Source organism: Parambassis ranga, chromosome 13 (genome assembly GCF_900634625.1).
Source record: "Parambassis ranga chromosome 13, fParRan2.1, whole genome shotgun sequence".
Classification (NCBI taxonomy): Eukaryota; Metazoa; Chordata; class Actinopteri; family Ambassidae; genus Parambassis; species Parambassis ranga.
This window is the reverse complement of record NC_041033.1, coordinates 18,188,249-18,764,964: the sequence shown is the minus strand read 5'-3', so window position 1 is coordinate 18,764,964 and position 576,716 is coordinate 18,188,249. Positions and strand designations below refer to the sequence as shown.

The 576,716-nt window shown below is 41.3% G+C and overlaps 23 protein-coding genes across 53 annotated transcripts; 10 read left to right on the top strand and 13 right to left on the bottom strand.

Annotated features, from left to right (window-relative positions):
• The first annotated feature begins 5,369 nt into the window (after window positions 1-5,369).
• Window positions 5,370-10,779, top strand: LOC114444680 (arfaptin-2-like). 4 transcript variants are annotated; one of them, XM_028419410.1, is made up of 10 exons: window positions 5,370-5,578; window positions 5,708-5,814; window positions 6,236-6,344; window positions 6,792-6,854; window positions 7,404-7,490; window positions 7,631-7,731; window positions 7,883-8,104; window positions 8,424-8,581; window positions 8,664-8,838; window positions 9,374-10,779. In XM_028419410.1, the coding sequence occupies exons 2-10, from the start codon at window positions 5,716-5,718 to the stop codon at window positions 9,527-9,529; spliced, it is 1,170 nt and encodes a 389-aa protein (XP_028275211.1). In that variant the 5' UTR covers window positions 5,370-5,578; window positions 5,708-5,715; the 3' UTR covers window positions 9,530-10,779. The 4 variants fall into 4 exon arrangements, with proteins under 4 accessions (XP_028275211.1, XP_028275212.1, XP_028275213.1 ...); XM_028419411.1 differs by lacking the exon at window positions 6,792-6,854; XM_028419412.1 differs by lacking the exon at window positions 7,404-7,490.
• Window positions 10,780-11,710: 931 nt separating this feature from the next.
• Window positions 11,711-18,112, top strand: fhdc4 (FH2 domain containing 4). Its single transcript, XM_028420579.1, has 12 exons — window positions 11,711-11,838; window positions 12,215-12,730; window positions 13,548-13,609; window positions 14,250-14,352; window positions 14,461-14,546; window positions 14,629-14,729; window positions 14,838-14,908; window positions 14,999-15,106; window positions 15,209-15,279; window positions 15,380-15,497; window positions 15,584-15,748; window positions 15,832-18,112. Exons 2-12 carry the CDS (start codon window positions 12,377-12,379, stop codon window positions 17,059-17,061), a joined length of 2,469 nt encoding a protein of 822 aa, XP_028276380.1. The 5' UTR covers window positions 11,711-11,838; window positions 12,215-12,376; the 3' UTR covers window positions 17,062-18,112.
• A 1,090-nt stretch (window positions 18,113-19,202) lies between these two features.
• On the top strand, window positions 19,203-33,087 carry LOC114445390 (tripartite motif-containing protein 3-like). 2 transcript variants are annotated; one of them, XM_028420426.1, is made up of 13 exons: window positions 19,203-19,338; window positions 26,517-26,689; window positions 27,143-27,383; window positions 27,534-27,685; window positions 27,928-28,108; window positions 28,209-28,938; window positions 29,103-29,206; window positions 29,302-29,469; window positions 29,559-29,727; window positions 30,167-30,226; window positions 30,476-30,546; window positions 30,821-30,961; window positions 31,059-33,087. In XM_028420426.1, exons 2-13 carry the CDS (start codon window positions 26,544-26,546, stop codon window positions 31,209-31,211), a joined length of 2,316 nt encoding a protein of 771 aa, XP_028276227.1. In that variant the 5' UTR covers window positions 19,203-19,338; window positions 26,517-26,543; the 3' UTR covers window positions 31,212-33,087. The 2 variants fall into 2 exon arrangements, with proteins under 2 accessions (XP_028276227.1, XP_028276228.1); XM_028420427.1 differs by lacking the exon at window positions 30,167-30,226.
• Window positions 33,088-33,543: 456 nt separating this feature from the next.
• Window positions 33,544-79,803, bottom strand: frem2b (FRAS1 related extracellular matrix 2b). Its single transcript, XM_028419855.1, has 24 exons — window positions 74,653-79,803; window positions 73,452-73,541; window positions 58,024-58,170; window positions 54,810-55,040; window positions 52,708-52,833; window positions 51,991-52,242; window positions 44,361-44,510; window positions 43,232-43,441; window positions 42,954-43,151; window positions 42,689-42,853; window positions 42,392-42,574; window positions 42,169-42,299; window positions 41,907-42,062; window positions 41,462-41,765; window positions 41,146-41,277; window positions 40,657-40,988; window positions 38,733-38,925; window positions 38,551-38,655; window positions 38,290-38,417; window positions 38,062-38,196; window positions 37,060-37,186; window positions 36,417-36,604; window positions 36,181-36,327; window positions 33,544-35,502 (listed from the first exon to the last, which is right to left on the bottom strand). Exons 1-24 carry the CDS (start codon window positions 79,661-79,663, stop codon window positions 34,999-35,001), a joined length of 9,345 nt encoding a protein of 3,114 aa, XP_028275656.1. The 5' UTR covers window positions 79,664-79,803; the 3' UTR covers window positions 33,544-34,998.
• Window positions 79,804-91,714: 11,911 nt separating this feature from the next.
• Window positions 91,715-99,595, top strand: trpc4b (transient receptor potential cation channel, subfamily C, member 4b). The gene is made up of 11 exons (XM_028419060.1): window positions 91,715-91,819; window positions 92,081-92,483; window positions 93,068-93,586; window positions 96,506-96,842; window positions 96,979-97,118; window positions 97,257-97,582; window positions 97,689-97,884; window positions 97,995-98,189; window positions 98,276-98,317; window positions 98,395-98,484; window positions 98,570-99,595. The coding sequence occupies exons 2-11, from the start codon at window positions 92,106-92,108 to the stop codon at window positions 99,098-99,100; spliced, it is 2,754 nt and encodes a 917-aa protein (XP_028274861.1). The 5' UTR covers window positions 91,715-91,819; window positions 92,081-92,105; the 3' UTR covers window positions 99,101-99,595.
• Window positions 99,596-101,852: 2,257 nt separating this feature from the next.
• Window positions 101,853-113,382, top strand: postnb (periostin, osteoblast specific factor b). 2 transcript variants are annotated; one of them, XM_028419061.1, is made up of 22 exons: window positions 101,853-102,007; window positions 102,432-102,530; window positions 104,845-104,909; window positions 105,132-105,289; window positions 105,374-105,538; window positions 105,608-105,754; window positions 106,602-106,743; window positions 107,467-107,679; window positions 107,773-107,907; window positions 108,387-108,535; window positions 108,675-108,811; window positions 108,977-109,107; window positions 109,403-109,533; window positions 109,718-109,820; window positions 109,936-110,003; window positions 110,158-110,203; window positions 110,307-110,336; window positions 110,760-111,026; window positions 111,108-111,155; window positions 111,477-111,554; window positions 111,639-111,671; window positions 112,771-113,382. In XM_028419061.1, exons 1-22 carry the CDS (start codon window positions 101,889-101,891, stop codon window positions 112,797-112,799), a joined length of 2,493 nt encoding a protein of 830 aa, XP_028274862.1. In that variant the 5' UTR covers window positions 101,853-101,888; the 3' UTR covers window positions 112,800-113,382. The 2 variants fall into 2 exon arrangements, with proteins under 2 accessions (XP_028274862.1, XP_028274863.1); XM_028419062.1 differs by lacking the exon at window positions 111,639-111,671.
• Window positions 113,383-126,754: 13,372 nt separating this feature from the next.
• On the top strand, window positions 126,755-134,444 carry spartb (spartin b). 4 transcript variants are annotated; one of them, XM_028420435.1, is made up of 8 exons: window positions 126,755-126,970; window positions 127,378-128,213; window positions 129,586-129,783; window positions 131,007-131,148; window positions 131,255-131,449; window positions 131,537-131,695; window positions 132,453-132,543; window positions 133,338-133,542. In XM_028420435.1, the coding sequence occupies exons 2-8, from the start codon at window positions 127,383-127,385 to the stop codon at window positions 133,540-133,542; spliced, it is 1,821 nt and encodes a 606-aa protein (XP_028276236.1). In that variant the 5' UTR covers window positions 126,755-126,970; window positions 127,378-127,382. The 4 variants fall into 4 exon arrangements, with proteins under 4 accessions (XP_028276236.1, XP_028276238.1, XP_028276237.1 ...); XM_028420437.1 differs by lacking the exon at window positions 126,755-126,970 and adding an exon at window positions 132,738-132,784 and having other exon boundaries at window positions 127,383-128,213; window positions 133,338-134,444; XM_028420436.1 differs by lacking the exon at window positions 126,755-126,970 and having other exon boundaries at window positions 127,383-128,213; window positions 133,338-134,444.
• Window positions 134,445-136,266: 1,822 nt separating this feature from the next.
• dclk1b (doublecortin-like kinase 1b) lies at window positions 136,267-147,468 on the top strand. 3 transcript variants are annotated; one of them, XM_028419259.1, is made up of 17 exons: window positions 136,267-136,408; window positions 136,772-137,152; window positions 137,351-137,697; window positions 142,293-142,392; window positions 142,663-142,779; window positions 142,863-142,957; window positions 143,567-143,654; window positions 143,728-143,897; window positions 144,084-144,203; window positions 144,291-144,437; window positions 144,533-144,666; window positions 144,773-144,850; window positions 144,935-145,031; window positions 145,115-145,195; window positions 145,576-145,689; window positions 146,378-146,442; window positions 146,899-147,082. In XM_028419259.1, exons 2-17 carry the CDS (start codon window positions 136,792-136,794, stop codon window positions 146,954-146,956), a joined length of 2,172 nt encoding a protein of 723 aa, XP_028275060.1. In that variant the 5' UTR covers window positions 136,267-136,408; window positions 136,772-136,791; the 3' UTR covers window positions 146,957-147,082. The 3 variants fall into 3 exon arrangements, with proteins under 3 accessions (XP_028275060.1, XP_028275059.1, XP_028275061.1); XM_028419258.1 differs by lacking the exon at window positions 146,378-146,442 and having other exon boundaries at window positions 146,899-147,468; XM_028419260.1 differs by lacking the exons at window positions 136,267-136,408; window positions 136,772-137,152; window positions 137,351-137,697; window positions 146,378-146,442 and adding an exon at window positions 140,747-140,853 and having other exon boundaries at window positions 146,899-147,468.
• A 3,110-nt stretch (window positions 147,469-150,578) lies between these two features.
• nbeab (neurobeachin b) lies at window positions 150,579-311,109 on the bottom strand. Of its 5 annotated transcripts, XM_028418798.1 has the most exons (59): window positions 310,828-311,109; window positions 269,852-270,083; window positions 268,996-269,096; window positions 268,689-268,784; window positions 268,064-268,185; window positions 266,405-266,531; window positions 264,030-264,149; window positions 262,969-263,115; window positions 258,030-258,227; window positions 257,814-257,947; window positions 255,703-255,811; window positions 254,134-254,286; window positions 252,584-252,752; window positions 248,131-248,210; window positions 247,118-247,180; window positions 246,629-246,726; window positions 246,122-246,214; window positions 244,502-244,610; window positions 244,319-244,400; window positions 244,097-244,220; window positions 243,259-243,451; window positions 242,138-243,133; window positions 241,244-241,461; window positions 240,873-241,032; window positions 240,464-240,466; window positions 239,949-240,129; window positions 238,925-239,049; window positions 238,633-238,740; window positions 238,128-238,296; window positions 235,989-236,430; window positions 232,134-232,294; window positions 230,941-231,070; window positions 230,170-230,289; window positions 229,265-229,396; window positions 225,832-225,895; window positions 221,911-221,975; window positions 219,862-219,970; window positions 217,835-218,001; window positions 209,817-209,941; window positions 203,164-203,310; window positions 202,853-202,885; window positions 199,117-199,253; window positions 179,898-180,015; window positions 179,713-179,815; window positions 178,932-179,047; window positions 176,975-177,087; window positions 169,990-170,130; window positions 168,872-168,991; window positions 165,468-165,620; window positions 163,135-163,302; window positions 158,579-158,668; window positions 157,356-157,548; window positions 156,481-156,552; window positions 156,186-156,341; window positions 155,516-155,686; window positions 153,146-153,247; window positions 152,814-153,010; window positions 152,037-152,188; window positions 150,579-150,788 (listed from the first exon to the last, which is right to left on the bottom strand). In XM_028418798.1, the coding sequence occupies exons 1-59, from the start codon at window positions 311,107-311,109 to the stop codon at window positions 150,698-150,700; spliced, it is 8,880 nt and encodes a 2,959-aa protein (XP_028274599.1). In that variant the 3' UTR covers window positions 150,579-150,697. The 5 variants fall into 5 exon arrangements, with proteins under 5 accessions (XP_028274599.1, XP_028274602.1, XP_028274600.1 ...); XM_028418801.1 differs by lacking the exons at window positions 202,853-202,885; window positions 230,170-230,289 and having other exon boundaries at window positions 225,832-225,893; window positions 229,269-229,396; XM_028418799.1 differs by lacking the exons at window positions 202,853-202,885; window positions 240,464-240,466 and having other exon boundaries at window positions 240,879-241,032.
• On the top strand, window positions 196,197-198,353 carry mab21l1 (mab-21-like 1). Its single transcript, XM_028419722.1, has one exon. The coding sequence runs from the start codon at window positions 196,584-196,586 to the stop codon at window positions 197,661-197,663; it is 1,080 nt and encodes a 359-aa protein (XP_028275523.1). The 5' UTR covers window positions 196,197-196,583; the 3' UTR covers window positions 197,664-198,353.
• A 1,717-nt stretch (window positions 311,110-312,826) lies between the features above and the next one.
• On the bottom strand, window positions 312,827-363,352 carry stard13b (StAR related lipid transfer domain containing 13b). 9 transcript variants are annotated; one of them, XM_028419161.1, is made up of 18 exons: window positions 363,117-363,352; window positions 360,857-361,852; window positions 355,878-356,021; window positions 354,614-354,760; window positions 350,624-350,657; window positions 321,293-321,364; window positions 320,158-320,239; window positions 318,413-318,476; window positions 316,377-317,740; window positions 316,111-316,281; window positions 315,875-316,034; window positions 315,568-315,766; window positions 315,270-315,483; window positions 314,737-314,851; window positions 314,406-314,627; window positions 314,104-314,321; window positions 313,811-313,987; window positions 312,827-313,659 (listed from the first exon to the last, which is right to left on the bottom strand). In XM_028419161.1, the coding sequence occupies exons 2-18, from the start codon at window positions 361,724-361,726 to the stop codon at window positions 313,542-313,544; spliced, it is 4,371 nt and encodes a 1,456-aa protein (XP_028274962.1). In that variant the 5' UTR covers window positions 361,727-361,852; window positions 363,117-363,352; the 3' UTR covers window positions 312,827-313,541. The 9 variants fall into 9 exon arrangements, with proteins under 9 accessions (XP_028274962.1, XP_028274963.1, XP_028274964.1 ...); XM_028419162.1 differs by lacking the exon at window positions 363,117-363,352 and adding an exon at window positions 361,982-362,041; XM_028419163.1 differs by lacking the exon at window positions 354,614-354,760.
• Window positions 363,353-371,029: 7,677 nt separating this feature from the next.
• hdac12 (histone deacetylase 12) lies at window positions 371,030-373,004 on the top strand. The gene is made up of 8 exons (XM_028420188.1): window positions 371,030-371,192; window positions 371,266-371,409; window positions 371,565-371,724; window positions 371,811-372,007; window positions 372,088-372,238; window positions 372,307-372,423; window positions 372,499-372,641; window positions 372,728-373,004. Exons 1-8 carry the CDS (start codon window positions 371,088-371,090, stop codon window positions 372,749-372,751), a joined length of 1,041 nt encoding a protein of 346 aa, XP_028275989.1. The 5' UTR covers window positions 371,030-371,087; the 3' UTR covers window positions 372,752-373,004.
• A 207-nt stretch (window positions 373,005-373,211) lies between these two features.
• Window positions 373,212-379,129, bottom strand: trmt9b (tRNA methyltransferase 9B). The gene is made up of 4 exons (XM_028420028.1): window positions 378,856-379,129; window positions 375,688-375,887; window positions 375,388-375,561; window positions 373,212-375,077 (listed from the first exon to the last, which is right to left on the bottom strand). The coding sequence occupies exons 2-4, from the start codon at window positions 375,842-375,844 to the stop codon at window positions 374,131-374,133; spliced, it is 1,278 nt and encodes a 425-aa protein (XP_028275829.1). The 5' UTR covers window positions 375,845-375,887; window positions 378,856-379,129; the 3' UTR covers window positions 373,212-374,130.
• A 3,958-nt stretch (window positions 379,130-383,087) lies between these two features.
• n4bp2l2 (NEDD4 binding protein 2-like 2) lies at window positions 383,088-386,715 on the bottom strand. The gene is made up of 6 exons (XM_028419603.1): window positions 386,604-386,715; window positions 385,302-386,353; window positions 385,098-385,222; window positions 384,380-384,468; window positions 384,219-384,295; window positions 383,088-384,131 (listed from the first exon to the last, which is right to left on the bottom strand). Exons 1-6 carry the CDS (start codon window positions 386,604-386,606, stop codon window positions 383,963-383,965), a joined length of 1,515 nt encoding a protein of 504 aa, XP_028275404.1. The 5' UTR covers window positions 386,607-386,715; the 3' UTR covers window positions 383,088-383,962.
• Window positions 386,716-388,403: 1,688 nt separating this feature from the next.
• brca2 (BRCA2 DNA repair associated) lies at window positions 388,404-407,384 on the bottom strand. The gene is made up of 28 exons (XM_028420120.1): window positions 407,210-407,384; window positions 406,839-406,936; window positions 400,718-400,951; window positions 400,557-400,614; window positions 400,385-400,437; window positions 400,267-400,295; window positions 400,065-400,179; window positions 399,930-399,985; window positions 399,618-399,702; window positions 398,875-399,471; window positions 393,575-398,797; window positions 393,393-393,491; window positions 393,244-393,313; window positions 392,713-393,164; window positions 392,450-392,634; window positions 392,170-392,357; window positions 391,909-392,079; window positions 391,027-391,393; window positions 390,799-390,954; window positions 390,577-390,721; window positions 390,379-390,491; window positions 390,100-390,295; window positions 389,828-389,994; window positions 389,595-389,733; window positions 389,250-389,506; window positions 388,955-389,083; window positions 388,526-388,878; window positions 388,404-388,419 (listed from the first exon to the last, which is right to left on the bottom strand). Exons 2-28 carry the CDS (start codon window positions 406,891-406,893, stop codon window positions 388,404-388,406), a joined length of 9,708 nt encoding a protein of 3,235 aa, XP_028275921.1. The 5' UTR covers window positions 406,894-406,936; window positions 407,210-407,384.
• A 470-nt stretch (window positions 407,385-407,854) lies between these two features.
• frya (furry homolog a (Drosophila)) lies at window positions 407,855-449,954 on the bottom strand. 8 transcript variants are annotated; one of them, XM_028418759.1, is made up of 62 exons: window positions 449,824-449,954; window positions 437,733-437,932; window positions 435,249-435,302; window positions 434,352-434,491; window positions 434,162-434,252; window positions 433,983-434,062; window positions 433,825-433,905; window positions 432,825-432,993; window positions 431,997-432,089; window positions 431,803-431,901; window positions 431,229-431,330; window positions 430,822-430,925; window positions 430,256-430,364; window positions 430,083-430,169; window positions 429,711-429,882; window positions 429,483-429,615; window positions 429,228-429,335; window positions 428,903-429,158; window positions 428,598-428,780; window positions 428,429-428,515; window positions 427,853-428,112; window positions 427,526-427,715; window positions 427,127-427,251; window positions 426,631-426,688; window positions 426,383-426,474; window positions 425,926-426,098; window positions 425,343-425,503; window positions 425,065-425,175; window positions 424,435-424,589; window positions 423,551-423,653; window positions 423,293-423,464; window positions 422,680-422,936; window positions 422,436-422,582; window positions 422,168-422,336; window positions 421,845-421,935; window positions 420,914-420,996; window positions 420,351-420,501; window positions 420,103-420,206; window positions 419,808-419,993; window positions 418,841-419,039; window positions 418,437-418,558; window positions 418,168-418,355; window positions 417,945-418,039; window positions 417,282-417,862; window positions 417,091-417,188; window positions 416,844-417,014; window positions 416,622-416,762; window positions 416,074-416,253; window positions 415,181-415,345; window positions 414,872-414,946; window positions 414,619-414,789; window positions 414,458-414,466; window positions 413,124-413,324; window positions 412,686-412,829; window positions 411,762-411,925; window positions 411,477-411,684; window positions 410,946-411,095; window positions 410,771-410,869; window positions 410,607-410,690; window positions 409,617-409,727; window positions 409,313-409,518; window positions 407,855-409,219 (listed from the first exon to the last, which is right to left on the bottom strand). In XM_028418759.1, the coding sequence occupies exons 2-62, from the start codon at window positions 437,850-437,852 to the stop codon at window positions 408,961-408,963; spliced, it is 8,877 nt and encodes a 2,958-aa protein (XP_028274560.1). In that variant the 5' UTR covers window positions 437,853-437,932; window positions 449,824-449,954; the 3' UTR covers window positions 407,855-408,960. The 8 variants fall into 8 exon arrangements, with proteins under 8 accessions (XP_028274560.1, XP_028274553.1, XP_028274555.1 ...); XM_028418752.1 differs by lacking the exon at window positions 449,824-449,954 and adding an exon at window positions 445,446-445,782; XM_028418754.1 differs by lacking the exon at window positions 449,824-449,954 and adding an exon at window positions 445,446-445,782 and having other exon boundaries at window positions 411,762-411,919.
• Window positions 449,955-464,794: 14,840 nt separating this feature from the next.
• On the bottom strand, window positions 464,795-524,946 carry b3glcta (beta 3-glucosyltransferase a). Its single transcript, XM_028419559.1, has 15 exons — window positions 524,720-524,946; window positions 516,529-516,572; window positions 504,696-504,735; window positions 493,223-493,332; window positions 486,743-486,819; window positions 486,057-486,168; window positions 484,327-484,463; window positions 484,179-484,242; window positions 483,233-483,364; window positions 481,021-481,090; window positions 477,575-477,688; window positions 471,143-471,242; window positions 470,534-470,653; window positions 469,636-469,780; window positions 464,795-465,282 (listed from the first exon to the last, which is right to left on the bottom strand). The coding sequence occupies exons 1-15, from the start codon at window positions 524,781-524,783 to the stop codon at window positions 465,124-465,126; spliced, it is 1,488 nt and encodes a 495-aa protein (XP_028275360.1). The 5' UTR covers window positions 524,784-524,946; the 3' UTR covers window positions 464,795-465,123.
• A 3,605-nt stretch (window positions 524,947-528,551) lies between these two features.
• Window positions 528,552-544,918, bottom strand: wdr95 (WD40 repeat domain 95). Its single transcript, XM_028419215.1, has 30 exons — window positions 544,847-544,918; window positions 544,195-544,291; window positions 543,660-543,879; window positions 542,478-542,531; window positions 542,322-542,405; window positions 542,088-542,153; window positions 541,525-541,755; window positions 541,137-541,222; window positions 540,972-541,064; window positions 540,839-540,884; window positions 540,706-540,752; window positions 539,595-539,712; window positions 539,362-539,431; window positions 538,735-538,975; window positions 538,542-538,647; window positions 538,190-538,341; window positions 538,002-538,104; window positions 537,822-537,925; window positions 537,679-537,758; window positions 537,526-537,580; window positions 537,401-537,446; window positions 537,091-537,150; window positions 532,246-532,408; window positions 532,059-532,154; window positions 531,903-531,961; window positions 531,228-531,360; window positions 530,912-530,951; window positions 530,531-530,619; window positions 529,302-529,486; window positions 528,552-529,038 (listed from the first exon to the last, which is right to left on the bottom strand). The coding sequence occupies exons 2-30, from the start codon at window positions 544,260-544,262 to the stop codon at window positions 529,030-529,032; spliced, it is 2,904 nt and encodes a 967-aa protein (XP_028275016.1). The 5' UTR covers window positions 544,263-544,291; window positions 544,847-544,918; the 3' UTR covers window positions 528,552-529,029.
• tex26 (testis expressed 26) lies at window positions 544,764-548,513 on the bottom strand. Of its 2 annotated transcripts, none has more exons than XM_028419216.1 (7): window positions 548,343-548,513; window positions 546,734-546,818; window positions 546,487-546,649; window positions 546,235-546,391; window positions 545,919-546,104; window positions 545,675-545,836; window positions 544,764-544,897 (listed from the first exon to the last, which is right to left on the bottom strand). In XM_028419216.1, the coding sequence occupies exons 3-7, from the start codon at window positions 546,640-546,642 to the stop codon at window positions 544,764-544,766; spliced, it is 795 nt and encodes a 264-aa protein (XP_028275017.1). In that variant the 5' UTR covers window positions 546,643-546,649; window positions 546,734-546,818; window positions 548,343-548,513. The 2 variants fall into 2 exon arrangements, with proteins under 2 accessions (XP_028275017.1, XP_028275018.1); XM_028419217.1 differs by lacking the exon at window positions 548,343-548,513 and adding an exon at window positions 547,885-547,930.
• hmgb1b (high mobility group box 1b) lies at window positions 547,926-550,527 on the top strand. The gene is made up of 5 exons (XM_028419218.1): window positions 547,926-548,093; window positions 549,207-549,362; window positions 549,450-549,595; window positions 549,683-549,857; window positions 549,948-550,527. The coding sequence occupies exons 2-5, from the start codon at window positions 549,216-549,218 to the stop codon at window positions 550,083-550,085; spliced, it is 606 nt and encodes a 201-aa protein (XP_028275019.1). The 5' UTR covers window positions 547,926-548,093; window positions 549,207-549,215; the 3' UTR covers window positions 550,086-550,527.
• Window positions 550,528-568,473: 17,946 nt separating this feature from the next.
• LOC114445159 (olfactory receptor 52E8-like) lies at window positions 568,474-569,445 on the bottom strand. The gene has a single exon (XM_028420119.1). It carries the CDS (start codon window positions 569,443-569,445, stop codon window positions 568,474-568,476), a length of 972 nt encoding a protein of 323 aa, XP_028275920.1.
• Window positions 569,446-572,056: 2,611 nt separating this feature from the next.
• Window positions 572,057-573,025, bottom strand: LOC114445158 (olfactory receptor 52E8-like). The gene has a single exon (XM_028420118.1). It carries the CDS (start codon window positions 573,023-573,025, stop codon window positions 572,057-572,059), a length of 969 nt encoding a protein of 322 aa, XP_028275919.1.
• Window positions 573,026-575,507: 2,482 nt separating this feature from the next.
• Window positions 575,508-576,482, bottom strand: LOC114445157 (olfactory receptor 2AT4-like). The gene has a single exon (XM_028420117.1). The coding sequence runs from the start codon at window positions 576,480-576,482 to the stop codon at window positions 575,508-575,510; it is 975 nt and encodes a 324-aa protein (XP_028275918.1).
• Window positions 576,483-576,716: the final 234 nt, after the last annotated feature.

Sequence of the window (576,716 nt, the reverse complement as noted above, 5' to 3'; positions counted from 1 at the left end):
GAAAACAAAGAACATATTTTTCATCTTCAGTGGAAAAAATGCATAAAATGGGCACAACTTTTACATTTTCTGCAGCGCTGTTTTTCAAAGCATGGAGTTCAAAGCAAGTGTTAATGTCACTAAATCCCACACAGTGGTTCTTTAAGCCCCACATAAGCACATCACTTAAAATAACAATAAATGCTCAGGTCATTCCTGAATTTGTAAATATTTTTTAGATGTAGACAAGATGTTTGCCTAAAGTTTAAGTTTTCTTTTCATTTCTGTGATATGTACAGATGACATGTTTATTACAACATCACTGCATATTTATCTGTTAGGGTTAGGGTTATCTGTTAATATTGTGGGTAAAAATAAACAGAAGTGACTTATCTGTAACTCCACCTAAGTATTATCTTTTGCACGGATTTAAACACAAGCAGCCTCTTTTAGTGGCATGCATACTGAATTTATTATGTAAATATGACAAATTATTTCATTTATGTAATCATAACAGTATTTCTTTTTAACTGGACTCTTATAAACCTACACTTTCTTTTAAATGCAAGAAAGGGTTGTAACTACACCTTCAAAAGCATGGTTTCTACTTCAGTTGCAGTTTCTGTGGTTGTGCCATGTGAGCACAATTAAAAGTTATAGAAATTAGCTTGACATGACTTGGCAATTAAGGAGGGATATACCACATGCGGCGTCATCAGTTTACAGTACCTTGTAGTCATCTAAAATGGCATCCACAATGATTATATACTTAGTGGGGATGATGTGAAGCTGACCTACTGAAGAAAACAAATCTTTACGCTCCCCTGAGAGCACATCCTTGAGCAGGGAAAGAAAGAAACGTGTACTGAGCTATTTCCTCTCACTGAACCCTATAACATTGTTTTCATGTTTCATTTGGGCATTGGTCACGTTTTTCTGTTTTGCTGATGGTGTGCACAGTTTTCTACTTCTTCTATTTAGTGAAGATAAGATAAGATAATCCTTTATTATTTCCCCACTGCAGAAATAATAACATGTAGATCTTATATATTGCATTACTTTCCAAGAAAAACTGCATTCAAATGATAGTAATAAAATTTGTCAAAATAAGTTCTCCCAACTACCATTTAGCCAGGAAAAAGGTAACTGCATATCCACAAATTACTCTGCTTTTACAGGTTTTCCGACTATTTATTTTTCCTTTTCTTGTATTTTTGCTGCCTTTAGCGCACACACAGGAATAAACTGTGAGGGGCACACAAACAATCATTAATCAGCAGTTTCTTTAGAAACTTGTTGTGAGTCAGTTGTAGTTATATACATGAGTATATACTCATATGTGCAATGTACTTGGTTAACTTCTTCCTTTATAGCTTTGTGCTTACAAAGCTAAATGAAAATGGAACTAATTGGAAGCTTGCAACAGAAACTTGCATGACAAAGTAAGTAAACAGTATAAAGAAACTAAACATTTCGTGCATATCCTGACCACAGCTTCTGTGTGCCAGGCTAAGGTAGCATTCATGAAAACAAATAACAACTACTTTAACACTTCAGTGAAAAAGCCAACAATCCCTTGTGGAATTTACGATTCCTAAATTGCTCTCTCGGTTTATTTGCGGCCTCTGACTGGTTGTCCCTCTGATTATGCAGGTGAGTTTAATTGGAAACATCAGAGTGATAGTAAAGCCTGTGTTTTACAGGGGCCATTGCTCTCACGCCATATACCCTGGGTCACAGAGATACTTTTTATTGAAAATAAGACTTTAAAAATAGTCTAAATGCACTACACTAAATAATTCCTTCAAGTTTGTTTTTGTTTTTCTTTTCATACGTTAAGGTATTGTGTTGCTTGGAACTTAGTTGAAATAAATAATATTTAAAGAAACAGTCTTGACAGCTCTATGGTTATTCTTAAATGAAAGCTTTCAAAAAGAGAAGGAGAGCTAAAAAACTGGAACAAAGGGTCTTTATGTCAGCAGTATTTCATTGGAAAACATCTGTCAGTCAAAATAATGTTTCCTGTCATTAAAAAAATGAATGCACCTCTCTAAACCATACATTATTTCACAGAGACTGAATATTAGTAGTTTCTCTGTAATTGATGCCTTTTCAAAGCATACATTTATAATTATCTGAGAGCCATATATTCAGTGAAGTATATAAATATTTATTGTTCTTAATTATGTGTTGTCTTTCCAGACATTCTATAACTGACATCCACAGCATCCAAGGATCCATTAAGATGATGAATTGCTGTTTTTCTGAGAAAGCATTGATTGAACCACCAATTGGGAGAGAGGTTGATAGAATGTTTGAAATGGCACATTAAAGACACTATTAAAATTACTTCCATATGCTCTATATTACATAAAAAGAGTGCTGTTTGTAATTCCCACAGAGATGCGGGCAGCACTACTTTGTGTTGTTTGCCTGGATTCTGCTGTTTTACGCCAGTACTGTTGTTTTCCCCTGCAGAGCACAGGAGACTGTGTGAGGATGACTTTCCCTCCCAACATCTGGAAGCATGCATAATGATCATTAAAAACTAAGATGAACTATTCTCTAAAATGACAGGGGGAGGGGTACCCTGTGGTTTAGGTCTCACGCTCCTCTCACATGCACATGCTGTCTTTGTGACATGCACTACAGTCTCAGAGGAGACCCCGCCTTAAACTGTTAAAATTTAATTTGACCTTGTTCTAAATTTACAGGCAACACTAAATTTACACTCTCCTGTGTGTGAGAATTTGGTGTCTTGAAGTTTATATCCAAGGGTAAGGGAGAGAACGTGACAACTGGCGGAACCCTCCCACTGCTGTCTTGTTAAAAGTAAAAAACTGTGACAAAGCAACAATACATGTGTGATGTTTTATCACATTAACATGCAGAAATGTGGGAAAATGTGTGATTAAACTTAATTAGACCTGTAATCAGGCAACTAAAGTGCTGCACATAATTTTCTTTACTTCCACTCCAAACAGCAAAACAAGTGGTTTTCAAAATTAAACTCTCGGCAGCAGCAGGCTGTTCCTGGCCCGTGAATAATATGGAAGTCAAAGGTACCTGCACTAAAGGATGTTGACCCAGTCACTCTCTTTAAAATGGAAAGTCAAAACATCCCTCACACCACTCAGGGAGTGACTGGATTCATTGCTACAGGCCATTCAGCCCCTGTACAAGCAGAGTGGGAGCCTGGTTCACATTGCCGGCAGTAAGTTGCACCTGTTACTGGTGGAGGTTGGACTCTGCCAGTGTTACCCTTTTTGTAGCCAACTTTGTTCAAACTCTTTATAGGTAGAATTTCTTAGTGCAGCCAGTGGTGGACAGGGTCTGGTTTGGGGGCCACATAATGGTGTCCCTGCTGTTTGTAAATGATGTGGCCCTGTGGTCCTGTTGGCCCCATCAAACCAAGACCTCCAGCTCCTTTTGAAGCAGTTCACAGCTAAGCTCAAAGCAGCAGGGATTAGAATCAGCACTTTTAAATCAGAGCCCATGGTCCAAAGCCAGAAAAGGCTGGAATGTCCTCTGAGGACTGGGGACAAATTACTGCCTCAAGTAGAAGTGTTCAAGTATCTTGGAGTCATGTTCACAAGTAGGGGAAAAGGGAGTGGGAGGTCAACAGGTGGATTTGCTATGCATAGCGACGATGCGAATACCAGCAGCTGACATGAGCCTCCTTCTCAAGGTGGCTGGTCTATCCCTCAGAGTTTGGTTGAGGAGTTCAGTAATCTGGGAAAAGCTTGGTGTAGAGTCGCTGCTCCTTTATGTTGAGAGGAGCAGGTTAAGGTGGTTCGGGCACCTGGTCAGAACAACTCCCTGGTTAGGTGGTCTGAGTATATCCACTGGGGAGGAGGCCTGCTTTGGCTGCCGCCCCCATGACCTGACCCCAGATAAGCGGAAGAAAATGAATGGATGGAACACTGGCCTATGTACAGTCATCTGCTACCTCAGTCCTAATGGCCTCTTACTCAAGAATGTCTACAAGAACATGGTATCTATAGTTACTCCTTTGAACATAGTCAAGACGTGGGCTACTTAATGCAAAAAATTTGAACTTGGTGAGAAACCAGTCACCATCACCAGACAGGAAACCATTGACAAGATCCATGACATGATCATAGAGATGGAAAAATACCACAGCAGTATACCGTCACAGAGCTGGGTATCTCCCTGGAACATGTCCATATATATTATCTACAACCTCACTGGGTCCTGAAACTCCTTGGGCTTGATAAGAAGCCCATTTAGCACAACATAACAGATTGCTATTTTTGGGAAAGTCTGAAACAGAATCTGTGTTCTAATATACTATAAGTGTGATTAGGATGAGGGCGTGTGCACTTCCTCATAGGCATTTAGGGTGTGCATATATGTGCGTATAACAAAACAAAATCTATTAATTTGGGGGCAGGATCAAAAGCAGAGTACACGTGCCATTTAAACAGGCTTTGACATGTTCATTTGCTAATCAGGGGGAAAACATAACCTATAATAACCTCATCACTTACCATTTTGCTGGCTTTGATCTGCAGATGCAGTAGTCAAAATCAATCTTAACAGAAACCTGAGAAGGAAGGAGGAGATTTCAAGACATCAGAATTCAGATGTTTAGAAAACATGCCCCTTACAGGTAATCAGCATATCAAAGAAAACAGTTATATTGTAGGAATACATTGCTGGTGTGAGTGAGGGCTTGGGTTATTCTCTGCTTAGTGCTGCTGTAGAGTAATTACAGGAAGAAGAAAAAAAAACCCAAAGAAACATTTGGAGAACATGTGCACTTTCCTCGCATCCCTGATTAAAACAAATGAGGCAAATAATTGGATGTGTGGTCAGTTTACCAGGGTGAGGGCTATATCTTGAGGCCTTTCACATCTAAAAACAAACGACTGTATTTATACAGTTTGATTTCAAGACATATTGCAATCAGTGAAACGATTAGGATGCAACAACAAATTCGTTTTAATGATTAATATTCAAAGCATTTGAGAGGCCAGCGCCAAAATGGGTTACTGCTCTAAGAGTGGAGTGCTCAGGTTTTCTTTTTTAAACCAGGTGATGAACTGATGGCGACATCTTGTGGAGAAAAATATTACTTCAATAAAGGAATAATGTTACGTCAGCACTGTTCGACGTGGAAGATGGAGCGGGGGAGGAAGCTTTGCAATGATGCTACGCGCAAGGTATAATCCCATCAAAGTAAAAGCATAGAGTTATAAGTATTGCTTCTAGCCGCTCATATATGACACAAGGCTCAACAAGCAAAACAGATTATATAATTTACTTCATGCACTTTGATTTTAAATCACGTCCACGTGGCTTAAAACAAAATAAAACTCACGCCAACTTTTATTTTGAAGTGATACTACTAAAGCCCTTCGCTGGCTGACTAGATGCAGGGATTTTCTGTCTGAATTTTTCTGAAGCAAGCAGATGATCATGTGAACAGCATAGATAATCATGGATGTAACATGGAATGATAATTAAAAACAACCGTTAAAATAGTTTGTATTTTTTACGTGTGCAAATATCGAGTAGATTCGTCAGCGGACGGCTGGACTTGGCTCCCATACCAGGATTGGAAGCTAGCTGTCAGGTAGCAGCCACATCAGCACCGTTCATATTAGCCAGGCACTTTAGCATCCATTCAAGCTAACTGTTATTTGGTGTCGATACCGGTGCGCTTATCATTTTAAACACCATTTTTCATGTCTGTCTTGCATAGATATTACCATGGCAGATAGTATTATGAGCAAGGCTGCTACTATGGAGATCCCCATCAACAGCAATGGAGACACAGGGTCTCTACCAGAGGATGACAGCCTGGAGCAGGTCCGTCACGTTTACGCTCACCTTTCTGTCCATTTACTTATAATACATAATTTTGTATTTTATGCACAGCTTGTGGTTACTTTCTTTTTTTACATGACGAGAGGTAAATATGCTTAGGCCATATGTTTCCTAACCATCCACAGGCCTGCAGCTCTGGACAGTAGCAATAACAGCAGTCTGATGATGTATCATAAAAATAAGAAACTGTGACATAATGATGGCTTTATAATTTTACCCTTTGTTTGACATGACAGGCTATCAGTAAAACCCATCAGTAGTGCACATGCTTTCAAACACATGCCTGTGCATCCAAAAGAGCATCAGTAAAACTGAAGAACAACTGAATAATACAAAAAGTAAATAGTATAAACATGTTCTCTGTGTGATAACCAATCCAATTAAGTTGTTATGAACCCACCAGGATCTGCAGCAGGTGATGGTATCTGGACCCAACCTGAACGAAACCAGCATTGTTTCAGGGGGTTATGGAGGACCTGCAGGGGGCATTATTCCGACCAGCACCATCAAAGGTAAGACTATCAGGGCTGTCCCTATAAAGAAAGGTCTTTGTTTTTTTTATTCCCTTACGCACAGACATAATCTTCTCTGCAAGGATATCACACATTTTAAATATGCATTAAGTAAGAGTTGCTGTTTTATAGCTTACTATTAGGCTAATAACTATGCTTGGTTCAGATGACCCAGCAATAACTTTGCCAGGTGCTGACTTAAAATAGATTGCTGTACCTCCTACTTTCTGTTTTCCTCCAGTCAGACCGATGTCAGTTGTCAGCCTGCCATAAGCTGTGCCAAGCTGTCTGTCAATGTTATCGCAATCCTTCGGTAAATGAAAGGTGTAGATAGTTAATGCGTCTTTAAAAACAACAAAGCTTTTCCATCCTGTATTTTAATGTGTCACTAGAAAACTGCAGATCTCTGGACCTTTGTTTTATATTGCAAACATCCATATTCCATAGGGCCTGCTATTTGCTTCAACCCTGAGTATCTGGACAGAAGACGAGTCCCTGCATCAGGATCAGGTGGCAGTGTATTTAAACGCCTGCCTTTTTTTTAATAACCTATATATGTTGGTCTGTTTCAGCCCTCTTATAAGACGTTTTTGGTATTGCTTGACTATGGGAGTTGTATGCATACTTGCTTGGACCGATTCAACTCACAGCTTTGGCAACAAGAAATATTTTGGCAGCTTTCAATATTTTGGATGCACTAACCTGATATTACAGGACTGTCACTGGAAAGTTGCGTTGATGTCTAATATGAATGTCCTCTTTTGTATTATGAAATGCACTTTGGACTATTTTGTCATTACTCAGCACTTACTTTTTCATCTCATGGAGTCCATTTTAATCTTTTTATAAATCCTTTTATTCTGCATGAGAGCCATGCATGGCGGATGGTTATAACTCCAAGCTCCTTTTAACCCCTGCTTATTGTGTATCCTCCACCAAACAGCCTAACATTTTCCCTTTTCAGTCTACATACACTGCTCAGATTCATATTTCACTGCATTTGTTTTTACATGTGTTCTCCTCATTCTTACACCTCTTTCACCATCATGCTCATTTCAGACATTCGCATGAAATCCAGGGGTGTTAACATGCCTCACAGTCAATCTGCAGCCAGTCGACTTGCTCAACACACTGAACAGCATCCAGGTATCATCCAGGCTCATCACCATGTTCACACTGGCCTCACTCATTGTTATGAGTCCTGCAATTTCTGTTAACCACCACCTTGAGAACTTTGACAGGATAAAATGCAGTATAGTTTGTAAAGTTTTGTTTTTTCCTTCCAGGGTCGTCAAATCATAATCCTAATTCAACTCAGGAAGTTTCTCGTGGAGTGGCAGTGGAGAAATTAGACACTGTAAAGAAATGGGGCATAAACACATACAAGGTAAACAGTGTGTAGATGCTTAAGGTTTCTATTCTTCACTGCTTGTATCACCCTTGTATAATGGGGTATAATGTTCTGATATCAAGACACACAATCATTTTTTTTTGCTGTACACTGCAAGCCGAGTTTAAAATCTCTGTTCATTTTGCAGTGCACAAAGCAGATGTTCTCTGAGAGGTTTGGCCGTGGCTCAAGAACTGTAGATCTGGAACTTGAAGCTCAGATTGATGTACTAAGAGATACCAAGCTCAAGTATGAAAACATCCTAAGATTGGCCGCTGCACTCATCACTCATTTTCAAAGCATGGTGCAGACGCAACAGGCTCTAGGGGACACCTTCACTGACCTCAGCCAGAAGTCTCCAGAGTTGCAGGTATTGTACTGCCAAAGCTCCCTATAGCCACACATAAAGAGATTCCTTGACATTTTCAGGACATCACCCAGAGGAGCTGTATGTGCAAACACACATGTTCAGATTCTATCAGCTCTCTGATAGAAGTCTGTGCAATGCTGTCTGTGCAAAAGCTCATGTATAAATGTAGTGTTGTTGCTCTGTGGTTTGATGGGTCCCCTTCCTGCTGACTTTACCCACACCCAACCCCTTGCAGCTGCCACTGACAAACTCCTACCATGTACCTGTATGACCTCAGGGAATGAATCTGGCATGTGAAACTTTGTGTTTTTTTCTGTAGGATGAATTTGGGTATAATGCAGAAACACAAAAGCTCCTGTGTAAGAACGGTGAGGCCCTGCTTGGTGCCATCAACTTCTTTGTGTCTAGCATCGACACTTTAGTCAACAAAACAATGGAGGATACTTTGATGACCATTAAACTGTATGAAAACGCAAGGTAAGAAACGTTTAGTTGAACATTATAATCTGAATACTTCTAAGGTAATCACTTGAAATTACTTTTATTGTTTTGCATGCAGACTTGAGTTTGATGCCTATCGTTCTGATCTGGAGGAGCTAAGTTTGGGTCCTAGGGATGCAGCTGCTATGGTCCGCATAGAGATGGCTCAGCATGACTACCAAATCCACAGAGACAAATATGAACGGCTGCGTAGTGATGTCACCATTAAGCTTAAATTCCTGGAGGAAAACAAGGTTTTGTTTACAATTTTGTATTTCGTATATTATTAACATATATGAATTAATGCTTAAACTGTAATATTTTAATTAATATTACATAGATCATGTAATGACACACATAAGATTCTCTTATTGCTTACTGATTTGTTTAGTGTGTAAGCCCTACGCTTTTTTCAACTATTAAAAACTGAGGCACTGGTGTATAACAAAGGGTATTGTTATTCTGCATTTTATGAAACTGATCAAGTAAAATTAAAGGTAGTGGTAATGCCTTAGTTGTGCTGTGCACTGTTAAAAACATGAAAATATAACAAAATTTATTTTGTGTTAACATGTTTTGAAAGCAAAAAAGTGAGCTATTTTAAGCTCACTCAATTCCAGTGAGAATACATTTTAGAGAAGTGTATTAGACGAGTTATTTTTAGGTTGTTGCCCCAAGAAGCATTCTGAGCAGCCAGTGAACTTCATCTAAACAGATGTCTGCAGGCTGTGCTTTCTGTAAACTTCTTAAACTGTGTTTGTAACAATTTCCCCTCTTTTTCTCTTCTAGGTGAAGGTGATGCACAAGCAGCTGCTTCTCTTCCATAATGCTATCTCGGCTTACTTTGCTGGCAACCAGCAGCAGTTGGAACAAACTCTAATACAGTTCAATGTAAAGTTAAAGCCACCAGGGTCAGACAAGCCGTCCTGGTTGGAGGAGCAGTGATGAGAACCTATAGGGTTCACCTGTTTGAGATGTACAGTTATATGCTGGTCAGTGACAAAGTTGACATTGTGGGTAGATGGAAAAGAATGAAATACTTAAAGGATTATATTGTAGGATCAGTAGCAGCCAGATATCTCTTTTGTAATGTTTTTTCTGTATCATTTATTACATAGATTTAAGTTGCATTTAGGACTTTTTGGTTAATCATTTTGTTATTTTCTTACACTTTAGTTAGCACAATCATTTATATGTTAATCATTTATGTACAGGATAGTCTGTAGACTATTGTGGAAATTCCCCTTGGCAGTTTTGCACATGCATACTTTTTATGTTGTCTAAAAGCAGTCGTTAACATTTCAGTGACTATCCAATGGAAGGAATTCTACAAATCAGATAAGCAAGAGAGAAAAACATGAAATATCCCCTGAAGTTATATTTAATTTTCTTATGCATGATTGAATCATACATCTGTTTCTTTTTAGACCTCAGGGTGTACCTTAGGATTGTAAATTGTCCCACTATATTTCTGCAGTCACTTTGTGGAATACCTGCCCAAATGGTCAGTTTACAGTTTTAACAGAAAGGGAAAAGTATACAGTATATAGTGAAATATAGTGATTTTCTCTAACCTATTATACAATCTTAATTAGTTTGGTCTACAGTATGGCATTATGAATCCAGCACCAGTACTGTTTTTTTTACTCCAGTGTTTACAGTGGAAAACACCTGATGTAACATTTATGTTTAGCAACAATTCAGCATCGATCCACACGTTTGATGCTTTAATACTAAATACAAAGATCTCAGCTGTCATAAAGAAATCCAAATCAAAATGTGGCACATAGTGTTTGTTGATTGTTTACAAAAGGGGGTGCAAGTGTGCAGCATGTGAGACTTATTCTTAAGAATCAAACGCATAAAAATGTGTATACTGGCTGGATAGATGTGATGCCACATGCACTTTACTAAGTTACAATACAAATTTCTGGTAGAATGTACAAGTACATTGATCTTATTATTTATTTACCTGTTTGCAACATAACATTGTATGTTATCTAGAAACTTTTAAGTTGTGGTCAGCTGGTTGTCTTTATCTTGCTCTGCATTCCAATAAAGTCTGCTGGATGTTCTGTTCCACTTAACCATGCAGTAGACACAGGTTTGAGTAGTGTTCACAAAATATGTTCAGAAAGCTCACAATATATGTAATACGTTAATGTATATGATAATACAGCGCCATATATCTGGAACATGCTTTCCATGCCTTAGTATCTTTTTCTCAAATTCTCACACACTTTTTATTTTTCTTGTAGCCTACACTTTGTGTATACCAATAAATAAAGCTACCATCACAGGCCAGGTAATACAAGCTTAAACTTGTCAGGTTTTTTTTTTAATATGATGGTTGTGTGCAGTTTGTACATACAAGCCACCAATACAATAATAATATGATTGTGCTGTATTTTCTAGCTTCTCTGCCATAACTGCATCTGAATAAGGCATATGAATGCTCTCAGATCAATTCAGAATACATGAACTGAAACACAAAATGAATCCTGTAAGCAAATTCCTAATTCCTTTGTCTGAAATATTAACTTATCTTAACACAGCTAGCAGTGGTCACACGTTTTGTTTACTGATCCCTTCAAAAATGTTATTTTATAAAAAAATCTACAACTAATTAACATTTGTTGGAGCTCAGGAGCAGTAGATGTGCTTAGATTTTCCTCAGTGTTTGATAAAACAGATTTGCATACCGATTACCATTGTTAGGGTTTATCATTGTGTGGCACGGTTGAAGCACTCGCGGTTACTAATTGACTATACCCTGCAGCCATAAAGCTAATCCACCATCCTTATTGATGGAAATTTGCTGTAGCATTATTGTTAGAATAGCAAAGGTATTTTAAACATGATGTAATTAAAAATGTTTCACAGATTATTGTTATTTTTAAAGGTATTAATGCACGCTGTAGTTATAAAAGAAATCAATTTCCTATCAGATCGGACATTTATCCCCCGGTCTATAGACTGGTCTGCTCACATTACGTGTCCATGACAGCTGGACAGTAAACACCACAAACTCCAGCCAACACGCTGCAACTTCAGGAGAAATCCCAGAGTTCCTCCCGCTGGGAAGGTGTGGGCTTACCTGGGCGTGTCGTTTCCACGCAGTTTCGACACTTTTCTTGGGCAATCCAGGCTGATGTCACTCTCAACTTTTTAGAGTTTCAACAAGCGGAGTACCTTCAGGTAAAGACACAAAAGGGGGAAAACGGAAGATCGATTCACAGTGGAGTTATATAAAGGTAAGCCGTCTTTAACGTGTTCGTTTTTATGTGGATGTGGATAAAGTTCTCTGCTCTGTACGAAATAAACAATTCAAGAGATCAAATTTAACCCTTTATAGAGATAAAAAAAACAGCTTTTCTTTAGCATTATAGCGAGTTGAAACATGACAAATAGCTTGTAAAAGTTGTAAAAGTTACTTTTTTAAGAGGACCATAGCTTAAGCTTTTACAAGTTTTGACAACCTCTAATGAAGATAATACAGCAGCATTAGCCTAATTAATATTATTTGAGTAAGTACTTTAGCCATTGCTAACACCGCTGCTCACTGTTTATAATATATATTTTCATGGGATTATTTGTCCATATGTCTCCACCCTGTTTTGTTTCTTTCAGTCTGTATGCATCATCCTAACTGACAACATTTTGGACAAGTCACTTCAGGATTAAACTGCTGCAACATATTTCTATCCAATAAGAACAGCTCACATTTTAGTTAGCCTTGCTGTGTGGGGCCATGACTCCATCCCAATCCTGCTGAGAGGTTCTGGTTAAAAGATGCAACCAGGAGGTCCTGCCATTCCACCTCCACCTCCGCCACCACCTCCTCCTCCTCCTCCTCCACCTCCACCTCCACCACCAGCCCCTGGTCTCCCTCCACCCCTACATGACCTAGGCCTCTTTGCAAAGGGAGCCCGCCGGCACTCTAGGATGCGAAATTTCAACTGGGAAACACTTCCCAATCACACGGTTATAGGAAAGCACAACATCTGGACTGCAGATAAGACTGATGGGGAATATGAGCTGGACACTGACCACATGGAGGAGTTGTTCAGCCACAATCAGGCCCAGCAAAAACTTAAGGCCCAGAGTCTAAGGGGCCTTCCAGCTGCTGCAGCAGGGGGCGAAATGGTGAGTAAACACTGCTGAACCATAGTAAAACTTTAACCCCAAAGGTTTAGAGCAATAGATTTAAATGTTTGGCATTCTTTGTTGTATAATGCTGAGATATCAGACAAGTTCTTTAGACTTGGATTTTTTTCTAGGCATGCATTTAACAATGCATGCTTAACAACAATTTTCTCTTTGCTAAAAATGTAAAATCAGTATTGCAACAAACTTGATAATGATTTCTTCTGAGTTCATTATCCTGCATGCTGAAATATTAGTTCCTCATTTGTAATTATATTGCATTACAAAGAATAACAACAACAATATTGTGTAATGTCTGTAATACAAACATTATATATTAATGGCGAATGACCTAATAAATGGGTGGAGTCTCACTATTCTTCAGATCTGTTTACTAAAGGAAGGTATTATTGTGTCCTCAAACTGAACCAGCCTGTACAGTAGCCTTGTGCTCTGTATATTACACTATTCTATATTTAAAAAAAAACTGCTTTATTTCTTCATTCAGAACCACCTATGATCAATTATGATTGCATATCTGTTCATACGTCTTACTGTAATTTTGTGTGTAGGCCAATCAAGATGGGTCACACAAAAGTGGGTTAAACTCCATTACTAAACATTTACTTTGACCTCTGCACCCTTTTTTCTAAAACACACTGAGAAAATGTCACAAATGCAAAATGGTATCTTTGCCCCGATTGTTCAATACAATCAACTCAAAGAAATCTTAACCTTTGGAGCTTTTTTGGAAAGCTGTAGTATTGGAGATACAAAAGCTGATTATATTCAAATCTGTGTCTGTTTCCATCTCCAGGTTTCCATCCTTGGCTCCAAGAGGAGTATGAACATTGGGATTTTCCTTAAGCAGTTCAAGAGGTGAGTCAGTGGTAATAAGGTGTGATTGGTTTTGCACAATCATCTCCCCATGTTACAGTACAAAACAACATAAGATGAGGCAGACAGATTTCCCTGCAACATGGGCGCATCATGTTCAGATAGCCAGCATGTCCTGGCAGGTCTGAGCCACAGTTTTACAGCTCCAACAGGTTACCTCCATGAGGTATTCAACACAAGAATTGGGAGGTATTGTAAATGTATTACCTAAGATGTTTTTGGCATACACAACACTTAAAATATCAGAGACATTTTAGATGATTGTTATTGCAATAAAACATCTTAGTAAACTGACAGAAATGTCATCAGCAGTTCTACAGCACATCTATGTATCCGGTGCTTTTTCTTTGAAACACAAATGTGTTTTCTCTGCTCTAATCCATATTTTTGTTAAAAAATATTAGGCACTCCTGTATAGTATATAATTTTTTAGTTTTACTTTTTGAGATTTGAGCAGGCAGAGGCTTGTCGCTGTCAGCAGCCCAAACATTGAAATGAAAAATGCGGTGGCAATGTAGACACTCGCTGCTCATGAGGTGTCCAAACCATAAACAAGTATAAGTTTAAGTAATGACTACTACTGAATGCTGAATGCTATCTATTTCCCTGCCTCTATCAACAGGCCTTTAAAAGAAATGATTGAAGAAATCAAAGCAGGAAAAAGTCTCTGTTTTGGTGCTGGAAAACTGCAGGAGTTGTGCAAGCTGCTGCCAGATGAAGGGGAGGTACTTGAGTCAGTCTATTGTGTTATCTTACATTTGTTGCTGCATGTTGCTTGTAATGTTCCCTCATAAAAAAACCTTGTTTAATGAGTTTTCTTTCCTTGAATGCAGGTGAAGCAGCTGGTTAGTTTTAAAGGTGATACCTCTGCTCTCCCTGAAGCTGACCTGTTTATGCTGATGCTCGTCAAAATTCCCAGGTAAACTTCTTAAATGTAATTCAATGAATACATGTTAAAATGCAGCTTACTAATGTTGTAAACTTTGTCTCTGTTACTGTAGATATGAAGAGCGTTTAAACAGCTTGTTGCTGAAAGAAGAATTTTCCCCCCTTATGAATGAAATGAGAGCATTAATTGCTACTTTGACAGCTGCTGGAAGAGGTATAGTTTGAATATTTTAATTTAAATAAACTAGACTCAACAAATTACAGCAACAAATATTGAGTCAATAAATTGAATCTTGGAATTAACAACATATCTCTTTTTTAGAATTGTTAGGGTCTGATAATCTTCATTCTATAATTCGTTTGGTGCTGAAGACTGGAAATTATATGAATGCTGTGAGTATATATGTGATTAGTTGAGTTGTGTTGGATGATTTCTCATGGGATTTGTGCATCTTTAAATTTAAATTAATTATTTCATCATAGGGCGGCTATGCAGGCAGTGCAATAGGCTTCCGTATGTCCTCTCTGCTGAAGCTTGTGGATACCAAAGCAAACAAACCTGGAATGAATCTTATGCATTATGTTGTGATGGCAAGTATCTTTTATCACAGGGTCACTAAATGTACATTCTGTTTTTCCTGTTTAGTAGTAAAAAGAAAGTGAGATTTACGCAAACTTTGATTTTCAACACAGCAAGCACAAAAGGTAGATATGGACCTGCTGAAGTTTCCAGAACAACTCAAATATATTGAAGATGCATCAAAGTAAGTAGTCTTGTTTAAAGCAGCATCTATTTTTATCCTTCAGTTTATTTTTTGTATAAATATAAGAAATAATAATTTATTTATTATTTTGTTCTTTAAGAATAAATAAAGGTGACATTGAAGCAGAGTTTAAACGACAGGTCAAGAAAGTACAAGATGCCAAAGCGGACACCTTAAAGGAGGAAGATCTAAAGGCACAAATGGAGGACTTTCTAAAAGTGAGTATATGTTTTGTAGAGAGAAAGTTTAGCCCAGTGTGTGACTTTGGATAATGAATATTTTAATTTATTTTATTTTTTTATAGGAAGCTGAGGTCTACTTGTCAGAAACAGAGACTGAACTTCAGGAACTGCAGTCAGTAAGTGACTCTGTGGCAGAGTACTTCTGTGAAGACTCCACAAAATTCAAGCTGGAGGAGTGCTGCTCCATTTTTAAATTATTTTGTGGGAAGTTTATACAGGCAATGCAGGTAAGCCTACTATATACTGGCATGTTCCTCAGAGCTGTGCTAAAAAATCTCTGCTTGATCAATAACTGAGTTATTTTCTGCAGGAAAACAAAGCAAGAGAAATAGCAGATGTTAAACGAAGACAGAGAGACAGGTTACAGAGTGCAGCCAAGCGCAGGTCCACCGCTACCTGTTCCAGTAGAGACAAGGAAATGGATGGTATTGCATTAGCATCCATACTCCAGAACTTCCTCACCAAGCCTACTTCCAGGAGGAGACCTGGAAGACCCTCATCTACTCACGGAAGTCCCACAAGTAGCAGCCCTAAAAATGGAAGTCTATCTGAAATTACATCTCAGACAAACCTCCCAATTGAAAATCTAAAGCATGTTGGCTCTTTTAGAGTTAAGGATTTGGGCATAAAAGAATGGAATTCAGCGGCTGAACTTACAGTAAATTCTTCACAAAAGAACTCACAGTCAAATATTGAAGACAACAATGTAAGAATTGTCATTGCTGCAGAAGAAGAGATGAAAATTTCCACAAAAGTGGAGTCTAGAGGATTTACACACCCAGCTACAAGGCTCGCCAGCATTCCCTCTACAGGTAGATCATTCTCAGCCACTACTGATGATGGGGAGGAAGATCTGCAAGACAATAATGAAGAGGAGGCCCAAAAGTTGCGTGAAGCATCTAAAAAGGTTTTGCATTTTCAAAACAGCCGCGGCAGTGTCTCATCAGGAGACTTCTCTCTGGAAAATCAAAAATCTCCAACTGCAACTAAAACTTTGCCACGTCAGCTCACCTTTGACGAGGAAACAGAGAGGTATCCTGGGGACCCAACCAATGAAGAACTGGTTCGATTTTTGCTCAATTCTCAGTCCTCTGCCAAACGTAACCTTAATCGCAGCTACACTCTACCTACAAAAGTTGCCAAAAGTGAGGAAGAAGATGATAATCATCGGACTCAGCAACTAGTTAGGTCTCCAAAATCTGTAATGCAAGAAAAGGCACCAGTGGAAGGACAGTCTTTTACGTCGAAAAATACAGGTTCTCAAGACCAGAATTTGTTGCTAGCAGAAAAAAGGAGCAAGCCAGTTCATCCTCCAGCCCATGTTTCAGATGAAAAGGTTTTGGAGAATAACCGGGGGGGCACATCAGTGGGGCCCAAGGAGCCACAGATAAACAGTGAAAATATCCCCACCAGGAGTATGTGGTTTAAGACCACAGAGAGCTCTGGACTATTTTTTAGCTTTTTTAAACGTTTGGGAGATATAAGCAAACTGCAGAACAGCAAGGAACCTCACCAAAAGGGCACAGATCCCACTGTGTAGGCTTTGCCTCAGTGTTGATTGTGTCTCACACAAGATACATTATGATTGGTAACTACATAGTGTTATCTTTAATTTAAAATTTGTAAATTAATACAATATAATATTTGTTGTAAAGATATGAAATAGAAGGTTCTTGGAAATTGTATTTGTTTTTTTAAAAAGACATTTTGTATGTTCTACCACTAGATGGCAATAGAGGAGTTGTGGTTTTCTACAAAATCTGCACGTTGTGGAGTTAACAAAAAACATTGGAACACATCATTTTTATCATGCATAAAATAATATTTTCAATGATCTGAGTAGGATTAATGAGATAATATAAACAGTGTGTGTTCTTTTTCAGGATTAAAATGCACAACCCTGCAGGATACTAAGAAAGTATAAAGTGATGTGAAAAGCAGAAAGAAGGCATATTTTCCAGTTCCAGTATATCGACAAATATATCTGCATTCCTATTCTTTGTTGTTCTTGGTGCCCCTTGTTGTCACAGAAGCATCTCGGCAATGCAGAAGATGCTTACATGGTCTTACTCAATTTACCCATTGTTTTCAATCTCAAATGGGTCAGTGTTACAAAGGCAGCCTGTATCCGGGCAGAGCTGAACCACAGACAGTCCCTGGCAAAGTGAAGTGTGCTGAGCCCAAATTAACTTGAGAGGAGATTACACCTGATGGTAGATTATGATGAAAAGTATCAGCATGTGGCACAGCCAGATACAACCGTGGCACCTCTATTAGCTAGGAGCAGAGGCAAAGGGTTAGTCAGTATAAGATTGTACTACGGGCATCTCATAGCACTTATACCAGAGACAGCCTAACTTTGTAAGTTAAAATTGTTAGGCTGTCTGGTTTAAGTGCTGCCATGAAGTAATTCAAATGACCTCATGTCTTGTGTTTCTTTTAAACTATAATCTAAATATTTTTATACTTCTTTGTGATATATTTTCAAGACTGAGAAATAGAGATAAACATGCCACTATCCAGTGAGTCAAATTGTTCTTTGTGACAGTATCATTAATTTGTCAATGGTGAATAAATGTATGTATCCACTAGTATTCTTATCAGATGATTGTACTATTTGAATATCCTGGTGAACTACTGTATTATCCAAACACAAATGTCAATATTATTGCAGTCATTAAAAAAAACTAACAATATAAGACCTAATCAAAACAAAACAAAATGCTTTACTGCAAGCATTAGGATTCTTTATAATAAATCCAAGGCAGTGTCAGTCCTGCCAGTGAGACCTATACTGTGTTCTGCTGCAGCCAGACTGCAGCAGCCATCTTGTCTAAACTGGAAGCAGTCGCCATGGCAACTACACATTGCAGAATAAAACCCAGAGATGACGGTGTCTGCCCCTCACCCCAAGCCCCACCCCCAACAAACTCCTTACTGCTTGCACCACCACAGCAGCCTCACACAGTGCAGCATATCACAATACAGTGGCATCTTTTTCATTAATCTTCATAATTTTAACTTTACACTATCCATAATGAGTATCTGTACTAATTACTGAAAAACACATTTCTTACACACAGCTTTTCCTATTACACTTAATATATCCCAAAAGGCTCATCAAGTGCCCTGACTCCAACCTCATAAAAAACCCTGTCTCCACCCAAAAAACAGTACTACCATGCACACGCCTATGCTGAGTGCACACACCCATCCGTCTTCCCCCAAACCCTCTCATGTCCCTGCCATCATGGACTCCACATAGCAAAAGCAATTTTTCTGTTTACCATTAAAAAAGAAGGAAAAACAAAAAGGGGGACACACGATCTACAGTCAGTTTCAGGGCTAGTGCCTGATTATTTTATTGAAAGGTGTTTCTTTTTTCTTAGTAGTGAACTAATTATTTGTATTCAGATAACTCAAATCCTAATAATAATAAACTGCATCCTTTGTCCTTTTAAGGGAATTGGGTGGTATCAAGGAAGCCAAACCCCTTTGCACCAGATAGACTTATACTTTAGTCAGCTCCAGAGATTTCAAGTGTTTGCATATTCCCTGCCCCCTCCATATGCCATTGGGTTCTTCAGCTCCTCCCATCAGCACTCTGGCCAATGCTACATGTAAGGCACGCCCCTAATCTCCTCCTTTCCCTTGTCTTCTTCCTTACTGTCCCCTTTTTCGCCCAGACAGACCCTGCCCTTTCCTTTCTGTCGCCCTGTCTGTGGATTCTGTTGTAGAGGTTTGGGACGCTGACAATGGGGAGCTTTCTCTACGGCCTGCAATGCTGACACTCCAGTCCCTCCTGCTGGGAATTCATGTGAGTACAATCTGGCCATTCACTTCTCTTTATGGTATCGTATTTCTGCTTTCTCATCCTGTTTGTGCTGTTATCTGGATTTCTCAATAATACAATGACTGGGATAGGAAGAGATAAATAATTAATTATTCCATCCCAACCACCATCTGTGCATTGGTATATCACAGATGGTCTTTACTTTTAAATTATGATGTCATGTCTTCTTTTTAAATACTCTTATTATTCATCCTTAATGAAAAACATAGAGAAAATGTTATTAATTCCAGTTGTTTAAGCGCAACTGTTGCACTAAAACAATCTCCTGCTCTGATTTTTTTTATTGCTTCCTCAACCAGCCCACACACTTCTCCATTTTAGCTTCTAGCTGCTGCCGGCTGGCTGCCGGCTCTGTAGCAGGTGGGCATCTCTGCTGCAGTCTGAGGGCTGGGCTCTGTTATCAGGCATACATTCACTATTGTTTGGAGGATTAGTGATCTTTCACTGGTTTTTCTGATCTGAATTTGTATGGTGAAAGCTGCTGGGAAGCTATGTGAGCCACATGTGAATCAGCGTCTTGTTTGCTTGTGTCACACTGTGACTCCTTGTGGATTGCATTGTACTGCAGCAACAGCACCAGGCAATGCATCATTTTTGCACCTCTGGCCTAGAATACAAGCAGATGGTACAGTAAGTCTTTATTGAACGGTCTTTGTTCTGGAAGATGGCTTATTATTGTAAAAAAACTGTCACAAGTTGTTTTGTATGATGGCAGCTTGATATAATAGGAGTAAGTGTTCAGAGGCTTTTGCTCTGCTGGCTGCCTGCACTGGGTCACAGTAAGGTTGCAGACGGTCCTGGATGCTCTGCCAGAGGGCAGATTCTCAGCAGGGGTTACATGTCTGTGTCAGTTTGCATACATGGGCTGAGAGTGTTAGACTGAGTCAGTGTTCTTCGGGTACACAAGGCCAGCATGTGAAAGAGAAGTGAGGGTGCTGTGTTGGCCTTGCAGTACTAGTGCACACTTAACAGTTTCAATACATCTTTGTAAAGCACATGTAGACTACTGGGAACAGAGATCCAATTGTAGCTTAGACGTAACCAAATACAGCTCAACCTTTGAATACCAATTTGATCGAAAGCAGACATGTGGCAGTAATGAAGATGTAGAGTGGACCCTAGTTGTTATCAAAATCAATACTCCCTGCACCCACACAAAAGAGAAGATAGGCAAACTGATTTCACCACATAATCTCCAAGCTATATTAACATTAGAATTGGGCCCCCAGATCTTTGTTATAAAGAGAAGAAGAACCAAAATACAGACCTGTTACCCACACTGCAGTATAAATGATACACAGAGAGTCATAATAATACTTATAGCACAATACAACCTCAATTAAGAACGAATAAATGGCCAAGAGGCATTACCCCCACTGGCTGCAAAGAATAAATCTGAAATCTTTAGAAAAAAACACACACACATTCATCTTTTAGGTAAACACGATCTTATTGAGTAAAACGGACGCCAAAGGCAGGGCCTTTCGTGATCAATCAGTGAAGAGGCGTGGCAGCGTGCCTATGAAACCTAATTGTCAATGTGGTGGACTCAATATGGTTTGTTCGGCGGAAAGGTCTACCAAAGGTACAAGGGGCTACCTGCTCTTTTCTTGGAGTAAGTACATTTTGTTTTAAGTCGCTGTTAGCATCACAGTTAACGTAAATGTACCTTACAGAGCTAGCTAGTGCTACCGTTCGCTATGAATGTTTGCTATGTTCAGAGTAACTGCTAGCTTCACTTGACAGTGGGGGTGTTTAACCATTTCTGAATGATAGCTTACTTTAAAAAAGACGAAGGTACATTTAACCAACCTTAAGACATCTGTTTTTCAGCCGCTTGTTACTTAGTTGAAGTTGAACAGGCTGGGTTAATTCATCCCTCTCTACTCCTCATCTTCACCCTGTCGGCCGAATGAAGTTTGTTATGGCTCCATAAATTCAAGATGGCGTCGGCGGTAATGCAAAACAATAGTCCTAAATAACATTTTTGATGTACCGGTGGCTCTGAATTATTTTCAGACCTGATATTTTACACATTGAGTAGTAGTGATGGTTGTCTGCATCAATATTATTTGCCTTGTCTCACTCTGTATTAAGGACTCAACATAGACAGACTGTAGTTTGCCCTCCTTTCAGATGGGTTTTCTTGGTGGTCATTAGTTGATTCTTTATATATCAGTTTTATACATGTGCAGATCTAACATGGTGTAAGGTTTATAAAGATTATGTAATGAGTATTAGATAAGAATTTCTGAGGCTGCATTGAGCCTGTTTTGCTTAAATGTCTCTTAGTGTTAAAGGTGGTGTATAACTACCCAGGCAATTCCATGTTTTAGAGGTTGCAAATATAAAGCCATTTTTGCTTCATTGTGTACCCTACACATTGATAATCACATCAATGAGCTAAATATTGCCAGTGTTTGAACTGGACAAAAAGTACGAGACCATCTGAGTGACAACGTGAGACACCACAGCCGCTCTGTAGCTCTTACTGCAGGTGAATAAGCTTTGCAGGCAAGGCTTGTGCACTGATCGACCTTTTATATCTGCAGTGCATGTTGTGCCTACAGATACACAGCTTGCATGCCGCATTGTCTTCTGTCATTGTTTATGATAGTAGACTCACAGGGACATGATGTGGTTACTTTCTCTTGTCTCCTCTCAGCTGTCATATCTTATCTGTTGGCAGATGAAAAAGGTTATTCTCGTCTACAGTGTTCAGTAACTAATTAGAGTTAAGTTAACTGAGTCAGGCCTTTCTGAGTTCTATGTAGAAACACAGATGAACATAAAAGCAAATAAAAAGAAAATCTATATTTTCCTATTTTCTGATTAGGCCCAGTGGTATCAGGGGTTTCAAATATCTGTGACTAATATTGACTGTTTTGCTCTTAAACGTCTTGTACAGAATGCCACAGACTGTTTTTCTTTTATTATGTGAAACCCAACGTTTGCTGCTATGAGCGTTCTGACAGAGGCTAATGCATTGAGACAGTTGCTTTCATGAGATGCAGTCAAGCGCAAAGAGAGCTTGTTAGTTTGTGGAGAAGTTTCTGTGTTAATGATTGATGAGTCATCATAAAGCTGGGCACCTATGCTGGCCCCTCGGCAGCCCTTTAGCACTGACAACAATGTACAGAGAGCTGATTGCCTTCTCAGGTTTTTAAACAAGCTTGTTGTAGTGCATAGGCTGATGGAATAAGGCATGCTTGACCTTTGTCTGAATTAGATTAAATCAGATATTGTTACAAATTTAGTGTTTCCTATTTATTGTTTTATCATCTTGAGTAAAGTAAAAAAGCTAAATGCACAATGCTTGAGTTAAATCTCAGATATTTACAGCATTGTAGTTGGCAGGACATTCACGGCAATTTTGAAAGCAGGTCAGATGTTTTTCTGTTATGTAAGTTGTGACCTGAAGTTAAGCCCTGCACTCCATTCTTTTCTTTCTCATATCAGTCAGAATTTATTGAAAATTAGATTTAAATGTGTTCTGCTCTGGTTGCGTTGATGCACTGGTCAACAATTGGCATGATGACACATGAGCAAGGACAAAACAGATGTAGCTGGAAATGTAAACTATAGTCTATATTTAAACACAATCTTGAGAACACATCAACAAGACCTAACACTTCAGACTTAGGGTCAGTGAGACTTTCCCCTATGTTTACAGATCCACATAACAGCCAGCTCTCTGAAGTGTTCTTTGCCGCAGCACACACTGCAAATATCACTGTGAAGTAACAGTAACCTAATAATGGTGCAAAAATATTAAACCGATAAAACAGATGTAAAATACTAGATGCACGTAGGGGAAAAGACACTTGACTCCTACTCAAACAAAGGAAGAGGAAAATACTTTTTATGGCTCTTGAAGCACAAACATCCTGGAATCCTACATAGTCACAGTTAAGGAATGATATTACAATCTGCAAGTTACAGGCTTCTTAAAGGGCCAGTTTTCCATTTTAGCAACTGTAAGTAGAATCATGTAGTGATGATTCAGATTATGTATATAAGGGAGCTGTATTAGATTATATTATGTATTTTCTTGGGGATTGTAAAATGTTCACTCACTATTAAAAATGGGTTTATTTACTTTACTTTAGTTGTACAATGTACCGGATTAGCCTACATAAGTCACTTTTTTAGACAATAAAGCCTTAGAGTGATGATATGCACAAAGGGCCCTAGTCAGTTCAGCAAACAAATCACAACAACAAAAACAAGTTTATAGAAACGGTGAAGAGCAGGTCATGGCTGACTGCCTAACTGCAGATTAAGTTTAGAATACTGTCATGTTCTCTCCCGTTGTAAACTCATGTTGCTAAAATCTAATTAAACTGTTATTTTAGACCTCCCTGTCTGTAGGATAGATGGGTTTAGAACACAACAACCCAACTCAGACGTGGAATACCTCTGTGTTGTGTGGTCTATCGTTACACAAATCATTTGCTTCAGCACAGATTTGAGTTGACGCCATGATGGTGTCATCCGAATCTGAAAGACAGAGTAATCCAGATGGCAGACAGGACCTGACCCTGCAGGACATTAAGCCACTTAACTATAATGCAGGGTGAGAGTGGCAAGTGATGCTTTACAGTCAAACAGCTGATTTTGCAAACATTCTCTGTACTTCTTCAGGCGACGTGTTCCACCATGAGAGATATAGGGAAAGAGAGAAGACATTGTTGCTCTCTGACATGAACAATTGACCTGATATGTATGAAGTGCTGATCATGCATTGTTTGCATTGTGGCATTCTAATCATGTGTGTCCCCTAACATAACAGTATGCTGTAGATTTAAATCTCTGGTATGGGCACTTTCATCAGTGTTGCTGTATACTGATTGATTAGTTTGAAGATTGAATGGTCTCAGATTCTGTTGTATTTGATGATTTGATGACATTCTTTTCCATTCTTCTTTCTCATGCACTCCTGAGAGCTTCTGCCATGAAGCCACTGTTTTTAAAGAAGGATCTGCTTTCTGTAAGAGTGATTGAGCTGAGGAGGGCTGCCAGGGGAACAGACAGGCAGGGAGGAAGGGAAGTGAAGGCGGGGGAGACTGTTGCAATCCTAAAAGCAGTGGCTAGCCAGCCGAGAGGGAGGAGCCTGAGGGCTTTGGCTCATCAAGCTTCCTCCTGATGTCACTGTTCAGCTGCTGCACCTCGGAGTCCATGTAAAGGGAAGACAGCTTGTGGAAGGGAGGGCTGTGGAGGGAGACAAGGAAAGGGGGGAGGCATCAAGCACTGGGGAAGGGCTGTGGACAGTGAAAGGGCTCAGCAGAGCTCCTCAGTCTGTAGGCCCTCGAATCACTTGGGAAATAACAACAATGGAGACTGCGTGCCTGAGAAAATCCCCATCTGCAAGATGTCTGTGACAGAGATCAGGCTTTTAGATGCAATGAGTGCATTTATGTGGTTAAGAGTGGGAAGAGAAAAATGTTAGGATAGGAAGAGAGAGATGAAGGGAGGGGAAGAGATGTGGGCTGCTGAGCTATGAGCAGAGCAGGAATGCCATTGTTAGAGCTCGCTGCTCTGTATTGCAGAGAGACAGCTGCCTCAGAGGCCTGCTTGGTCATGTGAGACAGGCAGCCTAGCTAACCATAAATTTCCCCCCATCTCCCCTTAGAGAGACAGACAGGTGGTTCCTGAGCTCAGCCCGCTGGGAGTCAAGGAAAGGAACTAGAAGGAATTTGGGGAGTGGCATTTTAAAGCTTCCTCTTTTCTTTCTCTTAAAAAAGGGTCCTGATTTGCCTCATCTGAGGTCAGACTGTGGAAAGGCAGTCACAAACAGGGCTGTGAACAATTGCTGGGATGCAGCAATGAAACCTCAGTAAAGAGCTGTTCTTTTAAAATCTCGGAGCTTTGCATATCCTCAGCATCTGTAAAATATATTTTTTCCTGTACTGATGCTGTACTGCATTGTTCTCTACACAGACTGTTTTAGGTTTGGTTATATTCTTATTTTACTTATAGCTTACGTTGTGAAATGCAAGCATGTGTGTAATATTCCGTGGCTCTTCTTACCTTTAGGTACACTGGCATTATAACGTTTTACTTCTTTATAGTTGATATGTCATGGGATATATAGTATTTGTTTAGTAAGGGATTTTCTATTGCCATTTGCGCTCTGTATTGAAATCATGCAAATCTCACTCGGTCAGCTCTGAATCTTTGTTGAGTGTTTATGAAGTAACTAAGCATCAGTGACTGCATTAAATGAGCCTTAACCACATAATTAGAACAGAACGAGGATGTACCTCACAAAGGAAAAGATAGAGTTGTGTGTAAAGTTAGTAATTTACCAAGATACCTCAGTTTCTTATTATTATTTTAATAAAAAAAATAAAAGTAATAATATATATTATATATTATATATAATATATATAATATACCTGTTCTCTATAATATCTGACTGCTCTGACAGTCTGTCTTTGAGGATAGAAGCTATCTTGGGGGGAAAAAAGGCAGACTGATATTATGCTGGAATGACCAAACTACCAACACAGAGACGACAAACAATGGCTGAAATGTGAGCTCTTTATAATTTGCAGATAGAGGCTTCTGTAGGCCATGTTTATTTACAACATTACAGCAGCATGTCTGTGGTTAATCTGCATGTGCTTATGTACAATATGACAGATGTACAACATATCATTGGCACTCTGAGTTAATCTGTGCTTGACCTAGTGATACAGTTTCATGTAACAGCAACTCTGCCATCTGAACAGAGAGCCAGCAGGCACCCACTCATCTGAAATTCAAACTTCATAACGAAGCTCATGGTGTTTATGGTGAAACAAAATCAGAGCACACAAATTAACCTTTTCAGATTTATGTTGTAGCTCAGCACAGTTGTCTCTGTTGAGACATTTACCCTGCAGGTTTTTTTGCATGGGGATTTTCAATTATAAAGTCAAACACTCAAGCTAACAAGCTCATACTACTGACACAGTTTAAGGCAGAGCATTAAACTCCAGGGGAGACAGGACGTACAGTAGATGTGGTTTTGTAACATTAACAACATCATGACTCATTCCTTCCTTTGCTCAAGTGAACGCCCTCCTCACCCTGTTTGAATTTTGTTTCCTCAAGACTTCCTTGACCTTTCTCCTGTTTCTTTTGCCCTGTATGTGCAGGTTAAGTGGTCCCCGTGCCCTATTTGAATGTCTGTCACTATGGCTAAGCGTGAGACTGGCAGCACCAGCCCAGTGGTCAGGCAGATAGACAAGCAGTTTTTGGTCTGCAGCATCTGTTTGGACCATTATCACAACCCCAAGGTTTTGCCATGCCTGCACACCTTCTGTGAGAGGTAAGCTTTGATTCAGTCATTCATATTTTAAACTGTCCCTTATTATAAAGTGCTTTATGAATGATTAATATACTTAAGACAAGTTATAGAAAGAGGGAAAGACATATTTTAAGCAAAAAAATGAGACAGTTTTTAAATCCACTTATGGACAAGATGTTTCATTTGAAATCTTGAAATTAGGTGTGGTAGCTCAGAATCACCAAAATCCCTTCAAGCTAGCCATTCTCTCATCATTCCAGCTTCTGTATGATGTAAGACGCAAACCACTCTGAGCTAGGCCACAGGAAACACAGACAGCCTTTTTATGGCAGAGCACTATTGGCATGAAACAATGATTTCCACAGATGTGCTGCTAATACAGTGTCTAAATTGTGTCCTCCAAAGAAACACAACAGAAACACAGTTGAATGTGTACTGAATTCCCACTTTCTTTTCCACCTTTATTTATTGTAGATGCCTTCAGAACTACATCCCTCCCCAGTCTTTGACGCTTTCGTGTCCAGTATGCAGACAAACCTCTATCTTGCCAGAGAAGGGTGTGGCAGCCCTGCAGAACAACTTTTTCATCACAAACCTAATGGAGGTGTTACAGCGAGACCCGGAGTGCAGCCGACCTGAGTCATGCAACGTTCTGGAGTCAGCTAATGCAGCTACTACCTGTCAGCCCCTTTCTTGCCCCAACCATGAGGGCAAGGTAAGCCAAAACAAAAAGACACACACCACACAAACAGTGCTATCCACTGATAATGCATGGCATTTTCTATCATTTATTGGAATTTATAAGCAACAATATCTTTAGAGATAAGATATTCATCTGTTTTGTGCTCCATTGCACCATCTGCAGGTGATGGAGTTCTACTGCGAGTCATGTGAAACGGCCATGTGTCTGGAGTGTACAGAAGGAGAACACAGAGAACATGTGACAGTTCCTCTGAGGGATGTGCTGGAACAGCATAAGTCAGCTCTTAAAAATCAGCTGGACACTGTGCGCAACAGGTATCATTTGCAGTGCTTTATCCATAATCAAATTAACTAAATGCCATTAAAATACTGGAAATGTAAATAATGCAGAATTGAACATTAGCCCTGAGATATACTGGCAGCCTATCCTCCCCCGACATTGACAGCTGGGATGGGCTCCAGTCCCCTGTGATGCTGTAGAAAATGGGACGGAATGATGTTAATATGTTATATGAGTTAAATGAATGTTGTCCTGTGCTCATCTTTTTTTCTGGCAGACTACCTCAGCTGACGGCTGCCATTGACCTTGTGAATGAGATCTCCAAGCAGCTTACAGAGAGGAAAAATGAGGCCGTGTCTGAAATCAGTAATACTTTTGATGAGCTGGAGAAGGCCTTACATCAGCGCAAGACTGCTCTCATTACTGAAGTGGAAAACATCTGCAGCACCAAGCAGAAGGTCAGAGGTCTTACTTTTTTTTCTTAATGGGGAAAAAATACTTTGCAGTTGAGTGAAAGCAGTACTTACTCTTTACCTCTGTGTCTTTTGTGATTATTAGGTGCTTCAAGCTCAGTTGACTGCCTTGCTTCAGGGCAAAGAGAACATTGAAAGCAGCTGCAACTTCACTGAGCATGCCATGAGCCATGGCAGTGCCACTGAGGTCCTGCTGGTCCAGAAACAAATGGGTGAGCGGGTCAGTGCTCTCGCACGACACACCTTTCCCGAACATCCACATGAAAATGGACACCTGGAATGCCAGGTAGAGACGGATGGACTGAGACGCTCCATCCAGAACTTGGGAGTCCTGATCACAACAGGGACTGTAGGTCATACTAGTGTTGCCACTGGTGAGGGGCTGCGACACGCACTAGTTGGCCAGCACACCACCATCACAGTCACTACTAAAGACAAGGATGGAGAACTAGTGAAAACTGGTAATGCCTCTCTCAGGGCAGAGATTGTGTCTGCAGATGGAGTGTGCACAGAAGCTGAGGTGATAGACAACAAGAATGGCACCTACGAGGTTGGATACACCCTCCGCTCTGAGGGAGAGTTTACCTTCTCTTTGCTGTTATATGAACAGCCTGTGAGGGGGAGTCCGTTCCGTCTGCGGGCTGTCAAGCCTTCAGATGTACTCCAGTCGCCAGACGATGTGAAGAGACGAGTGAAGTCCCCGAGTGGAGGAGGAGGTCACGTTCGACAGAAGGCTGTGCGCAGGCCCTCAAGCATGTACAGCACCACCAAGAAAAAGGAAAACCCAATAGAGGATGAGCTGATCTACAGAGTGGGTGGGTGGAAAAACTGCTGCAGAAGTTCTGCTATAAATTACAGCTACTGCTGACTGAGCTGCATGGTGCTCAATAGCACACATATGTGTCATGTCTCAGAAAAGTTAGATAGTGATGCAAAAATGTTTGCATAGTGCTAAAGTACGTTGATGTTGTTATGACAGGAACCAGAGGGCGAGATAAAGGAGAGTTCACAAACCTTCAAGGCATCTCAACCTCCGGTAATGGGCGGATTGTGGTGGCAGACAGCAACAACCAGTGCATACAGGTTATTATTTGCCATTCTCTTCAGCTGCAAATAATGTAGTTAAACATTTTCGAAATTTCAGTCATTTGGAGTAACTGAAATGTCTCCTTTTCTAGGTATTCTCTAATGATGGCCAGTTTAAGATGAGGTTTGGGGTAAGAGGCCGTTCACCGGGGCAACTGCAGCGTCCCACAGGGGTCACAGTGGACATGAATGGTGACATAATTGTAGCTGACTATGACAATAGATGGATTAGCATCTTCTCTTCAGATGGCAAGTTCAAGGTGAGGGGTTAGATCCAGTAATTTTCTTTTATAATCTAATTTAAAATAAAATAAATGAATAACCGAACTTTATCCTTGGTGTGATGTAGAGTAAAATTGGTGCAGGGAGACTGATGGGACCCAAAGGTGTGGCTGTGGATAAAAATGGGCATATCATCACAGTTGATAACAAGGCCTGCTGTGTCTTCATCTTCCAATCCAATGGGAAGCTTGTGACAAAGTTTGGAGCCAGAGGAACATCAGACAGACACTTTGCAGGTAAGATTGGGTTCTGGGCTTCTGTGGAGGGCCTAGAAATTAAATTGTTTCATCAAATTAATCATACCTCTTACAGCAAAACACGGAGATGCATGACCTTTTGGCCAGATTTACAGTTTTTATTATTTTTCTTTGCAGGAGTCTTTGTTCAAATCTGTTTTGTTTAGTGATAAGCATGTTTCTACATCTAATGCATGCATTTATTGCTCCTTTCCTAATTATGGCCATCAACACAGTTAGTGTTGACAGAGACAGAGCGATTAAGAGGCAGAAATTGAAACTAGTGCACACTATTGCATGGAAAAGCTGTGAAGATGTCCCTGCCTTTTCACTCAGTCTCCAATAATTTACTTCATTAAAGGGGCCTCACATGTACAGCAGTGTTTCAGCAATTCACCCGTTCTTTCATTTCTCACCTGGACCTTTTCTTTTCTTTTAGAGAAAAGTGGTGCAAACATTGCACTGGAAACAAAGATTAGTAAATCTGGCCCTGTTTTCAGTAAGTAATTAATTCACTGTGAGTGTGGACTAAAAAAAATAAATCTTTGTTCTTCTGTTGCGTGTACAGCTCTGTCATGTCTCTGTCATGTCTCACGTATTGTCCCACATCTACTCTGAGAGTTTCTCTGTGGCCACTTTGTGTCTTGCTTTCAACTTCCAAAAATAGTGTGGAACTTCCTCTCATATGTTGTAAGGCAATGGATGACTCATCTTTCCTCTCTCCCTTTGTGCCCTTTGCTGTTTTCAGGTCCGCACTTTGTGGCCGTGAATAACAAAAATGAGATTGTGGTAACAGACTTCCATAACCATTCAGTCAAGGTATGGCTTTCTTACTTTATTTGTGCAGTAAATCTGCCCTGGCCTTAATGTGAACAAATGGTTTACAACAGGAAAACAGTGTTCTAGAGTTCACTTGTCAAATCTATAGCATGCTTCTCCCTTAGTAGTTTCCTTGTTTTCTTAGTTTCCTCACCTTTGATGCTATTCAGTAATGCCCTTATTGCTGCTGGTCTTTTCTTTAAAATACCAATTTAGAGTTATTTGGCTTTACTAAAACAGAGAGGGCTGACCTCTTCTGTTCTCTTTGTGTCAGGTGTACAATGCAGATGGAGAGTTCCTGTTTAAATTTGGCTCCCATGGAGAGGGAAATGGCCAGTTCAATGCTCCAACAGGCGTGGCTGTGGATTCAAATGGAAACATTATTGTGGCTGATTGGGGCAACAGTCGGATCCAGGTTAGCTTGAGGGGGAAAAAAAATGTTTTCACCAAGTCCTTTTGTGTTTGTTTCTGTCACTGACGTAAGCCATCATTCTATGCTTGTTACCAACCAGGTGTTCGACAGCTCAGGGTCCTTCCTCTCCTATATCAATACATCAGCAGACCCGCTGTATGGCCCACAGGGATTGGCCCTCACCTCTGATGGACATGTGGCAGTGGCAGACTCTGGGAACCACTGCTTTAAGGTCTACCGCTACCTGCAGTAGAGACCCTACAACAGCCATCTTCATCACTGCAAGCACTGACGACACAACTAATGTATTCCACAGGGTGCAATGATCTTTCCAGTACAGCCTTTTGATGTGCACATCAGCTGATTCCCCACATATAGTTAAGTGTCACCTCACTTTACCTTGATGTGTATTGAAGGTTGACGTGTAATGTAGCGTCCTCTGGACAAGTAATGACATAAAGCTATGGACTGGTTTTAGTGAAGGTGCAGAAGCATTTTCGGTGTGTTGTTCGATGGTTTTATTAAACCACATATTTTTCTGTGAGATCAGACTGGGTAGGAAATAGACTGAAGTATTTAATCAGCCATAACTTGACCAGATGCATGAAGTTTTATTTCAGTACCTAGGCAACAGCACAGCTTAGCCATCAGTTGCTTTTCTCATGAACTAGTTAATGCTTACAGTGAAATGAACAGTGCTCTGCTTCTTCAGCAATGAAATGTAAAATTTCTCATTTTCTGACATCTCACATAAGAATGTCACCACCATGTGTGCATTGATTTGCTGTATGTACTGTATATACATAAATGTATATTGTGTATATTAGATCACTCCGTATGTGTGTGCTATGATTTTGAAAAACACATGGCCTTTTGGCTATCCAGAGTGCAGCGGTCAAGAATTCAAGGATTTTAAAGATGTGTGTGTGTAAGGCAGCTGTTAAAGAGTGTGCTTTGGAAACATAACCAGCACATGCTTAAAAGAAGAAAAGTGTCATATTTATTGCTAATCTAAGCAGCACAATATTTTTTTTTGTTGATATCTGTTATTTTAAAGGGGAAAAAAATGCTAATTTATTTTATTTTATACTAGCTCAGCATTTACAAATTATTTTTCTAAATTAATGTGCTTTTTGTGTTTGAAACTTCACATTTTCTCCCTTTTTCTTACTTGGAAATTTAAAACAGAATTTAGTGTCCATGTTCATCTTAATGTGCATCCGTGTTTGCGCACTTGGACTCTTTTCCGAAAAGCTAAAACCCCTACTCTTTTTATTTGGGATTTTTTTTTTTTTTTAAATTAATATTAGACTAAATATTTGGATTCATGTAATGTTTGTTTAATGACTAATGAAGGTGCTACCACCTGGTCAGAAATAATAAACGTATCTCAGGAAATCCATCCAAATTTGGTCACAGCATCAGCAAAACGATACATTTTACTTTCATAGTATCAGTCGATGAGGAGTGAAGGGGCTCATTGGAAGCTTTGTAAGAAAACTGTTGATTTGTGCAGATACTTTCTAGATACCAGATTTACATTATTGAGATGGAACATGGATTCTTTTTTTCCTGGTTAATTTGTGGCTTTTACATGATAAACTGTTTGAGATATATTACTATAAATGACCATTTACTAGATGACATTGGCTCGCAAACACATCCACGCTTACTATATTACAGTTGTAAGCTGTTAGATTTAAGTTTCTGCCTGCACTATATCAAGCCATCCAAATGAAGGACTCCTCTTTTAAGTAGAGCCGTTGCGCTCTTGCTCCACCATGTGTTCATTCTATGTAATGTCATAAGAAAAACTTGATGCCACCGCAGAAGAGAGAACAGGTGCAGCTAACACTGGCTCCTGGTTTGACTTTTATTACCCACAGCACTGTGCTTAACACCCAGAACACCAACATTAACTCTCCAGAATGTAGAGCTTTTCTGTACAACAGAATATGACTGGTTAAGTCAGCCGGGAAGATGCTGGTTTTTCATGCACTGTTTGACTTGTTGCCAAACAGGAGCAAAGATGCTCACCTTTTTTTGAGATGTGCATAAAGCATTTTACCCTACCCAATTTTGTTTTCTCTATAAATATGCACTGGTAATAAAAGCACATGGTTTACCGAGTTGTGCTGTTTTGTTTTTAATAAAAAACAATTAAAATTTTAGCAATAAGGAAGCATTAGAAGAATATATTTATAGAAGAATATACTGAAATTATAGCAGACTGCTAAACTGGCCTTGTGTATTGCCTAAAAACACTTGCGTTTTTTGCACACTGCCATAAAACGTACAGACTTCTTGAAAAATTATTTATTTGCAGACCATGTTGTGCTTGTGGTCTATGTTACAAATAATTACAGCACATACAGTATGCATTATTTAACAATAACCATTCCCAAAACATCCAAATGGTATATTTATATGTAATACATATGTATATACATACATACATACATAAATGTGCATAAAAAGCTCAAAATGCACTTAAAGCATCAGAGTGTAATAATAAATGAACCACAGTACATTGATACAGGGTCAAACCTACTGTAGATTAGCAAGCAAAAAATGTGCACTGAAACAAACGTACGTGGGGTAAACATTTCATGAAGATATTATATCACAGGTTGCATAGAATTGTTTTAAATTTCAAAGAAATATTGCAAAACAAAACATTTATAAAGTAGTGATTATGACGTTAGTAATAGGATATACAGTAGTAAGAGGTAATCAGATTTTGTGGCAATCCGGTGCCTGGATCTAAATTAAAAAAAACACTGTAGAATGTGCACAATGTTCTAAAACATGGCACATATTTGTGTCTACTGTATATTAATATAACATTAACACACATTTTGAGGAGTTAATTAAAACTGAATGGGGAAAGGAAGAATGATATTTGATTTGCACAAAGCATAAAAAAATAAATAAATACATTTAAAACTAATAAATCGGAGAGAATTTCTGACAATGATTGAGGATAAAACATTTCATTCCCTTTAACACGAAACAAATAAACAGCACAGTTAACACATAGCCCTGCTGTGAAAGGGATTTAAAAGTCACAGCTACCTCTACAAAGCTACAGTAGTCAACACTTGAGCGTACAGCACCAGTTGTGCCAAGAGTGAAAATAGTTCCTGCTGGAAATCTGTAACCATTACTAATACTACACTGTACACTGCAGACCAGCTGTCTTGAAATTTGCTGCAATACGTTTGACTCTTTTTACAGAACAGTTTTACTTCTACTATTTGATTTAGTGCCACACCTGAAATCATACAGTGTTTCAACAACTAAATATATTTAGGGGAATTTGACAGTAACAATTGGCTACTGATAAATACTGCTTTTCATGGGGGGTAAAATACAAAGTGGTGGAGATACAGTAGATCAGACACATTTGTCACATTTCAAATCAGCACTTTTTTCAAAAACAAAAATTAAATGCATGCAAAAATATAAGCACAACAAAACAATATTTACTGAGTTTTTCATTTTAGCGGATGTTTTACTGATCACACAGGACAAACATTTTCATATCAGCATAAAACCCTCCTGTTACCTCTTAGGCACACAGGAATCATTAGAGCAGGCAGATTTTCCCAGTGTAAGCAAACCGTGGACAGTGTCTTGGTGCAGCAATTCAAACATACAAGGACTGCTATAACAGTATGAAAAAAAAACTGCTTCTCTGACCTACCCAGCAAAACACCAAATGCCACTCAAACAGGGAGGCATCTGTAGCACCTTTGGAAATAACACCTTTTTTGGAATAAGTGGCATCAAAAGCCAATCAATTAGTGAGTGATGACAACTTGACTTAAGTGCCTTAAACTAACACTGCCCATGTCCTCGGCAGACTGCCGCCCAGCTGCGAGGGGAGCGGTGCAGTATTTCAAGTAGATTTCTGAATAGAATCAAAGCTCTTGTACAATAGTTAATGTTGCTTCACACACAATCTTCAATTTTATCTAAAGGTGAGGCACTTGCAAAATAAAAATATCAACTAAATCTCTCAGCCGTCAGTCTGTTGGTTAAACCTCAGAGCTGTCACTGTTGCTGAGGCCTTGTGTCATCATGGGCTCTGCGCTGCTGGAGTTCCTGGGTACTTCTTTCTTCTCTTGCTTGGACCGGACCAGTAACACCACCACAATGATGAGAAGCACTGTGAGGAGCAGCCCAACAAAGATACCAATGATGAACACTAGTCTGTCATCACTGTCTCTCTGGTTGAGCTCTTGGGGGATGTGTCCTCTGGTGAAGATCTCCCTCTCTGGACTGGTCCTCTGCTGGCTGCTGCGATCCAGCGCGATGTGGAGGATGTTGGTGCCGCGATTGTTACTCACACCAATCTCCTCTATGATGTCTGGAACATCAGTAGCAGATCTCCTGTGCCGATGTTGAGTGTTTGAGGGCAGATTTGTGTGTGAGCCAATCACATGGTATTCCAGGCTTCTCTTTCCAATGCCACGGTTAGCATTGTCCCGAGAGCGGACAGTGTAGATGGTGTGGATGTACCACTCTCGACCAGCAGCCACCTAGAAAAAAGTTATTATTTATGGCACTGCTTACTGTGTAATACCATTTCATTTTGCTGCTCCTGTCACAGGATAATTATTGGGTGTCACTTTTTCAGACTATAAACCAGAGCCACAGCTGTGACACGATATTCCCATTCAGTGAATAAAAAAAAAAGCTGCAGAAAATACTCTGTTGGTCAAAGGCCTTACTTTTAATGACTTTTTCTTCTTAACAAGCCAAGAAAAACAGACTCGCTGACCAGAAAAAGCAATCTGGACTCAAAAGCTAGAGAGTATGAGTCATACGGATGACTGTTATCAGGACTTATAAAGGCCAGCCACCATGGCGACATGATTGTTCACTTGCAGAGTGGTTTCCATGAGGATGCTCTGAAAAAGGTCAAATGTGACTCTCATATAGTTTCTTTTAGCTCTTTCCACTGGCTTTCTATATAGTAGGATGACATGACCATGTAAGCTGACCATATTTTTAAGATCCATTATATACAAGCACCCCGTGACCCTGTACAACTAAGTAAAGCATAGGGTGGTGAAATATGGAATATTACAAGATAGATATTCCAATGATACAGAATGTATATTATATATTCTGACCTTGAGAAGTGTGTAGTAAAAACATCTAACCCTATGTGCATCAAATATGTTACAGTAATTGTACATTGTCTTTATACTGACCTGGAAGAGACCTGTGGAATCCATTCTGAAACCATCCGCCCCAGGTTGTCTGACCAGAGCCAAAGCACCGGGGTCATCCACTGCCAGAAAGGCATTGAATGCTACATTGCCAAATGATCGGGCCTGTGTCTCTGGCTGGGCCTTATCCTGAAGTGAGAAAATCACACAGGGGAGATGAGGTCTGAAAGCGAGGAAAGCACATCATACATGAAGAGTGATACAATTTTGCTACTTACGATGATCTTGAATCTGTAGAGTAGCGATGGAGCATCAGCCAGACAGCCGAACTCAAAGTTGATGGGGTTGTATTTAGGCACATATCCATCAGCCCCAGTACACAGGAACACTTTCTCTATGTTACAAATAAAAGAGTTGCCCAAGTTCTGCACCGGATCCACCATCACTCTGCCATAGATGATGTCCCCTGAGGATATTGAAAAACAGTTTTCAACACATCGTGTGCACATGTTTGATGGTTTAATTCTTCAAAATTTGATGAGTACAATGTGAGAGGATACAGTTGTGTTTGTTTACAGGCTTGGCAGCAGCAGTATTTCACTCTGACTTGGAAAGCAGCATCGAGGACTTTTCAAAGTCATAAAAGACGTTTTTGAGAGGGATACAATTCAGACTCTTCTAATTAGCTTGTTTAGAGAAAATACATGAAAGCAGTGAAAATGGAGGACTCATTTTCCTTTCATTTTATGTTGTCGAGTCAGGAAATAAACAGGAACATTTATGCTAAATCAACAGAAATATTCATCCCGGAGAGTTTTGATCTATAGAACAGAGAGAAGTCTGAGGAGCAATCAATTTTGAGGAGTTTTTATTCACACGCTTTCAAAGGATGTTTACGACTGCTTTATGTTGTTGCCTTACCCTGTGAGAAGGCAGTATCACTCTCCTGTCCAAAGCCCATGGAGCCGTCTGAGAGCCAGAGAGTCCGTTTAGACAGTAAGATCATCTGTGTGTTCAGACTGAACTCAGCAGCCACAGGGTCGCTGACCTACAACACAGAAGCATATCCAACGATACAACAGACAACCAGCAACCACTGTGTTAAGCACATGGTCCAACACTTTCAGCTGTGAGACTCTAATGTGACAATTATTTTCTCTTTCTGAGTTCATATAACTGTCAGCATACTTAGTATGTGTTCATTAGACAAAATGGAAAATTTCAAGACATCTCTTAAGGTGGAGATCCATTTAGATGGATCTTTATTTTGATAAATTCTGGTCCAATTTGCTGTATTACCCCTGATAGTGTTTTGATTCTGGCATGATTTGATGTTGGAATCAACACACTGTATGAACAACTAAAATGAGAATGTTCATTAGAGAGGTTTTTTCTGTCAGAGTAAGTGGGAACAGTTGCAGTTTTAAGAGAAATTGATTAAATAACAACAAACTGGGAGGGAGTTTCCTGTCAGGATTTTCAACTTATACAAATCAAGGGAGCCCAGAGGCAGTACAGTAATTACAGGAAGTCATGTCAAGGAATTAATAGCTCAGTTTGCAGAAATAGTAGTTAATCAAAATGTAAGATGTGATATGTTGCAATAATCATGGAGAATTGTGGTAGTTTAGACAGTTATATCCAAAAGCCATTTGCAGTCCAATCATTTATAATTTGAGCTTCATAACTGAGGCAGTATTTGCTTCATATCTGCACCTCCTCTCCCCCACCTCCTCCCGCCTCCTCCTACATTAACCAAAATTACTTTCCTTGCTCATTTTGTATAATTGTGTTCAGATATTTTGCTATCGCAGAAATTGTCTTGTTACATGTTCGCACAGATTGTTTCAGAGCACCAGACAAATTTCGTCAAATTGTTAAATCTGATTGAAATGTAATTTTTTTTATGCAAGCTGAAACTACCTGCTGAAAACGGATATCCAGGTCAAATGTGAGAGGCTCTCTGGGATTGCAGACAGGAGGAATGGTGTACTCCAGGTTTGGGTGGGATGTACAGGGGATGAGCTTCACTGTATACATACCAGAGTAGTCACGCACCTGAAGGGGGAAATTAAGTTCATATAAGTTAAAAAGAAAAAAAAACATCAGAAATTACAATGATGTAAAGAAAACAAAGAAGTGTCCCCTTACAGCAAAATCAGAGATGAATGTCCACTGTTGGATAGGCTGGTTGTAGGTTGGCTCATTCCTCACAAGACTGAGGTTAAAGGTCAAACCAGGATGTTCCGGACACATTACCATGGAGGTGAGTGGTGAAGCTGATGGAAAATAACTCAAATAAATTGTATGCTAAAAATATAAATCTGTTTCTAATCTGTCTCACCAAATGTTATGGCTTCACCTAAAGCAGCATCACATACAGGATCATGTCCTCTACATGCCATACTATACCTGGATGTGCAAACACAAACAGGCCTCTGAATCGAGCCTCTGTACGGAAGTTGACAACCAGTTGCCCTTGGCCATTTATGCGCATGCTGGTTGGGTAAAGGGCACCTGCAAAGACAGTGACAGACCAATCATTTAATATAGTTACATCAATCATTTATTGCAAACTACTGCTCAAATCTTGCCTTGTAATTCGGCCTCTGGTGGGCTACCGATACCCTCCCTCCACAAGATGGCAGTGTCGTACACAAATGTGAGCCTCAGCTCTGACTGTAAGTCAAAATGCTGCCATCCTCCTGCACCCACAGGGGAGTGGAAGACATATGACACGTGCAGTGGGACTCGCAGGGTCACGTAGGACTGGACCAGATTCAGCACCTGGAGAGAAATTCAAAATGACACATACATTCTAACAGATGACCCTAGTCTTATTGTCAGGATGAAGAGCATGATTCTTCCATAATGAATAATGTTGCATTAAGCTCACAAATTTATGTGACATGCTAACAAATATATCAGGGAACTGAGAAACTGTGCCTATAATGTTTCCTTTAAGCAGCACTCGTTAAGTTTACTTGATGATCTAGAGCTTATTATTCTCTCTGTAGTGTTCATGGACTGAATTTTTATTATTTCAGATGCAAATTAACTATGTAAAAAAAGCCCATATCTGGATGCTGATTCTGATTACTCCTAAAATGGTCAAAGGATTTTGCGTGGTGAAAGTCCTCAAAGGCAGCACTCTCTAGCATCTGCACTTTCCTCTGACCTGTGTGAGGTACCTGCCTGCACTGGCTCTGTGTTCGTGTGGAGACGTGCCTTCGCCTCTGGGCATTGAGAGCTCAGGCAAGTGATTTGCAGAATGGCCTTCTGACACAACCTGCTGGGTCTTAATAGATTCCTGTGGTCCTGTTAAGCTGGGCACTAAGCCCTGCACTGTGACATGACACTGGCCCCAGCTTCTGTAGACCTGTCTCAAATCAGCCTGCTTGCCCCCTTAGAGGTCGATTTGGGTCACAGGTCCATCCACAAACAAAGACTGTTCCTTTTTCCATTGATGCTGCCTTACAGCTCCTCAAACCAAAACTGTGAGTTCTCACTCTGTATGCCCATTTTTTTCTCTGTTCAGTACTGAACACAGAAGCACTGAATGTGGAAAGAAAAGAAAGAAATGTAATATTTTTAATAAACTATAGTCTATAAAATTATTGTAATATCTCTGATCAGTATGGTAAAAAAAACCCTTCACTGACTTGTGACCTCGAGCTATCACTAGTGTCAGAGACAATGTTTACATAAGTTTACAGACTGCTTACTTGTCACGGCACGTTTATTACTGCTACATTCAAGGTAACTTCATGTGGCTACAGGCAACAAAGTTCCACTTGTCAAGAAAGCCTGTTGTCACCTGGGAGATGACTTTGTTATTAAATAAACCTGAAGCTGTGTAAACCCCCATTATAACAGCAAACCAATACATATAAACTTACATACCTACAGAGACACAATATTTTCACCAGTGCTTGAGGGCTTGAATTAATAGTCACCAGTAGGGGATTGAAGCAGGAGTCTGAGTGCCCCCTGCACTCTGGTGGACCTTCTTTATCAACACTCTGCCTTAATTAACTGAATGTCAACTAAGAGTAAGGGTGTAAGGCATGTGTGCCAGGAGAATGGAGAGGGATTTAAGATCTCCTCCTCCTTCTGGCATTGCACATAACATCTGCTGCTGCAATAAGCTCTTTGTGCACAGGGTAAAAAAGACGGGTGAGTATTCTTATTAGCCTGCTGGATATTGATTTGTCTCTTTGATAAGACAAATAACTGGCCCTACCAGGAACTTGGGAAGTTAGGGGGTTAGGTTAGACATTACTTAAAGGGTTAACATTTGTCCCCAGACAATAACTGATTACTTCTTTACAGGCTAGAATCTCTCAGGAACATGTGAGTGTAAATGATTAATTAGGATTGAAATGGACAAGCTGTGTTATAGGTAACTGCTCCACATTCCTATACTCAGGCAGGGGCATGACTTATGAACTGACTCATGTCTACAGATGGAACAAAGGGGTTAAAGGTGAGCTAAAGCTCAAAGGTGGGTCTGCTTACCTGTCCATCAGTCCCAATGGTGCCTCCACAGTCACTGAGCAGCTCAGACATGTCGTAATAGCTGGTAAATTCCCACAGACAAGCCTCCAAGTTGAGGTTTCTGTAGAATCGTAGCGCACTGAATCCCCGGAGGGAGGTGCTGTACTGGTAAGGCGCAGTCTCACCGATCACTTCAGGATTTTTGGTGGCTTCGGTAAGGAAGCCATAGCGGGTTTTGATTTCGTTGTAGTCCAACAAATTGGAGCAGCGATGTTGACCGACACGAGTGCCGTCTGGACTCAGGGTCAGCTCAAAGTTAGACAGGGGCCGCGTGGACACCACAGGCAACATACCTGTGTGGAACAACAGGAATGTTATACTAACAATTAACTGATGGAGTTTGCCATTAAAAAATGTAGTTAAGCAGTGGCACAAGAAAGGTTTTTAGGTTCTCAACAAACATCCTGCACCTAAGTAAAAATTACACTCTATTTAATCTTCTATTCTTACCATCTATGTGAGGCATGGTGACAGTTAGTTTGATGAGGTTGGGGTGGTCTGAGTCGTCTGCACCACTGTACCGCAGCTTGGCAGAGAAGGGCTCGGCCCCCACTGTGCCTATAACACGAGGCTGGCACATTCCTGCAAAGACGGCATATATAAACACACATCAACATTTTTATTCTTCTAAAAATTCTCTATAGTTGATTCTGTTTTCTGTCCGGACAAAAACATCTGTGGTGGGAAAGCCAGCAGCTGCTTATCATGTTGAGCCATTCCTTGACAGAAACTAAATATTTGAAGTTTAAGAAGGAGCTGAACTCACCCTCCTCCATGCTAATGGAGACTATGGGGCTGCTAAGTTCCAGACCTTCATCCCCGTTAGAGTTTACAGCCCTTGCAGCACACTGAACTCTGGAACCAGCCTGGAAATAGACTGAGTCCAAGGTTATGAGTTTGGAGGAGGTGAAGAAGGTATCAAAGTCAACTTCCCTCATCGGGCTGGTGACGCCATCAGGACCAGTGGGGGCGCTAACGAGCCAGCGATAACGGGTTAGGGTGTTATTGATGTTCTCGCTTACACAGATGGAGCCTGTTTTGTCATAGTCAGGGTACTTGGGGTTACATGCCTGGAAAAGAGAAAAGGAAATTGTGCCTATGAGTGAATCCAAATTATTTCTGTATTATTCTGATGAGTCCTCAAGGTTATACGTTGGTAAATAAATCATATGCTGAGTAAATGGCTTATTTGTGCATCAGCTGGGACGTACGGTGACACAAACGACAGGGTATCCAGCCACAGGCACGGAGTCTCTCATCCTGTCGATGTTATCATAGTGTAACAGAGAAACCACTCTGGGCACTGAGGGAAATGTGACATCTGCCATGCTGTTGGTCTCCTCTATATAAATTATGGCTTTGCTCATCTGCTGATTGACAAACAAGAGCAATTAGGAGGTTGTTAATGGGGAACAAATTGCTGCTTATAATGTGATTAAGTTTAATTATATACAGAGTTGGCCTGACTTTCACCTTCGTCTCTGCCACCATGTTCTCATCAGGCTTCAGGTGCAGAGTGAATGCCTCCCTCATTTCTCTGACACCGTCGTATAAAATCTCCACCTCCACATAGTGCTCTGTGTCACCATGTTTGAACACAATTTCTGCAGAGGAAGGAGACACATTCAACAAATATTTTTCTAGCAAACCTCAGATGGTTTCTGGGCTGATAAAATTGGCCGACAGCAATATTTACCTTCTGAAATGGGATGGTAGTCCTCCCCCGAGGTAGCAGACCCATCTTTGGTGTGAACTCTGACAACAGAGACTTTAGAAGTGTCGCCGGCACGTAACACTGGAATCTTTACCACGGACACTTGTCCTTTTTCTTTCGGCTCGTTCACACTGAATTTGGTCTCTCCCAAACTAATGATCGCCTCTGAAAAAAGCATGATAAGAAAATGTTAGAAGTCTCAGTGGTGCTACTGTAAACTATGGTAACGTGTAACTTGAGATATGTGAGAGAATTCTGCTCTTCAAAAAAACTTCTTACTGTCTGCATCATCTTTTATCTTGATGAGTGTTTCATTCTGTTTTCCGATAGATGCACCAAATGGAGATTCACTCTTGGGGCTTCCCAACACGAGACGGAGCTCTTCCTCTTCCTCATGCTCTGTGTCATCAACGAGTACCAGTAAACAAGGTTTTTCAATCTCCCCTGAAAGAAAGAAATGCAAAATTAATACTTAAGGCCTGCATGTCCTTGTGTCAGTGAGTAAAGTAAATACAAACTACTGTGCTAAGTTTAACTACACCACCTGGTAAGAAGGTGATGATGGAGGCATCTGTGTTGGGCCTCTCATTGAAGTCCATCATGACCTGAGCTGTCCCCTGCCGGCTGTAACAGCGTACTGTGGACTTGTAGCTGATGTCTCCACTGCGGTAAACAGTAGCGGAGATCTGCCCGGAGTTCTCATTGCCCACATACACAGCATCACGAAACTGTACCTTTGGCACTGGAGCAACACAAATGCATTTTAAGTGTCACATATTAAAATACAATAACCACTGAACACATTTTCAAATGTTCACTCACAGTCAGAAACAGAGTCATTAATGACGATGACAGTCTTGCTCGGTTCCCCGAGGATTCCATTCATGGGCATCCTTAGCACCAGCTCAAATTTCTCTGGTCCCTCCAGCACTGGCTGCCCCAGATCATCCAGGATGGTCACACGGAACGTCTGCATGGTGACCCCCGGAGCAAAGTCCAGGTTCCGGCTGATCCCCACATAATCCACACCAGCTGCTCCATAACACAATATAGGTCAGGAATGTTTCAAAGTGTTTATGGGATATAGAGAACATGTACATGTATATAATATTGATACAAATGGTCTCCAGCACTTGATCTTAGTTCGACAGCAGTTCTCATGTTACTTCATAATTCATCTGTAGATGTCAGCCGGTGAGCAAGATGAAAGGGTATATAATATGTGCTGACAAAATGACTTTGATTTCTATCTCATGGTTGATTGCCATGAGCAGTTGGAATTTGTTGTGTGATTAAAGCAGCAAGGCAAGAAACTGGACATGTCCCAGAGCGCAAACAGGTTATTCATTTGCCATTCTTTGAAGAGTCTCGGTATTGGGAGCGCACCCTTTGCCCGCTGGCCTTTTTCATGTACTTATGACCCAGTTATGTGCGTAAGTGTGGGCTTGCATTTCTACGGTGCCGCATATGATTAGATGCTAGTTATTTTTACAGTTATAAAGCAGGCAAGAGCAGAGTGTTAGGAGTCTCTGCAAAGGGGAAAAGACCGCCTGAGGGCAGGAGATAATAGAAGCTGCAGGGAAGACTTGAGGAGATAGCAACCAGTCTTAAGAGTCCAAAGCGCTTACCAACATGCAGGACTATCTGTATGCATTCCTGAAGCTCTATCCTCACTCAGACTACCATTACTCGCAGCAATGTGTAGGTCCAATGCCTGTAAGATCCTAACAGAGAAGCCCTGACTTCTCTACCCCCAACCTGGAATGATGTTTACATTCCCCAGGTCAACCACTCAACATATCCAGCATTAAAATCCCCTTGTTCAGGTGAGCTCAGGAAAACAAAGACTGACAGGGTGACGACTTAAGTCTATTGTTTCCTGCGGTTTACATTTATCTATGCACATACTAGCTAAAGCTGTCAGAGAAAGGCGCCTAACAGGGACACCTACCCTCAGCTGAGACAGGATCTGTCTTTCTGGAGCGCACCGTGACAGTTCCTCCTTTGGAAAGATCAGTCCCTGTCCTCCACACCTGCACCTCCACGAAGCCATCACTTTCATCCACATGGTAATCTGTGTTGCCAAAGTAGAAGACAGGATCTGGAAAGAACAACAGAAGAAGCAGTGAAATAGATGAGGAAAAGCACACATGGGGATGCAGTCCATAATAATTTTAGCTCTTTCACCACAGGATATCTGAGTGTCTTGTGTAATTGCTGAGTTGAATCTTTAATAGCTAGCATAAGATTATCTTTGATTACAGGAGAACTGAGGGAACATTTCCATCGAATCAGCAGCAGGTAGTCAACACTGTAATTGTACACTTTAAACAGCACTTTCTAACTTCCTGGCATGATGTTTTGGAAGTAATTTAACTGCAATTATTTTAAAGGACAAACAGCGAACTCAAAACCAAAATATCCCGGTTTTGTTCTGGGTTATCCTGGTGGTGAAGCAGACTTTGATAGTGGTGGGTCTGAGAAGCAGACAGGAGGCCTGACAGGAGGTCTGGGGGATGTAAAGCTCGATGTGCCAGCCCGGGCCTGCCTGACTGCAATTAGTGTTTCTATGAGCTGAGATTCCACTGCAGCCAAACTCACCCACTGTTATCCTATTTAACCCTTTCAGAGCAAGATTCCTCTCAGTGATGGCACACTGCTTGTGAAACGGTAGTTTAAAGGTCTGGACCTCTGTGTATGCTCCCCTTTGGGGGGGGGGTACAGTCAGGGAACTATAAAAATAGCGATCATAAAAAGGCTGTTTATGGACATCAAGAGGACACAGTTGATTACAGCAATTCTTAGCAGCCAAAATATGACACCGTTCCAGTTTCATTTTTAACTAACACAAGGCTCCCATCCAAATATCTGTTTGTCATTGTTATCACTAATGTGAACAAGCCACAACTGAGCAGTAAAAACCTTGTGCTTCTGAAAGCAGCTGTGGCCAAATAATGAATAAATTAAGTGAATGGCGATGGCCATGGGCAGTCAGAGTAGTGGTTTCCATGACAATGGAACTCTGCACCTACAAAACGGTACTTAGCTGTTTCTCATCACACAGTATGAGCCAAAATGGAAGATGCGGAACTGAGCCACAAAATGCACTGAACAAAATCTAATCCATAATGTTGCATGTGATGATTATGTTATCCTGTGCAACAACAACAACAAAAAAGAGATTGCTAGCAGAGACAGAGATTAACTGACAGTCAGCAGTGCTGCCAGGCACAATTACGGATAAAAAAATGTTTATTAATTTGCACTATATAATTATTCTCCCAAGTAATTGGAGCCTCGGAAGATACAGCATACTTTGTTTTAGCATGCTTTGCCAGTAACAGCTAAATATGTGCAAGAACGGACAAGTTCTAAAAGGAAAAAGGCCTTTTAAGAAAAGCTGTGAGGGTTGTGGTTGACAGAGAAAATAATATCACACCTAAGAACAGAAAACTCTTATGCTTTAATCTGTCCAGAGAGCATGGCTGGGACAATGAGTGCTGCATCAAGAGGCTTGCAGCTGCCAGAATTTCTCCCCACAGTGAAACCACACAAAGATGATTTTGGCTGCCTGCACTGAGTCCCCAAACCGGAGGAGTAATCAGATCTACTAGCCTGAGGTTGGCAGCCAGGAACTCAGGCGCTGTTGTACTAGTCCAGTAATCAGATAACGTTTGTGCAGCAGACAAACAGTGAGCTTCAAAGAGCTATGGCCCATTAACTGAAAGGTAAACCACTGGTTCCTGGCCTGTGTCAGCTCTGCAGCAGCAGCCACCTATGCCACAAAGCACATCTAAGGTTACATGGATGAAAGTAGAGATGTTCCAGATTTACCTATCTACTTATGTGAAATTATGTACTAAATCTTCACTTATTTATAAAAACATCAAACTTAACAGATCAGCTTTTGTTTTTTGAAATGTAAATTTTTGATGCTGTGATAAAACAATAGAAAAGTTCATTAAAAAAACAGCCACAGGGTTTTCTTCTTTGAAATAAAAATATAAAACATAAGTCAGAAATAAGATTAAATTAAACCAAATACATTCATTAAGCTGATCCATCTTATGAGCAATACGGCAGAAGAACAATGGCAAACAAATATCTGTACTGCTGCATATGAGTGAGCGTGAAATAAAAGAAGAAAGATAAGAAAGATTCAGACGTCCCTAAGGGGACTGTTACACTCCCACTGACTGCTTGATTTCACTTGAACTTTACATGACATTCCCACAGCGCTAAGTGGCTTCTCTAATGGTGAGATTCAATTGAGCCCTGGCAAATGCTCTTCTGCCCACTGTGTGCTAGGCAAATTGCTCTTAAAAAAAAGCAGCTCCATATTCAACACTGAGCAATCAACAAGTTTAGAAACTGGTGACAAACACTTAAGTTTTCAAAAGCAGGCTCCACATCGAGCATCATAAGCTTGCTGATATAAGAAAGCTCCCCCCTGCTTAAGTGCATTGGACATCTGCTCATATCATAATGAATGGGAATCCAGGTGAGACATAATAACAGGGTCTGCAAGTTTCCCCTTGATACATCCTCATCCAGGATATACTGCACACACACTGTACCCGCCCATCTTTTAAAGAGGTCATAATCATACCTTCAGAACCAAAGCAAAATTTACAGGCAAGTGGCACAAGACTATAAATACACCAGTCCTGCTGTACAAGCATTCTCATGTCTCTCAGCTAACCACCAAAACATTTCCCGGATGTAGAGTCAATATCAAACAGCAATTACCTCTGCAAGAAAGGACAAGTTTCAAACCCAATGCTGTAAAAAAGCCGAGTGGAAACTGTAAAGATGTGGACATTTACGTGCAGATGGTCTCCTGCTGGGGAAATAGCAGGTAGTCTATGGGTTGCAGCTGTCTATGCTGTACTGTAGAATGCCAGGACAAGCTTATAAACTTTACAGTCTTTCAGTACTAAGCTGCTGTAAGATTTACCCTCTATAAAGAAAAAGGTCATCACAATTTCTGTCCCTGGAGTAAAAAAAAATAGCTACCTGTGAAGTTTAGCAATAACAGATTCTAGCTGCAACTCTGTAAAATGTCTCTTTGAGCAATAGTGTATGTGTGGTGATGAGCAAAGGACAGAAAATAAATGTGAAAGGTTATTAAGCTCTGAGCTTAGATCTCTCTGTTATTAATAACAGAAATGGAACATTTTGTGCACATGCACAAACGGTTTTCAGCTAATTATCACACCAGCTTTCATCTTTTTATTTTCAGTGACCTTGTCCTTACTTGTTTTTGGACTTTTTTGGCTCCTGTGTATCTTTTTAATTGATTGCTTCTCTCTACAGTATTTATTTGTTTGTGTTGTTTTCCTACCTCTTTGTCCTCTCCAGTTTGGTTGTCTGGTAGACGGCCCAGAGAAAAAAGTGACCTGCTGGGAGCCTGTTAAAACTGTTCCCTAATATTCTGTGTGCATGGTGATGTAGGAAGGTATCTGTGTTATGACAGATACTTTGGGCATAATTGTGCATATTGTCAAAGACATTTTCAATTAATTAAATTAGCAGAAACCAGGTGACAATGTAAAGCACGTTGAGTGACAGCCCCATGGTAACCCAGAATAAATGACCACTATAATTAGTTGCTCAATTAAAATTCCACAAATTAGCCACAAGAAAGCATATATGCAAATATAACAGTGTTGCCCAAAATATCCACCACATATTTAATTAATTTGCTGTATTAATTGCAGCCTATATGCCATTTCAAGATGCATAAAGAACCTGACATCTTCAAAGCAAAGACTCTAAGGAAAGGTGGTAGGAAAATATATGACCTTTCAACAATAAGAAAACCTTGAGGGGAACCTAGCTAATATGCACCAGCAATTCTGCTTTAGACCGCCCGGCTATAAAGATAGAAAAGAGAGATAATAGATGGAAGATGAGGTGGAGAAGAGAGAATAGGAAGCAAGCAGATAAATGAATAGACGCATCAGTTCAAAGCATACATGCAGCCTTTATGGAGAGAGTAAGCACCCAGCGTATTAAACAGCTTAGCTGGTATAAAGTGTGTTCACAAGGTTACTGTTACAAGAATAAGCAGAGCAATGAGGCAGAATATGATGTCAATAGCCATTAATATTACACGGTAGGCTAGCATGAAGTATGAATATAAGATATATCATAAGAACAGTAAAATAGATGACTGTGGCACACAGTTATTGGTTTTAAATACAAGTATAAACATACTCAATTTATCCAATCTACCTAATCATTGTTATAAATATGTGAAATAGTAAAAGTCCAAAAACCATGTGTGGAGTTTTGGTTAGACCAGTTGCCAAACTTTCCTTCTAAAAAGAATTATCTATTCCTGTGCCATGTTAGAGTCGGTGGTGGTTTCTCAATCCAAGTAAAGCTGATCTTAATTACTCCCTCCCTGTGGGAAAAGGTGTGCTAATTACTGAAATGAGTGTTTTGGTTGGAAAGAAAAACACGCTTTTCCTCCGTGTCACAGGTCTTCAAAACTGAGCGACAAAATTAAATTTATTTGTGTATGAAAGCAATAGACGTTCTCAATTTAGAATCCCATAAATTGTCAGATTAACATCAAACAGTTGGCAGACAATACAAACTCCACCCTCCACTGCGCTTGTGTGGTTTCTTGCAACATGCTTGTACTTTCGTAGGTGGCCAGGATCGTGTGTTTGCACAGAGCATGGAGAGCGTACATTGATGCCCTGCTTCTAATTTCATCATCATGTTCCTCCGGTTTGCTAACTTGAAAAGAAGACATCTTGCTGAAGATGCTCTTTTTGTTTTTTTTGTCCAGTGTGTGTTTAAGATCTATTTGAGCCTACAACCTGGAATAGCTGCAAAGAGCCCTCTGGGATGTTTCTGCATAGACCTCTCACAAGCAGGTACAGCTTGCTGCTTGGCCTTGCACTGCCTGCTCCCACCATGTACAGCACCCTTCTGACAGCTAGTCCGACAAGAGGGATGGCAAAGAAGGATGTGATGCCCCCATTTGCCTTTGTTTCCTGCTAGAGTGGAGTGAGGGAAGGAGTCTGGATTATACCTAAATTTAATGCCTATAGCCAGAAGAGCTGAGCTGAAAGCGGGAATGAATCTCCTTCTGCTTCTCAGTTCTTAGCAGATCAGTTCAGTTCTGCTTGCCTCTGAGCTATTTACCTTTTTATTCCCCGTCAATACTCAAGTCATTTCATTATCACCTCAGGATGATATGAAGGTTTGACATTATTTCTCCTCCTCACTCTTCACATTCCATTTATTCAGCGGATACTAGCAACACTCAGAAGCTTAGCCCGAAATTATAATTTGAAAGGTCCTGCTGTGCCAAATTAGCACATGTTGAACCTGCGTGTGTGTCCTAGTGTATATGTGTAAACAGGCAGCTAAACCGATGTCAGAGGCATGTCATTTTAATAAGGCACAGACCTGTTGGACAGTAGCTTCAGGCATTGTTTCTCTCCACATCACACTTAAAGTTCTGACAACTGTAAGAATCAGGATTTCAGAATAACAACAAAATACAGACAAAAAAAAGGGGGGGGGGGTTGTAGTTCATATTGCTTATAATAGCATTATATAGGGGCAACCTTGTGAGCTAGTTGCTTTCTGACAACAGATATGCTTAAGAAGATTCTGATTGTCACTCAACCACGGAGGGAGCCAAAGGCAAAGAAAACATGATTGCAGATAAAGCAGAAATAAATCTGAGTATAGACTGTTAATGCTGCTTGTCAGTCTTGAGTGGAGTTAATCCTGTGATGCACTGAGCCTTCTTTTCTCCTGTTGCTGTGTGATAATACACTGAGGACCTCTAATTTAAGCAAAGGCATATATGGAACTCTCCTATCTGGAGTATGAATAGATTTTTCCTAGGAAATTTTACAATGAATTGACCATTTAAAGCTGCAAAAATTGTATCTCTATGGCTAAAGTGAATGCTTAGAAGCTGTGACACACAGGCTGTGGAATTTTATATGAATATCCAGTAATCCACAAATATGAAGACGCTATTAATCCGTAACAGGAAGCTGTGCCTCAATACAACCATCTATCATTTGCTGTTGTAGTACTCCCTAATATCCACACGCTCCTATCCCTTCCTATCCTACCCTATCTGTAAAGCATCAGTGGCTGTCTGAGCTAGGCAGTCACAGTACAAGTTTAATCAATAATGTCTCCAATCAATGAGCCCTGTGGCAGTTGTAAAGACATGCATGACTTGACTGTTAGAATCAGAGCCATCCATAAACACTGTGGCAGTGAAATTTAATATCCACAGAGGAAAAGCACTTCTTTTCAGTGAGGCAGCAAGGACTGACTGTTGTACATCCTATTAAAAACTTGTATGTCTCAGCAGCTGTTTTGTCAGTCCAGCAGCCAATACCCAGGAGCAGCAGAGGTCAGAAGGCCCTGTGCTTACTCTCAGGTTACATCGGACACTGCTACAGTATGAAAACTTTACTTCCTCCATCAGACCTGAAGCGGGTCAAACAAACACATTTGAAGTGTGTCTGCTTCAGGTTCGGGTAACAAAAAAGAGGAAAAATAACCTACACAGGTTAAGACTTTAAACCTAATTTAAAACTGCTGCTAGAGCCTCGAAGACACAGGTTCAAGGACAGATGATTCCCATCCATAGCACCATTTTTTCTCACAATTTATAAAATAATACTAGAAGTCTTTTTACATTTCTTGGTGAGGAAATTAAAGAATGTTTCTGTTTTGCTTCCAATTTAATTATTATAGAATTATTTTAGATGCAATCAAGCTGAGGGCAGCCAGCCATCATTAGTGTAAAACTTTAAAACCACTTTACTGTAATAATAGTTATGATTTTCTGAATAACAAGATAACTTAATGTTGAATTAAATGTGGCATATTCACTCTAATGAGCTTCAAATAGGTGCCACAGACACGCTGTTTTCGATGCTGCCTGCGTGCGATCACAAAGTCTTGACTTCACAGCAGTGTTTCTAGAGATCGTCAGAGCGATAGAGAACTGAGAAAGGCCGTCAGGTGTTGGGGAACAAAGAGGCGTCAGGAAGATACGGGAGACTATCTGCCCTCCAGTCTCAGCCTGCAGATAGGAGATAAAGGCTTTGCCTCCAGGAGGGAGGTTCACACACACACAAACGTGTTCTCTCAGAGACATTGCAAGACAAACACGAATACACATGGGGGGAAATATTCAGACACACATTTCACTTCCACCTCAACATGTTTGCTGTCTGTCTGCCCACCTGCCTACCTGTTTGAGTGTCTCCATTTGAAATCATTTATGCCTACAAAACTTTACCAAAACTCATTTTAGTGGCTGTCAAAGTGCATATCCATTGCATTTACAGAACAACAGTTAAAACAAACACTGCAACCTGAAATCAGATTAAAGCCAAGAATCAAATTTAGACTGCTTTTTCTTAAGGCGTTAATCAGAATTTAAAACCTTTAAAATAAAAGAAACAAGCACAGAAATGCCTCTAAGTGATTCCACAATCAAAGCCCTCCTCTAAACTGTACAGACTGGTGGACACTGGATTGCCTTCCTTTGCACGATTACAGTTTGTGTAATGTTATCTTACCGTCATCCATATCAGGAATGATTGTGATTCTGGCTGTGTGGAACTCTGAGCCTAGACGGCCCCCCATGGGCATGCTGAGTGTCACATTGAAGCTCTCCTCATCTTCATACAGAGAGTCATCAATGATCACAACCCGGCAGGACTTCTCTGTCTCTCCTTTGTCGAAGCGCAGGATGCTGCGATGGTCCTCAGGCCTGGAGATGTAATCGGAGTAGGACAGCACTGTGGTGGGGATGGTGCCTGTGGCAGAAACTGAGTGGGCAGAAAAACAGAATTACACAGAGCAAAGTTAATGATCTGAGGTCACACAAAATCAATACTTATATATGGTGTCCTTTATCCTTGAAATTCTTTTTTTTATGAACACAAGCACAATTTAAAGTCTGCTTTCACCTTTCACAGAAACATGTTGATTCAACATGGATCTTTTTTAATCCAGCCAGCTAATGGGCTTTTTCTGTGATGCATCGATTAACCATCACAATGCACCAACTTGTATGCGAAAGAATGAAAGTCTCTAAAACACTGAGCAAAACTAAGTGATTAGAGATCCAGATTTATTATCGATAAGGCTTCCTTCATTATAATTGCCAGTCCTTCTGCCTCAGTCTTGATCTAATATTATGGAAGAGAGGTGATCAAGCCAAGTAATAAATATTGGAGGAGCAGCAATAACGTTAACAAACTACCACTTAACCTTCACATTTATTGTCTTACCTTGCTGGGTGTAGCAAATGACCATGAGCTCCTGACTGACATCTCCACTCCTGCGCACAGGGATGAGCAGCTCACCGATGTCCTCCTCTATGTTGTACACAGCTGAGGGTATGAACACTGTGGACTCTGTATGTGAGAAAATCAAATCAAACAACACATCAGATCATTACTTAACACAGCATGTCAATATTATTTGATTTGAACACCATCAAAATCGTTACATCTTATCTGACTTCTGCTACAAGGGAATCTCCAGGGTATAGGAATGCAAATTAAACATGATGAACTGAATGCAAAGTGAAGCGATCTCTGTGAAGCGTCAGCATATCAAATCATATTTGACATTGTTTGCATCATAAACCTTTAATGGGCAGCCCTGTGCACTCTCACTGCAGTTCAGCTGCATGCTTCCCTCAGGTTTTATCAAAACACACTTGCTACTTATCTGCAGCATAAATCACGCTTATAATTGGCTTACGGAGCATAACGGTGCTGCCTATTGATCTGTATGTGACACGGGTGGATGTGGAAAATGTTATGTAGACGATAATGCTGCGTAGAGAATGTCTTTGGAGAACTGATAAACAGCGTGTACATACTTGTTTCTAGCACAAGTTGGTGTCATTTAACAAGTCTTTTGTTATTTGCTCACATAAATTGGCTGGAGCAAAAAGGTGTGTAAATTCAATTTGCAACCAGAGCCTTGTTAAACCTTTTTTCCAGATGTGTTGCTGGCAGCTCTCCATGTCTTTGTTTTCTGCTCTGTACGACATTCAGAAAGGTAATAAGCTTGCAACTCTTCAGCCATGAAACGAGTTGTTAGTATGTCAACCAAATTTGATATGTTCCTTCAGATTACCATGCAAATACCAGCATAGTGCCACAGCAACTCTTCTCAATTTCAGTCTGAGCTCAGATACTTCATGGTGGCCCTAGGCAATTCAATCTTTATGCTCTTGGTGAGAAGAAACAGAAAATACATTTTTATAAGCCTTCAGAGTCTATTTGACCTTGAGAGGCCAGAAAACAACAACAACAACCAAACAGCAGCTAAAAACAGTGTAATGATATGATAATAGACATGGCTGCAGGAATATGATGGTAAAAAACTGAAATTCACATGCAAAAAAAAATGGCTGTTAGTTTTTTTATTGCCCTGCAGAGACTGGTGTTTAGTGAAACAAGCTCCACCTAAACATGTTAATTAGCATACAGTGTTGACAGCAAATTCTCACTTTTCACCCAATGGAGCCCTTTGGGATGAGGAGAGCCATTATCCATATTTATATCATGCAGTTCTCTGTCTCAGCTTTATTACAGTCAAGCTGTTTACAAAAACACTCTTCATCTGTTTTTTCCATATTTACATTATGATCTTTTCACATGCACTGTTTCTCAATAGTTCATATTCAGCTTGGGTTGGTTGGGGATTATAAGCTTTCAGTCTGATTGTGAATAAATAAATGATAAATATTTAAAGGGCTGATATTATACACAACAAGTTCAAGTGCATCAACTGCTGCTGTCCATGTTACTCTCTGGAAAAGGTCTGTGACCTTCTATACAGACAGATAATCTGGTAAAATGAGGCAGGAGAACCACTGATGGTCTTCCTTCAGATTCGTGTGTCTTCAGACACACTGGGGACATGGATTTTAGTAGATTTGATTTATTTATGGGTTCAAGTGATGGCAGAAGAATTTCCTTAATAATGTGTTTAAACATGAAAAGAGCAGGGGAAGACTACTCTTTAACACTGAGCATCTGTCTTTCTATTTCCGTTTTTCATGTTGTAACCTGCAGAGAAAAGCTGCCAGCTTCATCAAAGTAGCCACCGCATTTGTCATGGTTGCACTGGGCTGAGGCCGTCCTCCTTATTCAAGATATAACTGCCATCTTTGTCTCCTGTACATTGTGTTTCCTTTTGTATGGTTTCTGATTTAACTACATTCTTTCATTTAGGACCTGAAAAAAAAAGCTGCCAGAATTTATCAGTTACAGTCTTTAGGTAAGGACTTAATCTCACTAAAGCTAGGTAGAAACTATTTTTTTATAACTATTTTAAGTCAGACTATTGAACATTCATGAAAATTATCACTGACCATCATCAGGGTCCAGGATCTCCACAGCAGCAAACTCTGGGAATTCAAGCGCTGCCATGACTGGCTCAGACAAAACAATCTGGAACGTCTCTGACACTTCATACTCGCTATCTGACAGGATCCGGACCTTCCAGGTGGCTGTGGTCTGGCCTGGGTTAAACTGCACCTGCTTCTGAGACTTCCCCCGGAAATCCTTATCCTTTTGTGCAGTGCCATCCTTTGTTCCAATACCTGTAAAAGAGGAGGGAATAAAAAACATTCAGTAATTGCAAAAGCTGTCAGGGTAACCTTTTATATTTACTTTTACTTATTAAATTTGAAAATCCTCATATTTGTGTAACTATGAATATCTATGTGGATATTGTGGATAACAAAGATAAATGTCATGCCCTGGTTCAACAATATCTGCCAATCTTCTGGGTACAGTTTCCCACCCCCAGTGTTCAAAATGGTCATGGTGAAAAAAACCAATTATCCCCCATGTCAGCCTGGTCTCTGCAGAAGTGGTTGGAGGCTGACCTTCAGCATGTGAGCTGTTTGATGGAGCTTATAGTCACCATTGCTGAGACACTGGCAGGATTCCTGTTGAGCAGGAGCACTGAAGCTGCTGAAATGTCACACAGTCTCTCCATTGTCTTCACTAACTGGCCACACAACACACAGCAGGGGTCTGGCAGTAAATAGAAAAAAACATGGCTGCACAACCATCCTAAGGCAACCATGCAACCTTCCATAGAAAGCAAAAAAAATGACTGAGAAAAATGAAGCACAGGAGAAATGGAAACTTGGAAAATGCTGTGTGAGAAAAAAAAGATATGATAGCAAGAGCAGACACAAGATCTTCACTAGACCAGGCTGAGAAAAGCAGTTTGGGGTTTGGGGAAATTTACCATTATATACTTGATGAAAATGAAAATGGGCTTTGATATGCAAGTACAGACAGGAAGCCTCTGCACATATGTGCCGAGATAAAATGTGGAAGCTCAATGGGGCTTGAAAAATCAGCAGTCTTCAAAGAGAAGCTACGAGAAGAGGAAAGCGTATGATTCAGTGTTAATTCTATCCTTTGCACAAGGGCTGGATTGAATGGCCCTGATCACAGCAGCCACTCTGAGGCTGCACAGCAGGTGGCCTCTCTGTAGCCTTCAAACTGGTGCCACCTGCACTCTGCACATTGACCAGTGATGCAGTAGCCCACCAGTGATGTCTTCTGATCAGTGTTCACTCAGGCAGGGCTGGGCAAGAAGTGATATCCCAGTCTGCGTGAGAAGCCGCTGTCCTGGGATCAGTGGCTTTTTCATCACAACACTGAGGCAGATGGCCTAAAGTGCCGTGTTGCTCTGGAGGTCTGTTTATGCCAGTGCTGTCCAGTCTTCATAGGAAAAAAGAAAAAGTACAATATGCTCTAGTATTTTACAGTGACACCACTTTATGGAAAGAGCCATGTCCCTGCATGGTGATACTGCAGAGATAAACAAGTAATTTTCTGCCTATATGTGGCAGAAAGTGTGCAAAATGTTTGACAGACAAATTACAAATAAGCATTCGTGTAACAGCGGGGTCTTGTAAATGTTTTTCTTGGCTGGAAATTAAAAAAAAAGAAAGATTTGCAAAAACTAAAAAGAACAAAGTGCTGTGTGATCAAAGAATCAGCGCCTCAGGATGTAGACTAGTACTCACACACTGTAGTGAAATGTTTCAGAGAAACTTTATTGCTGTTTGTATGAAGTACTTTTTGACGACAGTACTCCTGCTTTTGTGAACTTTCCATTAGCAGCATGGTGACTTTGTTTACATCAGCATCTCTCACTCATTTTAATAATGGAGCAATTAATAATAGAAAAAAAAACTGCACAGCCAGCTGCTATTGTTTGGATTTTACATTTTACACAACAATACATTTGGACACTGAAAAAAGCAACACTTGTTTGTTTTGTTTTTTTGTTTTGTTGTTTTTTTCATACTTGGGCGGTGCATCTAAAGTTCAAAGTATGGCTGCTTTAATATATAATGCAGCCATTAATAAAACAGCACCAATGCTACTGACAATAATAATAAAACAGTTATTTAATTCTTCATACAATGTAGTTTAATATAAACAGAGAGATCATTGTGGGCTTATCACACAGACATTTTATTTTCTATTTCATTTAAACAACCTAATGTAATTTTTGCATTAAACTACTTACTATCTGCTGCTTGGGGTGAATTATTTTCAACTGCATTATAAGTACTTTTACTTTTACTTGTACTATACTTATATTTCAAACATTTGCTGCTCATCCATAGGGACTTTTACTGAAACCTGAGCATTTACACTATTATTGGAACTGGTGCTTCAATTAAAGTAAAGGATCTGAATTGGTCCTTCACTGCTGAATATGATTATTCTTATTTGACCAAGTCACTAGCAGCAGATGTGTTGTGTGCAGTGTGAGGAACTGCAAAGGTCAGCAACATTTGCATATCACCTCCAAGATGTTTCATTAGTTCTGGGGCCCAGAGGCATACAGAGATACAGACGACCGTATATTAAATGATCCTACGGGATTTGACCTTTAACATCAGGTCATTTTAATCACACCTCATCTTTATGGATAGAATGAATGGCAGCACTTAAACAGGCCTTATAGGTGCCAGTAATAGGAATTGCTGTCACTCATAAATACTTACAGCAGCTCTTCTTTTTTAACAGCGCTAACAGTTATTGTTCGTTTAGTTCAGGTCAGTAAATTGCCTCATTCAGAGTGGCGCCTTTCTATGGCCACTAAATTCAGGTGACCTTTCTCATGTGCATAAACAGTCCCCGAGGGATTGTCCTGTATTATTGTGTGATTGGAGCGTAAATACTGTCTGAAAGAGAGAAGGGAAAGGTCGTGACCTGCATGGACCGACTGGGCGTCTAGAGCAGCTTTACACTTGTAAAACAAATCAAACTGTGTGTGTATCTAGTTGTGTTGGAACTTCTGACATAAACAAACTCTATCTATCTATCATTTTTATTATACTATTTATTTACATGTCTTAGTGCAGCTCTTAAGCAAGGACAAAATCAACAGTTAATTAAAATGGCATTTATTAAAATTAAATTGAATTAAATGCTGCATGCTCTAATTGCTTTCTAGAAACCTTTAGTGGCTGTGGATACTTCTGACATCCATTTCCTACATTGAATGTTAAATAAATGTAACTGCTGTAATTAGAATCCACTTACTAACAAATGAAGTCTCTCCCAGGTAGCCCCGACGTTTCAGCACCACCTCCAGGAATTTGACTTCCTCATCCACGACGTAGTGCTGCTTCTCTAAAGAGATCCATGCCCAGTTCAGACGAAACTGTTGGTTCTTCAGTTTGTTGCCTCCTGCAAACGAAAATATTCAAATTAATGACTTAAAACAGCTCCTCATGACACAGAAAAAGAAAACAGAGAAAACATATTAATAGTCTACCCAGGAATGAATCATTTTTAAAGTGAAAATAGCATTTTGTTTTTCACCAGCCTTTTTTCGAATGATTCTTGGATACCTTCAGGACTTGACTTTGACTTCTAGCCAGCGCTTAGTGGGTGGTATAAGGCATGCACAGGCCTTATGCAAAATGAATAGTTTGTGCCATCTAATTGCTTCATTTCTAATTAAAATAAAAAGGTGTTTCCTATCTGAACTGGGCTATTTTATCCTTTCCTTTTGAAGTTGCTTTCAAAGGCTGATGCTGCTGTTCTTCAGGGCATGGCTGTTCCATTTGACCATAAGACACAATGCAGAGATACAGGCATCAAACACTGATGCACATGTGAAAATAAGGGAAGCATGCCGCACTTTAATATTGTAATTTTGAGAGCAATGGCTAGCAGTCAAATTATAATACACTGGTTAATAAAACAAATTACAATGCATCCTCCGGATTGCGCAGTCGAGGAAGCTGCTGCCTGCTGCTGCATCCAGATGACTCTATACATCTGGCAGCTCTGAAAATGGCTGAATAAAAGTGAAACCGCCAGGAGGGTGCAGGGACACTGTTCAGAGGTTTCAGTGTGCTGCTGTTGTTTGTGTTAGGCACAAGTGAGAGTCTCTACTCCTCCCCACCCTTGCTGTCACATCCAGTCGACTACTCCACCGTGTCCATTCCCAACCTCCTTCTGCTGAGTTAAAGCTATACACTCTCACGCTGGGTGTTTTAGTATGTGTGAGGTTGCATGCATGTGTGAGTGTGTGTAGGAGTGCATGCACACACATGTCTGCACCTGTTATAAGCTTATTGTTTGGTTTACTAGTGCACATATTTTTTGCCTTGATGCCCCTGAATTAATACGGGGCCCCAGTTCGGAAAAAGTGGCGAAAAACGGCAGCTTTTTCTGCACCATCTCCTAGAAAACATTTTATTTCATTAATCTATAATTAACACGTAGAGCTGGTGCTTTTGACATTTTAACCAGATAAAGCGATTGCAATTGTGAATGCAGTGAGATGTATTCAGTCATGGTAACCCACACTAATTGGCTTTATCAAAACTGCTGTGTAGAGAAAAAAATACAGAAGACAGATGCCGATGTGCCTTGAACTTCCAGATGCAGGTCAGAGTGAAGTTCAGACAGACTCGGTGATGTCAGCACTCAGCTGTAATTGGGACAAACAGCTGCACAAGCCTGAGCAGAAAGTAGACCATTTTCTCTGTCCTGCAAAATTAACAATTATTTTGAATAATTCAATAATATATACTGTATTTCATGAAATTCCTATTGAATTCTTTCTGAGCTTGAAAGCAGGCATTGTTCTTTGACGATGCCACTTCAATACATTTGTGTACAACAGTGCCATTGATTCTCTGACCCAGATATTTCCTTCACGAGTCAAAAACATGAGATGGATTACCTCAGTTTTCCTTAAAATAATTGATAATTATTATATTAAGGGTCTTTTATACATAATTTGCTCACTTTTTTCTGCCAGCTTCATCATGCTAGTGTCAGTGCGGCATTAGCAAGTCACACAGTTACACAGTCACAGACGATATCTGTTGAGCTTTATGGTATGCTAAGGGAAACAATCTAAAACTCGGTATGCAAAGAAAACACATTTTAGGCAGCAAACAGTGTTAAACGGCCAAATATTTAGAGTGTAAAAGACGACTCCATTCAACCTGCTCTGTTGTTTGTTGTTTTATGTGTGAGCATGTGTTGGAAAAAGAGACTCTACATTCCTGAAGTGTACCACAGAAGGATTTTGGCTTCCTGTGTGTTCCACATCATTCTTCTACCGACAGGTGACCTATTTATGACAGGACCTCCCTACACCATCTGGATTAGAGCCAGCAGCATGGCACTTATGCCACTGGTAAACATGTGTGATCTCTGAGCTGTGAAGCCTGGTCTCCACTGAGGCAATGGAAACAGCGCTATTTATCCAACTTCACTCGTTTGGTCCAGACTTTGCAGTCATTAAAGCCATAAAATACTATTGATTTTAAATATAATTAAAAACAAAGGGCCGGTTTCTCTCAATTGTACAAATAAATTGTGATATGTTTAGCAGAGCTTCAAAGAGTTCAGCTCACCTTTTCAATTTGAAAAGGTGAGCTTTTCAATATGAATTACATTTAAACATAAACTGGCTCTGCTAATTACATTCCATGACTATACCTAAAAAGAAACTTGTTCAGAGTTTATACCACAGTAAAATCCCAGAATGTCAAAGCAAACAAAGAGTTTAGGAGGCTTTACAGAGGGCTGTGGCATGGCCTTCAGGGAGCTGGGGAGTGGAGGTGCTTGTTTCCAAAAGGACCACTTCACTCCTCTAGATTTCTTTCTAATTAAGATAAGCAGAGGCTGGAGTAAGTCCACTTCAAAGAGGCCCAAAGAAAACACCAGAGTTAATCTTTCACTAGCTCTCACAGCACTAACACACAAACAGAATATTGGTATATCTTATGTTTGTCTGCACTGCTAAGCACTAAATCCATGGTACTGGACCAACATGTAACACTGTCCACTATTGCAATCACAATTCATCTACTGAATATACTGCTGGTCTGTTCTCTGTCCTTTTGTTAGGCTTTCTATATATAGGTGTCAACTACTTTATTCATGGAGCCTTTCACAAAACCCCTTTGCACATTTCATGTAGCTGCACACGTTCTATCCGCTCAAATAGTGGACGTGTGATGAGGGACAGAAGCCTTTTGAGAGAGGCCAAAGAATGTGAGAGGCAGGACAGTGCCAATTTAGTGCCCCTGTCTCCTCCCTGCATACATGTTGGAGACAGCCCATATTTGGTCACCATCAAGCATTGTGGGGCCACGGTGCCCCATAGATCCTCGTCTGTTCATTTAGCCAGGCAGACAGACAGACAGGCGGCCCTTCGCTGTACTGATTAGGCAGGATAAACTGAGACTTATCTTGTTTAATAGACAGACAAACACAAACAATTATATACCCTAAACTGATTTATTCAAACAAATATTAGATGAACAGCTGTGCCATGTGTGTTTTTTAATGTAGTTAAGAAACTGAACTGAAGGAGGTGAGCAGGGTTTTCATCTACTGATAGTAAAGGATCTGTAGTTCAAGGAGACAGTTTAAATTTCAATGAAAGTTTCTTTATACAGAAGATTTATATTTGAAGAATGTCCACATAAATATGTCTGCACACTACTGCCTGATAATAAGAGTTTTATTTCAAAATACATTATAAAAATTGAAAAGCTACAGGCCATTTGTTTGCTCATATTAATTAACTTAAATTCAAATAAACTTGTGTGGATAATGCTCCATAGGGCTTTTGTACCTGCACGGGTAGAAATAAAGTCTTTTGAAGCCCTTTGCTTGAGCCACTTCACTCATTTCATTACACAGTTCATCAAAGGGCCAAACCAAGGACCAAATCACTCAGAGCCATACACCGGCTTTCTGTTGCCTATAAAATGGTCACAATATATTAAAAAAAATGTACATTTTTATTTGTCCCTGTACATGGGGATCCTCAGCATTTTAACAGTTAGTAACCAGGCTTTTAAGCATCAGTTTAATTGGATTAATATCATGAATATGATTTCTGGTCCCTAGTTTTAGACTTGTGTTATTTGCCATTCTTTAAGTCAGGCAGTAATATATGAGGACACTGTGATCATGCTTTAGGTGACTTCCAGGCTAATGGTCAAATGAGTTTAGAATTATTAGTTGAATATACACTAATAAAACACGAGAAGCTCACTTCTGTGGGGCAAAGTAAATATATTCTATTACAACAGCTTTATAAAATGACCCGTCTCTGAGTCCACCATGTACCAGCCCATTCCAGCATACTTTTCACCTCTCCAATTAAGGGAAAAGGGGATATGATAATCCTGTTGAAGGAAAAAAGCACATGGCAGAGAAAAGCGAGGGAGAGAGAGAGAGAGAGAGAGAGAGAAAGAGCGATATGGTCTAATCACCCTAAGCCTTCTATCTGCAGTAACAAGTAGGGAGTTGGCCGTGGCTTGAAAGATTTAGAACAGTTATGATTTCACAGACCCTAAACCTTTTTTTCTAGCAGCACAGCCTTTCTGGGAACCGCTCTGCCGTAAATCTGGCCCCTCTACAGGGTCCCTCCTGGCTGCTGTTTCCTGTGAATCCACTCTGACACAGCGGTCACTCTGAGGCGACATTTGTGGAGCCCAGGAAAAAAAAAAGGCCAGAGGTGCTAGTGAACAAAAGTGCTGGGTCAGGGAGCCACACAAGGCTTAAAGCAAGCAATGCTTTACTCTCAGCAGGGAGAGTTCTTTGAGATTAACATCTGAACCACAAGTATGGAGGTGATTAAACTCAGAGCTCTTTCTAAGGTTAAAATACCAAGGCCACAACTATTTTTGTCATAAATGAACATATCATGACTTAGTTTGTTAAGAAATGCAAAAACCATCTACTGTGGCTAAACAAGGAAAAACTCCTGAAGCGAAGCGACAACCTTCATCCTGTGCATGCTGTGTTTTTGCTGTTGTGGAAACTGTGGGCAACTTTCTGCTGTTGTCAAAAAGTAGGAACAGGAAAGCGTCACACGTGTCGAAAGGCAATGAGGAATTCCCAGAGCTCTTATTTTAGTTGGGGTTCCTTTTATTTGTGTCCAATGCAGGAGAGAAATGTGGCAGAGAAACATACTGTACAGTGTGACTGTATAGGGAAAGGTCATTCCTGTCCTGGGAGTCCGCTTCATGCTCCAGTGTCCTCACACACTGCCACAAATGATGTCATTTGTCATCCGGTACACAGAACACTTCACAGATGAGAACACTTTGACTAGAGAGACTTTTTGAGTAACATTACCATTTAAATTCTTAAAAAATATGAATCAGAGTATCTAACTGCATCCCAATACATTGTACAATATATGTACATTTGTCAGGTACAGTAAGTCTCATTACATTACATTCAAGTAAACCATCCGGATTTCTAAATATAAGCATTAACTAGAAAAAATTGTAGAGGCAGAATATTTTCAAACAACTTCAGGATTAGCAACTCTGGACACACGGCTCTGCAGCTGATCTGCTCTGTTGTGGTTTACTGTTTTCCAACCAAAAGCACACTGTGTCCTGCCAAGCGCACAAGGTCAGGATCTGTGTCTGATCATACATCTGTAGGGCTGGAAAACACACTGTCCAGACCTCAGTGGGCCCAAAGTATTCTGAGGACTTTACTTCTTTTTTATTGAACTACAGTTATTAAAGTCACTTTTCAGAACAAATCTTTATCTAACAAAATATGGTGCAGAACATAAACTATGCACTTAAAAAAACAAAGGTATAAAGGTCATTTTTCTTGTATCTGGACAAAATCCAAAAGAGGTCTAAAAGCTGGTGCATGGGGCTTTGGTTGCGTTGATTGTATAGGTGAGGTCAGACAAAGTATTCCCTGATTGCCCTTGAATAGCATTCCTGTCTGTCAAAGAGGACGTGGCCTCGCAGTGTCTTAATTAACAGCCACGCGGTTTAGAGAGCAAAAGCGTGAACAATCAGTAGCAAGGGAAGTAACAACAAAAGGCTGAATTAGCAGCTACTCGGCTCTCCTCAGTTTTCACATGTGAAGGTGGGAGTTTCTCTCTCAGTATCAGTCGATTACATGCGGCACAAACTCTCAGACTCTGAAAAAGTTTTGCCAAATTATCAGTGATCCACTGAAAAATCCACATCTATGTGATGTCAACAACACCGTCCTGAAAAATACATTGAACAACATTCATTTTCTAAGCTTCTCTTGGAAGGCAAGCTTCATGTCGGCATGTCTGAGGGGATGACCTCATAGAGACAAAAATCTGTGTCCTTACCAGGAGCTGAAGGCTTACATTCTTAGGAGTGCATGTGGTAAATGTATACTCCAGTGCTGCTGGTGACTGAACAGAGAAGAACAGAGGCAGTAAAATAACAAGGAGATACAAGGACTGTGTGAAAATGTGAGAGAAAACAAAGCAACATAAGGATGCCAGAAGACAGGACTTGACAAAGAGGGGGGGGGCGTGCTTTTTCTTGACCCATGAAAGCACACTGTTTGCTCTCTTGTCAGACCGAATAATGGTGGACTGTTTGCTGAAAGCAGCAGTGTGAGGCCATAGAATATAAAACTCCATCCCAGTCCCACAGACTCATGAGCACCATACTAATAAAGCTGGGTATTTTGTTGAGTCTGTGCTCCGGGCCCGGGTCCACTGGTTTTACTTTAAACAGCATGTTTCAGCTGCATTTCACAGTTGTTATTTGCAAATCCTCACATGTAGAAAAGCTTTTGCCTGAGATGAAACTGCACCCTCAAAAGCTGAAATGGTAATTCCTAAAGAAGTGTTAAATGACTCTCGGCCCTTTGTTTATGGCTGGTGAAAAGGAGCCATCAAGTAGAACTGTGCAAACCTGCATGTTAAAGATAAGCATGCTATTCTGCATTCATGAAAAGAAGGAAGACAACGTGTAGGGATTTACTGTTGTTATTGTCTCCTTCCCGTAATATTGGACTGAAGATTAGTGGGTGCAGTGGAACAAACCCTAGGTTCAAAAATACTTGCTGGCATGTTAAATTACTTCTAAGGATGCTTCCAAAAAATTCATTTAGACACTCTTAACAGGAAGTATTTTTCTTTGGATTTGAAAAACAGTAAAATGAGCTTCTTTGTTTGAGACTGTGAACATTTCCATGAAAGAATCTCAAGGAACATGGTGCACAGTTAGACACACTGTTTTTGTAGTAGGGATGTGTTCTGTGGCAAATAAAATGCAACAACAAACCGCTGTGCAGTGAACGTATGTACAGTGCACCATGTGCTGCATAACATTAAGATTTAAATGTATGCTCCTTATAGAACACAGAGGTCTTACACACAAAGATGCACTAACTGTTGTAAGCAGCATGATACGTGAACAGAGCAAAGGAATGAGATGTGATTATTTTTATTTTCCGGACAATGAAAACTGTGACATGTAAAATAAAATAAGCTAAATGGAAATATGCATGAGAGGCATGCAGAAGTGAGGCTGTCTGCTCAGATCTGTTCAGACACACTAAAAACATATGCTATATAAAAAAATAATAATGCATCAACTGTGTATTCCAAATGCATGCAAGAAGCAGCTCAAACTGTATGAAAACATATACATGGAGATGGAACCCATCAGTCACTAAAGACAAGCATGCTCTTATTTTTGCATTTATTTCAAGCTATAACAAAAATATGTAAAATAATGTTTGTTGTACCAGTGTGTAAACCTGTTTATTTCTGCACTTGAGTCTGGTATGTATAGGATCTACAAGGATTAACTCCATCTTCAAGAGGCCATGCACTGAAGTTTTGGCACTTGTGTGCACCCCGGGTGTTACTGACTGCAAAGGAGCCCACCCCCCCTTTAATATGTGACTAACTCTTCAAATAGTTAAATCAAACCTCCAAGCTATCACTCCCAAAGGTTTCACAGCATTAAATCTCTGCATGTGAATCACTGACCAGTGATAACCTTTAAAGCAATACAGATCAATTATCTGGTAACTGTAATGGCTTTGGCCAATTACTTGGGGATTTAGGGAGGGAAATGTAACCGCTGTATCAGATTGCCCAGTTGTCTAGACCTGCACCCTCTAGCCCTTCGTTCTTCCCCCCCTCCGTCATCCCATTTGCTTGCTAATATGTAACTCTTCACTCTAAGCCCATGTCCTGGAAAACCAAGATAAGCTCATGCATGGTCTAGTTAATTTCAGGCTGTAAAACATTCCTTCGACTTCTTTAATGGGGGGAGGGTTCATCTGAGTTTTGCACAATTCTTTGGCTGTCCCAAACAAGTCTAATTTTATGTTAAAAAATAAGTATATCTCTTCACACTCAAAGAATTTTACATAAAAAATACTAGAGCAGCAGTGAACATGTTGAAATCAGAAGTTTAAAAGTACAGCCTTCTTTTTATGTAGATGTGTGCTGCCTGCAGCTCTGTTAGAAGGAACAGAAAAGTGCAACTGATTTACAGGGCACCACCTACGTTTTAACACAAATAATGACTCACTTAATGAAAACTCAATAGGAAACCATCTCTTTTAGTCCCCTGTTAAAAGTTGACTTTTTAAAGATGTGCATGCCTTAGGTGAAGGAAAAAGGCGGGAGTGTTCTCTGACTTAAATAACACAGTATGAGACATACTGCCGTATTTTTAGAAATGTAGAGATGTCAGATTCACATGTGAGCCTTCACCACACTTTTTGTTTACAGTCCATCATTTCTATAGCAAACATCAAAATAATACTTATTTATATATAGGTTGCATTCATGCAAGGCTCACCTACCACATTTGAAGTCTCACAACTTGTCAACACAGGCGGCGTTTAGAGAGTAAACTGCACATCAACACATTCATGCCATCGCTGCAGGCGACAGGAAGCAACTTGACGCCTTGCCCCCACCAATACTGGGACCAACAGAGCACTTCTGTCTTTCATCTCCTCTGACATCTCCCTCCCATTTCTCAACAAGATGACTCCTGATATCCTGCCTATCAGGCTGCACTTATGGATGGCAGGTGGTGGAGGTGGTGGTGAGTGGAAGCTTGATCCACACACAGAACCCGCGAGGGGGTTTCATCAGGACCTTTTATGAGATGAGAGCCCTGTTACACTCAAGACACACTCCTACCGTGTGTGAAAATGAAAACCACCTCAAGAGGGTTTGCATCAAACCGTGTAACATTTTCAATTCCCCTCAACTGTGAATATTTTCCTGGCACACTAAAATAGGAATGATATCAAAATAAAAGAGGCTGGTGTTTTCCTGGTCTACATCGTAGCACTCAGATCAAAAGAGACCGCAGCTTGAAATCAAAGACAAAACAGTTATCAATTAAACTGCAGCTGATGTCCAGCATCTTGATGAAACATTTTAGCAGTGCCAGCTTCATCTGAGATTATGGAATCAGGCAGCTGGCCCCATGACGGATAGATGGTGAACACTTTATGTGTGTGTGTGTGTGTGTGTGCAAAAAAATGAGTACAAAGGAGGTGTACCCTGGCTCAGCTGGAGAGAGTTGTGCCACTACAGCCCAAGCCCAGCTGTCAGAGGCTTATCATGCAGCGGGGCTGGGAGGAGCAGCTCTGGCCCACTGCTGGGACTCAGGGGCCAAAAACACATTATCCAGAGTGATTTTGCAAAACTGAACAAAAGCTCTGCTACTGTGAAAAAAGAGATGTCACAGCATCAACTGTGGCATCACTGACACTCAGAATTCCTGTGCTGTCAGCACCAGAAATAATCACCATGTCCAGGTTTTTAATTATTGTTGTCATAGTGTAAAACATTCCCATTAGTTTTCTTTAACATTTCAATGCTCCATTCTATGTCTGCTGCTGTTGTATTTTATGGATTCATTCAAAAAAATTCTAGAGGTTACATGTGTGATAACACAAATTCACTCTGCAAGCCTTTTTTATCACAAAATTGGGACTTTCGGTAGTCTTATTACTAGAACAACCTCGTTCAGCTAGACTGATATCCTAAGGCAGTTATGATGACACATATCTTCATTCAGAGAACAAGCCTGGGCCTGGGGTGTCTACACTTTTGGGAATTTGCCTTTGCGTTGTTAACCTTGGCTTCACACACTTACTTCAGCAGCATATTAAAACAGGAGGAAGAGAATCAAGCAGGGATTCCCTTCTGTTCTCCTAAAAGGAAAATGAGGGCAAATCAGTGTGTTAGTGTCATAAACACAATTTACCCAAGTTCTCTGTGATTTACACCACGACCCCAGAATAAAAATATGTGAATTGCTGTGATTCTTCTAAATCACTATTTATCAGTGCTACATTTTGTGCTCTCCTTTTCTATTCCGTGCTGACACAAGTAAGGCTTTCTCTAAGCACACAGTAATTTTCGACAAACAACGTTTTAGTCACTGGATTATGTCTAGTGGAAAATACCAAGGTGAAGAAAGTCTGTTTCTAGTGTTGACCATAGACTGCCAAGGAACTGAAGCCTTCACTGACAAGATAACAACAGACCTATGGGTGACATCATGTATTACCTCAAATTGGCTGTGGGGGCCACTCCTGGCATTGTCATCCCATAAAAAATATGTCCATCATTCACTTTCCTTTTTCCGCAACCATGCAACAAATAAAGCTCAGAAAATCTGAAGCCAGAACAGCTAGCATGCATCTTTGCTGTTATTTTTGCTAGGAGGACTGCACTTTTTCAGTGGTATGTTGTAGCTAATTAAAATCTATATGAAAAAAAAAATAAATTCTAACATTTACAAAAAGTTCTGGGCCCACATTATACTATTTTCGGGTTCGGGGCGGATAAAGAAAGATGGATGTGGCCTGTGGACCTTGAGTTTATGACCTGTGATCTACAGCATGTTAAACTAGCTCCAGATTACAACATATGGACCTGCAGTTGACACTTTGAAACTGGAGTTATTTCAAAAACCTAGAGGGTGCCATGCACTTGGTGGTAGTGTGTTAACAGGAAAAACTGACTGGTGTCCTTTGTTTCCATCTGGTCATAGTAGTGCAGTACTTTCCCTTTTCAGTCAAAGGTTTAGTGCTGTTGATTTGAATGATTTTGACACCGGGTCAGATTTTGTGTTTTCATGCGGACATAAAAAAATGGCATAAGTGTGGAGAGAAACGGCTCTTTGACTAAATATGGCCTGTTTAGCAGCAATCGGCAAAAATAAACTTGAAGAGTCCTCAAACTGATGGAGTGGGAGTAATTCAACATATTTGGACAAAGAGAGCACACTGAAAAAGACTGAGAAACCGTTACTGGTTGATTTGATGCTTAATATATAATGAAACAATAAAACCTCTCCTCTTCATCTGTTTCCTTTCTTGCCCTGTAGGGTGAGCCAATCATTAATAAAGTCCTTTTAATCACTGTGTAAGATAAATTACATCGGATCAACCCTGCTGCGAATCACAATGAATGCTTGATCCTCCTATTGATGAGCACAGGTTCCTTACCTGATGATTCATCTCTGCTGTTCACACGCACATTAAAGCAAAAATATCTTGCTGATATGCCTCATTAAACCATGAGGCTGAACTGAGAAGGCTGAGTAGCAAATATAACTGCATTGCAGGCAGTTGAGAAAATTATAACACAAAGTTAGCTACTGATGACATGAGGGACCAGACAGACACAAATCACTCTCCGACTAAAACGATTAGCTTAAATCCTTTCTGTAATTCAGTTCTCATTCCCAAAGTAAAGCAGCTGTTACCCAGGAATAGCTCTATAATCAGCTCCCAGATGTTTTATCACAAAACATTTTTCCAGGCCGATAAAAATACTATCCTAATATTTTATGAGTGTCAGTACAGATGGACCGTGAAGAAAACCTTGCACCCTAAAATCTCTACAACCCAACAACATGTCCAGCTATGTTATTTGCTGAAGCTCACAGCATACTTTATGCATATGATTCATACCAGAGGTCCCAAGGACAGAGGGATGTTATACCTACCAAGAAAAGTATAGGGGAGACAGTTTCATTAATAACAGGATAGAAAAGAAACTGCAGAGTCATCACCTGCGCTGTGATGGGGATTTTATATATTATAGCAAACACAAAGTCGACACTAACCTCACAACTGCATGTGAGTGCATGCTCTGCCTTGCTTGTGTTGTGCTCTTGCACGCTATGGGGTGTAAGATAATCCCTCCTAACCTGGAATTAAACAGGAGGGGAGACACGGGAGATATGCACTCAATGTCACAAGTGATTACACCCCGGTAACACGGAAGATGTTGACAACCCACATATCATATGTTTCTGCAGCCCAAAATGGACTGGAGGATTTATTAGGTGGGTGTATTTAAAGTGACCTTAACTTATCTTGTTACTCGGAGCAGAAATTAAAAACAAAACATCCTTCTTGAGGTTAAGGGCTCTGCAGACGTGCATCAGAAACTGGAGAGCAAAAACATTCCTCAAGGTTTCAGGGCTTCCTTGTGAGAACAAATAAAGATCCAGTCAGGAATTTGCTCTGCACTGCATACTCATTTTACAACAAATTAGAGTTATTGACTTTAACTCGCTACACTCCTCCTTGTTCTAAACAAGTCTCATTAGTCAAATAGGACAAAAACGTCTGGCACATTTTTATGAGCTAAACTACTAATGATCTTTTTCTGCATGTAGCTCAATGAAAGAAAAAACAATAAGGTGGCAGCGAGTGCATGGAATGAAAAACAAAGACCAGAGCAGCATGTCTGTCATTAAGAACATCCGTGATGCTGACTGACTGGCTGGAGGCAACCAAAGATTCAGCCCCATAAACAACCGCCTGGGAATGCCAGGGTCTCTGTGTGTGCTTAGGTAAGCTCACCTGAATGCACCTGAATCCCCAGGAGACAAGGGGAGGGCTGGAGTCCACTGAAACACAACAATTAACTGACACTGATTGACGAGCGCAGCCGCCCCCCGCCCCGTACATCTCTCTCTCCCTAACACACACACACAAATATCCAGATACCAATCTTTATTGTTCTAAACAAGACACTTTCTAAGTAATTAAAGAGGTTTGTGGCCCGCGCCTCTATTTGTTTTGTTGCTATCCAGGTGTGAAGTTCCTCCAAAACAGACGCCCACAAATTAATATGTGTAATTTCAGTCCTCTGTGATTATTCATTCAAAGCTTTGACAAGCTTGACAAATAGCAAGACATACAAGCGGCTCTGGGAAAAGAAGCCCTGTCATCTTTGTCTCTCTTTCTTTTTTTTTCTTTTTTTTTTTTGCAAAAGCCTCTTAAATATAGCTCTAAAGGCACATAGTGGCAGGTTCTGACATAAAAAAGACACTGAAAACAGGATAAAATGACACAAAAGTCAACAAATTACCCATGATTATTAAGTTACAGGCGATTAAAAACAACATTCAGATGTTATGTTTTTTAATTTCCCAGCAGGATTCAGATTTTTATTCACACTCTAAGAATCTAAAATGGAAGCATTTTGTGATATGGCCTAGTTGCCATGTTGTCATTTGTAGTGAAACCATCTGCTGTCTAAATTACACAGGCCTTATTCATCTACCAAAAAAACATTACTAAGGGTCTGTCATGTGTTCATCAACCCCCTTAAAGCAAAAGCTTTAACACTGCAGCCAGGACCCCAACTGTGCCAAGCCCAGGATGAGAGCAGGTCACGTCCAACACATCCTTCTGTTCATATAGCACTTACAGTTAAAATAGCATAGCATTGTGACAGAGAGGAGCTCAATTTAAGACCAAAGACTTCTCCTTGTAACAAGACAATCCATATATTAGACAAAGTGTGACCCCAGCATCAGTAACTAAAACAACCTTGTGGTGAGATGTTGGACTGCCATGAGTATTTGGATAATGCATAATGGATGGCTTGGTACTTTCCATTTGCTCTTTGTGGAAAAAAAAACATGCCAAGAGTAAATTAGTGCCCTCCCATAAGTGCCATTCACAATGGAGCTTAAAGAACTCCTGTGTGGTGCACTAATCCCATAATGTGGACTCACACAATTCAGCTAGATCTACATGTATGCTATACATAAAAACAGGCCAGTCACACACTGTGGTGCATATTAATCAGCACCAAACTGAGACATATACTTAAAGCTGTGCATACATTCACACTTCATCACAGCTGCTGGATGAAACTCCACCAGAATCCCACTGAGCAGCTGCGAGATGAAAAGTAACTTTTCACCCTAAAAACATTGGCAAGTGCAGTTGGTAAATTTCCCAATGAACTTCAAGTGAGGAGGAAAATGTTTTCCACTGCTGAACGTGACACAGTGCAGCTACGTGCCAGTGTACCATTCAGCTCCTTCACAACATGGCTGCTGCAGGCTCTGTCTGGGGATTTAAGGCAGCCACCAGCAGAGCTTAAATCTTATTATAAAAAATGTTCACTCACTGCCTCACAAGCTGCAGTGCAGTGTGTGTCGTGTCCTTATGTATGGGTCATCCAATAAGACTATTCATTAATTTGCTAAGCTGTTTAGGTGCCACTATAAAGCAGAGTGTCAAGGAATGACATTTTGTGTGTGTTGCAGTTTTTCCACTTTGTTTTGTTGGAGGACTTGTCTTGGAGGACAGAACATGGCACAAGCTGATTTGAATCCTTTTATCATGTCTAAAAGTGTTGTAAAAGAGTGAATTTAATTGCCAGATCTGGCAGATAGACTGCCAGTGTGGGCATACCAGTATGTCATCAGGCATCAAGCAAGCAACAAAGAGAAAGAAAGTGACAGTGAAGCCCGCAGAGATCCATGACAAATAACCCAAGTGAGACAACAAGAACTGATGTAACCGCACTCAGCAACAAAAAAAGCTCTGAATGGGCTCAACACTTGCCCACCAGCTCAGGTAAAGAAATGTCACTCAGCCATCACTCATTTGCACCTCGTCCACCTGTTGGAATCGATTTCAACCTGTCTATTATTAAACTGAAGACACAGATTGGTCCAAAGAACTGAAAAAAAAGAGAAAAACAAAAGGTACGGCGGCCCACTGAGGTGCTTGTGGGAAAAGAGTGCCCCGTTAGAGTGTTCCTTTGTGCTCACTCATCACAGCTGAAGGGTAGCAGAAAGGACACACTGTCAGGCACGCTGCTTCTGCTAATCGGCAACACCGGCATGATTGCCTCAAACCAGTCACTGAGCCTGTGCCTGATTACATATCCACAGCACAGGATAGGTCTTTGCTAATTGCTTCTCTACTAATTAGTTACTTGCTAAATCAATCATTATGTTCTAAAAAAAAAACAAAAAAAACAATGAGTGATTCCGGATGCGTAGCATGAGACTGATCTACCTGTGGTAGTATTTGCAGCAAGACTAACACGACTGCTCAGATAAAAATTTAATGAGCGGAGAAGCTCTGACATTCATTTTTTTTGTCTGAGCTACTGGTTGAATGGAAGCTAACAGAGCATGGCAGAAACAAAAGTTATCTATAAACAGTGCATCTTTCCTTCTCATTTGCTGCAAGCCTATTTTCTTGTTTACTAAAGCTGAAAAAAGAAATGTGTGAAGTTATAGCTCTGGAAATCGTCTTTGCACACACCTTTGGCTTAGTAATACTGCTTAATTAGGCACACAGTGAAGCGCAAGCAGGTTGAGCTTCAAAGCCAGCCAAGAGGAGATTTTTAAAAAAGAAAAACTTACCACTGTCTTCAATAGAGAAATAAAAGATGTCATTTGTAGCATTGTCGCCATCCCTCAGAACATAGCATACGTCTATGTCATCGATTTCAGCTGAAAAGAGGAACATTTGCATAAGCCTCTGCAAGGTTTACATCAATTATGGCTAGAATGACAGGGAGGAAAATATGCAATTTATTTTGTTTGTCAATGGCTATGCCTGAACCCTGTTTTAAGAAGCAGACAGAGGCTGTGTGATGAAACGTGCATGCTGATATTGTCGAGGGAGTTTAAATGAAGAACTTGCTTGGTAGAAAGTGCCATATATCTAAAACTAAAACTCCTGAATGACACTGAACATTAAGAATAGTCTGTCTGTTGGGGCTCCATCACCTGTTGGGTTTCCCATCCTAATTACACGGTGCCTGGCAGAATTCTTTATAGCTCTGAGTTTGTAAGATTGTGAAGTTTACATCTGTTGCTGTCTTCAATATTTGATGTCAAAATATGTCTCTTTTAAAGGGGTCTGATGCATGAAAATGCAGAGCCAAAATGTCCAAATGCCCAGGAGATAGTGTCTTTATTTACTGTATGTTTACTCTTGTGAGAACTCTTGAAATATTGAACAGGCCTCAAGGGAAAAGCATCTCACAGTGGCTCAGTAAATAAAAGCAGAGAATGCATGGACATTTGACTGTGCACCAATGCCGCTACCATTTACAAAGATACCCCTCTGGTCTCTTTGAAATGTAACTTCTGTACTGCACTGTGGTGTTTACAAAGCCAGTGATTTGCTTTGAGCCAGACTCCCGTGTTTCTATTCCTTTGACACGTGTGCACGTACACATCATCCATCAGCATGGCTGTAATTTGTGTGCCTTCTGTTAGAAAATATAACTCTGTAAATGCACAAATTGCCGTCAGTTCTATCCCAAAGTGAAATACATTTAGCATCGTTTGAAAAAAATGCCCTCCCCTGGTGAGGTTTGGTCAGCCTGAGGCACTGCCACACTTCATCCCTGGAAATAGTAACTCTCATGAGTGAAAAACAAAAACCTTTATGTTTGATCTCAGCATTTTTGCAGGCATTTAAAAGGATGTACTTTTAGCAGAGTAAATTCAGACTGGCATTAAATTCTTCAGAGAATTAAAGAAAATGCTTTCAATGTGCACAAGATTATAAAATCAACCAGAATGTCATAGGACTGCAAAGTACCTCTCTTACCTTGTGTGAAGGTGTTGATTGTGGCATTTCCTTTGCCAAGGTTGATCAGGTAGCCGTGTTCTGGTGCCACAGTAATCCTAAAGGTCACAGAATCCTGAAAGCTGTCTCTGTCCTCTGCTTTAAGTGTCTTACTGGTGATTACAAACCCAAGGTGGCCGGTCTCCAGAAGCCGCAATGTTGGTGCCCCCTTGTTCACTACAACCTGTGGGACCCCATTATCTACAGGGAGAACAGTAATCTTCATGACTTGTGCCTTTCGAGTCTCAAACACTGTGTCAGGGAAGACGTAGAAGCCTGTGTGAGTGCCATCGGTGACAGTGAAGGAGAAACTGTCCTCTGCATTCTCTGTGCCATCATGCTTGTAGCTGATCAAGTTCTCATTCAGATCCTGCTTTGTGAAGGAGGTGACAGGCCGGGTGTTGTTAAAGAGCAGGCGACCATGAACTGGGATTTGAGTGACTGTGAATTTTAAAAGGCGGTCAACTGTGTCTCTGTCCTCAACCGTTAGCTCAAAAGGTGTAATGAGTTTGTTTTCTCCCTCAGTCACCACCAGGCTGTGTACTGTCACTACAGGCTTTTTATTGTCCACGTCAGCGATGAAAATGCGAAAAGTGCGGAAAACGGGGTTGTAGCCGTCCGTCACTTCAAATTCAAAGCTATCCATTTTCACTTCATCATCAGCAGTGTGGATGTAGTAGACTTTGTTACCAGCCAGCTGGAGCTGTGTAAAGGATGAAATTGGCAGCCCAGGTGTGTCTGTGCACTCTAAGTGTCCTCTCATTGGAGCGCGGGTGATTGTAAAAACCAAATGCTCATCTGGGCTGTTATGGTCACTTGTACTGAGAAGGTCTGTCGTCAGGGTAACCCTACCGCCTTCCTTCAGGGATACACCTTTACTGACTACATCTGGGAAAACCATATCAATGCCACCAACTGTTACATAGAAGTATCTGTCAATCAATGGGTTGATTCTGTCTGTCACGTCAAACTTGATGAGGTCTCGAATTCCTTCCTGCCCATTATGTATGTACACAATTAAACCTTGATCTATTTCATTCTGTGTGAAATTCATTCCAGTTGTAATATTTTGCAATTCCCCTGAAGGCGTAGTTCTCTGTAAATACCCCTGACCAGGCCCGTATCTAATAATGTAAGTTAGCAGACTATCCTCAGAGTCCAGGTCTGTAGCTTTTAAAACATTGCTGTCAATGACTTTCACATCACCTATCTCAATTTCAAGGCCATCATTGATTGCCATCCTCGGGGTTTCGTCATCCACGGGGATAATCATAACTATTACTGTTTTCTCTACACTGAACTTTCCATCTGTGAGAGCGATATCAAAGCTGTCCTCTGTGGTCTCTGAGTCATCATGCTCATACACAATGCTGGAGGCCTCTCTGATCTGATCCAAGGTAAAGTTAGACACAGGGACGATGCCAGTGGTGAGCTGATTGAGAATAAATCCGTGCTTGGGGGGTTTGGTGATGATGAATGTGAGCTGATCAGAGGGGAGATCTGCATCAGCACCATTCAGAATGGGGGTGTCGATGACAATATTCATGCCCTCCATAACTACAAACTCTCTCATGTAAATCTCTGGCTTTTCATCATTAGACGGGATTATGGAGATGGGGAAGAAGTGCCTTTCAGAGAAATTGATGCCATCTGAGCATCTGAAGGTAAATCTGTCCTCTACTGGCTCCATGCCTTTGTGAATGCTTTGAACATAGTAAATGTGATTCTGTCTTATATCCTTGATGGTGAAAGCGCTAATGGCTGTCCCCGACCTGGATTTCTCAGAACCTGGTGCTGGAGATATATTTTCCACATACCCTGAGGTGGGCTGCACAATAATCGTACAGAGGAGGTCATCACCGGGAGTGTCAACATCATCAGCACTTATATGAAGAATCTGAATGACATTCTTCTCTCCCTCAGTAACAGTGAATTGTGGACCCACAAAGACCTCTGGAGCCTGGCTGTCCAGGGGAAGAATAGTTACATGTACCCTGACACCAGTGATCTTATTCCCTCCTACAGTCCACTCATCAGACATGTCCGTCAAAGTGAGATTAAAAAAGTCCTCCTTTGTGCTCAGGCCTATCTCCCCACTGGTATGAGCGTACATCACCAGGCCATTAATGATATCAGCTTGGGTGAACGTGTCAGATGAAACACCTCTCACCAGGATTTCCCCTAATGATGGCGGGTCTTCAACAATGAAGGTCAAACGAAGGTCATCAGTGTCCTCATCTCTGCCCTGAATGACATTACTTGTGATTTCTGTAGCTCCATTTTCCAGGACATCTATGAATGAGCCAATAGTGCCAGCTGGGAGACTGATAGTTGGAGTCTCATCGTCAATTGGCTTTACACTTATCTTTATAGTTATTGGGACAATGTGCACTCCGTCACTGACGTCGAGTTGTATTGAATCCACTATGGATTCAGCTCCGTTATGAACATATGAAATTGCACCATTTCCAATATCCTCTAGCCTGAAAGTGTCTCCTTTTGTCATGTCTGTGAATGTAAACTGGATGTGACCGTGGAGTGGTGGCTGAGTAATAGTGAAGGTTATCTTTTTACTGTCTGTGTCTGTGTCTGAGGTGTCAAGCTCAGCACTTGTAAGGATGTGTCTGCCGCGCTCAAGCACAGTGAACCCAGAGTTTGTTATTTGAGGTGGCTTGTTGTCTACAGGTTTTAAGAATATGGTGAAAGCTCCTTCTACAATGTTTCTAGAAACATCCTCAACAATGTACTTAAACTGCAAAACATGAGTGGTAATTCCGAGCTCAAGATCTGGTGGCTTGTAGGCTATTTTATGGTGATTTATTTGTGCCTGAGTGAAAGTTGTAACTTCAGTGTCTGGCTTTTCGGTTAACACCAGAGATCCCAGTACAACAGGGTTATTCTCATCTGTGTCTGTCGGCGGTTGAACGATTATGTATTTGAGATCCCGATCCTCTGAGTCCAGGTCAGTGTAACGCAGGAATTTTTTTCTAAGGTAAGTAAGTTGAAACTCGTGCACAGTCATTTGCAGGGTCGTTCCAGGGTACAGTTCAGGTGGGAGGTCATCGACAGGCAGAATTTTGATGATGAATGAGCTCTGCCCTGATTGATTTGGTGGGTCGTTGTCATCCTGAACTCTAAACACAAACTGATCCATGACTGTGCTGGTGCTGTGGGGCCCAATGTGCTTGTAAAAAAGTTTACCATCGGTTATGTCCTGCTGCAGCCATTCTGTCACTACTTTCTCGTACATTTCATCCTCTGTATTAAACTTCCACGTTGAGGGGTCCTCCGGGGCCTCAGACTGACGCAGCATGACCTGCCCAACTGTAGAAAAGGGAGGCTCTACTGTGAATTTTATTGTCGAATCCTCCGAGTCGATGTCAGCTGCACTGAGCATAAGTGAGGAGATTGGCATTATTTGGTTTTTAAATAAAACCAAACCAGTGTTGGCATTGATTATGGGAGGCTCGTCATCTGTTGGAACAACGGTGATGGGAAACAGAAACTCTACCTCATTAGTGCCATCTGTCATTCTGAAAATAATATTATCACTGTATGTGTCACTGCCGTCATGTTGATAGATGACAACTCCTGCGTCAAGGTCAGCTGGGGTAAAAAATTTCCTTCTGGAGCCCAGAACGGTTAACTCTCCATGCCTCAGCCCATCAATAACAGTTATTTTGACTTTATCTAAATTGTCCTCGTCGCTGACTTCCAGATTCTGTGAGCTGGATAAAGGCCTCGACTGACCCTCATACAGTAACTGTCCAGTGTTCCTGGTAACCACAGGGGCCAGCGTGTTCATAGGCTTAACCACAATCATGAAAGCAAAAGGGTCTGACACAACCCCCTCTGTGTCCACAACCTCAAACTCAATCTGGAAAATCCGCTCAGTGTCTGAATCCACAGCAGGGGGTTTGTAGGCGATTTTCAAATCTTTGAGGTCTCCTTGGTAAAACGAGGTTATTGGTAAATTCCTATCATCTGTGCTCACTATGTATCCCTCCTCAAAGGACAGGGGGGACGTAATGTTGAAAATTAATTCATCAGGATTAGACTCTATATCCTCTGCAGCCAACATATCTGGGGTTATTGCTGTCATGACAAATTGGTCTACTTCCATCATCATCATTGCAACAAAGCTGGGTTTAGGAGGTGTGTTGTCCTCTCCCTCTTTAATCCTGACCAAAATCTGGAAATATTCCTGCTTCAGCAAATTGCCTTCTTTATCATGTAGCTCCACAAGCATCGGGGTGTAATCTCTGTTTGGTGACTTCACAGCAAAAGTGTGCTGATAACGTGTGTTCATTTTAATAAATTCATCACAGTCCACCATTGTTCCGAGCCCGTCTTCATCCACAAGTTTCCCATACCTGGGCAGCACGCTGCCACTGGAGAGCGACGCTATTTTGCACTGCTGCGCGCTTGTATCATAGGTGAATTCTAAGATTCTTCTATCAATGGGATTACTTGTGCCGAGCAGTTTCTCGACAGTGAGCGGCATATTTTTTGTTAGCACTTCCAGCTGTGTGAAAACGACCTCCACCTCCATCATAAAGGGGATTATAAATGTATCCGTCTGGGTGTCATACCTGAGTTGCAATCTCACTCTGTCCCTCGGAGGACTTCTGGAGCCAAAGTGAGAATACTTCACGTCGTTGGGGCCAAATTCACACGGAAACTTTTTCGGAGACAGGTGCCCGGGCCTTTGAGACAATGGATCATTGTCCAGGACTGTTATACTGCATCTATCACCGGGCTGAACTTGGATAACCAAATCGTTGATAGGATCAATGAAGACTGATCTCCCGAAAGGCACGCGGATTCCATTATTGGCAACCAATATCGTGTCTTCTGGCAGCTCCGACTTTAAAGCGTATGATAATCCATAGCTGTCAAAAACCTGGGCGAACGCATCACCTGTCAGAATCACCGCGAGCAGAATGAAAGCAGCACCAGTCCCGTGCAGATGCGGCTGAATAATCCAAGCCATTTGTAGTGTGGAGGAGACGCGAGGAGACGCGTTGAACTTTGCGCATACACCCGTGTAAACTACGTACCTCGGTTAAAGTTGAAAGAGTATAAAATCGGAGCGGGATAATATCACACACCTATGAGCATTAAGGTGCACCATTCTCTCACAGCAGCTGTGCACTGATAACCTAAACTTCATACTCCTGCTTTGCTGGAGTAAAGGGAGAGACACGCCCTCCTCCCAGCCAATTGGTCCATGTCTCCGCTGGAATGCGTTTGTCAGGTTTCAAATGGACGTGGCTTGTGTCATTCTGACCAGAGAAATCGATGCCGATGTATAAAGAACCTCATGAGGCGGAATAAAGAAAAAGAAAAAAATAAGGTGACATTTAGATGTGAGGCATCTCCTGTGCAACAGTCTGCAGAACGATGATGTGTCATGGAAACGATGTTCAAAAGACTTAAATTTAACACCTACAGCAGACCAACATAAAAAACACGTTTTCAAAAATGATTAATCACTCCTAATAATAATTCCTAACAATAAAATAAATGATACCAAAAGGAGATCTTCTATGGAGCAGATCTTTGTCTCCCCCTCCTGGTTCATGCTGCTGAAAAGGGAGAATGGTCTGCACACATCCACATTATTGTCTTCCTATGTGACCACAGTCTTCCCTGAACCTGTCAGTCACAAATCAGATCTATCATAAGATTATCAGATATCACAGTTAAATGTTGTGACACATTTGACAACACACTTTTTTTATGAGCCACATAGACAGAAAATTTGACAGTGTCCGCTGTCAGCCATTGTGTCAAAAATGTCACCATGCCCACAGTCCACTCTTAAGTAGATCAAAACTTCTGTTTATGCAGGAACATTGTCCCACTTCCTGCTGTGCCGCTCTCCTCACCCAGGTCTTCCAGGTGTCAGAGCATTCTCCTCTGACTCTTGACAAGCCCCGTCATGATCCAGCCTCTTTCTGCACCACTTATCTGGAGAACCAGTGTTGATTAGGAGAACACCCATAAAGATAACCCTCCACGCAACACAGCAGGGTGATTCAGATTGACTGAATTATATTAAAAGTAGGTTTGATTGTTGCACAAAGAGCACCGCTGTGCACACAGATATGAATCACAGATTTGTTGGAATAATATGTGTCTGAGTGGGAGAATGTTGAACTGAGAGATGAAGCCATGCAAACTTTCCTCTCTATCCTTTTCATAGTCACTCAAAATGTCAGCAAAATTGTTGAATGTGAATGTCTTAAACACATCTCAGCCATTAGCTGTACATTCCTGTAGGCACAGCTGCTCTGTAGGTTTAATAAACCTCACAGCCTTTGTATATATTAGATGTACACACGTGCCTCCCTGTCAGTGTGCAGCACCCCTAGAGCTTTATATTGTCTGGAAGAATTTGACTTCAGCTGTGTTCAGTCTCCTTTGATCCCTTTTAGATGATTTTCATTCCAGCTTGTGGGTGCAACCAGTGTGTCTGCACCTACCTATAGTAAGCATTAATGACATACAAACTATCCCACAGCTGGCATGTGTTGAAATACGTATACGGTAGCTGCCATAACAAACCTTGCACTTGAGTTGCACTGGACACTGTTGACAGGGTCCAATTATAAATATAGCCAAGCAAACTGCAAGGCAAAACCCCCAGGCCTTGACAGCTCCTAGTTACAAGAGAAAATGAAAAAGAAGATGAATAGAACTTTCTGACAGCAGCGATGGCAGAGAGGGAATTGGATCATACCCAAACCTTCCAGCTTATTTTTGAGGGTGCGGGAAATTTGATGATGTTCTGTCATATCACATTTAGATCAAAGCTATTGTAAATGACCAGTCCTTCTTAGCAGATAGAACTGTCAGTAAGAGAAGTGAAGACTGTAATCGCACTCCGGTTGCGTAGAAGATTTATTGTCTGGCAGGAACACATGGCACAGGTGGAATACAGGTTGAAATATTGCAGTCCGGGTCACTTCTGTTTGTCAGAAAAACAATAGATGATTTTCAGCCACTCATTCATTTAAAGTTTTCCTACTGCAAAGGAGTCAGAAGTGTTTGTTAGCACTTTGTGATGACTTTGGTGACAGATAATTACACTTCTACCAGCAGCCTAAAAACACCATCTGTCTAGAAGAAAATAATTAAAACATACTTATGGTATATTGACAGTATAGTAAAGATATCCTCTTTTGCTTCTTGTTTACTTGCTATTTCCTCTAAGCAGAGTCCTACGCCTTGTCATCACTACACAGCACAGGGAAGCCAAACACTGGAAAGCATGCATTCTCTCCTGTCAGTGACACTGTTGTTATTATAACCGTGTTAACAGAGATATACATCATGTAAGGCGCCTTGAGCTCTGGGAAGTGGCAACAAGTCAACCTGATACTTGGATAATGAGGTGCTGCAGGATTCTGTGTGTTCAGCCTGAGCTCAGATCTGCAGCCACTATGGTCTTTGTCATTAATAACATTACCAACAAATGTTGTCTCCCTGCATGCTTTCATCATGTTTTAGGGTGACAAGATGCTGCAGACTGCTAGTTATACTTTAGTGAATGCAAAGCAACAGTCAATCTCATCACCATTAGTATCAGTTAATCTCAACAGTGTCCCTCCCTGGCTAGAAATGCTCTTGATAATGCCTTCTGTTTGTCTTTGTGTTGCTAACGTGACTCCATTCTAACAATTGCTTGGACTTATCAGGACTATTTCTGTTAGCGGTCATTGCCTAGAGACAATACAACCTTGTGTCACTGATCTCATTAGGGCTATTTTGGTTCATTACGTCGCTGTCACACACAATGCTTCTGAACTGAAATGGTGGCAGCAGGTTCTCCAAAGTCCTCTCTTATAAAAGTAAACCTAGTGTGTAACCTATAGAACCATAATGCACAGCCGACCGGCAGCCAAATCCATCTTCCCCAGCTTATGTTCCTCTTGGGATACAGAGCTAAAAAGGCAGCTGAGCAAGTCAAGTTTAATCATATTCTTTATTTGCACTAGCCTAATTCCCCAGGCATGCACAGACCCATGTATGACTATAACATATGACTGGAACAATGATACTGCTTACAAAAAGTTTATTTACAGCAAGGCTTTAACAAATAGCTTCATTGCAAAGTACTTTGCAGAAATATAAAAATAATGGCGAGAAGGAGAAGAAATTCAACCACTTGGGATATGTGCGTATATGTGTGTGCATGCCTGCATGTGTATGAAATGTATCTCTGGCAACATTATACTGACCTCCACATAAACCATGGCTTTAGAATGTGGGAATAAAAACCAAAAAAGGACTGAGTGATGTATTGGAATTCAAGCAAAACACATCATACCAGCCTCTAATTTCAAACCCCAAAATAGTTTCCATTGCAGGGTATGATGTTTGTTCAGCAACGAAAGGGAATTCAAAATTTAAAAGATTAAAGATTTATGAGTGTACTTTTCAAGTAAATTATGTAACAGAGATTTCTGTCTGTTTATATGCAGGGTCGTCAAAACACTCGTTATTACATTATGAGGTGATATCTACTGATAATTATTTTTTTTAATTAGAGCATGTCAAGAAAACACTGAGTTTTAATTGTAGTAAAATATATTTATGATTTTTTTTAAAGATGTTTCCAGATGGGAGACAAATCAATACAAACACTTCAGTTTCTTTACTAAAAGCAAGGCTACTGAGTCTGGACAAATTAGAGTATCCGCTAACCCGACATAAAGACAAACAGGAGAGTGGGTGGAAAGCAATAACAAGCAGGAAGAAACAATGAATGTGCTTAAGTGTGAATAAAACTGGTCTGGCATAAGTAGTGGCAGCGCTAATAGAGAGATGGAAACAGGTGTGTGAATAGGTGTAGGGAACCTGGTGATTATGAGTGTTGGGAACAGCATCTGGTCAGGTGAAAAAATAGTAGGTCTGGAAAAGTTTGAAGAATGTGGTGGTGAGTGAAGTGAGAGTGGCAGAGAACAGGAACAGAAGCTGAAACTGTGACAGGTGTGGTTATAAAACTGTACCTTCCTGAGGTAGGTATCTTTTTTGTATATTGTATTTTATTGTATCTCTCTTATGCACATGCACCACCTAATATCTGGTGAATTTTCTGCAACAGCAACGTTGAGTCTGTTTAAATTCCTGCTCACAAGGAGATTTTAATAAAGAATGATGTGTGTTGCTGTGCCAAAAATCCTCTGCAGTGCAACAGTGCAAAAGCAATTGTAAGGGCACCAGGGCACTGTCAAAACTGCCTTCATTAAATACGAACTAACCTGACTGATACAGTGGCAGTTAAGGACACAAATACAATCCAAGCAGCGGCCATTTATCCATTCATCCATACATGAAAACTGTGTTTTTGGCTGCAGACTTTTGTATGTTATTAAAACTCAGAATCACAGGCTTCCCGTGGAGATGTGTTCACCTACAGGCCAAAGGTTACTTTGTTTAATCGGATTGCTGCCGGATACCCCACAGGCCTTCCAACTCCTGATGAGTTTTCAAACCAAGAGGCACTTAACATGTATGCCCACCCCGTGGGTTGAACTCATTCATACTACACAACAAGACAGAGAGAGAGAAATGGGTTTTCACCTGGTAGAGGTCATTATGTGACATTGTCAATGATTCTGAAGACTTAAGATGTGAATATTAGAGGAAAAAAGCATATTCTGTTAGGTAGGAACTTCTGCAACAAGAGGAAAGTTTGATCAAATTTAATGAGACAAATTTATTATTGTACTGGAACCACTCTTCTCTGTTTGCTGAATTTTATCCTCCTCAACTTTTTGGAGTTTCCAGTTTTTGCAGGGCTAATTGTGTTCACCCTCCTCTCTGTTTGATCTGAAGTCTAAAAGGGGACAAAGTCAGCATCTAGATGAAACAACAAAGCGTATTCACCAGATACTCATGAAAAAGCTGCACACACGGCACATGTGGGAACAATAATGATTTCACTGTGACTGCATTTCACTGTTATCATTATTTTTTTTTTATCAAGATTTATGTTTTAGAAATAGAACTATGCACATTTTTGTTTTATTTACACTACCTTAATGACATTTACTGTCACCAAGTGACAGCACATATGCGGCTGAGCCTATTGTTCCAATATACCGGGAATGTCTCAAATATTTCCAACTCCCCCCCTGCCAAGCTATAATTGACTTAATCTTTCCATTAGCCCATAGTTGCCAAAGCCAGCTGTCATCTGTTAAAGTTAACTGCTGTAACAAGGTGCTTTTCATGCTTCCTGAGAGATGTGACTTTTAGCTCTGAAACCTCAGGGTGATTTTTAACCCACTGACCGCCAGCAGAGTACATACAAACACACATGCATACGAACCCCCCACATACACATACACACACTTCTCCCCTGCTGACAGCACTAATAAGCACCAACTGACAAACCCTTCTTATTTTGTGTGGTGATGGGGTGTTGCTGATCTTATTGAGCTTGGTAAATACTCCTGCAGACACACATAAACAGAGCTTATAACCTCCAGGCATCATCACTTCTCCACAGGTAGTGAACCGAGATAACAAGTCCCTGCAGAATGTTCAGAGAACATCCTAATATGTCCTGCACACACGTTTAATGACAAAAGCCAATATTTTTCAAAAAGCTGGTCATTCAATGGTGGACAAGAATACAAAATATGAGTAAATAAATATGAGTATTCCGTTACAGTTACCGTCTAAAGAGATGGTAATCAGAATACAGTTACATTGTTGAAATCAGTGGTAATTTCACATGTTTATTCACTCTGCTGGATAAAACAAGTCACGTAAAAATCATTGTGCTTTGTTGCAACAAAGATCTTGTTTACAGCAGATGTCTGACCTCTACAGAGTGTCTGAGTGGTTATTTCTGCCTCAGAATTACTTGAATTTTTTCTTGTCTGTGATGTTTAACAGATTATAATCCAGCCAGCCCATCTGTACCTGTTAACACACCTTTAAAGAGCCAATACTGAATTAAATCATAATGAATTCATTCTTGTCTGTGATATTTAACAGTAATACAAGTATTCAGAATACATTACTCAGATTGAGTAATGTAAAGGAATAAATCACAAATTATATTTTAAGGACATGTAATCTGTATTCTGTAACTGAATACTTTTTAAAAGTATCCTTCCTAACACTACACATTTACCACATGCTTCACTGCCACTGCCAGAAGATGGCAACATCACATTACGGTGTTGCACACACCCACACCCACACACACACACGGGTGTAATTAGCAATTAATTTGTGTTGTTAAGTGAATAAAATATGGCTAATGCAAAGTATGGGTCATACATTTAACGCTGTATTTTAACGTTAGGAAGCTCCACTGTTGTAATGTCACAATTTCATTTATATGTCGCTGTGAAACCAATTAATGTCCTCTTGCAGTCAGATCCAGCACTGACTGAGTAGAAAGAGTTCCATCATAACATTTTCAAACTGTGCTCACTTTGGTTTCATTTGTCAATCAAGCTGCATTGTGAGGCTGGTTTATCCAGCTCTAATAGAATGGCAGGCCTAATTAGTTCAAGACCTTATCTAATGACTTTGAGCTTCTGCTAACCAACTTCACTCCTGCATCAGTGTTCATTTTTAGAAGCAGGGTCAAAACCTGGCTGATGCATTCTACATCTAATTGACAGAAAGCTAGACTGCAGTGCAAATGAGTGCTGCACCCACATGTGCAGCAGAGGCTGACGAGGTCATGTGAGGTCAAACCATCCATGAATTAAGCACAACGGACTAAGAATATTTAATAATAGGGGAAGATTGTTATGAAATTATATATTTCTTACTAAAACAAATATCTTACATGATATTTATGCTCCAAACTTAAAATCATTGTTCTGTTATTGTCTGCTGGCAGCTGGTTGAAACTTTAACAATGCTCACATACTTGTTTTAACCCTGCAGTTTTCATTATTTATTATCTGCAGATTAAAGACATAAATCCCAAGTGCTGGCACAAGAAAGTGAGACTCATTGCACGGTTAAGAAAAGTGAAAGCAGTAATCAAAATGCCAGAAACTGGGTCAGAGAAATCTTTGGCGATAGCAAACATCATTAACAAACATTTGGCCCAGATTTTTCTAACACTCACAGAAGAAGAAAAAAATCCTTTGGTTTGTGTACTTCTCGAACTGATTTCATTCTCTGATAGGCAACCTTCTATATTGAGAGTTTCAGTGTGAGTGTCAACAACAGCAGGAAGATTTGTTGCCTTTACCAGGTGCTGAATGTGGAATGTGTTGCCAACAGGCAGATTACAGCAGAAAACAATGTTAATAGTAGTCTGGTGGCTTGGAAATCTATGATAGCAAAAGATAAGGAAACATCTCTCTGCCCTCTAGTGGCACAAAATATCAGTGATTCAGTGAGTCTATTATAAAAATGAGTCAGTCCATGTTTTAAAATCATTTAAAACATCCAGTTTTATAACATACCTGCGAATATTGCCAATACAAACATCCATAGTTTAGATTGTATTATTGTCTGGAGCTGGTAATAAACCAACTGTCAGTCAGTTTGAGGTTGTAATAGTTTCATATAATGAGCTTTGAATTTCAATGAATGATTCCATTATCATTTAATTTGGTTCAGTCTCTAAAATTGTTCTAATTATGGACTTATGAACATCACCTCTGGGTCTGTCTTGTTTTTTAAATGCTAAACACAAATAGCACCCTGCCAACGAGCGTCTGTACACAAAGACACAACATACATATTTGCTGCACTACAGTTTGTCTGTGCCAAGATGATGACAGACTGCTGCTGCCAGCTCTCTGTCAAGGACTCTCCTCTAAACGAGCATCAATAATAACAACACATGAGCAGATAATACAGTGTGACCTTAACAGTGTGACAGTCTTATGGCAGGCAATTAAACCTGGAAACAGCTTCATCTAAAAATAAATTGTTTGTATTGAAAAGGTGGCCAAAGCAGAACATTTTAGTTGAAATTAAATAGAAAAGACGTTCTGCTGAATGCACCTCGGGGCAAAAGAGACTGTACAGCTGCTGCCTCAGCTGTGCTCTCACACTGAAAAACAACAAAGGGCACCGCAGAAAGCTACAGGAACCGCCTTTAAAAGCTGCATCTTTTGGTCATTTCAGCTGTAAGTTTGTAGTAATATCAACATTTATCACCAAATTCAATGTGTTTTACCATAATTATGTATTTCTTATTGATAGAAAATGTTGTCATTGATCATAGTTATATGCACAACAAGGTATTTTCCTACCTAAAGGGACATGTTTGATAAACACACATATTTTATTTGACTTCTATTCAGCTTACTCAAAATGCTATGTCTTTGCTATGTCAGCTTTATTGACATTAAAAAAACACATTAACATTAAAAGGATTAAAAAAGCTGATCTAGAGCACATTATATATAATTGCTTTGCACAAACTGCAACATGATCTTTCCCTTTCAGTTCGCCTCTGAAGATTATAAGCGTTCTAAATGCTATAAAGATTTTATGGCCACATTCTTTAAATTCTTTTGGCTTTTGTTTGAAGCTGGAACTCACCTCAGATCTCCTATATTTGTGTCCTTCCTCAAGCCATTTTGTTACTCTTTCAACCAATCTACAAAATGTAATGAGTGGTTTTATTGTGCATGCTGGGTAATTTAGATTCTATTTCATCCAACTGTGAAAAGACCAAGATAACACGTGCCCTGCATTTAATGCTTAGGAGGGGATGAACGCATACATAATGCACTTTATGTGACAATCAAAATGACTATTTTCATAACACAATTTGTACCCTGCATCAGGTGCTGTTATTATTGTTTGGTAAATGCACAAAACACCAGATTGCTTTGCAGACGTCTTGCATTGTGTGACATCCTAATAGCGAACCACAAGTCCTGTAAGTGAGAGATTCTGTGTAATTCTGAAGAAGTCAAGCTTATCTTATCATGTGTCTTCTATCTCACCCACACACAGTATCTGCTAAGATCACACAATAGCACATTTCCAAGGAGTCTAACCCATACTAATTACAGAGACTATAATGGAAAGAAGAAAACACTCATAATTCATCATCTCACAACAGCATGCTCTTAAAATGCCTACAACAGATACAAGTGAGCTGTTAGGCTCACAGTGTCCAACTGCTGGGAACAAGTAAGTCTCCATTACTCCATATGAGAGTAGGGAAACTTAGATCTAACAGCTGCATAGCCTGGCAATGTCATTGTCTCAATACCAGCAAGAAGTCAACAGCTTGGTTCAAATTCATTAGAACTCAATATCTCAAAGACCAATAAGCCAGGAGCTGTGCTGTGAAGGCCGAGGAAATAAGCTGTCACTCTGTTTTAGTGTTGGGAGGTTCGACTCTTCTTACTGACTCAAATCAGTTACTCTCGAACCCTCACGTGAACGAATCTTATTGTGAGTCATTTCGTTCATTTCGTTCATTTTTACAGCCGGTGGCGCCGTGTCCCTCTGTAGTATAGTGCCGCGCATTGATATGGGACAAAGTATAATAAGTATAACTACCACAAGCAATTCAAAGCATGTGAAAACATAAGAGGGCAAATACACACCACGGTACAGTGACTTCTGTCCTGCATCCTCCCTGCCAGTGTTGTTTAACAGTGCCACAGTGACTAGGTAGCTGTCACGTGACAAATGAACGAGAGTGTACTGCTTCACACACACATGAGCTGTGAACGAGAACGAATCTGTGCAGCCTGTGGAGCTTGTCACGTGACAAATGAACGATGAACGAGAACGAGGAGGAGAACGAATCTACAGCTCTGATCCGTGCAGCCTGAGCAGCCTATCACGTGACAAATGAACGAGGAGGAGAACGAATCTACAGCTCTGATCCGTGCAGCCTGAGCAGCCTTGGTTACATATGATTTCATGACTGGATAATGTACTATTATATTTATTATTTAATGGCAGAGTATAACACAAAACATGATGTCATTTTAGAAAGCATTTATTTACAAACACACTTTACATTATATACACAATAACACTACACATCAACAACAAGCAAAGACCATTAATTATAATTTCATGAATACATAGCGTTTGCCTGGTGTCACGTGACAAATTGAGGAGCGTCAGATATCAGACATTCATTTCCTTGTTTGTTTCTGAGTCCACAGCCCCGCAGCTGAGCTTCAGCTCTCGCGTGACAAATGAGCAATCCGGAACGATTCGTATGAACGATTCGTATGAACGATTCGTATGAACGATTCGTATGAACGATCTGTGAACGAGTCGCAAGTTCCTTTGCTGATCATTTGCTGCTGGCCAATTGGCACACAGCCTGAGTGGCTTGGCCGTCACGTGACAACAGAACGAAGATCCGGGGGCTACCGCGACTCAGGAACGAATCATATCTGTTTCCTGTCCTGCCAACTGAGCTTTATGCGGCTGCCTGCCATGTAGCGAAAGAACGAATCACTCACTGAGGGGACTCGTTACCCCGATTCATATAAAAGATTCGTTCATATCGAACGAATCGTTCACGAGCAACACATCACTACTCTGTTTCCAACAACTCTGCATCCAGGGTCAACTGGTGGAACAGTACAATCCTTCACACATCTTGGGACAGAGATGGAGCCCTCCCTAAACCTCCATGCAACACACAGACACTGTTTATGAAAAAGCACCACCGCACCTCCACCCAGCTCCACCTGCTGAGGAAACAAAAGTCTTTCTGTGTCAACAAGGACATTTTTAACTCTGGTTTACAGATCACTCATCGAATCCATTCTCACCTTCAACAATTCATGTTGGTACAAATTCCTCACCACCACGCATAAAACCAGACTCTCCTGGATAGGTAGCTAGGTTTGGTTGATATGGTTTTGTGCATGAGTAATGTGACTGACCACTGGTTGAGAATAAAGAGCAGGTAAGTCAGTGGGTGCAGAGAGATGTGGCCAGTTGGCTGCTGGCCACGGGCAAACTGCACAGACCTGGTGGTGGTGGAGGGAAACCGGTGGGCAATGTGTGTGGGATGACATGGTTGACTGCTTGGAAACTGGTGCAAACTGGGTGTGGTGGGAGTGACTGACTTGTCCTACCTAAGGCTGTGGATGTTAAAGCCTGGCCCTCTTCTGGGTATACTCTGTGGTCTTCATCTTGTAGCAATGAGCCACATCAGGAACTCCTCCATCCTCTGGTGGTTCTTGATCTTGTTGAGAGCATCATTCTCACTGTTGATTGCCGCAGATGCTATTAATGTGACCACAGAACTTCACCCACAGTCATTTAGCACTGATGTGGTCTGTGGTGCATTTCCCCTTAACCTGCCACAATAAAACCATTACTGTCATCCAATCAGCAGCAGTTCAACCTCTGTGTTTTCAGTGTCCTGGCCTCGACAAGGACCTGGATGTCCTCCAGATTATTTCAGTTTCATTTGTCAAAGGTAAGTAGCTTTAGCTGGTTGTTAGGACTGACATCCACCTTCAGGTTAGTGCTGTCGTCCAATTCATTTGAAGTGTCCGTAAACATAACTGAGAACGGGGCACAGCTAAGCTACAATTTGTGTAGAGGAAGGCTGTACGCTTACAGACAACTAGAAAAAAAAATATTGAATATAACTCAAAGCAAGCAACGTCCTGCTGCAAATTTTAAATAAGAGCCCCTGCCGGCCAACGGCGGTATTGCACTTTAGGCCACTTCCGCATTGGCCTCATATGTCTCAGCCACTGTCTTCAACATCCGAAATTAAACAGTTAGATGTAAACCTTCTTCTTACGTTTTTTTAATTAAACTCAGTTAATATTGTGCTTTAACTGTAAAATATGATAAAACGAAGTGACACTGATAAATATAATTCACCGCGCACGGTTTGATTTGTTTTATCTGAAAAGAAAAATAAACCTTTAACCACTGATGACTGCAAACAAGATGACCGTTTGGTCACTTTCTGCAGCGGATCTGTTCCTATCTGACTCTATACGCATGCAGGCAGGTCTGTAATCTGAGAGAAAGGGGTGGGCAGGCAGGGGACATGACATGCCTTTCAGTCTTGGTGGAGACTTCAACATGAAGATCTGATCACGCCAACTTCCTTTTTTCTCCCTGAGAGCCGCGCAGCGCCTTCTTCTCGCCGCCGAGTGATTCATGTGAGTCTCTTACTGGAGAGCAACAGGAGGTAAAGTTTCTCTTTCTTCAGGGTACAGCTTAATTATATCATTAATATAAAAAAAAATAACATTTCTGTCCTCTGCCGTGAGGAATCTGTGTATAACGTAAATAAATGATGAATATTTTAATGATAACACAAATATATATTAGCAAAATGTGTAATTATAGCTTTTAATGAACACATAAGCTTTATTGTTGGAATAATGATTGAATTTAGTGTAAATGTGAGACTTGACCTCACATTTTCTCTTCTTATTTCTCTTCTCAGCTGAGGCTCCCACACAATAGCAGCAATGTCACAGCTGTATTACAAGAAAACGGACAACTCCTCATACAGGGACAGAATCCCCCTGAGGATCGTCCGGGCTGAATCTGAGCTCTCTCCCATGGAGAGGGCCTACCTGGGGGCAGTGGAGAAAGGAGACTACGCCAGTGTGAAGCAGGCCCTGGAGGAAGCTGAGATTTACTTCAGAATCAACATCAACTGCATCGACCCTCTTGGGCGCACAGCCCTGCTGATTGCCATTGAAAATGAGAACCTGGAAATCATCGAGCTGCTCCTCAGTTATAATGTACATGTGGGAGATGCCCTGCTGCATGCCATCCGGAAAGAAGTAGTGGGAGCTGTGGAGCTGCTGCTCAACCACAAGAAGCCACGTGGAGAAAAGCAGGTACCATCCACACTACATAATACCAGCCCTACTATTGCTGACCTTTTAGCTCACTTATTTTTTTTGTCTGTGAGTAAAGGTTATATATATTTTTAAAATCATGTTTGTTCTTTAGTCTTAATCTGATTTAGGAATAAAATATTTGCTGGCTTTCCTCACTTATTATATAGTCTTTATTTTGTTTAATTTGGGAATCAAACTATTGGATTTTGCTAAAAAAAAAAAATGACAGAATAGTTGCATTTTTTTGTGCCACAGCTTGTGATTCTCCTCAGTGTCAGGTGCCTTTATGGCCAGTGTTTGTAAATCTGCTTTTCCAACACTGCCTGGCCTCCCTATGTAGGACTGTATTCTGTATTCTGTGAACAGAAGCAAAAGAAAAAAGAATGTTGTGGTACCTTCCAGCCAGGAAGAGGTTTTTGAGGTCAGCTAAACCACAAGCCATTAGTTGTGTGCTTGCTGTTAGGAAGAACGTTTAGAGGCTGCAGATAGATGAAATTAGAGTCAGTTGTGATCGGTTTACAAGCGATGCTAGCTTGTGAACTTTCTGCTTTTGTATGTTCCTCTTTTGCCTTTCTGTAAAGGTCCCACCAATTCTGCTGAACAAACAGTTTTCAGACTTCACCCCCGACATCACTCCAATCATCCTTGCTGCTCATACTAACAACTATGAGATCATCAAGCTGCTTGTGCAGCGAGGTGTTTCTATACCTCAGCCACATTCGGTGCGTTGCAACTGTGTGGAGTGTGTGTCCAGCTCTGATGTGGACTGTCTGCGTTACTCGCGCTCCCGTCTTAACATCTACAGGGCCCTCGCCAGTTCGTCTCTCATCGCTGTTTCCAGCGAGGATCCCTTCCTCACCGCTTTTCAGCTCAGCTGGGAGCTGAAGGAGCTCAGCACGGTGGAGAATGAGTTCAAGGCAGAGTATGAGGAGCTGTCCCATACATGTAAGCAATTCGCAAAGGACCTGCTGGACCAGACCCGAAGCTCTAAAGAGTTGGAAACAATTCTCAACTACCGTGATGACCTCCATCCTCTGCTGGATGAGAACACTAATGACCTGGCCCGGCTGAAACTGGCTATCAAATACTGCCAGAAAGAGGTAAAGTCTTAATCATGACTGCTGTAATCTGCAGGGGTGCAACATTATGTTTTTATCTGGATATCTTTTGACACAAGTAAAGAAAAGCAAAGGCCTTGTCTTTAAGACCAGAACACATACTGACAGTGTTTATCAATACAAATTTACACCATAATATGTATTATACTATTTGATTATCACAGAATAGATAATAAGACAAGCACAGAGATGAGATGTAAGTGGCCTGAGATGGGTGGAGATATCCTTTGGGAGTTTAGCACAAGATGTAATTGCCAGGCTGGCTCTCAGCAATGCATTACAGTAGCCCTCTTAGACCGTCCCATGCTGATTAGATAATTGGGGATAATGATGGAAGAAGTAATGGACATTTCCCTGAAATACAAACCCATAATATTTTAATGAGGGAGGGAACCTTTTATTGTCTTTTAACATCTTCTTTGGTATATTATTCATTAGAACAGATGGCAACTTTGAGTCATTTGCTGTAAAACAGAGCTGAGCTGTTAAAATTTGCATGGAAGAAGATATGGTGAAATGGATTATACTTGGTCTAATATAAGCTCTCTCACACAAACAGTAGTTGCTCCCTTGTAAAAATATACAATGGTTAGTTGTGTATTTGCAGAGTTAGTGGCTCATGACTGGTGTGCATTTAAATGTCTTTTGTTGTTATATATTGATGAGATGATGTTAGGGTGAAAGTTCAGTGTGGTGGTCAGCGATTGCATTTGCCCTCACTGGTGTCCAAGGAAAGAGGTTTTAATGTTGTACCTCAGGCAGACTCACTCGCAGATCTGCTCATCTTGTGTATTTAATTATGTGGCCTGTAAAATCAAGTGTTAGCTATTTATTTTTAATGCTTCTATCCTAATTTGGACTCGTGTTTTGGGATGTCCCATTCAGTAGGGTATGTTTTTTTGGCCATTGTGCTCATTGATGCAAATTCCAAAACAAAGAAAGCATGTGTGATACTTATGGATTATGAGGATTTACCTTAAACTTTTAAACCATCAGGTAAACAAGAGAATAGGTCAGAATAGGTGTTGGTGGCAAGCCTTGTTTCTATTTGGAGGAATTTTTCCATCTGCTTCTCTAGATGATTGCATAAATATTCAGCTGTTTTTTTCCTGTTGAGGACGGGCTTCAAACTAAATTTGCACAACTTTGTTGTGTTAGACATAAGATTCAGTTTGTTCCAGAAAGTGTGCCCTCAAAGAGCCTTGTCAGTCTGTCAGTCTTGATGCTAAAAACCTTTATAGTTACTATTGAGGAAACACAAACAAAAGTTGCATGGGGAACTCAAGTGTAGTGCAGCAAACAAGGCTGTAAACAGGATGAAGCAAGTTACATTAAGTTGTTTGGTGATGTGGTCAGTCAGCGGTTGTGTTCTTGGGCTTTCTACGATATATAAAATGTCATTGTTCATTTGTGTGCATTATACACAAATACACAAATAGCACACATTCCAACTTGTCTGTTTTCAGAGACCAAAAGTGGTCATGCAGTTTTAATGGATTACACACATCACCAGCATTTACTAGATGTGAACATAATTGCTGGCAAAGTTTCCCTTTAAATGTTTCTTAAATGCATCATTCAGCATGTTTTATTGTTGACTTACTGCCCCCTCATTCTCATTTTAAACTGATATAGCTTTGATCACAGTTCTCAACATTCACTGGAGTTGATTAAAGTAATAAAATATATATTTTTATATGTTAATTTTATTATATTTCTATTATTGGTGACTAAGATTCAGATGAACTGTCACAAAATGTTCAAAACATGGTCCAGTGTTTTAACAAAAAAGTATTTCTATGTACAGGATGCATATAAAATGAGATTAAAATTCTGATATTATCATTTTTGTAAATGATATGCAATAAAAATGAAAAAATGATTACATAGCATTAAATAGCTTAGCTAATTTACACTACACAGTATGTTGTCAGTATAACAGGGCCTTAGGACAGCATAGTGTGGTGTGACATGTGGATGAGGCTGTTTTCACCTTCCTAAAATGTCCTTGGACAAAATCTGCTCCATCCAGATGCCACTTATTGCCTTCAGTCAAGTTCTGGCAACATCTCACACAGACGATTAGGAAAACTGTTAGATTCTACACTGACAGATGACCTGCTCTCCCACAGTTTAATGCCATATAGAAAACCATAATGGAGAACCATTTGGCCTTAACTTGGTTAGGCAGAAATGAACTTCCATCACCATGCACATTTCCAGCAGATGTTTATATCAAATCTCAGAGGGCAGAGGAAATGTTTATGAGAAGGAGACAACAGTCATGAAGATTCTATCTTACATGAATGCCTTTCTACTATATTCTATCTTACAAGGGTTATCTGCTGTTTTAACAACACTTGTAAATGTTTATTTTTGGTATCTTTATGCCAAAAATAATTATTTACTTGGTTCTACGTGCTCTTGAATGATGTCTAAACTGGCATGCAGAAGTCTGCTTGTACAAAATTGCTGTTTACTTTTTAGCTTTGGATCAGGCGAACACATCATCAGTTAGAGTGCCTAAATCAAAAACCTTTTTATTAACAACACCTGTTAGTTTGAAGTGAACCACTGCCAGCATCTGTGCATAACATTTGTGTGTGCTTGAGCTTCATTGATTGTATTAATTCTTCCCTTCAACTGAGACAGAAAGGTTGGATGAATTAAATGCCATTATCCACTTAGAATGCTGCAGCGCTAGATAGCAGTCAATTCATCCACAAGAGCGGATAAAGTAGCACAACACACCATCTGTGGACTCAGTGGAAATAAGAAACGCAACTTAATCTCTGACATATAAAACCTTAAAAGTGTATTCAGTAAAGGCATAGAAGTAAATAGAGTCAAGTTTAATATGCTGTTGATTAACATCCTTCTTTGTGTCTCCATTTTCCTAAGTTTGTTGCTCAGCCCAACTGCCAGCAGTTGCTGGCGTCTCGATGGTACGATGAATTTCCAGGCTGGAGGAGGCGTCACTGGGCAGTAAAGCTCATCACTTGTTTCTTCATTGGCCTCCTCTTTCCGCTGTTATCCCTCTTCTACCTGATCGCTCCAAAGAGCAGCTATGGCTTAATTATCCGAAAGCCTTTCATCAAATTCATCTGTCACACTGCTTCCTACCTGACCTTCCTCTTCCTGCTCTTCTTGGCGTCGCAGCATATTAGCGGATCAAAAAAGGATATTCAGGGTCCAGAGCCCACTTATGTGGAATGGATGATCCTGCCATGGGTGCTTGGTAATTCACACACACACGCTCACCAACAGACCACAGTTAATTCTCTTGATAGATTACACCATTGAGTATCACTTTTTTTAACCATAAATGCTATCTCATATTTTTCCCTCTCTGTGTTTTTTGTCCCTTCTCCAAGGTTTTTTATGGGCTGAAATAAAACAGATGTGGGACAATGGTTTGGAGGACTACGTAGATGACTGGTGGAACTTAATGGACTTCATTATGAACGCTTTGTACCTTGCAACTATTTCGCTGAAGATTGTTGCATATGTGAAAGTAAAGTTTATCATAACGGCCAAAAATTTTACTATATCACCATTTACAGTATATCATTATAAGTGTTCTGTTTTAAGAACATCTGCAGCATCTGAATTCAATGCAGTATATTTATTTATTTATATTTATTTTCAACAGCACAGTGGACCAAAATGCAGAAACTCCTGGGAAATGTGGCACCCAACACTGGTGGCAGAGGCACTTTTCGCCATCGCCAACATCTTCAGCTCTTTACGCCTCATCTGTCTTTTCACTGCCAACTCTCATCTGGGCCCGTTACAGATTTCTCTGGGTCGTATGCTTCTGGACATCCTCAAATTCCTCTTCATCTACTGTCTCGTGCTGTTAGCTTTTGCCAATGGCCTCAATCAGCTTTACTTTTATTATGACACTTCATCAGAATTAATTAAGAATGGTACCTGCCTTGGAATCCGCTGTAGCACACAAAACAACGCTTTCTCAACGCAAGTTAAAGTTCTTAAATGAATTGTTCATAACAAATCTTCATTGTTAATAGTTAATGCATTTGTTTTTCAGCAGCAATGATGTATGATTGTTTTTTTTTTTCAGGCTGTTCGAAACACTGCAGTCATTATTTTGGTCTGTATTTGGCCTAATTTCCCTCTATGTGACCAATGTGCAGCCCGAGCATGAATTCACAGAGTTTGTAGGCACTACCATGTTTGGCACGTATAATGTCATCTCGCTGGTGGTGCTTCTGAACATGCTAATTGCGATGATGAACAACTCCTACCAGCACATTGCTGTGAGTGGTCCTAATTACTCTTTTTGTGTTATAATTTCACCACACTAATTTGTCAGGTTCTCCTTGGCAGAGCACAATGATACATTATTTGTTTGTGTTTGCTTTTTTAGGACCATGCAGATATAGAGTGGAAATTTGCAAGAACAAAATTATGGATGAGCTACTTTGAAGAAGGGGGCACCCTGCCATCTCCATTCAATATAATACCCAGCCCAAAGTCAGTCTATTATCTATTTGTATGGATGATAGCAAGTTTGTTCAAAAGACCAAACTTACAGAGACTTGAGACCTTTGAAACCCTGGGGGTAAAGACTCTGGATTTTACAGTAATTTGTGTCCTCAGTGTTGTGTGTTATAGACATTGATGTTTGTGTTTCTCTTTTTACTACAGAGACGTGCAGCTGAAAACGTAAGATTAAACCACGAGTACCAGGTAGTGATTTGTTTTCTATTAAGAGCAGTTTTGATGGTTTGTTGTTATGTTTTTTAAATTCTAATCTGTACTTTTAGGAAGTTTTAAGGAGCCTTGTGAAGCGGTATGTGGCTGCAAAGATCAGAGATGCCAAGACAGAGGAAGGATTGACAGAAAACAATTTCAAGGTTTTGCACCGTTCTTGATCATTTGACTTCACCTTTAAGGTTTCTTTTATGGTGCAATGTAATCTCTGCTGCTTTTAATCAATAGGAGCTTAAGCAGGATATCTCCAGCTTCCGCTTTGAAGTTCTGGGAATGATGAAGGGTAAACCTCACAGTGGGGACACAGGTAATGTTGTAAACTCTGCCCTTGCTTACCCTGGAAACTCATTCAAATACTCACCCAGACTGCCTCCTGATGAGCCTCTGCAGAACCTGTTTGTTATGGACACCCCCGCCACCACCCAGCAGAGTGAAGCTGCCAGCACCACCCTCTCTGTTTGCCCTAATAGGCTAGTCAATGGTTCAGTTGTTTTCTCCAACACAGATACATCCAAAGATGTTTCAAATGCTGGATCCTTGCAGAGACGGAGAAAGTCTTCTCAGAAAAGTGATGACGTCTGTCCAACAGCAGAGGAAGGTACAATGGAATCTGCTGGTCTAAACAAAAGACACCTTCAAACTAAGACAGTTATTGTGCAAGTCTTACAAAAGATGAATAAGGACACTCCAGATGTTGAACATTCTTGCACAGATTATGGAAAGGAAGTGAAAAATGAGTCAAAAAAATATAAAAATTAATCTGTTAGTTTAAATAATCCAGCTTCCCACAGAGTTATGGTACATTTCATGTTAAAATAGAGTGAGGATTGACCTCAGTGTGACTTGATGCTCAGGGAATATAGTACATCTTAGTTATTTTATCATTTTTTTACCTTGAGCTCCTAATTCCAAAGAGTCCTGACACCTTGTGACCATCTTATACTGTGAGCTGTCCTTTACTAACATATGCAAAATGCAAAAACAGTGTATGTTACTCTAACTGTCTTTGTCTGTAGACAGTGCTACTCCTCATAACCTGTTTTCATAAACTGAAATTAATATATAGGAATAAATAACCAAGCCAGTATAAACACATTATTTGTACTCAACACCTGGGCTAATTTACAATAAGAGGCATGCAGTGATGGAATCTCTTGCAGTGTTTTGACCTACTTATATCAGCTACTGTAACGTGCAGATGTAACAACCATGAATGCATTATTTCTTTTGCCGTTTAGTACCTGGTGGCATGTATTTAAAGGATTTAGTAAAAAATAAAAGTATAAATTCAAAGTTTTTTGTGAATTTTATTCTCAGGTAAACAGAACTTGAACCGGCCTTCCTTTTTACTTTACTGCAGAATTCACTCCTGTGTTTATTGGAGTGAAGAATGCAGTAAATTGTTTACCTCCTCTCTCACTGTATATACAGTTGTCCTTCTAAAAATGTGCACAAGATGCACATCTTACATCAACATGCCCCCTTTTCTCTTGGCCTGTGTCACCTGAGTTCAATTTTATGTTATTTCATATTAGTGTTATTTTATAGTGTTTTGTTCTCTCATCATAAGGTGTCACCATTTTCACAGTATGTGCAAATTACATACAAATTATGATAATTTTTTTGGTACTGTGTTGATGAGCAGGACCCTGTAATGAACCTTCTTATTAAGAGCATAAATTTTACTGCCGACCAAAGTCCAACCTACTTTACATTAACTTTGGCCTAAATGCCTCATAAACATGAAAGAATTTATGTTGATGATGGGAACCTGGCAAAGTAAAATCTACCAGCTAAGTTTAAACATTCAAGAGCTGTACGTATAAATTTTAATACAGACCACTGAGTGTGTTATTACTCCACTCTCTTATGGTTCAGTCAATCTGCGGTTGGAAAGAATGAACTTGAGTCCTGGAAACTTCGATGCTATCTACCAGCCAGGCTTCAAGCACCCTCTAGTGAAGTGTGAGTGCCATAATAGATGACTGTGGAGGAGGATTTATTAAGGGATTATCTGTTGTAGAGATTGCGCACCAAAAGTAAAGGTAGCTATTTTAAACCGGTATTTAATGATCAGTCATATGTGCATTTGCACATATGTACAACTTCCCACCCCCAGGCCTCCAGGCGACTACGGGTGCTGGATGGCTGCTATGGCAACGGAAACTTCAGTATACTGAAGTTACCGTTGCCATAGCACCGGCCATCTTTAGAGGTTTTTGTCATTTTTCTTTGTACTACATCAAAAATGCTCTCTTTCTCTCTGTACATTGTTTCATTGCTCATTGATTAATTAATGTACAAAGAGATCAAACTGTACTTGGGATCAGAAGTATTGTAGCACATGCTGTGAGGGTGCCTGTATGTGTGTGTGTGAAAGTGACCGATTCAGACTGTTCTGATTCCAAGTGCAAAAGCCACACTGCATTTAATTAGCACTGTAGTGACTTCAGCAATGCCATTAGTCCTAATAGTACAGTCTTTGAAAATTATTATTGACATTATTTAAGGTTTTAGTGGGTTTTTAAATCAAGATCAGAACAGGCTTACTTTTCAAGCATTTGTTTTTGCTTTGCAGTTTGCATTTTGCCTAGAGGTGATCTGCAATTTACACAAACTAGTAAAGATTTTATGTGACCCGGCTGCTTCCATATGTTTGACACGTGTTCAGCCTCTTTGGAAGGTGCAGTTTATTATCACTTCCTTTCAGCAGTTGTGGAGTGTTACATTGCTGTGCTGTGCTGTGATGTGCTGTGCTGAGGTGTGTCAGCTGGACTCAAGATAGTGTTGTTAACAGGAAAGGGCAAATGTGTGTGTCCCTCTTGTGTTGTAGCTTTACGGGACATTATTATGGCTTGAATGAAGGGCCATTTGGCACAACCAAGCTGATAAACAGGGATAAAAAAGTCTGTTTACTTTCTCAACTTCTGTGAGCCCTCACTGCTTGCACCTTCTCCTGCCACTAGGTGGAGCAAATAGCATTTTGAAAAATGATAATATTGTGCACAATGCATGTGTGCACAATGCATATGTGTAAAGATTATGCAATTTCTTCTTTGTGTGCACTCCAACTAAGTGATTTTATAGATGAGATACAACTCAACTCTGCAAGTGCCATAAACTAGTAATCCTTCTTCTAGAAATCTTGTCTGTTTTAAGTTACATCTACTTGATATGAAAAGTGATATCTCAATGAGAAATATTTTAATACTGCAATTAATATAGAAATATATGTGTTCAAATCTTTAAGGTTAAGGAATAGCAAAGATTACCGCATGTGTTGTAAATGGGATGGTAGCAAAAATGGCTACTGCAAATCTAACGTCATAAAGAACGCTTCAAATATAACATATTTATTGTTTACTATAAATCACTTTCTTATTATTTGTGTATAGCAATGTGTCTTTTAAATGTTCTGGGTGGTCCATGCATGTATGAGATTTTGCCATCCTCCTAGAGTGGAGGGTGAGCCTTGTGGTATATAAACTCCTGCTCAGACTCTGCTCCCATTACTTTGGGTCTGGAGGGGCTTGCTAAGGAATCCAGGATGAAGCTCCTTTTTGCAGCTGCCTTTGCACTCTTTGTGCTCTGCACATTTGACCATGCTGACTCCTCAGCTTATGACAAAATTGTTACCCACAGTCGTATCAGGGCAAGAAAAGAAGGGTAAGCTACTTTTTTATTATCAATGTATATTTATTTGGCCTTGTGATATCACTGTTATTTCATTGTGCCAGCATTAGGTGTGACAAGCATCAGTAGAACTTTCTCCAAATGTGTGTCTGACATAATGATGTAGTCCCAAGTGTTTTTCAATCATATAAATGTTCTGCAGTAATTGTTATTCATGTAAATTGCATTGCTTTTCAGAGGTATATAACAGTGAGGTGCCCAAAACTAGCACATTTTCACGTACAGCAGGCATAAATGTCATTATTCATATTTGACTGTCTGGTTTCAAAGTAAGCGGGGGTAGTTGCCAAATAATTATTCATACTTGACAGTCTGATGTCATGCCCAGCAGGGCTATTTCTCACATAATAAATTCTTTGTGATTTATTTCATTTTTTTGTCATGTTCTTCATGTTAGACCCAATGTCTGTGCACTCCAGCAAGTCATGGGGACCAAGAAGAAGTACTTTAGCACTTGTCGTAATTGGTACCAGGGGGCCATCTGTGGAAAGAAAGCGTAAGTGTTGTTTTGTTTGTCTAGGTTTGCATCTGCACTTTAAAAAAAAAAACGTTAAAAAGCAAATGAACTGACTGAAAAGTTTCACGATTAGTTCTGTTTCTGAGAATGTAGTTTCCTCTTCACCGTCTGTCTTCTTCTTTTATGGAAACTTGGATGTTTCCATAGAGATAGAAAGACATCTGTTATCTTACTTTAAATCAAACTTCTGCTCCCAAAAAAAAAATTTGTGGACGTAGCCATAAACCGTTTGTATTGAAGGCAGTCCTATTTGGTCCTATAAAGTCAAAGTAAGGATTTTCTGAACTTCAGAAGCCTGGTTGTTGTTGTGGCAAACCTCTGATTCCAGGATATGATGTGGCTGTAAAATGTTGACTGTATTCATGAATGGAAAAGTGTTCAGCTCAATCACTCTAGAAAACCTTTTTCAGTTATTGTTCCAGCTGTCTCAGCACTTTCTGCGTTTACACATGGATCAAGTCCATGCCTATTTTGCAGGCTCTCTTTCTCTTCCTCTCTTACACACAGAGAATACTGTACATACTGTGTTTGCCTTCTGTGCTTGACATGGTCATGCTCAGCACCAATGAATGCAAACTGCTCACTGAACCTGGCAAATAATAACATTGGGAGAAATTAAATAATTTAAAATATTATAGTGTAATATTTAATACAGACCACTGTATCTATAGTAATTTACAAAATTAAATACATATTTATATTAAATACAAACATATTTCTTGTTGTAAAGCTGCAAATGAAGCAAATCTACTAATAAAACTTAATAAAGTTTACTTACTGCAGAATAGTTAAGTTGCATTATTTTTACAGTGAGAGAGCAGGCAAACATTGTTAAAGGCCAATCTAACATTTTTTTTCACAACAAGGATTATATTACCTTTCCTAACCTTCCATAAACATGTCAGATGTTTCCCATAAGTCCCAGAGCATGCAGACAAAGCTTTTTCTGTCTGTCCTACAGCAATTCAGCCCCAGGGCTAGAGATTTAAGTGCATTTTATAGACAATTTAAGCAACCAGAGTACTTTGCCTTACAACTATCTGCTTTCAGAGCAACTCTGCTTGTAAGAAAACTTTGTACAACCAAACCTGCAGACCGTTGAATTGTCTTCATGTCTTCATGGAACAGTACTTCTTAATAGATGCTGACATGTCAAAAGTTTCCATTTCCATGGCCGCATACAATCCCTCAGTGTGGGAAGGCAAAGTAACTATGGTTTTTGCTGACTTTGCCCCAATGGGGCTCCTATGATCTCATCCCAGACCTTGCAACTCCATTCAACCCTGATTCAAATACAGATGGTACAGAGGTGCAGAGAGCTATGACTCACAGGCATTGGTCTGTGTCATATCTGAAAAGTCAGCAGCGGTTAAAACAAAGATCACAGTGCCACAGTAAAATACACACACAGCTTGTGAAGTGAACCAATTAGGTTGACCCGCCTTAATGAACTCCCCAACCAGATCTGGGCTCACATGGTATTGTTTAAGATTGCAGTGGTGTTCTTTATGTCTTGTGAACCCTTTTATTTTTAAAGTCTGGTAGTCATTTGATGTGAAATGCACATCTAACGATTGTCTCTTAGAGCTGGAGACAATGCTATAGTTCCAACATGCTCAAACCTGCTGATGCAAGTCATGTTTATATCTTGCAGCTGCACTTTGAATTTTAGTGCTATCCTCAGGCTATGGTGTTAGGCACTATGGAGAGGAGACACTGCCCCTCACATGTTTTTAACCAGAGGCATGTCAGCATTCATTGTTCCTGTCTAATGTTCACAACATAAACAATAATGACCATTGTCTAAGTTTTAACTCAAAGGTTTCCACGCAGACCATTAAAACATGTTCCTTGTATTAACCAACATTTCCTAAAACTCAACTATAATTATGCTCCAACTTTTCAAGGCCAAAATTGTAATGTTTCTGAGGTTTGTCTAATGCCAAGTAAGTCAAAACTAATTGTTTTGCTTCAAAGAGGAGGTCTTGGTAAGGCCTGCTATAAATCTACTACTGTAATGGTAGCGTAAACCTCCAGGCACCCTTTCCATTAGGTTTTGGCCTAAGTTGTTGGATCAAATGATCTGTTTTTGTAATGCAGAGCATAATGATTAACATCTGGAAAACAGTGAAAACCCCAGACCATCACAGAATGATGATTCAGCTCCAAAAATAGATACCAGGAAAAAAAATCTAAATTTCTAACATAGCTTTGTTGGAAGATTTTTGCAAGCATTTCATAGAATGTATCATATTTTTACATTTCTTACTGCTACTGCATGATTTATCCGCAGGACTGTGCTTTATGAGTGCTGCCCAGGATACATGAAGATGGAGGGAATGCGTGGTTGCCCTGCAGGTATGTACTACAATGTAGTCATTATAGAAAGGTTAGACGAGGCCATGTCCTCCAACTGTAGAACAGCTGTGTGCTGTTTTTGAACTCAGACCAAATAAACAAGAAGACAATGCCACAGCATATTGTAGACACATTGTCTATGTTTTCAAGCCATTTTTTTTATTAAAGAACGACTGCCACCCATTGTTTTGTTTTTTTTGTTTTGTTTTGTTTTTTTACTAGTTGCCCCGATTGACCATGTGTATGGCAGTTTGGGTCTAGTGAAGGCCACATCCACCCAACAGTACTCTGACATTTCTAAACTAAGGCCAGAGATTGAGGGACCAGGGTCGTACACGTTCTTTGCCCCCAGCAATGATGCATGGGAGCTTTTGGATGAGGTGAGTCAGGACAGCACGAGCAAGAGCTCTGCAACCTTATTGTGTATGTTTGTATCTATAACATTGCAATTTGTGGTCTTACAGACAGTGAGGAATGCACTGGTCAGCAATGTCAACATTGAGCTGTACAATGCTCTTCATTATCACATGGCCAACAAACGCTTGTTGACCAAAGATCTAAGGAACGGAATGATGGTCACGTCCATGTACAATGACCTTGGTCTCCTTATTAACCATTACTCCAATGGGGTGAGTATTGCCATTCTGTTAATATTGTACCAGTTCTCAGTTCTCATTGAAGTGTGTGTTAATGTGCAGGTGGTGACGGTGAACTGTGCCAGGATTATCTACGGAAACCAGGTCGCCACTAATGGAGTGGTGCACGTCATCGATCGTGTCATCAGTGCTGTTGGAAACACCATGCAAGACACCGTTGAGGTTAATGATGACTTGACAACACTGGCTGTAAGTATATAATATAACAGACTATTCACGAGTGAACAGAATCTATACCTGTGTCAGAGGCTGCAGTCCCTCTCAGTATAAGAGAGGATGACAATCAAAAAAATAGGGCTGGAGTGTTGATCACAGTAGACAAGAAGAAACTGGTGTGCAAGGCAGGAGTGGGAGTGTTTAAGGTGTGGTGCAGCTCCTAAACCTCAGATGAAATTATCGCCATTATATGTATTCGCATCAAAAGGCAGCGTGTTGACGAACAATAGATTTAGGTGGTGAAGTTGGGCAGTATAAAGAGAAACAGAGCCATATATATATATATATATATATATATATATATATATATATATATATATATATATATATATATATATATGTGTATATATGGGAGGCTGGGGTGTAACCATAGTTTACACTGAATAATTTACGACACTGGGGTTTATGTCCTAAGTGGACCTAAAATGCTGTGATGACTATTTTCTTAAGATTTTATTGTTATGTTTTTAGTTGCACCTTTGTAAAGTTTAGACAACAAACAGTTTGACTAAGCTTAGGAGTTTTATTTAAAAATGACTCTCTGCTAACCTCGTGATAGAAAGCAGAATCCCTTTCTAGCTGTGGCTCCTGCTATAATATAAACACCCCAGGGAACTAATTGCAAACACTGCAGGGTGACACTGGCTTGCATGGCAGCTTGAGTTTCTGTGGCAATGTGAGACAATTAACAGAGCAAATAAGACCCTACTGAGGATAGAGCACATTACAGAAAATATTTAAGAATTACTCTTGCAGGTGTTTCTGCTGTGTTTTATTGAACAATGAACATACTCAATGTAATCCTGCTGGTGCTTTTTAGGATCTAGCTCAAAGTGCTGGACTGCTTGATGAACTGGGTAAGCCAGGACATTACACTCTCTTTGCCCCCACCAATGAAGCCTTTGAGAGCCTCGGCAGTGAAGTTTTGGATAGAATTAAGAATGACAAGGTAGCCCTCAAAGGTAAGTCAGACTATTCTTCAAAGGGTTATTCTTGTGTAAACTGAAGTAGCACCATGTTTGCATTTAATGATGAAGATATAGGAAAAGAAATGTAGTGGTCTCTGGCAGCATGTGTCTTACACCAAGTCTTCCATAAAGGGATTTTTTTTACATGTTCAGCTTTTCACAATTCAAACCAGATGGAGCCACAGTGAATCTGGAACTTAAACACATTTAGCTTTAAATAACAAACTTGTACTGCAGAGTAATAAAAGTAATGTCCCTGGTTTAAGTCAGGCATGAAATTGTGTGTGGAAAGTCAAACAATGCAACATATCATTATTTCAGTGTTTTTTCTTAAGTTATATGCTGAGAGTTAATCATCAGACATGTTAAATAAGGATGCTGATATAGTGATAGATTGGTTGAAGCCTTCTGAAATTTACAGCAAGCTTTTTTTGTGCATAATGAGAGACAAGAAGCAGCTGCTTCATTGAGCAATGATTTGGCAACATACCTCACAATTTTTATGTGCCCATATTGTGCTCTTTGATATGAGTTCAGAACCATTTTACACATAGTCAGAGCTTCAAGTCTCTTTCCCCCAGGGACCTCAGGGACCCACAGGGTCTGCAGGTTTTCTGGCCATTTTTTCCTCAGCTGCTGCGTAACAGCAGAGGAACATAAAGCAGCCAACGCATCAGATAAACATCTGCCTCTACAAATAACCGCATCTTGTTTCAGCTCTTCTGAAGTTCCACCTCCTGAACTCAGTCCAGTGCTCTGAGGCCATCATGGCTGGCACCTCTCATGAGACCCTGGAGGGTAACAACATTGAAATTGGCTGTGATGGCGAAAGTTTAACAGTGAACGGAGTCAAAATGGTGCGTCAAAAGGACATTGTCACCACCAACGGTGTCATCCACCTCATTGATCAAGTCCTTGTTCCAGACTCAGGTACCAGGAAATATAATATCTACCCCAAGCATTTGTGTTTTTTTTTTCTTGTAATTCATATTTTAATGGTTCGTGTTTCTTGCCCCCATTAAGCTAAGCAGGTAATGGAACTGTTGGGAAGTTCCCAGGCAACCTTTGGTGACATGGTGTCCGAGCTGGGACTTGCTGCAGCCATGAGACCAGAGGCTGAGTACACTTTACTGGCTCCTCTTAATGTAGCCTTCAGTGGTAAGTTATCATACATACCCCTCTATTTTCCTCTCAAGAGGTGTCTAACTGTGAATGCTGTCTAGTCCAAGCTCAGTCACAGGCAAGAAATGAAGAAAATAGTCCCCCTTGTATGCTGAGGCATAAGTAAATAAAGTTGTACATATATGGTGCTTCTGGAAAAATATGAATTTACTGAAGCTTTATTCCATGTAAGAAAAAAATCTCCACTCCCCAGAGAACATTCCTGGACTTCATCTGAGGGAAGCAGATGTGTTTTGTTAATCGGACATGAAAAAGGCAATCAATCTTCTTCTGTCTTTGTGGACATGTGGAATGCACAAGGCAGGGATGACAGGGTGTAATTTTATTGTTTTATCTGTTAATGCTCATTTGTCTAGGTATTTCAGCTGTAACAGTGGAATTTCTGTCAGTTTCTCAAATGCAGAGTCTTGAGCTGTGTAATTTAATAATATATATAAATATTTTTTAATTTACAGATGAGGTGATGGCCATTGATCAGAGTTTGCTCAAGATTATCCTAGAGAGTCACATCTTGAAGAAAAAGATTGTCCTGCAGGAACTTTACAATGGCCAGCAGCTGGAGACCATTGGAGGAAAATTTCTGAGGGTCTTCATCTACCGCACAGTAAGTCCCCTTCTTTGAAGTTTTGCCCAAAACTTATGGCTGGATGCCACTAAACACACCTCAATTACCCCTGTCATTTGGCCATCAATCCTCATTCTGTATGACCCTCTTGCCTTTCACTTGTTGATTATATCTGCAGGCTGTGTGCATTGAGAATGCGTGCCTGATAAGGGGCAGTAAAGTAGGAAGCAATGGGGCCCTTCATCTCATGAAGACTCTGTTGAAACCTGCACAAAAAACTATGTATGAGATTCTGACAGAACATGGAGGCTTCAAGTAAGTACAGGGCAATGTACATGAAAGTGGACAATACTCAAACCACATCTTTCTGTGTCTTGTCATCAAATACATGGCACCTATAAGAACTTATGTGCTATTGTTGCAATATATCAGCGGCTTGTAGGACAACCAAGTGACTGTTTTTTCCCCTCTGTGCTGCAGGATCTTTTTGTCTCTAATGGAAGCTGCTGGCTTGACTGACGTGCTCAGACAGGAGGGAGACTTTACTCTGTTTGCCCCAAGCGACAAGGCCTTCTCTGCTTTGAGTGACAGTGATATGACCTTGTTGAAGAGTAGGTCATCCATAGCATACTCCTGTTACATCATGGTCTCAACAAGGAAAATAACATTTGTGGCAGAACTTTTAAAGGGAATTGAAAAAGCCACTGTTGTGTGTGAAGATGTGCAAAAAATCTGTCGCTTTTAAAAAGGCATAAACTAACAAACAAGGAAAATAATCTGATCAATATGACTTCGCTTAACACTTATTTGCATTTATGTGTGAATTGTTTTTAACGTTTAATTTATTAATTCAGCCAGTTGAAAATGATGCAAAGTAAATGAATAGCTTCTGTGTCTTTATTCTAGGTGACATGAATGCTCTCAGAACCATCCTCCTGTATCATCTCAATGCTGGTATCTTCATCGGTGGTGGTTTGGAGACTGGAGTGACAAACCTTCTCAAGTCTCTTCAGGGCAGCAACCTCAGAGTGATATTTGTAGGTATTTAGTGCAGCAAGACTAAACCTACCCAGCAACATCTGAACTTACTAAACTCCATACATCCATAACAAACTAAGAATATTTACTTAATAATATTAAGTCACTGTTTAAAAGAAAAACAAAAATGAGGTTTATTCACAGCATTACTTCTCTTGTAATTCTTTCAATTATCTCCCTCAGGCAAACAACAGTATGAAGGTGAATGCTGTTGAAGTCCCTGAATCTGATATCATGGCCACAAATGGAGTCGTTCACTTCGTCAACCAGCTGTTGTATCCTGGAGGTATAACTTTCATTCAGTTACTTATCCACTTCCTTTGCATAAATCTGTCAAGAACACTGTGCGCTTTATGTTGCTGTTGTTGTATAAATGGTTAATGCCCTGTGCTTTCTTCCAGATATCCCTGTTGGAAGCCAAGAGCTCCTCATAATATTGAGGAAGCTCATTTCTTATATGCAAATCAAGGTGTTGTAACAGTTTCTTAGTATCAACACTTAAAGGGGGCAGGGAGCGGTTTTCCATGTGCAGGTTTTCTAAAGTCTTATGGGAGTGTCATAATATAATTTATGTAACGCAAAATAAAGTACACACCTTACAGGTTATCTCTTTTTTTTTACAGTACATTTCAGGATTCAGATATCAGGAAATCCCCCTTACATTTTTGAGTAAGTACTGTTGATTACTATGCTGGCATAGATTTTTTGGCAATAATGTGTTTTTTATCCTGTCAGATGTGAATAATGACTTTATATCTCCTGTTGTCATCAGAGAGGATCATCACTCGTGTTGTCCAGGAAGGTACAGTAATGATGATTACAGAGTATCATCATCATGTGATTCTTAATCAGCCCAGTTTGACAGCTAATATTAACAGTTGCATGCTTGAAGCTGATGAAAACTGAGATCAGAATCAATATAAACAAGCAATATAAAAACTGTAGTATTTATGTTTAAGACATCATTAAAATATTTTGTATCTCACCTGCTGTAACATGTGTCTCCTGTGGGGGGATTATCTTGTCTTCTATCTTAAATTTAATATAATTATTAAGAATTGATATTATTATTATTATCCAATATTGGAATATGAATGACATTTTGTCAATGTAACCTTATTGATCTAGTGAAAGGTCCATTTGTTATGATACCTGCATGCATCAAAGAGCAATGCTGTGCACCTCTATGTTCAGACAGTTAAACGTGCCTTCTTGGTTTCGATAGTTCCTGATGTCAAAGTGACGAGGGTTATCCAAGGGGAGCCCACCATCACTAAGGTCACCAGGGTCATTGAAGGCCAGCCCTCTGTCACCAAGGTTACCAGAGTCATTGAAGGTCAGCCCTCCGTCACCAAGGTTACCAGAGTCATTGAAGGCCAGCCTTCCGTCACCAAAGTTACCAGGGTCATTGAAGGTCAGCCCTCCGTCACCAAGGTCACCAGGGTCATAGAAGGTGACCCAACCATCACCAAGGTTACCAGGGTTGTCTCAGGTAATTTCTTTTTTTTTTCTTTGCATAAATAGCTTCATTTCACTTTTCACGCTTGAACTCATGGATGTTGTTTCTGCACAGGCCCCCAGTACTCAGTCAGCACAGACACCAGCAACATCGATTTGGAAGGTTGGCAAAACTTTTTCAACATTTAGTATTGATAATTCATAACAATATCTTTTTTTTGTCAGATTTGACATGGTGCTCCCCAGTGATTTGACATCAATCAACCACTCTTTTTTTCTATGGTTTTATTTTCAAATATAAACGTACAGATTTTCTGCATAAACTGCACATGCATGGAGCACAAACTATCACATCAGTGTCTACCACATCACATTCACTTATCACTCATCATCACCCTTCACCAAATAATAGACTTGATGTCTATTATAGAATAACAGTTTGTTATTCAAGTGTCACTTCAAGGAAATATTCTCTCTCTACTAGGAACTGATCTTTCAGGAATTACTACCATTGAAGGCACCTCTGATCTTGACACTGACACTCTTACCAGACTGATCCAAAGTGAGTCGTCATCATATCTCAGATCTTGGGAAATTAATCCATTAACACATTTTGTGTGACCTTTATGTCTGTTTGCCTTTATAGAAGGCAGAGGATCTCCTTCCCGGAGAGTTTTAGGTAACAAAAAAAGGAAAGAAACAAAGAAAAAGAGAACTCAAATAGACTCAATGACGAGTTATTATTATTGTTATTAAATAAAGCAGAGCCTGTGAGCTAGTTCAGACTCTGCTGCCGTCTTCTGTCTGCGTCATACAGCTATCCATCACCTCCTTTAATCATGGTGGATGTACTTAAAGGAATAGTTAATAGTTTTGGGAAAATTGCTTACTCTATTTCCTTTCTTGCTGAAAGTGTGATGAAAGGATTGATAACACTCCCACATGTGTTGGGTAAATATGAAGTGAAAGCCAGCAGCCACTTAGTTTAACTTGACACAGCAGCTAGAATGTCTAAATATGATAAAAAACCACCTACAAGCACATATTGGCCTCACATGTTAACACATTGTATATTGTTTGTATTCATCTGCAAAATGTTGGGTGTTATTTGCTGTAATATTTCTTGGCCAGAAACAGTAGCTTCATATAACCCATCCAAAACATATTGCTGCATATAACCCACATGCAAAACCGCAATGTGTTGTTTTTACAATTGAGATTGCGTACAAACTAAACAAACTATAACTGCTAAAGTTTGGAGGTGCTGATTGGTGACTGTTGTTGGTTTTGGATAGAGCCAGGCTAACTGCTGCCAGTCCGGCTGCTGACTGTAGCTTCATATTTTCCATGCAGACACAGGAATGGTATCAGTCTTAATTCTTGGCAGGAAAGCACACAAGTATATTTCCCAAAAAGTCAACCGATTCCTTTGTACGAGCTGTGGGCTCTACATTCATTCGCTGTCACGCTTGATGCCACAATGCTCACCTGAAAGCTATGCTGACACTTCCATGGCTTCTGCTGCTGCTGCTGCTGCACACTGTAAGCTGGACCTGATGAAACAGACGTTTCATGAGGCCCACCTCCACCCTATAGCATCCATGTGTAGGTTGTGAATTAATGCACTTCCCTTTGGAGGGGGACACACACCCCCTGCTGTGCTGAGCTTGGTGTTTTCATGTTTCAACAGTGATAAGTATAGATTATAATTTCGGTAATATATACATATATATTTCCGTGACTGACATGTATTTATTATTATCTCCTGTTTTTGCCAGCTGGGAACAGGAGGAGGGGAAGGGACTGAGCATGTATGGAGATGGAGGAGAACACCGCCCTTGTACCAACAGAGACAGACAGAACCCTGACGTTGAAAGTGGTGTTTTAATACAGGGGATACACCTCAGATGTCAGTGATGTCAAATAAACTGTAATAGGTACAACTGACAAAAATAAAACTGTTCTCATAAACAAAGTAATGGTGCTCCGAATGTATATGAATTAAGTCTTTTTAGTATGTAAACAGTTTAAATGAACATTTTGGCATTGCTTAAAAGACGCAGTAAGTGCAGGGCAGCAATAAAATCATCTAAATCCCAGCTATTAGATTAGCAATAAAAGCATGTCAAATCTGGTGAAGGTTAAACCAAGGAGACTTTACAAGGCGTTTGAGAGGATTTCTAAATCTCAGCATGGTACAGATTTTTTTAAAAAAAGGTGTTTTCTGACTGTAACTGCTGTTACCTCTCTAGCTGATGTCATTTCATGTAAATTTTGTCTATGCTTGTGTCTGTTGGCATGATGTAGCCGAATGCAGGTTATTCTTTAAACATTTTCCAATAAAGTGCTTTCATTGAGATAAATATGCCAGTTTGAAAAGGGCATCTGAAGAGATGTGTTTTTGGATTTATTTCCATGTCCTTATAAAGCTGGCACTGGCTTATAAATATAGTTAACACATCTAATGTCAAATCTAAATATTATGTCTGCAGTTTGTTTTTTGAAGTATGAGGTGTTTAAATTGGCCATTTCTGAGTCATGACCCAGTCGTCCTGTGTGGGATTAAAAGGAAGCTCAAAGTCTGGAAGTGACCGCTCTCTCTGTCTCTTACCATTAAAAAAAACAATAGGACACAAATATAAAACATAACATATATCAAAAATGTTCATTTATTTTTTAATAATAATTTTGTTTACAAAGGTTGTTACATAAGTGAAAAACTCGGAAAGCATTGCTGCGGTTCATTTGTCAGAAGAATATGTATGAAGCTGGCGTTTGTTTACAATGCAGCCAAATTTGATGTTTACCCTGAGGTAACAGGGACATTATGTGAGCTGCTGTGTGCAGACATTTGGGTCAGGCCCAGCTTCTGTGTTACTTGGCTCATGGGTAAAATTCTGCAGTTTATGGCTTTTTTTGGATAGGTTTAAATTGGCAAAAACCAGAGCAAGATGCCAAAACATAGAGTATTGCATCATACAAAGTGTAAAATGATTTTCTGCCAACAATTTCAGATCAAAACTAATTCTACGAACTCAACAGGATTCAGTGAAGCAGGCAGCTGCATGATGCGATGAAGTCATCATATATCAATCTGTTGCTGTTTATAAGCTGCGTTATTCAATAATATTTCACATGACACTTTCACATGAAGCATTCTGTTTGCTCATGCATGTGAAAAAAATAAAACAATAACTAGTCTGCCAATCAAGTTTTTAGCATTTTCTCTAGAAAAGACCAACTGATGTGCACTGTAGCTGTGCACAGCAAAAATGGAAGATAGTCCTGAAAAATGGTACCTTGTTGCATAAACATGTTCATGTTGAATTGCCCTAATTCCAGATCAATGAAAAACATGAGGTCAGTAGATAGCTGCAAAGATGTTTTGTGTGTGTGTGTGTGTGTGTGTGTGTGTGTGTGATGTAGTCTCAGGGTAGCTGTTACAATGTACAGTCAGTACAGTAACATGCAAATCTTGCTCAGACAGAGTGAATACATTGTGCCGTCAGACTCACAGCAGGAAATACTTCATACATTTACAACATTGTCTGAGAATTGAGGAAACATCTGCCGGGGGGAACATATATTGCTTTTCCATTTGGTTTAAGACTTTCTGTGCCTTACTCAGCTGTGATCTACCAATCAATTCTTTAGTCATTTATGAGAGTGGTGGTATCACCAACAACAGGCTCAAGTATCACTTGACTTAGCCTGACAGTTTCCACTGCTCCTCACCAACAGGCAGCTGTCTGCTCATAAGTGAATCAATGCAGGAGGCTCGTACACATGGGATCAACATGTGTATGAGAATCTACACAGAGCTGTTGAATGCTTGAAATCAACCAACCTTTTAACAGTCCATCCGGCTGCAGGTTTTGGGCTTAACACTGGTTTTAAACATGCTGCTAGAGAACTTAAAGTATACCTGGCCTTTGCTTGACACTGTAGAGGACCAGATGGTCCAGATTTTATTTCCTGGTAATTTTCCTTTACTCTGCCTGTAATGTATGTTCATTCCTGTGTGTGTGTGATGGCTGCCATGTCAGGCATGTGCCCATGTGTCGTATTACTGCACTAAATCCATCAGTAAATCTGAACTGATGCTACACAGTGTGTAAGAATACATGTGCTTTTCACAGCAACATTTGAACTCTGCAGATGGGGTCTTAAATGAATAGTTGAATCATCTTCTCAGTTTTCAAATCACAGTAGTGACACATTTGCACTCATAAAGACTACATAAAGTATACAAGTACACCTCATCTGACCCTACAACTGTAGGAGCTGTGGGGCCAATTCAATCTGTTTTTAATTGGCCCACATCAATCATATAAGCATACCAGAGGAACTTTCTGAGCCAATAAATGTGCATATCGGAGATTGCCTTGGACGCAGCTGTATGTGACTCGTCATCTGAATGCACCACTGACTCCAAGGAGCTGACATGTTTTTGGCACAGTGGTTGTGTGCTCAGTGTTTGATGAGTGTCTTCTGCAGTGCCATCATGCACAGACTTTGCCATGCCAACATATCCACCTGAAATGGGGAGTGCATTTTGTACCAAAGCAAGGTGACAGTTTCAGGTCAAGAAGTTGTTTCTTATCTTACATAGCTGCAAAAAAAAACTATCTAGCAAATCTAGCAAAGAATTGTGCTTTGGGTTAGTCCCAAACAATACTACTACAATACCATTCTAATTCATCTTATAATTAGTGTGGTCTGGAATTAAGTCAGATTTCCAGTGGGCGTTAACATTAAACGTAGAATAAATTCCCTCTGGACACTATTGGGTAGACACACAACCAGTCAGAGAAATAAAGAATGTGACGTAGGCAGAGTGACAACCAGACTAGTATCTTAGTATGTTTTTTTCATGTTAGTGAATGGATATGATTGGCCAGGCTAACCCCACCTCACAGTAAGTGAATACAATTATGTATTTGCAATGCCAAATAACCAAGCAGTACAGTGGTACTGCTAAGAAGGGAAGTGAGGGATACCCAGACACATACACAACATAACAGGCTGGTCACTTGAGGCTGGCTCCAAACATTAGTCAGTCCCAATAAACCTTAATGTTAAAATGTCCAACATATTGACCTAGTTTTTCCTTTTTTGACAGCGGTGTGGAATAAAGATTTATATACCTCACTAATTTAATACTTAGGGTCATGGTTAACTATAGCTGCACTGAGTGAGAGGTGGAGGTCTTGTAAGATTACAAGCTGCCTTCAATATATAACCACCCCCTCACTTCAGTCTCATGCTCACAATCACTGCTCTAACTAATAGTTCATTTGAGACTGTATTGTTCACAAAGGGGATTTGTTGAAATCTTTGAAATATGTCCAGTAAAAGCTCGTTGCATCACAGTTATTTTTAGAGTGGAAATGGGAGCAGAGCTTCAGGCTAGAGAGTGAAGATTTTGCTGCTTGAGGCCTGTTTCACACACGTTTATCACTGTCTCAAACATAATACTAATCAGGGTTATCTGACATTTTACACAGCTGATAGGAATCTGTAGAGTACAGTGAGTTAAACTTCTCTTTGTGGTGTGTGTCATGGAGAGAAAAGTTACATAACCAGTAATACTCTGCCAGACCATGATTGCCAAAGGGTTTAATAAATTGCCTGAACATAGAGAATGTTATTTATTAAAGAGTTTTATGTACTTCTCCATAGATAAAAAGACTTTCTTTGATGAATGTTCTTTATGTACTTCCAGACCCAAGTGTGTTGGATTAGCACTTCATTGTAATATTCATTAAATGTTAAAAAAAAATGCAGCTGCACAATTGTCAATAGGAATGAGGCCAGTTTTAATCAACATGTCTGTTTGTATAACAAGACATCACTTAATATTTGGGCTGCTCAAGAGATGCATGAGAAGATTGCAGCTTCATTCATCTGCACAGGATGAGGACATAAGTCTGTTAAAAACTATTTCTGATTTGTAACAAATGTCATTGAGCACAGCAGGAGAAAAATCTGTTACAGTAGTAACTCTATCATGATATCCACAGAAGAATAAAAAACATGCGGTTGTTTGACAGTAATAACATTAACATAACAAATGTGTATATAACAAACTCATTATTCATACTATGTGCTCGCTAAAGCTAAGCAAACTTTAAATGTTGTTAAGCCAGTTTAAAGGGCCTGTTGCAACAATTACGAGCTTTGCAGCATCTGGGTCTGACAGTAAATGAATGTGCTGCATAATTTATTATCATCATACTTAAACAGATTTGTATCTGTTTGATGCTTTCAGGTGGGTTTAATATGTTTGTTTTTGCTGAGAGATATATGTCTACCATGAAATGATTTACGTTTCTCCATGCAGGTCCAAAACAAAAGTCATTTGGCTCCTGATAATTGCATAAAACACTATTAAAAGCACATGTGGATTAAATAATACCTCGGATCAAATAAACAAATCACCAGACAGGCAAAGCCAGAAAACAGGCATACAAAAGTGCCTAACCCAATAATCCTCACCTGTTCAATGAGGATAGGGCGAAGTATATCTCCAACAAATCCACTGGACTATTGCCACAATGAAGCAATAAGGACAATATCTGAAGAATTATTCCTGGACTCTTTGTGGAGCTGGATTAATGTGTCTAAATCATATGTTTAAAGCGAACAATTAAACTTCTAAATGCTTAAACACGGCAAAACTGTAGTAGTAGAAATAGTTTGGATGGGTGCTGCTTTATTTTATGCACATTGTGTGCATATTATGTGAATTTCATGAGCATGTGTCATATTTTTCAAATTGTCTTTATTCCCCCTGCTTTGCTTCTAACGTGCAGATATTAACTTATTTTTCACTTTTTCAGACAGTTTGTCCATATCTTATATTTCCATGGAAATGTAAGATGAATTGATTTATAGACACATCTTTTTGTACCATTCAGAGAGATTAGTGGCAGAAATGATTTGTTTCCCCTCAAACTCCACAGATTTATCCACAGATATTCGTTTTTCCCCCATCTCATTTTCCCCCTCAAACTGTACTTTCCAACCAAGAGCTCTTCTGTCACAAATGTCTTTTATAGATATCGTTGTGACTCTGACATCAATGTATTAATGTCAGAGTCACAGCATCACACACACACACAACGTTTGTACACCACCAGCTGCAGTCTGGTATTTTTCTCAGATTCCATCATTGCACAAGTGGGATCAACAGCATGCAGCGACTTCCCAGAGAGTTAGTCCAACACAGGCAGGTGGATAGAGGAGATTTGGTAATGTTCATGTTTTTTCTTTATGGAAAACACATAAAGTTCTGACAGCTAGATCTCTAAGATCCAGTCCTGAATCAGTCTTGCTGTCCTGCACAGCATCAATTCACCATCACTGACAGAAGAGTCATTTCATTTCTTTTTTCTTTACTTTTGTGGTAAAGAATTTCTGCTGAATTCGTTGTAATTCTATGCAGCTGTGTTTGACCTGGTGACTTTGTTTTATTTATGATCTGACAACTCCTGTGTGCTGATGAAAGGACACCCGAGGATACACTTTACTAATCATTCGTCAACACCTTCCATTACCCTATCCAAGCCAAATACTCTGAGATGTCTTATCATCAGCCCAGGCCTGCAGGAGAGAGTTAGTAAGGATTTTAACTCTTTCATAACCCTAAAGAACCCTGATGTACATCAGCTAGTGGTATTTTGTATAACATGAAGTGTTATGAGGCTGAGTCATGTTTGTGTTCTTTAACCCAAGAAACAAGTTCAACAGCTGGTTTTTTAGTGCAGCAGAAAAATGCGGCCAGTTGTCTAAAGTTTTGATGCCTAGTGTAACGTTTAATAAAATTCTGCTTTCCCCTGGAGCACAATCCTCTTGTACAGCAAACATATATTGGACTATGGGGTCATAACACACTTTATTTTTATTGGATATTTCTCTTGGCTTCAGTGGCACCTTAGAGAATATTTAATATTATGGGGCAAGTGCAAATTGGACAGTATAACCAGCAGAGCATGCAGAGAGAGAGAGAGAGATGCGCCTCAGCTCGAGAAAACAAAAGCAAATAGATAAAACACAAGAAACAACAAATAATAATTATTATTATGCCTAAATCATATATAACTGTTTTTATACTATTTATATATTTGAAAGGTCTGAGTCAGATTTACAATCCTCAACAACAACAGCTTTTCTGGGTTATGTCTTTTTTGCCATTAATATCTGAACCTAGGGATGCAATCAAATGTTTGCATGCCAATATTTTAAATAATAATAATAAACTTTGTACATGTGTATTTAAACATATGTATAAATTTCCAATATGGCATTGTGGTTGCAGGTCGATAAAGGAGGATTTCTGCTCCTTACAAACTGCAGTTTGGATGGTTAGAGAGCATCGCTGGATTGTTTCACAGCATTAAATCTTACACAGAAGGCATTTAAGGTTACATTTGTGGTTAGACCATAAGGGGAAATGCAGTTATAATAGCACAGTGCTACGTTCCAGCTTTTACCTTCTCACAGCTGGCCATTCACATCATGCAGCTATGAATGTTACATCATCGTTTTTCTTAAAGGTAAAATCAGAAAGCAGCAATGAATTGTCTTTGTAAAAGCCTGAGGTGTTCCTGACTCTCTCTGTGTAAGGAATGTTTATGTCTTTTGTGGTTTTGAGGGAAGTTTAAGCTACTCTGACATCACTACTTGATGTATGGAGGAGAAACATGTGATAAAAGATGCTTCAATGAAAATAGTTAAGCTCCAGATGCAGTTGCAGGTTGTTGTTTACTATATGCTACAAATAAGAGTTTTGCTTTTCCAGCTGGTCACAGGAGTGGAAAACATATTTCCCTCTTCTCCTTCAAGATCAGTTAACTGGTTGCCAACAACGCTCCCCTTCCTCTCCTCCAACCATTTCTGAAAGAGGCATGAGCCACGTAGATGGGATTCCCTGTGCTTTTGTGGTCCAGATTTCCAGTCGGCTGTTTCCGCTCTCAGTGGTAGTGCAACAGTCTGAGACTTAGCGTGCGTTTCGTTTTTCAGTGAGGATTTAGAGTTCAAGTTGACAGTTACACGTAGAAAGTTGCACAATATAAAAGGCAGCCAACTAATTGAATCATTAACTGTGTGTGTAAAAAATTCCACGTCCATATTTTTCTTGGAATAAAACAAGCAAAAAAGTAGCAGATTGTTCCTCAGAGAAAAGAAAAATAAGTTACATCAAGCACCAAGCCTCATTATTCCTCACCATCCCCACAGACTGTGGTGATTCTGTCATTAGTCTTGTTTTCAAGTCAAACCCACAGAAGCTTATTTTGAATATTAGATGAAGTCTCTGAAAGAAACTTGGTAAAAGAAGCTACATTACAGCAGAGTGGGCATGAAATTATGCACTTGATATGTTTATGCTTTCCATGTGATACAAACGTAAAATCCTTAAAATGCAATGAATTGGACGCTGATGTCTTACTATGCTGTAAAATTAACATTTTAATGTGGAGCTTTATACTGACGTCGGAGCTGCCCCTGGAGGCTGTGCAGTGAACTGCAGCTTTAGACACTGTGTTCAGTGTTCTGTGTTCATTTCTTTAAGTAGTATAATTTCACAGCTGTTTCTTCATATTTAGTCTTTACGTGTGTTTTTCTATGTTGCATTTTGACTCATTGGCTGTAGCTGTGAAATCATAAAGTCATACTTGTGTGTACATGCTTTAAAGTCAGATTTCAGGTGAGTGTGGCTCAACCTTCGCCCTTCGGCAAATCATTTGAAAGCAGCTCTCTGCTATTAAACTCTGCACATTCATCACTCTACACCGTAAAGGTCAAAGAAGTCAAATAACAATAGACACAAAATTTGACTGGAGGGGATGGAGGGACACTTTAAAGTAATTTAGATGAATGTTAATACTTTAGAAGTTGAACTAATAAGAAAACTTTTTTTAAAGTGTTGTTCTGGAGAGAGTTACCTTCATTACAGGAACAACAGCTAAGGTCATTTAACAAGTATATTTGTTTTTGCTCAGTGCTCTAAACTAATTGCATTCAGTCTGAAATACAGCAGCGCCACGCCTTAATGGAGCTAATGAATTCCTCTATGTGTGCCGGCACGTTGAGCACATGGACGCTTTGCACACATGGAAATTTAACCAAATACAGTTACGATGTGTCAAGGCAAGCAGTGGTAAAGTTGGCTTCTTACCTCTATTGTGGGTTATGAATCACAAGTAAATCAATTATTTTGACTGTGTTTGACACTGTTGATGTGATCTGAACTATCAAACCTCCAAAACAGGATGGCCAAACATGCTGCGGGTCATCAATCATCAGGCTTCTGTGTTCCACAGTTTGCTGTTCAGTGCGTTATTTAGTAATTTATTATGGAATCATCATCATCTAAATAAAGTCCAAACATTCGATTAAAGGTAAGACACTTGATTGGTTCCTTGTTTTCTTCTGTCTTTTCGATCTGCTGCTGGCTGTCTTGATGTGGATGTAGCAGACCAATATGTTTGGCCTCGCTCCCACACTTTCCTGCCAGTGACATTTTACTGTCTGCATGTGTGTGAATCTTCCATGACTGTCTTTGTCATTAGCATGGCTCATCCACGTCATATCCTCCTCTTCAATAGGGTCAGTGACTTTAAGGATTCACACACAGGATATTCAACATGCACATCACATGAAACATGAGCTGACTGAGACTTTTTAGGTCAGCAGACAGTTCTGCTGTTTAAAACATATATGATGTAGACGGTCATAAACATTAGTGACAAAAGATGATCCTTTATATCTGCAGCTCTGCTTGGGCAGGAAGGAGTATTTATCAACCACATAAATGCTGTTCACTCATTAAGCCATTCACAGCAGAAGCTGAAGCTGCTGCTACCTGCAATCCTGTTAATGAGGTTAAAACTGTGAGAAGCAGCAGGCTGAAAATGAACTATAACATGTTTATGGTTTTTACAAAGGCAAACGTCTTAACCCCCAAAAACCCAAAGCAGGCTGCACAGCATCCCGGAGCTGGGTTTTATAGGTAACATGTCTTCGTTTAGGGCAAATTACCTCATTTTTTTCAGTCATTTCTCCCGAAAAAGAGCTCATGCATGCAGGCCTGTCAGACTGCTGGAAGAACTTATTATTATTATAGCCTCTGGTAAAGATAATGACGCTTTAACAGCTGAGGGATTTATTTAGGAAACGTATTTACCTTCAGCGTATACATGTGCAACACTATAAGGCTGTTTCAGATTTGTTGTGCCCCATTCATCCCCACATGGCGGTAGTCAAGCTGGGGACAGTGTGTGTTTTTCCAAATATCAGAGCCTTGTTTCAGCCTGGACGGACACTCGGGACTCTTGTTGGAGTCAAAAAAGAACAGGATCTGTATGCTCGTAAATCAGAGGGTGGGACAAGTTTAGTGGAGGACTGTGATCCAGTTCTTCATTAAAAAAAATCACACTCCTGCAACTTATGCAGATATTAACCTGGAACAACAGACACATTACAGCTTCTTAAGAGTCAGCCGCTGTGATCCAAGCACAAGCGATTCATTCAAACACATGGAGCACTTTCCTTCAGTATTTATATCATAATTAGTTCATGTGTCCAAACAGCTGCATGTCATGGGCCTCTCATGTCGCTGTGTAACTGTCTGAACATTTTTCGTGTAATCCAGATGAATGAAGGATGATGTTTCAGGGTGAAACATTTTTTGGGAGGCTTTGTTTTGGCCGGTGCATCTACAAGTGTGCACTTTAGGGACAATAATTTACAAGCGTCAGTGAAGGGTTGAGGGGGAAACAGTGACTTAAAGCTTCTGATGTCAGTTTATTCATATAGATTTATACAGCTGTCTCAAAAATAACTAAATGTGGGACACAACTGGAACATCTTGTTTCATCCTTAGTTACCTCTTTTCATCTGAAAAATCCAGAAATAAATCAGAATTGGTTTTAAATTTTAAGGAAGATGGCAGAGAAACTTGCAGATGTTTGACTTCTAATAACAAACTATAATTGTTTCCTGAACCTAACCAGGTAGTTTTTGTGTCTAGTCCGACTGAGGAACAGCTGTAACATGTGAGAAATGGCCGGCAGCTCATTCAGCCGTCTACGTGTGAGGACATGCTCAAAAAATGCAACATATGTTTTGACACTATCATTAATGGACTCATGCGTCGTCCATTTTCCTCCTTGTTGCTGTTGCACGATTTCCATCTGGTTTTGTCTGCAAACATGATATAGGTCATAGGTCTTTGCATTAATAAATCTCTTTAAATCAAAGACACAGATCTGTTATGGGTTTAAGGGATGTTTGCATTTAGTCACAACACAGAGTCCAGTATGTTGTTTTAGGTTGATGTAACAGCTCTCCATGTCTAATAACACAGCTTCCTTATTGTGCTGTCGGCTTATTTAACAGGTTTTCACAGTGACCTATGTATGACAAACATTTTTCTCCTAAAGTGAAGCTAAAGCCACATAGTAGCTTAGTAGAGGGTTAAAAGACATAAAAGCTCATATTTATGAGACACAAGCAGGAACTGGTTTACACAGGAGGTTTAACCTGAGAGCCCGTCAGCTGGGGCTGCACTGCCTCCTGATCTGTATCCTTCAAAAATAAACACAGAGCTGTGACCTGTCATTAGGTCAGTCACTTTTTTCATAATTATTTCCAAGAAAAAACACATATTTACAGTGTACGCTGTGTGTCTGAAACAAGTCTGTAACATCACATAAAATGCAGCAATGAATATTTAACATCATTGTATCCATAGCTGAAAAAATAAAAAAAAACAGAGTGTGACGTATAACTGACTTCAAAGGGAAGGCATGTTTTGATCTGCTCAGTGATTAAACTGAAGACCAGCAGTCTAGAAAAACACGAGGTCAGGCGAAGGGGAGGCTTTTTATGGAAGAACAAAATGAAGATTCAGAAAAGCCAAGCTTCATCAGAGGCTTATTCTCAGCTCTAATGACATGTTTCACGTATCATGTATGTGCAACATATTTAGGCTCAAATAAGTGCGTTACAGCTGAGGAGGAGTGAAAGCATGTGTGTGTCGTTTGGATGCTGGCTGTCTCATCATACCTCGTTCATCACTGTGTTGTCATCTCCTTCAGTAGCACAAGAAGTACTGAAACTCTCAGAGAATGCACTTGTTTTTGTTTTTGGTTTCATTAAATCTTAATGTGGCTTCTTGCATGTGGCAAATGTTCCTGAAGAACAACAACAACAACAGTTGAAGAGGTCTCAGAGTCTCTGCCGCAGACCCCTCAGTCTGTGAGAAAAGGCACAAATATTGCTCATTTTTGATGATTTAAGTGCACATAGCAGTATGTGAGAGGAATAGAGACACATGTGTGTACAGTAGATCCAGTTACAGGTAGAGCTCACTGAGAGGAAACATGTCGAATTTACAACCTTCCTATGAAGGTTCATCTGGTAAAATCATTAACAATATTCAGACATGCTAAAATATATCTTATACACCCCCGTGCTACAAAGGAGCACAGTGTTCAGTGTATGTTGTGTGACTGTGTGTCCACATTTTAAAGAAAAGTGTTTAAATTCATTCTGGCGCTGCATGTTTTCGGCTGAGAAGAGAAAATGTAGGTTGGGGTGAAGCAGGATGTGAAGCTGAAGCCATATGGAATTAACTCCACATGTGTGGGGAGCGTGTCCAGTCTGGTCCCAGTGTGGTGCTGGTATCTGTGTACGAGGAGTGCTGGGAATCTGTCAGACCAGAGACTTGACGAGAGTCATGTTTCTTCCACGCCTTTGTTCAGGCTGTCACAGAAGAAACTGCTACTGCCTAAAGAATGAGACTGAGACATGAAAGAGTGTGAAACAGTCATTTCTGCATTCATTATGCATGTTCATTTGCACTGCTGGCTCTAAAACCCTGCACAAGGCTCTTTCGGTTTGATGGTCATGTGCTTAAACTCAGTCCATTTAATAGTCAATAGGGGCACATTTTAAACCGAGCGGCAGGCCTAATCATTTCCATGCTTGGTTTAGATGTTTAAATCATGAGGGTGTAAAAGCTTTCATTAACTTGAACTGTACTGCTCTCTCCTCCTCTCCTTATGTTGTTATTTGACACAGGATGTGGCGCCCTCTGCAGGCAGTACTCACAAAGCAATCTTTAGACTTCATGTAGAACAGAAGTGCAATGGTTAATAGGCGCCTGTGGCATTTAAGTAACAAATCTTCTCTTTTTGTGATGTGCAGATAGATTTTAACATAGTCATAATGAGTCTAAAGGATTTTATTGTAACAGAGTGCCTCCGATAATACTTTTTTTGATTTAATTGTTTTTAGTTTGTCTGTGCTCATCATCAGATGACCCAAAGAACCTGGTAAACAGATCCACTCCTGTTGTGGGTGGTCAGTAAACATTCAAAGGTCACGTACTGTCAGCTCCTGAAGAATTAAACAGGCTGCTCTTTGGTCTTTTACCCAAGAAATCATGTGGGAAAGCAGATTTCTCAACAGCTGGGCGGCCTTTCAGAGGTCATCACAGCCTTCAGAGGGTTTAAAAAAAATAGCCTACATCATTTACAATGCTTGGTATTTTTCCATGATTGTCACATAAGCATTAAAGGTAGCAATGGCCACTTGATTATACTGTACTATGTAATAGAACCTGGAAGCTATATACAACAGTTAACACAACAATTTCTTAATAATTATTATTGCTGACAAAAGTAGTTAAATGCACATGAAGGTTTAACTTGCTAACTTGCTAAAAAATGTAAAATATTATCTCCATCTTTATGTACTTTTAATGTCTGTAATTAGACCCTACAAAAATCCCTTCAAAACAACCAACGCGATCATTTCTGTATGTTTTAGGTCGCCATGTATTGTATTTATTTTGAAAGTACTTCCCAGAACTTATTTTTATTTTTTTGGTCCGCTTTGACGCTAACTTGACAGATTTAATATGTTGCAGTTCTATCTTGTCGCCGTGAGAGGGCAGTGTTTAGTAATTCACTTGAAAATACATCACCGTCAGCTGTGTTCACGTAACAAACGGAGGCAAAGGTAACTTAGACTGTTAAATTATACTGAAAACATTTTAACTGCATTGAAGTAAAAACCGTAAAAAATGGCGTTTTTGGGGCGAGTTATTAGTGACAAAGACGATTGCTAGCTACAAAATAAACAAGCTAGCAAGACCGACGTCATTCCTCCGTAAGATGGCTTGTTTTGAAAGTTTCTGGAAATAGTTATGCCTTTTCTCTCATATTGACGCACGCAAAACCTTTATTTTGAAAGAAGGCTATTTCACGGAAATGCTTGTAGTTTGTTGGGGCTCGTTTGACGCTAGTTTATTTTAATGTACTGCAGTTACATACTTCCACCACAAGAGGGCAGCGTAGTACATTGCCGATTCATGTATTAATCGTTGATGGTAAGGGCTGGATGTTAAAATGCACTACGTTCTGTCATCAATGTCGTTTATCTGTCGCTTGCTGTTTAGGTTGTTCAATATATTTTGAAAGTACACGCCGGAAGTGCCGTATTCGTGGTATCTCTGCATTGCTGCTGCTTTGACTAGAACTGCTGCAGTTTCTTATAATGACCAGCAGGTGGCAGTAAAACCTGTGATTCTACATCCCAGTACCACCCAGACTGTTTAACGCCCTCTAATGGCCACAGGGTGAAACTGAAGAAATAGTAAAAATACGAATCCTGGTGAGTGTACTGTTACTTCCGGAGAATACTTTCAAAATAAAACTACAACTAATTCTTAAAAATACAGAGCGTGGCGTCACTTCCTGTCACGATACTTTTGCTTTGACATGTCAACGCTGTTATGTGTAATTATTTAACATCACCAAACACCGCTTGTCTACCAGCAGAGGCTTAACTCCGCCAGGAAACCGGCTTCCTGACTGAATTTAACGCTCTTCGATAACTAAACGGAACATTACAAGACAGCTAAGTGGACAAAACAAGCTGTTCTTCGGAGTTTTCCTCGTTCACTGGGTAAGTACAGACACTGTTAGCTAAAGGGGAGCTAATGCTAAACAACAAGGATAAGTCCACAGACTGTATTTATGTCGCTGGTGACACAGTGACATGACGTTGCTGAGCTTTAGCGGAGACGTTAGCAACTTTATCGCCAGGATTAGCTTGTTTTAGCCCTACTTTAGCGACCTGTGTTACACCAGATAAAGCCACTCACATGACTTGAATCAAGCAGATACCTTATCATTCAGAGGGAGACTAATTAGTTCACCTGCACGTCACATTGTTTCCTGAGTGATACGTGACTTCTGACTGTGCATAAGGCAGCTTTAAGAAAGGACATGTGAGTAGAACAACTTGTCCGAGTACTTGTGCCTAATTGTTGCTTACATAGAATAACACAGTCACGAATTGTTTTGTTTCAGAGGGAATGGAGAAAGCCAAACAAGATGCATTTGACAATGCAAGACTTCAGGTGATCAAGGATGGCTACGAGAGGGCCTTTGAGTGCCTCAATGAAGGACTCACAGCAGATGAAGCTGGAGACAAGACAAAAGCCCTGGAGCTCTACAAGCGAGGGCGACAGCACCTCCTCCGGGCCATCAGTGTTCCCTCTAAAGGGGACGAGTGTGTCGGCAGCTCCTGGGAATCAGCCAGGCAGATGCAGCAGAAGATGCAGGAGACGCTGAACAACATCACCACTCGCCTGGCCATACTGGAGACCAGCCCTGACTCTGGACCTGCACCCACACTGAGCTCCGGCTGTGCGTCTGCTCCTGTTGCTTCAACAGGTCTTTACCCAAAACTAAATACCAAAGAAAAGCCAGAGATGCCGCCTTCAAAGAACCAACTGTCTACTAATGGGCAGCCTGCTGGAGCTGTAGGAGGAAAACCAGCAAGCAGTGGAGTGAATCTGCCTGTCTCACCCACCAGACAGCCTACAGCTGTGGTTGAACAGCCTCCAGCCTACTCTGCTCAGGCGGCCGACGGCCACCTGTCTATTTCATATGGGACAGACTCAGGGGAGATGTCCCTGGTCGGGGATGAGTTCTACAGCCGCACATCTAACTCGACCCCCTCGCCCCAGAGTATGAGTGAAGATGGAGAGGAGCTGCTGTACATTCCTTATGGTGTACAGATGTTTTTTGTTACATCTGAGGGGCAGGTGAGCGCTCCATCCTACCCAGGCTACCTGCGGCTGGTGAAGTTCACCGGTGAATGCCCTGAGAACATGCCCACTCGACCTCCAGCATTTCTGCAGGTAAGAGAACATGTTTCTTTTCCACACATTAAACCACAAAGTGTGAAAGGATGAGATGAAGCCGGCCTGTGATGCAAGTAAAATGTGGTTACTGCTATGTCATCAGTTTAGCTAGCTTGTTCGTTTGTGGCCTTTAACCTGATTTTGTAAGATGTTTAGTCAGCTCTAGGACCACTGTGATTACCGAGGTGATAGGATTGTTAATAATCAATATCCTTCATACTATGGATGTGTTCATGTTGGTGCTGTTTGCCTAGTGCTGTAATCCATTAGCCTCTACAGAATTTTAGAACACTATTCCTAGATCTGGCCTGAATTGTAGTCATCACACATATCTTAAAATATAAAATATATGTATATTTAAATGATAATGAAGGTACTGAACTGAGTCAAATACAGAAATTAAATGCAGGATTAGAAATGTAACAATAACAAACAACTAAAGTTTGTGATCCTGCTTCCATCTCTGACATGATGGTCATGATGTGTTGTAGTATTTGGTTTTCTATCTTGTAAATAAACTGAATTTGCTGCTCCTGCTGCTCTACTTAATGTTTTAAGTGCAGCTATCTCTTTATTGCCAACAGGAAGTAAAGTTTTTAGATGTTGGAGATATTGAACAGTTGAGCAATTTTCTTTTTTTTCTTGGTCTGCCTGTAAAACAGAGTCTCTTTCTTTATGGCATGTAAATGTTGAGTTAATTACCAGGTTTGTTTGCCATTTAGACAAATCAATCATAAAACTAAAGGGGTCAAAAAGCACTAAAGCAAACGAACCAACATGCAGATATACTGCACTGTTATTTCATCAGCACACAGCCTCGTAAATGTGGAGGTCATATACAAACACTACAACCACAGATAAGATAAGAAAATACCTAAGGCTGTGTACATACTCTTGCTGAAAGACCTTAATCAATACCTGATCAGACATCTCCAACATACGCAGTTTGTGCAGTTTGTGCAGTTTGTGTTTCTCCATCCTGGCTTCTCTGACTTTAGTGGGTCATGAGACTGAAATCTGACTCGTCATTGGGGAATTTCCCAGGTGCTATTGCCAATGGGTGACATCAGTGACTCACATGAGTGAGAGTAATTATATAAGCCCTGCTTACACTGTTCTGCCCTTTAATCCTGTTAGACATGCAGTCATAGGACAGCTGTGTCCTCTGCTTGGTCCTCTAAGACTCTTCACTGTGTTGCTCTCATCTGAACCACTGTCAGACGTATCAGCATGTAGCTGTAGTTCACTAAAGTATCCTTGTTTCATTTGATGAAATTCCCACACCTAACTGTCAGTACACATCATCCCATCACCGCACATTTGACTATTGTTTAATAAAGTGTTTTTATTCTGTCCTGCATCCTCGCAGGTGTGTGACTGGCTGTATCCACTGATGGCCATGAACTCCCCGGTGTTACTGTGTAACACTGGGGTGTTTATGTTTCCGGACATGATGGCACCAGGTCCAGGCTACTATGTGGGGGTGGTGCTGTCCTCTGAGCTTCCTGCTGCAGACAGAGAACTGTTTCGGGACCTGCTGTCTCAGATGACAGACCTCAGGACTCAGGTCTGTGTTTCTGTGTTGTCTGATGTTCGATAAAGCACATTTTGTGCATTGTTTGGTAAACAGTTGCAAATGAGCCCAGTATATTAGAATATATATATATATATATCTCTCTCTCTCTATATATATATATATATATATATATATATATATATATATATGTAGATATGTAGATATATAGATATTTATATATATATATATAGATATATATAAATCAAAGATACAGCCTAATGAAAATTTGTTCTCTGAGCATTCAAAGTCACCAAAGAATTGTTATACAATGCCTGTTGGCAAATCCTCTTGTGCCAGTGAGAGGGACAGAGAGCTATTTTAGATAAATGACACAGTGTTAGTGCGTTCTGCCGCTGTCAGTAGTTACAGGCATGTGAAAGTGCTCCCATCCTCATTTTGCAAAGTTTCCAGTTCATCATTGTCTGATTGTGCAATACACACTGGTTATGAGTTCTGATGCAGATGAAAGGGCAGACTGTTAAAAGTGTGCCAGACTGATGCAAACAAACAGCCTCCACCCTTCTCCCGGTTGGCTGCCACAGTCAAATATTGAAGCTCAAGCAACACTGCAGATATTAAATATTAATTGGTGCTACTAACATAGTGCAGACTGCAGGGATTCCAAAAATGTTTCGCTGTATTAGTCTTGAATGAAACTCTTGCTGCTGCTTACTTCTGATCTGGCACCCTTCCCCATGTTACCCCTGCCTCAGCACTGTGGGGATTTGACACAGGCAGGTGAGGAGAATTAATTAGTTATAATGCTCTTATCTGCAACCGTTAGGACAACCTCAGAGCTTCAACTGAAAGACAAGTGCCAGTTCAGCCATGATGGAAGGAGAGACACTGGTGCAGAGTGATGCCAAACAGGGTTACTTTTAATGCAGTCAGAGCTGGCTATCTTCTCTGAAGGACATGGTTCTCCATTATAAAGTAGTAAGCAGTTTGTGTTGTTTTTATTTTTGGGACAAGATTTGAGTTGCTGCAGCTGCATGGAGATGTTTTAAAATGGCTTCCTGTTTGGGGTGAACAAATGGTGCATTGTAAAACACAGACTGAGTGGAGGTATTGTGTGCATCAGGCGGTTGCTTGGAGATGTGTACAGCTTGTGGCAGACAAGTTATTCAAAGATTTAGACTGACAGCTAGCTCTTATATTTACCTAGTATTGTGTCTTCATCTTACATCAGCTGACTAATGTGTCTATACGATCAGGCTCCAGACGAAGCGGCAGAAACCATCAATCTCAGCCAGAAAGTGTCTATTGTTACACCAGAGGAGCCTGCACCAGCTGAGACAGAGGAGGGTAAAGTTCTGCCTGAATGGAGTGAAAAGGTGGCATATGGCATTCTGACAGGTACGGTCACATATCCTCATGTCTTTTAATTGATTTTTTTTTTAAAATGATTATTCACAATCATCAGTCCAGAATGACACGTGTGACAATGTGTCATCCTGTTTAGGTGCGTCATGGTTAAGCTGGGGTCTGGTGAAAGGAGCCGAGTTCACAGGCAAGGCCATTCACAAGGGGGCATCTAAGCTCAGAGAACACATCACTCCCGAGGACAAACCCGCCCAAGTCAGTCCTACAGTCACTAAAGGTCTCCATGTTGCCAAGCAAGCGACAGGAGGAGCTGTCAAAGTCAGCCAGTTTCTAGGTACGCCTCGGTCAGCGTGTTTTTTCTGACCTTGTGTGTCGTTATTTGGCAGCGAACCTCTAATTAAGTAATGCTGTGTTGCTGCAGTGGATGGGGTGTGTACTGTTGCTGGCGCAGTGGGTCGAGAACTGGCGCCACATGTGAAAAAACATGGAGGCAAGCTGATCCCGGAGTCCATGAGGAAAGACAAGGATGGGCGTTCCAACATAGATGGAGCCATGGTGGTGGCTGCCAGTGGAGTGCAAGGTACAGTGAGTGTACACTTTATATTTCCTAAGAGTAGCGTATTTTTCGGACTATAGGTCGCACCAGAGTATTAGTCGCACCAGCGGGCCAGCGTAAATCACTACTTTTAGCGTAGCGTTTCCTCCTAATTTCTTCTTAACTTAAGTGGTGCGGCTGCAGGATATTGAGAGTGAGACACATGCATTTCAACAAATCCTCACGCGGAGAAATGATTAGCTTTACCGCACAGAAATTCCTATAAACATCCTGTAAATGAGTAAAAGGCAGACTACTGTGCGCTATAGCTGTCTGGAATTAGCGACACATCGGCTCAGCTGCAAGCACACAGTCCATGAACGTGCACGTCACCTATGCTCGGAATGCAAAGTGTGGACAAGCTGGAGATGGAAGAGAACCGTCAGGAGAGGGACAGAACAGCTACTGTTATATTTGTAAGGGGACGTCAGGACACAAGGCTAACTATATGTATTGGACACTTAAGTAGCATGATACTAGTGGATGACAATATACATGCGTCTTCTGGTTGGATGATACTCTTATTGGTGAAATGTGTTACAGAAAATGGTTGATGCAAGAAATAAACCTACATTTTAGATAATAGTTAAACTCAAAACCACTGTGACCCCTTATCTCTTGAAACGTGACATAAATCCATAAGAATGCACTGTGTGGCAGACAAACAGGAATTATGTATATGATGGCTTCTCTGTAACTTTGCTTTAATGCTGTTAGTAACGGGAGCTTTGTGTTTTCCCAGGATTTGCCACTGTGTGGACTGGTTTGGAGGTTGCAGCAAAGGACATTGCTACAAACGTAGCTTCAGAGACGGTCACTACTGTAAAACATAAGTAAGTTTTGCCTTCTGTTTGAATGTACCCGTTCCACTGCAGTCACTTGCTTGAAGGCAGTTTAAATTTTTGTTGAACACTGCTTGCTCAACAGGTTTAAAATGTATATTTTACAAATGACCTCCTGGATTGTGCAAAGCAAAACAAAACCAAACATGCACTCACTCATATTCCTGTTTCAATTTACTTTGCAGATTTAGGGGTCTACAAAACATCTTTGACCCACCTAATGAGAAGAAGAGTAATTTCCCCTGATTATACACAGCTCTTTAACTCTTTACACCCCTAATCAACAGTAACATTTTTATAATCTTGCACAAAAGCATGCTTGAGTCTAATGCTGCACTACCTACCCTGCCTGTGTGCTAATTCACACCAGGGTGCTGCTTTCACTCACCTCTGAAAAGTCGACAATGTTTCTGTCCTGCCTGGCCTTCAATTTTCTGTGAACCTGTCCTACCAGTGATGATCATTTATCACTGATTTCTATAGGACGACCATGACCATGTGATAACGGAAGTTATTTGCACCATCCTCTCTGTAGGATACATTTGGTGTATTAAGCCTTTGTGGCCTAGCATCATTGAATTTTCAGAATTAAAATATTAACATCAGATTTTGGCAGACAGAAATGTCTCTATTCCAGATTGCATGGGTGTAATCCTCACACTGAAAGTCACACACAGCATGGTATCATCACGGCCTCTTCACAACATATTAATTGATTCTCTGCAAAAAATCCTCTGTCTCCCATATCCCGCTCTGACATTTCATAAAATCTGACTCTGATGAAGGTACGGGGCAGCTGCAGGACAAGCCACAGACCACGCTGTCAATTCCGCCATTAACGTCGGTATCACTGCCTTCAATATTGACAACCTGGGGATCAAAGCTGCGGTAAAAAGGACTGGAAAGCAAACAGCGCAGGCCATTTTGGAAGACTACAAGCTTCAGGAAAAACCAGGAGATGGGAAGCAGGTCGAGAAATTGGAGAAATAGCTGTTTTCACCAGATATTGTCTGCAATGCCTTAAAACATAATTTGTATTTTCTCTAATATAATAAGTATATATTTAATGATTATTTATAAATCACGTAATATACTTACAAGATACCTTCTCTTATATGCATATCCTATACTTTGATAAAGCTCCTAAGCACTTTAATTTTTAAGTTAATATGAAGTAGATGGACCTAAATATGGAAAATAGATAATATAATTGAGGTACATAATAATTTATACATTTTAATATTCAGGTATTTGCAGTTTAACACTGCCGTTTGTATGAAGAGAGCATTGCATCATTCTAAACTAATCTTTAATAGTTTTTTGTGGAACATTGTGTTTTTTCTTGATTCTGTACAAGCACATCATATACTATGGTATGTGTATCAGTATAAGACCAAATATTTTCAGCGGCACTGTTTTTCACTGCGTTTTGAATGTATAGTAATCACTACTGCCCACCATGCATGCAAATATCAAGTGACTCTTCAGGAATATTTTGTTAAACTTGCCCTTAGTCTGTGTGAAGATCTGTGACTGAGTCATGTGTTTTGTATTTAGAACCACCACTTAACTCGGCTCCACATCTTTGAATGATTACCTGCCTCAGTTTGCAGTGCTGTCTTCTGTTGTCCGGTTCAGTTGTAGGGATGAACATTCAGAATGTTGCATTTCATTAGGACTGCAGAGTTATTTAATGTGATGTGTGAACAGACGTTTCTTTGTTTCCAGTCCAGAGTGATTTGGCTCTTTATGAAGTCTAGCTTTAAACCTTCAGAAGGTAATTGTAATTTTCAGATGGGTTTGAAGTTATCTCTAGTTGCCTTTTGAGATTCATTTCTCACCTGAAATACTTATAATAAATAAACAGAAACACATATTAAGAATGTTTAAAATGTTGGTGTCAGAATCATTTATGTTTGGTCCACATGAAGTTCACATGGGAGCAGATACCACTGCATGGACTGTGTCAGCCCCATATTGCCACCTAGTGACTGGATAGATTTTGCTTCAGGCTTTAATGAAAGGTTTGGTAAAAATCTGTTGTGTTGAAACATCCATGTTAAATGCATTTCACCAGATGTTTTGGAATGTATCACTTTCTGAAATTAGTTTGTATGAATTTTAATTATTAGACTTTATTATTAGGGCATAAGTCACTGGGGTGCATTCCATAACGACCTGAAGGTCGGGCCAGTCCCACCTGGTGGTTAAAAAAAACTCTTTAAGACACAAAGTAGGATTCCTGGATGCAGAGCTGAGCTTTGTTGTCCATAAATTAATAGGAGGCAAAGAGGAATTGATCCTGGCACACAGTATTCATCTCTTGGGAGCAGTTGATGTGTTCAACACCATTGCTATGGCAAGAAACTTTGGTCAGGCTGTCAGCTGGAGGAAGTGTTTGATCCACCACTAGAGAGAGCCAATTTTTCTGTTGTCCAAACTGCGCTTCAGACTGAGCCATAATCAGAAGATACATAAAAATAAAAAGTGTTTCTCTTACTGCTCAGGTGCTGTAGTTTTATCTGACTGGAGGTGTCCAGCCAATACCTTAATATCCTGATGATTTTAAAGTGTTAGAGGAGGCAATCATTATAATATTTGTTAAAAATCTGTATCAAAAAGACTTGAAAAGTGTCCACACATTTTGGCAGGACAAACATAGGCTACATCTCCAAGGTGCAGTCACAAATTGTTTCCATTTTGAGATAGAGGTAAAAGAAAGGTAGCAAGAAAGTTGTTTTTTAAGTGTATTATTTTAATACCTTTTAGTATATGTGCTGATCAGCAAGGTAACTGCCTGACCATAATCTTTTAATGCCTACTGCATGCCAGTTGGACAGAAGCCCTACATAAATGTAGTTTCTGGCATCAGGTTGAACAAAGTCAAAAATGCTGACAGAATGTGTCATATACTTTTAAGTTATTCACTTATAAATATTAACCTGTGGAAGAGGAGTCTTTTTTGATGATGTCATTTTAAAATTAACCATAAGGCGCTTATGTGCTGATTCCTAGCTGACATTATGTTATTTTAAATGAACCAAACATCAGTACACCAGTGTTTTAACAGGTCGAATGCATAGATCGTTCAAATTATTTTTGCTGTTCATTACTGTCTCTGTCTGTAACGCTTAGAACCGGAAGTAATCACGCATGTTCGTAATGCTAGTCGATTAGCTTAATTAGCGCCATGCATACGGCTCCGTGGCGGTGCAAAGAAATGCGGCTAGCGTTGTGAAGTGTCAGTGAAATTATATGTCATTACTAATATGAAACCTACATGTAAGTAGCTGTGCTTTATGGTTTAAAAATGCCAACATTTTGAAACTTTGATATTTTACGAGACTTTAACAGTTTGCTAGCTAGCTGGTAGAGTTACTGTTGTTAGCTATGCTGTCTGGCATTAACTTTAACCCAGCCTCGAGGTAATTGAGAGCTTTCTATAGCTGTACGTTTTCCACTTGTGTTATGTTACTTGACTTTTAATTAATACACAATATATCTCCAAACATGGGATTTATTAAAGGCAGGTCATCCATAACGTGAACGCGCATCATTTTGATCAGTGCGCGCTCCAACAGTTGCGTGCACGAGGAAGGCTGACACACCAGAGCGGACCGGTAAATCACTGCAATGGAAGAGGAGTAGGGGAGGGTGGAGGACACCGGCTACAGCCCTGCCTCCAATCTGCATGTGAGCGCACAGCAGAGTAGACACACACCACGGCAGGAAGGCAGACCACCATCACAGGGGCAACAAAGAGACGCGTGGTTCATACACGGCATCAGATTCATAAAAGATTATCCGAGACACGTGTCGCGTACAGACGCCTCTGATTTCATCTGTCACCTTAAAGGTAAGAGAAACTGCAGCGGAACAAGAAAATGCTTTTATTCAGCGTTTTCATGCTATTAATGTTTTTATTGGTTTACCTGTTATTAACAGTATATTTAAATATCTCTAAACACACTCATCCTGTTAGCGTTATCTATTAAAATCCATGTGACTTTTTTTTAATGATATTAAATGGAAACACAGGGGGTGCATGGAATGGGTGTGACATGTTACTTCATAATGTGTGTTTATGAGCAGCAGTTGCAGCATCAAAGCTGCATCAGGTGCAAGGAAGCCTACTGACACAATCTAATGTCCTAATATATAATTTATGTTCAAGCTAACAAGCTTATTCAAGTTCTAAGTGTTTTCTTGTTATTTACAGAGTAACAGCACAACACAGTCATGGAGCTGGAGCACTTTGATGAGCGGGACAAGGCTCAGAGATACACCCGAAGAGGCTCAAGAGGGAATGGGCTCCCCAGTCCCACTCATAGTGCTCACTGCAGCCTGTACAGAACCAGGACACTGCAAACACTGAGCTCAGAAAAGAAGGCCAAGAAGATTCGTTTTTACCGCAATGGGGACCGCTATTTTAAAGGGATTGTGTATGCCATTTCTCAGGAGAGATTTAGATCTCTAGAAGCACTCCTGGCTGACCTCACAAGATCACTGTCAGATAATGTCAATCTGCCCCAAGGGGTGCGAACCATATATACCATTGATGGGTCAACACGGATCATGAGCATGGACCAGCTGGTGGAAGGTGAACAGAGATGCAGACTTTTCTAACTTTGTCCTAAACTTGGCTTACATTGAATCTTCTAAGCTTACATGTCATAAATGTTCTTAATGTTGTTTATGCAGGGTAAAACAAACAGCACAGCTTTTTTGTTTTTAAATCAAACTGTCTGTTGGTTTTGAGTTTATATAAATTGTTTTCCCTTGTCTTGATTTTCTGCAGGAGAAAGCTATGTTTGTGCGTCCACAGAACCATTCAAGATGCTAGAATACACAAAGAATGTAAATCCCAACTGGGCAGTTGGTGCTAGGACTACTGTGCCTGTCCGTGATCCTTCTTCCCTAGGAAGTGGCAAGACTGGATCCCCAGAAACCAGAGAGGGGAAGGACTTTATTAGGCCAAAATTAGTAACAATTGTTCGCAGCGGAGTAAAGCCTCGCAAGGCCGTACGGATCTTACTCAACAAGAAGACAGCACACTCCTTCGACCAAGTCATGAGTGACATCACAGATGCCATTAAACTGGATTCTGGAGTCGTCAAAAGGCTATACACAGTTGACGGCAAGATGGTAAGTGTTAATTCATCAGCATCATTACCGTAGTATCATTCCTAGTTGGCTCTTTTTTTTTTAAAGTTTGAAAATATCAAAAACATGTTTTAAGTACAAACACAACAGCATTCAAATCACCAGCCACAGTCTTTGGGGGTTCCAGACAAAACGTCTACCAGTAGGAAGGGATAGTGGAATCTGTTCACTTAGGTGTTCCTCCTTCCTTTCATTTTACATGTTCTCTCCACATTTTGCTATCCTGGTCTGAGGGCACTTTGTTTTCTTTCAGACATTTAATTTAGCAAATTGCAATAAGGTGCATATTTGCAGATGGTTTAGATGAAAGGGAATTTAACTTCTGAAATTAGAGTTGTTCTGTTATTCATTCATGTCTCTGAGAATTGCTTCCTTACCCATCAAGGAACGTAACCCAGTAGGTTTTAGTCGTCTGGGAATATTTGCTAAATGTATTACAAGAAATAGGTTTCTAGGACTCTGTCTCATATTCCTACCAACAGTAGCACACTATTAAATAGAGATGCACTTAGTACCTGGTGGGCAATCTGATCTGAGTGTGGCACCTAAATAACACGCTGCTGGCTTCCTTTTCATATAAATGCAATGAACCTTCTGGGACTGATAATTATTGGCACAAGTACCTTATTTCACATGCTTCACATCCATTATAGTTTGTCTGTTTGTATGGATGTGGGCTTTACTGTGTGACCTGATATGCATGAACAGAGTATTCTGTCAATACACCATGAAAACAGGCAGCTTTTTGATCAAACCTGCTCTTATACAGTATCTTTATAACAACATATGTAAATAATTTTTGGCTGTGATTCTGTGGTGAAATGGTTTCCTGGGCTGGTTGCTAAGGAACAGCCTCTGCTGCAGAGCAGTGAAATAGTGATGTCAGAAGTGTAGGTATTGTGAGGGGGCTGCCGATACAGCACTTGATCTGTCAGCTTTATTACACACGTGGTGGCAAGATGGAGCACATGGCAGGTGGTGTAACCTCAGGATAAGTCTCAATGTGTAAACAAATCTGCTTTTACACATTCTTTGAATTATTTTGTAATAGAATGTTTCATATGAACGGATGCTTATTATTTCCTCAGTCCCCTTGCTTCTTCATTTAAGTAGTTGTGCCATTGTTGTAATAAGCTGTTGCATTGTGTGCTTGGCCTCTTAGCACTGAGCTAGTTTCTCTGTTTTTTTTTTTATACTCCTTGCCATGTTGTGAGTCCAGATGGCCAAATGTGCCTGTTGGCATTATGGATCTGTTTTCATGGGTGTTTAACCTTTGGTAAATGACCTGCTTGTGCTTTTGGCCCTGAAACAGTTTGAATAATTAATTGTGGCATGTTGTATGTTACCTTGCACTGTTGATTGAATGTAAATATCACCAACATGATATTGGTGATATTTCCCTATCTCACCCTCTTTTCTGCAAAACCAGACAGATTTTAGTGATTAGTTGTTTATTCCCATATTTATTTATATCATGACTCATGATTCTATTAGTGGCTCTCCTTAGTGGCTGGCTGTGTTTGGTGGCTGTCATTTCTCTATACTGCAGAGTCCTTGTGTAATGATGTTATACCATGAAATTCCACTTTAACCTGTCCTAATGGACACACGTTAATGTTCCCGGGATGTACTCTATAAACTTCTGTTTCTGATTAATAAATCATTATCCACACTGAAAGTAATGCAAACATAATGTAAGTTACAGAGCCTGCAGTAACGAAGCAGACTTTTTGCCTTGTGTGACCCTGATGTTATATGTGGGCATAGGGATAAGAATATTTGCTTGACTAAGATTTGAGGCACCCCACTGTAATGAATATAAATCAGAACTGTAATTGAACACTGCAAAGTTTTCTCTGTGTCCGAGTCAACATTTCTTGTTGGAATGGATGCCAACAGCCACCCGAGGACAAACAGTGGCTCCACATCAATTCATGAAAGAGGAGGCATAATCCTCCATGGTAAAAATACATATCACTCGGATGTGATTAACCAATGCATTCATGCTTTGGAAATTAGATGCAGAGTAGAAGCGTTTGTGAGACTGGTGCTGTCTGTGTTTGAGTGCAGAACCCAATTCATTTCCAGTCCATATCTTCATGATGACCTTGACCTTCATGTGCCCATAATTAATCTTCTCTTGGTCTCTGCTCATACCACAGATTTCAGTTCTACACAGTTCACTGGGGCCTAGTACAAAATGATTTGAACTGGTGATAGAAAAATGTTCTTAAGCAGTCTGGCGGCATTAGCCCATCTATGGCATATTATTCAGGCTTCCATCCATCTTCTGAATTTGTCCTGTACTACAGGGTGCCTAATAAAGGTATTACAATGATTTATAGTAGATGACCACCATCACTTCCATTTTTAAATACCTTGATGTAAATAAAGCGGATAGATAGACAAGAGATGGAGAGACTGTCTGGCTTTCCCCCTCACTGCTGTGCTTGGCTGTTAAACGTGCACAGTGTGCCACCATATTAGTACAGAGAAACCTTTTGTTTTCTTGTTTGACAGGCTACCTATTATGCAAAGGTGGAAGTTACCTAAATTAGAACACTGCAGAAGCTTTGCAGCATGCTGAAAATAATACAGTGGGTTCTACTGCAAGAAACATGCTGGTCTATGTATGTTCTAATGTGTACTTGGCTTGTGGATGTAGCCTCATAGGCCTCATATTGCAGGTTTTTATTCATAAAGGCAGCTAGCTATGGAGCAGGTGCAGTCATGTCACAGATTTCTGCAGCAGACCTGATCTGAATCTTACACAGCAGACTACCTAATGGCAGCTCATTCAAAATGGATCCAGCACTATTAGAAAACTACATGTCATGATGAGTCATGTCTCTTCCTGGCAGGCTTATTGACTGCCTGCTGTGTTTAGTCTTTCACTTCAAAGGGAGCTTCAGCAACATGGAGAGCTCCACCTGTCCACATGTATATTTGTTTTGTCAAACATTTATGGGCTTCTTGTGTAAAATATTAGAACTACTTGGATTAATTTGCTTCTATAGCAGGCTTGCGGTCCATTGTGATTTTTCACAATTAAATGTTTGAAGCTGTGATTGTGCTTGCAGAAATCATAGATAAAACCCTGCAGATCAATATTTGCACAGGATGCTCCAGAACCACAAGGTATGTGTGTGTGTGTGTGTGTGTGTGTGTGTGTGTGTGCACACTTGTATGTTTGGAGGATGGTAGGCTTTAATGGCGCTGCTGTGTCATTCAGCCAGAGGGCAGTACTAATCAATATAAAGCATTACATTCACAACTGCCCCAGTTATTCTGTTCTATAATAAGTTTTAGGTTTTTCAGTCCATTGTGTTCTGGTGTATAATAATGATTTAACACATGAATGAATGTAGTAAGGTCTGTATTAATTTATGTATTATTTCATGCAGTTTTGCACCATATTGCTAATGTTAATTTCTGCTATCAGAAATTTAAGAAATGGCCATGCTATTGGGCATTTTTTTTGACACGGACTCACCTTTTGATGCAAAATGAAGTGGCCATTTGAGGAAGTACTGTAATAGCATGCTTGCATATTGATCATTTTTACTTATATGGGCTTTTTTACATGTTAAAGGTAGCAACATCCACCTCATGGTTTTAACTCGGAGCATCAGAGGGTGAAAAGGTGCTCTGTTGTGCTATCTTACTTACCGGTAGACTGATTGTGACACTGTCTTATTGTGTGCATTTTGAACTGTTCAGAGCTGTTGATAGAGTCTGACAGTGGAGTAGCAGTTTCCTACTCATTGTCTACAGCTAGGCTGAGTTTCCGTCTGGTCTCCTTGGCAACGGCTGTGCAGCTCCTCCCTTTGGGATCTCAGTTTTTTTGTTTTAAAGAGGAGGAGGATGAAGAATTGGGGGCAGTGGATGATGGAGTGGGGCATCTTTAGAAAAAAAAGGGCCATATCAAGCCCCCCGCTGTGCTTTATGTTTATTTAAAAACTGTGGCTGAATGACCTTTTGCGGTTTGGCAGGTGCTGTTGCTATTACTCATCAAATTTGAACAAATCATTTGTGACATTTCACTATTTTTTTGGACTCCTGCTGATCTGTGCATGTTACTTAAAGATCAGATGATTAATAATGCATGAAGTAACAAATATTAAATAAACATGCAACACCTATGGGACTGACTTTATCACTAATATGTTTTTTTATGCATTTTGTATTAGTCCTTTGTTTCAGGTCATGTATAGCTGTCAGAAAAATCAGTGTGTTCATGCTAGCCAGTTAGGAAGCATTTCTTTTTACTGGGTTTAAAAAAAATAGTGTTCATTTCATGAGCTGGCACATTTCCTTTTGTATAGGTGCTGTTGTCATGTAATATTGCTTATACCTTCACACACTGAAAAACAGAATCTCTGAATGCTCCATTACATTTTCAAAGCCATCCCAGGGCAGCAAGAGACTGCATCAGTTTGCAGTTCTGTGTGTCGCTGTTTGAAACCCTGTCGCTATACACTAGCTGCTTTTTAAATGGTTCACTCGTTAGCATCCATACTCAGTAAGTGGACACACACTATACCAGACTGTTACTAACGACAACATATCATTACCAGATATCCTCCCTTCAGGACTTTTTTGGGGAAGATGACATATTCATTGCATGTGGTCCTGAAAAATTCCGCTATCAAGATGACTTCAACTTGGATGAAAGTGGTAAGTGTACTTATGAGTCCCGGAGAGCATAGTACCCACTCCCAGGGTTTCTTGTTGTTTGCTTACTGTTGCTGTGTATGCTAGCAGCTCACTGTAGTGTATAATAGTTTTTTCTTTTATTTTTATTATCATTTGCAGACCAAGTAAATGGCCAGATATTCCAAAAATACAGGATTATTTCTGTGGTGCTCTTAAGCTTTAATGTAGAGGTGTTACAACTGAAACACATTACACTCTCAATGTAGAGTAAAATTAAAGCTTTCTTTACAGAATGCAGGGTTGCAAAGTCTGCATCCTATGGTCGGCTTCCCTCAGCACATGGTCGCTCTTCCCCAAGGAGTGGCGGGATGTCTCGCAGGAGCAAGTCTCCTTCATCTACTGGTTCAGGTAAGCCATGTGCATGTGTGCATAGAGGGGTGAGTAGTATTTAGCCATTATGCTAATCATCTCCACTTATGCTGTACCAACAGCCAATGGCACTGCAGGCAGTCAGCTGTCCACACCTCGTTCTGGAAAGTCCCCGAGCCCCTCTCCAACCAGTCCAGCTAGCCTCCGAAGGCGACAGGTAATAAAAACAATATTTTACGACCTATATCTTTGTTAAGTGGCAATAAACTTCTGGAAATCATACAGCTTCATTTTGGTGATTTACTACTTTCAAATGTGCACCAGAACGTAAAAAGCTGCATTTAATATAACCTAGTTTTTACTAGTGAAAGCAGCCTAAGCAAATATCTGTTTATAAACTTGATCTTGTGTAACTCTCACAAATGCAGGAAAGGACAAGCATTTTTTTGCGGCTGCTTGGTACAGGCCACTTTCGAATGAAATTCAATTTTCACTGATAGGATCATAACTTAATCTCTCATAAAGTCTGGCTGTGTTTAGTATTGTCGCTGTGGTAGAGGATCTCTATTTCTTGAAGTCTGTTTTGAAACCACATGGCAGTCTGTGTGCTGGTGAAGAGTTTAGTATAATGTTTCACCATGCTCGATTCATTTCTATCTAATCTCAAACTCCATGCTCAAGGCTAGCAGATGTGGAACAAATAGGCTTTATGTAAGCTGGCTGTAATCACATTTTTACAAGCTTTTCCTTCTCTGAAGCTTGATTTGGACAAGTGCACCAGTGTGTGTGTGTTCATTTTCACTCTAAATCGGTCTCTTCTTTTCAGGGATCTCAGCACAGTGGTTCTTCGCTCTCATTAGCTTCTACTAAGGTTTGCAGCTCAATGGATGAAGGAGATGGACCTAGCAGTGAAGGTAATGCATTGCTGGGAAAGAAAAACAAGGTTCACAGACTACATTGTACAAATACATCTGTTTTGCTTCATAGCTGAGCCAATGGATGAGTGCTCCCTAGTTCCTCCGTCCATAGCGGAGAGGTACAAAGTGGGAAGGACTTTAGGGGACGGAAACTTTGCTGTAGTCCGAGAGTGTGTGGAGAGATCTACTGGAAGAGAATATGCTCTCAAGATTATCAGCAAAGATAAATGCAGGGGAAAGGTAAGCCTGACTGTTATCACACTATTCACAATAATGTATTATTCTTTTCTGTAACTAATGCAGTTTTCTTCATTGGTCAGCAGGTGGTGCTATCTCCTAAGGGAATAAAATGTTATTTTGTTTAATTTATTCTCATTTTGCATTAATTCTAAGACATTGTTTGTTTAAACTTCTTCTATCCACCAGGAGCACATGATACAGAGTGAAGTGTCTATCCTTCGGCGTGTGAAACATCCCAACATTGTACTTCTAATTGAGGAAATGGACACTCATGGTGAACTCTATCTTGTAATGGAGTTGGTTAAGGTACATTACATTTCTGTGCATATTTTTAAAATAACAAAAATGTTATTTCTAACTTTATTTACCACACACTAAATACCCTTTCTCCAGGGAGGTGATCTCTTTGATGCCATCACCTCTTCCACTAAATACACAGAGCGAGATGCCAGCAGTATGCTTTTCAACTTGGCAAGTGCTATCAAGTACCTGCACAGTCTCAATATTGTCCACAGAGACATAAAACCAGAAAATCTGTTGGTAAGTATGACTTCGCTGGGCAGTGATTGTCAGTCATTGTAAAAGCTGAGTGTGAAAGAAAGTGTGAAAGTGAAAATCTCTTTCCTTCACTCTAGGTATATCAGCACCATGATGGTAGCAAGTCTCTGAAGTTGGGTGACTTTGGCTTGGCGACTGTCGTCAACGGGCCCCTTTATACTGTGTGTGGCACCCCCACCTATGTAGCACCAGAGATTGTTGCTGAGACAGGGTGAGTCAGAGTAGTTACATCATCTCAGCCATCTGTGACAGGAATAATATGACAATCAACAAGTCTAGCAGTAAGTTTCAACTTTAAATTTCAATTCCAATCATAGTTATGGCCTTAAGGTGGATATCTGGGCAGCTGGTGTCATCACTTACATACTTCTGTGTGGCTTCCCTCCGTTCCGTGGGTAAGTGCTTCTGTATAAAGTGATTTGCTTTATGAATTATATTTATCGCACTTTATTAAATATCCTGTTGGTAAATACCTACAGCACTGGTGAAGACCAGGAGGCTCTCTTTGAACAGATTTTGAAGGCCCAGCTTGATTTCCCAGCACCATACTGGGACAATGTGTCTGACACAGCTAAGGTTTGTGTTTGAAGGTTTTCTATTTCTCCAGGTGTTCAGTAATATGAAACACTGGATACTTATGGCACACTTCCCTCTTCTAGGTTTTGATCACTGGGATGCTGCAGGTACAAATCGATAAAAGATACACAGCTGTCCAGGTGCTTGATCATCCCTGGGTCAATGTAAGTTTATTTAGATAGATCATAGATTATCTTCACAAAATAATCCAATCAGTATCACAGTGTTTATAGCTAAGGCTAATTTGCGACACCTGTCCCTAGATGGGCTTTTGACAGAATACAATTTAATGAATAATAAAAGTATAAAAATGTCCAGAAATCATTTAGCACCTTCTATGTATACAGATACATACACACATGTGTACACACACACAATTCGTAATTTAAACATGATTACATTGTTGTTGCTGTATGAGCCAGGATTTTGTGTGTTTTTTGAAGGTGGGCACGTTTAGCATTTTTAGGCCCTTTCGGTACCTCTAAAAAATATTATGCAGTGTAAAATGGCTGGTGGAGTTATTCTGTGATGTTGTCTTTTGCAGGATGAGGGTTTGTCAGAGAATATGCACCAACTGACTGTAGCTGGGAAAATCAAGAAGAACTTCAACACTGGACCTAAACTCAACATTACTACAGCAGGAGTGTCTGTCATTACAGTAAGTGCTGCTCTGGACTCCTCTACGCACTGGTACTGCATGTAATTCTGCATCAGCAACATGCTTTGGTAATGATGCTTTAATGCAAAGAGAAAAGCCATAGTGTTCCTCATGCAGCTGCAGCTCCTCCTGTGTTCTTATGCTTTTTTATCTTATTGCTTTCAAAGTTCATTTTAAGTTGAAGCTAGCTTTGTCTGCTTATGCTGCCCTTTTTGTAATTTATAAATTGGAAACATTGCCAATTTATTCTGTGTGCACATCGGTTTATCCATCCTCATCATGCTGCCAAGTTTTCCTGAGTTTGCTTTGGCGTTTCACCCTCCACTTTCAGCTGGACTGTCAGCACTGTTGTTTGGAGATTGACTTACAATGACCAGATTTTAGTAAATTAAAACTAAGTTTTAACATATGTTATTCTGGAAGTCAGACACGGCATATATTTTTAACCATTTCCTATTGATAAGGGGGAGATCACTTTCCCCCTATTTTTTTTCAGTTATTTATTAATTTTTGAGCTAAAATAAGCACTCGGTTGACAGTGACCCATGGCATTTATCTGCCAGTTTGTTGCCACTCATCACAGCATTTATAGCAGCAGTATAGAGCTGTGTGCTTTCATTTTAATCAGGTCAGTGATTGTTTGAGTTCAAGGTGATCCTCTGAGTCTCTCTCTGCTCTGCTGGACCAGGACTTTACCATCCAGAAGTCAGGGTCTTTGGGCCGCTTCCAGCATCCAGGATTATATTGGATAAGGTATGACACAGCATAGTGCTAAAATGCAGTGAGTGCTCCCATGGCAAAGTGCTGGCAGTCTCCATTTTCCACCCCCCAAGGATCTGACCCATTGTCCATTAGTAGAATCCTTTTCATGCCTCATGAGATCTGTTGCTTTATTACGTTACTTCATCTCACTAATGCTGTGGCTGTTTCTCTTAGGTGGGTTTGCTAGCTACCTTGCTGTTAATTTACATGTTGTTTTATTGCATTCAGGAGTTTGGATGCATTGAGCAACATATTAAGAAGTGCTGTAACAGGCATAACTTTCTGGCAGAACTATTTTCTTTTGTCGCTTCTTCTGGCTTTGTTAAGCTACTTTTCACATACAACTGCATGCTTCCAATGGCTCATCTGAGCAATGAGTGAATGCAGCTCATCTCATTTTGGTCTTACGGGGAAGCTAACCGCTGCTGCTGTGTCGCTCTCTCTCAGACCACGCCACTTGATAAAGAGAAGCAAGTTTTCAGACGAAGACGCCACCAGGATGTAAAGTCCACCCCCTTCCCACACAGTATCGGTGCCGGCACCTCCTACAGTGCCAACCCAGTCCTCTCCCCAGCTGATTCTGAAGACTGTTCCCTAAGTTCGGCCGACACCGTCCGTTCACCCACTTCTCCCTTTTAACAGCCTTACTGAGGTCACAGCACAGCCCACTCCTCTGGAGTGCAAAAAGGGGAGAAAACCCAGCAGGGGGTGATCTGCTGACTTGGACATCCACAAACAGCATAATTACCTGTACCCATTTCCCTTTATTCCTACCTTCATTTCAATTTAAAAAATACATTGATCAGACCGAGGGGCGTGTTTGCACCTTCAGAGCATGCAACAAGATTTCTCATTGTGTTTGTTTGAGCCTGAGTCAGAACTTTAATATGCTGGCCTGTAGACAAGGCCAAAGTACAACTGTAGCATCAGAGGCAACACACCAGATGTTTGGAACTTGGACCTTTATAACAAACTTGCATAACAGTACATGACGGAGCATTTTGAAAAGCATGATATCTCCCCTTTCAATATATTTCCCAGTTTTTCTTTCTTTTTTTTTTTTTTTTAAAGATGCTTCAATCAACTTATTTGTACTCAACATGCATTGGTTTAGTGTAGTACTCTGCTGCCCCCTCCAGGTATACCCTGTATACTGCAGGAAAGGCATGCTGTATTGCTTTTTTTAATGGAAGTACAGATAAAAAACATTGAAACCTTAGCTTCTATATATTAAATGATTGTGTGATATATGTCTTTGCTACATATCTCCTATCATTTAAATAATGATAATAATAGTCAGCATTCTGTTGCACTGTATAAATCTGGATTATTTTGTTCTGTTGAACTTGAAATTTTGGTGCATATACTGTAGACAGCATAAACTGGACAGACATGCTGCTATTATTGTTCCATAAGTGTTATGAGGAAAATGTTGATGTGCTGATGTTGATAAGGAGAACATAGGGCTTTAATGTCTGATTTTTAGATGGTCTAGCTTGCCTGTGTGCTTGAGGCTGATTACTGAAAAAGATTTGTTACATGTCTGTGAGTGTGGCTGCAATTCAGTGGTGGTACAGATGAGTGTCTGTGCTGTGTAGATGGTAATAGGTGCATGATTTAAGGCCTTGCCTTGGCACAAATGGTTTAAGTGCAATTAGGTGAACTTCCCAATAAGCACAGGCTCAAGAATGTCCTCATATCGATATGTTGCCTTTATTTTGGCAGCCAACTGAAACACTCTATTGGTGCAACATGGATGGAAACGGATGTTGGCAAACACAACAGTGCTTCCAGTAAAATAGTTCTAATATTTGTTAATTCAGTCCTTGCTTTGTTGGACTTTGGTTTTTAATGATTGGATCAAACAACATGGCTCCCTGGACTGTGTGTTCATACTTTGGTTGACCAAATACTCATGGATGTGAATGCTCTCTTCTGTTCATCTGAGATTGTAACCTGCATGTGTGCTGATATGCATCTCGAATAAGTTGTTCTGTTCACTTTTCTTGTTTGATATACGCCTGTCAGATATGAAACCATTCATGTTGTCATTGTACGTGTGGCCGTGATTAATGGACTTAAGGCAGAGTATAGTCATACCATAGCTGAGTTAAGACTTGTATATACATCTTTTAACAGCAATGTAACATCACACCGTCAAATTTGTTGTAAAAGGGCTTTTATGTTTTTGATTGAAGGAACGGAACCAAAAAGCACAAGGAAAGCAAGAATTGAAATATGTTTGCTGTCAAGACTGTATCTGGTTTTATCATCTGAGAGAACATGCAAACTGCACTGAATGGCCATGATGTGGAGGCAGGATGTGAATGCTGTATTATAGTCATCCATATACCATTACTATAAGGATGTTAAATATTCTGACTGAGAACAGAATATTGAAAAAAAATGTTGTTATGGTTAAAAAGCTACTTCCAAAATTGCTCTTTGTTCAAAGAAACCAAACCTGGGAATAAAACAGATTTGAGTCACTCATCTTTTTAGTGAGTCCAAATTCAGACAGCAGATGGCAGTATTACCAAACAAGATGAGCTCAGAATGTCCTAAATAAAATTCTACCTTCAATTACTTTTCATGAAGCACAGATTTACTGCATAACAGCCTATTGTCATGCATTATTGTGCAGTAATATACAATAAGTATACATCTTTTAGAGGCAGTCGAATAATACACTGACAATTGTATATTTTTATTTTTTATTAAAAACAAAATGATAGCAACAGAATGTTCTGTTACAAACTTTTAAGTATCGCATGAGCTCCAAAACATATCCTGCTTTGCCCAAAACATATGCAAAATTAATGGAAATCCAACTAAAATATATTACTCAAAATGCACCGCTTAATTCCAGCATATCATTATTATTAATAAAATTATTTTTCCTCAAATTAAAAGTCACAATCATGAAAATTATTTCACAGAACAGCGAAGTAAACCTTCAGAATCTCTTAGCATGCAAAGTGTCAGCTTTGGGTCGAGTGGTGTCTTGTTGCACCTGTTCAAAAAAGTAAAACAACAAAATCAAAATCTAACTGCATTTGCATATTTTTTTCCTTTGACAGCAATCTCTTATTCCTTCAGGTAAACACAGATGTGATAGCCTTCATATCATACCAAAAATAGTTACATGGCTCAAAACGCTCCACAGACCTATTCAGCAACCAAGTTGTAATATTGCTTACCAATGTGTGGAGTTATAGCATGAACTGGTGACTACAAATTCACATTTTAAAATGGACAGAAAATTAGAGACGTACAAGTAACAGTATTCAGGTGCCAGTAACTGTAGGATGTCTTCAAATTGACTCGTCCTTTTATAAATGTTTAACAGCTTCTCCACAAACACGTTAACAATCATTAGATACTGTCCAATAAATCTGGTATTTATGTCTCTGGATATGTTTTGAAAAAAAAAGTCTGTAAATATAAACTAATGTTCCCACTTTAGTTTACAGTAAATATGTGCTACCAAAAAAGTCATCCATTTAAAATAATTATGGAAATATCACAATTTATTTTTGCTGACATGATCAAAAAACATTTTTTCACAAAGGACTACGCTCACACTGAATTAGACTTTTCTTCCATATAGACATACAAACAATTAACAGTAAACATTTCGTCTTTTCACGTACACGTTTGACCACCGTTAATCATGAACAAACAATGGCCATATACATTTAACTAATCAACTAATATCTCAAGTGCAGTGAAGACAAATTTGACATTTATTCATGGCTTGCATGATGGAAACATGGTACCTAATCTAACAGCATTTAGATCTTTTTCAGCCTTTACAAGGAAGAAACACTTGAGACTGTCCATATTTACAGGTCAACCTTTTTTTTATTTTTTTTTCCTAGAAAAGTGTTCTGCCATACAAATGTTGTATAAATGCTCCTAACATCTTGTTTTGCATTTTCACAGTTTGAAACAGGAACATTAAGCAGTTAAGATCTCAGTCTTTCCTCATCTTGATCAACAGAGAACCTGCTGTTGTGGAAATGCTTCAGCTGGTGCTCAGGTAAGATATGAAAACCAACTGTGTGATGACCATATCGCAAAAACATGTTCACCCCATAGCCAGATGAACACGTCTAAGGACACCCTTAATAAGATCTGCTTTAAGTTTGAAGATCTTCTGCAGCACAGCTCAGTCAATGGTCGGTCGGTCTGTCTTCCACTTCTGCCTCCTTCCTCCCCATCCTTCCTGCTGTGTCTCATCTGGTCAGTACCTGTTTTGATGCTCGTAGTGCCAGCGGTTGAAATCTATGTTAAAAGCCACAATACTGCCAGAAGCCATACCCGTGATCAAAGTCCTAAAAAGCAACGTAGCAGGGTTAAGTAAGATGTGTTCATACAAGCAAGAAGCCAACATTTATATAAAGTATATTCATAGAAAAAGTCCATAGTGGTGAATGAAACGAGCACAGGAGGTCACCAGGGCTGTGACAGTAAATTAGTGGGTTCCTGTGACAACTGAAGTCAGTCATTGAGCCCCAGTGTCTTTCTGCTACCCCTGCGACCTTGTGTCCACATCTGGCTGGTATGTAGGAAAAGCAGCTGATTTCACAGGGTTGTCTTATACTGCTACACCCCAAGGGCTTAAATGCTCAAGCACAATGAACAGAGCTGCAGCAGAATGGCCCTCTGTAAACGGCAGTTAGGGAGCTCACTTGTGTTACCTAATGTCAAGAGATTATATCTGGATCAAGAGGTTCTTTAAATATTTAAGTAATTGGTTAAGTCGAGTTAAGCGCTTCAACCTTTTATACATTGTTGAGTTTTTTGCTATCATAAATGCTGATTACTTAACTAAACTGAAATTTTCCTCCTATCTGTTTACCCTATGTCTTAACAGGTTGTGTAGTGACTCACAATACTGCAGAAGTAACAGCAACATCTCTGTTGTTGGACGACGCTGTAAGTGTTGAGGGAAATTTTGGCCCGTGGCTGAGAAGTGCAGCTTGAATGTTCAGTCGCTAACCTCTCTTGACTGCCAGGGTCACATGATGACGTCAGGCTTATCGCCCCAAAGCGATACACTGTCGCCTCTGAGCCGCCATCCAGGCACCCATTGTATCACTCCTGACAAATCTTGCAGATTGCAAACTTTGAGGAAGACAAAGAGGCTGACCTGCCTATGGACTTTTGCAGTATGCATGTATTTGCTGTATTCCGAAATGTACACAATGTGCACAACAGAAGGCTTCTGTAATTTTTGTCACTATGGCAACTGTAGGTTCTATTTAAAGGCAAAAGATGGTAGCTGTGCCCCTTACTAAAATATACACTGACAAACCATGAAATGCAGACTGGTTTTCTGAGCCTACAGTCCTGAAGAGGTGAGAATATCTGGATGTGTATGTACACAAACACAATATTTCTGAAAAGCCAATCAGGACAATTGAACATTTTCTTTTCTACACAAACCTCTAACTTGCTATGACTTTTATATGTTATGTTATAGTACCAGGATTAACTTTAACTATATGTAATAAGGAAGAAAATTAATTTTAATAAGTGGCTTGTGGGCTTATGTTCAATTAAATTACACCTGTACTGACCTCTGATCATGTGATAGGTCCATGGCTCGGATGCCTGCATCACAGCCCGGGTAAATGTAGAGGCGTTTGAAGTCACAAGCCTGCCACACCTCCACCACGCCGTTGTCCCCACCTGTTGCCAGGTTGTGACCATCACTGCTCAGGAGAATTGCCTTCAGGAGGTACAGAGAGGAGTTCAGCCTTTCATGTCCAAATTCACTTTTATTCTTTATATCTTCTACGGAAGCTGCACTAATAGACAGAATTTTCAGTGTGGAGTTAAAGTATGAGAATGATGCAGTGAATTATAACTAGGGATGTCCCGATTTTTTTACCCTTGAGTCCGAGTCCAAATCATTATATTTTGATTTGAGTATCTGCTGATACCAAGTCCTGATCCGATACTTTTAGGGTTCTCTACAAAGGCTAATGGCAAGTCACTCCTTTGCGCCATATAAATGATGACTTTGCCTGTTATCGCAAGCAAAAAGCTAGGATATTTCACACACACAGCCGCTCATCAAGGTCTTGAACCCTCTTGCACCAAAGGCAACTGTCATACCCCTACACTACAAGACACAGAGCCACCCTGCACAGAAGCCATTAACTTTGACAGCCCTAATAAATATATAGCCGAGTCCTGATCAGGAGGTAACGTCCGATTCTGATTGATCACGTAATCTGGCTCGATTTCCGATCATGTGATCGGATCGGGACATCCCTAATTATAACCTTAATTTTTCATTTTAACCAAAGCTTATGACAGCAGAGACGAGTTTAGGGAGAAAGTCCACTTACCCTGGTGGAATCATTGACCTCCATCTGTGCAAGCAGTTTTCCATTAATGCTGAAGTTGCAGAAACGGCCCCTCTCGTAGTAGATGATGCAGTGGCCCTCGCTTGACACAGTTATGAGCCGTGGGCACTGATAGTCGTCCGGTCCCTCTAAAGCACGCAGAAGGTCCCCTGTGATGGTGTGGACCAGACATGGACCCTCTGCCACACCGGAACAAACAAAGATACACAAGATGGGGACAATAAGACTATGTAACGTGCTTGAGTCAGTAACACACTGGTAATCTCCTGTATCCCTGACGACAGTGACATGGGGAAACAAAGAAGCACACTGACCTTTGGCTCCACTGATGACAAGACCCAGCTCTGCACAGACTGACACGCACACCACTTCCTGGTCATGACCAGTCAGAACCGCTCGTGGTGCTGGGTAGTCACCTAAAACGTGGCATACAATATAAAACAAATCACTCAATACAGATGATAAAATACTACTGTGTGACTGAAAGTGTTGACAATTTGAGTTTACTGTTAAGACACGTTTGTGTTTTTTTCTGGCCCCACCTAACATTCATCTTCCAATGAAATCATATAAATAAAAGCACTGTGATTGTGACACACATCTGCTAGGAGGGAGGTCCCTTTGAATTGTTATGTAAATCCTAGGATACCCAGTGATGGCAGTCAAGCCACTTGATTTCATCCCATGTGTCACATGATTGATGATGGCCAGGGGAGAGGTTAGTGAGGGTTGTTTCATGGCACCTGGAACCGACCTCAAGTACTGCCAGAGCGATTAAAGCACCCATTTTGAAATTCAATGATCGTCATTTAAATAAATAAATAAAATCTTGTCCTTTCCCTAAAAATTGACAGGGGAGACAGCTCTTATTTTGTTTGGAAACACAATGTACTAGGAAAGTTTTATTTTTCTGATTTTTAATAAGGGTTTACAGTGGGTTGTTCTAACTGGGTAGGCCCTCAGTGTTGTGTAACCTTTAGCCCACTGAGGTTGTTGACAAAATTCAGCCAATTTAGTGAAAGTTTCTCCATTCACTTAAATGACAGCAACATCCTGATAGATGATGTGGACATGTCTTAGACAATGCCACCACCATCATCTCCTCCTCCAACTCGACATATTGCCATCGTGGCTTCAGCAGTACAGCCAGTGAGCTGGACTGTGATCGATGCAACATGGTCCCTTAGAGACTAGGACCTGAGCAGTGCTGTCAGTCCCGGCACCCGCTGCTGAGGGGGGCTGAATAGGACAAGTGTCAGAAAAAGCCACAAGGGGAAAAAAAGGGAGCTCACCTACCCGACAAAAGATTCAATCACCCTGCACTGAATCCCCCCTACCCTGTCGAAACCCTCTGGGACAAGCCAGATTCAGCCACAATTAACCCGGTGAAAATTTCTTCCTCACACCAGTGTGATGAGCTGAGGCTGAGAAGCAAAGCCATGATTGAGGTGGAAGTTATATTAATTGTTACACATTTGCGGCACATGCAGCCTTTTGGGGCATGGGTGAAATCAATTTCTTGCGCACGCCACATCTGCAGGATGAGAGTGATCAACCGGGATGCTGCTTATTATTATTCACACAACCCTCATCCAGCATTACAGAAAATATAATAGGCATGAAATTCCTAGAATGAGACTCCTGGAAAAAATTTGCTGAAAAAGTCAATAAAGAATGAATGAATGCAACTCTGTGTGTTGTGACCTTAATTTGAGATTTTAAATGGTAAAGAAACGGAAAGTCAAATGCCTGAACATGACTATTATGGGCTGGTTGCTTAGATGTAAATACAGCAAGAGTAACTTTTCAGCTGATGATTTTCTTTAACACTGTCCCTGTTCTGCAGCATCCTTTATCTGGTATCTTTCTTTTTTTGTCTGTTGAAGATGCATTGTAAGCATTAGTGGTGTGATATCTGGGGAATACTGTTTTCTTGCTGCAGTAACACAAGTGCTATTGCCCCTTGCTAATTGGAGGCATCCAAGCTGAAATTCTTAATTAACTGTCGGAGCCTCAGTGAAGTTAATTAGAGAACATTCGCAACTAATCCAAGGCTCCTAGAAGCTGTGACAATTGGAAACACAAGACCTTTCAAGTGCACACACACATATTGCTTTGTTATCCAGAAATAACATAAAAACATAACATCTTTCTTATCTTTAATTTTTCCATTCCACACCATGTATGGTGCTCCTCCGTCGCACAGTACTGTTACAGTCCTTCACTTGCCCTGATGGATTGTCTTGAATACAGACAATCAGTGCGAATGAGCAGCTAAATGAACTGAGCAGCAGAAATCACACACTGGGGTCTACCATTTTGAATGCCAAGACATCTGGAGCCCTCTACTTGAAAGCAGCACGGCTCAATGCGATGAATCGCACTAATATATCACAGCTACAGTTCACATAAATTATCCTCCCCCTGTCTCTCCACATTACTTGATTTGTAGGATCGAAATCCTGTTTTCCATCGCTGATCAAAGACTCTTGCTTCCTATATAACTTTTTTTGAGCAAATAAGCATAGACTTGTACCTTTCATAGGCTTTCATTTTACTAACATGGAGTGTATTTCATATGGAAACACTACACAGAGTAAAGATTCCTGTATCCTTGTCCAGAGGTTGACTCTACTGTACACTGTGTGTCTGTGAATGTGTGTGCGTGGCACTTGCATACTCACTGTTATTGGGGTTGTCGCCAATAATGTGGTGCCGCCCACTCCAGTACCACAGCAGCAGTGTAGCATCCCTGGACCCAGACACAATGTAGCAGTCTCCACCAATGTAAGACTCTGACCTGGCCAGACATGTCACCACGTCCCAGTGGCCAAAAACGATCTGTGTTAGCTTGCCTAAAGAAGATATGAACAGGATACACGGTAACTTTAGGGTTGATGTTGGCAGTTGATGTTAAAAGAGTTTTCTGCCGTTTTAGGTGTTGGCCCATGTTCATCGCATGATTTTTCCATTTAAATTAGTGTCATTTGAAAGCATAAAACTCCTTAAGGGGGGTGGTGGATGGTAAAATTATTAAGTAATTAAAAAAGCAAAAGAATAATCAACTCACTTAAGCAACAAGCCCTTTGCTTCAGACTAATAGCTTAATTTGTACCCATTAAGCTGCAGTCATAAGGATTTCTATATCTAAATAGTGATGTTAAATAAATCATTTTGGTCACACTTACACATAATCAATAGGAAAGGAATTGAATTATTGTATATTCCCCCATTTTTCTGCAAGCATTGTCAGGAGACAGCGGTAACAATACTGTATCATTACCGTCATAGCACTCTGTCCTCCACACATCAGTGCACACCTCGGTAGGAAATAGAGTTTACACTCTAACCTACCTGTCTCAGAGGAGTACACACGGAAGCTCTTGTCCCAGAAGCCACACACCAGGATGTAGCGGTTGTCAGCTGTCACCACAAAACAGTGTGTGGTGATTTGGATGCTTTGGTCCACTAGGTCTGTGATCTGACGCTTGTTGCTTCCTGCATTGTTGGCTGAGGGAAAAAAAAGGAAGGACACACCACATGTCAATATCTGAGGTGAATTTATATCATTTAAGTTAAGGCTGTTGCACAAATCTAATATATTTTTTGTCATTTTTTTGATGCAGTATTTTTCATGACGATTACTCACCAACCAGAGAATCCATCTCTATGGGAAGGTGGTGGGCCTGTTCCAGGGAGTAGCCTGGCGCTCCTCGCAGACCTAGATTCAGGTAGAGACACATGAGGCTATTTTTGACCACTGCACATGTGCATTCTTATATATATATATATATATATATATATACACGTACACACAGCTGTTCCCCTTTCAGAGCCAAGGTAATTCATAATCTCTTCCAGGAGATGGAAGTATTAGAGGTCCATCTGTCTAACTAGGCTTTATTTTTTCCAGAGTGTCAAACTGAATGGAGACATTTCATCCTTGTGAGAGTATGTGGAGCCAGTTTTGAAACATGCCTGAAAATAGGGGGCCTTATTATCATCATTATTCTGAAAAGCCGAACCACATTTCCCTTCTCTCCAACAGGATGGCAAGATTGCTGCAGCTGTGTTCATTAGAGTGGGAGCAGCCAGAGCGGCCACACAGTGCAGACTCTTTGGTCCTGAGCGCTATGTATTTCTACAGTGACAGATGGGGATGTGTGAGGAGAATGTGGTGCAGTTGCGGCCTAATTTTCTAGTAACCATTGCTTTGACCTTCTGACCCTGAGGTGAGGCCGATTCTCAGGGAGGGGCACTGTGGGTAATGTTGTTCACACATGTCTGAAAAGGAACATGTGGAAACACTCATGGTTGGCTTACCTGGGAGGTGCTAGCCTCTCACATAGCCAGCTGGCTACAGCTCTATTATGAACAGTGGGCAGGTTTTAGTGTGACTATGATGAAGTGATTTTACAGGGCCACTGCTGTGGTAGGTATCACATGTGGTGTGGCACACTTTTTTCAAGGGCTTATGGGTATCTTTGAACTCAATGGCATCTATGCAAGCTGGGCTTCACTCACCCACGGTATTGTGCCATCGGTTGACAGCAAATAGGCGGCTGCAAGTGACAGTAACCACAGCAGGTATAGTAAGATGTGGTAAGGTGTTGGCAGCCACATGGGTTACAGGCGAATTGGACGGAAACTTCAGCACCATAATGACATCCTGCTGCATCTGGTCCTTGAACATGAGCGGACTCTGTGGAAGGAAACACTATTGAGTAGAAGAGGGAAAAGACAAAGAAGTGTGGAAAAGGATGGAGGAGTGTGATGGTGGGAGAGGAGAAGGAAGGGATGAGGATGAAGAGGTATGAAAACATGAGAGAGAAAGAATGCACGAGGCAATTAGTGTGGAGGTTGGAGGAAAAACTAGGTTCAGACACAAAGGAGAGCTTCATGCACTGCCCTCTTAGACAGTAGTCAGACAAGGGACCAGTAAGAAAAAGGTAGACATGGAAAACTGGAATGGAGTAGACTGTACATACAGTATGAGATGATGCATACATGATACACAGGTATCAGAAAGATCCAGTGTGAAGCAAAAGCACTGAAAGAGCTTGTGTGTATTTTGAATATCTAATTCTTTTTGCAAAAATGAAGTAAACCTTTACATCCTGAGTAAAAACAACGGATTAGATTGTGATAATAGCAATATGCTAAGTTCTGAACCAGGTTTAATTTTCACCCTGATTACTGGACTCTGCTGAGATAAGTGGACAGGAGGGGATGAAAACATTCTCATCTGTTTAAAGGGTAGAAAATTGAACTAAAAGGTCTTCGAGGGATCTGCCTCTCAGTTTCCTGTAGGGAGAGAGAAACAGAGAGAGCCATGTGTGGATAATGAGGCCAAGGCTGGTTATTACATGGATAGGACAGGGAAGAGAGGATCTCAGCAAAGAGGGGAAATGCTGGGCCAGTAGGGAGCACTCTTCCCTTTAAACTACACTGCTTGTAGGCAGTACCGTAAAACAGTGCAGACTACTGGTACTGAATAGTTGTTTGTTATATTGAGGGTCTGTGACCTACATGAGGTAAAATGTCTGAAATATTTATCTTTTGTTATAAAAGAGTGGGTTGAAGAAAATACAGACTAAGAATTTAGAGCCATATTTCTCAGTTGTGTGTGTCTACTTACAAGCACATGCACAATAACACACACTATCCAGGTCCACACATCTTTCCCTCTCACATAGCACAACCACCAGAGGTGCAGGGAATTTTCCCAGCATGCTCACTGTTCTCACCAGGTGCATGGCGGAGCTGCGTGGAGGATGTGGCTCAATAAGCAACTGAGATGGCGTCTGTCCAAAGCTCTGGATCTGTGCCTCTGTGGCCTGCGGGAGAGAGAGAGAGAGGGGAGAAGGAGAGAGAGAGAGAGCGGCTGTCACAATCAATATGCATCAAAGTGATGGGTCAATGCGTTACTTGACAATGCAAGCAAATCCTAACTCAGCCGTGCCTCTGAGGAGAGGGGGAGGTAAAGGGAAAGGGGTGCACTCCCAATCCGCCTGGGTGCTCCCCCTTCCCCCCTCAGCCTGCAGAGTCATCCAAGTGTTAGTATGGAAGAGACAAGCCTTTTCCTATTAACATGCTTCAGTTAACCATTCCCATTTCCAGGAGCAGGGGCCCCAACTGCACAAACGTTAACCTGGAGTGACATCCAGCTAGGACTGCAGCAGGCCGGCGTGCTTTTAGATGTTATTGTGCTTGAAACAAAGGGGGGAAGCATGTGTATGCACACATGAAGCAAGAGCAGAGAATCACACAGTCCAGGGTGATTTGGTTAGAGGTACCTCAGTGAAGGATGATTTATAAGGTATAACCTATGGGTCTGGATCATGTGTGACTGATAGAATATTCTAGAAAAGAAGCTCTTACAGCTATTAGACGATAATTTAATCTAAATAGACTAAAGATCTGCTTTGCCTGAGAGAGGGGAAACAACAAGCAGCAAGAGCTGCTGAGCTTGACTGCAAGTGGGGCACTCCACAGTGGGAGTGATTGATGTGACTGGAGCCACTTCCACCATCAGAGGGGAGCTTGTAGATGTCCGTCAATGCCACTGTGCACAATGGAACATACATCGCTCAGCCTTTCACCCGCCCTTCGTGCTGCCTGGGCGACTAGCCCTCATTTTCCTCCGCCTGTACACACTACTCACTATCAAAAGGACCCATTGGGTAGCACATGCCACAGTGGTATATGTGGCACAGGAACTGTGGAGGTGGTGCTGAATTAGGACAGGCCACCTGCAAGGCAAACAGTCGCCCCCAACACCCCCTGATCACTTCCTATCTCCCAAAACACCATAAAAGGTGCTGTCCACACAGCTGAGTGCTGTCACATAGCAGTGAAAGTTTCATGTGAGTTGGTGAGCACATTTGGGAACCATTAGGTGTTAGACAGTCTTTCTTTACAATGCAGTCTGTCAAGTAATAAGCAACTGACATTATGGCTATTTAGGGTTAGGTTTGGGGTGAGGGTCCCAATGTCTGCTTAAATGAAGAAATCTGATACAGAGATCAGAAAGGCTGAGAGGGCCATGTGGAAAACATCACCATATTTCATATGATGATTCTATTACCTGGGAAACTGGGCTGCTGCATGTCCCATTTTAGTTGTCTCAGACAACACTGGCCACCAACAATTTATGTGTTCCGTGCATTGCTAGGGGGGAAAGGAGGATCGACTTGTTGAAGGTTAACCCAAGAGCATGTTCTTCCACTACATGATCAAAACATGTCAATATCTCGCAGGTGCTTGAACACTAATCCTCACTGATGCATGTCAGAAACTTATCTCAATCTCAGTCTCAGATGGAGAGCACTTAACAGGCAGTTCATTAGTTTAAGTCACTTCAGGCCCAGCTTTTTGGCTGATAGGTGACACTTATTGCCAAAGCCATCTGGATGAGCTCCCCTCCCAGCAAAAACTGCCTTGTTTGGTTGAGCACCAAACATCCATCATAACACCCCGTGTCTCTCTGTCTGTCTGAATTTATACACATCCATTTTTGGAATGAGCAAAAGCCTTCAGAGGTGAGTGGCTGCAGCTCTCTCCCCAGCTACTGCATGGTTTCCGGCTTGGTGACAGAGACTCCAGGAAGGATGATCAGCCAGCATAATCATCCAATGCACTCATGCAATGAAGCAACACAACAGCTCTGTCACACAGACTGAAGCATGGCCGTGTGTTGACCCACTAAGCAGCGTGGGATCATGCTGAGTCACGACACCTGTGATCAGCAGTGGCAACTACAAATATGTTGCTGCTCCACCCTTTGAGAGATGCCATAGTTTTAAAGCAGCAGTGCTGCTGATTTTTAAGTAAGTAAATCTATTGATATAACCAGTGAGTAGTATAGTAGTAGTATAACGTGATTTGTGTAGTTCTGTGTGCATTATTTTCTGATTTGACACAACACATTCTCTACATGCCAATAGAAATTTGTTTAAGGCTTATCTGGATTTTAAACCTTAAGTATTACTAAAGAATTGCCCTGAGGGTGTTTTGTGAGTGACAGCTTCGGAGCTGATGTGCACCACTGTATGTAGAAGCAGAGGTGTCTCAACAATATGTCCACCAGTAGGTGATTGTCTATAATGAAGCTTTCATCACAGATAACACACATGCTAAGTGATACATTAAGGTTAAAAACTTGAATAAGAACATCAAGGTGGGATCAGCTGCTTCAAAGGCCCTGGTTGGCCAGCCAAAACACTCTGAGTTGTCTTTGTTGATTCAGTGGGGATGGGAGGGGCAGTGGTAGAAGGAGGATTAGAGTCCCACTGATGAATAATTTGTCTATTTATTTATGAGTGACACAGTGGGGTCTGAATCCAGGGGTTGCTGTCATGTTTTTCCATAAGAGAAAGCTGTCAGGAGAAGCATCACGGTGAAGGACTGCTGTTCCGGCAGTGTGCCCAGTAGAGCTGTCACTGCGCCTTCAGCCAGAGACAGAGGCCCGGCAGCATATCAGGAGGTGTCATCGTTTTCATCTGACACACAGGCGGAAATGATCTCTCATGACCTCTAATTTCTTGACATTTCATACATCTTAATTGTTGTGACTAATGCCAGATCTGCAGTTTCACCTGTCAGGCTGGGAATGAATCAATACCCCGAAGTCAATCGTCACTTTTCAGCAGATATTTGCAAGATGTTTGTTGGGCACTTTTCCATGCTTCTGATTCATTCATACAGATCATATTTTGAGCTGTGCTATAGGAGGAGTACTATTGTAAATAGTAATGGGATAAAAATCAAACATATCCAACAGTTAGTCATCTATTAAACTGAAAGGAAGTGTTAACATAGATTTTGTGGGAGATTTATTCTAATTTCAAATGGAAACGTGTGGAACATTATAAAGACCTTCCTTGGTGTTTTTGTTAATAGCCCCTGGAATGATTTTTGAGTTTGTCCTTTAGACAATCCAAAGCATTTACTCACTTTAGAAGGCCCTGTCCTTGTGTGCTGTGCAAATGTATGCTTTCTATGGTAATTGCAGTTTGAGTAACAGCTAGCTGGTCGTTGCTTTATGAATAGATTGTTGACTGGTCATATTACTTTCCCAGCTAACCTGACATGTTATGTTCAATAATGTTGATTTTAGCCAAAAAAAATAAGCCTATAAAACAACAAAACTGATAAAAAAATGAATGCTTGTGCACATATGGTATCATAATTATTGTGGGTTTATGTTTATGGGTTTTCTGATTTTCACATTCTAGGTTTTAGTATATGAACTTTAAATATGAAAAGGTTATACTTTGTGTGACAGAGACAAAAGGAATCCATCAGGAAAAAGAACTGTAACTGAAGGTATGAAAGCTTGTCTTAATTAACGCTCATCATATCCACATTACATCAGTTGCAATTAGCTGAGACAATTTCTTTCCCCAGCACAAATACGTTCACATGTCACAATAGCGTCTACATCAACTGGGTACAATTAGGCAGTCTGAATAGCAGGCATCCTAATGTGCAACTAACTAACGGTACTGTCATGTCTCAGGGTAACAGCAGTCAGGGTGGAAGACAGCTTCTTAAAAACCCCTGAATCTGATGCAAAATAAACAGGCATCATCGAAAAATCCTTCTCCAAACGATGAAAACCAAACCTCTCACAATATGGTTTGGTAATTAGATCAGCCAAATCTTCTGCAGGTGATTTGCATAGTGGTCACTTGATAAATAAAGGCGCCCCTGGAAGTGACAGTATATAAATGACTTGTTTTGCAGACAGCAGATGGTGGATATCACAGGGAGAGACGAGCTCACACTGGAAAGTACCACAATGCATGCCAGCTGCTGCAGTCTCTGATCCCCTTTCCCCTCGCAATTACGCTATGTACAAGTAGTACGGCCAAGCTGATAGTTATTCAATTAATTTGTTAAGAACAACAGGATTCACTCCTTCATCTATTGACTGAGTGACCTTTGGTGATTGATCAAAGAGCATAGTCAGATTCATTGATCTCATTAGGGGAGTGGACATACAATGTATTGTACACAAAAAGAAAGGACAAAACTCTGAGGTAAAGAACAGTAAATTATAATATTATACTCAGGTCATCACTTTAATCTCAGGGCAAACTCAGTGAGTCAGCAGCTCTGCCCGATTTTCTCACAGTAATTTTTCATGACACAATCACTGATTGACAGATGAATGATACAAATGCTCCCGGAGCTCCAGCACATGCCGGAACAAATCGAGACAGGAAGTTGTGCCAATGGTGAATAAGAGAAAAAAAGGGGGCTTGGTCTCCATGGCAATGTGTGTGTGCGTGTGCTTTACCTCTCTAAGCAAAGGGTCAGTGATACTGTCCAGGTTGACGGAGCTCTCGTAAGTCAGGTAGTGAAAGACGTTGAGGGCACGCACCGCCTCTGGGCCCCGCTGCTTGTAGCCGAAAATAAGGTCAATCCACTGATGCAGCTGACATGACACAAACTCGCTTTCCAGGGCCTGTCAGAGGAGTACAGGGCAATTAGAGGTGAGAGGCATACCAGCAGCGCACAGCACATGGGCCAAGAGACACAACACAAATTGAACTTCCACACAACAGTGAGCACAACAAAGCATAGCCTACTGTACACTGATGGCCTACCAGAATATTACATCATCATCAAACATCAAACATGACAAGATGTTGAATTCCTATCTTTTAATGTAGTCGGCTCACTCAGGAAAAGCCTCTTGTATCATTTTTTCTTTGCCTACTTAAAATCCTGCCTTTACACAGAGACAAAGAAACTGGTTCAATACTAACAGGATCCAATTTACTGTAAACCGTCTGCAGGAGAAGCATTGATAAATTACTTGTTAGAGTAGAAGAGGAGGCTGGATTTCTTGTGGGAACGTAAGTGAGAGATTTAGGATAAGGATTTAAGATAATTATTTTATACAATACATCAAGCGACACACACATACTGCCCACTGCATGGCTTCTATTGGTACATATATATTCTAATAAAAGCTATGCATTGTGGTGGACTGATGTATTATCTCCAAATAAGGTACAATATAATTCCCATGCATGCTGGGGTAAGGCTTTGCTGGAGAAATTTACACTCCTCCCCTCGCGTCAGGAATAACAGCCATTACCAACAAAGCCTGCTCGAGCACACAGAGGCAGAGTTTGCCACAGGGCATATCACGACAATTGAAAGTGGCACATGCAAAGATGGGAAGTGGGAGGAAGAGAGAGGGAGGGAGGGAGGGAAGGAGGAAGAAAGAAAAGAAGGGAAAAAAGAGAGTGAGAAAGAGGGGGAGGCAGTCAGAGAAATTCACTGACAGAAATGAAATAATAGAAGAAGCAAGAGTGTGGGCTAGCAAGAGGGAGCAGAACAAAAGAAAGACAAAAAAATGGAGGCAGAGGACTATGATTTTCTGGGCGTGCAAACACACTGGTCTGCGGATCTAAACACAGGCAGCATCACACACGTATCCTTCAACAGTGAGAAAATATCCACTGTAGTTTTCTTTCAGTCGTTTGGAGATGCAGACATGCCTGTAACAACTCCTAGCCTCTTCACTGTTCCCCCTCACTCACACTTACACACACACCACGCACAGACTCTCTCTCTGCCAGTATACAAGCCTGATAGAGCTGAACCAGGCATTGCAGGTAAAGCATGGGGAAAGGTCACCTGCATAAGACCAGCCAAGCTCTGTCACTCTGGCTGAAAAGGTCAAGAGTGTTCCCACAGCCTCATTCTACCTCAGGTCCAAAAGCGCTGTGGCCTCTAACCTTAGGATTCATAACGTGCAGGAAACTTTGTCTTCTTACTGAAGCTGTGGTGGTTTAAGACAGGATCATCCTCATTACCTGATCACCTAAATCAACCTGATTAATTAATACAGAAATTTGATTCTTATTTTGCATAACCAGAGATGCAAGGCCAGGAAACATGTGACTACAGGAATACTACAGGAATACTGAATGTTGAATCTGGGTTTACAGCTCAAAATATCTATTAATAATCACATTTGATAATATTGAACAATCTGACTTTATTTTGAATGGCAACATATGTTGTAAATGTAGGTGTTGGCCTTTCATGCTGTAGCTTTTGCATGATTTTTCTGTGTTCTCATTTATAAAATTGAATGTAGAGTGGAGCTATTAAGTCTCTGTGTTAACTGAATTCAGATTAAAGAGAGAGGAAGGTAATAGAAATCTAATTTTCTATCTGTGTGCTGCTGCTGAAACCTTTTGGTAGCTGTGTGTCATGTGTTGATAGGCTGCCTGTATTAAAAGTGCGCACACACACACACGCCTGCACACTGCCAAAGTGATGAGGCCTGGCATTACAGAGGCTAACACTGCAGGACACAGTTGCCCTCGGTCTCATCTTTGCGTGACTCCTTCGAGGTCAGAGTGTACAGTGTAAGTATTGAGCCATGCACTTTATTAGATGCTTCATGAATAAGACAAGGAGACACAGATGCACCAGAAGGTTAAAGGGGACGAGTGGGAAATTGATTTGCCTCTTTGAGAATGCAGAAAAATAGTAGATAAACAGATACATTGTAAATTAAATCAATTAAATAGTTTTCAGTAAGGATAATAGTTAAAATAGTGTGACTTTTTATTTTCACAAAAACACAAAACCCTGCCTAAGCCTTACCATTCTGTTTATCCTAACAAAGTCTTCAGGCTTCTTGGCCCAGGTTGGCAAGTCCACATCACAAACCATGGTTCTGTCCTCCCTCATTCCCAGATGGTAGCCGTTGCTGTTGACAAACATCTCTGGGAGGTAGTAGAACTCAGGAATAAGCTCCTGAGGAAGAAATGTGGACATGTTTTAGAGTCAGCCAACAAGGCTACATTGCTGAGTACCACAGTCCGCACCATCCAATCGCCTGACAATTCAGCCAAGCACAAGAAATAACATACGTGAGGACAAACGGTCTGTATCCCACTGAGATGAAGTGAGAATTCAAGGGGAAAGGTAACACAAACAAACTAAACAGCAGGCCAAGAGAAGGCGGTGAGAGGTGCTAGTCCAGTTATTCCAGGCAGAGGTGTTAGGTGTGTTAAATGAAACTGGAACTGAGTTGGGTTTTTCTCCCTGGGCTCTGGGTTCTTGTGATGGGGTCAGGACCTTGCAGTGGAGGGGAAGCCAGTGTGGTGAAGGAACCCCCCTCTGTACAGCCTGGTGTGATTCCTTACATAGAAGAAGAGGGCAAATATTTACCCATGTTTTGAGACAAGACTGTTCCTAAGGAGGAATTATTTTTAACTCAGTATGTAGACCATGTATACCTTACATTGCTAATGAGTTTTACTCCAATATTGTGTTTATGGACAGACTTCTTATGTTCCAGTTTTTTTGTATGCTTTATGATGAGCTTTCTAAAAAAATTTTATAATTCAAGTTACCTCCTTAGAGCACACCACATTGTGATCGAACTAAGGAGGGATAAGTGAGTCAAGCCTCTGCACAATCAGGCATATGCACACGAGGAATGTAGATCCTCCACTCTGCCCTCAACAAGACACGCTAAATGTTGTCTATCTGTTAACCTAAAACTATGACGGAGCGTGCAAGTAGCAGTTGTTTTCAGGCTTGTTTTATGAATGCATTGTTTGTCAGATTCTGGGTTACTATGGAGTTTTATATTGCCTATGGGATACATAACGTGCAGAGCTTTTAGGTACCCATAAATCACATGGTTTAGAGAGAGCCAGTTAGCATGACACGGTACAGGCCAATAACACTACTGGTCTGCTGTTGGTCACATTTCACCCTCTGCACATGACATTACTCCAAAGTACCCGTTCCTCTCTGCTTCCCCTCCGCCTCTCACACAGACCATACACACACGTGGCTACACTTTCCCTCCTCTTTTTCGTTTGTAAACTTCCTGTCGTAACTCACCGGCAAGCCGTTAAAACTGCCAGCTCCGTTTTCAAGCCACCCTCCCATGGCAGCCATTAATTCCGCAACAGCATTGTAATGGGCTAACAAGTCAATCACACAAGCCTCCATTGCTTTACACTGTGTCACCTTAATGACATGTTCGTCAAAATCTGTCACCAGTTGCAGTGCTGCTGGATTCCTTCAGACAACATGGTGGCAGTTGGTGTGTGTATAAGGGAGGGTGTGTGTGTGTGTGTGTGTGTGTGTTTGTGTGTGCCCACAGCTTCCAAGAAAAAACTGCCTCTATTTGCCCATGGGTGGGCTGTGCCAGCTTCACATGTCTGCTTGTGCACACAGAAATAAATGAGAGGTATGGATGCGCATTAACATTAATGATGTGGTGGTCGTGGAGGTGAAGCCTTGGTCGGTGCAGGGTTGTTTCCATTTGACTTGCTCTTTTAGGAGGTCATCCCCATCAGGGGTTCAGGCTCCCTTGGTCTTGTCATCATTACTGCTGGAGGAGGCTGGGGTTAATGAAGGAGAGACCCTGGTAAAAACAAGCTCCCTTTAAATCAGAGGCCCAGTGGCCTGCTTAGTGTACTGGGCCAAAACTGACCTTAGCCCTGGACTCACTGCTGTGTCTCAATCTCTGTGGCTGTGCATGGCATTTTTGTGTCTTTTATGTCTGGCTGCTTTACTACCAGTGTGCATGGAAGCCTATGTTTACATGTATGTTCTTTTTATACATAACACATTCAAGATTACAAAAATATATTCAAAAAGTACAAGTAGGACATGTAGAATATCATAAGGGTGGTATTACCCTTGTATTAACCCCCCCCCCCTTTTTGCTGTAGAAATAACTAAAACAAGCACTTGCACATTTTTCTAATGCATTATGAAATACTGTTAGCAATCTTGCATTGTCCTGCACAGTACAATGCCTCTCCTAATAGATCAGCAGCTGTCCTATGTATGTAAAAACAAATGCATGCAGACATACAAGTAGTTGAAAGTAGCCTGTATTTGTTAACAGGGTGGTGTTTGACTATTCTGTTGTTCACTGGCTTGCAGCTCTCTACCTCTGCCTCTCATAGATTGTTGGCTGCTTCTTCCCTCAGATCCTGGCGAGTAAAAGCCCTGTCTGTACATAAAAGACTACATTTTAAATAGCTTTTGTCATTAATGCTTTATTAATTGCCTGGGGCAACACTACCCGATGCTGGGTGTGCTAGAAATATATGACACTTTGAGGTCAGCCTGTATCCCTGCTGCGTGTTATGCAGTGGGCAAAATGGAGGCAAATCAGCAGGGTTCAGCGTTTTCGGTGACTGCTCTGTGGATCTGCAGAGAGAAAGGCTTTGTCTTTTCTCTCAGATACAGGCTTTGTTCAAACTCGAGAACAGTCTACCTCTGAGATAGTTTGCTTTTGCTATGAGATAAATCAAATATACACTGGGTATTCCTGTGTGCTTTGCTGTTTGGATGAAGCATTTATAATTAATGGTATATATTTTTGCAGTGTTCTGGGGGCACAGTAAGGAGGGGAGTGTAGAAATGAAAGAGTAGCATGATATAGCTGCAAATTGTACATGCATATTGCATAGCTGCTAGCTGATACAAAAGAGCCACTTGAGTACATATTTTTTAGGATATCTGTGTTCTCATATTGCAAACAATCATGTATTTTTTTTAATGCTGGACTGTGCTATGACTATATTTCTATTTCTACTACATATAAAAGCAAATATAAAGCAATAATATAGCCACAGTTTATAGCAGGTGGCATGGTTGTAATTCAGTTTAATGATGTGGGAGAAATAGAGGAGTCTTTGCAAAACATGCTGCTAATATGATGCTAAGGAGACAGGAGACTTTGCATCTTTGCATATTTGATGAATGTAGCACCAAAAGTGTGTTTAGAATATCAAGCTGAGCTGTACTTTGGATCACCTGCTGAGATGCAGGGATTTTGTTGAAATCTTGCCCAGTCGTACATGGGGTTTAACAATAATGTCAGAATTAAATCCGTAAAACACAAACAAGACACTGGACTCCTAGTAACCACTAGTCTGCAACACCAATATGAAAAAAAACACATAATTTACTTTTTAGATGACACACAAGAAAGCATGGGTTGTACTTCTTGCTTTTGTTGTGATTCTCACCTTTACATCTGAGGTGTCTCTCTGACAGTTTCTCCAGGAGCGGGTAATGGAAGAAAACGTGCGGTCAGGGTGGTCGAATTTGTTGTTATTGGTACTGAGGAAGAAAGTGGTGAAGGGCTCCTGCAGAGAAAGTATGTGATGTCATAAATAAGTCATGCTTCTTCAGGCCCCTGACACATATTTAGTTTGCAAGTATTGTTTTAAACCTAGAGGGTTCCATAAATATTCAAAATGGACGTCAGATTTTTTCTGCATTAAACCATTGTTATTTTTTCTGCAGCAGACTCCCTCTGTAGACATCAGTCTTTCATTGTCTCCAAGCCTGAGGGAGAATTAATTAGTGTTCTTCCTGAGTACAGTAAGCCATAATGATAATTGGCTGAAATTTGGTTTTCTCACTGAGACGGCAACCATAGCTGGCTGGAGCGGATGGATCACTCACCAGAGGAAGAAAGGGATTGTGGGAACAAACCCACTGAGGCCAATCTAACTGCTGTCAAGGGAGCTCCCTCAGTTCATCAGCCCCTTTCTACTAATGATGGGGAGGAGGAGAAATACAGTACAAACTCCCCACAGAGTGCTTTCAAATTTGTACGCTTCTTCAAAATCACATGCACGCCACCTCAAAGAAGCTGTGCAGGTTATAAGGGCCTGTTCTGTAGGGAAGGCATTGGAAGTGTGCCTCAGTCTCCTCCTCCAGAGTAAATGAGGACAGTGCTCAGTAACCTTGATGGACATGTCTCCGGCGCTCACTGGGTTGCCTGAAACACATAAACCTGTCACAGCAGCCTCTGTAAATCATTACCCAGCCACTCTTTATTTAGTTCACATATGCTGGTTTACTGGCCTGTGAAATGTGTTTTCTGAGCGCCATTGGTCTAACTCGGGCCTAGTCAAATTGAGATGTCGAGCTGCTTCCTGTGAGAAAGCCGACAGACCTCAGAGTAACAGCATCATCACGTCTGACAAGTGACAATCAACTAATGCAGACAAAAAATGAAAAGCTGTCTGAGGTCTGGCTCTGACTTCATTCCTATTCACATACTTGACTAATTCAGGGATTCTGAACACAGAACAATTACTGAAGTGAGGCTGGCTGAAGGAGTGATTCTACTCACTATTCTGACAAGCCAGTGCAGGGTGGAGGCAGCGGTGGAGTAGTGGGAGTTGTAATGACAGGGTGGCATCTGGTCATCCTCCCAAGTCTCATAGCGTTCAGCGTAGAATGCTGCACGCTTCGGATTGAGAGCACCAACAGGCTGAAAAAAGGAAAATGAATAAATTATTTTGTTATATATATATATCATAAAGGGTTGTATAATGATACTTAGAGTCCACAAAAGCAGCTATAGAATATTAACAATAATAATAATAATAAGCCATTTTATTCTTGTAGTCCACTTTAAATTTAAAAGGGCATCATGTGGCTGCATCACTTGTATAATGCATGCAGAAGAAATGATTTACTGCCTGTACTTTCCACAGGTAGTGGAATAAGTGCACCGTTGTAAATTGCCTGTTTTCCTGTTACCTTATATTAGGAAGGCACAAGGAATGGGAACACATAATTCAGAAAAAGGGGGCTTAATTACTATAGACAGGTTGCAGAGTGGTTGCCCATTAGGCTGCATATAGAGAGGCCGTGGCAGAGAGGCTGGTGGAAAAGTTCAGGGCAGACATGCAGCTTTACTCTGGGATTTGTCTGTCAGAGCCCATTATTCTTGTGAACCCTAAAAAGTTCCTGTTGCCCTGTCTTCTGTCTGAAATTTAAAGGGGTACGGTGGTAGGGGTGAGCGGGACAGCGTGCTGAGGATGGAGGGAGGAGATACAACCGTCTCTTGGTAAACGTTGTGGGTAATCCATGTGGATTAACCCTGGCTGACCTGATTTACACCCAACACACCCACCAAGCCAAACACTTTACTCAGCACTGCTACTCCTGTCTGTGCTTAGAGCCGTTCTGTGCTACTGGACACTGCTAATAGAGGTTACTACCACCTGTACAATACTGTGGCATTCAATTCAAACGCACACTGCAGTGGCAGAGAGTTATTCTAACATGTATATACTGAAATTTGCTTTTTATGAAACATCGTCTTTTTATGGAAACGAGCCTTAAATGAGCAATAAATGCAGAATTGAAACAGTCACAAACCATAAAAACTCTCATTGTTTCCCTAATTATTGTGAGGATATGAAAATATATTTATTTGACATTCATCCAGTAATTCTGTGGTTAGTCCAAACCTTGGATGGTGTGGTTCATTATTTAACCGCAGCCTCGGTAATAACTTCAGTATTGTCCTGACACCATCACTGGGTTTCTGCCCTTTGGCAGCTGTTTCATTTTCATCTGTTCTTAAGGCAACAAAATTACCCCCATTAAACATACGTTTAGTGGTGAATAAATTGCTTTCTCTGCCTTTTCAATCACCCCATTCAATATAAGAGCCTTGGAGGCATATTGGCAGTCAATATTAATATACTCAGTACCACTGAATCAGTTACACAGGGGGAAGGGAGGCTGGTAATGTAATCAATGGCAGCTTTTCTACCTGAGAGCTGCAGCTCAGAGGTCAAAAGAAATAAAATAGGGAGCCCTCAAATCAAAATGGTCTGAGGGTGATGCCTAAAATAATTCCAACATTATTAAAATGGCACAGCTATTCTTTTGGCAGCTTCAGTTTGTGCGTAGCGTCAGTGACAGGCTCTTCTAGCCGTGTGGCACAGCACACATTCCTGAAACTCTGAGTCAAACCTAAATGCAGTCTATTTTTTTTTAAACTTTGTTCTTCCTTAAAGTTTAATGGCAGTTCACATCAGCGTTAGCACAATTGAATAGACTGAAAGAGAAGTTTATTGAGATCTGCGTAGATTTACGAGGTGATAATAGTCTTGCATGTGATGTCTTGCCCAGCTGGATTGGGGTGCAAGCCGCAAGACGTCTCACACTCCGTAAAAACTGCTGCTAGGGTGGCTAATTCAGGTTAGAGCCGCACAGAAGATGCACATATTACGTGTGTCAGTGTGTGGAAAAGACAGCTGCAAGTACTAATGAGCGTAAAAAGAGTCAAAGTTTGCAAAATAGCTTTTATCACAATACTGGAAAATGAACTAAAAATGTTATTATAGGCAAGACCAGCATGTTAGAGGGACACAAACAAGTGATTTATTTATGTTTGACTAAATGCAACAAAAACGCTCTTATACAGGAGAATGAGCATGATTTTCTGTTGCTTGTATAGTAACAATGCTTTTGTTCTCCAGTGTGTGCATGGTTGGTGATGTTGGAGGAAGGTAATTATACTAACTGCAAACTGTGTATAGCTTATCCCACAAGACTGCAGAAGTTATTTTTCACAGGTGCTGTCATCCTAAAGAAAATTTGCACCTGGCTGATTGTTTAAAATTGGAACTGTAGTGTAGCAGATTCATGACAAATTCACTTAATTGTAAAACAACACAATAACAAAACAAAGGTGGGTGAAAATAAAAAGCTGACAAATGGCCAGTAAATCCATTCCGTAACTGAACAATGGTTGTGGCTGCAGCTGTAATTACAATTATTAATAGAATTTTAGCTGAATGATTCAGTGCATTGTATGTTTAAGAGAAATATTTGCCCCATTAATCACTATCCTTTATAACAAAAGACCTACTTTGTTGCAGAAGGAACTGAAGCACGTAAAAAGCAATGGAATGATGATACTAGCACTGAGAGAGTGACTACTTCCACAGCATGTTTGCCAAGACAATGCACTCAGCAACGAGTACATGGAAGCTTTGCATAATGAAGCTCCCTCGCTGTTGTTCCTGGGAGAGTTCAAGCATAAAATATAAGGCTACATCCAGGTTAGCTTGAATTCCAACATGGCCTAGATGTGCTGCTTTGGCCAAACCGAAAATAAATATGCTGCATTATGTATGAAAAGACAAAATAATGGTCAGATGAGTCTCTGTCTAATTTTTTGTTTTGACCCTGAAATAAAAAACAAAAATATGAGGAGACTGTATGACTGAGTAGCTGTAATGCTAAACAAAAAGCCATTTATTATCAGATCTTCAGTGCTGCTTTAGTTCTGTCACTCTTTCTATCTGTTGATAAACTCAAATTAGGCTTTGCATACTTGTGTTCAACAAAAAAATAATCACCTCTTCTTCTCCCAGCATTGCATATCATACTGATCACAGGTATAAGACAATGAAGACAACTGGTTCAGACAGTTCCACACTTTCTCCCTTCCAAGTTCATTTCTTGTATAACACATGACCCAGTGAAATAAATCAACACAACCAAACAAAGTATGATCAAACTTAGATTTGGCTTCAGATTCTATCAGGATCATTTCTGGTGCTGCACTGCACAGATGCAGGATAGATGTGGCTATTGGCGAAGTGAGTGTGCACAGTGTCTCCATTTGTTTGGTTATATCTAAGCTACCTCCCAAAGAGACGCATATTGCATTTTATGTTTCAAAAGAAATTACATTACAGTGCGTTGCTATGGTGCTCTGTCAGGAGAAGTCGCAGTCGTTTTTGCTTGCCTTGTCAGAGGCAGGGCTGCATGCAGCTCCAGTCTAATGCAATCAACTTGCTCCAACTCAAGATAAAGCAGATGTGCTCCCAAACAGCCTGACTGGAGTGGAAGTGAGGGTGAAGAGAGCTCCATTATGAGAAGACGTGTGCAGGGAGGGTGCTTTGTAGCAGTGGGCACTGTCTGAAATTTTCCTGGCATCTTGAAAAGATGCCATAGAATAAAAGTTTGAGGAAAAATAAGATTCAAATGCCCTTCTCCGTATGACTGCAATGCTTATTCAAAGTATGCTCACAATCTCGGAAAGATGTTTGTATTTTAGAAAAATAAAAATGTATAAATTGCACAGGTCACTCCTCCATGCTACAAGTAAATGACACACGTATGAAGAATCTAGGTGTTGAACCACATGCTGTTTTTCTTTCCTTTTGCAGTTCACATCATTTAACAGCTATGAGGAAGATTAGCTTCCCGCTTTCTATCATCCACCTGTCACTTCGTCAAGAAATAATCATTAGAATCTAATGAAACACTCCAGTGCATGAATCTATCTGACATCCAAATATGCAGGACTCTGGCCTCAAGGCAAGGCAATGCAGTGTTCAATAGCGCTGTTTACAGCTGACTGAATGCCCAACCAGCAGGTAATTGTAGGTGTGTCCGTGTTTGGGAGGATATTATTTTGGCAGATCAGCGCAGACCTCGAGCAGTTTAAACAATGCTGTCCATCAACTGACAGTCACAGATAATTTACAAACAGGTCTGAGCTATGACGGATCTGTGAGAAAGAAACCTAAAATTGTGCAATACCAGCATGAGATAATTTGAGTATAATTTAACTGCTAACGACAGTTTATTTCCGTAATGCTCCAGCTCACTGACAGATGATATGCAGGGTGAACCAACGGTTTAACAATTAAACACATTAAATCAAGCAATTAATTTAAAAAAGAGTAACAGCCATTAGGGTTTGGTCACGTATCAAAAGCTGTCAGATGCTGAGGAGTAGTTTTGAATGTAGTTGCAGTGTAATAACTACTTTGCTCAATTTTAGTCAATTTTAGCCAATTCTTTGGGGATAATATGCACATGTGCAAATATGCACATAAAGAGCAAACAATTGATTCTCACTGTCATGATCGTAGGTCATCATCACACCATCAGTGGTTCAGCCACAAGCACATAGCTAAAGCTTGGCAAGATGTGACTGTGGGAGTCGGGTGTCTCACGGATCTCACAAGAATCTGTCTTTCAAGATAACAAGAACCATAAAAAGCCTTTTTGTGACCCTGAAAGTCTAGAAAACTGAGTTTTTGGTAGTAAACATTGTGAAAGGTTGTATTTTACATTCTAATCTTAACCAAGAGGCAATGCAAAACAAAGCAAAACAAGCTCTAAAATGGAAAAAATAATGGTCCCACAAATTGGCTCCGCTGTCTTTGGTAAAAGTCGTGTGTGTTACTAGTTCTTCAAGTGGACCTCTGTCAGCCTTACAACAAGAAATGGCCAAAAATGTGATGACATCTCACAACTGTACAGCCCTTTATTACATCTACACTTTCTTCATGTCTTTTAATTTACTCCTAACATGCCAACAAAATTTGAAGCCATACCTCCAGCCTCAGTTACAACACAGCCTTCAACACAACCACCTCCACTACACCTATAAGAAGGACACACTCAGCTCTAATATACAATGAACATGTCTCCAGAGACTGTGCTACCACCACTGATCCATAATTGAACAAAAGGGCAGACCAAGCGGAGAGAGAGGAGAAATGTGGGGGCTTCTGTCCCTCTCTGCTACACTGGCTGTGAACTTTTGGAGGTAAGAGCCCTGGGGTTCCAAGGACAACTGTCAGGAGACACGGGCTGTGAACTCATGCTAATGAAGGCAGCTCAGGCCTGTAAACAGCATGGGAGGATGTCACTGGAATACATTACAATACATAACTGTCTCCCCAGGGCAGGAGGGTTGCACATGGCACAGCCACAATCACCCCCCCACTCAACACACACATGCATCATGTGGCTTTCTAAGCCCACCTGGATACCCCACAGGTAAAGCGGACAACTGCTGAAAAGACAGCACCAAGGCACAAAACAATCTAGTTTTGGTGAAGTGTGTGTGAAGAAGTGATCCGAAGCACTCCACCACCATCCAAGTCACACACAATTCTTTGATTTTTCCTAGTAACAGTCTCTTTCTCTCCCTACATCACAACACACCATGCACATGTGCCTTGAAAAGCTGAAAATTGATGCAAACTGTTGAAAAACTGCAGTGACAAAGTGAGCGTCTTAGTCAGAATGGTGGTGCTTTGAGGGAAACAAGCAGGAATGAAGCAGCGATAAAGTGAGTGAGACAGAGGGAGAGATCAGACAGGAATGCAACTGTTTTCAGGTCAGTGAGCTGCAGTGTGCAGGGGCGAGAGACAGAGAGAGAGAGAGGGAGGGGGTGGTAAACCAGGCCACAGTTTGTGGTAGAGGGATCTGCTGATTTTTCCCCTTCAGTCACAGACAGAGTAAACGTATTGCTGAACTTTATCTATCAGGGTTGCAGGGCATTAGGGACATTGTGTCTAAGGTCTGAGGATTTGGCAGCAGACTCTTGTTATTGCACAGCTTGATGTGTTTTTGACCTGCCACATTTAGAACACCTTTCACTGCAATGCTGTGCTTATGACCCACTCACTTCATCAACCTTGAAAGGAGTTAAGCAGAAACTTTACTTTTTTTTACTACATTTAAGAAATTAAAACAACACAAAACAAACAAAAAACGAGTAGTATTAGGCTTTTATCTTTGACATTTAGACATTTCTATTGCTTCAATTATTGATTCTGCCCACTGCTATCATGCAAACAACTGAACATAGTTTAAAATGACAGCTTTGATAAAATTCACCCATGTGAATAGATTTAGCTATAGAGATCAAATTTTTGCTGTAACCTCTACAGGAGTTAACTCGCCTTTTGTGAGCTTGAGTGGCCAGTTGAGGAACTGCAGGTTTTGCTAATTCACCCTGCAGCTTCCACATGGGTGGTTATATAGTCAGACACAAAAAATTGTTAGATTATATTATGTTATTATTTTGCACACTTATTGTGATACTATAAGGCTGTATATTATAATCAGAAAACATTTTGCAATTTAATAAACACATGGCCAGGCCTTTGTCAAAAACCAGAGGATTACATAACACATTGGGATGCTTTTACACTGAGTATTGGTAATAACAAATATATGCCTGTATAATGCAGAAACCACAAAGCCATTAGAGGCAGTAATAAAAACAGACTGTACAAAGTGTTGAGACAATACAGCACTAAATAAATGGGAAGTAAACTTACATGAAGTAGTTGAGTGTATTTCTGCATGTTACCGTCAGCATTTTCCACTTACTGCATTCATGAGATCAAACTGCACATGATTCTTTTGCCAGTAAATACCATATTGTTTTACAATCTGACTCTTAATAAGGAAATCCCCTGCCATTAGAACCAGCTGCCCTTACTTGCCCCCCTCTCTCTATCATATGGAGTTGCATGGTTGAGAGGCCTCTGTACCTTTGAGAGATCTCTGAAGTTCCCTGGCAAGGTCAAGTCCAGCTCCTCGGAGTCATAGTTGGTGAGGACCCATGGAAAGACCGGGTACTGGTTCAGGTCATTGTATGTCCTCCCTAGACACACAGAGCAGACAGAAATCTGCGAGTGATGAAGGATTGGAAGGGAACACAAGGGTTGAAAGCAGGGCAGGGTACACTTGAGGCTTCAATTACTTTGGGGAATCAACATGCAACATTCCAACAAGCCCCCATTCTCAGAGCCCCCAATCAGACGAACTTCCTTCCATACATCCACACAGTCTGCTAGAGAAACTGACACACTGAATATGAGAATGTTTTCTGTGCTTCCCATGACGTTGCCTGCTGAGTGTACTCTGTCAATAGGCTGCGGGAGTTAAAGGAGGCCTATCTTTAAGTTCATAGAGAACATTAATATCTGTAAGTGGTGAGGAGTGGATGTTGTTACAGAGAGATATATATTCTTCTCGGGGCCACAACTTCAAAAACGCCAGAGATGTCACTGCAGGTCTGATCCACTGATTGGCCAGATGTGAACTTCCTCCACCTTCTGGAAGTGGAAATATGATTTTCAGATGGAAAAACTTGTCATAGGAAATCTATGGGAAAAGCTTAGAGCATGTACCATGTTGTCAATAATGCTTTTCCTTTTTCTTTTAAGGTGACACTGATACAGCTGTGAGGTCAGGTGGTGACCAGATGTAATCCTGGATTGTGCTGCTATAAATGATTTTGTTGGAATTTTAACTTAAACAGTTTTTTTTCTAAAAAACTTGAAACTGTAAAAAAGGTGCAAAACTCAACACTAATTTGAAATATTTGTGTAAATATCTAGTCTTTAACAATACCCTATAAAAAAGATCACCTGGAACCAATCCAGCCTGTGTTCCTGCAGCAGGCTGGCATTAGAGAATCTAAAACTAGCTGAGCAAGTGATAACGTCTGACAGGCCAGTCAATGAGAAGGCTTCTGCAGAGTAGCCGGGGTCTGGGGGAAAGCTAGAGAGCATAATTATCTGGGTTAATGCCAAACACTCAAAAGGAAGCAGCGGGCCGAGAGTGGAGGATGAGCCAGGCATTGGTGTGGTTAAACCTGCTGGTGCTGAGGCCTGAGTTGGTGTGGCAGGATGTTAATAACAGTGGAATAGTGTTTAATTAGAAGACCACTTCCCGTTCGCACCTCTTCCCAGCACTTCACCCCCCGCCTGTCTGCTGCTCCACACTATTCTGACATCCCTGGCAGCCCAGGTCATTACCAAGGATTTTTAATGAATTTTGGGCATGTTTTTCTGTCTGCCTTACATCTAATTAGCTGACAATAATGTATCGAACTTGAGCACAAGCTAAATATAAATATGCATGAATATGCAGCGCGAGAGAGGATGACACCTCTCTGAGCAGAGTAGCGTGCAGTCGTTCTTGCCTTCCCTGTTAGTTGCAGTTCAGATCAGAGAGTCGACAACAGAACCTTTCAACTCCACAGACACACATGTGTATACTCTCACAAAGCTCAGCACTAATTATCTGGCAAAATCTGCTGTGCCTGCTCTTTGCTTCAAACAGCACGCTCACTGAACAGTGAAGAGTACCGTGTTGAGCACCGCTTAAGGGTACTGTAGATTCTTAAATAAATACGACATACCTGAGGCCACTTATAGTGTGTTTCCAGTAGCATTGACACATAAAGTTAATTGATCATGATAGCTAACCTAAAAGTCGTAGGACTCTAATGGGGAAAAGATTCACAGATAATAAGATTAAAACTTTGCACTTTCCCCAGCTGCAGATTTTGTCCAGCTAGAAAAGAAGAAAACAAATCACAATCTATCTGTTTAACTGATGGCTGTGAAAAAGAGAATACATTATCTCCATACCTGCAGCTACTTCAAACCTACACACACAAAATTTCACTTGGAAGAGACACAACATTAGAACACTTACCTGCTATAGTATTGAGAAACATGAGATACTCGAAGTTGGAGATTTCTCTCCTCTGCCAGCGCTGGGTCATATTGGAGGATTTGAAAAGCTGCCGGGGGGTGGCCAAGGAGATGCGCCTGGTCAAAACAATAATAAATCATGAAAATCAATAAATCATTATACACCAGGTTGGTGTTTGTTATGAATAATTTTACATGTATTTTCTTAAAAATGGGGAAAAAACTCTATTTAAGTACTGGTTTGTATTGAAAACCTGTCCGTGTTAGAGTGAACAAAGTGAGCAGAGTCTACACAAAGCTGTAAACAATGGATAGTGGTATTCACAGTTGCAGTTTTGATTCTTGTCAATTAAGTGAAACCTAGGTGTTAATTAAGAGTCTTTCAATTACACCGTTGGTCTTCCAAGTGTTAATTCAGGGCAGTTTGTTTTATACCCACTCAATTATTGCAAGACTGCTTGGTGTGCAGCAGTATATAAACAGGCCTGTTAGCACCACAGTCTAAAGGGAATTTGTGTTTCCTTCTGTGGTCACTGGCCTGGCTGTAGTCCTGTTGTATACAGTCTTCTGTCAGAGAATGAGGTCAGTTCAGTCAGGGTCAGTGCACATCCACTTCAATGACTGGAGCAATGGGACTTCAAATGACTCTGCTGCAGGCCAGGCTGCACAGATGCATTTACCACACCACACAGAGAAGGTAACAATGACCATATTAAGAAATTATAATAGTACACATATTTTCCACTGCCCTGCTGACTTTCCTTTGGTATCCTTTGACCCACCTGGCTTGTGGAAGCCCATAACTAGTGCCCACTCCTACTCGGGGGAGACTGTAGACAACTTTCTTTACTGTGGCGGGGTCAGGAAAGTTGAACATGACTGATGCTATGGGTAGTAAGAGACATTGGTTAATGTTAAAAAAGGGATAGAAAATAATTTTATAAGCTGTAATTGGTGTTTTACTTACTTCTGTTGGCCATAAAAACCTCCATTGCTGTGTTCTGCAGGAGGTACCGTCTGGAGAAGACTGCCCTAATCTCACTGAACATCCACTTCCCATGTAACCCCTCAGTGTATGGTAAGACCTAGAAGGAGAGAAACAAAAGAGGAACATGGTCTATGGTTATTAACTTCTGTATAAAAGACATCTGTGTCCGGCTCTCCATTTTAATATGGTTGCAGCTAAAGTTGAAAATAAAGTATCAACCTCACAGCCGATATGATAACAAACGTAACATCACCATCTAAAGTCCATGGTCTCTACAAATCCCCTCAGCAGTTAAAAAGCCTCAATACCACACTAGAATGTGTGCATTTATACCTTATTTAAACTTATGAGCATTAAACATTCTAAAATGTTATCAGTGTTTGAAATAGTCTTTGAATGTTTCACACGTTTGAGTTTCCAGTGTTTTCAACACACTTAAGCAAAGGTAAGTGGTCACAGAAGCAACCCCCTGGGTCAGTGATACATAAATAATCAATAAAAACCATCAAGCTAAGAAAAGGAGAGAGCAGACAAAGAATCATTAGTGTATGGAGCACCACTGGGACTGCAGGTCCACACACACATAACTAAGACAGTTGCTCTGGCAGGTGAGAATGGTCCCCTCACACATCCCCCCTCCCTCCATCTCACTTCCCTCTGACTGAACAATTTTGTCCAACAGTATGAGCCAGGGAGCAAACTCATCAACTCCCCAGGTTATAATCACACATAGGTGCAGTTCAGAGACAGTGTGTGTGTGAGAGTGAATAAAGATATAACAGAGCAGTGGGGTGAGGCCCTACAGCACATTACTGTGTGTGTGGGTGTCTGTGTACGTGGGGGGTGATTGAGGTGGAGTAGGCAGGAAAGGAGGGAAGCAGAGTGAGATGTTGAGCTGGGTTAGGTCTGATGCTAATGCTCATTTAAAACAGTGACAGGCTGGAAGAGTGCAGCCCGAGTCGGGCTGCCTTAATTTCTCCCTGGAATAGCTCATGCCCGACCTTCATGCCACATCCAAAATCTCTGGAGCTCAATTAAAATTGGATTAGGTGGAGATGCTGGATATGCTGCACAGCATCTCTGGTGCTCTCCCTACCAGTAATGCCCCTGCTTGACACCTCTGCAACCCCCAACTCAAACAGTTGTCATAGAGACAGCACGGCCCTGAGGAGGCAGTGTGCTGACTGGAGGGGGGTAGAGAGGAAGGGAGGTGGGATGGAGGGACGTCTACAGAACTGCAGGCACACTGCTGAGGGCCAGCAGCAGCTTGCTAGGAGGCAGGGTAGCTTTTATTCCCCTCCTACTCTGCAGCCAGATGTTCTGGAAGTACTCTTCAGAGTGCAATACTGAAAGGCAACTCACACAGATATCACGGGAAGGCCACAGCAGTTTACTCCATTATCGGAGTAGTGAACTGTTTGAATACATATTAAGTTGTTGTATTGTCTAGACTGGGTTGTCAATTTCAGAACAGTGTCTGTTCACTTATTTATAACTTATTTTTCTGGTGTATTCCCAGTTTTACTGACTGACCAACTCTAACAACCCCAGAAGTGAAAGAAAAGGTGGTTTTTACAAGTTTGTTAAATAGACACTGCACTCTAGATTATTAAGAATTTTATAAAATATTGAAGTACTGTATCTCTGAAAATAGATGTCAACATTTTAGCACTGGCTTTTTCTTGTTACCCAGCTAACGTGAACATTTTGCTGCCATGACAAAGTACAGGCCAAAGGGCTAGCTGTCAACAAAAGAGAGGCTAAAGAGGAGAAAAAAGAGCTGATTTCAAACCACCCAGATCAAAAAATTTGTCATAACAACAAAGCTTTGGTCTAAACCAACACGCAGGGGCCCCTGTAGACTTGGGGATTTGACAAAGCCCAGCCCTCATTTTTGGAGGCCCAGCTGTAAAAAATGCCATTTAATGAACCTGTCTGCTGAAGCTGTCCCCTGCCTGTCAGAGGTGTCAGCCAGTGACAAGCGCTGGGGACGGCCGCCTCCAGTCACAGACAGGCCTGCCAGCTGGAGACTTCGGCCCCAATCTAATCACGCCACCAGGAAGGGACCGGCGCTCTGCTCTTGGTCTGTCACGCTCAGGGCTGGGGGAGCAGGGAGAGGGTGGGTGAAGGGGTCTGGTGTGGCCGACAAGCACAGCCTTTTGTTTCCACACAGGTCCCTCTATGCGGGCTCATTAGGAGCCACAGGCGCATGCGCTGCTCTGCCAGCTGCAGGGAGATGCCTCTCCAGTATAATAGCCATAATGCAATTTAACGTCTCTGTACTCTGCTTCTTTTATTCCTCTTCTCTTCTCTCGCTGATTTGACAGAGGGCAGGCTGCATTCTGCCTGTAGAACATCATTGGTGGAAAAAAAATGGAAAATATTATGACAGATGAGATGAAGGGAGGCACAGGTGACACCAGTGTTTAGGCTGAAACTCATATGTAATAATGTGCAGATGTTCAAATGGAGCACATCATGCTCATGAGCAATAGGAAGCCACTTCATGCATGGAAACAGATTCTAATCATGTTTGACTTCCGAATAGTTTTACCTCCATATTGACTGAGACAAAATGACAGATGTTATTAATAAATCTAACGAAGTATTTTCTCTAAAACCTGATGCAATTTTCTCCTATATGGAACAATACAATCCCCCCTCCTCCACTGCATCCAATGTATACTAAAATAGGAAATAATATAATTTAGTGAGGCCTCCAAGCCAGCATGACTGATATATTTATATGAGACTGTGGAGCACACTGACAACCTGGTATCACAGCACCTCTGCTGCATTCTTCTCAGATTTGTCTAATAGGCTTCCACTATAAAGCCTCAACAACTTCACGGTCCCAGGCGACCATAGAGAACAGCGAAGTGGAAGAATAAGGGGAGGATACGAGCGGCAGTTTCATTTTGAGTGATATGACTACTCCCCCAGGAGCAAGTGGGATGGATTTCACACATGGCAATTTGGAGGATCAGCACACACTGCGTATACTATATTCAATGGCTGACCCCAGGCAATATGGGCCAAATCTGTGAAGAGGGCTGAGCAGTCAGAGAAGGCAAAGAAAGAGCGTAAAGCCTAGCGAGAGCAAGAAACACATTTCAGCTAAGTGGAGGAGCATCATCAGACAACATGGCTGACTGGGTCATAGAAAAATCTGTTAGATCTGTTAACACATACAAGATATAATACAAAAATGTTCTTACTCAACCCATTCTATACCAAACTGATGATATATGAGCCTCTGTTTACCCCAAATCAATGGCGGTAACTCTAAGAGAAAATAGTTCCTACAAAAACTGTTTCTCTGTACTGTTCAGAAGATTAATACATTTAAATGGCAAATTATATAAAAACTCTGCAAGAGACAACATAAACAAGCTGACACTTAATAGGGGAAGAAGTGGGATACAGTGCATATACATTTCTTTCCCCGCACACTGTAACATCAAAGTAATACTGGCACATTTAACTTTATGAAGCCACAGCTAGCTCTATAACCACGACATGCCCAAATCCACACTTTTTTATTTTAACTTTAAGCCATTTTACATCCTGCGAAGATTTATAACGTCTGCTGGAGCATCAAAGCACGTTTCCCATCTGATCCGTCCTTAATGTGACAACTGTTGTGACGTGTGTGAACGCAAAAATGTGAAAGATTCCACCAGATTATTAAAAAAAAATAAAAAATCAGCATTCCTCTTGGTTCCTCTCTGAGAGACCCATATCTCAACTTCAATAAAGTAGCAGGCTTCTAATGCAGGTATTGGGGGGAAAACAAGATACAGATTTGCATAATCAGTGTCACTATACATTTGGGTGGTAGCTGGAGTGTGGCAAGATGACACAGCTCGGGTGCTCTGGCAAGACCAGTGGGATAAAGGAGATGAATATGCATTAAATATGCTGGCAGTTCACTGCTCCAAATGTCCAGCCAAGTTTGTCAATAACATTCATGTCAGAAATAGTATTTCACGCACATTAGCAGGCACTGTAACGCTGTCTTCAATACTGCCATGGTTGGACAGGTGGGAGGAGCTGCTCTCCTAGCATCTCTGCCTATGTTTAAATATAAGAAATGCAATAAAAAATATTTGCAAGTTAAACTTGTGGTTTGCTGCAGTGATACAAAGTCAGGCATTAAGCTACACGAAGTCTGCAGCAGAGAGGCTGGAAGGAAATCAAATGGATCCTATTGATTTTTATCAATGTGGTGCATTCTGCGTTGAGAGTAACAGAAAACCAAGTATGCGCTAATCAATAAATCACGTGATATATTTAGCATAAGTAGTTGTAATTTAGTTGTTAACGCAGTTAACAACTAAATTTGCTAGCCATACTGTAAAGTATGAAATATTTTTGTCCACTTATTTCTTTCAAAGATATACATACATATTTCTGTAAATAAATATTTGATGTAATCTTTTGATCTCTGGTTAACTAACATGTATTTATTTTGCCTTTAATGCATGCACTTCCCTTCACACAATCATCCTTTTTTATATGCAGTGTTTGCTAATGTTAAAGCTATATGAAAAGACAAAATGGAGGTGCCAGTAAGATCCCAGGTGCAGGTGGATAATAGCTCTTCTATAAACACAGTAAGACACAATCTGTGAAGAAACTACAATAACAAATGGACTGTTTCGAATAAATTTGGTTGCCGTCTTTTTGGCCTCTTGGAGAATTTATGATTTTAATTGCATTACTGTGTGTCCTCCATGAGTGGAAAATTATTAATCTCAAGTAACTAAGAATACAAAGGTATACAGCTGTTTAAAGTATGGCAAGTATGGCATGAACAAGTTCAATTGGTGACCCAACCGCAGCCTCAACCACAACATACATGAACATACTTAGTCAGCACATCATCCAGATAAACAGCTTGAGGATGCTTTCACTAAGGAGCTTGCGGAGAAGGAATGCAGTCATTTGGTATTGGGTCTTTTCAGCAAGCTTTTCCTAATGGGACATTTTCAGGGACTTGTCAGCCTTAAGATGACTGAAATCTTCCTGGCCTGGGTACCAGCTTCCTCTGGCTGCTGCTGAGACTGCCAAGCTGATCGTTTTAAATCCCACTTTTCTTTTTTTCTTCTTCATTTTTTTTGGTTGTGTGTGGGAGGAATAGGGCTCAGAGTTAGACAGAGAAGAAGAGGAAGAATGAGACAAGGATGGAGAGGCGAGAGACAGAGGAGAAGAGGGACAGAAAGTGCAAGTGGTTAGACGAGAGGGCCTGATGAGCAATGAGCGCCTCACTCGTCCTCAATTAATCTTGTCTCTCTACCTTTGCTTTGGCGCTTCCCTTGGCACCAAGGTAATAATGACACCCTCATCCATTATCCTTTTATCCCCGTTATTCACAGGGAATTGCTTAATAATATGTTACAGATTCGTCCTCCTTCATATAATTCTTTCTGTCATTCGCAGTATATCATCTGGAAAACACACAGCCCCCTTTCTGCTGGACGCTGTTTGAGGATTATCGTGGGTGACACCTTCGGGATGCAGCCAGAATCTGGAGCATCATTTTTTCAGGCATAAAGTGGAATTACCCTGACTTATCTGTCATTGCCAAAAGCACAACAAGCCATTCAGGGCCAAAGCAAAGGTGGAACAGGTTCTTATCGGCTTCTCTGAACGAGGAGGCTTGTAAATTTATGCTAATGAGGGCCTTTTGTCATCCAGGCTCACCCCTTGGGGCTGAACGGGGCTTGCAGGGGATGATAATCTGGCTGTTGAGTGCACTAGATAATTTGTACTTTATCCTCATGTAATTATATAGTTTAAATCTTTTTACCAATGCTAATCCTACAACATGAGGAAGTGTCTTCACCGTGTCTATGGTTCTTAGCAACACTAGTTAGCATGCATCTGACTCTCTCATAAAATCATGTAGGAGGAGAGCAGGGCTGATATAATTACTCTGACTTTCTGTAGCCTGTGCTATGAATCCTCCTATCATTTTGATCCACCTTAGCAGGCAGGCAGGAAGCCAAAGTAAAAGCCTGGGGGTATGAGAGACAACACAGAAAAGAGGTGAAAACATCGTAGTAAGACTGAAAGAGCGCTTCCCATTTTTGTCAGGTAAGAAAAAAGGGTGTTGGTGAAAGACAAATGGACTGAAAGGAGTGTAAGAAAGTGCTGTATAGGATGGCTTTGAGGTCTCTCTGCTGTCCAGTGGGACTCCAGGCCATCTTGTGTGTCTGCCAAAGCCGACAGCCCCTGACAAGCTGCTTGGCGTGCTGTAATTTGACTAATTACACTGGATTAGACCATATTAATGCAAGCTGTTTTCTCCAGGGTCGCTGACCTACCCAGTGTGTTCCTTGCTAGATTAAATTCAGTGTAAACAAAATAAATAAATAAAAACAAATATCAAAAACACATACGTTTTTATTTTTTGAAGCATCAATATAAATGCCACTATTTCTATAATGGTAGACATGCAGCACAACAAATATTTTACCTGTGTTATCTTTGGGAAAAACATATATTTATGTATTTTACTGATGTAGTAAAGTTTATAAAGTAAGAGTTTACACAGCCATTGAGTTTGGAGGGTTTCCACATACTGACAACAACAGTGCAAACTTGAATTTTACTTTAATAAATAAAAGAACAGATAAAATCTGATAGTGCTCTGATTATATGCATAGTTTGGCTACCCAGATTTTTTAATCCGCGACTATTACGATCAACTTCAAAAATGAGGAAATAAAAACCAGAAGGAATGCTCATTTGTACAAAGAATGAGGGAAACCTACACTCATTTGCATTTGTAAAAATCCAAATTGAAAGAAGGGAAATGAGCCATAGAATATGTGTGTTTTAATACAAGTGCTCTCCCAATTGTACCAAATCAATTTGAATTTCCAACAATAGAGAGGCAGCTTCAATGTTTGTATGTGTTCCTCTGCCTTGAACACGGTGTAATAATAGTCTTAAACCAGGCGTTATAAAGACAGAATACCAAAGAGGCTTACAGCCTTAGTTTCATGAAACATTTAGGCAAAAGTTCCAAAGGCTGAGGATGATGAAAGAAGGTAAGCTTGAAAATGGGCTTCTGGGATCCACAGCCCTTATTGTACAGAAGTCACATCAAATTAATACTGAGGGCCATTTGCAGCCTTTCTTCTCCTGAGCTTTTCAGAACGGATTAAGCTATGAAAACTCAGAAATTACTAAAGCACCTATTAGGCATTATGCTCACCCTTTCTTCTCTTCTCCTTTGAAAGCCATTGAATGTGCCTCACTTCAATCGTGCCTCAGTTCACAAGTTGTTTGCACACACTTGAAAGAATGGCAACATTTTGAAGTGCATCCTGCAAAATGTATATATTTCTATTTTCCTAACCTCCCTATCAATGCAACTTCATGCAATTGTATCTATATTTTAATCTATGAATTCATGTTTTGTGGCAGTCTCGCCAGTTCACTTTAAGTCTCAAAGAGTTTTCACACCAGTGAAGGAGGACTATTGCTGCGGCTCTCTCAGGCTCTCTACACCCCTCTTTGCTCTCTCATTGCCTCTTCAAAGAAGCACAGGGAGTGCATGAATTGTAATTATGGCTCCTAACAGGATTCAAGAGCACCCAAACGATGGCACTTGAGAACCAGGTCGTGTGGAGTTAAACGGCTGTCAGGCACTCAAAGCACGCCAGCATGTGAACAAACCAACAAAGGCTACCAAGTCCACTTCTAGGACCCTCCTACCCACTTTCCTTCTCACAGGGGGGGATGAAAGATCAACCAAGGCCCCTTTAAAGCTCCATACAGCCTTTATGCATCTTTACTCACATTTATATTATTATAGTATCAATTAGTAAAAGAGCTAATTCTCATCTTGAACAAGGTATTAAAAAGATTATTCATTCTATTGTTTGAAAATATTTAAGAAAAATAAGACGGAGCATCATGTGAGAGGACAAAAGAGACACATGTGAAAGATCAGGTAATTGGAACCACCTGAAAAACCAACATAGCCACAGTGTTAGATTATCACATGACCTAGCCATCAAAATTAGGGAAAAGATCATCTTTGCTCCCACAAACGCTTTCAATGTCTCACCAGGGCACAAGACCCCTCACTGCACATTAAAAGAGACCAGCCTCCAGTCAGGACCTTCAGGAACTTCAGCCCCAACCAAAGAACCCAACCTGCAGCGTGAAGCCCCTATGCATGACCCTTATTAAACTCCTAATTGGATTGGGAGCAAGTGAGAAAAAAAAATTCAACATTGTTCATTCAGATGAGATTTTCTTTAACGTTCTTTAACAATAACATTCAAACTCATGTCACCGAAAACTTTTTTTTTTCTTTTCAAACCACAACCAGATTTTCAGAAAAATGGCAGTATAGGCAAAACCTTTTCACCTTTTCCTTTAAGGAAAAGCACTATTTGATTTTCACAGGCGCAAGTGACAGGCTGAAACAAAGCCCAGTGCTGCCCATTGTAAAGCCTTTCACTGTGGTAATGGTCTTAAAAATGGCTACAAGCAGGGCCCTATTCAGTGGTGACCAGGCTGCTCGGCTCTCTTCTTCATATCCAACACAAACTGTGTGCATGAAGCGGGAACTCTGACGTCAGCTGATGAGTGAAGGAGGGAGTTAACTCATAACCACAGTCTCAGACTATGGGTGCCCGTAGAAGTTCCCAACACATTCACACTAATTATAGAGAATAAATAGTTCCATAACAACAACATCAATCAAGTTCATTATGAAAAACAGTGTAATGACAATAATTACAATAATATCTCATTAAGAGAAAGAATACGAGACAGGGGAGAATTAATAGCAGACAGGTGTACAACACACTGCAATTATGGAACCTGAAATTAGTTCATTGCCTCAAGGCAAACAGAAGAGAAAGGGAAGGTTGTGTGTGTGTGTGTAGGCTGTATGGGGGTGGGGGGTGGGGGGGGCTGGTTTCAGGACTGGGAGTAGGACTGATACAGAGAGGCTCACAGACAAAAAAGGAATTGCAAATAAGCAAACAAAAATGTCTTAAATGTGTAAATTAGAGAAAAAATAAGAGGGAAAAGCAGCTTTTCCCTGCAGACTGGTGCCCTAGATGAGAAGGGAGCAGCGAAACGTGATCAAGGGGAGCCGTGGAGCGGTGCGGCAGGCGTCAAGATGAGCACTCAGCCAGCGAGTGGCAGCTTCTCCTTTTCCAGTCAATCATTCATTACAGAGCCAAGTGCTGTGGAGGAGTGCCTCCTCTTTTTGACCTATCATATTACTGCCTCTGTAAACTCCTAATCCTCCCTTCGTTAGATGGTGTCAACAGCCGACATGCTCTCACCCTGCCGCCGTACTCCCTGCTCAGACACCTCCCAAGCCCTGCCAAGACCACAGAATTGACACTTTAATAAAATCGTTTGAAATTTAACAAGGTAGGTAACGGCACAATCTTATCCATTTTTTGGTACTTTCATCTGCCTTTTTTGACTTGCCTTTTAATCATAGGAAGGATGTTTAAAAAACACTTTTTAATTAGCTAACTTTTTTTGCTTGCTGAAATTGCCGCATCAATTTCAGTCTCAGTTCACTCAGAAACAATAAGAAAGTCTTGACTTCAGCTCTTCAATGTTTCATTGGCTGGTCTGAGAGGCCTGTTTTTTTGCCTTGGGGCTGTTCCTGAGCAGGTGAAAGCCTGGAGGCAGGAAGTTGCACATCAGCACTTCTTCGTCCATCATGACTCTTTTATGGGGACCCCATCTCCAGAGCTTCTCTAATAGAGCCCGGTGAGATGACAACAATAATGAGTCCAACAGATGAAAGCCCAGCAGGACAAAGCAACACTGAGATACATCTCCACACACACAAATACACACACACCAGGGCACCAATCTGGTACTCACTGTGTGAATGTTCTTATTTAGGTAAACAAAAGAATCGAATGCAGGCTGGAGAAGAGGAAACCAGATGAAGCATCTGTGTTTTGGCAGAACACCAAAAGGATTTTTGGAGTGGCTGAAAATATCATGCTGATCACAAGCAGAAAACAATCAAGTTTATCACAGGCACGTGCAAACATATCACACACACACAACAGTCCTTCACCCACAAGCATTAATGCATGACAGATCCATGTGTGGACGAGGTTTAGGTAAGGGTCCCAATTTAAGCTGACAGATACCAGATAGTAGATACTCATGGAAATGACAGCAATGATTTAGGGTGTTTCTGAGTTTAGCTGAATGTGACAATGTCACAACAAAACTATAACACATGAGTGAAGGCCAGCAAAGTTAATATACTTCATTTCTTAATCACATATAGCGCAGAAGCTTTTTGGCTTATTGTGAATATATATGGAAATTTATGAGATAAACCTTGTCACACCTACCACATAACACGGTTTGAGAAATGTTAATTACCATGTAAAATAAGCAATTGGCATCCTGCCCCATATGCCCCACTTTTTCCATGAGGAAGATGGAAATGAGGTGGGGTAGATTTGATTGTGACATCCTCTCCGTCTGTGCGCCACAATGTGTGGCTTTGCCAGTAACAGGCTAATATGCAGCACAGCTCACCACAACCAGAACTAATGAAAGTAGACAAAATGTCTCTGCTGCCATCTTTGTCTAGCATCCGCTCAGGGTGAGCCTCCTTCGTTCCCTCCTCTCCCTTTCACCTCCCCTCTTTCCCCTCACTCTTGAAGGGAGGGTGACAGCAGCATAAAATGGTGGTGAGCAAATGTGCCTTCCATGTGGCAGCAGTGGTGGGGGTGACAGGCCAGGCTGAGGCCAGCGCTATCAGCAGTGTGGGCTGTTGCTTTGAACAAACTGGATGGTCGCCATGAAGGATCAGGGCCGAAAGCATGAGACACCAGCGGTTGCAAACAAAAGCAAAAGCAATATCAAATCAAGAAAAAAAAAAATCCCTCCCACTCCCAACATAAAACTGCTAGCTTGTTGTTTATGGAGGCTTGTTAGTAACTGATTGCACACTGCAGCTATTCCTTGAAGGCAGGTTTAATGTTTTTATATAAAAATGTAAGATGTTCAGAAAAAAATAAACAAATCCTTGAGACAAACTTGTGATTTTGAACACACAATAATTCCGTCAGATATTAGGCTAATCCAGCATAAATCTACTAAACAAAGCAAACTCCTTCATCTAGTAGTTAGTGGTTGAGTCATTGAGGGGAGTGTTAGTTAACCCCGAGCTCAGAGGACGATGAAGCAAGGGCATAAATCACAGAGTGAAACAAGGCCGACTCCTCCGATTCATTAATGGAAATGATCTGTCAATATGCTGGAGTCAATTCACACGTGTCAGCTGGGCTCAGCACACAATGGGCCAGCCAACTTATGAACTCCCTGCACCACTCCAACGAGTCCATAAAACAACTGGCAACGCCGCTGGGGAGCACCCCAAGACACCACCCTCTTGCACAGACCACCAGATGACACAGATGGGGCGAAACCAAACAAAGACGAGACTCCCTTTGTACAAAGAGGGACCCCTTTCAAAAGCCATTCATGCAACAAATTGGGGAAATCTGGCCATGCAGCACTCCGGGTTTGCTCTTTTATTAGCATGAGCCTTACGTCACAGTAAGTGAAATCAGATTTATGGCTCTCTGCTACAAAAGTGGTTAAAAACAGGCACTCTTTAAAAAATAAATAAAGCTATGTTAACCAATAACAGTTTAGCAATGTTAACCAGGAACAGCTTGTTCTACATGCCACGGAGTAACAAGCCATTTCAGTTTTTACAACACTTCACCATGTTGTACAAAAAAATGACCAAAGCATCAAACTAATGAGGAAAACTACACAGCAACAATGCTGATTCGTACTTGGCTTTGGCCAAATACAGAGCTAATTGTTCCAACACGACACATTTTATATTTGAATCGTTTTGAGCAGCTTGCAAGAAATGCTAAGTTAATTGCAGTTTTCTATGCGTTAATACATATTAAAGAATTAAATGATTCTTTATCCAAAGAGACTATAAATATCAGTGTAGAGGTTGCTTCAAACTGCACCAAGCTTTAGGACTTTCAAAGGCAGCCCATCAGTTAGGGAGGTTTATTTCCATGTAGGTCGTTAAATATGTGCACACAAGCTTTCTCTTGTTAGGCCCTCTGCATTTTTCTTTTCTTGTTCTTTCTCAGCTGCACACTCGTACTGCTGCAGCAATCTGCATAGAGAGACATTTGTCATCATTAGCCCTGCTCTGACAGTTGGCACCCGGCTCCTCAGATCTCTAAGACTGGCAATTATGAACCCTTCATCCCTTATTTAGGCAACATCACCTAATTTTATCACAGGCCTCACCAACAGCATTTGATTACCAACAACCCCCCAAAACGTACAGACAGACTGTGCCCTCAGTTCCACCATATCCTTTGTTTCGTACTCCTACGCCAGATCACATGACATGCGGGAGAGAGTTTTGTTCAGTCGATCTGAGGTTTGAAATTACTTATCAGACACAAGGGCTGCAGAGAGGAGTGTATATGAGCATCATGGGGTCAGTGGGCAGATGATTACAGCGCCCACCTTTAGATGGCAGACATCTTGCAGACATTAAGATTAATCACACTGCTGTTGTTGAAAGCTTGCCTTTCAGGACAGAGAAGGTGAAAATCAATATTAACAACAAAACTAAAATAAAACGCACTGAAAAACAGCTGCATGGTAGCAATTAGTTCACTGAGAACAAGACGGTAATTTCTAGAAATCAAATCCTCCTGAATAAAATTAAAAAGGAAAAAAATGGCATAATTCTGTTCCAGTCTCCAACACAGACAATGTCTGACAACAGGACGCTAAACTGTGCTAATAAAACGAGTGGAAAGTGCAGCAGCGGCCCCTTCACTGCCAACCAGCCAAATGAGTGTGCAGGAGAAGGTGCACTGAACCCAACATACTTTCCTTGTTGTGACGCAAACCAGGCATTTTCTGGATTGTTACTTTGGCAAACAAACCTGAATAGTATTCATGCTAAATTCATGCAAATACATGCATGTAATTTATCACCAGGCTGACAAGCGTACCATATTGCAGAGGGGAGGGGTGAAGGGCCAAATGAAGCTGAGACAATCAATTAAGTTTTATAATTTACACTTTTCTTCATTTTTCTTTCTCAGATTTTACCATTAGGTCGAAACATTTGGTGACATGTGCTATAAGATATGTATGACAGTGAACGGTAAGACCAGAGGGGGTCTCTCAGTGCCTCTGGCCATGTGGTCCAGCTTCCTGACTTATCCAAATGAGGTTGCTAATACACAGCAGAGAAGAAAACAAATGAATGGACACAATCCAAAGGGGGTCCAGAGTGAGGCTCCAGGCCCAAAAAATTAACTGGCCTCCTACAGAGACACCATATTGTCTGGAATAATAATGTTCCATTATTAAACAAAATCCCAATGACAATTTCATTTTGTGACAAACAAAATTACAGAAAATGTGTCAAAGTGAGTGGATATATCCCGTGAGCATATTATTTGTCACAGTGATGTCACATCTCTGAAGTGTCACTGCATTTAATCTGATTTAAACAGACACATGTCATCCTATTTAGTTCACTTTAACTAATCTGCACATTAACTTGGAAGCTAGCTGGTAAATTCCCTTTGTATGGGATATGGCTTCAAAATATTGTTTTTCAAAATTACCCCAGAAATTTAATGAAAAAAGCTGCTTATGGCAGACCTCGTTTGTTCTTATGTAACAGGATTATTAAAATAATAAAGCATCATCCGTAATTATAATGCCAGTTTGGAGATTGCTGGACACAGAGGTCTTGATCCAGCTTAAAATAAAGCTTGCATAACACCACTGAGCATTTTTAAGTCATGAGGTAACACAGCAAATTAAAACTAAAGCCAAAATGCTATTAATACACTATATCTAAAGCCAGACCCACAAAAGACTGTGTGATGAGTCAAATAAATGAATTTCTATACACTTTTTGATTTTGAATAATTAAATATTTTTTGCAATTATATGTTTGTTACCAATATAAAATATATATGTTATAGCTTTCAGTATCATTTCAAGTCCATCAACTGGTGTCATCAAAGGACAACAGTGCCATCGGACAATTGAACTTGTACCCATTCATGTCAATAGAGAGATCAGTCTTGCTAGAAGAAAGGAAAAAGAAAAATGGAGGAGAAAAAATGAATAAGTGTGGAGGCATGCTCTGGGAACAAAGAGGCCTTCAAAACAGGGTCACATGCTTCTGCAAAATTAGGGGAAGTAGAAGTCATTGTATTGATTTACACAATCACGCATGCATTTTGTTGGGTCAGAAATAGGCCTGTGCTGGAATCACATCCCCATATATCACACTGGAGGGCCTCCAATAGCCTGGCGGGATGGTGGATAAAGGAACAAAGATTGTAATGTTGTCATGGTAAAGATATGGGTATAAGAAGATTGTATTGTCTTAGACTAGACCTGACAACTGCTGGAGTCATGGGACTGCAGAGCAGGTTGAGTTACTGTGAAATCTGTGCAGCCACATGCTTTAGATTAAGAGGTGATAATCTCAATGAAAATCCTCCCTTCTATCACGCACAGGGATGGCCAAAGGCTGGAGTACAAACTCGAGAGGTGCAACTAGAGTCTGAGGTATCTGACTTGGAGCAAGATCGCCTGAAAAGAGGGGCCAGCCTGGTTTCAATAAAGAGCAAGTACCTGCTGAGCCATGGACAGAGGGAGAGAGTGAGAGAAAAGACTATCAAAGCCTGGGAAGGGAAAGGGCTGTTAGCTACCTCTCACCACATGAAGACCTTTCATAATGTCCTCCATATCCTCCAGAGGTGTCAATACCAATAACAATTTGAGGTTAAGAAATGTAATCAGATACAAACGTGATAAGAACTGATTATGCCAAGCAACTACTAGCAGTGTGTTCATGACACGCTGTGTATGATAATGGGAGTCACCTATCTATCAAGGTCCTTCCCGCACACTCCACCTCCAGCTCAGCTGACGAGCAGCGGGTTGCCCTCTTAATGCCTGGTCGTATGCAGTTCTGACTACAGCAGAGACGAGTGTAAATGCCTTTGTGTTATCTGTGCAGTCATCTTTTTGAAGTCCTCTTCAAAGAATGCACCTTGTGAGATGGAGCACCAGTGCAATGATGAGAGACAAAGAAGGTTTAGTAAAAAATGCAAGATCCTTTATTATGACTCAGGGGCCTTTAAATACAAACGCTCAACCAAGACTGAAATGTTGGTATTGTTTTGTTTTTATTTTGTTTTCTTCTACCATTTTGTTGCTTTGTTACAGTGTTGAAACAAATAAATATTGATTACTACTAACAGAATATTGTTTTCTTTAAATATATATATATACACACACACACACATATATATATATATATATATATATAGCCTATAGTTACTCAGAACAAACCAAGAATTTCAAGTATTTCATAAAATTAATATTTAGACCTTTCTTCTTTTTTCTGAACAACTAAAAACATTTCAATGTATTCAGTGTAAATGATGATAAATGTGTAATTGTACAAAATGAAAGAAGAGAGATTACAACATTCATTTCTGGTATTCTAAAATAACTGTCTGGAATTGTTTCTGATACATTAAAAAAAATGCACATTAACCACAAAGCTCAAAATGTAAACTGTAGACCTGCCTCTCATGTCCATGATAATTACTTGGCAAAAATAATAAAAATGCTAAAATAAAAAGTTTTTACTTTTCCACAAAGAAGCTCAATTTCCAGACAGCTCAATAAATGTAATTACTTTTAATAATTAACTAACTCATGCTTACTTTATTTATGTCTTAAACAAACGGTGAAATACACATGAAATATTAAATAAATACAGAAAAGGTTTAATTAAACTGTGACCCATAAATGACTAAAAAGTGGTACAGAGCAAAAATAAATAAAAAATAAAGGTTTAAATAATACTTTTATCTAAAATATCTATGTTTCCATATGCACTAAACATAAGAAACATACCTACTGTTTCTCATAAGATTGAATAAAGCAGACTACAAAAAGCAAAAGATAAAGTCCAAGAAAAAAGTACCGTAACGTAGTAAAAAATATTTTTTTCTTCTCTTCTTGTCTGCGTAGGTTTACTTCCGCTCCTCGATCTACCACCAGTACCTGCACTTTTTACTTGTATATAACACCCGGGGATGAATTTGTTTTCGATAAACTGCGGTGACGCATTGGACAGCGATTGGACATCTTGGTTTCAACTCCTCCCTTATAATAACGAGTGTGTGTGTCTCCTCGTTGTAAAACACAGCAACGCCGGCCGTCTGCGTCAGGAGGGCACACTCCACTCTGCGCAATTACGCGGACTCCATAACTGGCACAGCGATCAGAGAAAAGCGCATTTTTCCCGGCTGCTGCACAAGGTTGAAATGGACTTTTAATCACGCCATCCCGATCATTTCCAGGACTTGCTTCGACTACTTCAAATGCAGTTTGCAGCAGAGCAGCTGTGAATGTTGTGATTTGATGATTGCACATGTGCTCTTAGCACAGCTGTGAACAGTTGTTTTTATAAATAAATAGACTTTTTTCTTTTTAAATAGCTTTCTTTCTTCTCTAAAATTGGCTCCCGTACAAACAGCCGCGTTGGATCCCTCGGCTTATTGCGAGACTCCGGTGTATAACCCGGATCTCTGCCCTAATATGATAGCCGCCCAGGCAAAGTTGGTGTATCACCTCAACAAATACTACAACGAGAAATGTCAGTCTCGAAAGGCGGCCATCTCCAAGACCATCCGGGAGGTGTGCAAGGTGGTTTCGGATGTCCTAAAGGAGGTCGAGGTCCAGGAGCCGCGCTTCATCAGCTCTCTCAGCGAGATGGATAATCGTTTCGAGGGACTGGAGGTCATTTCGCCCACCGAGTTTGAGGTTGTGCTCTATCTGAATCAGATGGGAGTATTCAACTTTGTGGATGACGGGTCTCTCCCTGGCTGCGCCGTCCTCAAGCTCAGCGACGGCCGAAAAAGAAGCATGTCTCTCTGGGTTGAATTCATCACAGCCTCCGGTTACCTCTCGGCGCGCAAAATCCGGTCGAGATTTCAGACACTGGTGGCGCAGGCAGTAGATAAATGCAGCTACAGAGATGTTGTCAAAATGGTCGCTGACACAAGTGAAGTGAAGTTACGCATTAGGGACAGATACGTGGTGCAGATCACGCCGGCTTTCAAGTGCACTGGCATCTGGCCACGAAGCGCTGCGCACTGGCCTCTGCCTCACATCCCCTGGCCGGGACCTAACAGAGTGGCAGAAGTCAAAGCGGAAGGTTTCAATCTTTTATCCAAAGAGTGCTACTCCCTGAACGGCAAGCAGAGCTCAGCCGAGAGCGACGCCTGGGTCTTGCAGTTCGCCGAGGCCGAGAACCGGCTCCTCCTGGGTGGATGCAGGAAGAAATGCCTGTCAGTCCTGAAAGCGTTACGAGACCGTCACCTCGAACTGCCCGGACAACCTCTGAACAACTACCACATGAAAACTTTGGTTTCCTACGAGTGTGAGAAGCATCCCAGAGAGTCTGACTGGGATGAGAACTGCCTTGGAGACCGCCTGAACGGGATACTATTGCAGCTTATTTCATGTTTGCAGTGCAGAAGATGCCCACATTACTTCCTGCCTAATTTAGACCTGTTTCAAGGAAAACCTCACTCTGCGCTAGAGAACGCAGCCAAACAGACTTGGCGACTGGCAAGAGAAATACTGACCAACCCCAAAAGCTTGGAGAAACTCTGAGGTAAAACATACTAGTTCACCCCGTCTTAAAATGTGTTAAATAGGCCTAACGAGCTCATAAATGGACAGAAAAATATCACCAATCAATCTGCAAAGTGGTGTGAAACGTGACTGTCCTCTGTTGTTGAATATTTTGGCCAAGCCTGATTCAAGATTTTTTTTATATATAACGATTAAGTTCGCCATGTCCTCCCCCCCCCGTGCACCTTTTGGCGGTGTCAACATTTAAGATTTTAAATTATTGGCTACAATTACGCAGCAGTGGCCTCTTTTTCTCTGCGGTTATTTAAACCCTACAGTTCATTAAAATGCTTTAAAATAAAGCCCCGTGGAAAAACTTGAGGAAAAAAAAATAAAAACACACATCTGTACATTTTATACTGTAAATACATTCATAGATTGTGATTCAAGTGGTCTGAAATTGTGAATGTTGTTCTGTGACACGTAAATAGGATCCACCTGTTTAAAGCTGAAGTTTTTCTTTATCTGGTAGAAACGTTATTAATTTATACTTGCATCAGTGGTAGTCTGGTTCACCTGTTTCAATGGACATCTTCTATTTTTGAAAGTTTACATTTTGATGGTATAGGCGTGCCACATTTGTTACATTGAAAACATTCCATCAATTTACTTGAATTATTATTTAAAGTACTCGGAACATTTTTTTGAATTGTTGTTTTTCTCTACCATGCTTAGGCCTACATGATAAAAAAGAAGAAAATGATAACATATATATAGTATATATATATTACAGTTTAATTGGAAAAAAATGCACTTGAAATACACTGGATTATAACATCTGTGATCTGATTTTTTTATTTCTGTCTTTGATCTAATTTAAAGAGCTAATAAAACGAGCTGTTTTATATTTGTGTCCCATTATGGTTTTATTAAATGTGTTTTTGACAGTGAGCTATAGGCCTAATGCAATGCAATTATAATTTACACCTTAAAAAAGAAAATATTGAAATAACAAAATTATTATTTGCACACAAACTATTTCAAAGAGATCTGTAGACTAGTCTGTAAAATGAACTTGCACAATATGCTTTAACATTGTGACCAATTAAGTTGGCTTTACGTGCTAATAACCTGTTACTGTTTGACGTTTAAGCTGCAGGAAGAGCACGCCTCAGTGAAAAATACATGGTTTTAAAAAAATGCAAAATAACACCGCAAACTGTGACACGCAAAATAAAAATTAACTGCAATTTTACAACAAAATCCAGGGGGCAAAACGTCGTTAAAAAACCCCAAAAAACAGCGCATGCATGGGCCGAGCCGCTGTGCGTAAAACTCCGCAATATATTACAGCCTACAACAACAACTGCGTATTTATTAAAGTCGTCAAACGTGTTCGGGCAGTTATAGTGTGGAAACAGGCAGCCTGTGAAACACTCCCAACCTCCCCAGCTTTAAACTTGAGCTGCACACTTCCTTGCAGGTTACTTACCTTGGAGTCGACCCTTTTGAAGGCAGGGTCATCCTCGTCCACCTCAAAGTAGATCTCAGTGGTGGTGATAGACAGAGTCCCGCGGGCCACCAGCACCGGGGAAACGAGCTGAGCCGGGCTGCTGAGGACCACTGGGCCTGAATCAGTGACGGGCAAAAATACAAATATATATATAAACATTTACAGTGAGACTGGGGTTTATTTTGTTTCTTCTTCTTTCTGCGCGTTTGAATTTTAAATATATTTATTGAAGTTGAGTCAGAATGACGCGTTATGACTGACCATGAAACGTTTTTTTTTAATTAGGCTTGTCGTTGCGTCATAAAAGAAATGCTGAACCTTTTTCACTGTAATGCAGCTCTTTATGCGCATAATATATTTGGGTCAAAGAGGCGTACACCAGTTTGCAAATCAGCCATATTTCTGGCGACATGTCATAAGACAAATACTAACGGCTCTATTTAATGTTTTCTAATAAAATATAATAATGATTTATTTCTCTCATATATTGCATACTGTAAATGGCAGCCACACAGGAGTGAAATATGAATGTAAATCGTCATCGTCATTTAAAGCTGCGTTAAAGGAGGCAAATAAAATAAATACATTTAGATATACAAATAATAAAACCTATAGGCTATTATAATCGATAGTAATGAAGCTTGTAAATTGTAAACGGCTGTCCGGACTGTAAAGGTGGGTTTGTGACCCTGGTCAGCTGATAGTGATCACATCTTTATTCCAGTCTCCTCCCTCCCTCTTCTCCTTCTCTTCCTCCTCCTCCTCTACTGCTTCATCCTCCATGTTCTCAGATCAGTGTCGCTGTGGAGTACCGTTACAGTGATTTGTCTGCTCTCAAACGAAAGCTCTCGAAATCAGGATATTTATCGATCCCTTAAACTCCAAAGAGCCACTTTAATGTCTCATCAATCTTAATCTGCGTTCCTCAGCCAATTATGGCCGATAGTGTTACAGGAATACAAGTGGATTTCGGTCTCAACTCCCAGAGCGCCCCTTCATCGCTCTTGCAGGCTGCACTGTTAAACCGCCCTCCCCGGGTCTCTCTTTTTTTCTCCCCCCCTCTACTCAGCGTTGCTCGGGTCCATTAACGGTGATCCTATCTGCTGATGCTATCAGCGCACACGCTACACGTTGCTTACAAGCTTCATATGAGTAACCGGTAACCTCAGCCTGTTTTCTGCATGTCTGATAACGTTTAGTACATTTATAAAAGGAGGAAAAATATAGGCCCAGTAGGAACAATGTCAAATAATAATAATATCAGTAATTTTGTTCTACATTATATTAGTGTAATATTTATATCAGTTGTTCCCCTTTGCAGCATAAATAGATTTGGACCCTATTTTTAAACTATTCTGCCTCTTACTTAAAATAACGCTCTCAGGTTTGAAGCATTGTGCTGTGGCCCTGAAGGACTGCACAGCCTGAAGCATTAAGCCACAGCATCCATTGCTCACAGGCAGGAAGAGGATTAGGCAGTAATCCCCTCAGGGATTCTCCTCCTTCCATAATTAGGTGATATGTCATTAAAATGTTTACATGAGAATAATGAAATTACAGGCAAGTTACACAGGATGACTGGTGTGTACAAGATAATGCAGCGTGGAGTAGTACCTGACTGTTTTGGGTCTTACTTTTAATGAAAATATGCAAATATCTCTCCAATGACAGGCCAATTTAATGAAGTGATGAAAAGTCTCATTTCAGTGTGGTGGGAGTTTGGGAGAGCTGCTGAGAAGATGGGTATATTCTCAACCACAATCAATGGACTGCAGTGTTTGATTAGTGCTTTTGCACTAAGGGAAAAATATGAGTGGAAGTGGGTTAGGTGCAGACCTGAGTAGTATCATTTACTTAGAAATATGTTGGCTTGCAGTAGAAACCTGCTTATTATAAAGAATGATTTGTGTCTTTTTTATTGTGGGACAAAAACAAAAACACAGAATAACACATCTCTCACTCACTTATTCTGAGATTACTCATTTATAAATGTTGTGTTGGTTTTACTCTGGTTTTACTCTCTAATAAACATGTCACCACTTAAAGGATCAGCACTAAGCATAGAGACTCAAAATGGATAGGAAAGGCTAAATAAAGGCAAAACAAAATGGTTGTGGCTGCTAAACCACACTACAGCGGTACCCTAACACAGTTCCGGTATATGCCAGCAGAGCAGTCAAATCAACAGACTCCTCTCTGACGTGAGAAATGCTTCTATTCTTTCTTCTCACATCCGTTTCTATTTTACCCAAATTTGGTTACCGTACAACATACAGAAAGATTCATTTAATGCCAGCCCATGCACAGACAGCATCTCCACTGTTTGTGGGGGAGCAAAACTAATCATAGGTTCAGCAACCACAACTGCCTGGGCCCATGAGTGCAGGCGCCGCCCCTTTGGCAGCAGCAGCAGCAGCAGGCACTGACCCAGCGGCTGGCAAGAGAAGCGCTGTTGTTGACAAGGATCTAGTCCCAGATCTCTCATTAAGCCTGTTCATGCCTGAGATTAGATACAGGACAGACACCGACAGTGCATCCTGGTAAAAACATTACCCAAATGAACCAGTGAGAGAGCAGCTCCCCTGTTGGTAAAAACATGAATTCAACTTTGATTCAACATGAAAAAAAAATATTCTTAAATCCCAAAAACAGAGTTCATCCTCAGTGTTTGGTTCATAATTTCAGCTCACACATCATAAATGCATCACAGATATTCAGTCTCAGCATTTGAGTTTTGTTCAAGCTTATTATTAGTTCTCTCAGGAGAAAACATTGTTTGTGTTTTAGCTCCTGCTCTTTAGATTGGCCAGTGCAGGGATCATCTGACAGACATGAAGTGTTTGGCTGCCTGCTGGCCCAGGGACAAGAAGGAGGGGGTAGTCTCTTCCTCTGAGATTCATCTGAGGGATCTTAGAGGGGATTTCACTGCTCAGCAGTACCCTGGTTCAGACTGAGCTTCATACACTGAGCCATGAGAACGGGCTAATGTACAGTGTGGCGCTGAAACAGTGATGGGCAATCTACTGTTCATTTTCAGACTACTTTTGGTAAAAACCTAAAAATTCACTGGCAGCCATGATCCCAAAAGTTCAGTGAAGACATTCTGGCACCATTACACATGTCAAGTGGAAGAATTATGCAATCAACCCTGCAGCACTTCACTTTAAACCCAGTTTCAAGCACTGAGCCTGGTAGTCTGTAAAAGTTAAAATGATTAAAATTAGGTTATGGCTAAAATGAATCAAAGATTAATTTTATTTTATGATCACTTTTTACTGTCTGTTAAGGACAAAATAATCTTCAACAAAGGTCTGTTTTTTCCTAATAAAGTCCTTTGAGGAACACACATATTCAATTATATTCTGATTTTCCATAAAATGGATTGGGTTTGCATGAAAATCTGTACAGATTTAGACACTCGTGAATTAATTGAGTAAAAACATTGACTAATCAGGTTAAAATTTTTTATAATTAAAGGAAATATGTGCAATTTAAGGGGTAATTTGTATTCTTAAAAGAGGAGTTGTGTTATTATAGTATAATATTTTAACTTGACACCACGAGGGTACAGAATTAGGTCAGGTTAGAGATTAGATGTGGTTAAGTTAAACAAGCAGTGGATCATTCCCATTACTGATTGTTTGAAACATCCTCAATAAAATGATGGCATATCTGGACTGATCATCTTTCTGGTGTTTAACTTTGGAAGACTTGCCTCTGCAGATAAACAGTCGAGGAAGAAACTGAGCTGAAGGGATCCAAACAAAACAGAGAAGAAGACTTATCAGATTAAAACAGTATGTAGCTGTCAAACTAAAACAAAGTGAAAGTGATCTTCAGAGACTGCCGGTTATTTAAGGAGAATTACAGATCCTAATCACTAAACTATAGGCTATATGCTTTTCTTTTCAGCTTTATTTTTTTTCACCAGATTTTAATTGTGTAAAATGAATACACCAGCTGCTAGGACAAAAATAAGAGACAAGATGACTTGGGGTTAATAGAGGAGCTTCAGCACTGACTCACCACCCAGGTTGTCCATCTCCTTCTCCTGCAGGAGGCTGACAGCATCATCGTCTCCATCCAGCATCAGCTCCGTTTCAGGGTTCTGACTGGCCACAGTCGGGCTGCGGATCACCATCTTAGACTTGACCACCTCGTCCTCCTGTGAGCCTGTTCAAACAAATTTGGAAAGAGAGACCACTAAATGTTGTACTTTGCTTTTTAAAGCTAAGATTGGCATTAGAAAGAATGCTTAAATCACAATGTCTGTTAAAGGGATCTGTTTTTTATTTGTTCAAAGGGGACAACACAGAAGGTGAAGAGAAGAATTATTATCTTTTTTTTTCTTCCCAGGAGAATTTAATACTATTTTTCACAAATTGTTGTGTTGTGAGGGCATAATTAAAGACCTGAAATGTATTAAAAAGAACAATCAAAAGTGAATACACCTCTACAGCATTACTTTTAGTAAATACGTGAAATATTTATACTCATGTTTTCATTAATATTTATGACACGAATCTCAAACACACACTAACTGTATATGTGTGTAGAAAAACTATATGCAAAAATATGCACAAGTCAAAACATTACATTTAAAATGATTTGTGAAATGAGAAGAGAAAATAAGGATAAACTATGAAGAATCCTACCGTTAAATACACAATGACATGCTGGGTGAACTTCATATGAGACGCACACTAATCGCCACAGCATATGAAAGAATGTCAGGGTACACGTTCGCTCAGTGAATGCATGTCAACTGGTTGAACATCAGAGGTGCTTCAGCTTTTATTTTCAGACAAGGTCAACAATGAAACGTTATCTCTATCTTAAAAGACCAACAGCAGAGTCGGGGGATACATCTCAGGCTCATAGCAGATTAGAGATATCATTTCCCTCTTTTGGAGAGTTGACAAGAGTGAGAATGAACAGACAGTACAATTAGGAGGCTGCTTATACAAGGACTTCATCATATGGATATAGTGAAACACGCTCATTGAAAACGATGTGTTCATACATCCTGAAAAACAAAGAGGTCTCACAACACATTTATCAGCTTAAATCAGCCCATCTCCAGCTTGTGCCTGCCACGCCGCTGCTCAAAATGCTTAAGTGAATTTGTCTTTCTGAAGTCCAATGTAGGAAATAACCAGAGTAGAAATTTGCGTGTGTGAAAGGAAGAACACATATCAAGGAATGGGAGGTGGCTGACACCCGTCTGACATGTTTCCTTTCAGCACAGTTCTTAATCGCCTCTGCTCCCCTGAGGAACATGTACCTTGTCTTGAAGAGGTCACATTTAACTGTTGTCAACACTGCTACTGAGAAAAAAAGTCTGCTTCCTGCTCTGTCTCATATCTGGAGTGCTTTCATCAGACCGAGAGAAGACGTCTGAATTCTGTGTAATGTTAAAGCCAAAAAGCCAGCCAGCGGTCAGAAATCAAAGCAGAGCCAGTGAAACTTAAAACTGTAATTCTGTAAACCATCATTACACTGCAACTAAATGAGGGAAAACTCAGACAGACAGGTTGATTTTCTGATTGGCAAGTCAGCACAGGGTTGTGTAAACCAAATAAACCATGCTGATTTCTACACGCAAGGGACCAACATCATGTTGTAGCAGAGGGGGCAACAACGCAGGGCAGAGGACTGACGTCATCTTACCCACAATGCAATTTAGTTCTCACAGAAAAAAAGTAATATGGTTACAAATAACAAGAAATGAAGAGCTATGACATGAAGGAAAAAATGTGCTGACATAAGTGATCTCCTCTTGAGTGATGGCCCTCTGACTTGGAGACACTGTCGTATTAAAAGTGCTGCTGAGAAAAGAGTTGCCATTTGTCACTATTACAGGACTTGCTTTGCAGTGGTGTCAAGAGAGACTCATTAAGAAGCTTTTCGAGTGTTCAACCTTGACCACTGTATGATGAAACAAAAAAGAACGACCCTTTGAATATCTGATGTAACTTAGATGAGTGACCTAAAAACAAAAAAAGGAGTAGGAGACAGGTGGAGGCCGAGGCACAGGATGTGTGTCTTCATCCATTTATCAGCGTCTGTAAATTACCACTGCGAGTTTGCTACTAGAATTCACTTGATAATCTTGTCGATGCTACACCATCTAGTATCTATCCATTAACCATACGATGACAGTGCTCTATGAAAAGCCTTGGCTTCTCAGTGTCACAGCAGTTTTATTTCATATTTACTTTCAAGCTCTTGGGGAACAGTGTTGGGAGAAACCACAGATCACCATTCTCTGGGGTCCGCTTGTTCCATCAGTGAGTTAGAACTGCTTTAGAGTGCACTAATTACACTCAGTAATGTGCACCGTGGAGCTTTCATGACCTCAATGGAGGCTGATGAAGACCTGCCGGCTGTCACCAACAGAGGCTGCCCCGGAGCACCAGATCAGCATCATTATTTCTTCAAGTGTATCTACAAATTGACCAATTTTCTAAGGGTTTGACAGAAATGTGCAACCTAAAGCCCACTTCAATAGTTTTACCATACAGTGTGGAATATAACTGTTGGAAGCCTTCAAAAGACAACTAAATCAACTCCAATACCATCACCAAGGGTCAATGTTTCATACACGTCAACATCAAGAGTTTGTGGTCTTTAAATTTTATATGGGTAGGTTTTTGTAAGTCTCAAATGTACAGTAAACACTGCCTCAATAACTTCACACCACTCCTCTTAGAAGCAATCCACAACATCCTGTTGTACTTTATATTCGGCTGAGCAGCGTGGGTATCCACTTCCTAAGAGAGACAAAAAGCTGATTTCACAAATGCTTTGATATTTCAATTATGAAGCCATAAATCAAACAAAATACTTCAGGTTGCTTGTTTGAAATGTTTTCATCAGCAAAGCAAGATTTGGATAACATGCTGGAAAAGGGCAAAGGCAGGTTTGTGTAAAATTAACTGAGTGTTTGTCAATGGATATGGCAGGTAACATTTTGGACACTGCACATCTTGAGGTCTTTCTGAGTGGAAACTTCAAAAAAAGGTAAACTTGAGGACTTTTAGGAATCGTTCTGTTTTATTGTCTTATCTGTCAGATCGGTGTAGTTTGCATTTTTTATAGCTTATTTACCACACACGCACTGCATGGTAATTTACACCAGTGATTTTTGCACTCATTCCACATAATGTGAGGTCTATAGAATATCTTAAAAATACAGTCGGTCTTCCATTTCCCAGCCTCTAGCTGCGTGAGATCCTGCCCTCCTACGCTCCTTCTCCAGGGGCTCCACATTCCACATGGAGAAAAAGAGTCTTGCTCTCAGGATAGCATTACCAGCAGGGCGGTGCAATTCTGCCCTCTGTCTCTTCACTTTCATTTACTCTGCACTGAAACATGAAATGAGGTGGGGGGAAATGACAGCTTCATACTTCCTGTGATGCAAGCCATCCATACATGTTTTGAGATTGTGAAAGTAAACATTATAACTTTGATGTAGGGGAGTTTATACAGTGCAGACGCTTCCTCTTGTGGTGATCTTTATCCAATATCCTGGGATGTGTCTATTGGGCTGCCAGAGGTTACAAACAATCCCATCTTCTCTTCATCAAAGCAGCAACAACACCGTTTAATAGGCTCAACATCTGGACCTGACTGTTAGGTGCCCCACATATTTCTGCAGTCACAAATATAGATTTGCATTTTAGCAAATACCATGATGCCATTTTGTTTAAAATCTTTTGTTATAAAGCTGGGAAAGAAGAATAATATCGTGAATTTGCCTCTGCTGCAGTAAAAAGCTATAAAGATCTCTGCTTGGAACAATCAGCTTTAAGAGGAGCTGCTCACCTGAAATGAGACAGCAAGGACACCCGGAGGTAAAACACCCCGTTAAACATTTGGATCAATATTAACGTGACTTCCATTTCATGCTTGCCCAATTCCAATCACCTAACAATATACTCTGATACTGGGCGGAGGCAGGCTGTAACAGGCCAGGTTATTACAGGCAGAGGGCAGAGGCAGAATGTGCTGGCTAAGCTGTCAATGCTGCTAATAGACAACGAGGCAGAGTTTAAGGCGAGAGTTTAACCTCCCATCACACACGTCCATGATTACACTTACTTGCACACACACACTTCTGAACAAAAGTACAAGTGATTACAAAGGTTAAACTGATGCACTGACTTCATCAATCTATCAACTTTAAATGTGAACAAAAGTTTGACAATTGAGTATGAGTCATGTGGAAATTGTGTTCATATTCCAAAGAATCCATTTTAACCTCAAACCACGACCGCTTCCTTTACCATGCAAAATAAAACACATTTGTCAACAAATCTTTCTGGAAAATTGGATATAGGAAATGAATAAATTAACTGGGCTTCAACAACATATTTGTGACTCTTCCATGCTGTCAGAAACAATCCCATACACTCACTGAAATGTGAAAAATCTCTGCAGTACACTTTTCATTTCAACGAGGTGAATTTGTAAGACTGACATCTACTGTGAACACAACAACGTGAGCCTGCCCTCTTCTAACTCAAGATGGTGCCTTAGTGTAGATTCTCAAATCCTGCTGTCAAACGAGAAACTGTGTATTCAGTTTGGACAACCTGCTGGTTTTCCAATGGTACCACATTTGAAAGCCTTAATAATGACACTCAAGAGCCAACTCAAACAGGCCTCTTTGTTTTTGTTGCCCGTGCAGCTGGGAACCCATTTAAAAGTTCTCTAGAGTTGCTGTCAAATCTCAGAAACAAAGTTATGACGAATGGATATCCACCCCATGAGCCTGTGCACCAGGGTTATCTGCGAAAGTCAGGTCCTATCTTAAATACCCTGCTAATTAAAGGCGAATGTTCTTTCAAAAAGCACAAAGTGTCACAATACATTTAGAACAAAAACTGCCAACTGTCACTGCTAACAAAATCAAGTGGCGCTCTAACAAAGAACAAAAAGATCTTTCTCATTTGAACTCATAACAAAACCTGGCCTCCGATGTGCAACCACATCAAAGCCTGCTGGAAAAAGCCTGAAAGTGCTGCTCACCTCTCATGGAGAGCAAGAAGGCCATTCGACTACAGACAATCCCTTTCACTTGACAAGTTTATACATTATTCCTCTCATTAAAACCACCACATGCCAGCAGGACATCAATGAGTCTTCAGTCAACTACACTGATGTCAAACTGCAGCACAACACGAATAACTCAAAAATTGGTGAATTAATAAACTAAAAAAAAACTTCCAGAAAATAAGCATCATAAAAACATTGAGGACATCTGTCACCAAGTAACACATCCACCTAAATCTGCTACTATACAATGGGTAAAGAGGGAAATGAGTAATGCTAATTGAAAAAAAGCTAGCAGATGGTACAACAAAAATGGAGGTGCATAAAAATGACCACAGTGGCACACCATGGGCAGCCAGTCTTTTTTTACATATCAAATACGAGTCTCCAGGACTGTACGGTTAAACAGAGTGAAAAGCTTTTCCAGTAAATACACTAGTTGAGTCCAGAGTATGTTATTTGGTATCAGCAGGATAAGGGCAGCTTGGAACACAATGGAAATATGGATCAGCAGCGAGGCGCAGAACTCAGCAGGAGTGAAAGGTGGGGTTTGTTTTCTTGTTTATGTTTTTGAAGTTTACAGGTATTCATTCACTGAAAGGCTGTGTTGATGCAATACAGTGCAACGTCTTCACCAAATATACCGAGGATCTGAATATACTGAATATTTTTAACAGCTTAGCCTGCCAAAGTAACATTTATTGGCCTGAAACCATCTTGTTATAAAATACACACATTAATGACAGCCCCCTAAAATGATTTGCAGTTAAAAAATGAAACTGCCACTAAATCTAAAGCAGAAGGTGCAATTATAGCATGTCTGACTTCTATGTGGACCACCTGCTGCCAAGGCAGCAGCTGGCATGTGTTTATCTACAGAGCTGCCATGATGTCCATATAGAAACCACGACCGAGAAAAAGCTGAAAGTAGCCAGATGACATCCTGAACCCAGCCAATGGTCTGCTTCAGTAGCTCAATGCTGAGACACACAGCGAGGTCTGGGAACACTGTCATGATTGTGTCCATGTGTGTGTCCACAACTATTAATATTAAAGTCTCCTCTGACCACCAAACGTTGCCTGCTTTCTTCTGTGAAGTCAAAAAGGTGCTTACTCTATTAAATTCAAAATCAATAGATTCTAACTTGGGCTGTTGAACATTTTCTCTGCTATTCCACTGCAGAGGACAGATGTGCTGAGGGAATTTAATAGCACTGAAGTGCTTGCTTTTAAAAGTCAGTGTTGCAGGATACAAGGCAAAATCGACACAAGGTGGTGGGCAAAACTACAAGACTGCCTGGGTCAATACGAAAAGTTTCAGCCACAAAATAGAAAACAATAAACGCAGAGAGCCAATTTGTTCTTGATTATGTGGTGTGATGGAAATAAAAAGTGCAATAAAATGGATGTGTCATGTTCAATTCACAAGACTCATAAAAAAAGTTATCTATAAAAGTTCTCCTACGCAATATGTTAAAAAAAAGCTGAGTCTAAACATTAAATTAAAAGTGCTTTCAGAAAAAAAGCTCTTTTTTTCCATGTGTAATGATCTGTGTGAATTGTCCTTATTGGTTTGTGTGTAAAAATGACAGACCAATAGAACAAAGTAATAAGACACTCACCATAATCCTGCAGTGACTTGCATGAGACATCTAAGTGGGTGGAGCCAAATGGGTTTCTGACAAATCTCCGCCTCCGCCGCAGGTCATCTTCCCAGTAATCCAGACGCCAGAAGTCGTGCAGCTGACTACAACACAGACGAGAGGACAGGCAGGTTAGACAGAGCCAACACTCCTCGGCAATTGTCTGATTACTGCAGCCACTTTCTTATCAGGGGAAAACATCTTGAGGAGAAAAATCAGGCCACGGATAGCAGACATATTAGGCTGAGTGCTGGCACGCTCTGCAGAGGCCCAGTGATGTTAGCTCTGCTAAAGCCTATAGCGACAGAACAGCGGGGAACAGCAGGAGCTGCTGCACACATAAATCATAGGCACCCCCATTAACAAATACAGCATCAAATTACAAGTATAAATGGCACAGCTTGCCTCCTTTTTTTACAATGTTTTTTAACAAGTCTTGTAAATCAAAGGTAGGAACCTCAACGCAGACAGCGTGGGGTTTAATGATCGGGGTCTTGGGGCGGTTGAGGCATGAGCCCATAAAACAAGCCCCCTCCCTGCGTATGTGGAGCCATGATTAAAATAATGTGCTGAAATATTCATTGAAATGATTCCCAGAGCCCTGGAGCAACCCAATAGAAAATTGCATTTTTATTCATTATTAATAACAGCGAATTAGGGTCGTAAAAAAAAAGAGAAAAAGAAGAAAACAGTTCCAGCATGTGGTAACCATCTTTGTAAATGATTATTTCAACATTAGTGAGGACCTGGGATAATTTTATTGCATGCAGCTAATGCAAACCATTAAGCTCCAGGACGAGCATTAGGTTTCCAAGTGCTGCATGTTCCAAGTGTGCACTAGCTGAAGCTATTTCGGAGCCTTTAAGCTTCGTTCAGAGGGAATGCAGCAAAAACAAAAATCTTCTTGATTTAATTTACCTTTACCAGGAATAAAAAAAACTAGCAATGACTAAATTCACAGCAATGAAAAAGCTGGTTCATTTTGATTTGGTTTTAAGCCAAATGTTGAGAATTTAGACATCATACTTTTTTCATTTTGTTAACTTTCAACAGCTACCTGTACCCAAACAGTTTAACTAATATAGACAGATCTATTGCTATTTATTACTTATGAAGTACATCCTAATGTTTTTGTGTTATGTTGTAAAATGCCATCTTTACCTTTAAATTTAAAACACTAAGTAACAGCCACCCACAGCTCAAAATAAAACCTTGGATCAGGTACTGTATGGTCAAATCCAAGTGGAGATTTTTCACGGTGAGCTGAAAACATTGGCAGGCTGTGTATTTCATTGTATACTTTCTGCCCTCTTTCCCTGCCACAGTATTGAAGCAGTCTAAACAGATTAAAGTGTTACAGGGGATCACATCACAAAATACAGCCTCCTTGCTCCACGAATATAATATCTACCAGTGTCAGAAATCAAGAGGCTCAGGAGACTTAGCTGGGCTCTGACAGCAACAAGAGCTCTGTTTCAGTTAAGTATCAATCAAAACTGAGTTATACGTGTGTGTGTGTGTGTGTGTGTGTGTGTGTGTGTGTGTGTGTGTGTGTGTGTGTGTGTGTGTGTGTGTGTGTGTGTGTGTGTGTGTGTGTGTGTGTGTGTGTGTGTGTGTGCAAGTGTACGCATGTTGTATGCACTGAGTATCATGAGCTGGAGTATGCAAAGCTACACTGAACGCCTTGAGCTTGTCCGCTGTCAATCTCCCTCAAAGCTTAACTGCGTAAAAGAGAGAGATGTCAGTGGGTGGAAAGGAGACACCCACGTAAATGATATTGTAAATGCAAGATTACACAGTGTGAAAAATGTAAATCCACTGTAGGCAACTGGGCGATTACTGCTGCAGATTATGTCTCCTAATTCTTAGTACAAACAGACGGCAGATGCCAGTGGGGGATAAATCCGCCACTTTGAAGATTTCCCTATAAAAGTATTAACGGCATTTACTGTGTTTTTTTTTTTTCTTTCCATGCGGTCTGCTCAGGGTTGCCCTTTTGTAATTTAGACTGAATTAAAATATCTGCATTTGTCAGTAACAGCAATCTAATGCACAACAAACCAAACCCGTAACTAACTAATGAGCAGAGTGCCAACATTTTAATGTCTGCTCTTTGTTTTGTCCTGTGCAGATGGTTTCACTTTGTGTGGTATTCTGCTGTTTGAGTAGGACCTGTGATATTCTAGACTATGTGGTCAGCCCTAGACCGGATTTGGACGGTGCCAAAGTGCTGTGCTGAAGGAACCTCCTCTCTGAGGGTGGCCCAAAAAGCTGTATACTGCTGATGGAGATCTACAGATAGAGAGTGATACTGCTCTCTCTGCTGCAGATCAAGTGTTTTTCAAGATGGCACCATGAAAATAACATTTCCATGTCTTAAAACCAATATAATAATATATACATGTACACACATAAGCATTTGTGCAATTTAATACATTGAAAATGTTTTTTAAAGCTTCCTGCATCGGAGCAATTAAAAGAAAGCTAGTTGTCTGTATTGTCCGCGTAACAAATTGTCCATCCAATAGCATTCATTATGCAGAGTTGGCTTGAGACCTCCTTATTTTACACATCAAATGTGTCTGGCTTCATGAACACCATAAAGAACTGCAGTGAGCCGGCCCTCTAGAAACTGGCAAAATTTATTAGTCCCATCACCCATCAATCACCCAAATGGATTTCAAACCGCATTTTAAAAGCTAATTTTCCAGCACCGATAACCCACAGGAAACAGGAGCACCATTATTTATGGAGGGCTTTCAGACCTGCTAAGTGCACCAGGATAAATGTGTGTAAGAGGACTATCGTCTATTCTCTTCCTTCTCAAATAGGTATTTAAAGCTCCATTATTCCTCGTACAGCCTGTGTTGAGGTTTCTGAGGTGCCAGATCTAACACCCTACTGTACAGGCATTGTGTTTTGTTTGCAAAAGGAAAGGATGACAGGTATAATTCAAAATAAGCTTGCAGCAAGATGAAAGGATTGATAACATCATTGTAGAAAAGAGAGATATTTTTGATGGCTGACAATGGCTCGTATTGGATTAGAAGGTGATATATTCTTAGAGCAGTAGAGAACTTACTTTGTTTCCTAAGTCTTACTTGGAAGATGTGACCATAAAACAAAAAAGTAACTACATGTTTTTAAAGTCTCTTAAACCAGTGTGGCTCACAAAACATTTTGCAGAGTTGGATTGCGATCAGAATTTCTTATGGTTAAAGATTTCCTCTTTATTCTACTCGTGCTCAGAGGGGATTTGTGTGAGGCGGTCAGGAGGAAGGACAGGGACATGCTGATTCAATAAAACACCATTATTCTCCCTTTTAAAAGCTTCCATTGGTGACATGAGTAGGGGGTAATTATAATAAATACCAGTAATCAGTGACAATTCTATTCAAAGGAGCAGCGACTGGTTTCTGTCTCACACACACACACTGGGACACTCATCAGTTCTTTGGTGTAATTCTGAGGACAAGTGGTCTTTTCTTTCGTTTTTCAGCTGTCCTAACAAGCTCTGACTCTAAGACCAGAAAAGTCATTGAGGAATTTGTTTGAGATGCATGTGTCATTTCATTGAAAGGAAGTGGCAACAATGTTGTAGATAAATCTTTAAAATAAACAAAATACATACTTGATGGGTAAAAGGCTCAACGTGGACATGGACCTACAGATTTATTGGAAAATATATGGCATAAAATTCAGTTCAGGATAACTAACAACCTCAGCCCTCAGTCCCCCTGAAATGACAACCAGATATGTGGCTCTGTAATAACAGGGATATCACACGTCATGAAAACCATCAGAGACTTAAACCCAAAGTGAAGAAATGTGAAAACATTCTTTCTGTCCACCAGTGCATTCTTGTTTTTTTGTTATGCCACATAAGAAAAAAAATACGGTGTGCAGTAGTGACTGGCAACCATATGGTGACAAGCCCAGTGCTTTTAAAGTAACCTATAAAAACACATCAAGTTTGATCATATGTCTGTCGGATGCCAAGTGTTAAGTGAGTATATGGCCAACATCATGATTAGATTATCACAGAGGGCTGCGGATGGTACACATGACTTTCATCTCTGCAAGTTCACCATTTCTTATCATCACTACACTCAGGACTATTTGAGATGGAGGGTTACCGAGCTATGATTCAAACACTTCGCTTATTAGATATGACTTTTCTTTTGTAGATTGAGAGATAAAGAAGAGATGTGCTAAAGAAAGGGTATTGGACAAAGACAAAAGGAAAACAACACTGCAGCAACAAGATTAACTCCAGGTCATCTGGTGTAATGAAGACAGACATAGGCGATCAGAGGAGGGATGAGGAGCCGCATTGTACTGCTGGTGAACCCCTCCAGATCGCCAGCTTTGTGCAACCCATCTTTCACTGGAAATGTGGCACGGTCGGGCGATGCCCAGCTCAATTTCAACACCCCGATAAAATTGATGATTGCACGAATGGGCCTCTTTCCAGAGATAATTAGCACAGTGTACAAGGTTAAGAGCGCCCCAAGGGAGGAGAGCCTGGTGTAGGTCAAGAACAAATGTGAGGAGAGAGAACATCAGCACTCAAGAACAAAGCAGGAATGTTTTTAAATAAGATCTAATTAATGAAGAACTAAAAACATTCTTGCATGCAAGCTGATTAAAATGAAGTCTCTAGAAAAATGTGCAAAGGAAGTGTTTAGACAAACATCTGGTGAAATGTAAACCTCTAAAGCATGCCTTTAATTAATAGCATAAAATGGCAGCTAAAGCTTCATTAATTCTAGTGATTTCTAATGGTCTTTTTTTCCCATTTTACGCACATGAATCCTTTAGAATACTTAAATGAGCATGTAGACATGATGTGAAGGATGCAAAGGATACAGGATATGCTGCTCTATATGTCAAGAAGACTGTTAAAATTACATCTGCTATCTTTATTTTGTTTTATGTTGTCAGGTTCAACCAAAGACCTTGACCTTTGTTTTCTAAACCAGATGACTGACCTTCTGAGGTTGCAAAGGCTTTTAAAAGGTGCCCAGCCCCCTTTGTGTTAGTGGTCTTCTATTAGAATTGATAACCCTTTCAGGCAACACCAAACACTGCGGGCACATTGTGAGTAAAAAGGTTCATTCCATCACAAAGTTATTATCCACGGGCAGATTGTTACCATTCATCACGTGCCAGAGATGAAACTCACTGTTAGTCAAGGGAAACGGCTGTTTCACTGCCTTGCCACAGATCAATATATGCCGCCATCTTCCTTTCTCTCTTCTGCTACGAAAAAGTAATTATACAGAAGAAATGTTGACAATCAATAGACTAGTCAGGTAAGGTTAAGGTCTGCTGTGGAGGCCAGCAGAGGCTCCTTCGTCAGCTGTCAGTGATGCTACTGAACTCGGGCACATGCCCAGGAACAAAGAGAGGCTTCAGCTACTTTTACAATTGTGTTAGGTTGAAACGGTAGGTATTCAGGTATACTGACTGACATGAGAGGAAATTAAGTTTATGTGTCAGTAGCAGGACTAATATTTTACATTTTAATAATTCAATTTCAAAATAATATTAAATAGTTTTTACTTTGCAGTCTGAAGGAGCTGCAGAACGAGAGAGAATTTATAGTACTGTCACATTAAGGTGGTCCAATGCTGCAAAACTGGTGGACATTAGTCTTCAATGAATTCATCAGCCTCGCCTTGACATCTACTTTCACTTTAGACGAGCCTGAACTTTATAATCCACTGGCAGGGTTCACAGGTCAACAGCAGAGGGGACCAGAGGGCAGAGAAAATCACTCTCACCCTGGAAAAAACTCTGACATCCAATTTTCAACTTGATTTATCAGTGTAAAGCTAAAATTGATAGTATGTCATTACTGAGCAGGGAGCTGTCTAGGAGAGATGTATCAAAGCCTCCTCATTTTGATTTAGCACGGCGGATCAATACAACCCTATACTGTTTCAATTTGAGGAGTATTGATTTTTCTATGCTGACTCTATACAGGGGGACATTCATCATCAAGCAAGCATATAGTATGATCCAACAGGCCACCATAGGGTCTGATCTGCTTATTCTTCTGTCAGATCACATGACTGCAGAGCAGCTGTTTTTAAGCCTTGCACAGATTATTTCCTTGTTGCTGCTGTTGACATATGTGCTGCAACACAATTTCCTAACAGTGTTTGCAACGATGAGTATAACAGCTCAAAATAAAGTGGCTCTCAGACATGTCGATAACCTGCAGATGTCTGGAATTGAGGCCATATAATGAGCCCCCCGTTGCAAACACACATTGGTAGAAGAAACATATTAACAGGACACACCATTTTCTGTCTACTGCCTTCCTAAGAATAATTTTGTTTACAACATATCCCACACTAATGATAAATATCCTTTGGCATGTCTCCAGGCAGAACTTAGGAGTTAAAGGCAAAGCAATTTCTGTGCAGGGTGAAAACAAACATTAACAACTAAAGGCTCTTTCTTTAACTCTCTCTCTCACACACACACACACACACACACACACACACACACACACACACACACACACACACACACACACACACACACACACACACACACACAAACACATAACAGACAGCCACCTCAAAATGCTTGAGGGCTTTATATTTTACAAGAGCAGCATAAATGGGAAAGTTAATGTACCATTGAATAAGACTAAGCTGCTGAACTGCAACACTGCCTTGAGCTTGTGAGCATATTGCATCATTTTTCTTCACCAGCAGGTTACCATTAAATTTGAATTTGTTGGAAGTTTTGCGGTATCATTTACAATGCACCCACGCTCAATAACCTTTTGTTTCAATGCAAATGCTATGCCTCTGAGAGGGGCTCCATAAATATTTGAACAAAAGCCCAGAATTCAACCCAATAGATTTTCATGGGTTGCTAGGGTTCAGTCTGTTTTAGGAAAATCTGTACTTGGATACTGCAGCGCTCTCAGACAGGGTCAAAATATAACCATAGCACACTTTTTTTTTTATAAAAAAAATGTTTTTTTTTTTATAACCATAACAGTTTTTTTTCTGCAGTAGCTCTGAAACCAATTACACACATTTTAAAAGCAGCACAGAAAATGACAGTAAACAATGCCAATGCACTGGCATTTTATATCATGAAGTAAATTGCCACTAACTACAGCAAACAGTGTTCCATGAATACGTGGAAAAAGATGACATCTGCTGCAAGTCAAAGAGATAAAATGATGCCATAAAAAGTAATTACAGTTCTTAGTGATTGCAAACAAAAATAACAGAGCTACTGTTTCAGTAAAGAGGCTGAATTTTGGCAAATCTGCAGTGGTGTGCACTCTGCAGTACATGAACTATGCACACACTGCTCTGTTTATTTCAACAACTGACCTGCATCCAACTATGTTGATTTCTCAAAGACAGAAATGAGGCTTAAAAACACTTGGAAGCAGGAACGGAACCTTCCCAGTTCTGCCATCATAACAGCCGATGTTGCTTTAACAAAAATATATATGGTGTGCACTGCAGGATATAATGTGAACAGTATGTTGTAACACCTCTGTTTGTCTAATAACTTGCTCTTGATCCTTCCTCACTCTGTATCTGTGGGACCTTGTGGGTGCAGGCGAGAGGTGGGCAGCAGAGCCAGTGGTTATTTTAACAGGGCCCACGGGGAAGGCTGCAACTATCACCAGGTGCTGGGCTGTGTTACTGAGAGGGTCAATGAATGCCTGGACAACACTGCAGAAACACCCCAACCCCCCTCCCTCCACCTCTGCTTGTTGGATGACTGGCCAATCAGCTGTCCCTGGGGGATTAAGCCACTGCACACTGTAATTGCATTTGCTGACCTGAATGCTGACCCTATCGGATCCTGGGAAAATGACATTAATGGTGGTCCTATCCTATGACTGCAGAGTATTGTGAACAGGTAACTTCTCTCCTGTAGGTTGGACCTAACATTGAGCAGCTATGGTTCTAGGTAAATACTGTTGGTCTGAACCTGTTCAGAGGCCTTACCTCTGGGCCAGAGTTCCCCAGGCACCATGCTTGTTGGTGAGGATGTTGACGATTTTCTGCTTTAACTGGTTGGCTGTGACATGGTCTCTGTGCTTAGCAGCGCTGATCAGGTGGTCACACATCTTCTCTTCGTCTCTTCGGTCAGCTGCATATTGGGCACAGTTGGACTAATTTAAAAAAAAGGAGAAAAAAGAAATTAAACAGAGTAAACCTTATTGGATATTTAAAAGTCATGTTTGATTGTACTAATAGCATTGGGGAATGTTTTATTTGAATGAAGTCTGAATAACATATACCCTCTCTAATGGAGCATTTGTCACTCTGAAGAATGTTATGGCTTCATTCAACACACTTGAGCGCATAAAGATATTAGTGGACAGCTGAGAGATATATTTCTGCTCCCTTGGAAGAGTGTAGTAAATCATAGCAAGCACGTGAAGGCAGTCCATTCCCTAACTGCGGACAGATGAGGCTCCCTGCTATGTAGCTGTGGATGGTGCTATTAAAGGAGAAGGAAAAACACTCTAATAGATCCACAAAGAATAAAATCTGTCAAGATTTACAAAGCTACACAGCTATTATATCGAGAAGTGTAATGGTGTAAAATATCAACGTGCAGCAGCTTTTCCAAATCAAAAGGGACCCATAAAAACACTCCTCTGCAGTTCGCAAAAACAGAAACAAATATCAGTAAATAAAAACAAATGATCCAAGTGTAATGCTGAAGAAGATCCAGGTGCCATAACAGCTAAATCAAAACAAACTATTTCCAAATTTAACTTAAACAATATGAAAATTAGTTATATGACTTTTAGATTAATTTCCATAAGTCAGTGCAGCAGAAGTGTTCCAGGTGGCTGAAAGTAAACTAGAGGAGCACATGTGACTCCATCTTTGCTGCTAAAACAAGATTGTCTTACCAGGCCACCCTGGGGGAACTCTTGCTAATATTCACAATCTAATTTGCTAACAGAAGCTGCAAGTTAATTGAATTTCCTGCTTTAAATTTGAATTCTGTCAGATATTATACTTCAACGTATTCCTCATAAAGCGGATAACTCAATCTCTGCTTGTCACCTCGCATTACCACATGACACAGTGACAAATATCAAACATTATTTATCACTTTAAAGCATATGACGCTTCTTCCTGACACCAACTTAATTGTAAAAATGTCTTATCTGTATCCCGAATCTTCAATCTTAGAGAGTGGGTAATAAAGTAACGTCAGACCTAGATGAAAAGTGTAGGCTGTCTGGAGTTGGCAGACAGAACGGATGGGGCCAGGTACACTCAGCCGCCTCCCCACCCCTTCTCTCCTGACATTGCATATCTAGCCGTCTCTTCCAGTTTATCTACTGGGTCAAGGATCCTCAAGAACTGTATATCAAGCAGCTGTTTGAGGATGGCTGCGTTTCCCAGATAAGAAACTCATCACTCCTCACATGTACAAGCTGTTAACAGAGAGGTGGTGGAAGTGTGTGTGTGTGCAGGCTACATACATTCTGGTGTTCTATAGTGGCCAACAGATATACTGTTTTGTTATGACCATGCTTTTTTGTTAATTTCTACACAATAAGGACAATTACAGGAAGCTTAACACTCATTACTACTAAGAAATGAATGTTTCTTAAACCCCAGTTTAATGTTTTAAATAGCCCCCCGACTGTGACGGGGTTGAGCTGAATATTTAGGAGGTTATCCCCTTGAGTTGATTAGCAAAGGCTCATATCAAAATCCTAAATTAATATTGCTGGGATACCCCTTTGCTACCAGTAATTAAATTCGTTTCTAAGCATTGTAAGGGTGAGGAGCTAATCCCTGTGAGGACACAGAGGGACACGATTACTGAGCATATAAAGTTGAATGGCTGTTTTATACTAATAGGATTTGTTTAGAGCTCATTAGAAGATTGGCAAATTGATGTAGATTAGTGCTTTTTACTTCTGATTATATACTTTTTTGTGCAGTATTTTATTCATGTACTTCCCAACTCTAACATTTAATTTCAGATGACAGAAAATTACCTCGAACTCTGCATGTTTGTGGACATCTTCTGCTCGCTGTCTGTTCAGGATGAACTCAGCCTCGTTGGCAACACGCACTATATGGTCCTTCATGGCATGGCACAGCAACCTTTAACAATGCAAAGATAGTTGAGTAAAATCATTCTTGTATACATAATGCTTTGTTTTATTGATGTTAGCTGTTGCGGTGAAGCTCCTGAGGAAGGAGCAGGGTAAGGACAAATAAAGCTTGTCAGGGCTGTGTAGCATTCTGCTTGTTGAAAGAGCAGACTAGTAAACAGCATCATTTGTCTGTGTTATGTTGCAAGGCTGCAGGTCAGTGACAGATCCCTCTGTAGCATTAAGGAGGGAATAGTGTGTCATTAGAGCGCTGAAGCCTGTCTGGCATACTGCTGATTGACTGTGCATCCCTTCCCACTGACCAGAACATCAACCCTGTGCCTGTATTGCTGACAAGTCTGGCTGTGGACTACTTCTCACATGGCTGACTCCATGATGCTCTGCAGTCTCCTCCCACATTCACATTTAAATTCCAGAATCCTCAGTAAGTGAAAACACCCTGCATATTGTGTGTAGATTATATGCCATTTTACACACCATTAGGCTAACTTTGTTTTAATTAAAACAGCCCTTGTTCCTCTCCAGTGCGTGATACAGATTGTAATTTTCCCTGCTGTCCCAAGGAGAGGCAGTAATCCCGAGGCTGCATTCATCAGCTGCTGTTGCCTCTTTAGCTGTTGACAAGCACGCATTAATAGACAGAAGTTCAGTGTTCAAAGACAGAGGCTGACAATGCCAAGCTTTGTTTTGAAACCAAGAATAGATGAGAAAGCCAGTTGACAGGTGATATTTGGGGATGGAAAAAAAGACATGCACACTCTTGCACACTTTTGTGTTAATACTTCACACACAGAAAACACTAATCAATCAGTGTTTCAGTTCAGAGAGAGACAGGAGGTGCCCAAACAGAGACCTGAGCTCACACAGAAGCAGCAAAACGTGTTTTAAAATCATCACGCTTCAGGAAGAACTTCCATGTATTGTTTAGTGCACCTATATGTCATTACTGTGTTTGAATATGGTCTCAGATCAGCAATTTTTAATGATCGGCTGGGGTGCAGTTAATGACTGTACATTCTGCCCAGCAGCCTCTGTCGCCTCATCAACACCCTTTACAAATTATTTATTATATAGTTATAGCAAAAATAAATCAGCTTTCTCTCTCTTACTGTCTGCCCTTTTTTTGATTTTGATGAGAAATGGATCACATCTAAAATAAGTGTCTGTTCAGATCAGTAAATAATCTTAACTAAAAAGCAACATTCCCCTCCCACAGTTCCAATCAGGGCATTTTTAGTGCGTTTGATAGGGGCTTGGCTTTCAAACAGCTGCAACAACACACTTGTGTTGTTGTGCACACATCAGATACAATGTCTGTGTCAGCCACGCCTTGTAAAGCAAACAGATTTACCAGACTCCAGCTACCTCTAGATCTGTCTAGTTAAGCAGAGTAGGTGCATGGAGACTTGAGTAAGACTGGAAAATTATGTGTCTGTCAGCAGCACCCTGGACAGCGCCGTGTGGCCCTATACTGACTGAAGCTCTTTGTTCCAGGGCCAGCAGGGGACTCTGAGAAAAGGCCTGGCTGGGCTCAAGCAAGAGCCTGGGCAGAGAGAGGTGGCAAGGCCAGATGGGTCAACAGATGGGCAAGGAGGCTGAGCCGCTCCTGATCTGCTCTACAGAAGACTCTGAGCCTGGCCACACCCAAAGAGGAAGAGGGGAGGGAGGCAGAAAGAGACACAGACAATACAAGAGGCTGGCTGCACTCCAGTGTTCATATTCTTACTTCATCCAGTCAGTCTTATTTACCTTTACCCCCAACAGACCGGTTAACAGCAGCAAGAGGTTCAGAGTTAATCTACATTGTGACACTTTGTTCAATAACATTTTAATGGCTGTCATGGGGAAGACAACAATAACAATGGAAAAGGTACAAGTTTTGTGCTGTGCTGTGATTTAACCTTGTGTATTACAGTGAATGGACATTACCTTCCTTCATTGATAAGTTCAATGAAAGCCAAGCCAGCATTCTTCTGAATGGAGTTCTGCCACTCCTGAAAGGGGGGAAAAAATGTGTTACACAAGCTTCACATTTTTGGGCTGTGAATGTCATATGAAAAGTTCTGGAAGAAAACAATACAAGTCAGTGTGTCCAGATTTCCCAGCTTTACAAAATGAGTATCAAAATACAATTTTGATCCAATATGCAACTAAATCTTTAGAAATGCAGGACATGAAGCTCATTTCACCATGCAAATTGCACATTTCAGCTATAATTTGGATTACATTTCATAGCTTGTAATTTAAGTAGGTAAAGAAAGCATTTAGTTGAAATACTCTTTGAGGAAAAAGTGATGGCTATAAAAAGCTGAAATTCTGCACCACATGTGAGACCATCCTTTCTTCCTCTGTGAAAAGATCTGTAAACACAGGAGAGATGTAATTGTGGGATGAAACTGTATCCTCTCGCTTAAATACAGCCATTTCCTCTGTCCCTTACAGTGACAGATTACCGAGCAGGCTCACTGAGCCCTGCAGTGTGCGCCTGGAAGGGATCCGAGCCCTGGGCCAGAGTGCCAGCACTTGCTGTCTCACAACATGCTCTGGAAATGATTAAAAAGCAGTTTGAGAGCGCGCCTTTCACTGTGGGAAATTCAGCTCTCCTGTAACCTCACTGAGGTGCAAATGGAAGAGAAAACAGAGAAGGCCACAGTTCAAAAGAAGATGGAAAACAGAGGAAAAATGAAAGGGAAAGGGTTTTAGGGCAAGAAATATGCAACTCAGGGATACAGAAATTAATGATTAGTTTATCCAAAAAAAGAAAGAACGTGGACAATAATCTACATGTAAAACAGTGTACACTCTGGTATCCCCTGCCCTTATCTGAACAAACAGCATTTGTTGTGCATCGCATCAGAAAACTGACATTATTATGTATGGGCACATGTTTTTTAGTACACAGTTGTCGTGACTGACACATACTGGTTCACGCAAGAGTACACAGTCTGACCCTATGATGCGTTAAGCCAGGGAGATGGTGCTGACAAACTGCTGAGCATCTGGTCTCCAAATGTTCCCCATGACCCCTTTCCTCTGCTACAGTATCTGCCTGGAATAGGCTGTTGTTGATTTGGACAGGGATCATGTACAGACAGTCTTCTAAGGTTCCACTCGCACCATGCTCACGTGACAAAAATAAATACGGAAATCAAGGCAGATGTGAGACTTGGGCAGAGCCAGGAAAATGGCAGCAGGTCAGCGGTGGTATAGCATGAACCAGTCATATTTGCTATCTTGTCTGAGGCATGCTTGTTGACAGCTGAGATAGCACTTCAGAGGCTTTTTTTTTTACTTGTCTGTTTTTTTTTTACAGGAGAGCAGAACTCCCAGCGGAGACCATCTTTGATTGCAAAGATTTAAAAAAAAGGCCTCTGCTGCCTATTTTAAGTGAATTAGACCTGACGTGCACCTCCTTAAAAAGAGATGTGATTTTTGATGTAAATGTAGACCATGACCAGAGTGCAGCGACTCTTGCTATTAGAAGTTTGTTTAGCAGCCTATATGTGAACAACTCGGTTTTAAAGCTGTATTTATTCAGGTTTTAGCCTTTGGGGGGCAGAAGAGATATATATATATTTTTACCTTTCTTTTATGACTTTGATTTGAATAATTGCTTACTTACATCTCCAGCAAGTGCAATCTGTATCTGCTGCGTTAGCAGACTTTACAAATAAGTCCAATTATCACTTTTTTTTAGACAGGTTTAGTTTCCACAATCTCAGAAAAAAAGGCAACTTCATAAGCTGCTTGCTTACACAGTGTCTGGTGTTCATCTACATGCACTTGCTTGTTGGAAACAGTTGCCAGCTACTGTTTAAACAATGTTATTAAATGCACTGTTAGAAAATGTGCAAAAGAGCAGGTAAATTCCTCCAACAATGGGAAATACTTAACAGCCACTGATAATGCTGCAGGCTCACTTGGAGCAACCGTGCCATTCTTCAGTATGTCTTTGAAAAACCCATCATCTGAAATCCCAAAACTCTCAACCAAGTGAAAAGCTTGTTGGCCTTGAGAAAAATCTCTCTCCTCCCACTTTCATCTTCCTGAAATTCAGCAGGGCACTAAGTATTTGTGGTGTTTCAATCCAACCTGTCAGTACGCGGGAGCCTTTGCTTTTATCTGCTCTGCTTTGCTCTGTTATACTCTCCACATCTGGAGGCCTTCCATCACTAAATCTCTGTGGCTCCACTCTAGATCCCCCCTGTATGTTTAAGCTGCTACAAGAAACAGAGCTGCTTGACCTTTTCATTCAGCTGCCCAGGCTGAGGAGAGACACACAATGTCTGCAGCCGTGGCCAGCCACACGATGATTGCTGCGATTAGTATGCATAAATAAGAAAAGGCAGATCATTAGCACTAATTTATTCAAAAAAGTGACAGGTCACAAAACAGAGAGGGACTGAAGGTCAGTTAAGTGCCCTCTGTGCTGTCTCAAAACATTATTGTTGAAATATGTGAGGTACATGTCAATGTTGGCATTTTACAGAGTGAGCTTTGGTGTCAACTCTGCATATGAGCAGGCATGCTAGGCTTTGGAAAACCACCTGCAACTGAACTGAATAAATAAGACTACTTCAAATATTTGCTCCTAAAAAAAAAAGGTCACATGTGCAGTATGAACTTTGTCAACTGAAAAAAGAAATACAGAAACCACTGATAACAATTATTTTATAATCATATTAGCTGGAAACATAACTACATTGATCACATGAAGTGGAGCATAATGATGGCCTGCTATCTCTATATCAAAGGTTGCAGAAGGACACAAAGCTATATCGCCCAGGCTCAAGGCCGCAGTGTCTGATCAATATCTCAGCCTGGGTTTCATCCCTGGAGCCCCTAATGGCAGGAACCTCTGGAGCCGCAGTAATGCTATCTGTGTAAAGGGGGGATGGACTCAGACTTTTAACAGCATGCTGACGCTCTCATCTGCAATAAATCCTAGAGCTGGAAAACGCAACTTCCCACAGACACTCTATAGAGACAGAAAAGAAGCAGGAAAAGGAGCCCATCAAAACCCATCAAAAGAGCAACAATTACTCAGTGCTGCCTGCTGCATTTATGTACCTTTTTTTGAGAGGAAAGCCCTGAATAATGGCCTCCATATAACATAGGCTGAGCACCCTGCTGAAGAGCGCTTTGGACCACGGATACCATGGAGTGCACATAGTGGCAATCCACCTCCTCAAGGCTTTGGCCCTGCAGTCTGGATCCACAAAGAGGCACCAAGTAATGGCTTCCTTATGGGCTCCCGACGCAAGACTGATGGGCTGACAGAAGGTATGTTAAATATCTCCTGTTCTAACTGCTACATCAGGGCTCTGACCTTCTCTAAAACATGGGCTTAACAAGAGATTCAGAGGGTCAGCTCCGAGGTGATCAGTCACTAGCAGGGTTGGATGAGGTGGGGCTCATTCTCTAAAGGAGGGTTTGGGGTTTATGCTCTGGGGTTCTGGGGTGTAGTGGGAACGGTCCTCCGAGAGCCGTATGTGTCTGTATCGCCTGTTTGAAGGATTTTCAGGATTTTTTCAGTTTTTAACAATACACAGATGAAAGAACACTTAAATGTTATTAGATTAAGATTATTATGAAATTAAGAATAAATGTACATTTTTACAAAATGTCTGGATAAATATAATTGTTACTGTGTGCATTTGAGATATATACATTAAACATGAAATTGACCGTTGCACTGACCATGTCTATTTAAATAGACACCTTTGTGTCTAACCTTTGTTTAAAACAGCATGCTGTTGGCAGGTAACATGCTAGAAGCACAGTAGAGAAAGGCACAAAATGACTCATAGAAAAAGACAAAGAGAGGCTGTAAAAAAGAAAAAAGCTCACCTGAGAACAAAGCAGCATGACGAGCTCAACCACTGAGGTGCTTGACTTCATACAAACCAGCCCTTTAGAGACAAAGCAGATGAACACAATATATATTAAATACACATGTTAGCATAATCAGGAGTTATTTTATTATTTATAAGGAAGGAGATAATACTTTGAAAATAAGTCTTTTATACAGTGCAGCACTGACACAATATTTCACTTGGACAACAGTGTATTACTTTAATAAATTTTAGACAAATCTCCCTAAATCGTGCTTCCAATTAGCCTGCAGACTGCATTTGCAACACATTCACATGTGAAGACTCCTCACACATTTCTACCTTCACACATGCCACACACTCACAGAAGACATTCACAGCTTCTTCCCACATCTCTGTTCTGAAGACAGTGAGCCACTGAAGCAGACAACTCTCTAATGAAACATGGACAGGTGTGAAAAGCTCATTTGTAGAAACAATGCCTGCAACTGGTCATGTATTCTGCACCTCCAGCTCCTCGGTGAGAACCATTAAAAAGGTGAATCCATTAAAAAAATGCAAAGACTGGAAACTCTCTAGGACTCATTAAAGGCTGACTATATGCCATTCTGCTGCTATTGGTTGGAGGATGACAAGGTGTCATCCTGACTTCAGTCCGCATATTTTTAGAAATAGTGCAACAATGTGGTATGTTGTGTCTTATCTGTTTATGTTAAAATTAAATATAACTTTTTAATCGAGAAATTGGCATACAACATTTTTTTTTAAATTTAATTATTATTTACATTTCATATTTAAATAAAAGGCAAATAATGCAAACAAAAATATTGGCTCACCACAAATAAAAGAAACAATTATGGATCTTGCCTTCCAGATGAAGCTGAATGGAAATAGTTTTGGTTCTGTGAATACTGGAAAATGAAACCCAGAATGCAAAACATTCCGGACACTGGACGAGTAAATCTGTTGGTCGCTGCTTCTCCATCCATTTCTATTCATGAGCGGACACTGTCCAAGGGAACATATTGTAAATACTCTGAGAGGATGTGACCCTTCTCTTGTACACAGAGTGCCACAGCTGACCTCTTGTTATAGCAGTGACATGCTGAGCCATAAGTCAGTCCGGTCTGACACAGGAGTCAGGTGGCCAACTGACCCTGGCCTTGTGCTGGTAGACAAACTAAATGCATTCTATTTAAACATGGCCTGCCAGTCCTTTCCTGTAAACAGGGCAGGGTTAAGGCACGGGTGAATGTGGCATTGTGGGGTGATGTGCCGGCAGGCCGGGCCACTCAGGGGACAAGCAAGAAGCAGGCGGCAGGCATCACAACAGCAGCAGTGTTCGCATGCAGCCCCTACACACCAACTCCAAGTGTAAAGCTCAGGGTGCACTCAACATAATTGCCGCAATGACCACATGTCTGCAAAAGGGGGTGAAGGAATAGGGTGAGGCAAAGGGGCACATGGGGCACAGGAGGGCTTGACCCCTGGCAATCTAAGGAGTGATGGATTGCTGGTAATTACTGGTAAATGGAGCGCCTTTGCACTACAACACAGTATTTCAACTGTGAGCCTGGGAAGGAGCAGGAAGAAAAGTCAAGGAGCGCAAGGGACAGGAAAACCAGCTCAACTGCAAAAACACTGTGACTAGGAAGTGGCTCAATAAAGTTCAACACTGTGAATCTACATATTTTGTTTGATAAACTGACTTTAATCTATGTCAGGCAACATATCTCACAGATCCAGACAGGGTTAAAGTTGTCTAGTAAAGAGTGCTGAGGCTTGAGCTGTCTATCCACAGCCTTGTTTGTGGGGTTACAGTCTGCAGTCTGAGATCAGCTCTGGTTTGTCAGCTTGGTCAGTCTGCTGACAGACTTTGAGTGAAAGGGTAACAGACATATTCACACTTGTCAAAGCTATGCTACCTGATTTTTTATTCCTTTCTCTTGACACTGAGTGAATAGCCTCAGCCACATGTGCATGAGATGCCCACATGTCTGTTTATGTATAAATGTGTGTTACACACAATGTGTATAAATAAAAACTAACCTATTATGGAACCAGCTGTAATAGAAAAGCATAAATGTTGTTTACACAAATGTTGAAGATAATTTATGTATCATAACTGAACTGATTAGAATTGCATAAATTAAGCATACATTAAAATAACTGAAACAATTACAATATAAAGATGCAGCAGCATAATAGCAAAATCATATTCAGATAGTCAGAAAACCATAATATTGGCAACAGAAGAATTTGTCTTAAGCAGTAGTAGAAACAAACTGTGCTCTCTGGTAAGTGGACACGTTGAGTCAAAAAACTCCGGAAAAGCTTAATACAGTCATGGGAGTGCATTCTTTCAGCGTTGTGTCACTTGCTGCATAGATCTCTGAAACTAATATCGGTTTAGCTTCTGGTTAAAAGAAAAATGGGCAATGAGAAAAGGCAGAGATATCATTTCATTGGCACGTCAGGAGACTGAAGGCCACACACACATATTTTGCAATGCACAAAAAATTCTCACACACATGTGTGCTGACTGCGGTGGCAGTGTGTTCTTGTGAACAGAAGCCAAACCAAGCCTGAGGTAGTGAGTGCAAGTACGCACACACACATGCAGGGATAGAGTCCCTGAGGTTAGTGTGAGAGTCTGCCAACCTGAGGCCCGAGGAAGGCACTGGGATTCTTCACACAGCCACCAGGCAACACATCAAGAGACCAGAGTGGAGAGCAGCAAACGGATCACACACGTCTGCAAACATTTTGCACAACCAACCAGTCAGCATGGCTCTTTAGGTGGTGTGATGCCATTTAAAACAAAAAGGATAATTCGTTTAAAAATGGAATAAAACCAGAAATGGTGCAATTATGACAGATTTTCCTTAAAATGATACCAAAGCACAACCTCAAAGGAGGTCTCTGCAAGCATATATGTATGTATATATATATATTTTACATTCCAACTGAGGATTTTTTAACAGGCACAAAAATTACGTTCCAAATAGCAGCCCATAATCACTCCTTTTAAGTTGAATTAAAAATTCCCCTCTAGAACAAAGCAATGAGGTGAGATGGAAATACGATCTCAGTTTAGCACTAAAAATATCACTAGCACGAGGCAAAGGCCAGCAATTATTTCAACATTCATTTCAAAATGACATTTGTGGTGACTATGAAACACACATATTTAAAAATACATCTAGAATAAACTTCAATATTTGGAGTGAATCATCAGGAAAACAAAACAAACACACCACGAGATGAATGAGAGGGAAGCAGACTTAATCACACTGTGACAGACCCCTAGCTTGTGTGCAAAACAGTGACACACCTGTCAACACCGAAAGTACTACTGTGTATACATCCATCAATGAGCCAGTACACAAAACAGCAGGGTGATGGGGACGGGGCTGCACGCAGAGCACAAACTGCACTGAACAACATTTGTACCTTCTATCAGCAGCTCTTGTCCATGGCTGCCCAGCAGAGTGCGCGACAAGAAGGGTGCAAAGTCCACAAAGATCTCTCTCAGCAGGGGTGCCACTTTCTCCAAGGCCCTTTCTAGCTTTGTAGTAATGCTGTTGAAGAGAATGCATTAAAATAGAAATTAGACAACTGAAGCAAAGATGTAAATTAAGCAATGTAGTACCTTTGTACCAAGGGCTAAGGCAGAAAAGGAGCAGTAAAAGCCCCGCAGTTGACCCAGTGCACACAGCTAACAGCAGTTAGCCAGACTGTCAAGAGTCCTAGTGAGTGCAGAAGGTAACCAACACATTTTAACCAATGCAAAACAAGCCAGCTATACACGGGAGTAGTGTTCCTATCACCGGAGATGTCAATAAGAAACTGTTTATGTTGTTACAAGCCATGTGAACACACATCTCCCTAGCCGTTTGCATTCTTTGTTGTGATATGTTACCAGACTTTCACATGAGATCACAGTTGCTCAACACTGCAGAAAAGTCCCATATCATCTACACAGTCACTACATGTGCTTCTGCCTGACATTATCTAAGCACCTCACAGAAACTGAGCCGGAGTCATGCAGCCACACACCTCAGATCGTATACAGGCAGAGATACGGCTCAAGCTTAACATATCTCTGCACCTTTGTGTACACACACACATAACAAAGGCAACATCAGGAGAGCTGAAGCTTGTTTTCCCAGCTAAGATGGACAGAACGCAACAGGATTGAGCAAAACCAGGGGAAAAGAGAGGGAGGTTTGTTCTGGATTTGTATGAATGTGTAGTGTAATTTGCCTTCCAGCAACCTGGGAAAACATAGCAGAGGCATGACAGACTAGTGCAGGATGCAGGGGGTCCAGGTGGCTAACATAGATGTCCTTGCCTAAGACACTGGCCTGCACCCCTGGAGGCTGCCTGTAATCCTGTCAGGGAGTTAAAGGGTTTGAGTTCAGGAGGTGTCAGCCTCTGACGTAGTGGATTCTGGTTGACTTCACAAAAGGCACTGAAATAAAAAGACAAAAGAAACCACAGGCAGTAGCTGCTTCATCTTGTTTTGTGACTGAAGGCCTGGGTTATAAGGTATCAGCATAACATAGATAAATATTATCACATTTATTTGCTATTTGGGTGTTTTTTCTGCATTTAAAACATATACATTAGGCATCAGCAGGCTCTGCATCGGGATAGTACTATCATCGACTTCACAGTTACGCTAAGTGATGTCGGTTACTGCTGCCATGGCAACTGAATCTCTATTCCTCCAGCAGAACACATTGAGGCAAAGAAAGAGAGAGAGAGAGAGAGAGAGAGACTCTGGAGGAAGACCTGGGCTCTCAGCAGTCAGTGGGAGAGTAGATCTAAGGACGTCTGTCAAAAACTATTAGAGCAGGAGCGGACGATGAGTCAAGGTCACAACACGGAAACACACACGTGCATAAAAAATTAAGTCACGCTGTGTTCACATTACAACAACCTGTTTTTTTTTATTATTTGTGGCTATTTGATTTGAAGTCATAAAGAAAAGGAAAAAGCCATTGTTTAGTGAAGATGTATACACTGAATTTTAAAGATACACACAAAATCTGGCTGAAGAGTGAGTTTGCACAACAAATGATTAAAAAATGTTTGGTTGAATTGAGCAACCTTGTTGTACCTCATATTTTCTACTGTGTCTTCAGGCATGGGGGCAACCGTCTGTACGGCCGGCAGATTTTTACTGGTGGCTCCATTGACAAAACTGGAGGAAGAGGAAGAGGAGGAGGGCGCAGCTGCATCAGCGGCTCCTGCAAGAAGACCAACAGAAAAATGCAACATTAACACAGGTCAAAAATAAACAAATACATACAATATTTGTGCTTTTAATAATATTTAATACATTTACAAAATTCAAGTATTCATTCAATTTATGCCAGTGGTAACATGTGGGACTATTTTGTCTACTGACAACATATTAAAACATCAAAACCAATTCTTTTTCATGTATTACTTTTGGTTGCAAAGTCAAAATTAGGATGTCGTGACATCAGTTACTCAGACGTGAAACCCTGAGTCACATCCTCTTAGCAGCATACAAACAAGTATAAAATCTTTCTGACTGTCAATGTGAGAGGTTAAAATCAGTGCGAATGAGATCATGGGGTCTGGGTGAGAGCCTGTGGCTTCAGCTGAAAGCACACTTTCACTTGGATTCATTTCTCACATTCCTGCACAGAGGGCTCAGAGAGGGAGAGTTTTTCTTTAATAGAGCACATTAAAAAGGTGTTGGAGCTCCTAATGGTTCTTGGTGTTAAGTGGGTCCTTTCAGAGGCCCAGACTATACGCAAGCTCCGAGGTGAAACCGGCTCAGTGCAGCCGCACTCCAGGGGTAGAAAGGTGACAGCAGGAGGAGGGAGGAGGCAGGCATCAGGCATCAAATCAGGCAGAAACCCACAATGCAGATGAAAAGGTGTGTGTGCAAATTCATCTTTACTATAAAAATTGTTTTGCTGTATAATCCACTCAGAGTAAAACTAAGGATTCCTGGGGACTGTAGGACAGTAGTTTTTATCTGGCAGTGCAGAGCTTTGGCAGACATTGAAAGGAAGGTAAAGAGAGCCACCTAGTGATGACAACAACACCCTGCAAGGGCAGAAAAAAATCACATGATCCAGCAGAGGAAATGGGCTTTGTTTCTATTCTTGGAATGGCATCAATGAAAGAAAAAAACAGACAAGGTCTTTGATGATGAACAGAAAATGCTCCCAATAAGTACACTGGAGGTACTCTGGAGTAGTATTAAAAGATCGAGAGCTGAATCTTGTATTTTTACTGTGAAAGTGCACTTCTGTTCAACTGTGTATGACCCACCCGTGGTGTTGATCATGCTTTTTGGGGTCGAGGAGGCAGCAGCAAAGATGTTGGGGGTGCTCCCAGCTGTCAGCCCGGGAGAGGTGCTGCTGCTGCTGCTTCCCAATGTGTTAACTGCTAGACTGCCAGGAGAGGTTTTCTTCACAGGCACCACCACACTCCTACAGGAAACACACAACACATTTCATTCACACATTGCCAAATAACAAAGTGTGTGAACAGTTTAAAAAAACGTAATAAAAAATATAACCAAACATGAAATGGCCATAACAGGGTCAGCAGAGGACAGTGGAGGAAAAGGAGTATGTCCTTTGTTATCCCAGCCAAACAGGTTCAACATAACATCCTCAACTTATGGTCTGACTTGTGGCCTTCATTTATTCCTAATTATACAGAAACTGCAGGATTATTGTTTATTTTATTTAGTTTTGAAGAAAGGTTGTAGTTTACCCCAATAATATGCAAACATAGGAACTACAATTATGGAAAAATAAGTTAGCTTCAAACTTTAAAATCGGTCTTTCACACAAGCATGGAGCAGAGAGTCTTCCTAGCTCTGTGCAAATGACTGAATGAACATCAAGGACTACCAAATTAACTGTTTAATGAAGCTTCATCTTTCAGTGTAATGCAGGCAAGGCAAACAGACGCACGCACACACTAGTGGTTAAAGTAAATAGACCTGAGGTGGTCCCTCTGCTGTACTCCGCTGTGCTGGGAAGCACTAAAATCATCCCCAACCCAGACTAAACTTGGCAGTTGTTACTAACAGCGATTTGCATAAAGCCTGTGTTCAAACTGACTAAATCACAGCTCACTGAGCATGAGATTTGAGACCTTTTCATTTGGCATTTGCTCTGTACAAAGATGCAGAGCAGAAACTGGTCTTGTGGAGTGTGGTGCATGTAGAAGGTAGATGTATCTGCAGATTGTGGCCTTCTGCAAGGAAACACCTAATTCTTTCAAAGAAACAGAAGCTATTAAGGTATAAAAGATGCAAGAGACTGCCTCAAGTACCTAAAACATCAGAATAATGATACATTTACACATGTAAAGGAGGGACCTAAAACCAAAAGTGTTTTTCCCTTTTATTAAAAGCAGCGGCAGCACAAAACATCACATAGTGCTAAAAATGAAAGGCACAGGGCTCACTCAGGTAAAATCATAAAGAAAATCTTGTGCAGGCTTGAGATGAAAATTAACAGCACAGGGAAGCACAGACACATCACTGACCCCACAGACCTCTGTTCACATGAAATCTGATTGGCTGAGGATTAAAGATGATGCAGTGAACTTGGCCCTGCTAGAGCCATCTGACAGAAAAGAGAAGGAAAGCTTGTCCTTATCAGGTCTGCAGTTGGCCTTTGGGTTTGTGAAGGTGCCAGATAATGTCTCCTCCAATCTCCTGCAGTTACTCTAGGTGACACAGGCCAGGCCTTTGCTCTGTCACGAGCTAAGCCTGTTGTCATCTGGAGTAAATCCCCGGAAATCCTGCCTCAACAAAACAACACAGACTCTTACTGTCTTTTGTTACTGTTTTATATCAGCAGTTCGTCTCATAGCTCATGTAAAAAAAAAACATGCCATAGGAGAGAAATCTGTTTGGAAATGCATCTTTTAAATGTTTTTTCCAACAACGATCGTAGCTACGATGTTTTATTTAAGGAAAGTAACACATCTCAGTTTTCTCTAAAGATATAATATGCAAAAAAATAGATTACACTACAGATCAAGTGACACATCTTTGCCTCATCGATGGTCACCTAACAAGCATACAAGACCAAAATAGTAGTAACATGAAATACATGAAACTTGGATCAGAATCAGTTCAATCAAACACAAGCGTGAGAGAGAGAGTCAAGAGAAGCTTGAAGGCTCTGTGAAATATTAATATCTCCTGGGATACAGCTGTGTTCTGAAGAACACTGATGACAAGTATCATTTATTTAGCAGATCTTCGCTCTGCGCTCCTTTGTGAAAGCTCATCGACAGATTTCAGAACATCAGTAGCATGTTTTGACTGTAGGAACTAGGCGTGAATTTAATCGTGCTTTCCAAATTTATCCCAGCAGAAGCCTGCCCGTTCTTTGGCATGGCTAGGGCGTTACATTACATCTACAGGATGTTGATAAAACATGAACCTCTTTTAATGAATAATTCATTAGCTGAGTGCTCATGAATCATGTATAGATTATCTGGTGCATATTTTATTAATAGGATTGTCTTAATTGAGTTGCAGAGAATAAAGCAAGGATTAATCTCGGGATGAATATTAATGAGGTCTGCAGCTGTGAGAGATGACTGCAATGTAAAGTATAACCAAAGAAATGTTTCCTTTATAAATCAAAAGTAAGAATCTAATCTAATAGCACTTTATTCAAAAATACAAAGAGAGAGAACGGGACAAATGTGCCGTGCTTATATTCTATGTGCAAATTCAATAAAAACTGATATCTCTGCTCTCCATCATGTGAAAACTCAAATATGTAAGGACAAACAATAACTCACAGAGCTAATTTAAAGACTTTAGTGGAGGCGGAAAAGGAGGAAGTGGAGGATTACTGAAGAATTTCTCTACTGTATTCCCATCTGGTCTAATGGAAATCTGGGTTTTGAGCTGTTTAAGCCCCTCCTCTGTGAAAGTCTCCCTGTACAGGGGCCTCTGTGACAACTGCCCGTGTGCACTCCACTTTCAGCCATTTTTCCCTCCTTCTTCTTCTTCTTTTTTTTTTGATGTTGTCACTCCTAATCTATTTTTGCCCTGACAGACAAATGAAAGGCCTGTCCATGGCTGGCAGCTCATTTCGCTGGCAGGTGGCAAACAATTAGACACAGCAAATAGAAGCTGGGGCGACATGAAAAGCATGAGACAAAGTTGTAAATGTGGTCAGGAGGCTTTGTGTGAAAGCATTTCAAAAATAATACACTTTGCCGTGGCGACTCATTTCAGGCTGCCAGGTCCCATTATGGATCTGAGTGGTGAGGACGATGGCTGGCCACAGTGTGGTGCGTGGACACTTCTGTTCAATCTGTCATCAACGCCCAGGAGACCCCCACCCTCTCTCAGCTGTCCCCTCTCCACATACTCCTCCATCTTTTCCCCTATTCATCAGCCTCACCTCAGCCCAGCTCAGCAGCAGCATGCATTAAGGAGAGAGGGGAGGCCCCAATGTGGATCCTGACTCACAGTATGTCCTCTGCCTTCTCTCAGGGGTCTGAGATAACCATGTAGGCGGACACAGAAACTCTAAACAGATAAATGATGTTTGTGCCACTCAAATGACTTCAAGAAAAATTATGATTTTAAAAATGCTATCAGCCATAGGAAACGGGGATCAGGGGGAGCTGAAGCCTGAAATCCCTGCAGGGGCAGGTTTGTAAACACCCAAATCCAGACAGATTACTGTGTGGTTTTATCTAATCCTGGAATGTAAATAAACTGCAGCAGTACCACAATGCTTCAGAGACCCTTTCAAACACAGGAATTTCTTGCTCTGGGGAGTGAACACAACACAAATGGCCTGAAATGAATAATGTGCTGCATGCTACTTAGAAACCATTAGTGGTACTCTGGATAACCAAGATAAACCCCAAGGATTAACATCACCATTTTACAAACCCCTCAAAAGAAAGCTTTGTTATTGTCCTGGTCATCTTCAAGTCTGATTTTTTTTGTGCTTTAATAAGAAAATAACAGGAAGGAAGAAGTTTATCTCATTATCATACTCTGAACAATAAGTTATCAATGAATGCTTAAAAAGTAAAAAGTTACCTCCAAAAATTAGCAGCATTGTAAATTCTGTGGACCGGCAGAACAGAAAAGTGAAGCTATAATATTATTCATTTATTCCTCACCTGTCAAAGGAGTGAAACTGCATGGGCAGCATTGCCTGGGCCTGGGCCTTTGCAGAGGGGTCAGGGTAGGACACGGGCTCCAACCCCGCCTCCATTCCTTCCACTGGTGCCGCAACCAGACTCTTCAAAATCTCCTTGACATTGATGCCCTTGTTGGGCTGACTAACACTGAGGAAGGAGGAGGATGGCTGTTTGAACACCTCCACATTAGGGGATTCAGACAGGATCTCTTGGGACTTCTTCACCTCTGACGACAGTGTTGATATTAGCTCACTCATGGCACTGGGCCCTGCCATGCTGTGGTCCAGGTCAGAACCGTTGAGGATGCTGGCTATCTGCTCCTCTCCGATCCCAGAGTCAGTGTGGGGAAGAGAGCTTTCCATGTGAAGGTCTTCTGATGGCACATGGTGGTCTTTACAGCTTTCAAAGTCAGGGGGGATTTCTATAGAACACACATGCAGAAGATGCCGTTAGCCACCTAAACGTTATTAACTGAAACAAATGTTAACATCTTAGTTAAGTTAAGTTAGAACCAGCCTTTATTAGACAAATCAGTCCAGATGTCAGTGACTCCATTTCTGTCAGTCCATACACTACAGTGGAGTTGAGCTTCACATAATGTGAGCTGTGACTCATCTCCTCCTACCTCAGGTCACCAACTTAATAATCACCCTTTACATCAAGCCTTTTACAGAATTAGTCTTTTTACATATCTACTTAAAACTAGCATAATATTTGTCAAGAGAAGCAAGAAATTGTGATTCAAAACTAAATAATTCAGAGCTGATGCTACTGCATTCCAGCACTAACTTTACATTTCAAGCCAAGGAGTAATTTTAGCATGTGTAGAAGGAGCCACATGCCGGGGCCACTTCTTAGATCTCTTTCCAGAAGCTCTGATTCTCTGGTGAGATTAACTCTCTCATTTTCCTTCTACGCTAATAAAACATGAATCCCTTTTTTTCAGCTTCCTCCTGCCAGAAGCCATATCTATTAAACTGCTTTGACAGAAGAGCAGTTGGATACACTGCTATAATTTTCTGGGGCATAATACACTGTACAATGTACCTTTCTATATACACAAGGGACTCAGTCTTATTATAATCTTCACCATGCAGTGTGTTCACACATTGAAAACAAAGTCTGTGTACAGCAGGGATCAACTTGACCCACCAAAATGTTTGCTGCTATTTCCAGAACACTGCAGAGGTGCCATTCTGGTTCACTCTGACCCAGTGGTTATGTAGATGCAAGGGCAGCAATATTAATATTCATCACATGCCCCCTAACGAGGTCAGCAGGGCCTGATTTAGCCAGCAAGTCGTCTAGCTTCCTGGTCCATCAGACAATCGCCTGCCACATGCCGTCTGGAAAATTCCCCCATTTTCTGGTGAAATTTATGAAGGCGGCAGTGTGCCTCTCTCCTCCCAGCAACCTCTATGATCCCATTCTCCTCTGGTGGATTGCTTGCCTAATGGGCACTGACAGATGGGGCTGAAAATAGCAAGCCTGGCTCCACTGCCCCAAAAACCCACAGTAGTTGGCCAGCACACTGCTGCTTTCTCATCTCTCAACTTCTCACTGCTCATCTTCTCTTTCTGCATTTTCTGTATGTTCCAAGTTCTTTGAATTACGCTTCTGTTGGCCTACGTCCTCTTCCTCCAGTTCCTTTTATTCACTTCGCCTCTTGTCTGAATGAAAGTTGATAAACTATGCTCACTCATGCATTTCATAATAGCAACTTGGCAATGCAGCAGACAATGCCTCAAACCTTTGTGGGCAGCTACTGATCATCCTTTCATGCGACACAATGTATGATTTATGACTTGAGGCATACACTAGCTTTTATTTCAGAGAGATGGATTATTCAAGTTCACAGTCACCATCTCTGGTACAGGTCTGTTTGCTTCTACACTTAATTCTCTGTGATGCAATTAGCAGAGCCCATGAATAAATCATAGGTGAGCCAGTGGAGTGCAGGCAGGGTATCCCTGTTATTTTACTAAATGAGCTCTCCCAAGATGGACCAGAGTAACTGAGGAGACTTAATATTTAAGCATATCACTTGCAGTTGCCTCAAACTATGATTAGGTGAGCTGAGAATTGGAGGTAAGATAGGCAGGACGTGGCTGTTAACACCTTTGCTGGATGGAGAGTTGATTTCTTGACGAATGGAACGGCCTGACTGGCTGCTTATCCTGGCAGTTTCACGTTGGGGTTCCAAGATGTCACGGTATTTGGAGACCATGAGGACAGAGATGAAGTACACCACAGCTAAAGCCAAGAACTGGGCTTGTTTACTGTCATCCTGTAAAGAACAAATGTAATTCTGTTATAGTCAGAAAATTGATTTCACACAATCCTGCTGCTCATAGAAAAAACACTTTGCAAACTATGTAAACACATTTAAAGCACAGCCATATCTCAATGCTTTAAAGTATGGGGTTTGGTGAAATATACTCAACCAAATTCACATATGGGTGCCTTGTGTTTCTCCCGTTGACTGAAAGGTGTTGCATTACACACCAGTGTGTCAGACAGAAAGAAAAAAAATAATCCTATTTTCACCTAGGCTACCTGCAGCCAAATGTTATTGACAGACTCATAGAGGACCTGCTCAAAAGCACACATAGTCCTCACTCACCACATCACGGAACACCACAGCACGGAGTCGATTGATGTCCACATCCTGCAGGAGGCGATCCGGGTCCTTGATGGGAGACAGGTTACTAGGCAAAGTCTCTATAGCTGTCTAAAGCAGAGAGATAACATGATATGACATGCTACTCTGCTTGAGCTCAATTTAACATGTTTTTTTTTACATAAATTTAGTAATTGAGTTTATATGGATTGATTAAAGCTATGGGTTTAAAGCTGATTATGAGCATCATCAGAGCATCATCAGTGTTCATTAGTTAGTCGACATCAGTTCTTACCTTGCTGGAAGACATGGCATTTTGCAGGATTTCCTGAGTCTTGTTGTTGGGAATGGAAGACATATTTCCCCTTTCTCTGTGTCTCTGCCTGCACTCCAGGCAGCTCCTAACAGCCACACAACACACTGCACACACACAACATACAAATAGGCTCTCATATCAATATTAAATGGAAATTAAACAGTTTATAACATGCATGACCTCTTTAAAAGTAATCAGCCATCTCTAATGACTATTTGTTCCAGGCTGACGGCGAAGAGGGCAAGAGTAAAATCAGCAGCCAGAATGATTTCACACTCAAACCAGTGATGAGAAATGTTATGCTTGTAACAAGGACACAGTGAGGTCTGAAGGCTATTTCCCCCCATCCCCCGAGAACAACTTTGTCCACAATGAAACAAACACAACCTTGCAAACACATAGACCCACAGGCGCAGAAAGACATAAACACAGATACAGTGTCCACTCATGTTCTCACAAAAACTCTAAAAGACACATGGATTATCGATGTTGTGTCAATTAACTCTTACAAAACAAAGGATTTTTTTTAGCAGTTTTTACAAGATCTCAGTTTTATACGAAGACACATTCAAACACACACAAACAGACACAAGGCGAAGATAGTCTCACAGAGTCCTACGTAACACACTAATTGCAGACACAAAAGGGTACCATTTTCAGAAAGAACCTGATTGCACTGCAAATGATTCTCTCTGCTTATTGTGAATTCCAAAATAAATACTGTCATTTCCACTGCTGGAAGCTGCACCAACCCCCTGCACATTCTCCAGTTTAGTCTACAATTAGCAAAGGATTCTTCACTTAATTAGCTTTGCCAATCAAACAAAAGGATTTTAAGGGATTAGAGGATTTATTAGAACATGTAAAGAGAATACTATTGTTTTTCAACTTGTTCATTTTCCTTTGTATAAACACCACATAATGGATATATAATTCAACCACTACCCTGCTGCACTGACTGCCATTCACATCTACTGCAGCAAATATACAATTGTGACCTTACCAAGTCTGAGGCACTGGCGCATCAGTCCGCCAGATGACATGTTCTTCTCTGCCTCAATCTCACTGAAGTTGAGTGAGCTTGAGAAGACCAAGACATCTACCATGACCATGAGACGGGACAGGAAAGTGATGGCGGTCTCTGAGGACATGCCCTGTGTTGCCTCGATGTTGTCCAGCTCCGTCTTGCACAAGCAACAAAAGAGAGACATGATGTACAGAAAAAAATGCACATATAAAATGGCTTCTAAGACACATTCCGTGCAATTGAACTACCATTACACAACAGAAATGTGCAATAAATATGGAAATGCCATATGCATATTACACATAAAAATGCAGTAGCTGTTGCTGCTGGATTTACAACAGAGAGACACAGTGGCAGGTCAAGAAGATGGAAGCAGCATGGGCCATTATTATTACAGCATGTCAGTGTGAGGATGGTTTCTGAGTTCAGCTGACAGCATCGATACTAACATCTTGCCAAATGCTTTTGTTTGGATTGTACCAAAGAGGCACTTTCTGCAAAAATATCAAGAGAGTTTTTAATGGATAAAAAAAGCCATCTGCAGCAGTCCAGAGAAAGGAAAGTACATATTTAGTATTTGCCAAGTATTAAGCACAGGCTGTACTTACTACAGTGCGAGATTTAGACAGACATTAAAATACAGTACAGACTAACCTTGGTACTAAGCAAACATGAAAGACGCACAAGATTGTTAAATTTTAACCAGCATAAGAAAATGAAATCTTACAGCCTTACAGCACAGTGAACCTGAACATACAAAGTAAGGCAAAATCAATACACCCAAGTAAGCCTTTCCCCCCACATACTGTACTGTTGTAAAAACCACAGCTATGCATCACGCAGTTATAGTAAACTACCACTAGATGGCATTATTCCCCTTCAATGAAGTCAGTGAGGCACACTTACAGAAGGAGAGGTGGCCGCTGAGAGAAGAGGCAAAATCCCTCCACAAGCGATAATGATGTTGTCGACCATTTGAGAGATTAGATGGATGGTGTTGTGGACAAAAATGATGTTCTCATTACTATTCACAAAGTCCATGACAGATTTAGTGGAGTGGCTGCAGGGAAAGGTGAGAAAACAACAAGATTTAAGTGATTTAATATTGTATAAACCAGGGGGCAAAATACAGTTATGGAATGTATATAACGCATTATACTTCATATATGCCTGAAATAATAATAATAAAAGTTTGTATATTGATAAAGAGGGAGAATCTGGGTACTACTACAGGCTCCCTGTCTCAAATGCACATCAAGTACTTCACACACCTCCGCCAGACATGGACATCACTCTCCAGTGCAAACAGCAGGTCAGTGAGCAGTCTCTGGTGCATGGCTGACCATTTGAACTCTGGGATGCGGAACATTGTGGTGCGTGGGCCAGGGCTGAACTGACGTCGCTGTTCCTCTGTCATGGGCGTCCCTCTAAAGCCAAGGTCCACACGGATGTCCCTTTCCACCTGAGTGACTAGGCGGTCGTGCAGACTCTGATGAGAGAACCGATTAATCAATGACTCTGACAACACATATACAGTCACTGTCCATTATGAGAATGTACACAGACTAGATGCATCCATAATCAGATATAATGCTACTGTCATACCACTCACTAAGAATGATAAATTGCCAGATTAAAGTGAGTCCTTAGAAACCCTCCTTCTGCCTGGAGGTATAGGAGGAAAATTTAAACTCAATGCAACCTCTAAGATGAATGAGTCAGCAAGGTGCCGCAAAATGCTTGTTTAAAAAGCAGTGGCAATGAATTCAACATGAGCAATTATGCAACAGCAAAAAGGTTTAAAAATAAACTCTGCCTCCCACTGGCCCTCTACCAGTGACCCAGTCTAGGCGAAAGAGCCTGACCTCTGAGAAAGAGCACAGCTCATACGAGAGGAGGGGAGCAATGAACAAATCCCAGGCGATTGTTGCAGAATAATGCTTTGTCTATTTCTGCCCTCCAGTTGGCTAAGCCAACTATTCCAGCAGCCCAGTTTCCTGAGTCTCAGAGGGATGAGGTCTGATGTGCACCAGGCCTTCCTGTCCCCATTACAAGCACAGCTGGTGAATAGTATTATCACTGTGGGTGTGTTCATGTAGAACTCTTCACTCTGGGCCACGCTGGAGCTACAGTTTTACTTGTACAATAGTTTTGTTCAGACTAACCTGTGTGGTTGCCGTTGTCTGAATCTTCTTCATCTCTTTGTCTTTGCTGTCGTCTGATCTCTCTGTGTCAGAAGTATTGTTCTGTGCATCTCCTGCACCCCTGGTTTTAGCAGCCAATATGTCTCCTTCAGATTCCGCCGCAGCTGTTCCCACAGCAGCGTCTGGGCTTTTGGAGGAGGTCTCAGCCTCAGCAACAGGCACAGAGCTGATACTCTCCAGGGCTGTCTGTAGTTCAAACTCATCCTTCTCCAGGATACTGGGTAGGGAGCTGCCTGTCATGTGAGCTAGAAGGCCCAGTTCATTACTGGCACTTGTGTGAACTGGCAGCTCTGGGCTGGGCAGGACCAGAGGCTCAGCCGGACTGAGATCAGGCAGTAACTTGTCCTCCATGCTGCCTGCTGCCTTGCCAAACAGGAAGGTGTTGCTCTGAGGGAGGCTGTCCTTGTCATCATCCAGAGTAATAAGTGGGGCTGCATTTTGGTCATCCATACTGCCTTTTGGCAACAACACACTGCTGACGTTACTGCTGAACTTTTCAACAGCAGCACAATAAACATTATCCAGTAAAGAGTCTACCTCCACCAGTGCTCCATTCTCAGTTACTCCGAGAGTTTCAGAGGACAAGTCCATATCATCCAGCTTCACCTCTGTAGCCTCCACCTTTTCAGCCTTGATGTCCACTAAAAGATCATGAACTTCAACCCTAACCCCATCAACTGTTCCCTCAGTTCCTTTGAAGCCCTCTTCAGGTGTCTTCCCATCAGCAATCAGGTTGCGCGAGTCTGCACTTTCGTAGTCTGTCTCACTCTCTGGTGTCTGGGAGTTATCATCTATTTCTCTGATCTCAATCACACCCTTAATGCCTGAAGCCTGTGCAGATAGACCAGAGATAGTACTGACCAGACCCTTCTTCCCTTTCTTAATATTTTCCTCCTCCTGACGCTGGTACTCTTCATACATTTTAGCCAAGTACTCCTTATGTGCCTCATATGTCACCTGTAAAAAGATCAGTGGTATAAAATATTTACAGAATCAAACGACAGTGGAGATTAGTTCAGATAAAACCGTTTCCCTCAACAGCAGAGGTCACCGTTTCCTCTCTTGTAAGGTGCAGTACTCACCTTAGAGTGGGCTATGGAGAGCGTATCCACCCATACACGCCACCCTCCCCACTCGTACTTAATGGCATGGTAGAGAAGAATGCGAAAGATGTTGTACACCATCTCAGTGATCTTCTGCTCATCAGAGTTTTTAGGGTTGATGTAGCCCAGAGAAAACATCCAGTCCTGCCACACAGAGCACTGAAGCAGACACCTAAAATATGCACATCACCAATCAACCAATAAAATCTGCATTAAATAAGCTAGATAAAATAGTCTGAGTAATTTAAGAAAACCTCTTATCTTTAATTAAATTAGTGTTAGTGGTACAGACTTGGGTTTTTCATCAGAATTAAAAATCTTTTAGTCTAATTACAAACTCTGCTTCTCCTCCATATCTTTGTGTGTCAAAAGTTCTTTCCAGTAATATTGGACATCTTGTTGTTCACATTAGAGCACATTGCTTTGATCATTTGGCCATTTGTGCATTCATTTGCTTTGGCAGCAGGATCTCATAAACAAAATGACCACCAGGACAACAATAATATGCAGGAAGTAAAAACACAACAAAGCTTTTTGCATGTTTTTGACCTAGGCTAGTGGTAATTTAATTGCTATATGTCCTAAAGTGTGTCACAGGAAAGGATTTGAATGTGTGAGAAAAAGGAACAGGAATGAGCAACAACCACATGAGACATCTGTTGGAGAACCTGTGATAGTCTAAAGATAATTTGGTATCAATACAAGCCCATTAAAAATAGTAAAAGGATAATCTTGTGCCTTTATTCTCTCTCTTTAATAGATAATCAGCAAGATAATAAATGGAGTGGGTGAGTAAGAGGTGGTTCTTTCTGCTCACCGTCTGTTCTCTCGACTGTTGCTGAACAGTTTGATCATATCTGAAAGGAAGAGTCGCCGAACCTCCATTAGCTCAGTGCTGGGGGTGGAGCTCTTCAATAAGGTTGCCACCACCTTCAGAATCACTGATATCACATGCATGGAAACAAAAAATTAGATGTACATCTCCTCCATTTTTAATAAAACAGGACTTATCCTTAAATGTGACACAGTTGTGGCTTACTTGGGTTCTGAATCTTGACAGTGGAGTCGGGCTCAGGATGAGGCTTGTGCACTACCTGTGTGCACACCTGCTCTGTCAGAATCTAGTGCAGGAAGCAGTAAGAATATGTCAGTCGCACATTCTGTACATAAAGAACTATAATGCTGTGATGCTTGAATGTATGAGAGGAAAATGTTTTGTTACCTCGTAAAGAGTGTTGTAGATCGTCACAGTCACAGTGTTGGTGTGAAGCATGAGTCTCTCTCCCAGGAGAGTAAAGAGGCTGTGTGTGTGCATGATCTCCACCTTCCTCCTGTGGATAAACACACACACATACATAATGGCAAAGTGGCTTGTTTAGAGCTCCCTAAGCCACTGAATGGATCAGTGAGTGCCGTCAGCTTCTTTCCCTGTTCTCACCCACAGGGAGCCGGGCTCTGGAGACAAGTGTCAGGAACTGCCTGCTGTCATAAATTGGGGGAAATTTGTTGGAGGTGTGTAGGATAACGAAGTTAGCCTGTCACTAGGAATGGCTCCAAGATACAACGAAGGAACACCACAGGTGAATGGGTTCAACAGTGACAAACTGCATCTGCAAACAGCATAAGGACTGCTGTCACAAAGCTGCACTTTGCTGCCACTGCCTCAAGACAAGTTGGGACTTTCGTAATAACTTGACATTTTTTTGTATTTTGCACAGGCTGGCAAATTGGACACTTAGGAGAAGAGCAGCATTTGTCTCAACTGTATAAATATGGAAATTTGGGAGAAAAGGGCAGACTGATGATGCACAGCAAACTTAGCTGTACAGTACAAGTCTATTCAACCAATGTCATAAAGCTGAGGGACTGACCTTGCTTTCATGAGTGGGAGTGATACTCCTTTTCCTTAAACATACCTACTTTAAATTATGAGTTAAGGCAATGTTAAAAAAGGGAATGTATGCTATTCACTGAGAGACGGATAAACACTATCTTATGGGGAGATAAGGAGTTCACACAGCAGGAAACACATTTAGTTATACACTTGGCATGTTATATTAATTTTTCAAAGCATGCACCGATTTAATACAAATACAAAGCTTGTAATTTGCCACATCTTTCTTCTGCAAACAGCCCTAAAATCTGTTAATCTGATGAACTCAATCAACCCAGACACAATAATCAATATCTAGCCAATCAGAAACATCTAACAGAGCACAGACATGTTTAGTCCTTTATGATGTGCTCACAGTGAACCAGGGTCTAAAGTGAGAAGTGAAACTGCAAAGACATACAGCAGTCTTTTCAAATGTACCTGAGGTGGTCAGGGGGGCTTCATGCAGTTTGAAACATAGGTTCTCTGCCCACAGGCTTTCAGCATGCGCAGCGTACAGATGATATGCCGACATCCTAGTGGGTAGTTTATTATTTATTTCATTCTGCAGGACAGTATCTTGGGTCTCTTCCATTCTTATTTTATGTGAATTAATGGTTTTAGGGCCCAGTGCCAAGAGTACAGGTGATCTACAAAGAAGTGCAGCCCAATTTACTAAACTGGCATCTAGTCAAAGGTTTTTGGCTGTTCTGTGTGGCAGGAACAGATGAGTCCTCCTTCTGAATGTAAATCCTCATTTATGATTTTTCCATCACAGGAGTCTGTGTAATGTTGATAGAAATGAACACTGCATGTGAAGACTATGAAAAGACTAAAAACTCTATTGCTGAGCCTTTTATGACAGGTTTAAGGATTCATTCGTCTTTAGACCCTTTATTATAGAAACACTCAAGAGTGTGTCATTACAATTTATAATGTACAACGCAGCTTTTGGAAAGGGTGACTTACTTGTGGCCCAGATGCTTAAGGAAATATCCAAGGACTTTAAGAGATTGTACACGAATGCTTTCACTCTTAGAGGCCATGAGCTTGTAGATTACCCTGGAATAGACACAAACAGTAAAAAAACTGGCAACAGGACATGGTCTTGACATAATAAAGTATGACCCTGTTGATAAAAAAAGGACATGCACTTATTTTCTGAATGCTGAAAGTCATTCTGAATTACATTAGCTTTAAATGAATGTCCAAATCTCAACAGCACACTTTTCCTTAGATCTCACAGGGAGTGCAACACTGGGTGCATTTATATTTTACAGGATCACATGGGGTGAGTTTGATTATCTTGTATAGCGAAATCGATATGTTAATATTGTTAGTTTTCTATGCATAGTTTTTTTTTCATTGAGCATATAAATTATTCATGCACACAATGTAACAGCCCGAGTGTTAGGTGCGTTGGTTTATTTTGTAGAACCACCTCTTCATTTTATGCCTTCCCCCGAGGGGTCTTACCGTATTCCATTTCTCTGGTCAAAAGCAGGGATCATGGAGGCTGGGTGCTCAGACATAAGAGCAACTACCAACTGCAGCACATCGTGCAGATTCTCGTCCTGCAGACAAACCAGGGGAGAAAGACAATTAAGGAGAGCAGAAGAGGAAAAAAGGGAGCAGGTGAAGAGAGGAAACACAGTTTCTGTTCGCTGTAAAGACTCCACATCTGCAGCAAACATATAATTTATGTTTCTCCCAAATATATCACCTGCAACTGCAGAATACACCTGGGCCCCTGCTTAGAAACAGTCCAAGCGTTAGTGGCTGCCTACTGCACAATGACAAGTGCAGTGAAAGTCAAAAATATTCATTCATTCAGCTTAAGTGCTCTTCTCTCTTAGAACAGCTACTCTGAGGCCGATGTGTGACCTTGATGCATATGGCCAAGTGGCATAATTTGACACGGTGAGTAAATCCAGGTAAAGCATGGAGAAGAAATGCTCCTCTTACCTCTTGCATTGTTAACAAATAGTTAAGGATGCTCTGTAGTTCATCCTCTTTCACACCACGGTCCTGAAAGAATGCAAAAGGAAAGAAATTCAACGGTATAGCAGACAAGTAGTCACAAAGACACACTGTATTCTAACAAGAGCACCACAATATTATAGCTCTTTATAATAATAGATTTTATTTGTAATGCACTTTACATTTGGGCACAAATTTCAAAGTGCAACATAACAAATGTTAGCACTTCCCACTACTTAGAAGTAAGTGCTGTAAGAAGTGTTTTGGCATCCTCCAATGTTTTAATGAATGGATTTGCAATTGATGCATCTGCGTTTCTGCCACAAAAACAGATTGAAGAGCCAGTTAACAGTGGTTTTTCTGAGAAGTTTGGATTGGTGATAAAATGTAGACTCCAAGCCAGTTTTCTGGCCAGTGTTAAAATCCCTCTTGCTTCTGCCATGTCTTGGAAAGCCTGTTACAGTACATGGCAGGATAATTATCTGCAGAGACATGGCAAACTGGGATGTGGGCAGCAGCATGCCAACTGAAAAACCTAATCAAAAGTTTATTACAGTATGTAGCCTGGCAGTGTAGTATTTTCACTATCGATTAGTGTGCTGTTTAGTTTCTTAAGTAATTTAATTGATTTAGTCTGCCAGGCATTAATAATTAAGTCAAAAGCAATGCCTTATGAGGGCTAACACTGATAAACAGTAAGCTACCCTTAATGTAATCAATTACAGTTAACTGAAGCAAAGAAAAACAGCCATTTGTCTCATTTATAAATCTGGAACCCACACACGTTTGGTGTCTTTACTTGAATGATTAAATAATTGTCAAAACTGTCATTTGTTCACTTACTCTTGACTTAATAATGAATTCATTAGGCTTTTTGAGCACAGCTGTTCAGAATTTACTGAGGAATGTTTTAAAGGATAACACACAGGGACAATTTCCATGTTTTCTCAGTGCAGCTGAGCATGGGGCTGTGAAGCATGAAGACAGGTGGAATATACCTTCAGGATGAGTTGCTTGAGGAAAAGAAGCATGAGAGCCCGCAGAGAAACTATTTCTTTCTGGGTTGGCCTTGGACCATCTGTAGTAAGAAGGAAAGAAAGAAGCAATAATAATAAAAAAGTCATCAAATAAAAGATTTTTTTCTGTTATTGTCTTGTCTCTTGTTTTACTGTTAATGTTATGCTTGTTTTATTTACACAAGTTTCTTTTGGATGCTTTTTGATAATGAACTATTATTTTCAGTAAAGTCCTATCGTGCCCATTCTCTGTGCTTTAGAGAAATAACAGACCAAAGAAGGACGCCTTCAAAGACGTCTTCCTTTTTTCTGCTGTATCATCAGCTCTGTTGATTCACCTTGAATGTTTGTATCAGAAGTGCCATTGGGTTTTACCAACAACTTTCACAGGCAGTGAGGTACATACACCTTAAGATAATAATTCCCTCTACTTCTAAATGTATTCATCATCTATACCACATCCAAACCCAACTTTGTATCCCAGGCAGCCTTGGCCACAACACTGCTCCTAGGCAGCCAGCCCAAGGTCACCTGTCCATCACACTGGCCAACATCTCATTAAAAACTACCCAGAATGCCTCTGCCAACTTAAGGTCACTTTAACACTCTGAAGTCAGGCTCACATTGAAATCCATCCCTGTCGTGAACCTCATTCCACATCTGACAAGCAGAGTGCTGTCAGCAGGTGCTCTGCAAATAAAGAAGAACGCCAAAGTACAACAGAAAACATTGATTAACCGTCATATCAAAAAGCAGCTCCTGCTGTACTGGTGCGGTTGATGCCCAGATTAATTCTGACACAATAAGATCTCATTCAGTATGCCGAGCCCTTCTGTTTTTAACCAAAAAATGTTTTTGGGCGAACATGTTAATGGGCTGCAGCAACAGGCAGATCAGTACACAGCTATTCAGTCAGACACACAGAAAATACACAGTATGCCATACATTACCACTTTTAACAATACAGACCAATCCCCTCAGGATTAGCAGCAATCTCACTGCAGCACAAAGGCTCCATTTTGGCAGTAAAAGCTGGTATATATTCACACACTTCACATTCATCCTGTGCAGCCAGCCAGGTATAAACACACAGACAAAATCTTCTGCATTTGCAGAGGTATTAAATCAGAGTAACTGGGTCAAACACAACAGTGAAAGCCTTTCATGGGAAAATTGGCCACTTTGCCCTAACGTCTTTCTTCTCCTTTCAGCACTGATAAACTCCAACCTCCTCCTTGGCTGGACACATGTTCATTTGAAATGAGGACAGGGCCATGATGACAGATACAATGGCAGCAGACACCTGACCATCCTCCTCCAACAGCTGGTCAATGTAATCAATGATGAGGCTCCCTGAGGTTGCAGGAGGATGGTAAGTGCCCACTGCATCCCGACACTGATTAATAGAGGGAGAGCGGAAAACCCAGTGCAGGGACAGAGCCTGACATGGAGGGGATGATAAGAACATTATTACCACAGCTACTGCATCTAAGTTATTCACAACCAATTATGCTCAGCAGGTCTGTTCGGCTCTTGTTTCTCATTCACAGATTGCTTCACTTCCTGCATCCCAAGGGCATGCGGAGAGAGAGTTTATTGAAAAACGATTTATATCCATGTGATTAATGCAGGAATCTTACTCCAGCCTATGAATAATGATAATAAAGTCATGCCACACATAATAACATACATCCTGTATACTTCAAATTAAAACAAGAATGATTAACACAGATTATATTTTCATTCTCTTTCTGCTTGTAAACAAAACACAATTGCACAATTCCTCTCAGGTTGAGACTGGTGAATGCTTCGCCTGCTTAACCTGCTTTCTTTAGAGCATTTGGAGGATGCTGACTTTAAACAGTAATGACTCAATATTGGGTATAGCCTAATAAGGGTTAGGATACAAGGTAAACACGAGGAAATGAAACAATTCCCCTATCTCACACTCAACAACATCTCTGGTGTAACACCGACATTAGATCCAGGATTATCCATGTATGTCCATTTCTCTTACAATGGAGACAAGACAGAACCAGCTTGAACTAAAAAGTGGTGACTCTCCATCTCATTACTCATTATTTAGTAAATCAGAGACAGACCAGAGACAGAGACAAAACGATAAAGATTGAAACAGATTATGCGCCAGTCTGTGAGTGTGTTGTGTTGTGTGAGAGAAGTTGAGCAATGAACGCCTGATTCTGAGTATAACCGAATGATACACGGCTTTAATTTGATATCACTCTCTATTAAGACATAGAGAAAAAAAAAAGAGAGGAGGCCCTTCTAGAAAAAGAACGAGTAGCTGGAGGAGATTCGTTTTAAGTGTTCTCTCTGTGTCCTATAATTGAACACTTTATTATCTGCTTGACTCTCTCCCTTTTTGTATGTGTCTTTGTTTGGTCATTTCTCAGTTTAGAAGGACAGAGAGAAAAAACTGACCCACCAAATCAAACCGCAGATCAATGAAACCAGACTCACTCGGAAAATTACATACAGTAGGAAGGTGATTCATTCTGCGGTGTCTTCTCCAGAATCTCAGACATTTACTCAGCCATTACAATCTACCAGGGACTCAACAATGACTGTTATCACACAGCCTACCTTTACATGAGGAGGAGGAAAGCAAAGTTCAGTCCACATGTTCCTTTAACATGCTTTGAATTTTATAATATAAACAAAGGTTTTTTTTTAAACTATCTTGTGTCCTGGAACTGATTTGACACCTTCAATTTTAAAGGCAGAGTTATTCTACTCATTCAAATATCACCTCTGTTCTTGAGCATTGTCCCCCTTGAGCACAGCCACCTTGTGAAGGACTTTCATCTGGGCACCCAATTATTTCAGTCACTATGCAAAACCCATAACTGTAAATCAAGGTTTGAGACAGACTAGTAAATCAAGTGCTCTTCCTCATGCCCTGCTCATGCTTCCCCACAAGAGTTCAAACACTGCTGGTCTGGGTAGCTGTTTATCTCATGGTCCAAATCTTATTGCTTTCATCCCTAACTCATTGCGCACACAATCCAGAGCTCTTCATCTCCTCAGGTGAAGCATTTAGGAGGTGATCTGCTGTTTTCTGGCAGCAGACCATGGAGATGGCAATGGCTATCAATCCACCCATCTTATACTTATATGTATACAAATTATGTCCAAAGAACCTCAGTTCACTCCTGACCTCAGTCATATTGTCAACTAAAAACAAGGACTAGATAATGTTACTATTCTAAGCAGGACTATACTGCAATGAGGCTATCCAGAAACAGATTACCCACACAAATGATTTCAACATCTTCTAAGGAACACAAACCTACACACTACAGCAGAAATGACAGAAATAAAGTGTTCCTGTGATGGCAGAGCGTCATTGTCCTAGAACAAGAGCCCGACAGGTTGAGCTTTCAGCCCTTATCGTCTTGTAAACTTCCCTTGCAAGGCATAAGAAGGGATAAGAGACATCCCCTTGAGTAAGAATACAGATAAGGAACAAATTAAAGTCAGGAAAAGTGAGAAGAGGTGCCTGTTATCCTAGCACACCTCTCTCTAGAGGTCACAACCACTATTAGGAGGAAATCATTTAGGATCACTCCCAGCCCTAACTGATCACAACTGAAGCTGAGTACCTTATACAGTCAGTCAGCCAACAATACCCATGACAATCATTTTTCATTATGAAGTGTTAATAAACATGATGTTCACTTGTGACTGAAATTATCAATGCAGCAAAGAAAGCTGGCAGAGGTAAAGAAGAAATAGTTTTGGCAGAAATCACCTCTGATTGTACAAGGACTATTATATCAATGTTGACAGAATACAAGCTTCAACCTTCAGGGAGTAAATTTAATTGGGCCTTGGTGCAGCATAAACCGAGCTCTTAGAACCAATAGAAAACAACCTCTTGTACGACGCAGATAGCTTCCGAAAAGAATAATGGATAGAAAAGGGGAAATGACGGTTCAAGGACGCTTTCACTGGCAGCACAGCCTGCTTGGTGACGTGCTGTTGTTTCACAGACAGAGGATGCCAGTCACACTACTGGCCCGGGTTTTTGAGACCTAACACCCACACCAAGCATCTTAGTGGGATGACAATATTGATATGGTGTGTCTGCCTCACTGTCATCTCCTGTGATGGCCACGGTCCTAACAGCTGACAGGCAAGCGCTTCCATGTGGAGATGAGTCATTTCAAATGTGGGGGAGCTGCTGCCATTTCAGGAAGACACTTTGATAGCAGGCTTGCCACTGCACACAACGATAGAGATGGGTTCACTCAATGATTTCCTTTCCAAATCACTGAGCTTCACTTGAATGAGCCTTCAGAGGGATGAGAAATAGTTTTTTTTTTTTATAAACAACAACCCAAATCAAATCATATTCCCCTGTGGAAAAAAAGCAAATTAACGTCTACCTTCAAAAATTGTTACAAATGCTCACCGAGACCCTTTGGTGTGATGCCACTGCTGTCTGCAGGGTTTATGGCCCAGTAGTAGTATTTCAGCATATGCATGAGCTGAAGCACAGTGCCCACTCGACGAATTGTGTTGTAGATGGTTGCTGTGCCAATGAACTCAGCAGACAGGTATGTATACAGAGAGAGCTGCACCTAGAGTGGGATTACACACATATAAATGTATTGACTGTTACTAATGCCACTGCTCAGTGTACCTGATACTGTACACTCAGACTATGCAATGAACCTTGTACCATTTCAGATTAACTATGACTTTTTACTGTGGTGGTTTACACTAACAGAGGTTATTATCCTCAGTGATATATGTTAGGAATGGCCACTGACCCTTATTACTCAATTTCATAATTGCCACAGCTCCACTCTGTTCTGTGATGATTAGCATGTCCTCTGTAATTAGCCGCAGACCTGACAAGAATCCTTAATCCCCTCTCCCAAAACATAGAAGGCTGTTTCTCCATATGTCATAAATTATAGGATAGTAATGACTATGTGAGTGTGGTTATGATGTAAGCATGATGTGATATGGTTTATGGGCTGTGAGATAGCTGAGCACAACATTATGGTTATTTCTCATATAATTTCCATGAGAACAGAAAGGCAAAATGGACGACAAGGTCACAGGTCCCATGTAATTAATGCATATTGCATGCTCACATGCTCACATGCTCACATGCTGCTTGAGGAGAGGAACAGAGTGAATGCAGACTTTGTGGCATGTTCTAAGGGAAGGAGGCAGTGCAGCTCTGTCCCCAGCTAAACATGCTCTAACTCACTTCATTACCTTGCCTTGCAGTTTCTCTCATTTTATTCTTCTCTACGCTCCATTTTGGAGGACTGTCGCAGGCAAGCCTCCAGACACACTTGTATTTATTTCCTCCTTTTATTTATTCATGGCTTGGCCCCACCAGCAGCAGTCCTGAGGCAAATGTATTTGCCACACAAACTCAGCTTCTTTGATATACCTCATCCCATTTTTATGGGTCATTATTTAAAAGGAGGGAGAAAATAAACTCGGTTGGTTAATTTGAGGACATGAAAGTAGAAGTAAGTCTGCAACCTTTCAACATCTAATATATTTTCAAAGTATCAGAGTCCTTCACTCAGCTTAACTTAATACTCCTCTGACGTTTAGAAATGTTTTAGTGAATGTCAGTTGGGCCCTGAACACCATTAAGGGGTGAAATATTCTTTTATTTGACAACTTAGCTGACAGAGCCAACATAGTTTGCCTTTGGCTCATAGTAATAGTTGCACTTTTGGAAAAATATGGGTAGAGACAACTACTTTGTTTCAACATCACCTATGCAAACACTTTCTGTCACTAAAAATCTTATAACTGACACAGTGTGATGCATATTTGACAGTTAATTTCCACTGACTCAGAGAGAGCATTTATGATTTCCAAACTGATGCTTTTTGATTCACATGCAATGATGATGCAAACTTTTACTGAAGCCATATGGGGCTTAAAGCTCTGAACCTTCTTCAGCCAGAGTCACCTGCAGGAGCTCACCTTTGCAGGGGTGTAGATCCAGATGGCAGCATTGAACAGAATGTGGTCACACAGCTGCTTCAGCAGTGGTGCTCCATGCGTCAGACCATCCAGATACTTTGCAAAGGAGAGGAATTGCTCCAACACAGCCCGCGTGATGTGTGCACGAGATGACTGTGAAAAGAAGCACAAACTCACGTTAAAGACTTCCTGATACTGACTGTGTTATGTAAAGAAAAAGCCCTGTTCAGAAATGTATGTCACATGGAAAGAGTTCTGTAATCCTGCAAAATGGGATGCCTTCAGTCTGCCCTGTTGCCTTTTACAGGAAGTAAACATGCAGAAACAATTAGTTAGTGCTATGTAACTGTTTTCAATTTCTTTAGCAGGGCAAAAATCTAAATTTATTCCATAATGTGTTGTCACATATACATTCTTATTGTCTCCATGTGCTGCCTTTGTTGTCTTTTGGATAATTTATTAAAGTGGAATAGAAAGGTTTATTAAATCAAATCAGGGATAGCAGGAAAAAGGGGCTGTGTGGTTCCATCATGCCATAAATCTCAGAAAAAAAAACCCTTCAACACCCAGAAAACACAAATGTTTGCGTAAATCCGAAAAAAACTTTACCAGCTGGCCAGCAGCTCAGCACCTTTCACTGAGCTACACCAATCTTTGTCTCTCGCTTGTATGACTAGCTCAAAAAGTCCACTAATAACTCCACAAGGCACATGCAAAAAAATGCAAAGTGGGATTTGAGCAGCAGCAATAGAGTCCACCAAATGGCACATTTTATGCCTCTGGTGGAATTCTGTAAAAAAATGAACAGAAAAATTCTTAAAGCAGGCTGTATGGAGAGAGGGTATTCTTCATTTACACGTATTACCTACTACATTCTAATTATACAAATATGGAAGAAACAAGGTTTCCCTTTTAGTAGTGTAGCACCAAGTGAATCCAAACATGTTTTTAAATATTAGGGTAAGTTGTCTTGACTTTGCAGACTTCTCTTACTGCTCCTGTTTGGCACCTGCTCTCTGTCCAGGTGGGGACTTTGTGAGAGCAGGGAAGAGGGAAAAATGAAGGTGGAGGTGTGGCGTAAACAGATCATGAACAGATGGTGCGATAGGTGAAAGTGTGAAACCTGGCAGCAGGAAGGAAGCAAGATGAAAACGGCAGCTCTCAGATGCCGACTCTCCCTGGCTGTTAGTTAACAGCAGCTGAAGCCAGCAGGCAGGCAAGTCACTGAGTGACAAAGTGGAGTCATTTCTCAGAGCTCCAAAAGAGCCAGCACTCCAGGGAGACCGGCTGCTAGATCTGCATCACAAAATGGGTAAATAAAGATTGATGTGTAAAGAGAGAGAGGTGTGGGGGTGTTCTTCATCTACCTCTGTTTAGTTCAAAGACGTATGCAACAAGGCAAGACATGAGACTGCTGACAGGGCTTTGAGAGAGTGGACAATATAAAGTGCACCTTGATTGTGGGGACCATAAAAGAAGTTTCACAAACAGATGGAGTTTATCAGTAAGAAACCTGTAAGAACCGCACATTATTTTACAATTTTCATCATAATGAATACTCCACCACACCTTTTCTAGCAGGTATCCAATCACCAAAAAGCCCTTTCCTCCCAGCATCTGCTCCTGCATTGCTACAGAGCTCTTGAGCAGGTCAACCAGAAAGGCCAGGAGAGTCGCACTGCAAAAATAAGAGACAAAGAGTGTCACATACTGTAGATATGAACGGCTCATCCACTCACACATTAATATGGTGGTGAAGGAGTTGTTCTCTAAAGTACAGCAGCATGAAGAGCAGTGTGGCAGAGGGAAAAAAACAAGGTCATTTTCAGAGGATGTCAGCAATCAGCTGACACCACTTTTATCCCTCTTCAGTTCAGAAGAAAAGCCTGGTTTGCTGGGTTCTCCTGGGGCAGAGGTGGTCTTTGGTGTGAATTGTAACAGTGTGTGTGTGTGTATGGGTCGAGTGTGAGGTTGGGGATAAGGTTCAAGGGGGCAAAGCACTGCAGTCACGGCAATTTTTTCTTTGTTGCAGGGCTTTTCAGTTGGAGCTTTTGGCTGAGTGACAGTGCTGCTTGGTGACACTTCTTAATCGGCTTTCCGTCATATCCTCTAGTGGTTTCTACTCTAGCACAACAATCACAAGGACACAATCAATCCTGCACAGGCTTGCCCATGTGGAGTGTGCATACACTACATGTATACAAATCATCCAATCAATGCAAACTTCAATCTCATGTGTGTCTGTTAGCCTACCTCTATCACTACTGCTCCAACTTAGCTATGCCTGAGAGAGACAGAGAGAGACAGAGAGAGACTAAAAACTCATCTACGTGCCTTTGGTTTATCATCTGATTACTGTAGTCACAAGTACAGCTTTCTACTAATGTGGCAGAACTGAAGCAACTGATGCTATAGCGGTGCCACCACTTTAACTCACTATTTGAGGACAGCCATGGCAGATCTAAGAAAATGTAGGGGGTTAATTGTTGTAGAAGCTTTGAACACTGCAGCCCAGCAAGCTTTAGAAGGACTCAAACTAAAATCTACTGCAAGGACAGAGCAAAGTGTTTGGGAGAGTTGCACACTGTGAGCCAAAAGACCCTAACATTATGGTGAGAGAGGGAGAGAAAGAGGGACAGAGCACTGAGATGAGAGGAATCTACAGAAGCAGAGAGCTTTGGGCATGAGGGATTTGTGCTGCTACGCGGCCACTCCTGCGTCCATCCATGTTGCTGAACTAACACGGGATTAGAGCAGAGCTCACACTCCACCCTGGGCACAGTTGGGAAGATTTGGGTAAACCAGCTCTCGTGTCGGGAATGAGGAGTCTGAACTGGGGAGAAGAGATAATACTGAAAAATGGACTACAGCTTTACCAAGACTGGTTGAAAACATCATCACTGCAGCATTATTTGCTAAACTGACAGCTGCTGTAAATTATTATTCTGAGACCAAAACATTGTGTTCTGTGACATCAGCTAACCTAGCACTTCATGTTCCCAAATGTATCATGCAACAAAACACCTGGCTGGTGCCATAACCCCACTAAAAATAATGATCCCGAAAAGGTGAAAAGGGCTGCTTCAATGTGGCAGCTCTACTTTAAGTAAGCTGAAATATAGTGAGTATAAATAGTTTAGAAAATGCACTCAACCAGCAGCCCAAAAGCACAAAAGCAAATAAGGTAACTGCAGATGTAATACCACTTTTCACTAATAGATGGGCTAGTGAGCAAAGGAGCATGTACGGTAGTTCAACAAAAGAAGAAATGGTATCAGAGTTACAGATGTTGTATGATGAATTGTTTTTATTTGTTGTTACTCCATATTGGTTTAATTAGCTGTGTGTAATTATAGCATCATACTGTAATGAGAGTGGTCAGAGAATCTCAAGGTACCACAACATAATTTTCCATTTAATTAAGCATAATAACACAAACACTGCAGTCTATACCATATATATTTTATATAACAAAAATATGACTTTAGTCTTCTCCCCTCCATACGTCACAAACACAGCCACACTTACAGAAGAAATGGGTTCATGATCAAAGGATCAAAAAGCAATCATTTCAGAACTCCACACTGAGCTTTTTGTCACTCACAATTGCACATGTAGCATCAACTCAGATTTTCAGGAGGTAAATTGCACTGTACAGTAACAATAGCTCTGCTTCTCACCAGACAGTAGTTTCCACCTGGGTGTCATTCAGCTGATGATAGTCCAGCTGAGCAAAGAGGGGAAAGAGCACCTGGATCCCACCAATGGAGTGGATGGCACTGTGAATGGAGTGAGTCACTGTGGCTTTCACATCCTGTAAGGATAATACGAGAACCATAAATATACCTTCATTCGCAGTGTACATGAACAAAACCACTAAGAGCAACTCAACTGACCTGTAGCATAAGGGCATGTGGTGAGTGCACAAAGATGGAGGCATTTTCTCTAGGCGAGGACTCCAGGCAAAGCTGGGCATCGGTGGCCTTGGCGTTATAAGTGAAGGCGATGGAGTTGGCCAATTTGCCATCATATAAGACCTGCTTGTGGTGCTCTGCTAAGTGGATATCGCTCTCTGACTTGAACTTAAATGTGCTCTGTAAAGAATGACAGAAAAAATAAGGGAAGACGGAGATAAAAGGAGAGTGATGGGGTGAGTGGCTCCTTTCTGCACATGCAGTCTCTGTTGGGTGTTATCTTTTAATTAGAACTTCATAAAAATATCCGGTGAAGAATGAAAAATGACACTGAATACATTAGAATATACCAACATTTCTGAAATACATTCCTAACACAATTAAACAGACAAGTAATGGAATGAAGCAGCAGCATGGTTACTAAGAAAAACCTAAATTCATGCAAGACAAAAGGAGTACTTTCATTTCCTCTTAATGGAAATTTACAGTTTAAAATGTTTTATTAAACTAAAATCATTTAGTTTAATTTAATATAAATGCATATTTATAAATGTGTCTTTATGTCTCCTTGGGGGAATACAGCTCTATATGTTTATATGATGTGGATATTTATTTCATTGTTTCTCTTGGGTGGTTCCTTTTTTTGTTTGTTTGTTTATTTATATTTTGTTTTTCTCTCCTTTTGTTCAATAGAAAGTTTGTGCCTTTCATTTTCCCTCTCAGTAGAACATGGTTTGATGACAGTCATCAAGGTCTACTGCAGAGTACAAAGATTAGGAGAAACGACAGCTGATGAGAAGGATCAAAGTTGCTTTGATACCACAAATGATTGTTTACCTGCATTAATCTACACCAAAATCATTTACTGCAGCTCTAATGTTAAAGCAACTTCAAGCCTGAGTCACTCCTGAATTCCCATGAAGATGCTACTAAAATGGAAAAAAGGCTGCAGAAACATGGTGAATTTTCTTTACCCAGTATGGCTTAAAGCAGCTATAAATTAAAGCTGGCAGTTGGTAATTTAGTTTTGATTTACTGTGTCACTTTATTTCTACAGTAATCAGAGAAACACTATGATGTATTTACACCCAACCGAGTTTCATAAATGAATATTTCAAAAACACTCTATGTTATGTTAAGTTATATGCTGCTCTGGGTGTATCTGCCTTTATACCAATAGCTACAGAGTGAAATACGTTGTTGGGTTAATGATTACAATGTTATGATTCCAGATTTTGTTTTACATACATGCGCTATTGTGTCAAATTTGTCTTTCTTTAACATGACTTAAGACGTTTGATGGCTGCATAAAAGTGCAGGTTCAGTCTGTCAGTGACTCAGTAACACATTCATTATGGCTAACAAATTGCCGATCAATAACAGACTAGTCTTAATTTACTCAATCAATTAGTTGCTGACGGATGAGCTGAATTAATCTGTCAATGTCGTGTGAATGGAATATGCTTGATACAGAAATCAATTCCTCTAATCAGGAGGGCTGAATTATTAATGGAGGAGAGAAATGTTTTTCCTTCTCTCTGATGCACGGGCAGCAAGCGGATAGCGATAAGATAAAGAGAAGCAGAAAGAGCCGAAGTAACAGTGTGGAAAAAACCATCTGGTCCTAGAGGGACTCTGGATAAATACAGTATGTTATGCAACACACGCAAACAGGGTTGGTGCACCTGCCTAAAAGGCATCTGAATCTGGGTTCCCTGCATTCATAGAGGTACTAAATGGATAAAAAAAAAAGGTGAGCTGACTCCAGCTGTCATTTCTGTAATGACTGTGCATTCTGATCAGAGTGCCTCTGCAGGGCACAATTTAGAAGAAACATAGAAAATAGAGTGTTTAGTACTGTTATATAAAACGTGTGAGATAAGAGCTAAAAGCTGGCTCAGAAGACAAATGCATTGTCAACTGCTGTTCCTGACTTTTTTAAATAAATACTTTTGTACAATATAAGAGTTCTTGGTTACACTAAACTATGTTGCCCTGAAAGAAGTAGTGAGTGATCTTTGACAGGTAGGTATTTATAAAATAGCCATAGCTCCTTTCATGCAGGAACGCAGCTAACAGGGCCACTTCTTTATGCAATCTTTCTTTCATCAAAAAATAAACAAACCTGGGGTCATACTACCAAGATGTGCACATTAAAAGTGTTAAATAATCAGAGGTGTATTGTATATATAGCTTTATATAACCTTGAATTATTTCAAATTTTAAAATAGTACATTTCTTGATTCCCTGAATGTTATTTGTGTTTTAAATGTTACTTTGAACAAGTCACCCTTTTTTTTATTTTCTGAAACACACTTCATCAGTTTCTTTGCAGAATTATTGTAGGATGAGTTTTAAAGGGATAGTCTAGAAAGTGTGAAGGCTAAGCATCATTTAATGGCACATCTCCTCCCAGTAAGATGATAAAAAAGCATAAGAGATCTTCTGTTCATCTGCTCTGATCAAGTCCATGCAGCAGCCATCAAGCACCTCATCATGTAGTCTCTAACATCCTTCAAAAGTTTCTACTCATGGAACCCAAGTGACGAGAACTAACAAGCTCTGCACTGCCCTGCACTTTTGTGTGAGCCCTGCCGCAGTGTGAAAATAATGATCTCATGGCTTTTGGTTATCAAACCCTGTAGCATGACAGCACCATTCCACAGACCAGCCAGTCACATAAAAGGCTTGAAGTAGAGTTTCTCCTTTCTTTCCTGGTGCCAAACACTGAGACTGACCAGAGGCAACCCCACATGTTCCTGCAAGGAGCGGCTGACACTTGAAGAACTGGCACTCTCCCTTAGAACTGTAATTGACACAGTATTGCTACCTCTTTGAAAGTCACTTATTGGGCAGGAAATGATACTTTTTACATGTAAACATTTGAGAATCTTTGTATAGGTTCCCATCCTCCCAACACCCTCAGAGATTAATCTGACCTGAAGTTTTTGATTTCTGTGAGGTCGTCACATGATGTTCTGCATCAGATACAGTACAGGAGTCCCTACAGAGAGGTAACATTTACCTCCGCTGATGGGAGAGCACCAGAAGTGTGCAACTCCCTCACTCTCTTCTAGGCCAATCTGTGCTGCATACTGCAGAGCAACACTGGCACAAATTCAATAGGCTAAGCTGCCTCATGTAGAACACATATGGTAGTGACGATAGAGGACAAAGACAGAAATAACTAAGTGCATCAAATGAACGGTGTAAAGTCATGGCTTAATTGTTCTGACTAGTCAAATTAATGAGTAGTACTTGGTGTGAAGTGAACCCGTTACTGGATATTGCTGTGACAGGAGCCGGAAAAAGAGAAATAATAAGTATTCTGCATATTCTCTTATGATGCTCTGTCCATCATTTTTTAGGCTTTCACCAGAGATGACAAACACTGCAACAACAGCTATGATGAATGACAGTGAAAGCTGTTGTCAGCCTCAGTGTCTATACTCATCACTACCTTTAATGGTACCTGAATAACTGAAAACAATTCAGAGTAAAAGGAGGTTTGTTGGTCAGAGCACACTTTTGCATAACGCAACATGAAAAGAGCCCGCAGACAAGGTTCTCCTAACAGTTCTGTCAGATTTAAAGCCATCAATCATAACACCCAGCAGAAATGGTAACCTTAGGCAGCAATAATCTCTGCATTTAAACTAACCGCAGAAGTTACAGTTACATTCAATTGAGTGTGTGAGCAGGGGGAATCACGTCAAACATCAAAGATGGATGAGAGGACCCTGGATGAGAAAATAAATCCAACATCAGTGCACACGTTTACTCTCAAGCTGAGCTGAAACACACTGTAACAGATGTATGCTGTGATCTACTGCACTCTTCCCAGTAATTCTCAATTATAACCATCAGGCCTCCCATCACCAGGACAGCACTCCCAATACAACAACCAATCAGCAGGCCTGACAACTCTCTGCCCTTTCTCCTTAAATCACCTGGTTATCATCTGCTCCATTACAAACCCAGTTCTCAACTTCATCAGCCTCAGGTAATTGTCTCCATGGGAGACGCTCTTCATTATCTTTAATATTCCTGAACAATACCTTCCTGTGTGTGTTACCATGTGTTAATAGACAGTCCAGAACCATAGATGAGTGGGGGAACGGCAAATTACTACCGATTAGCTAAAATACCAAAGCACGAGTTCTCCTTGGAATCTCAGATATAAACTTTAAGGATGTATATTTTATTTAGTGTGTTCCTTCATGCCTCAGACCACTCTTCCTTCCAGCCATATAAAAACAGCTGGAGATGAAACAGAGGTGGCATAAAACAGCCAGAGATACTGTAAATTTCCTGAGACACATCCTGTGATCTGAGCTGATTTTGCAGCATGTGTTGTTGAGAGTGTGGGGCTTAATACTGTGAAGAGAAAGCAGCAGTTTGTGAGCATCAGGAACCAAAGTGAGACAGTGAATCTTTATATATACTGTACATATATATATTATATTCACAACCTGATGATAATAATAACTAGAATATGATGTAGTGCAATGTCATCGCTGTGGTGTAAAAATATTTTTTAATAAAAAATACCAGATACTAAACACACAAAGATTTTGTCACCACATGGGAACCATCAAATCCCTGTCTGAGCAGGTCAGCATCTTCCTATATGCACGTTCATTTTTTTGATTTTTGTTGTTAAGTGCTACACCTGCTGCAGCTGATATAAGTTGGCACAGGATTCTATTCCCCCTGAGTGTCTGCTGCTTCCCTCTGTGTACTGTACCATTATTCCCCCAAAGTCAGTAATTTAGGCAACCGTGTATCTGGGAGGAAAAGGAGGACAGAGACACAAGGCAAGGGAACTACAGAAGGGCAGCTCTGCTCATTGATTTCGCAGATGGATAGATGATGCACACTGCTTACGTGTAGTGTAATTTAGTCACCTTCAAACACAAACCTTATAGCCTGGTCCTAGCTGATGAATTGCAAATATCTGGGCAGGATTGAGGGCTTCACTGAACACGTAGACGGCTCCTAGCTGCCCGCAGAATACTCTGTTAGCATCCGCTGTCTCTGAGGATCCCAGGAAGCACTTATCATAACTCTACAGGAGGGACACAGAAAAAAGAGGCTACATCATTTGGTACTTTGGGATGAAAATAAAAAATATATGCACAGTTATATTAGAGAGAGGGCAAAAGTAAAATGTGCACTCCTTGATTCTGCAAATGGGTTATTTTTTTATATTCTGACCCAGAAATTTAATGTAGCTATCCAAAACACCATCCTGTGTTGTTGAATGTCTGCCTTGACAATTCCCTGATGGAAACTCTTTCCTACTGGCCCCGATTTCAAACAAGCAACCTCTCTCTCATAGTGAGGATACATGCGCTAGTTACTTTTACATTAAAATCAAAGGATAAATTACAAAAGAAGAAAATTACATAAATACTAAAGACCTGTTACTCTTGATAAGAATCTTTGCTATACCTAAGAGGGCGACTAGATGTTTCACCACACATCCAAGAGTTATTTTTAGTTTCCAGCAAAATGACTTGAAGCTGGGTCCACAACTCTATGGTCACGACAGAACATCATGTTACTGCAAATGTAATGTGTGCTGTTTAAATAGGCCTAAAACTTCTGTGTATGACAACAGGCTTCATGTTGACTCAGAAGAATTAAAAACATTTGCACCATCATTCACCCTGTTGTTACACATTGTAACAGAGTTTCAGTCAGTGGGACATACGATTTACAATATACAGACATAAAAGGTGCAGCTACAGCAATTTATCCATTTTATCTTTTCCTCTAAATATGTTCATCTTCCACTATTCACTGCAACACAACTCAAATGCTTATGTGAGTTTCTGAAGTAAACTATTGCAGAAAAAACTCTCTCCTTAGTAAATAATATTGAAATGTTATGTTAGCTGTTTATCATTGAGGCGGCAGCCTCAGTCAGTGGAGTGCCAGTAAACATTACAATGAGGAGTAAGTAAGAGGAGTGCTTACATCATTTGTGTTGACGTGCCATGCCATGTCTCCATAAGAAACCAGCTGTCCATTAACGTAGCATCTGATTTCACTGTTCCTCCAGCGGCTGTAGATGTGCACTATGCTGATCATGTACCACTGAGGGTGAGAACAGGGTCAAAAGATCCACTTAGTGAGCTACACAGCATGCCACTTAATATATAAATCATCATCTTTTGTAAACTTACACACTACACTACAGTTTAGTCTATAGAACATCTGCAGCATTCATAGTCAGCTCTCCAATTAGTTTTGATTCGGATAAACCTCAAAGTTACCAGAAAGCCACAGCAGCGAGCTTTGCTAGCAAATGTTCTGAAATTTGCAAGGGAAGACAGTGAATAATAGATCAGAGGAAAGGCTAAGAGGAGGAAAGACAACTCATTTTTCACTCTGCACAAAGCCACGACAGGCATTGGCTTATTCAGGGATGAAGCCAGAGAGACTTTAAAGTTGCCACATTCATTGGTTAAGAAAATCCAATTAAATACATTGTAAAGAAAGACAATGGCATCTAAACAAGTGAATGTCAACAGAGTAAAATATGAATGGACTTTTGTTTCTATGATTCTCTGCCAGAGAGAATACGTATCAAATTGTAAACATGTAAATGGTGACTTGTCTTTTTCCTTTGTCCTGGAGGAGACAATCCTAACTCAGTGACTGCAGCTTTTTTGTGACCTCTTAGCAAGTCAATAAAGTTAAACTTATCTTCAAAGATAATTATGGTATTTTTACCTGGAATAGCATTTTCTGAGTAAAAACGCTGTAATGTTCAGAATTCACACAGGAGCTCTGACAACCGTCCATTAAAAGCATGTTTTCACTGATTACCTTTCAAGGACAGGGGCAAACTGAAGTTGTTGCTAGTTATCCTATAAATAGACAACACTGCTGTACATATGCTGCATCTGGCCGACCCTCAAGAAGCACTTCATTCTGTTTTGTTTAATGGTATCGTTCATTGTGTAGCGATAACTTCACCACTTGCTCCTGCACTTGCTGGACAGCCTCGCACTCTAAAGGGTGGGTGGCATATGTGTGGGGAAAACATTATTATAAACATACCCCAAACCTCCACAGTGAATGGCTTAGGACAGGCTTTTAGGATCTCAAGTATCTTTCTGATGGGATTACCAAACATAAAGGCAACCAAACTCTGCTAATCAATGCACTGAATTTGTGTTAGCAGTTCAAAGCAGAGACACGGTGTGATGGAGAGAAAGAGAATAACAAGCGACTCAAAGCTCTCATGTAAGACTGGCACATCCATTCACAGCAGTAAGAAAAAGGTTGTCTATCTTTTATGTGACTGTGCGCCCAATATTTATTAGTTTGACCCAAGAAGGGCACAGTGGTCAACTAATGGAATCACAGCTCTCTACACAAAGGTAAGGACACTTGAAAGTGGATTCATGGCTGAGGAAGAGAGTGCAAGCTGCCCAGGGATAATTTAGAACTACACTTATCTGCAGATGTCACAACCCCAAATCAATTAAAAACTTAATTTAACGTGTTTTATCTTGTAAGAGCTTCTAGAAAACAATAGTACCGCTGTGGCACTGCCAATAAGGAGAAGAGTTGCTCCCAGGTGTTATGTGCAGCGGCTAATAGTTTGACACGTGCTTTAAGCGAGTTTTTCTTCTCTGCAGGGACAGGCATGCTACAGTGACACTCCACGCTAAATTAAGTTCCATTTCCTCATCTACATTTACATCCAATTACACATGTCTCCTCGTGGAGGTTAACACCTTAGGTCTATATGTAACACACACATATGTCAACCAATGCCAATAAAAGAACGATGCAGAGTACCGCAAGAGCAGCATACGTTTTCTGTTTCTAATAAAACAAAAAGAGCACAACAAAACCTATTGTTTACTTTAGTGTGTGCCAAGACCTGCCAGTCTGTAGCAGTAGTGGCAAAGCTAAATGAACTTTGACCACTGCAGCCAGTGAGAGGACCAGATGAGGATGGCTCCCAAAGCTAATCCATTACACTTTCCTGTTAAAGAAAGCACATATAAATGTTTACAGCCTGGACTACAGAGGAGCTGGAGCCTCCAACAATGAGCTTTAAATCCCCTCGTTAGGGGGTCCATTTACACACTATGGTAAGAAGGCTGAATTGTGTTATACAGCTTAGATTTGTCAAGTTTTTTCCCTCTTAAGTAAGGAGGTAAGTATTCAGTCTGTCTGAAAGGGCCATTTATCCTCTTCCTCTTCACTCAGGCCATAATTATTTGCAGTTATGAGATTCAATGGTTGATATAATGGTTTTCTGGATTAGATGTGCCTTACACAATAATTATATAAGTAATACCAGAATGACAAAAGTCATATGCAGCTCTTACCTTCCTAGGCTGGAAGTCATATTTTACACAGTGCTGAAAACCTTTTCCTTTAGACTTCAGCGACGTCACAATCAAGCAGTTACCAACAAAGTGTGCCGAGTAGCCGATACCCTTGCTGGTGCGAAAGCTGTAAACAAAGAGATATACACTGATTATCATGTGCTGCAGACATGGTAACTTTAATTTATTTATCCGGGCTTGATCATTTATTTATCCAAGATGATGATTAAACAGCGCTCTCAGTGTGGCCTCTAATAATCCTGACTCTATAAAAAGACATATAACAACAGGACTGAAAAATATAACCTGCAGTATAGGCAGACCATATAGCCCACACACAAACACACAAGAACAATCTTTCAATACCACTAGCTTTCTGTTCTTTCCCTACTTGGACCGAACATCTTTTTCACTGCTGACATATATTCAATATACTCCTACAGTCTTTAGGTCTTCCTTCTTCAAAGGCCCCCTCCACAACCGAACACCAGGATCATCTAAAACAAACAGATCTCTTTGTCCAGGGAGATAAAGAGAATAAAGACTTTTACATTGTGGGGTGGTGGCAGGACCAGGGAGATATAGAGCCCCATCCCTGACTACCACTGAGCCAAGGCGGCTCTTGTGGACAAGCCAGGTCCGCTTCTGAAGATATAGTTCTTTTTTGTTGTCTACACGCCCTGCCACTGAGCTGTGAGGCACTCAGAGCAATACATAAACAGGATTAGCCTGGCATATCTCACCCTTTTTGTGACTGTGTCAGTACAGAATAGCTGCCATATGAATACCAACATCTTAGCTTTTTTTTCTTCTTTTTGATGTTACACATCAGAGAACAAGCCTTTCTAAGATGAGTACATTCTTTTATTTGAACTGTTGGATTCAGGTAAAGAACTGGCAATGCCAGCAGATGATAAACAATGAACTAACTGTTATCTCTGACCAATTAGTCTGCCTGTCAGCCAACTCTCTTTCATTTCCTACCACGACTCATTCTAATTGTATTCTGTGATTTTTCCCCCCTGTAAACAGAAAGTATGGCAGCCAAACATCGCTGCCCTTTTGGCTTATTGATTTTAACACTAATTACCCACAAGCTCCACAAGCTATGTGAGCCTTATGTGGCAGATATTCAAATCTAAATTAATACCACCAAAGTGTCTCCCAATGCAGCAATCCATTTCAGCAGCAGACAGTTCCAGCCGCTGTAGTTCATGCCTCCATGGGTTTTAATCTCCGTAATCTCACCTAATTCCCTCGATCTCCATTATAATTCATGAACATTATCTGGAAAAAATGAAGCCCTTTGACAAACCACATTACATAAGGGTTGCCAGTGTGTGGAAAATAGTGTCTGTAAAACTAGTTTAACCTTGAAAAACAAGTTGCAGCCATAATCTGCTTAGATGAGAAAATCACTGTAGGTCACAGAGCATCAGACAGCATACTGCTTTGTCAATAAAGCTGCTGGTAGTTTTATAGCTCTCTGCAGAGAGGTATGATTTCTAATATAAAGTTCAAGCAATTAGATTGATGAAAAACAGCAAAGTGTAATTTTCTTCTCTTCGGTGTGATAATGTAGACTCACAGCACCTGTGAGAGACGGGCGAGGAGGACACAGGAAACACAAAGCACAAATATACTTTATTGTGTACTCACCAGTAGAGATATGGTTTGTCCTTGTCGACATTGATGTTATTCAAGGGATCCATTCGGAACCAGGTGTTGAATGTAAACCCGTTCTGATAAGGCCACTTAGCAATAGGAGGTAATGCAATTGCCTAAGTAAAAAAAAGACACAACAACAACAGGATAGAGTTGCATATGAAGGCTGCACTGTCTGAGTTTATTGCACAACTGTCACGATTTTAAATGGCTCTTCCAAAACTGAGACTATGATGACCTTCATGGTGTTACTGGCCAGCTGATGACATCATAAATCCTTCTCCCGCTGAATACTTTATGATGGCAAGTGTCAAACATATTTGAATAAACTTGTGGTTAATCTTCATGATTTTGTGATACCTCATTTACTTTCAGTAAGTATCAGCAGCATCCTGCAGTATGTTCATCAAAAATGCATCAAGGCTTTTCAACCCTGCAACAGTTAATGAAAAAGTGTACACAGTATACCCCAACATGTATAGCAACTGTGCTGCCGCCAGAAACTCATTGAGGTTGAGACATAATTCATCTTTTAAAAAATTTTTAAACAACAATTTTGTATTTTTAAACCTGTAAAAATACAGCGAAGAACACACAGTTGAAGAAAATGAAAGCTTACTGCTGCACTGCGACCAGGAAAGTTGAAGAAGGCATCTGGACCATGTCTCTGGGGCATCTGATTCAACACTGACAACATTTTGACTGCATGCTTCGGCTGTACAGGAAACAAAGACAAAAACAGCAATAACAAGGCAGCCAAAGCTTCCTCTGCCACTGCTTCTGTTGCAAACATTCAATACCGTTTCAGTTCACTCATTTTGCAGTTCATCAATTACACAACAAGTCCTAAACAAGACTGTAGTGACAGTCTCAAACTATACAAGCCTTTTGGCCAGATCTTTGCATCATTGTACTTTGTCACTTACCCAGAGGCCTGCTTCCCCTCGTAGCATGCTGAATAACAGCTTCAGCTCCTTCACTGTGATGCTGTAGCTGGCCAGCACTCCCAACATATCCACCAGCAAGTCTTTAAGAGTTAAGACGGCATACACACACACACATCACCAAATAAACCAGCAGAGAGAAAACAATCATCAAAAGCAGCTGCATTTTAAAGATGTTTAATCCCTCCACTCTGCACAGGAGGTCCTCGTGGGGAAAAGTGTTCATATGTCTGAGATAATAGAAACAGCTTCACTTTAGTTGACAGTTCATTGTCTGTGAAATCCCATTATATTTACCACAGAAACAGCCAATTACATGCAGAATGACTAAATCTATGTGGTATCTATGGGGTAAACACTGCAGTGAAAAGGCATTTTAATTAGAATTTAAAATGTAATAAACAATAGTTACATAAGGTCTTCTTGATGTGTTATATTGCAGAAAGGAAACTAAAAACCCAGATCTCATTGACTTACTTCTAATTAAAAAAGTACAGTACTAAAGTTTGAAATTCAGTTAATATACATATATGTAATATACATATATATAAACAAATATGTATATATTTTTGTCACTGTGACAAAATAATAACAACAGTTATCTCATAGAATAATTTGAATAAAAGGTGACGCCAAATAGACATCACAAGTTACATTACAACACAAATTATCTTATTACACACACATTTTAGTGGATGGGTACTGTGCTGAGGTCACAGAAATTAGCACATATTTTAACCAAAATACAGATCTAGTCATTTCTTTACTTCACTGAATGTGGAACCTTAGAAAGTATCAAGCATTGAATGTTTTCCAGCATGCTCAGACAAAATCATACCTGCAATCATGTCCTCCACTGAGCTCATTTTGAGCAGCACCTGTTGGATGAGGCCCACTTCAGTGCTTGTTTGTAAGTTTCTGACACTTTTTCGAAGGATGGCGGTGAACATGCTCCAGATTTCAGCCTGGCAGGTGATGTCACAGTGCTCCAACAGCTCCACCATGCAACCGATGCTTTCAGCATCTTGAATAATGAAATTTGTCTCCAGATCAAACTCACCGCCCACCAACTGCAAAATAAGGTGAGACAGTTGGAGAAGGTGAAAATTATCTTTCACATGCCAGAGAAATTATATTTTGTGTCATGCTGAAGTAACACTCCAACATGGAGCAGCTTGAACATTTTTTGCCCACATTCACAAATTTTCATGTCCCCTACTATAATAGCAAAAAGCTTTATAGCACTGGAGTAGTAAGTGAAGCTCTCCTTCCTTCTACAAGATTTCCATCAGAATTTAAGCACCTGTGAAAATAAATTGAATGAAAACAGGAGGGAAATGGAGTCATTATTGCCCCTCTGCCTTATTTAAAACACAAATGATAATTCCCATTAAGAAACTAGAAAACAACAATCAATAATGCACTTCTTCAAGTCCAAACAGCGTGAAATTAGCCCTCTAAAGAAGTGCATGGTATATTTGGAGCGTACTGACAACAACTTGCTGGTGGGCAGCAAAGCAAGCAGGTGGAAAATGGGCCCAGATACCCGCTGCACATTAGTGTGATTGACAGGTAATAGCTAGGTGAGAGGAAAAGCAGCCTCAAGTAGTAGAAAGAGACGAGTCCATGAAGGTATAAATGGAGCCTCACCTCAATCATCATCAGATCTTGGTGCAATTACATTACAATGATGTGTGTCACTGGGCTGCTTCCGACAGACGGTTCTTGCTCACAGCGAAGAAGTTATGCAGATAAAAAAAAATCTCAGAGAGTTCTATACTCTCTGAGGTGAAACACACATCAATGGGGATAAAATTTTTATCACTAAAAAAATAATCTCATCACACACTTCCACCATATTTCTGCATCTATATATGCATACATTTTCAAAACAATCCCAGCTGCTGAAGTTTGAAGTCTGGTTTGAAAACCAGACATCTTCATCGCTAAGCACAGAAGGCAGAGACATTGTTCAGTGAGGCACAACAATAACAGAAACTCACAGCTTGAAAACTCATGGGGTGAGGGTAATATGCTGTCTGAGTCAGCTCACAGGCCAAAATGTGGAGATGACTCCTATAAAATCAAACAAGCTGCAGCGGGTCTGTCTAAATATAGTTTCTATGTTAACTGATATGCAAAATTAACAGACTGGAGGAGCACTTGTTATCCATAACTCAAAGATAAACTGCCTGCTCCCCCAACCACCTGCCTACTGTCACAATGAATAAAAAGAGAGGAAAACTGAAACTCATGCGTAAGACCTTGCCACCATCAGTGGTTCAGATGAAGCTGCGGTGAGTGACCATACTCATTTATCTTTGTAAGTACAAACAGGTGATGTTAATTGGTATTATTCTAAAAATACAAATTATTGTTAAACAACACCTGCCAAGTCCCACGTATAATGAATCAACACCGACAGCTCTGTTTGGGCTTTACTACAGTGTGTTTATCCATAAGCACAACAGGGTTTGCATGGTTCTTACTTAGAGATTGTGTGTGGCATAAAGAATATCAATAAATCAAATGATAAATGAAGACAAGCCTTTTAGGGATTCAGAGGCTGTTCATCTATAGGTAAGTTATTATCAGACAAAGGGCTCTCCTGCTGAAGCCATTGTGGTGTTTATCACCCAATAACACATGCAGGGAGGGGAAAAGAGTCATGAGGTCTAGACTAAACTTCATCATTCTTCAGTGCTGCTGCCATTAATCACACTATTCACAGGCATGTCACAATCCTAAGAAGAGGTGTAATTGCAGTTTCATATCCACAGAATCATTATGAGCTATTATGTTACAAGAGGTAAATAAAGACATTAAACCACTGATTACACACTTAACATGTGGAGAACTGAGCTCATCTGAGCCATCCTAAATTCAACTGGGTAAATCAATGTACAGTTTGAATACCACTTAATTTCAGTGATGTAAACAAAAACGACAAAACTCAGAAGCAAAATGCTGAAATCTGTTTTTATATTACCACAGAGGAAAAAAATGCTACTACACAAAACAACCTGTACGTTAAAATCCATTTCCACCAACACATGCCACAATCACTTAGACTACATCATTGCTCAAAAACATGTTTTGGGGGGGGGGCATTGTGATAAAAAGGGTTAAAACATTGTACAATATACAGTTACAACCTTTACTATTCATATGCTATATTTAGAGGGCAGTCCATTCCAGGTAAAAGTGTTTTATTCCTCTTCTGCCTGTGAAATGGTCAGACATGAGACATGTGTGGACAGGACCAATGCTAATTTGAATTGAGATGATGTTTTGGTGTTTGTTGAGACAAATAGATTGACAAACTGAAGTTGCCTCAGTTCAGCAAAAAATAGACATCCTTTGTTTTGTTAAATTAGAATCAACTGACCATTCTGCTAGAAAGATGAGAACCTGCCAGAGACATCACTGTAACACTCCATTAATTAGGCCTTCTAGGGAGAGAAGCTAGATAGACTCCACTCATAAATTAAAGGGAGATGGCAGCCTGCCTGCAGTTTGCTTAATGACAGTAAACCTGACAGCATGACAAGAAAATATTGTTGTAAAAAAAACAATATTAAAAAAACAGGCATTCCAATAAGGAGCAAAGAGCTCAGCTTGTCAGCTGTCTAATACAATTCCAACAATAAGTTGATAATTAAAAGTTAAAAAATGACCTCTGAAGGAGGATTCACCCTTCAGCATGACAGCCAGCTTCAGTTTGTGACAACACTGTGATACATCAAAATATCTACTACAGCTACTTTGTTCCAAAGTGCCCACAAATTCTACATTTGAGAGTAACACAGTAATACAGAGGACTATCACCCCTGCAAGCAGAGCAAAGAGTCCAAGAGCCCCTTAACCATCTGACCTTTTTGTGTTTAACAATTACATCTGACACTGTGGACCAACTATATGAGACTGGGTTACTTTTGACGGCACCAGCAATGATCTGAAGGTGAACCACTGTGAAAGGCTTTAGAGGAATCTAAAAAACCCACCATGAAGTGACAGGATCTCCACCTAACAAAAGGGAAAACCACCACAAATGTGCCATGAGGTAAAATCATTACATATCTAAATGCAGCAAAATACCTCCTCCAGAGACAATAAAGAGCTTGATAATGGACAATCCTGGTTTTGATTTACTGATTTTGCAAATTTCTTGCTTTAACTTTGTAATTTAGATTTTTCTTCAGCTGAAATCCTGTGGCTGTTGAACAATATCACTTCAAGAATGTGCTGTCCGCAATCACTGCTAACCGGCTGACTTAAAGAGGCAAAGATAAAATATGCAATTGGAAATCTCCCTCCCTCCAAAACCTCTTTGTCAAAATGAAATGTTTCACATTCTCACGGACTTCCAGCTGGCTTGCCAGAACCCGTCTAAAATACTACAGCAGCAGGAAACACTGACAGTGAGAGAATGTGACTGCACTCTAATTTATTTTTGCGCCTATCTCTCCACCCCTGATGACTTCTGATGATAGAACACTGCTAGCCGTGGCCTGTTTACCACAGTTAAACCAAATGGCAGCTCAGTGTGCTGGTGAGGCTGAGCTGCTCTGCTAAATCCGTTTTTAACCAACACTCGGAGATGAAAGCACCATCAGTAATCTGCACAGTGAAACTCAAAGTTTCAAATATTTGGATGCAAATGAGAGAGAAAATAGAAACTGAGGTTAATTACACAGCACTGCAATACCAGGCTACTGTGCTGATTTTAAATATTTAGTAAAGCATTACTATTTGCTTAATTATGTGTACTTAATAATTTTGCTCCCCAATGGGACTTAAATCTATGCATTAATAAAGGACATAATTTTAATCAAACCTGGGTGATTTTAAAAACGTTTTAGGCATTCGCAAACACCAGAGAAACTGAGACAGTAAAGGGTCAACAAGCATGTGTTAAAAAAAATTATGTTATTATTAAAAACTACAACTGAAATGACATAAGATGGATCGAATCATGGATTCTGTAGGCGTGCACTGCAGGCCTCAGCTGGCCATGTGGTCACAATGTTGTCAAATCTCCCCAGTCCCCATTTTGTGTTGTGCATCTGTTGTTCACACCTGCTATTTGACTGCTATTTTTACACTTGGCTTGATACATGATTTGAAATCTGTGATAGTTTATAACTGGGTATCCATTAGTTAATGTTTAGTTACAGTTTATTCATCCAAAGCAGAGAGATTAAGTCAGTAAATTTAATACACGTAGCTTAGAGCATCCATCTAATGACTGCATGCACAGGACATTTTTCAGTGTCTCTGTGTCTCGCTAAAGGAAAGAAATTGAAAAACGACTAGCTCTGACTTAAGTCTTTCAGGTGATTCAAGCAGTTTCAGTTCTGAGGCAGTCCTAGAAGAGGAGGACATGTCAGTCAACTAACTTCAAGTGTCAGCTCAGGCATTTATCGTAGTCTTTGCACACTCACCCAACCAATCTGTATTCATGTTGTTTCCACTCAACCTCAAATTGAATTAAGTCTTTTGACATTTCTTTGAAAGAGCCATAATTCAACATCAAAGAGGAACTTCTATATAGTGGGATGTTTTGCCGAGACACACAAGCACAGCGAAAATTTCAACCATGTGGAAACCCTGAGTGTAACTGAGAGAAGCAAATTTAGAATCCAACAACTCATATTGTATGACCCAAGTAAGCATGTGCTGGTTTAAATCAGGGCTTTGCAGTCATAAAGAGAACCCATTTTCCTGCTCACACAAGAGGTGACCTGCACAAGGAGGAAACGTGCTTCCTGTAGCCATGGCTAATCATATCCTTTCAATTAAGATTATCTGGCACAGGTTAGACACTCAGAAGCTCAGCGGAGCTGCGGGGTCGAGGATGATTGCAAAAAGGCAAGTGACAGAAACAACACCACAATGTGAGGGGTCAAACTGATGCAACTTAAATTAGGCCCTAACTACACATGTCTACACTACAGTTGACTGACAGGTAGCATGTTTCACTGTGATAGCACAGAGGCTTAGCACCATCACATAGTCTTTCTATTCACAAGGTGAAACTAGATCAGCTTTAATGTCCTTCAGTCACCCTTGTACACTGGAGGATCACTGAACTGCTCACAAGCATATATGAAAGTTAGTCGCTTTCACCTGGCTGACCTCCAAAGAATGAGATTCTGTGATATCACAGATAACCCAGGAGAGCTTGTTGTTTTTGAGGGAATCAAAAGTCTCAGCATTTTTTAAGTCTTTTGAAAATAGCATCCCACCAAGCAGGCATTTATTTTACTGCAACAACAAAAAAATGTTTATGTGATAGCAATTAAGGTGTTTGCTTGGTTCAATTATCTACCCCAGTGGACTCCCATTTTTAGTGCAATAGAGTTATGAGCCTCAATTAATTTTTTTCTCCATTGTGCGTCACTGCCATGAGGCACAGAATTAAGAGTTACATCTGAGCCCTCAAGAATCCCTCCACTTTCAAATGCTCCTGATTAGGCCAGAGCCTAAGGCTTGCTGTCGCCATGGTGACCAGCAGCAAAGACTGGACCACAGACAGTTTCCAAGGGAAGCTTACAGTGGCCTGTAAATTGGGTGAAAATAAATAGAAGTGATGTCCTATTTACAAAGATTGCTGGTGTGGTGTGGACACTGTGCTGAATGAGTCTCTTTGAAGCATAAGAAAAGATGAATATCCCTCTAAAAGGCAGATTTATTAAAGTGAAGTGAGTGAGTGTTTTGTGTTAGCATTTTCTCTTTTCAGATTGTGTTTTTTAGCTTAAAAAAACAGTTTATTCTACTAAACTAGAGAATGCAATGACTCAATAAAAATCCAGATACAGTCCTCTAATGTTTAGGACTGGTTTGAACTTGCATCAGAAATGCTAGAGGCAAGTGTTCATGAAGCGCCAAGATATGAGTTCAGTTTTCACAAACATGAGCTGAGTTCCATGTAAATAAACATCCAGCATTTATAATAATGTGGCAGCTTATACTGTAAAAAGCACTGTCAATTTATCCAGACACATTCTGACAGGGTTTAATTACAGAATGTGAAATGGCCTGCAGAAAAACTTACTATAAAACCAAAAGGTTTAAGAATGATGCAAGAATGTGGAATGCAGAAGAGGACGGAACAGTGAAGTGACTATTTTGCAGCCAAGTGCTTAACAGCACCAAAGGGAGTTTGACACAAAGTGTAATATGTGTACAGAATGCTTGGATTTTCCAACAGCTCATTTCTTCACAGACACTCCAAAATGTTTTTAAACCACAATGAAGGAAAGGCCTAAAGAAGAATATAATGTAATGATACAAACCATGCAAACCTGGGAATGTTTGGAATGAAACGCCAATAGGCAACAGGATCACAAAAAACACGACAATTGGAGAAAAAAAACTGCAAATACAATAAATAAAACACTGATTCCAGAGAATTCAGACTTGATTTTCACTTGACCAGAGACAATCTGCTAACCTAAAAGTTCTAGCATTTAGCCTGAGACTTACTTCGATGCTACACTGAATGACGTAAAAAAAGCAAAACTCCAACAACAGCATGCAGTGGGACAAAATGGTTCTGCCAAGAGTCAAGCTGGAAGCCTGCTCGGTGCCATTCTTTCTTCACTTTAAAATGTCACCAAAACAAAGGTCAAGCCACTTAAAGCAGAGGGGTGCAAAAATTTGAAGAGGGCAGGGGAGTCAAATATGTTTAAACACACACACACACACACACATTGGCTTATTGCTTCTGTGATTCTACAGTGTTTGATGAATGGCTTTCACATCAAGGCTGAACTATGTTAATGAGCGCATTAATGCAGTATTCATCCACATCCAAGTTAAACACACAGCTGTGGACTGGTTGCAAGGAAAAACAATCATTCTTCCTCCTCCTAAAGAAGCAATAATTGTCTAACAAATTAAGGGATATGGTTTGTTTCACTGTTTTCCATGTATATAACACATGCACAATGTTTGGGACTTCAAGTTCATGTTGACAATTTTCTCAACTGAAAATTCTCCAACTAAAATAGCTCCAGTTTGCTATATCTGTGCCTAGTGTAAATTAATGTGATATTCTCAGCTGCCTCACTGTTCTCCCTGAATGCTGCTTCAATGAAAGAACTACTCCCACCTCTGACTGACTCACCACCAACATGCTCCATGTACAAATTTGGAAGAATGTTGCAGTGTTGGGCCTAAAGAGGGACCTAGGTGTCACAATAGACACAAAGTGTGAAGAAGAAAAAGAAAAAACTCTCTAGCAACACAACAGACAAAACGCTGTGGTAATACTGTAATAGAAATGAAGCTGACTTTAATTTGTTTTTCATTTCATCAGAGAGCAGTTTCAATATATGTTATAGCCTCTGAATTCTGACAGCAGCACAGCACCATATCTTCCTCCTGACATGCTTGAGAAAGTGGAACACTTCCTCATTTTCTACTTAATCATGATCTGCATTTGCATTGCCACTATCATGCAACCATGTGAAAACTGCTTCTATTTAACTAAGGCCAAAAATGTAATACTGGCCTTACAGTGCAGGGAGCTTGCACACACTCTCATCTCTGATTTCATGCAACAACAATGCCAAACACAGCCAGAGTGTGCTGCAAATCAACCAGTCACATCCACACAGAATCGGGCAGCAGCCACTTAGAGCGGACTGTTCCTCATCTGGCTGCTGACTGCAAAGCAGATGTATACATCAGTACAGTGTATTATGACTGAGTAGTGCTACCTAGACAGGTGAGAGAACACAAACTACCCACTGCATTTTGCCTACTACCTTCTGTGCGACACCTGGAGCGTCTCCTCTCCTTCAATAAAAATTAGGCTCTTTCTAACAGCTACCAGACAGCAGCCACCTGGTGTGTCTGAATTTCTGAGTACAATTCGTGCCATGTACACTCAGAGAATGGATGCACAGTAAGACTATATTTAACATCCACATGTCTGACAGCCATGTACAAATTTGCCAAAATTTGTTTTCTCACAGCTCAGAGAACAGTGATAAAATGCAAAAGCAATGTACTACATTACAAGGTTACGTACTACATTACACTTCCATTGATTCTCAGAACTTAACCAGTGCTTACTGCTAGACTGCATTTAAACAGAGCTTAGCATAAACCCACCAGTAAGCACTGGGAACCCTGAGAGAATGTGACCTGAATTAATGTCTGACTCACTACATGTCACCAAAGTGCGATTGAAATATCAGGAGGTCTGGTGTGTTGTTTGGGGAAACACAGCTAAAGATTTAAAGACTACAGTATTTATGCTTGACTGAACTGGATGTTTGCAGCATACAGATGTGACAAACAATGCCTGAGGAAACTGAAGATGAAAAGAGGCTTATAATCATTCAGTGGAGCAGAATTTTGAAAAAAGCTTTACAGTTAACAATACCATGCAGTAATTCTTTTCCAGTTTCCATTAAGAACAACACACACTGGCACAGGATCATTAGTGACATTTATTGTATGGAAAGGTTTACCTTCGTCTTAAGACTTGAGTTGGAGAAGTGTACTGAACGCTGGGAAAAATGGACGGTGTATGCACCATAAGTAACATGATGTAAGGCCAGGATGTATGTGTAACAGAATCTCTTGACTGTAAATATGACACCCATGGTGTGCTCATTGTTCATAGTCTATATATGCAAAACACTAATAAAGAAAAAGTTACAAAAAAGAACAACACACACTTAATTATCTTGGTGTAAACATTAGGGGTGGAACGATTCACTAAATCCACGGTTCGGTTCGTATCACGGTTCTGAGGTCATGGTTTTCGGTTCGGTTGGGTTTACCTTGGGTTTTTTCTACTTTTAACACTCTGGAAATACCAGATGAGCATAAAATACACAGCCTACTTATTGAACATTCAACATATTTAAGAATCAGTTAAGTGTTTCCCCATCATTATATCAGGTCAAGTAAATTTGATTTCTTTTTAATTTCTATATAGCACCAGATCATAACAGAAGCCATTTAAGATAACCTTTCCTATACCACAGGTCTATTGTTCCTTTATTAAACAAACTAAACAGCTCATGTTTTTATCTCATTTGCACGGCAGCATGTCATTTCTGTCTGCGCACAGAGGCCTGCTGTGCATACACACACAGACACATGCACAAACACACACACAGACACACACCGTCGGACAGAGAACGTGTGTTGCTTTGTCCACTGTTACTCATTACATGCTAGTTGGATAGACTGAAATCTATGACTACGCTAGGTTAAGCTAACGTTACTGATGTCTGTGTTTTTATTTTATCCTTGCTATTGAAATATGCTATTTACATCCCGCTCTGTAAGCCATGACGGGACCTTCGGCAGCTTTGCGCACGGTTGGACGTAGAGTGCTGTGGGTCTGTCTGCTCTGCCTGCAGCTGAACCTGCTGCGTGAAGCTACAGTGAGAGTGACGGGCTGTGAGTGCATTGAGGCGAGGGAGGAGCTCACGGTCGCTGCTTGTCGAGGACAGTAGCCTGACTACAGAATGATTTCACGTCAGTCTCCAAAAGTCACCTGCTTTTGATAAAAAAGAAAGTTTGGAAAAGCCACCAAATGTAGCGAGAGAGACACCAAGTTGCCAACACTCGTCTATATGCTGTGGTAAAAATGCCTCCCTGTATTACTTGATGCGCATGTCCAGAACCGAACAGAACACGCGCCCCGAACCGAAACACGTACCGAACGGTTCCGATTTTTTTCCTGAACCGTCCTACTCCTAGTAAACATCAGCTTCTTCTACTGCCTTCTCATTAACAGCTGGACTTAGTCCAGTCACTATATGGATGTCAAATGGTGAAACACTAGATTATTAACACTAGAGCTCGAGATGCTTGCAGAAAAATAAAAAAAAAACATAAAAAGTCACCATTGTCAGCTTGAAACATGCTCTGGAACAGGCAATAAAACATTAATTGTAACATTTTACTCAGTGTCTCACCAATGGAGTCCATATTAACAATAAATTATTCCTGACAGTTAATTTAACCTACTGTAAACTGTTTTTCACAGTGCTAATTGCTAGTGAATTGTTTTTGTGCATCTCCATCGGAGTCACCTCACCACGGCCGCAATTTCAAAAGGAGGAAATCGTAATCGTTGGAACAATAAACTGAGCCTGCTGCTTGCCTCAATCTGTCTTGTTTTCGAGGTTGTTTTACCACTGATAGACTGTGTTCAGCGTAAATAAAAAAACCTGTTTTGAACTTGCAATATAAAGTGCAGCAGGCTGAGATGAAGTCTAACCTTGTCAGGCTCACAGTCTCTTGAGCACTTGACCGAACCCATTTCAAGTAAAAGAAATAAAAAGTCAAGGTCATAACAGAAAATATTTCCTATTTACTGTATTTCTTTTCAGGCAACATAGTTCACTGGAGAGCTGCAGTAGGTGTGTTGTCCTCTTGATGGCCACATAACTTTTTTTCCTCAAGTGTGTCTTAGCATCATTGGGTAGAGTCCTAGTTGGTTTTAAAGATATGTTGTAAGTGAAACTAAGTCCTATCCATTTTAAACTAACTGGAGTTTGGCTCAATGTCACAGGCAGGTTTCAAGATAAACAGCAGCTTTAAGCAGTTACTGTCAACTATCTGCTCCTCCAAGCAGCTTCATCACTTCTCAGAACTCATCTTTAATAAATCTGCTTCAAGAACTTGAAAGACAACATGACCTTTCTTTACCTGGTGGTACAGCCACATTTAGGTGTTTATTATAGAATGCATCTATAAGGGAGACACGTTTTGATCCTTCTTAGGTAAGACTGCGTCTCATCAATCCATCCTCAGCCAACAAAAAAGGCACGATCATTGCCATTGACTAAAGAAATCTCTTTATCTTCATTGTAAGGAGGGCCTTTATGTCTTAACTGTTTTGCAGGCCTATATCTGAGATTAGGAGGCTACAGGAAGACAGTGGGGTGTTTGGAGTGAACAGGACATACGGCTGGCAACGGCACAGAGCTCACAGTTGTTCAAACTTGAAACTACATCCCTTCTCATCAGCAAGGAGACAGAAAGGCATGTCGTACAGGCTATACTGTCAAAGACTCCAAAGCCAAAAGTCCAGACAACATAATTAGTTTGCATGCAAAACACTCATTTCCCCTTGCTTGCTTTCACAGATAAACATGGTCAGTCTATAAATGCTCTGCCACTGAGGAAAACGTGAGGTGCATTTGATTCAATAGTGAGAAAGGGCAAAGAAAAGTCCCGTGTATATTTCCCAGAAACAGTTGACAGAGAGCAGTACATCTCATCATCCGATCTTTCCTCTCATCCTCTGTTCACAGCAGAATGACAGCATCCCACCATGAATCACAAGGACCTCATATATCTCATCTCATCTTAATCCTGGCAGTGTACAGCTGTATTAAATGTCCTGCTTTCTCCTCCTCAACACAGCATCAGCAATATATGTCATTTCAAAGCTGGAATAACACAGTGCTCCTGTAATATTTATTTAAAGAAAAAACAAAAAAGACTACGGCCTACTATCCTGAAAACATAGATATGCCTAAAATTACCCTTATACACACTGACACACACAGATGTATTAATCCACTTCTTGAATAAAAATGATTTTCCTAATTTTTCAGGATTGAAATTGTTCCCTTTACTGACAAGGCTGCAATTATTTCAATCACAGGGAAAGTTATATCAAGTTATTTGTGATTTATTTAAGAGGATGTGATCACACAAAAAGACCACAGAGGAACAGGTACATGACCTGCATGTTGAGAACTCCCTCCACTGTCAAGTGTAAAAGACCTTACCATGGGAAAGCTGTGAAGTCTCTGTTTTCATCTTTTATACAGATAACCTGTGGGGATAATAAATGTAATTTCAATGGAAAATGTTTCCATTGAAATTATTAGCATGACTAATCACCATTTTTATAAAAATAGCATAAATTGATTTCAGATGTGGTTAAAAACTCCTTTAGTCCTGTGTCTCACTTCACAGAAAAGGCTAAAAATGTAACATAATTATTTAAACTAGTAAAAATATGAAACAATGCTTGCAAGCTATCAAGGGAAATCTACCAACAGTATTCAAAGGAGAGGGGGATGCAGGAGTTTTTGCAGTGAGCTCCATTTATATTGAAAAGGTACTCTCTCTGCAGGCTAGCAGATCGGGATATTATTCACATCTGAAAAGCCAAAAGGGTGAATAAATTGACAACTCTGAAGGTGAAACTAGAATTTGTTTTCAGAGTATGATGTCAAATTATTTCCTGGAAAATAAAAACAATTTGACCACCTTGAACATACAGCACATGAAGCTCATCAAATAAATAAAAATAACTGAATATCAACATTAAGGGCAAAGCAGCAGGCTCCTGAAAGATTTCCAGCATGAAGTGACTGATTACTGCAATGATAAAGAGGCAGTTGAACAGCGAGAATCCCTCAGCCCCCACCCTCCTGACACCAGCTGCCTGTCTTGATTTCAGCACTGAGGACAGCTCCCTTCTTGTGGAACCCAGTGGAGAATCGGCACTACACTTCTGACGGGCCATATGTGAGGATCCGCCTTAAGTGAAGCAGACAGGTTTAGCTTTGTAACATTGAGTTCTCACTTTCTATGGATTCAAGAATGTGTATAATGCTTTAATGCGGTGTCTACACCGTCTACCTTCAGCTCCATGCCAAAGCCTGTCATGTGTAGCAGGAAATGAACATAGAAGTGGAGGCTTTTCATCTGTGGCCAGTCTTCAACTTTAAAGCATCCATGCTGATAAAACTAACAAACAAAACGGGGATCAAAGCCCAATAATGTCAGTCTGTTTGCTTCTAAATGGCACTTAAGGTAAGAGCATGAGACCAGTGTGCCTTTGTTCCATTCTACTAATTAATCACACCTTTTAGCTGGCCACACTCAGTGGGGCAGTTAGCCCAAGCAGTTCGAGTCCAATGGGGGGAAAACTCCCAAAGCCATGCAGCTTTTCCTATCTCATATTCACAGCTTACTGTGTGGCAACACAGGCCTGTTTGCTATTCAGTGGGTTGTATCATGTGGTCGTTCCTCTAATCCCTTGAAATGCTTGGAATTGTCAAACAGGAGAAGTGCTCACCTCTCCAGAGGGGGACAGGGAGAAAATTAAAAGGCAATCTTGCAGGAAATGTATCTTGCAAAAGGAAAAAGGCTGTGCTGCATATACACACTGTAGCTACAGTAGCAGGAGGTCTGATTGAATGATAGTGCTGGTCACAGAACAGACAACAACAGCACAGTAGGATCCAGGCAAGAAAATATACAGTCTTTTGCTAGGATTTCTAAAATCCCTTTTCAATAAACAATCATAAGCCAAATTAGATGGACAGCCCAAACATCAAACATAAAAAAAGAACATCCTGTACATCAACCTCTTAATTGAAAGACAGGCTGCAGAGACATGAAGCTGCCATCTAAAAGCTAAAAAGAAGGCTCCTACATTAACTTAGTTATCAATTCGCTTCAAGATAACTGGTCACCTTGACAGTACTCTGCACTGCAGCACACTCCTCTGTTCACCTGAGCTGATGCAGTCAAGCCATGTGATATAATCCCATAACACAGACCAAGTAAAACAAGCATCTTCCTCTGCATCTCTGTACACATAAGTATCAAGCAGGCTCCTCTAATTGCCTGTTAATTAGACACATTAGATATGGAACAACAGTTGTGAGAGCTTGAATTAACCTCACTGACCTTGAGAAATAATTTACTTGAAATCAACATCACATGTGAAACACACATCAAGTTACAGCCACACAAGAAGAGGCAGACAGCTGGAAATAGGCGCAACAGACGATTTTTTGTGATTAGACTGCACAGATTCCTCCTGCTGAATAGTGCTGTCAAAAAACATATGCTCTCCTGATGTCTCATATATTGTAAGGTGCATCCATCCAGAAATATGGGCTGCTAGGTCCCATCTGGAGAGGAAAGGAGGAGACAGGAAAAGGGAGGAGAAGGAGGAGGAGGAGTAGGAAGAGGGAGAGGATATGAGTTTAAAGGTCCACTGCTGATATAAACATCTCTTGCTTGATAGAGGGAAGAAAAGTACACTGCAATGCAGACACCAGAGGCAGAGACAGAAAGGAAAGACAGAAAACAGGAAAGGACTGAGATGGACCTTAAGAAAGCAAGAACGGCAAAAGATGAAAAGGCTATGACAGCTGAGAGCTCTTGACTCTGTCCTCTCCAGATCATCAAAGTGTCACTTCTCTTACCAGACTAGGACTGGGACAAGATGTCCTCTAGGTTAAAAACAGGGATCAGTATGCAGGTCACAGAAGCGAGGAGGGGGAGAGGAAGAAAGACAGTCCACAGTGTTTACTGCAGCAATTCCCCACTTCCTCTATCTGACCACAACACTAATGACGCCATTTGCTCACAGCCAATTCATCACACTGACAGCACGTCACGCTGCTTTCTTTCACAAAGCGATGATGACGCTGTCAAGCAAGATGTGTCATCCTGATAAAAACAAAATTAATCATACAGTAATTCCTTTTACAAAGAGAAAATATGAGGCAAAATACATATGTGGAACAATCCTCTCTGTGTTGTTTTTGCTTTGTGGTTAGCAGAAAGAGCAGCAGGTGCCATTTAGATATACTGAGCCAAAAACTAAGATAACTGTGGAGGAGTAATAACTTCAAGCCCACAGCAGTATTAACACAATGTTTGCCAACATGCAGTTGTCCTTACTCAACAATGATGAGCGACTACTCAATAATAATGAGAGTTGCATTTTAAGTCCAAGCATGAAATAAAAAGCACAAGAGTTAACATTCTGAGTCAAATAATTCCGCAACAGTAGATTTCTTGATGTCCAATTAGCCCTGCAAATAAAGAAGAATATGTTGTCCTTATTAAAATTCATAAGGGAAAATGTAAATTTCAGAGCCTTAAACAAGAATAGAGCAGTTGTCACACTCACACTCTCAACACCTTATACATAAGCATCATAAAGCATCCCCCTTTTTTTCCTTTTTTCCGGGCTCTATCTCTCCGATTCCCACGCTCACAAATCCTTGCCTGGGGCATGTACATTTAAATCCTCTTAATCTTTCTCCCCGTTAATGTAATTTGTATTTAAATGTACCAACAACCAACCATCCACTGGCTGTGCTTCCCATGCCGGAGATACCTGACATGCTCAACCAACCGAGACTTTCACATCAGCCTAATCTGAGCCACCTGACAAACAACACTAATGTCCACGGTCCAAGGCACTCTCACGCTCCTCAACTTTAACGTCAAAATTTTCCAAGTTTAGACTTTAACAAGATTAGGTGGAAGAGGGCATTTTCTACATATTTAATGCCTCATTTCACAAGACAGTGATGAAATGGAAAAAAATTATTTAAAAAAATACATTTAAAAAAAGCACTTAGAAATAGTGTAATTATACCATTTTAATTACAGGGAAAACTGCTTTTTGCCATTTTGTTTAATAGTGTGTGGGTTTCTAGTAAGTGCACATCAGGTCTTGGAGCTGTGCAATAACATGGTAACATAAAAAGCATGGGGGTGGCAGGTGAGAAATAAATGAATCAGGACACTTGCTGTCCACACATCGTTATGTACTAGATGCTAGTTAGAGCATGTTTTTACAGCCAGTGGAAAAGGACAATTAATGAGAGGTCTGGGCTCATTATAAGCGCCTTTGTAGCAGCAGTGAGTTGTGCATATTCAACATCAGGATGAGGCAGGGGTCAAGAAAGATACGCTGTTGTCTCTTGGTGCAGGTAAGCTTCATATGAACTTCAAAGGCTTACGAAGCACACTGCCACAACAGTGCAAGGGTGGGTTCTACCGTTTTTTAATGATGTTAATTACAGTGTGTAATATTCTGGCCAATTATATGTTGATAATATGTTGGGATGTTTTTCCCTTTAACACTACTGGTCAAGCAGGAAACTTTACATTAACTTTGTCTACATGCATAAAACACACATTTTCTGCCCTTATCGGGAGAAACACCATGTTCTGACTGAGCTGTTTGCGTGAACATTAATATTACACTGAGTAACAGGCAGATGTTGATTTTAATTCCATCAACAACCCTCTGAATAAATTCAGCACTGTGATATTTACACAAAACTTGTTGATATCATTGTCTGTGGTGATGTGTAAATGCTCTGTTGGCAGATCAAACTGTGGGATATTTGGCTTGTGTACACACAACACAGACAGGCAAGAGGTCTGTTTATGTGTGTCACAAGCACTATTAATTGCACTGTAATGTCACCATAAAACCTCTTTTTGCTCATTTGCAAACACCATACAAAGCCAATATAATGCCATCTCTGTCTTAGCTTTCAAAGAGAATGGTTATTCCCATACGGCACATGACCTGTATCAAACATTTGTAATAATGCGCATGTTGTTAATGTACTGGACATCTGCTTGTACAGAGGTCTACTGACCAGTTGTCTACAGCTTCTTGGCTGCCATGTCTTCAAGCATCACCTGCCCCCTCTCACCTTTCAGTCAGTTCCCTCAGGGCAGGTCCAGCTACTTCAGCCAATCTCAACCTCTATGAGACCTCGCAGTTCTGCCTCTCTGCCCCCCTGGTCCTGCAGTATAATTACTTGACTGCCCACCTGTCTGGCCTGTCAGTCCTGGAAAATTCATGGTCATTACCCGAAGACAAAAGAACACATTTCATCCCATGCTGGACCCCATATGCTCCACACTTTCTGGAGAAAGTTGTTACTAAGTTGAAAATGTGCATTTCAGGAAATTATTTCACTACATTCAGCATTCATGTAGCTCAAATGAAAAAGTCACTGCTGATTTTGTAATGGTTTATGACATCTACATGTATCCTCCTCTCCTCTCCAGCCAGAATTAACCAATAAAAAAAACGTGCATACTGCCGATGTGCCAAATATTTCAAAACAAACACATAGGTGTTTTTGTAATCCTCCTCCTCAAGATTTATTTTGCTTAAAAAGATTTTAAGGAATAAAACAAAAACTGTTCACATCCAGAGTTTTTAAGGCCAAGAAGCTATAAAAACAATGAATAGGTTTTACACTGATAAGGCTGGATTTGTTGGAAGACATCTGCTTATTCACCCATACAGAAACATCCTAATATTTACATTTATAGCTGTCAGATGTGTGCCCTATGTTCCACACACGTCACCAACATGAAACAAGTGCTTATTGTGCAGTGGATTTATTTTAAAGCTGAGAATAAACCAAAAAAGCAAATCTGTGGAGCCAGGCAGCGATTTAATAAACTGCAGCAGATTCTACAGATAATTCTCTGTACAAGAAGATGTCAGTGTTGTCATTTCATAAACTGTTATTATAGAAATGTGAAGACATTTTTAACTCCAATCTTTTTTTTACACAAAAGGAACATTAAAAGCTGTAAAATGTGTTTTCTCCTGGTGTCTGACTGTTAGCTTTTGTGCCGTTGTTTTGTTTATTTAATTGCTTTTCAACATTGGAATTTTAAGACCTTTGAATGTCAAAAAGAGGTTTTCACAAAAGAACTGCTCATTTAATTTATTGTATTCTTAATCTGTCCAAATGCTTTTTGGTCCCCAAGATGAGACACTGCTCATATTAATTGTTGATATTATGGAAAATTATTTTTTCAGTTTATATTTTAGCCTCATTGTGTCATCACTTTCCACACAGTCATAACAATGTGGACACACATTGTTTTATATATTATATTTAGTTTTAGAAATCAAACTGTCTCAGTGAGTCAGGCTCGCTCATACTTTACCTCTGCCTCAAACCAGACTGTCATGTTCATGCTGGGAGAAAAAGATAAGAAAATGAATAATTCAAGCTCAGCCTGGGTCAGCTATGGAATAACGCAAAGTATGCATGCACCTGTTATACATAAAAGAACGTATACAACTCAAACATAATGTTGTATCTACATAGTCCACTGCAGGACTTTACCAGAACATGTGATGACACCATACGGTGAAGCAGACTGCCATCAGTGGACGAAGCTGAAGAGGGAGAATCTTTGGTATACAAAAGAGATATTTACAAGCTCTGAAAGCTGCTCTGAAATAAGCTACAGCAACATAAAACAACACAAGTGCCATCCTCAGTATATATCAGGAAAAGACAAAGTGCCTTTCAATTTTCTCTCCTGCTGAATGTCAAATAGGTTATCAAACAAGAAAAACAAATACAAGACAGCACAAACAAGCTGGAATCATCTGGATGGAAAACTCCTATTGATAATCTGATGGCACTGAACAGCTGGAGAAACAACAGAAATCAACAAAAAACAACTGTGTGTAAGACGGCGAGAAAAGAGATGAGTGACAAATACAGTAGGATTGAAATAGGGCGGCAGCCTAAAATAGAACATACTATAGAGGTATACATACTATTTCTTGAAAGTCCTTTCATCAACCTCTCCCTCGTGTGTTTACGTGGGCATGCACATGTGTACTGCACAAGTGTGGTATGTTTGCAGCACAGTGATTGATGGCTCTATTATGGTCTTATTTGATCTACTGTGTAATTACTTGCATCAACACAGGCTGTCAGCTTCAATCTGCCTAACGTCATGAGGCTGTCGTGCAGAATGCTGCTGACTGAAAAGTAGAAGCACTGTCAACAATGAATCCTTCTCTTTAAAATACTCTGGTCAATTCAAGACTGCCTGCAAGTCTTTCTGCACAGTACAATCAACCAAGACCCAAATAGGAGGTTTACTTACTCCATGTGGGGTAAACGTGTGTGTAGCATCTTAAAATAAGACAGAAATGAGAGTGTCACAGTAATTAATGTATGTACTGAATGCCCTTTCATCATACTGCATTAGCTTGGGGGATTGTGCCCTGCATAACTTACATAACCTGCATAATTACAAAGCAGCAAATTTACTTTGAAATGTGTCACAAAATGTGATTCACAAAATCTAAGACAACAAAGAAGTTGTGTACCTGTGTTAGAAGACAAAAAAGAGTCATGTAAGACTCAGCAAGTCATCGCTCATAAATGATAGGATGACTGCCAACAATTCCCACTGCATGGACAGAATAGTTAAAAGACCATCAACAGAGAGGATGTGGTGGATGGTGGAATTACTGCAGACTTTCACCCAGCAGGCTGGTAGTTTCTCTCATTAGAGGTACAGAAGTGCTTTACAGTGCTTTACAGAAGTGCTTTACATCTTGCTTTGGGCCATTATTTTTATTATCTGTTGTTGTTTTCTTACTTCAGTTGAGGATCATGGTTTGAATTGGAAAACAGACTTTTATGGTAAAAATGTCTCCTGTCTGCAAGGATCCTTATGTTTTTGCCACATTTTAGCAAAAACAAAAGCAGCGACATTCAAAATCCACCACTGGTATTAACAGAGTGTGTCACCAGATCCTTTTTTTCTCTGTAGTTAAGTGATATCAGAGAACGAACCTAGGCCTGCCATGCTGTGTGAGTTATATGAAAGAGGCTTTAGAAACTACCACTCAGGGGAAAATGCACTCTCAGAACATTATGGATCATGCAGCTATTTCAGCTTCTGGTGCATGCAGGGATTCCAGGGATTCAGTGAAAAAGTACAGAACTAATGCATACATGCTTTTGAAATTAGTAAAGATCTGGGAATGCTTTTGATCATAGTAAAGTATGCAAGACAATAAAGGAATTACTGCACATGTGGGACTGAAATAGTGTGCAGTTTTTAGATCAACATCCACTTTATGGACATCCTGTTAAGCACATGTGGATATTTATTAATTATAGATGGACTGGGGTGTGGTGAAACAACCTGAGTCTAGACAGACAGAGGAGCCAGATGGCTGTGGAACACTAGAGTCACACTACAGTGCCAACTGTGGCGTTTGCTCACAGCGTGAAGCCCTTCACTGCATCCTCAAAAAGCACAGCAATTACCTTCAGAAATGGGGGAGAAAAAAAATGAATCCATCTATAATTAAGTAATGGCCAAAGTGCAACATCTAAACAAGTGAAAAGTAACTTAACTCCTTTTGCACGGCTGCCAGCTGACAACATTTAGATGAATCCTGCAACAGGTGTAACTGTAATCTAACTCTCAGATGCAAACAGCACAATTAAACACTCAGAAACCTAAAACACTTAAGATCTGAAGTCATTAATTTAGTCTTTTGGGTTTCCTTAATATACAGACTAAAGCATGCTCATCTCCTCCAAGGAAACTAGCACAACATCAGCATACTCTCAGGGGTTATTATAAGCAATGGCGATTTAATTTTATATCCTGGTTGAAAGCCTGATAATTACCACGATTGGCTCCAAATGGTCCCTCTTGAATGTCTATGTGTGGTGACCAAAACAGCAGAACATCTTGGCTGTGTGCTGAACAGCAGCCAGTATCTTAACACTCAGAGAAAAGAAAAGGAGAGAGAACTGGACAGCCAAGAAACATGGCCACTCAGGCAATACACACACACACTAATCTCCAGATGCCCCGAGTGAGACTTGGCCATGCTCTCTGACACATGGCAATCACACGGCTCAGTGCAGAAACACAGGCGCATCGTCCGCAACGGCACTGACTCAGTGACGGACCTGGAAGCACCAGCTGCCCTCTAAGCAAGAGTGAATGTACTGACATACCCCTCCCCTGAAGTGCCATTCTGAAGCCTTCCCAGACAGAGAGGTTTACAGCAGCTGAACCAAGAGTGTTACAAGGTCTGATTGCCAGGGTTTGATTTAATCAGTGGCCACATTTAGGCATGAAAACTCATCCTTAATCTGGTTACTCAGGTAATCCAGTTTTTTTTGTGTGCCGGTTGCAAATGTCAAGCTGTTTAGAATAACCTGGTTAAGCTCTAAATGATGAGGATGAAATTACACTGCTGCACATCTGTAACTGTCACATTTATGATTTTCCATTCGCATCCAACCAATATAGATGGTCACCTTTTATTATTAAAATGGTATTAAAGCATTAGACAAGCCAAATCCCACAGTAACTTAATACATAATTTAACTTCCTACATGGCAGATAACAAATGAACACAAGTCACTGGGGTCCTACACACAGTGGAACGGCTGCTTCCCCCTAAAGGAATAAGATACAGCAAAGCATCATTTTGAAAAAGACTGGCTTTTTGACTTTTATATATTTTTATATATTTCACAGTCACACACTCAAAAATTTTGTTAATTTAAACAGCAAAATGTAGAAGCATTCTTTAGCAGCAGACTTCATTAATGATAATGATCCTTTGCTCTATTTGTTTTGCTGAAAAAGTAAACATTCTTGCAAAAGTTTCATCTCTAATGAGTATATGTTATTGATATGCATTAATGCAGTTTTGCCGGTACTTAAATCACACTGACAGAGCTGCATTCCTCAGGTTAATGGTGACTGGTTGATTAACTATGCAGAACATTCATTCTCCTCTCCTGTTTACTCCTGTTTTTCTCTAACTGCTGCTGCTTATTTTTTGCCTGCCGTGCTCATGATGACCCCCCCCCCCATGTAACAGGTCACACACTGTCTCATAAACTGTGACTGCAGAAACTTCAAACATGCTCGACTGCTGGAGGCCCAGTAAAATCATTCTTCCTTGCTGACTGAAATGACAGCTGTCACTGGGAATGAATAAACTAGATTTTACTGACAACAGTACAGCAGCTGAAACCTCAGAAGTACGGGCAGTGTACAAAGTATGCAGCTGGGATGCTGAAATGTATGTAGCTTGTGTGAAATATGAATGAGCAGTAGCAATTTCTAAAAAAAGTGAGCAAAAGAAACAATTTGTTCCATGTAGTGCAAAATAAAAATGTTCAATTGTCACAAGACTGACAGATTGGGTTCTTTCAAAGGTAGAGCTAATTTCACTGATACTAAGAAGTATCAGTGCTGCTTGTTTAGTCTAATCAGGTCAAGGATATATGGCATGATACAATGAGTCACTGTTTATGTGCATTTTAAAGGAGGACACTATATGCCACAAGTAGAAGGTAAACGTTAGCATAAAAAAGGTAGCATAATAACATTTCTATACCGGTAGTGCATTCTATGCTTCATCAGTCACCGGTAGAGACAGCACTGCAAACGTTTCTTATCTGAAAGTTTTTCTTTCCAATCAATAAACTCTTTTTGGCTCAAGTGCACATTATGTTATTTTCTGGTATTGCACTTTGGGTTAAGGACAGGTTTCAGACAGTGTCACATGAAGCCCTGTGGATATCTCTGTCACTGTTGTTGCTCATAGATTGCCAAAAAACAGAGACTGTAGGAAGCATTTAAACTGGGTCACCAAAATAAGCTTCTTGGCTTAATATCCAAAAGGTCAGAAAATGTAAAAATTTACCTGTCAAACAAAAAGAGAAAATAGTAGCTTTTGTTTGCAACCACCCCAGTTTTCATGTGAGCAAAAGTATTGGAACGTACAGACTTAAAGTAGATGAATAAGACTTAATATTTAGTTAAAAAGCCTTTGTTTGCAATAACTGCATCAGGTCTATTACCCACCAACATCACCAAACTTTTGCATTCTTTTTTTGTAATGCTTTTTCAGGCTTTCACTGCAGCATCTTACAGTTGTTGTCTATTTTGAATATTGAATATTGAATATTTTTGATCACATGAAAACTGGGTGGGTTGTGTATTAAGATGCAAATGTAATTACCTGGAAATAAAAGCTGAAATGTGGATCTCTTGTCTCATATTCATCTTTGGATGTCAAACCCAAAGGTTTTCAGTCTACTGCAAAAATAATGGTAACATATTGGCCTCACTGTTCCAATACTTTTAGAGAGGACTGTACAGCAACACACCAGTTGGCAAAAAAACAATATATTCACATGATAATTTATGCCAACAACCATGGTTCAACCAGTTCACTGGTTTACATTTTGTTGTTTTTTTGTGTGATATTCCTTGAGGATTTTCAAACTATATTAAGAGACTGGTCAGGAGTGTCTTTTGTTAACTGGAGGCTCAAGAAGTTTAGAGATTGGATGTACAACTTTGTCAGACTTGGTAGTGCAAATTTGCTTTTAAGCCTTGAGGACATTTCTGGGCCAGGAGTGGTTCACTAATTTACTCAACACTTAATAAAGTTAGGCAGATAAAACTGTTGCTGAGACATATTTTTGGCTCCACTGTAATCAGAAAACAGGTGGAAAGAGCAGAGCCACTTTGACTCCTGGGGCGCTGATCGACAGACACTTGAGAAGATCATACACAAACTGTTTTCATTCAGCTTAATCATGCTGATGTTCTTTGACACTGACAAATCAAGCATTAACAGAGTACAGTTAAAATGGGATTGATGGCAGCACAGAGCCGTCTTTAATCTAGAAAAACAGAACAGTGACAAAAAAAATGCTGGCTATGTGGACACAGGGCTGTACGCTTTACTGAAAATGTTAACAGTGGTCACTACAGGTTGGAAGCTGCTGGGACGGCCTCCTATTGTTAGTCGTGAAGATCAACGCGGAACAATCTAATCACTGTTAAAGCCTACATTGTGAACACATTGTTGTTATAAAGTGCAGGCGCAGCTGCCGCAGGGATTTAGCTTGGCTGTCCTCCGGTGCCCTGGAGTAGCACAGAGGCTGTCCTGAACTTCTCCTCACCCCACTCCCCATCCCCCATCTACTATCCCTGTGTGGTGAAACAGCGGTTTTTCCAAGGTCAACAGAGCCTTGCATCAGCTATGGATGGCCATGTATTGCTGAAGAAGAACGTGAAAAAATACACATTTTGCTGTGACCAAACACAAAACTGCAAAACAAGCAGTCAAAAACAAGCTAAGCAGCACAATATAGCACTGAAGCTGCATAATTTAACAACAAAAATGCATTGATTCAAATAATACATCATGGTCAACTTTAAAGCGTATGGAGTAATCACACTGTGCTAAAGATTGTCAAACAGAATTATGGGTTTTCATTCCGGACATCTAGTGCAGACATATTGATACAGTCACACCAAGAGAAAGCAATTCTCACCATGGGCTAAAAACCAGCAGCACCTCTTTTGTGATGACATATTATCCACAGGCTCCCTTTACTGCTGTGATACCAGTAAAATAAATAGTACACCCGAATTCACTACAGGAACTCAAAACCCAATATTTAAACTGTGCAGACAAGGTTGTCAGCACAATAACGACAACAGTGGGCTTTCTAGGAGAAAGTATGCCACTTCCAAAAACTTACAGAGCCTCACCTCACAGCAAGGATTTTTGTCCTCTTTTGAAGAGACATAACAGCACCACTCATGTGGCTGCAGCCTGATTTCCAAGAAATATCAATGTGAATGACAGAATGAAGTGATAACATTGACTATAATGTTACAATTCAACATTGTGCTAGAAACCTTGGGTTCTTGCATTTATATAAGATAAGATAAGATGAAACTTTATTAATCCCGAAGGAAAATCTTGTGCCAGAGGTATCAAGTTACAGGATACATTTGGATGTTACTTTTACATTTACCACCCACTACAGATTCCAATAAACTCTCCATATCACAATTGTGATTTGGAATTTGTCCACAGAATGCACCATTCTACAGGACCAAAAGAACATGCTGACATGCCAACACCACATTTTCTGATGGGCATGAGGCATTTTGGTTGCACAAGCAGGACTTCCACAATATCCAGCAGGTGGTTTAATGGTGGGGTTTGAATATTTGATTCTGGGGACTTCCGGTTGAGAGGGGTATGGAGTAGACACGACTGATCTGCGCTCCTGCAAACTTTCACCATATACTTTCTTGTTACCCCCGTTCATGCATAATATTTGACACGGACAGGCATTGCTATTGTTGGAAAGACACCCTTTAACGCCATGGCCTCCAGATCCGGCAGACTCGGTAAAAAAGACCTGACGACTAAAGCTGACACGGCTGAGGCTAGCGATGCTAATGCGGGAGGCTCTAAAGATACTGCTGCTAGCGATATGGCCGCCACGGTTACAACACTGCTTGAAGAACACCGGCAGGCGATCGTAGCGGAATTTAAGTCCTCCTTCTCTACAGTTGAAGCTAAGCTGGACCACATTCAAGCTAAGGTGTCAGAACAGAACCTTAAAATTACCTCTCTTGAGTCTAATGCAACTTTGGCGGACGAACGCCTGCTAACACTGGAAACCACCTACGCACAGCTAACAGATAGCCACGCCAAACTCCAGGCTAAAGTTCTTGACCTAGAGTCACGCAGCCGCCGTAACAACATCCGGATTGTTGGTTTGCCAGAGTCCATTGAAGGCCCCCGGCCCACCACCTTCTTTGCCGAGATGCTGGCCGAAATTTTCGGACCGGATTTTTTCTCCTCCCCACCGGAGCTAGACCGTGCTCACCGAGCACTCACCGCTAAACCCGCGGTTGGGGAGAGACCGAGGGTTGTCATCGTTCGCCTGCATCGTTACCAACAGAAGGACTCGATAATCCGGGAAGCCAGAGCCAAAAGAGGGAAGCTACAATACAAGGGGTCACCTATTGCCATCTATGAGGACTACGCCCCGGAGGTGGTAGAACAGCGCAGCAAGTTCCGAGAAGTACTTCCCGTTCTCTACAATCTGGGTCTCAAGCCATCTCTCCTGTTTCCAGCGAGGCTCTTTATTACATCTAAGGATGGGCGCAAGATGAGACTCTCCTCGGTGGCAGACGCCAAACAGTACATTATGGCCTTCCAGGCTGAGGCTGCTCAGGAGCGGTAAAGTCTTGTTTCACATTAATGTATGTTTATTTTTCTTTTGCATTTTTCAGCCTCTGCTGACTCGAACTGCTCAGATGTTAGTACGTTTGTCAAAGTTTTTTTTTGAATATGTCTTTACCTTAATTACTCGCAATATGAGGCTGTGATTCAGTAATTTATATTGTTTCTATGCGTTACAGTTTTGATCATCTCTGACTTTATGACAATGCCTCACTATTTCTTTACTGAGTTACAGTAGCTGTTTGTCGGCTGTTAACTGCTTAACTGTCTGTATATGTGGTTAAGTTATTACTACTCGCTGGTCTGTGATTTTTACTTTGCAGTGGGGTCTCTTTCTGTTTGCTTAAGGAGTGTAGATGTTGGTTGGTTGTCTTTGATCGTAAGTCAGAGCTTTGATGCTCACGCAGTCACCACTGTTGGGGTTGGCCCAAGGTTCGGTCGCTATCATTTGTTTTTTTTTTTTTTTTTTTTTTTTTTTTTTTTTTTTTTTTTTTTTTGTCCTGCTCAGGTATGCCCTCATTTCAGCGCATGTATACATACGGTGTAGAACATGACACAGTCTGGTAATGAGGTACGCCTGGTGTCCTGGAATATTAAAGGCATGAATAACTTTATTAAGGCCAGTAAGGTATTGTCTCACCTTCAACAGCTAAAGGGGGATGTTATGTTCCTACAGGAGACTCACCTTATATCATCTGAATCAGCACGTATTAAGCGGGCATGGATGAGCCATGTGTTTCACTCTAAATTTTCACAAAGATCTAGAGGTGCTGCCATTATTATTTCTAAGTTACATTTGATCCTTCTGATATTGTGCTGGACACACACGGCCGTTATGTCATAGTCTCTGGCCTCCTACAGGGCCTACCAGTTGTCTTGGCATGTGTTTATGCCCCAAATTGGGACGATGAAAACTTTTTCCCAGATTTCTTCTCTAAACTTCCTAATCTTGATGCTCATCATCTCCTTGTTGGTGGTGACTTCAATTTGGTGCTGGATGCCACATTGGACAGATCTTCTTCTAAACCTTTCACTTTAACTAAATCGTCCGGTCACTTGATTGAGTTTATCTCTCAGATGGGTGTCTCAGACCCATGGAGATATAAATACCCCCAGACCAAGGCTTTTTCGTTTTTCTCCCATGTGCACCGCACATTTTCTAGAATTGACTTCTTCCTCGTTGACAACAAGTTATTACCTGGCATAAACTCCTGTGAATACCACGCCATAGTCATCTCTGATCATGCCCCTACCTCCATCGATATTAGCTTACCAATAGATATAATGCCTAGGAGGTCCTGGAAATTCCCATCACACCAATTGTCAGATGATAATTTTAAAAGTTTTATAGGTGAACAGCTTAATCTCTATGTGGATCTAAATGATACAGGGGATGTTGGATGTGGCACACTGTGGGAAGCCCTTAAGGCCTTTATTCGGGGGCAAACGATTTCTTACCTCTCTCAGGTTAAGAAAACAGAGAGAGCGAGACTATGCCTTGTAGAGAGGGAATTGCTGAATCTGGACCGACTGTATGCTTCTTCTCCCTCTTCCGACCTGTACACACGCAGGCTTCATCTCCATGCTGAATATGACTTATTAACAACATACAAAGCAGAAAGGCTACTGAGACAGAGTAGACAGCTTTTTTTTGAGCAGGGGGATAAAGCTGGGAGGCTCTTGGCCCAACGAGCCCGTGCAGTTAGTGCTTCTAGACAGATAACTAAAATAACATCATCCACCGGTGTGGTCGCCTCAGACCCAGCTGATATTAACAAGATTTTCTTAGAATTCTACTCTAACCTTTACTCCTCCGAATCTCTTGCCAGTACTGACTTGAGTTCCTCCCCCCTTGCTCTTCTTAACTTTCCCCAGGTTGATGAAGCCACTGCCCAGCAGATGGGTCGCCCCATCTCCTCCATTGAGATACAGGAGGCCATTAAAACAATGCAAAATGGGAAGTCCCCTGGCCCGGATGGGTTCACCGCTGAATTTTACAAGGCCTTCTCCGCACAGCTGTCCCCGCTTTTATCTAGGATGTACAATGACTCGCTTCTGAATGGCAAATTGCCAGATTCCCTTTGCCTGGCATCGATTTCTTTACTTTTAAAGGAAGGCAAGGACCCCTGTCTTTGTAGTAGCTATAGACCTATTTCCCTTTTGAATGTGGACTTTAAAATACTATCTAAGATTTTGGCTACTCGCCTTCAACAAGTTATGTCAGGCATTATATCTGCGGATCAGACCGGTTTTACTTTAGGAAGGCATTCCTCTTTTAATACCAGGAGGTTGTTTAACATTCTTTTCTCTACGCCATCCACTTTGCCAGAAGTTGTTGTTTCATTAGATGCGGAGAAGGCCTTTGATAGGGTTGAGTGGGAATACCTTTTTTTTACCATGGACAAATTTGGCCTTCACCCCAACTTCACTGCATGGATTCGGCTCCTTTATTCGCATCCTGTTGCATTCATAACTACTAATGGTCATGTTTCCTCTCCTTTCTCCTTACAGCGCGGAACCCGCCAAGGCTGCCCACTCTCCCCCCTTCTGTTTAACTTAGCTATTGAGCCCCTTGCCATCTGGCTCCGCAGTGATAATTGTTTCAAAGGTATTACACGTTGTGGTGTTACCCACAAGCTCTCGTTGTATGCGGATGACTTGTTATTATACATTTCCGAACCACTTTCTTCACTACCGGCAATTCTAACAATTTTAAACGACTTTGGCCAACTTTCAGGGTATAAAATTAATCTCCAGAAGAGCGAAATTTTTCGTATTAACCAGTTAGCTGAAGCACTCCCTCAAAATTTCTCCCCCTTTAAATTAGCTGTAGATGGGTTTCGATATCTCGGGGTGTCTGTCACAAAATCTTTTAGAACAATGTTTGTTAAAAATTTCCAACTTCTACAGGAAAAATGTGTTTCTGACATGTGTCGATGGGCCTCTCTTCCTTTATCAGTGGTGGGCCGCATTAACTTAGTGAAAATGGTCATACTTCCTAAATTCTTATATCTGTTTCAACATATCCCAATATTCATTAATAAATCTTTTTTCATTGATTTGGATAAAAAACTCAATACATTTATTTGGAATAATAAGCCAGCTCGCCTTAAGAGGTCGATTTTGCAACTCCCGAAAGCGGAGGGCGGTCTCGCCCTTCCAAACTTCCGTCACTACTATTGGGCATGTAACATCACAAAACTTCTTTACTGGGTGAAGTGTGACTCTTTACAAGACTGCCCCCTTTGGGTTCGGTCTGAGGTCTCCTCTTCCAAGACCTCCCTTGTCTCTATTATCTGCTCTCAGCTCCCCACAACAGTCCCAAAAGATTGCCATAATGCTGTGGTTTCTGACACAATTCGGATTTGGCTGCAATTTAGGAAACATTTTGGCCTGCATAGGGCATCTACCCTTGCGCCAATCTTATTCAACCATCAATTTCCACCCTCCTGCTCGGATGCTGCCTTTCGTAGTTGGTCAGCCAGGGGTCTGTCGACTCTGGGTGACCTATACGAGGACGGTGTCTTTCTTTGTTTTTCCTCGCTTTCTGTCAAATATGGCCTCCCTAACAACCATTTGTTTCGTTTCTTTCAGGTCAGACATTTTATACAAAAACAATTTCCCCACTTCCCCAATCGCCCTCCTGAGGCAGGGATTGACCAATTTCTTACACCTGCTCCGAATCAGAAGAAAATTACATCAGTTATATATAATAGAGTCAACTCTTTGGTCATCCCTCCCACTACAACTCTCAAAGTTTCTTGGGAAACTGACCTAGGAGTCCCATTGTCAGATGATCAGTGGTCCAAGGTGCTTCTTTTAGTACATACCTCTTCCATTTGTGCCAGACATGGCCTAATGCAGTGTAAGGTGTTACATAAAGCATTCTATACTAACGCTAGACTTGCTACGATTTTTCCTGACAGGAGTAGTGCTTGTAATAGGTGTCAACAAGATTCTGCTGATCATGTGCACATGTTCTGGTCCTGTCCTAGACTGACTAGTTTCTGGTCTGATGTTTTTGACACACTCAATCAGGCCTTTTTTTTTTTTTTTTTGTTTGATTATTTTTTGTTTTACTTGTTTAGTACATTATTTATTTCAATTTTTCTTTATTCATTATCTAGGTACTTATCCATATCTGTGTCGAATTACTTGTCTCTAATGTGCGTAGGACCTGACTGGGCGGGGGGTGGGTGGGATGGGTTGTTCATGGGAATGGTGAGAGTTTGGGGTGAGAAAGGCTGTTATTGCAAATTTAAGGCGGCCACTGCACGAAACGTGTAATATTCACTGTTCATCTTCACTTTGTGTTTCCTGCTGTGACTTACCCAATAAAAAAGTTTGGAAAGAATATTTGATTCTACGGTCCATGAAAAACACAAATAATCTGCTTTAGGCAGGCCGAAAATACTTTACAGGATGCCTCTGAATGAGCTTTGGTGTCATTTCAGATGGTTAACAATATTTTTTTAGCATTGATTAACAAACATACAGACTGGTCTACTTAAATTGTAAGCTGGCTGTTTGAATTGTTTCTGTATTTTTCCATTTTCACCTATATCCTATGGAAGAATGTTTGCAGAGTAAAAGTAATGCTCCGGGGAAGAAATGGACTGACTGGCGAGATACATACACTATGGATAGATAAAATAAAAAACCGCCAGCAGCTTCAAACAGCTACACTTAACCATCCAGCTGAGAAATAAAAATGTGGTCAACACATATATATTTATATAAAAAAAGCAAATATAAGTTGTGTGCAAGAAGAGGATTTTCTGGCCAGAGAACATAAGATAAACAACTTAAACATTAATCAGAGCATTATCAGTCAGAAGCATGATGCTTGGATTCAGCAATCTCCACAGCCATTCACCACTCTCTAACACCCTGTATTCATATTAACTAGAGGAGTAAGACTGTGACACTGTCCCAAGCTGTGTTCCATATAGGGCATCTAATTCCATGCTGAATCATCTTCAACCAAATGTCACGGCAGTAATCCGTCTCTGCTTGAGACTCTGGAGCAACAGCGAGGCTCTCCAGCCAGATGTTCCTTTCAAAGCAGTCCAGCTCTCACAACTAATAGCATTAGCCTGAGACACACACATTCAGCATCCTGCCTTTGCTTGAAATTGGGCTTCAATACGCCTATGGATACAACAAGCAGAGACTGAAGTGAATCCCCAAAACAACATAAGATGCAGTGCAAGTCCAAACCATCTATTACAGATCAACAGCACCCGCTCACTGCCGTCTATAGAGTTGGTTTACTAGTTATCTTAAAATAAAAAAATAAATCTCGACTGCATGCTATTATTATTATTCTAAATAGCATATTTTGTAAAAACAGTGTGAACAACAAAACCAAGTCAAGTGATAAACATATAAAGATTTACTCTGAGAGGATAAACACTGACCTGTATGCAACACATAAAATAATCAAACTCTGAATTAATTAACTGCAGAAGCAAAGTTGCCATTTACAAAACTTTTAATTAAAGGAGAGAAATACAACATTATATACACGTCCATTAGTTCTCTGTGAATATGCATGAGTGACAGTTTTATGCTCAGCAAATCTGATGTTAACAGGCATTCCAATCAGAAGTTAAGCGTCAATGTTTTACTAAAAGTACCTTTTAGTAAATATTCAACAAGCAAATAATGAGAAACTATCAAAGTCTGACTGCTCTGAACCAGACAAACAAATCAAGCTGACTGCAGATGATGTCCAAATGACTAATCATAAAAAAATCCAGTTAGAATATGGCAAAGAAGGATAATGAGCCATAAAAATGGATGGTGCCTTCGTTCATTACACTGATCCCTTAGTATTAATTGTAATCCAAACCCCTAACTCTCACTAAGCCTTCCATTATTTTCCCTTTACTTTAGCCACATTAAATCAGTGTGATCAAGCTCTTACACAGTCCTTCATGCTTCAATATCAGCAGGAAATGGAAACATCCCAGCTGTAGTGGAGCAATAAATATAAACATCTAGGAGATTGATTAGACCAACCTTTATCAAAAGCAAACCCCTCACAGGAATGCAAAAAAAAGAGCAGGATGTACACAGCATCCCGGCATCAGACATTTAATGGTAAAACACTGCAGGCACAGAGCTGTAGCACTTCAAGACCAAAGGGAATGAAGTGTAAATGAAAACATATTCAAAACACAACCATCCCATCAACAATGCCAGCTTTGTCAGGCATAATGTAGAAATCTGTATTCACAGCACACATCATTAACTGCCTAGTGGCTCATGTGCAACAGAGAATTATAAATCTGTCACTTCCTGTAATACGGACATCAAGCCTTATGCTGCACCAATAAAGTGGGTTACCCTCTCATGTTCCGTCACTGGCTGAGATGGAAAGTAAAAATTGCACTGCCTTTTCACAGGGAAGCTGCTGCAGCTGTATGACAGCGAACATGTGTTGAAGTACCTGTATTTCTTGAAGCACAGCAATCAGAACAATTCTGATGTTATAGCACACAAGACAGGTCTGTCCTTTCATTCACTGCCTTATAAAAATGGAGGCACACATATGTGGTTCCTTCTATGACCTCAGGGCTCAGAGACCGACAAACATAACACATTATTTTAAGGAGGGGGGAGATTTACCAAATTTCCCATGAGGCAGTGTCCTGTTTTGTTCGTTTCTTTTTTTGTCACATTACTTGTCTATGCACAAATCTACATAGTTAGGTCTAGCAGCAAGCCTATCCATCATTGACTTGGCTACTATGGTGACAAGATAAGCTTCAGATTTGACTAGTTTTGCCATTTACAAGCTCAGGAACTGTAAAATGTATGCAGGTAACCCACTTTTTCTACCACTGGGCCATAAATTATATGCACAGAATAAAGCAGCTGGAAATTACATGAAAAGATGATGTCAGTATTTCCCACTGGAACCTAGCTGCTGCTATTAAAGTATTAGGTGTAAAAGATTACAAATAAAATCCAGTTAGACTGCTGTGACTACGTTTGGAGGAGTTTATTTGGTGTCAAACATAAGTTCAGTTTCACTGCATATTAATCTGACTATTTAAATATAGATTTATATTTTCAACCTCTGAGCGCCTCTAATTGCCTCTAATCATATAGCGATTGTCAGTAGCTGAGGCACAGATTTCATTTGCACCTTTTCTGTGTGGTTATCAGACAGTCTCTGCTTTGACTGCATCTGCACTGCACTGCGAACACTTTGATAACAGTGCCGTCACCCTGCTGCAGCGAGCATTATGACTTTGCATGTTTGCCTGATCAGAGATGCAGCTCATCTCCATAGAAATGAGCATGTGTATGCAGGGCCTTGTCCCTATGGGGGGAGACAACGCATTAACACCTAGGCTGGGATTTGGTTCAATGCCAGCAGCACCTCCACCCGGGACTAAGCCTCAGTATTCACATTGTTGCTACTGATGATGAGCCAACACACTTGTCCCCTGCTGTAAATAGTCCTTAGTGCTTCAGTCAGTGACCATATTTTCTAGTTCTAAATAAATGTAAAATTCATAGTTTGTAAATTGAGCAAATGGAGAAATAATTTATATTTTAAGAATGCAATAAGCTAAAAGTACAACAGGCCAACTCCATCACTAACTAATTTATGAGGAATGGCTGTAAGATATACAGTGGTTTGAACAGACTTTTCTTGTTTTTTGCCCATTGTGATGGTAAAAATTATATATTGATGAAGATCAATGAATACAAATTATACTGCTCACTGTTTTTCTTTGTATTTTTCGCCTGTGTGTGTTTCAATGAGCACCTATCTTCAAGGACAATTGAAAAGGCTCTCCCTCACACAAAGAGCTGATTGTTAGAACATAGCTTGTTAGAGATGAAGTTTTGCACCTGATGTACTGAACTTAACTGCGTAACCCCATTTGACCCAGCCGATGTTGTGCTGAGAAGTTGTTACACCCCACCGCAGGCCAATCTGCACAGCAACAGTGTAATTGTGAGGTAGTGGTCTTGGTATATAATCACTTTGTATTCCTGGTCTCTTTGGACATGCTCATGCTTTACTTATTTCATGTCACCCGTCTCAAAAAGATTTTGCACACTGTTTTATCACAGCAACACATTTCCATCAACATAAGTCCTGAAACACCATGTCCCCACAACTCTGATTGTGTTGAGCCCAACGATAAACATTATCCCCGCTGAGCTGGGAGTTGGATCCCAGAATGCACCCTGACACTAATGTAGGCAGCAGCCAAATAATATACCATCAGCATGTCTCTGGGGCAGCGCTGCATGAGCGACTAGGATGGATGAGCATGGCATGAGAAGAGTAAGGCCAAGGGGAGAACAGACAGAAAATAGAACCATGGCCTTTGCAAAGTCATTTGACTCATCTCTTTAGGATTTCCTCAAGGCACCATCTCTTATCAATGAAACCACAAAGGGTCCACACCCAACAGCATGTTAATGTTGCTGCTGCTGCTGTCACCTACATAGGTAGCCTACCATTCCAGCAACATTACAAATAGTGACCAATAGACAGAGGAAAAAAAGTAATGTAGCATTGGCCAAGTAAAAGTATACAGAAAAGTAATAAGTGGCATGAATAAAGAATGACACAAAAGAAACTTCAGCTCCTTCATAAGCACTGTATGATTGAAAAAGGTTACATAAAACCTGAGAAATCACTAAAAATATAACACATAAGGGCAACAAGAACATCTCACAGATACTGTGAACCTGATGAAAGCTATTTAAACAGAACAATGTGTGTGTACTGAGATACTGAAGACACCAAAAAGGCTGAAAAAACTATAATGCAAACATGGCAGAATACAGAAAATATTTTAAACACAGCCCTTTACTTTGTCCTTGGCTGAGGACAAGAAAATGCATATCAGCATGCTCCCCGAGTCAATCAACAGTTCAGGTAAATGACTTTTAAACAAACAAATTTGCCCAGAATCAGAATTTCAATTTGCCCTCAAATCCTAAGAAGATTATCGCAGAGTAGATCAGAGGAAACTGCTGTTGGCAGAAATTGGATGGCTTAGTAGGGAATAAACTTCACTGAGGAAGCACAATTGCAGCATACTGTAGCCCCCTGCAATGCACGCTTTTAACTGGAAAACATGCTCAGCAAAGAGCACATGAAGGTGAAAACATCTATTCATGATGAATGTGGAGGATTTAACTCTCTCATCATATAGAGCAGGCGGGGTACATTAACAACAATAACAAGACAGCTTTCATCATTCTGGATAAATTATCTTTCACTCTACAAAGAGGCCTGAATGCTCACAACTGCAGGATAGAACCAGCAGGACAAGTTTCAGATCAATAAGATACTTTCAGAACTGCTTGGTGTGATGTCTAACAAATACACAAATGAATAACAATCTCAATAGTGTTCCAAACTTGTTTTTTTTTTTTTCTTGAAGTGAAACTTGTGAAAGTTAATTTTGTGCATGCAGTCAAAGCACAGACCCATTAGGTATTTTTAATACAGGACAAAGAGATTGGAGAGTGACATTTGTAAAAATGGTTACAGTGCCCAGAGGTCACATGATCCGAGATTGATCAAAGTGTGCAAGCAACTGACTCAACAGCAGCAGAGGGACACTTACAGTGCAGACCAACCATGGCTCAAAGTAGCTTAGGCCAAACACCAGTCTCAGTTTTTGTCTTTCATTGATTTTTTTTATTGTCAAATATATTAATTGTGTCTTAGCAGCAAACAATAGTTCTTTATCCTGACTTTTGATTTTTGATTCATTTTAGTACAGCATTTATTTCAATACTATGAAACAGAAGACAGTTAATGCAGTGTCCACTGTAAGATTTATGTTGTCACAGTGGAGTCCGTCTTGCTAGGCTTCCAAGCCGATGCATTCAGCTCAGAACTTACTGCAGATTACTGCAAGTAACTATTAGCAGTTAATGTATGTTTAAGGTTTGATGATGGGCTTAAGTGATAAACTCATATTCACCTGCCTAATATTTTTTTCTTAAGTTCTCTTCTTTTTCCAAACTCATTCTACAGACGACTTTCACGATGGTTCAGGTTAGTTTTCAAGTGCCACAATGACAGAACATGTATGTTTAAGTTTCCAGCTCCTCACACTTTCTTAGTATGAGACAATATGAATTTCAGATTGCTTCTGAGGACAGACAGCAGGCACAGAGTCTTCTATCAAGCTGTCATCTACCGGTACACAAAAATCTTTTTCTGTCATTGATTTACTGTAAAAAGACTCGCCAAACCCTAGGCCCTTTTTTACCACTAACTCATTTTAATGTTCTATAATACATTTTAGAACTGTAATTTACAAATGTCCTTTGAACCTATTTTGACTTCCTTCCAAGCTTTGGCAGGTGTGATTGGTTAGATCTGTACAATTTTAATCAGGGCTATTGTAATCACACAATAGAGTGAAGTGAATGCCTCAAAGCAGGTCAGCCAATTACCGGTAAAAGTCAACTTTGAGTACTTTTGAGAAGCTGTTAGCAGTTTTATGTGGGAAGTAGCAAGCAATATAATACTGCATGTAAACTGACAGCTAAATCTGTTTTCCCACGTGACCAAATGATGCCACGTTTGCCAGATGCATGCAATCAAGATAACAACGCTTTTCCTCAGTCGTCTTCACAGCTAAAAATCTACTAAAACAAGCAGAAAACTGCAGATTCTGTCCTCACCACACTGGCATCTTGCTTCCTTCTGGTCAGGCTACATGTAGCTACTTATTACCTAGAAAAACCCCTCCATGGATTAACGCCTCCTTATTTGGCCTCCTCCAACTCCTCAGACCATATTTAACCCCACATAAGATCACAGGATGCAGGCTACTCATTATTCCAAAGATTATTAAGCAATCCATTTTCTTAGAATTCCTAATGCTTTACCTAAAACAGCCAGTGAAGCAGCACACCTCACAACACGGATGCTTATCTAATATAGTGACACACAACAAAAGACAAACTCCAAAGATACAAGCTCGATAATGTCTCCAAGTAAAATGGCAGAGCTCAAGCTCCCCTGTGGTACTCCAATTAATTCTTATGGAATTACATCAACCTCCAAGGCAGGGCTCCACAACCTGACTTATAATACATTATCTTAATTACAGCTTTCATTTGAAGATGCCTATACATGAAAGATTAATGACATTCCTCTTTAATTAGTTCTGATAAGGGATAGTGCAAAAAAGCTGTAGCATCTGAGTTTCGCTCATTCAATTACTGTATGGCACAAACAACATTGTTTTTAGGGTCATATGAGGGCAATGATGTTCAGGTCTTGTTTAATTAACTTGTTAATGTTTACAGTGAAGCAGTGGCTGTTAATGTGCCAAACAGATTCTCCTGCAAGCTGTTCAATCAATCACTTACATTCAACACACAGAGCATTTTCATTATGTTCACTCCTACAAGCATGAGGCTTATAGAATCCAGAGGACATCAGTGACAAACTGTCACTCTCAATCACATCTATAAGCAATTTAGAGCATAAATGTCTAATGTCTCTAAGTGTCTGGACTGCAGAGCAGCCACAAAACAATGCAAACTGCTGCAAAGACCGGTTCACTGAGCAAGTCAGCAAATAACTGCAATGCATGGATTTTCTCATTTATATTCACAAAGAAACTGAGCTTATTTTAAACAGATTTACATTATTCATATATCTATATATTTGCCATCCAAAACCTCCTTGTTTTAAGAAGAGTATTAATAAAATGTGTTTATAGATACTGGAAAGATACAGGAAAGATATTGGTTTTGTTTTAATACAGAGAAATGTCACACTGACTAAAAACACAAGCCATTTCAATATTTCACTGAAAACTAACCAAAGCACTTCTGCTTTCTAAGAAAGGGACTCGGGACCCAGTTGCACCTGCCATCCATCCTGAGCACCTCAATGTGACACTAGCATCATTTACCTAAAAAAATTACATGAATAAATCAGCCTAAAACTCAGCTTCCAGGTAGTGTTAACAACCTGAAATGTAGCAATCTATAAAGTCTAGTAATATATAAACATAATGTCTAGAAGACAGAGTTAATTCTTCAATCAGTCTGAGTAATGGTTGACCATTAATTGTGACCAGCAGAGACAAAGTCCTGTTCAGCACAGACAGTTAAGCCCCAGCAATTTGTGTTGACATCACATCTGGAGGGTGTTTACACGGTTCAGGAATGCCAGCTCTTCAGTCAAAGCAAAAATCCAAACTAATGTGACTTTCAATACAATAATAGATCTTATACAAAAAAATGTTTCACTGTTCTTCATTTGGTTGCAAGTCAGTAAAATCGCTCTCAAAGACATCTTGTAATCAGAAACAGCAAGGATCAGTGATTACTAATCAAATGTGCATCATTGCCTCTGCCATAAAGATGATTGTAGCAGCATGTGTAATGCCATTAAGCTAATGAAACTAATTGATTTGGCAACTATCATTGATCATATTTTCAACAAAGCAGTAAGGGCATACTGTGCCTGTCAATTTCTCATTTTAAATACTGGTGTGCTTTCTACCTACACTGGCAAGCCAAATACATATCACACAAGCAATAAGACAGTTTCCCACTTAGCTAGTGACAGAATTTACTGTAAAACCACAGACACAGATGAGGATGGAATATTGCATTAGAAAAAGTAACACTAGAGTTTTCTGGAAGTGAGTTGGTGAAATCATATGTTGGACAAGTTGTATCCTCTTTGTAGAGCTGTGAGCAGCAAGGTGAAGCATGTAATTAAAGTGATAATCCATCAAAAATCTTTTCAGTGTCCAACATCCCCTGTAGCCATGAAAGTCTATATTGGCGGTTTTGTTCTTTGTGAAAAATTATAGCTCTGGTCAGCCAGGATTCATATCTGCATATCTCTGTCCAATACTGTAATTGTATCAAACCTTTCCTGCAGCATTTCTTCTCTCCTCGCTCCTTTAAAACACACTCAGAGGCAACTAGAATCAATTCAATCCAAATACTTCACACTTCATCCCTCTTAAGTTTTACTCAAGACAAGACAAACTTGGAGAGACAATTATGTGAATGCAGACAGTTTTACCACACAGGTAAAATATGGAAATGTGGACAAGACATGTTCAAATATAATTCATGTTACAGGAAAGGTTTCTACCAGTTTGAACTACCATTTGCTGTTTTTAGTCACCGTTTGATACACAGATGATGGTTTAAGAGAACATGAACACTTTGCCACATTAAGAACAAGGGAAATTGCCACTTTCCTGACTGCCATAGTGATGAGTTCTGCCCTGACCAGAAGACGTTACATGCACTTGTTCATACAACTGCAAGAGGGCATATAGCTACATAAACATCAGTCAATGTAAAAATTCAGCAGGTGTTTTACATTTGATAGGACATCAAAATAACTTGACTTTAAGAAGCCATGCTAAAATGCCATGATTTGTGTTAATATCAGCCGTTGTTGACAGCACTGTTACTCCAATGTCAGGATCAAGGTGATGATGTGCTGCAGAAGCCTCTCCTTGATTTTCACACTGTTTTTTAGTACCAATCATCAACTAATTACCATCAGAACACAGCTACTTGACATTGATCGGGAAGAATAATCTGATAGATTGCAAAACTAACAGAACAGGAAACATTTTTTTATGACAAACATTCAAGCCAGGATTTTCAAACCTCAGCTTTTACCAAGATGTTCCTAAGAGATTGAGAATAAACATTATTTCATTACCTCACAAACTGAACCCCATGAGGTACAGAGGTAAACTTCTATGGGCTAAAAAACCCATCTGACCGACACAAGGGTTAGTTTTCCCACCGCTCTCCCAAGCTGGAGCTACTCATTCACATTTTGTGATGTAATTTAGATGAGGAGGCAGAGAGAACAACAATTAGTGTGCCGCCTGGTCCAAAATTTCTGAATTATATGGGCTCTATTCAAACGTGCATCATTTGGATTGAGGTTGTATTTCTGCTTCCAAACAAGTCAGGCAGAAACAAATTAGTCCGATGTCCTAAATAGCTAACAACAATAAAGCACTAATAACCTCTGTTAATTAGAAGTGTCATTCAAAAGTTTGAGGCATGCTGTGACTGGAAAGTAGTTGGATGAAAAGCATTCTATTAGTTTACAACAAAACACAGAGCAATAAAGAGAGCTGCACATTCAAATGTCACAGATGAATGTGCAGTTTTATCTGAAAAACAACATTACAGTGTGTTTCTCCTTGTGCACCTTTCCTGTGAAAACAGCACTGGAAAGTGTAAGAGGCCAAGGTGTCAGAGACTCCAGTTACCACTCTCATGTCTGAACATGCCAACGGCTACAATTTGTCCTGCTCCACAAAGTGGATCTGTGTTGTGCCAGAACAGGTCGTAATTAATCTCTAGTGTGTTAACAAGGAGAAGTCAACAACTGCAAACAATCTCAGCTGCTCCTGAAGAGAGTCAAATCAAAGCAGCTGGCTTCCCAGACTCTTTATCTAATGTAATATATTGGAAACTGGCTCCATTTACAAACCCCGGTCACACTACAGGGTTCAAATCCTCCAACACCTCCAGCTTAAATCACTCCGTCTCCTGTCACATTGCTGCATCTATAAAAAGCAGAATGGACCTGTGTAGTAGGAGGAACGAAAAGGCTATAAACAACATGCTGTGTGGGTCAATATGTCTGTACGGAGAGGGTGATCCTACTCCCACAAGTGTTCACACTTCAGTTACAGGACACCAAAAATATCCACGCTTTACCACGCTGCTGAAGAGCTGTGTGTCAAATTATCAAGAAGTGCTACAGCAGTCCTCAAATACCTAAAAGCAGATATAGTGTTATGTGGAAGATGTGGGCCCCTTTAATTTCCACACACACACAGCAGATGTAGATGCCATCTACATTACTGTGAAGAGCTGCCCCTACTGCCTGCTCATCTTCACCCACATTTCCAGGTAAGCACAGGGACAGGTGGAGCTTTAGAAAACTTGAAAAGTTGATGACAGCTTTTTGTTTCAGTGTCCCTTCATTCCTCATCCCAAAGCCAGAGTGACTTTTTAATGCTCTCACTCATGCAAATGATTTAAGAAGCACTTGCACAGCCTCGGTGTTAAAAGAACATCATTTGTTTGTGTCAACACTACAATCTGCTGATGTTGCAGTCATAGCGAAGAAAATGTTTACTTACCAGATTCAGCACCGTTTCAACAATATCCCGGTTGCTAACCTCTCCAACCTGGATCAGTCCGATCAGAACAGCAAATTTCATCTTAATATTCCGGATAGGGACCGATGGATTGATAATCCCAGCCGGGAGGACCATAGAACCAGCGCCGGACATCATCACTCTCTCAGCAGCAGCAGCAGCAGCAGCGGGGACTGCAGCCGCGTGTTGCCCGTGACCTGGAGGAGGTTGTCGGTCCGAGAGCGACAGCGAGCCCGGCATTGTCACCGGTCTCTCGCTTGTCATTTCCACCCAAACCGAATGGGTCTCAGAGGCTGCTGCACGCTTTCTGTCAGTAATGAATTTAATCACTGCTCTGGAGCATCCAGGGGGAAAAAAATGAATGAAAAGAACAACAAAACACAAACAACTGACCACTCTCTGTCAGTACAATCCACTCTGGAGAGTTCCGATGAGTGAGTCCGGTGTGTTGTCGGTTCCAGCCGGTTAACCGAGCTGACTGACCTGCGCTGCGTACATAAAGCTGTGAGTATGTATGTGTGCCGCTTTCTTGGATGCGCGTCTCCGTGTCTGTGCTGCTGTCACCGCCATTTTGCCGCCCCCTGCCTGCGGTTCCGCTCAGCACGCCTGCGCTGCGATTATGAAGCCTGGGGACAGGTCGCGAGTTTTTACTATATTATCAACCACTTAATATGAAAGAAAAGGCCAGGTACCAAACGGTCCGCCTCATTCATCCGTTCCATTAAGTTTCTGTAGTGGTTATTTAGCAGGTAAATGCTGTTAGGAAGTAGGCCTCTACTGCTCCATCACCTGCAACACTTAATTATTTCCGTAAAAATGGCAGCCGGAAGTTACCTGGCATACATTCCTTGATTTAACTCACATTCAGGTAAGATTTATCTAAATGTAAAAACTGAAACTACTGAAATAAAAGCAATAAAAAAGACCTCCTAACACAAAAAAACAAAGAAACTAATTAAAAAAATAAATACAAGGTGTAACTAGCCCACTGATGACGTCCTGCTGGTGACGTATGTGAGATGTCACATGTTTGTTTACACCAGTTAAAAAAAATTGATAAAACTGTAATTAAAATCTTAAATGCAGTTTATATTAATAGATTCCTAAAGTTCATGCTGACATTGAACACATACTTATATCACATTAGAGCCTGCTTATATTCTTATTTTACTTTTTTCCACTCCTCAGAAATATGTGTTATAGATTCAGTCTTGCGGACCTTGGACAGACACATATGCAAAGCAACGCAAAACCTATTATACTAACAACACTTCCAATTTTCTGTTGAGGTGGTGTCAAGGCGGCCATGTTTACACACTGAGCTGATAAACAAAATGTAATTTATTTTGAGACAATCAACATGGTTTTTTTTTAACGTTGGAATGACTTCAGTTGAATTGGGAGCACAGACATCGCTCTACACTTTTTAGAGTTGGTTTACTTTGTGTTAAAGCATCGCAAAATGAATGACAATGTTTTTGTCTTTAATGTTATAATAGCAAATAGCAACATAGTTTAGAAACTGTCAAACGGAGTAAAAGAAGCAGTCTTTGCTGTTTTATTTTGTTGTCCTAATGTTCAATACATCTGAATATTATAAATAAATATATATATTAATCCTCTTTAGTGAGTGAAGTAGTTGATTTATTATTGACATGTTGCCACATATGCCAGAAATGTTACTCAGATGACTCAGATGATCAGAAAGGGCCATCTGGTGGATTAAAATGACAACCAACCAGGTTTTTGTATTCAGCTCAAGCTTTCACCTTCAACACAATCTGCAAATGTCAGAGAACATTCATTAGTCTTCATTAACATTTTGAAACACTATCATGTTTACATTAAAATGAAAGTTCAAATGAGGCATCTTCCCTTGCTGACTGCTTCTTTTTCTTTAAAATGGCCAGCAGAGGTCACTCTCCTACCAGATCACAGAGGTGCATTTGTTATTGAGGCAGCAGTCACACAAACATTTTCATGAATTTGATTGTTTTATTAAAAAATGATGTCTCTTGTACCTGACTGCACAGTCCAGTACCCTAAAGCAGGCATGATCAAGTCAAACCTTAAGTCATACTTTGTACAACCATTGGAGGTCAAAGTTTAATAAAATTACACCCATTCCAAAATGACAATACTGAAGCAAAGTAAAACCAGCTTACAATTTTTGTACCATGTGTATTACAGGGAGGTTGACACAGTGGATGAATCAATATATAGGAAATTAACATTTGTACTATTTACCCCTTCACAAATATATAATATTTACAATTTGTTTACATTTACAGAATATTCACACACATATATACACAGTGTACATCATAATAATTATAGCTTTAAATCTGCAATGAATAACATGTATATGCTTCCCAGAAGCATTTAAGAGCTTGAATGTCCTAGACATTGTAGATTATAGTAGCAATAATACAATAATACAATAATATTATTAAAGATAATAATTATTGTAACATACAGGTTATGGCAGGATGATTCATTTCTCACTGATTATGCTCAGCACCGATAAGATGTCCTCCTGTGTGCAAGTACAGAGGAGCATAAAATACTTTCAGAGCATTTGTACTCAGAAAAACACACCGTGCTTTTGTTCTGGGGACCTGACTACATTTTGGTGCCTGCAGTGAGGCTCAATCTTGATCTCAGGGCTGAGCAGACACCACTAGCAAAAAAAAATCTTAGATTTTGGTCTCTGGGCCGTCTGCGATTAGTGGCTGAAAGGAGTTACGGATCCGAGCAGCTTCTGCAGCACAAAGGTGGCCAGAGGCTTTGTTGTACCAATCTGGAGTCCTTCCCCTGAAATCACAACAGTAGGTTCAGTACACTATAGTGTGCAGGTAGAAGAATCACATAAACTTCTCAAAATATAGCCGGAAACATACATTTATTAATGTCTTTATGGTAGTAAGAAAAAGTAGCATTTGCTAAAAGTGTAAGCAAGACTCACTTCAAGTCCACTCTGCAGATGTGAGTTAGTCTGGACTTTCCTGAGCCACAGGGCTCCAGCAAGTAGCCAGACTCCAATACTATAGCTCGTACCCCTCCAATAAGAGAACAGTCCTCATACTCTACAGACACAGAAACCAGGGAACAAGCACCTTTGGGCAGGTCTGTCCTCCATGACCTGGAATAGACAGAGAGAGATTTAATATGCATCTAAACAGAAAATACTTTTCTGGCAACTTCACAACAAAGGATGATATTCTGATAATATGTTGTTTACTTTTTATTACTGCTCACCTGAGAACTACAAAATCCCGGCTGGGATGAGGGGGCATACGACTAAGAACATACTGAAAGACCTCTGTCTGCTTGTCCAGTGTTTCACACACTTTCCACTGGAGCAGGTCCATATCCCACAGGTGGCGCTCTCGCAGCACCCGATTCAACACTACAGATGGTGGCGCTTCCACTTCCACAGACACTCTCCAACGTCTCAAAGGGTTCCCATCTCCCACCTGAATGTTGCACAAACATACAAACCATCAACAACTACCCATCCTGGATGTACAACAATGTGGCTGCAGAGGAGGAACACTCACCTTCTTATAGTAGAGTTCTGTGTTATCAGAGCTGCTGCATGACACCCAGTATTTGGACTTTTCCCGGGCCTCTTTGAGCAGGTTCTGAAGTCTCCCCTCCATGTGTGTTTGGTACGTTCCATCATCATCTTCCAGCTGCTTGCACAGCTCGTCAATTGTTGGTGCGTGCAAGTCAGCCTCCACGTACGAATTACGCGACTGAGTAACCATCTCATGAGGGATCTGACGGGTGTATGAAGGCATGGTGTAAGACTCACAGCATATGTAAACATAGAGAATGCTGCAGCTATGCTTGAAGTTTTTGCTACATATCAATTACAGGTTCGTGTACCTCAAAGAGACGATTGCACTCTATGATCATATGAGCAAGGCCCTGTGTTGCTGCTAGGTTCTCATTCAGGTCCTTCTGGTCTGGTCTTCCAGTGGCATACTTTTTCTGCATGGCCCTGGAGATTATAAGGAGAGAATATCTATTAGTCCAGCTGAGTCCTCGGGTCAACATCCCCCTAAAATGCAGGATATAAACCCTTCTTCCGCTCTGCAGGAGACCCCTTTGATCCCTTTAGCAACAATTTCAACATGGTAAATTAGAGAGCTTTGCTTTGTTTGTACACAGCATGATCTCATAAAACATTAAGCTTTAAAAAGAGTGTCATGTCCTTTTAAAACTGGCCCAGAAAGAGAGTAATCTACTGCACCCCCGAGGGCTGAGCAGACTCTGTAAACCATTTAATGCTTAACTTTATGGAGTCATAGGTGAAGATAATAATGCAGGAGTTAATAGAATGCATGCATGTCTTGTTCATTATTTTTAAAGGAAGCTGCTGCTGCTGAAAAACCACAGAGTGCACACAAGAAGAATACCTTGGTGACAGATTGTCTTTCTTCAGTATATTGAGATGGAAGAGGGAAGGGGCCAGGCACACAGCTATGTTAGTGGGGGTCATCTGGTTCTCCTCCACAGAGGAAGTCACATCACTGAGGAAACAGAGCAGAGTCTGCAGCACCTCTCTGTTTTCATCCGACATCAGCATGATGGCTGCCTGGACAGCTTGCAACCTTTGGTCCTTCGGCACATCTGTATTGTCAAAAAAATAGTTTTTTCATCATTTGTGCTTTACAGACATACTGGTGGAAAAGAGAGAATCATACATGAACTTACATTGGTAGATATGGAGGAAGGTCTCTCCCAGCTTGCTGGTGAGCAGGGGCTCAGGTAAATCCCTAAAGAACTGCTTCACCATGTCAGCGACATCATAGGCAGACTGGTCCTCGTAGTTCACGTTGTCCGGAGAACTTTCATTCATCTGCCTGAGTGTTTGAATTCGAGACTTCACCCCTGACTTACGAAAGAGACCCACCTAAACACATAACAAAAGTGTTAATGTTCATTTAACAGCTGATAACAACCTTAAGGCACACTGTGCCCCATCTCCCAACCCCTCACTGTGCAGTCTGCTGTCACTGACCTGGTCCAGACACTGGCTCCTCAGGTACCTCAGGGCCTGCTGTACACCAAGGGGCAATGGCTGTCCTGAACGCTGCACGTGAACGATGAGAGGCACCCCGAACACATTCTTATCTTTATAGTCTGGAACCTTCATTCTCTTCATAAACTTCGGCACAGACCTAGGAGGCATCATATTTAATGAAAACCATACCTCATAGACAAAAAGTAGACTTCAGAGGTTTAAATAGGACTTACCATGTCCATCCATGCTTGTTAGACATGGAGTATTTCTCCATGATAGCAGTGAGACGTAATAGAGAAAACTTCTGTAATAGACTGAGCTGGCCCGCTGACTGGTTTGTAATCTGCAGAGATGCCACTGAGTGACTTAGACGATTAGATATCTGAAAGCTGGGCCATCTTAACCTAATGTCAGAAAAAAATACAATTATTTTTAGTCACAAAAAAACAAATGACAGCATTTTTAATTGTTCAGTATTTTAGTGGCATTTCAGACTTACCTATTAGGTCTTGTGAGTGATGCACCTACTCCCGAGTCCCTTCTTTCCCTGAGCCTCGTAGATTCTGTGTCAGCAAGTGACACTTTGTCTCTGTCCCCCTCGCTGGGTGTTGTCTGGCTTCCTGTGACAGAATTGCCCTCAAAGTCCAATGTTATCTGACTAGAGGACTGGAGGCCTTCCGTGTCTTCCTTCTCGCCGTCCACCTGCACCTGCCCTTCTCCTCCAGGTAACACATTTTTTGACCAGTGGTCCACTATCTGCTGTAGTCCGTTGACATGCAGCAAGATATCGTCCAGGTGAGGGAACAGGTCCTCTTTCTCCAGGTCTATCAGGTCCCCGGTGCTGGCATAGAGATGTGAGCCAGGAACATTATCATACACACTGATGCGGCTGCCTCTGGAGCAACACTGGGTGACAGGCCTGCTATCCTTTCTGTGTGAAATTGGTGAGGAGTCCAAGTGTATGCTGCCTGTGTGCCAATTAATAGGCGCCCCATTGGTTGGGGAAAGACTCTCTATAGACAGTGCTTTTGGGAAGGTGCCAGGTTTGTGGTCTTTGGGAATGTGGACCACCAGGTCTTCATAGGAGCAGAATTCATTTTTACGGTTTTGTTCTGCAACTTTATTCACCTGGGTGCCTGAGAAGATGTCTATGTCCTCCAAATACATGCCACTGCGCTTGTGGTCGGCTCGGTGAGGCTTACGCTCTTTCAGGCTTGGCGTGCTGACTGTGCTGCCACTAGAATGACTGCTACCTTCACTACTAGACTGGGAGGGCAGAACTTTGTTGGACGGTGGTTCTGGAGTCCCAGCATCTCCATTTATGATCTCGACACATCGCAGCGTCTTCATTGCCTGGGCCTCCTGCTGCAGCACAGGAGCACTGATGACCAGTGCCTTACGGCTCCTTCCCAGTGTTCCTTTGGAGCTCAGTGTCTCCATGCGCTTCAGGAAGTCTTTGGCACGGGTGCGGCTTAACTTGCCATGTTTATCAGATAGTGAGCCATAGTGAACAAATTCTTTGGGGATGTGAGGCATTGTGAGAGAAGTAGAGTCTGGCATTGCTGCAGAATCTGAGCAGGTGCGGTTAGAGCAGTCGGAGTCCTCCGTGCTGAGGCCCCGGTGGCCGCTGCCCCCGCTGCTTTCACTGTGCAAAGAAGAGACCTCCGGCTCACTGAGGTCCGTCAGGACACTCTCACTGCTGGTGGTTGTTCTCAGAGGCACCCCGTCCCTGGAGGTGTGACTCTCTCCGTGGTTTCCTAGCAGACAGTCAATGTCCTGTAACCTGGACCAGCGCCGGCTGCTCCACTCAAAGGTCCATTTATCACTGATAGCAAACAGGTCTTCTTCATCAGAGTCTTCACTCTGGAGAAAGACAGATTTTGTTACTTTTATCAATGAACTGAAAACTAAAAATCCATTTGTAAATCTTTCATAAATGCATTGCTCAAAATTGCCCAGTGCTAATGCTATATATATATATATATATATATATATATAGAGAGAGAGAGAGAGAGAGAAAAATATGCAAATAATCCATATATATATATATATATGGATTATTTGCATATTTTTCTGTTCATGCTGTGAGAAAGAAAAATAGCTAGCATACAATAACTGTAGCAGGAAATAGCTGGATAATGTGTTTGCTTATAATTAATATCATTATGCAACCAGCTAACAGTGATATAACCGAGAGTGGCTGCTTTGAGCTGAAGACTTTTCTATAAATAGATCAAGGCAGGAAAAAATAATGAAAACATGCCACTGGGCTATATTCTAATAAAGGAAGATATAAAAAGTAATGATAGGCAATACAACAATGGTACAGTCTTAAATAACCCAGAATGTGGGTTAAAAGGACAAAGCTGGGCCATGTTTGTGTTGGTGCAGGAAGCACCTGCATAACATTGTAAGACAATACCTTCTTCACAGAGACACTTCTTAAAAATTCAAATGAACTTTTTGATATTTGAGTCAAGGTTTCAATTTATTAGCCGCTGACAGATCAATGTGTTTTGGTGGTCTTACGCTTACCTTCTTCTTTGGAAGATTCACATCGAGTTTCATAGAAGCACACTTGTTCAAAGTGTTGAGTCGCCTGAAAGAAAAAATGAGTCCATTGATGAATTCTATTCAAAAGAAACAATGAGGAAACACCACAATAGAAGACCAGAAATAGATCCTGTGCTATTTAAGGGTTAATCTGATCAGCTTCTGTTCTGGATACACAACCAGAGCCAGGAGGAAACTAAGTTTGTCTGTGTCATAAAATCCTAAACCTAATGAACACCGGTAATTGTCAGCACTCTGTTCTCCTTCTCTCAGGGCTGATGTAAGTGATTGTGGCTTAAAGGGCTATCTGTAGTAGTTTGATTAAAGGTGAGCTTTAGGTCAACCATGTCTAATCAGAGGCTCATTCAATTAAAACATGACATCTGTAGATGTTAATGTCCAGCTGTTGTGGTCTTACTATAACAGACTAATGGTGTACACACACCATTAGAGAGAGGTCAGCTGTAAAACAGTTGCTAAAAATAAGATATAAATATTCAAGGTTAGTCACTTATTCACGTAACAGATTTTAAATATAAATCAGTTGTTTAATTACATACGAATAAAAGCACTGGAGGTTTACTGACTACTAGGTTTACTGGAGTTTCAAGCTGTTCTAACAAGTATATATATACTATAAAACAGCACTAAAAGCAGCGCATGAGCCAACAATAGCATGAGGAAAAGATGACGACATAACAGAATAAACTCCAGCTCATCTGGCTGTAGACAAAAAGGAACAAATTTGCGGTGAGATAATCACAAGCTTCAACAGCTCCAGATATGGCTAACAGTCTTTTTAAAGTGACTGACAGTACTGTTCTGTGACAGTAAATGGTGGCTCTAACTATTCTCCAGTGCTGCAGATGACAGGGGTTACTCAAACAAGATGTTCCCATGATTGTTACTGTAGATAGTAGAGGGAGGATTTCTAAGCTGGGGGCCCTTTATTCCACGGGCCTAAAGAGCTTTGAGTGGGGTTGCTAAAATAGGAGGCTGCTTAGCCCGGGATCAGACAGAGCACTCACATGTATGAAATATCTATCAGTTTCAGCTCTATCAGAGACCCACGGCGTGCAGGCTGGTATTTGTTGTTGCACACAAGACTGTGGTGCCGTAACAAGACTATAAAGCCATCCTTATGTTGCCATAGAGATGCTGGGAAGTCATGGACAAAATCACGTTGGAGGTGGAACTGTTTCCAATTGTCTCCTATTTATCCCGTGGCAAGTTTGGAATTTAGATGAGGTGCTTTAGGGTTGTTTAGAGTCACAGTATATTGAGCTGTGCGAGGCACCCCTCATGCTCCTCCTGTTTCCTCTTGGGATGGTTGCCATAGTTACAGTGGTAGCTGAAGTGATGTTTTCATCTTGGCTTGAAAAAGTACATCTTGCCCTACAAGGGTGCGATGTTGAACCACCAGTCGAAAGCTTAGTGCACCTTTATATTCTTTATTTAGTTACTGTATGTCTCATGAGGAGAAGATTCTCACAAATAAAGCATATATTAGATCAATGCCTTCAGAAAGATTAGTCTGAGAGGGGTCAACTGATTTAAAAGATCTTTAAATCATCATATTTTCCACATCATTGCTATTATTTAAACTAGTTTGAGCAACTACAGCTTTGAATTTACGCTGTGTGTCTGGGACTCAGCTTAAAAAAAGTTTTATGTAATAAAAAAAATGTGCATTGACTTCAAACTTTATAGTTGACTTGTCTGGTTACCTGCACAGAGGTTCCACAAGGTCTTTGTCCAGAAAGTCATGATCTCTTTTCACAGGAGTGATATCAATGGGGAACTGGGAATCTGAGGAAAAAAAGGCACAACATTCAGAGAGAGCAGCAGTGTTGGAATTCCACTCGATATTGTTCATGGATCGGATAAATGGAAAGAAAGATCTGCAGACCACATTCTTTCCAGACGTACATTGAAGGCTGGGATACCATCAAACTTGTTTTGTGTGTGATGCTAATGAGAACAGACAGAATTTGCCCAAATAGCAGCACGCAGGCCTGTGTGGGCATTACGTCTTCTTCTGAGTATGGCCTTCCTCTTACATAACTTAAGAGACTGAATGTAACATTCCACTGCATTCATGAGAAGTTGTTAACTTCTTATGAAAAACAGAAGCAGCAGTGAGGGTTTCAACAAGGCCCAGCCTGTTCTTTACAGGAGCAGACACTCAGATTCACTGAGGGCTTTAGAACATGGCTGCATCCTAAAACTTCCTTTCATCATCTGAACACACGATCACAGCAGTAACATGAAGCTCATGTCTTCACTCAGTCAGTATTACCAGTGCACACTGCAGGAGTTTCTCTATTTTCTGCATACAGGCTGTCGGGAAACAAATATATTGCAGCAAAGAGCATCAGAAGTCAGGTCCTGACACAAAGATCTGTGGGAGTAAAGCTACTTTAAGCCCTGATAAAACCTATTTCTTCCCATGACTTCAGTCTAAGAGCACAGAAGACATGTTTATGTAGTAATCGTAGCTTAGAAAAGATTAGCCTAAAAAAGCAGCTGATGCTCCGCTTGTTTTGTGATGCCTGAAGGGACACAGGCTGGAGCCCTAGCGCCGAGGCTTCCTGTGTACACTTGTGTAAATGAGGCTCAGTATGCCTCCCTTCAATACATGTTTTGTGTAAAGACCAGATGACACTATGTGCCATTATTCACTGTTCAAGCTATAACAGTGTTTCATTTAACAACAGATCTTAAATAAAAGTGCCATTTTAGGTTTGTTATAGAGCACTTTTTATTGGTGTGCTGCTTCATTAATCTCTATCTTTGAAATCAAACATCATTTCCACGCTCTGTGATGAATGTGTGTGGGAGTTCACCGAGTGCTTTTATTACCTTCAAAGAGCTGAGCATACTGGGGAAATCCTGCTGCCCGCAGCCAGTCACACGCCTCTTTTGCCTCAATTTCTGAAATACAAGAAATCATGCTCTTTAAAAACTGAAATAAAAAAAAATTTAATTTTAACACAATAACCAAAACATTCAACAAAAACAAGTCTGGACCGAAGACCTGGATAGAATTCACATGGGAAAAACACATCTATAGATCTGATTTACATCCTCTTTGTCAGAACTTTCCTTAATAAATACAGAAGTGACCTCAGCAGTGAGGAACATAAACAGGTCCTACTGATCCTACAGAGTAAGCTGTCGGTAGGCTTACAGCCTCTGATGACAAGGAGAGGAAACAGACCGTTGGCACCTTTCCATTAATGCTAATAGAGTTGGGTGCCTTTTACCACCTCAGTGAGACGTGCTGCCTGACACATCGGTGCTACTGCACACAAGCTGCTTTACATGAAGAAAGGACACATCAAATTATGCTCATTTAATAAATGAAAAAGAAATAAAATCAGGAATACATAATATTTTGAACAATTAAAAAAATCGACACCAATAAACTTAAATCTTATGTAATGTTTATTGAGAAAAAGACCAAAGTGCAGCGTTCTAAACTTCAGTTTTGAGTATTCAATAAGAAGCTTAACATATTTTAAACTGATACTTGGACAACAGTTGATCATTGATTAATGTTAGTATATGCAGCCCTAATGAAAAAAAATCCTCTTAAAGAATATATCTCACATTATTAAGAATGAGGATTCACTGTGTGTAAGAAGCTAACATAAAAATACAAAGCACACTAAGACATTCTTACCAGTTCCAGTTTTTCACAGCCACACAGCTGATAAACATCCCACCTCTAAATCCTTGCAAGAGCGTAAAGCTCACATTCAAAACACAGTCCCACATAAGCTGCACCCACGGGTGACAAATAACTCTCCCATCACACATCTGAGGTCTCAGTTCCAGTCCCTGTCTGTGCCTGACACGCTACGACCGAAACATGAACCACGGTCATTCATCACACAATACTGCATAATTACAGGCACTATTTCCATGCAATGAAGATACTGCTATCGCCTGTTTTCCAGTGCTTACAGATCCAGGACTCACCTGCGCTGCCTCACTTCTGTGTCACCCAGAAATCAATGAAAAGTGACTTTGGTCTTCAGACTGAGCAGCAACTGAATAAATATTAACAGTTCCCTGCGTCCTTGAATGACAAAAAGTCTGTTTACTCCCTTTAACCAGCAGTTAAGTCAACATGTGCATGCAGTCAGGAGCCACTCTGCTCTGTTCCCACCTGTATCAGCAGGAGCTAAAGGCTTTCTCTGCACGCAGGCTTCCCTCCCAGGTGGATAATATCAGGCTAGTATTATTCAACTGCAGCTTATAGTGAGAGCGCTGCCAGGTCCTCTTGTGTCCCACAGCCACAGGTTGGACCACTGGGAGCAAGTAACATGAGATGGGAATTCCTCTCTGTTTGGCATTCTGTAACACGATACCGAGACATTCTGTCCTCTCATCCTCTCTCTAAGGAAATCTCTTGTGGATAAAAGGCTGGGCGGGCATGGTGCCAAAGAATGAGAACTTCTGTTTGTACTCTACAACCTACAGCTTTAAAACTGTGTAGAGTATAAACTTACAGTTTCACAAAGAGATGAAACCCAGTTAGGTTCTGACACAATGGCCCAGACTGTCAAAAGCCATGTATGGCTAAAGTATCTGTATCGTGCCTCCTTTCCTTTACAATTCACTTTATGCAACACTCACTATCAAGAACACTGGTTATGCAATTCATTGCTTAGACATGACCTGTAATAAAACGCTGGAGGGAAAGATGTGGTACACTTGGAGAGTCCTGAGCAGAGCGGTGCCAGAATAATGACAGTTTTAAGGGCTCAATTACACATTCCACTTTTTTTTTTTTAAAGTATTTACAGTGAACTACATAAAAAGTTTGATTTGCTTTGTTTTGTCCTGAGATCCATGTGTCAGACAGTAAAGCTCCATGACTAACAGTAATCCTCTCCATTTCATAACTCTTTGGAAAAACATAAAATACTATATTCAGGCTTATTGTGAAGTAAAACAATCCCTCATCCAGACAGATGCAAAGACTTTATTCCTCTAAACCCTTCAATCTAACCTCACTGTAGTTTCCTTACTTCTGTTAACAAATTATCATGTACTCACGGGATATTTTCATCATACAGCCAGTGTGGGTCATATATCCATCAAGATTCAAGAGTGTCTCTCAGCATGTCAGAGCATCTTCATTCCCACGCTGAGCCACATTCCTGCTCTCTCTGAACACAGCTTGCAGTTTGAACTCAGATCTACGGCTCCTTCTTCCCCTTTCTCTTTCCATCTACCCCCAACCACCATGTGCCTGTCCCAACACTAAATCTCTCCTTCAACCCACCCCTTTCTGTGGCAGGCTCCCGAATACTCACCCCCTTCTTCTTCCTCCCCCTCAGCTTCCCCGTGCCCGACCCTCCTACCCAGCGCTGCCCACGACAACTCTTTTATACCCCACTCAGCACATTTTTGGCAAAGACGGCAGGGACTCTGTTGTATTTCAAGATGCTGCTGTTATTTTAGCATAAAACACTTCCTGCCATTTGCTGATATACAGTTCTCTGTTTTCACTTTGGTTGAATTACATGAGGTCAGTTTTTACCGACTTTTCATGCTGAAAAGTGTTAGTGCTAGTGTGGGAAATGTTTAACTCAAACAACACAGAAGGGAAACGTGGTTTTGAGAAGTTCAGATGTTGCTCTGGTGGGTCACTGAAATGGAAAAAACGTAGGCAGCTGAACTCGGGGAAAACCATGACATAAACTGTCAGCAATCAGCAGCCATGAATCATGCTGAGGCAGTCGGCTCACAAGACTCTGCGCTAACATCACCGGTGTGATAAATTCGTCTGTTTCAGCTCCGTCTCAGCCTCGCTGTCTGAAACAGAATCAATAAAGGGAAGTGTGACCTGTGTCACCTGTGACAGCGACAGGGATATGTCACTTGACACTGAAAACAGCTCCTCAAATGTAATGAATTAAACCATGGTTGTGAGAAATAGAGGCAAAAATACAACACTATTAAATATTTTTATTCTGTTTTCTACAAAAACACATCCATAAATCAAAACCTCGAGAAAATGTATGATTTAAAAGGAAACCTATGTGGGGATACAGGCACTGTAAATTATGAGGGGTTTCCATGGCTCTGTGATTACGTAAGCATATCACATCCATAATTTCCTATCATGTGAGTAGAATTCCAGATGTGGTCGGCTTCTGCAGTGCCTGCCTCACTTTGTGACGTTTGTGCCATTTCCTCTCCTGATCTGCTGGAGCCAGGAGAGGCTATAAAGCTCTGAGAGCAGACAGAATGATGTCGCCAATCCACTTAGCAAACCGTTTAACAGTAAATACACTTAGCACATATCCGAACTTTGAAAACAAACTGCCTTAATGTGTATAAAGACCCCCACAAACACATCTGCGTTTTCCTCCCCCGCGCTGCACTGCAGCAGAATGAATCAGCCAGACAAGTCAGACTGCAAGTGAGCACTGAGATATGAACACCTGGAGAGGAAAAAAAAAAAGAAGAAGATTCCACTCAAAGGTGTCGTCATGCTGGGAGGCATGGAGCAGAGGCCTCTCTTCCCCTTTTATGATGCTAATTGCATACAGACACCCACTCACAGTGAGCAGTCAGCTAAAGACTAGACAGACAGCCAGGGGAAACACACTGCCCCCTCTTCTTAGTCTGCCCCAAAAACCACAACATCTGATGTTTCATGCCCAAAATAGCCTTACATTCCTTCTGTCTCACAGTTTGCAATTGTGCATTGGGGAGCAAACAGGAAGCACAGATAAGGATGAATGATAGCCAAACGTTGATGCCTGTGGACACAAGAGGCATTACGGGGGTCTGTTCTCTATTTGTAATAGCTCAGGTCCTCTCAGGGAAACGCTGGCATTTCACAAGGTGGATTAATAGAGCTGTGCCCCCATGTAATTCACCAAATGCCGTGGGAACAAAGCCTTCCTATTTTTTCCAACAGTAGGTCTTAATTAACACAGCTCTACTATACCTCAGACTCCTCAGCACAATATGCCACAATCACAGGAGGTGACAGGGCAATATCACAACAAGTCTTAGGTTCATAGCAGCATCACTGCAATAAAGAACAATAGTCAAATCTAAGAGGTCATCTGTCTGCAGCGGTGAGTAACAACACAGCACCTTTGTGGATGTGACTTTGTTCCTGATGCAGTGATTGGCACATGAGCTGGCTGGCTCCACAGGCCATGTAATTACAGAGAGCCAGTGTTGAATCACCCCAGGACCTCCAGCCCCTTCATTTGATCCTGTGGGGCACACAGGGGACCTGTTATCCTGCAGTCAATGCGGGATGCAGGTTAAAAATCATCAGCTCTAGGCTGCGTTGCTAAGACACCACAGCGAAATTTCCTCAAATACAAATGAGCTAGCAAATCTTGGTACTACTTTTGCCCCGTGGTCCATGCTGACCTGGGTAGAGATCATTTCAACACAGCACAGGTCTCTGGTAACAAGTGGATAAAGCAGGCTTCAATGCCCCCTGCAGCACAGGGACGTGAGGACAAACAAAGTGTGAGCCTAGGAAAAGCCAGTGCCAAGGAGGCATTAGCATTCTGAACCTGTGTGGGTCAGAGTTTCTCAGACAACCACAATTAATTTAAGGGCCATATAATTCATTACAGACGTGCTCTCTGAATGTAGCAGCTATCATCATAATTTTGCTCTTCTAGTCATTTTCTTCTTCGGTAAAACAATTCAAATGTAAACAAAACTCTGGTTCACGAACCTTATTCAAGGCTCCACTAGTGAAAGATTCACCTTTCATTTCACAGCAGACACACACACACTCAGCAAGAGCTTATTGATTCTGGAGGTAAATAGCATAACTATGTGAGCTAGGGAGCTGCTGTTGTTGACCATTGCCAAAGCCTGCTGGGTCAAAAGTCATCTGGGCTGCGTTTTTCTCTTGAGGTCCTGTATTGAATTTAAACAAGAGCAGCACAGCTGTGGTAACACTCTGCTTCACCTCTGAAGGACACCCAGAGAGAAGCTTCTTTCATCTTCAGGGGAAACAACCCATCAGCTCTCTCTCTCTCTGTCAGTCTCTCCTTTTGTCTCTCACTCATGCCCGGAAACTCCAGTCACAGCATTTACAGGTTACTAATGATAACACAATGAACACTGACAATGTTAAAATACCTAGACGTGAATTCACATACCCTGATTCCTGTGCAGTGTTGGTTCCAGTAATAAAAGCAAAAGCTGATTCATTTCTTAACCCTGTCTGAGAACACAGTAAAACTAAAGTGTGTGTGTAAAATTTCTGTGAACACTTTAAAGTATAGATAAACGTGATAAGCTGTTTCTAAAAGCAAACATCAAGTCCCTACACAGCAGTCTGGGAGAGAAATTATCAGTCTCATCCAACCACAAACAGCCTTCCAGTGAAGGATTTACAAATAATCTCTGACCCAAACTTAAAACCCAATAACCCACTGGATCTGGTTGAGTGTCACAGCCAGAAGACAAATAATGGGGTATGATGTTTGGGCAGCGTGGGCCTCTGAGCAAGCCAAGGCTTCAAAGTTCATCCAACTAGTTACAGTGTCTCAAATTCACTCAGTTTTGAGAAAATGTTCTAACAGCCACATGTTGAGTCCCTGGGGTTGCTCAGCAAATAGTAAAAACGGACAAACGTGTCAAGTGTACGTCCAGCTCCATAGACAGGTGTGCTGCTTCGTCTCCTTTGGTCACACTACAGGATACTTAGGCACATGACACATTAATGGAAGACTCACAAAAGTACAAAAAAGGACCTCTGACCCCAAACCTCAAGCAATTTCCAGATTGCCGTTTCACACCCGCTTTACTGCTAGCAGCTCCGAAAACCGCTTTCTGTGAAATACATACTGCAGCGACTTCCAAGGCGAGATGCACAAGCTAAACACTTCCAGACACTGGACTGTAGCCACGTTCCCACGAACGTTACAGTGTTCCGACAGCCATCTTGGAGGCCTTTGTGGAGGATTTGCTTTCTTTTGTGATAACAACATCAACTTTGGCTTTTGCAGATTTGCCTCTTCGTTTCATCCTGGCATACCTCCCTGAAACCCCACACTCTTTCTCCAGCCCTGCGTTGATCTTTGCAGAGTAATCACTGTTCTAGCTGTTCAGTTGAAGCTATTTATCAGTGAATAAATAAACACAGTGCAGGATTAATAATGTAGCCTGGACAGTCATGACACATATCTGGGGTTTGCTATCCACCCATAGCAGATGTCTTCTTTCAGAATAGTGTTTGTTTTTGGTCCTTGTGATAGTATGGGAGGAAATAGGGGAATCTGATGCAGTGGGATTGTACCTGTGGGCATATTTGTTTCCTGTGGTTTGGATGTAAGACCTGGACACAGACTTCCTTCTCTGAGCCTGTCTAACTTTTCCTAACTCCCTTGTCTTTCCACTAACATCTCTTTGGAGCGTCTTTCTCTTCTTCCCTGACTCTGATCTGGGCTTTTTCAGTTGTCTCTTCATCTCCCCCCTCCTCGCCTCATCTGCCAGCTCCTTCACAGCTGGCTCCTGCAGTTTCCCATGTGGTCATGTAGTTAACTGTATCCTTTCAGTCCTCCAACAAGGTCTTATAGGTCCATGTGTATGTTTGCATCCTGATTTGAAGTCCATACATGTCCTCTTTTGTGTAACGCTCATTAGGCTGCATGCCTTGCCGTGTCATGCTGTTTTCTCACTTATAATATATGGCTGTGCAGCTGTAATTCTTCCGTCCCTTTGATAGCTTATATAAACACTGTAATTTGGTTTTCCAGCGTTGCCATATAACATAGCTAAAGGGGGACTGACAAAGACTCACTGACCTAAAAATATTGACTGTCACCTACACAAAGCAAACATCACTCACAAGCACAGAAATACGGTATACTAACTAATTATGTTTATTGTCCAACCACTGGTCTGTAAAATGTAGCATAAGGAGGAAAGAGGAGGAGGAAAACATCCAGAAGAAACTCCTCTGAAGTTGAGTCCTGCAGCGCTCCATAAGATCCTCCTTCCTCTCATTTGGACTGGATCCCAGAGGGGACTATGTGGGGTTCCCTCCTTTTCTGAGAATGGCCTCAGAGTCAGAGGGTAGAGAGGGGGCCAATGTCAGAACAAGGGCCCCTACCGTGAGAAAGCCCTTCATGGACCTCCACAATAAAAGCATGGAGCCATCCCTAAGGATGCTGGTCCTAATTAAGAACATCAAAGTAAAGACCTCCTCATGAGCCTCCAAGCACTCATACAACACTTGTCAGCTGCCACTGAAAGGATGATACTGTTAGCATGAATTTTGGTGCATGGCGAACAAGAACCCACAGACACAGCTAGTCTGTCGGTCGTCTGCATTAACTTTATGACTACTTACATACACAAACACACAGTCCTTTACACACACACACACACAGTGTGCAGACACAAAATGTTGAACTATTTATCATGGTTGGCCATCAATGACAGGCTGTGTTCAGACGGTCAGCCCCGGGCTGAACAGCCTATAAAATGAAGAGACAGCGGCGGACTGTCTGTGATCTGCATGCATGCTGCCTTTACACTTCTGTCAGTTTTTCCAGCTAATGACATGCAATACACATTTCTACCTCAGGAGGGCAGCCAAGGCTTTAAATCTGACATGCTTGATGTGCCACTGAGGGGGAAATGATGTGCTGCATGTTGACAATATCTAATATTAAAAGACAGAACAGCCACTAGTGCACAGTTCAGGTTGGGGTGTGTTTCACTTCATAATATTGATTTCATATTTGTCCTATTTTCATATTATTTAAACAGATAAACATTAATAGGTCCTTCAAATATTTCGTGTACTGCTTCAGTGGCGTTTTCTAATCTGTGGAGTGGAAAAGATGTTTTTAAAGTGTTTCTGTTAATATGTGACTTTCCGTTCCTGTTACAGTGCAGCCGAGGCATTTCTGAAATCTGCACTTAGTAAATGATTAGCCCTGCACATATGGTAGCTGTCAGCTCCTCTGGCTGTGAAGGAACAGGAGACACAGCTTTACAGGCCATATATACCGGTACATGAAAGCCATATGTTGGTAGGTAGCTACTGTACCAAAAGCTGTATGAATGTGACCTTTATTTACCAGAGGTTGGTTGGAAAGAGTCTGTTTGTTTGCAGCAGTTACTAGATTCTTGAATCATTCTTTATCAGAAGAGCAGGTAATTACCAAGAACTGCCATCCATCTATTGGTACTTCATGACAACACAAACAGTGGGGGGAACAGGAAGAACTATATATAGCTGTCTATAAATCTGTTCCAGTACAGGGACGTGAGGATCCTTTCCCTTTCTGTCAGTTTAATAATAACATGTGATGACTATAGACAAGCAAACAAATTGCTTTTTACTCTTGTCAGGGTTGTTTAAGGCCCTCTTATGGTAACAAAAACAATCTGCATAACAATTTGATTAACAACACACAAATTCATGAATAAAAGATACACTGGCCTCACATGAGCTCAGTAAACAATGTGTAAGGCTACATCTTTACTTATCATCAAACCTCCATTTGAATGAAGGAACAGTTATATTTGTTTCACAGTGAGCTGATCAATGCCACACACTGTAGCAGGCCACTGATGAATAATGCAGCGCTCTGCAGAGAGGAGTCTTGAGAGAGGGAAAGGGCAGAGTCTAACTAGATTCCTTATGTTGAAGAGCCCTTTTAATGATACAGCCTCTCAAAAGACAGAACAATGCAAACCTCTTTCAATGCTGCTTTCAAACAATTACCAATCTTCTTGTTAGAGAAAGAACAGAGGACGGACGGTACAGCTTGTCTTCTTAACAAGCTCAAGTGTTCCTGTCCTCTCAATGTTCAGCATTTTAAACGTTCAAGTGTTCAGGCATGTTTTCCTGTACAGATACTTGTCCCTGAGTAAGTTTTCTCTGTTAATTATTTAAACTTTGCAAAAGATTAAAATGTTGTAATCAAACCCTGACTGAAAAATCCAGACAGAATGGCAGTAAAATATAAAGGAATTAACCAAATGCATTCAATACAGGATGATTGAGCACCCAACAATGTGGGCGGGAACAGTGTGCATAGTCCAAATACTGATATGGTCAGATATAATAACAGACCTGACAGACAGGATATACAATAACCTGAAAAGACACACGGTGTTCAAAATAAAAGGCACTCTTAGGATCACAGAGAGATTCACTGACATGCACACATCTGCCACATAATAACGTGCCATTTGACAAGAAACGTACAACGTCCTTAACCATTGCAGAATGCACTTAATGGCCTCTGCAGGCCAGAGGTCAAAAAGTCACGAAGAAGTGTCATGGAGGGGTCACACTGGACAGAGCTTCTTGTCTTTCAAGGCACAACAGGCACTGCGCAGGAGGAAAAGCACCAAACACAGTCAGCAAAGCAAGCTTTTAGTCACGCTGTGGCTTTCAGCTGCTCAGAGGTTCCATCAAAGTGCTGATGAAGTTTCCAGAGCTTTTCCATGGCAAAGTAGGAAAACTGCCACATATGAATGTCAAGTTTTCACTGCAGTCCAGCTCAGTGCATTGGAAAACAGCTTAAAACAATCATTTATGATGCAATGGATGCACATTCTAAAACATTTTGACTATTACTGAACTTTGCTAAAATACCCATTACATCACTGGAAGTCCAAGTAAGGAAACACAACTCAAAGGATTTGATGATATTCCAAATAATCAGTGTCCAGGAAGAAAACCAACAAAACTGCACACAGTAAGTTGATGATGATACAATATATACAGCATGTATTTCTGGTGCATGAAGAGCAACAACACATGCAGAAATCCTGAGAATCTTGAGAGGGGCTGAGCAGGGGGGCAGACGGAGCAGAAGGCTGCAGGCCTTCCAGAGGAATGACATGTGGAATACTCCTCTGAAATCTGAGCAATATTTTCAGGAAAGAGACACATTCCTGCACAATAAAAGCAGACCCTTTCACTTACACGGCAAATCAAACAATGCCTGTCTTCTTTCCATCTTCCATCACATATGTTGTCAATATATCTGATCACTAAAGACACAACAAGAACCCACACACACATAGTTGTGGTGCCAGCTCCTAATCGGAAACATGACTAAGACCGAGCAGGCTTCCCTGGAATTTGGGGTGGGGTGTAACAATACATGACTAAACGCTGCCCATCACCATGGCCCCAACTCACTTTCAACCTGCTGTGTCAATAGGGCCAGCCAGCTGGAATGCAGGAGCCACTGCAACACAGGGAGATCAATCCTGTGGCTCTGGGGCCAGACTCTTAAAATACCACTGTACTGTTATCTCTTGCATTTTAAACAGGTATAAACACACCATGAGACAAGGGAGGGATGACAAGAAGTAAGACTTATACAAACATGAAATGCTAAGAGAAGATATTACAAGAATACTGGTCATTTATGGTATTTAAGACAAAGGATAATATACTACAATCACCAAAATTAGGCAACACAATCAGTGAAAGCAGCAAGTTACAACATGTTGATGTCAAGCATAAATTGTGAAATTGTGTCACAAAGTTTTGGGTTGGCTGTACCTATATTTTTCACAATGTGTTAGCGGTGTAGGGGAATTTGGGTAAATGTTAAACTGTCCTTTTATCTACTTACTGACATGTAACTCACTGCTGAATCCTATCTTTGGTCACAGAGAACACAAACAAAAATCTGAGCTGAACCAACACACTACTACCTTAAACAAATCCTAAAACTTACCTCAAACATTCACATTTTCTGTCACAGCTGACTTAAATGGTTGGGTTGCTGTCAAACCAGACAATCTGCTAACTGAAAACACATGCCAGGATACATGACTCCACATGCTGGCAAACATCAGATCACAGATTTCCCCCTTAAAAGCAACTGTACGTACACACACAGCTCCAGGACATCTTCACGCATTAATTTAACAGCGAGCTTTGCGTATCTCACATCATCACAGTCACAAAATGTGCCTTGTGCTGTTGTCTCCGCAGTAATGCAGAAAATCTTACCCACATTATCTGACTCATGCTCTTGTTTCTGTGACTGGGTTCCGAACTATGCTGTGTATTGCTGAAGTTTCTATGTGATTAAGCTTCTTCTGTTATGAAGCACAGCTTCCCTTTGATCGGGCGTCAGGATGTTCACACCTGTACAGGAGGGAGCATTTTCTCCTCTGTATTGTCATGCATGCCCTTCCCCCTCGCTCCCCTCCACATCTTTAGGGAGTGACTTTATCTCCAGGTAAACACAAAGGCAAGAAGGTTACAGCCCTTGGAGAAAGCTGAATGGCAGGTCAGAGGTTGTGCTAAGAAAACATGACTATTGCTCTGCTGCTAACAAACAGAGGTCCACAAATGAGCTGAGGTCTTGTAAAACTGTCAAGCAAGACATTCATTGATAACTCTTGTTTACACTGCGGGCTGACCTCCTCTTATATAACGGATCCTGCAGCTTATCTCCTATCAGGGCTTGTTATAGTCAGTCAATACTTATTATTTACCACTGCACCCTTGACTTCATATTGGCTGAAGGTCAAGTTTGTACTTTCTGCACACTCAAACACACCCTTTAAACTGTGCGACACATATGATTTATATTGGATCGACCTGGAAATCAGTGAATAAGAATAAAAAAACAAAGATAAGATATTTCACAAACACAACGATGTCCTTCCTCACTCTCATATTCAGGCACACTACGTGTTTTAACCACCAGCCAGCTAAGCCGTTAGTCCTAGCATTCCTGGAGGTATGACATAGAAGGATTAATTTAAGCAGACTCTCTAACAGCTGGTTCTTCAGCCAACGCTACAACAAAAGGTTTCCCTTCCAACAAAAAGACTGAATCAGAAGTCTAAACTGTCACCTCTCCTACCTCCAGCAATCTTCTTCAATAGTTGTTGTCTGGCAATGATCCTGCCCAGCCTGTAGCCTGAACGTCTGCGGTGATGGTCCATTCTCAGGTAGATATCCTGAGTCTCCGGGGTCATACTCCCCAGACACTCACTGCCCGTGGAGCCTGGGAGCTCCCGAAACATAACTGTAATACTGTACCCTAAACAAGCCCCCGACCACTGCTGCCTGATACAAACTCTCTGTCTCACCAACAGAAAACTTCACATTCATGTGTAAAAAGCTTAAAGTGAGCAGAGAGGGACGGCACAGCAGAGGCTTGGGGGGAGGAGTGCCAACACTTCAGTCTATCTCTCCAGCACATGTGACCACAGTGTGGCCAATGGCAGGGAAGCAGTGGGAGTCCTGCCCACCTTGCTGAACTGAATCCAGTGTCTGTATGAATGCTTGTCAACTTCCCCCTGCTCTGGAGGGAAATATAAATACCATTGGAATGCCTATGAACTGAGTAAGGAGACCAGGAGTGGATAAAGAGGGGTGTGGGAGGGCTTACAAAAATACTGGCTTTTGGATCCACCCTGCACTAGAACAACTCTTCTGCTGTTGCTGCTCACACAGGTGCCAAATGTACTGCACTAGAGTGAGTCTGTGCCATGTCAGAGTAAACTACACAAGTTGTTTTCTTGGTTGAAGAATGCTAATTTATCCTCCCCAACCCCCACCACACAACAACCTCTACTTCCAGTCGCAGGAAGCCCTCACAGTAGGTAACCACCAGCCTCTCAGAGGAAAAATAGATGTTAGCTTGAATACACAACTGACTCAAATCCCCTCTGCTAAACACATAAGTAAAGACGCCAGCATGTCATCGGGTTGGCTCTGATAATCTCCTTATTAAAATGTCACAATAAATGTTACATTTTAAAATGACATAAAACATTTAGTAATTAAGTGCATTTTCTCAGCTTGTATGCTGAAGCCATCACCATATATGACAGGAGTTAGTTTCCACCTTGCCTTGATATCATGCCAGGTGGCAGGGTCACATCGGACCAGAAACGCAAAACAAAAACACCTTAACAGCTTGCACTATTGTTCTTTTACTTGTGAGGACGGCATAGACACTATACAACTAAGGATGAAGCATCCATGACATCACCCGTAGGTTTCTGAAGAGTCCTGAGTCCTTGTGGAAGGCTCTGGCCGCCGCCATGTGGTCAGCGTCATAGTACACCCTAACTCCCAATGCAGGCAAAGAGGCGGAGCATGATTGGGACTAAAGTGGGTGGGCGGTAGGGAAAACCGCAGTTTTTTACACTTTTTGCTTACCTAACTTTGTACATATGAGATGGACAACAAAAGAGCTCCCCAAAAGTGGAACCAGAACATTTTAAATTGTCCCCTGGCTGCAGTGTTGGTCATAAACCTCATATTCAATGAGGCAGCGCCCATAAAATGTTTCGTCTACACATCATCCATCTTCATATACAGACTATGTCTATGTTTCCAAAATCAACTGTCACAATTAGTTTAAATAAAAACTAAACGATAATCCTCCTGACATTGAAATCTTTATTTGTATCCCCCAAAAATGATACAACACTCTTCTCACACCTGAATTAAAGTCCACATCCTCTACCATCAGACCCACCCAGTGCCAGTCAAGGCCCCTGCCACTCTCTTTCTGCTAACGTCCTCACCATGCCAGCTTGCCTGTTTAGGCACGGTGCCATACACGTGAAGAGGGGACAAATGGGCAAGCAACCAAGTTAAACACAGCCCCTGTCTGTTCCTCTCCCTGGCTGGCAAAATCCACCCTAGCTTAAGCTCACAAAGACCACAATTCAGCTGCACACTTTAGAGCCCGCTGCACATTTTCATAAACTTCTCTTGGATTTAATGGCCCTCCCCACACCATCAAGTGCAGCTATTTTAATACGACACTGTTGCTTTTTAAAAGTAGTAGGTGATGGTGTGACACTATTCAGATGATTTCATTGGGCAGTGACTCATTTTTTTTACACACAAACACCTGTATTCATTCATAAAATAAATGGATTGCTTAAGGTTTCAAATGCAAAAGACTGGCAGCATGTCTAGAGCAGTGTGGTCCCTTTGAACCTACTTCTCTGTCTAGACGATGAAATTCAGCACGTGCATCGCACGTATCGCATTACAGCATCAATCACCTACAAAATGAATGAGATCGCTTCTCTGTCCAAATACCTCAGCAGGGATTGTGAAAGAGCTACAAGATCTCCACAGCACCTCTCAAAGATGTCCTTGTGTTAAACTTTGTACTGCATGCCATGAATAAATGACTGTGGCATGTCCTCAGAGGGAGCACTGTGACTCCAGCCCTTATCAAACTTGTTCCAACACGCCTCTGTCTGGGTTTCAGGGCTCAACTCCTAAACAGCATGGCAACAGAAATCCAGACTCACATTACAGACACACAAACACATACCGCAACTGTGTGAGAGAGGCTGGCCAGGTCAAATACTGTTCATTACAATAAAGACAGGTTAAATGTTCAGCTCAGAGGTAAAACTTAACATCATATAGTGTCACTAACACTTTAATTCATTTCCATCCATCACCGGTTTCCACTCTGGTGTGATTACACTTAAGGGAAACTTCTGAATCAGTTTAAGGGGCCACCAATGATGAGCACGAAGGCAGAAGACAGCGCTCTGATGTGGTTTGATTCAGCAGCAGACACATGTAATCTGCACTGGGCAGTCCTGCTTCTGCTGTGGCTATGTTTCCTGTGGTTAGGGCTTAAGAATAGAGCTAGTGTGACTGAAGATTTCCACCTCATGAGCCACAGAATGTTTGAATTCTGAGCTCAGGTCTGGATGTAAGTCACACTTTAATATTGTACGACCAGTTGAGCTGCATATTCCGCTGCTGGATGATGTGATCTCATCACAAGCCTTTACATATAATTATTCACACAGTTCCCAAAACAGATTTGTGTTTTTCCCCTGCACATTAAGCAAGAAACACTATGCAAATATGTAATTATGTAACTTCTATAACAGGAGAATAAGCACAGCCACAAACCTCTATGTATTGTGTTCAATACTGCATTTTCTTTTAAAGGACATAAACTGTTTTGGAAAGCAGAACATTAAATAAACTGCTGACTTACCGATCTCCTCAAATTGTGTTACAACTATAGACACACCAATTCCCACTTAATCCAAGATGGAAATTGAAAACTGCTGTAAAGACCATATTTCCTCACATAGTGGAGAGCTCATTCTTAATTTTTTAGGACTGACCAATTGCAGCTTAATTTGATAAAATACAGTAAATAAACTTCTCAGGACAAAGAACTATCTTTAACCAAGTCTGAACTGCACCTACTTAAATCACCAGGATCAAATGCTCTAATTAAAGTAAATCAGATGAAAAGAAAATAAAGATGTTCAGCCATTATTCAGTTTCCATTCACTCAGCTCCAGCCAGGTATGATTATATAAATATTTTGTATTCAAGGCGAATAGCACAGAAGCAGTTTAAGACAGCGCTGATGTGGTTTGATTCACAATCTGTAATCTGCAGTGGACATTCCTGACTGTGACAGTAACGTAGATAATCAGGAAGCTTGCACGCCACCAAGTTTATTCTTCTCAAATATATTATACATACCAAGATGATTTTGCAAAATCTGGTGTAAGATCAAATTCTATTTCTAACGTCATTTCACAATATCCTGTATTTTTATTTATCTGTGGGAGCTGAGCTGAGTTGCTCCACTGTAAAAGATCTCAGGCATGTCTGCCTGTTATAAAACAAAACTTTGTGACATATCCTTATCTAAACAGACTATGACGGCTCACATCTATCAGTATTAGGTTCCTGCTTTCCACATAATCTGTAATTAACATCACACAGGTGCAGAAAACTTCAACAGGACTCAAAAGAGTATCGGAGCTCTACACATTTGTCAATATGCCAGGTTGGAGTGTCAAACTGGCTGAGACACAGCCATCCATCAGTGTATGGCTGGAAATGGGTCACCTCCTGTGATGTGACACACATACATTTCTTTGTTGATTGGCCAAATCCATCAATGATGAGCATGAAATTAGTTTTCAGTGGCTGACACCTGAAGTAAATTTCATACAAATCCAGGGCAAATATCTGCCTGCCCCAGATACCACATTAGGTTTGCATGTTTAATCACCATTACATACAGATAGTCATGCTAAAAAAATATCACACTGTACCACACATAGCAGACAGTGGAAAAAGAAGATATGCATGCAAGGATCAGAAAAGTTAAGTGAAATTCAAATCACTTCTCATCCGTCATCTGCATGAGGCTGTTCTATATGCACCTCATCCATTGTTCAGAGTGTATATAAGCAGCTCGGGACCTCAGTGCTGCAGAGCCTCCCAGATGCATGGCACACATCACTGAGATACAGACTGTATATGGAAAAGAATGCAAGATTAATGTGTCAAATATCCAGACATCCTAGGACACAGCTGCTGCATCGGTGACGTGCCTCAGCAGGCTGCACAGCTGAGCAAAGCATGTAATCAGACTTCATGCACAACTTTGTGTGAAAGCTTAAACAAAAGTAACACACCAGTGGGTTCTGACAGATCACATAAAACATCTGCTCTCTATTTGTATGACATCAACACTTATAAACTCCGCCTGATGAAGACAGAGCTGCTCTATAAATTCATGTGGCTTTTCTCACATGAGACGCTGTAGTGTGGTCGATTCTCTGCACCTGTGGTTCACTTGGGCAACTGCACAAATGATTGATATCCACTCCTGACAGGCAACACTCTCAAGACCTCTGATGGAACCACTGCAGCAGGCACTGACCTCTAAATCACTTTTCACTGTTTCAAAATGACACACTGTCTACACACATCAGACAATATCAAACCAATACTGAGGTAAATGTTTGACTGTGCATTAACATGCTTTGAAAGGCTGCATCAGATGGATGGTTCAAGCTCCCTGGAAGTTATTTTAACACATTTTGCAAGAATAAAATGAACCATTGATGAGACAGGACTTACAAAAAAAGTCAGTGAAATACTTGGCAGCACAGCATGTCTTCTCCTCCAGAGAGACAGCTGCATTTTAAGAGGTTAAAGCTAATATGTATAGACCATTATACTAGGAGCCACATTGCTAGGAAGCTGTTCTGATCCGGGTTTATAAACCGCCAAGATCTCATACCTGACAGACATGATACACAAGGATTACAGTGTTTCTGGTTCTACTAAGGAACACATTTGTCAACACTGCTAACACATGTATCTTTTATTGTGTGACATTGTTGTAGTTTTCTATATCCTGTATACAAATATTTGTTTTTAAAATTTTAAAGTATTTTGTGACACAGGACTTTTTAAGCTTTGAACAAATAAAGCATATCCATCAATTTAGGTTCATTAATTAGCAAACAGAGCAAACATTGCAATATAAAACTGAAACAGTAAAGTGAAGATGCACGATGATCCTTAAATATGTCATTACAAAATGTATTAAACCTCAACATGTTTACATTCCAGTTTTATGTTTACAGGATATTCTACTAGCACCACAAACCAAAAGGAAAGTGATTAGATGTCAACCATCATTCATGCACTTTCCATTTCCAGATTACCCATCAGCGCCCCCTGCGGGATTCCCCCGCACATGAGTATTTGTAACAGGGAATTGTAAATACCGTTTTCGGCACGTGTTACATTGACATTGGTCGGGCAGTGTTTCATTTGTTCAATAAGCCCGCTCAGCTGAAAACATCTTACATTTCAATGCAACGTGAAAACCCACTTTTAAGTTTTGCGCACAATAAGAAAAAGAAGAAGTTTAAGGGTAACTATTATAGTTTGCACTACAGCCTATGAATGGCCAAACTTGCCGTCATCAACATAGTGAGACAAAAAGTCTCATTATATTTTTGCACTTATTTTATTTTAGGTTATTCTGGCATCACAAACTCAAATCACTCCAATGACCAGTTCTGGCCTCAGTCTTTGCTGAGGTGGACACCGCTGCACTGCACTTTGTTCAGCCGGGCCGGGGTCTGTCTACAGTGGGTTACTGACCTGCCAGTCTCCGCTCTCTGACATTCTTCCAGAGTAAATCCCAGGCTTTGGATGTGGAGCTCCGCAGCTGCTCGCTGAAGGAGCGCCGGAGCTTCAGTTTCGCAGAGTTTCTTTTAGAAGTCATCTCAAATCCTCCACACGGACATAATAATAAAATCCTCTGTTGGTCCCGCACAAAAATCACTCTTTCCCATTAACAGGTTCTTTCTAACGCAGCCGCAGCAGAGCTGACTTTGGTGGCAGCCGGTCTTCAAATGAAGGTGTCAACATGTTGCTGGAAAAATAAATTAATAAATTCCTCCCGATCAGAAATCGATTAAACAAATAAAAAGTGAGAAAGTGACAGCAAAGCACAAAGACACTTCCCACACTTCACACCAGATGTGCGTTTGTATGTCTATCTGTGAGTTTCGCGCACAGAGTGTGAGGCAGCCGTGATGCCTTTCCGTGCTGCAGGAAATCTGAGCACTAGAAGTACAGGGCAAGTGATCCATTTAACAAATATGACTGGAAAAGAGAAGCGGAGCGAGTGATGGAAAGAGCAGATGGACACATTGCATCATTTTATGAATGAAATTTGTACTGAATGAACGCAATCCTTGGTTTACCACTGAATGTTGCACACATTTTAAGGTTAAAGGCAGATTTCCTACATGGCCATTTAAACATCGTTACAAGCTTTAAAATATGTCAAAGAACTAAAATTAGATTATTCTCTCAAGAATTAAAGTAACACGCAGCGAAAATAATTTAATTCTTATTATGACTTTAAACATTTTGCCGTGTAGGTTGTCACTATAACTTCCTGATGAGGACCTTTCATTTCAGTGTCCGTAGAGCACCTGAAGGCACCACGAGGTGCAAACCACTCAACACCCCACTACCACAAATACACACAGTTTACTCAGCTCAAATGACAAATTTAAAACTGAGCAATCTCACCTCATTATAATCCCCAACACACTGAGATTAAATTAATGCCACATTAAAAACATCCACTGTTATTTTAACATCAGAGAAGCTTAAAACATTTAAATCTCTTTATGCATTAAGTTTTTGGTTGAGTGTATTTTTACCTACAGTCATTTTTCATTGTAAATTCCTCTTGAGCTGTGACCGACACAGACCTATTTAATAACCATTATGAGGATTTTGACCTAATTTCACACCAGGATGATGCCGTCTATTATTCTAAAGCTTAATGAGAGTTCAGTGAGTTCTCCCCAGGTAGGTTAGAGCAGGTCAGCCCATTCAACAGAAACATGGATTCAGTTTCAGGACCATTTACTTTTGTTGTCACACCACAAACCCTGATCCGAAGAATAAACAGGATAAGTGCTTCTATAAGGCTGCTGCCGCCGCTGCTGTATGCCTGCCAGACAACAGCTTCAATAATCCATCTTCCATAATTATTTTAGGAATTTCCTCCTATTATTCTGTGCCCACTCAGGCAGCGCATGACCTAGGAGCAGCGATACGGTATCAGCTGGATTCATTTCTCGGTCACCAGCTGGGATTACTATTATAACAGGTATAAACCTACTCTAAACACACAGAGTGGCTGGCTGGAGATTGACAGTTTCTTAAATGAACGAACCTCCAGTGACCTCAGGTTGCCCTCTCAGCATGAAGCTGAGGTAACATTACTTCATTTTAATAAGGAAACAGACCCCATTTGCCACTGAGCGGGACAGATGATTTACACATTAGAGCAAGATCACATAGTGAGATATCCCAGCAGCAAAGAGCTGCACGGCCCAGGGGGAGAATATTAATGAAGGACCTGCTTTTCCAAAGGGAAATTATGTGCAGTCAGGAAGACTTAGAATCTGACCCAGAGAACTGATCTTAGTGCATTCTCATGGTCTTTTAACTGCAGTAGTACATTTGTCCCATTTGTTTTAAGGTTTAGGAGGAATGGTCCTTTTTGGGTTCCAGTGAGCAGCATGCAGCTGCCATTTTGAGCCCCACTGGGTCAGACCTCAGGCTAAAATTGACACACTTGACAGGAGTCTCATTTAACTTTTCAGCAAGGGTCGGGGTTAGGTCGAGTCAAACACCTCACAAAAACCAGTAAGTTCATACAGAGCAAAATGCTTAAATTCTGATATTTAAACCACAAACGTATCCTTCATTCATTGCTTCCTACAGAAACGATTTTCTTACTGATCCTACAGCAGCAATAGGTTGAGAACAAGATGATGAGGGAGGACAAGATGTTGACGTTGGAAACAAGGCATCAATCTCCCAGTGACTGACAGGGGAGGAGTGGATGGACAGACAGACAGACAATACCGTCCCTGTCAGCCCCCCCAAGAGTAAAAGTGATAGAAGAAGTGCAGCAACAAGGTTCTGACCTCTTGTGACATGAATCACTGGAGAGGTAAACACAGCCCACCGCTGAGCCTGTCCTCTCAAAAAGAAACCACTCGCAGAAAAAAGATGAGCATTAACGCAACAAGGAGCACCGTGGTCAGACAATGACTTAGCCTCTGGGGCGCTGCTTGGCAGCGGATGTAATAGCAGATGCAAAAAGAGGAAACATCAGTCAGCTTGAGAATGTTTTCCCTTCGCTGACTAACCCACTTGTTTGTTTTGGACAGGCAGCTTTTAGAAAGTTCTCGTTTTCCCCGAAATACTGGACTATTTCTCTTTGTCCACTCTTTCAGCTCCTTTTTTCATAAACACATACAGATAAACACACACACACATATTTACTTGTGCACCAGTTATCTACATTCCAGAGTTTGTGAGTGTGCTGCGTCCACGTCTGGTGACTGATGTGGAATGCTGTCCCATAGCTGCAGTGGGAAAATCCCAGATGTGAGGAAACTGATTTCCCCCTCTCCGTGAATGGGTCGTGTTGTTGGCCTAGGAGGTCTTACACCAGGCCCCCTTGAAACGTCTGGGAGATTGCACTTCCCAGCCTAATGGAAACAAGGCTCCGTGAGTGGGGAGCGGGGAGATCTCCCCTCCACCTCCATCCCGGCCCCTGAGGGCTCGTCCCAGGCATGTGCTATAAATTAACTGACCATATATTCCCAAGTCGAGTTCATTTTTCCAGAGGAGCCACACATGTGGTGTATATCTGGGTTTAGATTATGTGGTTGGGGAAGGAGGAGCTGACTTTGGTCCCAATCCATTAAAGTGGCCACTAATTCTGTTTTCTTTGAGGGCCGTTCGTTGTAACGTCATGGTTTCTTCCTTTGGTGAAATTTGCTCTTTATTCCCAAACAGATCATCAATTACATCAAAATCTATTTTTAAAACACAGATGAAACCAGATTTTTCATGGTTATTGTTTTTTTAGCTTGTTACATAACTCCTTACATTAAACTTTAATAGGGTAAAAATAGAAAATGCTTTTTTATTTACATGTTGCAATAGATGCTTGCTGGGGTCAAAGTTTCTATAAAGAGGCTCAAGGAATGTAAAACTGGCATGACAAGCGTACGTGGCTATTGTTTAATTGAATGACAAAGCATGTAATGCTGTCAGGTCTGGATCTGTTAAAGCCGCATTGCCCACAAAAATGCATGGGAAAACATTTACGCCACTGTCCAACACCTGGTTTCCATTAGAGCAATGAGGATTTAATCACAGAGGTACATTTCTCTCACAATCACTTTCACTCCCTCCATTTCTCTCGGATGTAAAATAAGCTAATGTTTTATTGATTTTTAAGTAATTTTCAAGCTGGTTTTAAGCCCTTTTATTCACTCAGGACTAATTTGCATCGATGTGAAAAATATATATATCAGGTGCGCTTTGCTTCAAGGCACCTCCAGAGCAATCACCAATAAATACAGCTGACAGAATAACTCGTCATAAATTAGAATATACTGTAGCATGACACAAGCCTCTATTAGAGAAATTCAAACAGGAAGCTGGTGTTTATATTTCCAGATGAGCATTATCCCAAGAGAGAAACCGGAGTTAAGAGTCTGACAAAGACCAAAGGAGGAAAAAAAACAGCTGCTTAAAATTAAACCTACAGTGTGGACTTGTAGTCTCCTCTCCCATGACAAATGTCTTACATCTAAGTCATTGCAGTTTTGCCCCCAAAGGTCTCACGCTGCTACTCAAAGTGTATAAAACAGAAAATACACTGAAGCCTGAAACTGTGTGAACGACGTGTTTCAGCTCTCTAAAACATCAGCAAATTTACTGATCAGTTTTATTAATGATGCCTGCGTGGACTGTAATCACTTCATCCGCTGCCAACGATTCTGCTCAGCTCATCAAGCGTGATAAGCTGGAAGTACAGTGCAGGTATTGTTTTCAAACTGAGACACAAACAAGTCCTGCTGGGCCCTTAAGTTTTAAAGCCAGAGAGGCAGAGAGGATGCAGGAAGTCTGCTCTGCCTCTGTCTGCTATTGCTCTTTGATTACTGAGCCAAATTGTTTAATCAGGTCTGAAACCACAAGAAAGCCGCAGTGCTACACTGCCCCAGGACAGAGCCTCTATTTAACAACACGCACTGTTTTTTTGTTATCTGGGTACAGGTGGAAGTGCACAGCTATGTAAATCTCCAGTAGCATGGTTGCCCGCCGCCGTGCTCCAGTGAAGAAACACACAGTGATTGGTGTGAGCGGTGCCACGCACTTGGCCGACCTGAGGATACAGAGGCGACGGCTGCAGGCCCAGCGGAGGAGCAGCAGACTTTTTGCCTCCCTGCAACATCTGGAATCTCTGTGGTTTATGTGGGAAAATTTGGGAGGCCACAAGAAGAGCCAATGTAGTTATTGTATCTGAACCGACCCTGAGGAAATGTTCCTGGCTTAGGAACTGCGTGTGTGTGTGTGTGCAGAAACACTGAGGGGCTACAAAGTGGAGGAGCAGACCTGATAAAAGCTTTGGATGAGAAAGATGTTATTGTTTGGATTCATTTCCAGCAGTAAGAATTACCGGGAAAGGTACGCGCGCACACACACACACACACACACAGGAGAGAGATAACAGGAGGCGAGAGTGTTGACTGTGTGGCCACTAACATCCTGGTGTGGGACCCTGGAAGGAGTGTGGCCCTTCTTGGCTCATTACTTCCTAAATCTTGTTTCTGCCTTTCTTCTCAGTTGGCAGCTGAGTGCTGGACCAACCTGTTAGCTTTTGTGTCGCTTCACACGCACACACATACACACCCACACAGTGCCTGTTCTCATGCAACTGGCCTGCATCCTGACACGGCTGCCCATGTCTCCTTCCACTTAGTTTACTGAACCCAGGCCTGAATTCCTCAACACACAGAAAACACTCTCACCTTGGTCTGTTAGAGGAAGCCATCCCCCCGAAGGATTTATTGGCTGCTTCTTTTTTAATTGGCAGCCCAGAGAGTTTATTTGAAAATCACAACAATAAGCTTGTTTCCTTTTGTTAACGAACATCCAATTGGTTCGCTTCTCTCACGCAATGATGGGATTAAAACAGATGATGTATACTTGGCAAAATAAACAATTCCCTGAGATGACTGAAACTGTAGAACATGATGATATAAGAGTCTTGAAAGCACTATTAAATGACATTATGCGATATTGCATGTATGATAGCTACAATAATTGCAATGAAAATGTTGAAATTGCAATATAAACGTGAAAGCCGGTTAACCAGATAGTTCTCTAATGTTTTCACAACCTTGACAAATTACTGTATATACAAAGAAAAGTCCAGAAATACTACCAAGCAGGCTCCTTTTTCCCCCCTCTCACTTTCCCCTGTCAAACAGCCAAGCTGGCCTCTGCACTCAGGAAACCACAAGTCATTTTCCATCTTTCCATGTGTGGAATTTTTCATGCACTCGTCATGCCAGCAGCACCCTTTATAGTCTGAGCTGCATCTACAAATGACGACTTGCTTATAAATTTAGAGCATGTCGTCACTGATCTGGCACCTGTTGGGCAATGGATCGAGACATGGAGCACAATCACGAAAATGTATTTTCCTGGAGCTCAAATCAAGATGTTTCCACAAAGTCCAGGTTTATATTTAAACAGATAAAAATGTTTGGCTATATACGGATTTGGAGGGAGAAAAAGTGCTACATTGCCTTTCCCTTTAGTTCCAAAGTAACTGTAGACCACATATGGAGTCTTGGTTTTGCTGTAGAAACTCAAACTGAAATTCAGAAGCAAGTCATCACAAAAAGCGCCCCCCATTTTAGGCCCCGTTCACACTGGGGAAATCAATCCGGCTAGAGGGGGATTCGGGCCGGATTGACTCAAATGTGGCTCAGGTCTGAATGCAAATCCGGCTTGCAAATCCCGCTAGCGAAGTGATACCTCCGGTTCACAGGCACAGTGTCCGGGTCATGTACAAAAGCTGTATTTAAATACCTGGCCCCACCGTGACCTGAACGGACTCTGTATATTACGAGGTGCCACCTAGCGGTTTGGAGGACAGCAAACAAGCCGGGTTAAGCCGGATCGAGCTTGAACATGCGTGTGTGATTTGAAAATAGGTCTGTCCATAGGTCGTATCCAGCTTAAAAGCTATCCGGATTCAATCCTACTCTTGCTGGTTTGACTTTCTCCAGTGTGAACGGGACCTAATTAGAAAATGGTTACGACTGGTGCAGTAGGCTTTGCACTGAGCAGAGCTGGTAGTGAAAGAGAGCAATTCCAGGCCCATTTCATGGAGATCATTTTTGCAGATTAAATGAGCATCGCTGGCCAGGCTCGGCATCTGCAACAAGCTTCTCCACCATTTTCTATTATGGTCCCAAATTTCACGTTGACTTCCACATGACAACATAGCTATATAAACACCAGAACTTTCCCTTCAAACTCAAAGTTTGACCACTGCTGTTGTTTTCCTGTCAGGATGGCCTTGGAACAGATCTACCAGCGCCTTCAGCCTACATAAAGTATCACAGACTCGTCCTGCGGCACTCCAAGCTTTCCTTGTAGTTTGTGTTTGGAAAGTCTTAGCTTGGCAGATCCCTGACCTCAGCTCGCTCAAACACCTTTGGGATTTTGAACTCTGCATACAGGCCAGGTCTTATCGCCCAACATCACTAGATGACCTCACTAATGCTCTGTGGCTGAATGAGAGAAAATCCCTGCAGTCAGGTTTCTAAATCTTGTGGTAAGCCTTCAGAAAAAAGGAGGGAGGCTGTTACAGCAGTATATTAATGCGTTTTGATAGGTCTCCTGGGTGTCCACATAATTCTGGCCATATGTGCACTGAATAAACAAACATACAGCAATAGAGTTAGTGTGTGTAAATACAGGAAAATAAAGATGTTTTAAAATGATATATACCTCAGGATTTCCCTTGGGAACAATGTGACCCTTAGCAGAGTTTGTAGTTTGAGGTCTGACATTTACTATCACAACAGAAAAGATTTATAATAAAAACAGCAATGAGGTCAGAATTTAACAGAGTCCAACGAATAACAACAGAGCTCAAAACATCCAAAACGACATCTGACTTTAATATTCACCCCACAATCCGGCTTCTCTTGTATGTGTTCTGATTACAGCTACGTAGGTGTCAGGCTGTGTCATCTATTCCTCACTTGTTGCCATGAAGCTCTTGTGATGTGTATATTATGGTCTCTAACAGGCCTCCAGAGAGAGACTGCAGCTGTCTGAGGTCACAGTCAGCCTCCACCAGCAGGCACTGACCCTGGGTGAGACTGGAGTTCTGGACTCCGAGAACAGCTGAGGAACATGCACAAGTCAAAAAAAAGAGAAATAAGACAACCCCACTGTAATGCATTATTAGCTGTGGACATTATATAATATCTACTGGTGCTTCATCTATAGTTGGTGATTTATAAAAGCAGTGCACACACAGAGCCCCACAGAGGAGTCGTTTCATACCGAGATGGATTCTGATATCGGCCAGTCTCACTGTGGAGCTGGTAAATGACCATTAACTCTACTGTGAAATGTTTCCACTGCTTCGTACACACTGACATGATTATTTTGTGAAAATGTCACTTTTTTGTTCCTCTATACACATAGTTCACATTTGGAGGTAGAAGGGTTTGTGGATGGTTTATGGACCTTCACCCAGGAATCCTGGCTTCACGTCCCTTCTATGGCACCATTGCTTTATATTGAAAAGCTTTAGGACGCTTGACTCAGGTGATTGTTGACGTCAAGCATTAAAACACAAATGCTTAAGGTTAGTCAATAAAAAACAGGTAAGGCTGTAGGTTGTCAGGATGTCAGTCTGCAAAAAAAAATTGTGTCTCCTGTCTTAAAATGTGTGCTCATGAGACATTTCATTCAGAATTATGAGACTGTGTTTAACATTATGGGTGGAACAGGGCTGGTTTCACACTTCTAACCGTCACACAGAAAGTTTAACTCCAGCCTCTTTCAGCCCCTTCAGGTTGACAACAAGAAGATGAAGGAGGACAAGATGTTGACGCTGCAAACAGGGCATCAATCTTCATGTCCAGTGACTGACAGGAGAGGAATGGACAGACCTGCAGACAGATAATACCGCCTCTGTCGCCACCAAGAGTGAAAGTGATGGTGGAACTGACCCTGTCCAACAAAGTCAGAGTAGGTCATTTGAAATGCCTGTGCATTGCTTTCTAAAACATTAATACTGAAGATGCATTCAGTATTCAGTTTTTATATAAATGCATAAAGATGGCACCACTCCAACACATCTGACACCCACAACCTCCTGCTATGAGATAAACTCTATTGTAAAGCCAATAAACAGCATAAAAAAACTGGCTGTAAACGGGCTGGTTATGATCATTACGTAAGTTGATGTGTTAGTCCAATAAATCTTTGTACTTAAACATCCTCTGATGTTAACCTGCTCCCACTACCATTGTTATTTCATGATCATCGACTGGAAACATTTACATCTAACACCTATTCTTTTGTTAACTCATCTGGATTTCCCAGATTGATGTACGCCAAAGACACTTCTCTCAGTAACAAAACATGCGGTTTAATTAGCAGGAGCCAAAATGAGAAGTGATAAAAGCAGTAAAGCTGGCATTAAGGGATTCCCGCATTGGGTGACATTTAACACTGACTACAAAGAAAACAGACAAAACATCCCGCTTCCATCCTTTCTGCAGCTCTTCCCTTGGAGCCATTCACACCAATGTGTCAGGGACACAGGCCCTTTACATCACTTTCCTTACAAATACAAAGAAGTCTCAGAGGGATTCTTTGTTTTTCTTATAATCAGCAGCAACAGATTTCCACATTGAAAGTAGATTAGCATATTTATTCAGGGAGAGGATCTGTGTAAATGCACACAGTCTGTTTGAAACCGCAGAGGCTGAGAGGGAAGCCTCAGCCTGACAGTTCTGGGCCAGAGAGGACTGTTCAGCCTGTGCCTGTGTAGTTTTCCCCCTGACTGGCATATTGGCCGGTGATGTTTATCATAACAAAGCACATGATCATTTATTTATGCAAGTCATTGAGTTCTGCATAACTGCTTCTCCTTGGACCCTGCCTCACATTCTGTTTACCTACACTCTCCACTGATTCACACAGAAACATGAACGTATCCATTACCAAACTTTATGTTGACCCATTTATTATATACACTGTAGTCATGACAGTTAAAAGCAGCGTTATCCTCCATATCTGTTCTGTATTTCAGGCAGGAACCTGGCTGTATGTGCAGCTTTTCAGTGTCATTGTAAATTAATTAATTCTGTGATCAATGCCGGTAAAAGGCAGCAGCGTTTTAAAGGATGAACGTAGTTGCCTCCTCTCAACAGAGGAAGCCATTAATTTCCACACTGCAATTATTGAGACTGCAGGGAATAGATTTCCATACAAATGACACTCTGTGAGAGGGGATAATGTACTTTTGGCTCATCAGCGACTCAAAGTTTAAGCAATGCTCTGTAAATGTTAAGTAATGCCTTCAGAAAAATAAACATTTGAGGCGGGGGATTAAGCTTTCCCCCCCTCCTTCACAGACCTGATCTTCTCTGAGCACATCCATATGTGGTTTTAGAATAGTGCTCTCAAGGGTTTTGTTTTTTTCCCCCTCAGGAAAAACAAAACAATTCAAGCAGGCTGAAAGGTCTAGTGCTTTTTCCAGAAATGCCTTAAATAAATAAAAACATGAGCTATTTTTTTCTTATTTTTCGCATTATTTAGCATCACTTTAAATAAATTAATTACAATCATCAGCAGAATTGGAAAAAAATAACACCTCTAACCTTTGCGGTTAGATATTTATGTATTTTTGTAGACATATCCAGTGAATTTAGTGTCATTGGATATCAAGGATAGTCCGGCATGTGAGTTTATGAGTGCTTCCCATTTATAACTAACAATAGCAACAGTTTTCTTGCTATTTTGAACATGAACTCAAAACATATGTGCGCTCCTCTCCTGGACAATGTCAATTTAATGAGGTGGACAGTGTTGTTGTGGTCGATACAGAGAAGCACCTCCTGTGTGTGACTCTGCCAGCTTTACCACATTACAGCATTCTCCAAGTTATTATATCATCCAATTCAGGTAGAAGTATAGTATTTTATTAATGACCAAATAAATTTAAGTGACACAGATTCTGGTCTGGTTAATATCAGCTAAAAACGGTAGTAATAGTCTTACGGTGTGTTGGTCTCACAGTTAGCAGTCACATCGGTCACAGCAGATATCTCACACACTCCAGCAGACCACACATTATTTTACTGCTTCATAAAAGTGACATGGAATTTTTCCGATCTATATTGTCCACTTGTGTGGTACAATCATGCACAACTGAGGTCATATGAGAGAGCAACCTGAGTCTAAAATGGCATCTATCCAAATCCCACAGCTGACCCCCCCAAGGGCCACATCACCACCAGGCGAATAAAAACAGAAACAATCATCTGGCAAGCTGCCTAATTTTGACTGCATCCCTCCGAGTGAGCAACATATGAAAGTCCTTTAAAATAAGAGTCTGCAGCATTTGGACATTCTTGAGACACCGGCAGGGAAGGGAGGGTGGGGGCGGGAGGGGGTTAGGCACCTGTGGCCATCAGTCTTATTAGCATTGTCTGGAGCCGGGAGAAATGCTGCCAGGCAGCAACTACTAAGTACAATGACTGCAAAACCAAACTTTAGAAAAAGGCTTTAAAAAGATCCATACATACATTTTATAGCATCAAAGCTCAAACATTCCATGCTTTTTAGAACGCAATCTTTTTCTAAACTATTTCACTTCTCAGTGGACAGAAAAAAATGCCGAATACATAAAGATCTGGTGATCTTCCAGTCAAATATTTTGTCATCTGACTGTGCAGAAAGGAGCATGCATAAAAATTTCTTACCTGCAGCTGCTGCATCTGTCATCTTATTGATCATCTGCAAGACAGAAAAAATAGCACATCAGCTGCTGAGGTGAGGTTGTTACTCCTCAATAATTGTTGCATAACATAAACCAAGGTTAATCAATATTCTCATTATTTTGGCTTTAATTGATGGCTGTTCCACTCTGACAGCTTAAAAGACATACACAGGCCCCTGGATTAGAAGAGAGAGCATGTCTCCCTGCTGCAATCACTGTTATAATGATGGAGTCAATACATAGTCTCCACAGCAGCAAAGGTGGCCTGATTTATCACCTGTTAACAGCTCGATGAACATCGCAGCAGAGGCTGGTGTGAAGCTAGTTTGTCACTGCAAAACAAAACAGTACAGCATGTACTTACTTAAAACTAAAGCAAAGAAAGGCACTTCACACGTTTCAAATCGTTACTTTTGTGGTAAATAAAATGCCTGAATAAGCCAGAGGACAGAAAATCTTTTCCTGATCTGGATCATTTCCCCTCTCTTGCCCAACACTCTCCATTTCCCCTCTGTGGCCCACTGGTCTGATTTATGCACTTGTTTGCTCGCCCTGTTTCCACATTTCTCCCTGGCAGAAACAAAATGCTGCCAAAGCTCCCAAGATGCCTCTCTGTAATACCGCTGGACCTCCACCATGACAGTCAGCTGGCAATCAGCCCACATGGCACCGATTGGAATTTCTATCAACATATCTGCAAAGGTCCTATTGTGTAGTTTAACTAAACACAGTAAGCTGGTTGTACTACATGTTTCATGAGGGCCTCGGCCTCTCGCTGTTGCTATGGCAGCCATGTAAAGCAGCACTTGGCTGGATGGACGACCTTTATGGCTGCCACTTTGCTGTGACAGCAGAAAAGGCCTGATTGGCTGGATTCAAAGGGACAGGTGGGTTATTCTGTTAGCATCCTGTCTCCCTGACACTTTAAGGCCACCTGGAGAATGAGGTCCAAACAGCAGCATGCACCTGGCGGCCCATTTTTTTTTCATTTATTCAGATGAGGAATTTTTAAAGCAAAGAAAGTCACAGCCAACAAATATTTCAGCTGTCCGTGTAACTGCAGGGTTAGCAGGCCACATTGCTCAGTTATCACCACGCTCTCTGTGAGAAGTGAGAGAAAAAAAAGCAAAACACAAAAACAGGTCATAAAAGTATGACTCATACATTTCTGTGTGTATTTTTGCCTCTGTACAAACATAGTGGGGCCTCTGAAAACCAAGAAGTACAGCCACTGATGTATCGCTCATTATTGACTGTGAGATTTGGCACAGTCTGGCAGAATTTCATCACATATCTAAAGACTTCTGGAACAGAGTTCAAAGACTGCTTTTACTGTACAGACACAAACAGGGTCATTATCTCTGCCTCAAAGATCTTTCTGTGAACGCCATAGTCCTGATAAGTTTGTCTCCATAAACCAACTTCAGACCCAGTTTCCAAAAACAAACTGGCGAAGAAACTGGCACTCCAAAAACCAGATGCTCATCACCCCAGAGGAGAAGAGCCGATCTGACAAGACTTCAAAGACCTGAGCACATCTCTCTCTCTCTCCCTCTCTCTCTCCTTTTCTTGACAGCCAAAAAAAAAAACATCCTGGCATATCTTGAGAGCTGACCTACTTTAAAGATATATCAGCCCAGTTTAGACCACTTGCAGTCAGATGGTAAACACATGTCAAAGGTTACAGGTCAGAAAAAGTGACATCCTCTACAGAGGAGAGGCACACAGTCCCACCTTTCCTTTGCCTGCACCAACCAGAATGTTTATTTGTAGTGACAGGTCTGTGTGGGTGAATGATAGCTGCTGTACCAGCACAAATGACAAGTCAACAGGGCAGTTTCAGGACCGGTCACCCTGGATGACAGACCAGCATGTCCTCTGCACGCCCCACTCTGTCAACAGCAATTACAAGTAGGACTCCTTAACCCACATACGTCTCCATCCCCCAGTACAATACAACACAGAAAACAGACGGCCTCAACCAGACCTCGCGCTGATCAACAAGGTCAAAACTACACAAATACACAAATTAGAGCTTCTATTTTCCACATAGCTTGTACTCGTAATTAAATAAGTGACTTCGCATTTTAGATTATGATCATTCTATTTACACACCACTTTTAAGGATCCACAAAATTATAATCTACACATACACAAACTTGGATAATGATAAGAGATCTAAAAGCTAGACAAAATGGAAAAATCAATACTAAAAGCTTCCATGGCTCAAATATGCCGTTTTTTGGGCAATAAAAACTACACTTCTGAAGAGTGAGTGGTTTGCTTCATGGGTTTGCAGCCTAGTTCTACAACACTTTGAGTAAGAAATTGGCCTAGTTGCACACATTATTACCTTTATTCTAAGACTGAGGTTGAAGATAACTACATGGAGGCTGATGCTGTCCGGTCTCACAGAAAGTGCTGACTGTTGTTGCATGAATATTCCGAAGAATTGTCTGCATACCCGATTAAACAGGAACTGCATTATATTGTAAAAGAGGGGGAGAAAAAATAATCTCCATTCAACATGACATTAATCAGCACCTGAGAGCATCCAGCTATTACTGTGTCCTCATGATGTGCAGCAGACTGAGGGAGAGATCTGCATTCCATTACATCACACACAAGCGGGGGGTTAGGAGTCAAGGGATGTCGGACAGGTGCCAAAAACTACCAGATACTTCCATAAAACATGGCTGCATCAAGCCGTTACGGCCGAATCCAGCAGCGTGTTCTGCCTTAAACACATTCAGCTGGTTTATTCTTAGACTCAGAGACGTGATTTAGACTGCATCACATTCTAACTCCCTGCTGCCAGAAGTTTCATATGGACTCCAGAGCTCTTATGTAAGAGTCAGAGGGGGGGCAGAGGAGGAAAAACCTCTCTGCACTGCTCACATGTCATTTCATCTGTTTTTATCAACTTTGCACAACCACACTCATAAAGTTTAACATCTAGTGAAATGTGCTTATTGGCTGGTGTGCTATTTGTTATATTTTTTCCCCACTTCCACTCTTTATGCTAAGCTAAGCTGCACATTATATTTGGCAGACTTACAACATATATGTGTTCTCGTTATACACAAGGTTACACTGCAGCCACAATACTCCTGTCTGTTACATCTGTGAACATTCCCAGCTGTCCTCACGCTTACTTTTAAGCAGCACTGTTGTCCTTTTCATGAGGTAGTTATAGGTTCCATAGGACAGGTGCCTTCTGCCCTGAGAGCCAAGATCCATTTCAACTGACAACAATGTTTGACTCTCTATTGTGTTTTCTTGTTGAAGCAAAACAAAATGAAACCTAAATAATACTGTGAGGAGCATTTGACTGCATGCTTGCAGTACGCAGACTGTTTACTATCACAGAGCCATCAGGACAGGACAAAGAATGAGCTAAAAGGCTTTGAATATAAACCCGCCCTGCATTCTGCAAATCCCTCACTTGTCCGTTTCTTTTAGTGCAGCTGAATACTGACAATTATATACCAGCAGAAGTGAGTCCTTGTTAAAGAAGGATCAAGCTGACCGTATTCCCAGCACGAAAACACAAATATTTACAGATACAGAGGAGAAGCTGTGCAGAGAGTCAGCTGCCTCATTATGAATTTATTGTATATTTTACTTGGATAAAAGTATTTGTTTTGTTGACTTCAGTTCAAACAACTTGCACTAAAATAAACACCAGACTATATGAGACTGCAACAACACCATACAGCATCTATTCAGCATGGCTAAAACAAGACTATTAACTAAAGATCAATACCAGAAGTTAATCATTTCTGATTTACAGCTAATTTAACATCAATTAACCAGAGGAAACAGGTCATGGTAGTCACCCAAAAATGCAAAAGTCACAATAAAAACAAATGTGGAGAAATTAATTTAGCAGCTCACAGCCTGGTGGGGAGGTTTGAACAACAGTGCTGCACACAGCCTGCAGGAAGGCGCTGTGATTCTTAGAGAAACTTACCATCCTCTTGGTTCTTGCCCTCGTTCCCACTGAGGAGCTGCGAGGAACTGAAGACCTGTCTCGGCTCTGACATTCCCCTCTCTCTGGTTTTTGGAGGTCTCTGTCGTTCTGAGTTTGGTTCAGTGTGGACTTTGAAACAGCACCCCACTGCAACAACATCACAACAACAAATAAGACGGGGTCTGTCTCAGCCTGGCCAAACAGAAAAGGACAGGACGGGCTCAACGGTGGCCAGGGGAAAAGAAAACACCAAGCTGAGGTCAGCGGCTGGGGAAGTGAGATCTCCACTCTGGATTCGGCTTGACAGAGGCACACAAAGGAGCCTGTATATGTGGATCTTCTTTTGAGAGGACAGAGATTATGACCCTGTCAAATATCCCAGTAAAGATGTCTTGTCTTGCCCAGTCGCCTGTCATTAGTTAAAGCAAGTCATAGTGAATGCCTGGGATGGCTATGCAGATGCCTGGGAGGCATGCAAGCCTCTCTCGACCATTCCTAATGGACCAAATCATACAAACTCCCTGCCAATACAACAGCCCCTCTGTGAGGTACATACATATGGAGCCCAAAAGAGCACTTTTGTTCCTGAATGCTAACTCTAGAGGGATGTTTCATGAAACACGCCACTATGTGAAGGGCCCTTTTTAGACCAGAGCTGCATGGTCCCAGTCGCAACGTCAAATGCACAATAGCTGTCTGTTCCTGCTGCAGCATTCTGACAGGGCCAAAGCACAGTGGACTCCAGCATCACATATGAGAGCTGCAGACCTACATCATAAAACACACTAAGAGGCACAGACATACTTTAGGCCAGCCTGACAAAGCCTGTAGTGTCACATATAACCACATATTTCACAAGCCTCAGAAGTGCTCCACTACTGCCACACCACCCCTCACATACTCAGTTTATTGGATAGCACTCTTGATTTGTTTCAATCTGAAGCTATGCATGCAACACTTTACAAAAAAAATGCACCAGGACATAAAATTCTGAACACCTGTCACTTACAGGTCCGAATAATCCAATGGGATTTTCTCTCCACAGAGCAAACTAAATTGATTTAGGGACGTTTAAAAAGCATGACCAAGTATGCATGCATAGGCTTCACAGGAATGTGTACACTGCCAAGCGTGACCGCCACATACCATAAAGCACTGAAGTTCTGCAGTCCACATGCTGCTTTGTATCACACGGCACAAAATGTACTCAAGAATAAATTGTATAACAGCTTTTTACTGCCAGGCCTTGTAAACACACTCTTACCTGCTTCTTGCGGGTGGTGCAGGGTGTGTGGGAGGGTGATGAGCTTGCACTCAGAGCCTCCTCTATGTCCAGATTAAGTTGGTCCAGTTTCTTCATGAGCTGGCTCATTGACTCCGACCAGGGAGACTTGACTTGTGGAGACACCTGTGGGTGACCAAGATAAGAAAAGTACAGCTGATATTAACTTTATTAATATTATCTCTATTTTCAGAGTTTGTTTGCAAAACGGCTGTTTGATGCTTGTGCTATATGAACCTTCTAAGGCCTGCTGGTCATCCCGATAGTCAGAGCAAAACATGCAACAAAAAACCTGAAATAACCTCTGAGATGATGTAAGACAGATCCCGACTGTGTCAATATGTATGTAAAAGTTAAAAATGCTTTTACACACAGCCTACACCACTCTGTGGTTTTAATCTGATGTTTTTATGACAGATTCTACATTTTTATATCTTTCTTTATCATTGTTTTTAACCTAAAATCTCAATTTCTAAGACTTTTTAATTGTGTCATGGCATTCTTACGTGCAGTCGATGTATCTTATTTGATCTTTGATTGTATGTTGGAGGTTTTATTCAGTCATTTCAGCAACAGACATTAATTATGGAAAAAAACACAAATACCACAAAAAGCAGTATTTTTAAAAACACATGTATGAAGAGCATGATTTAGAAACTTTCCACTGATAAAATGTCCTGGCATTTTAAAGCTATGGAGCTAAATGTTTGTCTCTCCCTTCTGACAGTAAGATAAATTACACAAACACTGGAAAATGTGCTGAACTGCCACTAAAGGCGAAGTATGATGTAACACCAGGACTGTCCACAGATGGGCCTAAGCTAACTGAGCTATGACAGCAGCATAGAAAAATGACAGTCCACTTTGATTATGCACCTGATATGACTATTTGAATAATGGGAAAATACTGAGAGTTTACGGTAGCTTGGCGATAGCTTCCTCACACTATTGGTGTGGGCTTGTCTTGTTTGGGTAGCCTTTAAAGCAAAGAAGTGAAAGACTTGTTTGACAAGAGCTTAAATGTGAAAGATTATGTTTTAATCTGATTTGAAAAACTACAGTCAATGTAATATGAATGGGTGTCATTATTTAGCCTTCATCCTTACATCTGTCTTTTTAACACACTGCCCTAAACATAAAAAAAGTTACACACAAGCCCAAAAAAGTATCTTGTAAATTGCAGATGCTACATCAGTGCTGCCACACATGGAAATGTGATCTCCTCAACTGTGTCCTGGGGTGAAAGAGCAGAAGGAGGAGGGTTCCAGACATGTGTGCCATATAGCCCATGATGGAATACCCTGCACCGGCTTTTACTACTCCCCAGACACACAGTCTATATAAATAGACCATCCTGACACAGACAGGAGCTGTGTCTGAGGACCTGGAGGTCCAGCCTCATAAATCAGCTGAATACACCTCAGTCGTCAAAGTATAAATTATAATCATTGTTGTTCTGTAATCTGAGCAGAACGTCAGCCTGACAAAGAGGAGGGACGTCATGTGTTCGTGCTTCTCGTCTTGAGCACTCCTGGAAAGAATCATATGGTAGACACTCAGCACTGAGGACACTTTTCAAGAGTCAAAGATTTCAGTGGTGGATCAAAGCAGACTCTCTGAAAGTGTCTTTAAGTGATGCTTGATCATCTGAGTTCTATCAGGCTTCATTTTTGCCATTTGAAGTTTCCTGGAATTAAAACCTGTGACTGAGACTTGTGTCTTTTCTCCGTGACATTAAAGACCTTCTTCGAGCACAGTTGTTTCATTGATGTGATTTGTCACTAAATGTTAGATGGGAAACCCCCATAATGCCTTGCACAGGGTGTGGTTTCAGTCAGAAGGGCTCTAAAACAAATATGACGCTTGTTTTAGCATTTTCACTCAGTCACTGTGGTTTGACTAAAAATACACCAAAAGCACAAGCCATCATTGTGGTCTATTTTCAGAGTCACTGCTTACTTTCCATGAAATAAATACCATCCAAATCCAAACAATCTTTGGTTACATATGTCTCTGTAAATACCTAATAATTTGGCAAAGAGGCATGATATTCTTTCTACAGTTATAAACACAGGCTGCAAATCATTTTCCATGAAGCAGCACATCTAAATCATGAAGGCACTAAGGCTCTTATATTATATTTCACTCTCCCTAAATTGTGAGGAATTAAGAGACCAGACAGCAGACAGCAGACACCAGACACCGGTCAGCCTACTGACCACCCAGGGTCAGCTGACTGACCATGCACTGGGAGAAAGTGCCTCCTTCCACTCAATCCCAGAGGAATGACCTAAATCTGGCCAATCCTCCGCTGACCTCTGAGGCCTGAGGGATCGCCCAGGGTCAGCAAGAGGAAAAAATAAAGCTTCCCTTCTCCGCTTCACGCATGGTGCCGACCAGGGAATGTAAGATGTTTGACAGTGGATCACTGTGTTTAGACAGCTCAGTCCTGTGTCTGCTTAACAAATAAAGGGGATTCTCATAATTGTTGTGAACGTCCACTGCTACAGAAAACAGAAACCAGACAGCACCGGCTCTGTCCTGTGTAAAGGCTAGCCCCTGCAGCTACTGCTTTAATAAGAGAGACAAGAATAATGTAGATGAATCATGCAGGTTCCTCTTTATGTAAGCTTTATAAAAAGATCCTGTTTCAAAAGTACACTCAGACTGCCAGTAAGTCCTCCTACACTTATACTTGTGGTTTCATTTTGCATCTTTGCTATTCTCCCATCCATTCTGATACAATCTTTGGATTTAGGCTCCCGGTAGATGTCTTGCCTTCATGCAATGTGATTATACTCAGCTCTTGTTAATTTATTGCTTCAATGTTACAAACAGAACAAAGTGTTACATTAATATTTTGTGAACTAAGTTGTCTCTGTGCCTGATTTTCTTTAAAAAAATGTGACATATGACATAATGTAATGAATGAGCATTCCAGAGAATCTTCAATAAGGCTCAGTATTACATTCAGCAGGAATGAGAATCTTGCCATTAAACCTGTTTAAATACAGTTACTGAAGATAGTTGTGGAGAAAAAAAAATGATATTCTGGAGAAAGAAGAAAGCTAAAGATCTTGCGCGCTGGACTCCTAATTAACCCCTGGTGTCAGACGAACACAAATGCCAGAAACAGATGCCCCGTTTTGGCACATGCTCCAGCCAAATCTGGAACACGCTCACACTGTCTCTTTTCAGTGACATCCCCACAAGGTGCTGCTCAGGAATGCGAGCACTTCTGCTTAGAATGAGACAAATTCCACAGGAGGCTTGACGCTCAAGTGAGACACTACCCTTGATTCATCTCTTTCGTGCCTTTCCCCCTCGATCCGGCCCTGGCAATTGTGTGAAGACTCCACACCATGGCAACTGAGCTGGTATGAGTCAATCCTTTAGATAAATGCATTAATGTTATCTTGTAGGGACAGCAAAATGTGAGCCCACTATAACTTTATCAGCGCAAATTGGCCACATTGTGAACCCCAACATAGCGGCTTTGACATGGAAATGAGGAGTTAAGTGTGTGAGCTCTGGGCTCGGTGCCTAGTCCGCGCCACCCACAGAGAGTGCCAGAGATCACCATGGAGGTATCCAAATGTAGCAGCCGGTCATGCGAAAGGGCAACGGCTACCTGGCTACTTGGAGGAATAAATTACATTCTTAATATCCTGTGATGAAAAAAACAACATGTGAAAACAGCCACAGAGTGAGGAGGGAAGATGGAGACATGTGTGTGAGTTTTTAGGGGCATTCAGTCACAGCTAAGCTCACATGAGAGGGCAATCATGAGTTAACAGAGTGGAAAACTTTATGCAGATGGTGCCCTCATATGGTTAAAGTTTACAACTGCATGCATCCAAAAAGTTGTTTTCTTCCACTTTAACTAAAGTAAAATATATTTCTGCACTTATAACTAAACCGAAATTCCAGATTAGGATCAAAGTTTATTATATGAAATCTCCAAATAATCAGAAACTGAAAATCAGACTTTCTGTGTCAGATGCTCACATCTTGAGTTTTGCAGTGTGACAGCATGAGAAGCATTTTACTGGCGTCCTTTGATAATATTTACAACAGGCTCCCTGGATTCCCTGCATTCTTCCCCCCTTCTCCAAAACAACCTATTCAGAGCAGACTGTCATTCTGCACATAAAGCTGGCATTACCTCAACATTTCACCCGACTAACGGACAGAGAAGGTAATGTCCACCGGGCACTTTGCTCTGTCCTGTTTAGACGTGTGCTATTATCTCTAGGCTGTTAAGACAAAGCCTGGCAGTTATGTGCAATTGGATATGCTCTCTCCAGCTGCAACGGAACACATATATTAGAATTATGAATGATCCTATGAGCCTTTAAAAGGCCAATAAAAAAGCAGGGGTAAAGGGTTAAAAAGTCAGCACAGGGGCTGTGTGAAAAAAGAGGCTTAATGTCAAGAAGTGAAGAAAGTTCAGTAATGGAAGTTGAGAACATATATGATCTGCCGTGGGCTCTGTCAAAACACTGCTGCCTGCTGAAGGAGTGGAAAGAAAGCAGAAGCTGTTTTGCATTCCTTCTGGATCTGCGTTTCACCAAAACAAATGTGAAGACACTGTACTCCTACACACTTATACCAGCTATGCCTTATCTCACAGTGCAACAACAGCTAGCTCTGCCTGTCATTTCACAGACATACCTACACTGACACTGCAGTCTCTCTCTCCTGCTTTATGTTATGCTATAAATAAAGTTTGAAGAGTATTTTCTCTGATATTTTGTGCCTTTTGTGACAATATCTAGACGGCGATGTGACATTTATTGACTGTTTTTGTGTCATAAAATGTAAAATGTAAACCATTTGGTGCCAGCATGGACTTTATCTATAGAACAAATAAAAATAAAAAGAATACACGCAAGCCTATCTGTGACTTAATGTAATTGATTGAAATCCAGTTTAAGTGTGAATAACTGCAGATCTCTGACCTCTTTACTGCTGGCTTCCCCCTCGGCTTCGTATCCACAGCTGCTGGCTCTGTGCTCAGTGTCTGCACACGCTCTCCTCTTCTGTTTGTCTTTGCTCCGTTGTCTGTGACTGAGACAGACATCTCTACTGTGAGGTAGCAGGTCTGGGAACACATCATCGTCATCTTCATCATCATCATCGCCATCATGGTGGCCATCATCATCTTCTTTCTCCCCCTCCTGTGACGACTCTCCGTCGTCGGAGCTCTCAATGACGAAGGCGCAGCGGTTGGCTCTGGAGGAACAAGTGGAGTCCGAGAAGGTGATGGAGCTCTGTTTGTGCTTCACAATGTGTGGCCAATCCAGGACTCTCTGGTCCGAATCAGGAACCGGCAGCACAAGGGTAGGAGCAGGAGGTATGGACCCATTTGAGAGCGGCCCTAACTTCTTGAAGTCTGTTTTTACATATTCACAGTTTGAATCCAGACCCGTCTCCTCTGATTGGCCTTCAGCTGCAGGAGCAGGAAGTGGAATGCAGTCATCAGTTGACCCAGGTGATATAGACACAGCTTTGAGAAGCTGAGCTGTGTCCAGAGATGCTTCCTTGGGGATGGCTGACACTTGTTCAAGCTCCTGAAAGCACACAGTCTCTACACATTCAGTGTTGTATTCAGCACAGAAAAAACTCTTGCCGAGCTCTGGTGAGTCCTCATCTGACTCTAACAGTGAGCTCTGGGCTTCAGGGAGACAATCATCTTCTCTGTGGTCCAGTGAGCCATTAGCACCAGTGCTTTCAGGAGAGGACTCCTCTGTTGAAAAGGGTGATTTTTGTACTCCAAAAATGGTCCACGGCTGATGTCCCTCCAAATTCACCACAGGTGGACTCTCCATGTTTCTTTGATTCTAAAGTTTCTCATAATTCAAAACATAAATCCAAAGGTACTTAAACTTGATGTATCGGATGGCCATTTTTTTTTTTAAATCCAAGACGATCAGTCAAATCCCAAAGCAGGAAGCCTGAAATAAAAACAAATACAAATATGAATGGCATGCAGTGCACCTGAAAAGCAAGGAGAGCACCACAACTCAGGTAAAACAAGATGATAACACACTCGTCCGAATGTCCTGTGATCATCAAAGCCTCACCGTAATGTAAAGCTTTGAACGGCTCTAAGTACGTGCCATCCACTAAGAGTGTGCAGTGAAACTACACTCAACATCTGGCTCAGGCTGGGCCGTTCAAGTCTGGATCTGTTTCACACACGATAGTGGTGACATCACTGCACAGAGGAATCTGACTGCTCTTCCACAGTCTGTGATTTACTATGCACTACACCATTCATCAGGGTAGTGGATGTCCCTGGTCGACTGTGGTTAACATCTCTCTCACCCCTTCATTAGGGCCCGTCTTTAACACACACCTTGGACATCCGAATTACACATGGAAACACAAACAATTGCATTATTGTGCCCGTACAAAAGATTATCATCATGTTTAGCCACACAGACCTTCATAAGAGGACATTTTCAGATGGCAGCTGGGGAGGTAGACAAATAAATATAACCTACAGGAGACCTGCTGTTTCCATTCAGCATGTTCACCCCCCATGTTTTTAAGACAAACACTTGTAGTGATGGAATCCCAGCAATCTTTGAGGAAAATAATACCAGTGCATTAACTTTAAAGGTATGGCAACAGAAAGTTCTTGCACACATGAGTCTGTGAGAAAACAGCAGCTGGCAATGACTTTACGATGGCCTTGAGACACTTGACACACAAACACACGTACACGCAAACACGCTCTAACTAAAGCAGATAAAGCAGCTCCGACAAGGACAAAATTTAACTCTTAGGAGACTTTTAAATAAACTTTGTATTTCCTTCAACAGCGTCGCCAGTAAAACCTGTCCTTACGCAACAAATGTGAAGTGTACAGGAGATTAGGGCTCCTTCCAAGAAACCCCTCTTTAAAAAAAACACTATGCAAAGAAGGCCTCATTATTCTCACATGAATGCAGAGCAGATTTCAATGAAGGGAAGAAGTCACAGACTGAAAATGAACTGGCTGTGTTAACTGGCAAGGCAAGACCACAACTCATTTAAAAAAAAGTGAGAAGTGTTGGAGATTTTTCAGCAGAGAGGTCCCGAGCAAGTCTCCTCATGTAGAAACAAACCTATAGAATAACATACAAATGCAGCCAAGGATGATTGGAATTGAGAACTATCAAGTGTTATTTTTTTCCATCAGCTCCACAGTAAAACAGAAAACAGGCAGCTTACCTGCTTAGTGGAAAAGCGTTGTCTGTGTTGCACAAACAGTGTCACTGAGATCATGGCAAAACAGTGACTGGTTCCTGTAAGAGCACAGAGAGAGCTGGACACCCTCCCTCACTGAGCCACACTTATGTTCCCATAGGCCAATTCTGGCAGGCTTGCCATCATCCCTATCCCCCCTCCTCCTCCTCTTCTTCATGTGTTCCCCTGGGGGGCTGCAGGACTGATCAGCTAGCAGTGACTAAACCATTCAGAGTATGCATAAGAGAAGGCAGAATCAGTACTTCAGGAGGGATGGAAAGGGGAGGAAAAAGGAGAGGGGGGCGGGTGAGGGGAGTGGAGGGAGCAGCGGTGGCTGGCAGTGTAAAAGAACAAGGTGGAACTGGTTTGCGGACCTCCACAAACAGATCTGCAGGGAATGGCTGACTTCACCGTCTGAACTGTGTAAGAGAAAGATGAAGTTCAGCCGTGACCCGTCGCTTCCAAACACCGGACTGAGGAATGCTTTCAAGTCAAAGGGGGAAAAGGCTGAGAAGCACTGGTTCTCAGTGAAGCATACAGAGGACAGATTAAGATGATATCATCATGAAAAGATAGTAAAGTGAAACCAAAACATGTTTCCTCTAAAGTTCTAATTTGCCACTCATACTCTCTATTAGACTTCAAGTAATTTGCATTATAAAAGTCATATGCATCGTAGATTGCTGACTAATATGATGCATAATGGCACTGAGGATTTACCAGAGAATCAGAAAAGAAAGTAAACATTCAAGCCAAATCAATACATTTAAGAATCACAGAGAGGATGAGTGAACAACAGGCCCCTGAAAATATGAGGTGAAGTTCAGGTGAAGGGCCACATATACCACAGACCTTTCTCCTGAGAACTGGAATCTGACATCCACATGAAAGAGGCATGGCTGATGTCTTGATGTCTTGCAGCCTGCGATCACCAGAAAAACCAGCATAGTTTTTTTCTTACACACAATAAAACAGCATCTTCAAACTAAGTGAAAACGAATGGCCTGTCTAAAGCTGAACTATCAGCTAATAACACCATCTTCCTGACACATCAGACATTATGTATGCTGTTTCTGGACTCGCTGGCATTCTGTCGTTTATATGATTGGACGTGTTAAGGCTTTATGCTGCTGTTTGAAAGGAAAAATGTTGAAATTAAACGGTCCTAGTCAGAGTTACTAGTGGTGAAGTGTTCATTAAATTATGCATTGATTTTTCACACTTTCTTCAGCCTCCTTTCCAGAAATGAGGAGGACACAAATCAGCTCTTGGACTCAGTTTGAACTCTGGCCAGGGGGAGAAAATGAGCCCTGACTGACTTCTCTCATTCATAAAATACTTGAAAATCAGCCTGTGGCTGTTCTTTTCTGTCAGCAGTGTTTTTCTTTTTGTCATTTTATCTCCAGCCTTCTTTGTGCTCTGTGAAAGCATATGCGCTTTAGTAAAAAGAAATTCCACCCGGCCACAGGCTGGTTATCTTTCTACTGTTGGCTTTTGTACTTATAGTTGATGGACAGAAACCCAAATTTAAGCCCTGAGAGCAGATTTTTTTTTTATATTTAAAAAAACCCATGCAAAACACAGCAGCCACACAGCAGCCAAACAACAGCGCTAAATTCACTGTTTGACTGAAGAGATAAGGTTTACATATGTGTGACTTGGAACAAAGGATTTGTTTCCTGAGCTTTTGTTCACACTAAGAAACATTCCTGATGTCCTTGATGGCTGTATCTGTTTACATTGCCTCTATTGTTGGAGCATTAAAATGGAAAGGTTAGAAGCCCGACACAGGAAGTTTCTGTTTTCCAATAATCCTTAAAATTCTGAAAACAGAACTGCGTACAGAAAAGTGAGACTAAGTAGCAACGTTTCTGTTTGAGAAAGTGTGCAGGTGCCTGTGGAGTGAGAGGACGAGAGGAATACAGCAAGGTCTATCAGTGCTGTGGAGGTGAACAGTCCAAGGCCGGTGGGAGTGAGAACAGCTTGACTCAAACACAGCTGGATGTTCTCACAGGCTAACCTAGCGGGCCCCACCGACCCCTGGCTCCGATGCAAAGAAGAAGAAAACACAGCCTTTTTGTGTCACTGCAAGAAAAACAGGATAGAAGTCAGCATCAGTCGCTTTACGCTGGCCAAGCTCCAAACTCTCTCTGTGCTTAGGGAAGAGTGACAGCTTTATTTTGCTCTCGTAGCCTCTTTACACATTACATTGGTATAGTTACTAACTAGCTGGTTAGTAAACATACACAGCACCAGCTGCTCAGTTCACCCTAACTGCTCAGTTTAAGGGGAGTTCACTGCACTGTTCCCTGAAGCTAATCATCATCATCTCTCATTGAGCCAAACAACTGTTATCTTCATATTAAAATAGCCCTTTTCTCCCTCTCCTCCTCCTCCTCCTCCTCATTGTGCCTTCCAGCACCATCATGAGCCACCGGTGCTAAAGAAGGCCGAGCATCAAAAACACACTGGTGATTATTCTATTTTTGGCAGAATCTGCCTGAAGCACTCACCATTTGTTGGCCTCCATTTGCACACCTCCTTTGCATTGTTGCATTTTAGCATTTTAGCATTTTTATGCAACTAATCCATGCACAGTTCAGTTACTGTTTGGCCATGGATGTTGTACAGATCATATCATATTTGATTTAGGTGACTTCACTTCATTGATGCTTAGTGGGACTTTTATAAATACAAGCATAAGCAGAACTGTGCTGCGTTACATGGAGTCAAGACAAGCTTCAGGCTTCCTGCTGCAGATCACTGCTATGACAACTATGTCAGGATGGTTGGGGGAGACAGGTTGGCAAAGCAAACTGCCAGAGATGGCAGGCATACCAAGAGTCAGCAGGCGGAGGCGCTCAATGCCAACCCCTCCAGAAAGAAGCAAATACGAGTGTAAGAGGATATTACTGTTTGCTTTTGGCCGATTTACAGAGAGATAAGAATGATAATTTCCCAGTTTGTTCCCCACTCAGTTCATCTGGAAGTAATAGAGAGTGAAAATGACCGAGTTCATTCCAGCACCTGAGAATACACACTTTGTCAGTCAATAATCTTAAACCAGGAGAGAGATGTCCACATTACATGACATCTAACACACGTGGTCTGATAGATGACTCAATAGTGGCCTTTGACATCAGGCTCAGACTGAACTGCAAACATAGGCTGTCTACAAAGCACACATACCAATCTGTCTATCTGTCTATAGCAGGCCAAGAAGGCTGAGGTTTAGCTGCTGCATCTGCAATACATAAAGCCAAAATGTAATTTTAACAAATGCAGTAAAATATGCCTAAAAGTGCTGCATTAAATGCATGCATTAAAATAGTTACTGTACATTCTGGAACTGAATAAGCTCGTCAGCATGTTTTACAGTGTATGAGGAGAAAGACATTCTGTCACTCCTCTTTCCGTCCCTTCTCCCACTTCAGCCTCTTATCAGCGGTATCAACACGGCTGTCAAGACGAGGCAGACGTTCTGAAGTGCCTGTGGTCTTCTCATGGCATAGTGAGATTAAAGTGAGGGGAAGAGAACTGAGCCAGCTGTGTTGCTGAAACATGTGGCTGTATGGTGGCAGGTTTGCCTGCCAGCAGTGCAGTGTGTTATTGCTACACAGAACAAGAGGGAGTCTGTTAAGACAGCAAAGACTGACAGGGTTAAAGCATTTGTACAAAATGGAAAATTATTACATTTTATCTCCTTCTGCAGCACTGATAACATTTGCATCAGAGCGGTGTTTGTGCTCTGTAGCACTCTTATGTAATACAAATCATACAAAGCTGTGGCAACAGACGAGCACAATACAAGACGCAAACATCATTAGAAAACATTCCAGCAATGCCACAGTCTGACTCAATATGTGTGCAGCTTTTAGGCTGCCTTTACAGATTCCCTGCATACCACAGACAGGGGCAGATGTTCTGCATGATGCACTTTTTTCTGAAGCCTTTTTTCTTTATCTGTGCACATCATCACACAGCTGTTTGTGCAAAAACATAACAAATGTGACATGTTTTTAAATGGATGGAAATAGAAGCAGTATATTTCTCTACAAACACGCTCCACAGGGATTAATAAACTGAAAGAAAACAGATGTAGATGTGTTTATGTTTTCACTACACAGGAGACAACATCCATGATGAAGCCAAGACTGCTGAAATCAGACATCATCAAGTCTAATACCCTGCATTATTTAGGAAGTTTAGAGTCGCTGCTTTTCAGCAAGCAAGACAGGCAACTGTTTAGGTCCCCAATCCATGTGGGGGCCTCCAAGGGCCAAAAAACTTTGAGCTGCAGTAGCAGCATTGCACAAAGTTTGCATGACAGTCTCCCCAAGGGGGGGCCTGTCTGACTGAAGTCACTTGTGGCCAATATCCTGCATTTCCTAATGACAAAAAAGCTCAAGAAAATGTCTTAAAAAGGTCTTAAATAATCACACATCTTGTTGAATGATCATTAAACTGCTCCTTTTGACACCTCATGAAAAGCTATCACTTCTGCCAGCTGGCAGATGTTTGCTAATTGGATGGAGAAGGTGAACTTTTGTTTTGCTATTAAAAACAACACAGATGCCATCGCAGTAAAATAAAAAAGTGTGATGAATTATTTCCCCTACACAACAAGGCGTAGGTATCATTTGTGAGGACATTCCCAAACAATGAGTGAGGATGAAAAGAAGACGTCACTTCCAATGAATGGAGAGATGCACACACTGACTGAATATAAATTATACCACAGCACAAACAGCATACTCTGCCCTGTGTGTCTGTGATTACAGGAAGACAGGGATAGATAAGAGGTAAATCAATTCAGCCTTTCATGTGACTGGAGGGATTGCCTCGGAGGGACAAAAGCAGCAGGCCGTCACCATCACACACACACAGACGGCAGCTATGAATTAATTCACTCTAACAACAACCCCTGTCCTCACCTGCTGCAACATGCTTTGCCAGCACTCGCAATCAACCAGCGAATTCCTTCCGCTCTGAGCCGTGAGGTGGAGGGTGAGGACGGAGAGGTTTGTGGGCTTGATGTTGTGATTGTGATGTTGTGTAATTGACAGGTATGTTCAAATCCAGCCTCTGTTGCAAACACAACACCGCCCACTCCTCTACCGGGGTTGGACAACAAACAAGCTTGCTGCTTTCAGGAACGTGAAAACATGCCAAGGTGACAGGGCTATTCAGGGATGACGGGCTCATTCAGCCAGTTAAACACACATGGCATGCAGCATAAAATTGATCCATGTGCGTACAATAGATATGAGCCGAAGGAAGTTTAATCTGAACAACCTTAAAGTCTCCATAAAAAACAAATGTGACCCTTTTTTGTTAACATTTTGTATTATACATAAACAAAAATCTGACCCAGGAATGGGCTGGTTTTCACCTAATGAAATGTTTCATCAGATTTGTTACCCCAGAGACAACATCATTATGAGAATCCATCCCTTTCTAATTGAAGTAATTAAAGCAAAGCTCACAAGCCAGGACCATGGTAGTGGCTACTAACTAGCTTCCCTGGTTACAAACACACAAGAAGCTGGTGAGGCAGCCATGGATAAAACCAAGCTGACTGGTGGTCGCCCGGGGTGACGGCCTTTGGATGAAGAGCAGACCGATCATAAAAAAGAGTGGCCTCCCCAGGAAATACATTAACAGCTCAGAAACAAAATGGCACACTTTCACAATGTGTCATTTTGCTGCGTCTGCCACATGGCTTTTAGGTCTATTGGATTTGATTGGAAGTCCTCTAAGCATTCTGACAATAAAACTGCAGTGACACGGCAGCCAATGCCAAAAGCTGCTTATTTATTTAATAAATATTTCTGTTACCCATTCACCTCTTCCTTTAATATAACACACACTCACTGTCATCCACACAGAGATCACCATTTATGATACAGGAAGTGTTTCCGTTTCATATATATCGCCATACAGAAGCACAAAACACTCCACAAACAATTTTTCAGGAACTCTAAAGGCTCCTTTCAAAGCACAGAAACAACTTAGCGGCCTCAGTATCATCTTTACTGTAGTTTATGACAACAACACACATCACAAGGAAGAAATCTGTTTTCACAAAGATGAGATCAAAGATCAGTCCTTGAGCAATTTCCCCATTGTGGGACTAATAAAGGTTTCAATTATTATTATAATTATATGATATATTAGTGAAGGATCTTAACTGGCGAATAAACAGATTTCCATCCTATACAGGAATTAATTGAAATGATTACCTGTCATGTAAAGTGCAAGTGATTTGTCATGAAAGAGTAAACACATGCAGTCTGATGTACTGCTGCACACCAGCGGAAAATCTATATGTTAATGAATGAATATGACCTTTAGCCCCCAGCACACAGATACACAATCTCTCTGTCAAGAGATATCGGAGTCTTTCATTTGAAGGAGAGTCCCTTCGCCTGCTTCATCTCTCCCCTGTTTGAAATGCCAGTTAACAGAGTCAGTAATTGATTTTACCTCTCTAATCTCCTTTCTCTATTATAAGGAGGTTTCTCCTCTGCACCTGGGGCCAACGGGCTTGTCTTTTTTCTTATCTGCCCGTGAGTACACTAGCCCCTCCCGAGGGGGCTGCGCTAATCCTCATGCCCCAGACTCACACAAACGCACAGAGACACACTCAAAGAGGATCCTCACAGCCGACAGTATGCCAGACAGTGCCTTGAGCTGCCTGCCAGCAATGTAAATCAGACAGATGGAGAGGCAAAACCAGACACAAAAGTAGCTAATAGAAGGGCTCTTTAGTACTGTGACATGACAGCTATAGCATTTTCAAGCTATATTAGCACATTATCCATAAGCAGAAGCAATCTCTCACAAAGCAAAGACAACAAAATAAGTTCTGCATCACAGAGTCTGTTCCTTTAAGCTGTAACATGTAGGAGTGAGGACAGTAAATCTCACAGGCTCCGAGTCTGACATGATTTCAGCCTGGCACCATAAATGATGCTCTGTCACTATGATTAAACACCTCAGCCACACGCCTGCTCTGACTGAAGGGGAGCTGACGCTGAGGGCTGCAAACAGAGGAAGAGAAGGAGAGGACAAAGATGGTCAGGGTGCAGATGAGAGAGAGTCAGAGAGGTGGCCTGGTGAATACAAAGAAACACCCTCATAAGGACGAGCAATTTGTCACAGGCTGAAAGCTGAAAACACTCAGCTGCAGCTTTGATCAGCTGAAGAAGTGCAAAATGAAAGACACCTTGTGAAGGATAATAAACATCCATCTCTACTCACCCTGAAATCATTACACAGAAACACTGTCAGCAGAGGGCTGAAATAGGATAAGGAGGAATCTTTACAACAAAGGGAAGGCTGCATCAGTCACCTATGTATTCTATTCAGTCTAAACCAACCACACACACAGATCAGTGGATGATAAAGCCAAAACAACAACAAACTGCAGAGCAAGCCGTTTAATGTCCACTAGTGCTGAAATAAACACAGGGGTTCTAAGCATAAGTATGAAGTGTAGGCTATTTGTGAACTGCACACAATAGAGTATTCTCCTCTTATTGATTTGCTTGATTTCAGCTGTTCAATAAGTCTTTTAAGTAGATGATAGGTTTGGACTGAAGCTAAGCCAGTTTAGTACAAATATGGATCAGTGCATGCATGTTAGTCAAAACTGTGAAAGAGCATCAATGCATCTGGTCGAACATATGACTAAATCCAACCCTAGAGCACTAATTGAGGACATCGATGTATTACATTGATTATTTCCTCTCCACTATACTTTTAAATACTTATTTATTTGTACAACACCATTATCCAAGTGAGTAGATGAACACTAGCAGCCGTCAGGTGTTGTTTTTACTCCCTGCCAGAAGGGGGCAGCAGTGCAGAGGAGACGCACAGCTGAACATCCGCTTTAGGACACAAACGTTTCATAACATCAGCCGGCACAAAACTTGTCACTTACTCAGAGAAATGGCCTGCTGCATGAAGCGAATACTTTCTAAAAGGCTCCGCCTGAAGGTCGGACGGCTGTTTGGTGCAGCTCCCACATCCTGCAGAGGTTTCCACGCGGAACTAGTAAGAAGTCACACACACACACACACACAGCGCACCAACACCTCACCTCACTGTGCGTCTGTTCACCTCGCAGGTGAGACACGACTGCTGCGGACTTCCCATAGTTCATCACAGCAAGTACGTGTGTGAGCTGCCAGCCAACCACAGGTTCCCAATGGGCAAGTTTCCCCGGGTTTTACACTTCTTACTGCAAGACCAGGTCATCACTGACAGACAGGTGAGCGACACATTGATAAGTCCAGTGGATGCTATTCATATGATAATGTCATTAATAGAATCGATTACAGACTGATTGTTAAACACACTCACATAATTAATACATTGAAAGAACGTTTTCCTGCTGTCATTAGTGCATTTTCTTCCTTGCAGTAGGTGTGGCGGCCTGAAATTGCTTCTAAAGATCTCCTGAGCTGTGTGCACTCTGAAGATTACCTCAGCAAGCTCATAGCTGGGAAAATAGATGAGCAGGAGCAGAGGAGGACAGGTTTTCCCTGGAGTGAAGGCATCGTGAGACGCTGTCGATATGAAACGGGTAATAAGAGGAGACATCTTCATCTACATGTGACCTGACAGCAGCTCGACCCAGAAAGATCACAGCGTATTCTCTGTTGTTGACAGCTGGGACTGTTCTGGCTGCTGAGATTGCTCTGCAGAGAGGTCTGGCTTGCAGTACAGCAGGAGGAACCCATCATGCCTTCCCCAGCTATGGCTCAGGGTATTGTCTCCTCAATGACTTAGCAGTTGCAGCCAAATACCTGATGGATAGCTCCCCAACTAAAAGGAAGGTCCTGATTGTGGATCTAGACGTGCATCAGGTGGGGTGGACTTAAACCAGTTTGTTGGATCAGTCGAGGTTTTCGTCATTTATAAAAAAAAACATTTTTGCCTCCAACAGGGCGACGGCACCGCTTTTATTTTTAAAGATGAGTCGTCAGTGTTTACATTCTCAGTGCATTGTGGGAAAAACTTCCCCCTCCGCAAACAACAGAGTGATTTAGATGTCAGTGTGGAGGATGGGTTAGAAGACAAAGAGTACCTCTCCAAAGGTAAGTTCATGCAGTCATGACTGTAACTGTTTGAAACAACAGCACATCATAAAGCTGTGGTTCCACAGTGGAGGCCCACCTGCCCTGGCTGCTGGAGTCTTTCCACCCAGACCTGGTTCTGTACGACGCCGGTGTCGATCCTCACTGGGAAGATGAACTTGGGAGGCTCCGTCTGACGGACCAAGGTGATCAATCCTCTTTCATAGACAAGTATCTCCATCCACACAGACTATTTTAATCATCAAAAATCCTGTATCTAGGGTTGTATCAGAGAGATCTGTATGTGATGAAGACTGTGGTGAGCAAAGGTATTCCTGTTGCTTCTGTCATTGGTGGAGGATACTCCAGAGACATAGACCGACTGGCTGTCAGACACTCCATCGTCCACAGAGCAGCAACACAGGTAGAAACAAATACAAATACCTGAACAGAATGAACCAGATGAAGAGTAACATGTTCATCAAGTGATTATTGCTTTTTATATTGCAGGTTTGGAGGGAATGTGGAATGTAGAGACTGTCATCTCCAGGAAATGCTACCGTCATTATGGAGCTGTACTCAGGATGTTTTAAGATAATGATGTGTTTTACAGACTGCACCTTTTAACAAACATCATGTTAGCAAAAGATGCTACAATTCAAAGATAATGTCAATTTGGAACTATATATTAATTTCACCTATATCATACTCACATATGACAGAGCAACAGTTCATCGGGGATCCTTTGAAAAGACATTAAACCTCACCATAACACTGTGTTGTTATTCTCAAGTGCCGTCTATTAAATATTACTGAACCATATACTGTGTTGCAGTCACTGAATGTTGCCAACCTCATTCATGCATTCAGTAAATGCAGCACGACAACACTGATGAACAAAAAATGTTTAATAAGGAAAAACAAAGTATTAACACCAGGTCAAATAAGACATCGAAGTACCAGTGTCACCTCAGAACAAACACAGTTGGTCCATACACACTGCGGGGATGAGGAGACGCACAGTCCTCAGCACAACGATCAGTACGCTTCAAGTTTTTACCTTTTTATTTTGTGTCATTCACTGACATCAAGCAGCGGTATATCTGTGGAACAGTGCCATGTTAATTCACAGTATATGAGGCAGTCGATTGGCTGAAACACACCTTCAGTGCTTCAGCTTGTTACAAGACAACACGACAACTATTGCAAATATCACACACACACACATTAGTAACATATCTGTAGAACAAACTAAAAGATGTCACTGGAAGATATTCTGCCCAACTTTGAGCTCTTATTATGATTGTACTGTGATGGATTAACACATGAGCAGGTTCACTAAGAAGTCTTTAACACCCACTGCATCTTTTCCCTTTGACAGTTAGGGGGCGTGCAGTTTTTAAAACAGGCAGACACAAAAAAAGTAAGAGTTTTAGCTGGAAGCGTATACTGTAGTCTCACAACACTCCCACAGGGTATTATTCTGAGCCTAAAGAGAAAAACAGTGCATTTTTAAAACCTCTCGTTCACAGAAATGTTACTTTAAAAGAGTTAAAATTGACAGCAGCACTTTAGATTAACAATAAAAACTATTTATTGACTCTAGAAGAAAACACACTGGACATCTGTAAGCTGCTTGTTGGTACTCAAACAGAATAAATACTTAAAACGTGGTATTTGTACACACTGACAGTCACTGCTGATCACTGCTGTTATTCCTAAAATAATGCTAGTTCTTACACACAGCTGCTCTCAGGAGTACCTACATTAAAAAAACTAAAAAAACAGCTCAGTAGAGAACTGCAGTGTAATTTCAACAATGGCTACATCTGTACATTTATACACTTTTCCATTGCAATAAAGTAACCATTGAATGATTCAGTGCTAAAACTTGAGGCAGAGACAACACAAAATTAAATTTTCCATAACTGGACCTTCTCTGCCACCACGCACCAGTTGGCGTGATCAAAGTAGGCATGTTTCACATGAAGCTCTTCGACATGATTTTCTATCAGCTCCGCCAGCTCTCCCTCCCTGAAGACGTGATAGTACCTCAGGCAGGAGCCTTCCACCTGCCCCTCGCTCCCCTGAGAACTCTGTGTGCTTTCCTGCTGATCCTGTCCCTGAGGCCCTCCCTCACTTTCATCCCCGGACTGCTTCAGGTGCTCCCGCTGCAAAGAGACCAGATCTGGCAGAGCCAGAGAGCTGCACTCCTGAGCCAGAGATACTGACATACTCTGCTCCTCTGTGCCGTTTTTGTTAGTGGTGGCGCTGTTACTTCCAGAATGGGTTTGGGTCTTGTGCAGGTCTGTGACAGAGCCAAAAACATCCTCCTCTGACCCGATCACAGACGGAGGGGAAAAGAAGCTGGAGACCTGCTTGATGAGGCCTCGTCCTCTGCCGCGCGGCTTGTTCCCCTCGTTATCACTTGTGGGTGAAGATAAAGTGCTGAGGTCTCTGGAGGACGACCGGGAGATGGCTAAGCTTCCAAAGTCAAACACAGAATCCAGAGATCTGGAGAAGAACCACAGTCTCTGTGTCCTCTGCTGCGGCACGGCGCGGGTCAGGTCCTCTTCGTCTGCCACAGAGGATGTGCTTCTAACCTTCCTGTGCTTTTCACTGTTGTCTATGGCTTCACTCACACTCTGTGCTGTGGCTCTCCTTCTGGGTTTGGCACGCTCCCTGTTGAAGCCAGAGGGATTGGGGTTCCAGGGAACGAAGATGTCCTGCTTCTCAAATTTGCGATGTTTCTGCTCCATGGCCCACACGTAGATCATAATGCGTCCACCCACTCGAAGGGTACGAGCCATCTCCTTTATTGCTCGAATGCGACGTTCTTTGGTGGACAAATGATGAATGACTGTGGTGAAAACATTCATTTGTCAGTCAACTGAATAGGACAGCGGATTTTTTTAATCATAATGTGTCATATTTAAGTCAACAAATACATTGTGTTCACTGTGTATAACACACAAAATAAATTAACTGTGTGTGCTGTCATATAGCAGCCTAATTACACTCTTTTGTTAAAGGACATATGAATTATTTCACACAGTTGCCATGGCAACACAAGTAAACTGATGTTTATCATTATAGGAGTTCATTTCATTCAAGGCAAACTGCATGCATAATGTGTTGCTGAGAGGTGGGAATAAACATTACATCATTACCTGCAATAGATAGCACAGCGTCAAAGCAGCCGTCTCTGTAAGGCAAATGCAGGCCGTCACACATCTGGACCTCGTGTCCTTGGCTCCAAGCAAAGTCCACCAGGGGGCGACAAACATCGCACCCCAGCTTGAACACTTCCTTGTTGATGTGGAGATACTTGCCATTGCCACAACCTGCCAAAGACAAGTGACAGCCAGCGACGACATCAGAGACCGATGCTGAAGATCTGAGCTTTGATTGGATTTAAAATATTCAGAAGGTGATGGGATTAAATCACTGCTGCTGCAGGGGACACTCACCAATGTCAGCGACGATGCTCCCGGGCTGCAGGTCCAGCAGGAACTGCCGAACCTTCGGCCAGGCTTTATAGCGGCTGTCATTGAAATATGGAGCAATCTTGTCATAGACGCTGTGCACATGGTCTCGCTCAAGCTGGCTGGCAGCCTCCTCCATCATGCACGTCCAGGCTGCCTCATGCAGTGGCCTCACAGCATCGTGACTGCAGGGACACAATAATCTCCCTGCTTATTTATCAAAACAACAAATCCATCAAACGGTGACAGAAAAAAAAGACCCATGAATGTGAACAGCACTGCTGCGATCCTCTCTGCATGCTTGTTAAGGTCCAATAAGGTCAGCTGGAAACATTAACCAGCAGACACACTCAAACATCTGTCAGGCACGAGCTGTAATTTAATGCCATTTCAAGTGCTAGTTACATCAGTGAGCTGTCTCACATCCACCTCCAAGAGGACAGACTAAACACAGTGAATAGAATGTCATTCTCTAACTGTAAAAAATATGGATTTCTTAATTAACCATGTAACAGCACAGAGGCCTCAGTGGGTCCATTTCCACAGCAGCTGTGTCAAACTGTTTGTATAGCAATAAAGGTCAACACATACATCATTTCTGTCAGCAAGCAAGATACAAAACGAACAACAACATCCATCACATTTGAATTAACGACTTTCATTGACTTGTTTTACGCGCTGTAAGCAGCTGCTGCTGCTGTTCCAGGACTCAATTTCACCTGAGATGACCCTTGTTGTTTCTGAGGATAAAATTCTCAGCTAATGTATTAACACACACGTGGACAGACTTTCTGTCAGACTACACCACTGCACTTCAGATGACACAACGTCAGTGAAAATGTGGGTGATTATGTAATTGTGATGTTTGTGTTGTTCGAAGCTCCCACTGCAGTCATCCCAGTTTATTAGGATGCAGCCCACAGCTCCTGCAGTGCTGCTGCTGCTGCTGCTGCTGCTGCTGCTGCTGGAGCTCCCTCAAGCACCATTCTCACACCAAGTTTTTCTTTATCCAAGAAGATTTTACCAAACATCTGTGAATGTTCTCATTTGACTTGTTGTTTCTTATCTTTCAGTCTGTGTTGCACACAGAAAGAACAAAATATAGTTACAATCTTGTGTTAATGCCGTGAAATGGGTAAAGGGTTCAGTATCAGGACTGACCATCAGATGACATCAGTGGATTTAGGTCGTATTTGTGGTTCCATTTTGGGGCCCAATGCTACTGTTTTTAGTCAACAAGGACAACGTCAGCAAGTGAGCTGGTTTTCTTTCATCAGCCTGAAAGGATTGGTTTTGCTATTATGATTATCTTGCGGCACATCATTCCTCTTTTTGTCTGACAGCTTATTAAAGAAACCAATTAATCATAATTAAATCAAACACGCACAAAAAATGAAATTTAGAGCACGCAGCTTGAAAACACAGCAGCAGAATATTCTACAGAAATAATACAAGTATACATGTGTAGATGTAGTTGTCACATGACTTTGTTGGGGTAGGTTTGTTATATATTAAAGTGTTGAAAAATGCTGATAAGAATTAAATAATTTCACAAACTAGTCAACAACATAATGAAGACACCACATGTTGCTGCATCGACACCTGCCCGTCTGTAATCTGTCCTCTGCTACATGTGCTGCAGACAGAATATAAAGTAAACAATGGAGTTGGAGCGCCCTCCGCAGGACCATCTATGTGATGAATTTCCACCAGCGTTATCTGATTCTAGTACAAACACTGAATATAAACTATCAACATCACTGACAGTGGATGTGGGCGCCCAGACTGAGCACTGTGATAAAGATTTTCTGCTCCATGTAGCACAGAGATGAGTGAGGGATAAGCCTTGTTCCTCTGAATCAGACATGATGGATGAAAGCTGTCAGTGCCATCCCATCCCAGCAGACATTATACAGCACCAACTGCAGCTGCTATGTGCCTACAAAATCTATAAATAATAATAATAATAATGCCATCAACAACATGAGAAAAGTTTCTCAGGCACGTTTACCTTTAATTCTACTGCATGACATTCTGTGATCCTCTGTGTCTTTGAGCTGGACGCCTGCATTTTGACAGACGGCCACAGCTCCTACTGCTTTGTGCCTGCACAGATATTCACATTAATCTAAACCTAATGAACCATGCAAGGCCAGGTGCACTTTGCTGATGAGGTTAACCAGAGGGAAAGCTATCAGACATTTCCCCTCCACCTCTCTTAAAAAAGACATTATACTGACGTGTCCTCCAGCATAATATTAACCGGTGCACACTGTGAACATTACCGGGAACATTTAGCAGAGAATATTAGAGACAAATGCCGACCTGTGCAGCACAAAATGCGAATAAATCTCTCTGCAAACGGCCTGTCAGAGCCTCACAGTGGATTCCAATCTGCCCTGCTCTGATGGTACTGTGTGCAGCCTCCTTCGCTCAGACCTATTTATGGACCACCATCATCTGCACCATCCCAGCCAAGTGCAAGTATAACATCCCTTATGTAACATTGTTATCTGGACCTTTCCAGTATTGTTTGCATTCAGATCCACCTGAAGTTCCCCACTCTGATCACTCGCCTCTCATTATGTAACCAGCAGCTGGGGAGGCTCTGAGCTCTGACTGACAATGTGCACTGAAATAAAAATCAGGGGACAGAGGCGACGCCTGGAACACACAGCTGCCAGGGAATATAATACAGGGTAAAAAAAAAAACATCTACCATTGTTTAGCTGTCTGTGAAGTGCTTTAATGAAGAGGCTGCAGACGTTTAGACTGTGCAGACAGCCACAGAGGACAGGTTTACCCAGCAAGCATGCCAGCAGTTAATAACTTAACACCAACATGTGGTGAGAAGCCTGCTAGAATCCTCTCACTACTGACAATGCAGTAAATAATGAGGTGATATATTCAGAGGCAGCACATGCAGTTCTCAGGAAACTATGAGTGTATACAGCCTAATAATCACATCATGCTTATTTATATTATATATTTAAGAGAATTTATTTATCCTGAATGAGGTCTGTCAAAGTTTATGAAATAAAAGTACAGTAAAGACACATAAATCCACATCTTCTTTGCTCTCTAATAGAGTTAAATAACTAAAATCAGATGTGAATGCTGCACTGAATGATGTCTCTGACTGATGTCTCTTACCGTAAACGTGTGGATCACCGTGCAATTATCCGCCCGCTTCCTCAGGTCGCTGCCTGGAGGTAAACTTCCCTCCCTGCACATGCGCTGGATCTATATGATCGACCTGCTGTCACCGGGACCGGCGGAAGGCGCGCGACACGGCGTCGCGGGGCAGCACGTTACCAACGGCATGATGTGCAGGAGTAAGCAGAACCGAGGGGAGGACCCGCTGAGCGCGACCATCAGAACCGGACTGACCGCAGGACGGCATCAAATCCATATCATGTTCAGCCGTACACCTGTCAAGGAAGTCAGAGTGAAGAGGCACACATCCGGCGATGACTTTCAAAATAAAAGCACTTCAAAAAAAGAACTTCTGAGGCAAAAACATGTGAATACAGCAAAAATGTTTCAGTTTCAACCAGTTAAGTTAAAGTCTGGGTGAGGTCACGATTATTTATAGAGAGCAGTAAAAAAACAGTTTAGCTAAAGTATAGAATAGAATAGAATAGAATAGAATAGAATAGAATAGAATAAAATAGAATAGAATATACGTTATTCATCCCAAGCTGGGAAATTTCTCTATTGCAGCAGCAAAATACAGGCACTCAAACATACTTAAAAATAAAAAATATACCTCTAACTGTAAAAGTTAAACAGTATAAACATTATTAACAGCAAGATAAACAAAAATAAACATAGGTGCAGAAGTAAAAATGCAAAAATGTGCAATTTGTAATGCAGGTATACATTTAAGTGTAAATTGGATTGTGCAATGATTGTTTCCTGAATGCTGTTAGAATTACACCCTATCAGGCTTTTAGTTTGAAAAAACATGTAACCTAACATCCGGTCTTATTGTGGCTGATTTGACTCCGCTGATTGGTGGTCGGTGTGTAAAAAAAGATGACACGCTGTGCGGTCGCAGAACACGATTGTTATTGGCTGCCAGTGTCACGTGACCACCACAGTAAACAACGTGAACTGTTCAGTAACGGCTCACGAGATCAGCTGGAAACTCCTGACAACAAACGGGTTTAATCTGGATTGATAATAATCTGTGTGATGTAAATTTAGTATCATTTTTACGCTCATGATTTGAATTTATTATGCTGAGCTTGTGCTTCTTGTTTTTCTGGATCTTGCACATGTAAAGGCAAAGTATACTTATATTGTTATGTTTTAATATTGTTTTTTCTGGAAAATATTGAAATTCTATCTTTATATAAATAGATTTGCTTGTGAAAACACATGCAGCAATAAATCTTTTCTGATTCTGGAAAAGAAATGAGATTCTAATACCCCAATGACTGAGTCAGTTCCTCACATCAGTCCTTGTGTTTTGGGGCTTCTTTAATGTGGTAATTATTGCACATTAGCCTGTCACATCCAGTTTTTGTCCTCTGCTCCACATGTGGGTGTCAGCCAGATTCCATCTGCCCCTCTTTTTTTGTGTCTGAGATGGTTAATTGCTGTAACTTATTTATGGTTCATCAGCACCATTCAGGAAGCATAAGGCGCTCTTCACAGCAGCCTTAGATCATCATCATTCAAAGCACACGTGCTCTTTTCTTGCTGCAGGTTCCCACACATTAACATTACACACACCTTCCTACCTGGGAGCAATGCAGTGCAAACACAGATGTCTCCTCAGCAGCTTTTAAATCAATCATAGCTTCATTAGCAGTCAGGCACCATCCTACATAATGTCTGTGTTTCAAGGACTCTTACTGCAAATGTTGCAAGTAGAAGAAATGGTTTTAAAAGAACATTTACAAAGATCCAAAGAGGCAGAGAGGCTCTCTGTCTGGAAAAATAGAGAAGGGATGAGCCAACAGCTGAGTCACATCATCCTTTTGTTGAATGAAGCCAGTCAAACGTGATGCACATGTTAAAAAGGTGGTAAAAAAAATCATATGCATGATGTTGAAACAGTCTTCATATGAACGTCAGTGTTACAGTCATCCTCTGCTAAACAAAGTAAGGCTTAAGCCAATCAGCACTAATCTCTCTGTACTGGACCTTTCCATCTTCTCTGTGGTGATACTCCCATCCGGGCACATAGCAAAATCTAAGGGAGCAACAGAACATGCTAGCAGCAAACACCTTAATGTTAAAGCTTCTGTCCTCTTCAACCGTTTTGTCCAAAAATGCCATATTGCTGTCCCCAGTGTCCTCCTGATTGACCCTGATCAGAGAACTGCGTGACACAGACACCATTCACACATCCCTGTGTCAGTGGCCTATAATGAAAAGGACATCGTGTTCTTTCCAACAATAGGAGGGTAATTTCCAAGCATGCTTAAAGAAGGTCAAGGACTGAATACTGCACAGATTGGAGTGTGTATGGATGCTGTTCATTTCATTATAATCAGACCTTAAATAGCACCCTGGATATAAATCTTGAGTAGAGTCCTGCGGTTTCCTAGAGACTAATTTTCTGTAGAACGAGCTGCTCACCTCCTCCTGCCCGTGGACAGACTCACACTTTATCAAGGCTCTGCTTTTTGAATAGTCCAGGGTTTCAAAGGTCAAAGCTTTTTCACTGTAAAGAGATTGAAGTCAGCCGTCCTCCTGTTTCACACTGAGAAGGTGCTGCTCTGGATTTTAAATTGCACAAAAATTCTGCAGTATAAGAAATACATAGAGGATACAGACAGTCAGAAGGATACACATGTCCTGCATCGTTAAAAATCAGCACACATATATAAAGCAGGAGTTCAGCTTACCACTCTATTTAAGGCTCTGTAAATGAATAATATGACCTTTGTGTTGGCTCCTGCTAACATAAAAGATGAATGTTCTTAGGTCCCATTCTTAGCATACAGTGACAGCTAACATTTATTAATACCATGTCTCTCCCAAGTGTACAGCCTGACCTCATGATAATTGGCTTCATGTGTGTCTGATCTACAGTCTTGAGGTGACGTGTAACCCGCCCCTGCTTTTCCTCAACCACTTCTTCATCTCCCTGTACGTGGCTGCCTACACGCCATGTTGGCTCAAGCTTCTGTTATTCCTTGATACTGTAGCAGCTTCACATTCTTGTACAAGTGGCAACAGGGCTAAGAAATAAAGGCCTGGTGTAAGTGTTACAAATTGCAGTTCACCATGCAGCCTCTAGGGGCTGGCTTGTGCCTGTTACTGGGACTGTGATGCTACCAACATGGCGAAGGTCACAGCATCCCACAGGGACTCAAATCATCTCTGCAAAAACTGACAGATGACATCATGCTTCATTCTATAATATGCTGTCTGTGGGTTTGTATGGTTGTTGCTGGCACTACTGTCTTCCACGTGACGGAAAGCAACTCCTTTAAAACCCACCTCCACACATTGATTCTGAATCAAGGTCAGCCCAGCTACACAGCTTCTGTGCATTCATACACACACAACATTCATTCAGACAGGAAATTATACGAAAACATCCACAATGGGAGCTAAAATCAAAACTTTCCATACAAGACGACATACAAGGAGGATTTTATATTTTAGAGGAAATCAGAAACTGGTTACTGTTCATGACAAATGATTCAGATAATTAAGCCTGTGACATGAGGCATACTGAGGAAAAGTCTGTGCCTTTGTTTCCTGAACATGCAGTTGCTGGCTTGTACACTACGCTCTGCACATCAAGGTCAGTGTTGTGTTAATGAAGCTCCTGAGAAAAGGCAGGAAGCTGCAGACAAAGGTACAGTGAACACTGCAGTGTGCTCAATAATCCAGTCACCACAAAGCAGTAAATAACTTCCTGTTTTCATTGTTGAAGAAAATTCAAAAATTCACTCCTCATTCACAGCTTCACAGTTACCACAGGCCGCTTGGTACATCACAACGTCTGGGCAAGTGAAACAACTTCCAAACCAACTGGGCAGAAATCACACTCATATATGAAAGACTCAATAAACAAATCATACATGATGAATTACCTGCAATAACCTGTTTCTGTAAGAAGCTCCTGTTTTTATTTGAGTCCACCTCTGATCATCTCAGCCATGTGCATCTATTTGTCTGAGTGCTATTTTTACCCATGGAACAGTGGAGTCTGCATAATGTGAACCAACAAACAGCAACAGGAACATTAGCCCAGATCTGCTACACGAAGCTCCACAGATGTCCCACATAAAGCATCCACATGCAACACAGTGACTCTCTAAAAACACTAACATACAGCTTCCAATCTGATAAGGTGTGCATTCAGGTAAAATCTGTCAGAGGTAATGACAAAATTCACTGAACGGGAACAAAAAGCATAATCAACAATACAGCACCTCTGTGTGCTGCTTTAATGAACACCACAGGGAACAGAAAAGGAAACGTGATTTCCTGTGAAACACAGTAATGAAGGCTATCAGACAAAGACCTCTCCACAGTCACTGTTAGTCATACTAGGGCTGTGATAAGGTCTCTATGCACTGTTTTGCCCACAATCATTCGCTGCCAGTGTCGACACCTTCTTCTGTTTTGGCCAACTGGTCGCCTGAGAAATGATTGTTTAGTAAAGACACAACTGGTTAATATTGTATCTATTGTTGCTTCAATTGAAGGACATTTTGAAGACTGTTCACACACCAGCCAACTGAACACTGGTGCAGATCTGTCAGATCAGTCATTCCCTTTACTTGATGTCAGGGTGAGTGATGTTCTACAAGTTTTTAAGAAGCCAACAAAGGAGAAGATTCAAGAGATTATAACAGCTGTTTTGGTACCAAATTTCCTCAGTTTAAGTCTCTTAGAACAGAGTTGGCATATAGAGAACAATAACTGCTGAGGTCATACATTTTGTTTTCTTGTCAATAACATTTAAACAAATATTTTCCTTTGAGCAAGATGAAAAATTTGGTGTAGAAAACATTTGGCTAATCTTTGACCTGGGAACTGGTTAACTGCGTCTTGTAATAAAAACATACAAACTGCAAATAAGACATGTGTGAAAGCTCAGATAGAATACAAATTTTTAAAAAAAATCAGCAAAGATCTTACAAATTAAATTCTTCTGAAAAATAGATTTCTTCATTTTTACAAATGTACAAAGAATCATATGTAAAATCATCCCGAAGCAGCTACCTGTAGAACAAATCTTTTGGTCTTCAAGCCAAAACACGTGGCTGTTACATTCCTGTAGGAACTAATGAAAATAGTGATTTTTTCTCATCATGTGTGGCTGATCTTGCTGACGTCTCTTCATCACATGAGAGGGTTCTTGTGAGTTCATGACAACGTCTATAGAAATGGGGAATAAAAAGCGATCCAGCATCTGTGCGATCTTCTCCCGAGGAACGCCGTGTTTGTTCCTCCTGGTGGGAAAACGAAGGAACAGTTAGGATGTGGAAGCTGTTTCTGCAACAAGCAGTAAATATTTTAAGATAATAATAAAATCATACCTCCCCAGCTCATAAGGATCAAATTTCCAGCTAGTGTCTGGTTCACAGAAGTCCACTTTGTATCCTCGCTCCAAGGCCTGATCAGAAATGTATTGTTTGGAACAGAAATGGTCTTAAATTCTGTAACTACATACAAACGAATATATAACATCACCACCTACCATTTTGACATACGGCTTCATTTCCCAGGCTTGGATGTTTGTATTGTCAATAATAATGGGTGATCGACCGTCACACAGGGCAGCTTTAGCTGTAAGAGAAGCAAAAATATTAATTATGTGAATAAATGTCCTCCAACCACATTTCCAAAACTGGGGAGGTACTGCAGTACTATGATCCATATAATCCATCCATAATCGTAATCATCATAATTGATGGATGACAGGGATGCCTATCAACGTAGCCACTAAAAGGTCTCACTGAATGTTTTCATGCGGACAACCTTTGTGTTACCCTGCATTCATGTTTGCATTTCCTATGCACATTCTAGAAAGGCTGAGCTTTAATGATACAACATGTAGGCTATTAGAGACTGAATCTCATTAAGGCTGTAGATGTAGCTGACCTTTGGTTCTTATGATACTGCCTGTGACAAACATGTTTTTAATGGATGTGACGCACAACAGGTTTAGTTAGTAACAGGTCCACACATCTCATGCTGTAGACTGAACCACAGTGACCAGAGTACAAATAATGACCATACACTAAGCCACAGCTTCATGCGTCACAGCCAGGTGAGGCAGCTGTGCTCATAATATAAACAGACTTACACACTGTGAAACTGCAGAATATTCCCAATGATTAATTGGGTATTATAAATAAACAGGAGCTTTCAGCAGTTGTTTGAATCGAGTAATGTAAAAACTTGAGGAGACAAACCTCTGCTATGGTTCCATTCATGCGCTGCTCCAATAAGGCCCGGGTCATAGTGGTAGCCATCTTTGTGTGCAAAGTAGTCATCTGTACTTAAAATGATCCCACTGGGACCAGTGGAGAGCAGCTCCCTGTGGAAAGTCATTGGTCATTTCAGATTAAAATAATCATTAAAATAATTATAACATAATTGGCAAATAAGAAATTCACTTGGCCAGTGTCGATTTCCCAGATCCTGGTAACCCCCTAATCAGGATGAGCACCAAAGTAGAAGGATATGCAGGAGCATGCTCACTGGCCTGGTAGTGATGCTGAGGCTCCCACTGTTCATTTTCTGACTCATTCCTGTGCCTGTCAGAATATTCTTCAAACTGAGACCATTCGTGTGGTCTATCGCTGCACCTCCTGACAGGTACATTATCTGGGCACCTGTAATAGCTGCCGCCCTGGTCATCCCTGTCAAAGTGATGTGGAGAATATCTATAAAAGCCTTGAGTAGGCTCACTACGTACATGCGGAGGTGGAAACCTGGGAAAAGTTTGAAAATACAGCTCGTCTTGATGCCGGTTTGTCATCCCTGAGCAGCTGAAGGAGTGATTCACACGTGGTGGTGGGTTTTGATGATCTGGGTATGCAGGCGGGGGAGGTTTGTGAGGTAAAGGTGGCCTGTAAAATCTTGGATTGGGTGGCCTGTCCACGGGATGAGGGTAATGCCACTGGTTTTGGTTAGAAACAGCATCACCAGAGATCATTTCTGAGCCTGGCCTTGGTCTTCTGGGATAGTACGGTTCATTTTTATACCAATGAGGCCAGGATGACGGTTTCAGTCCACTGCAGTTCTGAGCACCGTCTGTTTCTGTAAAGGTTCTTGTGTTGACGATCTTCTCCTCAGTTTCTTTGGTGGTGTTTGTTTCAGGAAGCATGGATGGTTGAACAAGACCTGCATCTTGTTGCCCTGAGTTACCATTAGCACCATGAGGTGTATCGATCGCCTGGAGCTCTTTGTAAAACTCACTCAGTGAGTCTTCAATCTCAGACTTTGTGCTGTTTGTCTCTGGAGGGAATGCTGGACCGATGAATGCAGTACTTGTGAGTCCAACCTCCTTTAACACGCGCTCTCTCACACTTCTGTCTGGACTGCTGCTGTTTTTGCTCAAACTCTTATTGTTGTTGTCAGCCTCTCCACAATCCTCCGTGATTTCAGCCACACGGGGGTTTTCTGAGGCTTCAGTGGTCGTAAGAAAGGTTTTAGTTTGAGACATCTGCGTGAAAAAACGCACAAATTAATATAGCTATAATTTGTATTATTTTTATCACACAGTTGTGCTAAGTCAACTTACAATTCCACAGCAAATTATTAGTTAAACTCACGGCGTGCACTAAACTGAAACCAAACCAGCAGTGAACACAACACGTTGAAGAAAAAGAAAAAACAACAAATAAAAGCGGACTACTACTCTACGTAAATGTAAAGTCATGAAATAAACTAAGAGTAAATTCATCAGTGCTTACCATACACGTTCAGCGTGTACATGAAGGTTAAAATCGACATTAACAGCAAAACGAGGAAACAATTCCAGCATGAAAGGCGCTTTGTGTTTACGGAAGTGACGTAATCGTGTTTTTTCTTTTTCGCCATGAGTGCGTCAGCGCCACAGCGCCTCCAGCGCTGGAATTATTGCTCGACTGATCCACTTAGGAAACTAAAAGGACTAAAATAAACATTTGATGTGGTGATTTTACAGTTTCACTTTATGGCTGTAATCATACTCACATCAGATCCAGACTTATCTCCACCTTAACCTACAAAACTTCAACAGTTGGCATCTGATAAAAACACAGTTACTCTAACTCTGATGCTCCACCCACATTATCTTTTCTTCCTTCTACCAGCTCCTCTCCAGCAGGTTTCTCCATCAGTGTTGAATTTCACTTCCTGGAAATAGTGCTGCAGCTTAAACATGAACAGATCACATGGTATAACCTAAAATGTCTCAAACAATAAGTGCAACACTATGACTGTAAAAACACTGAATTATGCCTGTCAAACAATAGCCTTATACACAGTACTATAGGCTGGATGTATTCATGTAGCTACACTGAATGCTGCTCCAACAATAACTCCTGTCCAGAGCAGTGTGGAAACATGGAGGCAGGGAACTGTCAGGGAGTGCAACCATACAGCCTCACAAAGCTCCTGCACCAGCAGATTAGTAGGATGCCTATGAGGGTTTACAGTCTGGAGATAGTTGAGTTGTCTGGGGATATGACCTTCTCTAATGCCAAATCCTACAATGCCTCCCAGGTAGGGTTAATACTCGCTCCCTATAAAGACGGATGCTGTGCCTCACCATTAGACACAAGTTTAAACACTTTCTCGCATGAAAAGTGTCATTTATCCCTCAGCTGAAATACAGCCACCACTTTTGCTAAAGAACTGTGCATCATCTTTACAAATAGGCACAAAATCATACATTAATGTGACACTTCGACACACCACTACCTGAACCAGACTAGAACTGAAGATGATGGCCCTCTGCTACCTGGAAATCAGCCACTTCATGATGTTTTTCCCCCAGGCCTGGTGGCTGTAAAAGCAGCCAACACTAGATCCCCATGATGGACAGCCTTCTGGGACCCTGGAGGACAGCTGGCACTGTTTACAGATGCTAGTGTGTGACCATGTATACATGAAGGTTAAAAATGGTATTAACGGTACAATACACTTTAACATTAAAGAGGCCTTGTGTAAACTTACAGAAGTGACGCCAGTCTTCTTCTTCACGTCTAGTGCACCAGCAGACCAGAGACCAGCAAAATGTGTTCATAATTAGTGTCAACGTGATCCAGAGACTATACAAAATTAGCAAAACTGCAAAAAAGGTATTTAAGCTATTGTCAGAATAATTATATTGTATTAGTGACACTGTTTGAAATAGTTTGCACCACATTTGTGGTACAATTTAACACACATAAATATTCTGTTTTAACCATTAACTACAGTTCAATAATTTAAAATGGATCAAAAAAGTTTTATCCAACTTGTTGACTAATGTTCAAAATTCAGGACACCCTTGATGAAAAGGTTTGACCCACTTCAAATGGTGACTACTGTATCATATATACTTTAAATTTTTGTCTTCTAGTCTCAGTCAGTTGGGTATTCCACTATAATAAATGTGTTAAATAAGAACTCAGTTATTGACCTTTACATACAGTAATAACAGTGAATAACTGCATTTTAATGTTACACCCAAAGGGTAGAATAAGACTGTAGATCAGTGTGCAAGTGATGACGTGATTACCTCTGTTTTAATCTTTAATGGAACTGCAAAAAACAGAAAAAAGAATATATACACATAGCCTTAACAATAAATATGAAGTCCTAAACATGTTACAGTGTACCTGTCAGGAATATAGTGTTATGTACTTACAGTGAATCACCACCAAGCAATGCCTGTGTATCAATCATAGCCAGTTCTTCATCATTCACCCATTCATCCTCTCCCAGTGAATGAGAAGGTTTGGGAGCTGGAGTACATACAGTTTTTAAAGTGCTAGGTGTCCCAGACTTCCGAGGGGGGTTAAATGTCTTTTTTACAGAAGGAGAGGTCACTGAGCCCAGACAGGAGAGAGGAGGTGGAGACGGGATGCGAGACAGATATGCCAAAGCTTTCCTCCTCTTAAGGCTTCTGGGGTCTTTTTCTGTTGAAGACGATGTTGCAGGAGGGTTCTTGCTGACAGGCGTGGAGAATCCCAGATTTCCGACTGGCTTCTGAGAAGTCGCCTGTGAGAAAAGCACAGAAAAATTAGGATAAGGTGGATTTTATAACAAAGACACCAAACAATGAACACAAACTCACTCTTTGCTCTGTGGTTGTAGAAACAGTGGTTTGTGGTTGCAAAGCTGGAGAGGAGACGGAGCTCGGGTGATCAGACTTCACTAAATGTGAAAGCTTCTCCTCAGCAGTTGAGAAGAAGTTATGGTGACGCTGGAAACAGATGTCAACCGAGATCATCATTATGTTGCATAAATAAAGTGTAACTAAACACTAACAAAAGATACTCTTGTGAAATACAAATAAATAAAGTATAAGTAAGTTGTTCTAAAGAGAGCATCCAAAGAAGGTTGTAAAGATTTGAATTCCAGTGCTGTACCTGGATCAGGTTTTTGAGCTGGCTGAGGGATTCCTGCAGATGAATTTCCTTTGGGTTTGTAGAGAAGACCGTCAGATCCCCAGCATACAGAACAGGAGTGGGAAACATGGACTGACCTCTCAGCTGCAGGTTGCTCAGAGCCAACAGGACTCGTGGTTTTACCACATCCTCCAGGCCAGACTGAGACAAGCTGCTGAAACAGCGCACCTTCACAAAGTTCAGCTCTCCATCAACCAAATAAAACGCAGGTGAAGAGTCTGTGTCCAAAAATTCATTATTAGTTATTTTTTGTATGTAATATGTTTACAACAGAAACTGGTTTTAAAAAGAAAAAAAATCACCCACCCTGTCCGTCTATGAGGCTGACAACATATCCTGAGAGATCAACCTCACCACACAGAGGCTGGAACTCTGGGTTTTGAAGATTCTTGAAATTTGTAGAGACCCTTGGTTGGAAACGTGCAGCCAGCCATTCCTTAGAAGCCTGAATCATAGATTACAACATTTTTTATCATCCATCACTCTTCAACATGTACAGCACGTGTAATGAGGACGCTGCGTTTCCTACAGTCGAGTACCTGTAGTTCCTGAAACTGTGTTTTCTTTGTCCCAGTGAGCTGAACAGTTTCAGTACTGCTGCGTTTCTTTCCATCGGATGTAGTGAGATTATAGACTTTGTATCGACAGCCTTCTTTAAGTAGAGACTGAAGATCAGAGGAGGGTCGCCAAAAATTCAACTGGTAAACTACAATGCAGAACAAAGCAAAACAAACAATTTAGAATATTTAGAAACACATAAATCACAGCAATCCCACATTCAAAAAAAGGAGAAAAAAAAACAATGACACACCACTACAGTGTTGGTTCACACAGTCAGAAACACAGAGTCTCCACACAGGAGTAACATCTCGTTTGGGACAGCTCATATCGTTGTCCTCTGCTTCTACAGCACGGCGATATCGGTCCTGCAGCTCAGCCTGCTTCTTCTCCATCAGAAAGCGTCTGTAGGCGTGAAGGGTCTCCAGCTGTTGTTCACTCAAATAAGTCTTTGACATAAACATATGAAAAGTTAGCAGTTATTTAACTCATTGTGATCTACTGTGATCAAGTGATCTAAAGCAAATTTCACCTCAATGTAAGCCAGGTCATCTCCTACTGCTTCATACAGTTCCTCTCCATCCTGCAGACTTGAAATATCCTGATGACTCATTGTTCGTCTTCTTTTTTGAGATTTGACATTCCCTGAGGAAGAAAACCTGTTAAAAAGAGCCACTTCGGTAGGTACTTAATATAAGAAAAACATATTTCCTACCTTTCTCTTTCCTACCTTTCTCTTTCTCAAATTCAGCTTGAATCTTGGCAAACAGGGTCTCCATCGCTTTTTGTTTGTGGTTGTTGTATCGCCTCGCCTCCTTCTCTTCTGCACGAACTGAACGGAACACAACACCTCCATCTGGTTTCCTCTCCATCCACTAATAATGAGGTATAAATATGGTCAAATGGAGCTCAAAACATAGATAGGAGTATTACAGTGCAAGCTTAACCCCACCTGTATGGGATAGCTTCTTAGTACGACAACGTCAACACATCCTACTGGCCCTCCATTGCTGAACAGCGAGGAGACTGGAAGCAGGAATGGACGTGGATCCCTGTGAAATCCCAGCTTAGCATCCCAGCGTGCAGGTCTGCTGCTGTTGGCACAAATCTAAACACAAGCTATTAATTACTTTTTTGACATATTAACAAACACAGCCATCGTGACCTCCCTCTTAAATACCTTTAACATAAGGGATTCGGGCGCCTCCAGAGGTGAGCAGGCATCTTGTGATCCCACCAACTGAGCCCCATGGATGATTAACTTGCCACCGACGGCCAGCCGCCCTTTGTGAAGCATTGCAGTCAAAGGTTCATCCAGCTGGGCTTTAATGGCATACCAACCATCTGTAAGCCAAACGACCGCACAGGGACTCTCAACCTTGGCATCAGCTGCTTGTGGAGTTTTGGTTACACTCTGCCTGTTTGGAAAGTGACCCTCAAAAACAACCCCACAAACACAGAGGACCAGGGTTTTGGCTGCAGTGTCGTCCTTTTCCATGATCTTCCTCAGAGCTGGCCTGCGACTGTGGTCCACCTCTACATCATATCTACACAGAAAAGCAATTAATACATCAGTTAGCTCACAATTGATGCTGGAATTTTAATGGTGTAGTGCAGAACGTTTTGTGTCCCCCTTCCAGCAGTGAGAGGTTCTGCCACATTCCTAGTATCGCTTTAGCCTATTCTGTCACTCATCTTCAGCATTAGCAAACCAGTTATTGCTAGCTGACTAGCTACTTGTCATAGCAGAGATTCCAACACCAGCTTCAGACATATATTCAAGTTCCAAGCAACTACTCTGATCCAATATCTTAAATGACAAACGGTCTAGTTGCAGCTACTTCAATGTAATAGCTTGAAGGGAACACGAGCATTTACACAGCACAGCATTTAGTGATTTACATAATTAGAGACTCTACACTTTTATGGTTCTGCTTTTTCACAGAGCTTGATATATTACACAAGAATTAAGTTACATTACATTAAAACTTAAATTGAATATGCGTGTCTGAGGAAATGAGATACAACCACAGACATACACTGCAGAAAACTTCCCGTTCACCTGTACTTAAGTTGTCGGAGAACCTGCTCCGGGGTGAGACAGAGGCTGCCCATTGTCTCTGGAAAGGATTTTTCAATGGAGGCCTGCTTCCACACGATCCATCTGTAGTGATTATACACCCACGCCTCGCTGATCAGTTTAGGATCCACACCCGGGGTGTCACATAATGCTCTGTGGGCGGTGTTAAACAAAAGGATAGTAAGTCCATGAAGCAGCTGCACCTTGGTTTATCAAAGACTACAACATCACAATGTTTAATACCTGTAGAACTCCTCTTTCCCTGCAGTTCCATTGTTCTTAGGGATCAGCCAGCCTCCATCTGCAAGCTGAATTCCACCTCCATCTGCAAATGTTTCCCTTTTAATGAACTGCTGCAAACTGAAGTGAAAAGATTCTGCAGTCTCACTAGTGATCTGAGAAACATGCTTGTGGACTCCATATTCGTACAGCTGAAAAACAAAAACATCAGAGAAGTAAAAAGCTGCTTAAATAGCAGAGATAAAAGGAAATGACCAAAAGCCTAGTGACGGTTATGCCTTGCCTGTTTTTGGGTGTATCTTGCTGGAGGCTTTCCATTCACTGCAATCTTTAACAGGATTCGTGCCAATCCTGAGGTTTTTGTCAGAAACAAGCTTCCTGGTTGAGGTCGTATGGTCTGGCGCTTCTTTTTCCTGATCCTCATGTCTTGCATATCCCGTGCCAATTCAGTGTTTTCAAGATATATGTCTGTGGAAAAAATATAATTTTAACAGTGTTATGCAGGATATTCACAGTGTTTCACATTGATTTTATTCAGAATTGTACCTTGGCTTGTGGAAAACGTGTCCTCTACATGTGACACCTCTGCACTAGAACTGAATGACACATGCCCAGCAGGAAGGCTTTCAGTATTCACTGTATTATCACTTGCGGTGTCAGCCAAGGTTACATCTGCACCTTGTATTTTTTTTGTGGGCGGAACATAAGTGTTGCTGTTCGGCGGCGTTACAGAGCGATGGTAATGTTTATTCTCCTCCTCCTGTGGTTTAGAGCTGCTCTCCTGGACAGTAGTCCTTTGTTTTTTGAATGGAGGAACAAACACAGAGGGCGTTCTTATGTTGTTCTCGAGCACTGTACTCTTCTCTGCCTTTGTATTTTTGATAAATGGATGGACAAAAGCTGGCATCCTAGAATGTGCTGGACCGTTGTCTCCTGGGTTTGAGCATTGTCGTAGAGTTGTCTTTTGTAATCTGGTTTCCACAAAGGTGTTTCCATCTCTGTAGAAAAGAAAGATGAAACATCATGAAGCAAAGAAACTGCCAACCTGTTTGAAAACACTGCTGACATTTCACTCACCTATGTGGCTTTGTGGTGTTGGGGTGAAGAGCAGCACTATACATAAATACTCCCCTGTCTTTCATGACACCTTCATAAAGAGAAAGACTTCAGTTAAAAAATAAAAAATAAAAATACAATGTATATGTCAATATGTAGCAGCGATTTACCATTTGGGCAGCTTTTCATAGGTTGGAGAGTTGAACCTCTAGAACCATCAACAGCCCTGTTAAATCTGTCCAGCAATCGCCTTTTCAGGGGAGGCTGACCTAGATTATTTTAGGAGAAAAACCAAGCATATTTACCAAGCAGATATTATTATTTCAATTATGAGAATAACACAGAAACGTACCGTTTGTATCTGCATCTTCCACTGATCGTTTCCCTCTTCCCTTTCCTTCCTCTAAAGGGTTGTTGGTAAATTTTGAATTCTTCTGCAGTGGCATACTTTCCAAAGTCATTGAGAGACTTTGGCCAGCTTCATCTTCCAGCAGAGCTTTCGTGCAGTCCAGAGCTTCCTGAGCAAGAAACCTCTGCTGAGTTTCTGTGCAGCCAGTGAGATTTAGTGAGTGAAAGTGGAGAACTGAAGACTCGTCTCTTCTCATAGATTCAGGTTCTGTGTTGCTGCCTGTCTGATTTCCTTCATGTCCACAGCTGTCATGAAGACTACTTGCCCCTGATGGGAATATTTGTTCAGCTGCTTCATCTCTGATAGATCCACTTTCAACAGGATTGTTCACAAGGACAGGCTCTTGTAAGCAGGTTCCTCCATTAGCAGGAATGTCCTTGTCATTGGCTGTGGTTCTTTTCACATCATTCACTTTTAATTGATCTAATTCATTGCTGCCATGTACGTTCTCTGAATCTGAATTAAGCCTTTTGTCCGACACATGGACCTTTCCTCCCCCTGCAGGTGTGAAACTACTGTGTACTTTTTCTGTATGTTCATGTGGATTAGCTCTCCTCTCTGTGCCTGTGTCTGCTGGGATGTCTGCACTCAAGCTGATGTCACTGAAGAGGACATTGGCCTTCTGTAAAGCATCAGATGAAAGTTCCAGGGGTTTACCACTGGCTGCACGAAATCCACCCATCCTGGGTGGTGGACCAGAATCTGACAGCGTGTCACAGACTTTATCCCTCACATCATCACATTCAGTCAGCAGGAATTTTGCTTTCTTGACAGCTTCAGATGAAATCGTTAACCCTTTCCAACCATTCCTGGGTGGTGGACCAGGAGCTGTGATCTTTGAATTTGGCAGTGTTAAACTGAGTTCACCTCCTTCACAGTCACTTAACAAAGTTTTTGCTTTTTTTAGGGCTTCAGAGGAAATAGAAACTCCTTTCCCACTGGCTGTTTGAAATCCAGCATTCCTGGGTGGTGGATCAGGAGCTGGACTTTTAAAATGTGAGGATTTTACACAGCCTTTATCTACCATGTCCTCACATTCACTCAGCAGGAACTTCGCTTTCTTGAGAGCTGCAGATGAAACAGTAACTCCTCTCCCACTAGCTGTTTGAAACCCACTGTTCTGTGGTGGGAAGGTGCCTTTTCTTTTCTCAGAGCATTTATCTCCCAGTTCATCATGAATGTGCACAGTCCCCCTTTGATCTGACATACACTTCTTCTTACTGCTACTTCTATTGGCAGGTCCTATACTTGTAGGATTTCTTAACAGTCCATCATCCATGTCACAATCTGTGAGGAAAGCCTCTATCTCTTGTGTTTCTTTTGTTGGAACAGAATCATCTGATTCTTTTAAAAGATGTTTTGCTTTCATAAGACTTTTCTCTGACACATGCACTTTTGCTCCCCCTGCAGTTGTGAAACCACAGTGGATTTTGCCACTCCTCCCTGGGTGTGAAACACCAGGCATCTCTATGCTGACAACATCACTGAAGAGAGCTTTTGCTTTCTGAAGGGCTTCTGCTGAAAGATCCACAGGTTTACCACTGGCTGCACGAAATCCACCATTCCTGGGTGGTGGACCAGAACCTGGCAGTGTTACACTGATTTTATCCTTCATATCATCACATTCACTCAGCAGGGATTTTGCTTTCTTGAGAGCTTCAGGTGAAATGGCTACCCCTTTGCCACTGGCGGTCTGAAATCCACCATTATACGGTGGTGGACCAGGAGCTGTAATTTTTATATGTGGTGGCTTTACACAGATTTTATCCTCAGTTTCTTGACAATCACTCAGCAGGGATTTTGCTTTCTTGAGAGCTTCAGGAGAAATGACAACCCCTTTCCCACTGGCTGTCTGAAATCCACCTTTCTGGGGTGGTGGACCAAGAGGTGGGATATTTGAAGTTGCCTCTTCACATTCACTTAACAAAGTTTTTGCTTTTTTTAGAGCTTCAGAAGAAACAGAAACTCCTCCCCCACTGGCTGTCTGAAATCTACTGTTCCTTGGTGATGGACCAGGGGCTGGGCTCTTGAAATATGATGGTTTTACACTGGTTTTATCCTTTGCCTCTTCACACTCATTTAAAAGAATTTGTGCTTTCTTGAGAGCTGCAGATGAAACTGTAACTCCTTTCCCACTGGCTGTCTGAAATCCACTGTTCTGTGAAGGCACACTGTCTTCTTTTTGTTTCACTAGTTTGTTTGTATCCTCAGTGATTCCATTTTTATGCTCTGTAGAAAGGTTATCAGCCACTTTTTCATCTAGTTTAACTTTTGAAAGGTGTTTTTTGTTGCTGATCCTTCTGCTCACAGGCTTTACTTCCATTCCACTGTTAACCTCCATGTCACAGTCTTTGAAGAAAGCCTCTAACTCCTGCATTTCTCTTGTAGAATCATCCGATTCTTTTAAAAGATGTTTTGCTTTCAGAAGTTTTTTCTCTGACACGTGAACTCTTGCTCCCCCTGCAGTTGTGAAACCACAGTGTCTTTCATTGACGTTTTGTGTCTGGCCACCTTTCCTTGTATGTGAATCATGTGGCATCTCTACACTAAAGTCAATGTCACTGAAAACAGCTTTTGCTTTCTGAAGAGCCTCTGCTGACAGATCCACAGGTTTACCACTGGCTGCAACAAATCCATCACTCCTATGTGGTGGACCAGAACCTGGCAGTGTTACACTGATTTTATCCTCCATTTCACCACATTCACTCAGCAGGGATTTTGCTTTCTTGAGAGCTTCAGATGAAATGGCTACTCCTTTCCCACTGGCGGTCTGAAATCCACCATTCCCCAGTGGTTGACCAACAATGGGAATTTTAATATGTGGTGGCTTTACACAGATTTTATCCTCAGTTTCTTCACATTCACTCAGCAGGGATTTTGCTTTCTTGAGAGCTGCGGATGAAATCAGTACTCCTTTCCCACTGGCTGTCTGAAATCCAACATTGACAGGTGGTAGAACCTGTTTCTGCATGTGGAGCTGCTGTCCTGCACCTAAAGCATCTCCTTGTAAATTTTGTTGTTTGTTTGAGTCCTCAGGTGTCTGAATTTCATTGAAAAGACATTCAGCCCTTTTCATTGCACCAGCTGACACTGATACTTTCTTCCCACTGGCTGTACAAAATCCATCAGCACTGCTCAATTCATTGATGGCAGAAGAATCAATACTCTTTGATGTTGTGCCCAGCGGAGAAGAAAATGGCTTTGAAGTTGAAAATGGGTTTCCACAGTGAGCTCCTGCATTATTTACAGCCAGTGAAGCTTTAGAATCAACACTGTTCATTTCCACATCTTCAGGATGAGACTCTGTTGGGTGATATGTTATCAGTCCAGCATTCACATTTTTAAACTTAGCAAGTCCATTGACATTAGGTTTTGAAAGTTTTTTCTTGTGGTCAACACATTCTGCCACAGCTTGAATGCTCCTCTTATGTTCCACAGATATGCCATCACAATCTTTGAAAAAAGCTTCTGCCTGTTGCATATTTTTTCCTGAAACAAAAATCCCTTTCCCACTGGCCATATGGAAGTCACCCTGACACCTGGTCACATCCATTCTGCTGTTTTTAAAACTTTTGGTTGACTCATTCACATTAGTACAGCCTTGAATTTTCTCCCCATTGTTTGTGTCATTTCTGAGGGTGTACTGCAAGGTTTTGTTGTCAGCATCAGGATCCAAGGCCTGCTTTTGTTCAGGTTTAACTTCAGGGTCATGGTTTTGATTGTCTGGCTGCTTCTGATCTGTCGGATTTCCCTCGAAATCTGCAAACAAAGCTCTAGCTTTGTTCAAACAGGTTTCTGATATTCTCAGAACATTTCCTCCTGCAGTTTTAAATGCCACACCGAGTGTCAAAGGATTTTTGTCCTCCATCTTGCTTGTTTCTGAGCTCTCAGCTCTGTGCTGTCTTTTATGTTCTGCTGGCACAAGACAGCGGCTGCCTTCAAAGGTGTGCTCTGTGGAGGAAACTGCACCTCCTGCATAGGGATTTTCTTTTATCACTGCACTTGAAAAAGATATATCTGTGGTTTCAATAGTGTTATTTGTTGTTCTTTTATCATTGGAAATGGAGGTCTTTTCAGCCATGTGCTTTTCAGCATCTGAACTAAAGCTGTCATCAAAATCTATACCAGTAAGAAAATCAGGATCAATGTCTCGGTCCGCTTTCTGGGGAGAGGCAACAACAACTTGTTGCTTTACATGTTTGTGCTGTGTGAATTCAAACTGGCTATCCGCTTCTTCCAAGAGAGTGCACAGTTCTGTGACATCGGCTTTTTGTGAAGCTGTTAACTGGCAACTGGCTTCTCCCTGAGATCCGCTTCGAGGAGGGAGCTGGTATGAGTAAGGAGTCGCATGTTTCACAGACCCATTACTTGTTATAGTATTACATTTAGTGGAATGGTCACCTGGGGTCTGCTGATTACTAAAGGTCCTTTCAATCTCAGACTGGACAGAAGTAGAAGTCACTGCAGTTTTCTCTGGCAGACTGCTATGAATCTGACCATTTTGTTGAATGCACATACGGTTATCACTGCTGGCTAGTTTTGTTGATGTGCTCTGTATGGGCAGTATCTGTATTTCTTGTCCACAGGGTAACTTGGTCTCAGCACCTGCATCCAAATGGGCTTTTTCATTTCCATTAGTTGTAGATGGAGTGGTCTGGTAGTTATCCACTTTGAAGCCAGTGCACTGTTGACCTTGACCAGTGTTATCTGAGCAAGGGAGAACAAATGAAGAGGAGGTTGTGAGAGCAATGTCTGCAATAGCAGACTGGAATCCACTGTCACCGGCAGTGCCTTCAGTGATGGAGTAATTTGGATTAGTGGCAGAGACAGGCCTTCTGCTACGGACACCTTCATAGTCATGGTGAAGGTTTACCTGCCCTGCTTTCTGCTTGGCTTGTTTCATAGCTGACAGACAGACTGACGGAGAGAAGAACTTCTGTGCATCCTCCAATGATTTACTCAGCTTACCAGATTCTGGCATTTGGCTGAAGTCTTGTGCAAAATCTCGGCAAAGCTGTGACATGTCAAGATCCTGGACTTTTGCTTGTACAGAGGCAGGCAAAACTTCTCCAGTGGGATGTTCCTCCAGTTTTTCTGACATTGTCTTCCGAATGCTGAAACAGTGCTTTTCTTCTGAAACTTTCAACAACTGTGTGACGTCTTGTCCTGAAAAATATCATAAAAATTTTTTGTATTTGTAATAAACAGCTTTTTTTCCACATTAATATAATGTGAAGTATTACCTGAATGTGAAAGCTGTTGTGATGAGTCTATCTTCTGAGATGGTGCTTCCTTTTCTTGACTTTGTGGTTTTCCAACAGTGTAGCGAAATTTTCTCTTTTTTCTTATAAATCCAGAGTCTGTTATTATCACACGTGGTCTGATGAGATTGTTAAAAGCAGAGTCACAGTTCTTTACTTGTTTTGTTAAAATATTATCTACAATGTATGGCGGTGTTTCAGATGATTTCAGTGGAGACCACTGGCTGACTGCAGTTTTTTCTGGGGTGGATGGGGGACACCTTCCAGGTTCCTGATCTGTTGCTTTTGCTTTGGTAGATGGAGAGGCATTCGTTGCTGAAATGGCTGGAGAACCGAGGCACCGTTCGTTTGTCTGGATGATTTGCCTCCGTTTGATTCGATCAGGTTTCACTTTTCTCAGCGTTGAACTGCTGTTGGCAAAGAAAATGGAGAGAACATTTTCGGCTCCTTTGAGAACACTTGCCACCGTGGTGCGTATCTCTCCGTCCTCAATCGCATCTGGCAGCTTCTGTTGCCAGCCATCTTCGCTCTGGTTTGATGGAGTCTGAAGGGACTTGTGAGCCTCAGGAGAAACAGTGCCTGGTGATAACAGAACAACAATCAATATTACAACTACACTTTTAACAGCCTGTACAAACCAAAATCATCGCAGTACATAATTGTTTTTCTTTCAAATTCAGAGCTGCTGAACAATTTTTGAAAACTCTAATGGAAAAGCTCTATACCTCTGTAAGCGGAATGCTCATCTTTGGGTTGTGTTGCTCCAACTTTGGAACCATTTGACAGAGATGGAAAAAGTTTTCGAACAAACTAGAAAAGAAAAGAATCAGAAATTATGTGACATTTGCTCTTCATACAATCTCTTCACACTAGAAACAAAAGCAGTTTACACATCATCTAAACTACGTTTATGTCAGTGTGACAGTAACATAAAATTAATATTATACGCACACACGTTTGTCAACATTAACTAATGATTCATGAGCCAGTAATATAATATGTTTCTGATGTATTTATGGGCTGGACAGTATACTCACAACAATATCTTTCTCTGTAGTGAGACTGTCTGGACAGGGACTCGCATCAGTTTTAGCTGTAACATTGTTAAGACAAGTTGGTTATTTACCAGTTTACATTTTCAGATGTTTTTCTTAAAAAAAATAATTACTTACATAAAATCAAGGTGGATGGCAGGGGTGGTGGTGGTGTATTGAAAGAACTGGTCCATGAAATATCAGAATCAACCTGTGCACCAAGACTCTCAGAAATCTGCTGTGCATAGCTGCCCTGTATCATTCAAAAAGAAAGGAAACTTCAATGTTATATATTAGTCCACATTCCTACACGTGGTTTAAGGCAGAAAAACAACCTTACTGTGGATTTGCGTGGGGTATGAACGGGATCTGTACAGATGGAAGGAGTAAAATAAGTTATCTAATGATGAATAATGTGATTTTAAAGAAAATGATTCAACTTTTTTTTATTAGCTCACCAAAAGCATTCTGAATTTGAGGCTGGATACCTCCGTGTTTGTCAACTGGTGCCCTAAAAATCAGAAGAAATTGAGAAATGCCAACAGCAGGGGAAACAAAGCAATTAACTCAAAACTAATATAGAATGCCCTCTTAGGTTGATTCAATTGATTGATTGATTATAGCACTAACCCTTGTTTTGACATCCAACATGGACTCTGTGTGGGCGTCCATGGCAATTTTCCTTTTTCTAACACCACAAAGAAAAATTGTTTTTAGATTCAACCTTGTAAATGCAATGCATATCTTAAGAGTTTTAAGACTACGAGAATACATAAACAGTCCAAAGTTACCTTGATCAGCAGTGAATGACTGCTCACCCTCAGTTTCAGGCGACACAACTCGACTGTGTCTGAAAACTTTGGGGGTTGAAAAGAGCTGACTTTCTGTTGCAGTTCTGTCTAAGGGTGCTTTAAAATATCCCTCTTGATTAGCACACAGATCTTCCTGATCTGAGCCATTTCCGTCCTTAGCAGAAACTTGAGCTGTCAGTACCTCAAACCAGTTGGGGTCCAGTGGTCCCAGCTCTGAAACAGATTGCAAATCATGAGTAAGTACACAGAGATAAAGTCGTCTTGTGTTACCGCACAAAACTGGAGGTTATGGCTATAACCATGGTTCTCTGATTAGCATGAGTGAGTGTCTCACTATGGGAGAACGCCCCCTGCGTGATCCCGACAGAAGCTTTAATTACACTACACCAGCCCTTGGGGCTGGTATCAGTGACGTCTATGTCAGGAGGGACCGCCCTCCTCCTATATAATAGGCTGACATAGCTTCAGTCGCCATTCAAACAAGCTCACCTCTTCCTCGCTTCCATAGCAAGGAGGGTGGTCTGGTGAGACACTCACTCATGCTAATCAGAGAACCATGGTTATAGCCATAACCTCCAGTTCTCTTTCATAGCATTCGTTTCGTGTCTCACTATGGGAGAAATACTGACTCCCGGATTGCCAGACATGCCTGTAAAAATGACAACTGTCCCAGAGGGGCCTCACGAAGAGTGGGTTGTACCCCGTGAAAACCCTACCCCAAGAACTGAATGTGCCAGGGTTGGAACTGTAACATCCAACTTGTAAAACCTAGCAAAAGTGTGGGGTGAAGCCCAACTTGCAGCTGCACAAATTTCCTGGGCTGAAACCCCCTTAAAGAGAGCCCAGGAAGCAGCAAGGCCCCTAGTGGAGTGCGCACGCAGACCAGCAGGAGGCGGAAGACCTTTGGTCGTGTAAGCCAGAGCAATAGCCTCCACAATCCAGTGGGAAAGCCGCTGTTTTGAGACTGGCTTGCCCACACATGGCTTAGCCCAGGACACAAACAACTGGTCACTCTGCCTAACACCCTGAGTCCTGTCCAGATAGGTCCTTAGTGCACGGACCGGACACAGCGTATGCAGACGCCGATGCTCCTCAGAGGAGTAAGGCGGTGGATAAAAAGCAACCAGCTCTATTGGGGAGAGAGACCCAACCACCTTTGGGATAAAGGCTGGGTTAGGCTGCATACTGACCCTCTCGCCCCCTGGTGAAAAATGGGTACAAGCCTCGTGCACAGACAGGGCATGAACCTCACCGACGCGCTTAGCCGAGGCCAAGGCCAGGAGCAGCGCTGTCTTAAGAGATACCACCTTCAAGTCCACCTGATCCAGTGGTTCAAAAGGTGGACCAGAAAGAGCATCCAGCACCGTGGGCAGGTCCCATGACGGCGTAAGAGACCTAGATACCGGCAATTTACGTCGTGCACCTTTCATGAACTGACACACCAGAGGGTGTCGACCCACAGATTTACCATCAAAACCAACATGGCAAGCAGAGATTGCCGCCAGGTACACCTTGATGGTTGAAAAAGATTTTTCCTTCTCAATGAGGTCCTGCAGAAAGGATAAAATCACCCCCACAGAACACTGAAAAGGAATGGCCTGGGACTCCGAGCACCAGCTCTCAAACACTTGCCACTTAAGCCCATACAACTTCCTAGTCGATGAGGCCCTAGCACATTGAATAGTCTCAATGACACTGTTTGGGAGTCCTGTTGAGTTCAGGTTAAACCACTCACGGGCCAGGCCCACAGAGCCAGCCTCTCTGGGTGAGGGTGAAATATTTCCCCTCGTGCCTGGGATAGCAGGTCCCTGCGTAATGGCAGCTGCCAAGGCGTGCCCGCCAGAAGCTGCCATCCAGTGTTTCGCTGGCCAGTGCGGAGCCACCAGGATTACGACCAGCCCCTTCTCCCTCACTCTGGCCAGAGTTGGAGGGATGAGAGCCACTGGGGGAAAAGCATACAGGAGAGCACGTGGCCACTCGTGTGCCAGTGCATCGATCCCCAGCGGAGCCACTCGGTCGTGCAGGGAGAAGAACAGCGGACACTGGGCATTCTCCGCTGACGCATAAAGGTCCACTGCCGCCCGTCCATACCGCAGCCAAATCTGCTTCACCACTTCTGGGTGAAGTCTCCAGTCTGCATATAGAGGGATCCCCCTGGAGAGTAGGTCCGCCCCGCAATTCAGTACGCCTGGAACATGAGTCGCTCTCAGTGACTGAAAGTGCACATTGCTCCAGACTATCAGTCTGTGTGCCAGCGCATGCAACCGCAGAGATCTCAAGCCTCCCTGCCTGTTGATGTAGGCTACCACGGTGGAGTTGTCTGTCCTCACTAGGACATGGTGTCCCCGCAGCCAGGGGAGGAAATGTTTTAGAGCCAAATGAACAGCAATCAGCTCCAGACAGTTTATGTGGGTGAAGCGCATGTGAGGGCCCCACTTCCCGTTCACTGTCCTCCCTTCGTGTGTAGCACCCCAGCCTGTGAGAGAGGCATCTGTAGAGATCACCTTCCTGGCCGAAACAGTTCCCATGGTAGCCCCCTGGGTCAGAAACCCTGGGCTCTTCCACTGGCGCAGAGCCAGTGAGCAGTCCACAGAAACCCTCACCCGTCGATGACCATCTCGGAGAGGATCTAGGCCAAGGGAGGCTACCCAACGCTGAGGCCCTCTCATGTACAGGCGTCCCAGGGGTATCACCACCACAGACGAGGCCATCAGGCCTAACAGCCTCTGACACTGTCTGAGTGTGACTGTGTTGCCCCTGTGAAACAGTGCAAGGCATCCTTTCATTGCCACCACCCTGTCCTGAGACAGGAAAACTCTGCCTTGGAGAGAGTCCAAAGTCAGGCCTATGAAGGTGATGCACTGAGAAGGTGTCAACATGCTTTTTTCCATATTCAGGCGAAACCCCAAACTCACCAGATGTTCCCTGAGAACATCTGTATGGTGGGCCGCCTCTCGGGGTGTAGAGGCTGCGACAAGCCAGTCGTCTATGTAAGTGGCCACGCGGATGCCTCTCTCCCTGAGTGGGGCTACAGCTGCCTCTGTGCATTTCACAAACACTCTGGGACTCAATGACAGGCCGAACGGCAGCACCATGAACTCGTATGCTGTCCCTCGGAAGGCAAACCTGAGAAACTTCCAGTGTGGAGGATACACTGGAATGTGGAAATATGCATCCCTCAGGTCGACAGATGTGAACCAATCGCCTGCCCGCACGAAACGCAGCAGAGAGGCGTGTGTCAGCATCCTGAATTTGTATTTCCTTAAATAGTGGTTCAGGGCTCTGAGGTCCAGGATGGCCCTCATCCCCTGCCCCCCCTTTTTTGGAACCAGGAAATACCTCGAGTAGAACCCGCTGTGGGCCTCCTCGGGCGGGACAACTCTTATTGCTCCTTTCTCCCTCAGAGTGGAAATTTCCTCTAGGAGAATGTTTGCGGATTCTCCCTGAGCATGAGAAAAAATCATCCCTTTGAAATGAGGTGGAACGGCTCTGAATTGAAGTCTGTAACCCTTCTGAACGGTTCTCAACACCCATTCTGACCGTGTGCAGGCCGCCCAATTCTCTGTGTGCAGAGAAAGCGGGCTGACCGGCAACTCTGTCATATGTGGTACGTTGGCGCCCTCTTGAGGTCGAGGTGCGTAACACCCAACGCCCATCCGCCCCGGTGACTCCTGCCTGCTGCATGGAGGTGCCCGGGCGGACCGCGTCACAGCCGCGGGGATGTTGGTCCCCGCGGGCTGTGTTATAGCAGAGAAGATAGTTGTGTGTCTTAACATATCTTTTTTCTGCATTTTTTTTCATAGTCATAGTCAACAGCGCCCTCGGCTCTCTGCCTGGATGCGCATTGGACTGTTTTATTACAGAGTGCAAGACAGAAGTGCTTGTGCAACACTGAGAATGCTGTCTGTGTTTGTTGGGCACTCGAACGTGAACACCGGCCCAAGTGCTGCACTCTATGCGGGCAACGTCCCGCAGAACCCGCTCTGGAACTGAGCTGGAGAAGGGCAGGGCGACCCGTTGGGGGGGCAGCCTGGGTCGGCCCTCCACCTGGGGAGAAGCGGTCAGGCCTGCCGCTTCCTCTTCCTCACCGTCGCGGTAGCGGGTTGAGGTGGTGGAGCGGCTTGCCGAGCATGGGGAGACTGCTTCCTAGCCCATGGGTTGCCGGCGCTTTTAGGGGCTGGAGGGGCTGCCTGCGTCTTGGACACCTTGGGGATCCGATAAGCAGGAGCCGGGTGAGAGACAGCCTGAGCATATGACTGACGCGAAGTGCCGGGAGTAACAGGTGGAGCCCTCCTCGGCAGGCAAAGTTTCAGCGCCTCATCATCTCTCTTTTTCTCCTCACATCTCTTCTGCATGGAGGCAACAGCCGAGCCGAAGAGCCCATGAGGGACGACCGGAGTGTCGAGGAGCTCCTCTTTCTCCTTAGTCGTGAGGTTGGTGAGCCCCAGCCAGCGCGCTCTCTCTTGCAGGACCATAAGACCCATGGCTCTTCCCGTGGCTTGGATAGCCACCTTGTGGAGGCGAAGGACGTGGTCCGTAATGACGCAGATTTCTTCCCACAGGGAGTTATCTGGTTTAGCCGTCATGTCCTCCTCTAATTCCGCCTGGTGGCCGTCAGGATAGAGGAGGCGTTGAGAGCTCTGGTCGACAGAGCCGCCGCCTTATAACACTTGTCAGTGAGGCTGGACTGAAAGCGGTCTGTCTTGGAGGGAAAAGATGAAACCGAGGAGGACAGGGACGTCTTCGGGTGAAGGTGTGTCGCTACCAGCGGCTCAATGGGAGGTATTTGGCGGATGCCGTTAGCCTCCATCCCCTCGCAATCCAACAGGGAGCTCCCCGAGATGGGGTGTTTCTCGCTGTATGGTTTAGCTTTCCACGTAGCCGCTATCTCATCAAGCAGCTCTGGGAAAATTGGCAGCACTTGTTTCCCCGTCTTCTTTGCTTTGGGCAGCTTCTTGCCATCAAAGCGAGACCTGACTTCCTCGGCTTGAACCGTGGGCCACGGGATGTTGAGCCTTACAGCGGCACGTTTGCACATGTCCTGCATGTCGAGATCCAGGGGAGAAAGCGCCGAAGGGATTTCTCCCATCGCGACGCCCGGCTTTGCAGCCCCGCCGGTGACGCTGAAGTTAGTTTCTTCTTCGTCACCGTCTGATAACAGGAGCTCGGAGTCGGCAGACTCTCCCTCCTCGTCATCAGCGTCTCGTCTCGGGTCGACACGGATAAGGCTCTCCCATCCCTCCTCTGACGGGAAACAGGAGTCTGCAGTCTGGTTAACTGCGTCTGCCCAACTCAGCCCGGGCGGCAGCGCTTCAGCCGCCCCACCCGACATATCCACCCCGCCTTGCGGCGAGGCTGTCTCCGACAGCAGTGGGTCACCGCCGGACAAACTAGCCTGGCGAGCTAGCAGCGGGGTTGTTAGCCGTGGCCATGACTAGCATAGGGTTCAAGGGCGCTAGCGTTAGCTTGTGCAGCTACTGGTTGTGTTCAGGGAAATATGGCTATTTTCCTGGCTAGCCTGTGATGAGGTATCGCTACCTGCTGTGGGTATTATTAGCGTGAGCTGTATAGTGGTATTGCTACCTACAGACGATGCTAACGCACCCGCTGTTAGCAGAAGTATCGCTACTTCGGCTGTGACAAGTATTGCTACTTGAGGCAAGAGTATTTCTACTTTCACCGATAGCGTGGAATAGTATTTCTACTATTCTTCAGCTGTGAAGCAACCGTGTCGTGTGGGACCAAGCGCCCGGTGACCGAGTTTTCACTCGAATCAGTGGGCAGTTTAGCTAGGCACCCAGTAACACAGTTGTCATCAGGCTTCTGTGAGAAGCGAGAAGAGGTGTTTGAATGGCGACTGAAGCTATGTCAGCCTATTATATAGGAGGAGGGCGGTCCCTCCTGACATAGACGTCACTGATACCAGCCCCAAGGGCTGGTGTAGTGTAATTAAAGCTTCTGTCGGGATCACGCAGGGGGCGTTCTCCCATAGTGAGACACGAAACGAATGCTATGAAAGAGAACTATGGAAGCTGTGAATTCAATGACATAAGCACACTTTATACTGCTCATTGTGACTGAGATTTGTATCTGCTCTTACCTTTCAATATTTCAGTTTTGAATGCTTCGTATAGGTTTTTCGAGGCTAACTCCATCCCAGGTCCTCGTGCAATGGCTGCAGTCTGTTTTCCGGTAGACCTAAGAAGAACAGTTTTAATAATTGTGTATATTTGGTAGAATCTGTCTAAGCTAGTTAGCTTCTGGCTGAATAATACGGTTCAACCCCCTATGGTGAGAAGCATGCTGTTGCTTCTAAAATAAAACCACCAATGTATCAACAACGTGGCAGCAAATTTGGTTGCAGAACCGTATGGGCAAAACAGTCCACTAGGTAATGTTAGCTGACATTTGTCTGACGGCCGTAGAGTATGTTAGTTGGTTGTCACCGTTAGGAAAACACGGCTAACTTACTGTGAAAGCTGCGCATTATCATCACAAAACCAGACGGCAAAAACAGCTTTGGTTTTGAGGTTACTTAAACACCGTCATAGCAGACGAAAGTGTAAACATCCATGTCGCGATAACACTCTTTACACAATGTTGACAACAGGACTTTGGGATAAAACTCCAAAGAATTAGCTGATAAACCCCGGTCTGCCTGCTAGCTAGTCTGTATGCGCAGGAACAACAAACCTCGCGCGCCGCGCACAGCGGAATTCACGACGACTTCAAAATAAGAGCCCTATGCAAATTAACGCGAGTCTTACACTTGATTACAAAACAAAGAATATGACCACGGCTTTATAAAAGGGACGTGAGATGACAATGCAGATGTTCGAAATTACGGCGAAATAAAAATGATAAAAAAACACTTGTTTGGATTTTAATTTCTGAGGTTCGGCTGTGTACTTCCGGTCTGTGTAGAGACCCCGCCCCCCCCACGAGGAGTGACAGCAGGGGCATCACAGAGAAGGAGCAGCTTAAGCTACCCGTTTGCTGCTGTAATACTAAAGCTTCCCTCACAGCAACATGCAATATTTTTTTTGTCCATACTCCTATATAAATAATGTAAACAACAGCTTTTTTTAACTATAAAAATCACAAAAGGAAACCATATTTAACAAATGTAAGTTTTATTGTATTGTTACAGAAGTGTACAGAACACCAAAGTACAGTACATTGCAAAGGCAGTAGTATTTACAAGGCGAGAGGCTACACCAACTCTTGCAAGCTTTACAAACATGTTGCTATGTAGGTGCTCACGGTGCATGCAACTCAAACTGTAACTTCATAAAAATACAATCTTATGAGACTGAGCAAAGCCCCCATTACACTATGTACAATTATTCAATTAAAATAGTTTCTGTATTTCTTCATAAACATTACTATTACACTTTATAGTACATAGAATCTGCAAGCTTGGCATGTTTAATGGGTGAAACAATTCATTTGTTTTCTATAAATCTATACTGATAAAAGCATATTTCTTGCTTAAAATATAAATAATTTGCTAAAAGCTGCACAGTTAAAGGTACAGTAAGATGTTTTAAGTAACAGATATAACCCACACAGAGCAGCATGTAGGTTTGAGAGACATTACAGTAGAATCGCAGCATGTCAGAGTAGTTTAACATGATCACTTGCAGAAATCAGTATCAATAATTCCATCTAGGATGGTCGTCAGATTAAAATTCACACAATCAGGCACGCTCACAACACACACAAACACACACACAGTCACAAAAAGACCCACTACTTTAACAGTAAAGTAATGAAGCCTCCCTTTTTCCATACTAACAGTGTCCATGTTTTCCAATGTTATGATATTCAAATACATTCTTTGAGGAGACAGTAATGGTCTTCCACTTCAGTGAAGGATTGCACATTTTCCCTTGACAATGAAAACAACATAAATGAAAGAGAATCACTCAGCTTTGGTTTGTCGTTTGTTAAATGTGAAAGTTGTCGACCTCTGTAGCAAGTGGTCACTTTGTGACAGTTTCTATTATTAGTGCAATAAAAGCCTATCTTTGTTTACGATGGCGAAGTCACTTGACAACAGTATTGCTGCACATCTGTAGACCTGACATTCTGAAGTACTCTGAGTGAAGAGGAGACAGTTCTTAGTAATCACTGAGATGATAGCAGCTACGTCAGACAGGAGGAGAGGTTAGGCGTGACAGATGGAGTTATTTGTGTCATAAACTGCACAAAGACCTCCATCAGAGTGTAGAGCCTGAGACCCTGGAGTCTGGAAGAAACGCTGTGATAGCTCTGTAGCCCTGGGCTCGTCGGATCATATCCCGAGTCTCCCCATTAAGCTCCATTAACTTGATGGAAATTTCTGTCAGGTCCTGCTTTGAGCCTACCAAAGCGAACGTTCCTGTCTGGCCCAAAGTTTGATGTCTGAAGTAGATGTTCAGTAATGTTTGGACCTCATCCTCAGAGGGACTGCCAAAGATGTCATTAGGCCACATGGTTCTGCAAAGAAATCATATTCATTGAGTAAAGGTGACATGTCACAGCAAAAGCACTGCTAGGGAAAAGGAGCAACCAGCTTTTTGCTTTTCTTACCTGCACTCACGAATGTAGTGAATGGCCGTCATTAACTCGTTGTTTTTCAGACCCTCTAGGATGGCCTGCACGGCCGCCTCAGAGGAGCTGAAGCCGGGCTCAGGGCCTGAGCTGTCACGGGCTGTCATCTCTCCATTTGTCACTGAGGCAGCTGCTACCCTCAGGCTGCTCTTCAACTCATTTAACTCTCCGGACATATTTGTCAGCTAAAGGTCGAGGGGAATTAACATTATTAAACAGGGACACAGATTAGACAACGGCTTCAAAGAGATGACAGAGGACAAAAAAATGCCGATATACCTACCTCGGGAATAGAGCTTATGGTATGGACCTGTTCTATCAGCTTACAGTAGGACTGAAAAAGCAGCAATAACTGAAAGTGAAGTTTGTAGAGTCTTTGACAGAGCTCCAGTTGCTGCAAATAAGAGCAAACCAGTTATTAGCATAAAGGTCATTTAAATTAGCAGTCCTCCTTCAGATCTAACTAACAGCTTGTTATAATCTATTATGAATATATTGTTATATATATATGTTATAATGAACTCAAATAGACACCAAATAGAGAGGCTTTTAAACATGATGGAATAGAAACAGGCCTTTTCCAACTTACAGCCAGAGATTCCATTTGCTACCAAGCAAGCATGTTACAGGACAGAGAAGAAGTAAGAAGTAAAGAAACAGAAAAACAATCAAGGGCATGCAGTTTCTTAATATTTCCATTAAAAGTGGGTGAAAAATATTTCAGGTCACTTTAATAACATGCAAGAAAGGGGGGAAGTGAGGGCAGATGTATGTGTAAAATTAGAACCGAAAGGAAGTGAAACAAGCCAAGCAAATGAATAATTCGGCCTATTAATTTGCACAAATGCACTTACTTTTTTTGGAATTCTCTTAGCGTGTCAAGATATTTTTAACAGCAAAATGTCGTCTTTTTGCTGTTAACGTTGTTCAGTTATTTTACGTGAGTGGAACTGTTTCAGCAACATAAGAGAAGTTGCTCTCATGCCCAGCAGAGCTAAAAAATGACCACAATGCACACTGGGTGTGATGTAATCAATGTGATGTGCGGAAAGGTAAAGCCTTTTATATAGTGTAAAAGAATTAGAGGTAACACTCACAGAGCTACAGTATCACACATTAATCGTGATGCAGAAAGTACAGTATGAAAGATCAGATGAAATGGAATCTTTAGTATTTTCAGTTATTCAATTTGTAGAAAGTATTTTTTTCTGAATATTTTCTTATCTTTCACAGCCTGTTCAGCACATATTTCTCAAAATAAATAACGTCTTACCTTTTCCTCATGATCCATGGGTTGGCATGTTATCACAGTGCCTCCAGGACTCTTGGTAAAAGTGGCCTTGCAGTTACCCAACCACTGCATGTACCAAAGACAATACAGTCAACATAAACAACGTAGTGACAGCATACATGTGACACCAGGTGTGATTTCCTTACAGTGACAGCAGCCTCCTTCCTGTTGTTGTAAGTGTCCAGATATTCTTGAAGTTCCAACACACTGAATTTCATTTTTTCCAGCAGTCCATAAGACATAATCTGTAAAAACAGAGTTTTAATGCTGGATTTGTTCATCTACACAAACATTTCTCTGTCATACTGTCAAGTTACTCACCGTTTCTGCATCTATGAACAGTGTAGGGCACTCTGAGCATGAAGTCAACATCTGAGATGACCTCAGAAACTTTGCTCCTAATCCTCTCAAGCCGTCACCAAGGTAACTCACAGCATCGCAGGTTAAGGAACAAAATTTCATCTGGATATTCTGCAACACAATAACAGGCTGGTTGTAAGACCTACACTACTGACTTTTAATACCATACATTTAAGCTCTCTGCTTAATCACTTGAATAATGGACTAATGCATTTAACAAGAGCTGTGTAACTCCCTTTCTGTCTTATCAATCACCTCTCGCACCTTCTTTATTAATTATTTGGACTTTTTTGACACTGTCTCCTCTCAGCTTTGGTCAGTGAAGTGAACAACATCTGGTTAATGAATTTCCAAGCTCTACATAGTTTGTAATGAAGCCGCCTCCTTTGAAAAGAAAGCTCTTTCTGCAAAGGTTAATCATCCAGATAACTAATCCTGTTAACCTTTCAGGTTAATGAATCAGTTTGACCTGTAAAGGCTGTATGGTTGTACCTGAAACAGTGAAGAAAACACTTGAAAAGTGTAGACTGCACAGGACCCATCTGTGTCGGACACAAGCTGGTTAATGTGGCTCCGCCAAGCCTCCTCTGCATCATCGCACACCGCTGGTTGGAATGCCGCAAGGATGGCTGAGAAGAAGGGCGACGGTGGCGGTGAAGAGCGTGCCTCCAGCAGGTCATCTCTCTCTTCCTCAGCAAGACTGAGTGTGCATAAAGACATGTTAGGAACAACGTATATGATATAAAAATGTATTTATTATAAGTTGTGAGTGGATACCTGGGTATACAGCTGTCAAGATCCAGTTCTTCTTTGAAATCGACGTGAACTAAGTCAATTGCCAAACTCTCACCACAGTGATCGTCAGGGGGCAGCTCACTGATGGACAGAGACAGGTCATCCTCATGGACATTGGTGTCCTCACTGTCTTGTGACACCTCATGCTGAAAGAATCAAGAGAATCACATAAAATCTCAAAAATCATTACAACTGACTCAAAGTCAAACAGTGAGGCAGCATGCATGAAATGTACTATTTATGTTCCTCTCTATTATTCTTAATTAGTTAAATTGTGTTTAAAATGCATACACTAACCTTGCAGTGGGACCCTATGGCCACTCCTTGTGGTGTTTTCTTTTATTTGATAAATTTGGTGTGCATCGTGCCAATTAAATATGAAATAATCGAACTGAGCCAGCACCGTGGCCCGGACACTCACTTTTGGGACAGGCAATGTGTACACCTTTTTTTTGACCTTCTACATGCCAAGAGTTTTTAGTTGGTGCCACCCACACATAAGCAATAGGTATACACATTGCCTTAGACAGACACAGAAAAGAGTTGTTTTTTTTTTAAATATCCCCAGACAATCTATGATTGAATGCACAAAGTAACCCAGAGCCTGAAGTGTTACAGACTGTTTGCTTGCAGGTTTTAGTTCATTCATTGTTTGCATGCAGCTACTGACAAATCATGAAAAGATCAGCTCATGGTCTATTCTAAAGAGAGGAAATATAGAAAAGCCACAACGCCACAAAACTATAGTTAACCTACATTGAACCCAAAGCACATTTAAGACATTTCGCAAGAAAAGATGAAACAGAAAAGCTCCTATTTGGCAAAATTAGTAAAGAACTCCAGTATGGAATTGCGATAGGAATTAGTAGCTCCCAAAATTTCAGACACTCTGAAGCCCTTATTCACCCGCTGCTTCGAGTCCTCAGGCAGTTGGACTTCGAAACTAGGATTTTTGGTGTTCAGAGGAGTCGACTCTGCGGAAGTTGTATCAAAAAAGGCAGAGGGAGAGTCCATGCTACTGATCTCTGCTGTCGGAGAGAGACTGACAGTCTGAAAAAGAGACAAGAACAAAGGAATTAAAAACCACAAAATCCCATAAAGCTCCAGCAAGCACAGTGACAAAGTGGCCGTCAAATCAGAAACAAGACAGGGAAATGGGACGACAGCTGTGTGGACACATTTGGCTTTCCATCTGCCACCACAAACTTTGGTTAATTCTCTATGAGGACCAATGTCTGTCACGGAATAACAAAAAGATGGCATGATGGTTCAAACCTTCTTCACAGTCTATCAAAACTGACTTTCCACTACATGAGATTTCCCTTTATCATATGTTAAACTTACAAGCTGCGAGTGGGAGAGTGTCTGACTGGCGGAGAGGGAATCCTCCTCTGATGACTCGTCTGAGTCCTCGTGGGTGATCTTGCTCAGGCTGGGCATGCTGCTGGACAGCTGACTCTCCTCGAGCGGCTGCAGGTCACATTGATCTAGACTATCCATGGAACGTCTGCGTACACCCCAGTTGAAGTTGTCCATAGTCTCTCCCTGTAACAGTATAAAAACAACATTGAGATCCCACCAGTTTGACTTTCACTTGAATGAACACTCATGCACACACACACAACCATGCAGTGCAGGTTGAGGGCGGGGCAGACTGTGGGGAGGTTTTTCCACTAAGAATGGAAGGAATACTGATGTAGTCTTGTGAGCCGTCATGTAGTATATGATCTTATAAAGCTAATACAAACTAAGCACCAGTGCTAGTGAAAGTGACACAGATCCTCTCAGCATGCCTTAATCCTCTTTAAGTTGACATAAGTCTGAAGATGTCAGACAACTCCTACATTCCACCAAAGCTGTACATCAACAGGTCAAACTGTAAACTGTAAAACAGTCTATGTGAAATTATTGTGGTTTTTAGTCTGTGTGAAATCTTAGCACACTCATGGAGCAGCTACTTTAGCATTCAAAGTCAGAACCAGTTTGCTGAATATATCACAACATTAGTGTGAATTTTAAACATGTCTAAGAACAAAACAAACCAAAACAAGAAAGGTATACCCACAACTATAATATGAAACACAAGTGATGTTAACCACAACATGTTTACACTGCATATCATCAGTATAATTTGGCACCTGGCTAAGCAATGAAAGTAAATAAAGAAACACTTATTTTGTAAATCATACAGGTTAAAGGAATACATTAGTATTTGTAACTTTTGCAATTATTAGTACAGTACGAAGAATGGTTTCAGTGTGAAGTCATTGACATCAGGTAAAAAAAAATGAAGCTTATTTCTGGTCTGAGTCTGTAGATGGAGCTAACACCCCACAACATGCACAACCAACTGTACTAGCATCATAATGTGCAGCTATGTTGGACCTCCATCCAAGGTTCAGTGCAGGGGGTAAAAACTATGGACGTACAGCATAATATAATATGGATGAAAGATTTTTAATCATCACCACCAATATTATCAATAACCAGGTCAAAATAAAAAAAAGTTATGTTTGTTGACGCTGCTTTATGTGTTTCATTACATGTCTATATTGAACACTTGATGCTTGTAAATTACACGGCATGCACACACATTTGCTACTCTTTGCCCTTTGTGTGGCTGCTGATTCCTCCACAAGCAAACACTGCATGTAAAAATGTAACATGGCTAAACTTACCTGTAGCTCCTAGATAGCACAGAGAGAAAAAAAACACAGAAGAAGAAACCCCATTACACAGAGCAGGCAGAGCTGAGCTAACACAGCCTGATGAAAATACTCTGTGCTCTCTCTACCAAGCAGGTGAGGTGAACGTATCGTTTTCTTTGCCTGAGACTCACCTCTCCATCCTCAAGCTCAACATCCAGGAAGTCAAAGTCTCTAAAGACTCTGAACTGCTGCTCTGAGGTGGTGTCGTCCATGTTCTCCGCTTCCCTGGTGCCATCGTCAGAGGATACCAGGCTGGGCTGGTGCTCCATGAGGTCAAGCTCCCCACAACTGGAGAAGATCACCTACACGAAGAAACCCAGATGTTATTTTTAAATTTACAATAAAAGTAGTTAATATACTGAGCGTTAGAATATTGTTTTGTACCGAGGGGTTTTTTGTGAGTCCCACTTCTTGTCCACACAAAGACAACACATTTACCAGCTTTTCCCGAGTTCTTTTCTGCAGGATAAAAAAAGTGTTCAATTTTAAACAATCACACTTTATTTTTTTACATCATGCTCTATTTACAACTGTTGTAACATGTGACCTGTGTTTGGATACCCAATTTGTCTAATGACAGCCGATAAACGGCAGGTGTATAAAGGACACTTGCATGTTGAGTAGGCGTTACACAGAGCTACCTCCTTCAAAATAAGAGCATAGTTCTAACAAGGCGTAGGGAAAATGTCTAACCTGTGAGGACTGAGGTCTTTTCCAGCTAACTGGCACCAGGACGTTGTTGGAAGTGGATCCAGAGGAGGTAGAGGAGGTGCTGCGGGTCACTGTTGTGGCCCTGCTCTTCACATCTTGGCCCGGAGAGTGCTGCAGGTCATCGTAACGTCGGCCAATCACAGGCGTCTAAAAGCATGGACACAAACAAAGAAACACGTGCAGACTGTGATGAGACAAGAAAACTATAAAGTGCTCTCTGCTTACTCAATCCGTGACTCAGGCTCCAGGTCAGCTCCTGCTTACTCCAGACGGTCAAAGTGATCAATGCTTTAAGATAACTTGGTGATTCTTCTATTAGTCATCAGAGTTTTTGCTCTGTCTGGCATCAGAATGCATGAAGCATTTCAGGAAAAAAAAAACATTCACTTCCTCTTTGTTTTCCCTCAGTCTTAAAATATCTGACTAATTTAAGAAATATCTGTGGTGTGTCCAGCATGTCTAAAGTTTAAAGACACACACTTCTGGCAATCCACAAGAACTCACTGATTCACATACAAAAGACGGCAGCAGAGAGTTGACATCATTTCCTGCCATTCATGAACTACACAAACACCTCCCTGTTCCCACACATACTGTGCACCACTCCGTCTGCGTGTATCTTTCACATCACTTTCCAGCTCGGCTCTGCCTGCTTAATTGTGTTTACCTTTCTATCTTTCAAGCTAATCTCAAGGGGTTTGAAATATCACCATTAAGGAAGGGGAAGAAATGTTTCCTTTCCAAAGAGCTTTAAGAGATTCCACAAAACCCTCAACAAGCACCACACCCAGGAAAAAAATACAAGGGCGAACACACATGCGTTAACCTTTCTATGGGCTACAGAGACTTTTAATACAAGAAAAAGAGTCACTAACCTCAGATATGTCAAAGTGGAAATCCAGTGTTTTCCCAGGCAAGGCCTTGGAGGAGCGGTCCCAGACACGGCTGATGTTCTCGTAGGAGATGTCACTTTGTGGCAGGGAAGGCTGAACCAAACTCGCTGATCGAGAAACTACCAGCTTCAGGATGTTCAGCGCTTCTCTCCAATTGACAGTCTACAGTGAACACAGAAACACAAATTCACTCAACAAAGAGTTTTTTTTTTAGTTCGTCTATTTCTGGAGACAGAGGTGTTGAAGGCACATGGATACAGCATGAGGATAAAGCAGAGGCCTAGCCTGTGGCAGAAAGGCAGACTGTTTATAGTTTGGGTGTGTCTACAAAATTTACAGCAGTCACACACAAGACTGCTTTTTTCCTTTTTCCCATGAGTGCTTACAAAAGGAACAAGGAATACAAGAGTCTTACTACACCAGCTAAAAAATTCCACTGAATGCATCCAATCCAAGTTCTGCAAATGTTTTTACATACAGCTCCATTGAAAACTGTCACTTTAGACTGTAGTGTTAATGTTTGAACTCACCTGGACAAACTTCTCAATTGTCTTCAGCACCTCTATGTTGAAGGGTTTGGCTTGAATCCCGCTCAGGTCCATGTGACTCAGGAGGCTGTAGATAATCTGTAGGAGCGTCTGCTGCATGCTGGGGAGACCTTTCTCTAACAGCTGTAACAACAACGACATAGTGCTGAGTTTATTTAGAGCCTTCAACATGACATGATTGTGGCAAATATCAGCTGCACAAACCTCTGCCATGTAAGTGACCAGGCTCAGGGTGATATCTGAGAACGCTTCATGAAGATATCGACACACCACGTTGACCCAGGAGAAGCAGTCCCGTGTGTAGGAGTGTGTTTTATACAGAGTCATGACATGGGCAAGGTTGGCAAGCTTGGCATTCTTCTCTTCCAGGCATACCTACACACAAAAGAGCATTAAATGTGTACTTTTTGAAAAGGAGGATGCAGTAGAAACATCAATAAAAGTGGCAAACCTGAGCTATCCTCTCAGCGACGTCTTGACAGAACTGTGTGGGGCTGTCAAAGTTCTGCACAAGATGTGGGAGCAGGCAGAGCACATTCAAGGGAAAACCTAACAGAGGACACATACAAAATAATTAATTTCCCCTGAAACAGCTTGGAAAACTTTAAGATATGCGTTATGTCTTTAAAACCTACACTGTACCTATAGATTGTGACGTGTCCACTACAGGCACTCGTGACACAGGCGTGAGTTGGCTAAACAGCTGGAGTGTGAGGTCAGTGGTGGACACGGAGGTGAAGCCTTTTAACAGCAGCTGCTGGAGCCCAGTGAAGCTGTTCCACTTTAGCTGGCTCTGCAGCTTCTCCAGCTTCTCTCTGTTCTCCTGTTTGTCCAGTGACAGGTTAGCCAGCAATTTATTCAACAGTCTCAAAGACATCTGATACTCAAACTCAAAGTCTGACTCCATCAGAGACACTGCCATCCAGAAGATGGTGGCCAGCAGGTTGCTGGGGTGGTTGATGCTCATTGGGTCAGTGACAATGTCTTTAGATAAGGACGAGCGGCGGATCTTTGCCAACAAAGCCTGCTGTTCGCTGGCTTCGATACGGTCCAGTGTGGCACTGCGAGGTGGATCTGCCCACCTGTCTGCCTCTCCAAACTTCTTGGGGACAGAAGAGCTCCTCTGATGTTTGCTCCTCTCTTCTCTTCTAAGATTTAGCTGCCCTGTGCTTTTCCGGTTAGACAGCAGCTTCAAACTGGTGAGGAAATCTGGAGATGAGGCTCTGTAAATGAACAAAAAATAATTTACGTATTAAAAGTTTTACAAAAAAAACTTACATAAAAAATGAACAGAAAGAGACAAACCTTGTCAGGATAGACATGAGATCATTGTTCTTGAGACATTCAGCCAAATTATCAACCACAGATTCTAGTGTGAGTAACACTTCCATCACATAGCCCTGCGAGAAAAACATACAAGAAAGCCTTTATGGAGGATTTTCTTTAATCAATGGCACAAACAGAAAATTATTTGTACACTGATGGACAGTGTTTTGGACTATTTGTATTTGTATAACACAGCACTGACCTGCACTTCTTCTCCATGTTCACCAACAACTTCCACCAGCCTGGAGAGCAGGTCTGACACAGCGTGGGCAGAGATGGGCTGTCGAAGTGCTCGGAACACCTGGAAGGAGCGGCCGGCGTAGTGACGCGATGAACTGCACAAGGCTGTCTGCAGTGCCACGTCGCTGAGCTGCTGCTCCAGGTGGTAATCTAACAAGGACAAAAGGAATTCATTTGTTTGCAAAGACAGAGCTCTGCAGTTTAATAAATCAAATATACTTGAAGGATTACCTGACTTGGAGTCTTTGAACACAGACACCACATGTCGCAGAAAGTTCGTCAGTTGCACAGTGCTTTTTGAAATTTGGTTTTTGGGTGAAATGTCTTCGTGGCACCACAGTGGTCCATATGCTCTGCAAAAAAAAACATTCTTAATCACTAAAACACAGTGTTACACACAAGTGGTATTGTGCTCTTATAAGACTCCTGCACTTCTCATGGAACACCACTAGGTGGGATCCTGTATCAACAAATACAAGAGTATAATGTATATCAACATCAGTGGACTCTGTCTAACTGGTTTCCTTAAAAGTTATTTTACTTTTAAACATTGTTTTTGTGCATAAACTCATCCCCTGAAGGTAAAACTACATTCTAGATCATTTAACAGGATATGCACATATCGCTGTCTGTACCTTGTGGTTAAAAATTCAATGAGTTTGTTAGTCTTCTCGTCCATTTTATTGGAGGCCACCAGCTCATCCATCTCCTGTGAAATCTCAGGCAGGTTGTTGCTGCTGCCTCCCAGACTCAAACTGGATGAGGTAGAAGAAGAACTGAGCCCAGAGTCTGGCACAGGAGACGCCTGGCACTCCCGCAGGAAGTCGGTAGCTCCTGAACAAAAGAGGGGAAGGTGTGTGAGCACAGTCGTCCTACAGGTGGTTTATTTGGATATTGTTTGATTTCAGTTGCTACGGTGCAACCTGGAGCTGGATGGTGTTAAAAGAAAACATGCAGTGATCAGCATGTGTTTGAACCGGTTTGAGGGTGTGGATCTAATTTGGCTTTTCTACTGACTGACTGTGTTTACTTAACGAGCAGCCAAATTTGATCACCAAGTTGCTGAACACCGCATCTTCCTTGTTTAATAGAAATTAATCTTTTTGCAAGATATTACAAATAATACTTTACACAGCATGCTTTCTTTGGATTCCAGGAAAGTGCATTGTGTGTTATTGTGGTTAAAATGTCTCTATTTATAGCATACAAATATTATTGAAATGGTCAAAAAGTAATCTGGACATTTTAAAATGTCTAGACATTTGAAAAACAGTTTATCAGTTGGGGGGAGGGGGGAGTTAAACCAGCCTATCCAGGCCCGAGCAGATGGCCCCAATTTGGGCAAGAGGATAAAAATAGCAGAATGGAATGCTTTAATCAAGACCTTTGATGTCCTCTGTGCTTGATATTGCTTTTGGCACAGTGTCTAAATATTTTCTCCCCAGATCAGAAACTTATCTATTGTCTGAAAGGAATGTTAGCCATTCCCTCCTGATGTTCACTTTTATATTAGTCAAGGAGAAGGAGATGAGTGTCAAATGCTCGGTCAGCCTCACTTGACTGAGGTCTGCTTAAACCTTTGAGTAGTGTAAGTATATTTACCGGAAGGTGAATACTCTGACTGAAGGTTTGGTTTGCAGGTGAGGGTCTTAGTGCCGTTAATCTCTCGTGTCTGCAGTAAGACTGATGCAATGGTCTGGAAGTTGTTGTTACAGGACAGCGTGATGAGCAGGTGGAGGAGAAGACGTTTGCTGTGTTCAAACACCTCTGGACGACAGTGATCCATGCCTGTAGCAAACAATGCAATGTCACCAGTTAGAAATTGTTGCCTATAATCAGTGATGTATTAAAGAGTTCTACTAACTCTCACATTTATGAATCCACTGAGTGACTTTACCTAAAAATAAGGCATGTAGCAGTAAAGGCAAGTGCAAAGTCCAGTCCTCTCTCACGCTGTGGTCCACCACCATCTCTGTCATGAAGATGACTGCTATATTACACCTATAGTAAAGAAAAAACACACATGCTGAAAAGCCACTCAAATAAAACAGACTTCTTTGTTCAAACAGATTTAATCTAGGGCCAAACATAAAAGAAATAACTAGGAATGACAGAATGAAGACATTTTGTATACAGCAGTCTAACCTGTGTAACGGCCCTCTGGGAGTGATGGTCTCCGGTAAAAAGTCCACCAGTGGAGCCCAGCATCCTCCATTCAGCGGCATGGGCAAAGGATGGGGCTGGTTGGTCTCAATGACAACCATAAGCCAATCAGCATAGGGGGGCAAAGGTTCACCTGAAGGAAGGAAGAGCAGCATAAATGTGAAAATGCCTTCAAATAATGAACTTACAATTTAACATAGCTGAGATCCTCAATTTTAAAGCATGTCTATCACTAGATATTACAGTTTTCTTTACATTGTCGGGCTGTTCTAACATTAGTCTATGGGACAAAGAGCCCGAGAGTCTGAAACAAAACTGTTTTTGGGTCACTAGCAGCAGTTCAGAGGCCCCGGGCTCGACTACTAGTGTTTCAGTGCCAGTTCTCACAAAAAGCCCTTTAAAAGCCCCAGGCCACTCTGCACTGCTCATGCATTATCAATGGCACCATGCTGCTTACCATCCAAGCATTCAGCCCCGCCTGTGTATTCTACACTCAAACTGTGACAGTCATGTTTTTATTTTTTCAAAGGGCATTTCACACTTACTCTTATCTTCATCGTAGGATCCTCCTGAGCTGCTGCTGTAGCGTGATTCCAGACGATTGTGTGCCCGCATGATGTGACTAAGCCTTAAGACAGAAAAAATTAAAGCTGATCACTGTAAAATGACTATGACTAAATTAAAGATCTAAAGTAGAAAGTGACAGTTTGGTTTATTTCAAGATGAGTTGTACAGGCTGTTTATCCATAGTCAGTGTATTAACTGCTTCTGATACTGGTTTGCATGGCCCAATAAACAAGGGGTTATTTGCAGGTAGAAGGAGATGCATTCTACAGCTCTCATAATTGCATGCATTTGAACTCTTTCATTGATTATGCTGGGCATGTTTCAAGTCAATAACTTTTTGCCACCAAAATCAACAGCCTACGCCAGTGGGGGACTGAAGCTGTTATCTGGATCTCTGCCCTCTTTAAATCCACCAGACATCATTGAGAAAAACAGTTATTTGACTTCAGAATCAGGAATGTTTATGATCTACTACTGTTAGTTTGTTTGTGTTTCTGTGCAACTTAAGATATGCAAACATGCCCAGTCAGATCTGAATGCATTAAACATTCCCTGGCCCATCGCCTAAGTGTAATTGCTGTTTTAGTTAATCGACTCTGGTAGCTTTGAAGAGATAATGTAATGTAGCTTTGAAGAGATAATGTAATGTAACTCAATCTCCAGCTACCTGCTGGAAGTCTCTGTCTCTGTCTATTATTCAAATTGTGGACATTTAAAGTGATATTGATTGTTTTAGGAGGTTAAAATCATTTAAATGCTGACTCATCCACAGCAGCTCTTTGTTTGCCTTCTACACTGGTATTTGTTCCTGCTTTCTTCAAACTGGGACTGTGCCAACCACCATTGCAGATAATACAGCAACTATAGAGAAGCACGTAAAAATGTTTCCATTAAGACATCACTGCATACCTCTCCTCGTTCTCCTTCACAGTCTTGGTATCATCGGTTTCAGGAAAGCTATCCTGGCCTGCGACTACAGTATTGCTGCTTGATGTGGTACCTAGAAATGAACCAGAACATGCTTACAGAATGTTTTCTAGAATGTTTAAGCAAAGTCAATGGAGCATTATCTTTAACACCACTGGGATTTATCAAGTGAACACGTTTTTTTTTTGTTTTTTTTTATGGTTGACCACTAAGTGGTTCCACTGAAGCAGTCAGGATTTCAAGGTTGGTTAAGTTTTCCCATTAAATAAAAAATCCAGTGACTGTTTGAAATGTCCTGAAAGTACCTGAAGCTGCTGCAGAGGGTTTACTCGTGGCGGTGAAGCGATAGAAAGGAGGACTATCACAGTGCTGCACCACAGGGTTGACAGGATCTGTTTGTTGTAACTCAAATATCAACTCCTCCATGGTCTGCATGGTGTTGTTCCGGCACAGATAGATCACCACCTTCTTGATCTGGAAGATTATAAAACAGACTATCCGTGACGCTGGAACTGGAATGACTTTTAAATAAAGTGACAACTTAACATTTGACAGCAGACTTGAATGCCTTACATATGGGAGGAGGGTGGTGTCACTGCTGACGCCGCACAAACTAATGAGAAACTGCAGAGTGGTTCTAAGATTGTTGCTCCACTTCTCATTGCTGACTAAAGCATTCCAAGCATTTTCCATCTCTGTTCCAGGTAGATCGTCTCCATACTGTCCAAAACACACACACACACACACACACACACATCCATTGATAACTGCAATAATCTCAGATAACATATTTGTAGAGTTATAATGCAGACTTTACCTTGGCTGTCATGAACATGAGGTTATTGAGAACCATAGATGTAGCCTGTAAGGACCCCCAGCCTGTGCCTTTTAGCTGGTGTGATGAACCTGTGCTGGTCAGCTGGCTTGAAGAATCATAACCTGAAGAGCACGGTGTGTAGACTGGAAGAAGCAGGCCACTATCCACCAGCTCAATGTTACCAAGCCAGGGCAGGAGGTAGGTTAGCATGATCTGCCTCCCATTGGGATGAGTGGTGGGGAACCTCTGGCTGACCTCTGAAGCAAGCAGAAGAAACATCAGAATAACATTAGTGGGAACTGCGGTGTTTACATTCAACAAGGAAATCAAACACATACGGTATTCTCAGTTTGACCATAATTGGTAGTTTGGTCCTAATTCGCACAGGAATTGAACTTAAACTTGGGGGTGTCCCTAAGTCAAATTAAGCTCTCTGCGTTTCTGTGGTGAGCGTAAATACAGTAAGTCTGCTTCTTTGGAGGGTGAGCAAGTAGTATTTAGTGGAAAGCCAAGAGAAGATGACAAGCCTGTGAAAGTTTTACAGCGGGCAATCAAACACAGTGAGCTAAACGCTACTGTAACATAGCCACACAGAGACAACACAAACAGGTACCTGAGAATAAAGGAAGCGTGAGTTCAGGGTACATCCTGGCAAGCAGACTGGAGAGTTGTGGCAGGGAGACGCTGTACAGAGGAGGCAGTGGACCATGGGTGCCATAGAGAATGCTGTTTGGCTTCTGGTCTGCAATCTTCTTAGAGTACACAAACAACTTCGCTTCAAGAATCTGTGCAATGAAAAAGGGAATAATATGTTACGTCACTTAGACTGTAAACCACATACAACTACACAAACTCTGGTTATGCTTCTCACCTGCATTAGCTGCATTGATATCTCATAGATTTCTCTGTTGGTGTCTGATGCCTTAAAAAGCACCAGATTCAGCAGCGTAACAACGTCACTCGGGTAATTTTTGCTAGTAAGGAAAGAAACCAAAGGATTTATGTTTCAATATTTAGACAATGTTTTTTTTCACATGCATACTAAACTTTCCGAATTCTGAGAAAGGTGAACTTCAGCTGAATGGTGAGTCTTTAAAGAGGATTAGCTTAGGTGACACTTTAAGTGAGGCTTAGGCTAATTTGCCAGTGGTTTCCTCACTTGAATAAGTAATCTGACTGATTCAGAGAATTCATTTTGTATCATAATTAGGGAAATAACATCTCACACAAGAATGTTGACTGATACATTTTTATGTAGGAGGTAGGTGACACGGAATTGCTCATTGCATGCAGTTCTACTCTTTGGGAGGTTATGCAAGTTAAGTCAATAACTCTGCACTGTTTGTGAGTCCACAGGTCCACTGTGGTGACAGCAGCTCATCCCAACAACCACCTGATTTTAACCTGATTATAAATTATTATCTTCCCCAAAATAAAGATTCTCAGAGGTCCTTTTTGGATTATTTTGTGGAAGAAGATGAAGATATCTGTATGCTGCACATCCGTTGGATGAAGTGTGTAAATATAAGAGGGAATATTTAATAAAATCAGGGAATACAAAATAAAAAGAGCCCAGTTTTCTAAAATAGGTTCTCCCATGAAGGCCACAAACATCAATCACTCCTCATACATATAAACATAATATAGTAGTACAACCTTCACAAAAATAAATTAATTTTAAAGTATCAATGATAAAATCTATACTTCTGAGTCAAACCACTGCCATATTGTGAGATATTGTGAGATTTTTTTTACCTGCTGCTGCAGACAGTGGCGATGGCCTTGAAGCACCCTGAGGCGAGCTGGTAGGAGCCTGTGTAGCAGCGGTCCACAGCCCAGTTGAATAAGTTGACCTGATCAGCATTGAGCTCCAGGAGCAGAATGACAACTTCACAGCCAAGCTGATGGACCTAGGCCAGGAGCAGACACCAACACAGACTCTTTTGATTTCGGTTTCTCTTGGATTCCTGACCTGAATTAATCATCTAAAGCTATGTCTGTTTTTTTTTACTGTAAAATGATTCCAGTGCTTCTACTGCTTGTCATACCAAAGGATAAATAAATCACACTTCTTGGCTCTTTGCCCGGTTAAGACTACACCTCAAGTCATCTAATGAATTTTACTTAGGAAGAATGCCTAAAATAAACATGCAGGTGCTTTATCTTGTGTCACAGTAAACAGCAATGAAAACAATGACAGGGTAATTTATTTTGAAACAAAGCTCTCCTTCTCTACTTGCCAGGACTCCTGCAAGATAATGGTGAGCAGTTGGCACAGAGGAGTGTTTAGCTCCTATAAAGCTGGCTTCGGCATGCTATCTGAAGGGTTTCCTGGGTCAGCTCTTTGTTTCAATGCACCACGGTGGTAAAGGATTGGCCACCTACCCGCTGATCCTGGCAGGCTAGTATATTATCTAGCCACTTATAGAGGTATCCATCTGGAGAGAGGCCAACGTTATCAAACACAGGCCCACAGCACAGCACCGCAGACATGGCCTAAAAGAACAAACATCAGAATGCTCATACCAGGACAATATCACCCAGTTTGCTATTTGTCACCCTCATCAAACACTGCTTGAACGTGTAATTAAATCATGGCAAAACAGTCCTCAGTCATTTTTGATATGAGATGTGATGATAGGTGAGTTTGATGTATGTTTTACCTTTAGAGCACAGTATTGATATCTGGTTATCTGGTGATTCCTGTCACTGTAGCGATCCAGAGGAGTGAACATGATGCTGAAAGGGCCGGCCCACTGACTGAACAGGATGAAGAGGTGATGTCGCAGACTCTGCTGTGGAAACAGGAAGCGCCTGTGGTGCACTATGGAGTGGAAAAAAAGTCTTTCTGTCGTAAGGGGTTCACTCATTAAGAAATTGCAAAGTCTGCACAAATATCCCGGCATTTTCCTAGATGATAATATGTTGTTGTTGTCCCTTGACACATCATTAGCCATAGAGTGGAGAACGCGTGGCAACCCATGAGTCATCACCTGCCCATGCCTGCTCTGCCCCTAAGTTGCACTATTTCTGGATCTACTCTTCCTTTGGGATACATCCAAATCAAGATCAATGTCAAGTGTCTTGTGCTCTGTCTGTGTACAGCCTAATTGAGAGTTTTTCTAAAAATCTTAATTAAAATGGGCAAATGGATTGGACACTCTTAAGTCTTAATTCAGTTATCTATCATTCTGATCATGAAAGGTTTGTCAGTAATTGTTCCTGACAAGCGACGGAGCGGACTACCTGGCACACACTGGATGAAATTGGCCACCATTGCACTGAAGTGGGCTCGGATGTCCTTGAGAATTTCGGCATCTTTGTCATTCTCGGCTTCTAGAAGCATCCGCGTTAGATCCACATACTCCAGGAAGAGAGCGCCCAGGGCGAGGGTGTCACGTTCCAAAGCTCCGTTTGTGCTGCAGAGAAAACGGGGAAATGAAGAGACAAAACCCAATCTGTATTACACAGGAGGTGTTAATCATCATGTAACTACACCTTGCTGTCATGTGTGGAAGGTGAGGCGGTAGAACCAGGGGGAACTGTTCTGCACCTTGAAGGTTGCATAAGGCCAGGTTGTGTAAAAAGTATGGTGGAGTGTGCTACAACTGACCTAGTGCCAGACCATTGGTTACATGGCCCTAACCCTAACCCTTACTGCCAATTACATCTCGCATTTGTGGTCCTTTAGAGTCAAACTAACCTATCACTGATGACACCTGCATCAGCCAGCAGCTCAAAGATCCGCAGCAGCTGCAGTCTCAGCAGGTCTCGCCTCTCACGCCGCTTCTTGTTCTGCAAAAGATAATTCATAATAATTCATCATGTCACAAGGCCTTCATGTTCATTTAGCAACTAAGATTTTGTCTGGTAAGGACTGCAGAGTATGATCCAATTCATTCCTAAATGGTGCATATTTTACGTATTGTGTTTCAAAATTGATCAACAAACCTCAGGTCTTCTTTCTAATGCCTCTTTCATGAGGGGGTGCAACTCCTCCACCAGTTCCCTGTGTGCCGACAGAGAAAATGTAATTATGTAAATTGTCAAATGTTTTATCAATAATATTTAGTCGAGTGAACAAAATTAAGCTGCAATGTGACTTTATTTTTTCAAGGAAGAGAGATTTGAGCTGTAAAATTTGATTTCGAGGAAATGATTTAGATGCAGCAGTAAATGGCAACAAGGCTCCACTCCAGAATAATCCCCTGTTCAGCTCCACTTTAAATCCACACAAATGCAGCTCAACTCAGACTTTAATTATGGAGAAAATAATGGAGCGTGCCCCAACTTCCATCTCACTGATTCTGTCTCATTAAAAGCCAACCTTGCAGCTCAAATCTGTAGAAATAAGCTACTGTAGATCTTTGGTACCAAAAGAAATACATAAAACGGTTTGTAGAAAATGGTTCTTTCTATTAATTAAAAACATGTTTCTTTGATATACCTGAATATGAGTGAATTGGTGCGACCAAAGCCCAGAACTAATGACTCTGTCAACTCAATGCTCTCTGCCCTCATCAGTGGAACCAACTGCTTCAGAAGCCAAGCCACAGATGGGCTCCCGATAACCTGGAACATCAAACAGACGGCTCAGTCGAACAGAAAAAAGTCTCTCAGGCTGCTTGAACAACACAACTAATTACACAGGGCTACACTGAGATGAGTGTCTGCACATTTAAGGATATATCAGCTTCCTGTTCCAGGCATGTGAAATACAGTAGCTGCTGTGTAACGTGATGCTTTGAGTGTGAATGTCAACAAGCTCAGTATGAACATCTGATCCTGGAGAGACAAAAGCACTGAGGGAATTAATAAGGCCAGAGGACAGGGGAGGGCAGCTCACCTTGTTATCGTAGCTGACACCACTGTCAGGCGTAGGAGCTGTGATCTCAGGTGTCGATGCTCTCAGATGGCCTGGGCTCATGATACTGGGCTTGGCCACCCCAAAGCAAAGGATCAGGTAGTTCCTCCACAGGGTTACATAATTGTCCCCTGTGCCAGAGGTGCTGGTCTTCTTTGCATACACTGGATTACTGGGCAATCATACAAAAAGGGAAATGTTATTTTTTCTGAGCTGTTTAAGGAAGGGATCTTAAGAGGAAGTTTTTAACAGGGAAGAAAAACTAAATAGAGATGCGAAGAAAATAGAAAAGAGAAGCAGGACACTCACTTTGGGTCTACCAGGGGCATGAGCATCTGCATCCGAGTGAAGGCGTAGGGCCAGGCGTAGCTGAGAGCTGTGGGGCAGTGTTTGGGCAGGTTGTCCTGCCGGAGGAGGCTGTATATACACAGCACCCAGGGGTCCTTCACAGACTGGGCAAAGATCCACACATGTGACGGGCTCCTAATGTCATAGTGACTGTTGACGAGCAGCGCATTCCACTCCACGAGCCACTGGAGGTCCACGTGGTGACCGGCTGGCAGGGTGGCCTGCAAACAAGCCGGTGACACAGGAGGGGCAAAGGTCAAGGGGTCATGACTAAATAAGATACCAAACAGGAAGCATTTATTTCATCTGCCAATTTTTAAAGGTATTTACTGTGTTATTCCATTCTCAGGAAAAGTCTGAATACTCTGTATTGTTATGATTTCACAATGAGAATCAAAGGGCCAACAGCTGCTTAGTTCCAGCTGGGTACTCAGTTTTTGTATATTAAATAACTGAGTAAAGCTCCTGACTCCTGAAAACATTTTACAACTGTTGTCTTCATGTGGTTAAACAGTTTAATTTCATCAAACAACTTACGGTGTCTGAGACCACAACATTGACAAAACTTTCCAGGATGACGGGGCTGAGCTGATCCATAACTTCTATCATCGGTCTGTCATCATCCTGCAGATGACAAACAATAAGTCTCAATCTAGAACGTCATATACCAATCTTATCTGTAAGCATTGCTCATTCTTTGTTCTACCTCAGACTGCCCGATGGTCATAAAGAGACTTCGTATCTCTTTGAGTATAGAGATGGCCAGTCTGCGGGTGCTGAGTTGGCAGGAGCAGAGCAGTATGAATGCTAGTCCCTCCACAGCATGCAGGACTGTGGAGTGTGGACCTCGTTCTGCAGGTACTTTGAGGCTTGAACTTGTTTGCAGCAGCTGCAGCATAAACATTAAAACAAAACTATATTACTAAAATGATTCTAGTCCTCCAAAATACAAAACAAAGAGGTCAAGTGTGTCATTTTGCCTTAGAAGCAGAGAAATAGGTCACAAAGTACCTCCACAGTGTGCATGTTAGCTGTGTCATGGCTCTTCCCTGAAGCAGCCAGGGTCAGTTTCCACTGTGTGAGCAGCTGCAGCAGTAATCTGAGGGATGTATCTAACAGTCCCGGGTGGGAGTCCTGGACCTCACGCAACAGAAAATTAGTGAATCCAAACAGGACGTCGTCACGCCAGTCAGAGAAATCCACCAGCAGACTTTGCAAGGAATTCTGGGCTATGAGTCGTAGCTCATCATCCATATGGATTGTCAATCTGACAAACAAAAAAATGTTTGTTAAAACTTCTTTTATCTAGTGATTTTTCCCCAGGCCGCTAACTTACCGGGAGAGCAGGTCTATGAGTTCTGGCTTTGACATCCCGTCAGGCAGAATGCGAGGAATGGCAGCAACACATGTCCTAAACAAGTCGATCTTTGGCTTCCTTTCACCTCTGTAAAGTTCCGATGAAATAACACAGCAATAATTAGTAAAGGATTTCTTATTAACGGTACATTTAACACTCCGCCTCTGATTATTTCTAGGTATTTGCCATCTTAAATGTTTTGGAAGCTAAGACAACAGGAGTGTGCACACTTACGTGATCATGTCCTCTGGCTCCTTGTTCAACATCTGAGCATTTGTCATCATCATACAGCGTCCCACCTCTTTGTCCAGGTGTCTGAGGATGTTGTCAATAGCCTTCCGCACATGGAAATAATACTGTGACATACCTGGAGGAGATGACAAAGTGACTCAAATGTAATAACTGGTGAGTAAGTCTGCAAAGGAATGGCATATTTTAACATTCCTGACTGCAATCGCTCACCAATGACTTTAGCCTCCTCATCCGTCAGTGTTTTGCTCAGGTAAGTCTTCTTCACTCGGAGCGTGTTTCCAGAGGGCAAAGTGCAACCAGTGTTAGGCATGGGAGGCTCACCGTCCTTCTGCTGCAGTTTATCAGCTACGACCAGGAATGCTCTCAGACCGATATTCATTCTCTGAACAGAGCAGGAAATTCAGCTGTCAGTTTTAAATGTTGCATTATTATTGCATCTCGCAAGCCTTTTAAAAGGACATGTGATTTAGCTAGAAACAGTGTAATGGGCATATTTTGACAGTTTGAGAAAAAAATACTACCCTCAAAGATTTACCTATTACTGAGGCTAAATAAAAATGTAAAAGTTGATGGCAGGCATACCTCTGGATTAAGACTAAAGGCTTTTACTGGTTTCCCAACACAAAGAAGGTCAAAGATAATTTCCTTCATGGCAAAATCCAGTCGTTCCTGCAACAAAATAAGGAAAAATGTAAAACTCTCACTAGTTTCATTTAACATAATATGTAAGAGCCGTAGCACATCAGTGTGTGTACCTGTGCAATAAACTGGATGATTTTGACAAAGATATTGAGAGGCATGTCTCTTGGTACCACACTACGGGATCCTTTGGGGAAAAGTGTTGTTATAATGGTGTTGAGACGACTGTGGACACAAAGAAAAGAAGATGTTATGAGGATATCTTGACTAAGCATTTAAAACTTTCATACAGTTCTCTACAGCTTGAAAAAGGAAGTTTATTTTAAGACACATTTATTTTGGGCCGTCTGGCTGGGCCTGTCTGGGATTCCTCAAAGCAGCCTTGTAATAAACGTCTGCAAACTGCTGATAAACCTGAGGGCCACTGCAAGTGTGGAGCTCAGGTACACGTTCATAAAAAAACAAAGCATTCCTATTTCACCAAACAGCAATAAAAGCATACAGAGAGCTTGGTGCATAGCTGCGACTTAAAGTCCCTTTGTGTCATTTCCCTAAACACACATTCAAAGTAGCTAAAACATTGTATGGCACATTTTCATTACTTTCTTACAAGTTGTTCACACACTGTAAACACTGAAGGAAAACAAATAAACTGAAAAGAAAAGTGTTCATAGATGTTTACCCCTGTGTTGCAGTGTTGCTCTCACACTTGATTCTGATCATGTAGACCCACAGCAGGCGATACAGGGACTCCAGTGCAACACGGGCCATTTTAGGGTCTCGACTCTGTAATTAAAAACATTTGTGTTTGGCAGGTAATTTTGTTTTGCAACAAGTGTTTGGCAGGTAATTTTAGTTTATGACACAGTGACACAATGAGACCATCACACTGTGCTTATAGTATACATTTCTGCCAAGGATAGTAACTGACTGAAGCATTTGGGTGTAGCATTACAGTGCCATGAATACAATCAAATACCAAAGAATAATGTACAGTAGATTAGCAGACCTCATTATGACTAATGAAGTGGTGACACATATTTTGCACGTGTGACATATGTGGTGTGGCTTTACAGCTGCTTACATTACCTTCAGGTTTGAGAGGCAGTTGTTAAGGAAGACGTGCCATCTGTTAAGAAAGAACTGCTTCTGGCTGACACACAGCAGGCAAGTCACCAGCGGGTAAAACGCCTGAGTAGAGAAGAAGAAATGTAACAATATATTAGAATATTTCAGCATACCGTTTAAGTGGTCAATTTGAGGGATTATGCATTATCTCTGAGACATGTCTGAAGACGTAATGAGGCTTTAAGCTTTTTTAATCTCTTTGCTTATGATGCGTCTCTCTTTCGGCTGTAATCGTTGCCTCGGGGGATGTACGTTTCATATGGGTTGCCGTCTTTTTGTTTCCCATGTGGTTAAATCACACTGTAGAGAAAAGAAACCTTACATATTGTGCTTATGTATCCTGCTTTTATGCTGCCCCTGCTCCCTCACAAATTATTTTTTGTGTGGACACTAACGCTGTAAAATGAACATTAGTGACCTTGAGGATTCACAGAGACTGCAGGCATTCAGGCAATCTAAGCATGCAGGAGAGGGTGTCAGAGTGAAAACAGAGGGCAGCAATCAGTGTCGGTGTGTGTTCTGCTCTGTAACTAACCAGTGAGTGCTTCTTTCTGGAGGACAAGTCCAGGGTTGTGTCGTACAAGCTGTCCACAAAGTTCCTCAGGCAGGGCACGTTCACCTCGTTCTTTACAGCCTGGTGCAACATCACACAGGGTCACATGACAGGATACAGTCCTCCAGCAGTGATCTTTTTTATATCAATTATTGTGTAATAGCAAAGACACTTACGGCTGCAACAGGAACCAGAATCTCAACAAAGAGGCCAGCCAAGGCATGCTTAATGTCCTTGTCCTTGACTTCCAGAAAATAATAGGCACACTCCTGCAGAAAAGAAGACAGACAACAGCCACTGTTTATGCTTCAAATCTACTGTTCATACAGACAGTACCAGGAAAATGTGCAACCAAGAGATATATGATACTGTGTGCAATGCATGAACTACATGACAAAGCTAAACACAGTCAGCAAATGTTTACATAACCACCACACAACAGTGAGTAATGAAAATACACCTATACTTCATACACACAGTGGGTGATTGATAAGTCCAAGGCCGAAGGAAAAAGGAGCACATCCTTAGTACCTTCCTACACTTACACATATAATACAGTAGTTGTGGAGCACACAGCCCCCTACTGAGCATCATCCTCACATTCAAAATGGTATCCCTGAGCTCCTTTTGGGGACGACAGAATGCGTTCCAGTACAAATTCCTGAATGGCAGCCATCAACCACTGTAGACTCACACTTCACTTGGCAGCTTCCTGCGCCACATCTTCTTGATTTTCTTCCATAACTGTCTCAGATATCTGTACAGTTGGCCCTCCTGTAATAGTGTTACCCTTTTCCAGGAAGTCAACCAGCATCGCGTCATCACAGGCCCATCACCGTGCCTGCAGACGTCATAGATTTGGCTATCTTTGCAGCAGGACATCATAATAGCCTCCCATGCATTAACATCTAAGCAAGGCCTCTTATCAATCACCCCTTTTATAATCATTTTTACAGTATCAAGGTAGATTTATAATTGTATGCATTCACTGAAGCATAGTTTACCTGCATGAACTGAAAAGAAGCTTCAAAATCCTCAACAGGATACATCTTAATCCGGAAGAACTTGACCCCCATTATGAGACTAATGGTGCTCTGGACTACGTATGGACTCTGCTCCTTCTGGCGTAGCTCCTTCAGCTCCGTCATAAATTTCTTCTTTACAGCAGGAAACCTGGGAAAAATGAGATTCTATGTAAAGGCAGGCCCGCATAGCTCAGTCAGACAAATCCCAACTCAGCACTTCTAAAAAAAAAAAAAATTGTGTTGTGACTCAGAGCAAATACAGTCACAATATTCAGGGAGCACACCTCCTAAAAATATCACCCCCTTGTCTGAATGCAGACTGTGAGTCTGTGCCCTGAGATGAACTCTGTGTCTAGCACCTGATCCTCTGCCCAAATTGAACCAGAGATGAGATTCTTCAGCTGGTCTAAATTTGGAAGATAATTCATCATGAGCACTCATATGAGCATTTCTTAACCATTTCCCTGTTGGCTAGAGCTGCACTTGTAAGAAAGAAAGTGAATACAGCTGTTTCTGCATCTCAGTCATGTGAGGGGAAATGATGAAAAAGGACACATTCAAATGTACTAAAACAATACAACTAAACTCAGCTTTTAGTAAAAACTCATATCTGTATCTCCTGTAGGAAATTTAGCAGGGAGGCACTATATGCGGCACCATATCTCTATTTTAAGGGTTTGCTTCTTGCTGCAATGATCTGAAAACTTCAAATAAACAGAAATCCATTTCCAGTCCTAGTTTGGTGTGAAGGGAAGCTGTCCAAAAGTGTGTCGTCTCTACAGTATGTTCCAGTCTCCTGAGCCGGGGAATGTTTTGCAGTCAAGGCATTAGGAACAGGAATACGACATGGCATGACAGCAAAACCCAACACCCACCACCCAACCCACTGAAGCAGAGAATACAGATTTTACATCCCATCAAATGAGGATAAAAATATTAGGAGTAAATTATATAATCAAGCTGTGTTTTTGCAACTTACTTGGACTGGGCTAATACTCCTATGACTTCAGCATAGAGGTCTGCTACAGTGTGCATGTTTCCAGTGTTAGGACCATGATACCTGTTAGGGAAGCACAGAGAAGCCTTGAAGCTATGAAAAGAAAATACATTGAAGATAGGAAAAAGATGGGAGCTTACCCCTCTTTGTATCTTAAGTGCTTAAAGGCTAAGTTAATGACTTCATTGACCAAACTGTCCAGGGATGGGTAAAGCGGCATCTGGATTAGAATATAGAGACAAGGTTTACATATTTGTATTATAAAATTTAAAAAAATATATAAGTAGTTTGTCTGTGGTACCAGGTTTAGTTTAGTCACCTGTTTCAAAACTTCGATAAGTACAAGAGAGAAGATGAAGTCAATAGCCAAATCTCTTCTTTCAAGTAGATAATCTCTCTGTTGCTCATCACTGTAGGAGAGAAAATACAAGAGCAGCTTTGCTACAATCATGCAGTACAGAGCACAGCCTGTTTGTTGCTTAAGCAGAAATTTGTACAGTTATTCTCACTTTTTGGACTTGGTGTTGGCTCTTGGCCGATACTCGTGCAACTCCTCCTCAAGTCCATTTTGTCTTTTGTACCAGTCGAACAAAGTGCGCAGGATGGAGGGGAGACTGTATTCAGCCAAAGAGCTCATGGTGCTTATCATCTAAAAGAACCAAAAACATAGGAGTTAATGTACATTAGTGTTTAGCACTTAACATACCAATGCAAGAGATAACAATCAGCACTTCCTTTGTTTATCCGTATAGCAATTTCAACAAAAAAAAAAAAAAAATCATTCAGCACACATGGATTCATTTATATTTCATCAGTTGGAACATTTAAATAATAAGATGCTGAATGAGGCAGCTTTTAAGTAAAATCCAAAGCTGCATCAATGGAGAGAAGTGAGATGAAAGGCTGAGCTGGTCCTTATAGGGACTATGCAGAAAGTCCTGGTGCCCATGGGGCTGCCTCCCTCAGCTTGGGGGAGGGAGAGGGGGAGAGGAAGGAACGGGCCGGGCACACAGGAAGGGAGGAGAGTCTGGGCGGACTGAGGAACACAGCGAGCCCTTCATTCAGCACAGGGCCAGAGAAGAATTCTGGCTCTGTGTGGCTGCTGAATGGCCTCGCGCAGCAGCACAAACACACCTCTGTGGCTGTGAAAGGGCCTTCTCTGCAAAGCCACAGACCTGCTGGACACACCTAGTGCAGAGCCAGTGCCAGCTCTCAAGGTAAACACTCCTGCCCTTGACTGGATCTGAAAGACCTTTTGGGATGTGAGCAGGGCTTTCACCCATCTGCTTGCTCAAGACACAGTGCTTCATACTAGAGACGTATTTAAGATGTGAAAATTTAAAATGTGCCTAGAGGACGCAACACAGATGTATGTTTTCTTTTTATGCATATTTGTCTGCACTTACTTGGTCAAACTGAGGATCTTCTCCCCTCTGTAGTGACTTTGTCAATGGCTTTTCCTGAAAAAACACAGAAAAAGAAAATTATTTTACAACTTTATCAAGCTGTCTTGACTACTCACATGAAAACAGGTATGATTCTTTAGCAGCTTGATCCACAGCTCATGACTCTACCAGGCCTATCTGCAGACTGCAGTGTATTTTTGTACAGGGACTCATTACAGCCAGGCTAATGAGAGAGCCATCAATCAGTCTGTTGCTTGGCAGGGTCACATATAGGATAAGATATTCATGACAGCTTCCATTATTATGGTATTCTATCATCTGAGATATAGGCCTTCAAGAGGGATTTAGGCTTAATGTACTCATCTCCTGCTAAGAGGACAGTCCTGTAAATGGCCTCTGCATGGTTTAAATAGATGATTCATGTTCATATTCATATCATTAATGTGGCTTACATTTTTTTATTCATCTAGACTTCAACAAAATCTTGGTTGGTCAGATATGGAAAATATCACAAAACCTCAAAACCTAACAATCTAGATGAATAAGTAACTGAACAGGCCACAAGAAAATATAAATAAAAAATATAAATATTGACTAAATATTGTATACAAGTTTAAAGTTGATAACTCCTGTGGTATTTCTATTCCAGTTAATTGAACCACAGTGGTAATGGCCGTCACCCAGGAATGCAGATGTAAACTCTTCCAACACCCGCACTATTCACTTGATCTGGCACCTTCAGATTAATACCTCTACCCCAAGATAAAGAAGGAGCTCAGTGGTTGCCATTTTGACAGCAATGAGTTGTGGCCCACTTCCCAGCTTCTACAAAGAAGGGATCTGTATCTGTAATGAACAATGGACTTACAGTGTAAATGTAGGAGAGGACTGTGTTGAAAAATACATTTCTGAAATTAGCTCCTTCCACCAAAAATGTATCAATGACCCTTTATAATAAGAAAATGTTTAGACTTGACCCACAATTAATCTACTTTCCTTTAATGCATGCATCTCTTTGCTGTCTCATCTCCCAAACAGCACATCACTGGCTGATTAATCCAAAATAGCTGAGTGTCTGATGTGTGTGTGACATTGACATTGCGTGGGCTGACAGTAATTTTGCTCTCTTGCAGCTGGAACACCAGCTAAGCCTTTTTAGACAAATGCCTGCATCTGAGGAGCCCATCTGTGTTGGAATGACAGAAAAGTCGATGCCTCTCGAGCTGTTAGGCTGGTACAGCAACACTGTATTCAATCGCCCCAGCATTTTCTTACTGAGCAACTTAAATATTCTGTATTTGATAATTAAGCCAAATGCATGACGTTCTCTGTTTACTCCACCTGTATGATGATAAACGGGCTGACAACTGTACACTGATAAGTATAAGGCAAGGCTGAAACAAATTACTCAGCCACTTCACCGATGAGAGGAAAAACAAAGAGAGACACAACCTCGCTGCAGTCCTCCAGAGGGTACTACAATGAAACAAGGAGCTATGCATCTTCCCTGTGGTAATTAACACTTCCATGCTGGCCAAAGCCGCTGACTAACAGCCTACTATAAATCACAGTCCCTAAAACTGGAGACAACACTTCTACAGGAGCCTCACTGATGCAAGGCTGCAAGTAAACACACATCTTATTAGACCTTTTAAAAATCACATGGAAGTGGAACTACGTCTGGTAGTGGTATGAAGATTACTGCTTTACTTCCTGTCTCGTACTCTATATGACCAGAAAAAGACAAAACGAATGTATCCGGGAGCAGGTGGTGAGTGGTGCCTACATTAACACACAACCACTCTTCACCACCTGCCCGACTGTCTGTCAACAGAATTATTTATGACAGCTGCTGTTGTTGGTGCTCCTGATGGGCTTCAACTTCCACTGCTGCACAAAAAGACTCTTTTACAAAATTTTATGGGCAGCTTCATCAGTTTGACAATTGCCTCACCAAAGTCATTATCATCATTTCATCATCAGCCAGGATGTGACGACCAACCTTTGATTAATATTCAGGCCTTTTTATATTTAATATAAATGCAAATTTAATTAGTACATTCACCCAACAAAAAAACTTAACTTTACTTGAATATGTGCATACACTTGTATATCCAATAGGAAGTTGGGAGAAATTAAATTCTGAACAAAACAAAAATATGCAATAAAAACTGATTTTCTGCTTTATTTTACTTATAATAAATTGTATTAGAATTTTTCTACAGGATCTAAATACTTCCCCTATTTACTGTCAAACAAGATATGGGCCAGACTGTCTGGCTTCCTGTCTGACATTTTTATAATGGTTCACGCCCTGGGGTCAGAACACCCACAAGAGCTCACAAGATGATTAATGGGTCAGCAAACAAGAAAGAAAATGCTTTTCTATTACTGATATTGGAATCTTTATAGAAGAACCTTTGTAATGTAGTTTTACTGGCTCTTTTTTAAACAAAGCAACAACTGGTCGCTGCATCATCTCACCAATGGCTCAGCCATGATTATGCGGATCTTGCGCTCAGACATGGTGGTGAAGTTGGCGAAGAGGCTCTTGAGGATGTACTCGCCCGGCTTGCTCTCAGGGTCGATACTGATGGGCATCATGGCTGGGGGACCTTTCTCTCCCTGAGGACAGCAGACTGGAGGGATGGGAGGTTTACTGTATCCGTTCCCCACGGGTGAGGCTGCAGGAATAGAAACAAAAAGCTCAAGATGGGAAATAATTTTGTCAAGTAAAACCATTGCCAATTCAAGCACAAATGAGTGGGAGGGGATCAGCCACAGATATGTTTACAAAAAGAGACCGGCGAACAGGGTATTGCTGAGAAGTTTCCAAACATGGACAAAAAGTTCCCAACATGTTGAGCATTCCTGAGTAAGACTGTCCAAAGGGCACCGGCTTGCCCTGAGTCTGCTCTTTCTTTCCTACTGCTACAGTGAACACAGCACATATGGAAATTAAAACACCACGGCCCGGCAGCTGGTGTTTTCATTTCGTACCGAGGATGTCATTGCCCTTTGAGGGAAGCAAAAATCTTGTGCATGTGACCATCCTTCAGCCAGTGTTATATTGTGGTCCAAGTTTAATTATGGATGGTTGGGCTTAGGCCACTAAAACCCACGAACAAACTCAAGTTAAAAATTTACCTCAGTGTTAGACTCTGGTGCCTCCAGACACAAAAGTCCTAAATATAGCAGGAGATATGCATATAAACACCTCATTAGAACTGCACAATTTTCATTTAGCCTGAAACTGTTCAACTTCATAACAACATGCCAGCCTCACAAACAGCCATAAATCTGCTGTAAAATATTTAGAGGACAGAACAGCCGCACAAGGAGAACCACATTTTTTTCCCGCTTTGGAAAGTGTGAAAGTTTGCATGTGTATATAATAAATGTGTGCTGGACAGAAATCACATAAGCAGCAGCAAAATGCAGCCTGCACCGTGTCAGAAACACATTACTGTACATCTGTCACATACTAAAAAGGGTGAAATCTTTAAATTGTGGGGTTAACTTTTTTAAATACTGTATACTTCACTGTGAAATTACAGATCAGAAATGTAACTAGCATATTTACAGTGTTATTTGGCTAGATTAGACCCAAACCTATTAAGTGTTCAAACCATACCATACTCAAACTACAAAGATTTCACTCTTCTTACGGGCAGCTAAAAGGGAAAGTTTGCACATCTGCACTGCGCAGAATAGACAGGAAAGAGTTGAGCAAACTTCTAATCAGTGTGTTTTAAAGTATGCAGCACTGATAAAGTTGCACAACAGAACCTTGAGAATCGCTCTGCTACCCTTAAAGAGGTTTTCACCTTCAGGTCTTTTCAGGACATAAAGGATATCTGTCAAGCAATGCCCAGCACGTGCGCCAACCCTTTTATGGCTTTCAGAACATGCATCCCTCACTCGTGGCTACTCAGCACCTACCCAGACCCTTGATGAAGCTGATGACGCTGGCCTTACTCCAGCACACAGCTGTGCCGTCCATAGTGGGGAAGGAAGGTATGCTATCCAGGGTTGTCCTGAACAACGCTCACTAGTAGTGGTGTCCACAAACTTCCATGTCTTGTGTGTCAGCTGGATCTGTCCTCCTGGGTATAGTTTCCATGGCGCACAGAGACAACAAGCGGGTGTGTTTTAAAAAGTGGGAGTAGTGTTTGGTACAGGAGACCACGTAATCCCTCAATCTCCCTCTCTCTCTCTCTCTCTCTCTCTCTCTGTGTCTCTATGTGCGCTGCTTCTGCTATGGCTTCCTCTAGCCTTGTGACCAACCGGTGCCTTCCAAGAGTGAAGGTCACCCGGGAATTTTTAGCTGAGGCACAGAGCAGTGATGAGGTCCAACATGCTATGGTGGCATAGCTGTGAGACTATATTTATCCTGGGGCAAACACTATACTGACAGAGCAGCCCTCCCCTTTCCTCTGTGATCCTACAGCACGAGGTACACACAACGTAAACACCATTCGTGATCAGGCACTGCTTCATAACATTTTTTTTTAAAGTCTGCAGTGACAACTTTTGTTTTAAAGATCTGTTGTCATAAGCAAAAAGCAGCAGAAGACCCTGGCTTCTAAAACATTTTTACGAGGTACAAGTAAAGTGAAACAAGCCTATAAGTTTATCAAAACTGTCCCATGCTAGTGATTTAAATTGGGGATGAGAGATAAATAAAGGGACCAGTGTGCATATGAAGCCCTTTTCTGTTGCTCTGGGCACTGTTCGAAGTCTCAGACGTGACATGTGACTCTGCAAACAAGGAGCTCGGGCACAGCATGCATTACATCATCGCCATGCTGGAAACACCCTGAGCATGGTGGTGCTCCCTAGAGGACAATGCAAACAGGCATCACATACACACATAAACACACACACACACATCACATGCATACAAATAAACTGGCCCACATAGACATTCCCACTGAGTAAACAACCACTTTAGCAGACGCATGTGAACTGAGTAGGTGGGTATTTAGATACCACTGACCTCTTTAACTGGACCAGAAACTCCAATATCAGACCATTAGGGAGTACTTTGTGGGGCTTCTGTAAGAAACACTGACACTGCATAAGTGAGTCCACTGCTATACAGTATTCATGATGATATAATGCTGCATTGACAAATAGGAGTTAAAAGAAAAAAGTCACAAAAACTTGTTGGTGAGCAAGTGTAGGCCAGAGAACTATAATGCTTGTTTTTTTAAGTAAGAGCTGATCTTTAAAAAATGTATACAAATGCTTTGTGGAGTTATTAAAAAAGTAAGAGCAGCTGTGCCACTGGAGCAGCAACATTATAATACATTATTACAAGTTTTAAGAGCCTTGAAAAAGAGTGCAGAGAGAGCGAGAGAGTGATTACACAGACCTCTGTGAAAGCAGATTAAAATGACGGTCCCAAACTATTGACCATCAGCTCTGTTTTTGTAAGCTGACATCATGCTGGAAATGACTGCCTGCTGTGAGAGAGCATTTCAGGCCAATTACATAAGGTCCTGTTAAAAAAAGCCCACATCTGTCTCTACATAAGGGGCTCCCTTTGCACTCGACTGTAGTTGCTGTTGATTCAGGCCCTCAAGCATAGAACAGAAGTCACACAGCTACATAACACTAAAATGTTAAAGAAGAAGAATTCTCCTATTGGGCCAGATGTTACAGGACAAAAATTCCAATAGAAAAAGGATTCAAAATTAAACAGAAAACAAACATGGCTGCAAAAACTGTGATGTAAAATATATCAGAACATGTTTGGGTACTTGTGCCAGGCTCCCTTGCAGCTCATCTCCTGCTCTGATTGGCCGATGGAGGACCAGCCTTCAGGCCATCTGAACACCAGACCTGACACTGCTAGTGCACAATACCAGTTCTGTGCTGCTGTTTGTCAACATTTTATTAGAAGTGGACACACTGACTCATTAAAGAAAGGGTCTTGAGATTGTAAATTGTGTGTTTAAACAGTAGCCAAGAGACAGCAGGGAAAACACTGCTGCTTCCAGACACTAAAGACTTATTTTAGTATGAAATAAATAAAAAGTTTCTTAACTCCCATATCAGCCACTGTGTTACATGTTTTTAGATAAGATGTTTTGCCATCTTGTGATGAACAGTACAGTATATTACATAACAGCTCGTGCAAAGAGAAGCAGGAGAGATGAGATTATGAGAGCTCACATTTAATGAAACTGTTAAATGCAGAGATGTGAGTCTCTGCTGATACAGTACGACTGCCTGTGTCGTTATCACTTTAGCAAAGTGACCCACTGTGAGGATTATGCAACATCATCAGGAGATGGCTCAATGTTGAGTGTCGACAGGGACAGCTTGTTCTACAGTATCTCTTTACGTTCAGATTCAATAGATATACACAACGTACTGCACTGCCTCAGAGGTGCAGCTGACTCAGTTAGCATTTTTCACTGCTTATAGGAAGCACCAGCCCATGTTAGATGTGGGAAATCTGAAGTGCACATAAACTGCTGCTGTTAAACTGCTATATTTTCTTTTTTTACTTTTCAGATGGTTCTAGTGTCCATTTTTAATAGTGTCAAGATCTAAAGCAGGAAGGCATCCCATCCTAGCCTCATGGGCCCAGTGGAAAGCACTGAAGCTATGAGCTCTGGACAGAACATGCAACCAAGCTGAACCTCTGCTAATCCTATTACTGTGTCCTCGCACCTAATAAGACCTATTCATCCTCCGTCAGAAACTCGAGTGAGGAGAAATATTCAGACAAGTCCAAAGCAGAACTTATACTGCACAGGTTATTCTGAGAGATGCTAGCTGTACCGGAGTTATGCATCTTCTTGTTGCTAAGAGACAACTGAAAACGGCTTCAAGTGTTGTGGTGCTCAGTGAAAAGTACAGCACGATCCTCCCAAGTTTGCAGCATAGTGAACAAAAAAAACTGTGCACATCTCAGCAGCAGAGTGTTCCAGACCACAACAAGAGGATGCATTTGTAAAGTCATGCCCCCAGTAGAGCTGCAGCCTGACTCAGTCACTCAGCTCTGTCAGCTGAGCACAACAACAACAACACCAACAACAACAGGACACAAGCTGTTACTCACTTCCACTCCATGATTTTAGCAGGGACTTGATGCTGATTTCAAAGAAGCCTGAGTCCTGCTGGCTGGCCATAGCTGCAGTTTCCTACTGAGTGCCCACCCCCCCTTTTTAGATGTGGTTTCCCTCCAGTAGCAGCAGCAGCAGAGCTAGGACCAGCAGGTAGCGCCTGCTGTCACCTCCCTGTGACGCACACAATGCTGTGCTGACGAGACCCTGAGAAAAAACACAAGCGCGGCTTTACCCCTCCTCTTGTGTCCTGTCCTTGGCTATCGGCCCTCTCTCTCACCCTCCCTCCATGCAAACACTCTCAACATCTCTCTCTCTCTCTTACTCACTCTCCCTCTTTCTAAAGCTGTGGCAGGCAGTGGGCGGCAATGCAAGCTCCCTTTAAATAACTGCACGGAGGCTGAGAGTGCAGGAAGCAATCCTCTTAGTGGAGCGCAGTTAATAATAACTACTGTTTGTCTGCGTGCATGGCCTGATAATGATGACAGTGACGGGCTTGTGCGTCTTTCAGGATGACTGGGAAAATCTGACAGGTCACCCGCCGCTGACAGAGGAGACCGAGAATGTGGGAAGCATGACACATTACAAAGAACATCTGGGAGAGCAGGGGAAAGAAGATGACACTGAAGTGATCAGCAAGAGGGTGGGATCATCTGCACATAGAGGATCTACATAAGAGCAGGCGCTGACTGATGGTTTTAACCCTTTAAAGTCTTCCAAGCATTAAAAACCTGAGCAGCTTAAATGCAGGTTAAAGCTATTCAAGTAGGCCAATGTTTTTGGATAAATTATTTATGTTTCTACTAAGAGTTACTTGATCCCAAAGACAATATTAATTCATCAAAAAAATTACAGGTTTCCAAAAGAAAAATGTGTAGTTTTGCACCATAACAGACATTTTTTTAAGATGGCATTAATAGCATAAATTAATCCTTCCTGTCGCCTTTCCTCGACACATAACACACAACTAAACATTCATACATTTTGCTATGTAAAAATCAGATACATGTCTTTAAACATATGGTCTATAAAATACGACCCTGCCCCGTTCCTCTGCTGCCTCTCAGTGCTCTTAGTATAATCCTATCAGAACTCTGTCTGTCCATCAAGCGACAGCCACTTGACCTTGATTACATAATACACTCTGTGATGGAGAAGCCATCACTGGTGGCTGCAGTGTTTGAGGTTTAAACCACATATTTCAGAGGCTCAGTTGTCCTCACTATACCCAAAACAGAGCAGCCATACAGCACCGACTCACACAGGACATTACTGTTTGTATACTACACAGTGTGCGTCTGTATAATCCCTCCTTCCCACAGCAGGGATTTTTTTTTTATTTTTAGTTTGGTACTACCAAAAAATAAAAAAGGCATACCCAACACTTTAATCTAAATTTACATATAGTATAGTAGTCAAATCATTGCCAAAGGACCAACCTATTCATCTGCGGTGAGACAACTTTATTACAGTTGGTACATCTACAGTCTTCATACTTCCAGTTCATTTTTTTTTTAAAATACAAACTACTGCCACCTTCTGTCACAGAACAAACATGCTAGTCAGTTGTTGGCAAGTACAACACAGGAAATATGAATAAATCCACAAATGGCCTTCATGGCTGTTACTTGTTTGATGCTGGTCGATTAGGTTTAGGATTATGGTTTAAGTTTAGAGACGTTTTCATAACTTTGTTACAAGGCAAACCACCGGAATCACGCCTCAACTGGAAGGTTTACACACACACACACAGCCACAGAAGGGTGTATAGCTACACAAACATGAATCATTTCAATTGTCTGAAACCTTAACAGGAGAAAAAGTTAAGATATGATCTGGGGAAGTCCATAAATACATCATTCAGCTATTACATGTACTGTAAGCATATTTGACCAATTACAGGCAACTGCTTGGCCTATTATGATAAGCAAAACATCACTACTGAATAAGATGAACCCAGCACATGCTTTAAAGACTGAGCAAAGTTCACTTCCATGACTTATCCATCAGTTTTAATCTGGTCTGCCTGACTTGTCCAGTAGAGGATCTCGGAAGGGCAAGCGGTTTATGTAATTCCCTAGATGAATAATTTGAACATTTTTTTTCCAACATGGCTGCTAAACAGGAAGACGTTAAAGAGAGAGGCAGACTACTACAGGCAGCTCTGTATTTAAAGTAAATGAATTGAATAAAAGAAACACAAATTATTGAGTTATAAACAGCAGGCAGCAAATGTTATATAAAGAAGTATGCAGTACAGGCTTTAATCTGTCAAAGGAGATCACAGAAAAGCCTGATCACATCGGAACTGTCAGTGAATATGATCAACATTTCAGTCACTGTAACAGAAAGTAAATACTGTGTTTATGGCATAACACTTGTCTGGATATCTATAAACTTGTCAGGGTAACTGCTGCCAACACTTAGACATGAAACAGGAAGTTTGTTAGCACATTGAAGGAGATCAGTGTCACTTTAGAAGGAAAGATGCTTTACTAACTCATTTAACCAGGCTTTCATTTTCGTTTATTAACAGAATCTTTAGCAAAACACCACTATAGACAACAGATCTGAATCAACAAAATAATGTAAACATCCTTTCTTAATTGGTCTTTAAGTGGCAAAGATCTAACACGTAAAGAGCTTATTAAAAGCATTATCAAGCTCTGATGAAGGTGAGGAATGTGAGGTATGTCTGTCCAGTTCAGCCATTTTTATAGTTATCAAGTTAAAACCCTTCACTCCCTCCTGCACTCACTCAAACTCCTGTGCCTTCCCCTCTTTTTTTGTTCATATAGTCTGGTCTTTAATAACCTTTCAAATCAGTGTTGCTCATTCTGTAAAAGACATAAAGGTGTACAGGAGTCTCTCAGACACAAAGCTAATCTGTTACAATCAGCTCAACTCATGTGATGGACTCCCTAACTGTCTGAGTCCATTACTAACAACTCATCAGATTCCTGCGTAACTATGACAAATACAATAAGGAGCTGAGGAATTTCACAAAGTGGTTGCAATAGTGGTTAAAACAGCACATTTAAAAAAAAATTCTAATTTCTCACAGAACTCAATTTATGAGGTGATCACCTCAGGTTCACTGTGACAAAGCAGCACCTACTTTCAAGAATGGTGGGCCTCTTCTTATGCCGCATCTTTTTAAACTTCCCTCTGAAGTCTCTGGGTGGGAATGGATCCAGAGGTAAGCTGGCAATGCGCCCCAGCACAACCTCGTCCAGTGCCTCGGAACAGTCCGCCTCACTCTCAGCCATGTCTCTCACAGCACTCTCCTCTGAAGACATCTTTGATGGCTGGAAGCCCACAGCTACTTCTTTCATTCTTCTAAAAGACTCATTTGAAGCAGTGCCAGATTTTTCAACTATTTGGTTAAAGCGTTTTTGTCCTTTTCCTTCTTTACACACAACTAAATTTCTGCTGCGCACAGATGCAGCCAGTGCTGTCAGCTTCAGTCTGCTAATGCGTTTTAACCCCTGCACTTGTCAGGGCAGTTCAGCAACTTACAGTAACATTCATGAATTGGGCAGGTATTGGATTACTTAGACAGCCCCTCCTCTTTCCAGCAAAAAAGGCAAGAGGCAGAGAAGAGAGGGGCAAAGTCATACGTATGAGGGCGGGAGAAGGATAGAGAGGCCACTCTGACAGCTCCAACATCCCTGCCTACTGCATGCCCAGGAGGCAGTACTGAATACACATCCTGTATTTGTGTTAGAGTCATCTTAGTCCAAACACACATGTATTGCCACTGGCAGTGTGAATGAGTTGGGTCAATAATCATGAATCTTTAGCATTATGATTATATATCTTGAGCATTATGAACTATTTAGAAGTCGTCTTTGCAGGCTGTGTTAATATCTTACACATACTTTAAAAAATCCTCACTGACTGATCAGTTTAGCTCTTCAGCACATTTTCTCTTATATGATTTTAAACAGCAATATTTCTGTATGTTCGGCATGATTGAGTAAAATGTTCAAAAGCTGGAAAACCACATCCAGAGAGACATTTCCTTAGCTTGCAGTTCATTTTCTATTCACTCTTCAACCACTGAAGTGAAGACAAACTGGACACACCTACCTCATGAACCAGTTTTTCCTAGTCTGACCTACATCAGCAATATAAACAGGCTGTGTATGTACGGGACGTGAAGGCGTTTGCTGTTTTTGGCCACAATTAAAATGTCAAACATTACACCTAAATAGAAATTACTCCAAGGTCTACTGAACAGACATGTCAAAGAGAATGACTGCACAACAGGGAGCCCCTGGCAACACGTTATGTAGCCCAGCAGTAATATCACCTGTCAAAGAAAAAGGTGGGGGAAAACTGTCAAAAACAACAAAGCACGTTGACCGTGTTTCTGACTAACCCTGCTGAGTAACTAATTACATCTACCTGTGAGCTTGGTTATGACCTACTTAAAAACACCACTGTGTTGTTACAGTAAATAACAAGCAGAGCAGAGACATGTCATCACAACATCTGAAGACGTGTTTTCTGAAGGATTTTAAGCCATATGCTTAAGCTTACAGCAAGAAAAAAGTACTACCAGTGACGTACTGAAAATATGCAACACATATGAAAGTCAACTATGTTTGTCTGCTCTTTAAAGAGTACAGATGAACATACTTGATATTATAATAACTTAAATAATTAAACATTGAGATTGACTTTAAACAGCAAGGTAGCTGGGACAGAGGCTACTGTGCTTTCCTGTAGGATGTTATAGTAACAGTGCACCCTCTAGTGTTCAACTAAAATACACTGAAAAGTCCTGCATATATTCAGTGAGGACCGTTTTCTTTATGCTAATAAGAACACATGTTGAAAAAATTACCCTGCTTTGCCAACTAAACTAGTGCCAAATCATCCATCTATTCCATTATCCTGCTTTATCCTGCATATGGTCATGGTGGGCTGGGGCCTATCCCAGGTCGCCAGTCTAGATAAAGAGAATATTGTCTAAGTTTTTGTTCTTTCTTGAGGTTGAAGGTTGAAGCTACCAACACAATGTCAAGCAATGTGCTGCTGTAGACAGGGTTACAGCAAACAGCAAAATATACATTTGACACCTACAGCAACAAAAAATTGTGTAATTAAGGATATTATTACTTCTCAACTTGCTGTAAAGCTGCCTAAGATGGAGAAATAAATATCCCACTTTCTTTAAAGCCACCAGACTCCATTGATTAAATACAGTAAATATACCTCACTGTAGAAATATAGCACACCACACAATGGTTCACCAAGGCCTTTGGGGGTCTTTGAAGTAAAATTACTGCTTTTGTCATAAAAATACAGAGATGTTTGTTTTTGTTGGGTCTTGTTTCGGCTACTTTTAGGTGGCCTGTGCTGCACACTTGTCTGCTTTTCCAAACTTGGGGCCTACTGACCACCATCTATTGAAAATAATGCACTGACCATGGATGTTAACTCTACAGAGACCGATTAATCCCTTACGTAGTATAAAGGTGTGTGAATATTACCTTAGTGACTCTTAAGGTAATGAAGATACACCATACTAAAGAGAAGTCTACGCTGAACCACAAATCCACAAACATTCAGCTGTTTTGAGAGAGTTTCATCGCCTGTGTCAGAATGTTGAACAGAACCGACAACCAAGGCTAGTGCGGGCGCTGAAACCCACACCCTCCAGTGAAGCCAGAGGGCTGTTTCCATGGTGAGACACATTTAGATTTGCACCGACAGAGCAGAACATGATGAATAATTGATAGATATCAGGCCCTAATGTTAGCACCAACCCGCTGAAGGTTAATTCCAGCTATGCTCATGGACTCTCAAATAGCATGCAACAGGTAGACAAACATGCAGTGCACTGTGTGAACTGATGCTGACTGCAGGAGGTTGACATGTCTGACACTTAGACTGATAAAACATCAGTGCATAGTGTACGGAGCTGAGGGGGTTTCACTTAGCTGTTTACTTCAGACACTCAGAGGGGAAGCAATCATAATCTGCTCAGAGGGCTGTTGAAACATTTACACACCTGAATGATATGTTAAAGGATTTTGCATAATGTCAATATATTATAGTACCACATGGGATCAACAAGGCCATTAGACTTTTATCAGGCATCAGACATCTTCTGATCTTGGCCTTTTGATCTCACATCCCCAAATTCTATGCAGATAACTTCACATAAAGACAAAAACAACAACAGGCAGCATCCACGGTGAGGAACTTTTCAATGGGTCACCTATTCTCTTTACTGCGCAAGGGCTGCACACAAAAGGGACTATTCAAGGGCTGCAAACATGTCGTTCAAACAGCACCTGTTCCCTGCTCTGCGTGACTATTATCAGCCTGCAGAGGGAGGGGCTTCATACTGAACACATGCAGCTACTGTGCCCTCCAAAAAAAGGAAGAGATGAGGTGAACACTAGTGCGTATATCCAGTTACAGTGGGGTGATTATGTTCTTATGTGTCAATGCTGCTGGTTTGGGGGAAATATCTTTTATTGATTTCTCCTGACAGACAGTGGAGAAACATCAGCGTGGTACACACACCAACTTTCTTTGCCAAACTTTATATAGGGAGGATGCAAACAAGTTTGTTTTGCAGACACAGAATCAAACAAAATAACAGACTGTGGAAGATCCTCGTTTGTATATCAGTGCGTCAGAGTGAGCATCTCTGACACAGCGAAGTTTGTGCTGTGAAGAATCAGTAGAGACGCCGCAAACTTCTGCCTGACTGATGCAAATCAGGCAAAGTACAGTATCGCTTGATCTGTTTCATGTCACAGCAGAGTTTATTTTAGTTTAATGCCAAGCTCAGGAAGGGAATGAGCTTGAAATGAGACAGTGCTACACAATGTTTTGGATATACAGGCTGTGTTAGCTATGCCTCTAAGTTTGTGTTGATGATTTTAATCCATCACTAAAGAGCTCAAGTAACAGAAAAATGAACCGCCTATTCAAGTCTCCATCAAGGTGGAGGGGTGGGACAAAAATGAAGTTTTCATTAAAGCTCCTAATAAAAGACTCCTACTTGGAGCAGTTAATGAACTGGCAACCCACTTTAGTACAACAACTGGTCTCTCTTTAAATGTATGAAGCTATGAAAGCACTGATAACGTGTATGTTTATTGGGTTTCTGGGGTTTGATCACAGGGGACTGCTTTCTTTCACTAGGCTTTTAATACCCTGGCGTTCATCTTTATTCAGTCCAGGGCTTAAATATTAACTTCACTCTAACGAGTGCTATCACACCAGTGGACTTCGGATCTCAAATTGAAACTGATGGAACTTTCTTGAAATAGATTGGAACACAAATGTTTTGGCCGCAGCGTTGCAATCTGTCTCCACTAAACCGTCTTCCATTTTAATTACAACCCCCGCGAAACGCTATTTAAAAACTCTGAGTAGGTTCTATTGCGAGTCAACGTTTATATCAAGGTTACGGAAAGTTATCCAAAAACCGCGAGGAGATGAAGAAGAAACAACAAAGACTTAAATACCTTCGACTGCAGCAGGTGCGTTTATTTGTGCTTTACTCCATCTCCACTTCTGAAGAGAGTCCAACTTTCAGTCCCTCCTGGAGCTCCACTTGTTCAGACACTCTCCTCCTCCTCCTCCTCCTCTTCCTCCGCGCCGGTCTGTCCCTCCATCCGCTCCGCAGACTCAGGCTCCGCCCTCCAGCAGCCACCCTGCTCATGTCCTCCTGAATAATGAAGAGCATGCAAAGCGTTGGCTTTCTGCAATCTGCACGCTGACCTGGCCCAGCGCCATGTCAGCCGCTTTGAAACACATCTGCTGCCCTCTGCTCAGGTTTACAGAGAGGCTACACATCAGTTTAATAATAAATAACCACAGCATGGAGGTTACGGCAGCAACACAAAGGGTTAAATGTTCAGCAGGGCCACCATGGAGTTCAATAGGAATCACCAGAAAAGTACTCAGGGAAAAAATACACATAAAAAACACAATAAAACACCATAAAATATTTTAAAAAAAATTTAACTTTGTCAGCATTACAAGAAGCATTCAGTAGCAATAATGATAATAAACTATAATACTATAATATAGTAAAACGGAAATGGGGTGGACAGGGGATTCAGAACATAAAAAGAAAATGAAATAAGAAGAAACACTTAATATAGACATAATAAAGGGAAATCTGCTCTACTAAAAGTTGTGTGACCTCTAAGTAAACAACTACAGTATTGTACTGTGGCACTGAAGTTGTTACAAGGATCCAGCAGATGGCATCAGAGAACATGAAACGGTTGAAAACCAGGCACAGAATCATACAAGTTCCAAACACATGAAAAATAAGCATGCACATGTTACAGTGGAGCTTTTAGACACCAGGAGTTATTTGTAAAAACAAGATCTTCCTTGGTTGTAGTAATTATTTATTTCAGATGTTGATTTTTTGAGTTGCTGATGTGAGCAGAAGTGGTTCTGTGCTTCTCTGGCCTTCAACTTCTCAGACGTCACTGCCTTAGCACTCAGGGTGAGCATGTTACCGATTCAAGATGATAGCATGCCCAAGAGCTCTGTCCAGACGAGAACAACAAAATTGCTTTGTCAACTGTGTGTGCACACACCAGGGCCTGTCAGGATGACAGCAGAGCTGCACACGGTGCTGCTGATTTACAGAGCAGCAGGTGCACTAGCAGGGAAACACTGAAAAACATATTTTGAAGGTGTTTGAAATAAACAGGCATGTGCATTGAAAATAAATGATAGCACCAGCTTATATTCAGCTTGAATGAAATATAGCACTGATGCAATGTTTTGTTCGGATTTATGATTCTGCTTGGAACATGTTTTTTTTCTTCATTTTTTTCTTGTGAGCCAGGTGTTCTTGGCTGCATCATATTGGCTGTGGTGATAATTCTCTTCTGGCTACTGAACAATGAAATAACACATCAGTGCCACAGCACAAAGGGAAGACCAAATTCAAAGCACTTGCATAACTCAGCACCGGAGCTCTGACCTGATCCGAGTGCTCCTCTCTGGTTCGTTCTTAGAGAAAACGCAGGATAAAGCTGGATGTCACATCACACTGCTTTGATGCACATGCAGGTAGTTTTCAGCTCGGATGAAAGTGTGCTCACCAATTAAAAAGAGATCCCATAAACCAGCTGTGAAAGCCACACAGACATGCGTAAAATCACATTAGCCACATCTTCAAAGTAAGTCATGCTTCACTTTGCACTCAAGGGTTATGGGTTCAATACTGTCTTGACATTTTTTCAGGGGCATTCAGTGACTGTTGATACCCCTCCAGCAACTCCATATTGAGAGATTTCTTGCTATAATGTGAATGTTTTCAGCTTAAGAACTTTTCCCACAGCAAAGGTCTACAGGCAGGATGGCCCTTCATTCATGCTTTGGTTCTTTTAATGGAGAATGCAGGTCTGGTTTTGAAACCTTTGAGTCACAGCACAACCGATCCAACCCCCCACAGAGAGGCGGCTGCAGGCACTGAAGCGGCTGGTCAGAAACGTTGGATCAAAGCTCTAATATCTTGCAGGGATGCTTTGACTGCTTAGTTTGGGCATGCTTCTACAAACAATATTGATGGGGCCACAGATGAGCTGTGCAGCTTGAGCCAGGAACAAGGACACGCGGCAACATTTTGGTGCCAGATAGACCTCTAATGGATGTATAATGTCAGAATGAACTGATTATATGTCAGGTTTGTCTCTATTTTAGGAGTGTGATCCAGATTCAGCCGGCAGTTATGAAGCTGTGCAGTGTGAGAAACAAATAAGTCATTAAGATTGTTCCGATAATTAGAGCTGGCTGAGGTATTTTTAATCCAAACCTGGCAGAACCAGTGTTTCTTTGGAAAGAAGCTTGAAAACAGCAGGACATGTTGTTACTAGCCTGACTGACATTTAAATGGGCCAAGATAATCAGCTGATACTGCTCATGGTTTGGCACCAATATGGAAAAAACCCATCTAATTTAGAAAATGTGATCACATAGTTTTGCCAAAATAACTATATTAAGTCAAATGTATAACTGCATAATTTTTCTGTCTATATTTGATCAAATATTATGCACTATAGCTCTGCACAGCACAGTGGCAGCAGCATCGAGGCACAGAGCAGCAGGAGTCAGATTTCATTTTTATGACTGTGGCTAAGGATTTGGTATAAAAATCAAAAAGCAAAAGCTGATCATGTTAATGAGGCAATCTGCAAGCTTTGTGATCATCTGGAAACAACGCTGCTAAATGTTGAATCATAGCAGTGAGTCCACCAAAAGGAACGCTGCAACAGAGAAAAGCAAATACATTAAGCATCATCTCCAACCAACTTAAAACTTGTAAAAGTAATCGTCATGATTATCTGGAAATCATGACGATTATCTGGAAATACTGGATGGAAAGAACGTAAGAAATTAAAGTCCGGATATTTATTTCTTCAATTCTGACAAACAGCTGGTCGATGCATGGGATGGTTTTCTGCCAGATGGACATTATACGAGATCCTATACGATTTGCATACAGGATCTGGGGAGGTGTAAGGACACCATCTTACGTTTTTATACCAACATCTTGAGGGCTAAATACTAAAGCAAGACTTTTAATCACTCACTTTTGAACCGCCTCCAAGATCTCACTTGGCAAGCTGACAGTTCCAAAAGGCAGCAGCTGTTTATACCCAGAAATTATGTATCACAGTAGTATACTTGTGTTAAAATGCAGGCTCTGATATTTCCATGCCAGAAGGATCCAAAAGGTTATATTCTGAGAGCTGTTGGATCATTGTGTCATTCTGAAGGGGTGGGACACTGCTCTTCTCTGCAGCCCTCTCATTTTTTTTATCTCTAATGCTACCATTGCAATGGAAATTTTTAACGTGCAAACACATGAGCAGAGGTGATCAATGCAAAACTAGTGAGGGGATAAAACACTCCCTCAACCCGGTGGTCAGAGATTAATCCTCCATCAGTGAGGAGCCTGAAAAATTCTCCAAGGAGGGACAAAATGGATGATATTCAATTAAAAGACAGTGTATTATATTATATAGATAAACCAGTTACAATTGACTTAAGTGCAAATCAGGAGCTGGCAGGCTAAGCCACAGCAATGATTTCCTTTTATGCACAGCTAGCCACTTGGCATACGATGCACGGCATGCTGCAGCCCCAGTGCTCTGCACAGCTAAGAGGGCTTTAATGGGTTTTTCTTTCCACTTTAGGTTTAGCATCAAAACCCACTGCCACTCGCTGGTCAGGACATTAATGGAGTCACACCTGTCTCGTTTCAATGCATTTTGCATGGTCATCGTCTGATTGTTGTCTTGAGGTGACTTGTAAGAAATTTAACCCCCTTAATGTGGTCACTGAAAGCACTGATGTTCTAGACATTCCTGAGGAATATTTCCAAGCTTCGCCTCACTCGGTTACCTGAGCCTGTTGTGTCACTCAGCAAATATCTTTCTGCCAGAAAGGATACATGGAGCTACATGTCCACATCCTGCATTCTTCCAATGTAATGCATTCAGCTGTGTTGTGCTTTGAGAGAGCATAACGATGGCTGCTCCTCCAGCTGTAGATACTTTATGCAAATCATCAGCATCCTCCATGCCACACTGTCTCTGAAAAAATCCAGCAAAAATGTGTAAGGTAAGCAGAAACACATTTTGGTGAACCATTGTAATAAAATAAGAAGACATTTCCAAATGTGGGTCTGGTTTGAAATCCAGGAGCAGACACCCCATGTGTGAGCGTGTTTGTCCAATCCCCTGCAGCCAGAAAGTGCAGTTACAGTTTCTTTATTGGTCAGTCAACCATCTATCATCTTTGCCTAGTGGCAAGCACCATACATCAGTGCTGAAAAGCAGCACAACACTTTTAAGCCCAAAAACACCGCTGTGATGATGTCACAGAGGCACCACTTTAATAAACACCTGCTATTACAGCTTCTAACAGGTGCTGCCAGACAAAAACAAACTATAAGACTTGAGATGCATTTATGTTTTTTGAGCTGTAAATGGTGCCAATGTGCTAACTTTGACTTAACTGTTAGCATAGAACAGATTTGCTAACTTCTATTTTTTGTTGTTTGTTGTTTTTTAGCCTAGGGTAGATAATCATTAATTGGTCCCACGGTGGGGTAAGTATTCAGCAGCAGAAAGGGAAGGGGACATTTGTGATTTGGACCGGAAGTGATTTTAGACAGCAACTGTTCACTTGAATCTGGATTAAGTTATGTGGGTGAGTGATTTCAACCATTGGAAAAATAGTTCATCCATATCCGCTAGTCTGACCCAGAATGTCACTTTACTGTAACCTTTAAAGATGATGGTCTCAGTGCTACTTGCCTAAATAAATAACAGTAAATACAATGATCAGTTCTGGTTTGATTGGCACAACTGTTGTTTACCGCATCTGTCTTTTTGACCTTGATATTTGGCTGTTATTATGGCCCTGTCCATGACAGCTCCATGTGTGAGGCAGCAGATTCAAATGATACAAAATTAAGAGTTTTTAGAGTAAACATGGATGTGAAATCTGGAGAGCAGCTGAGACATCTTTGAGAAACATGAAAAACACCGGTCTGACTGTGAGGACTGTGTGAAAGCAGAGGTTAGTTCTGTGCACCATTTTTTCTGCCACTGATGCTCCAATTCATCATCCCCTCTCTGTCTGGTTTCAATCTGTCCTCTACCTGCTAATCTCTCCCAGGAGAGAGAGCAGACCCTAGCCTGGCACAAAAGCACACAGTGAGGCCTTTGTTAATCTTTCATTTTATCAAAAATCTGCTCCTCTGGAAATATTGCACGCCACAAGACAACACCGCTTCAAGTTATGAGGCTGCTCTAAGCTGTGCCTCTTAGAAGATCTTATCATATCAATTTTAGAACAAGGTTATTCTCGGGCATCGTGCCGCTTACAATAGCTCATGCATCCCTACAAGGTGAAGATTCAAACAGGTGATCAAATCTGCCATGGATGCACAACATATACATCTTAAAAGAAGCAAAGGCATCACAAACTGTTGAAATACGTCCTCCTACACAACATGAACAGCTGATGATATCGAGCATCTCACTACATTGACTGACAGGTTACCAAAAGCACACAAACATCTCTCTGCAGCCACACGATCCGCTGCTGGGTTTGCCCTCTGTTCCTCCCCCAATTTTATTAGTGATAATGGATTTAAAGAATGAAGCGGAGTGATATCAATTCATTATCTGTAAGAATATGTATCAGCCTGTGTTTGAGTTTTACACCAATTTGCCCTCAAATAACTGGATCGGTCAGAGCTTTCTGTCAGGGATCTAGAAGACACTCTGTTGAATACTAAATAAGAAATATGAACATAGACTTTCATCCAGACAGAAAACACTGGTAGGGACATTAATGCAGACAAATTACATCTCATCAAACACAATATAAGCATAGTACTGTTACAGCAAAAGCTGCTTTACTCATGGACTTGATGTATGATTTGATATCAGAGCTTTAGTAGTCATAAATCTTGCAGTATTAGTGCTCTCTAATAGCACAATATCCCCTCTCTCATTAACACAAGCAAATACACCGCTAATTACACCGTGATGATTTTAACAATGCTTTCATTTTCATGTAAACACAGAGCAGACTATGAAGGCTTTCAGCCCAGAGCAGGAAGTAGGATAATAAGAATCTATCATGACTCTGGCAAAGAGGTTAATGCAAACAGTACAGACATGCTTACATGCATCGCTGTGTTGCCTTCACTGCTCAGTGAGTAAAATGAACAGTATGAAATAGTATAAAAGTTTTAGTCATGCTTTACAGTAGATGCATCCATTGGACCAATTATTGATCAGCTTATAATAAAAAGACATTAATGCTGCGTACAGGATGAATCCTGTTAATTCTGATGATCTCATGGCTTTTCCTTTAGCTCCAGTGTTAAGGCTGATTTGTGTTTTCAGTTTAATGAGTCAACAAATGATTAATGTCACCACCTTCCTCAGTGGTGTTTAGTACTATTTAGAAAACTAAACTTCCTGTAATAACTGTCCTTTTATTACTATATTGATGTTCACTGTGCTATTCAGGTTTTCAGATTGTCCTTATTCCTCTACTTTTATATTACATTTGTTTGATTTTTCTCTTTTAATAATATATAAATAAGCTTTCAGATTCACACATTGTTGATGGATCTGTGGTTTCCATCTTTTTCCTGCTCAGGATACCTTTTAAAAGAACAGCCCAGGTAAAATTTCAGATGTCTTGAGTTGTTAGTAGTAATAATGGCTTTCCCTCTAGATGTCTGAAATAGGTTTGAACCATTAACTTTGTTAAAACAGTGGTAACCACTGCAGCACCACGCCACCTGTCAAAATGTCCAATAACTCAAAAAAAAGTACAGATTTTGAGAAAAAGTCCAAAAAACCCAGAACAGAATCGATTATATTCTTCTCCTATCAATCATCTTATGTCCACTGGGTTTATTTCACAAATAAATCAATCAGAACTGTTTTTATATGCTGTAAATAACGACGGAGGTCTTTAATGTAATGATTAATGTAGGACTTTTGCTTGTAGTGGAGCACATTGGAAAAATACCTGCACAGCATTCACATTAGATTCAACTGTATCATATTCAGTGTTGTAATTGTAATTAGAAAATGTCAGCATGTGGAAACACTAACTTCAAAAGGTGAACACAGCAAATGAGAAAAATATACTTAGATACTAAGACTATTTGGAGCTGGTGAGAGCCCAAAGCACCACTGTGACTGAGTACAGCTCCACAGCTGTTGACTCATTTAAAAATACATATTTCAAAGTACCTGGAATCAGGTGCTAACACATCTTTGACTTGAAACAAGCAGGGAAACTGAGCCGAGAAGGATTATTAGGAGCGGTGAGATTACTGAAAGTGGAGACTGTCTGTGTGTGCCTGCCTTCAAAGTCCCTGCATGAAGAGGACAGATGAAACAACAGAGCTTCATTTGGCTTTAAATGTCACGCCTGATTACGCTTTCCCTTCTTTTGCACTGATATGCTGAAAGTTTCTGGACTCTGGCTTCATCACTGCTGTATGAATTTACACAAGGCGTTGATTTTTAGGGCAATAAAAATGGAGACAATTAAGATAATGTAATATCGACAGCACTTTAAGTGATATTAATGGCCACTGGGTCACATTACTGTGGAAACACTGGACTGATAAGTAGATTTTAGCTGAATGATGGCGTTAATTTATCCCCGTGCTTTCTGACTTATTTCAACAGTCAAAGGACACAGAGTGTGTGTGTGTCAGGCTGTGTCTTACTTGTTGGCACTTTGCCTGTTGTGGAGTTACAGCAGAGGCCCAGTCACTACTGTCAGTTTTATTGCTCTGATTAAAATTTCAAACACACTTTAGGGATTCGCCATAATTACTCTTTCACATTCATCATATGGTGAAACTGGAGATGCGGACACACAGGGGAAATGATGTTTTTACTCCAAACAGCTTCAACCACATGTTATTGGTACTGGTTCATTCATAAGAAGATTGTGATTCAATGGATACATAGATAGACAGAACATCCTGGACGTGAGGTAATCAATAAAACTGAAATCCTGAAATTGTCCAAGCAACACTGACTCTGGGCCAACTGGATGAGTCTGCCGAGTGCAATTTCAGAGTCAAGTCAACCTCTGGTCCACTGCTCTTTGTCTCTCACTCAAATCACTCTCCACCACCGTCATCAGCCTTCCAGCCCAGCTGCCCAGCCTCTCACTGTCTCTGTCAGGGACATTACTCACCTGTTGACATCTGTTCCCAGTCTGTGTCTGCACATGGCTCTTACTAAACCTAAAACATCTTAGTCTTCTTAGCTTAAAAACTGTGTGTGGTTGTGATGTACCTTTAAGGTAGGGTAGGAGATTTCATTCTATGCACTTTTTGTTAAATTAGTGTAACTCTTCTATACAATCCGAAAGAAACCAATTAGTTCAGCAGTTTCGCATTGAAACGGAGAATATTAATCATCTATGGAAGTATAAAACGCTAAAAACATCAGCCAATCCTCTGGGACAACCCTGCACTGAGTGTTGGCTAATTGTCACTCTCTTCCTGCTCTGTGTGCACCAGAGAGGTACGGGCATGCTGGCCGAAGTCACAGACCGCAGCTCATCTTCAGGTAATGCGCGCCCATGTGATTGGAGGCGTGGCTTCAGGATGAGCTCCGAGAGAAAGGGCCGTGTGTTTACTTTCGAAATCTGGCTGACTCTCACTGTTTTTTCAAAATCACCTACCCTACCTCAAAATAATGTTTTATTGGCTTGAGGCTTTGTTAACCATCTCCGAACACAACCATGTGAACCATTAGAAACTTTCATGGGTTTTCTGTCAAAGGTTCCACAGGGGTTCTGTATGGAGGTTTTTGGGAACAATGTAACTACAGCTTTGGTGCACTTGCTAGTTAATGCCAGAAAAATATACATTTAAAACTACTAAATATGCAAAGAGATGAGGCTGCCAGGCTTGATCAACACAGTAGGAATCTGTTTGGAAAGGGTTTGAATGTAACAGCCGTTATTCAGCCCAGCACTGTAGCTTAAACCAGAAATACAGACTGATAATAAACTAATCTTAAAATACACAATTCATAATAACAGGATTTCAGAATTGGGCCAAAAAAATCCAGTTTAAGTGTGAATGTGAGCCATTTCTATTCAGCTGCAGTTACCCTGCTGCTTCTTATCTCCTGATAGTTGTTTGCTTTCTCTGTATGGTGCCATAATCACTGTGTATATTCACAAATTAACAACTGCTAAAAGTGTGTAGCCTGGCGTGCTTGTTGAAAAGCAGTCAAACAACCGACAGTAAACACAAACGCAAACAAGCCCATCATGCTTGCAAGCAAACTCTATTAGTAATTTTCTATATTTAATCTTCCTGGGTGCTCGCTTTAAAATCAGCTGCTTATTAAAATGCATATAGCACCCTGCACAAAAAATGCCTTTCCCCTCTCACACCACATCAGTCATATGCTAAAGGTTACAGGTTACAAGTTCAAAGTATTGTTATTCATCTGAACCTACGCATTCATCCAACACGCCTTTACAAATGTCGATAATCATGCCCCAATGTGTCAAATCAATAACACAGAGGCAGTTACAGCAGCCTAATATTTTAGTATTTTCACCAAAAGAATATTTCTGACTTTACACCATGCTACACTGTAATACAACTCTCTGAATTATATCCAGATGAATGTAAAATTACCCGGTTCAGGCTTTTATTCACCTTGCAGAGCCTATTTGGTTCTGACTAACCCACACCTATCAAAATAATTACATTTCACACAGAGATGAAAGTGAACAGGGATGTTTTTCTCTCTGCTTACTGTGTCTCAAAGATAAAGGGTTAACATGTGTGGGAAGAATCCTGACTAGTTCATAACACCATGTTTCACTGAGCTCTTGCAGAACCAAGGCACGTGTACGCTGAGGTGCTTTGCACTTGTTATTTCATGATTATTGAATGACTATGTTTGCAACAACTGAAAGCAGACTAGTGTTGGCCACACAATACCTGAACAGCACCAGTGCCCTTGGAGCTGGAGATGTTTTCCTGGAGCAGCGGTAAGCTAAGGTGAGGTGGGCTGGATCAAATCTGGAAGACAAAATGATCCATAAAACACTAATAGTGATGAGCTCACAGATCAATACTTTAAACCAGTAGCAGAGAAATGTATGTAATATTCCACAGACTGCATCAGCAGCAGCAGGTATTTGTTGGTTACAGTGATGAAGCAGAGCGTAAACAAACCCTTCCTTAATCCTGGAGCCATGTCACACCCCCACACAGTGCGTGCTGCTCATGCAGTTTCAGGAACTAGAGGTGAAATCTCACATAATCAAGTGCTCCCACTCTTTTCTCACTTAAAACATAAGCGTGTTAAAGTTAATACTGTCTGTAAAGCCATGCAGAGCTGCTGTCAGCCTCTGCTACTCTCTACACTAAGGCCTGTAACAAACAACACCGTTAACCTCCACGTCATTAAAGACTCGGATTATAGCACATGGACCTGATTGACTGCTCAGAAGGGATAAACTTTTCCAGTTTACTTGCCACCAAAAATATTTTAATATGTTCTGAGGAGGAAAATTTCCAAGCTTTTAATGACATCTGGATTTTTCTTTTTCTCTTGGCAGCAGTGTGTTGTCAACACAATGTCTTAAGAACAGATTTTCATCAGATTTGATACCAACACTTACTTGATATAAGACGAACTATTAGAATTTGGTCATAAGGGCATTTGATGTAAATGATCATTTAACACAAACCACCACTGACCTGGAGATGAGGGCAAAGGTGAGCAATCGGTCAAGGACATCATAACATCAGCAACTGAGATTAAACCAAAGCCACATCAAACGTCACTCATGAATCAAAACTAGCATAGTAATTATGACAAAATATCAAGGGTACAACATTTAATATGAGCTGCTTTTCCTGTCTATGTCTATGTCGGGTCTATAAACATACACACAAAGCACATACAAACGTATAAGCATACACTGTTCACCACCATCCCAGACATCTAATGCCATCCCTCCTCACAGGGCAGATGCTGCAGTGTCCCGTAGTGTCGACTGAACACAGACCATGTTGTTCCCCTGCCAATAAAACTGATTAACTCAGAATGATAGCCTGGATCTTCACTGCACACACACAACACACACACACACACACACACACACACACACACACACACACACACACACACAACACACACACACACACTCTGCACGTTATACTTTCTTTATGATGACAGGGTGTTTACACTAATTGGATGAGATTTTTTTCAGTAATTACATTTATAATTTGATACATTGTGCCCCTTATTTCCTGCATTGTTATTTGTTATAGTTTAGTTTGACTGTTTAGTGTCCTTGCTGCTGTGACTTCCACGTGCAAGACAAATGTTTCTGCAAGGGCAATAAAGTTTATTTGATTTAATCTAATCTTCGACCAGGCAGCCGGCCGACGGTAAGTATTCAGAAATATTTTAATCGCTACCAGCAGTAGCCTGACACTATGACAGCATACTATTTATTTTACTAGTGGATTAGCTATAAAACGAACCTTGCATAGCGGATGGTGTGGAGCTGGCAGTAGTTTGACTTTCAGCGCTTGTCCTTAGCCTGCTGTAAGTGCAACCTGCCCATTTCCCAGCACATCTGCACACCTCTCCGTTATTATCCACTCTGTCACTTTAAAAGAATGTCTCTCAAGCTTGCTCTTGTCATTTGACACTGCATTTATTCTGAGGAAATAAATTGAGCAGGCACAATCATATTGCCCTTACAGAGCACCGCTGAATTATACATATACATAAAAATAATTAATTTGCCAGCCCTGCCAACTTTCATTATCGTGATTTTCTTATTCTAAACAGACAGGTAAAGAGATGACTCCTGCTGAGGAACACCTTCTGAATGTATAATGTTTATAATCAGTGCCATCTAATATATTTAGATGACTGTGACTGTTAAATATTCCCTGGTAAAATGAGATTTCAGACACCTATAAAACCTTTATGCCTGTATCTATAAATTCCAAACCAAATGACACACCAGACTTATAAAACAGACTAATTTGTGGGCTTTTGCATGTGTCTGTGTGTGTGTGTCGCTCTCTGTGTGTGTGTGAGAGAGAGCGACACACAAAGAGGTGGGACTGTAATTGTCAGCGGTCTCACACTGAAGGGAAAACATTAAAATACAACGAGCTGTAGAGCATGAATCAGCTTGAAAGCCTGACCTTTTAGCTGACTTAAATTATGTAGAAAGGTTCAGTTTGGCACAAATTACATTCATGTTATCAATGTGATTCACTGAGTGACCTGCAGGCCTGAATTATAAGGGGGGGAATTTAAAATTATTCACAGAAATACAATTTTTATGCACAGTAATTCACATATAATTTATATTTCTGTTCAAAAGCAATTGTAACTCCTTTAATTACAAAGCAAATCAGAAAAATACTAACAATAAAAACTACTCTAACATTAACAGCCTGTCCCTAACTCACGTCTGCATCCAAGCATGCTAACTTTTGCTAATTAGCAATAGCCTGTATCATACAACAGCAGGTCGACTTTATAGAATTAGCTATATTTCAAACTTTTTGTAGTAAAGAACACACATGATGGACTAAAATGTAATTTATAACATATTCTGTCAGACTGCTAACTGTGTAAGTTACATAATGTTAAATGAGGCAATGGAGGTTTTAGTTCCTGAGTACACACAGCATGAAAACTTTTTTTAATTTTTTTATTTATTTATTTAATTTTTTTTTCTTCACAGCATGATAACTGTTCTGTTAGCTAGTCCAGTTTAGCACACTAGCTACTATGCTATCAATAATAGCAAATCAGCAAGTAAACCAGTGCTAAACTTAACTAATATAATGTAATGCATTTATATTTTAAGAAATGTGTGCATGTTACATTATGCACTTAAAATAGATATTACTTTATTTTTTACAAGCATTTAACACTTATTGTGCTACCTAGCAAGACACCTACAGTACTTAGCCAAACTGCTAGCTGACTGAGGATTAGCCGTTTAGCATTGTTAGCATAGTACCTAGCTTGCTAAGAAGGGTCCCTACGGAGTGAACACAAGGTGTCTCACAGCATAGTCGATAATTACTTGTGACCGATTATTTATATCCGACAGCAGACAGTACTTACCGAAGGCTTAATTAACCTGAAACCACTTCAAACGGAAAAGAGCTTTAGCTCAAATCTCTTTGTTCTTCTTCTGAAGCGATGGAAAACAGATTGGCAACAAGTGAGGGAAAGTGAGGGATGATAAAAGCCTCAGCTGTGATGACTGTGACAAAGATTTGAGACAGCGCTGACTGCTGCGGCGCTTCACATCTGCTCCACTCTGGAGGCCCTGCTGGTCACAGCGAATCCTCAGAGGAAAACATACTCATGTTCAAACAGCCCCCGACAGGAAATTCAACAGCCTCCAACTGCTCTCCATCCAGAGCTGGCTCACCAATGTTTTATTCAAATAAAGCCTTGTGAAGGATTTGAATAATCTGTCCATGTGAAGCTGATCTTATCTACAAAGGTATGGAAAATAAAATATGATGACAGGCTTAACTTTAACTGCTTCAGATGCAGGTGCACAGAGTCTGCAGAGCACCACCATCCTCTCCGCTGCTGCTCCAGTGTAACCCACTGCAATGTTCACAGCTTCATAGCTGATGTTTGACGCAAGGTGTGGACATAGCTGAGCTTCTGAGGACCTTGAAGTTCAGATGTGGGAGTGGGATTTCTCTGCAGGAGGAGTTTGTTTGATATGATTCAATGTCTATAAAGAAACCCTGAAGCATAGCTCCACACAGACAAGAGAAAATAAAATAAAATAAACCAGTCGGGTCAATTGTTCTTAACTTCAGCATCTTTAAAATCCATGTTACAGCAGACAAAGTTCATCCTGACTGCGATGTTGTTGAATTATGCTGAGGATTTCCCTCAGTGCAGAGTCTCACCAGCACCACTCATCACTGCATGTGTGGGTGAGTCCCACTAGGAATTTAATTTGTTTCCTGCAAATAGGTTACAATTCATAGGTGTGTTAGGGGGGATGTCTACTTGAGTTATTGCCCTGCTTGAAATGCCTGAAGCTATTAGACTGTTCATGAACTCCTGGCAGCCCACTGTGCTGTTAGGACGGTGTAAATTTAGCAGCACAATGCTGACAGAAATCTGTAAGTAGAAGAACATCCACTGTGTTTTTACTGCGCGCCATTCAGAGCCGTCCCTTTATTAACGTTTCACATTGTCGTTAGCTGAGTGTCATTGATACGGAGCCTTTCATAATTGGCTGGCTGTCCGAAGCTTTTGTCGCTCCCAGTTTTGTGAGAATGAAGCATTAAAACAGACTAATGTTCCAAGATGGCAAGCAGCCAGACGAAGATGTGTTTAATTCTACATCCAGGCTGAAGGTCTGTGTGGGGCCTTTAATAACGGTCAGCAGATGATTGAGTCAGCCGGTTAATTATCTGAAAAACTGGTCCTGATGTTGATAAAACTCATTTCTGCCTCATACATCAGGGTATCAGGAAGTGTCTTACACAGAAAGTACATGTATGACGTTGAGATTTCACTTCCTGTGCCTCTGTTTGAGGTCGCGCTGACTCCTGAGAGACAGATGGCTTCGGTGAAAAGCTGTAATGAGGGTGTTGAGGTTTAAAGACGTTTATCTGCCCGTGCATCAGCAGGACCTTTTTTAAAAAAACGACATGCTGGGCACATTTTTAGCAGTAATTACAAACCTTCAGGATGCTTTAGAGAGCATTTATATTGTTTTGTAGCTGCAGCACAGAGTCAGTTGTAGCCTCAATTAACCTTTAACGACTTCATTATCCAGGGGTTAAACCTCTGACAGGAACCAAAGTCAAAAAGCAGCACATTTTCAGATACTTTTATGACAAAATAGAGCACACTGTACAGCATGAGTTCATTTTTAAAAGGTACAGTACCTCCCAGAGAGAGGAGAAGAAAAGGCTCCTCTGCAGGGCTGCTCGTATGATATAAATATACATATATTATACTCATATTTTCCAGATTAACAGTGACCTCAACATGCAGCTCAGTCATGGAAACACGCTTGCATGGTCCATCTGAGTGACAGTTCGACATCAACGATACAAAAACATGTACACCTGTGGACAGACACCTTCAAACACACACACACACACACACAGACAGACACACACTTCTCTGTACATACATACATATTCATACAGGTCCGCCGTGTGCTTAAAATCATTACAACTCCGTCTTGATGCTTGTTTTAAGATCGTCTGCGCTCAAGTCATCCTTGAACCATTTGTTGAAAACAGCAACGGGGTCGATGTTCCAGTGTTTGTGGAAGGAGATGGGCACCTGGTGAGCTAAGAAGTCCGGGGCATAGTCCTCTGGGCGTGCCTGGAAGGTAAGATGAAGTACAGTCGTTTATATTTGGAAGCAGTCGCAGGAGACGGCGTGCAGTCTGCGCTGCCGAGAGCAGGACCGAAGGCACGAAAGCACAAGTTTATGTTCTGATACAGCTCACTGGAAACAGAAACTGATATTTATGTCACATAAAGAGAAACCAACACGCTCCCCCGTCTCTGCTAATAGAGCAGGGGTGACAGCTGACATCTTCTTCTGTGGTTTTTGTTCAAATGGGACAATTTACACAAAGAGAGTTTGGAACAGAGCAAAAGCACAGGTGTGAATAATACAATGAAAAATGGCTGGATTCTTTTGCTCATTAATTTTCTTAGTCACACCTGTGCATGTACAAAATCCTACCTTTACTCGCTCTGCAGAGCTTCAGCCTACCGTGCATGTATTGTCCTGTGTTATCACAGACATTACAATTACCAGTTTAGTTCATGTCAACATCCTCATTATAATTACAGGTTAGTAAAAAATGGATGCCAGGTCAGACCTGTGAGAGCTGCTGTAGCTGTCGAGTATCTCAGCAGCACAGATGCGTGGTTTTCACTCTCACCTTCTTATAATTACAGAATCTATGATAGCACTTAAAACACAGTGTGAGGAGTGCTGGAGGCACCTGTGTGGGTGTGCGGGGCTTTTAAATATCAGTTACCAGCCAGTTGTGTGTTTCACAGTTCTCCATCTGTCTCTGATGAGCGAGTACAAGAAGCAGCATCTTTAAAAGACGCCGCTAAAAAATGTCCTCTATGTGAGAGGTGGAGATGATCTGAAATCAACTCTGCCCACTTTCAAGCAGTTTGTGGACTGTAAAACAAGAGAAAATAAAACTCTAGATTTACTGTATGCTAATGTTAAAGAGGCATACAGCTCCATAGCTCTCCCTCCCTTGGGCAGATCAGACCATAGCCTAGTCCACCTCAAACCCCAGTATATACCAGCAGTACAGCGGCAGCCGGTGACCACCAAAACTGTACGGAGGTGGACACCGGAAGCCCTGGAGACCCTGCAGGGATGTTTTGAGGTGACTGACTGGGATGTGTTCTGTGACACTCACGGTGAGGATGTAGACACACTCACAGACTGTATCACAGAATATGTTAATTTTTGCACAGATTCTCTAATCCCCACCAGGTCAATACGCTGCTTTCCAAACAATAAACCATGGGTGACAAAGGACATCAAGGCATCACTCAACAGAAAGAAGACAGCCTTCTTGAGTGGAGACAGAGAGGAGATGAGGAGGGCCCAGGCAGAGGTGAGGGAGAAGATTGGAGAGGGCAAGGAGAGCTACAGGAGGAAGCTGGAGAGCCAACTTGCCCGGAACAACTTGAGGGAGGTATGGAGTGGTATGCGAACCATCACCGGCCACAATAGGATCTCCGACCAGCTGATGGATGGAGATCTGCAGGAGGCCAACCAGCTGAACCTGTTTTTCAACAGGTTTGATAGTCCACTCCCTGACCACCCTCCCCCTCCCTGTGATGCACCATTAACACCTGTCAATAACAACAATGTACCTCCTCCTCCTCCCCCTCCCCCTAACCACACTAACCAGTTTCACCTCCCCATCAATAACATCACCCTGCCCCCCTTACCCCACCTCCCATTAACAACCCCCCACCCTCCCCCTTCAGATCTCTCTCTCTGCTCTTCTGTGTCCACAGTTACCATCACCACAGAAGATGTGAGGAGGGAGTTCAGTCGCCTACGACCGGGAAAAGCTGCAGGACCGGACGGACTCAGCCCCAGAGTACTCAGGGACTGCGCCACACAGCTGTGTGGGGTCTTCCAGCACATCTTCTCCCTGAGTCTGAGCCTGATGACTGTCCCTGCCCTGTGGAAGACAACATGCCTTGTTCCTGTGCCCAAGACCAAACATCCAAGCACACACAGCGACTACAGACCAGTTGCTCTGACTTCACATGTGATGAAGTCTCTGGAGAGGCTGGTCCTGAAACACCTGCGTGCTGTTGTGGAACCATCGCTGGACCCCCTGCAGTTTGCTTACCAGCCCCGTATTGGAGTGGAGGACGCCATCATCTACCTGCTGCACAGAGCACACACCTACTTGGAGGAGGCAGGTAACACTGTTAGAATCATGTTCTTTGATTTTTCCAGTGCGTTTAACACCGTGCAGCCTGCCCTTTTGAATAGGAAGCTCCTGGACATGCAGGTAGAGACCCCACTGGTCACCTGGATCACTAACTATCTTACAGGTCGACCACAATTTGTGAGGCTGAGGAACACCGTCTCGGACACGATAGTGAGCAGCACGGGGGCACCCCAGGGCACGGTACTGTCTCCATTCCTGTTCACACTCTATACATCGGACTTCAGACACTGCTCACAGTCCTGCCACCTGCAGAAGTTCTCGGATGACTCTGCCATTGTGGGCTGTACCAGCAGAGGTCGGGAGGCGGAGTATATGAGTGTGGTGGACAGCTTTGTGGAGTGGTGCGGACAGAACCACCTGCAGCTGAATGTCACAAAGACAAGAGAGCTGGTGGTGGACTTCAGGAAGCACCAGACACTCCCAAACCCGGTCAGCATCAAGGGTACCAACGTGGACATTGTGGACAGCTACAAATACCTGGGTGTCCACATTGACCACAAACTGGACTGGTCCACAAACGCAGAGGCAATATACAGGAAGGGACAGAGTCGCCTGTATCTACTGAGGAGACTCAGGTCCTTTAACGTCTGCCAGACCATGCTGCAGATGTTTTACCACTCGGTGGTCTCCAGCGTCATCTTCTACGCTGTAGTGTGCTGGGGCAGCAGGATGAAGACGGCCGACACCAACAGACTCAACAAGCTCATTAGGAAGGCTGGCTCGGCACTGGGAGTGGAGCTGGAGTCTGTGGTGGAGGTGACGGAGAGGAGGATACTGAGGAAACTCCTCAGTATTCGTGACAACACGTCTCACCCCCTGCACGACACACTGCTGTCCTACAGGAGCACATTCAGCGGTAGACTGAGACTACCGAGGAGCAGCACAGAACGCCACAGGAGGTCCTTCCTGCCAGTGGCCATCAGACTGTATAACTCCTCCCCTTTCTGTAGGGAGAAGCGCTAGATAATCATGTCAGGCATCACTGTCATTCCCTCCACTGGTCTATATTTATGTTTACTTAGCACCTTACATCTCCATATTGTATCCATGTATCATATATTGTGCTCATACTGCGTACTGTACTCTTATTTTGGATTATAGTGACACTTATACTCTTATACTCTGTACTTAACTGCATTTAATGTAACTTGATACCTCTGGCACAAGAATTTCCTTCGGGATTAATAAAGTTTTATCTTATCTTATCTTATCTTATCTTATGAAGATTGAAGCAAGGCGTCTGGAGTTTTCTTGAAGGCGTTTCGCTGCTCATCAAAGCAGCTTCATTAGTTCTAACATAGTTTACATTTGGTGGAGGACCTCGGTGGGTGGGTCAGGGTGAAACTCACAAACAATATTGTTCTTGCTGTGAGCATGTGGGATGCTCCACTCCAAGTCACATGCTCACACCAGAAGCACCAGACCCCCTCCACCAGTCGCATAGTTGTTAGCCAGTCGTTAGACACACCTGACACAGTCAGCCAGACCAACACAGGTAAGTAAGGAAACATTTAGTGATATTGTTTGGGAATTTCACTCAGACCCACCCACTGAGGTCCTCCACCACATATAAACCATGTTTCCACACCAAACAGTTAGAACTGTTGAAGCGTCTTCAAGAAAACTCTACAAGTCCAGACGCCTTGCTTCAATCTTCTCTACGAATTATGACCTGGATGACTGAGAATCTTCATGAACATATATATGAGAGGTGATTGATAAGTTTGTGGCCTATGATAGAAGGAGTCAGTGCATACATTTTTCTGCATAGTCCAGTGGTCATGAATGAATAGGGTGGGTGTGTCATCTTCAAGGCTGTCTCTTCAACATTAGAGTTCAGCCTCACCATGCTGTATACAGAAGCACCTATCATGGTGCTGTCACCACGTCCTTCAGGGTCTCCTTCAGTGATAAGCCCTTAAGACCGAGGTGCGGATGATTTTCAATTTCCAATTATCCGAAACAGAAACACCACAAAAGTTATTGACTTCAAACTTTTTCTCAATCACTCACTGTCACAGGGGCTGTATAATCTGCTTCTACCTGAGACCATGGATATATCACTCACCCCTCACAGTCCAGGAGAGCTGTGTCACATACCTCCAAACTATTTATTTTGTTATTTCATAAAAAAAGGTTATTGTTTTTTAAATCCTACTTTATTTTCACAGAAGGTATCAAAACAGAGAGTGAGACATATATTGTAAAAGTGTGAATACAACCTGGTGGAAGAGGGGGCTGTGCGTGACTGGAAGTCCGAGAGCGTTCAGGCACATTCCCAGCACCATGTCGTCTGGAGCGTCGTTGCTGTAGCACTTGCAGCCGCTGTTAAGAAGTCGGGCCACGGCCTCCCTGCTGAACACCATTCTGCAGCCAGACACACAGCACAGCCGATTCAGCCAGAGTGTTTACTCAAAGCAAAAGCCGGGTATGATCGGAAAGTAATGCGTGTATCCCTTCAGCAGTGATCTTAAGCTTTTGAGTGTTTTTACTCATTCAGAGAGAGGCCGACAAAGCCGAGAGTCAAAACTGCATGATGAGCTGATGTGACAATCCTTTCAAATGACACAATTACACATGAAAACACAAATCTCACGCTGCCACGCAGAAATCTCTCATTGCCACTCAAAACGGTTTTTAGGAGATCTCACTCTGAGAAAGCTGGCAGCTGTAAAGTGTCACAGCAACTCAAGTGTCCCTAAGTAGAGTTTCAACTCACTCAGGATTCATCTGCAGACAGGCTAAATCGCTTCGATAGAAATGTTAGAATTCAGCACCGACGGCAGACATGTACATTTAAAAACGAGCATTGTGTGTAATAAAATTCCATAAATCTGTATTTTCTGTAGAAGAACATCGACTCCCTGTCATCTTATCAACTGATGATCATTTCCAGACTGTTCTGCAGTGATTTAGTCCATATTTTCCTTGAGTACCTTTACTTTAATACAGCCAGTGGACTTAATTTCCCTCAGGGGAGCAACACACTTTAAAACTGAATTGAAAATGGTTTATCAGTAAATTACAGATTACAGGTTTTTCATTACACACTTTATAGTTCCTCTGCCACCTCCGTATCTTCCATCATTATTCCCAGAGCATTTAAGGTGTGAAACTCACCCTCCGCCTCCTGTGATGTAACTGTAGCCACCTTGGCTCAAGCCGTAGCCGTACCTCTCCCCGAGACACACCGGTTCAGAGGGGTTGTAACAGCTCAGCAGAACCTGCAGTCTGGGGAGGCTGTAAGGAAGGAAGCAACAGATCAAACTCATCACACACTAATCATCATCAAACAGTCAGGCCTGTGCCTGCACGGCCATGAAACTGTCCATTTACAAGCTGGAAAAACAGCTCTCCCCCCGGGCATTATTACACGTCCAGGAGGCCTCCACGTGAAGAGCCAACCTGACAGAACATAAAGCCAGCCGGACAGGAATTTATGTACTGAGGCTTTTAGATGTTCAACAGGATGGTAATATCTCTGAAACTCATTTTCCCAGAGTGATTTCATTCTGAGTGTTTCCCTCTTTCACTGTGCAAACCTTTTCATAGCTGAGACGCAACGTGTTGGAAAAGTTATGAATAAATGTCAGTCAAAGTCTAAGATAAATGAAAGTGTGGCATTTAACAATGAAGCGTGACATGTCCCCGCTAAAAAAAGAGAAAAAAGAAAGAAGGGAGTGGGGGAGGGGGGAATATTGAAAAAAAAAAACATAATAAAAAAAATACCTGATAAGTGTGTCATCGTCCACAACAAGGAGCCACTGGGTGTTTGGGACATCGCCGCTCAGAAACCTTTGAAGGATTGCAAAGGTTTTCCCGCAGTGGCCTGCAGACAGAGACATGCTATCAATAGAATGGCACGGATGACTTAATCACATATTGACCCGCTGCTGTACTGTGATCACAAAGATAAATGACCCTGCAGGGGGAAAAACACACACCGTGTATAAGCAGTTATTTACATGCGTACACACAGACACAAACACACAGGACAACAATCACAGTCATTAATTACCCCTCGAGGATTTAAAAAGGAAGGAGTCTCACTTATTTAACCGTAGCAGCTGTACGGGTGGAGGTGGTTTACTGTGTAGGATCAGTTTCCCACAATGCCTTGCAGGAATTTCAGTCATTCTTCAGTGCAGGGCAGATACATGTACATGTTTGGGGGTTTCCTCACATGGACCACCTGTTTCAACTTTTGTCTTGAGGTCACAGACTTCTTTCTGGCTGCAATAAAAGTTCACAAATCTAACAGAGCTCCATTGTTTGCATCATTCATTTGTATGCTGGCATTAACTTGACAGTCTTGTGTGAACAAGCACCAGTTCTGCATTTTCCTCAAGGACACCACACGCACGCACGCACGCACGAACACGCACACACGCACACACACACACACACACACACACACACACACACCAGGTTCTGCAGAGATCCAACAAGTTGACCTCACGTTCAAAGGGCCACTGCTTTAAATGATTTACCAGTACCTTTTTTCAGATTCGTAGTGCACAGCACTAAATAAAGTCCCTTTTCGTCGTTCATATCACACATCTGTCCTCTAGAGCTTTTCTGAAAAGAACAAAAGTCACCGTCTTCTCTCTGACATCCCAGAGAAATAATAAGGTACATTTGGCATGATGGGCTGGAAAGAACAAACTTTTTCTCTGGCATGTTTGACATGACGGCCAGATGGAACAAAATGTTCTGCCAGCTTCTAAAAAACAAAAACAGTCATGCGGTAGTACACAACAAATAACAGGAAACCAAAGAAATATACCCATCAGAATCCAAATATCTGTGCACCATCAAGGCTGAAAGCTGAGACATGGAAATCCCTGGTGGCAAGCATCACAAAGAATACTGAGGGCCTACTGTTTTATTTATAAGGCACCCAAGGTGTTTTTTTCCAAGGATCTGAATATAGAATAAGAAAGGACACCTTGAACTGCTGACAGGAATAAAATCCAAAAATGCATTTTCAGAGACAGATCTCCAGACGAGCCTGGTAATCGTCTTTCTAGTTGGAAAGGGTTAGTGGTGTTCAGTGGACTGAAGGGATGCAGTGTGCATCATCAAAACTTCCACCCAAAGGGGGAGACCCAACACGGCGCCTTTCACTCGAACATACCGCTGCAGAAGGTCCCTCTCTTTAGCCTCAGAGTTCACACCGGAGGTAAAGCACAATACACTTGACCATGAATAGTTCTGTAGGCATGTTTACTTGACGGAGTTCTGATGACACCTTCACATTTCTGGGTCTTGCATCATCTTTACTCTCACTTGCTCAGACTGTCTGAAATGTTAACCTCAGACTGTTGAGTTTATTTTTCCATTTTCAAAAGACACTGTACTGTAAGGATGTTTTCATTCAGGCAGAAAGAAGCAATGAGTATGATTAAAAAATGAATTAATAGCACAATGATGATCATCATGATATAAAACTGCTAGCTTATATAATTATCCCTTACCTTTTTACAATGTAACTCCAGTTTAAACACTCTTGAATTTTGAACTTTTACAAATTGCTCTTTTAATATTTCTCTGTGACAGCAGCGTGATAAACTAGGTGGTCTTCAATCAGGTGAAAAAGCTGTCCTTACAGGGAACGTAGGTTAATTTATTTGATGTTTAGCTTTTTATTGGAGTCTCCAGGATCAATCTGTCTGTTTGTCTCCTTGGTTGATGAATGTTATTGTTTGTGTTATGTATCATTTTCTTTGGTTCACATTCAGATACATGATATGATTTTAAAATACGGCTCTGAGGGCACAGCTGACTATAATGCTGATGAATGCAGACTCCTGACATATTGATGTCGGATGACTGCTGATGAACTTCAAGCAGGCGCTCAGCAGATATTAGCATAAAGCTAGAGGCCTTAGGATAAAAACAAAAGATGGAATTAAACTTTGGATGTCTCAAACTGGGGGATATTTGTCACTGAGAGACACTTAAAACTACTTATTATTCATTTGACCTCAGTCATATATCATTTCTTTGCATGCTTATCTGATTTCTGTTTGGCTTTACGGTCTGTAAGTGGCTGCATGGTGCATTTCTGTTTAAATATTTTTTAATGTTTAACATTACATCAGACACAACCAGTGCACAATCTACTGTACATAATCCACTACGTAAAGTCTATTATAAATTGTGTTTGAATGGCATTATGCACTGACAGTATCTGTATCTGTATGTAGATACTGTCTGTATCTGGATAAATACCAAACCAAAGTGGATCCTGAAGTCCTGCTGATGGACTGTGGATTGCTGCCAAAACAAAAATGAAGATAAATAAATAAATAGGAAAAACTACTGGCTAGAAATAAAGGGCAGGAAACACTTTCTTCCAGCTGATCCCTGACACAGATTTTGCCAACACCGGCTTCAAAACATACATAAATTAAAGGGAAGTGGAGCCATGGCTTTTTCTTGAATAAGATCAGACTCAGAGGTAAGTCGCACCAACTGTAATGCAACTGTAATGGTAATGTGTCGACTTATGCAAATGAGCTGGTTCAAGAAGCCAAGCAACTTCAACTTGAATTTCTATCACAGTGTAACCGGCTGCGGGCCTGTGAAAGACAGCACACATCACCTTCTGGCCCGAGTACAGGGTCTGACGTATAGGAAGAGAAAAGCCTGAAAAACATATTTTAAAAACGTGCACAGGTTAGAAACGATAACTGACTCACATTTAGATCTAAAGAGGTCCACTACAATTACACAACAACTAGCCAAAGCATGGCCTTAGCCATGGCTGTCGCTGCCATTGAGGTCCAGACCTCTGAGGTGCCAATAATAAAGGACACAGAATAACTGCTGTACAGTTACCGTATAACACAAAGATGTTCCACTTTATCCTCAATGTGTGATGTGTGTGTGTGGGTGGATGACAGGAGGAGTGAATGCTTCTGTCACTAATACGACATCTTTGAACAATGTGGAGATTTCATTGGAGTAAAGCGAGCTATCATCTGTAAAAGCTAAAGGATGCGTGGATTTTAGATGCACATCTATACTAGGTGTTATGGTATATGTGCTCAGGACGGCCGGAAGGGGCAAAACAAGGTCCAGATGTCAGTATTTATTTATCAGCTTTGATAAAAACCTGAAGAAAAATGCTGCACAATGCATGAAATCCAATTACTTTGTATTAGGAGCACATTTTATTTTTAATCCTAAAAGCCTCAGATGTCAGTTCGCAGTGTATTTAATATTATTCAAACTGTGGCAACAAACTTTGGATGTAAAGAGAGAAACTTTTAATGGATTGCTGTTCCTGATGACATTGACTATAACTGTGACAGGTTTTATTACTTACTACTATACAGATCTGAAGAAAATTCAAGGAGAATTCATTCAGCTTAAATGTCGTTTTTGCATATTCGATATTTTGTCATAGCAACTTCACTCTGCTCTATCAAAATGCCACCTTCTCAAATATAAGAATTCCTTCATTTTCTCTTCTAATCTTCTTTCCTTTTCAAATCAGCTTCCTTTCTGTCAGATGATTGAATAAAGTGATATGAATAGATCTTTTTGGCTGCTGTGAACACATCATTATCAGCATTTAATTTTCTAAAATTTTCTCATACAATTGAGATTGGGCCTGTTCCTATTGTGTGTTTGTAAATACAGATTAACATTAGGAAAGACATAAAATCAATGCAATCAATGAAGACAACACTGTATCAATCAATTAGAAAAAACAACCCTTTCCTCACTCACACCAACGGGCTCTCACAGTTAATTGGGTTATAAAACAGCTCCTGCACAGCATGAACATTTTTACACTTTCAATTAACTCCAAGCACTCATTCACTGTATAACGCAATCATTCCTCCTGGATGTCACAAAAAATCAAAGTGTGTTTTTAGTGTTTTAAAGAATTGAAAGCAGGTTGCCTTCAGTCAAACATGGCCTGCTGCATATTAGCGATGCATTATAAGCTGCAGTGTGGCAGTGCGCGGGCCCAGGGGACTGTACTGTCACCTTCCTGTTTACTCTTCACACATCACACCTCCAACTTTTCACTAGTTATGCCATCTCAAGCAGTTCTTCACTTATAACTGCACTATATTGAGAGGCGCTGGTAGCTGCTGTAATAATGCACAGATAGTTGCATTTACTGGCAGGGTTCTTAGCCAACATGCCGACAAATAAAGGAAAGCTTTAGCTGATGTTAAGCTATTTGTCATGTCATTATTTTGGACTCCAGTTTAGATGTAAAGCAGCTGACAGCCCTGACAACTGATGTTGTAAAACCGTCTGTAGTTCAGTGGTAGAAAAGCAAAGGAGCAGGTTGTGGATTTGTTACAGAGCGAGAAGAGGGTGAGACTTGTCACTACCCTCAATGAGGGGGTAGGTGAGATGAGTACGGGTGTTGCATATCAACAAAAAAGCTGAACAGATAACAGAGCAACTCAACAAGAAGAGGTTGACTTTTATTCTTTCTTAAGGCTTGGCTCTGCTGCAGAGTACTCCACACACAGCAGCAAGTAGCCGGTGGCAGTTTGCATCTTTCACTGCCTCCATGGAAAGGGGTTGTGCTAAAGACGTCCTTGTTATAGTCCAAAGCAGCCTGGAGACATAAAGTAAAAAAAGAGGCTGGAGACCAAACTAGACTCCTTTCAACAGCAACCTTTACACTTTTCTTACATGGACCGAAAATGGCTCCAGCTGATGCAGTATCCCATTAAAGGTGCAACATGAGAGGTCTTTGGTGCCATTTTGTGCTGACAGCCATCAGACTGTACAAGGAGAATAATTTTCACCCAAATGGGCCTCGCCTCAAGCAAGCAGAGAGGAAGTGAAGCAGAGAGCAGGTGCTGTCTGGATGGTCGACAGTGTATATAAACTCCTGGACATGTTTCTGATTATTATATTTTATATGTTCCAGTTATGGGCTCGTCCTCTGATGCACCAGTTGATTTCTGTTGAAACGTTTAAATGAAAGAATGATAGCAATGAACTTTAAATTGGTTAAAGGAGCTGGCAGGACTATAAATAAAATGGCCAGGAGAACTTGTCGGAATATCTGGACAGCAATGTCTGAGCAAAAATAGAACTGTTTGACAGGCTCATTCAGAAATGACAGGAGCTCAAGCTGAGCCTGAACCAAACTTACAGTACATGTCACTCTGCTATATTGAAATAATAACTCTGTGCATGCTCAACTGCATTTCAGCTATGGCGAAGCAGCGGCTCACCATGGAGCGTTAGTGGTAACAGGCCAGCTCTGCATCATTTACCTCAACAACATTATCCCAGGATTTCTCCCTGAGGAGAAGCTGCAGGATGTTGTTGAGTTAAAGCTTCTCCTGAGGGATGACAGGGTTTAAGCCAGCAGAGGATGCATTTTCCTTTAGGAGAAACTTGGTGTGTCTCCTCCCAGTCAATCACACCTCATGGACCTCCGGAGGGAGCCACCAGTGGGCCTCAGTGAACACCTGCTAAATGACTTTCTCCCTAATTTTGCTTTGCCATGTATTACTGTACAATGATGACAACATTTACCGGTATAAAATCCAAATAGTGTTTAAAACAAAAGAATGAATAGTTTGTGGGCTTACCAGAAAGGTAAACAGGACGATACAGTATCTGTAGGGCTTCTAAACAAAGCTACTAAAAAAGTAAAATGTTATAAAATAATCCCCAGTTCTTAATAAAATATGTGGAGCAAACCCATCCCTTATTGAATCCTGATAACTCTGCAGTGTTGTGGGGGGTTATATTGGCCAATTCTGTAGTCAGTAAATGTGCAGGTTAGAGCTCCAGAAGCTGCCTAAATTCAAGAATAAAGAGAGAGCACAGAGCCATGTTCACCTCAGAATGAATGAAGTTCATTCAAAAGAGTATGCAATAAAATCTAATACATAAATGTGGCCGATGTGGGTCTGTAAGGACAGCGAACGCTGCCAGAAACTGCAGGCTGACACAGCCACTAACACTCACTTTGGGCCCACTTCTCCTGCAATATTAGTTTTGAATTACTCTGCCCTCACAGGGCTGCAGGTTGTGGATCTTTCGGCCTTAGTTTGCCAGTTCGTTTTTCATGTACCTTTGTATATGCAGCTGAGTCTGCAGCATTGGCCAAGGCCGAGGTATATATGTGTCGGTAAAACCTGAGGCTGCAAAAGGAGAACTCACCTCTTTCAGTATTTGGAACTCCTAAATTGATAGTTGGTATGGAAGGATCAGCGTGGTCACTGTAGTACTCCAGAAACAAGGCATCTTTTTCCCAAGTCCGCTTTATCACTGGAACTGGAGCAAAGGGGAGAAAAATCAATACAGTGTTGACCAAGTTTCACAACAAGCAGATAACTACTTCTATGCAATGTAGCCCTGACCAAATAATTGTTTCCTTTTTATTGCACTACAAGGTTTCTGTGATGTCTCCGTCTGTTTGTGGTGATATATACTAATAAAACATCCCTGAATCATCTGAGGAAAAATGGATTGAATTCAAAGACAAGAGCAAGATGAAATGTTCCCTTTAATCCTCCCACCTGCTTTAGAATAACTTCAAAACTACATCATGTTTGAAGATGAATACTATTCTGCCATGTCATGAGTAAGCAGCGAAGAAGATTAAAAGTCAGAGCAGTGTCACGGTCAATAAACATGACAAAATCAGGCAAAAAATCATCAGCTACATTAAAACAGATGAAAAACCGCCATTTATTACACTGAGAATAAAAAAGTAAACAACTTTTGTCCGTCTGTGTAACAGCTGATCACTTCTGTCAACTCCTCTGACATTTACATCGGCTTGCAGCGTGTCAGAGAACTCACTGCTGGCTTTACAAAGCAGTGAAAGAGTGGATTAGGCACAAATTGGTGTTGTGATTTGCTGCTATCCAGACCTCTCAGATCACCTGAGACAGGTCTGCATTGAGTTTGTATGCTTCACATAACGGGAACTCACAGAAGGCTTCAGGTCTGCTCCGTCTCTAAATTGTTTTCAGACGTTTCTGTTTGGCACGGAGCTTCAGTAAATCACTGTTGGGGATTGTTTTTTTAATATCTGTTCCTATTTAACAGTTAAGTTTTATTTCTGCTGTAATTCATATACATGAGCTCTCTCTTTGTTCGCAGTGGAAGCCTTTTTCTGGGAATTATGCTGCACATTTCCTCATGTACGTGAGATATGTGTGCTTAAGTATTATGTACTTTTGACCTGATCTTAAAGGGGTGAACAGTCCCTAGGAGACTTTGTCTGTGTATGTTTCTTCTTTTGAGAATATAAGCACTTGAGTAATTAACAGCTTAACGATTTTCCTGGTTTATTCCTAACATTTTCTATTTAATTTCTTTTACAATATATTTTACATTTTAAGTGACTTGTACTCCTCAGGTGATTTTTTTCAGCTCGGCCCCTCTCAGATATAATTTTGTAAAGCACTATACAAATAAACCTGGCTTGCTTTTGTCCGTTGGAGAAATAACCCTTCTAATGGCAGCCAGTTTTACAATGTTTTACGTTCTTTACTTCCAGGAGTTGTACCAAGGCATGGAATCTTGCTGTCAGTGCTTATCAAGAGAAAAAATATTGTGCATAGTGCCCTGCGGCCTTTGACTGCCTGCCCTCTGCTGAAAAAAAAAATACAAAAAAAAAATAGCGGAGAAGCAATTCTGTTCATGCACATCATCCAACGCTGACCTAATTTTTTGTATCAGTTTTCCTATAGGTTTGATTGAGATCTGTCTGTATGGAGGATGCTGAGGTGAAGGAGTGCAGAGAAAGACAAGATACACAGACATGTGCAGCAGCAGCAGCTCCAGGCTGCGCTCAACTCTTATAAATCAACAAAAATGAATCAGAGTGACATATTTAACACTGAAAGAATGAGCCAAACACACACACAAACATTGGCTGGTCTTCAGTTCTCAGACACAAATTGAACTGGTGAAGGAAAGTAAACACTTTTAGGTCAACACATGCAAACAAAGAAAAGGTTTCACACAGGTCAGACCATCAACAGACTCTAAAACGCACAAGCAACAAACTGATCATAGAATGCAGTGAAAAAGTCAATTAGGAAGTGTTTACATGTTACACTGCCAAATAGCTAATGAGCACCACGACCAGGTGCCAACTGATGTTCGACAAAACCATTAAATGTAATTGTTTTACATTTTACTTCTCCTGTGTTGTTGGTTGTTTCTCACTAAATAAAATCAAATGAACTAAACCACAAACAAATTTTAGCACTTTATTCAAGGTGATATTTGACATTTTTATGATAATCTTTGTCATTGATTTGACAATAAGATCATTGACAGGCGTCAGGCTAACTCATCGTAGTGATCATACTCAATGTAACACCGGCTTCTTGGAGACTCATCAGCTGTCATTGTGACCTGCATGCTACAGAAAATGTTGAACAGTTCCTTTGTTAATCCATGCGACTACCAGGCCTGAAACAATAAGGTTAAACATTAAATGCACGTCGCTTACTGGGACCAGCTACTGTCTGCATCAGGTTATATTAAGATGCTGTTTGTTTCTCATGTTAATGTTGATGTGACTTTAATTAAAAGGTCAACATGTACTATTGTCAAAATACTGTTACAGTCTAATAAGCATGAAATCAAAGTCACTCACATCTACAGCAGATTATTTACATGTGTAAAATCGCTATGCTCTGTCTTATTTATCCTTTTATTTATCCTGTTAAGATCATGTTGAAAGGTTTGATTTGCTTGTTTATCTACATAACTGCTGTGCTAACAGCTCCCTCCTCTGAATTAAACACATGCCTCGGACTTTAATTATAAATCTTGACACTTTTTTTTGCATCTGTTTCATCATGTTGCAAGTATCAGTCTCCTAGATTATTAATAACTGACTTTGGTATCAACGCTGAAAAACCATTATTGATTGACCTATACTCTAAATGTCCAAAAAGCTGAGCTAATAATCAGAGCTGTTTCTATGAAAGTTTTAGGCAAAGAAACAGATCAGTCTGCCATAAAAAGAAAACAGGACATGTTCTGATGATCATAATGTCATTGTTTACATTTTATGAGATGAATGTGCATTCTCATGGTCACATTGCTTTTGTAATTTGTGATCACTTCAAGTTTAGGATGATCAAAGAGCCTGATTCACATCATAGAATAAAGGTGAAGCACTTTCATGTCTCTTGTTTTATTGATCTTTGATGTATTCATCTAACATTCATCTTCATCTGTTTGAAACTGATTATGGCAGCTTGGCAATGGAAATGTTAATTAAGCTAATTAGTGACATAACCTCTGGAATGTTATATGTTTGTCTGATCCTTCTACAGTTAGTGTGTCATGTCAGTTATTGACTGCATTTTAGCAAGTTCAACGAGAAGTCGATTCACTGTGAACAGCTTAATGTCAGACGGATTGCGTCAGTGAGGGCCGTCGTTGGGTTGACAGTCCTGAATCCACTCAGGTTTGGTGGTGGAAAATCATTAAATTAAATATTTAAAAAGCACTTGTTCAGTCCCACAAAGGTAAAATAAATCCATTATAAGGAAAACAAGAGCAGAAAAATGTGATGTCATCTAGTTAAATTATGCATCTCTGTTGGATGCCGTGGGAGTGGGAGTATGACTCACCTCGTTCACTGTGAAACTTCCTACACGTTTTCACAGCAACAAATATATCTTCTTTATTGACAGGCTCCCCCTGTGATGAGAATAAAAGGACATGAATCAGAATTCCACATGGATCTGAATCATATTATACACAAGACAACAAAGGTCTCAACCAAACGTTCATCTCTTCAAAGTGAAATTTTTTGGAAATGGTCTGAGGTAATTTGGCCCTCCGGTTGCCTTTAGCACTCCTTCTTTTAAACTTTCAGACAGACACTATCTGTTATGCAGCGTGTTTAAAAAATTCATGCCGACTTAGATCATTTCATTTGTGACCTTGGAAGTAAAAAAAAAGAAGCATGAGCGACAGAGGAGGACACAAATGAGAGGATAAGTAAATAAAACTATAGACAAGACCATGCTGGGCTGATGTGTCTGTAACACCTGTCATATTGTATGTTATTACAACATGCTGTGTGCTTTCTGCCTGTAAAATTATAAACTAACATCTTAACATTTCTGCATAATATCGTCTTATTATCTGCACTCACTGCCTCTTGTCTGCTCATTTTTATGTAAGATAAGAATCTGCACACTTCATTCTGAGAGGACAGGCACACAGAGCGGACAGTGTTCCATTATTGCCCATAAATAACAATGTTTTGCTGCCGTGGCCACTTTGATTGTAGTCCTTCACCTCCTTAAATCTGCCTCTTGAGGCTCTCCAATCTTTTGTCAACACTGCAGCCGAGCACTAGTCTGGCACCGCTCTGCAATTTGTCTCGTGACCAGTTTTCCAGCACAGTCCGATGGCGATTAGTCCCATCTTCTATTGTCTGAAAGGAAACTTCTCCCTGAATACTTATTAAACCTGCACGTTTTTTTCTCTGGCTAAGTTGTTGTCCTGTTTTGTGCTTTAAATGAATGTCGTTTTATGGGGACAGTGATTTCCACAGAGAGGGAGGTAATAACCACATGACTATAAATCTGACAGTTTAGAGGGTCACAGACCAGGGATGCATGTGCAGTATGTGACGTGAATAGCAAATGATTGTTTACATTTTCTGTTAAAAACAGGAGGAGAGACGGTGAAAAATCAGAAGTAGGACATTTTCAGCTGCATCCCAGTTTCTCACGCTATCAATAACACTGCCGGCACATAGACAAGCATCAATGTTCACCATTATTATTGATTATTTTCAGTCATCGGTTCAGGAACCAGACCTTTTTCAGCTTGAGCAAACATTAATATCTACAATATCCTGGGGGAAACATGGCTATAAATACTGTAACACGAGTAAAAACTCATTTTGACACTAAAAAGCACCGACCTTACTTACACTGTGACCTAAGCCACACCAGCTCCCACTCACATACACGCAGCATTAAAAGTGTCCTTAAGATGTGTGCATATTTCCTCTCACTTTTATTCTCGGCTGTATTGATTACCTCAGGGAGCCACGCATGAGATTCTGAGGTTATTGTCAAACTTTTGAAGGCAAAGCTCAATAAATGATTATAATGAAGTGTTGGCACCACTTCCAGGCTCGTGACTTAAACTGCTTCTTTCAGTTTAATTAAATCAGCAACACTTGTGCTTGTTACATGTTAATTTGTGCAACAAAAGGAACCAACGGGCTAATATAGAAAGTATCCCTTAAGACATTTACAAATTGGATGTTTTAATGATAAATGCAGCCAATATTCTCACAATAATAACACGTGGAAAACAAGTGAGACAGAGGGAATACAGAAGCTGGGAGCTGGTTAGTCACCAGCTGGGAACACATGAATTCCAGTATTCTTAGTTCAGACAGGATAAATCAAAAGAAATTGAGCCTATTTGACATTGAATAAAATAAACTAATTTAGATAAAAGAACAAAAGACTAAACTGACTGATATAACTCTGGTAACACTGGAAGAAGATGTTGCTTAGCAACATGGGATCATTTCCAAATTAAATCCAGCAGAAATTGTAAAAAAAAAAAGATTCTGTCTTTTCAGGTTAATGCACAGCCTTCTACAAAGTGTCACATAAAAAGCAATAACACACAAGGTTATACTTCACTGCGTGATGTCAGCGCTGCTCAGATGCAGCCTTGGACATGAAGGCTGAACATCATAGATCATCAGATTGAACCGTCCCCTGTTTTATGTCACTGTTTCATTTTGTTCTTTTTTTTCATATTTCTGGGGAATGGAGGACAGTCAGATGGATCTCAGATACTCACACACAGCGGAGGCTCTTTGCTCACAGTGGTTGCACAGTGCCGGGCCTGAGGAGAGTCCTCGGGTTCGGTGCACAGCTCAGGCACAGCAGTGAGATGTGGACCTTTCCCATTGTCCCAGATATACAAGGCAACCTGGGATAACACAGAAAACAGGGATGTGATCTTTCACTAATGATTTATTAAAAACTGTATTCTGTATTCTTTTATAATGAATGTGACAATTTTGCTCTCATAACAAAATTCCACTGAGCAGATTTAATATTTAAGACGAATAACAAAAGAGAGGGAAGAGAGAGAGAGAGGGAGGAACCTGAGAGCGGGAGAGTCTTACTGAACGTCTTAGTGGAGAAAAGCAGAATAAAATCTAGGGTTCAGTTTAAGTATTCTACAGGGGGTAAGCTGGAGATGTTACAGTAAAAGAATATGAGATGAGGATGGTACAATTAGTGCTATGGTGAACATGATGTTTTGTCTGCCTTACAGCCTGGAGGTAATCTACCAACGGTGAACCACGCTGACATTGATGATTCATGCAGTCATGCATTACAGCGTTTAAAACACAAGAAAGTTCAGATTGAAACTGCACACCGTCCTACTGGAACCAAATTCTCCCCATCTCACTGTCTCCAGACAAAACCTGATAAGTCTGATGTTGTGTTTACTTAACAAAATCCCTACAGTAGACGCCTCCCTGACTCAATTCTGCTGATAAAAAAAAAAAAATAAGAGCCTCAAAGCTGCAGCACAACAACTCTCCAAAGTAATGAGATTTTACTTCAAGGTTAGATGGATTTCATGCCTTGCTCTTTTTTTGTGCAAATGAGTTGTAGCATGTTGGCCTGTGTGTAAAAGAAGAGCAAGAAGCCTGGGTGAAAAATAGAAGCCTCTTCATCTGTGCTCACACAGGAGCACATCTGTGTGTGTGACTTACATGTGGTCATCTTACCTCATGTTTCAGGTCAATGGTGAAGTCAGACTTAAGCGGCTCATCTCTCACTTTTTTTGCAAGCCTGAAATAGTAATTCAGCACATAAATAATGCATCTCACCTCGTCTGACTACCTGTGTAACATACAACTTACTGCACGCACTCACCGAGCAACTAGCGGGATGCTTAAGGCCCAAGCAGCGGCAAAGTCTGGATATTTAAAAACAGAGGGATTCTCTGCGAAGGCGTAGTGGTGGATGATGGTCGACTCCTCATCATGGAGGGGCTTACCAAGAAACCACTCCTGAAGTTTAAAAGAGACGTGGGAAAGACTGTTACACAACTACATGTGGAGAAATAACAGATGATATCATGTAGCTAATGCCTTGTGGTACAAGGTGGGATCAGGAGTCAATCTAATGCCCAGTGTGTCTCAGGACAGGTCTTTTGTCTGTTATACAGTAAATACTTCTATCATGGTGTCAGAGAGTCACTGGACAAAACTCAACAATGGCCAAAGCTCCGGGTAAATAACTACTATTTTTAGACTAGCATGAATTTATTGCTGCTTTTTTAAAGAGGCACATTTTAGTATGCTGGAATACAACATGCAGTGAAGTTTCTCACCTAATTTAGGAGTCCTCACACTGCAGTTGTCACACGATCTTTGGAATTATTTTCAGATTGTTACTGGCTTTGGGGAATAATGAGGTTTCTTCACAGAACAAGTTCAAATATGCTAAATATTGTAGCCACACAAGGCTCAGTGGGATCATAATTTTCATATTTTAAGAAAAACCCTCCAATGGTTGAAGTAGAGGAGTAGTAGAACATTTTAGGGGGAAATATGTATATGATTTCTGGAAGTGGGAAAAAAGATCTCATAAAAATCATAAAAGTATTTCAAACCTCTCCAGTATTGTTAGAAAATGTGTCACAGTACTTTGTTTAGAGGCAGACAAAATGTAGATTGATGTGCCCCACAAACTGGCACCACAGCAGACATATTTCTATTGATTTATGGTTTGTTTACAGGTGTACAGCTGCCAATGAATGCATCACAGGTTGTTGAATGGAGGTCATGCTTTAATGTCTAATTTACTGCAGTTAATTTAAACTTGTTACTGGGAGAAGCCTTCAGTTCCTTAAATATTCTGCACTGAAAACTAATTGTGTCTTCAATGAGGTTCCACCACATTGAGCTGGAACACCTGAGAGAAGCCTCTGCTTCAGGCCAGGCAGTAATGAATCAAGTCATCAGGATGTGGTGGATATGCATACAATAATAAAATCAATTTCTGCCTTAGAAATGAAACACCAGGACGGCTCCACACTGCCCAAATCAACAACATGAGCCGGAGCATGAGCAAACTTTGAATTATTTCCCTCCCTGCAGGCTTTATTGGTGTAATTAACATAACTTTTTAGCACCAGCTTGTGTTCTGCAGGCTTGTCAACAACCTGCAGAATCCTGAACCATAATAAGCGCCACCTATTCTATCAAAACCTAAATGAACAAGCCATTCTGCAGAGCTCAGTTCGGTTTGATTTTCTGCAGCATTCATTCAATATTTATACTCGACCTCCCGTTGCGACCCACATAGAGGAAAAAATAATTTCATGAGTGGAGGGACAGGGCTTAAATTAGGTCTACAGCCGAGACAGGACTGACATGTGTGGCAGGTTATGCTGTACGTGAGCTGGTGGAGATCAGTGCAGCTCGGCGGCAGCAGCAGTGGAGCCGGACCCGACCTGATACTGTATCTCCTAATTGAAGCGATGTGCAACTGAGCTGGAGCTCGAAAACAGGACGCTTTGGTCTGGCTGATGAATTTGGCAGAGAGATAGGGACAGAGTGAGATAGAGATGAAGATGGAGACGAGGACGGGATGCTTACTTTACTCTTGTCAAATTTTGCGAGAACTTGGAGCAGGGTGATCATCTTCACATTGGTTTCCTCCTCCAGAAACACAATCCAAGATGAATTCTTCCCAAAGGAGTAGGATAAGCTGAGGACACACATACAGGAAAACTTAAATAATAAAACAAGGATACACGGGGCATTACATGACAAAATGTATTGGAGCTATCTAACTGAGGCTCCTTCTGACCCAGTCAGATCAAAGCAGTCACAGCATCTCCCCCAGAGGAAAGAGAGACAAAAAAAAAACATCACAAGCACACAGACTTCTTTGAGGGAGGGCAGTTGTGTAATGGTTTGGTTTTTATTTCCATGATCCAGGCCTGAAGTCTTTGCTATAGATGAAGAGTGTCATTACAGCACACGTCTCAAAACAATAACTGAGCACATATTGGATTCTTAAGATGGCCAAAGCATGTAGACAGCTGTGCCTAATGTCATTATCATGCTGTTCACTCCACTGAATAACTGCAGTAATAGGCTTATTGTCACACTTAGAGACACGTTAAGAAGGCATTTATCATAATGTGAGGCAATCAATCACACTTATTGCGTTAGCAATGGCAATCAAAACAAAATGTAACCTTCAGATGCTCAGCTGTGTGCAGAGTTTATGATATTTTGGCCCAAAGTTGAGTGAATCTGTGTGAGGTGGTACTTACTAAGGCAGCAGAGGCAGGATGCTCCAATCTCCCTCATTATCTGATAAACTATGAAGAAGCAGAACCACCGGTGATTTCTGAAAGGAACGGCACACAAACCACAGATCATTGTTACTAACGGTGCATTAGCTACACAAACTAACAGACAATTAAAGCAGGACCAGAGGGTGAACCTGGTGTTAGTGGAAGGTCGACGGGTTCATCTGTGCTAATGAGCCACTTTCTGTGGTGCAGTACAGTATCAGGCACTTATTTATAAAGACCTGTATTTTTGTAGATAACTTCCCACAAGTCCTATTGTTTTAGGTTAATTGCATGTAGGCAAATCTTACTTTTTTTAAATGTGCTTTGGGGCATCTGACATCAATATTTTTTAGTTATTTCTGTAAAAATCTAATAATATGTGTTGATATTTGATGAGTTTTAGTGCTTACATGGGTTTACATGAGGACAATGATCCTCCTAAAACACATCACTCTGATCATGGAACACAGAGCCTCACAGTTAAGCCCGGTTTGTAAACATCAACTCCACAGAGAGAATTAGTAACCTGGACACCAAAGGAATCCAGCTAAATCTTTAAGGTGATTGGAAATGGCTGGTGTTTACGTTGCTATGGAACCATTGATGCAGGACCTGTCGCCATGGTACCCAGCTGTGAGAATGCATTTGATTCATTTCTCACCTAACCAAGTAGTTGTGGGCTGACACAAGGAGCAATGTGCCAAAAGTTGGATTAATGCTACCACTGTGCCACCAGCTGTCCTCCATTAGCCAACATTGTCTGATTTTTGTACTACATCCACACATCATATGTTGGCAGGCCTGGTTAACATTTACTAAAACCTACACTTGAGTTTTTCAAGAAGGTCACTGATAAACTGTGGCTGGAAGAATATGAGTTTTACAGCTCTCCTTGTGTTCATGTGCAGATCACCTTTTCTATATGTCTGTTTAGAGTGAAATGTTAGCACTGACATTTTCCTTCAAAATCCAACAATATATTTGAACCAACGCCATCACCTGATCCTGCTCTCTCCTTCACCTCTTTCCTGAAGAAGCTCACTGGTTGCCATATCGACAGTGAGGATGATGATGATGATGTCTTTGCTGCTGTGGAGAAGTGCTCACTATGCTCCATAAGAAAGTAAGTAGGAGTGTTCGGAAATAAGTGTTTCCATCTCATTGATCACATCTGATATATATTTGTGACTTCAGAAAGTTCCACATTCTGTCCAGGTTCATGCAGCGATGTGGCAGCTAGAACTACTCCAGAGCTGCTGCTATTTTCTGTTCTCTAAGAAATAAACGTTGGCAAGAAAGGAAGAAAACAAGCACAGGGTGTATCAGGACATGGACCAAGCACATAATCCCTTCCAAATGAGAAGAATGTGTTTCAAATCTCTGCAGAGAGGACGGGGCAGAGAAGGTGTGCGCGGACTGGTGGAGAGAGCCGATGCTTCACACTGAGAGGAAAATAAAGCAGCAGAGCGTGAGAGCCCGTGGTTCATTACAGCACAGTCCACTCATCATGCAGGAAGTCAGGGAGAACAGCCTCCTGCGAGCCGCCCCGTCCAACGGCAGCCTGCTTGATTCAGGCAGTGACTCTGAAGCTGTTTACACTTATTAATCCCTATTAGTCTGCTTAGCTTTGTTAGCTCTAATCTAATCACAGATGAGTTTAATTTTAAAATGAACAGCATAACGACATCCACCGCTTTGTGTTCAACTGCTCTGTATTTGACATTCACGCCATTCGCTTATATAGCAACGTGGAGAAAAGAAATCAAAGAAGCACAGTGTTCAGATAATGATGCAATCCCAAACAGAGCTTTGGCTTCAAAGAGCTATTGACATTCTATTGATAAAGGGGGCAGCGTTCAAGAGGAACAGGCAGGTACGTTTATGACAACAGCTGCAAATGCCTAATCAACACATAACAGCCTCAACTGACATTCTTACAACGGAGAGAACTCTTGAACTCTCGATTGCCTGCTGACTACGATGAAGATGGGGGTCACTTGACTTGGCTGTAATAGAGAGTCAAGAAGTGAACAGTGGGAGGGGAGGGAAGTAAAGATGGAGCAGCCACCTGTCAAGAGCACTTCAGCGATTAAAAACTGACACATTTATAAGTTCACACATGTGAGGGCCGAACAGAAGAACACGTTTTCACTGCAGCGTCTCGTAAAATAGTTCTAAAAAATTGGGAAAAAAAGACACACTTCACCGCTGCTGTTGTTTTAGGTTTTACCTAAAGGTTTTACTTTAATTTGTAGTCTTGATGTGTCTCTGTGGATGTGAGCATTGGCTAAATGACAAAAATACTGTATAAATGTAATGTGAATTCCCCCAGAAGGCAGAATGTCAAACTGTAGGAACATGGGCTGTGAGCCGACACAGAATACACAAGTTCATCTGTGTGTGTGTGTGAATCTGTGTACAGCACAAAACCTCCCGCAGTCAAGACGAGGACAAAACAGAAATATCCGCTGTGTGTGAAAAATGCTCAGAGACAGGAATAGTGATTGTACACGCCTATGATCAGGTCACAAATCTGCAACACATCCTGAAATGTTGCATATTTTAGGGACATTACATCAACCTTAATTTTGTTTTCCTTATTTTCTAGAAGAGAATGTCAAAACATGACCAATCTGTATAAACAACACATGGTCGTGTATAAATATGTAGACTCTGGGGACGTTTTCCAAACACGGTTGTATACTAATATAATAATTTCCTCTTTAAAGCCAGCTGTACAGGTGGTGATTTGTGTGTTTCACTAATTAAGGTATAGTTGTATTGAGGGTTAAATGTATGTATGACTAAGGGTGTGACTGCTTTGAGAGAGACTGGTGGGTTGCTGTCTCAGAGCCATTCAAACTCCATTGTTTGCCTATATTTGGATTAACTGGTGGTTATGTAGACTCAGACATGAAGACTGTAAGGCCCCGTTCACACTGGACAAAGTCAATCCAGCTAGAGTAGGATTAAATCCGGAATGCCTTTAAGGTGGATACGTTCAGACCAATTTTCAAATCACACATGCGTGTCCGCGCTCAATCCAGCTTAACCCGGCTTGTTTGTTGTCCTCCAAACCGCTAGGTGGCGCCTCGTAATATACAGTGTCTGTTCAGGTCGCGGAAGAAGAACCGCATGTGCACATTTCGTTCAAAAAGCAGTTTATTCCTCGGGGCAAAGCTGCCGTAGTTCGACGGTTGTTTACATACATTTTGTACATGACCTGGACACTGTTCCCGTGAACCGGGAGTACCACGTCACTAGCCGGATTCGCTAGCCGCATTTGCGTTCAGACCTGAGCCAGATGTAAGCAAATCCGGCTAGATCCACTTCCGAGAGATGGATCGAGATCTATCTGGATATATCCAGATTCGTGTTGTTCAGACTCAGAAAAAAACTATCCGGATATAGCCAGATACGGCCGGAATCCAGCTCTAGCTGGATTGATTTCCCCAGTGTGAACGGGGTCAAGAAGTAAAGATGGTCAATGTGGCTCCATCTGCACCAGGAGTCCAGTAGTCTTCTCAGCAAAGGTTGAGAGCTGAAGCTGCTTGGTACGTGTGCTGTCTAAACACTGCAATTACTTCCTCCTGTTCTTTTAGCCAACAATGACTCGTTAATTATGCATGACATGAACTGGATAACAAACCATCTCTGGGGGAAAAAACATTTTAAAGAGTACTGTTGGTTGGGTTTGCGTCCTATCCACTATCATGGGGGAGGTTATGACCTATACTGCAGCCAGCCACTAGGGGGTGATCTAGAGCAAGCTATCTTTATATACAGTCTATGCTTAAGCACTACCAATGGCGACAACCATAGCTCCCTATGTGAAGCGTGGAAACATTGCAGAAATGTTGTCCATCTCTGTTGACAGTTTATGTTACCGATCCTTTGGCTACCAAGCTAACACGGGTCATGTTTGTCAAGAAGATAATACCTTTTATAAACCTATTGTGTGTAAACTGTGTAGTTGAAAATGTCTTCTCAGAGACCGAGTTATGAGAAACAGTTGAAGAATTCCCTTTGAAAAGACAGAAAGAGATGAGTCACCCTTCTTTTCTGACTTAAAGGTCACTTCAGTCTACTTTCTTTCTTTCTGTATCTTAGGAACTGATTTTAGGATATTTTCAGCAGACTGAAATGCACAAAGCGCTCGGTACCACAACACACTGTACATCAAACATGCTGAGCAGCTACAAAGTGAGCAAATCTCTTTGGCTTTGATCTGTTTCCTTCAGTATCCAGGAACACCCTCTAAGACTGTTAAACAGTGGAGTTAGGAGTTTTGTGTCTGGTGCCTCGGAGCTGTGAGTGCAGTGGTGGACAGCTGGCTCTAAGTCATGGTTAGGAGTGGTGGTAGATCAATTAGAGACATTTTATCTACCTACTCTTGTGTATTTTTTTGTTTTATCTTGTGTTGTCCAGCACAACCGGACGCTACAATTCAGACTCAGTTTTAACAGAAACTTACACTGGCTGGCTTCTCAGTTATTTTATGGGTAGAATCCTCCAACATGTGGATCTGGGCCCAGATTAAATTTTAATTTTGAACATTTTTTGCCATTAAAAGAAGTCCATTTCAGAGTAGTTCCTCCTCTGAGTGCTTTCTTAGGCTAAAATGTATTTTTTTTTAACTCTGAACACATCACGAATCTCAGAAAAGCTGTTAAGCTTTCCCACTGCTGCCTCTTTAAGACGTTGCTTAATCTTCCTAGATTTAGTTTGTGTAATTGTATCAAACAGATGCTACAGTGACATCTCTGAGATCATACATGCAAACTGATGAGTGGTGAGTCTGTTTGGTCTCAAGTGAATGTATGTATGTTAGTGCAGCATCCGTCCTTTGTGAACGGATGCTGCTGTTTTCTATAGACAGTGTAAAACCATGGACGGAGAGTGACATCACCAAGAAGTTTCTGAATAGCCATTCTGAGTCTGTGGGAGGCTGCCACCGTCACCATAAATATATTAAAGGTAGGGTAGGAGATTTCATTCTGATGCACTTTTTGTTAACTTAGTGTAACTTCTCTTTACAATCCGATAGCAACCAATTCGTTCGGCAGTTTCGCATTAAAACGAAGAATATTAAACATCTGTGGAAGTTATAAAACACTAAAAACATCAGCCAATCCTCTGGGTGGACCCTGCGCAGAGTATTGGCTGGTTGTCACTCTCTTCCTGCTCTGTGTGGTGAATTGTAGTGTTAATACTTCAGCATGGGCTTCATTTCTCAGCCTCAAAAGCTCTGTTTTTTCTTCACACATGATCCTAACCAAGCATGAAGTACTGAATGCCAGGTTAGTTCAAATCGTGGAAAGGACAGCTTCACTTACATCTGTTGCTCGTCAGCCTACAGTTTAGTTGTGACTTTCTAAGCATAGTTGCACAGCTGCAGCAGTTACACTCAAATGTATGAATGTCAAACGACTTTCCAGGACAGCACTTGTTGTTCACTTTTTTATTCTAAAACTTCCAAGGTACCCTGTTATTATCTCATTTTGGATCAATTTTCTGAAAGGAATTGTGCATAAATGGCCTTCCACAATAAATATTGTGGAATGTGTGATTTAATCAAAACCACGACACCTCCATGAAACAGAGGAGCTATGACTCACAGTAAGTTTGGTACAGTTGGTTAATACCGTAGATAAAAGATGTTGTTCAGCAGTGGAGGAGACAACCAAACATGTCTCTTAACAGAGTGAACACAGTGAACAGTTGCTTCATCTAATTTACTGTCATATCGTAATTAGTGATGCTGCATTTGCTATTTAACCAAACAAATTAGAACTCACACACTCCACCACCATTCATCTGGAAACAGAAAGAGGCCTGTGACGTGTAAATGTGCTCTCCGTGCCCTTATGACATTTCTGCTTAGTTACAAATGCATTTTCCTGTTTGTGGTCATTTTACCAACATCTGAATTAATAAGCGGGAAGTACAACATTCATTATGCTGAACACATGCCTGTACATGCTCAATGCTTCTTATTAAAAATATGCATGAAAGTGGCCATGATGTGAGGTTGATGTGTTGATGCGTAACTGAACTTCAAAGATGCGTTTCGTAAATACATAAATACATAAAAATATAAGTGAGCACATGACACTTCCTTACAGGGAGCCGCTGCATATTTCAAACTACACTTTCATATTTTGGACTTAAATGTACTTTAAGGGGTTTAATCTGGAGGGTATCATAAATAATTCTTCACACTATCATTCAATATTTAAATTTATGAGTATTGCATAATAGCACAACAAATGGTCAACATTTTCATTTTTTTTCTTTTATGTGGTCAAATTCCTGGCATGTGTCCACAATGGTTCCTAAATTAAAAATAAATCAAATAATAATCAGTGCTGACACCATGGGAGCTTTACTACACATAATTATCTTAATATAAACTGAGCTTTTTTGCATTTCAAAATAAGAGCTTCGGACTCTTACCTCTGTGAGGCTGCGTGCCTGCTGGAGTAGATCCGCCCTCCTCCGCTCTGCCTGCCTCACATGGAAGGAGTTGCTCTGACTCTGGATGACGAACACTATCTCCCGCAGGTCTGGAGGAGCACAAAAGGACAGAGATGTGACATTGCTCACATACTGTGAAAAAGGATCATGGCAATCGATGACCTTCTGAGAGCAAGACAAGATAAGAGCCACAGTGCGAATAACTGAGGTGACTTTTGCTAATCTCCAATTATTGGCCTGGTGATAATAACCAGCACATCAAGAGCTTAATTGGTTTTGGGAGCGAATATGTAAATGTCACAGCCCAGACTGTTTTACTTAATAAAAGATTAGCAGTCAGAGGAGCCTTTCTCTGAGGTGCCATAACACCCAAAAGGTTGACACAGCCCAGCTGTCCACTTCTGGCTGGCAGACACCACTAAAACTCACTATTGTTACTGCAGTGTTAAGGCCAAGATTAACAGGCAGCGATTAGCTCAATAAGGTCGGTTTGAAAAACCGCTAATGCAGCTGCTTCGATGCTGACGACATGCTCAGATTCCATCTCTGTCACTGACTCGCCTAGCTGCAGTTCCTCTTCATGTGAAATCCATTTACAGGGCAGTAATAGTGACACAGCCCACTGAAGAATGACATTGGCTGCACAAACAAGTCCACATAAACCCTGTGGCTCTCACAACCAGTACAATCAAAACTAGACCAAAGGACCGGGGGGAGGAGGAGGAGGAGGAGGAGGAGATAAAAAAAGAATCTGTCATTTTGTCTTTGGCTCTGTACAATTACATTTGACATCTGTTAAGTCCTGTAAGCTGTCCCTCACATCAAAATAAAGTCTGCAGCACCTGGCTGGAATGACTGTGACAAACAAAAAGGCTTCTCAAGGCTTCGGAGGTGGGAACCAATATCAGGTGTGACAGAAAACAGAAGAGATGTCACACTTTTCCTGTTGTGACAGGTAGCTCGGAAATTTCACAGTAATGAGATGTGCAGGACCTTTTGTACACTCCCACCCCTCCACTCCCTCCCATAAAATCAACTGTAATGTTAAAGATGTGTCAGATACAGCAGTATAAAATTCTTAAAGCAGTGTTGATGCAGCTGAACAGAAGGGCATGGCTGAGAAGCAGTACCAAGGTCAATGCAAGGTTTCCCACATTGTCGCCTGTATTTCTACCACTCTCAGGGCCATTTTTTGGTGTGTATTCCTGAAACCTGTGCTGATTGGTTGAATAGGTAACATTTTTCTGGCTCCCCTGAACTTTTTGGCCAAGTTTTGTATGTGGTCTCCATGGTAACCAGAAGAAAATTAGGTTCTTCTGTCCATCACAAGCTGTATGAAATGATAGGTCAGACAGAAATTACCACAACAAAGAGAAAAAAAGTATTTGTGGGAGTATATAAGCTGGATCTGTTTCTAGTGAGTATTTTGTTGTTGTCATAGAAACTAAACCTAAGAGCTATTTTAACGATAAAGGGCTGCCCGGCACCCGCCAAGGATAAAAAAAAAAACAAAAAAGACACACAACCTTAGACATTTTAATTAGTTGTTTAGTGTTTGCACAGGATTTGGGCAGAAATGTCAGAAAGTATGATAACTAGAAGGCACTCTCCCATGATGCTTTGCCAGATTTGCTAACTAAGCCCGTTTCACTTTATCAAAACATAAATAAGTAGCAGTCACTGCTCGTAGGTCTTCCCTGTGGAACAGTTGTGGAAAAGCGATACAAAGAAAGGAGGGAAGGAAGGGCGGGTGCTGACAATGGCAGGATTAGATGGATCGCCTCTGCTTCAATTACACCGCTTGAACCTATTCCCACCTCAGGTTCACATATTAGCATCGGGGGGTCAGGGGCAGGCGTTACGTTAGAGTACAGTATCTGTGTCAAATCTTTTTAATTAAGTGTTGGTGGGTGTGACGCCGCTTCACCCAGCTCATAACAAAGATCCCATTGATCCTCCGGCTCTGCCTAGGGAGGGGAATTACTTGCTAAATCTCAGCATGTCCATCTCTCAACAGATCTAACCTCTGTCGACTGAGCTTAGAGAGTGAATACCACTACACCACCTCTAAATGTCCTTCTGCTGAGTTTGCTAAATGAACTGTGTGTGTGCTAAATGTGTGTGTGTGTACGTGTGTGTGCATCTGGTTTCACATAAAGCAGTGCATTTTAAAGCCCCAGGTGAGGTACCAGCCTCCTAATACTGCACAGTACAGCAATAATATCAGCTGCAGGAGACTACCAGCAAAATCAGATAAGCAGCTTGCCAATCCCTCATTGTGTAGATAACACATACCCTGTCAAAGCAACGGAGGATGAGGGGTAAAAAAAGAAACTAATTAAAACTGAATTCACTGGCCTCGAGTCCACTAATGGGTTTCGATTAATCATCAAACAACGGGCAGAGAAGAGGAAAAGGAAAAATCCCGTTACAGAGCCATTCTTCCTTCACCTCTATCACTGCTGTGTCCTTCTCCTTTCAGGTTGAAATCGCCTTTGTGCATACTCACTGCGAAGCAATCGATACATCTACCTGTACTTAATAATGGGATAAAGATTTAAAACAATGCCTTTATTAACAAAAATACCACATAGCACCATAATCCCCACACCAAGAGGAATATAGATTGTGAAGGATTTTCAAAAATAAAACCTAAGAGGCTCCTAGTGCTGGGAGGCTGGGGGTGGATGGTGGGTTGTGTGTTTTGAGTGGTTGCTCCATTGTTGCCAGGAAAATGGTGACACAGCGGTGTAACTGCTGCAGATGGTCACTGTTTGTTGTCGAGCCATCTGACATATGGGAGGTACTTCAGGTCCTCCGAGCAGCGATTAGGGACAAAAACAAGACACCAGATGTTATCATGCTTTTGCTGAGTTTGCTCCACAGCAGTGCAAAGTTTAAAGAAGTCACTGCACATCTTTCAAGAGGATCCTAAAGCCAGTTCATTCTCATCAGACTCCATGACCCTTGTCGATTCATTCTTCTTGGTGAAGGAGTTTATCACTGTGGTTTGAAGTGAAATGCCTCCACAGCAGTTTATGACGGACTTCACTGACCTCTGGATGAATCTTAATGTTATAGCTCATCATCATATGGGAACATTTCAAACTGTTGGGCGCAGCAGCTTTGCAGCTAAGTTGAGTAAGAGTTAATCTGTATATTTAAATATAGAAAAAAAGAGAAATGTGTGTGTTTAAAGCTGTGTTTGTGAAGGATATTGCTGCAGGATTGCTTAATTGGTATGTTTGTGCTCATTCTAAAGGGTACTGGACGTTTAATATTTGCCTCTATATTGTCACAGTAGTGTCCCTGTGATGGACTGGTGACCTGTAGTTAGCTGGGATATAGGCAGCCCCCCGTGACCCTGCACTGCAGGACAAAGCGGGTTCAGATGATGGATGCTGGATGGATTGTCACAGAAGTAATGCTATTTATTGCTGGAACTATCAACTGTATGACTAGCAATATATGTCCAGAGGTAGGAATATGCAATTAATTCCTCTCTTTAATAATAGGGTGTCAGACACACCGCAAAGCGCTTTTGTCGTCTGCTAAGTGAAATTATCCGAGGATCCCTTTTGGCTGAAAATAATATGCCTTTAATGAATGAGATGGAAGGCTCCGGAGGAGATGAAGCCGAAGCCCTGGTCCCCTCTCTACAGATGATTTTATTTTGCTAGGTCGATGGAACTAGAAAGCATGAGTCTAGTGTTCGTTTATCTCCTCTCGTTCAGTATTCCACAGAGGCCACTCCATAGAAGAAGAAAAAAAAAGGTCTATCAGCCTTGAAATATATTGGATGAAACGAGACACCGGAGAATTCTGCCTCCTTCCCCCTCTCTGATCTGATGCTTTTCTCAATGCATGAAGCTACTCTTTAAAGGCCATCACCATTTGGTCTATGGCAAACTGCGTGTGAAGGCTTTGACTGCTGTGTGTACAACATCTTAGCTCATAAGAGGATGGATGATGAGACTGATTAAAGAATCAAGGCTGATAAACTACAGTCTGTTGAGTTGCACATGTAGGGGGGAGCAGTCTGCACATAAATGTGTGCTCTTGTAGAGGCCTGGCTGTGCTGTGTGTTGTCACCTCACTGACACAAATCAATAGTGACACTTCCTTAGAGCGGGATTGCAGATGTTGCCAAGTGGCAGAGGAGCTGAGAGCACGCTGACCTCTAGGCACTCCCGAAGCTCTGTCATCTCAATCAGTGTCACAGAGCAGGTGTGTGTAGTCACCGGAACTGTCACAGCAACGCTTCTGTTCAGCCCGGAGTATCGCTATCCCCACAGTTAAATAAATACACCACCAAGACAGGGCAACAAATGAGCCCGGTCCAGCTAGCAGCAAACACACACTTTCAAAATAAGAGCTCGGAGAATGTGAGACATCTTTTGGTGAGTATTTGGGGAACTTGTCTCAGTGTCACAGTGATTCGGGTCTCTGATTGATTTTTGGGGAAAACACAGCAGGACTTTATAACCTGTGGATCTGCATCGGCATTGACTGGCATCAGCTGACAATCAGTGAAATAGTTATGTGGCTGGATGTGCCAAGGACTATCCCTCAAGGACTTGTTCTCTTAGTCCAAGAATCAATCAATTGAAACCACCACAACAGGAGCAGCAGTGACTGGCCACACCGCAGGCTGCAGGCTAGCAGCAAGTGGCTAACAGGCGACCAATCGACCAGAATGTACAGCAAAGGGGCCGGACTGGCCGGCCAAAGCACAAAGTCCTTTCAATCACACGCTGGACTAAAAAAATGTTCATTTTAGACACGTTAGACATCAGTCTGACTCACAAACATCACATTACAAAGTCACATGATATATCCCAAACATGCTGACACAAAAACTGTCTTTAAACATTCTACTCAGGAGAAATGTACCTTTCTTTGAGATGCGTCTGTGTCTCAGCAACACACTTTTGTGTTGTCTAAAAGCTCACAAACATCCAAGCTAACTATTTCTTTGTAAAAGCATCAAAACGGAGACGAGCAAGGTGAGAAAGCATCAGTAGTGTAATTTCAATGGCAGATGTCTGCTCACACATGGAGGGATAGGATTCTGTGGATGGAGCCATTAGACTGTGGGAGGTGAATGAAACTGTCATGACAAATCCACGGCTCTTCAGTGCCAGCACATAGTCGGAGATGACAAAGGATTTCAACAGCTTATTTCCATACTCGGCAGGCCTATCTCACCATCCAGCAGCTGATTGTGCTGGTGTAATACCTGCTACACTCCAGTGACTCACGTCATTGGACTCCACCAGACAAGGGGCCCAGAATCATCCTCCTCCTCCTGACCCCCCCCCCCCTCTCTGCCTTCCTCGTGTCCATGACGATGCATCCAGGAGACAGAGTGCGCTGAGGAAAATTGTGTTGCAGTTTTCCGACCAAACTAACCATGACCGTCACACCAGGCCAGGGCCGAGATGTAATAGGCAATCCACAGACACACGCTGATATTCAATCTGGAAGCCTAGATTCAATACAGCCAACATTTTAGACTGTTGAGAGTTTGATTTAGATATGAAAATAATTTACCTTCCATACGGCCAATCAGTTAGTGCAGCAAGAGAAATGATTTTCCATCAGCCTTCGTCTCCTTCTATTAATACAGACTTTTAATTGCCTTGCACAAGATCAATAGAGAGCATGGTGTATTTAACTTTCAGCTTACAGCTGAAAAGGTCAATATCATAAATATCTCTCAATAAAACACAGAGAGGAGAACAGGAGGCGAGAGGAGGGAAGACAGAGAGGGAGTGAAATAAGGAGGCAAGCCAGAGGAGAGGGAGAGTAACTACACAATGAGAGGAAGAGTGTGCATGACAATGAGAGGTATATGCATGAGGGGGGAAGCCTTTAGAGGAAAAAAAGTCACTTTCCTAAAAAACACTATTACAATTCTCTCCAAGCAGCGACACAAAAACAGACACACAGCCTGGAAAGTTTGCAGGAATAAAACAGGTGATAATCACGCTCATCACAGGTCCTCCGGAGCTCAGGACTCCACGGACAATTCTGCTGAAGACTAATGAGTTCTGAACCTAAACCTCACTTTGAATCAATAATGCAGGAAGCTCCAGCAATTAACACCTAACAGATTCCAGGTTTTGCTTATGAAGCCCTTCATTACCTGTAATGGCACTGGATGAGAGGGAAATGGACGAGACGGCGCCTGAATACAAGTTTGTTTTCTTTCTCTAAAATGCAGATATGTTTCATATCCCGTACGGCAATATATGCTGCTACTGCTTATGTGTGATGCTATTTTAATTTAGAACAATAAAGTCCTCAGCTGTGCTCAGATTTATAAATAAAGAAAAGCAGACGCAGTTGAGACAAGCAAGCTCGACACTCTGAGGAAAAGTGAGAAGAAAAGGCGAAATAAGGCAAAGTAAATACGCAGGAAGAGTTCAGTCAACAGCCTGTGAACACTGTGCCTGCTTGATGATACAATGCACATCCCCCCCTGGTCTGAAGAAGCTATAGCTGAGAGCAGCTGCATAAATAAAATATATCTGCAGACGGGGACAGTGACACCGTTTTCCTGAGGTTAATTATGGCTGTAGTGATCATCTGATTTAAATTCCAGTAGTTCTCTGTTGTGGCACAGAGCTGTAACTTCAGCTATCGAACCACACGAGGAAATCCATCTTTATAAAAACAACAACAATGCTGCTACATTTTCACTTCTCTCAAAGACAAAGAAGCAAAGCTGTGCATCTTTTTTCAGCAATAAACTATGAATATAAACCAAAGGTACAGGAGTGTTGTTTCCCAGATTTTTATAAGTTAAAGAATACAGAAGAATAAAGTGCATTGGTGTGTTTTTACCACCTACACATGCAGGGACTGTATGTATTAGGGCTGTGTATTGGCAAGAATCTGGTGATACAATACATATCACGATACACATGTCACGATACAATATGATATATGATATATCCCAATACTGACGATAAGACGATATATTGCGATTATGTGTGTGTGTGTGTATATGTATACACACCTCTCGTATCTTGTTGTCAGTGTCAGCCATGTTCAGTGTCAACATTGAGCTGTGTAACAACGACCGCGAGACTAGAGAATAAACAGCTATCGTGTGGTGGCTTAAGCAGAGCTGCTTAAAGAGACAGTGTGCACTACAAAAGTAAGTTTGCTCATCAATAATTAATAAAAAAATTTATTTGGCCACAACTTAAATCGTTTCCAGTATCCCCCAAATAAAATATCGCGATATTTCACAGAATCAATTTTTTCTTACACCGCTATTATGTATCAATGCTCCATAAAACACAGTCTGTTACTGAGGGAGAACCATCACCTAACAGAAGCAAGATCATGAAATGTATAAGATATGAGATTTCTGCAGAATTCATGTCATATAGGAAATAAATGATTCATTCATCACATTACTTTCAATGGGTGCAGGCAGGATCGGGAAGGCAGGACAGGACCATCAACGATGTGAGTGTTCAGGCCAAAACTGCTGTTCCTAGAGTGACCACTAGAGGTCTGCTGCAAACATTATCTATAGGTATTAAAGCATTAAGCTCATGCTACACAATTAAGGGCTTTGAGTGACAGGTGGTACCATCACAGATCATGACCGGCCTGCTGTAGTGACTGACCTCCTCCTCCCCCAAACAGGCTCCACTGCTTTGCCTGAATTTGGATTAATAAGGAATCAGGTGCCAAGATGGACAAAACACTGAGCCTCTAATATTCATAGTCAACAATCCTGATCCATCCTGTCTCAATGTCAGTATTGATTAGTGTAGTAATCTCCATGAACTATAGCGAGTCAAACATCTGATCCTTTGGCATACACTGTAATGTGATTCGGTCTTCCCAGGTGCAGGCCGAAATGCTTTTGGATGTAATTGGACGGACCTACAACAATAAAGGACTCATCGCTTATCAAATAAATGGCTGTGAATGGTCTGACTCTAGCAAGCGCAGGTGGAAATCTGTTTAAACAACAGAGGAGCCAGAAAGATGAAACAAGCTCTCAGATTTGTCTGATTCCCAGGGTATAACCAAACACAATTTAAAAGTGGATTTCTTCCTTATGAAGAAAAATATATTTTCACTGAAGGTCTTAGTATCCCTTTAGGAACCAGATGCAATATGAAGTCACGGGGAGGCAGCCAGCTGTGACAGCTCAGCTCCAAACTTTTTCTATCTGTTTAAATAAAATGGAAGAATTTTTTATTAACTAGCTACATTTAAATGCACACAGAATATTAAAGTCTAAATAGGCAATGCATTAGTGAACTGAATTCAAACCTGCTTCATTTTACAGAAGATACAAGAACAATAACGTATTGGAACTACTTCATCAAAGGACGCCGAGACGTCTGAATCAGGTTCATTGTTGTCCAAATGCCTCCATATGCTAAACCTGCAGCAGAACAACAAGCGCTGCAATGATCTGCTGATAATGTCGCTTTAATTTAATTTTTTTTTGTTTTATTTTTTTACATGCATTACTATTCATAAATGTGTCTTCTCTGCTGTGATGCTCTGCATATAAAACAACATTTTATCAGTTTTTTCTTCAGACAGCGAGCCTGAAAATGAAGTGAATCGATTAGGCGAGACAGCCAAAGGCTGTACAATCTCTGGATTATTATGATGTTGATTGTTTTTACTGTGAGGCTTCTAAACTTTTTCAGAAATAATAAAAAAAGTAAATTAGTGTTATATTCCAACAAATGTACAGATCCTGTCAGTTTGCATCGTATATATAAAGGTTTCGTGCGGTAGGAGGCTGCGTGGTGTTCAGCAGGGACCTGCAGCCCTGAGCACTGACAGGCAGCCTGCATGTTTAAACACTAGTTACATGTCTTCATATCGTGGCTGGTGTGAGGCATTTGGGTAGGTGATGTTCTCCAAGGTTTCAGCGCTCCTGAGGATGTAGCGTGCTGCATTTTTTAAAAGTATTGCACACAGCTAAGAATATGGCCACAGGGATGTTTGCTCTAAAGATGAGAAGGTAAAGTGATGATGGTCATGAATGTAACGCCTCGTTTTACTGAGACGTACATTCTGTACTCCCTTTTAAAGACAGATTACTTTCTTAAAAGCCCACTAACGCTTTTATACAAACAACTCAGTTAAACCTTTTGATGCCTGCTGCATTGCTAAAACAATAGGAAGCCGGACTCTCTCTCTTTATTCGTCTTTTACATTCCTGCACACAAACAACATCCTCTGCAGGCGAGCGTCTCTTTTCTGGTGTGACAAAGGGAATTACTATGGCAGTGCCAGATAGTGTGGCTCCATTTTTTTTTCCAGATAGCTGTCTGTTTGTATTTCCTCTCAGTGCTGAGGTGCCAAATGAGAGCATTATGAAGTTGCTTTTGTGTGCTTTTGACCCAGTTGAATGAACAGGCAGAGGTCCAGAAAACGGGCTCCAAACTCCTCTGCAGGCTCCCCCCAAAAAAAAGAAAATCGCTCTCAGATGGTGATTGTATGAGCCCCCTGAAGCATGAAAGGCATGCATTAGATCTTTTTTATTTGTTCTACTTATGAAATTCCTGGTTGCTGTCAAATCGATGAAGAGATGGCACTATATTTATGAAGTCTGAGAAACTCTGAAGATTAAATTTTCAAGGCAGGCATCAGACAAAAGCCCATTTTAACCATTTTCATTTCAGAGTGCAATGCATTTAAATTTTCACACTGTCCAGCATTTTTCAATTCAAGATTTACTATTCATGGTTTTCACCAAGAGATAATACTGTTCAGTTCACACATACAGTTCTGGTAATAGCTCAATCAAACACAATGACCCAGATCACACACATGAATAGCAGCTTTGAGCACAAGTGGGCTGCAAAGACACGTACACAGTAACTCATTCAAATGGACACAATACACACATTAAAACATCTGTTACACATAAAGGCTTATAACTGCCTATAATATAAAATGGACCATTTTATAATCATTAATAATGCAATAACAGCACATTAATATTGATACTGGGTAATGAGATAAAGACAGCCAGTGTTGGCATTGAAATAGTGCCCGTTTATTTGAATAATATGATAAAGTTGAATGTGGAAAGCTTTTTGTTTACTTTAAATCAGTTCAAGAAGTGAGAAAAATATGCGCGTACAGCAGTGATTGATGGGTTTTTGGGCTACACTGCTGTGTGTCTGTGTGTGTGAGCAGCTCTGGTGTGCAGTTCTGAGTGATCATGCAGAAAGTCTGAAGTCAATAACCTTCTGTTTCAGGTAATTGAAAATTGCAAGTCAGCACTGTGTGTGTGTGTGTGTGTGAGAGTCCACAGTGATGATGACTGTCATCCTGGAATGTGACTGTTCACCTGGTTTCAATTCAATTCAGTTTTATTTATATAGCGCATTTTACAATCAGAAACAGTCTCAAAGCACTTTGACACCTAATCCCGGAGATGAAAAAAGGAGTTCACTGGTGGCCATTTTTGACAGGGACAAGGCCATAAAAGCTGCTGTAGAGCTCTAACAAGCCACTTTCCATCAAGAGTTTCTACCTTAGTGCTTCAGGAATTTCATACAGTACACTCTAAATAAAGATTAAAATCTTTCCGGCAAAGCAGTGGTGTACGAGTGGAGCTGAGGTGCTGGCCAGCCTCGTGATTGAAAGCAGCGCCCTCCTGTCACTCCAAGTTTGAGTCATATAAAAGCTCTGCCCATATAGTTGTCAATAAAGGGAAACATTATTTATCAAGATCAAAAATTTACTTTTTTTTTTTTTAAAGCTGTAATCATGATTATTTCTGCTGGTAATTTGGTGCTCTCATGCTGGCTACAGTTCTACTTGATTAACACACACACACAAGTGCTGACAAATCAGAGATGGCAGACCTGGCGTGAAAGCTTCTCTTAGGGTTGAGTATCTTCCTCAAGTATTGGGGTTTTAAAAAACAGTGCACTTTAGATTCCAGTGTCTTGACTGGAGGATTCCACTTAAAATGTGTAGAACCTCCATAATGTTATTCAGTAATAAAACTTCTTCGCCTGCTCAGAATGGAACATTTTCTCTCTCTGGCTTGTTTCCATTCATTTTTCCAGGTTTCCTTCTGAAATGGTTCTGATGTCTTGCCATTTATTTTGACATGCATTTGTGTCACTGTGCAGCAGCAATGACACACTGCACAGATGACACACAGAGGGAGGGCTACGGTCTATAAGCTCATCTTCACCCATCCACAGCCCCATACTCCCCCAGAGGGTTAGCTGTGGTAGGATGTGCACCAGGAAAGCTCCAAAAAGGATATAATGCTACTGACATATGTGCAAAATTATAGTCAAGCGGCATATAGAGAGGCGTGTTATTAGTTTTGTACAGTACTGTGTCATGTGTTCCCCTTAAAAAACACAAATGTGCTTCAGTAAGCCTCTCACAGACAGCCCACACCCACTGATTAGAAAAGAACAGGACTTACCCAGCTGATTGTTGTGGATGCTGTGCATATCATCTTGGCTCTGCAAAGACAGGAAAACTTTTTAATAATTCAAACGGCAGTCTTCAAATAACGACCTAAATAACGACCCTAACAAAAGATGCAGAAAGTCTTTGTGTGAAGATGCTCATTTTCTCCTAAATACTCCATTTCCTCCTCCTAATCACTAATTAAGACTTAGATACTAAATCTGGAATCCCCCCATGGGTTATTTGGAGAAATAATGGGCGATACCCCACGTCATTAGTCCTTCCTAATTGTGTGGGTTTTGTGCCTGCAGCATTTCGGCTCTAAGCATTCAGCTCAATTAAGGCATTCAGCGCCGTTCCACCTCCAGAGCTGTCAGCGCGGGCTGCAGACCATGGAGAGATGAGTAAATCAATCAGAAGATGGGGAAACTTTGAAGAGCTGTCTTTTACCTCCATCTTTCAGAGGAAATCTCTCAGTCTTGGGAGAAGCCATGAACGAGTTCTGGCAGCTTCCAGAGCTCTAGAGCGAGAGCAGCAGAGTATTAATAGATAATGACAAACCGAGACCTGTTTTGATTTATGACTTCCTCTAGACTAACAATCATTTCACTGGCAAGCTGGTGCTGCCTTCAGAGAGCTTAACCAAGTCATAAATTCACTCTCAGTGGGTGCGGTGAAGTGGTTACAGGGAATCACAGCAGTTTGGTGGCGGTTGCGTGAACCAGTCTATATATAACCGGCTAGCTCAGCATATTTAAAGGACCACCAATTTTAGAGAACAACCTATTAATTTATCCAATTTCCTTCCCACAAACGCCTTCCTGTGTGTCATGACTCCACATCACTCATGTGTGTGAGGAGCACGTGGTTCCTGCACATGCATGTATTTCATTTTTAAAATCCTAAACTGAGCCCTTTGACAAGCATCGAATGAGATGAGGAAATAAAAGCCGAACGTTGAGCAGCTATGAAGATATATTCCTGGCAATGACTGCGCGCATGTGTGACGCTCTCCGTCTTCTCTTATTTCTTCAGGTGCACCAGCAGACAAGATCATATCAGGATGATTTGATTCAGTGGGCTCATCAGCTTAATTGGACTCCGCAGCATTCGTCATGCCTACAAGGTTTCTGCCTCACCTTATCAGGCACTACCGGTTTGAAATCATTTCCTCGGCTGAAGATGGAAGGCACCTCAAGGAAGAAAAAAAATAGGCATCTCGTACGCCAAGAGAACGTGCCTCGTTATCAGATAATTACTCGTGCAAAAAACCTGCAAATATACATTATAAAGCCGGATCTGATCGAAGCAAAACTACTCCAAAAAAAGAAGAAAAAGGTGTACAACAAATCACGGATAGGCACAAATTAAACTACTGTGTACTGTATCTATTGTGATGAATTAACTGCTCAGTCCAGCATTGAGTGATTGTGTGTGTGTGTGTGCTTCATGGCACTAAACACAGTCTAATGTTATGTGACAGCTTTTAATGAGGCTTTAATGAGAAATCTCCAAATCCAGACACTCCTGCGCTCTCATACATTATCTGTAGTGCTCTGTGTTTTTCTGTTGTTTTGTTATGAACTGTTGTAAAATGGGCTGTGAGTTGAGTTGGGTTGGGGGGGGGGGCATCCTCATTCATTTCAATTAAACCGCTATTTTGGCACAGCGGGGCTCCTGTTGCAGCTGCCTTCAGCAAAAAAAAAAAACGTATCAGATTTTTGGCAGTTTGGTTTTTTTTGCTACTCGCTGATGGCTGTTGGTGATGGAGGATAAAAGAGCTGCGCGGTGTTCTGCCCTCTGTTTAGCCTCCACACACACACATACATTACATGACTTCCTGGGTCATTTGTCTTCCTCTCACCTGTACACGCCTCCTTTGTGCTTGTTAGTGCGAAGCTATTTTGGAGTGTGAACACCTGCTTAGGCTTCCTTGATTGTGCACTTATTCTTCTGCTTCATAATGACTTTTCTTTCACCTCTGTAGTTTTTCATGCACACTGCAGACGAGAACAAAATAACCCGACATTATGTCTTTTTTTTTTAAATTAAGCCTGGAAAAAGGAGAGAAATAGGCTTAGAGAAAATCTTCTTGTGTATTCCTCGATATTAATACAAACATAAAAAAGCATTACGTGTTTTTATTTTTTTCATTTAATTTAATTTAAATTATGCACACAAAATAATTAAGATTAAACTGCAGAATGCAACATAAACATGCTCCTGCCTTTACGTCCCCATGAAAAAATGCCACGTTTCATCCATAATACTACATAATAATAGTCAGGTGTGACATGTGGTTATATTTAGAACAGAACATGAATGTATTGCCTGATGACTGATGGGACAATACAGCTGCAAATGTCTAAATAAGAACGTAAAGTAGTGGTGGTAGAGTTGGAGTCTGAGGTTAGAGTCCCCCTGACACCACAAGCTGTTTTGTTTTCACCCAGTGTATGCTTTGACTGGGTTCGGCTTCTGCCTTAACAAATGCTTAAGGTTGGGCAATTAAACAGGATTAGGGGTTAAGTACAGATGATCTTAAAGCACAAATTCACAACAGGTTCAATTTATACAAGGAAGACCGTTCCCGCCCCCATGAACACATAGAGATGCGGCTCAGTGAAATATGCACATGCTTCACTTTTGAGGACGGAAACATCAACTCCAGGTTAGGTATTGAGGACGGGCTAATAATAAACATGAGATTAAAATACTGTCTACAACCTGCTTCAACACATCATCATATAGATGAGGGCGCAACATGCCGACTGACAGACTTATTTTCCCTGCGCCTGCACACAAGCTGGCAAAAAGGGGGAGAAAGGGGGAGTCCTCAACTTCAAGTATGGATTAAACTCCTCTTGTATTCATGAATGTGTGATTCAACTGTTGCAGACATTCAGATTGGAGATCAGTCATCTGTCAATCTGACTGATTGCCTACTCGATGTGGACCAGATGTCCGAGGACAACCTTGTCTCATTGTTTAATTTTTCCAAAAATGTAGGAAAACGTTTAGGATTGTTCATGAATCAAACCTCTGTTCATATTTTCTACATCCATGTTGCTTCCTCTGGGCCCTTTTTAAAAGCAATATTTTGCCTTAGAGGCACCAGACTGCATAATTAGAAAGTGAAATCTTCAATCCAGAGCACCAGATAAAAAAGAAAAGGGCATTCATTTGCAAAGTCTGTTTTCATTTCCTAAACATTCTGTACTAATCTGAGCTACATTTGGAAGAAATCTTTATCAGTCATACCTTATTACTCTAAGATTAACAGTCTCAGTAATTGATTTTGACCTTTTCATTGGCAGAACAATCTGCTATCAACACTGAGGCATGTTTACATTGAAGCTCACTTGTTGATGGGATGATCAACTGTCCTGACTCAATAAACGAATAAAATGAGAGTGAGGTCAAAAATGGCAAACAGGTCGTTCTTTGGTAAATAATTCTGCAGCAGAGCGACCTCGTTTCAAATCATCTTCACCATTTTGAGAGCTTCATTAGTCTCAGCTCACAAGACTCCTTTCACCTTCCATGCTTCTGCACACAGGTAACACTCTGCTTAATCCCACCTGACAGCAGGCTGTCAGCCATTTGCAGCAGAAGTCAGACACCTATAGGTGTGAAAAAGAATTTGCTATGAGTCCACACAGTCCATCTGAAGGGGTTAGACTCACAGTCCCTCCAGCGCTTTTGATCTGAGGCACCAACACACTGATGTAGACAGTGCCCCCCACCCCCATGTTCCCTGTCCTGAGGTATACATGTGTAAACTCCTTCAGAACAATGTTCAGCCTACATAATGTGATTATTATGCAATCAAGGACGCCAGCAATGACAACCCTTTGATCCCAGCTTTGGATCTGGGAGCTCTTGACACGGAGACCCTGCTCGGTCTCCGAGTCCCCAAGGGCACCGATGCTTCACTGATGTGAGTGACCAGTCAGGTCACATTAGCGCTCTGTTCACTGACAAAAAACGATTTAAGGTTACCAGATATTTCGAATTCTAAGCAGAACATGTGATATTAGAATACCTGACAATGATTTTTAATACATCAACCATGGAGTAAAATGGCATATTGTCTGCATGTCTGATCTATTGAGTGGTTTTAAGCATTAAAACATCTTTTGTATCCATCCTCCATGTTAAGGGCCCCAGAGAACTGACAGATTAAAATTTCATTCAACACTCATATTTCACACGCAAGCAAAACCTCTCAGTGTGTAATGACTTAATGACTTGAAACGTCTGCTGCAAGCGAACATCAGCAGGCACCGCCCGTCAGGTTTCATTTAGAAAGACTTTCTGCATTTTACTGAAAATTAGCTGGAAAAAAAAAACGGCTGTTAACTTGTCTCTCTAAACCTGCTCTTATTGATGCCACATCATGTGTTCAGCACACTGACAATTGATTGTGTGCTTAAAAATATTACACTTGACAAATCCTTTGAAAAGCCCAGGGCTGTAAATAACTATTATGTTCAGTATTGAGTTATCATCCACTTTTTTTTAACTATGTAAAACGTCAAAAAAAAAAATCTCATCTCAGTACTCATCACAGCTCCTCGGGAACAGAAGTGATTCTCGATTGTGTCTACAGATGTCTGTTATTATCCAAACACTTTTGTAACTCGGCAATCTTTTGTGAAACTTTTGGAGCAAACTTGAAGTTTACCTGCTGCTCCTCACAATGAACACACACTGTGCTCTGCTTTGAGTCTGTACCGAAAATGTGCATCCGCAGCTGAAAATAGACCCACTATACATTAGTCCTGTGTATAGCAGGTAACTTCTGCAAACACAAATTTAATGTACCCCGCTGTTCTTCTGAAGACCTAATGAAAGAGAGTATCTACATCGTATATGTTATATTAGACTGCCTGAGTGTTAGCTTTCTCAGCTAAACAAACCTAAACTCACTGTTCTCACAAACAGAACAATATTTGTTCAGATTTATTAATCAGAGTGCTTTCAATTTCTCTCTCTCACACACTAACGCGTCCCTTCTCCCTTCAGACAGGCAACAGTGCAGCTTTAATATCAATATTGCACATATTTTTTCAAACTAGCAAACAAGCCCCACTGCCTCTGACAGCAGTTTTTTTTTCACTGGATGCATACACAATCCTGGAGCTTATATATGATGGATGGACAAGCTCTCTGGCATGGCTAAAATAAACAGATCAATAAATGCTGAGATCAGTATCTCATTAATGTGTGTGTGTGTGTGTGGAGTGAGTTTTCCCATGAATAATATAATTAACAGGAAACAGTTTTAAGTTGTGCCGCTGTGTGAGAGCTCACCTGTGTGAAGTGAAAAGTTTGTCGTTGTCACTGTTATTGGTGGGGACGATTCTGTAGTTTCTACAGCTGAAGATATTTAAACCAGTTCTGGTCTCAATATAAAGTGACAGCAGGACCGAGCACAAATTAAGCCCTGCCGGTATCCATTTATAACCCGTCACAAGCGGCTACTGATTATTACATAACTGTACATGACACATGACATAGTACATGTCATGTGATGTTGGGGGTGGGACTGCAAATAGTAACAACATCATAAAATGTATTTAATATTATAAAAGCATGCAGTCTGTTTTTAACTCCTAATCTGATCCAGGACACTTCCAGAAGCAGAAGTGTGGTAAAAGTGTAAAGGGGAACATGTAATGAAGCTCAGCCTTGTGGGTGAAAGTCTGGAGCCAACAGAGGACCAACACCAACCTCATCCAGCCGGCTGCCTTGTGCCAGTGTATCGCATGACATCAGCCGAATGCACAGATGTGGCCAAGCGTGCATAAATATATGTGCACATGTCGTTTCTGGGGTCAGAGATTATATCGAATTTGAATTTGATTTTCTGAAGATATTGAGAAATCTAAAAAAAACCTCCTGCCTTTTCACAGAGTAGATATCTGTTTCGAGTTTGTCACAATGATAAATAATAATAATAATAATAATAATAATAATAATAATAAAAAACACATGATAATAAAAAAGTAGTTGGATAAAAGCGCCATGTTCATGACAGACGTTCTCTTTCACAGAAACACTCCGTGTCACAAACAGAAGAGGCAGTAATCAAACCGTGGGGACCTTCGTGACAGATTCACTTGATGTGGATTTGTTCTGCATGACAGTCCCTCATACTCGAGAGGACATGAGTACAGTGCAGAGCACAGGGAGACAGAGAACTGCCAATTGTTAGCTAATGCACCACTGCAGCTGCTCTTACTCATTTTTTATTCTAGGCAGCAAAAATAAATAATTACAAGCATCTGTTAAAGGTAACTTTTATATGTAATTAACCGGCATGAAATGTGGTGGTTATAGCTTCAGCTGGTATCCATAGCAACAGCCCCGGTTTCATTAATAATCCAAAATAAAAGTGAGAATGAAGGACTAATACCTCTGCATTTAAATTTGCAAAGTAATGTAATTAGCAAGACACATTACAAAAGGCTGAATATTTAACTCTTTCAAGCCCGGTTTAATCTGAGGCTTTACAGTTTAGTCAGATCAGAGTGTTTGATCTGCAGACAGCAGGCTGATCTTTGTTCTACAGAGCATAATATTATTAAACATGTGCCAGGACTTCCTGAGCTCATGTATGTGCAGCTGAAGCCTCAGTTTGTCCCTTCACACGTTTCGAGCTGCTTTCATCGCATGCTGCATTGAGCCCTTTTGTCTTTACTGATTGGAGATAATGTGGAGACAGTATTATGTGCCTTCCAGCCTTTGATGAACTTTCAACTTGTTTTTATTCAACATCAATACCAAGCTCTCGTGTTTCTTCTTCTTCTATAATTTCACCATTTCTCCCTCAGTAAAGCGGTTCAGCAGGGGCACTCTCACTTAGCCAGGCGAACATTCTCCGAGGGATTCAGCTTTGTTTTTCTAAGCACAGAAGAACTGTTGCCAACAGAAGCGACCAGACCGCACAAAATTGTTGACAGTGGTCCAAATCTAGTTGCCAGGGGCAACGGGCAACCGCTACTGTCAGGTCCTGCTGTGTAAGTTATTAGGTTCACAGTACGCTCCGTGGCCTCTACAAAAGATGTCTGATAGATGTTTTTGACCAGATTTTAGTCTGAAAAGTTTAGAGAGAGAGAGAAAGTCACACAGCAAAACTGTTCACTGCTCGGATGCTTCCTCAGCATTAACAACACATTTTTTAACAAAATAGTTTAGATTGATTTTACAGAGCCAGAGAAATCATGTATTTGTGTAAAGCAGCCACACCACTGTTTGATTAAACAGCCTCAGATTTTGCACAGCCACCTATACATTATCAACCAGGGTCACAAACCTAATCAATAATTTCTCCTAAAATATGCAGTCTGACAAACCCCAGAGGAGTGTTGGAAAACAAGTTTGATTGTCATGAATATTCAAACCAGCTGGACTAAAAAAATCTGGAAGCAGCACACAGGTACTTTAAACATCCTTGCTTGTCTCCGAGACACAAATATGAAATTCGATAATAATAATAATAATAATAATAATGCATTGGTCTTATACTGTGCTTTTCTCCTCTGTCTGAAGCGCTTACATTGAGATGCTGTATTCATTCACACCACATTCACACAATGGCAGTGGTAAACTACCAGTGGTAGCCACAGCTACCATTCTCCGACCACCGCCGATTCATTCATACACATTCATACACCAGTGAGTGCACTGGAGGCAATGCCTTGCCCAAGGACACACAACAATGACTAGGGAGGAGCTGGGGTTGAACCCGCCGACCTTCCTGCTCTACCACTGAGCCACTGCTGCCACTTCAGTGCAGATGAAGTGCCATCAGGCAGAAATAAATACTTAAAATGTTTTGTTTCTTTGTCATAACAGATAACTATTAAAACAGCTGCCGTGCAGCAGCAAATGTTTCATGTAAAATAATGGTCAAACATTTCCCTAATGCCACAGTGGGCAAACACAAAGGCAGCCTGCAGACCTGCTCTTCAGAATCTGATGGTTACCTTGTCTCCGCTCGTTAAATGAGGCCGCACTGACCAGAGAGAAGTGGCTTGTTCCAGCAGATTTAACAGCATGTAAACACACCTGTTGAGAACCTAGTGGGGGCCATACAAATCAGCTGCTACATCTCTGCCTGAGATCATGAGCTCAGTGTAAGTTTGCTTTACTTTATCTCTTCTTCTCCATCTGCTGTCAATCAAACACAGACACTCACACGCTCCTAATCCCGGCTTATGCTGGCGTCATACTCTCCATTTCCAGAAGGACAGGAGGATCTGGAGGCTCCATAACACGGCCACTGAAAGCCACTAAAGTTTGGCTGAAGTCACCACCTGCAGTGTGAACAAGTTGTCCTTTAAAAAAAATACAATGACAATCAGTATAATGAGAACAACCACAGCTCTGTGTGCTCCACAGCTTCTAATTCTGCATAATTCTGTTGATAGTTTTTACATTTTTCTAAAGACCTTTTCTTCTTCTTTCATATGAAATATCCATGTATTCACACTACATTTAAAAACGATGTAAAAAGGAACGACTAAATGGGATCCATGCAGACAAACTGAGTTTACTCAGAGAACAGTTAAAAGCCTTGCAGCAAATCCTGTTCTGAAGGTGTTTACAGGACTTTGTCCAAACGATGCGCTTCCAGAGAAAGATGATGTTAGAGGTTAATGGATGCAGATGAGTGGGTGCCTCCTGCTGGTTTTTAACAGGTTTTTCTTTCCTCCCGGCTGGATCTCCAGGTGAATATTGGCAGCAATCTTACAGGTTTTTGTTATCTCAGAAAGAAAGGAAGGGCTGCAGCTGAGGTCAGTGCAGAGAAAGTCGAAGCAAAGATTCAGACACACACACACACACACACACACACACACACACACATCTCCTCTTCAGTTTGATTTTCTTAAAAGAAAACTGCCAAGGCACAAGGGACAAGTGAAGAATAAGAAAAGAGCTTTCTGCGTGGAGTGACAGCCACAACAACAGACTGCATACAACCAAGACGTGTGGTTCTGAAGAGAGTACATCATTACAAAATGGCTCCTTCCACACCAGACTGGTCATTATGTTGACGACTGATTTGAACTTCAGATTGAGTGCATCCTAGAAAAAAAAAGTATATCCTTCACAGCTGGTTCTCAGCACTTTATACATGGTCACAGATGTACATGAGAGGCAGTTACGCCTGCTATCTGGACACAGCCTACATGTGAAGCACATTGTTGTTTCAACCTGCAGGGCATCAAGAAGAACGGTAGATATTCGGATTATGTAACTGCAAATGTGAAGGTACCATTTAGCCTGAAAACACATGAAAAAAGTCCATGACTCACTTTTGAGAGCTTGTGTATGACTGCTGGTGCTTGCACATCCAGTAAAAAGCACCAGAAGGTGAAAGTGACCCTTTCAAAGTAAAGCTTCCTGTCTTAACCCTGCAGTTTGTGTCCTCTTTTTTGGAGGTTTGGAAATACTTCCTCACATCGGGTAACCGGCCTCTCACTATATCGAGGCACTTCTGCTTACATCGGCGAATTGGTGGTGTGTGTGTTGTTTATGTTTATGAAGCCCCAAAGCGACAGATAATCACAGAACCTGCGCCTGCCTTCGCCAACTTCTCAGAGTCATTCTCAGTTCAGGCTGATGCCAGTCATCTGAGGCTTCAGGCCATCTTCAAAAGGAGACAGCGAGGCGGGGGGTCTGTGTTCTCTGCACAAGCTGTGGACTACACTGAAAGATAATTACACTGTGCTGCAGCCATGTTTTCTGCTTTACATTTCTTACACTGATTGTTGCAATGTTATAGGCAATAATATCAATCAACGTATACAGCCTGACAAATCTCTGCTTTGATTGGAGGGACGCAAACAGTCAGTCACTGTAAAGTAAACAGCACTCACCTGCTGCTGCTGTATTTCATCATACCGGGGCCTTAATGTACCATTTCATGTTGCAGGGCTAACAAGCTTTCTTATTTTCTATATGTTAAATAGAACTCAGCATCCTGTGTTGTTGTTTGTAAAGAATCCAAAATGATTTGTGTGTCTTTGTTCAGCAGAGGAAGCTGCACACTGGAGTCAGTAGCCAAAAACACTTCATTTCTTCCTTTTTGAGCTTTACTAATATTTCAGAGCAATTAAAAATGATTTAGGAGGCGGATTATCAAATTATCAGGATTATTATTATTATCTGGATTATCAAACACATCCACACAAAAACTATTTGTTTGAGAATACACGGAACAGAGGAGACACACAGTTATGAACGTACCGTCCCACATATGACGCATTCTTACATTTAGGCTAAAAGAACCTAGGACCATATTGCCTGGAGTCATGGAACCAATACAGCTACAAAAGTCCACATCAGTAGTACACATATGTAGACGGTGGTGGTACAGGCAGCATGACGGACCTTCACACAGTCCGAGGTTCAGGTCCCCCTGATACCGCAAGCGGTTTTGTTTTCACTCACTGTGGCATGAAACATGTTACAGTTAGGCATAAAAAACAGGGTAAGATGTTAAGATCCACATTTTACACATCTTTCATTGTTTCCATAATGATGTCTGTTATATAGCAAACCATGTAGAGCCAGAAATCAAACATGAGAACTGAAAGATCAACAGTAAAGATCTACAGTAACTGCCAAGGAAGTCAATGCTGCTTGCAAGTCATTAACTGCTTTGTTTCCAAGGCTTTTATAAATCATGTTACTGAAGAGTCCACAAATTTATACCCTGTGCAGTAAAATGTTGTGCATATAAACGGTAAATCTTGTGATGTTAATTCCATGATGTTCTACAACTAAACTGGAGCGCTTCCATGACCTAAAAACCATTATCTTCTCCAGCTCAGGCGATCCAAAAACAAAGCAGCCGGGTTCATACGAACAAAATTATGACTAAGACTCACACACAGTGTGTGTGAGAGCCTTTAAAAGATAGTGATCTTTGCAGACAATAAAAAAAATCACTGACGATGTTTGGTGATTGTGTTGTTTTTCTTAAAGCTCTTCCAGACACTTCCAAATAAAAACATTTCAGATTCACTCTATGAACAAGTTTTAATGTCTTTCTTTCCAGCACATTACTTTTTCCCTGATTAAGTTTCCATTGTTGTGAAAACTCAGCTCTCTTTATTCCCATAATGTCGTCTCCTGAATGGATGTCATTTAAATGTGTGTACCATCACTGTGACAGGCAGCTGTCCCTGGTGGTTGCTTTACATGCTCAGACTGAGCATCCATTCTTAAAGGTGCACTGATAATGTGGCAGCAACTGTTTCATTCAGGAAGCTGATACTTAATTAAAACTAGAGGCCAATTTCTTCTCATGAATAGAACTGAACAAAGAACAAAACACTTCCATTTGAATCACACTGGAGGCTTAGTTCAAGACAATTTCTGCATCATTTACAACAACTTGCTCAAACTTCCTCAGCAGAGAGGGAAACAGTTGACATCAGTAAAAAAGGAAGACATTAATTTCCCATTTCTGTGATGCTAAGCACCTCTGCCAGGAGGCTTACTGTCAACATCCTCTCACACCAATAAGAGGCAGAGCAACCGAACATGTTAATTATTTATCAAGTAGCAACTGCAGACTACAGGAAACGCAGGAGCAGGAAAAATCATCTTGTATTTGAGGAAAGAGCGAACGGACACCTGAAAGCGGAGGCCATAATCAATCCACTCAAATGGTTGTTTATGTCGGCTGGTTGTGCTTTAATAGGTGAGAAAAGCCGGAAATGAATGAATGATTCACACACTGTCGAGAAACTTGTAGCAGCACCAGGTTTCAGGACTGATTTTCACACAGGAAATAAAGAACAATAGAGGCCACGTGTTTTTATTACCTGCAAGCCTGTTCCTGAGCTGCCAGCAGTGAGACTGATATGACCTGAAACAACAGAAAGAAATGATATAATTACAGTCAAACAGCAACAAATTTACTTTAAGCTGAAATGTCTATAATGTTATTTTAATATCACTCTTCCATCCGAAACCCTGATGTACACACTGAGTAGAAAATATTTGAGGGCTTAGAGAGTTAGAGTTGCTGGTGGCTCTATGAGAGCACCAGAGCACCGTTCATCCATCCAAGTTTGTAATTAGAGCCCAGAGAGCTTCTATCCAATTACACCATCATCGATCCTGAGACAAGAAAATCTTCGCAGAAAGATGCCCAGAATTTCAAATCAATACATCAAAAAACAGCAGCGTCGCTGAGAACGGATTAATACAGCCGTTTATATTAAATCAGGCTGCCTCCACTCTGACATCAGTCAGCGTAAACCCTGACTTTAATTAGGTGATAGACCAGAGAAATAGTTAAATTTCCTCTCATGACTCGCTGCAGGAGCTGTCAGAGGAATCCTGCTACAGCGCAGTGATGGCACAAAAAGTGTCCAATATAAAAAGTACATATTTCAATAAGATTGATACAATCTCTGTGTCTTCGCTGTTATGACCCAGTCTGCACTAATTTGGGCAGATATTAATGTAATCCATTGCAAGGGAACCTTAAATTATTCAAAGAGCTGAGTTCAAAACACTTCTATGTGCAGAGCCTGGAATAACGCCACCAGTTCAGAACAAATGTAATGAAGCTAATTATATGACTCATGAGAGGGCCCAAAAAGCAACAATGGAAACAAGTTCAAATGCGCCTACTGAGCTGAAGGAGGTTTTTTTTCCCAGTGTTTCAAAAACAGTAAAAAAAAAACAGCAGATGTTTTGTTCAAAGACTTTTGTTTGTTGCTGCACACCAACGCTGCGAGTTCACAGTTATTAGAGTGTTTATGTGATGAGGACAAAAAGAGACAAATAGAGAGGAAAGCTGCTGAGGAGCTGTTAAATCAACCGTCCTCAAAAATAATGCACAAAAACCAGAGAAATGTGAGACCAGGGACATATGACAACTTGCAGCAACTTATCGAGCTTATTAATCACACTTGAACAGATGTTTTATCTCCTTGTTTGATATACGCCCTCCTGTGGTTGTGTGTATAAGTACATGTAAAGTCTTGGAGGTGGGGATTTGTTAAGAAAATGGTGGAGAAGCTTGCTGCAGATGAGAAAACCACATCTTGTAAAATGAATTACAGCAATCTAGTCTGTTTGAACCTAAAATATGATGAACATCCTAACACAGCAGCAACTGATGAGAAGGAAGAAGTTTTAGGAGAATGCCTCAAGTGGCCAGGTGAGGAACTGCAGTTTTTATGTTGTTTTTTTTCCTCAGACCGAAGACCGAGACTGAAGTTTTATGTTGGTTAAACAAAAGGCAGGTGAAGGCCTTTAAAAGGTCCAAACAGAGAACAGCCGAATAATGAAAGCAATGTTTGCATGGTGTTCTCTCTACCTCAAGGATGTGCTGTTGAGGGCAAATAAATACCAGCAAATTCCTGTTTTTAATACACTCTCTCAGAACAGAGGGCTCCTGAAGATACATTTTTTTAAAAAAAGGCCTGTGCCTGCTGATAAAACAGAAGAAAATGGTCAATTGTACAATATGGAAAATGTAATAATTTGCATCACATTGCAGCCGAGAGTGCTAAGACTGCTAAGTACAATTTGGGCCATACACCACGTCATTGTCTAAAGTCCATGAAGTTCTCAGACACGAAGCTCAGATCTGGCATAAAGCTCTGCAGAGAGACCACATCCTCATCTGGCTTCCTGGCGAGTGTCTGTGTGAAAAATGCAACATTTGGCAGGAAAAGAGTATTCCTGCAGGAACACATTCAACTTCAACCATACACCTGCTCAAACTTCCCATCTTTTCATGGCTCACCCACGAGAGGGGAGAGACTTACAGAGAGGCAGAGGGGGGAGTCACTTCCTACATAATGTCAGGAATGCTGATGGGAGCACCTCCACCTCATCGCCTCCTCAACCTGCATAATCAAGTCTGTTGTTTCCAACCATGTTTTCAATTGAGCCACACTGTGGGGAACTTGCTCGCTTTGATTTTCTGCGACTCTTTACATGCTGGAAGCTCTGAATGGTTTAGCTGAATGCGTCTCGACAAGCTGCTCAATTTTCATTGTCAGTGCAATAAAAGCAGACGTCGAGCGCAATTAGCCAGGAAACAGTGTGCTCTTAACAATGGGAGGGAATCCTGTTGTTATGGTTGTATCTCTGCAGCATTCAAAGGATCTGAAAAAGACTCTCCGGAGAGTTTCTTCTAATGAACTTTCTGCATATCATGTAAAAATGAATCTGTAGTAATTAATAGTTTGGTCAGTGTGTGACTTAACATCCCATTTCATTCAGTATTTAATGAGCGCAGAGGGAAAGTGCTTTGAAATAAGTAAAACACATTAAGCAGGCAGCTATCCAGGTGTATTATATTGGCATGAATGCAAATGAGCAGTCAGTGTCAGCTCTGAAGGAGGTCTGATAATCACCAGGTCCACGTGGACTGTTCAAAGCAAAATGAGACAATAAGGCTGTCTAAATAGGCTTCAGTGAAGAGCCCGAAAAAATAAGTTATTCAATCTAGTAAATATAATAAAATCTAAAATCACGCAGATGCTGATATGGCAGCAGGGCTCCCATCCAGGAGCCACTTCTGAGACCAGTGCACAAACACAGCCCAGCTGAGGGCCATTAAACCTGGATTCAGCTCTTATCAAGCTCTTCTAAAAAAAACACCACAGACAGCAAGCACCTCTCAGCACACTGTTTACACACCAACCACGCCGCCTGTGTGGCACGACGTGGAGAGAAGTGGTCAGAGAGGACGAACCACACCACGGACAAAGGACACAGCAACAACATCTGACTGGGATTCTGTTCCAAACATTAAATTTCATCTAATTTATCACTATTTCGTCTCGCTTTGGTCTTTGATGGCTGCATAAGTACAGACTGCAGAGCTGCAGCTGGCTGACCATGTGACTGCAGCTCACTGTACCTGAGAATTACTTGCATTTTACACCATCCCATTTACAAATACCAACATTCCTGTGCACCACTGCAATACGTATTTTGGTAAAAATAGCAGACTCTGAAGGATGTGGCCTCTGGAGGTCTGTATGGGTCCATGGGTCATTTGTGCCTATTTATAATATTCCCAGTACTTAAACATTCAAAATGAGCACATACAGCCATATTATGCACGTGTCCTATAATGACAATGAAGCCGTTTTTACTGGTCACTGTCTGATCGACTGTTTTTGAAAAGCCTCGTCTATTCAGAAATCAAATCAAATCCTTCATCATTTATACATCCTCACCTTTTGATCACTTACAGGCTCCATGCTGAGGTGTCCTTCAGTCTTTTCAAATATTGTGAACTATGCATTGCATGTGGACTCTTCACTCAGAATGTACATGTGTTTCCAGTGTGTCTATGCACACGCATGTACGAGTATATCAGAAGCCGCAGATTGATGGAATGGCAGCAGCTGAGGGGAAGATTTTAATATATGGTCCAATGAATGCTTACCTATATTGGGCCACAAAGGATCCACCTGATGCATTCCTTTATTACTAGCAGAATGCATTTGAGGACAGCCTTGTTGGACTGCAGTGACACAGGTGGACTACGAATGCGTCCACAGCTATGGTGTGCACTCAGACATCAGTAGTATTTTTAACTGGTTTCAGGATCTTGATCTCCCTAAAAGTTAAGCTAGCATTTGTCCACAATCTGTCCCTAAATTTCCACCACTGCACACTTTGTGAGTAAATTAACATTGCTCAGCATCCCTATTATCAGTGTGTGTTGTTTTCACACCACCAGCATATAATAATATATGTACAAGTGCTTAAAATTCAAATACATGACACACAAAAATAGGCAGGAGATGCCAAGAAAACGTGACATGAGATCATATTTCAGTCCTTCTAAATTTATTATGAGTGTTTCTCCCACTACCCTACCTCTCCCTACATCCTCAAATGTGGGAGGGATTTCCAGCTCCTTCAGCTGAAAATGGTGTTCACAGTGTCCTGGAGACTCGAACCACGGACTCTTGAGTCTGCCACATTGCATAGACCTCCACCATCCCCAGCCCACCTCCTTAATCTAACTTTTGCAGCTAAGGGGGTGGGGCTTGGGTGCCAACTGGCAATAACCTGTGTTACCTGTATGACCTTACCTCATGTTTATAGTGCCTAAAAAAAGAAAAATCTTCATATTTGAGAATCATTAATATGATAAGTTTTCTATTACCAGAGTCATTTTTGATAAATGAAAACTTAAGGACTCCAAGCTTAGAGCTAAACTTCAGTTTTGTTTCTGCCATGACCCACTCTGTCCAATTTTTATTCTTGTCGTGCAACATTCGAACAGCAAAAATGGAACAGTTCAAATGGAAACACTTCCTATTTGTGAGAATAGTTATTGTCTCCACATAACGTCCATATGTCTCTGCTGCTTCTCTGAAAAACTCTTTGGCAGTTTTCAGTCCACACTAAAGGAGACGATGCACCGAATTACTGTGAATTTTTGTGTCTGATGATCAGAAATGCTGCTTGAACATGTTCTGCTGTTGTTTTAAAAGTCTGTGAATTCCAGCTCTTTCATGGGAGAATCACAACACTGCGTGGCGACACAGATGAGAGGAAGCCATTATAATAAAAGTTGCTTTTCAAAGGGTTGGCACAGATGGCACGCAGTTCGAGTCGCACATAAGTTGTAATAATGCATTTGATTTGTATATTGTGACAACTGCTCAGCAAACTGTTCGGCATGCACGAGGCCCCGGCTTCATCTGGGTGTCATATTAAATTTAAACTTTCTATTCTGACTCAAGTGCCATCAGCAGCCATAGAGGACCCACACAGACAACTCCCAAACCCGTTACTGCACTCAACTTTTTTTTTTTTTTTTTTTTTTTTTTTTAAATGGTGACAATAAATATTTCCAGACATAGCTGCACACAAACATGACTTCTTCTCAACTCTGACTGCATAAATTACATATTAACAGTCACTTCCTGCTCTCTGGATAAAGCATCACAGTATAACATGTATCACCACAACGTCAATACATATTGCCACATACTTCGTTTTGTATGAATTACAGCAGGCATTTTTCACTGTTTTCTGACACTTGTTGGGAGAAACATTTTTCACTGCAGGCACTGCACACTGACCTGTCGCAGTTGTATTGATGATGGTTCCATCTAAGTTAGGGGAGGTCTTGTTTTTGTGCATGCTGGCTCACTTCCATGGCTTTATGTGGGTGTTTCCAAGACCATACCACCAGTATATGAAACTATGAAACCAAAACAGGTGCTAAAGTGCCACTATCTCCATATATAATGTGTCATGACCACCACATTTGCATATAAATTGCTCTAGAATGTACATTCCTATGTGCTGAACTAGCATGCAAGCCTTGAACACATCCATATAGGGAGTGTGGTCCTAGTGTTGTGGGGCAAAGCTATTATTGATTTTAAATCTTATCTATATATTTAGCCAAAAAAACTGCTCAGAGCCTCAGACTTCACCAAGTCTGAGGCTCTTCCTGTTCTCTTCAGTGATGGAGCTGATAGAGTGAGGCAGCTCTGGAGGGAGGGGGTTTGAAGAAGCCACATCAGCAGCTGCACCGAAACCTTCTCCTGAATCCCAGACCTCCTCACCCTGTCAGCCACAGTGAGACCATCCGGCCTGCACAGAAAGCTCGACGTGGCTTCACTCTCACTCCTTCTGTCGTCACCACCAAAAAGCTGTGACCACAGCTGACTCTAAGAACTGCCATCAAACACATCAATCACAATCTTTGTTTTTTTTTACTGTCACTGAGCGGCCTTAGAGCTGCAATCCACAGTCTGTGTGCGCAGCTCCCTCGCCTCAAAATAATCTGTTTCTTTGCACTAGACCTCAAGATCAGAACATTTTTTTGAACTATCACCTGAGCCACGATTGAAATGTGCCACTCCTGACCCCTGTAGCTGCAAACCGCTCCACTGCACATCAGAAATGAGACTCGGGTCAATCTTCATGGATGATGACATCATTGAGAAACAGCAGAGGTGGCACCCTAATGTCACCAAAGTGGCCCCTCTCCAGACCTCGGCTGTGGTGCCATGAATATTACATACAGGAGGGGGGGAGCAGAGAGGCAGCCTTGACAGAGTGCGATGCCCAACTAAACGTCCTTGACTCGGTGCCAAACACACACACACACACACACACTATGTTTGCTCAGACACAGGGAGTGTGGCAAACTTTAGGTCAATTAAAGGGCAACATTTGCATGCTTGTGTAGCTATTACCCTTCAGTTAAACCTGAAATCAGGCTGATCCAAACAGTGACAACTTCCCCGACATTCCCTTTTAGAAACCTTTGTAAAGACAGCAAACTACTACCTGACATCATCAGGTGTAAAGCCAGCAGAGAAGGAAGGCAAAGGAGCGACTAAGTGTAGGTTAAAAACTCATTACCCAAGGTCCAATCCCATTAATAATAAATGAGTGTGACCAGTAGTAATTTCTTGCAGCATTAACATTCATAGAAACTCTTTCAGCCCGTGGCCTGTGGGTCTGCACTCCTTTACCATGACAGTGTTTGCTGTGTTAATCCCCCTCGGGCAGACGTTGCTCTTTTCTTGCAGTAATATAACATGCTTGCAGATTCTTGTGTGTGTTGTAGCGTCTTTTGTGACATTTATTTCTTCAGTGCTGGTCAAGGCTGGCGGACTCTCCTGCACTCAGCATTTATCTCATTTTGTTCACTTGGAGCTCCACATGGTACACTGGGCAGATGCAATATTGGTTGGTCAGTGCAATTCTCTCCACACAGCTGCAGCCACACACTGTGTGCCGCATCCCACCCGATGGAACGTGATCAGTGCTGCCTGTAAAGATCTTTATACTATAGGGATATTATGTTAATAATTCAATAACAGCCGTGACACCACTGGGTGCTGTGTCACAGCAGGTGGCTTTAATTCAACTTAAAGGTGGCAATAATTTTGATGGAGATTACTGGTGGTGTTAAATCACATCAGAGGGGGCAATAACACCAGCCTGTTTTACCTCCATCATCCTGCAGATTTCAGCACAGCAGAGAGAGTAAGTTACAGTTTGCTGACCCTAAAGTCTCACATGAAGTCTGTTCTCTCTTGATCTCTCCTAGTTATTTCCCCATCAGACAGAAAGCCAATCTCCTCCTACAATAAAACCTCACCATTAATTCCATACTGCTGCATAAGTCACATAAAAACATGCACAAGACTAAGAAACAACTGACCACAGACATCCAGGTATCAGCAGATTTCTCAGCTCTGGCATCCAGAACATGTGGACGAAGACGCACTGATACAGTGTGTCCCTCTGCCTCTGTCCTGGCTTTGTGACCAAAACGCTGCCACTTTATTATCTGAACAATGTGTGTGATCATAGTATTTTTTAGTTAAATTAATTTGATATATTTTACATTTCATTCATCCTCTATTGACCAAATTTTGCTAATTAAATGCATAAAAGTTCATAAAAATGTCATTGATTTTACCATTTCTGCAACAACTTTAACTACAGTGTAATTTAAAGCATTGACACCAGCTGTAGTTGAATCCTTCAGTCATTCCTTGCGCACATCTCCACCCCTCCACCACCCGGGTCCTCGGGGAGTGATCTGTAGCCTGCAGGGCTGTGTGATCACCGGGCCAGCGACACGCCGATGTGTTCGGGAGAAGCTGCGCCGCTTGTAGCGCAGGAGGAGGAGGGGGACACATTTCTCCAGGAAGACGCGGAGTTGAACGCTTTCCATGCGTGGACTCGCAGTATAAACTTACAGCCACTGCCACATGGCAGCCGGTGAGCGCAAATCGCCTTTCAACTCCTCAGGAAGTTGAGGCGGATCATGGCTCCCTACTTCTCCAACAGTTACGACAATCCGCTCACAGCTCGCCTGGTTTTTGTTTTGCAAACACTGAAATCAGCGCAACACTGAAACACAAGCTTCGCCTTTCAAACAGCACACAAACTGTTCAGTGTTGCGGGCGTCTGTGCGCCGCGCACAGCTGTCTGTCCGCTCCGAGCCCCCTGACATGAGTATTAGAAAGTAAAAGTGAGTATACTCACAGAAGCAGAGGAAAATCAAGCAGCCGGCCACTTTGTGCCCGACGTGCGCGCAGTTCGCCAGCATCCTGGTGGAGTCCTGTGAGCGGTGCGGGTGGAGGAGGAAGCTCGCGGTGCATGGGCTTTCTGACAGTGTTTAAAACAACAACAGGGCTTTTCCTTCTCACAGTTCCACGGAAAACGGGGAGTGGGTTTGAGCCGCGGTCGGTAGGAGGCATCCCCGCTTTCCGTACGAGGCGCAGGGACGCGCTCTGCTGGCGGGATGCGTTCATGAGCTCAGCTGACGGGCTGCCCCACGTACAGGGGACTTCATGCTGCTGCCTTCAAGTGCTCCTCTGAAACTCCTACATCTGACTACTCAGCCTGGAAATCATGCTGAGCCTCAGCTTTGGGTGCGGAATATTAGAAATACTAACCAGAGGAGGCTGAAATTATAAATATTATATTATTATTGTTTGTTAAATAAGAGTATTGTACCTTAAATACCTCACCTTTTGCATGTTCGTACGGAAGTATTTATTTGGCTGAAAAACAGAAAAAAGCCGCAGTTCCTAAAGTGGCCACTTGAGGCTGGTAATCAAAATGAGTCAATCTCTGAGGATCTATGTTAAATCCCCAGATCACAGGTTCACATGTTGAACAGATAAGTTTCCTTTTTATGTGAACTGTAGTTTATAAAAGTTTGAAATTATGAATTGAGTTTAAGATTAACTTTAATAATGCGTGTAGAGAAATTAGATAACAATATTAATTGGGCGTGCTGTTTGTCTCAAGCTGTCAGACCCAATTTTATTATATATTTGCATTTATTTGTATTATTTATTGTTATTTTTCTTTATTATTTTGTTCATTATTTCTTTATTTTATTATTACCTAGGATTCAAGTGACAAAACTGCTCTTCAGGAATCTTTAGGACGGCCTCACAGGGTTCTTATATTATTTTATTTACAGTCTATTTAAATGTATGGCCAACAAATGCTGCAACATTTGCCTTTATTTGATTGTTTGTAATGGAATTGTTCATCACATTCTTTTTGTGACATCCTGTCAACAGTGCAAAAACGCATTTTGTTAGAAAAATATTATAAAACATTTAAGATTTATAATTCTTTTTATTCAGCTGTTTAAGTGTTATGTGTACAGTCTCGTGTCTGCTGTTTCACACATTTATCTTGTCACAGCAGGATAAAGCACATTTGTTACCAATTACATGAATTAATGATGTTTCCATGTCATATGCATAAAAGCAGGACCCTGTAACTGGGACACCTAAATGGGATGCGGCATCGTTAGTGTTCTGACTTCCACCTGGTGGTGGTTTCCTCACTGTGATGTTGTGCAAAGCGAGTCCCTGATAATGACGGCGTGTAGTAGACCTGCTGCATGCACACACTGTTTACTGTTATGGTACGTGGAGAAACCACAAGCAGGAGAAAATAAAACTTTGACCCACATTGGAGTTTGTGACATAAATATGTCTGGCAGCTGAACAGAACAGTCACTGTCATCGGCCCAAACCGAGCCTGGTTTCTGTGTGTTTGTGGTGAAACAAGCCCATTAAAACCACAACATGCTCTGGGTTTGATCAGACCAGCTCTTCAGGATTGCGTGGGAGCTGACTGCACTTCATTAAGAGCTGGATCACTTTTGTGTTTGAGTTAATTTAAACTTGTGAACCAGCTCACGCCTACAGCATGTCATCCTTATTATCAGACATATTTATTCCAAGCATAACCTGAGCAAGGTGCCTAATTAGCCACAATAGCGGAAACACTTGTGTGGGTGTAATTTGCCTTGTAAACACGCTGAATTACTAAGCTGTGTGATTGCATTATAGAGAATAATGCGGCTTTGTGTTGTTCTCCTGATGTGAACTAATGATTAGTATACATTTAAACCTGCAGGTAAATCTCGCTAAAGCATCATTAGTGTTTGAGCAGCACCTGTGTGGAGGATTTGCAGACAGGCATAAAGACGGAGGACGAAAAAAATGTTCTGAGATGTTCTCAGTTATGAAACACAGCATTGGAACAGAATGGATTTCTGAGAGCTGTAATGACACTGAGAGCTTAATGACCCCGTTTAAATGAGCCTGAGCTTTAGCCAAGGGTGGTTTGATTTGACTTTTAAATGATAAGGCACTTTAACTCATGCAAACTGTCTAAAGTACGCCATAATCACTATGTATAACATTGTGTTTTGCCTTCAAAAAACCATTATGTGTCTTGAGAGGTTTAAATAAATTATGAAAACTGGTTCATATAGAATAAAATGAACTTTACCTGAGCTGAATAAATGTTTGATTTTTGTATCTTGCAGACATTTTTGTATGTCTATGTCATTTTTTCCTGGCATATTGGAGAACTGATTTGCCCTACATTCTGTGAAGGCAGCATGCATTCAGATGCACTTTGATGACAGATGAGAATTGTGACTTTGAACACAATGTAAGTCAAGGAAATAGAGACAGACCTGCTCCTCCAGTGACAGTAAATAAAGTGATACAAGAAGCCTGCTGCACTTAAATAGAGACAAACATTGTGTTAATGTCTTTTCACACCTCTGTGTTTGCAGTAAGATTCTTTTTTGTTAAATCACAAAATAAATAAATAAATGTGACGTGTACAGTGACCTCTTCTGAGTTACTCTTGTAATTATTGTTTGTTAACATTAAATTGCACACCCCCATGCTTGCCTGGGAGCAGAATGGTGGGGAGTGTTCAGGTCTGTGTATGTGTGGGTGTGGGTGTGGGTGTACAAAGGATGATGGATTGTAGGTTTTTAAGATTGCCATGGACATAACGTTTCTATGAACAGTGGCCGAACAAAAAAATAAATTTCATGGAGGTAATTAACTTGATGGACTGCACAGAATGTAATTATATGCACACACTGTGGTGTGCAGCTCATTTTTTATGTTACGTCACACTTTATTTTGCTCGCACAAACATGACTGTGTCTACACTGACTTTCCCATTACTCACAGCTAAAAGCACCATACTCTCCACTGCTACACATCTGTCTCCATCCTGCACACCTGGAACAGGTGTATTCAAATTAAGCCTCCTACTCTGACCCTCAAACATCTAAAACAAGGGCACATGCATTAAAATATAATTATTTTATTCATAAATTATAGACTGACAAATTGGAACATATGCAGTCTTTTATTAATAAGTCAATGTTAACCTTCACAAAATAATGAATACTGCACTTTACACGTATAATAGATTAGGCATGATGAGATGAACAAAGGAATATTGCCAAATTACATAACATTAAAATCAAAATAAAAAAGTTGTTGCTTTGTTGGCTGTCCTACCTTTAATATTAATATTATATTATATACAGTGAGCTGAATAATGTAAACTGTATGTAAGTGACACAAACAGACATGCAAGCACACAACTGTTTCGTACCGGGACTTTGACATGGTGTTTTGGACGACATTAGCTGCTAGCTCCAATGTCGCAGCGTGTTTGAGCTAATCTCTGTCTTCCCGCTTCTGTGTGTTAAGAAGCTGGAGCAGGCCGCTAATTAATTTATTGTTATCCTTTGTGCTGTCAGGTATGTGGTTGGTTGTATGAATGTCCCCTTTTGTACAGTTACAGAGAATAAATGAGTCTCTCCACGAGTATCCGTGTCACGTCTCCATCATAAACACAATGCAGAGATCCACGGGTTACACATGCTGAAAAATGAACGATAAGAAGAAACACAACACAAAGAAATATCAAACTCCAACCACCTGTGTGTTGTATTGCAGCCACCATGCTAACCCTTTAGCTGCATCCAGTCTACCATCAGTCCAACTACAGAAGAGGAAAAAGGAAGCGGGGGGTGCATTTTCCTGCATTTTTAACAGGGACATGAGAGGAACTGGTGTTTGTATCTACTATACATTTCACCACACAACCAGCCTGTATGAGGATCTGACAGATAAGATATGCCTTCTTGTGATAAGGGGCCTCTGTGTCCCCATCTTCAACTCTAGCATACTTGTGTTTCAATGTCTGGAGACAAACACTTTGATTATTAGCATTTTCTGTCAAACCACCACATTTTATCAGTGCAGTCTTAATTCTTTCTGTTACTTCATTCTTTTCCACTTTTCCTTTGCTTCGGTCTGGATGCTGCAATGACCTATTTTCCCCCAATGTTGATCAATACAGTTTCATCCTATTCACTTGACTCCTGTTCCTCTGTGATGCTTATGTAGGGATCAATACCGGCAGGGGGAGAGGTCAGGTGGCTCCGCTGTATCAAAGCACGTCACTGGTTCGATAACTTGTTAGTATGCCTGACAATTTCATCACACAGTCTGAAATGCAAAAGAAGACACACACACACACACACACACACACACACACACACACACATCATTGTGTCACTGTTTAAACTGAGTCTGGTGTAACTCTCACACTGTAAAGTGTACAGTACTCGTTCTCCTATTCCTCTGGGTGAAAAGCACTTTTTAATCTTCCTCAGTGTCTGTCACTGATGGATGTTGGAGGAAGTTCAGTTGAGTTTAACATTATGAGGGAGAAGAGAAAGGGATCATTTGTGAAGTATAATGCAGCTCACCTTTGGTTCCCCTCTATCAGCCGCAGTCTCTTCAGGGCTGATGGTTTCAGAAAGTCCTGTTTTTACATTCAGAATTTCGTGATCTGGCATACTCAGTGGATCAATCAGGACCTCGAAGGGGACACGAGGATGCTTCCAGGAGGAGGGGAGGTAGACGTTCCAGCTCTCAGGCTGCCCAAAGGTCCCTGAGCAGAGAGGGCAAAATTTTAATGTTTTGCCAGATTTCACAGCATGGCACTGAACAAAAGTGACACAGTCGAAACTGCGGCTTCCTCAAATGTCACAATGTCTGAATCCATCGGAAATCATTTCACTGCAGCACAGGCCTACTGTGCAGCACCTCCAGTAGCACCACCAGTCCAAAGAGAGAAAAAACAATCTTCATTTACATGTTTTAAGATGACTTCTCATTTTTTAACCTCAAATCTTCACAATGGAAAATTGTTATACATAAATTAACATACATCCTTCAGTAGCAGCTAGTGAGTATAGTAGGAGGATGACTCAGTGTGGGATTATATCATTCCCTGAGCTTCGCTCATGGTAATCTGCCTGTTGACCTGATGGTTAATGTCCTCTCTACATGTATCAGGCTGGGTTACAGAGCATATCACTGAATCTTACTCCATCAACATACATACACACAGGACAGCTTCTCACCTTCCACTCTGAAAATAGCGGCTGCTTCTCTCCCTGCCTTTTCCCTTCTGCCGTTGTCTGAATAAAAAGCATGTTATATCATATAAAATGCTGTTTCTCTACTTCCTAAATGAATCTCTCTTCGTACACGGCTGTGGCCGTGTTTCTCTGTCGGCTGGGATGATGAGAGTTCTCTCAGTGTCTTATTTTGAAAATCTACCGTTATCTAGCTTTAGGTAACATATTATATATATTTGACTATAAAAATAACAAACTGTGGCATTATACGAACTGTTTAAGTTCAAATGAACTGTGGATTTTTTATATAATCTGTGTTTTTCCATCACCACCAAACCAGGTGCTAAGCAGGTGGCAGGAGTTCTGGCTGTTGATTGCTCTCTAGGTGGAATGTGCCATGTAGTTTGCAGCTTGAAGGCTAGCTGAGGAGACAGCGACAGCTCACTCTTACTCCGAGGCCACCTAGTGGGTCAGTCCAGCCTTCACTTTGAATCACTTTGGATCAATTAACGTGAATGTTGTTTGAATGGATGTTAATAAAGTTGGACTGACGTATGCAAAACTACACCCACCTATGAATTCTCCTCGTGCACTCCACAGGCGCACTGTGTAATCGGTGGATGAAGTAAGCACCACTTGATCATTGTCAACAATCTGCAGGCTGGACCAGAATAAAGAGACGCAGGATTAAATGGGAGAAGACATTTTGGCAGAACACTTTATATCATCCACTCTGTTGGTACGTGTGATGGCAGATGCACCCCGGGCAGCATCTCCCCGATACTGGTCATCAGTTTAAGACCTTCCCACACACAGTCACACCTACACTGCAAGTTCTGCTGCGCCTTTTATACTGAGAACATTTGATGTAAACAACAATCAACACAACATGTCAGACTGCTATTTGACTAAATGTTAGCTAGACAAAAGGACATATACTGTGTTTTACATACCCAGTAATGGTGCTGGTGTGGGCACGCCAGAAGTGTTCAGCTGAATAAATGCAAGACAAATACACATTCTGAAAATGTTGTAATCAACAGCACATCTTCATGCATTTTGTGATGTTGTGTCTCAAATAATGTCGGCTGTCAGCTGGAGGAGCCTCCGGGACTGAAAAATGTGCAATAAAGAGCATAAAACTGCAAATGGACACCACAGGCCTCAACGTTAAAATGTCTGAATTTCTTTTTCTATTTATGATAACTTTCCAGGGGCTTAAATATAATATAAATCACTTCTTAAATATAAGAAAAAAATGCAGCTGACCTCTTGGTGTTTTTTGCTGAGGGCCAAGCGTCTCTGTGCTGTAAACGTAGACGTAACCGATCCTGTCGGCTGCGTAGAGGAGCATGTCCTGGTCTGCTTTTGCCAGTTTTGTTATCTTTTGTTGGAATTTTGACTAAAAAAAACGGTGCAAATGAAATGAGAAAATAACATCTCTGATGAGATACAGCTCCAAATATTCATATTCATAATTTCAGCTCAAATGAACAGAATAAAGAGACATAATCAGTCATCCCCCCCTGTGGTGACTAAATGCTGGTCTGACACATTCTAATCTGCATATCTGCAAAAAAATGTGCCAACAAATCAGAAAAACTCATCAAAAAGTCATGAATGTACTTGTGCTTAAACAGTTTTTTAATTATAAGTCAAACAAGACTGCTTTCTACTTTCTTTAGGAAAATATCACAGGTGTGTGTTTAATGTTAGCTCCTGGGCAGACTATAGTAAGAATGCCCCCATGTTCACCCATCTCCCAGAAGTGAGGTTTGCATTAACTAGCTGCAAGGGGGGATGGTTCTTAAAAAGCTAGAGCTAAGCAAAGAAACTGTACAATTATTTTATTCTTTACTCAGCGATTTTAGAGACACAGAAAAGTAGTAATCCCTGACAGCCAAAAGGAGAAGTGAGAAATAAAGCAAAGTAAAATGATCTCACAGCTTTGAAGCTGCTCACAAACTTCCCTCCACTGAACACATTCCAGAGATTCAAACAACCTTTAAAAGAGAGCATATATATTAACACTACAGATACATGGTGAGGGGATGTTAAGTGCAATCATGCCCTGTAATCAGCACTGCTCGTGACACTGACCTTTGGCCCCAGATGACAGCAGAGCTGTGCTTCGAGAAAACCTCAGCAGCTTGGAGTTCATGAGGAAAATGATGCTGGGAACACTTGTATCCAGGCCTGTGTGGCCGAAAGAAAAACACACCAGATAAAAGCAGTGTTCACATCAGATGTTATTGAACACATTTATCATTCGTTTTTTATAAATTACCTTCAAAATTTTGTTGTTCTGCTGCAAGAGGGCTAACAAAGCGACACTGTATACATCCAGAGATCACGTTCCACACTATTATCTCTCCATCATAGCTGCTGGTGGCAAGGAGAGATGGGGGGCACTGTGCCGCACAAATGATGTCCTCCTTATGGCCATTTTTCTGAGGAGAGACAAACTCTGAGTCTCTCTGAACAACTGTGGTGATTTGTTAGTGCCAAGTCAGAGGAATTGCAGCTCAGACTGAATGAGTCTTGTGAGGAATCCTGTTTGGCCTGAATAACTTTTTAGATGAATGTCTGTCTGACACAGTTATTGTGGAAAGATCCAAAACTGAATATTACATGACTCTCACTATGTGATGATGATCTAAATAAGCTTCTGGTCCGAAGAGGAAGAAGAAGACGTGGCACTAAAGGAGGACAACAACCACGTCTGGATAAAGGTGCTGCTCTGTTTTTCTGTAATAAAATAGTGTGCACTAGTTTAGTGTAAATGGATGTAGTGTAGAAAACAAATTAAATAGAGCCCCCAGCATTTTCAATTTGATTTATCAGCCAGCGCAGAAACTGAATAAGCATACTGTCAAACAATTTATTCAACCCTATTCACCTTCGAAATAATCAAGGGCTACAGATACCTCACAGAATATCTGAAAAGGTCACCGTTTGTCCACCGAAGATTTAATGGAAATGAAAAATGGGAAAAGTCTCATTAAAAAAAGCTGGGAGGAGAATCCAGGGTGAAAATATTCAGAGTCATTTTAAGCCTCGTATGGATGTCATAGAGTCTCCACTAAAGTCTTGATTTTGTGTGTCACACATGGATTAACAACTGACTTGTGATGTCAAACCCCTGAGCAAGCAGACAGGCCGAGCATCTCTCCTGCTGCTGCTGCACGTCACACCGACACAAAGTGATTCATCCCATTCAGCGTACCCTGGACTCGACGAGAAGCTTTGCTCGGAGCGATGCTGCCAACGTGAAACCATATATGACACCATGAACCAAATCTGCAGCAGCAGATGGCATTTTGAACTTATATTATATTCCACAGCAAAGTGAAATATTTAGCTGAACTGGGTCACGTTTTAAAATTTTAATGAGACGCAACACAACACTGACCATCTGGAGGAGCAAAGAAATTCACAGAGAACCGGAGGCTCGCTGGCTGAAGGGAAGGAGAGCAGCACATATAAAACAAGCCATTGATCTTCCTCCTGCAGGCTATTAATGAAAAACAATTTCAGGAGGGCCCTTTGTAGATAATCAAAGGGGTCACTTTTCTTCTTGGCCACTGTAATGCAATCTTTCTGCTCTGTTAATGGGCGTCTTTGGGGGTGAATGTAACCACCGTAATGAAAGAGATGGAAGGGCTCTGAGAGTCACCCCGTCCAATGGATCATACAGCATTAGAGTGAATCAGGTTCCCCTCCCAACAGCTCATGTAGAGAGAACAGAGTCCTGCTGCCACAGATAACTTGACCACATTATACAGGTAAAATCAGATAAAGGGAGCGTAATATATTCTCTGATAATTCTGGGGACTGATTATGCTGCTTTAAGAGCATGATTCACCTTCAAAGAAAAAGAACGGATACTGTGCTTGGTGATTTCACCTGATAATGAGGCCAGAATTTCTTTGAACTGTAATGGTGATTAAATGCTTTTGAAGGCAGGGCAAGTTGTGGTAGAGCTGTTTAGCAGAGAAGCCACAAAGAAAACATTTTAGCAAAATATCATAACAACAAGGTCTATTTAAAGGTTTGCCACAAACTGAATACAGATGGTGCTCAGATGGTGCTGCCAATGGCCAGTTTATTTCTTGTGCCAGCATCACATCAAAATGCTCCTTTGTCCCACGACATTTATAATATCCAACCATTTTTTAAAACACTTTGTCCTGTACTATACGATCATGGGCAGCTGTCAACGGGTGCCAGGTCACCAGTCTATCTCAGGACTAACATAGAGAGACAAACAACCATTCACTCTCATGCTTATGGTCTATTTGGAGCCCCCAGGTAATGTAACATGTCTTTGGTGTGTGGGAGGAAGCCGGAGTACCTGGGAAAAAACCCACGCAGGCATGGGAAGAACATGCAAACTCCATTAAGAGAGGCCCCAGCCAGGAAGCAGGAACAAGGACCCATCACCATGCGGTCCTGATGTATGACTAAACTTTTTAAGTATTTATGCTGGTCTTGTTTGTTTAGTGCTAACTGACTGTTAGCTGCTGGGGGTCTTACTTTCTCACAAAAACATTTACATTTTGTACAGTTTAGTAATCAAATTTAATGAAAACATTAACAGTAATTATCCCCTAAACTGCACTTTATAAAAACCTGAAAGAACCACAGCTGTTTCGGGAAGCACTGGTGAGCTGTTCTGTCGTTGCTGTGTGGCCATAGAAACAGTGATTTTAGCAGCTAACTGATGTGGCTTGCATTAAAAAAAAACACAATAGAATCACAGCACGTGCATGCATGTGCAAAGGTTATTCTTGAAATAAATGAATTATGATCTCTCTGTGTGTCTTGTGTTTTAAAACTAACCCTGGTATCATGCTAGGTGTGCACAAAAACATGCACCAGAGTGAATACTGAGTCAAGCCCATATGAGACACTGTGGTGGGAGTGCGCACATCATTTGTTCCGTGCTAAATCACCTTGCAGCAGAAGCTCAGACTCTGTGGAATAGACCCTGTTATAAACTACTGTGTGTACTGACAGGCAGACCTGGACAGGCCATCTAGTGTACTGGGCAGTGGCCGGTGGGCCAGTGCACATTTTTGGGCCAGGGATGTCATAATTTTTAGGCCATGACAATATAACTCTGCCCATTGGTCGATTTTCTTAAAGGACATTGGACTAGTCCAAAGAAATCAGCCCCTCCTGCACTTTATTCTAAGTTCTGAAACAACACAACATGTGCATATATCCTCTGGTATGTCGTATGCGGATAAATAATCCCAGTGGGCCACCATGACCAAAAACGCCAGGACCATTTTTTGGTCCTAGTCCAGCCCTGCCAGTAGATAAAAATCTGTGGCAGTGTACGCGCTAACAGACAGAATAATACATTCTTTATTTTGGATCAACATTCAATAAATGTTGTTTTTTTCAGGGTTGGAATGCCAACAGTTAATCAATACAGTTTTAATGTGCATGATGCTGATATTGCAGCAGACACTGACATTCTGTAAGACTGTACAACACCTCATCTCTGCGCCAGAGATAACACAGACTCACTGCTGTAAGGGACACGTTCTGCACAAGGTTTTGCACAAGGTTTTTCCTACTTTCAAATTGCACACTGTTGTGATTGTATATCATATCATATAATTTCATATCTTCATACCAAATTGCACAATCTGTTTCAGACTTATATTTATACCTGCATTACAAATTGCACATTTTTTGCTTCTGCACCATCTGTTTATATTTATCTTGCTGCAAATGTATGTTTATACTGTTTAATTTTTACCATTAGAGGTATATTTGTTATTTTTTGGTATGCTTGAGTGACTGTATTTGGCTGCTGCAACAGTGAAATTTCCCAGCTTGGGATGAATAAAGTATTTCTATTCTATTCTATTCTACTCTATTCTGTGAGACCAGGAGGTTTCACAGGACATCCACTTAACAGCTCTCGGTCAGTGGGTGCAGATATCATTCTCTCTCTGTCTATGTGCTGTGCAGACAGATTGAGAAGACAAACTGGTACTTATATCATTTATTTATAATCTTGAGCTATCACTGCCTGGCTGTCATCATTTCACTAAATGTTAACTTTAGGAATTATTGCTTTGGCAACAAAATAGCTATCATACTAACTAATGTTAGTCAGTCAGTATTAAGCTGGTCGATGTTATGATCAACTAACTGTAGGCTGGTAACTACATAATTTGTGTTGTATTGATCTATTTACTGGGGTCTAGACTTTCACATATTAAACAAATCAGTAGTCAGCTTCCGCAGAGCGGGGTGGGGTGTAGTACTTGAGTTAAAAATTGTTTCTGCAGGCGATGCTGCACAGTAGGGCAGAGATCAGGGAGGCTTTGTTTCCCATTTCTCTCTGAGCTTTCCAGCCAGTCAGCAAAAAATGATTCTTAGGACGTTCTTAAGACTTCAGTGTCCTCTGTGTTTGTGTGCGTAATATCAAGAGAGAACGTCCATATTTTCACTGTCCTTTAGGTGCAACAGTGACTGAGTGTGAGTGTGTGTGGCCAGAACTGGCCCATCACTGTTGCTGCATAACACAGACAGATGAGATTCTGCTCACACAAACAGACATCAGCACACTGGATGCAGGCCAAAAATGCAGTTAAAACTTAACAGCTGGTCACTTTCAACTTCTTCATTTAAGAGCAGGAGCACCCTGGATTAAAATTAAATTCAGAACCAACACCTACCAACATCTGGAGAAAAGCTGTTACTTATTTTTAAATGAGTGACAGCCATGATAATTTCATTTGTGGTGGCTAAACTGTTTCTAAGTGATATAATAGAGGTGATCACATGTATTGCATTGCAATTAAAGAATAAAATATGCAACAAACCCTGCTTTCACTATGAGAATTATAAATACATAAGTAAGAGTAAGGACTGAGTGATCATATGCTGTGAGTTCGTCTGATGTATTTTCTGATCGTGGGCTTTAAGTTCCTGACAAAAAGAGCAGCTTTGTCCTTTTTGTCACTTTTAGAAGAAAAAGCTTTTTTAGACCCGGAGCGACTGAGTGTTCCTGCACGCCGTAGTCTGTATGACGGGCGTAATAAAAACTCAGAGCACACAGAACAGTCTGTGAAGTGAAGGTGAAAAAGTGTTTTCTGTATATAATCACCACATCATCCTTCCACGCAGGCTGCGGCCTCTGGACCTGATGAAGGTCCTCCGGTAAGTCCTGGGAAAAAAGCAAACATTTTATATGTAAGGACAAAAACCGGATAATGTAAACACTTGAAATGTAGACACATTAAATTCTTCGGTAACATTATTTTTTCAAGCTGAAGTTCACCTTACTAATGAAAGTGTAAACAAATGCAAATAGTATGCAATACAATAAAGGGAAAGAAGTGGAACTGGAGAAATAATTGGGATGGGATTTCTGTCATACAGCTGACAAATAATTCTGTCATTTCTTTTGTACTCACTGGGTAAATGTCAATCCTCCGGTCTCTTCCGACAGACGCCACGTAGCTTCAAACACAAATTGCACAAGCTCAGCAGGGATTCATATTTATAGTGAACACTTGCCAAATATCACATCATTACTCACGCATTTCTGTGAACTTTGAGCAGGATGCAGTCACGCACTTCTTGACATTCACCATCTATTGGAAAGTGATTTTTTTTTTTTTAACAATCACCGGATCATGTGTTATTTTAAACTCTTTGTTCTGAGACAGTGATGAAAGTTCATCATACGAACCCCTCTGCAAGGTCTTCAGGCACTGACCGTTGTTGAAGTTCCACATCTTCAAACATCCATCGCTCCCACCGGTGATGAGCCTGCAAACACACAAACACACTGCAGTGAAATGTGTTATAAAAAGTTAGAATCGCTTCATGTACCTCCTGCCTTGGAGGTCAAAGGTCATGCATGTGATGGAAGACAGATGCGTGCCGCCAAACTCAAATGCTTGGCGCCCAGTGTCGAAATCCCAGACTTTAACCACCTGAAGCCAGAAACAGCATCGACATCAGCACCTGGTTTCATGCAGACCAGATGTGTTTTCACTGAAAGTGACTCACAGATCCCTCGGTGCAGCTGACAACTTGACGAAACTCCTCACTGTAGCCGCAGCACATTACAGGCTCATTATGTGAAACAGTCAAACGACTGTGAAGCCGGCGCCTGACAGAGAAATATGAGAAAGAACAAGACTGTGATATTAAGACTCAAATGACATCAAGAATTAATAGAATGTTTTTAAAACCACCTTAACTTCAGGGACAGCACAGCCATGCAGTCTGCTGCAGTGAAGAGAGATTTCAGAGCAGGCGAATAGGAGCATGCGGTTAAGTCACCGTGGATCCCGCTCGCTTTGTGGTCTGCTGTGAACAGGCAGCACTGATCCTCAATATTCCATATCTGAAATGAGAACAGGTTAACAGCAACGCAGGGAGGAAGTACTAGCCGAGCTGCTTTTACTTTACACCACTGATTTATGAATCACACCGTGTAATTAGATTCCTGCAGTGGATGATGCGAATACAATAATATGAATACTTTTAATTTGGATCGTTTGGCACACAACAACACGTGAAACATCAAAATGAGTCATGAATAACCTTCACAGTGTTGTCTGTGGAGACGGAAAAGATCTGGTCGTCCTCTGAGGAGATGCAGACAGAGAAGATAGGAGCAGAGTGGCCTTTCAATACACCTGTTGGTTTCCTAACAAAACCAGAATCAGGAGAAAGTTTTTTTTGTAATTTAAATTATACTCATCTCTAATAAGCCCTCTGAACTATGGTCCCTCACCCAGAAAAATGTGGATTCCACAGCCGTATGAGTCTGTCCATGCCTCCAGTGACCAGCAAACTGTGCTTCTGACAAAGGTCAAAGGTCTTGACACCTTTGTAGATGCTGAACACAGTCTGATCACATGGCGCCCGGACCTGCGGAGTCCAGTTTAGCTGCATCTTCTTTATTTTACCTTCATAGCAGATCTCTCTGATCTCATCCAGCTGCTGCTCGGCGTCCGTTAAAGGCAGCACACGGCCTCAAGAGGGAAGACAAAGACTCTGTGTTTACGAGCATCCATCAAAACATCCTTTTTTTTGAAGCAAGGGTAAATCATTATCAGAATAAATGACCAAGCTGGCAAGAGGACATGCCCATGTACAGGGTGACACACACACACACACAGGCATTGATTTGTGATAGATGAGTCATCATGAGTCATTCCTCACAGCTCTCCAGCCGGGCTGCCTAATGCCCAACACTGAGCTTAATTACAACACACTGAGATGAGTGTTTTCAGAACAGGATGCATTTTGTTTTTTGTTTTTTTGGCTCATCTCATTATGGAGACAAACAAGAAAATATATGTGTTTTAACTCCAAGTTACCACAACAATTTATGCTGAACATATGCCAAGAATATTACCTATAACAAGAGAAGACGAGTCTTCAGTGGATGAGGAGACAACAGCTTGTAAAGTGTGAAAGTATTTTGCCTAAATTTAGGGAGGAAAGTTATTTCAGCATTGTGGGCTCAGCTCTTCATACAAACCAAATGTCAACACACACAGATTGCTGCTTCTGCAGATAATATAAGTTGTCACGCAACTAGACTCCTTCTTTATAAGGGAGATGTACATACGCTTGGAAAAATATTACCTGTGTCACCCAGTCATGATGAACCTTCCATCTGACAAATGTCACATTGGGATAGAGCGCTGCATTGTCAATTGTTATGTTGGGTATGTTTTCAAACTTTGGAAGCTTATTCCATAATCTATAAAAAGAAATGGAGATAGTCAGGCCTGAGGAACACACATACATTACATATAATATATGTGATTGTCAGAATCAACAGGAAGCAAATGTAACGTGTAATTTTCCAACACATATTTAAAGCAGCTGTGCTAATGTCATAGTTCACTGAATAATAACATAATAAAATAACTGTGTGATTTTGCTGTCACACTTAGGTAACCACCTCAGACGTGTGTGTTTGTATTTTTAGTGCATTGAGTGGTGACGCATTTAACTGAATAAAAAAAAAGAACTGGTGTTAATCACTACAGGGCCAGTACAATAACTACATGTCACATTTCCCGCCTGAGTACACTCAGATACATTTAGTTTTTTCTTCAGTTTAATTAACAAATAAATATACAAATCATTTTTGTCAGGGATAGCATGAAAAACTCCTGGACTTATTTTTCATTGTGGACTTAACCCCTTCATGGTGGTTACAGTAAATCAAAACAAATTCTGCATGTCACAGATAAAACACTGATATCCACCAGAACACACTAGATCATATAGAAACAATATCAAAAATGAGCTCTAAGTGTTTCTGACTACTCTAAATATCTGCTTACCAAATCTCTTTGTGTCATTTTCTGAGGGAACAGCAATTGTAAAACTGTACTGTTGTGCCAATTTATTATTTTTGTATTATATTTATTTATAATATTATATTTTGCTCAGGACTAACAAATACATGTAACTCAAAGGGAAAAAAAATCTTATTTGTTTCCTTACAAATGGTTTTGGGTTGACCTAAATCTGTGAAGGAACTAAATGGGGGTCACCTGGCTGTGTAGACAGCACTCTAATCGCTAACTCTGAACAACAAGGAGAACTTTGTTCATAACATTATTTACACAGCGAGTGATACTATGGTGTCACTTATTTTCTTTGTGAATAATACAGAGGAACAGCTTGTTTGATGCTAATTGGACGGCTGAGTCTATTAAAAAAAGACCTAAAGCGACATTACCTGAGAGTATCTCCAACAGAGGATATTAAAATGGCTGTCACACATCCCTGAAACACAGAAATGAGCCTCTCTCAGTGTGATCATGTGATATTTCTGCTTGATAACTGGCTCAGACTCAAACAAAAGGACCTACTTCAGTGTCTCCATACAGAACACAGCATTTATCTGGGCCAGTGTAGCTGTGAGAGGAGAAAAAAACCCCAAAGCTGTTAAGAATTAATAGGAGCCTTCATAAGATGATGTTAACATGCAGCCGTGCTGCTCACCTGTAGTCTAATGTCAGAGGTATTGTGTGGAGGGCGTTAATCTGACAGTAAGGCTCCAGAGTGGAAAGATCATAAAGCTGGATCTCTCTGTCACTGAAAGAAAACACACAATAAGCAAACGTGTTTAATAAACAGTGCAGAATTTATTCCATTTCTTATCATTACCCTGTTCCGATCATCAGCTTGTTGTACTCTGTCATCAGAGTGAAATCACTGGCCCACTTTGACTTTCTATTGGCAGGTCCTTCATTCTGTAAAAGGAACAAGTCTTACATCAAACAGGAAGTGCAGAATAGTAATCAATACTTAAAAGCCTGGCCTGGCCTTACCACGTGGTGATAATGGAATATTTTAAAGAATTTAGTGTAACGTGAAAACAATGAGAACACCTGTATAGTCATTGTTCACTATGGACAATAGCTGTGCACAGCTTGTGTTTAATTAACTCTTTTTTAGAACTATACATTCCTTTCAGTAGGAACCATCAGGTTAAAGTGGAACAGACAGGGTTAAAGCAGTGAAACACAACAAATGTCCAAGTATCCAAACATACAAACATGTGTTTGGTCCTTTGTGGTTTGAGTTCAGGGCTCCACTGGCAAACAAAGCCATCCTCTCGCACTGTTATAACGGTGCCATCACGTATCGGGTAGATGTTGATGACAGGAATGCCGTGACCAAAGGCATTCATGGTGGCAGGCAACAGGAAGGTCACCTGTTTACTGCGTCTCACAGCCTCCTCCATCTCTTTATACTCCTGCAGCATGTGTGTGCAGAACTCACCCTGCAACAGAGAGTCTCGTGTCATCACGTTCACTTCCTGCATCTGTGTGGTCATGAAATGGTCGTTTGGAGAGTTATGCTTTGACTCGGCAATTGAGAAACAAATCATGTTCCAGCTTTGCACTAGAAAAGCCTGAAATAGCCCAAATGACTGTGTCCAGGCCCTGTTACCCCTGCTCCACAAGTTCTGTCTGAAATCATTCATGGTGTTATAACCTTTTCTTCCTTTTTGCAGGTGTTAGCATGCATGAAAAGGACTTAAAAAGCAATTCCCCTTACAGTGAACAGTAGGGCTGCATGCTTCATGAGTAACAAATACAAATTTCATCTCACCCATGAAATCCTTCCTTGGCCTGAGTAATCAATCTTCTTAAATAACCCTTGGATCTGTGCACTGCTCTGTGAAATTCAAAGAACAAAAGAGTAAAGAGCGGAGGCGCTTTGTGTAAATGAATCCAGTGATTGCAATGGCTTCTTCTTAATTGCAAAAAAAAGAGAAGAAAAGAAGTGAAACACAGAGAAGAGAGAGATCTGAGAGATAAGAAGAGAAATGTCACACTGTCTTACTGTGTTAGGCAAACCCAAACACTTCTTCACTATGTGTCCAAAGTTCTTCACATCAATGCATCTCAAGCCGCCCGCTTCAAAGTCCTTTATGAGCAGAGATACAGTCAAACCTCAGAAATGAACACCCGGACTGTGCTTTTAAGAAGATGCAGTTACCTCAAACGCAAGTTTTAGCTTCTGCAGATTCTCGAGGGATATCTTCTCATCAATCTTTTTAGGAAACAGGAAGAAGGTGGTCATAACTCTAATTTATAACAAATTAGAATCACACACACACAAACACAATATAAAGGCACAATTTAAGTGTTCCGTCAAATCCACTCACCAGGCAATTCATAAGGTCTGAGTGCTAAAAATACAAATCAAGGATAGAGAGAAGATATTTACAGCGATCATAATCAGCACACATGATTAGAGCTCCAACTCTGGTCATTAATGACCCTCTGTAACAACCACTGCCGGCAGCTACGACCCGTCTCCGAGATGCTCGCACAAGGCCACATAACAGGCCCCTGCTCTCTGTTTTAATGGCCTCTCTTCATTTTTTTTCAGGTTTCCTAGCAACTGATCCTTGATCCATGACGCTCTTTGATCTATCGTTAATAAATAATGCGGATAAACAGGCTAATTCCTCCAGGATGTAGCTGGAGTGTAGGTTTCCCCACGGTATCTCCTGAATTGGGGAGATAATTGTTTAATCAGTCAGAGTGATGGAAGTTGTGAAAGTGTTCATGTAACCTCGACAGCTTTCCAAATCCCTTTATTAGAGATGCATAACTTTGAAGTCCTTGTGCCTGTTCCGCCTAATCTGCTATGGCACATTGCTCATTACATTAAGCAGGAGAGAGAGTGTGATTGACATCTGCAACTAAGACCCATAAACCTGAGTCGGTGCATTTGCACCAGCCGCCTGCATCAGTCCATCACTGCTGTCAGCCTGAAAGCTTGAATTTGAATCTAATGGGGACCTTTTAAGGAGTGAGCTCAGCTGCTATGTTTGTTTTACTTTGGCCACTCCAGGATATATTGTCCTGTCTGAAGGGCTGTCAGGCTGCAAGTAAATTGATCATCAGCTTGATATAAAAAGCCATTTGCCTCACATTCAGTGTGATGCAGGTGGGACACGCTTCAGCTGGTGTGCAGGTTGGGAAGTCTTTTTTAAACTGTTTAGCACCACAGCACTCTAGTGACATCTTCAGGCTAACAGCAGCAACTCCAAAGAGCAGGCTCATAGGTGATGAGTAAAGAAATCCATAGAAATTACATCACCCTGATAATAAATGTATTCATTATTCTCTGATGTCACAGCTGGATAGATGTTTTAGGAAATAAACGTACCTGGAGGCTGTGAGCTGAATCAATACTGGTGTGTTGTTGTTGTCTTGTGATTTGATTCTTATCTCCAAGTGTGATGGAGTGCCTTCGCCTGGTCTGTTTCAGCAGCTCTCGCACCAACCACTCAGGCTGCTTTTTTATGACACCCACTCGTCCCGGTGTGGAAAAATCATCTGTTGTGTTTGGTGTCCTCTCCTCAGTACCGCCCAGTTCGGAGAGGATGCTGGAAGATTTTACTTAATCAAGTGCCTGAAGTATACTGTAATGTACTTGTTAGGGAAGCAAACACTGTTACAAACCTATGTTATTGGAGTTGTGATAAGTCTCATGTGAGCAGACTTCTCAGTGCTGCCACATGTGGCAACTCAAGCACCATGACAACAGCACACATTTTATGGACAGACAAACAGGGCAATGCATCATCCGCTGTTACTGTCATTACACCAACAGAAATAACGTAAACTTCAGACTTGTACAGAAACATGTAATTTCTAATGGTGGTATATAGAGTAACAAAAAAGAACACACAGCAGGTTACCTGGTGACATGTTGAGTTTCTAGTCTTCCTGAAGCTGAAGATGATCGAACCCTCTTCTCGACAGGCATTCTTGTTGATTGTTACAGCTTCAAAGTTGCTGTGAGGTAAAACAAAGACGACTTCAGTGGTGAGCATCTATCTGGAAAAACCTTCAAACACACAGATCTCCGGTTGAGTCTACCTGACACTCACTCTAGCATTACACCTGAGCACAACAGGTGGCTCTGCGGTATCCAAGAAACCAAGAGTGACAACTGAGACTACGAACCTCAAAACAAGACCATGCACTTACAGGGAGGAACTGCTTAGTGACCATGTTAAATGCTTAAAATACACAATATTGTACTAGGACTAGAACTACTTTTGCAATTTTTAGATGTAACCTCGTTGAAGTGAGTGTATTTATACACTTTTATCAAAACAAAACATAAATAAGATGGTAAAAAAAAGTGAGGAAAACACGACAGCAGATCCATATTTTCTTATCTATAGATATTTAATTATCACAGCACACAATCACACAAAATAACGTGACACAGAAAACCTTCATTAATATACACTGTGAATGCTCAGAGAGGTCCTGGCCAGCTTGATATCCTCTCTGGTGAGTAGGACCCATGAACAACAGCTGGAAGTTTTTTCTCCTTCTCACCATTTTTTGAACAAGTGTCTGTACTCCAAACTGTTTTTACAGCCTCCTTTCCTGCAAAACCAGAAGACAAACACAAACATGTGTGTCAATAATAATGTATGTGTTGAGGCCTGCGACCTTGTTATCTTCGATTCCAGGCTTTCCTTTGACACACAAGTACCCAAGGTTGTTCAGTCCTGTTTCTCACAACTTAGACAGTTCTTCCCCCAACCTCTGTTTGAAACTGTCACACATGCCCTCATTTCCTTCAGACTATTGCAACGCCTTTTACTCAGGTATCAGTAAACATAACATTCACAGATCACAGCCGATCCAGAACGCTGCCGTCAGGTGAACACATAACAACAGTTCTAGCTGCTCTTCACAGGCTTCCTGTCAGTTTTAGAACTGATTTTAAGGCTAAACACAGCCTAAGATCCTCCAGCAAGGCCTTACCATCAGTCCCCAAATCCTGGCTAGACCTAAGGGTGACCACACCTTCACTGTCTACACCCCCCCAAACTATGGAACTCCTTGCCAGAGGATCTCAGGCAGGCAAACTCAGTGTCCTCTTCTAAAATCTCACTTTTATCACTTTGCTTGTAATTGGTCTTATCGAGCTTAAATTGCTATTACTCTATTCTAAATTTTACTGTATTTTTTGTAATTAATTACTGTAGCTTATCTAATATTCATTGATTGCCCCTTTTAGTTTAGTGAAGCACTTGGTAACGTGAGTTTGGAAAATGCGATACGAATAAACTTTTAAAACTATTATTATTATTATTATTATTATTATAATTAAAAGCAAACATTCTTGTTAAGATGGTGGAACATTCCCGATCATACCCTGCTCAGATAAAATCCTGTGCAGCTGTTGCAGCTCCTGCGGCAGCAGGGACTTCATCACAGATGCAACATCACTCTCTCTTTTTCCAAAAAATCGGTCATTGGTCGTCATACTGGATGCTTTCTGCTGAGTGTGGACGTGCCTTTGTACAACAGTTGGAACTGTAACACATGGCAGACGATCAGCTGCTAGAAATCATTGGAACAGGTGTGTACATGGATCTCCAGTGCATTCATACAGTACCTATGCCACGGCGGGCTACATTTGTATCTCTGTTGCAGCTGTACTGAGACACATTGTGGAGCAGTTCAGGTTTAAGCTTGGGCTGCCGGTAATTGGCTCTCATCTCAGTGTCAACAGAGAGTGGTAGGTGATGCCTGCTCTGCAGAGGTGCAAGCCTTCTCTCTGCTTTATTAATGTCATCACATCCTGACAAACACAACAAAGAGAAATAAGCTGCAGAAGGAAATGTTGTGATGGTTCGTACTGAATCTGACAGAGAGCTCAGATGTCTTTGCAAATCTGAGATGCTCTCTTGCTCAAGACAAACATGCTGTACCTTGAGGCATACCCATAAAGTCACATGTGTAGGTGGAGGAGTACTGCGCTGATAAGGCCTTGTGGATGTCTCCCTCAGATGGGCAGCATTTCCAAGGGAATGCGACATACTCAGAGGTTCGTGCAGCATCCCGAGGCAGCCTCCACATCAAGAAAGACTTAAGGGAAAATAGCTTAGTTTAAAGGTCACAATATACCATGAGAGGTCAACTATACCAAACGTAATGCTGAGGCTAACAGCCTACATACCTACCTGGCTGGGATGTGGGTTGTTCCTCCTCTGTCCAGAGGCTGTTCCTGTGCGAATGCATTCACATTTACAGGCTGGCTTCCAGCTGAAGTCCTTATTGTACACAGTTGACCCAAAAGGTCCAGACTGTGAATAGGAGTCTATAAATGATGTTGACATTGGGCACCTATATGCATCAACACAACAAAATAATGACTTTACACACACACACACAGTGTCTCTTATGGAAAATCCATTGAACACAACTTACAGCAGGAGCTCTGCAGATGACTTTGGATGTGAGGCAAATTGTCTTCTGTGAGATGTTTCATATGGATCCCACCACAGTTTGCTCTCTGTAAACAAACATAACATTAGACTGTAATCGCTTTTTCAAGTGTTAACATGCCACATAGAAGCAATACATCTACAAAAAAATGCTATGTAAATCCACTTCTGACAAATTATTACCAAAAAAAACACAAAAAAAGACAGCAGGATTTTGGAAAGTAAGGGAGATCCATGTCCTCTGCAGCCCAGTGCAAATGACATGCTTACTTCCACTCACTCACAACAGCAGATAGGAACTAAAACTACCCAAAGCTGTAAGCAAACATTTAGGTGTGAGTTAAAAAACTTAAAAATGTATACTCCAGACCGTATACATATAATCCAAAGAAAAGCAAGGTGTTGAATAAATAACACAATGCTTTACATTACCTTTGGTTGCCATGATTACAATTAAATAGCTGTTTTAACTGTAGTGCTGGATTTCTGTCCTTGTCCACCTCCACATGAAAGTGTATTCCTAGGCTGGCGCACTCAAAAGCATAAATAAACACTGTGGATCCTAACGCCAGCTTCGCTTTCAGCTATTAGCTGAGCCCAGCAGGATGTTTCTAGGCACTGTGGTTATGGAGACCTAAAACATTTGAATGGCTGCCGTGAGCTGCTCAGCAGGGGGGGAAGTGGCATTAAAAATTTAGCATTGATAGAGATATTTTACTTACATTTACTCAGGTGTAACACTTGATATAATGTACCTCCATATATTACACACAGTATTTCTATTTCTATTTAGGCTTAATTATTAATTAATCCTTTAGAATTTTTCAAATTATTTGATTTATAAATATAAAATAAATGACAATAAATTGTGAAAGAAAGAAAACTATACTATACTTCATACTGATGCATTCTGTTGTAGTATAACAGGCTTGTAGCAGTCTAATAAACAGTATTCTTCTATATAAATATATATTAGTAAATTTGCTAATATTACTTTGTGCACAAAAGTGTCATTTCACATTCACTAACGTTTACAATGTGTGAATATTACACACTTATTTGTTTCTATCTCTGCTCACATCAGTGCATCACTGACTGTCATTCAAGTTTAGCGCCGTGTTTTGGATAACCAACCGTACAAGCAGCAGGACTCAGACAGCCAGTGTCCAATAAGAGACTCCAAGGAGTTGGCGGCAGCCAATGTCCGACAGCCGGAGCCCAACAAACGGGATAAACACAGACGGATCCTCGCAGCCAGAAGACCTCGCACGGACGGTTCTTGCTTTTCTCTCTATTGTTTGACACGTACAGACGCACAGCTGGCTTCGTATAGCGCCTTCGGGGTAAGCATCATACACGGTTTCTTACTGATAACGCTGCTGCTGTTCAGCTCTTATGAATGAAGCAATAGACTGGGATGGGTTTTTGCATGTTATACATTACCATTGTACGTGTTTGGTTGCGATGCTGAGCTGGACAGAATGCTAACTCACTCAGGCTCCTGATTTGGTTTTGCTAACCTAAATAATAAATAATAAACCAAAGCAAAGCGCGATGCATGTTACGTGAGCCTCCCTCAGCCACTGACTTACCTGTCCGCTACACTCTCGTTAGCGTAACGTCCGCTGCCAGCAAACACTGATGAGCTAGCCTGCTATGCTAGCTTGACAACGGTGACTGGCCGTTCTGACCGTGCTAGCATAATGCTAACACTAGCTGGTATTTGAACGTACGCTGACTGGTGCTGAGGCAGCCCAGTGTGATGTGACACCGGCGGAGCATCTTTATCAGACAGCGCTACTTCCATTAAAACTTTAAATCCTAATATTTGTGTTATTCACACGGGGCGTATAGATCACTTATGAAAATGCTTGATAGATGTAAAAGACAGGGCCGTGTGCGGAAAACACCCCGTTAGCCTTTGTTAGCAATCTAATCAGCCATTTTAATAACCGTCTCCTGAGATGAGGCGTGCTAGCCTAGCTTCAAGGCTAACGCTACAAGCAGGAGGACACAAAGCAAGAGCGAAGCCATAATGGCTAACAGCTAACGAACAATCAATGGAGGGGGAAGCTAATGCTAATGTATTCATTTACAACCCCAAGCCGCCTTGTAATACGTTATATCAACGGGGGGCTAATGTTTCTCCATAATATATCGCACCGCGCTGTTTGCAGTAGCTCAGTGGTTAAACAATGCGAATGTTTGCTGGAGCTAAAGCGCCAGAAAAATAATGTGTATATTTAATAGAAGCATCATGTTGGCCTCTTCATACAATGGATCATCAGTCACCCCTAGACACCCTCCTCCCACCTCCCGGTTTAAACAATAGATGGAACTGACAAAGCAAAAGGCAGACACTTGAGCAGAGGAAAATTTGGACATTGTCAGTGCCGTTCCATGAGTGGACTTGGATACAATTCATTCAAAACACATTTTATTTCCTCCCCATTTAGAAGGGTAAGATGGTGAAGGATCCAAAGAAGCCAAGAGGCAAAATGTCCTCGTATGCTTACTTTGTGCAAACCTGCCGGGAAGAGCATAAGAAGAAACACCCTGATGCCTCGGTCAACTTCTCAGAGTTCTCCAAAAAATGCTCTGAGAGATGGAAGGTAAGATGAAAAGCCTGCAGTATCACGTTTTATTCTGTTTTATTTTTATTTTATTTTTAATCTTCTTATATATTTTTTTTTTCAAAGACCATGTCACCAAAAGAGAAAGGCAAATTTGAGGATATGGCCAAACAAGACAAGGTCCGCTATGAGAGGGAAATGAAGAATTACATTCCCCCCAAGGGCCAGAAGAAGAAGCGGTTTAAGGACCCCAATGCCCCTAAGAGACCACCGTATGTACCACAATGAGCATGTCTACATTTATGTTTTTAAATGCACTTTGATGGCTTAAACACGTGCTTTTTTTAATCCCTCCACAGGTCTGCATTCTTCCTGTTCTGTGCAGACTTTCGCCCCAAGATAAAGGGTGAGAATCCTGGACTTTCCATCGGGGACACAGCAAAGAAGCTGGGAGAGATGTGGAATGGCTCATCTGCAGAAGACAAGCAGCCATATGAGCGGAAGGCGGCAAAGTTGAAGGAGAAATACGACAAGGTGAGTATTTGCTGTATGTCATTGTGTTAACGCATTAGCTGTCTTTATGTTTGAAGTACATAAAAAGCATGTTCATGCTGTTTTTCACAGGATATCGTTGCTTACCGCACGAAGGGAAAGGTCGATTCCGGATCAGCTGCTGCAGCTAACGATGATGACGACGATGACGAAGAAGAGGGAGAGGAGGAGGAAGACGAAGATGAGGATGAGGATGAGGATGATGAGTAGGTTGCATTAGGGTGGGACCTTAAGTTTTGTTTATGCCATATAATCTTAAATATACTCAATTCACCATCATGAAACAGAAGTCAGATTGAACAAGAACATGTGTATATTTAATGTTTTTAAGATGTACAGTGTTATTCTCCTTTTTTTGTAAAGTTAACACTACATATCCTCAGTTTGAAATTTTCTAGTGGTAGTTCTTTATCCCTGCCATATTCTGTAACTATTTAGAAGGACTACAAATCCGAATGAAACTAACTAGTCTGTAGGTGTTACAACTCAAAAATAAGATTTCTGAGTTGTTAGTGTATTTTTCTTTGTTTTGAAAAATATTTTTTTATGTGCTGTCCCAATGTCTTTTTATTGTTCTTTGAATACCACTCTAATATCAAAAGCAGCTGTCGACATTCAAGAATGTCTTCAATAAAGGTCGTTTTTTTTTAAAGATTGTTTTTTGTTCTACATCTATTTTTAGTCGTCTCAACATCTCAGACTGCCGACACTTTGCAGCTCATTTCATTTCTAAAAACACAAACGGATGGCTGTGCAAGTGACTGTAAGCGTGCTCTGTTTTTATCATTGATTCTTTAAGTCTCATTAAAACTCGTAGGTTATGCAGTCGCAATATAAATCACATTCAAAACGACATCATTTTGCTCCTAAAATTATATTTTAAAAGGGGTTATATGGGATTATATGTTTTTGTCTAAATAACCTTGACGATGAGTCATTTCCCTGGTTGTACACTACACTATTTTACCCTAATCCAGAAGGTGGCGCCAAGCAGTTTATTCTACAGTTTTTTCAAAGTTGAATGGTAAAGGTTTGAATTCTTATGGGTGTCTGATTAGAACTGTGAGTGTTGTGCATGCAGACTTGTTTTTCCCATTCTAAATAAAGTGGAAATAGGAGTAAGGATCAGGCTGGCAAAAATTGGAAAAATCAGTGCAGGTTCATGTACAGATGATCATAAATTGGGTTATGTGTACAAGGGAAATGAATAATAAGGTTTCTCATGTTCCATGAAGACAGCATCTTCTGATCAAATCCAGGATGAGACCCAAAATGTGGTTACTGATATGCATGTAAACATGTTGCACAGTGCTCAGCAAACTCAAAGAGGTAAAATACATCATACAAATTAAGTGTCGTCCTGTTATCCTGTAGCAAACACTTTTCTCTTCAGGGGGACCGCTGAAAGCACTGCACAAAGAAAGCAGCAGGCTTCACATCAACATCTTCTCCCTGCATTGTGAGTTATACTGTCCACATAACTATCAGCACAATGAGCGGAAGAAAAGCACTTTATGTTGTTTTGCGTTCTTCCCCAGTGAGTCTAGGCACGGACCTTTTGTGATCCCTGCCTGGGATTGTGTTCCCTGTTCCCTGTAATTGGAGACAATCTCACAGTCACGGTGGCCTCACAGTCACTTAAAGGGGGTTCACATGTCCATTTATCAGACTTCTCTCAGCAGCCCTGTCCTGTACTGTTTAAGTAACTGCTCTTTTCAGAAGTGTTTGCAAATATGAAAGAAGCCACAGTAGCCTGCTTACAGAGCGGGTCACTGTTTACTGCACATAGTATAATGTGGTCACAACAGCAACATTTAGGACTACAGTAATTTAATAAAGTGTAAGATGCAGTCATTTAACTTCATTCACTGACTATCCATAAACTCTTATTTTGTCTAACATTCTGTACTAATGTCACATCAGGTCTCCTTTGAAACCTGTGATTCAGAGTTTTCTTTCTCTCCTTTTACCCGCTGAATGAATGCCTTACAGTCTGAATGAATCCCCCCCGTCTGACAGGCAGCAAGAAAGCCTCCCTCTAGGCTACCTTACTGCAGGCAACTGTTCAAAGAGTCCATTTCATGTCTGCATTGCGAAACCTCAGTAGCAAAATCCATGGAGAGAATATAAAACAGACTGATTCAGTCTTAACATTGTTTTTCTTCTTCCTCCTTTTTTGTTCCTTCAGAGTTCATTTTAAAGAGCAAGAAAATTAAGCTAAAGATTACGTTTCCTTTATAAATAAGACAACAACAAACTTCTAATTGATTCATTTTCAATTGCTAAGAAAGCAGGTTTTTCTTCAAGTGCAGGAATTTGCATGGAGTGATGTCAGAGAGGCGTGCCGCTCGGGATTACAAGCTGAAGAGACTGGCTAATCACTATGGATACAGCTTTCATGGTTTGTCCATTTGTTGCTCTTGTGTAACGGGGAGAACGTGCAGTCTCCACGACACTTTTTATGTGTCATTTCTTGAAAAATGTCTAAAAAGGAGGCAACTTTATGATGGACTCTACAAGACAATGGAGGAGATATATAATCGTATGGTTTCATTTTGTGGTAAGTTTGGCTTTTTGATGACATTTAACCTTTGTTTGAAGTTGTCAGCCTGCATCACTGCTTGAATTTACACATAATTCACTAAATCCAAAAGGAAGCTGAGAGTCCACTCCTCTCCTCAGGTGTGTAATACCTCATCCTCATATAAACCTTCGTCAGTGAATGTGAGCAGTGAGAGGGAGCGTGCAGATATTGTCTCAGGGCAGCATACGCTTCCCGCCTGGTATGATGCATCTGTTGATGCTGTGCTGAAGCATGGCACAGACAGCTTACGCTCTCAGAACAGATGGCGAACACAGATGGCTTTCTCCAAAACTGTTTATTCATTTCAAGTGAAGGAGGACACAGTGCCAGGTTAGTTATCTCTGCTCATGTAACTGCACACATAATATTTGTGAAAACAAGTTAATCTGAGCGGTTGATTGTACTCCTATCTTTGATGATAAGATGACTCCATGTATACATTGAATAAAGTGTTTTGTGTTGACAGGAACTGTTGTGGGAAAGTTAGACACACAATTGGACAGTCTCACGCCTATCACATACTCTGTTCAGGAGGATGACGGGGAGAACCTGTTCCTCCTCAGCCCCGTCTCAGGGGAGTTCCTATTATCCCGCAGCCTGGATTTTGAAGCACAAAGATTCTACATTCTCACAGTGGAGGTGCAGCAGGGGGATACACAGGTGTCCAGTGTCAGGGTCTACTTCAATGTGCTGGACGTGAATGACAACCCTCCTGTTTTCAGTCGGGACACCTTTACTGCATCATTGCCAGAGGACGCTCATGTTGGCACATGCTTCCTGTTATTGAATGTGTCAGATAAAGATGGTGGTAAGTGTAAAAACAGGAAATGTATTTTACTTTAAATGACAATTTACATCTTAAAGACAGAAGAAGAAACCATCTATGTTTGGGAATGATGCCCTCTACTGGAATCACTGAATAGGATTGAAAAGTATGAGTGCATGTTCGTTGAAATGATTGAAGCACAGCGTCTGGACTTGTAGAGTTTGTAGAGATGACATAATGGTAGTTTCAAATGTGCTTTTTTCGAGATTAGAGCTGCTCTTCCAGCCAGGGATTCATAGGTCCAAGCAATTAATGGAGGTCACATTTACAGCCGTCCTTTCATGCCACGGTTCAGACAAAGCTAATAAGCTGCCAAATAGGATGATAACTCTTTCCTTATAAAATAAATAACATCTATCTATGTCATCCACATCTTTCAGTTCACATAGCTTGAGATTTATTAACAGAAAATAGTGCCACAGATTTTAGCATTATAAGAAATAGGAACACAAATAATCTAAGATATAAAAGGTTTTACAAAGAATTGCTTCAGAAAAGCGGTGGATGAAATCACATGGGGATCATCCAATGTTATTGACAGTCTATGGTCATTTCAGAATGTACTGTTTGATAATACATTTACCTGTTTTTCCCCCTGGAAACAAAGGTCTCTGATAGATGTTTTCCTCGTTTCATCATTATTTTGTCTCCTTCTTTCTGCAGGTGACAATGGAGAGCTTAAACTGAGCATCATCAGTGGAGATGAGGAGGAAGTTTTCTTCATACACCCCTCTGGTAGTTTATGCCTGAACACAGCATTAGACAGGGAGAAACATTCTTTTTACAATATCACCATAACAGCCAAGGACTGTGGCCAGCCTGCCTCCTCACAGCTCACCAGCACAGCATGTGTTGTTGTGGTTGTTGAAGATGTCAATGACCATGCTCCCATATTTGTGTCAGCCACAAGTGTTGGTGTACCCGAAGACACCGCACTTCATTCAGTCATAATGACTGTTCATGCTGAGGATGAAGACACTGGTTCCAATGGGAAGGTGTGGTACTATTTAAACAACACTTCTGGTGGGAAATTCAGCATCCATGGCCAAAGTGGAGACATATATGTGGAAGACATGTTAGACAGAGAAGAAGTAGATACCCTATATATAGCTGTGACTGCCTCAGATGAAGGCTCACCCCCGATGGTCACCACTGTAATTCTGACGGTGCATGTTGAGGATGCAAATGACCATGACCCTGAACTGTCACAAAGCAACTACAGCCTGTTGGTCAGAGAGGACATCCCCAGGGGAACCAGCCTGGTGCAGCTTCAGGCTCAGGATCAAGACATTGGACCAAATGGAGAAGTGCGATTCATGTTGACCAAGACAGGTCCGTTCATGGTGGACACAGTCCGGGGTGTAGTCACAGTAATGTATCAACTGGACAGGGAGAAGGACTCAAACTACACCTTAATCATAACTGCAATGGACCAGGGCGACCCACCAAGATCTGCGACCGCCATCATCAGCGTCACAGTGTTGGACGTCAACGACGTTGCACCCCGATTTTCTCCAGAAACAATGATCATACACGTAAAGGAGAATGAGGAGGATCCATCTGAGCTAACACATCAGGTGCTGCTGCGTCCAAGTGACCACAGACTTCACTGAATAGACACTGAATACATTACTGTTTATCTGTTTTTCTTTGACCAGGTCTCAGCTTTGGATGAAGATTTAGGAATCAACAGCGAGCTTACTTATTTTATACAGAAAGGAAATGATGATGGCTTGTTCTCCATCACTCCTAATGGCACGTTTCAGATCTTAACCAGCCTCGACAAAGAGAAGGAATCACTCTATATTATCACCATCACTGCTGTTGATTCAGGTAGGTCTCAGTGAAACTGCAAGACAGTTACAAATCCAAACATGTTGTTAATGGATCTCACTTTGTCATTTAAAGGGTTTCCACCTCTCACAGGCAGTCTGACGCTACACGTCGTGGTAGATGATGTCAATGATAACCATCCAGAGTTCACTGAGGAAGTCTACAACACTATTGTGTCAGAGGACAGTCCTGTAGGCACTGTGTTCGCCATGATAACTGCAACTGACATTGATGATGGTGTCAGTGGGGATATAAGGTAAAATGTCTTTCTGTCCTTCTTCATGTCCTTCTACCTTTTGCTACAACCTTGTCACTCACTGTTCATGTGCTGCACTACAGATGCTTTGGTTTTTACACAGGTATTTCATGGAAAACCTAGATGTACCTTTTGGTATTGAAGAAACATCTGGAGAACTTTTTACAACCAACTTCCTAGACAGGGAGACAGTAGCCATTTACAGGCTGACAGTGATTGGCAGTGATAAGCATCCAATGCAGCCTCTGTCAAGCTCTGTGCTTGTTACTGTGCTCATTGGTGATATCAATGACCACTGGCCCCAGTTTATGAACAGCCCTTATGTGGCCTATGTGCCCACTGAGCTGGCTCCAGGTAAGGAGAATTTACTGGCCAGTTCAATATTTTATTTGAAGTAATGATATGTGTAACAGCATCTTTATTGTCACATTGTTACAGGCTCGGTTGTTTGTGCAGTTACAGCCACGGATGGAGACACTGAGATGAACGCAGAGCTACATTATTCACTATATGGACAAAGTTCAGCACTGTTTTCCATTAATCCATACAGCGGCACTCTATTCACCTCAACTATTCTCCAGACAACAGATGATATTATTATCGGTGTGCATGTGGAAGATGCTGGAGAAAATCCTAAATCTGATGTCACTACTGTCAGCATCAGGTTTAAGAACGTCTCTGATTTCCCAGAGATGAATGTGGATGTTCTGAGTTACTCCATCTCTGAAGACCAGCCGGTGGGAAATCTAGTGGCTGTGGTGTCTGCAGCGAGCAGCAGGGCTGAACCCGTCTCTTTTTATCTCGCCTCTGGAAACTTTGAAGATATGTTTCATGTAGAGCAATTAAGTGGAGAGCTGACAGTGGAGAACCCTCTGGATTATGAAAGCAAAAAGGAGTTTTCTTTGTTGATAGAAGCCAGAGACTCTGGGTTGCCCCCTTTCTCCTCATTTGCAGAAGTTTACTTAAACATCAGTGATGTGAATGATAATTCCCCACAATTCACTCAAGTGGAGTACAGGTGTGAGGTTTTTGAGAATTCGCCACCAACTGTGGTCTGTGATGTTCTTGCCCTTGATGCAGATTCTGACACTTACGGCACAGTGCAGTACAACATAACAGAAGGAAACGCTGAGGACTTTTTCACTATTGACCCTGAAAATGGTTTATTGAGCACCACTGTCCGTTTAGACAGAGAAGATATCCCTGAATTCAATTTGACAGTGGAGGCTGCAGAAGTAGACAACCCTCTCCACAAAGACACCGCAACTGTCATCATCATTGTCTTAGACAGAAATGACAACGCACCACACTTTTCTCAGATTTTTTTTGCAGAGGTGCCTGAGGACGCTCCTGTTGGACACACAATTATACAAGTCACGTCAACTGATGATGATGCAGGTTCTAATGCTGTGGTTAATTACTCCATCATTGATCAAAGTGATGACATGCTTTTTAATATTGACTTTACCTCTGGTTATCTCACTGTTGGAAGAAAGCTGGACAGAGAGATGCAGGATTCTTATATCGTGAGGGTGAATGCGAATGATTCAGCGTGGAGCGTGAGTACAGATGTCACTATAATCCTTTTAGACGTCAATGATAACACACCAATGTTTTCTGAGTACTTTTACACTACTGTCCTTCCTGCAACAGAAGAGACAGAGGTGTTTGTTTTGCAGGTGTTTGCCACAGATGCAGACTTTGGACACAATTGTGAGATTCTTTATGTTATTGAGGCTCCAAATGAAGATTTCTGGGTAAATTCCTCCACAGGTGAAATCTTTACAAAGCAGCCACTGTCATTACATACCTCTGCTTTTGAAACGTATCAGTTTACAGTTACTGCTTTTGACTGTGGCAGTGTTCCTTTAAATAGTACTGCTACTGTCACAGTCAGACTGGAACCATACAATCAGCACCCACCGATGTTTCTGCCTCTACAGACTGTCGTTGCTGTCCCCTATCACCTGGCTGTGGGAACTGAGGTGGTCCAGATCACAGCAATAGATCTGGATGTTAACAACAGTGCTAGCATTGAATACAGTGTGTATGGAGGTAATGCATCTGATTTCTTTTGGATTCAGGCTGACAGTGGAATAGTCATCTTATACCAGACTTTAGCAGAGAGTCAAAATCAGTTCCTCACTTTGTTCGTCTTGGCCAAAGATCAGGGCTTCCCCCCTTTAACATCACAAACTGAAATCACATTTGAAATCAGTGGGAGGAATCAGTTTTCTCCCAGCTTTAGTAATCCAGATGTTACCTTTTCTGTCCCTGAGGACTTACCTGTAGGATCAGTCATTGGGAAAATTCAGGCAGAAGATAAGGATGATGGTCCCAATGGTGCAGTCACATACTCCATTACTCCAGAAAACCATTATTTACCATTGTCTGTTGGAAAAGTGTCTGGGCTGCTGACTCTGATCAGAGAACTTGACTTTGAAAAAAAAGGTGTTTATCATCTTCAGATCAAAGCCACAGACAAAGGCTGGGTCTCTAAAACTGCCATGTTAAATGTAACACTGGTAGTCATGGATGTAAACGACAACCTACCAGTCTTTTCGTCTTTTGAGTACACAACATCTCTGCATGAAAACTCAGACATTGGAACAACGGTCCTACAAGTGACGGCTGCTGATATCGACTCAGGCCTAAATGCACAAATATTCTACTCTCTCATTGCTGGGCATGTGGATAAATTTGCCATTGATTCAAAAAATGGCACCATCACCACTTTGGATGTCTTCGATTACGAGCAAGATCAGATATTTGATTTAACCGTCAAGGCCTCAAACACTGGTGGACATGCTTTGTTTAGTTTGGCACATGTCGTCATCAAAATCTTAGACATCAATGAGTTCACACCTACATTCAGAAAAATGGAATTTAACTTTTTGGTTTTTAAAAATGTGCCTGTTGGAACTGTGATTGGACAAGTAACAGCTACAGATTATGACCAAGGATCTGCAGGTCAGGTGTTTTATTTGATGTTTGGCCAGAACAAAAATATGGGATTTGAAATGAACACGATTTCTGGAGAAATATACACAACCAGCAGTTTGAGGAAACATGGAAACAGTCATGTTGTTTTAAAGGTTCTGGCAAAGAACTCTGGTGTTATTACTGGCATGGACGTAGATGAGACTTTGGTCCACGTCAGTGTCATCGACACAAATGATGCACCCGTGTTCAGCTCCGCTCGCTATGAGGCAAATGTTACAGAGGACAGTGCAGTTGGGACATCAGTGATAACCGTGAGTGCTCTGGATCAGGACTCCATCTTGGACTGGAACCGTTTCTTCTTCAAAATTGAAAATGGAAACACAAACACCTCCTTCTCCATTGAACCATCTAATGGTGTTATTAGTGTGAACTCCCCACTTGACAGAGAACTCTGGCCAGTTTATAATCTGACTGTTACAGCCACCGATAACGGCTCTCCACCAGCCACAGGGAACACCAATGTCATTGTGACTGTGGGTGATGTGAATGACAATGCACCCCAGCTCATATCAGATGAAGCTCAGGTAAAAGAGAATCAGCCTGAAGGAACCACAGTCGCCAGATTGAATGCTTCTGATGCTGACTTACCACCAAACCAGGGTCCCTTTACCTTCTGGTTAGTGAATGCATCAGCTGCTAGTGCTTTTACACTCACTCCTGATGGACTTCTACTCACCACACGGACTATTGATCGGGAACAGTTCTCTACATATCAAGTCCTGGTAGCCGTTAGGGATGCAGGATTTCCATTGCCGTTATCATCAACAACAACCTTCCATATTAGGGTTATGGATGAAAATGATAACCCATCAGTGCCAAGAAACATCTTCATTGAGGTTAAATATTTTGGCAGTTCTTTCCAAGGCGGCATGATAGGAAATGTCCACCCTGAGGATCCGGATGGGTCTGATACATTCAGCTGTGCCATCAAAAGTGGACCAATGAATATGTTCACAGTTCCTAATGGCACCTGTGAACTGTGGTCATCCCCTTTTCAAGGTGAGGCCACATTCAACATCACAATCGAGGCCACAGACCAGCTTCACTTCCCGGTAAACAACAGTGTCTATGTAAACTACAAAGGCTTCACAAATGCATCCATAGACAGCTGCATTTTATTCTATGTGTCATCAACCTCAATGGAAGATTTTTTGTCTCATAAATATTTGAGGTTTGTGAAAGCTTTGGACAGTCTCTTTAACCTACAGGCGTCTAAGACTCATGTGTTCGGGATCAAGCGCGTCAGCAGTGAAATCCTCCTGTTGGCTGCCATCAAAAATTACAACGGTCAGTTTCTCAGCAAAGAGGTAGCTAGTGGCATTTCTGCTGGACATAAGAAACTACTGGAAACTCAGAGCAATGTGACCATCTCCCACATCACCAGTGATCCCTGTCTCACCAACCCGTGTCAAAACAGAGCATCCTGCAACAAAAACATCTACATCAGCCAGGAGGTGGCTGTGCTGGAAAGCGTAGCCGTCATCTTTGTGTCACCGCAGAAAGAGATTTTTAATTGCACCTGTCTGGTCGGATTCACAGGGTCGCTCTGCGAAGACGACATTGACGAATGTGAGGTGAATCCCTGTGAAAATAAAGGCATATGTGTGAACACAGAAGGAAGTTTCTACTGTCACTGTCAGAGCGGCTTTTCAGGCCCCATCTGCTCTGCTGATGTGGATGAATGCCTGAAGGTGAAGTGCCAAAATGGAGGAACCTGTATTCCCTCACAGGGTGGATATCACTGTCACTGTGTGCCTGGATTTGAAGGTAGAACTTGACATGTAAAGAAAAAAATATGTGCAACCAGAATATATTTAAAACCTGTTTTTTTATGTTCCAGGAGAAATGTGTGAGGAGCTTGTGGACCACTGTAAGATGACCCCCTGTGTTCAAGGCACCTGCATCAATTCGCAGACAGGATTCACCTGTAGCTGTCCATTCGGTGAGATAAAGCAAAAAAAAAAAAAATCAAAATATTAAGCATCATGCTGTGTGTGTAGTTACTGCCAACTGAAGCCTGAGCCAGTGAGCACCTGAACTCACAGCAGTTATTTAACCTCAGCCTGGATGCTAACTGACTACATGCTACATGTAGCCTTAGACATAATTAGTGAGCTTTAGATGTGGTCAAACAGTCAAAAACAGGAAGTCAGTTTTCTCTTCCCAGTCTTTGTATGGATTAAACACAGACATTTTACATAGTAAACTAGAGGCAAGTAGGTAGGCTTGGATGATGTGTATGTAGTAATATAATCTACTTTCTTATACATATAGATTAATGTACGATAAAACCTTCCATCCATCATCATTCCAATTTTCTGACGCTTATCTGTGTCGGGTTGTGGTGGGTAGCAACCTTATCAGCCCAGACATCCTTCTCCTCAGCCACCTTCATTACATCCTGCAGGGCATATTCTCCCAAAGATATAGCCTTACTAACCATAATGAGGTAATTAACAAGAACAGCTGATGATGAGGTATTCTCTCAGTTTCTGTTGTAAGCTTAGCAAACTAGACTCTGGCTCTAAGAACATTTACAGACAGGAGGATGGTAGCTAATTATCGTCTCATTAAACTTCACCAAAAACTCTTATATCTGAAACATTTATCTAAATACATGTGCTTGAAGTTACATGTAAAGAGATTTATTTATCAGAATATTTTAACTCTGCCCATCTTTACTTCAGGAGTCAGTGGAGCCCACTGCGAGGAGCACAGTTACGGCTTTGAAGAGCTGTCCTACATGGAGTTTCCCCCACTGGATCGTAGGACTAATTTAATCTCCATCGAGTTTGCGACAGTTCAGAGGAACTCCCTTCTCCTCTACAATCCTGGAGGACCATCCAACCGGGAGTTCTTTGTTCTGGAGATACTGGATGGAGCCGTGCATCTCTCCTATGACCTGGGCTCAGGACCGGTGAGGCTGCAGACGCACAAAGAAGTGGCAGATGGATATTTTCACAGTGTCACTGCGAGGAGGATTGGAAATGTGAGTCAAGAATTCAAACAGCATGTTTTAATGGGAAAGTGAATCTCAACAGTGTCTGTGTGTTTGCATTTTACAGATGGGTTCTTTGCATGTGGACAACTGCACGGACATTGAGAACAACCGGTTTTGTTTTTCAGAGAGTGATGGCAGTTTCTCAGAAAGGTGAAATAAGATTTAACACACAGTCTTTTCTGTTTTTTTTTTTTTATTTAAAGGTAGGGTAGGAGATTTTGAAATCTCAGTGAGAGTCACACGCCCCTTTCTCTCTGAGCTCACCCCGAAGCCACGCCTCCCAATCACGCACAGAGCAGGAAGAGAGTGACAACCAGCCAATACTCCGGGGCAGGGTCGTCCTGGAGGATTGGCTGATGTTTTTAGCATTTTATAGCTTCCACAGATGATTAATATTCTTCGTTTTAATGCGAAACTGCCAAACTAATCAGTTGCTATCGGATTGTAAAGAGAAGTCACACTAATTTACAAAAAGTGCATCGGAATGAAATCTCCTACCCTACCTTAACCTCAAATCTCACATGTTCTCTCTCTCTCTCTCTGTCTTTATATCCAATCAGGACCCTCGATGTTGGCAACAGTAATCTGACACTTGGAGGCCTGAGGACAGTAGAGCTTATTTTACTGCATCCTGCGCAGATAAAAACACACGACTTTGTTGGATGCATTCGAAACATTCAGGTAAATGGCATCCTGCTGAGACCCTCAATGGCCCTTGCAACATATAACATCTTTGATAGGTAGGTAGGCTTATTTACTTTAAAACCTATAAACAAAATATCATCTTATATTTAAAGTATATAAAGGTGGACACGTGTATCTGTTTGTTATTTTGCATTTTATGAAGGTGTCCTCGCACAGCAGCGTCACCATGTCACAGCTCTCCATGCCTGAATGGGGGCCTGTGTCATGACCTTTGGTCTGACTACCTGTGTGAGTGCAAAAGCCCTTTTACTGGAAGAAACTGTACCAAAGGTAAAACAAAAATACACTGAGGCTAGTGATTGTTTTATTTTTATTTAAAAACAATAAGATTTTTTTTCCCTTTTCGAACAGAAATGTCAGAGGAGCTTGCACTGCGATTTAATGGGAGCGACTACATTGAATATATTATAAAGGAGAAATTCAAGAGAGACTTCCTGCTGAAAGATCTGGAGGATAATGAGAAGGATGAAGACAACAGAAAACATACAGCGATCGACATCAAGTTCAAAACCAACGATGATGGAGTGTTGATGTTTGTTCTTGGACAGACCGGACACATCATGCTGAAGGTAGGTATGATTTAGATATGAACTCGTCATGTATTTACATTTCATGTATAAGATGTGTTTTCCTCTGTTTTTTAATACATTCAGATAAAAGACAGAAAGCCTGTGTATGTATCTAAAGACACACAGTCAGGACACGTGTCAGAGTTCACTGTGGACCTTCCTGTTGGTGATGGGCTCTGGCACGTCCTCTCGTTGTCCAACAATGGTCGGAATATGTTCCTCTTTGTGGATGGTAAACCGGTGCTGAACAGCTCTGAGCGAACCATGGAACTGACTCCCACTGGTGTGGAAAAGATCATTCTGGGTGCAGCTCCAACAGGAGAGCCAAAGCTCCAACAATCAGGTAAATATATACAGCTCTTATATAGGTTATGGTGCAGCTCCTCTTTCTAAGGAACTAGAAAGTTAAGTTTGTCAATTACCATCAAGCCCGTAGCACTTCTCAGAGGAAGCTATTCTACAGTTTTTTTTTATGTTCCAGCTGTGGTAATATGCATGATGTTCTAAAATGCTGTGCTAGTTAGTGTGGTTGGAATAACACCTAGCAAGCACCCCTTTAATTATGCAGAACTTAAAGCAATTTAATGCAATTTAAACAGAAGAGTCATGCGAAAATTCAAACTATAACCACTATAGCTGGCTTTAAATGTGGTATTTAATGATGGATGTTTATTGGCATTGACTCAAATTTTGAAGTGGCCATTTTAGGACATGCCATTTTTAGCATTTAAACATCATTTCTCAAACCTGTTCATGCACGGGATGCACTGCCCTTTGACACTGTCTCCATTCTTCTCCTTGTCAGGGTTCAATGGATGTGTGCAGTATTTCAATGTGACCGGTTACACTCTGCCTGTCAGCGGCAACACTGTAATGGTGGACATCAGGCCGAGTGCAACGCTGGCTCAGCCCAGCTGTGGCTCTCCAGATGTTTGCCTTCCCTCGCCCTGCTCTGAGGATGACCCTGCCAGGAGGCCCTGTCTCTCACAGTGTAAAGATCCTTGGACATGCGCCTCCTGCATCTGTTTACATAATGTCTCTGAGCATGTTTGTGACATCTGCATCTCCACAACAGACAGACATGATCTGTGCTCTGAAAAGCAAGGCCGTGTTCCTCTGTGGCTCATAGCTGTGGTTCTCCCTCTAATCTCTATCCTGGTGATCATAGGAATGTGTGGTGGTGTGTACAGAGCGAGGAGGCAAGGTGCAAAGTGTCGAAGTGAGAACTGTCCACAGAAAACAGAGCCTGGGACAGACAACATGGCTTTTTGTTTTGATGATAACACGGGGCTCACAGATGCTGTTTCTTCAAACAAAAGGAACAGACAGGACTCCATGAGTGTCGACCAGCAGAGGTCTGCTGTGGAGTTTTACTGTGATGGCAGCCTGTCTAATATGCAGCCGAAGAGCGAGCTGGAGTATTATGAAATCGGCAGTGTTTGTAGTGCGTTTCACTCAGACAACACCTCAGTGAAGCTCAGCTGGCACAAGCATTATTACAGCAGTAAGTGTGTGAAAGCCGATCCTAAACAGTGGGGCGACCTCAGGGTGCTGTTTGCAGGACTGAAGAAAGAAAGGCCCAGTGAAGAAAACAGCCACTCAAACCCTCTGAATGCAGATTTCCTAAACAAGCCGTTATTGACTGAGCTTGGCACTGAGCAGCCACAGCTGCCTTCTTACATGAGGTTTTTACAGCCAGAGCTCTTGGAGCCAATCCAATGTCTCACATTTGAAGAAATTAGCAAACTGAAAGCTCCCCTAGAGAAAACCACCCGACATCAAACCCCTTTGAAGTCCCCCTCACTGATGGATGTGTCATCTGAGAGTGAAACAGACAGCACTTTTACCTGCTCAGAGCCGCCTGAGTGTCCCATTATTAATAGCAGGAAATATTTACATGACTATTCATCGTCGTCAGCATGCAACTCAATGCAGCCAGGCAGCCTGCCTGTCAGCTCATTCATACAGCACCCCTGCTCCTGTGCTGCAGGTCAGGTTAAAGCTGGGAGTGCGCGTTCCAGCTTGTTTGAGCAATGGGAACACATTCACATGCACTTCCCTTTCAGCAGCTACGCACCTGTGTTTGAGGATATTGCTTGTCTACCAATAGAATCCAGTCAGATCTATGACGTACAAAGTGACATAGAGGAAATTATTTGATCACTTCCACATCATATATGTAATGATGTAATGCATATTTTGACTCTTCTCATGGTTAGATGTGGTCACTTCATCGCTGGATATCTCTTACTACACTTACACACTAAAGTTAAGTTGACATCTTCAGTAATAGATATGTTTATAGCACAGCATATCACATGTGGGATGTCTCTTTACCTGAATCGAACTGAATCTTGAAAAACTGAAACTGTAGTGTGAACAAGATAATAACACTAAACCCTGGCTTCCTTTCAGATGCAACACTGACAGTAAGTACCTGAGCTTACTGTGACAGAATAACATGTTAAACTAGCCATAATAGACCTTTTCTGTTTGCTGACTGTCTGAAGTCCAGAGTATTGAAATAAATAAAACACTTTCCTGCTACTGTGTGACATCTCTGTGCTCCTTGATGCTCAGAATTGGATTACCACCTAAGCTATTGCAAGTTAATGTCTAAGCACAAACACACAAGGGATTTTAAGCAAATAACTCTAATTATTATAAACAAAGCTTGATTTAAGGTAATCAGTGCAGAATATTAAAACAAATAAAGTGTTACTTCCCTTCCAGACACAACCACCTTCCACCACCCCAGATGTGCCCATTTTATAATTAAGTACCAACATCTAACATAGACAAATGGTTTGGCTCCACCTAGTGGTCAAATCTATGGTTACAGTCACAGTCTGTTAATTCCTATGGGTTTTTTTACATGTATACATTTTTCATTAAGGTTAAGACAGCATGAGTAACTTCAGAAAACGCTCTAAAAAGACATTATACTTGTTTTATGTCATACAATTTTATTCTAAATAAGTGTTACCAACCTCTTACATGCATACATATAAATAGAGACATGCTTATGAATGATTGTACATGTGTGCTGTTATTCTCAGTGTCTTTGTGGCTTTATTTTACAGTGAGTTGGTGGAAATTAAAAATGCATGGAGGAATGAAGGATGAGTTTTCACTAGAACAGGACCAGGACTGAACACAGCAGGTTTATATTATACACACAGTTTTATCCTACATGTCCTTTGAGTAAAGAAATCATTATTTTTTTATTATAAAAATATGTAAATATATTTCAAAAATAAATACAATGACTACAAGAAAAAAAATAGGACAACAATTTGTTGAGCTACTCTCAATTATATGTTTCACTGTGCTTCATTGGTCTAGGAGAAGAGTAATAAGGGTTAATCAGGGATTCTTGATCATGCATGTGCATCTCTAAGATGAATTTATGGCCATTCTGTGTGAAGTAAAACACTACTTACTGTTTGGTTTGTTAATTACAGCACCTACTTTTCTGTTTTTTAATCTCCTCATGAAAGCATTCCTAATCTCTTTAGTCTTTAAACAGTATATGACTGGATTCACAGCAGAAGGTATGAGGCTGTATATCATGGTGATAATGACACGAGCAAGGAGGCTGAAGTTAAATCCCACATTGTTGGCAAGATACACAAAGCACCTCGGCACATAATAGAGGCAGGCGATAAAGATCTGAGGGGCGCAGGTGGACAGAGCTTTGTAGCGCCGGTCAGTGTGGGACATTTTCAGGACAGCTATGATGATGGAGAAGTAAGAAAAAATGATGAACGTTAAAGGAAACAACAGAGTCAGCATTGCATTACCAAAGGCAATACTTTGAACATATGAAACCTGATCACCACATCCCAGCCGGGTTATTGATATGTAATCACAATAACACTGTGCGATGACATTCTGGTCACAATAAGGCAAAGATAAAGCAGGAAACAAAATCCCCAACACACGTATAAATGTCAAAATCCAGCATAGGCTGCAGGCAATAGAAACAGCTTTGTTTGTGAATATGAGAGCATATCTGAGTGGGAGCCATATGGCGACGAAGCGATCCAAAGCCATGATCAGCAAAATAAAGGACTGAATGGCTCCCAGTGAGTGGACAAAGTACATCTGTGCAAAGCAAGCTCCAAATGAAGACACTGTGTCATCCCACCAGTACCTGGCAATGATTTTTGGAAGCGCCACAAAGCCGAAGGCCATGTCTGTCAGAGCGAGGCTGAAAAAGATGATGTACATTGGTTTGTGAAGAGTCCGTTCAAACAGGATGACAATTAGAACAAAGGTGTTCCCGAGCACGATGGCAAGAAAAACCAGGAGGAGAAGCACAGACACCGGTCCATAATACACAGAGGGCAGTCCAGGGAAGCCAGTGATGATGAAGTCCTTTATATTTGTAACATTACTGTTTTTCATCATTGCACACAGTTAAGCAAAAATAAAAAATACCCTAAAACTACAAACAGTGATGGATTAACTTTCAATACTGACATCCACAAAAAGACACAGACCTGCCAGTGTTTCCTATCACAGCGTTATCACAGCACCATCATCACCTGTCTTACCTGCTCAGCTCTAACAGACTGTCAGGGTCTTGATGAGACTTTATATGATAAAGGTTTCCAGTCTCGTCTAATGACGTGTGTGCAGATGAAAACTCAGGAGGAGCTGACCCCCAGGAGCACTCTGAACTTTACCTACTGTATACATTAAGAAGTGACAAGCTCTCGGGACTCTGCTGTTTGTGCGTTCAACACTTCATATGAAAGTAGATGGAATCAACATCTTATGTGACAAAGTGTGTCTGCATCCTGACCATTATGATGTCACCGTGAAGATGACTGTTGATATTTCACATACAAACTATCATCACTTGATGACGCGAGGTCACAATAACGTTTGATATGTGTAGACTGTATGTTGTCTTCTGAGTATTATATAAATATACAATAAAATAAATTAGAAGCTCAGGAGGTTCTGTCATTTGATAAAAAGTTCATTAAAAGGTGTATTTAAGCATGTATGCCATGTTTAGTAAGGCACTTTCTATCAACAATGAACTTATTGCATGATAACATAAAGTGTTATTTAACTGTTCTTTTGTGCATGTATTAAGAATCTGTTGAATTTCTTTTAAATACTTTTCTGCTGGATATACAAACATTCTATATTCTCCTGTAAAATTTATGAACCTGTGTGAATTCAGTGGGTCTTTAATGTATGCAAAATGCACTTGGTTATAATATATATATACCGTATATACATCCTTTACTCATTCAGTGGAGGTGTGAGCTCCTTTCCCACTGACCCAAGTCTCTGAGCATCAATCACAGATTCAGGAGGCACAAATAAACCACAGTATGGTCGATTCAGAAGCTGCAGTTTAGCTTTATTTTACCTGAAGAGGAGGGACTCCTTAGAACAATATAACATTGAATTAACAATATGCAGACAGAGACAAAGAAAAAGAAAAGTCATGACTGTGTCTATGCTGCTCTGCAGTCTAGGTCACATAAGATTTATATCTGCAGTTGAAAGGGCTTTTAATTGTGCATTTGTGAGAGAGGCAGAACAAGTTTCAGTCATATTACTTTATAATTTGTCATGTTGTTTTTCATATAAGATTGTGTCACCTTTAACAAAGTCCTGTTTGAATGCACATTTGCTGCTACTGTACAATAGTATGCTTCCAGCACAGACAAGTTTTAACATGTGTGGAAACAATTCTGATTTTCTTAATAAATCTGCTTAAAGAGCTCCAGCTGCACAGCGGCTGACTCCCAGCTTCCCTGTGCTCCACACTATTATTTAAAAAAATAAAACATTGTCATGTTTTATTGTGGTTTTGTGGCGATATCAGTTTAGCTGACAGAAATCTCTTCTTCAGGCATTCTTTGATGTCCTTTGTTTTTAGACAGTATATTATTGGGTTCACAGCAGCTGGTATAAGACTGTACAGCATCACAATGACAATTTTGACCGGAAGACTGAAAGTAAATCCTGTGATGTTTGCAAGGTACACAAAGACCCTGGGCATGTAAAAGAGAAAGGTGATGAGCAGCTGAGGCGCGCATGTGGACAGAGCCTTTATGCGGCCTTCAGAGAGAGACATTTTCATCACAGCAACAATGATTGCAAAGTATGAGAAGATGATAAACACCAGAGGCCCCATCAGAGTGAACATGGCCATACCAAACGCAAGGATCTCCACATCGTATGAACTCCCACAGGCCAGCTTTGATATGCTTATATGATCACAGAAGCACTGTATGATGATGTTTGCATTGCAAAAAGGTAGAGTTAGAGCATGCAGAACTGAAGCTACCATCCACGATGATGGCACGAACCAGGAAATGCCACAAAGTGCAGAGACTGTGGAGTTAGTCACAAAGGATGCGTACCGCAGCGGAGCACAGATAGCAATAAACCGATCCAGAGCCATCACCATCAGAATGAAAGAATGAGACGCTCCTAAAAAATGAACAAAGTACATCTGCACAAAGCAGCCATAGAATGAAATGATGCTGTCATCGAACCAGTATTTGGATATAATCTTTGGCAGAGTAGTCGTCCCAAACAATAAATCATTTAATGCCAGGTGGCAGAAGATGAGATAAGAAGGTTTGTGAAGACATTGTTCACGTGAAACAAACACTAAGATAAAAATATTTCCTACAGCTATTGCCAGGTAGACCAAAAAAAGCAGAGCAGACACGGGTCCGTAATACTGTGGCTCAAGTCCAGGAAATCCCAGGATGAAGAAATGCGTTATCGTTGTTGTATTATTGTACGACATCATCCCTGGAAAGAAAATAAAGTTCTGTTAGAAATGCTCACAATAATCACTACTTACTACACTAATCTGACAACAGTGCAAACACAAGCAAACACACCATCAGACACAGCAGCATGTTGGACACCTAACTGGCAGCGGGGCCACATAATATACTGTGTCAGACAGCAGGCATCCCTTAAGGAGCACCCCACCACTCCTACTGAGAGCCACTGTCAACATCAGCCGTTCACGTGGTACTCAACTAAGAACTGATTCTGTTGCTCAGATAAAAAATGGACCAAAGGCCTAATATGATATTGTATTACATGACTTTTCTGATTAGACTGTAGAAAAAAATGACATATCAAATCCTAAATCTGGACTGTTTTTAAAAGTTATATTTCTGTTGTAATCACAAAAACCACATAATGAAAGAACAAGTCGCTCCCCCATGTTGAAAGAATGAGTGGCGTCAAATATGCAGCTTAAGTATGTTTTGAAACAATAAAGAGTTGCCTCTTTTAGCTTTTAGTGGTTACAACCCAGATGTGTTTACATGTTATGTATTTTAAATTAATTAATCAAATATAAGAGTTATTAAGTCACTGTTTTATCCATGTTTTTGTGACAGTTGGTGGATAGATTTTTTTTCAGAGTATTTTATTTGTAAACCCTCACAAGACACTGCCAGATGACAGAATGTTTCCAACAATAATCCAGCTGGAGGTGAGTTTGTCTCAGCAACACAACTATAGGCTACTTAGCGGCCTGTGTTGGTGCTAGCGGGTTAGCATGCTAACGCCATAACATAACTTCAATCGATGTCTTTGCAAAATAAATTATAGATATCGTTGACATAACCTTATAACTGGTATTTCTCCATATGCCATAGATAAGGTTAGATAATTCTCTGTGTTTTATTTTTAAACAAACAACCTTAAACCACTCCTTTAAATGTAAAAGAGATGAGCTGCTGGAGTAGCTAACAGCAGCTTGTTTACGTCTGTCAGCAGCACCGCTACATCTCTAACTGGACCTCAGGTGTGTTCCGGTTTCCTCCAGCCTGCAGGCAGCTGTTTGTCGGGGTTAGAGGTTAGAGTAGTTCCTGTGCTGTAGAAGGAAGCAGAAGAATAAAACTACCACTGCAGATTTGATATAACTCGGGTGAGTGTTTGTAATGCTAACGTTAGCTAAACTACCGGCCTGCTAGCATGACACAGCAGTTTGTAGCAACTCCTTTAGAGGAAAAAAAAGACATAATGCTGTATTTAGCGTTATATTGTGTTTTATTCTGTTTGTCCTGGGCCTGTGGAAGCCTTTTAAGAACAAAACATAACTGGAGTGGGAAAATGTTAATTCAGCAGATGCTCATATGAACAGTATTAAATCTGTTTTTATTATGTATGTTTTATTGAATCTGTTTGGAGGTTTTTATTTAATATTACATTCTGTTTTTTAGTCATTGTATGACAGACATGAAGAAAGAAACCTTTGGACACACCATGAGGAGATGCGAATCGGATAACCAGCAGCAGATGAGCTCCAGGTTGTCATGTCTCACAGATAAGTGCTGAAATTCTGTCACTCTCTGTTTAGATTTAAAAATATGTCAAATCAGATGATAAGGTACTTTAACAAAGCCCCAGCCTTTTTTTTTTAATTTACACCATCGACTTGACAAATGTGGTGGCACGGTAGTGCAGTGGTTAGCACACACACACTGTCGCCTCACACTCACAGCGTGTGAGAGAGAGAATCAAGATTCTGACTGGGGTCTTTCTGTGTGGAGTTTGCACGGTCTCCCTGTGTCTGTGTGGGCGTGGGCACATCGTAGGTGTGAGTGTGAATGGTTGTCTGTCTGTATGTTGCCCTTCGATGGACTAGTGACCTGTCCAGGGTGTACCCCGCCTCTCACCCGTAGATAGCTGGGATAGGCTCCAGACCCTAGTGACCCTGCACTGCAGGACAAGGCGGGTTCAGTTAATGGATGGATGGATGGATGGACAAATGTTCGTTTAAATAACCCACAAATAAGAATACATTCTCTCTTCTTTCTCAGTGAAGCTCCACATTGACTCATATTTTTAAAACTCAAATTTCTGTTCATGAAATCCTCAGGACAACATCATATGATGCTAATATGATTGAACCCTTAAAAAACATTTTAGAACAGCAACTCTGTCAAATCTTATTGTAGTCAAACATGTGTTTCTCATTACTACAGCCTTTCAAAACATGGCATAGGTAAAGATAGGTCAAAAAAGGTTAAACTGCAACATTATGTCCATGGAATCACATAATGATTTATTTTAACATACCATATGTACTGTATGTATAAAAAATCGACTATGAACTGTTTTCGACTAGGATAAAACATACTGCCCACAATGACATGAAAATCAACCCCTGCAGTTGAGTAAAAACAAGATTTTTTGTGTTATCTAGAGTCCCATATAATACAAATAGTGTACTGTACAGTGATTTTATTCCCATACCACTTTTGATGTTTTGCAAGTACAGAATCTGTAAAGGAATTGTAGCACACACCTGTACTGCACACAAATAAGAAGTATAGTTCTAAAACTTCTAACCTACTCACCCACCCACACACTGAGGTTATGATGTTTTCTTGTTATTAGATTGAAAGTTTTACTTCTATTCCAATCCTGCTTGTTTTCAGCTTCTTCATCAAGGTCTTCTTGATATCCTGTGTCTTAAAACAGTATATGACTGGATTGAGAGCAGAAGGCAGAAGACTGTACAACAGTATTAACATAATGCGAATGTCTAAACTGAAAGAAAATCCAATGGTGTAAGCCAGATAGACAAAACACCTGGGCAGGTAAAAGAGACATGTGATGAATATTTGTGGAGTACACGTCGATAAGGTTTTTTTGCGGCCGGTTACGTTGGACATTTTTAGAATAACAACAATGATGGAAATGTAGGTAAATATAATGAATGCAAGAGGAAGCAAAAGGCAAAACATGGCCACACACAGGGAGGTCAGTTCAACTATTTTAACGTCTTCTCCACATGCCTGACTTGATATAGAAATAAGGTCGCAGTAGCACTGAGCAATGACGTTGGATTTACAGTAAGGTAAAGTAAGAACACGGAGGACGACAGCCACCATCAGAGGCAGAGGAATGAACCAGGCGAAGCCACACAGCACAGATATGATGTTGTTTGTGATCAGAGCCGGATAGCGCAGTGGAACGCATATCGCAATAAATCGATCCAGAGCCATCACCATCAAGATGAAAGACATTGCAGACCCTAAATAATGAACAAAGAACATCTGTGCTATACAGCCATTAAATGGTATAACGCTGTCACCAAACCAGTATTTTGCTATGATCTTAGGCAGAGTCACAGTGCCGAATGTTAAGTCGTTAAGTGCCAGGTGACAAAAGACCAAGTACGTAGGTTTCTGCAGGGACCTTTCATAGAGGACAAACACTAAAATGAAAATATTTCCTATTGCAATACACATGTAGACCAAAAAAAGCAAAGCTGAGACATATCCATAATACTGTGGTGAAAGTCCAGGGAATCCAAGGATGATGAAGCTTTTCATCCTTGTAAGATTAGCAGTCATCATTTCAGTTATTATACGTCTTTCAGAACAGAGACATATGAAGGACCTTTGAGGTATTACAAATATAAAACACTAGTCAGAGAGAATACACAACCAGTAAACTGCAGAGCTGACCGGTGAGATAGTTAAAATGAGTCCTTGTATCTGAAACTGTTAATAACCCCGCGCAAAATAACTAGTGGGACTGTGATGCTCTGCTCGCAGTGTTTAAATTTGCACACAGCAGTTGTGTGACTTCATCACAGTTTTTGGACGGCGGGTCGTTTTTTTTGTCTGATCTGATGTATCCTCAGAGGATCATAACGTGAATCAACAAGCTTGTTTTGTTTGACGGATTATGTCACCCTTAAACACTTCTTTCTCTTCTTAAGATTGATTATCTATGGCCTTGAAAATGCCTCCTATATGTATCTTCCCCATAAGCTGTGTTATTTTATGTAGATCTACGCTGCACGGAGAGCATCCTTTTCTTTATTTATTCCCATATTGTTCATTGTTGTTTTCTCAGTAGTTTTTCCTCCACATTATTTATTCTATCTACATAGTTTATTGGTATTGGGTTGTGTTAGATTGAACATGTGGCTTTTTAAAAACACTTATTATAATCATAGTTCAGAGTTCAGGGTGCTCTGCAAACCCATGAATTATGGTGTTCTTCCAAGAACTCATAGCACCATCTTAGCCAGGTGTATTAAAAGGTATTTTTCAACTTTTATAAAAGTACTTTTAAGTTGCCTTAATTTGTCAATATTTAGTATGTCTCATTTCCATTATTTTTATTAGCAAGGTGGGCAGTCTAAACCTGAATATGGCAAGTTGTTCACGGAGAACGCCAACAAACATTTACCCCAATCCTCTTATGATAGTCATCTTGTAGATGAGTATATACACATTTATTGTTTGTTGAACGTGGAACTAAATAAAACTCTGCATATTCGGTTGGAGTTTACTTTCTTCCTTTTGTTGTAATTTACTTTACTTTTTACTTCTTTTACTGCATACTGTCATTCAGGCAGTATGTTATTTTATAGAAAGTGGTAGTAATAAATGTTCCTAAAATGGAAAGTTAAACCATTTCTTTATCAGAGGGCAATATTTATTTGATTGGCGGTTCAGAGTTCAGAGTAAAAGGAATGATTTTGAGGAAAGAATACGAGCGCATCATTTAGACTCATAATGACATCATGACGTAAACGGGAAATCTGCAGGAGACATTGCCAAATCTAAGATAAAATAAAGGCCAACATTAGCATGTGTGCTACATATATAACATGTTTTCCTATATTGTTTTTGTATTTAAAATAAGTAGTTGATCTTAGATTGCAGCCCTCCAATAGACTGGCAGACCTACCCCACTAGGCCATTGACAGCTGAGATACACTCCAGCCTCCCTGTAAAGCTGGATCCATACTCCGCGAGACAAAGACATTTTCCCCCCCTGCAGACGTTACGCCCACAAAATGACGTCATTTTTTGTCTCTGACCGCCCGCTGATCCGCACTCCTGTGCACAGGGTCCGGGCCGAACTTTGTCTTTCAAGGCTGTGCGGCAACCATGCTGTGATTGGTCGGAATTTATTGTGGGCGTGATGAAAGTGGAGAAGCGCAAGAGCCAGGTATATAGGTAGGTGTATAAACAGCGCTGATTCAACAGATTTAGATAAGACCATACTGGTTTTGCATGATGAGCAATAAAAGAAAGAAAGAAAGGCAAGTCAGGGTGATTTGTCACCAATAACTCCAGACAGCCATTCACACATACCAGATGGTGACTGTTACCATTCTATATACTCCTACATACCCGGGCATAATAGGCTCGTTAACAATGTCTGTATATCTTTGCTATTGTTACTTTTAATGTCGCATCTTCACAGCTCATCACCGGACAGTTTGAAGTATCGCAGGCACATTGGAACACAGTAGATGTGCAAATGTGGTCATAAAGGCACAAACACTGAATCTTTGCTGTTGTTACTTTTAATGTCGCATTTTCACAACTAATCGCCGGACATCTCACGCTGTTGCAGGCCCCCTCTCTGTATAATGCCCTCTTGCCATGGCACAAGTCCTTGTGGTGTGTAAAAAAACTCAGTAAAGTCTTTCCTTATAGTTTAGTGGGCGGGCCGTATGAGGAGTTCTGCACACACGCGTCTCGCGGAGTATGGTACCTCAGTGCGGAAAAGACCTTTTTTTTGTATCTCTTACCACCCGTGGAGTGCGTTCTCCGCTCTTTGTCTCGCGGAGTATGGAACAGCCTTAACCCTGTGGTAGAGGACAAAGCAGGTCACATGCCTTTTTTCTGTGACTTGCAACAGCAATCACTGACATCATTGTAATAATCACAGACAAGGTACTGTTTTTAGTAAAATAAACATTACGTGGCTCTCTTTTATTCAGTAGATTTCTATTACAATTCCTCTTGTCATAGTTAAATTAGGGCATATAGTATTTTGAAGAAGACAAAACCTCTGAATAATAATGTTTAATCAGTTACTAATAACTGAAACCTGTTCTTTTTGTGAAATGGTTCCTCTGTGGAATTGCTTCAACAGGCTTTCTCTCATATCTTTAGCTCTCAGGCAGTATATAAGAGGATTGATCATGGGGGGTACGAGGCTATACAGCATGATAATCACTATTCGTGCACTTGCACTAAATGTAATGTTAACATTGCTGGCTAAATATACAAAACATCTAGGTAGATAATAGAGTGAGATTATTATCAGCTGAGTACTACATGTGGACAGAGTTTTTAGGCGTCCCTGTGAATTTGCTATCTTACTCACTGCTATTATTATAGAAATATAGGAGAACATAATAAAAGCCAGAGGTCCCAGCAGAGTAATCATTGCTAAAGCAAAGGCAGGAATGCTATAAGGTGCTCTGTCCGTGCATGCCAACATTGTTATAGCAATATGATCACAATAACAGTGGTTGATTATGTTAGAAGCACAGTAAGGGAGAGGGTACGCCCGGATGACCATCATTAAAGGTCCTGCCTTGGCTGTGATCCATGCTGTAACACTGAGCATGTGGATAGTGGAGTTTTTAAGAATACTCGGATATCTCAGAGGATGGCAGACAGCCAGATACCTATCAAGAGCCATCAGGAAGAGGATATATGAGTTCACTGTGCCAAGATAGTGAACAAAGTACATCTGCACAAAGCAGGCAGTGAATGAAATGGTTCCTGCCTGAAACCAATACTTACTGATGATCTTGGGTAAAGTGAGTGTGCTGAAGAGAATGTCACAGACACTCAGATGTAGAATGATATAATACATTGGCTTACGGAGGCAGTGGTTATTTGCAAATAGATAAAGAACTGTAGAATTTGCTATAAAAGTTAACAAATACACAATGAACAATGCAGCTGAGGTGAGACCATAGTACTCTGGATGAAGCCCAGGGAAACCAGCAAGGATGAATTCAGTCACAGTGCTGTGATTTCCCTCCGACATGATGGAGCAGAAATGTCCTCAAAGCACTGGAAGCATATAAACACATGTACATGAGCCCAAATACAAATATACAAACACCGATGATTGCACAGATATCCTAGTATAACTATGTCTGATAATTTGATAAATCAACATTAATGTTCTTGAAGCCTTATCGACACACCTATAATAATAATCCCAAACCTTTCTCAGACAATGTGACAGCAACTCTGCTGAATCGCCTGCTGCTACACT

Excerpts from the sequence above, each read along its gene's own strand:
- LOC114444680 (XM_028419410.1), top strand. The coding sequence starts at position 5,716 with ATGGCAGATAGTATTATGAGCAAGGCTGCTACTATGGAGATCCCCATC. Across the intron at positions 7,491-7,630 it reads ACACACTGAACAGCATCCAG|GGTCGTCAAATCATAATCCT; the intron begins GTATCATCCAGG and ends TTTTCCTTCCAG. Across the intron at positions 8,839-9,373 it reads AATTCCTGGAGGAAAACAAG|GTGAAGGTGATGCACAAGCA; the intron begins GTTTTGTTTACA and ends TTTCTCTTCTAG.
- fhdc4 (XM_028420579.1), top strand. The coding sequence starts at position 12,377 with ATGCAACCAGGAGGTCCTGCCATTCCACCTCCACCTCCGCCACCACCT. Across the intron at positions 15,280-15,379 it reads TATATTGAAGATGCATCAAA|AATAAATAAAGGTGACATTG; the intron begins GTAAGTAGTCTT and ends TTGTTCTTTAAG. Across the intron at positions 15,498-15,583 it reads AAATGGAGGACTTTCTAAAA|GAAGCTGAGGTCTACTTGTC; the intron begins GTGAGTATATGT and ends ATTTTTTTATAG.
- LOC114445390 (XM_028420426.1), top strand. The coding sequence starts at position 26,544 with ATGTCTGTCACTATGGCTAAGCGTGAGACTGGCAGCACCAGCCCAGTG. Across the intron at positions 28,939-29,102 it reads TGAGCTGATCTACAGAGTGG|GAACCAGAGGGCGAGATAAA; the intron begins GTGGGTGGAAAA and ends TTGTTATGACAG. Across the intron at positions 29,470-29,558 it reads CTTCAGATGGCAAGTTCAAG|AGTAAAATTGGTGCAGGGAG; the intron begins GTGAGGGGTTAG and ends GGTGTGATGTAG.
- frem2b (XM_028419855.1), bottom strand. The coding sequence starts at position 79,663 with ATGGCTTGGATTATTCAGCCGCATCTGCACGGGACTGGTGCTGCTTTC. Across the intron at positions 73,542-74,652 it reads AATCAACACCTTCACACAAG|CTGAAATCGATGACATAGAC; the intron begins GTAAGAGAGGTA and ends TCCTCTTTTCAG. Across the intron at positions 43,442-44,360 it reads AGATCCTGTCTCAGCTGAGG|CTGGTGTGGATTATGTGGGG; the intron begins GTAGGTGTCCCT and ends GTTATGGAGCAG.
- trpc4b (XM_028419060.1), top strand. The coding sequence starts at position 92,106 with ATGTCACAGCTGTATTACAAGAAAACGGACAACTCCTCATACAGGGAC. Across the intron at positions 97,583-97,688 it reads CAAAACAACGCTTTCTCAAC|GCTGTTCGAAACACTGCAGT; the intron begins GCAAGTTAAAGT and ends TTTTTTTTTCAG. Across the intron at positions 97,885-97,994 it reads ACTCCTACCAGCACATTGCT|GACCATGCAGATATAGAGTG; the intron begins GTGAGTGGTCCT and ends TTGCTTTTTTAG.
- postnb (XM_028419061.1), top strand. The coding sequence starts at position 101,889 with ATGAAGCTCCTTTTTGCAGCTGCCTTTGCACTCTTTGTGCTCTGCACA. Across the intron at positions 109,108-109,402 it reads TGATATGACCTTGTTGAAGA|GTGACATGAATGCTCTCAGA; the intron begins GTAGGTCATCCA and ends TCTTTATTCTAG. Across the intron at positions 111,555-111,638 it reads TCTTACCAGACTGATCCAAA|AAGGCAGAGGATCTCCTTCC; the intron begins GTGAGTCGTCAT and ends TTGCCTTTATAG.
- spartb (XM_028420436.1), top strand. The coding sequence starts at position 127,383 with ATGGAGAAAGCCAAACAAGATGCATTTGACAATGCAAGACTTCAGGTG. Across the intron at positions 131,149-131,254 it reads GGCATATGGCATTCTGACAG|GTGCGTCATGGTTAAGCTGG; the intron begins GTACGGTCACAT and ends CATCCTGTTTAG. Across the intron at positions 131,450-131,536 it reads CAAAGTCAGCCAGTTTCTAG|TGGATGGGGTGTGTACTGTT; the intron begins GTACGCCTCGGT and ends GTGTTGCTGCAG.
- dclk1b (XM_028419258.1), top strand. The coding sequence starts at position 136,792 with ATGGAGCTGGAGCACTTTGATGAGCGGGACAAGGCTCAGAGATACACC. Across the intron at positions 137,153-137,350 it reads CATGGACCAGCTGGTGGAAG|GAGAAAGCTATGTTTGTGCG; the intron begins GTGAACAGAGAT and ends GATTTTCTGCAG. Across the intron at positions 142,958-143,566 it reads CTAGCCTCCGAAGGCGACAG|GGATCTCAGCACAGTGGTTC; the intron begins GTAATAAAAACA and ends TCTTCTTTTCAG.
- mab21l1 (XM_028419722.1), top strand. The coding sequence starts at position 196,584 with ATGATAGCCGCCCAGGCAAAGTTGGTGTATCACCTCAACAAATACTAC.
- nbeab (XM_028418798.1), bottom strand. The coding sequence starts at position 311,109 with ATGACAAGCGAGAGACCGGTGACAATGCCGGGCTCGCTGTCGCTCTCG. Across the intron at positions 248,211-252,583 it reads CATCACACCAAAGGGTCTCG|ATGGTCCAAGGCCAACCCAG; the intron begins GTGAGCATTTGT and ends TTCTTACTACAG. Across the intron at positions 241,033-241,243 it reads GATGTCCATGTCTGGCGGAG|CCACTCCACTAAATCTGTCA; the intron begins GTGTGTGAAGTA and ends CTTTCCCTGCAG.
- stard13b (XM_028419161.1), bottom strand. The coding sequence starts at position 361,726 with ATGGAGAGTCCACCTGTGGTGAATTTGGAGGGACATCAGCCGTGGACC. Across the intron at positions 354,761-355,877 it reads GCACCACCCGCAAGAAGCAG|TGGGGTGCTGTTTCAAAGTC; the intron begins GTAAGAGTGTGT and ends ATGTTGTTGCAG. Across the intron at positions 313,988-314,103 it reads CGGGATTTTGTAGTTCTCAG|GTCATGGAGGACAGACCTGC; the intron begins GTGAGCAGTAAT and ends TGTCTATTCCAG.
- hdac12 (XM_028420188.1), top strand. The coding sequence starts at position 371,088 with ATGGCCTGCTGCATGAAGCGAATACTTTCTAAAAGGCTCCGCCTGAAG. Across the intron at positions 371,410-371,564 it reads AGGTCATCACTGACAGACAG|GTGTGGCGGCCTGAAATTGC; the intron begins GTGAGCGACACA and ends TCCTTGCAGTAG. Across the intron at positions 372,008-372,087 it reads TGGATCTAGACGTGCATCAG|GGCGACGGCACCGCTTTTAT; the intron begins GTGGGGTGGACT and ends TGCCTCCAACAG.
- trmt9b (XM_028420028.1), bottom strand. The coding sequence starts at position 375,844 with ATGATGGAGGAGGCTGCCAGCCAGCTTGAGCGAGACCATGTGCACAGC. Across the intron at positions 375,562-375,687 it reads GAGCATCGTCGCTGACATTG|GTTGTGGCAATGGCAAGTAT; the intron begins GTGAGTGTCCCC and ends TGTCTTTGGCAG. Across the intron at positions 375,078-375,387 it reads CGCTGTGCTATCTATTGCAG|TCATTCATCATTTGTCCACC; the intron begins GTAATGATGTAA and ends TTTTCACCACAG.
- n4bp2l2 (XM_028419603.1), bottom strand. Across the intron at positions 385,223-385,301 it reads GGGAAATCGACACTGGCCAA|GGAGCTGCTCTCCACTGGTC; the intron begins GTGAATTTCTTA and ends GACTTTCCACAG. Across the intron at positions 384,469-385,097 it reads TGAATGGAACCATAGCAGAG|CTAAAGCTGCCCTGTGTGAC; the intron begins GTTTGTCTCCTC and ends CTTCTCTTACAG.
- brca2 (XM_028420120.1), bottom strand. The coding sequence starts at position 406,893 with ATGGAGTTAGCCTCGAAAAACCTATACGAAGCATTCAAAACTGAAATA. Across the intron at positions 400,615-400,717 it reads GTCATTCACTGCTGATCAAG|AAAAAGGAAAATTGCCATGG; the intron begins GTAACTTTGGAC and ends TTGTGGTGTTAG. Across the intron at positions 393,165-393,243 it reads AACACCACAAAGCCACATAG|AGATGGAAACACCTTTGTGG; the intron begins GTGAGTGAAATG and ends TCTTTTCTACAG.
- frya (XM_028418753.1), bottom strand. The coding sequence starts at position 445,662 with ATGAAAGAAGTAGCTGTGGGCTTCCAGCCATCAAAGATGTCTTCAGAG. Across the intron at positions 432,994-433,824 it reads GGAGTATTAGCCCAGTCCAA|GTTTCCTGCTGTAAAGAAGA; the intron begins GTAAGTTGCAAA and ends CATTTTTCCCAG. Across the intron at positions 418,356-418,436 it reads GTTCAAAGACTCCAAGTCAG|ATTACCACCTGGAGCAGCAG; the intron begins GTAATCCTTCAA and ends TGTCCTTGTTAG.
- b3glcta (XM_028419559.1), bottom strand. The coding sequence starts at position 524,783 with ATGCTGGCGAACTGCGCGCACGTCGGGCACAAAGTGGCCGGCTGCTTG. Across the intron at positions 477,689-481,020 it reads GAAGTTTCACAGTGAACGAG|TTCCAGTGATAAAGCGGACT; the intron begins GTGAGTCATACT and ends CCTTTGCTCCAG. Across the intron at positions 471,243-477,574 it reads AGTTCCAAATACTGAAAGAG|GCCACTGCGGGAAAACCTTT; the intron begins GTGAGTTCTCCT and ends CTCTGTCTGCAG.
- wdr95 (XM_028419215.1), bottom strand. The coding sequence starts at position 544,262 with ATGCCTGTCGAGAAGAGGGTTCGATCATCTTCAGCTTCAGGAAGACTA. Across the intron at positions 532,155-532,245 it reads AGAACAACAAAATTTTGAAG|GCCTGGATACAAGTGTTCCC; the intron begins GTAATTTATAAA and ends TCGGCCACACAG. Across the intron at positions 530,620-530,911 it reads CACACCAGCACCATTACTGG|CCTGCAGATTGTTGACAATG; the intron begins GTATGTAAAACA and ends ATTCTGGTCCAG.
- tex26 (XM_028419216.1), bottom strand. The coding sequence starts at position 546,642 with ATGTCAACATCATTTATAGACTCCTATTCACAGTCTGGACCTTTTGGG. Across the intron at positions 546,392-546,486 it reads ACAACCCACATCCCAGCCAG|TCTTTCTTGATGTGGAGGCT; the intron begins GTAGGTATGTAG and ends TTTTCCCTTAAG. Across the intron at positions 546,105-546,234 it reads CTTTATGGGTATGCCTCAAG|GATGTGATGACATTAATAAA; the intron begins GTACAGCATGTT and ends TGTGTTTGTCAG.
- hmgb1b (XM_028419218.1), top strand. The coding sequence starts at position 549,216 with ATGGTGAAGGATCCAAAGAAGCCAAGAGGCAAAATGTCCTCGTATGCT. Across the intron at positions 549,363-549,449 it reads AATGCTCTGAGAGATGGAAG|ACCATGTCACCAAAAGAGAA; the intron begins GTAAGATGAAAA and ends TTTTTTTCAAAG. Across the intron at positions 549,858-549,947 it reads TGAAGGAGAAATACGACAAG|GATATCGTTGCTTACCGCAC; the intron begins GTGAGTATTTGC and ends TGTTTTTCACAG.
- LOC114445159 (XM_028420119.1), bottom strand. The coding sequence starts at position 569,445 with ATGATGTCGTACAATAATACAACAACGATAACGCATTTCTTCATCCTG.
- LOC114445158 (XM_028420118.1), bottom strand. The coding sequence starts at position 573,025 with ATGATGACTGCTAATCTTACAAGGATGAAAAGCTTCATCATCCTTGGA.
- LOC114445157 (XM_028420117.1), bottom strand. The coding sequence starts at position 576,482 with ATGTCGGAGGGAAATCACAGCACTGTGACTGAATTCATCCTTGCTGGT.